The 573300-nt window shown below is 40.0% G+C and overlaps 46 protein-coding genes, 4 long non-coding RNA genes and 2 pseudogenes across 88 annotated transcripts; 31 read left to right on the forward strand and 21 right to left on the reverse strand.

Moving 5' to 3' along the window:
* The first annotated feature begins 33959 nt into the window (after positions 1-33959).
* LOC139110465 (uncharacterized) lies at positions 33960-35946 on the forward strand (annotated as a pseudogene).
* A 1205-nt stretch (positions 35947-37151) lies between these two features.
* Positions 37152-38153, forward strand: LOC139110466 (zinc finger protein OZF-like). The gene has a single exon (XM_070670275.1). It carries the CDS (start codon positions 37152-37154, stop codon positions 38151-38153), a length of 1002 nt encoding a protein of 333 aa, XP_070526376.1.
* A 4782-nt stretch (positions 38154-42935) lies between these two features.
* Positions 42936-45320, reverse strand: LOC139110467 (uncharacterized). Its single transcript, XM_070670276.1, has 9 exons — positions 45229-45320; positions 45071-45157; positions 44867-44962; positions 44174-44251; positions 44026-44112; positions 43937-43967; positions 43743-43829; positions 43240-43396; positions 42936-42949 (listed from the first exon to the last, which is right to left on the reverse strand). Exons 1-9 carry the CDS (start codon positions 45318-45320, stop codon positions 42936-42938), a joined length of 729 nt encoding a protein of 242 aa, XP_070526377.1.
* Positions 45321-46422: 1102 nt separating this feature from the next.
* LOC139110295 (serine/threonine-protein kinase A-Raf-like) lies at positions 46423-50408 on the forward strand. The gene is made up of 2 exons (XM_070669944.1): positions 46423-47176; positions 47394-50408. The coding sequence occupies exon 2, from the start codon at positions 47718-47720 to the stop codon at positions 50403-50405; it is 2688 nt and encodes an 895-aa protein (XP_070526045.1). The 5' UTR covers positions 46423-47176; positions 47394-47717; the 3' UTR covers positions 50406-50408.
* A 1817-nt stretch (positions 50409-52225) lies between these two features.
* Positions 52226-53341, reverse strand: LOC139110330 (uncharacterized). The gene is made up of 3 exons (XM_070670009.1): positions 53056-53341; positions 52503-52975; positions 52226-52422 (listed from the first exon to the last, which is right to left on the reverse strand). The coding sequence occupies exons 1-2, from the start codon at positions 53240-53242 to the stop codon at positions 52761-52763; spliced, it is 402 nt and encodes a 133-aa protein (XP_070526110.1). The 5' UTR covers positions 53243-53341; the 3' UTR covers positions 52226-52422; positions 52503-52760.
* A 16115-nt stretch (positions 53342-69456) lies between these two features.
* Positions 69457-70458, forward strand: LOC139110468 (zinc finger protein OZF-like). The gene has a single exon (XM_070670277.1). The coding sequence runs from the start codon at positions 69457-69459 to the stop codon at positions 70456-70458; it is 1002 nt and encodes a 333-aa protein (XP_070526378.1).
* Positions 70459-84471: 14013 nt separating this feature from the next.
* On the forward strand, positions 84472-86871 carry LOC139110469 (protein FAM200A-like). The gene has a single exon (XM_070670278.1). It carries the CDS (start codon positions 84472-84474, stop codon positions 85633-85635), a length of 1164 nt encoding a protein of 387 aa, XP_070526379.1. The 3' UTR covers positions 85636-86871.
* A 4574-nt stretch (positions 86872-91445) lies between these two features.
* LOC139110470 (uncharacterized) lies at positions 91446-101456 on the forward strand. Its single transcript, XM_070670279.1, has 3 exons — positions 91446-92811; positions 93233-93447; positions 100795-101456. Exons 1-3 carry the CDS (start codon positions 92732-92734, stop codon positions 101454-101456), a joined length of 957 nt encoding a protein of 318 aa, XP_070526380.1. The 5' UTR covers positions 91446-92731.
* A 7635-nt stretch (positions 101457-109091) lies between these two features.
* Positions 109092-111194, forward strand: LOC139110471 (uncharacterized). Its single transcript, XM_070670280.1, has one exon. The coding sequence runs from the start codon at positions 109092-109094 to the stop codon at positions 111192-111194; it is 2103 nt and encodes a 700-aa protein (XP_070526381.1).
* A 4699-nt stretch (positions 111195-115893) lies between these two features.
* LOC139110332 (uncharacterized) lies at positions 115894-125195 on the forward strand. The gene is made up of 3 exons (XM_070670011.1): positions 115894-116472; positions 122557-122639; positions 122804-125195. The coding sequence occupies exon 3, from the start codon at positions 123072-123074 to the stop codon at positions 124512-124514; it is 1443 nt and encodes a 480-aa protein (XP_070526112.1). The 5' UTR covers positions 115894-116472; positions 122557-122639; positions 122804-123071; the 3' UTR covers positions 124515-125195.
* On the forward strand, positions 124773-127722 carry LOC139110472 (uncharacterized; annotated as a pseudogene).
* Positions 127723-128931: 1209 nt separating this feature from the next.
* LOC139110347 (uncharacterized) lies at positions 128932-135693 on the forward strand. Its single transcript, XM_070670061.1, has 4 exons — positions 128932-132152; positions 132232-132413; positions 135186-135337; positions 135428-135693. Exon 1 carries the CDS (start codon positions 129953-129955, stop codon positions 130949-130951), a length of 999 nt encoding a protein of 332 aa, XP_070526162.1. The 5' UTR covers positions 128932-129952; the 3' UTR covers positions 130952-132152; positions 132232-132413; positions 135186-135337; positions 135428-135693.
* Positions 135694-135704: 11 nt separating this feature from the next.
* On the forward strand, positions 135705-137055 carry LOC139110473 (uncharacterized). The gene is made up of 4 exons (XM_070670283.1): positions 135705-136114; positions 136399-136493; positions 136568-136636; positions 136690-137055. The coding sequence occupies exons 1-4, from the start codon at positions 135904-135906 to the stop codon at positions 137038-137040; spliced, it is 726 nt and encodes a 241-aa protein (XP_070526384.1). The 5' UTR covers positions 135705-135903; the 3' UTR covers positions 137041-137055.
* Positions 137056-146563: 9508 nt separating this feature from the next.
* On the reverse strand, positions 146564-151756 carry LOC139110474 (uncharacterized). Its single transcript, XM_070670284.1, has one exon. It carries the CDS (start codon positions 151754-151756, stop codon positions 146564-146566), a length of 5193 nt encoding a protein of 1730 aa, XP_070526385.1.
* Positions 151757-158696: 6940 nt separating this feature from the next.
* Positions 158697-159944, reverse strand: LOC139110475 (SCAN domain-containing protein 3-like). The gene has a single exon (XM_070670286.1). The coding sequence runs from the start codon at positions 159942-159944 to the stop codon at positions 158697-158699; it is 1248 nt and encodes a 415-aa protein (XP_070526387.1).
* Positions 159945-173146: 13202 nt separating this feature from the next.
* On the reverse strand, positions 173147-174703 carry LOC139110325 (thialysine N-epsilon-acetyltransferase). Of its 5 annotated transcripts, none has more exons than XM_070670001.1 (5): positions 174120-174328; positions 174007-174058; positions 173605-173807; positions 173373-173548; positions 173147-173260 (listed from the first exon to the last, which is right to left on the reverse strand). In XM_070670001.1, the coding sequence occupies exons 1-4, from the start codon at positions 174234-174236 to the stop codon at positions 173378-173380; spliced, it is 543 nt and encodes a 180-aa protein (XP_070526102.1). In that variant the 5' UTR covers positions 174237-174328; the 3' UTR covers positions 173147-173260; positions 173373-173377. The 5 variants fall into 5 exon arrangements, with proteins under 5 accessions (XP_070526102.1, XP_070526103.1, XP_070526105.1 ...); XM_070670002.1 differs by lacking the exon at positions 173147-173260 and adding an exon at positions 174599-174703 and having other exon boundaries at positions 173303-173548; positions 174120-174223; XM_070670004.1 differs by lacking the exon at positions 173147-173260 and adding an exon at positions 174372-174569 and having other exon boundaries at positions 173303-173548; positions 174120-174223.
* Positions 174704-175486: 783 nt separating this feature from the next.
* Positions 175487-188080, forward strand: LOC139110327 (uncharacterized). 3 transcript variants are annotated; one of them, XM_070670007.1, is made up of 3 exons: positions 175489-180153; positions 180225-180670; positions 181307-182728. In XM_070670007.1, the coding sequence occupies exon 3, from the start codon at positions 181413-181415 to the stop codon at positions 182721-182723; it is 1311 nt and encodes a 436-aa protein (XP_070526108.1). In that variant the 5' UTR covers positions 175489-180153; positions 180225-180670; positions 181307-181412; the 3' UTR covers positions 182724-182728. The 3 variants fall into 3 exon arrangements, 2 of the variants coding, with proteins under 2 accessions (XP_070526108.1, XP_070526107.1); XR_011546979.1 differs by lacking the exon at positions 181307-182728 and adding an exon at positions 187788-188080 and having other exon boundaries at positions 175487-180670; XM_070670006.1 differs by having other exon boundaries at positions 175489-180670.
* Positions 188081-190056: 1976 nt separating this feature from the next.
* On the forward strand, positions 190057-194386 carry LOC139110375 (ubiquitin domain-containing protein UBFD1). 3 transcript variants are annotated; one of them, XM_070670128.1, is made up of 8 exons: positions 190057-190233; positions 190655-190736; positions 190906-191046; positions 191560-191937; positions 192018-192208; positions 192317-192505; positions 192594-192820; positions 193820-194386. In XM_070670128.1, exons 3-7 carry the CDS (start codon positions 191034-191036, stop codon positions 192702-192704), a joined length of 882 nt encoding a protein of 293 aa, XP_070526229.1. In that variant the 5' UTR covers positions 190057-190233; positions 190655-190736; positions 190906-191033; the 3' UTR covers positions 192705-192820; positions 193820-194386. The 3 variants fall into 3 exon arrangements, with proteins under 3 accessions (XP_070526229.1, XP_070526228.1, XP_070526230.1); XM_070670127.1 differs by lacking the exon at positions 190057-190233 and having other exon boundaries at positions 190552-190736; XM_070670129.1 differs by lacking the exon at positions 190057-190233 and having other exon boundaries at positions 190552-190736; positions 190906-190962.
* Positions 194387-194525: 139 nt separating this feature from the next.
* On the forward strand, positions 194526-197067 carry LOC139110374 (uncharacterized). Of its 4 annotated transcripts, none has more exons than XR_011546989.1 (2): positions 194526-196722; positions 196909-197067. XR_011546989.1 is itself a non-coding variant. In XM_070670126.1 (2 exons), exons 1-2 carry the CDS (start codon positions 195536-195538, stop codon positions 196589-196591), a joined length of 972 nt encoding a protein of 323 aa, XP_070526227.1. In that variant the 5' UTR covers positions 194526-195535; the 3' UTR covers positions 196592-196902. The 4 variants fall into 4 exon arrangements, 3 of the variants coding, with proteins under 3 accessions (XP_070526227.1, XP_070526226.1, XP_070526225.1); XM_070670126.1 differs by lacking the exon at positions 196909-197067 and having other exon boundaries at positions 194526-196291; positions 196376-196902; XM_070670125.1 differs by lacking the exon at positions 196909-197067 and having other exon boundaries at positions 194526-195033; positions 195159-196902.
* A 54-nt stretch (positions 197068-197121) lies between these two features.
* Wbp2 (WW domain binding protein 2) lies at positions 197122-201188 on the reverse strand. 2 transcript variants are annotated; one of them, XM_070670131.1, is made up of 6 exons: positions 200946-201184; positions 200120-200454; positions 199811-199963; positions 199374-199538; positions 197940-198025; positions 197122-197502 (listed from the first exon to the last, which is right to left on the reverse strand). In XM_070670131.1, the coding sequence occupies exons 1-6, from the start codon at positions 200999-201001 to the stop codon at positions 197467-197469; spliced, it is 831 nt and encodes a 276-aa protein (XP_070526232.1). In that variant the 5' UTR covers positions 201002-201184; the 3' UTR covers positions 197122-197466. The 2 variants fall into 2 exon arrangements, with proteins under 2 accessions (XP_070526232.1, XP_070526231.1); XM_070670130.1 differs by lacking the exons at positions 197122-197502; positions 197940-198025 and having other exon boundaries at positions 198785-199538; positions 200946-201188.
* Positions 201189-202043: 855 nt separating this feature from the next.
* On the forward strand, positions 202044-208382 carry Ent3 (equilibrative nucleoside transporter 3). Its single transcript, XM_070670114.1, has 10 exons — positions 202044-202557; positions 202882-203036; positions 203231-203359; positions 203479-203553; positions 203818-204041; positions 204152-204263; positions 204405-204575; positions 204734-204921; positions 205168-205408; positions 205548-208382. The coding sequence occupies exons 1-10, from the start codon at positions 202388-202390 to the stop codon at positions 205952-205954; spliced, it is 1872 nt and encodes a 623-aa protein (XP_070526215.1). The 5' UTR covers positions 202044-202387; the 3' UTR covers positions 205955-208382.
* Positions 208383-208460: 78 nt separating this feature from the next.
* LOC139110370 (serine/threonine-protein kinase dyf-5) lies at positions 208461-213678 on the reverse strand. 3 transcript variants are annotated; one of them, XM_070670119.1, is made up of 10 exons: positions 213463-213678; positions 212159-212439; positions 211959-212080; positions 211656-211868; positions 211109-211456; positions 210827-210994; positions 210534-210659; positions 210194-210433; positions 209350-209567; positions 208461-209241 (listed from the first exon to the last, which is right to left on the reverse strand). In XM_070670119.1, the coding sequence occupies exons 2-10, from the start codon at positions 212312-212314 to the stop codon at positions 209129-209131; spliced, it is 1704 nt and encodes a 567-aa protein (XP_070526220.1). In that variant the 5' UTR covers positions 212315-212439; positions 213463-213678; the 3' UTR covers positions 208461-209128. The 3 variants fall into 3 exon arrangements, with proteins under 3 accessions (XP_070526220.1, XP_070526218.1, XP_070526219.1); XM_070670117.1 differs by having other exon boundaries at positions 210158-210433; positions 213463-213677; XM_070670118.1 differs by having other exon boundaries at positions 210158-210433; positions 213317-213677.
* Positions 213675-215851, forward strand: LOC139110382 (uncharacterized). Its single transcript, XR_011546991.1, has 4 exons — positions 213675-214892; positions 215050-215247; positions 215405-215600; positions 215758-215851. It is a non-coding gene; the product is annotated as an uncharacterized lncRNA (long non-coding RNA).
* A 133-nt stretch (positions 215852-215984) lies between these two features.
* Positions 215985-221073, reverse strand: Beta-man (beta-mannosidase). 2 transcript variants are annotated; one of them, XM_070670112.1, is made up of 11 exons: positions 220819-221073; positions 220322-220456; positions 219892-220038; positions 219568-219716; positions 219285-219490; positions 218608-218875; positions 217583-218309; positions 217070-217498; positions 216785-216999; positions 216454-216657; positions 215985-216357 (listed from the first exon to the last, which is right to left on the reverse strand). In XM_070670112.1, the coding sequence occupies exons 2-11, from the start codon at positions 220434-220436 to the stop codon at positions 216091-216093; spliced, it is 2727 nt and encodes a 908-aa protein (XP_070526213.1). In that variant the 5' UTR covers positions 220437-220456; positions 220819-221073; the 3' UTR covers positions 215985-216090. The 2 variants fall into 2 exon arrangements, with proteins under 2 accessions (XP_070526213.1, XP_070526214.1); XM_070670113.1 differs by lacking the exons at positions 219892-220038; positions 220322-220456; positions 220819-221073 and adding an exon at positions 219823-219840.
* Positions 221074-221219: 146 nt separating this feature from the next.
* LOC139110365 (tripeptidyl-peptidase 2-like) lies at positions 221220-230943 on the reverse strand. Of its 4 annotated transcripts, none has more exons than XM_070670103.1 (19): positions 230415-230930; positions 229874-230002; positions 229547-229714; positions 228330-228490; positions 228052-228215; positions 227620-227952; positions 227220-227489; positions 226841-227152; positions 226563-226719; positions 226297-226484; positions 226018-226172; positions 225691-225908; positions 225370-225604; positions 224876-225126; positions 224191-224202; positions 223213-223439; positions 222260-222714; positions 221867-222082; positions 221220-221376 (listed from the first exon to the last, which is right to left on the reverse strand). In XM_070670103.1, the coding sequence occupies exons 1-18, from the start codon at positions 230574-230576 to the stop codon at positions 221873-221875; spliced, it is 3807 nt and encodes a 1268-aa protein (XP_070526204.1). In that variant the 5' UTR covers positions 230577-230930; the 3' UTR covers positions 221220-221376; positions 221867-221872. The 4 variants fall into 4 exon arrangements, with proteins under 4 accessions (XP_070526204.1, XP_070526206.1, XP_070526205.1 ...); XM_070670104.1 differs by lacking the exon at positions 221220-221376 and adding an exon at positions 221443-221563 and having other exon boundaries at positions 230415-230931; XM_070670105.1 differs by lacking the exon at positions 224191-224202 and having other exon boundaries at positions 230415-230929.
* A 294-nt stretch (positions 230944-231237) lies between these two features.
* Positions 231238-243879, forward strand: Svil (Supervillin). 4 transcript variants are annotated; one of them, XM_070670094.1, is made up of 24 exons: positions 231247-231606; positions 231899-232090; positions 232306-232467; positions 232545-232624; positions 232706-232835; positions 232962-233184; positions 233363-234613; positions 235307-236040; positions 236111-237454; positions 237681-237779; positions 238028-238196; positions 238364-238524; positions 238654-238895; positions 238970-239174; positions 239246-239397; positions 239515-239991; positions 240087-240237; positions 240451-240602; positions 240693-240965; positions 241073-241196; positions 241727-241921; positions 242030-242307; positions 242519-242674; positions 242888-243879. In XM_070670094.1, exons 2-24 carry the CDS (start codon positions 231901-231903, stop codon positions 242972-242974), a joined length of 7035 nt encoding a protein of 2344 aa, XP_070526195.1. In that variant the 5' UTR covers positions 231247-231606; positions 231899-231900; the 3' UTR covers positions 242975-243879. The 4 variants fall into 4 exon arrangements, with proteins under 4 accessions (XP_070526199.1, XP_070526195.1, XP_070526196.1 ...); XM_070670095.1 differs by having other exon boundaries at positions 231899-232021; XM_070670096.1 differs by having other exon boundaries at positions 231899-232021; positions 232309-232467.
* Positions 243880-244110: 231 nt separating this feature from the next.
* Positions 244111-246332, reverse strand: Taf12 (TATA-box binding protein associated factor 12). 3 transcript variants are annotated; one of them, XM_070670132.1, is made up of 4 exons: positions 246186-246332; positions 244866-245108; positions 244505-244697; positions 244111-244362 (listed from the first exon to the last, which is right to left on the reverse strand). In XM_070670132.1, exons 1-4 carry the CDS (start codon positions 246315-246317, stop codon positions 244235-244237), a joined length of 696 nt encoding a protein of 231 aa, XP_070526233.1. In that variant the 5' UTR covers positions 246318-246332; the 3' UTR covers positions 244111-244234. The 3 variants fall into 3 exon arrangements, with proteins under 3 accessions (XP_070526233.1, XP_070526235.1, XP_070526234.1); XM_070670134.1 differs by lacking the exon at positions 246186-246332 and adding an exon at positions 245379-245664 and having other exon boundaries at positions 244866-245105; XM_070670133.1 differs by lacking the exon at positions 246186-246332 and adding an exon at positions 245301-245664 and having other exon boundaries at positions 244866-245105.
* On the forward strand, positions 245771-253930 carry LOC139110369 (E3 ubiquitin-protein ligase AMFR). Of its 2 annotated transcripts, none has more exons than XM_070670115.1 (8): positions 245771-246143; positions 247952-248255; positions 249815-250072; positions 250263-250418; positions 250579-250901; positions 251031-251421; positions 251533-251774; positions 251852-253930. In XM_070670115.1, exons 2-8 carry the CDS (start codon positions 248001-248003, stop codon positions 252045-252047), a joined length of 1821 nt encoding a protein of 606 aa, XP_070526216.1. In that variant the 5' UTR covers positions 245771-246143; positions 247952-248000; the 3' UTR covers positions 252048-253930. The 2 variants fall into 2 exon arrangements, with proteins under 2 accessions (XP_070526216.1, XP_070526217.1); XM_070670116.1 differs by lacking the exon at positions 245771-246143 and adding an exon at positions 246665-246988.
* An 884-nt stretch (positions 253931-254814) lies between these two features.
* Dad1 (dolichyl-diphosphooligosaccharide--protein glycosyltransferase subunit) lies at positions 254815-255573 on the reverse strand. Of its 2 annotated transcripts, XM_070670139.1 has the most exons (3): positions 255225-255573; positions 255010-255151; positions 254815-254923 (listed from the first exon to the last, which is right to left on the reverse strand). In XM_070670139.1, exons 1-2 carry the CDS (start codon positions 255427-255429, stop codon positions 255021-255023), a joined length of 336 nt encoding a protein of 111 aa, XP_070526240.1. In that variant the 5' UTR covers positions 255430-255573; the 3' UTR covers positions 254815-254923; positions 255010-255020. The 2 variants fall into 2 exon arrangements, with proteins under 2 accessions (XP_070526240.1, XP_070526239.1); XM_070670138.1 differs by lacking the exon at positions 254815-254923 and having other exon boundaries at positions 254931-255151.
* A 157-nt stretch (positions 255574-255730) lies between these two features.
* On the forward strand, positions 255731-263223 carry LOC139110366 (restin homolog). Of its 4 annotated transcripts, XM_070670109.1 has the most exons (16): positions 255738-255841; positions 255938-256058; positions 257648-257814; positions 257950-258231; positions 258328-258549; positions 258640-259116; positions 259381-259563; positions 259671-259886; positions 260200-260394; positions 260471-260604; positions 260686-261058; positions 261144-261365; positions 261457-261525; positions 261611-261717; positions 261794-261947; positions 262696-263223. In XM_070670109.1, the coding sequence occupies exons 2-16, from the start codon at positions 256013-256015 to the stop codon at positions 262861-262863; spliced, it is 3015 nt and encodes a 1004-aa protein (XP_070526210.1). In that variant the 5' UTR covers positions 255738-255841; positions 255938-256012; the 3' UTR covers positions 262864-263223. The 4 variants fall into 4 exon arrangements, with proteins under 4 accessions (XP_070526209.1, XP_070526211.1, XP_070526212.1 ...); XM_070670108.1 differs by having other exon boundaries at positions 255731-256058; XM_070670110.1 differs by having other exon boundaries at positions 255731-256058; positions 259671-259871.
* Positions 263224-263280: 57 nt separating this feature from the next.
* Coprox (oxygen-dependent coproporphyrinogen-III oxidase) lies at positions 263281-265087 on the reverse strand. Its single transcript, XM_070670123.1, has one exon. The coding sequence runs from the start codon at positions 264927-264929 to the stop codon at positions 263766-263768; it is 1164 nt and encodes a 387-aa protein (XP_070526224.1). The 5' UTR covers positions 264930-265087; the 3' UTR covers positions 263281-263765.
* Positions 265088-265231: 144 nt separating this feature from the next.
* Uxs (UDP-xylose synthase) lies at positions 265232-267783 on the forward strand. Of its 2 annotated transcripts, none has more exons than XM_070670121.1 (5): positions 265232-265613; positions 265872-266537; positions 266632-266745; positions 266846-267166; positions 267248-267783. In XM_070670121.1, exons 1-5 carry the CDS (start codon positions 265553-265555, stop codon positions 267514-267516), a joined length of 1431 nt encoding a protein of 476 aa, XP_070526222.1. In that variant the 5' UTR covers positions 265232-265552; the 3' UTR covers positions 267517-267783. The 2 variants fall into 2 exon arrangements, with proteins under 2 accessions (XP_070526222.1, XP_070526223.1); XM_070670122.1 differs by having other exon boundaries at positions 265935-266537.
* An 884-nt stretch (positions 267784-268667) lies between these two features.
* Sulf1 (Extracellular sulfatase Sulf1) lies at positions 268668-292654 on the forward strand. 4 transcript variants are annotated; one of them, XM_070670099.1, is made up of 19 exons: positions 268668-269064; positions 269552-269749; positions 270842-271015; positions 278864-279182; positions 279726-279965; positions 283197-283518; positions 285033-285183; positions 285355-285530; positions 285828-285938; positions 286699-286991; positions 287776-288123; positions 288542-288725; positions 288823-289084; positions 289168-289353; positions 289463-290402; positions 290477-290881; positions 290977-291168; positions 291255-291345; positions 291437-292654. In XM_070670099.1, the coding sequence occupies exons 4-19, from the start codon at positions 278933-278935 to the stop codon at positions 291528-291530; spliced, it is 4245 nt and encodes a 1414-aa protein (XP_070526200.1). In that variant the 5' UTR covers positions 268668-269064; positions 269552-269749; positions 270842-271015; positions 278864-278932; the 3' UTR covers positions 291531-292654. The 4 variants fall into 4 exon arrangements, with proteins under 4 accessions (XP_070526200.1, XP_070526203.1, XP_070526201.1 ...); XM_070670102.1 differs by having other exon boundaries at positions 291258-291345; XM_070670100.1 differs by lacking the exon at positions 270842-271015.
* LOC139110381 (uncharacterized) lies at positions 269761-270512 on the reverse strand. Its single transcript, XR_011546990.1, has 3 exons — positions 270223-270512; positions 270048-270098; positions 269761-269924 (listed from the first exon to the last, which is right to left on the reverse strand). It is a non-coding gene; the product is annotated as an uncharacterized lncRNA (long non-coding RNA).
* Positions 285537-286750, reverse strand: LOC139110383 (uncharacterized). Its single transcript, XR_011546992.1, has 3 exons — positions 286643-286750; positions 286262-286567; positions 285537-286100 (listed from the first exon to the last, which is right to left on the reverse strand). It is a non-coding gene; the product is annotated as an uncharacterized lncRNA (long non-coding RNA).
* On the reverse strand, positions 291515-294023 carry LOC139110379 (ATP synthase subunit s, mitochondrial). 2 transcript variants are annotated; one of them, XM_070670137.1, is made up of 6 exons: positions 293870-294023; positions 293601-293698; positions 293303-293508; positions 292905-293067; positions 292668-292796; positions 291515-291800 (listed from the first exon to the last, which is right to left on the reverse strand). In XM_070670137.1, exons 1-5 carry the CDS (start codon positions 293876-293878, stop codon positions 292688-292690), a joined length of 585 nt encoding a protein of 194 aa, XP_070526238.1. In that variant the 5' UTR covers positions 293879-294023; the 3' UTR covers positions 291515-291800; positions 292668-292687. The 2 variants fall into 2 exon arrangements, with proteins under 2 accessions (XP_070526238.1, XP_070526236.1); XM_070670135.1 differs by having other exon boundaries at positions 291515-292282.
* Positions 294024-294051: 28 nt separating this feature from the next.
* Positions 294052-296545, forward strand: Smu1 (Smu1 spliceosomal factor). Its single transcript, XM_070670120.1, has 8 exons — positions 294052-294342; positions 294445-294511; positions 294586-294729; positions 294865-294979; positions 295061-295703; positions 295774-295875; positions 295948-296284; positions 296356-296545. Exons 1-8 carry the CDS (start codon positions 294317-294319, stop codon positions 296452-296454), a joined length of 1533 nt encoding a protein of 510 aa, XP_070526221.1. The 5' UTR covers positions 294052-294316; the 3' UTR covers positions 296455-296545.
* A 22201-nt stretch (positions 296546-318746) lies between these two features.
* Ato (atonal) lies at positions 318747-322250 on the forward strand. The gene has a single exon (XM_070670240.1). The coding sequence runs from the start codon at positions 320969-320971 to the stop codon at positions 321824-321826; it is 858 nt and encodes a 285-aa protein (XP_070526341.1). The 5' UTR covers positions 318747-320968; the 3' UTR covers positions 321827-322250.
* A 4646-nt stretch (positions 322251-326896) lies between these two features.
* Positions 326897-329460, forward strand: LOC139110476 (synaptic vesicle glycoprotein 2B). Its single transcript, XM_070670287.1, has 10 exons — positions 326897-326933; positions 327067-327228; positions 327295-327457; positions 327577-327698; positions 327909-328147; positions 328230-328396; positions 328439-328716; positions 328914-329073; positions 329204-329319; positions 329384-329460. Exons 1-10 carry the CDS (start codon positions 326897-326899, stop codon positions 329458-329460), a joined length of 1521 nt encoding a protein of 506 aa, XP_070526388.1.
* Prx2 (Peroxiredoxin 2) lies at positions 329321-342772 on the reverse strand. Of its 6 annotated transcripts, none has more exons than XM_070670246.1 (5): positions 342644-342772; positions 340442-340594; positions 339862-340170; positions 339566-339739; positions 329321-334621 (listed from the first exon to the last, which is right to left on the reverse strand). In XM_070670246.1, exons 1-4 carry the CDS (start codon positions 342751-342753, stop codon positions 339595-339597), a joined length of 717 nt encoding a protein of 238 aa, XP_070526347.1. In that variant the 5' UTR covers positions 342754-342772; the 3' UTR covers positions 329321-334621; positions 339566-339594. The 6 variants fall into 6 exon arrangements, with proteins under 6 accessions (XP_070526347.1, XP_070526346.1, XP_070526342.1 ...); XM_070670245.1 differs by having other exon boundaries at positions 339554-339739; XM_070670241.1 differs by lacking the exon at positions 329321-334621 and adding an exon at positions 335152-335471.
* On the forward strand, positions 331331-339339 carry LOC139110434 (uncharacterized). The gene is made up of 12 exons (XM_070670239.1): positions 331331-332351; positions 332473-332624; positions 333142-333414; positions 333723-333879; positions 334201-334577; positions 334813-335129; positions 335263-335486; positions 335571-335744; positions 335893-336424; positions 336498-336703; positions 336942-337226; positions 337325-339339. Exons 1-12 carry the CDS (start codon positions 331331-331333, stop codon positions 339337-339339), a joined length of 5733 nt encoding a protein of 1910 aa, XP_070526340.1.
* Positions 342773-344649: 1877 nt separating the features above from the next.
* Positions 344650-345869, forward strand: LOC139110324 (uncharacterized). Its single transcript, XR_011546978.1, has 2 exons — positions 344650-344909; positions 344967-345869. It is a non-coding gene; the product is annotated as an uncharacterized lncRNA (long non-coding RNA).
* An 8897-nt stretch (positions 345870-354766) lies between these two features.
* On the forward strand, positions 354767-356044 carry LOC139110334 (uncharacterized). The gene is made up of 4 exons (XM_070670013.1): positions 354767-355129; positions 355339-355419; positions 355502-355576; positions 355645-356044. The coding sequence occupies exons 2-4, from the start codon at positions 355378-355380 to the stop codon at positions 355975-355977; spliced, it is 450 nt and encodes a 149-aa protein (XP_070526114.1). The 5' UTR covers positions 354767-355129; positions 355339-355377; the 3' UTR covers positions 355978-356044.
* Positions 356045-372833: 16789 nt separating this feature from the next.
* On the forward strand, positions 372834-374749 carry LOC139110360 (putative nuclease HARBI1). Its single transcript, XM_070670093.1, has 3 exons — positions 372834-373258; positions 373385-373734; positions 373852-374749. The coding sequence occupies exons 1-3, from the start codon at positions 372906-372908 to the stop codon at positions 374490-374492; spliced, it is 1344 nt and encodes a 447-aa protein (XP_070526194.1). The 5' UTR covers positions 372834-372905; the 3' UTR covers positions 374493-374749.
* A 542-nt stretch (positions 374750-375291) lies between these two features.
* On the reverse strand, positions 375292-377052 carry LOC139110333 (uncharacterized). The gene is made up of 4 exons (XM_070670012.1): positions 376686-377052; positions 376440-376614; positions 376132-376361; positions 375292-375966 (listed from the first exon to the last, which is right to left on the reverse strand). The coding sequence occupies exons 1-4, from the start codon at positions 376993-376995 to the stop codon at positions 375536-375538; spliced, it is 1146 nt and encodes a 381-aa protein (XP_070526113.1). The 5' UTR covers positions 376996-377052; the 3' UTR covers positions 375292-375535.
* A 270-nt stretch (positions 377053-377322) lies between these two features.
* LOC139110430 (transforming growth factor beta regulator 1) lies at positions 377323-380145 on the forward strand. The gene is made up of 5 exons (XM_070670235.1): positions 377323-377640; positions 377759-377990; positions 378072-378348; positions 378436-378655; positions 378762-380145. Exons 1-5 carry the CDS (start codon positions 377521-377523, stop codon positions 378930-378932), a joined length of 1020 nt encoding a protein of 339 aa, XP_070526336.1. The 5' UTR covers positions 377323-377520; the 3' UTR covers positions 378933-380145.
* A 466-nt stretch (positions 380146-380611) lies between these two features.
* Tank (EI24 domain-containing protein tank) lies at positions 380612-382852 on the reverse strand. The gene is made up of 6 exons (XM_070670236.1): positions 382454-382852; positions 381927-382102; positions 381581-381836; positions 381140-381483; positions 380812-380886; positions 380612-380724 (listed from the first exon to the last, which is right to left on the reverse strand). Exons 1-6 carry the CDS (start codon positions 382466-382468, stop codon positions 380637-380639), a joined length of 954 nt encoding a protein of 317 aa, XP_070526337.1. The 5' UTR covers positions 382469-382852; the 3' UTR covers positions 380612-380636.
* Positions 382853-383213: 361 nt separating this feature from the next.
* Mrps18a (mitochondrial ribosomal protein S18A) lies at positions 383214-384489 on the reverse strand. The gene is made up of 4 exons (XM_070670237.1): positions 384331-384489; positions 383734-383867; positions 383504-383627; positions 383214-383398 (listed from the first exon to the last, which is right to left on the reverse strand). Exons 1-4 carry the CDS (start codon positions 384431-384433, stop codon positions 383298-383300), a joined length of 462 nt encoding a protein of 153 aa, XP_070526338.1. The 5' UTR covers positions 384434-384489; the 3' UTR covers positions 383214-383297.
* Positions 384490-384550: 61 nt separating this feature from the next.
* Positions 384551-462913, forward strand: Su(var)3-3 (lysine-specific histone demethylase Su(var)3-3). The gene is made up of 10 exons (XM_070670233.1): positions 384551-384697; positions 385105-385327; positions 385398-385549; positions 385606-385767; positions 385916-386032; positions 386115-386916; positions 459985-460277; positions 460756-460968; positions 461144-461342; positions 461854-462913. Exons 1-10 carry the CDS (start codon positions 384674-384676, stop codon positions 462036-462038), a joined length of 2370 nt encoding a protein of 789 aa, XP_070526334.1. The 5' UTR covers positions 384551-384673; the 3' UTR covers positions 462039-462913.
* On the reverse strand, positions 424151-431642 carry Tollo (Toll-like receptor Tollo). Its single transcript, XM_070670232.1, has one exon. The coding sequence runs from the start codon at positions 428068-428070 to the stop codon at positions 424348-424350; it is 3723 nt and encodes a 1240-aa protein (XP_070526333.1). The 5' UTR covers positions 428071-431642; the 3' UTR covers positions 424151-424347.
* A 278-nt stretch (positions 462914-463191) lies between the features above and the next one.
* Positions 463192-471347, forward strand: LOC139110433 (cilia- and flagella-associated protein 53). Its single transcript, XM_070670238.1, has 2 exons — positions 463192-464101; positions 464323-471347. The coding sequence occupies exons 1-2, from the start codon at positions 463966-463968 to the stop codon at positions 465618-465620; spliced, it is 1434 nt and encodes a 477-aa protein (XP_070526339.1). The 5' UTR covers positions 463192-463965; the 3' UTR covers positions 465621-471347.
* A 40468-nt stretch (positions 471348-511815) lies between these two features.
* Toll-6 (Toll-like receptor 6) lies at positions 511816-555266 on the reverse strand. The gene is made up of 3 exons (XM_070670352.1): positions 550645-555266; positions 513460-513524; positions 511816-513056 (listed from the first exon to the last, which is right to left on the reverse strand). Exon 1 carries the CDS (start codon positions 554321-554323, stop codon positions 550661-550663), a length of 3663 nt encoding a protein of 1220 aa, XP_070526453.1. The 5' UTR covers positions 554324-555266; the 3' UTR covers positions 511816-513056; positions 513460-513524; positions 550645-550660.
* Positions 555267-573300: the final 18034 nt, after the last annotated feature.

The following is a 573300-nucleotide window of genomic DNA, read 5'->3' on the forward strand; positions in this document are numbered from 1 at the left end:
GCGACCGATTTTAATAAGCAACAAATAATTGTACGCGAAACTTGTGCATTTGATAGCATATTCCAAGTTGTCGCAAATGGCATAAGCACAAGTAACACATACAAAACTAATATGGATGCATTGAATACTTCAAACATATTTATTAAATTTGTAATGGATATTCTACAACGAGGAAAAATAATTGCAAGTGATTATAGTACGAGAGCAGCAGTTTTAGTAGATACAGAAATTTTTAAATCAAATTTCTCGCGTTCAACGCGCACTTCGCATTCGCTCAATGCCAATTGTAATGCTGCGCACCTAATTGAAAAACTATTTTCAAATATTCCGAGCTACAAAAGAGAGTATCACTGCAAGAAGTGTAGCCACAGTTTGAAGAAATTATCGCCAACATGTAATATTAATGTTGATGAAATTTTAAAAAACGGGCTAAATAACATGCAAAAAGCAATCGACGATGAAATTATTCGCACAAATAAGACAAAGTGCTACAAATGCAAAGAAACAGTTAATTATACAGTAACATACGGACCACACCTAATTATTGATACGAGCATAATATCTTATACAGATTATTTAAAAAATAATCGCATAAAAGAACTGAAACATACCTTAGATAATGTCGCTAAAAATGTTGAAATAGAAGAAAACAGATATTTGCTAGCAGGAATAGTGTCATACGAAAAACTTGGTTCACTAAACTACCAAGGACATTACACTGCATATACATATGCCAATCTCCATTGGAGCCACTACAACGATATGCCCGCAAAGCGATGCAGTGCAGATAAAAATCAAGTTATATTCCCACACGTAATACTTTATATAAAACAATAAATAAACAATATAAAATATAAAAGTAATGGTAACAAATGAAAAACAAAAAAAAATTATAACAGCAATAAAAATTATATCTTTAATAGCTTTTTTATATAAAACGTTTTGATAAAACGTTATTCTGCGCAATGCGCGGCGGTAACAGTCTATGAAGCAGAAATCTGCGCAATGCGCGGCGTAACAGTCTTGATGAAGCAGATATCTGCGCAATGCGCGGCGGTAAAAATCTTGATGAAGCAGAAATCTGCGCAATGCGCGGCGGTAAGTCTTGATGAAGCAGAAATCTGCGCAATACGCAGCGGTAAGTCTTGATAAAACGTAAATCTGCGTAATGCGCGGCGGTAAGTATTGATAAAACGTAAATCTGCACAATGCGCGGCGGTAAGTCTCGATAAAACGTAAATCTGCGCAATGCGCGGCGGCAACAGTCTTGATGAAGCAAAAGTCTGCGCAATGCGCGGCGGTAACAGTCTTGATGAAGCAAAAATCTGCGCAATGCGTGGCGGTAACAGTCTTGAAGCAGAAATCTGCGCAATGCGCGGCGGTAAATCTTGATAAAATGTAAATCTGCGCAATGCGCGGCGGTAACAATCCAATTCATTGTGCGCTATGCACAATGATCCTTGTTCTATGTAAAAAAAGAAACTGCACTTAAAAAAAAAACTGAACGTCATATCCAGCAACGATTGGCAAAAGATGCGCATGGGTACTTTCATAACTTCCGCGTTAGAGTAGAAATTAATATTCTCTAATGAGTAGATATGATAGTAAAATCCATGCGCATTACAACAACGTACCTCCAAATAATGTAAGTAACTGCAATACCTTAATTTTTTTTAATGATTCTTAAATATATTTTAGTAATATTTCTCTAATATTTACATTTTTTATTAAGTTAATCAAATGCATAAAATTACTATTAATTATACTAACAATGCAATAAATCTTTTATTGAATATTATTCAACCAAGCGTAATAAAAAATACCCTAATAGTTTTCGAGAGAACTCCTCGGGGGGTAAACAGAACTCTTTTGAAAACTACGAAATTCGCGAAAAAAAATTTTTGTGACTTTTAAGGGGTTGTAACTCGGCGGGGGTTGGTCGGAGCGCGAAACGACCCAATAGTTTTCGAGAGAACTCCTCGGGGGGCAAACAGAACTTCCTTGAGAACTCCGAAATTCGCGAAAAAAAAATTTTTGTGACTTTTAGGGGGTTGTAACTCGGCGGGGGTTGGTCGGAGCGCAAAACGACCCAATAGTTTTCGAGAGAACTCCTTGGGGGGCAAACAGAACTCCCTTGAGAACTCCGAAATTCGCGAAAAAAAAATTTACTTTTATGGACTTAGAAAAATTTCAATTTGTGACGTTTAGGGGGCTGTATCTCGGCGGGGGTTGGTCGGAGCGCAAAACGACCCAATAGTTTTCGAGAGAACTCCTCGGGGGGCAAACAGAACTCCCTTGAGAACTCCGAAATTCGCGAAAAAAAAATTATTGTGACTTTTAGGGGGTTGTAACTCGGCGGGGGTTGGTCGGAGCGCAAAACGACCCAATAGTTTTCGAGAGAACTCTTCGGGGGGCAAACAGAACTCCCTTGAGAACTCCGAAATTCGCGAAAAAAAAATTTACTTTTATGGACTTAGAAAAATTTCAATTTGTGACGTTTAGGGGGCTGTATCTCGGCGGGGGTTGGTCGGAGCGCAAAACGACCCAATAGTTTTCGAGAGAACTCCTCGGGGGGCAAACAGAACTCCCTTGAGAACTCCGAAATTCGCGAAAAAAAAATTATTGTGACTTTTAGGGGTTGTAACTCGGCGGGGTTGGTCGGAGCGCAAAACGACCCAATAGTTTTCGAGAGAACTCTTCGGGGGCAAACAGAACTCCCTTGAGAACTCCGAAATTCGCGAAAAAAATTTACTTTTATGGACTTAGAAAAATTTCAATTTGTGACGTTTAGGGGCTGTATCTCGGCGGGGGTTGGTCGGAGCGCAAAACGACCCAATAGTTTTCGAGAGAACTCCTCGGGGGGCAAACAGAACTCCCTTGAGAACTCCGAAATTCGCGAAAAAAAAATTATTGTGACTTTTAGGGGGTTGTAACTCGGCGGGGGTTGGTCGGAGCGCAAAACGACCCAATAGTTTTCGAGAGAACTCTTCGGGGGGCAAACAGAACTCCCTTGAGAACTCCGAAATTTGCAAAAAAAAGAATTGGGGTTACTTTATTTTTTATTTTGGGGGGTTGTTTGCGCGAGAACCGTTTTAGAACCTATGGAGAACTATAGGTCTCGTCGAGATCTATAAAAATCAATATTTTTTTTTTTTTTGGGGGAGGTGTTTTTTAAAATTATTTTTCGTTGGTTTAAAGAGCAGAACTCTTCTTAATAACTATCAGGAACTCTAGAACTCTTCGAGAACTATCGAAATATATGAAAAAAAATTTATTTTTTGAAAAATGAGGGGGGCCGTGAAGTTGGCCCCTCCGTTTTTGAAATCGTGTTTTAATTGATTTAAAGGGCGGAACTCCTTCTAGAAACTATCAGGAACTCTAGAACTCTTCGAAACAAGTTCAGAACTCCCTTTTTTTTTTCAAAAATCCAAAAGTGAGGGTACAACTTCACAGACGTAAGCGAGCACGGGGAACGTGTTTTAAGTGTGGGAACTTCGGCCACAAAGCGAGCCAGTGTAAGCCAGCCGAGAATAAGCCTGTCGAGGATGTCAACTTCGTGGGACGAGGAAATCAGGAGAACGACTTTCAACACCCGGTAGAATTAGAAATAAGCAACGGATGCGATAGGTTTAGAATGAATGTACACGCGTTGGTCGATTCTGGAAGCCCAATTTGCTTCATTAAAGAAAGTTATGTTCCGCGCAAATATTTGGTTATGGGTAAAAATTCTGAGCGATTTTTTGGCATAAACGGCAGTGGATTAGATGTAATCGGCAAGATAAACCTCGAGAATTAGCTTCAATGGCGAATATTATGATATCACGATACGTTTAGTACCCGACACAACTATGCAAACCTCATTTATCCTAGGCCGCGATTTTATAAAACTGGCAAAATTATCGTTAAGAAAAGAAAGCGAAGTTCCCGAAATAATGAATATTGACATTTCCGAGAATGATTCCAGCATAATAAAACCAGAAATTCATGTTAATCCCGACCTGCCGCACGAGGTGAAGGCGAGGGTACAAAATTTATTTGAAGCGAATTATGTGAATGCGGTAAAACCGCCGGAACCGGCAACGGAGAATATTTTTAAGCTTACCCTTATCGATGAGAAACCTTTCTTTTGTTCGCCGCGGAGACTTTCTTATCATGAAAAGGCAGAGTTACGAACCACATTAGATAATCTTATGTCAAAGAAAGTAATTAGAGAAAGCACGTCGGAATACGCGTCACCCATTGTTTTAACGAAGAAAAAGAACGGTGAAACCCGAATGTGCGTCGACTATCGAACGCTAAACAAGGTTACGGCGCGTGACAATTTTCCTTTACCTTTAATTGAGGACCAACTTGATTTATTGACGGGAAAAAAATATTTTACAACGCTAGATTTAAAGGACGGCTTTTATCACGTTAGAATGCACGAGAATTCGGTCAAATATACGTCGTTCGTTACGCCTTTAGGTCAATATGAGTACCTAAAAATGCCCTTCGGGTTAAAGGGCGTCCCTCTTAAGTTTCAGCGTTACATCACGCAAATATTTAAAGAATTAATTGACGCAGGAGAGGTATCGATTTACATGGATGATTTTCTTATTGCCACGGAAACGGTAAAGCACCATTTAGTAATTTTGAAAAAGGTTTTTAAGCTGCTCGTCGACAATCGGTTAGAACTTCGTTTAGATAAATGTCAGTTTTTACAAACAAAGTTCAAATATTTAGGGTACACAGTAACTAGCGACGGTATCCGCCCGACGGCTCAAGACTTAGCAGCGATCAAAGAATTTTCGGTTCCACAGAATGTAAGGGACGTACAAAGATTTTTGGGGATGTGTTCCTACTTTAGAAAATTCGTAGAGAATTTTTCCGCCATCGCAAAGCCTCTTTACGATCTAGTAAAAAAAGACGCAAATTTTCATTTTGAGGAAAAAGAACAGCAAGTTTTCGAGACGCTCAAAGAGCGATTAATTAACGCACCAATATTAAGTATTTATTCCCCGCACGACGAGACGGAGCTCCACTGCGACGCAAGTGCAATGGGTTACGGGGCAATCTTAATGCAAAGGAAACCGGACAAGAAATTGCACCCTGTTATTTATTTTTCAAAGAGAACGTCCGATGTGGAGTCGCGATATCACAGTTACGAGTTAGAGACACTGGCAATTATCTACGCACTTCGTCGATTCCGCGTATACTTGCTGGGAATAAAGTTAAAATCATTACTGACTGTCAGGCTTTGAATTTAACATTATTAAAAAAAGAAACAAACCCTCGAATTGCGCGTTGGGTTCTCGAGATGCAAAATTATGATTACGTTTTAGAGCACCGACCTGGATCTCGCATGCAGCACGTGGACGCTCTCAGTCGTCAAATAACAGTTGTAGAAGACAATACGTTTGACCGAAACCTCGCGCTTTGTCAGAGCGAAGATCAAAATATTGCGAGCATCCGAAACGAGCTCGAGCATTCTGAACAAAAACTATTCGAGATGAGAAACGGCCTAGTATATAGAAAACACTGCGGACAAGTTTTGTTTTACGTTCCTATCGCGTTAGAGCCGAGTGTTATGCATAAGTACCATAACGAAATGGGCCACGTGGGCATTGAAAAAACCGTCCGAAATATTATGAGTAGTTATTGGTTCCCTGAAATTAAAACAAAAGTGAAAAATCACATAAAGAATTGTCTGAAATGTGTTGCGTTTACACCAGACTCCCGAAGATCCCAGGGATCATTACATAGTATACCGAAAGGCGATGCGCCGTTTTCTACGTTACACGTCGATCATTTAGCTTTAACGTCGAGATCAAACTCATCCGCGAAACATTATATATTTTTAGTTGTCGACGCCTTTACTAAGCATGTAAAGTTATATGCCACCAAAACGACTAACGCAGCTGAAGTCATAAAAAATCTTAAAACTTATTTCGAATATTAAAGCGGCCCATTACGATTAGTTTCTGATCGTGGAAGTTGTTTTACGAGCCGTGAATTTGAAGAATTTACAAAAGAATATAACATTAACACGTCAAAGTAGCCAACGTCTCAACTCAAGCGAACGGACAAGTGGAAAGATTTAACCGTACGATAATACCGATGATTGCAAAGTTGGCCGACAAAAAAAACACTTACTGGAGTAATGTAATAAAAGACGTGGAATTTGCATGTAATAACGTAATATCGGAAGCCACGAATGAATCACCTAGCAAATTGTTGTTTGGTATACACCAACGAGGAAAAATAGTTGACGAATTAAAGGACGCGTTAGAAATCCGTGGACGATTAGATACACCGCGCAAACTACCGCACATACGAGAACAAGCCGACAAACAAATTAAAAAAAACCAACTCGCAAATCAAGCTATTTACGACCGTCGACATAAGATTAGCCAAAAATACGAAGTAGGCGATAAAGTTATGGTAAAGAACTTTGACAGTACTCCGGGTATTTCGCCAAAGTTAATTCCGCGTTATAAAGGCCCATACCAAGTTGATCGCGTATTAAGAAATGACCGATATGTCTTAAAGGATGTTGAAGGATTTCAATTAACTCAAATTCCGTACAAGGGAACTTGGGAAGCGGCGAATATGCGACCTTGGATACCAAGCCAAAATAATGTAAAAGAGACGAAAGATAATTAATTTTCTATGAAACATATGCGAGCGTTATGATTATTTTCTTTTGAACTTAATTTTAAGTCTATTTTTAAGTTTTGTTTACCATTGCGGCAAAAGCAAGGAATATTCTGATAAGATCAACAATGTAAAGTAATATTTTTGTTTTATTCATCAATTATGTACACCCTTTTGCGTTACTTTTTAGTTTTACAATAAAATAATCGGGACGATTATTAGGTCAGGACGGCTGCCGAGTTGCCGACACGGCCACTGAGTTACGCCGACACGTTTGTCGGTACCTCAAAATACGCGCGCGGGTTTTTCTTTGTCGACTGCTATCGTTTCAGAAAGCGATCTCCGAAAACTGATAGCACCGAGCGTTCGCGTGAGAACTCGAACGGCGATCGTCAATTGTCGTAGGCGATTGCCGCCGAAGGAAGATACAGACGAATCAGTCGCTTGCCAGCACTACGAGCGTACAGTCGCCTCTCGGACCTCGTGTTACGAAATAAACGTTTATAAAACTTAGTGTATTTATACTCTTCTTTAAGAAATCCCTACATCTGATCGTTTTTTGACTCTACGTTACAATTTTTCGCGTTTGCATTAATGTTTGTTATGTGTTTAACCGATTGCGAGTGTCTTAATAAATCAGATTTGCAACATCTGATGAGCTTGTTGCACACAGTACACATAGCATTATTTTCATGGTAAGAAGCCAACCATCCTTTAAAAGCTTTATCATCTAGCCATGATGTTTGAAAATTCCTAACAATTCTTTTTCCCAACACCTTCTTAATTGCTCCTTTTTTACTTATATCCATTTTGATAGTAATTAATCTTAGCTTACCTTATAACCAATCTGTCAAGTGCCCGTTCCGCCAAGATGCTTGGTAAGCTCGACACTTGATTCAGTTCATTGATTGGAAGGCAGAGATTGGCGGGTTTTACGCTTAGAGACTTGTGTAAAAGATAGGTTACAGAAAGTACACATTATTTATTTTTAATAGATTTAATGTTTAAAGAATTTTAATTTGCAAGACAAAACAAAAGTGTTTTTAGAAAATTGATTTCTTATTATAAAGAAAATGCATGTTAAGCCATAACGTAATTAAAATAAACCTTTTATTTTCAAAATATGTATTACATGTTTATATTATAATTTTTTGTCAAATTTACTATTTTATTTTATTTTTGTACAATTAAATACATAAAAAATATATACGGGTGCCCCTCTTGTAAGGGTCTCCTTTTTATAGTACCGGATATTGGACTGAGGTCCTATTCGCCGCGCATTCGCGAGAAAACGCGTCTCGTCTATCAACACTGTTTCGGTTATGGGGATGTTTTGATATATCTGTAAAATTCTTGTAATTTTCATGACAATAAAAATTTCTTTCAATCAAAAAAGTCACAAAAATAATTTAACTTTATAACATAATTTGTCACACCTTTAGATCAAAATTTCGTCAAGTGTGATGTATGTATTTTTAACGTAGTTTTTGTAATCGAACTAGCGGAGCTTTAACCTTTATAAAAAAAATAAATGCTAAAAATTTTGTAAATAAAACTATTATTATAAATATAACTATTAATAAAAACTAAGGTTGAAATTAATTAAAAAATACAACGGGACCCTCGAGGAAGCAGTAGAATATTTCTTACAAGATACAGAAGCACAGCAAAAAGTCTACGGCCTTCTAAGCGCTTTAATCACAAGAAAACTGAAATATAAATTTTTTTTACAGTTAACAGACATATTAAAATATAACGTGGGCACTCTCCTACACTTAATAAAACTGAATTTAAGTTAAAAATTTAATTTACAAATCTCAAAAAAATTAATTTAAGAGTATCTCCACTTTTAATTTCAAACACATCTGTCATTTTTTTAAAGTTTTATTAAAAATAGTTGCCGTTGATTTACAGGCTTGGGACTTTGTGGTGAGCAAGAAAAAGGTTGAAATTAATTAAAAGATACAACGAGACTCTCGAGGAAGCAGCAGAACTTATTTCACAAGGTCCAGATGCACAACAAAAATTCTGCGGTTTTTTAAGCGCTTAAATCACAAGATAACTTAAATATAAAATTTTTTAAAGTCAACAGACATATTAAAATGTAACTGTTGCTGTTTATTGTTGCCGCTTAAAATTGTCGCTGATTGGTTCTCTCAATTGGCTCGCTTTGTGCTAAACGATAGTAAAGCCGGGAGCACAAACTTTTGTTAAGCAGTAAATACATAAGAAATTGAAGCAATCGTATTCTTTATACATACGCGTTATGCGTTATGTATAAGTGTGTATGTACTTTGGTCTTTAAACGTCAGCTGTCAAAAAAAGGTTTTGAAGTTCGGTATCAGTTTAGTTTGCAACAACAAAAAGTTAAATAAAAGCTCGGAAAATGTAGTATAAATTTAGTATAATAAGCAATAATTAAAAACATGTTAGCATTAATATTATAATATCAAGAGACACGGTCCTTTATTTTGAGTTATTGAAATTATCGAATCTCAACAACGATTAGACCGATCATTTTTAAAATATGTTTATTACAAAGTTTATAATTTATTTATATCAAAAATGTATTTATATTTTTTTTTACGTTTTGTACAAGCAAACATCACGATGCATACTTCAAATCGTGAAATAAGCATTTCGGAACTGTCACTGAAAAGTACGAGATATCGCCACTAGGCGGCGTCGCATTCTCGCATTTAAAATACATTTCAGCCGGAATATAAACCGATCTGTTAAGGCACTTAGTTGTCGAGTGTTTCGACTAATATATTATTTTAACAAAAGTTTGTTCCTTGTTAAGGATTTTATTAAATAACCAGTAACTGCTGTTTTAGAGATATTCTGATACCGTCGAATTATGTTATAGATACTTTTACTTAAAAGTAATATTGGAAGTTGAGGTGGCGTCGTTTTCTCATATTTAAAATTACATTTTAGTTGGAATATAACGGGCCCGTTAAGGTGTCCCTTTGTCAAGTTTTCGACTGTTATGTGATACTCATGAAAGTTGGTTCCTTGTTACAGATTTTAAGACATGTTATGTCTTTTAATTAAGTAATCGGTAACTTCGGTTTAGTGTTGATAGACGAGACGCGTTTTCTCGCGCATGCGCGGTGAATAGGACCTCAGTCGAGTATGCGTTAATGTAAAAGAGAAACCCTCAGACGCTCGTACACATATAATTTTATTAAAAGTTATTAAATTTTTTTAATTATATGTTTAAATATATTTTCTTACTATTAATAATAAAATAAAAACTTATATATAATAAAAAATCTGAAAAATAAAAAAGGGAAGGAGAAATAAAATATATGTTTAAAATAAAAAATATATATAATTTATTTGGCGGAATCTCATACAGAATACCAACATTTGTTGCAAGGATAAGGAAAACCGCCAAAAACTTTACCAGTATTCATAAAATAAAATCTGTTTATATAGTTAACAAGTAATTAAATTAATTTTAATGTTTAATAAAAATAAAATTATAGTTAAATATTAAACATAAACAAAAAAGTATTTCTTAAATTATAAATAAAAAACATAAAATAAATGTATTTATTCATTAATCTAAAAAATAAAACTTTGAAAATATTATTAATAAATGTAATATGCAAATAAATAAACCATTATAATTAAAACTAATGACTAATAACGACTAGAATAGTGAATATTACGGCTAGATGTGTGGCTTTACGCAAAAAAATAATAAAAATAAAATCCAAGTGTGTAAATGTGCAAAAATTACAATTTTACGCAAAATAAAAACAAAAAGCAAAATTATTCTGCCTCATCAGATGTGCATTGATCAGAATATAAATTTTGTGCATTATGCAGTTTTAAATGCCTACTATGAATTTCAAAATTTACGCAATTAGTACCTTCCGCCTGAAAACTTGACCGAACGACACAAAGAGCGGAAGGTGTATTATTTGCTAACCGATTTCGTTTTTTACTTTTAATATCGTTAATCATAGAAAAAATTCGTTCGGCCTCGGCATTAGAATGAGGAAAAGAAAAAACTACTACTATCTGCTTTAAATTTGGAAAAATCTTTTCCTCGTTGAAATCTGAACGTATTAATATTTTATTCTTATTATTAATATCTAAATTAGAAATATCTATTAAAGATTGTGCAGTCATAAAATTTTGTGCTAATTGATGTATTAATTGTTGACTATTTTCAAATAACTTATGAACTAAAATTTTACGCGATTGGAAATGAGCATTAAAATTTGTACGAGATTTTGCGCGATCCCGCAATAATTAATAGAAATGCTCAGCACTGAGCTCGACGCGGTGGACGGCACGAAAATAGACAGAATGGTCAATAACGATAAAGAGAGTGAGCAAATGAACAGAAAAGATAAAAAAATATATTTGACGGTTGAGCAACTCAACGAAATACAAAAGATAAATTTCAATTGCAAAGGTTGGTCAAAAAAAGTCGATAGGAGATCTTCGGAACTCGGCTAAACGCGTCGGAAATCTTCTGGAGCGATGAACTTCGTCGCCCGATCGACGGAGATCTTGCCGCGAACGTCGGAGATCTTGCCGCGAACGTCGGAGATCTTGCCGCGAACGTCGGAGATCTTGCCGCGAACGTCGGAGATCTTGCCGCGAACGTCGGAGATCTTGCCGCGAACGTCGGAGATCTTGCCGCGAACGTCGGAGATCTTGCCGCGAACGTCGGAGATCTTGCCGCGAACGTCGGAGATCTTGCCGCGAACGTCGGAGATCTTGCCGCGAACGTCGGAGATCTTGCCGCGAACGTCGGAGATCTTGCCGCGAACGTCGGAGATCTTGCCGCGAACGTCGGAGATCTTGCCGCGAACGTCGGAGATCTTGCCGCGAACGTCGGAGATCTTGATGCGCGAGTCGATTAAATCCGCGAACGCGAACCTCTGCAATTTAAAGTTTAACAAAAAAAAAGAGAGAAAATACAAATAGCTAAATCTCGCGATTGAATACAATTAAATTGCAATCGTCGATATTCGCGGTGAAAACTGAGAACGGAGAGTGTCCTCAACGTCGGTTTTTTCAGTGATAACGGAGCGAGCTGTTTGAATGAGAATAATACCAGAGTTCGAGCGAAACTGAGCGATCCTTCGCCGAACGGAGCTCAGGGTTTTTGGAAGCAGGGAGAGGAAATCGAGGAAGGATCGAGGGAAACCGGATAACATTGGAATGAACGGAATAGTAGAAGCAACCGAAGCAGCGACAAACACGAAACGGCTCAAGGAGACTGACAAGAATAATATAAGAGAATTACATACGAATGATAACATCTAAGGATCGCGATCGAAGCAGCCTTTTTGCACGAGAGAAATATAATATAGAAAATTTACTTTAATTCTCTGGCGATTAAACAAAATTATTAAAAAAATTTAATACGTATTTTAAAAATAAAAAATACGCTTTAATTTTATTGTTATTTAAATTATCTAAAATTATTTCCGCGGTTTGTAATTTATCCTCGACGACTGCAACAATAAAATAATTTTTTAGTATTTCCCAATTTTCTAAAATTCGCGCAACACATTTCTGCAAAATTAACCATCTAGTATTACATAATTTTAATAACTTATTACTTTCTACATTAAAGAATTCTTCAAATTCTCGTAAAATTGCACATCTTTTTGAGCTGCCGGAAATATAAGAATGAATGTTTCTAATTAAATTTTCGCATGTAGACGGTAATTGTTTACACGCTTTACTTGCAACTAAGGCCGAGGAGTGACATATACAATTTAAAGTGATTAATAATGGAACTTCTGACTTTAAATATTGCGCGAATGAATTATTGCATTCCGTCATAACGGATGCATTATCACATGCCAATCCGACAATATTTGTTATTGGAATTTCTTTTTCGATTAAAAGATTTTTAAATGATTCAAAAAGTTTACTCGCGGAACAGTCTTTCGCGTCTAACGAAACTGATTCTAGTAATTGTGTCAAAACTTGTCCATTATTAGGTGAAACATATTTTACAAGAACGCACATTAATTTATTACGAGTTATATCCGTACTTTTATCTATTAAAACGGAAAATTTTGAAATTTTTAAATTACTAATAATTTTTTCGACTTCGCGTTTGGCTAAAACTTCTTTGACAACTTTATATAAGAAGTCTAGCAAGATTATATCAGATGGATTCGTACAACGATGTACGCAAATTTTTAAAATCCACATTAATCGTAGCATTAAGTGAGGCCATTGGCGATAGCAGTGATATGCCTGCTACGTTGTTGCCATCACAAATACATCTCGTAGAAATAAACGACATGATTAAAGGAATTACGGTTAATGAACCGGAAGAAAACAAAATGCATAGATGCCCACAAGATGAAATCAGTACTGAATGTAGCTGGAATACTTGGGCAGAAAATATTTATACTGAAGCGCAAGAAATAGCAAAGGACTCAATTGATGGAACCGTAGTTAATGCCTTTTATAATGTAGAAGCCGCTAAAAAGATAAAAAAACTTATGTGTTTCTTGCCCTTATGGACGGGTATAATGAAACATCATTTTAAACGTGGTGCTGAGATAGCCACCTCATCATTTGTTGAGGCAGAATTTGCCGAAATAAAAACAAGATACTTCAAAAATCAACTGCCAATGAGAGTGGACAAATTTATATTACGACACATAGAATATGTAAACGGCAGATTGAAATTAACGTGCGGCACTGATACCAAAGAAGAATTAAATAAAAAAGAATTAAGTTCACCAAAAGAGTTTGAAGCAGATGACGTAATAAACGCATCTTCAACAAATACAGAAATAAATAAGAAAAAATCTAGTCCAGTCGAAATAGAAATGTACAGTGAAAACGATAAAATTGAAGCAAGATGGGAAGATCGACATCTAAATGAAAGTGACGAACAAACGACTGTACAAGAAAAAAGCTATGAAGTATCACCTTTGACAGAAAATAAGTTGCCAGAAATTTCAAAAACAAATGATATAGAACACTCGTTGAACGAAATTGAAAATTGGAGAGGAAAAATAAAAAGAAACACACACGACGAAATCGAAGAAACACAAGTTTCCAAACGGCGAAAAAATAACTATTTAACGCCATGCGCTGAGTGGGACCTCTGCAACACAAATAAAGTTGTAGGTCTACCTATATTAAAGAATGGCTCTATTTGTAATGCGACCGATTTTAATAAGCAACAAATAATTGTACGCGAAACTTGTGCATTTGATAGCATATTCCAAGTTGTCGCAAATGGCATAAGCACAAGTAACACATACAAAACTAATATGGATGCATTGAATACTTCAAACATATTTATTAAATTTGTAATGGATATTCTACAACGAGGAAAAATAATTGCAAGTGATTATAGTACGAGAGCAGCAGTTTTAGTAGATACAGAAATTTTTAAATCAAATTTCTCGCGTTCAACGCGCACTTCGCATTCGCTCAATGCCAATTGTAATGCTGCGCACCTAATTGAAAAACTATTTTCAAATATTCCGAGCTACAAAAGAGAGTATCACTGCAAGAAGTGTAGCCACAGTTTGAAGAAATTATCGCCAACATGTAATATTAATGTTGATGAAATTTTAAAAAACGGGCTAAATAACATGCAAAAAGCAATCGACGATGAAATTATTCGCACAAATAAGACAAAGTGCTACAAATGCAAAGAAACAGTTAATTATACAGTAACATACGGACCACACCTAATTATTGATACGAGCATAATATCTTATACAGATTATTTAAAAAATAATCGCATAAAAGAACTGAAACATACCTTAGATAATGTCGCTAAAAATGTTGAAATAGAAGAAAACAGATATTTGCTAGCAGGAATAGTGTCATACGAAAAACTTGGTTCACTAAACTACCAAGGACATTACACTGCATATACATATGCCAATCTCCATTGGAGCCACTACAACGATATGCCCGCAAAGCGATGCAGTGCAGATAAAAATCAAGTTATATTCCCACACGTAATACTTTATATAAAACAATAAATAAACAATATAAAATATAAAAGTAATGGTAACAAATGAAAAACAAAAAAAAATTATAACAGCAATAAAAATTATATCTTTAATAGCTTTTTTATATAAAACGTTTTGATAAAACGTTATTCTGCGCAATGCGCGGCGGTAACAGTCTATGAAGCAGAAATCTGCGCAATGCGCGGCGTAACAGTCTTGATGAAGCAGATATCTGCGCAATGCGCGGCGGTAAAAATCTTGATGAAGCAGAAATCTGCGCAATGCGCGGCGGTAAGTCTTGATGAAGCAGAAATCTGCGCAATACGCAGCGGTAAGTCTTGATAAAACGTAAATCTGCGTAATGCGCGGCGGTAAGTATTGATAAAACGTAAATCTGCACAATGCGCGGCGGTAAGTCTCGATAAAACGTAAATCTGCGCAATGCGCGGCGGCAACAGTCTTGATGAAGCAAAAGTCTGCGCAATGCGCGGCGGTAACAGTCTTGATGAAGCAAAAATCTGCGCAATGCGTGGCGGTAACAGTCTTGAAGCAGAAATCTGCGCAATGCGCGGCGGTAAATCTTGATAAAATGTAAATCTGCGCAATGCGCGGCGGTAACAATCCAATTCATTGTGCGCTATGCACAATGATCCTTGTTCTATGTAAAAAAAGAAACTGCACTTAAAAAAAAAACTGAACGTCATATCCAGCAACGATTGGCAAAAGATGCGCATGGGTACTTTCATAACTTCCGCGTTAGAGTAGAAATTAATATTCTCTAATGAGTAGATATGATAGTAAAATCCATGCGCATTACAACAACGTACCTCCAAATAATGTAAGTAACTGCAATACCTTAATTTTTTTTAATGATTCTTAAATATATTTTAGTAATATTTCTCTAATATTTACATTTTTTATTAAGTTAATCAAATGCATAAAATTACTATTAATTATACTAACAATGCAATAAATCTTTTATTGAATATTATTCAACCAAGCGTAATAAAAAATACCCTAATAGTTTTCGAGAGAACTCCTCGGGGGGTAAACAGAACTCTTTTGAAAACTACGAAATTCGCGAAAAAAAATTTTTGTGACTTTTAAGGGGTTGTAACTCGGCGGGGGTTGGTCGGAGCGCGAAACGACCCAATAGTTTTCGAGAGAACTCCTCGGGGGGCAAACAGAACTTCCTTGAGAACTCCGAAATTCGCGAAAAAAAAATTTTTGTGACTTTTAGGGGGTTGTAACTCGGCGGGGGTTGGTCGGAGCGCAAAACGACCCAATAGTTTTCGAGAGAACTCCTTGGGGGGCAAACAGAACTCCCTTGAGAACTCCGAAATTCGCGAAAAAAAAATTTACTTTTATGGACTTAGAAAAATTTCAATTTGTGACGTTTAGGGGCTGTATCTCGGCGGGGTTGGTCGGAGCGCAAAACGACCCAATAGTTTTCGAGAGAACTCCTCGGGGGCAAACAGAACTCCCTTGAGAACTCCGAAATTCGCGAAAAAAATTATTGTGACTTTTAGGGGTTGTAACTCGGCGGGGTTGGTCGGAGCGCAAAACGACCCAATAGTTTTCGAGAGAACTCTTCGGGGGCAAACAGAACTCCCTTGAGAACTCCGAAATTCGCGAAAAAAATTTACTTTTATGGACTTAGAAAAATTTCAATTTGTGACGTTTAGGGGCTGTATCTCGGCGGGGGTTGGTCGGAGCGCAAAACGACCCAATAGTTTTCGAGAGAACTCCTCGGGGGGCAAACAGAACTCCCTTGAGAACTCCGAAATTCGCGAAAAAAAAATTATTGTGACTTTTAGGGGGTTGTAACTCGGCGGGGGTTGGTCGGAGCGCAAAACGACCCAATAGTTTTCGAGAGAACTCTTCGGGGGGCAAACAGAACTCCCTTGAGAACTCCGAAATTCGCGAAAAAAAAATTTACTTTTATGGACTTAGAAAAATTTCAATTTGTGACGTTTAGGGGGCTGTATCTCGGCGGGGGTTGGTCGGAGCGCAAAACGACCCAATAGTTTTCGAGAGAACTCCTCGGGGGGCAAACAGAACTCCCTTGAGAACTCCGAAATTCGCGAAAAAAAAATTATTGTGACTTTTAGGGGGTTGTAACTCGGCGGGGGTTGGTCGGAGCGCAAAACGACCCAATAGTTTTCGAGAGAACTCTTCGGGGGGCAAACAGAACTCCCTTGAGAACTCCGAAATTCGCGAAAAAAAAATTTACTTTTATGGACTTAGAAAAATTTCAATTTGTGACGTTTAGGGGCTGTATCTCGGCGGGGTTGGTCGGAGCGCAAAACGACCCAATAGTTTTCGAGAGAACTCCTCGGGGGCAAACAGAACTCCCTTGAGAACTCCGAAATTCGCGAAAAAAAAATTATTGTGACTTTTAGGGGGTTGTAACTCGGCGGGGGTTGGTCGGAGCGCAAAACGACCCAATAGTTTTCGAGAGAACTCTTCGGGGGGCAAACAGAACTCCCTTGAGAACTCCGAAATTTGCAAAAAAAAGAATTGGGGTTACTTTATTTTTTATTTTGGGGGGTTGTTTGCGCGAGAACCGTTTTAGAACCTATGGAGAACTATAGGTCTCGTCGAGATCTATAAAAATCAATATTTTTTTTTTTTTTTAATGGGGGGGAGGTGTTTTTTTAAAATTATTTTTTCGTTGGTTTAAAGAGCAGAACTCTTCTTAATAACTATCAGGAACTCTAGAACTCTTCGAGAACTATCGAAATATATGAAAAAAAATTTATTTTTTGAAAAATGAGGGGGGCCGTGAAGTTGGCCCCTCCGTTTTTGAAATCGTGTTTTAATTGATTTAAAGGGCGGAACTCCTTCTAGAAACTATCAGGAACTCTAGAACTCTTCGAAACAAGTTCAGAACTCCCTTTTTTTTTTCAAAAATCCAAAAGTGAGGGTACAACTTCACAGACGTAAGCGAGCACGGGGAACGTGTTTTAAGTGTGGGAACTTCGGCCACAAAGCGAGCCAGTGTAAGCCAGCCGAGAATAAGCCTGTCGAGGATGTCAACTTCGTGGGACGAGGAAATCAGGAGAACGACTTTCAACACCCGGTAGAATTAGAAATAAGCAACGGATGCGATAGGTTTAGAATGAATGTACACGCGTTGGTCGATTCTGGAAGCCCAATTTGCTTCATTAAAGAAAGTTATGTTCCGCGCAAATATTTGGTTATGGGTAAAAATTCTGAGCGATTTTTTGGCATAAACGGCAGTGGATTAGATGTAATCGGCAAGATAAACCTCGAGAATTAGCTTCAATGGCGAATATTATGATATCACGATACGTTTAGTACCCGACACAACTATGCAAACCTCATTTATCCTAGGCCGCGATTTTATAAAACTGGCAAAATTATCGTTAAGAAAAGAAAGCGAAGTTCCCGAAATAATGAATATTGACATTTCCGAGAATGATTCCAGCATAATAAAACCAGAAATTCATGTTAATCCCGACCTGCCGCACGAGGTGAAGGCGAGGGTACAAAATTTATTTGAAGCGAATTATGTGAATGCGGTAAAACCGCCGGAACCGGCAACGGAGAATATTTTTAAGCTTACCCTTATCGATGAGAAACCTTTCTTTTGTTCGCCGCGGAGACTTTCTTATCATGAAAAGGCAGAGTTACGAACCACATTAGATAATCTTATGTCAAAGAAAGTAATTAGAGAAAGCACGTCGGAATACGCGTCACCCATTGTTTTAACGAAGAAAAAGAACGGTGAAACCCGAATGTGCGTCGACTATCGAACGCTAAACAAGGTTACGGCGCGTGACAATTTTCCTTTACCTTTAATTGAGGACCAACTTGATTTATTGACGGGAAAAAAATATTTTACAACGCTAGATTTAAAGGACGGCTTTTATCACGTTAGAATGCACGAGAATTCGGTCAAATATACGTCGTTCGTTACGCCTTTAGGTCAATATGAGTACCTAAAAATGCCCTTCGGGTTAAAGGGCGTCCCTCTTAAGTTTCAGCGTTACATCACGCAAATATTTAAAGAATTAATTGACGCAGGAGAGGTATCGATTTACATGGATGATTTTCTTATTGCCACGGAAACGGTAAAGCACCATTTAGTAATTTTGAAAAAGGTTTTTAAGCTGCTCGTCGACAATCGGTTAGAACTTCGTTTAGATAAATGTCAGTTTTTACAAACAAAGTTCAAATATTTAGGGTACACAGTAACTAGCGACGGTATCCGCCCGACGGCTCAAGACTTAGCAGCGATCAAAGAATTTTCGGTTCCACAGAATGTAAGGGACGTACAAAGATTTTTGGGGATGTGTTCCTACTTTAGAAAATTCGTAGAGAATTTTTCCGCCATCGCAAAGCCTCTTTACGATCTAGTAAAAAAAGACGCAAATTTTCATTTTGAGGAAAAAGAACAGCAAGTTTTCGAGACGCTCAAAGAGCGATTAATTAACGCACCAATATTAAGTATTTATTCCCCGCACGACGAGACGGAGCTCCACTGCGACGCAAGTGCAATGGGTTACGGGGCAATCTTAATGCAAAGGAAACCGGACAAGAAATTGCACCCTGTTATTTATTTTTCAAAGAGAACGTCCGATGTGGAGTCGCGATATCACAGTTACGAGTTAGAGACACTGGCAATTATCTACGCACTTCGTCGATTCCGCGTATACTTGCTGGGAATAAAGTTAAAATCATTACTGACTGTCAGGCTTTGAATTTAACATTATTAAAAAAAGAAACAAACCCTCGAATTGCGCGTTGGGTTCTCGAGATGCAAAATTATGATTACGTTTTAGAGCACCGACCTGGATCTCGCATGCAGCACGTGGACGCTCTCAGTCGTCAAATAACAGTTGTAGAAGACAATACGTTTGACCGAAACCTCGCGCTTTGTCAGAGCGAAGATCAAAATATTGCGAGCATCCGAAACGAGCTCGAGCATTCTGAACAAAAACTATTCGAGATGAGAAACGGCCTAGTATATAGAAAACACTGCGGACAAGTTTTGTTTTACGTTCCTATCGCGTTAGAGCCGAGTGTTATGCATAAGTACCATAACGAAATGGGCCACGTGGGCATTGAAAAAACCGTCCGAAATATTATGAGTAGTTATTGGTTCCCTGAAATTAAAACAAAAGTGAAAAATCACATAAAGAATTGTCTGAAATGTGTTGCGTTTACACCAGACTCCCGAAGATCCCAGGGATCATTACATAGTATACCGAAAGGCGATGCGCCGTTTTCTACGTTACACGTCGATCATTTAGCTTTAACGTCGAGATCAAACTCATCCGCGAAACATTATATATTTTTAGTTGTCGACGCCTTTACTAAGCATGTAAAGTTATATGCCACCAAAACGACTAACGCAGCTGAAGTCATAAAAAATCTTAAAACTTATTTCGAATATTAAAGCGGCCCATTACGATTAGTTTCTGATCGTGGAAGTTGTTTTACGAGCCGTGAATTTGAAGAATTTACAAAAGAATATAACATTAACACGTCAAAGTAGCCAACGTCTCAACTCAAGCGAACGGACAAGTGGAAAGATTTAACCGTACGATAATACCGATGATTGCAAAGTTGGCCGACAAAAAAAACACTTACTGGAGTAATGTAATAAAAGACGTGGAATTTGCATGTAATAACGTAATATCGGAAGCCACGAATGAATCACCTAGCAAATTGTTGTTTGGTATACACCAACGAGGAAAAATAGTTGACGAATTAAAGGACGCGTTAGAAATCCGTGGACGATTAGATACACCGCGCAAACTACCGCACATACGAGAACAAGCCGACAAACAAATTAAAAAAAACCAACTCGCAAATCAAGCTATTTACGACCGTCGACATAAGATTAGCCAAAAATACGAAGTAGGCGATAAAGTTATGGTAAAGAACTTTGACAGTACTCCGGGTATTTCGCCAAAGTTAATTCCGCGTTATAAAGGCCCATACCAAGTTGATCGCGTATTAAGAAATGACCGATATGTCTTAAAGGATGTTGAAGGATTTCAATTAACTCAAATTCCGTACAAGGGAACTTGGGAAGCGGCGAATATGCGACCTTGGATACCAAGCCAAAATAATGTAAAAGAGACGAAAGATAATTAATTTTCTATGAAACATATGCGAGCGTTATGATTATTTTCTTTTGAACTTAATTTTAAGTCTATTTTTAAGTTTTGTTTACCATTGCGGCAAAAGCAAGGAATATTCTGATAAGATCAACAATGTAAAGTAATATTTTTGTTTTATTCATCAATTATGTACACCCTTTTGCGTTACTTTTTAGTTTTACAATAAAATAATCGGGACGATTATTAGGTCAGGACGGCTGCCGAGTTGCCGACACGGCCACTGAGTTACGCCGACACGTTTGTCGGTACCTCAAAATACGCGCGCGGGTTTTTCTTTGTCGACTGCTATCGTTTCAGAAAGCGATCTCCGAAAACTGATAGCACCGAGCGTTCGCGTGAGAACTCGAACGGCGATCGTCAATTGTCGTAGGCGATTGCCGCCGAAGGAAGATACAGACGAATCAGTCGCTTGCCAGCACTACGAGCGTACAGTCGCCTCTCGGACCTCGTGTTACGAAATAAACGTTTATAAAACTTAGTGTATTTATACTCTTCTTTAAGAAATCCCTACATCTGATCGTTTTTTGACTCTACGTTACAATTTTTCGCGTTTGCATTAATGTTTGTTATGTGTTTAACCGATTGCGAGTGTCTTAATAAATCAGATTTGCAACATCTGATGAGCTTGTTGCACACAGTACACATAGCATTATTTTCATGGTAAGAAGCCAACCATCCTTTAAAAGCTTTATCATCTAGCCATGATGTTTGAAAATTCCTAACAATTCTTTTTCCCAACACCTTCTTAATTGCTCCTTTTTTACTTATATCCATTTTGATAGTAATTAATCTTAGCTTACCTTATAACCAATCTGTCAAGTGCCCGTTCCGCCAAGATGCTTGGTAAGCTCGACACTTGATTCAGTTCATTGATTGGAAGGCAGAGATTGGCGGGTTTTACGCTTAGAGACTTGTGTAAAAGATAGGTTACAGAAAGTACACATTATTTATTTTTAATAGATTTAATGTTTAAAGAATTTTAATTTGCAAGACAAAACAAAAGTGTTTTTAGAAAATTGATTTCTTATTATAAAGAAAATGCATGTTAAGCCATAACGTAATTAAAATAAACCTTTTATTTTCAAAATATGTATTACATGTTTATATTATAATTTTTTGTCAAATTTACTATTTTATTTTATTTTTGTACAATTAAATACATAAAAAATATATACGGGTGCCCCTCTTGTAAGGGTCTCCTTTTTATAGTACCGGATATTGGACTGAGGTCCTATTCGCCGCGCATTCGCGAGAAAACGCGTCTCGTCTATCAACACTGTTTCGGTTATGGGGATGTTTTGATATATCTGTAAAATTCTTGTAATTTTCATGACAATAAAAATTTCTTTCAATCAAAAAAGTCACAAAAATAATTTAACTTTATAACATAATTTGTCACACCTTTAGATCAAAATTTCGTCAAGTGTGATGTATGTATTTTTAACGTAGTTTTTGTAATCGAACTAGCGGAGCTTTAACCTTTATAAAAAAAATAAATGCTAAAAATTTTGTAAATAAAACTATTATTATAAATATAACTATTAATAAAAACTAAGGTTGAAATTAATTAAAAAATACAACGGGACCCTCGAGGAAGCAGTAGAATATTTCTTACAAGATACAGAAGCACAGCAAAAAGTCTACGGCCTTCTAAGCGCTTTAATCACAAGAAAACTGAAATATAAATTTTTTTTACAGTTAACAGACATATTAAAATATAACGTGGGCACTCTCCTACACTTAATAAAACTGAATTTAAGTTAAAAATTTAATTTACAAATCTCAAAAAAATTAATTTAAGAGTATCTCCACTTTTAATTTCAAACACATCTGTCATTTTTTTAAAGTTTTATTAAAAATAGTTGCCGTTGATTTACAGGCTTGGGACTTTGTGGTGAGCAAGAAAAAGGTTGAAATTAATTAAAAGATACAACGAGACTCTCGAGGAAGCAGCAGAACTTATTTCACAAGGTCCAGATGCACAACAAAAATTCTGCGGTTTTTTAAGCGCTTAAATCACAAGATAACTTAAATATAAAATTTTTTAAAGTCAACAGACATATTAAAATGTAACTGTTGCTGTTTATTGTTGCCGCTTAAAATTGTCGCTGATTGGTTCTCTCAATTGGCTCGCTTTGTGCTAAACGATAGTAAAGCCGGGAGCACAAACTTTTGTTAAGCAGTAAATACATAAGAAATTGAAGCAATCGTATTCTTTATACATACGCGTTATGCGTTATGTATAAGTGTGTATGTACTTTGGTCTTTAAACGTCAGCTGTCAAAAAAAGGTTTTGAAGTTCGGTATCAGTTTAGTTTGCAACAACAAAAAGTTAAATAAAAGCTCGGAAAATGTAGTATAAATTTAGTATAATAAGCAATAATTAAAAACATGTTAGCATTAATATTATAATATCAAGAGACACGGTCCTTTATTTTGAGTTATTGAAATTATCGAATCTCAACAACGATTAGACCGATCATTTTTAAAATATGTTTATTACAAAGTTTATAATTTATTTATATCAAAAATGTATTTATATTTTTTTTTACGTTTTGTACAAGCAAACATCACGATGCATACTTCAAATCGTGAAATAAGCATTTCGGAACTGTCACTGAAAAGTACGAGATATCGCCACTAGGCGGCGTCGCATTCTCGCATTTAAAATACATTTCAGCCGGAATATAAACCGATCTGTTAAGGCACTTAGTTGTCGAGTGTTTCGACTAATATATTATTTTAACAAAAGTTTGTTCCTTGTTAAGGATTTTATTAAATAACCAGTAACTGCTGTTTTAGAGATATTCTGATACCGTCGAATTATGTTATAGATACTTTTACTTAAAAGTAATATTGGAAGTTGAGGTGGCGTCGTTTTCTCATATTTAAAATTACATTTTAGTTGGAATATAACGGGCCCGTTAAGGTGTCCCTTTGTCAAGTTTTCGACTGTTATGTGATACTCATGAAAGTTGGTTCCTTGTTACAGATTTTAAGACATGTTATGTCTTTTAATTAAGTAATCGGTAACTTCGGTTTAGTGTTGATAGACGAGACGCGTTTTCTCGCGCATGCGCGGTGAATAGGACCTCAGTCGAGTATGCGTTAATGTAAAAGAGAAACCCTCAGACGCTCGTACACATATAATTTTATTAAAAGTTATTAAATTTTTTTAATTATATGTTTAAATATATTTTCTTACTATTAATAATAAAATAAAAACTTATATATAATAAAAAATCTGAAAAATAAAAAAGGGAAGGAGAAATAAAATATATGTTTAAAATAAAAAATATATATAATTTATTTGGCGGAATCTCATACAGAATACCAACATTTGTTGCAAGGATAAGGAAAACCGCCAAAAACTTTACCAGTATTCATAAAATAAAATCTGTTTATATAGTTAACAAGTAATTAAATTAATTTTAATGTTTAATAAAAATAAAATTATAGTTAAATATTAAACATAAACAAAAAAGTATTTCTTAAATTATAAATAAAAAACATAAAATAAATGTATTTATTCATTAATCTAAAAAATAAAACTTTGAAAATATTATTAATAAATGTAATATGCAAATAAATAAACCATTATAATTAAAACTAATGACTAATAACGACTAGAATAGTGAATATTACGGCTAGATGTGTGGCTTTACGCAAAAAAATAATAAAAATAAAATCCAAGTGTGTAAATGTGCAAAAATTACAATTTTACGCAAAATAAAAACAAAAAGCAAAATTATTCTGCCTCATCAGATGTGCATTGATCAGAATATAAATTTTGTGCATTATGCAGTTTTAAATGCCTACTATGAATTTCAAAATTTACGCAATTAGTACCTTCCGCCTGAAAACTTGACCGAACGACACAAAGAGCGGAAGGTGTATTATTTGCTAACCGATTTCGTTTTTTACTTTTAATATCGTTAATCATAGAAAAAATTCGTTCGGCCTCGGCATTAGAATGAGGAAAAGAAAAAACTACTACTATCTGCTTTAAATTTGGAAAAATCTTTTCCTCGTTGAAATCTGAACGTATTAATATTTTATTCTTATTATTAATATCTAAATTAGAAATATCTATTAAAGATTGTGCAGTCATAAAATTTTGTGCTAATTGATGTATTAATTGTTGACTATTTTCAAATAACTTATGAACTAAAATTTTACGCGATTGGAAATGAGCATTAAAATTTGTACGAGATTTTGCGCGATCCCGCAATAATTAATAGAAATGCTCAGCACTGAGCTCGACGCGGTGGACGGCACGAAAATAGACAGAATGGTCAATAACGATAAAGAGAGTGAGCAAATGAACAGAAAAGATAAAAAAATATATTTGACGGTTGAGCAACTCAACGAAATACAAAAGATAAATTTCAATTGCAAAGGTTGGTCAAAAAAAGTCGATAGGAGATCTTCGGAACTCGGCTAAACGCGTCGGAAATCTTCTGGAGCGATGAACTTCGTCGCCCGATCGACGGAGATCTTGCCGCGAACGTCGGAGATCTTGCCGCGAACGTCGGAGATCTTGCCGCGAACGTCGGAGATCTTGCCGCGAACGTCGGAGATCTTGCCGCGAACGTCGGAGATCTTGCCGCGAACGTCGGAGATCTTGCCGCGAACGTCGGAGATCTTGCCGCGAACGTCGGAGATCTTGCCGCGAACGTCGGAGATCTTGCCGCGAACGTCGGAGATCTTGCCGCGAACGTCGGAGATCTTGCCGCGAACGTCGGAGATCTTGCCGCGAACGTCGGAGATCTTGCCGCGAACGTCGGAGATCTTGCCGCGAACGTCGGAGATCTTGCCGCGAACGTCGGAGATCTTGATGCGCGAGTCGATTAAATCCGCGAACGCGAACCTCTGCAATTTAAAGTTTAACAAAAAAAAAGAGAGAAAATACAAATAGCTAAATCTCGCGATTGAATACAATTAAATTGCAATCGTCGATATTCGCGGTGAAAACTGAGAACGGAGAGTGTCCTCAACGTCGGTTTTTTCAGTGATAACGGAGCGAGCTGTTTGAATGAGAATAATACCAGAGTTCGAGCGAAACTGAGCGATCCTTCGCCGAACGGAGCTCAGGGTTTTTGGAAGCAGGGAGAGGAAATCGAGGAAGGATCGAGGGAAACCGGATAACATTGGAATGAACGGAATAGTAGAAGCAACCGAAGCAGCGACAAACACGAAACGGCTCAAGGAGACTGACAAGAATAATATAAGAGAATTACATACGAATGATAACATCTAAGGATCGCGATCGAAGCAGCCTTTTTGCACGAGAGAAATATAATATAGAAAATTTACTTTAATTCTCTGGCGATTAAACAAAATTATTAAAAAATTTAATACGTATTTTAAAATAAAAAATACGCTTTAATTTTATTGTTATTTAAATTATCTAAAATTATTTCCGCGGTTTGTAATTTATCCTCGACGACTGCAACAATAAAATAATTTTTTAGTATTTCCCAATTTTCTAAAATTCGCGCAACACATTTCTGCAAAATTAACCATCTAGTATTACATAATTTTAATAACTTATTACTTTCTACATTAAAGAATTCTTCAAATTCTCGTAAAATTGCACATCTTTTTGAGCTGCCGGAAATATAAGAATGAATGTTTCTAATTAAATTTTCGCATGTAGACGGTAATTGTTTACACGCTTTACTTGCAACTAAGGCCGAGGAGTGACATATACAATTTAAAGTGATTAATAATGGAACTTCTGACTTTAAATATTGCGCGAATGAATTATTGCATTCCGTCATAACGGATGCATTATCACATGCCAATCCGACAATATTTGTTATTGGAATTTCTTTTTCGATTAAAAGATTTTTAAATGATTCAAAAAGTTTACTCGCGGAACAGTCTTTCGCGTCTAACGAAACTGATTCTAGTAATTGTGTCAAAACTTGTCCATTATTAGGTGAAACATATTTTACAAGAACGCACATTAATTTATTACGAGTTATATCCGTACTTTTATCTATTAAAACGGAAAATTTTGAAATTTTTAAATTACTAATAATTTTTTCGACTTCGCGTTTGGCTAAAACTTCTTTGACAACTTTATATAAGAAGTCTAGCAAGATTATATCAGATGGATTCGTACAACGATGTACGCAAATTTTTAAAATCCACATTAATCGTAGCATTAAGTGAGGCCATTGGCGATAGCAGTGATATGCCTGCTACGTTGTTGCCATCACAAATACATCTCGTAGAAATAAACGACATGATTAAAGGAATTACGGTTAATGAACCGGAAGAAAACAAAATGCATAGATGCCCACAAGATGAAATCAGTACTGAATGTAGCTGGAATACTTGGGCAGAAAATATTTATACTGAAGCGCAAGAAATAGCAAAGGACTCAATTGATGGAACCGTAGTTAATGCCTTTTATAATGTAGAAGCCGCTAAAAAGATAAAAAAACTTATGTGTTTCTTGCCCTTATGGACGGGTATAATGAAACATCATTTTAAACGTGGTGCTGAGATAGCCACCTCATCATTTGTTGAGGCAGAATTTGCCGAAATAAAAACAAGATACTTCAAAAATCAACTGCCAATGAGAGTGGACAAATTTATATTACGACACATAGAATATGTAAACGGCAGATTGAAATTAACGTGCGGCACTGATACCAAAGAAGAATTAAATAAAAAAGAATTAAGTTCACCAAAAGAGTTTGAAGCAGATGACGTAATAAACGCATCTTCAACAAATACAGAAATAAATAAGAAAAAATCTAGTCCAGTCGAAATAGAAATGTACAGTGAAAACGATAAAATTGAAGCAAGATGGGAAGATCGACATCTAAATGAAAGTGACGAACAAACGACTGTACAAGAAAAAAGCTATGAAGTATCACCTTTGACAGAAAATAAGTTGCCAGAAATTTCAAAAACAAATGATATAGAACACTCGTTGAACGAAATTGAAAATTGGAGAGGAAAAATAAAAAGAAACACACACGACGAAATCGAAGAAACACAAGTTTCCAAACGGCGAAAAAATAACTATTTAACGCCATGCGCTGAGTGGGACCTCTGCAACACAAATAAAGTTGTAGGTCTACCTATATTAAAGAATGGCTCTATTTGTAATGCGACCGATTTTAATAAGCAACAAATAATTGTACGCGAAACTTGTGCATTTGATAGCATATTCCAAGTTGTCGCAAATGGCATAAGCACAAGTAACACATACAAAACTAATATGGATGCATTGAATACTTCAAACATATTTATTAAATTTGTAATGGATATTCTACAACGAGGAAAAATAATTGCAAGTGATTATAGTACGAGAGCAGCAGTTTTAGTAGATACAGAAATTTTTAAATCAAATTTCTCGCGTTCAACGCGCACTTCGCATTCGCTCAATGCCAATTGTAATGCTGCGCACCTAATTGAAAAACTATTTTCAAATATTCCGAGCTACAAAAGAGAGTATCACTGCAAGAAGTGTAGCCACAGTTTGAAGAAATTATCGCCAACATGTAATATTAATGTTGATGAAATTTTAAAAAACGGGCTAAATAACATGCAAAAAGCAATCGACGATGAAATTATTCGCACAAATAAGACAAAGTGCTACAAATGCAAAGAAACAGTTAATTATACAGTAACATACGGACCACACCTAATTATTGATACGAGCATAATATCTTATACAGATTATTTAAAAAATAATCGCATAAAAGAACTGAAACATACCTTAGATAATGTCGCTAAAAATGTTGAAATAGAAGAAAACAGATATTTGCTAGCAGGAATAGTGTCATACGAAAAACTTGGTTCACTAAACTACCAAGGACATTACACTGCATATACATATGCCAATCTCCATTGGAGCCACTACAACGATATGCCCGCAAAGCGATGCAGTGCAGATAAAAATCAAGTTATATTCCCACACGTAATACTTTATATAAAACAATAAATAAACAATATAAAATATAAGTAAGGTAACAAATGAAAAACAAAAAATTATAACAGCAATAAAAATTATATCTTTAATAGCTTTTTATATAAAACGTTTTGATAAAACGTTATTCTGCGCGCGCGGTAACAGTCTATGAAGCAGAAATCTGCGCAATGCGCGGCGTAACAGTCTTGATGAAGCAGATATCTGCGCAATGCGCGGCGGTAAAAATCTTGATGAAGCAGAAATCTGCGCAATGCGCGGCGGTAAGTCTTGATGAAGCAGAAATCTGCGCAATACGCAGCGGTAAGTCTTGATAAAACGTAAATCTGCGTAATGCGCGGCGGTAAGTATTGATAAAACGTAAATCTGCACAATGCGCGGCGGTAAGTCTCGATAAAACGTAAATCTGCGCAATGCGCGGCGGCAACAGTCTTGATGAAGCAAAAGTCTGCGCAATGCGCGGCGGTAACAGTCTTGATGAAGCAAAAATCTGCGCAATGCGTGGCGGTAACAGTCTTGAAGCAGAAATCTGCGCAATGCGCGGCGGTAAATCTTGATAAAATGTAAATCTGCGCAATGCGCGGCGGTAACAATCCAATTCATTGTGCGCTATGCACAATGATCCTTGTTCTATGTAAAAAGAAACTGCACTTAAAAAAACTGAACGTCATATCCAGCAACGATTGGCAAAAGATGCGCATGGGTACTTTCATAACTTCCGCGTTAGAGTAGAAATTAATATTCTCTAATGAGTAGATATGATAGTAAAATCCATGCGCATTACAACAACGTACCTCCAAATAATGTAAGTAACTGCAATACCTTAATTTTTTTTAATGATTCTTAAATATATTTTAGTAATATTTCTCTAATATTTACATTTTTTATTAAGTTAATCAAATGCATAAAATTACTATTAATTATACTAACAATGCAATAAATCTTTTATTGAATATTATTCAACCAAGCGTAATAAAAAATACCCTAATAGTTTTCGAGAGAACTCCTCGGGGGGTAAACAGAACTCTTTTGAAAACTACGAAATTCGCGAAAAAAAATTTTTGTGACTTTTAAGGGGTTGTAACTCGGCGGGGGTTGGTCGGAGCGCGAAACGACCCAATAGTTTTCGAGAGAACTCCTCGGGGGGCAAACAGAACTTCCTTGAGAACTCCGAAATTCATGAAAAAAATTTTTGTGACTTTTGGGGTTGTAACTCGGCGGGGTTGGTCGGAGCGCAAAACGACCCAATAGTTTTCGAGAGAACTCCTTGGGGGCAAACAGAACTCCCTTGAGAACTCCGAAATTCGCGAAAAATTTACTTTTAATGGACTTAGAAAAATTTCAATTTGTGACGTTTAGGGGCTGTATCTCGGCGGGGTTGGTCGGAGCGCAAAACGACCCAATAGTTTTCGAGAGAACTCGGGGCAAACAGAACTCCCTTGAGAACTCCCGAAAAAAATTATTGTGACTTTAGGGGTTGTAACTCGGCGGGGGTTGGTCGGAGCAAAACGACCCAATAGTTTTCGAGAGAACTCTTCGGGGGCAAACAGAACTCCCTTGAGAACTCCGAAATTCGCGAAAAAAATTTACTTTTATGGACTTAGAAAAATTTCAATTTGTGACGTTTAGGGCTGTATCTCGGCGGGGTTGGTCGGAGCGCAAAACGACCCAATAGTTTTCGAGAGAACTCCTCGGGGGCAAACAGAACTCCCTTGAGAACTCCGAAATTCGCGAAAAAAATTATTGTACTTTTAGGGGTTGTAACTCGGCGGGGTTCTCGGAGCGCAAAACGACCCAATAGTTTTCGAGAGAACTCTTTAAAACAGAACTCCCTTCAGAACTCTAAATTCGCGAAAAAAATTTACTTTTATGGACTTTGAAAAATTTCAATTTGTGACTTTAAATCTGTATCTCGGCGGGGGTTGGTCGGAGCGCAAAACGACATCAAAAATGAACTTTCTCTAAACTATCGCGTAAAGCCGTATTAAATTCAAAACTTTTAATTTCGATAAAAAGGCATTATTGGTAGCCTTTTACAAATTGTCTTGGCAGCTGTTACGTAAAATTGCAAACAATCTCGTCAATGTTTGCAACAACGTCTGCATGTCCTTCCGTAATTAAATTATTTAGATATATTTGACATTCTTCTCCTAAATATATTTCATTTATTGAAATTTGATTTTCTGTTTTATCAAACTCTGGCATATCAATTTCTTTTAAACTGCTTAATAGCTCAGGTTTTAAGAAATTTCTACAAATGCCACATAAAAATTCTAAAGATTTTCTGTTTAATACTTGGATTCTTGTTTCTAGGCTTTGGAAAAAGAGATTGAAAGAATTAAAATTATATAAAATATGTTTTAAAAATAATAAGTAAGCTTTTGTATCAGGTTTTTGCATTATAGAAAGTATATATTCTCCAGATTTTGTTTTTTCATTTACTACTATTTCAGTTAAAAACAGAAATAGAGTATTCCAGTACTCAAGAAGTCGTTCAATACTTGAATATCGAGAAAGCCATCGTGTATCTGACAACTTTAAAATTTTGCGGTTTGTTTCCTGAAAACTTATAGCAAATTCTTCAAAAATAGCCGAACGTTTCGGACTACTGTTGATAAAAGTTGCAACTTTTTTAACAAATTCTTCGCAATGTTCTGGAATTTTACTACATGCATTATGTGCAATTAAAGCTGCGGAATGGCACGGGCATGAAAATGTTAATAATTTATGACAAAACTTTTGAAGTTTTGTTTTAAAAGATGAATATTTGCCCACCATAACATGTGCATTGTCGCATGACATAGCAATTATATTTTGAAATGGAATTTGCAATTTCCACATTTTATTTAAAAATGCATCAAATAATTTTTCCGCGCTGCTATTTTTGCGTCAATATTTATTAATTTTACTAATTGTGAACGACTATCTAACGTTTCAGGATCAACATACCGCACAAGAAACGTCATCCATTTCTGATTCGAAATGTCTGATGTTTCATCTACAAAAATTGAAAATTTATTATTTTGTAATATGTCAACTACACGATTTGTTTCTATCGGACATAAAACGTTGGAAATAATTCCTTTACATTTTTTTCGATTCATTGTCATGCCTTTTATTATTTTAGAATCTTTTCCTATTTCTTTAAACAATGTTAGAATATCTTGTGCCGTTTCGAATGAAATATTTTTTTCAGCAATAAATGCAGCATATCGAATTTCTGCTGCCTTCTTTTCGTCATCAAACGGCACAAGTGATTCCACGTTCATATTTTTGTCACACATATCATTTATATCTTTTTTTTTTCTATTTTCATTGTTAATAATATGTACTTCGGATTCTGCATGACGATAAATATTTGATAATTTAGCCACCATATACATTTCACAAAATGTACAAAAACATAATTTTTTATTATGTGATACTTCGCGCAACCATGGTTTAAATATTTCAATATCTAACCATTGTTGTCGGAATGTTTGCCGTGCCCCGTAACTAATATTTTTCTCGTTTGCGTCATTATTTGTTTCTAAATCGGTTTCATTAATTTTCTCATTATGACACGCAGAATCCGCATGTCGTAATACACATGTATTGCACGAAAAATCTTTTTACAAATAATACAATGATATAAACTATCATCTGAGGGAACTTTTCGTATCCAAGATTTATAGCGATCATCAGAAAGCCAAGCTTCAACAAAGCTTCGCTTAGCTTTCTTTTTCAATAAATCGCACATTTTAATGTTTTATATATTATAAATATTAGATACGAAAAAATAAAAAATAAATTGAAAAGACTTACAATCTGTTGCAGCTTTCTGTAATAATTATTTCTCACAAAAGCTATTACAATTGAGCAAATAAACTGTCAATATATACTAATTTAACTGTAGAAGTACTTTCAGTATATATAATAATATTTTATTTATTGTTTCTGCTCGCGGTCACGAAGCGCTCGTAGCTTAGGGCAAAACAAATGTATTGTATATAATCGCTTACAAAGTTTTAAACGAGCAGTAGACGTCTAAAAGCGAGCGAAATCATCTAAAGATGAGCGAAAATCCTCGTAAGTAATATACATAATTGTTATTTTTTTTGTAATTCATATATTGTAAAATTAATACTTTTTTCATTTTTTAGAAAATAGTGCGTTAGAGCGGCTCGTGGAGGTAGAGCATCAAATTACCTCACTTTTACAAACTCATAAGCAGTTGCAGGAAGAACTGCAACAACAGCCGCAGCCGCATCCGCAGCCGCAGCCGCAGCCGCATCCGCAGCCGCAGCCGCAGCAGCAGGAGCAACAGCCGCAGCCGCAGCAGCAGGAGCAGCAGCCGCAGCAGAAGCAGCAAAGTAATAACAAAATTTAAATTCATATTTATTATTTATATTTAGTATATACTTATTTTTTTATTTATACATTTTAGAAAAACGAAAAAGAGGTTACGCGGCCGGACGGTCGCGAGGGAGTTTTTGGAGAGGCCGGGGCGGCATGCGAGGCCGGGGCGGCATGCGAGACCGAGGCGGCATGCGAGGCCGGGGCGGCATGCGAGGCCGGGGCGGCATGCGAGGCCGGGGCGGCCAAAAAATTTATCAATTTTTTTTTAATTAATTGAATAAAAATTTAAATAATATTTCCGCTCTTCTTTTTCATTTACTCCCGTAAAAAATTATCCTTCCTACATATAGTTACGCATTCTGTCGGACATTTTACGTGTTAGACAGTTTATTAACAATTTAATATTAAGTTTGTCGGACACTTTGCGTGTTGGACAATTCAGAAATGTGGTATGATATGGCTACTGGCGAAGGTCCACATTAAAAAACCTAACGCACTGTAAGTGGCACCTCCTGGGTAGTGCGGAAGACCACATCATATTCTAACATACAGCCTGTAAAAAAACATGCATCTTGGTGCCCGCGATTCACGCGGCTCGCACGATGCGAGCACTCGTCTTAGTCACCGTAACTCGAAGGCTACGATTCGTAGGCTACGAATCGTAGCTGCCTCGGTGCGTCGAAGACGGAACATATATATATCTGTCCTCTTCTGAAAGCCGAGCGAAGCCGAACGAAGCGCGCTCACCGACAGGACGCTGGCGTGTGTGCGTGGTTCCCCACTCCAGCAACATCGATGTTGCTCGGAGCTATAATTCCCATCACTGGGTGGCGTCGTTTTCTCATATTTAAAATTACATTTTAGTTGGAATATAACGGGCCCGTTAAAGTGTCCTTTTGTCAAGTTTTCGACTGTTATGTGATACTCATGAAAGTTGGTTTCTTGTTACCGATTTTAAGACATGTTATGTCTTTTAATTAATGGTGAATTCGGTCGCTTGCACTGACTTTGCACTGATTCTAAATACGTGTTGCACTAAAATTATATAAGTGCAGTCACTACATAGTGTTCCACTGTGGTTGGTCAATCCTTTCTCAGTGGTACACCGATTTAATGCACACAACGATTGTACAGTACTAAACTAGTGGTGGTCGATCGATGACGGTTTTTCATGCAAAAAAAAATGAGCACAATATTTAAGAAATTTATATTATATCAGAATAATTCTATTATAGAAAGTAATAATCGTATTTTGTGTGAAATAGAGGAAGCAGGTAATCTTATTTTATATTTTTATACATTTTAGTTTAATGATAAGAAGAGCATCAAATATTCTTTATAGTATAAAGGTTAACTTGTCACATAATGTTACATTAACGTTAGTTGTATATTTTATTAGGTGATGTACGCATAACAATGTTACATAAAAAAGAATTATTGGAGGCTGGATATGAAATTCCTGACAATAATATGCATGAGAAGGAAACAAAATTATCCAGTTGTAACGAAAATGAGTTAAGTGTTAATGTAACAAACAACATTGACGAGTGGTCTGAAGAAAGCACCAGGTTTGTATTGGATAAATATGCTGAATATTTAGAAGTAGCTGGTCCAATGAAAAAATTGAAAAATAAAAAAATGATGTGGATTCAAATAGCAAATTGTACGTGATCTTGCGCGATCGCGTTCGCGTGGAAATAGACTTGCTCAGCAATGAGCTCGACGCGTGAGTTGGTTGAGAGGAAATGAGAGAGAGAGCCGATCGCGGGAATTGAGAAAAAAAACCAGAATAATTAAAATTAACAGAAACGTGAACTCAATGTATTTACAACAAAAAAAAAAACACAAAGAAAATACAAGCGCGCCGGTGAAGGCAAGGATTTCAGTAAACGATCGGAAATCTTCCTGACCCGGCTTATCCGTCGGAAATCTTGAGAGTAGATAAATGATCTACTCGATCGTCGGAGATCTTGCCGCGGACGACGGAGATCTTGAGAGCGCGAGCCGGTGATTGCCGCGAGCGCGAATCCCTGCATTCCAGCGGTAGCAATAATTAAGAAATGAATTGGCGCCGAAATAATAAATTCACTGACGTGAATTCACCGAGTTGCTATTGAGAACGCAAGAAGAAAAAAAATGTATATAAAGAACCGAATCGAAAATCGTCGCGCGAGAGCGAGCCGATACACAAAGGCGAGACGCACAGGTGCGGAGTTCGAGCGAAACTAGTCGTCTTTTCGCGGTACGGAGCCTAGGATAGTCGGAACCCGGCGACGAAAACAAAGCGAAGTCAGCGAAATATTCGGTTTGAACTAGATTAGACTGACTTCTGCCGAAAACACAACGCGTTGAACCATCGGCGATTCAAGGATATCGACAAGATCAATAAATACGCGACGGTAGACTCGAAATATCGCGACGCTGGAGCGCATATTAGACGCGAGAATTATAATATAATTTAACGCTCTAAACTTCGTAGTCGAATGAACACAAATGATTTAGAAACGTTTTTAAATATACAGAAAACTTATATACAATGCGAAAATCGTTATAAAACTATTCTTAGAAGAAAATGCATTTGTATCAAGAATAATTCAACATCTGGATCTAAAAGGGCTAAAATAAGCTATGAAAACGAAATAAAACAAATTGCTGCTAAAGATGACAGTTTAGAGCCAGAAATTATACAAAGTGCCAATAACACTGAAATCAATGTTAAAAGAACTACTTTATTGCAAAAATCTAAACCAAAAAATAATACAACTAAATCTAAATTACTGGAAACCTTAATAGAAATTTATAAAGAAAAAGAAAACAAAAACAAGAACGACATGAAGAGAAAATAAAACTGTTAAAAGCGTTGCTCGAAAAAGAAAATATTTTTGAAAATTCTTAAATTATATTTTGTATAGCATATATTAAGCTATTTATTTTTGTTATTTTAAAAACAATTTTTATATTTACTATTATACTTTTGTTTTTTGATTATAAGATCAATATGTGATAAAATGATATCTTTTCTGTTTAGTTTGGTATGAAACAAATATCACTTTAATTTACTATTTCAAATAGCTAACATGTGCGGTATTATTAATAATATTACATTATATATTTTACACAACATAATGCTGTATAAGACTGAACGACGAAGAAATACAGTATTATATAATTATAATGAGAGATGATTATGTTTATATATATAAAACGAATATATGTGATAAAATAATATATTTTCTGTTTGGTTTAATTGATATTAAACATACATAAATATTACTGTAATTGATATTTTAATAGCTACATGTGCAGTATTACTAATATAATAGTATTATAATATATTATGTATTTACTCAGCATAATGCTGTATAAGATTGAACGAGTACAAAATACAGCAGATGTGATACCGTGGACGATACGAAAGGTAGAAATCGAATTAGAAATGGCTAGAAATGGCGCGTCGCCTGTTGCGCTCACTCACGCGCAGCATCCTTGTCGCTCTTACGTCTATACATTTTATATATTTTAATTTTTTTCTCGAAAACTATTGAGAATTTTTAAAAATTGCATTTGACTTTTCGTCTTAGATTTCAATTTTCTACCCATAGTTTTTGAAAGTGACACATTGTTTGGGACACCCTGTATAGGTGTTTTTTACTGCCCTTGGGGGCTACACTTTATTAAAGCAACGGGCTCAAGATATAATCAACGCCGCTAATAAAAGAGATAAAATAAAATAATGAAAATGATATAATAGCAAATTTTAAGTCAAGCGTATATCGCTCAAACGCGTGCTAAAGAACGTCGTGAAAGGCGTAAACGTTAGGAGGCGCCACGCGTTGACCTCGTAAGGACTTAGGTGTCTCTTGTTGCTCCCGTTCGACGTGAGACGGCTGCCACGACCCGGCGACGAAGCGATTGTTCCGTTTCAACACGAAAAGAGAAGCGTGGTTTTCAAGTGAGAGAGAGCGAGAAACGAGTAGCCTATGTATAGGTACGATAAAAACCGTTTGTTGCATTGTCTGGTCATACGTGTTTAACGTTCTTCCCGTAGGTCACCAGTTGAGTTGCTTGTGTAAAGGTGCCCGACGGCCTACGGAGATAACGATGGAGCCCAACGGTGCGGGAATGCCCGTGGGGGTCGTAGCCTGTCCCGTATGCACCCTGTACTTGCACGAGGGTATCAGCCTGCAGGAGCATCTGGAGATTCATTCCAAACAACAGGTTATCGATGCTCTCGTCAATGTCAGCGCCTCCTCGTTTCAAAGCCAGCAGCAGCAAACTTTACCAGCGTCGGCGGCAGCGGCGAAAATAGAAAAAGTAGAGACATTGATAGCTATAATGGAAAAAAAGTTATCAATAAGACATGTATGCGACATGCAAAACAAAAAATTAATAGAAGCAAGTTCGAGCTTTCACGAAGACTGCTCAAAAATAATCGAGGCGAAAGGACGCGAGATCTCTAAATGCTGTATATGTAAGGAAGAATTTCCAACGGTGGTCCTGTTTAATAATCATTTGAAGATACACCCATTGGAGTGCGAACAATGCGGCAAATATTTTAATCGAAAGCAAAACTTCAAGCTTCACATAAGACGTCACTTGGGCATCAAGCCGTTTTCTTGTACCGTATGTGACAAAGCGTTCCTTACGAAACAGAAGCTGGAGGAACATATCAACGGCCACACCCGCAACGCGCCGTTCAAATGTAGTATGTGCAACGAGACTTTCCGTAGATATTCAAATCTGACGCAACACAAAAACCGGCATCATCTTAACATAAAGAAGACACTCAAAGGTTACGTATGTCACATATGCGGCGAAGTGTTACATTCGAAGAAGAAGCTCGCCTGGCACAAAGACGTACACGACGAAAAGCCTAAGAAGTGCACGTATTGCAGCGAGCGATTCATTCACATGGCCAGTTTGACACGTCACATGCGTCGCGCTCACAATCGCCGATATGTTCCTGACGCTCAACGCGAAAACGAGAACGTTGAGTGCCCGATCTGCAAGGAGATCTATCTAAAATCGTTGTTGACGGTACATATGCGTGTGCACAACGGCGAGCGGCCGTACGAGTGCCGGATTTGTTCTAAGTCTTATTGATAATTTGTCTTTCATTATAGCTATTAATGTATCCACTTTTTCTATTTTTTCCGCTGCCGTCGACGCTGGTAAACTTTGTTGCTGCTGGCTTTGCAACGAGGAGGCGCTGACGAGAGCCTTGATAAATTGTTGTTTTGAATGAATCTGCAGATGCTCCTGCAGGCTGATACCCTCGTGTAAGTACAGGGTGCATACGGGACAGGCTACCCCCACGGGCATTCCCGCACCGTTGGGCTCCATCATTATTTACGTAGGCCGTCGGGCACTTTTACACAACCAATTCAACTGGTGACCTACGGGAAGAACGTTAAACACGTATGACCAGACAATGCAACAAATGGATTTTATCGTACCTATACACAGGCTACTCGTTTCTCGCTTTCTCTCACTTGAGAACCACGCTTCTTTCTTCGTTGTTATTTGTTATTGTGGTTGAAACGGAACAATTGCTTCGTCGCCGGGTCGTCGCAGCCGTCTCACGTCGAACGGGAGCAACAAGAGACACCTAAGTCCTTACGAGGTCAACGCGTGGCGCCTCCTAACGTTTACGCCTTTCACGACGTTCTTTAGCACGCGTTTGAGCGATATACGATTGACTTAAAATTTGCTATTATATCATTTTCATTATTTTATTTTATCTCTTTTATTAGCGGCGTTGATTATATCTTGAGCCCGTTGCTTTAATAAAGTGTAGCCCTCAAGGGCAGTAAAAAACACCTATACAGGGTGTCCCAAACAATGTGTCACTTTCAAAAACTATGGGTAGAAAATTGAAATTTAAGACGAAAAGTCAAATGCAATTTTTAAAAATTCTCAATAGTTTTCGAGAAAAAAATTAAAATATATAAAATGTATAGACGTAAGAGTGACAAGAAAGCTGCGTGTGAATGAGCGCGACAAACGACGGTGCCATTTCTAGTCATTCGCCTGTCGCGCTCACGCACGCGCAGCTTCCTTGTCACTCTTACGTCTATACATTTTATATATATTAATTTTTTTCTCGAAAACTATTGAGAATTTTTAAAAATTGCATTTGACTTTTTGTCTTAGATTTAAATTTTCTACCCATAGTTTTTGGGAGTGACACATTGTTTGGGACACCCTGTATATATATATATATATATATACAAATATATATATACATACCCAGTATATATATATATATATATATATATATATATACATATATATATATATATATATGTAAAAATAGATAAATTTTAAAGACTCACGGTCCGTTGCAGCTTTTCGTAATAATATCTTCTCACGAAAAATAGAGAACTATTATAACAAACTCCTGACAAATTTAACTAACAGTTGTGAGCAAATTGCCAACATATACTGTTTTAGAATATATACGAATGTCTTACTGTTCATGTTTTTGGTTTAATATTTATCGTTTGCGTCCCGAAGCGCTCGATGCTAAATAAACATAACAAATTCGCGCTATACGCGTTTCCGTGGATATGTTCATAAAACTTTCAGAAGGCAGAGGAAGATGTCGAGTAACGATTTACCTCGTAAGTATAACATATTTTTGTACATTTTTATTCTTTTGTAAAACTTACAACTGTAAAATTAATAACAATTTTTATTTTTTAGAAGAAATAAACGGACTAGTACGTCTAGAGGTTCTGGAGAAGAAAATGGCTGCTGTGCTGTATTTGCAGCAGCAGCAGCAGCCGCAACCGCAGCCGCAGCCGCAGCTAATAAATCAAAGTATTTATATTCATATTAAATATTTGTATTTATATACACATATTAAGTGCTAATTTTATATTTATATTTTATAGACAGTGATGGGAATTTTAGCTCCGAGCAACATCGATGTTGCTGGAGTGGGGAACCACGCACACACGCCAGCGTCCTGTCGGTGAGCGCGCTTTGTTCGGCTTCGCTCGGCTTTCAGAAGAGGACAGATATATATATGTTCCGTCTTCGTCGCACCGAGGCAGCTACGATTCGTAGCCTTCGAGTTACGGTGACTAAGACGAGTGCTCGCATCGTGCGAGCCGCGTGAATCGCGGGCACCAAGATGCATGTTTTTTTACAGGCTGTATGTTAGAATATGATGTGGTCTTCCGCACTACCCAGGAGGTGCCACTTACAGTGCGTTAGGTTTTTTAATGTGGACCTTCGCCAGTAGCCATATCATACCACATTTCTGAATTGTCCAACACGCAAAGTGTCCGACAAACTTAATATTAAGTTGTTAATAAACTGTCTAACACGCAAAGTGTCCGACAGAATGCGTATACTATATGTAGGAAGGATAATTTTTTACGGGAGTAAATGAAAAAGAAGTGCGGCAATATTAATTATTTAAATTTTTATTTATTAATTAAAAAAATTGCTAAATTTTTGGCCGCCTCGGCCTCGCATGCCGCCCCGGCCTCGCATGCCGCCTCGGTCTCGCATGCCGCCCCGGCCTCGCATGCCGTCTTGGCCTCTCCAAAAAGTTCCTCGCGAACGTCCGCCCGCGTAACTTCTTTTTTGTTTTTCTAAAATGTATAAATAAAAAAATAAGTATATACTAAATATAAATAATAAATATGAATTTAAATAGTGTTGTTACTTTGCTGCTTTTGCGGCTGCTGCTTCTGCTGCTGCGGCTGCGGCTGCTGCTCCGGCTGCGAATGCGGCTGCGGCTGTTGTTGCAGTTGGTCCTGCAACTGCTTATGCTGGTCTAAAAGAGCAGTTATCTGACGCTCTACTTCTACGAGTTGCTCTAATGCACTATTTTCTAAAAATAAAAAAAGTATTAATTTTACAATATTTTTGAAAACTTGAAACTAGATAATGAATTACAAAAAAAATAACAATTATGTATATTACTTACGAGGATTTTCGCTCATTTTTACTCGCTTTCAGACGTCTACTGCTCGTTTATAACTTTGTAAGCGATTATATACAATACATTTGTTTTGCCCTAAGCTACGAGCGCTTCGTGACCGTGAGCAGAAACGATAAATAAAAAATTATTATATATACTGAAAGTACTTCTACAGTTAAATTAGTATATATTGACAGTTTATTTGCTCAGTTGTAATAGTTTTTGTGAGAAATAATTATTACAGAAAGCTGCAACAGATTGTAAGTCTATTCAATTTATTTTTTATTTCTTCGTATCTAATATTTATAATTTATAAAACATTAAAATTTTGCGATTTATTGAAAAAGAAAACTAAGCGAAGCTTTGTTGAAGCTTGGCTTTCTGATGATCGCTATAAATCTTGGATACGAAAAGTTCTTTCAGATGATAGTTTATATCATTGTATTATTTGTAAAAAGGATTTTTCGTGCAATACATGTGTATCACGACATGCGGATTCTGCGTGTCATAATGAGAAAATTAATAAAACCGATTTTGAAACAAAAAATGACGCAAACGAGAAAAATATTAGTTACGGGGCACGGCAAACATTCCGACAACAATGGTTAGATATTGAAATATTTAAACCATGGTTGCGCGAAGTATCACATAATAAAAAATTATGTTTTTGTACATTTTGTGAAATATATATGGCGGCTAAATTATCGAATATTTATCGTCATGCAGAATCCGAAGTACATATTATTAACAATGAAAATAGAAAAAAACAGATATAAATGATATGTGTGACAAACATATGAACGTGGAATCACTTGTGCATAAAAAAGCAAGAAAATAGCAATTAAATAAAAGCCAATGCCAAAACCAAACCTCATAACCTCTTTTTTGACTGCTGACATTTTCTTTCGCTTGGCAAGAAGCAAGCCAAGCAAAAAAGAACCAATCAGCATGGGTTTTAAAATTTTAAGTCTTTCGACGTGGACAATCAAACCTTGTAATGTGCTTTCTGCCCGCCTTGTTTTCTCCGCGCTATCCGTTCTTTCCGTCCGCCTTGTTTTCTCCGCGCTATCTGTTCTTTCCGCACGTTTTGTTTTCTCCGCGTTATCCGATCCTTCCGTACGCTTTCTTTTTTCCGCGCTATCCGTTCTTTTTGCACGCCCTGTTTTTTCCGCGTTCTATCTACTCTAAATGTTTTTTTACGTATGTTTGTGACATCCAGTATAAACGTGCATTGCAACAAATTTTTCCCGTCCCACTTACACAGACTTCGGACTGTCGGATGTATTTTTAATATTTTTTAAAAATACAACCGGTGTGGTTAGAAAATTTTAATGCACCGCACGATTCAAGAAAAGATAAAAAAATAAAAAAGATAAAAAATAAAATAATCAATAATATAATAATATTAATATTATAAAAAATATTAAAAAATAATAAAAATAATAAATAAAATAAAATATTATACTATATTATTTTAATAGTTTATATATAGAAATAAGAAAGTATGGATATACAAAAAAATATCTAACGAAAAGCCGAATACGTGTATATAAATCGTGTTTTATTATTGCACATCATAAATTTTTTGTTTTCATTGAAAGAGATATTAATTTCCTTTTTCTCTATTTTTTTTGACGTTATAATTAATAAAACATATTTATCAATTTTTTATTTGTGTAATAAATTTAAATAATAGAAATAAAACTTAAAAAAAAATCATTTTCTCCGCTCGCGTTCGCGACTTGTTTACGGCGTCTCACGCTTTATGAATGAAGGAATAAATAATTGCACAATTGTTTTTAAAAATTATTTTGTTATTCTGCAACGTTTTTTTTTTTATTATTTTAACATTTATATACAACTTGAATAAAAGAAATAGATTTAAATATATTTAGTTTTTTTATAAAATAAATAATTAAATAAATAATTGTGTTTAATTGTCTGTTTAATTAGTCTTCAATGTCTGAAAAAAAAATTAATATTATAAATACATAATTTTTAACATAATCATAAATGTAAAATGATATGAATTATACAGGGTGTATCATTCCATATTGACAAACTGTCAGTTAGATTGGTCTGGTGGATACAAGTTAATAAGTCCTGTGCCGTTTTGCAAAATTCTCAAAAACTATTGAGAATTTTGCAAAACGGCACAGGACTTATTAACTTGTATCCACCAGACTTATCTAACTGACAGTTTGTCAATATGGAATAATACACCTTGTATTAATACACAATATTAATACTTACTGTGTTGCGTATATAAGTGTTTTTTGTAGACATCGCTACGTTTAAATATTTTTTTGCAATACTCGCAATTAATTTGAAAGTTGGTGTGGGCCGATTTAATGTGCCTTTTTAAATTTTGTTCTAGTGTGTATTTTTTATCACACTCTGAGCATTGAAACTAAAATATAAAATGTAAAAAAAATTAAAGATAAACTTCCGAAAACGATGCTCTCCCGATATTGATGTCCGTCTGTTTTCAAAACATTCAAAATAAAATCTAAAAACATTGTTTAAAATTCTTAATATTTAAAAAAATAAACAAGAAAAATCGTTTTATGGTTTCTTTTATCGATTCCACCATAAAAATCAATTTCTGCAAATAACCACTATGGGATTCGTAATCAGCGCGTCAAGATACAAAAGTACACGGACAAACATCAAAATCGGGAGAACATTGTTTTTCAAAGTACTGTCAAAATTATTTTTTTTACTACTAAACGTAACATATGGTTACAAGTACTTACGGTAGATTTATTATTTTCTTTTTTACTTTTATTTCTTCCGTGGTTATGGCAACAAGTGAAAATTCTATTGCATTCTGGACATTTTATCTGAAAAAGTGTAAAATGTCCCAATTTTTAAATAACAAAGAGACAAGCGAGTATTCTAAAGTTAATAGATGTGTTTGTTAATAATAAAACCTTTAAATAATACTTACATCGACAGATTTGGAAGGCCCCGCCTGTGGTCTGAAATATTAATTTTTTAATAAAAATTGTAAACAAGTATATGATTAAAAATACTTACGACGTATCACTGTCTGTATCTGCTGCTGCGGCTGCTGCAACTGCCACAGAATAATTTGTTGTCATATGAGACGGCCCCGCTTGTGGTCTGAAATATTAATAATTTTTTAATAAAAATTTTAAACAAATATATGATTAAAAATACTTACGTATCACTGCGGTTAGCCGAATGAGCAGCAGTCGCAACCGCCACAGTAGAATTGATGGGGCTAATCTCTTGCACACATCTAAAAAATTAACAATTTTGTAATTAAAACTTACAGGCTCACTTATTTCATAGCGTACTTTTGTATAAAAATATCTTACTCTGTCTCATTATTTAATTGTTTTCTGCAAGGACTATACAGGGTGTCCCAGTTGATGTAAAAAAGTTCTTAGTTGTAGGTTGAGCTTCCGAAAATAAGTAAAAAAGTCCTATACAGTTTTGTAAGTTAGGCGTTAATAACCGAGAAAATAACATGTAAAGATTTGACGCCCCCCGTGCGAGTAAGAACGGGTCGCTGAAAGCTACCGAGACGTTAGTGAACCTAGAGGTGTGGCTTATCTTACTCTATTCACAAAGAAATGAGTAATCTATGAATGTCTGTAAATAGAGTAATGGTGTGGCCCATCCCACTCTATTTACAGAGATTCATAGATTACTCATTTCTTTGTGAATAGAGTAAGATAAGCCACACCTCTAGGTCCACTAACGTCTCGGTAGCTTCGAACGGCGCGTTTTTGCTCGCACGCGGGGCGTCAAATCTTTAAATGTTATTTTCTCGGTTATTAAACTTACAAAACCATATAGGACTTTTCTACTTATTTTTGGAAGCCCAACCTACAACTAAAAACTTTTTTACATCAACTGGGACACCCTGTATATTGGCACCCGTAAAAATGATTTATTAAGTAGTATCGGCGGCGTTTTTTCTGTTGGCGTTGTTTTTACTTCACTACTGAAAAATTAATATTGATATTAAATGCAAATAATTTTTTAATATAAAATAACATGCGCTAACATGCTCTTAATTAGTAAATTTATACTATTTAATATAAATACTTACGCGGTTTCAATAAAAGAGTTGTTAGGCATTGATTGCTGTGAAATTTCTGAAAAATTATCTTCTCTTAAAGCTGATGATAGATTTAATCTAAAAAATTAATATTTATATTAAGTTTAAACGTTTTTTTTTTTAATACATGTACTATTATTACTACTTACAGAGAAGCGCTTCTGACCACTTCTACGTGGTCAGTTGCTGTTGCCGAAGCCGTTATAGTTAATATAGGCAATACAGGCTGAGCCGTATTCATTTCTCTGAAATATTAATGTAATGAAGAAAAAAAAGAGAGAGAGAGAGAGAAATATCCTACTGTACTACTACTCACAAAAATACATTTGGTTCTTGCTCCAAAAGCGGGCGTTTTTCCGGTTTATATATTTGTCCTCTAAAAAATTCATATAATAAAAATTATTCATATAATAGAAAAGAGATTAAAAGAAACAAAACAAACGACAACATAAGAAGTTAAATTAACAAAAAATACTTACGCAGTTGCCACTTTAATCTCTTGGATTAAAATTGGACATTCTTTTTTTCCTGTATTGTATAAGACGTCCATATATTTTTTACTTTTTATAATATAAAAATATGTTTCTTTATTATTTATTTCTTGTGTCTAAAACATTATTTTTTTTACATTAGAACAATACAGGCGTGCGCTGCGCGTGCGCATTAATTCAAGAAAATAGTAATTAAAAAAAAGCCACAGCCAAAACCAAACCTCAAAACCTCTTTTTTGACAGCTGACATTTTCTCTCGCTTGGCGAGAAGCAAGCCAAGCAAGAGAGAACCAATCAGCGCGAGTTTTAAACGGCAACAATAGATTCGAGATTTCGAGATTCAGCAAATTCAGACGTAAAACACCCTTTTTCAAATAGGAATGTTCAAGTAAAAAGAGATGAAGTTGGTCGCAAAGGAATTTAATCGAGATAACGCTTTGTTGCTTATTTATCGCTAAATATTTGTTAAAGGAAAATATTAAATTGCTATTTTCTTTTCTTAGTTAACAAATTGATATCTTCTACGTAAACGCTCGTTATTAGGTAACGGTTGTTGCTATTGATTCAGAGTTTTAGATATTTTGTTTAAAAATTGAAAAGAAGTCATTTCAATTGTTTAAACAATATTTTTACAAAAAAAGTTACTCATCGGATTCGGTCGTCGGACGATGCTGTAACGTTGTTAAAAAAAAATATAAAAATTGGACACTCGATCTCGGAGATATCCATTTGTTAACTAGCAAAAATGTTAATATTGAAGAAAAGACTATACTGTGCCACTCGCAACATCGTCCGGCGACCGAATCCAATGAGTGATTTTTTTTGTAAAAAAATTGCTTACGGAAAAATTGAACTTGAACCCGCTCGTGAACTTGAATTCGCGGTGGTGCGACCAAGTGCGCGGATCATCGCCGATCGAATGGGCGGCCAGGCGACCGGCAGCGGCAATGATACCGCCCGCCCTCCCGGTCGTGCGCGATCGGTATCCGAAAACGATGAGATGCTATGGCGACGTAACGAGATCTAAATTTAAACGCTTCATCGATCGGGTGCACGTCAAAATGCACGGTAAGGTATTGTACCCGCGGAGGAACAATGGTCAGGGCTGCGTCGGAGACTAATCGGAAAGCCACCGGTGCCGCAAGCCGTCGTGCGCCTTTCGTCGCGCGCGTTTCGCACATTCCACAGACTCCGTACAAATGGAGCCATGTATCGTGCAATCGATTGGAATGATTAACGCTCGCGGGGGGGAATTTCTGCATCGGCGATCGTCGTGTGATTATTGTGCTCCCGCAGATTTTTTCAGTGCCAGTACCGATATTTTGGACAACGGTGGACGAAAGAGAGACGGTGGTATGGAAGGACGAGGGGGAAAGGGAGAAGAAGTATGGGCACGTGAAGAGGTCAAGGTGACAAGTAGGAGAGGGGACTGTATCGCGAAGGTCGCCAGCACCGGCGCACCACTGACCTTTAAAAGCAGCGTGTTGCTCGCTCCTGCCACAGTTTCATTTCGGAACTTTTAAAAATCGGTCGGGTTTGCAACATCCATCTGGACGGCTGTCAAGGGATTTAATTTGCTGACAAAAGTCAGGCACAAATGCAAGGTGTAAGGAAAAACTATATGTACCAGCTTTGTTTTATTTATGCATTATATAAAAAAGGATAATGCATTATGTACCTGCAAAAAAGTTTAAATAAACGTAACAGATCAATAATTTATTATTATATATTATAATTGCATATTATATATTCATATAACATTATTATTACTATTTATAGTTAAAAAGGAAATGCATTTACATGTTATTATTATGTGATTGCAGGAATTCAACATAGCATATAGGCTGTGACAGAAAGAATACAGCAAAGAAGAACAGCAACATATATATACATATATATGTATTATATATGCGGCGGGATAACGGCTGTATTATGAAAAGTAGTGCAAGCAAACAGGAACAGAAAAGAAAGTAAAACATTAGTAAATTATTTAAAGAACTGTGAGCAAAATAGAGTCGTTTAGAGTTCTTATAAGAGGAGTGTGTGGGTGCTTTCAAGATAACGACAATGAAAATAGAAGGCTCTCTTCAAGCAGACAACCCTCAGTTAGATTCAGCAGGAATGTACCCACTAAAGCGCCTCGACGTATGGCAGCAAAAACCCAAAATGCTGCCAAAAATGCAAATAAGATGACGGAGCGTAATAAATTCAATAATAAGAGAGAGCTAGATGTGGTAGTACCATCAACATCGACGGCAAGTTACTCATTATTGAAAATGTCACGCAGACAATACGATCTAGATGTGGCAGTCCCGTCAACATCGACAGCGAGTTACTCATCGTTAAAAATGTTGCGCAGAAGAACTGAACCTGACGTTCAAGATGCAACTACCAATACCGATTCTGACGATTTTGAAGAACTAGAGATTTTACAAATGACGAACTATCTCATGTCTAGAACATTGCACAAAGAGACTCAGGATAGTATTCAAGACGAGGATGAAATAATAAAATCCAATGGATACGACGACAGTCAGCAGATTGTAGAATCGACAATTCTAGGAGAGTCAGCTGTTTCCATAAAGCCAGCGATTTCGTCTGAACCTATGGGTTTATCAAAATCCATAATTCAATCGGACCAGCCAGGTCCATCAAAGTCAGTACTTCCATCAGAGCCAGCAATTGCATCGACATCAACATCGACAGCAAGTCATTCGGCTTCGTATCAGTCTCTTCTTTTACAAAAAAAATCTTTAAAATTTGAAATAGATAATATAGGAAAAGTTATATCATGTTGTGCAACTGCCGTTAGACGTTGGTTATCTGTTATAGACGATAAACCATTTCCAGAAAAAGAATTTTTGCAGGAATATATGGAAGGAACGGATAAACTACACGAATTACAATGCAAAGAAATGGAGCTTGAAGATAAACAGGAAAAAATATTGGAGTTAGAAAAATTAAGAAAATTAAAAAAAATGAGTAAAGAGACGAAGAAGGTTTCTACTATACTTTTGGTACATCTTCCTAACAATCAACATACGACTATAAAAATAGCGAAAGGTCTTACTTTAAGACAAGCGATGGCCAAACCTATGCAACGGCGGCAATTAATTCTAGAAGACTGTGCAGCGTACATTAGACACCGAATTATGTATTTTATTTCCTGGGACACAGATATTTCGACCTTGCAATGCAAAGAAGTATTTGTTGAAACTTTAGAACAAATACCCGTTCCGGTTTTTTTCGCTCACAATTTTGTAGGAAATACATTTTTATTAGGCTTCTGTTATTCTTGTGCAAAAAGTGTTCTTTACGGACTTTACTGCACGGAATGCAACAGAAAATTTCACACAAAGTGTGTAGTTTACGCGCCCGCTTTGTGCGAACATATAAAAAGGCGCAGAGCTTATTACGAGAGGTTGCTGGCTAATAATCCAACTACGGGAATTGTTCAAATTCGTGCGAGACCAGTACCTGTTCCCTCGGTCTCTCGAAAGAGACAGAACCCGGATATATTTGTTCCGAAAGTGGATAAGACTACTCAAGTCCGGGCGAAATGGCGATACGAAAGGATATATGGAAAATACAATGAACAAAGAAGGCTCAAGAGGAAGGCGCGAAAAAATAAGAAGAAATCAAACACTGAAGATGACGCCGATGACAATGCCGATGCGGAATCCAATGATTCTGATAGTATATTTAGTGGAGATTCTATAAGGATTTGGAAAGTTACGCATGACGAAGTCATATATGAAGACGAACTCGGATCAGGGACTTACGGAACAGTTTTTAAAGCCGAGTGGCAAGGAAGTAGTGTAGCTATAAAAAAACTTAAAATCACAGACCCTACGCCGGAAGAAATAGAGTCGTTTAAAAATGAGGTAAACGTTTTACGGAAACTTCGACACGATCACGTACTCGGATTCTCAGGTTGTATTTGCAAGCCTTATCTGGCAATTATTACTCATTTCTGTAATGGGAGATCTCTCTATCAACGCTTACATGTGGACGAAGATCCAATCGAGTTATTCTCAATTGTAGTTATTTGCAGGCAAACGTCTGAAGCTATGGACTACTTGCATTCACAGAACATCATTCATCGAGACTTGAAGAGCCGCAATATACTTTTTCATGATGGACTTAACGTAAAGATCGGTGACTTTGGCCTTGCAGTAATGAGAAACCAGCAAAGAAAACAGCAGCCGGAAATAAACGACGAGAACGACGTGATGAAATCTAAAGAGGAAAAAAGTATGAAGGATCACGAGCACCAGCTGGCTGGTTCCGTCCGTTGGATGGCACCTGAGGTCCTTAGAATGAAAATCGGCGAAAATCCGTACAGTTTTCAAAGTGACGTTTATTCGTTCGGTATAGTAATGTATGAACTGTTTGCCCGCGATATACCGTATGGTCTCAAGACCGATGCACTATTCATTTTATTTAACGTAGGACGCGGTTGCTTGTCACCGAATTTAAATAAACTACGCCTCGACACACCGAAGAAACTGAAAAAGTTGTTAATACAGTGCATCGCGTTTGAGAAAGAAAAACGACCGTTGTTTCCGTATATTTTAAGACGAACGTACACCGCTTTCAAGACCGCACCAAAGATAAGAAGAACGACTTCCTTACCAGAAAATCCCGACGGATTGCCGGACACATACATTGAGAAAGCTGATGACGCTCAAGTCTTTCTCACATCTGACATTGACAGTGACAGCGATAGTGATACCGACGTCGAAATCGACGCCAATGTGAACGCAAATGCAAATGTGAATTGCATTAGCATTAGCAGTAGCGGGAGCGTTGAAGATGTCTTTGCTGATTTTTAAAATTGACAACCCAGATAGCACAGAGTTGACTTTTCGTCGACTGACAGTCGGCAGAAAAAGTATAAAGTCGACTTCGAATTTAAACAGAATGCCAACTTATAGTCGACAAAAAGCCGACATATGTCACAACTATAGTCGACTGGCAGTTAACCGACATAGTCGACTAGTTTTCGACTAATAGTCAGCTGACATCGTTGACTTTACGTCAACCATAAGTCGAGATTATGTCGATTATACGTTTACTTATTGTCTATTGAATGTCGTGTATGTTAATGATTTTGTATTTATTCCAGTGATATTTTTTAAAAACAGTGATAATCATAACTGTATTATCTTTTTATTGTACTTTTTTTATTTTAATTAAAAAAATTTTTATAAAAAAGTACAATAAAAAGAAAATACAGTTATGATTATCATTGTTTTTAAAAAATATTACTGGAATAAATACAAAATTATAATAACAAACAAATTTTATATATATATTATAAAGCATCTGAGTAAAACAAATAAAGAACTATGTTTTTTTAATTTTTATTTACTTTATTTTTATGTATTTTATATATTTATAATAAAAACATAAAACATAATTACAACATAAAACATAAAACATAAAACATTTAAACATTAAACATTTAAACATTTTTAAACATTTTATTTTTTTAATAATGCTCTCAGTCTGTCGCCAGATCGTCGCAACCATTCCTGCATACACGATTCTATCTCGGTGATCGTTACTTTACTGTTCTTCAAAAGTGATGCTACAATTAAATGTATATATGAATCATAGAATATGAAATTAAAAGTGATATGTAGATAATACTTTTCTAGATAAAAAATTTCAATTAAATGTACTACATACAAATGCAATATGTAATTTGTTTGTGGCTAAACCAATAAAATAATAACTATATAATATATAGGAATATCTGTTTTGCAATACTTTGTCACTCGGGAGAGGAGCGACAGTCTCAGCACCCTCCGGACGTTTTTCGAAAACGTCAGAGCGGACTCTATCGCTCTGGAAAGAAGTACTATTGCAAATATTAAGCAACACACGTACAAGACACATTCAAGATTTTTAGCTAATTAATAATTTAACCACAAACAACAAATAAATGAAAAGTAAATACCAATGATTGCATCACTTATTCGATTTTTTTTTAAAGATAGCGTTTTTTTCTGTCCTGTCCATGTATATAATTGCGCAACCTCGTAACCAAAAATAGTCGACATAATGTTTCGCACGTTTTTCGGTACACCTTCCCCACCAATTCGTGAAATTTTGTTAATCTGTAACAAAACAATTTTTGTGTTAGTAGTTAGAACAATTTAATTATACGAATTGCATAAGTTTTGAATGTTTTATTAAAATCAATTTATATTATTCATGTATGTATATATTTAAGAAATAATGGAAAAAAATTTACAAATTGCCGCCAAACGTTTTCATCATTTAACAAATTGTTGAATGATTCCACTTGTTCCACTGTATTCAGTGGAAATGTCGGCAACATTGACACCTCTTGCATTTGTAAATTGTTTGGCACATCTTTCTCATTTTCAAGATTGAGAATAATCCTATTTAGTTTGCGTTTAACTGACGCAAATTTAGCGCTAAAATATGTTAAACATTTTTCTGAAAAACAAAGAACCAATTATGTAATAACATCGTAATAATATCAATTATATATAATAATATTAATTATCAATAACAATTATTTAATAATAACGTATAAATAAACAAAACTTACTACAACAGGACGTATGCTCTTCCTCATTGTTTTCGTCACTAATATTATTAATAGATTTTTCATGTATTAACTTGATCTTGAGAGGAACGTCCGATAATATTTGTGGTTGACCTATAAAATTCACAATTATTAACCAGAAATATATTTATGTCAAGTTTAGTTACAAATTACATAATAAAACAAAAAATATAAATAAATTTCAAGCATACTTTTCGATGATTCTGCTTTCTCTTCTTTTTGTTGAGCGCTGCTCAATTTTAGTATATCTTGAAAAAAAGTACAATATGTATTACATTTTTTTTCAATACAATTGTAAAACAATTCTTAAATATTAATAACAATATACCTTCAGGGGCTTCTGTACTTTCTTTGTTATATACATTTTGATGCGTTAATGACGTGCTTGGTAACTCATCGACCGCGATCCAATCGTCGAAGACTGTTTCCAAAAGTTTTGGTACTTTATTATCTGACTCTGTATGTACATTTTCCTCTTCGTCAATAACGTAATTTGAAGGAAATTTCAATATACGTTTTTCAGTACCTAGGGAATTTCACAATTGTATAAATTAATATTGAAAATGTAATTTTGTAAAATAGTAATCTATTTAAAAAATAAAATAATTATATAACATTTAAATGTATAATGTAACCTATACATACCTTCGTTGTTTGACGGATTACCGTAAAATTTACGTTTTTTTAGCAGCCTCTTTGGTTTTTCGGCATTTCCTGCTAGAGCATGTGCAACAATATTATCATCTGATGTAGACATGTCACTTATTACTTTTTCTGTTGCACGTGCATCTTTGTAGCTCTCTGTAACATATTGTTAGATAAGAGTTTTATTTTTGTTTTATATTTTTACATGTAATGTAATATAAAATGTACAAACAAACCGTAAGGACCGTAGATTTTATCGTAACATATTTCGTTCCAATCTTTACGTGGAGAAGACTGTTTTATACAAGCTTGTGTCAAATGTTTCGTCTTGTGCGGCATGTAAAAGATACTTTTTTCAAAATTTATCCATGTAGTGGGCACTGTTAAGCAGTATGCATTATACAACACTATATGAAATGACATTCTGAAAATATGAGAAATATATAGATAAATATTAATTTTTTTACATTATTTTTTTTACACGTATTACACGATTAATACACGTATGTACAGTTATTTCTATATTTATGTTTTGTTTTATGTTTTTGTTTTGTTTTGTTTTATGTTTTTTTATGTTTTCTTTTATATTTAAGAAATTAAATGCAAAATATTTACTTAAATTCTTTTTAACTTAAAAGTACTACATTAACTTTTGTTTAATACCTGCAATAATCAGATATATATGTTGCTCGAAGTTTACAATTGATTAGACACATAAATTTTGTTATTACAGCCGGAAATTATAATGGATATTGTTTTATGATGAGTGTAATAATGGAAAGCAACACCAAGATGTTTGTTCTTCAAATGGAAGTTGGACGGCTTTATTCGCAATTTCTGTTATCGGCCACATTAATAAGTGTGATAAGTTTTCAACCACATAAATGTTCATATTTCGTGAATCGCAAGGGTAGTATGGCAAAGAGTGCTGTGTCAAAAATTTCTTCCCAATAACAACAGGTATATTTTCCTCGTTGAAACATATATGTACAATGACAACAATTGTTTTATTTTTTAGATAACAACAGTTATTAGGTTTTTTGGTAGTCAAATAAAATTCACGAAATTGAATCGTACGATGAGCATTAGTACACTTCATTGGAAGTACTCCGAAATATTTGTTTTTCAATATAAAAAAATTTGATTTATTTATACTGCCATATTCAATATTTTTGTGACAATTTTCTGAAATTCGTCTGTATAACTGTTGCAGTGGTTTATCGGGTTTCATTAACATTTTTTTAATCGATTGCATGTAGTTTTCGAAAGGAAAAGCTGAAAAACTGTCAAGTGCTCCAAACTGAAGAACATCTTCATTGATGTGAATTAAATTATGTACATTGTAAATAATAGTTTCGATGCCATATAAGTGTCTAAATAACTGTATAAATTGTAGTATTAAATCTTTGCTATATCGATTATTGCGAAAGCAATCTGTTGGATGACATAATATTCGTACTGCACAATGTAATGCGTTGAAATGTTGCAAGTAATCTGGAGGTAGAATATTTATCAATAGCACTGGTCCTAAATACAGTAAGAATTCCCGAAATTCTGTTGCTTTCCAACGAGTTAATTCATCCAAAGCACGTGGTTTTCGAGTAAACTCTTTCGGTACCCATTTCGACACTTTAATTAACATTTCTGATAACTGTGCTACTTTTCGTGCATTTAATTTTGATGTATAATATCCATTTACCCACAACTGTAACATTTTTTTCACGACTCCTAAACATATTAAATGCATGTAGTCCAAAGGAAATCGTGTAACCATTGGTAACTGTATAATTGATTCAAAGGGAGATACGCCAGTATGATGATCTTCTTGTGTTCTATTCTTGAAGTTTTGATCTGTTCGAAGCAGTGCGGTAGATTCTAAAAACAACATGTGATGATTGGAATAAGTGCCTTCTTGCATGCACTTTCCACATCCAAAAAATCCGTTGTGCAATTTTGTACAAGTTACGAATGCTCTTGCAGGGCTGTCGCAAATTACACTTCTAATTTGAACACTGTGTCTTTTCTCATTGAAAAAAAGACCTGTATTTTGCAGTTTATTATACTCCTCGCAAAAAGGAGTTAAAAAATTTTGAACATTAGGTGGTTTTACATATCCGTGATAAGCACTAATAATAAATGGTGTAAATATTTTTTCACCATAAATTTTTCCCAATATTGGCCAGATTTGACTTTTACTGCTTTTTGATATCGGTAGTCCATCTATATTTATGTCTATCATAATAATTTCTTGCTGAAATTTGAAATTAGTACAATCCAATTGTTCAAGTATGGCCTTTTCTAAACCATAATGAAAAAAACTTCCATTTTCACCCACTACTTGAATGATGCTATGTCGAGGTGTATTCAGAAGCGTTCTTGAATCTTTTGGTAGATCAAGGTAACAACAAGTACGTAATTTGCTTAATAAATCTGATAGAGCAGCGTGAGTAATATTATGTCTCACTTTCCATAAATTTAGCCAATGACATAGTTCTGAGGAGCGACATACTTTATCTTTGCTTTGTTCGATATTTTTAGATTCTGTCGCACAATTAGCAACATTAGAAGCGTCGGTCAAACATATGCAATTATTACATTCAGTGAGTTTATGAAATACAAAATTCTGTTCTGTAGAAACATTTGTATTAACATTCGGCAATTGACAAATCGGTGCTTCTGCATTCGTTACAGGAATTTTGGTACGATACGTAATCATATCTTGATCATATTTTTCAATAGTTTTAATACGTCTATATTTTTGACGCAAAGATAAGTGTTTAAAGTCTTTCGGCATCTATAATATTACTAATATTTATTAACATTTACATATTTGATTGTGATAATTTGAATGCGTGAGAAACATTTAAATTACTTTTAACTTTTTAAATTTTTAACTTAAATTGTAAATATTAATTATAAGTAACTTGTAATTATATTAAATTAATTATTAACCGCTACGTCAAATAATGTATAAAACACTTGTACAATAATGTATATACACTTGTATAATAATGTATAAAACACATAAAACAAAAATATACACTTAAACAGCTTTGTTATAATAATACAAATTTTTGTAAATAAAACTGTTCCAATAAATTTTTAAATAAACTTTTTAAAAACAGACACGGTGCCAAACAATTTCAGCTATCAATCGTTTATGAGAGATGCCCCAAAGCCAAACTCACTTGTATGATCAAAATGTATTATTAAAAAAAAGAAAAATCATTCAGATATGTAGGCATTATTCTATATTCTAATATCTGACAAAGCGAGATCCGCTCGCAGCGTTATAAATAGATTATCGCCTCGACCGCGCGTGTTAATATTATTGTCAGACGCCGAAAAATAATAAAGGCTCACGGCCGTTCGCGGGGTCGACGACACGGCCAAAACACGTTGAAAATTCAAACAGGATAATTACTCGACTCTATTGGCGATAAGATAAAAAGTAGGAGCGTCGGGATAAGAGATAAAAAGACCGGCCCCGTGCGGATCGGGGCTCTCTCTCGTGAAAAATAAAGTGGTGCACATAGAACTCGAACAAACAATTATTTGACCATCCTAAAGACAATCTGCTACAACTTCAGAAGTGGGATACGAACTCAGCACCTCAAACAAGTGGACGGTCAGTAGTAAAGAGAGAGAGACAATAATAAGTCGTTCGGACCGCGAGTATATTTTTAAATCGGTGATATGAGTGACGTACCGGGATACGACTTCACGGTGGCCGAGCTCAAGGAGGCCCTGCGTGCGAGGGGCTTGCCGACGAAAGGAGTGAAGCTCGAACTAATAAAGAGATTGAGCGAGCATGACCCGAATATATGGGCAGAGCTGGTGCCGATGGCGAGGTCCACACCCGCGAGAAACGACGCGAGCCAGGATGACGAAGAAGAATCGGAGAGTCGAGCGCGGAGTGGAGCATCGTGAATTGAGGAGTCGCGGGAGGACTACGGAACGGATGAAGGGGAGACCCGCGAAGGAGCGATGCGACGAGAAATCGAGTTGCTCCGACGAGAAAAAGAGTGCGCCGAAAGAGAGCGACGACTGCTGCAGCGAGAGCTGGAAATGTTGCGGAGCTCCCCCGCGGCCGGGAGCGTGGCGGCCGGGAGCGTGACAAGTGCGGCACAGGGCGGTGTCCGCGGCATGAAAGAACTGCTGCCCGAGTTCGACGGAACGAATAACACCTTTTGGCGGTGGAAGCAGCAACTGCGGCTGCTGAGGCAGTCATACAACCTCGATGAGGGCTCCGTGCGAGTGTTAATTAGTTCGCGATTAAGAGGACGGGCCTTATCCTGGTTCCACTCGAGGGTCGAATACCTCGGGTTGGGCACGGAGGAACTGCTCGAGGAGATGGGGCGGATGTTTGACCTGCAACCAGGCAAACTGGCCCTGAGAAGAGAGTTTGAGGCGCGGAATTGGCGAAAAGGAGAATCATTTTGTGAGTATTATCACGACAAAATGATCCTTGCCAACCGCATTCCGATCGCTGACAATGAAATTGTCGACTACCTCATCGAGGGGGTGACGGACCTACGGCTGAGGAACCAGGCTCATCTGATGAGCTACCGAACGGGAGCCGAGCTGCTGAAGGCGTTCGAGAAGGTCCGACCGGACACGGAGAGGTCGGGAGACGCCGTGGCGCGGAGAGACGCACCGAGGACGGCGGCCGGTCGGAGAACGGAGGCACCGGCGGCGAGCGAGCGGCCCGGGAGGAGCGGCAGGTGGCGTGAGTCGGGGCATGGCGTGGTCCGGGGTGGACAGGCGACTGCGGGGGTGACGTGTTTTATATGCGGCGAGACGGGGCATTACGCGAGAGAGTGCCCCAAACGCGGTCAGGCTCAGACGCGAGGCGTGGCGGAGAACGCGTCGGCGACGGCCACAACGAATGTGGTGCATCCGGTCGCGCTGCCGGAGCCATACATGTTACGCGTTAAGATCACTCCCGAGAGCGCAGGCGAAAAATGTACATACGTCGTGGACGCGATGGTGGACTCGGGATCGCCAATAAGTTTGGTGAGAAGCGAAGCGATCCCGTGCGAGACGCGCCGCACGGGCGAGAGCGAGAGCCCGTTTTACGGCTTAAACGGTTCGAAATTAGAGGTGAGCGGCACCTTCTCCGGTTGTTTAGAAATCAACGGCGTCAAAGTACATATGAAATTTTACGCGGTGCCGAGCGGGACGATGGCATTTAATGTTCTGTTGGGCAGAAATTTTTTAAATTGTCCGCACTTCCATGTAACTCTCGGGAGCGAGATAAAAGTGACAAGTGCCGAGGAGGCACGCGCCGTCGATGCGTTGATGCACGTCGAGTACGGAGATGGTCATACCCGCGCGTGTGACGAGCTCAAGATCAATTCGGCGGTAGACGCGGGCGTGGCCGAGAGAATTCGCGGAGCATACGCGTCGCACTATCTTAAGGGATTGCAGGGTACCGGAAGCGTGCCCGACTTCGAGATGGTGATTGCGTTGAAACACCAGCAGCCGATCAGTTCCCGCCCGCGCCGGCTATCATTTGCCGACCATGAGATCGTGCGGGGAATCCTGGACGATCTCCTCGAGAGGAACGTGATTCGCCCGAGTAGCTCGCCGTATGCGAGCCCGATCGTATTAGCGAAAAAGAGAGACGGCGGCAGCCGATTGTGCGTGGATTACCGCGAATTAAATAAGATCACGATACGCGATAATTTCCCGACCGAATTAATAGACGATAATATCAATCGCCTGCAGGGCAAGAAGTACTTTTCGATTTTGGATTTGAAAGACGGGTTTCACCATGTAAAGATGCACGAGGCATCCACGAAATATACCTCCTTTGTTACACCCTTAGGCCAATTCGAGTACTTGAGAATGCCGTTCGGTCTGGCTAACGCGCCGCGCGTTTTTCAACGCTACATACATATGGTGTTCGAGCCATTAATCCGGACGAATCGAATTATAATATATTTGGACGACTTGTTAGTTGCAACGAAAAATTTGGACGAACATATCGAAATTTTATCGGAGGTATTCGAAATCGCGAGTAAATACAGATTACAATTCCGAATCGATAAGTGCTACTTTGCTCAAACCGAAATTAAGTACTTAGGATACTGCGTGAATAGTCATGGCATTCGCCCGAGCGACGAAAATATCGAATCCGTTGTTAATTACCCCATACCACGCAGTGCAAAAGAAATGCAGCGATTCGTCGGACTCGCTAGTTACTTCCGTCGATTCATCCCAAATTTCTCGGTATTGGCGAAACCGCTGTATGAATCGATAAGAAAGAATGTGAGATATAAATTCGGACCCGCCGAGAATTCCGCGTTTGATACACTTAGACGGCGGTTATCGGGCGCGCCTGTGCTCGCGATTTATTCGCCGCACGCGGATACAGAATTACATTGTGACGCGAGTGCTAGCGGCCTTGGCGGCATACTCTTGCAAAAGCAAACGGACGGCACTTGGCGCCCGATTTCGTTCTGGAGCCAGCGTACCACGCCGGCCGAGTCGAAGTACCATAGCTTCGAGCTGGAGTGCCTGGCGGTGGTTTGCGCGTTAAAAAGATTCCACGTGTACCTCGCGGGTAAAAAATTCCGGATAATCACGGATTGCGACAGCTTTCGGTTAACGCTAAACAAGAAAGACGTGAACCCCCGGATATCGCGCTGGGCTCTGCTCTTGCAGAACTACGATTACGAGATCGTTCACCGCCCCGGAAAGCGCATGGGCCACGTGGACGCGCTGAGTCGGTGTCATAGCGTGCTCGTGCTCGAGGGCAGTACGCTGGAGAAAACGTTGTCCGTCTGTCAGGATCGCGACGCGGAAATTCGGAAAATACGCGATAGATTAGAAAAAGAAAGGGAAGTAAAAGATTATGAGATGCGCGACGGAGTCATCTACCGTAAAGAAAAAAATAAAAAACTCCGGTTCTATGTCCCGCGATCGATGGAGTCGAGCGTGATTCGCACGTGCCACGATGATCTCGGTCACGTCGGGATCGATAAAGTCATCGAAAACGTCGCGAGAACTTATTGGTTCCCTCAGATGCGAGCGAGGGTACGCGACTACATCGATAATTGCCTTAAATGCGTTGAATTTTCCCCGCCGAACGGGAAAGCCGAGGGGTTTTTGCATAGCATACCCAAGGAAAGCGTGCCGTTCGCGACGGTGCACGTGGATCACGTCGGGCCGTTTGAAAAAACTGGCCGGGGTTATCGACATCTATTTGTAATTATTGACGCATTCACCAAGCACGTGCGACTTTATCCTTGTAAGAGTACGACAACCGAGGAAACACTCCGACATCTGCGCGACTATTTTCGAGCGTATAGCAAGCCCAAGCGATTAATTTCTGACCGAGGGACATGCTTCACGTCGGAAGCTTTCAAAGAATGTATGCGAAACGAAACGATTGAGCATGTATTGGTGGCGGTGGGCACGCCGAGGGCGAACGGACAGGTGGAGCGATACAACCGGATGATAACGCCCATGTTAGCGAAATTATGCGAAACACCATCTAAATGGGATCGAGTTTTAGACGATGTAGAGTTTTCTATAAATAATACTGTTTGTCGCGTGACCGGCGAAACCCCGACCAGATTACTGTTTGGGGTAGAACAACGCGGAAAATCGAACGACTCTCTTCGAGAGATATTAATGAGAGAACACGAGGTCCAGCGGGACCTTGACGGGCTGCGGAATAAAGCGAGCGAAAAAATAAACGAAGCGCAACGAGCGAACGCCGAAAGGTATAATTTGCGAAGAAAGGCAGCGCGCCGTTATAATGTCGGTGACTACATCGAAATTCGTAATGTAGAAACAGCAGCGGGTGTCAATAAGAAATTGATACCAAGATATAAAGGCCCGTATATTATAAAAAAAGTCTTAGATCACGATCGATACGTGGTTACGGACGTCGACGGCTTTCAGCTAACACAGCGACCGTACACGGGAATATTAGCGCCTGACCAGATGCGACCGTATATATGTTTATGAGAAATCGACGATTCGTTAATGTAGCGATTGACCGAGACGGTCAATGTGTCAGAATGGCCGAGCTGTAGGCATCATTCTATATTTTAATATCTGACAAAGCGAGATCCGCTCGCAGCGTTATAAATAGATTATCGCCTCGACCGCGCGTGTTAATATTATTGTCAGACGCCGAAAAATAATAAAGGCTCACGGCCGTTCGCGGGGTCGACGACACGGCCGTAACACGTTGAAAATTCAAACAGGATAATTACTCGACTCTATTGGCGATAAGATAAAAAGTAGGAGCGTCGGGATAAGAGATAAAAAGACCGGCCCCGTGCGGATCGGGGCTCTCTCTCGTGAAAAATAAAGTGGTGCACATAGAACTCGAACAAACAATTATTTGACCATCCTAAGACAATCTCCTACAATCGAGCATTTAATATTTCGCATTTATTATTTAGGAATCGTATGTAAATTATGTAAAAACAGCATCTTTAAATTCACCATATTTTCATGGAAAGAAATAAGTTTTTATAATTCTAATTTTCTTCTTACGTAAATTAAAGAAAATAATTTTCTAATATTTAAGTTTAATTAATATATTACATAAAATTTTATTACATTTTTAAATATACAAGGAGATCAATAAACTCTCTAAAAGGAATAGGTAGGACTTATCAAGTAGACAAGTAGAAAAGTCCAATATCATTTTGTAAAATTGTCAATCGTTATTGTGAAAAAATTAAAAGATATTAGCGTAAGAGTGACAAGGAGGCTGCTGGCTGAGTGAGCGCGCGACAGGCGGCAGCGAGTACTGTCTAAAAAGAATTGTCAGAATCAACGAGCAAGAATACTCACCGTCGTCTATCGCACTCACTTGCCCGCAGCTTTTTTGTCGCTCTTACGATAGACATTTTAATTTTTTTTTTTTAAACAGTCGACAATTTTGCAAAACGGTACAAGACTTTTCTACTTGTCTCCATAAAATCTCTCGAAAAAAAAAATTTTAATAAGAACATTAATTTAGTATCGAAACGTTTATGTATAAATCATATCGTATAATCGTACGATTTTATACATATAATTTTACGTTTATGTATAAGCTGTAAAATTGTAAATTTTTGTGTTATTAACTTAATATTAAACAGAGACATACCTGCATTTTGTATCCACATATCACATCTTGTACCCGGTAGTGGAAATCTAAATAATCGTTTTCCATGCAAAAATTTTCCATTCTTGCACTGGTTGTATGCGCACTTATCATAATACGAATCTTTATGATACTGATTCGACATAATGTTTGTTTATTGCTAATAAATAATAATAAATGTCAAATTAGTTAAAAATAGTTAAAAGTAAAACAAGTTAAAAAATTCACGTTACAAACTGAGTAATCTTAACAATATTGTCGTTTAAAAGTAATTCGCGACAAGCTTCTTTGAAATGTATTATACTTTGACGTGTATTTTATTTACGTACCATATATTTTCCTTTTTGTTGAAAACAATTAAGTTTTGTAAAATAATAACTTAAAACTGATATTAATCCTCTTAAACACATTTTTCAAGTAATATCACATTTTTATACATTTTAAAATTGTATGAAATATAATTAACTTTATTGAAAAAGAATAGAGAGGCTGAATCTTTTCGTTTGGTTTCATATAAGCTAGGAGTGCGACTGACTCTCGATTGCTTTTATTCGTAATGCTTAGGCGTTAAACAGAGTATGATTAACAAAGGGACTTATTTAATTACTATTCGTTCTTACACAGCAGATACATTATATGCTAGCGATAACCCACTAAACATGAAACAATGTAACGTTTCAAATTGTTTCGTATATTAGGTTTCAAATGACACATTCTCTTTGTATGTTTATGACATATATGTTTTATAAATATTAACTATTGAAACATTTCATAACTGCGTTCTATAATTTGTTAGTTTTGATACATTTATTTCATTATTATTTTATGAATATTTTCGAAACAATTTTGAAATGTTTTAAAGATATCATATATATTGTTACGTCTGGTTTTCGGTGTAATAATTCTGCTTCCCAGTCGTCTTAGTTGTTGCTTAAGTTGCTTAATTCGTATCCTTTCAAAATTCTTGATAAGTTCGTTTAGAAATCGGTTTATCTTTCAGGTGAGTTTACTAATTTTATGACTTTTGATATCAGGAGAAATAGATTATTTCTTAATATTTTGCTTTTTGTTTTGATATCTCATTTCTTATTAATTATAAAAAAAGAATTTCCTCTCTGGAAGGTTTGAGGCTTGTTCGTTTCTTATTCTATTCCGCTTGATATATATTGTTTTATACTTAATGTGTGAGACTGATTAATTTACTTAATAAAATTATTGTCGACATAAAACTATAAAAAAGAAACGAGGACAAGAAAGGATAAGAAAAAGCAGGAAAAGGGAAAAGACACAGAAATAGAAATAAATTTATAACAACAAGAACCAAGTATATGTAGTGTAATATATATATATTTATTGAACACATATTGGAACAATAATGAGAACAAGCAAAATGCGAATAAAAATTTAAAAAAATGCTCGAGCATCTTTAATTCTGAATTGAGAAAGACGCAACGACTATATAATTATATAGACATATTGAGTGCATGCACACTTCTTCAAAAAGTGGACGTTGTCTACTTAGTTGACGTCCACTTTCTCAGAGGGCGCATCAGGACAGTTGCATCTATCGACGCCGGTGGCCGCTCTCAGGCTTCTCTCTGATATTATTAACAATGAAAATAGAAAAAAAAAAGATATAAATGATATGTGTGACAAAAATATGAACGTGGAATCACTTGTGCCGTTTGATGATGAAAAGAAGGCAGCAGAAATTCGATATGCTGCATTTATTGCTGAAAAAAATATTTCATTCGAAACGGCACAAGATATTCTAACATTGTTTAAAGAAATAGGAAAAGATTCTAAAATAATAAAAGGCATGACAATGAATCGAAAAAAATGTAAAGGAATTATTTCCAACGTTTTATGTCCGATAGAAACAAATCGTGTAGTTGACATATTACAAAATAATAAATTTTCAATTTTTGTAGATGAAACATCAGACATTTCGAATCAGAAATGGATGACGTTTCTTGTGCGGTATGTTGATCCTGAAACGTTAGATAGTCGTTCGCAATTAGTAAAATTAATAAATATTGACGCAAAAAATAGTAGCGCGGAAAAATTATTTGATGCATTTTTAAATGAAATGTGGAAATTGCAAATTCCATTTCAAAATATAATTGCTATGTCATGCGACAATGCACATGTTATGGTGGGCAAATATTCATCTTTTAAAACAAAACTTCAAAAGTTTTGTCATAAATTATTAACATTTTCATGCCCGTGCCATTCCGCAGCTTTAATTGCACATAATGCATGTAGTAAAATTCCAGAACATTGCGAAGAATTTGTTAAAAAATTAGCAACTTTTATCAACAGTAGTCCGAAACGTTCGGCTATTTTTGAAGAATTTGCTATAAGTTTTCAGGAAACAAACCGCAAAATTTTAAAGTTGTCAAATACACGATGGCTTTCTCGGTATTTAAGTATTCAACGACTTCTTGAGTACTGGAATACTCTATTTCTGTTTTTAACTGAAATAGTAGTAAATAGAAAAACAAAATCTGGAGAATATATACTTTCTATAATGCAAAAACCTGATACAAAAGCTTACCTATTATTTTTAAAACATATTTTGTATCATTCTAATTCTTTCAATCTCTTTTTCCAAAGCCTAGAAACAAAAATCTAAGTATTAAACAGAAAATCTTTAGAATTTTTATGTGGCATTTGTAGAAATTTCTTAAAACCTGAGCTATTAAGCAGTTTAAAAGAAATTGATATGCCAGAGTTTGATAAAACAGAAAATCAAATTTCAATAAATGAAATATATTTAGGAGAAGAATGTCGAATATATCTAAATAATTTAATTACGGAAGGACATGCAGACGTTGTTGCAAATACTCGACGAGATTGTTTGCAATTTTACGTAACAGCTGCACAAGACATTTGCAAAAGGCTGCCAATACGTGATGCCTTTTTATCAAAATTAAAAGTTTTTGAATTTAATACGGCTTTACGCGATAGTAATAGAGAAAGTTCATTTCGTGATGTCTCTTATATGGTGAGCACCTTTGGAGGCTTTGATGAAAAGATTTGATGAAAGAGTGGTTTGCATTATACAAAGATTTTTCAGAATCAGATAAAGATTTGTTAGCAATATTAGAGTTTGATGAATTGTGGAAAATAATTTTAAAAAGTCATCGATATCCTAATTTAAAGTCTGTCTTGAATGCTGTTAGATCATTGCCAAATTCAAATGCCGATTCCGAAAGAATCTTTTCCTTTTACCAGATATAAAAACTAAAAACGAAACAAACTTGCACTTGCAAACGTAAATGCTTTATGCGTGTTTAAGTCAGCATTAAAAGCGAGAAAAGAAACCGCTCTAAATATTAACATCAATGAAGAGCATTTATCTTTAATGTCAACAGACAAATTATATTCTACATGTCATAAAAACAAGAAAGTCATCTAACATTATATACTGCAGATGATTGTGACATGGCTGGTCCTTCCTCGTCTACAATGCTATAAATAATTTATTTATGAAAAAAAGAAGTTTAATAATTATCAATTCAATATTAAGTTTGTCGGACACTTTGCGTGTTGGACAGTTTATTTATTATCAATTTAAAATTAAATTTGTCGGACACTTTGCGTGTTGGACAGTTTTTTTTTTATCAATTCAATATTAAGTTTGTCGGACACTTTGCGTGTTGGACAGTTTTTTTATTAACAATTTAATATTAAGTTTGTCGGACACTTTGCGTGTTGGACAATTCAGAAATGTGGTATGATATGGCTACTGGCGAAGGTCCACATTAAAAAACCTAACGCACTGTAAGTGGCACCTCCTGGGTAGTGCGGAAGACCACATCATATTCTAACATACAGCCTGTAAAAAAACATGCATCTTGGTGCCCGCGATTCACGCGGCTCGCACGATGCGAGCACTCGTCTTAGTCACCGTAACTCGAAGGCTACGATTCGTAGGCTACGAATCGTAGCTGCCTCGGTGCGACGAAGACGGAACATATATATATCTGTCCTCTTCTGAAAGCCGAGCGAAGCGCGCTCACCGACAGGACGCTGGCGTGTGTGCGTGGTTCCCCACTCCAGCAACATCGATGTTGCTCGGAGCTATAATTCCCATCACTGGGTGGCGTCGTTTTCTCATATTTAAAATTACATTTTAGTTGGAATATAACGGGCCCGTTAAGGTGTCCTTTTGTCAAGTTTTCGACTGTTATGTGATACTCATGAAAGTTGGTTTCTTGTTACCGATTTTAAGACATGTTATGTCTTTTAATTAATGGTGAATTCGGTCGCTTGCACTGACTTTGCACTGATTCTAAATACGTGTTGCACTAAAATTATATAAGTGCAGTCACTACATAGTGTTCCACTGTGGTTGGTCAATCCTTTCTCAGTGGTACACCGATTTAATGCACACAACGATTGTACAGTACTAAACTAGTGGTGGTCGATCGATGACGGTTTTTCATGCAAAAAAAAATGAGCACAATATTTAAGAAATTTATATTATATCAGAATAATTCTATTATAGAAAGTAATAATCGTATTTTGTGTGAAATAGAGGAAGCAGGTAATCTTATTTTATATTTTTATACATTTTAGTTTAATGATAAGAAGAGCATCAAATATTCTTTATAGTATAAAGGTTAACTTGTCACATAATGTTACATTAACGTTAGTTGTATATTTTATTAGGTGATGTACGCATAACAATGTTACATAAAAAAGAATTATTGGAGGCTGGATATGAAATTCCTGACAATAATATGCATGAGAAGGAAACAAAATTATCCAGTTGTAACGAAAATGAGTTAAGTGTTAATGTAACAAACAACATTGACGAGTGGTCTGAAGAAAGCACCAGGTTTGTATTGGATAAATATGCTGAATATTTAGAAGTAGCTGGTCCAATGAAAAATTGAAAAATAAAAAATGATGTGGATTCAAATAGCAAATTGTACGTGATCTTGCGCGATCGCGTTCGCGTGGAAATAGACTTGCTCAGCAATGAGCTCGACGCGTGAGTTGGTTGAGAGGAAATGAGAGAGAGAGCCGATCGCGGGAATTGAGAAAAAAAACCAGAATAATTAAAATTAACAGAAACGTGAACTCAATGTATTTACAACAAAAAAAAAAACACAAAGAAAATACAAGCGCGCCGGTGAAGGCAAGGATTTCAGTAAACGATCGGAAATCTTCCTGACCCGGCTTATCCGTCGGAAATCTTGAGAGTAGATAAATGATCTACTCGATCGTCGGAGATCTTGCCGCGGACGACGGAGATCTTGAGAGCGCGAGCCGGTGATTGCCGCGAGCGCGAATCCCTGCATTCCAGCGGTAGCAATAATTAAGAAATGAATTGGCGCCGAAATAATGAATTCACTGACGTGAATTCACCGAGTTGCTATTGAGAACGCAAGAAGAAAAAAAATGTATATAAAGAACCGAATCGAAAATCGTCGCGCGAGAGCGAGCCGATACACAAAGGCGAGACGCACAGGTGCGGAGTTCGAGCGAAACTAGTCGTCTTTTCGCGGTACGGAGCCTAGGATAGTCGGAACCCGGCGACGAAAACAAAGCGAAGTCAGCGAAATATTCGGTTTGAACTAGATTAGACTGACTTCTGCCGAAAACACAACGCGTTGAACCATCGGCGATTCAAGGATATCGACAAGATCAATAAATACGCGACGGTAGACTCGAAATATCGCGACGCTGGAGCGCATATTAGACGCGAGAATTATAATATAATTTAACGCTCTAAACTTCGTAGTCGAATGAACACAAATGATTTAGAAACGTTTTTAAATATACAAAAAACTTATATACAATGCGAAAATCGTTATAAAACTATTCTTAGAAGAAAATGCATTTGTATCAAGAATAATTCAACATCTGGATCTAAAAGGGCTAAAATAAGCTATGAAAACGAAATAAAACAAATTGCTGCTAAAGATGACAGTTTAGAGCCAGAAATTATACAAAGTGCCAATAACACTGAAATCAATGTTAAAAGAACTACTTTATTGCAAAAATCTAAACCAAAAAATAATACAACTAAATCTAAATTACTGGAAACCTTAATAGAAATTTATAAAGAAAAAGAAAACAAAAACAAGAACGACATGAAGAGAAAATAAAACTGTTAAAAGCGTTGCTCGAAAAAGAAAATATTTTTGAAAATTCTTAAATTATATTTTGTATAGCATATATTAAGCTATTTATTTTTGTTATTTTAAAAAACAATTTTTTATATTTACTATTATACTTTTGTTTTTTGATTATAAGATCAATATGTGATAAAATGATATCTTTTCTGTTTAGTTTGGTATGAAACAAATATCACTTTAATTTACTATTTCAAATAGCTAACATGTGCGGTATTATTAATAATATTACATTATATATTTTACACAACATAATGCTGTATAAGACTGAACGACGAAGAAATACAGTATTATATAATTATAATGAGAGATGATTATGTTTATATATATAAAACGAATATATGTGATAAAATAATATATTTTCTGTTTGGTTTAATTGATATTAAACATACATAAATATTACTGTAATTGATATTTTAATAGCTACATGTGCAGTATTACTAATATAATAGTATTATAATATATTATGTATTTACTCAGCATAATGCTGTATAAGATTGAACGAGTACAAAATACAGTAATATACAGGGTGTCCCAGATCAGTGGACGATACCGTAAATAATAGGTAGATTTAATCGAATTAAAACGAAAAGTCTTTTATCATTTTGAAAAATTCTCAATAGTTTTCGAGAAAAAAATTAAAATATATAAAATTTATAAGCGTAAGAGTGACAAGAAAGCTGCGCGTGAGTGAGCGCGACAGGCGAATGGCTAGAAATGGCGCCGTCGCCTGTTGCGCTCACTCACGCGCAGCATCCTTGTCGCTCTTACGTCTATACATTTTATATATTTTAATTTTTTTCTCGAAAACTATTGAGAATTTTTAAAAATTGCATTTGACTTTTCGTCTTAGATTTCAATTTTCTACCCATAGTTTTTGAAAGTGACACATTGTTTGGGACACCCTGTATAGGTGTTTTTTACTGCCCTTGGGGGCTACACTTTATTAAAGCAACGGGCTCAAGATATAATCAACGCCGCTAATAAAAGAGATAAAATAAAATAATGAAAATGATATAATAGCAAATTTTAAGTCAAGCGTATATCGCTCAAACGCGTGCTAAAGAACGTCGTGAAAGGCGTAAACGTTAGGAGGCGCCACGCGTTGACCTCGTAAGGACTTAGGTGTCTCTTGTTGCTCCCGTTCGACGTGAGACGGCTGCCACGACCCGGCGACGAAGCGATTGTTCCGTTTCAACACGAAAAGAGAAGCGTGGTTTTCAAGTGAGAGAGAGCGAGAAACGAGTAGCCTATGTATAGGTACGATAAAAACCGTTTGTTGCATTGTCTGGTCATACGTGTTTAACGTTCTTCCCGTAGGTCACCAGTTGAGTTGCTTGTGTAAAGGTGCCCGACGGCCTACGGAGATAACGATGGAGCCCAACGGTGCGGGAATGCCCGTGGGGGTCGTAGCCTGTCCCGTATGCACCCTGTACTTGCACGAGGGTATCAGCCTGCAGGAGCATCTGGAGATTCATTCCAAACAACAGGTTATCGATGCTCTCGTCAATGTCAGCGCCTCCTCGTTTCAAAGCCAGCAGCAGCAAACTTTACCAGCGTCGGCGGCAGCGGCGAAAATAGAAAAAGTAGAGACATTGATAGCTATAATGGAAAAAAAGTTATCAATAAGACATGTATGCGACATGCAAAACAAAAAATTAATAGAAGCAAGTTCGAGCTTTCACGAAGACTGCTCAAAAATAATCGAGGCGAAAGGACGCGAGATCTCTAAATGCTGTATATGTAAGGAAGAATTTCCAACGGTGGTCCTGTTTAATAATCATTTGAAGATACACCCATTGGAGTGCGAACAATGCGGCAAATATTTTAATCGAAAGCAAAACTTCAAGCTTCACATAAGACGTCACTTGGGCATCAAGCCGTTTTCTTGTACCGTATGTGACAAAGCGTTCCTTACGAAACAGAAGCTGGAGGAACATATCAACGGCCACACCCGCAACGCGCCGTTTAAATGTAGTATGTGCAACGAGACTTTCCGTAGATATTCAAATCTGACGCAACACAAAAACCGGCATCATCTTAACATAAAGAAGACACTCAAAGGTTACGTATGTCACATATGCGGCGAAGTGTTACATTCGAAGAAGAAGCTCGCCTGGCACAAAGACGTACACGACGAAAAGCCTAAGAAGTGCACGTATTGCAGCGAGCGATTCATTCACATGGCCAGTTTGACACGTCACATGCGTCGCGCTCACAATCGCCGATATGTTCCTGACGCTCAACGCGAAAACGAGAACGTTGAGTGCCCGATCTGCAAGGAGATCTATCTAAAATCGTTGTTGACGGTACATATGCGTGTGCACAACGGCGAGCGGCCGTACGAGTGCCGGATTTGTTCTAAGTCTTATTGATAATTTGTCTTTCATTATAGCTATTAATGTATCCACTTTTTCTATTTTTTCCGCTGCCGTCGACGCTGGTAAACTTTGTTGCTGCTGGCTTTGCAACGAGGAGGCGCTGACGAGAGCCTTGATAAATTGTTGTTTTGAATGAATCTGCAGATGCTCCTGCAGGCTGATACCCTCGTGTAAGTACAGGGTGCATACGGGACAGGCTACCCCACGGGCATTCCGCACCGTTGGGCTCCATCATTATTTACGTAGGCCGTCGGGCACTTTTACACAACCAATTCAACTGGTGACCTACGGGAAGAACGTTAAACACGTATGACCAGACAATGCAACAAATGGATTTTATCGTACCTATACACAGGCTACTCGTTTCTCGCTTTCTCTCACTTGAGAACCACGCTTCTTTCTTCGTTGTTATTTGTTATTGTGGTTGAAACGGAACAATTGCTTCGTCGCCGGGTCGTCGCAGCCGTCTCACGTCGAACGGGAGCAACAAGAGACACCTAAGTCCTTACGAGGTCAACGCGTGGCGCCTCCTAACGTTTACGCCTTTCACGACGTTCTTTAGCACGCGTTTGAGCGATATACGATTGACTTAAAATTTGCTATTATATCATTTTCATTATTTTATTTTATCTCTTTTATTAGCGGCGTTGATTATATCTTGAGCCCGTTGCTTTAATAAAGTGTAGCCCTCAAGGGCAGTAAAAAACACCTATACAGGGTGTCCCAAACAATGTGTCACTTTCAAAAACTATGGGTAGAAAATTGAAATCTAAGACGAAAAGTCAAATGCAATTTTTAAAAATTCTCAATAGTTTTCGAGAAAAAAAATTAAAATATATAAAATGTATAGACGTAAGAGTGACAAGAAAGCCGCGTGTGAATGAGCGCGACAAACGACGGTGCCATTTCTAGTCATTCGCCTGTCGCGCTCACGCACGCGCAGCTTCCTTGTCACTCTTACGTCTATACATTTTATATATATTAATTTTTTTCTCGAAAACTATTGAGAATTTTTAAAAATTGCATTTGACTTTTTGTCTTAGATTTAAATTTTCTACCCATAGTTTTTGGGAGTAACACATTGTTTGGGACACCCTGTATATATATATATACATATATATACAAATATATATATATATACATACCCAGTATATATATATATATATATATATATATATATATATATATATATATATATATATATATATATATATATATAATAAAATAGATAAATTTTAAAGACTCACGGTCCGTTGCAGCTTTTCGTAATAATATCTTCTCACGAAAAATAGAGAACTATTATAACAAACTCCTGACAAATTTAACTAACAGTTGTGAGCAAATTGCCAACATATACTGTTTTAGAATATATACGAATGTCTTACTGTTCATGTTTTTGGTTTAATATTTATCGTTCGCGTCCCGAAGCGCTCGATGCTAAATAAATATAACAAATTCGCGCTATACGCGTTTCCGTGGATATGTTTATAAGACTTTCAGAAGGCAGAGGAAGATGTCGAGTAACGATTTACCTCGTAAGTATAACATATTTTTGTACATTTTTATTCTTTTGTAAAACTTACAACTGTAAAATTAATAACAATTTTTATTTTTTAGAAGAAATAAACGGACTAGTACGTCTAGAGGTTTTGGAGAAGAAAATGGCTGCTGTGCTGTATTTGCAGCAGCAGCAGCCGCAACCGCAGCCGCAGCCGCAGCTAATAAATCAAAGTATTTATATTCATATTAAATATTTGTATTTATATACACATATTAAGTGCTAATTTTATATTTATATTTTGTAGACAGTGATGGGAATTTTAGCTCCGAGCAACATCGATGTTGCTGGAGTGGGGAACCACGCACACACGCCAGCGTCCTGTCGGTGAGCGCGCTTCGTTCGGCTTCGCTCGGCTTTCAGAAGAGAACAGATATATATATGTTCCGTCTTCGTCGCACCGAGGCAGCTACGATTCGTAGCCTACGAATCGTAGCCTTCGAGATACGGTGACTAAGACGAGTGCTCGCATCGTGCGAGCCGCGTGAATCGCGGGCACCAAGATGCATGTTTTTTTACAGGCTATATGTTAGAATATGATGTGGTCTTCCGCACTACTCAGGAGGTGCCACTTACAGTGCGTTAGGCTTTTTAATGTGGACCTTCGCCAGTAGCCTATCATACCACATTTCTGAATTGTCCAACACGCAAAGTGTCCGACAAACTTAATATTAAATTGTTAATAAACTGTCTAACACGCAAAGTGTCCGACAGAATGCGTATACTATATGTAGGAAGGATAATTTTTTACGGGAGTAAATGAAAAAGAAGAGCGGCAATATTAATTATTTAAATTTTTATTTATTAATTAAAAAAAAATTGCTAAATTTTTTGGCCGCCTCGGCCTCGCATGCCGCCCCGGCCTCGCATGCCGTCTCGGTCTCGCATGCCGCCCCGGCCTCGCATGCCGTCTTGGCCTCTCCAAAAAGTTCCTCGCGAACGTCCGCCCGCGTAACTTCTTTTTCGTTTTTCTAAAATGTATAAATAAAAAAATAAGTATATACTAAATATAAATAATAAATATGAATTTAAATATTGGTGTTACTTTGCTGCTTTTGCGGCTGCTGCTTCTGCTGCTGCGGCTGCGGCTGCTGCTCAGGCTGCGAATGCGGCTGCGGCTGTTGTTGCAGTTGGTCCTGCAACTGCTTATGCTGGTCTAAAAGAGCAGTTATCTGACGCTCTACCTCTACGAGTTGCTCTAATGCACTATTTTCTAAAAATAAAAAAAGTATTAATTTTACAATATTTTTGAAAACTTGAAACTAGATAATGAATTACAAAAAAAATAACAATTATGTATATTACTTACGAGGATTTTCGCTCATTTTTACTCGCTTTCAGACGTCTACTGCTCGTTTATAACTTTGTAAGCGATTATATACAATACATTTGTTTTGCCCTAAGCTACGAGCGCTTTGTGACCGCGAGCAGAAACGATAAATAAAAAATTATTATATATACTGAAAGTACTTCTACAGTTAAATTAGTATATATTGACAGTTTATTTGCTCAGTTGTAATAGTTTTTGTGAGAAATAATTATTACAGAAAGCTGCAACAGATTGTAAGTCTTTTCAATTTATTTTTTATTTCTTCGTATCTAATATTTATAATTTATAAAACATTAAAATTTTGCGATTTATTGAAAAAGAAAACTAAGCGAAGCTTTGTTGAAGCTTGGCTTTCTGATGATCGCTATAAATCTTGGATACGAAAAGTTCTTTCAGATGATAGTTTATATCATTGTATTATTTGTAAAAAGGATTTTTCGTGCAATACATGTGTATCACGACATGCGGATTCTGCGTGTCATAATGAGAAAATTAATAAAACCGATTTTGAAACAAAAAATGACGCAAACGAGAAAAATATTAGTTACGGGGCACGGCAAACATTCCGACAACAATGGTTAGATATTGAAATATTTAAACCATGGTTGCGCGAAGTATCACATAATAAAAAATTATGTTTTTGTACATTTTGTGAAATATATATGGCGGCTAAATTATCGAATATTTATCGTCATGCAGAATCCGAAGTACATATTAACAATGAAAATAGAAAAAAACAGATATAAATGATATGTGTGACAAAAATATGAACGTGGAATCACCAATGCCGTTTGATGATGAAAAGAAGGCAGCAGAAATTCGATATGCTGCATTTATTGCTGAAAAAAATATTTTATTTGAAACGGCACAAGATATTCAAACATTGTTTAAAGAAATAGGAAAAGATTTTAAAATAATAAAAGGAATGACAATAAATCGAATAAAATGTATAGGAATTATTTCTAACGTTTATTGTCCGATAGAAACAAATCGTGTAGTTGACATATTACAAAGAAATAAATTTTCAATTTTTGTAGATGAAACATCAGACGTTTCGAATCAGAAATGGATGACGTTTTTTGTGCGGTATGTTGATCCTGAAACGTTAGATAGTCGTTCGCAATAAGTAAAATTAATAAATATTGACGCAAAAAATAGTAGCGCGGAAAAATTATTTGATGCATTTTTAAATAAAATGTGGAAATTGCAAATTCCATTTCAAAATATAATTGCTATGTCATGCGACAATGCACATGTTATGGTGGGCAAATATTCATCTTTTAAAACAAAACTTCAAAAGTTTTGTCATAAATTATTAACATTTTCATGCCCGTGCCATTCCGCAGCTTTAATTGCACATAATGCATGTAGTAAAATTCTAGAACATTGCGAAGAATTTGTTAAAAAAGTAGCAACTTTTATCAACAGTAGTCCGAAACGTTCGGCTATTTTTGAAGAATTTGCTATAAGTTTTCAGGAAACAAACCGTAAAATTTTAAAGTTGTCAAATACACGATGGCTTTCTCGGTATTCAAGTATTCAACGACTTCTTGAGTACTGGAATACTCTATTTCTGTTTTTAACTGAAATAGTAGTAAATAAAAAAACAAAATCTGGAGAATATATACTTTCTATAATGCAAAAACCTGATACAAAAGCTTACCTATTATTTTTAAAACATATTTTGTATCATTTTAATTCTTTTAGTCTCTTTTTCCAAAGCCTAGAAACAAAAATCCAAGTATTAAACAGAAAATCTTTAGAATTTTTATGTGGCATTTGTAGAAATTTCTTAAAACCTGAGCTATTAAGCAGTTTAAAAGAAATTGATATGCCAGAGTTTGATAAAACAGAAAATCAAATTTCAATAAATGAAATATATTTAGGAGAAGAATGTCAAATATATCTAAATAATTTAATTACGGAAGGACATGCAGACGTTGTTGCAAACATTCGACGAGATTGTTTGCAATTTTACGTAACAGCTGCACAAGACATTTGTAAAAGGCTGCCAATACGTGATGCCTTTTTATCAAAATTAAAAGTTTTTGAATTTAATACGGCTTTACGCGATAGTAATAGAGAAAGTTCATTTCGTGATGTCTCTTATATGGTGAGCACCTTTGGAGGCTTTGATGAAAAGATTTGATGAAAGAGTGGTTTGCATTATACAAAGATTTTTCAGAATCAGATAAAGATTTGTTAGCAATATTAGAGTTTGATGAATTGTGGAAAATAATTTTAAAAAGTCATCGATATCCTAATTTAAAGTCTGTCTTGAATGCTGTTAGATCATTGCCAAATTCAAATGCCGATTCCGAAAGAATTTTTTCTATTTTACCAGATATAAAAACTAAAAAACGAAACAAACTTACACCTGCAAACGTAAATGCTTTATGCGTGTTTAAGTCAGCATTAAAAGCGAGAAAAGAAACCGCTCTAAATATTAACATCAATGAAGAGCATTTATCTTTAATGTCAACAGACAAATTATATTCTACATGTCATAAAAAACAAGAAAGTCATCTAACATTATATACTGCAGATGATTGTGACATGGCTGGTCCTTCCTCGTCTACAATGCTATAAATAATTTATTTATGAAAAAAAGAAGTTTAATAATTATCAATTCAATATTAAGTTTGTCGGACACTTTGCGTGTTGGACAGTTTATTTATTATCAATTTAAAATTAAATTTGTCGGACACTTTGCGTGTTGGACAGTTTTTTTTTTATCAATTCAATATTAAGTTTGTCGGACACTTTGCGTGTTGGACAGTTTTTTTATTAACAATTTAATATTAAGTTTGTCGGACACTTTGCGTGTTGGACAATTCAGAAATGTGGTATGATATGGCTACTGGCGAAGGTCCACGTTAAAAAACCTAACGCACTGTAAGTGGCACCTCCTGGGTAGTGCGGAAGACCACATCATATTCTAACATACAGCCTGTAAAAAAACATGCATCTTGGTGCCCGCGATTCACGCGGCTCGCACGATGCGAGCACTCGTCTTAGTCACCGTAACTCGAAGGCTACGATTCGTAGGCTACGAATCGTAGCTGCCTCGGTGCGACGAAGACGGAACATATATATATCTGTCCTTTTCTGAAAGCCGAGCGAAGCGCGCTCACCGACAGGATGCCGGCGTGTGTGCGTGTGTGCGTGATCCCCCACTCCAGCAACATCGATGTTGCTCGGAGCTAAAATTCCCATCACTGCCGACCGCGGTGGTGTCGTCGGCAGCGTGCCGCACGACAGATCCTAAAGTCTGGACGGGAGCGCCTGTCCAGGGGATCTTGTTGGCCCGGATTAGCCGGGGGCGCCGGCGGTATCCGGTCGCTTCGGTGGTGGAGCTTCGGGAGCGCCCGAGGTTTCCAGGAACCTGAGTTATAGTCTGTCTTGGGAGCGCCCAAGACAGCGGAAGACTCTCACCAGGAGCGCCCGGGGACGACTCGGGAGCGCCCGAGTCGGAGAGTACACGAGAGAGAGTGCTTTGGGAGCTGGAGGCAGCAGAGAGCTTAACTTTCGATCGCGGCCGGCCACGCGTACAGATGCAGAGGCTCGTCCGTGTGACGCCAGCGCTTCGACTGCCGTCGGATAGAGGAAAAGGCCAGAGCTATACACTATCTGTCCTACTCTTTCACGGCGTCGTCGGTAACTCGGTAGTTTCGGTATCGCGCAAGCATGATGGTAACCGCTCGAATGCGAACGGCTGCTTTTATTTACCATGTACTATAAAGCTTACCATGTTATCATCATTACCATGTAAAATAAAAATTGAAAATAAATAAATTGTTATTCATAAAGAATCCTTCTCTTTTTAAACTAAATCATTTTTATCTTATAAGTTAGCAGTACGAAATAAGCAGAGTTAATTTTTATAAATTCGTAGCTAATTTGTTGTTAAAAAGTAATTGGCAAAGAAAAAGTTTGTTACTGTCTGCTTTTATTATTATACATTTTTTAAATAATGTTCATGTAAAAGAAGATGAAGTTGGTCGCAAAGGAATTTAATCGAGATAACGCTTTGTTGCTTATTTATCGCTAAATATTTACCAAAGGAAAATATTAAATTGCTATTTTCTTTTCTTAGTTAACAAATTGATATCTTCTACGTAAACGCTCGTTATTAGGTAACGGTTGTTGCTATCGATTCGGGGTTTCAGATATTTTGTTTAAAAACTGAAAAGAAGTCATTTCAATTGTTCAAACAATTTTTTTACAAAAAATGTCACTCATCGGATTCGATCGCCGGACGATGTTGCGAGTGACATAGTATGTCTTTTTTTCAATATTAACATTTTTGCTAGTTAACAAATGGATGTTTCCGAGATCGCGTGTCCGATTTTTATAATTTTTTTTTTAACAACGTTACAGCATTGTCCGACGACCGAATCCAATGAGTGACTTTTTTGCAAAAAATTAAAACAGTTTAAACATTTTCACGATGTAAAATTGCAATACTTAAATTCGGCGATGCATTATATAAAACCGAGAATAAAAGTAATTTGTTAATTTGCAAAGCTTGCTATAATTTTTCTGTTTTTAGTCAAAATCCTAGACCTAGTACGCGTGTAAAATGCCGCAAAAACGAGGATTATCAATTCGCGGCGTGCGGCGTTGTCTGCTCAACGAATTCGCTGCTGTCCACCGTTGCCGTTTCGCTTAGCCGAGTAATGCCTAGCCGATACTTTGCTTTTTCGATCTGTTAACCGCCCGCCGCTGACCACTTGTTGCCTATGTTGATCAATTTAAAACTGACTGTGCTTTTTTCTATTAAATAATACTTGCATTCGCTTGTCGTAAATGTGCTACAATTTTTTACTTTTTAACTGTTATACATTTTTCAAAATGTTGCATAACATTTCTTGTTAATTTAATGTAATCCAACTTCAGATTTCGACGTAAAAACTACAGTACTTTCGTCAAATATGAATAAGTAGAAATTTTATAAAGGTTGAGCGAGAGATGTTTAATAAATTAAATCGATTACAGCGCTATGCAGATTTTAATTTTTTATTTGCACCTCATCATCAATTTTTTATTTGGTAGTTACAATTCCGAAAGTTTATCCAACCGATTAGATTTACTCGTGTGTTGGTAAAACCGGGCCTTATTAATAAAAAAAAAATTCCAATTTTTATTATTTGTCGACATATTTTTGATTAACAGAATTGTTAGAATGGGTAGAACATGAAAGTATATTGCATCAATTTTTTGCGCGCCTTTTGAAACTATATTTCGTATGTGTTTACAATTTTTATGGATTAGCTGATGGACGTAATAATACAGTTTTTTGATACAATGGTAATACGGTCCATTGATACGTGGTAATAAAGTCTTATGATACAATGAAAACTCAAAAGTCGCTGCGTTTTGTAAAGCGCTTATTCACTCACTCGTTCATTCTTTCTCACTCTTTTTCATTGCGCTGTTCGGCGGCCGTCGTCGAGTCTGTCGACGACGTCGCGGCCGCGGTCATTTAGTCACGCCAATAAACTTTAACGACGTAAACGCCAATAGTAGAGAAGAGAACATACGTACGACTGACCATTGGTTTATTTTAGTCTAAATTTTTTCAAACTATCCAATGGCTATTCGTTATACGTTTTGAAACTATGCGATAGCCAGTCCACGTCGCGAATTTCGCGCTTTTGCTTGGAATTTAGGAAATTGAAACGGTTTTTTTGGTCAGTCGTGCACCGTCGAAGACGCGAATAAGTACTGTGTTGATATCATAGTATCTTATTTTTTGCCGTAATTTAGAATATAGATGTTAAGTCGAGATTCTTCGAGCGCGTGTTTTTGCAAATGTGAGTGTACGATTAGTAGATAGTAGATTTACAAGTGTTTTGTGGGGTGTACAGCGAATTAAGAACACAGTTGTAATTAATATACCTCGCTGCGCCTATACTTGGCGCGAGGCACTACCGTGCCTCTTGATAACGCTGCTGGCTTAGTATAAATTATAAGCTAGAATTTAATGGTGCAATAGTGATAAGCAGTAATAAGGTATATTTTAGAATTATTTATATTTTTACATTTTTTGTTGAAATTATATTTTTTTATTAAAATGGAAGCATCTGAAGCATGTGACGGCGCGAAAAAGAAAATGAAATCAGTTTTTTCGGACAGTTGGCTTTTTGACGATCAATTTAAATCTTGGATAGGTAAAGTTCCTGATAATAATAGTCTTTTTCATTGTTTTATATGTCCTATCTAAAAAAGTGTGTTGCACGTCTGAATTAGCTGAATCTCGAAATCTTGAATCTATTGTTGCCGTTTAAAACTCGCGCTGATTGGTTCTCTCTTGCTTGGCTTGCTTCTCGTCAAACGAGAGAAAATGTCAGCTGTCAAAAAAGAGGTTTTGAGGTTTGGTTTTGGCTGTGGCTTTTTTTTAATTACTATTTTCTTGAATTAATGCGCACGCGCAGCGCACGCCTGTATTGTTCTAATGTAAAAAAATAATGTTTTAGACACAAGGAATAAATAATAAGCAAACATATTTTTATATTATAAAAAGTCGAAAATACATGGACTTGTTATACAATGAAGGAAAAAAAAAATGTCCAATTTTAATGCAAGAGATTAAAGTGGCAACTGTGTAAGTATTTTTTGTTAATTTAACTTCTTATGTTGTCGTTTGTTTTGTTTTTTTTAATCTCTTTTCTATTATATAAATTATTTTTATTATATGAATTTTTTAGAGGACAAATATATAAACCGGAAAAACGCCCGCTTTTGGAGCAAGAACAAAATGTATTTTTGTGAGTAGTAGTACAGTAGGATATTTCTCTCTCTCTCTCTCTTTCTTTTTTTTTTCATTACATTAATATTTCAGAGAAATAAATACGGCTCAGCCGTTACAGGCCTTAGCAACTGAAAACGTAGAAGTGGTCAGAAGCGCTTCTCTGTAAGTAGTAATAATAGTACATGTATTTAAAAAAAACGTTTAAACTTAATATAAATATTAATTTTTTTGAATTAACCTTTCATCAGCGTTAAGAGAAGAGCTTCAGGACATTTCACAGGAATCAACACCAATACATTTTTTTATTGAAACCGTGTAAGTATTTATATTAAATAGTATAAATTTACTAATTAAGAGCATGTTAGCGCATGTTATTTTATAATAAAAAATTATTTGCATTTAATATCAATATTAATTTTTCAATAGCGAACCCAAAAATAAATCCATAGAGAAAACGCCGCCTCAAGAGCCACATACAAATAAGACTTTTTTACAAGTGTTGGTTTTCAGTCCTTGTAGAAAACATTTAAATAATGAAACAAAGTAAGATATTTTTTTTACAAAATTACGCTATGAAATAAGTGAGCCTGTAAGTTTTAATTACAAAATTGTTTATTTTTTTAGATGTGTGCAAGAGATAAGTCCGTTGAATTCTCCTGTGGCGGTTGCAACTGCTGCACTTGAGGCTGACGGCAATAATACGTAAGTATTTCTAATTATATATTTGTTTAAAATTTTTATTAAAAAATTATTAATATTTCAGACCACAAGCGGGGCCATCTTCAAAGGCACAGTCAACCGACGTGAGCCCATCACATTCTCCTGTGGCGGTTGCAACTGCTGCACTTGAGGCTACCGGCAACGATACGTAAGTATTTTTAATCATATATTTGTTTACAATTTTTATTAAAAAATTATTAATATTTCAGACCAGAGGCGGGGCCTTTTAAATCTATCGACGTAAGTATTATTTAAAGGTTTTTATTATTAACAAACACACTTATTAACTTTAGAATACTCGCTTGTCTCTTTGTTATTTAAAAATTGGGACATTTTACACTTTTTCAGATAAAATGTCCAGAATGTCACAAAATTTTTACTTGCTGCCATGACAACAAACACAAAAAACCTGAAAATAAAAAAAAATAAAAAAATAAATCTACCGTAAGTACTTGTAACCATATGTTACGCTTAGTAGTAAAAAAAATAATTTTGGTTGTACTTCGAAAAACAATGTTCTCCCGATTTTGATGTTTGTCCGTGTACTTTTGTATCTTGACGCGCTGATTACGAATCCCATAGTGGTTATTTAGAGAAATTGATTTTTATGGTGGAAACGATAAAAGAAACCATAAAACGATTTTTCTTGTTCATTTTTTTATATATTAAGAATTTTAAAAAATGTTTTTTGATTTTGTTTTGGATGTTTTGAAAACGGACGGACATCAATATCGGGAGAGCATCGTTTTCGAAAGTATATCTTTAATTTTTTTTACATTTTATATTTTAGTTTCCATGTCCAAAGTGTGAAAAAGAGTACACACTCGAACAAAACTTAAAACGACATATAAAATCGGCACACACAAATTTTAAAATTGAATGTGAGTACTGCGCAAAGAGTTTTACGCGCAGTGATGTTTACAAAAAACATCTATATTCGCAACACAGTAAGTATTAATATTGTGTATTATTACAGGGTGTATTATTCCATATTGACAAACTGTCAGTTAGATAGGTCTGGTGGATACAAGTTAATAAGTCCTGTGCCGTTTTGCAAGATTCTAAATAACTATTGAGAATTTTGCAAAACGGCACAGGACTTATTAACTTGTATCCACGAGACCTATCTAACTGACAGTTTGTCAATATGGAATGATACACCCTGTATAATTCATATCATTTTATATTTATAATTATGTAAAAAATTATGTATTTATAATATTAATTTTTTTTCAGATATCGTAGAGTAATTTTTAAAAATATGATTATTTATTTATTAATTTATTTTATAAAAAAGTTTTTAATATTTATTTTATTTATTTTATTAATCACAATGTATGAATTTGAGTAAAATAAAAAAAGGCGTGGAAAATGTAATTAATTAAATCATTTTGAGAAACAATTATGCATTTATTTATTTTCTTCATTCACCAAGCGTGAGACGCCGTACACAAGTCGCGAGCGCGAGCGGAGAAAATGAATTGTTTTTAAGTTTTATTTCTATTATTTAAATTTATTACACAAATAGAAAAATGATAAATATGTCTTATTAATTATAACGTCAAAAATAATAGAGAAAAAAAAAATTAATATCTCTTTTAATGAAAACAGAAAAATTATGATGTGCAATAATGAAACACGATTTATATACACGTATTCGGTTTTTCTTTAGATCTTTTTTTGTATATCTATACATATGTATATCCATACTTTCTTATTTCTATATATAAATTATTAAAATAATATAGTATAATATTTTATTTTATTTATTATTTTTATTATTTTTTAATATTTTTTATACTATTAGTATTATTATATTATTGATTATTTTATTTTTTATCTTCTTTATTTTTTTTATCTTTTCTTAAATCGTGCTGTGCATCAAAATTTTCTAACCACACCGGTTGTATTTTAAAAAAATATTAAAAATATATCCGACAGTCCGAAGTCTGTGTAAGTGGAACGGGAAAAATTTGTTGCAGTGCACGTTTATACTGGATGTCTCAAACATACGTAAACAAACTTTTAGAGTAGATAGAACGCGGAAAAAACAGGGCGTGCGGAAAGAACGGATAGCGCGGAGAAAACAAAACGGGCGGAAATAACGGATAGCGCGGAGAAAACAAAACGTGCGGAAAGAACGGATAGCGCGGAGAAAACAAGGCGGGCGGAAATAACGGATAGCGCGGAGAAAACAAGGCGGGCGAAAATAACAGATAGCGCGGAGAAAACAAGGCGGGCGAAAATAACGGATAGCGCGGAGAAAACAAAACGTGCGGAAAGAACGGATAGCGCGGAGAAATTAAGGCGGACGGAAAGAACGGATAGCGCGGAGAAAACAAGGCGGGCGGAAAGAACGGATAGCGCGGAGAAAACAAAACGTGCGGAAAGAACGGATAGCGCGGAGAAATTAAGGCGGACGGAAAGAGCGGATAGCGCGGAGAAAACAAGGCGGGCGGAAAGAACGGATAGCGCGGAGAAAACAAAACGTGCGGAAAGAATGGATGGCGCGGAGAAATTAAGGCAGACGGAAAGAACGGATAGCGCGGAGAAAACAAAACGTGCGGAAAGAACGGATAGCGCGGAGAAATTAAGGCGGACGGAAAGAACGGATAGCGCGGAGAAAACAAGGCGGGCGGAAAGAACGGATAGCGCGGAGAAAACAAGGCGGGCGAAAATAACGGATAGCGCGAAGAAAACAAGGCGGGCGAAAGTAACGGATAGCGCGGAGAAAACAAAACGTGCGGAAAGAACGGATAGCGCGGAGAAAACAAAACGTGCGGAAAGAACGGATAGCGCGGAGAAAACAAAACGTGCGGGAAGAACGGATAGCGCGGAGAAAACAAAACGTGCAAAAAAATCGGATAAATTTTGATGCACAGCACAACTTAAGAAAAAATTTAAAAAAAATATAAAAAATAAAAGAAAATAAAATAACAAATAATATAATAATAATATTAAAAATATAAAAAAAAATAAAAATGATAAATAAAATAATACACTATATTATTTTAATAATTAATATATGGAAATAAGGAAATGTGGATATATAGATATAAACAAAAAAGAATTTTAAAAAAAACGTATACGTGTATATAAATTGTTATACGTATTTCATCATTGTACATAATTATAAATTATCTGTTTTTTTTTAAAGAAGTATTAAGTTTTCTTTTTACTATTATTTTCGATGGTATAATTAATAAGACAAACAAAACGCGTATTTAATATGTTCCTGCCAATATAAGTAAAGTTAAACAAAGACATCATTTTTAGACTATCCAATTTTTATTAGTGTTTATCATTTTTTATTTTTTATTTTCTTAGTGTTTATCATTTTTTTTTTGTGTTTATCATTTTTTATTTTTATTGCACGCGCGCTACAAGCACATTACAAGGTTTGATTGTCCACGTCGAAAGACTTTTAATTTTAAAACCCATGCTGATTGGTTCTCTCTTGCTTGGCTTGCTTCTCGCCAAGCGAAAGAAAATGTCAGCAGTCATAAAAGAGGTTATGAGGTTTGGTTTTGGCATTGGCTTTTATTTAATTGCTATTTTCTTGAAATAATGCGCGCACGCAGCGCGCGCCTGTATTGTTCTAGTAATAAAAACTTTTCGTGTCATTTGTCACATGTTTCTAGACATATGGAATCTGCATGCCATAAAAATAATATAATAAAGAATACATCAAGTAGTTCCGGTATTTCAGTAGAAGATACTAATAAAAAATCTGTATACAATATACATTTTCGAAAACAATGGCTTGATATTCCAAAATTTAAGCTTTGGTTGCGTGAAGTACTTGACGATAAAACTTCATATTTTTGTACTATTTGTAAGAAATCGTTTAAATATGTAACTAAAAGAAATATTTATCGGCATGCAGAATCCAAAACGCACATTGATAATTTAAAAGAGTATGAAGAAACAAACACAGAGTTATGCACAGAACATAATGAAACATTTTTATCTTTCGATGATCGAAAAAAAATAGCGGAAATTCGATATGCCGCGTTAATTGCTGACAAAAATATTTCATTTGATACTGCTGAAATAATTCTGAATTATTTTCAAGATGTAGGGAAAGATCCCGATGTCTTGAAAAGTATGAAGTTAAGCGCGGCAAAATGTTCAAATATAATTTCGTACGTTTTAGCTCCAGTCGAGACAAATCGCGTAGTAGAAACGTTACAAAATACGAAATTTACAATTTTTATAGATGAAACGTCAGATATTACAAATGAAAAATGGATGACGTTTCACATTCGATACGTTGATCCAGAAACATTAAATATTCAATCACAATTGGTAAAATTAATAAATTTAGATGCAAAAGATTGCAGTGCAAAGAAATTATTTAATGCTTTTAAAACAGAAATGTGGAAATTAAAAATTCCATTTCAAAACATTGTTGCTTTATCATGCGATAATGCAGCTGTAATGAAAGGGAAAAATTTATCATTTAAAACACAGCTTGAAAAAATAAATTCAAAAGTATTAACTCTTTCATGTCCATGTCATTCTATTGCGTTAGTTGCAAATGCTGCATGTGATAAAATATCTCATGTTTACGAGGATTTTATTAAAAAAATGGCATATTATGTTAATAGTAGTCCTAAGCGCTCAGCAATTTTTCGTGAATTTTGCAATTGCTTTCAAGAAACAAGTCACAAACTATTAAGATTATGTGAAACGCAATGGCTTTCTCGTCATATGTGCATTGAAATAATTCTAGAGTTTTGGGATACTATAAAACATTTTTTGACTGACATGATTGTGAATGAGAAATCGAGTGTAGCTGAAAATTAAAAATGTACTATGCAAAGTATAGACTTAAAGGCATATTTCTTATTTTTAAAATATGTTTTACAATTTTTTAATAAATTTAATATATTTTTTCAAGCAGTTTAAACAAGAATACATCTCTTGCATTCAAAATTAATGCATCTTTTGATTCAACTGTGTGAAATTTTTTTAAAACAAGAGGTATTAAAAAATGTACTTAATGTTACATTTGCTTTAAATGAAAATCAAAAAGCTCTTGAAAATATTACTTTAAGATCAGATTGTGAAGAATATTTAGATGATTTATCTAATAACGGACACGCGGATGAAGCAAATAGTATAAGAAAAAATTGTTTAGAATTTTATGTTACTGCAGCGGAACAAATTTGTAAAAAATTACCAATAAATAATAAATTTTTATTTAAATTAAAAGTTTTCCAACATGCAGCGTTATTTGATGCTCACAGAGACATTACGTTTAATGACGTTTCTTTTGTTGCTAAAACCATCGGTGGTTTTGACAAGAACGGTTTGAAAAATGAATGGTCTAAAATACATTTAGATTTTACATATGCAGAGAAACAGCATCTCGCAACATTAAACTTTGATAATATGTGGAAAGAAATTTTTAAAAGTAAAAATAACATACAGAGATATGAAAATTTAAAATTACTTATTAATACAGTTAGAACATTTCCAAATTCTAATGCCGATTCTGAAAGAATATTTTCATTTTTAACAGATATAAAAACGAAAAAATGTAATCAACTTTCTTCGGCTAGTGTTAATGCTATTTGTGTTTTAAAATCTGCATTACGAACAAAAAAACAAAATATTTTAAATATGAGTATAGATGAGAATCACATAGCTTTAATGTCCACAGACAATTTGTACGCTAAACATTGTATTAAAAAAAAAAGTACTTTAACATTGTATTCCGCATACGACAATGATGACAATGATGCTGTTGCATCTTCATCTAATAATAATGAAATAGTCACAGCTGTAATATCCATTCGTACGCTAAACGTTAAACTAAAAAGAAAAGTAGATTAGTATTCTACTTCACGTATGACAATAATGAAGATAATACTATTGCATTTTCATGTTATATTATTTTATACCATATAAAGTGAGAAAAAATTAATAGCATATGTTTTAAAATATGTAAAAAATGCTAATTTAATTATTGTCATGAGTAGACATCATGTCTGTAAGAGACACCATGTCTGAAAAAGACTCTATGTCTGTAAGAGACACCATGTCTGAAAAAGACTCTATGTCTGTAAGAGACACCATGTCTGTAAGAGTCACCATGTCTGTAAGAGACACTATATTTTTTGGGTTTCAAAGGGGTAGTAAAAGCATAATACACGACTTTGGTTGTTTTTGAGAAGACATTACTATTGTTATATAAAAAAGTTATGCATTTTATTTTTGTTGTTAATAATGATATGAATAACAATAATGCAATGCGTTGCTTTCACATTAATAATGCTAACAGTGTCTACTCGAACATAACTTTTATCGTCGTATAGTTTTTTCTACTCAATTCCTATCCTCACCTCCACGTGGTGATGCCTGGTAATCTTATCGATTTGAATAACCAATGTTAATCAAATGATAAGAGCTAACGAGGAAGGGAGACAAATTTTAGAGCCTAAGAAAAACTAAATTTTATTTAAACATACAGGGTGTCCCAGATCAGTGGACGGAGTTAAAAATAGTAGATAGAACTAATCGAATTAAGACAAAAAATTCTTTACCATTTAAAAAAATTCTGAATTTCCGAGAAAAAAAATTAAATTTATGTACTCGTAAGAGCGGCAAAGAAGCGTGGGCTGAGTGAGCGCGCGATAGACAGCGGCGTGTATATCTTAAAGGTGATGGACGGAATCAGCGCGCGGTGAGCGAGACAAGGAGACAACGCGCGAGCGAGACGATGTGACGACACGCGAGCGAAATGAAGTGACAACGCGCGTTGTCGCCTCGTCTCGCTCGCCGCGCGCTGATTCCATCCATCACCTTTAAGATACACACGCCGCTGTCTATCGCGCGCTCACTCAGCCCACGCTTCTTTGCCGCTCTTACGAGTACATAAATTTAATTTTTTTTCTCGGAAATTCAGAATTTTTTTAAATGGTAAAAGATTTTTCGTCTTAATTTGATTAGTTCTATCTACTATTTTTAACTCCGTCCACTGATCACCCTGTATATTATTAACAAGGGGAGGTCGCGCTCAACGGAACACTGATTTTATTCAAATTTGCAGAGTTTGAAAATTGGTGTTTCTACATTAATATTGTAAAGCCATTCGATGCGCTTATTTAAAATAAAAAAAGAAAATCGAGTTTAAACATTTGCGATGTATTGAAGTATCGAGAAGTTAGACTTATTTTTGAAGCAGCGTGGTAGTCCAGCGCGGACAGCTCTGGTCTAGTAAGCGCAGGATCGCTAGTTCGAGTCAGGCCTATGTAATTTTTTTATTTTTTAAATGTTTTTACATGTTAATACAAAAATTAACAATTATATACTTTATTTAATTATTAGACTATTTTATAAAAAGGAGAAATAAAAAAATTTGAACGCTGTTTTTAATTGTCGTTGTTAGAATGTGTTTATTGGATTGATTGCTGCCGGTGTTAATTATATATTTTGATCTTTTTAGTATTAGGTCGACGCTTGTTCATTTTTATCTTATTTTCTCGAGGTAGACAATAATAACTCGTGAGTCATCGCGCGTTTACATTATACTTGTTTTTATATCAAACGTCTTTTGCTTGTCGTTAATAAAAAAAAACACGTAATTAATTAAATGCTCGAACAAAAGTATGGTTAATGAAAAAACGTCGAAAGCGGAAATCCAGAAATGAATGAGAAATGAATGATTATATATGTAGTATGAGTGATATAAGCGCTCTCTTTCTCTCTCTCTCTCTCTCTCTTCTCTCTTTTTCTCTCGCACGCGATAGATAATAAGTTAAAAGTGTAGATAGGTATTTTTTTTTTACGACCCTGACTCTCGCACGTTGATACTCCGCTATTAATATCGGCGCTGAGACAAAAAATTTCGCTAAATTTCTTTGTTTTGAATTATTTTGAAACGGTCAATAACCTCCTCGGTAATGTGTAAGTGTTTCGGTCTTTTTCGCTAAACTATGTTATCTATCGACCGCTGTTATCGCATTGCCTAGCTAGGCTGTTTATATACACCGTTTCCCGTCAATGCCGATGTACCTGTCTGGCCTCATCTCTTTGTCTCAAAATTAATGTTGTAATTATCGCGTTAACAGTTACTTTAAAATTGCAATAAGAGAAAAAATTTTTTTCGCTTTTTTTTATTTAAATATCTCGAGCTTAATATTTGTGTTTTACGCGAAGGTTGTTATAAAATAAAAAAAATACATGAATTAGCAATAAAAACATTTTTATTTTGTCGTTAATTTGTCATAATTATAATATAAAAAAAAATTAATTTTTCAAATAAATTACATATAAATATAAAATATATAAAAAAAATACATTAAAAATATAAAAAAATTTTTTTTTTAATTTCGTCAAAATATAAAAAAAAATTAATTTTTTAAATAAATTACATATAAATATAAAATATAAAAAAAAATACATTAAAAATATAAAAAAAATTTATTTTAAAATTTTGTTAAAATATTTAAAAAAAATTTATTTTAATAGATAAATAAATAAATAAATAAATAAATAATAAATTAATAAAAAAAAATTAAATTTAAAAGTAATAGTTGACGTGGAAGTCGCCGCGACCACTTCTTCCTCCTCTTCCTCTTTTTCTTCTTCCTCCTCTTCCTCTTTTTCTTCTTCCTCCTCTTCCCCGATTTCTTTCGTACCACCCGGCGCGGTTTCTTCCACGTCCGTGTCCTTTTCTAGAATCTGTAATAAAAAAAAATACAAATTTGTGTATGTGTGTGCGTACGTGCGTGCGCGCGTAAGTTATAAATACTTAAAATAAAAATAACTTACACATTTTTTTACCCCTCAGTGGGGGTTGGTCACTGTCAGCAGCTTTGTCTAAGTTTTGCTGCTCTGACTGCTGCTGCTGTTGCTGCTGTGATTGTTGCTGTTGTTGCTGCTGTGGCTGTTGTTGTTGTATAGCTTCCATTAATTTCTTTTGATTTTCCGCCAGCTGCTCAATAATTTTTTCCTGATTTTTTAATTGAGCAGCCAGCAATTGAATCGATGTCGAGGAGCGCGGCGGCGAGTGATTAATGTTGAGATCAAGTAACATCTCTTCCTCGCTTAATTGTAGATCTTCTGAAAAAAAAAAAAAACAATAATTATAATTAAATAAAACATTTCTATTTAAAACCAGAAACGTTTAAATACTATAATAAGAATATATAATAAAATACTTACGCGACATTGTTGAACCACAAATATCTTTTCTATTCGACACTTTTAACTATAATTCGCGTTATAAAAACGATCCTTCTTTTATATAGAGTCGAACAAAGGGATCTGCTTACCCTTCTCTTTTTATTCCGGGTATTATTTATTTCAACAGTTTAAACTCGTCGTTTATCGCTAACACCAATAATAATAAAAACCATCTAACGTTCGATTCTATCAGGAAAAAAATTAATATGACTTTTGTGAAGGCACGATCGTTTTGTTATAATACAAAAAAAACGTTATATCTTTTTGTGCAAAGAACATATGCGATTTCTGTACATTTCCAATTTTGGAAAAATTAATTTTTTAAATAAATTAAAAAAAAAAGTAAACTTTATTTGTTTTTTCTACATTTCAGCATCTTATTTTAATTAACCTTTATCTTATACATTATCGAAATTTACTTTCAATAAAAAACTGAATAATCAGCATGGGCAACAAGTGGTTAACAGCGGGCGGAGGGCGGAGGGCGGAGGGCGGCGGGCGGTTAACAGATCGAAAAAGCAAAGTATCGGCTAGGCATTACTCGGCTAAGCGAAACGGCAACGGTGGACAGCAGCGAATTCGTTGAGCAGACAACGCCGCACGCCGCGGATTGATAATCCTCGTTTTTGCGGCATTTTACACGCGTACTAGGTCTAGGATTTTGACTAATAACAGGGAAATTATAGCAAGCTTTGCGAATTAATTTTATTCTCGGTTTCATATAATGCATCGCCGAATTTGAGTATTGCAATTTTACATCGTGAAAATGTTTAAACTGTTTAAATAATTTTTGGCAAAAAAGTCACTCATCGGATTCGGTCGTCGGACGATGCTGTAACGTTGTTAAAAAAAAAATTATAAAAATCGGACACGCGATCTCGGAGATATCCATTTGTTAACTAGCAAAAATGTTAATATTGAAAAAAAGACTATACTATGTCACTCGCAACATCGTCCGGTGACCGAATCCGATGAGTGACTTTTTTTGTAAAAAAATTGTTTGAACAATTGAAATGACTTCTTTTCAGTTTTTAAACAAAATATCTGAAACCCCGAATCGATAGCAACAACCGTTACCTAATAACGAGCGTTTACGTAGAAGATATCAATTTGTTAACTAAGAAAAGAAAATAGCAATTTAATATTTTCCTTTGGTAAATATTTAGCGATAAATAAGCAACAAAGCGTTATCTCGATTAAATTCCTTTGCGACCAACTTCATCTTCTTTTACTTGAACATTATTTAAAAAATGTATAATAATAAAAGCAGAGAGTAACAAACTTTTTCTTTGCCAATTACTTTTTAATAACAAATTAGCTACGAATTTATAAAAATTAACTCTGCTTATTTCGTACTGCTAACTTATAAGATAAAAATGATTTAGTTTAAAAAAGAAGGATTTTTATGAATAACAATTTATTTATTTTCAATTTTTATTTTACATGGTAATGATGGTAACATGGTAAGTTTTATAGTACATGGTAAATAAGAGCAGCCGTTCGCATTCGAGCGGTTACCATCATGCTTGCGCGATACCGAAACTACCGAGTTACCGACGACGCCGTGAAAGAGTAGGACAGATAGTGTATAGCTCTGGCCTTTTCCTCTATCCGACGGCAGTCGAAGCGCTGGCGTCACACGGACGAGCCTCTGCATCTGTACGCGTGGCCGGCCGCGATCGAAAGTTCAGCTCTCTGCTTAGAACATCAATGGTGTTCTCGGAGTGGGAATACATACACAGCCTCGGCCGCCTGTCGGTGAGCGCCGCTGCGCTCGTCTCGGCTCGGCTCGGTTCGTCTTATAGAAGAGGACGTATATACTATGTTCCGTCCTCCTTCCGCCACAGCGAGGCAGCTACAACTCGTAACTTTCACCGATTTTGCTGAGTCCGATCGCTGTTCGAAGCTAGGCTGCCTACATTGGTAGCGCGCGAGATTCGGCCCGCGTGTATCGCGGTTTGTCAATATGCAATGTTTTTTTTCAGCTTTTTAAAGATGTCAGCCAAGTATGTGATTAAAATTGATAGAAAATAATTTATTATTGCAACGACAATTTTTAATTAAAATAACATATTTTTATTTATCTTTTACAGTTGGAAATAACGTGGACAATGCTTTCACTACTTCATCTCTACAAAAGTAAACTACATCAATATATCTTTTGGTTTATTGGGCATGAAGAAAATGGTTCTTAAATTAGTTATTTACGGAAGAAAATGTGGAGCCTTGATATGTTCAGCGGTAACAGTGAATGCGGTTTCGAACATAGTTCCATGTATGCCTTATTAAAGCTTACTGTATTGAGTGATTTGCCGCGAGGAAAGGAAACTTAAGAATATACCGTTTCCATCAATTTTAGGAATGAAAATTCGTGTCACGATTTCCTGAAAACATTCGAAGAGGGTATCTCGATCGACCACACGTATATCTGTATATTAGCGCCGTTTCGACTCTGTGTTGTCTGCGTGTTTAGTAAATAACGTGATAATCATGTGATAATCGGCGGTGGTGTCGCGTCGTTCTCGAGCATTATTACATTAGATCAGTTAACTCAAAACGGAAGACGTTAACGGCGATGATCGTCTGATGGTGCCTTGTGATTTACTCGAGAGCAATATACTTTTGGTACTAAAGTGATCTGTGGGGTTGTGCGTTAAGTAAATCATTCATTACGACAACTGAGGAACTGAGTCGAATCAAAGCCGGAACAATGATGAATCCAAGCCAGAACTATATCGATCCACTTACAATGATAAAGGACTTCCAGAAAATGTTGAGTTGCACTATATGGTAAGTACCCTGGCACACGCGTATAGTCGCGTCGCTGTTAATACTCAAACGGATCGGCATTCTCACGATCAATTTGTTAATTTCTCGATGATTGAGACCGTTTATAAGTTAAAATTTACGCGGTGCAACAAGTGTCTAGTGTATCTCGCAGTAATCATGAATCACGCTTAAGCGAAGTTGACAGTATTCGCTGATTTTGCACGAAAAATACCGTATATTTAATTTCCGAGCGCCGAGCTCGCCTGCAGACTTTTTGATAATTAATTGAAACAAATAAATGCACGTCAAACGTTTATAACGTTGTTTATGAATAATATACGTAGCTGATTCTACTCTAAGTAGTCAGTCAATTTTGTGAATTAAGATTTAATCAATTTTTTAGAAAGAATTTACTGACAGTTGTTTTTTTTTATTATATCAGTGAAAAAATTATGAAAGAGCCTACCAAGATAAGGTGTGGTCATTCATTCTGTAAGACATGTATAGAAAAAATTCTACAGAAGAAAAGCGCACACTGTCCAATATGTAAAGACAGTCTTAACAGAAGTAAAATTTTTAAGGCTGATTATTTTCAAGATTTCATTGACAAGTTTAACGCAATTGTCGCTATCATTGAGATTGACAGTCGCCTTCTGAGTGAGTATCCTACAACTTTTATAGCTACCATAAATTGAACTGTATCTACAATTTAATTTAATAAAATAAGCTAGCTTGAGATTTCTATTTATGACTTAAGTAATTGATCAAACAAAGAATGAGAAAATGTAAACAGATAAAAGAATTCTTCTGAGAAATAACTGTAGGATGGTGTCACAAATTAATAAAAAATGTGGGATTTACTGGCGGAAGTATTTGATATTTTATTTTAGAATTATGCACCGGTGTGCTATAATACTTTTATCGCGCTTATATTTTTTTGTTCGACTTCTTAAAAACAACGTTTTGACAAAGACTCTTTTCTCGAGGATGTTTCTATTTACATCGGCTCTCAAACAAAGGCGATGTACTGATCTTACAGGTTATCGATTCATGAGAATAATAATATAAACGGCACATATCTCGCGTTTAAATAAATTCGTTTCCGTACATAACCGTGTTATTGAAATGCTACAACGTTGAGTTATTGCTATTGATAATAACCGTAATTTTTTCTTTTTATTTTTAACGTTATCCGATACGCGTTAAATTTTTTTAATTTTTTTTATTTTATTATATTTTGTCAATTCGTGAAAATACATGAAAATAAAAAAATGTTTGTGGCAACCACCGTAACAATGTAAAAAACAAATTTTTTATTTTATTGTAGAAGTAAAATATATAGGAGAAAAATTAGAAAATTATCGATATTCGCGTGTGTGAAATAACGGGTTCAAACGAATTCGGCTTTAAATTTGCTTATATTTAGTTCTTTACAAAAAGTTTGGTATGCGCGACGGCGTCGCAAAAACTCTGCACGTGCAGCACGCGATTAAATTCAGACCCTGGTCTTACAATACTCGACGCGTCGAGAAATGACAACTCGTATAAAAACGGGGATTCCGCACTTTGTTTCTAAACGACTGTGCGGCGACGAGCGAAGCCTCACCTTTTATACTCGGAAAAGGCCCAGAAATTTCGGGAAAGTGCCGGCGCCGATAACACGCTATTATGAAGTGATCTCGATCGCTTCAGGTGAGTTTACCGGCGTGACTACGGCATAAACAACTTAAAGGTGAGGTAACACGGTGCTCACCACGGCGTGTCAAACGTATTGTTGCCGAGGCTGGCATTGAAGCCAGCTGTTCGGCACGCGGACGCAGCGTGGTCCACGCGACAACAACTCGCTAAGCGGTGACCGCGACGTTAATTAATTTGCTTTCCGAACATCCCGCCCGCCTCGCGAATTAAATAAAGATAAAACGCATCGCCGGAATGAATCTACGGGAATTAATTCGCGATTTACACGTCCTGTGTATTGCGCCATGAGCGAACGACGCCTCTCAAAGCAGAGAAGCGATGCACGCGAGCAAAGTGAACTACAATGAAGTCACGTCACAATGATACTGCATCGCGGAGCAGCCTGAACAATGCGGTTATGAGCAGAACACAAAATTTACAAAATTCACGCAAAAAAATACAAAATTCACGCGAAAGAATACAAAATTCACGCGAAAGAGAAAAGAATACAAGAAAATGATTGACAAAAGTAATCGCACTTCGAAATTTTAATTTAACGGGCGGTCCGAAGGCGGTTCGTCGCCCACGGGCAGCAGCACGATTTTCACGACGGGCCGCACCAAAGAAGAGGCCGCGGTGCGGACAGTTACCACGCGGATGTGGCCGTCGTCGCCCGGATGCACCTGGGTAATCCTTGCGAGCGGCCAGCGCGCAGGGGGGGAGTTCTCGCATCTCACGAGGCACAATTGTCCCACCTGGGGCGGGGGGACGGGAGTCGCCCATTTTGGCCTTGAAGCGAGTCCGTGCAGGTACTCGCCTGACCACCGACGCCAAAAATGGTCGCGCATTTGCACGACCAGCTGCCAGCGTGACAGACGGCCCGAAGGGACGTCCAGTAGAGTGGGTTCCGGAACCGCCAGCGGAGCAGATCCCACCAGGAAGTGGCCCGGAGTCAGGGCCGAGATATCGTCCGGATCGTCGCTCAGGGGGGCGAGGGGGCGCGAATTCAAGCACGCCTCGATGCCGGCTACCAGCGTGGTCATCTCCTCGAAGGTGAGCGTGGCGGAGCCGACCACCCGTCGAAGGTGGTGTTTCGCTAACTTGACGGCCGCCTCCCAGAGACCTCCGAAGTGGGGGGCAGCGGGGGGGTTGAAGCGCCAAGAAATGTGTTCTTCAGCCAGTGCTCGGTGAATGCGCTGGGCCTCACGACTGCTGGCTCGGAACATCTCACGCAACTCTGCCTCCGCACCTGCAAAATTCGTCCCGCAGTCGCTGTAAACGACTTGCGGGAGGCCACGCCTGGACACGAAGCGTCGCAGCGTGGCCAAAAAGGCCTCAGCCGTATAGTCCGATACCACTTCCAGGTGCACCGCACGGGTGCACAGGCAAACGAACACGGCCACGAAGGCCTTGTGAGCCTTCCGCCCACGGCCCCTGCCGGCCCGCAGCATCAACGGCCCAGCGTAATCCACGCCCGTGTGCTGGAAGGCCCGAGATGGCCTCACCCTGGCCGAAGGGAGATCCGCCATGAGAGGGGCCGGGGCCGCCGCCCGCCATCGCACGCATGTCACACAGCGATGGATTGCCTTTTTCACCGCGGCTCGAGCGCCGGGCAACCAAAATTGCTGTCGCAGAAGGCCCAAGGTCTGTTGAACTCCACCATGAAGAGCGCGCGTGTGGCAGGAAGAAATCAGCAATGTCCCCAGGTGCGAGCTCCGTGGCAGAATGGCAGGGTGCTTCTCGTCGTACGATAGAAGAGAGTGCCTCAGACGACCGCCCACTCGTAGCACACCCTGAGAATCCAAGAAGGGTGAGAGTCTGTGACCCCAGTGAGATCTGGAGAGCGCAGCGCCAGACGCCACAAGCTGCACCTCTCTCGGGAGGAGGGCGGCCTGAACGCAGCGCACCACGACCAGCATCGCCCCGCGCAACTCCTCAGCCGAAAGGCCCAGCGATGCCGCGCGAACTCTGTCCCCTCGGCGCCATCGGAGACACCAAGCCACGACGCGAGTCAGCCGTGAAAGGGAGGAAAACTTGGTGATCCACTCGGGCTCCTCCACCTCCGAACCAGCGACAGCGGCATGCACCGCCTTCCGAGCCTCGGGAAGATCCTCCTCCGCCACAGCCTCCTCATCCCCCGCTCCCAAGCTTGCATCCGTGGACAGCCACGCCGGGCCTCGCCACCACAGGGAAGAGTGCACCAGCTCGGAGGGAGACACCCCTCTGGAGGCGCAATCCGCGGGATTCTCGGCGCCCGCCACATGGAGCCACCTCGCCTCGGGCAGCGTGAGCTGGATCTCCGACACACGGTTGGCCACGTACGTTGTCCACCGCGAAGGATGACGCCGGATCCAGCCGAGCGTCACCGTAGAGTCCGACCAAAGGATGATGGATCTGGGTTGAAGGGCGAGCAGTCCCTTCACATGAGCCACCAATCTCACGAGCAGCACCGCGGCGCAGAGCTCCAGCCTCGGCAGGGAAACCTGCTTGAGGGGGGATACCTTGGTCTTGGCGGCCACCAAGGCCACCGTCCAGCTAGACTCACCGCTGCCCCGCGTCCGGAAATAAACCACGGCTGCGTACGCCCGCTCCGAAGCGTCGGCGAAACCGTGAATTTCGACCTCCCTCAATCCAGACAGCCGCATCCACCGCGGCACCCGCACCTCCTCAAGCGCGCCGAGATCACGCACGAAGCTGCACCAGCGATCTCGGTCATTGTCCGCGAGCGAAGAATCCCAATCAAGGCCACGCAGCCAGAGGCCTTGAATAAACGTCTTCGCACGAATTGTGGCAGGCGCCAGCCAGCCCATGGGATCGAACAGTCGAGCTGACTGCGATACAACGGTGCGTTTTGTCACGACATCCGTGGGCAGAGTGCACACCCGAAACGAAAAGACATCTGGCGCGGGATGCCACTGCAGGCCCAACGCAGTGTGGCAGTCCTGCGGAGACCATGAGCGAACTCCTGGCCGTGACAAGTCGCCCACCGGCACCTCACGCAACAACTCCTCGTTGCTGGCCGCCCACTTCTTCAGCGGGAACCCGCCCGCCATGCACAGAGCTCGTACGTCCCTGAGCGCCGCTGCCGCCTCGTTCACCGAATCTCCGCCGGCCAGAACATCGTCGACGTATGTGTCGCGCCTCAGAACCGCCGCGCCCAAGGGATAGCGCCGTTCCTCGTCCTCCGCCAGTTGTTGCAGCGTGCGAATAGCTAAAAACGGGGCACACGCGAGGCCGTATGTGACAGTATTTAGACGAAAAGTGACCACCGGAGAGTCACGGTCAGCGCGCCACAAAATTCTCTGTAAATCGCGATCCGCGCGATGCACTTCAATTTGCCGATACATCTTTTCGATGTCGGCCGTAAACACCACGCGATGCCGACGCCAGCGAAGAAGAACGTCAGAAAGCGCGGGCAGCAAATTCGGTCCCGTAAACAGTTTTTTATTGAGCGATTCCCCGCCGCTCAAAGCCGCCGAGCCGTTGAAGACGACTCTTAGTTTGGCGTGCGGACCCTCCCCCTTCAGCACCCCATGATGAGGCAGGTAGCAGACCGCAGCAGGAGCCTCGGTCTCGCACACGCGGGTCATGTGACCCAACTCTTCGTATTCCCGCATGAAAGCGGAATACTTCGCGCTCAAGGATGCATCCCGGCCGAAGCGTCGCTCCATGCAGTACAGCATTCGGAGCGCGAGCGCCCTGGTGGGCTCCAGATTTAACAGATCGTCCGCGCAGGGTAACCGTACCGAATAGCGACCGTTCGCTTTCCGTCGGTGCGTTCGCGCGTAATGTTCTTCACATTCAAGATCTTCCGGGGACGCTGCCCCGGCTGCAGGCGTCGTCTCCGCCTGTTCCCAAAATCCGCGGATCAAGGCCGCGAGCGAGTCGTCTGTCCCACAGTGCAAGGCCACTGCCGTCGAGGGCGCAATTGCACTGCCCACCGGGCCTGACACGATCCACCCGAAGATCGTTTCCTGCGCGATGGGATCTCGCAGAGAACCGCGTCGCACTCCCGAGCGCAGGATCGTAGCGTACGCGTCCGCACCAAGCAGAATGTCCGTGGGATCGGCGGACATGAAGTCCGGGTCCGCCAACGGTATCCCCCGAAGATGCGGCCAGTCGCGCGCCACCGTGCTGGCCAGTCCAGCGTAAACTGTAATTCGTGGAAGAACGATCGCCCGACACGAAATCTCGGATCCCCCGCACCGGGGTGCCATCCGTAACGTCACCACGCCCCTCGCCGTGTCGCACTGCCGCCCGCCAACTCCGAAGATCGCGGTACTTGATCGTTCGCGCGGCAAACGCAATCGTTGCACCAGCGCCTCGGTGACCATCGACGCGTCCGAGCCTTGGTCAATGAGCGCTCTAACGTGGTGCTCGTTACCGAAATGATCGCGCAAGGCGATCCGCGCCGTGGCAAGGAGAACGGTTCTCCTCCCCTCCGCAAAATGACACGAAGCGGTCGCATCAGTTCTTTCCGCGACAACCGCACTCGCGCCCGTCCCCGGCTCCGTCGACTCATGGAGAGCCGTGTGGTGCTTGCCGCTGCACACCGTACACGTGCGGGTAGAGAGGCAGTCGGCCACCCTGTGACGCCCCAGGCAATTCCAGCAGAGGCCAGCCTGCACGACGAAAGTCCTCCTCTCTTTCGGCGTCTTCTTCTTGAAAGCCTCGCACAGCATGACGAAATGGTCCCGGTGACACAGCGCGCATCTGTCACGCTCGGCCTTCGTCTGCGCCGTCTTCGCGAGGTGAGATCGCACGGGCTTGGAAGAGCGGTCTCCGCTCTTGGTCTCAGGCCGCGCTCTTTCCACCTTGACCGCCTCCAGCGTATGCAGCTGCTTCTCCAGAAACTTCTTGAGCGTAGCGTACGACGGAGTGTCGGACGAGTCGCCAATACTCGCTTCCCACTCCCGCCTTGAGATCGGGTCGAGCATCTCTACGGTAGTAAAAACGAAAAGATCCTCGCTCGAATGAATGGGCCGTCCGATGCTGGCTAATGACCCGACCGTGCTCGTCATCGAGAGGAAAAGTTTCCTCAGTCCCTCCGCCGATTCCGTCCTCAACTTTGGCAGCGAGGTATACGCCGCATACGCCGACCGCACCAGCAAGCGCTGATTATCGTAGAAGCCGGACAACGCGTCCCACGCCCTGGCAAAATTGTCTTCCGTGGTGGAAAATTCGTTAATGAGCGACGCGGCTTCCCCCTTGACACCGACCTTAAGATAGTGCAATTTTGTCACGTTTGCTAAGGCAATATCCTCAACGATCAGCGTTTGAAATAGATCGCGAAAGGACGGCCATTCTTCGAATCGCCCCGAGAATTTCGGTATCTCGATCTTGGGAAGAGTCGTTCGCGGAGACGCGGGGACCACCGTTCTCGGCGGTCGATCGACCACTCGATCCGCAGTCAAATCTTCTTGCATCTTGAGCAACTCTGCGCGCTGGTCAAGATACACGCCTTCCGCGACGTCTATAACGCTTGAAAGATGATAATCGTGTACCTTCAACGCTTCCCAATGCGATCGTCGAAGCTGGTCGTGACGCTCCTCGAAACGGTCCCACTTCTTGTCCAAGGCCACAATTGCAGAGGCCAGCATTGGGCCGGTTCTTCTGGCGGCGCCGACCTTTTTAACGTTAGCCACGGTGCGACTCATGCGACCCTGAAGCTCCCGTTGATCCTCAATAAGCGCCTCCATCCTTGCAATTGTCTGCTGTCGATGCACTTATTACCGTACCGTACCGTTGTTCTTTAAAATCCGGCTCGAAGGACCATAAAATGTGTGAAATAACGGGTTCAAACGAATTCGGCTTTAAATTTGCTTATATTTAGTTCTTTACAAAAAGTTTGGTATGCGCGACGGCGTCGCAAAAACTCTGCACGTGCAGCACGCGATTAAATTCAGACCCTGGTCTTACAATACTCGACGCGTCGAGAAATGACAACTCGTATAAAAACGGGGATTCCGCACTTTGTTTCTAAACGACTGTGCGGCGACGAGCGAAGCCTCACCTTTTATACTCGGAAAAGGCCCAGAAATTTCGGGAAAGTGCCGGCGCCGATAACACGCTATTATGAAGTGATCTCGATCGCTTCAGGTGAGTTTACCGGCGTGACTACGGCATAAACAACTTAAAGGTGAGGTAACACGGTGCTCACCACGGCGTGTCAAACGTATTGTTGCCGAGGCTGGCATTGAAGCCAGCTGTTCGGCACGCGGACGCAGCGTGGTCCACGCGACAACAACTCGCTAAGCGGTGACCGCGACGTTAATTAATTTGCTTTCCGAACATCGCGATTAAAACCCGATAATATCTGTATTGCAGGATGGCTGCACTTAAGGAGGAATCAAACCGACATTTTATCGGCAAGTCAAAATTTGGAGATCGAAGCTTTATCGAATTCTTTCGACGACGAAAGTGATGACATGCTTCACAGTTCGAAAAATATTAAAGTTTGCACGTGTCTACACTCGTTTCCTGATAATCTGACCGCTGAAGATTCTATCGCCAAAGAAAACGAAATGCCGATCAAAGACAAAGTTAGGCCGATGAACCCAATATCCGACGAGAGCGACAAAGTACAGCAGGACAGCATCAGCACAAGTCGCAGGCCGAGGCAAAATAGAAAACGGAGCATGGATTGCTTAAAGCAAATTGGCGAGGACGGCGCGGGGTCCCAGGTGGGCAAAAAGACGAGTCAGATTGGCGAGGTAATAAAGATCGATTCCGAGTTCAAATATCAGTCGATCGCCGCCAAAGTACGTATAAAGAATCAACGCAAGATTTTGAGGTCGAATCCGGCGACGGCACCTAGTCAAGATAATTTATCATCGACTGCAGCGGTGCATGATCAGATCGCGGCATCCACGTCTTTGAATGCGCTGGTCGCATCTACAAGCACTGAGCAATCCATGTCGAACTTGTCTCAAGCGAAAAATAAAAAGCCACCCAAAATAATCAAAGATATCCTGCTTCCTCCGAAATAGCAAATATAACCCAGCTGCTTTTAGAATACTCAATAATAAAAAAAAGTGCAATATATTTACTCACTTGGAGTTCACTGATGTTCTCATCACAGACACAAACTCGCCGCCATTCAACGACATTTCACTGTCGTGCAGACTGATTAATAAAACAGATATCAACAGTAAGAGCAATTTGCCAATACATAAATCCAAGTTTAAATAGAAGAAGTCTAAAAAATTAAAATTAAAAAAAAAAAAAAATTTAACCAGAACACACTCAACAACCATAATTGAAGAGGAAGAAAATATTGATGGAAACGTTTCCGAAGTTGTTCAAGTCGATCTCGGTCGCATTTCTACTGACGATCCTACGAAAAAGGCGAAAGAATTGGTCCCTACAAAATCGGAAAGTATTCAAAATCGATTTAACGTGAAATTTTTGCAATTGGGCATATTTAAACGTGAACGGTCAATGTTAGCAAATGTTCAAATTAGTCCAGTACATAATATGCAGCAAATGTTTAATAATCCAGACAAGCGTGCAGAAACCGAATCGTCCGCTTGCAATCTCAATTGCCCGGAGACGAAGAGCGAGCGCATCGAAAGCGAGAACAGTTTACTAGCAAGACAGATGGACACGAAGACTCCGGAGAATGTTGCGCATCAATTTAACAAGCGAGACCTGTGTTTTACATGCAGCTGTTTGTCCGAGGCTCGGATCAACGTTGTGAAAAAGCTCGCGACGATTTACAACGCTAGTTACGTGAAGCAGTTTAATCAAAACGTAACCCATGTTATCATGAAGACCACCGGTGAAGAGAACGTAGTAGAAACTTCGTTAAAATGTTTACAAGGCATTGCCCATCGAAAGTGGATAGTAAGCTTTCGATGGGTTAAAGACTGTATTAAACAACAAAAATTGTTGAACGAGCTGTTATACGGAATTACTACATTAAGTAACTATGGTGGCATTAACACTGCACCTCGTAATTCGAGATTACGAAAGAAGGATCTCTTTAAGGGCTTCACGTTTCTATGCGTCGGACTATACAATTACACTTCGCTGAGTCAATATCAGGTTAGTTCGAGCTACCTAATTTTCGCGGTAACAAGAGACGGGTGTTTATTTTCTTCGTAGACGCTATTAATTTTTGTTCGCAACGTGGCAGAACTTTTTGAACTGTAATTAAAACCAATTTATTGTATGTGTTACTAAACCGGAAGAACTTTTGTTTACCCCTTCGCGCACAATACTATTTGAACCTGGATTCGATCCAAGTTCTTTATGTAAGAATATTTTTTGTTTTTAGGATTTGCTAGTCGCTACCGGAGCCAGAGTGATCGAGTCTTTCGACATTTTCGCTAAATTGAAGGGTGTGAAAGGCGTCGTTATCCAAGACGATGTTTACGACGAGGAAGAAATCGGTAAGTTATGCATAATGCATTCACAAATATTCTAAAAGAGTCTGACAGATATTTCGATATTCGTATGAGTATGAACACACACGAATTTTTTTGAATTAGCACGAATTTGCATAAATAATTTTTTTTTATTTTGTTAAAGAAATGCATTAATATTTTGTACATTTTTATTTGTCCGATAGAATATTGGTATCGGACTGCCAAGGCGGCGCCGATTTCTGTGGAATGAATCGTACAATGTATCATTCATTACAAAGTATTTAATATTACACCGTATATGCTTTCGTCTAAAGATTATTATGCTATTGGCTATCCACGAGACATCGTTGACGAAGAAGAATCATATTACGATGTATAAGCAGTAAAAGGAAAAAAAAATTATTTTATTACATATATTTGTTAATTGTTAATAGTTCGTATCGTTAATTAATATTTTCAGCAATATAACGAAATAGTTACGAAAGACTTAATTTATATTAACTGCAGAGTATTGACATAAGTTTGTATTTAATTGTTAAATCTCATATTTATTAGTACAACTAACGTTTATATTTCATCGTTTATATTTTTTTATATATTACATACGTTTAAATTTATTATTAAACTTATTATGTTATTAAATCATAGTAGATATTAAATAACCTAGGCTGAAAAAAAACATTGCATATTGACAAACCGCGATACACGCGGGCCGAATCTCGCGATGCGCGCTACCAATGTAGGCAGCCTAGCTTTGAACAGCGATCGGACTTAGCGAAGTCGGCGTAAGCTACGAGTTGTAGCTGCTTCGCCGCGGCGGAAAGAGGACGGAACATAGTATATCTGTCCTCTTCTATAAGCCGAACCGAGACGAGCGCGGCGGCGCTCACCGACAGGCGGCCGGGGTTGTATGGGTATCCCCACTCCGAGAACACCATTGGTGTTCTAAGCTAGAATTCCCATCACTGCCTGGAGGATGTGTTCCGTACTAGGAGCAGGACTAGGACTAGACAAGGTACTCGCTCTCCCGCGAGCTCGGCTTATATAGCCACCGAGATGAGAGTGGGGGAGCCCCACTCTTAACTCGGCGGCGCGCGCCATCGTCGGGCCGGTGGTCGCCCGACGAACCTCCCTGGCGCGTCCGGTATTGCCTGGGTCGGTGTTCGCCCCAGGACTTTGTTGATGACGGCGTCGGCCGTCTCGGGGCTGGTGTTCGCCCTTTAGTGGTGAGGCCTAAGCCCTCACCACAATCATTATTGAAAAAAAAATTAATTTGTTTAGCGCAAGAGCGACAAGGAAGCTGCGCGTAAGTGAGCGCGACAGGCGAATGGTTAGGAATGGCGCCGTCGCCTGTCGCGCTCACTCACGCGTGGCTTCCTTGTCGCTCTTGCGCTAAACAAATTAATTTTTTTTTCAATAATGGTTACGAATTTTACAAATTTGTAAAGGACTTTTCGTCTCCAAATCTGATTCTTTACCCTCAGTTTTAATATTGCTAATAATATTTTGGATACCCTGTATAGTTTACATCTGAGAAAAAAATAAAATACATTTACAAATTATTGTAACAATTTTCATGAAAACAAACTTTACGCGTATAATAAATTGTAATATAAAATAATAACTTACGTTACAAATTTAATATTATTAAGTACTGCATATGACTACTAATGGGATCAAAATTTTGAATTAGTAATTTTACGGTGTCCCCAGTTTTAATTTATTTACATATGTTATTCATTATTATTCGTGCATTTGCAATTTCGTTAACTAAAAACCAACAATACAATTAAGAAACGTGATAAATCATATTTATAAAAAAATTAAAAAATTTGTACTAACGTGGTCCATCATTCATTAGTTGCTCATGCGATATAACGTAATCTGTAAATACAGAAAATCTTACAAGTAAAACGTAGAATGTTGTACAACAATTGTAGAAAAAAATCTGATAAAACAAGTACTTACAATAAAAATTGGAATCTTTAAAAAAAATGTTGCACTACTGCGTTTAATGTTATGTTTTTCTATAACAGAAAAAAAATTAAAAATGATATAATTTGGTAAACTTCTTATTTACAGGTGTCGGGAAACGAATTAAAACCTTAAAATTTAAATAAAATTATAACTTAAATGTAAAATGAAATGAAAAGGAAAGCGAACTTAAAATTGTAAAAAAGCGAACTTAATTTATAAAGATAATAGAGACATAAACACGACGAATACACAACAAGCAGATGAGTCAGCTGTGGTGTATTATAAAACTGTATACATACCCGCAATAAACAAAAAAGTAACTGCTCTTCGGTAACGTCTCATTCAAAGAAACAAAGGAAAAATTTTGAACTCGTGACGTAGCGATGACGTCACTTAGAAAAAACAAAGCAAGCGACCGTTCGGGGGCAATTATAAAACGACGCGGCGTATCCGCGAGGAATAGATTCGCTTTAAAAATTTCGACCAAGTTTTCGTAAAGCCGTAAGACTCCGCGACTTTAAGACTATAAGACAGATCCGGCCTCCGGACGGCGAGTTCAGCGGCGGGTTGACCAGAGGCATCCAACGTGCACATCTCTCGTCTGTGAGAGGCTGAATAGAATTATAAGTCATCATTATAATTCATATTTGAGACTCAATCTTTTCGCACTCACCACCTTCCTGCAAAGCGACGGTACGTCGCAGTGATAGATTCACGAGTCCAGACAGCAGGTACTAATATTCTGCTAGAACATTAAAGTACTTTGAGGAGAGGTAAATAGTGACGCACCACATATAATTTATTGATATCCAAGTGAATCATTCCACCACTTTATGGCCATTAACACTCTTAGCGACAATTCGAGCTTCCTTACTTAAAGACAATAGTGAATCTATGCCAGTCCGGATATTATTGGATCAGGGCTCTGAATTGTCTTTCGTCGAAGAAAAGGTGGTCAAAGATGCGTGTCTTCAACGTGGTAAGGCCTCAATACCTCTCATGGGTATCGGTGGGATGTTTTCCAGAAGAACAAGGGGGATGGTCACCATACGTTTAACATCAATTTATGATTCTTTAACTGGCTGCAACATTATTACTTATATATTGCCACGTCTTACTTCTAAAATACCGCCTTATTAAATTACACAGGGGATCTGGCCTCATTTGGTAGATCTCAGGCTTGCGGAGTCTGATTTTGCTAATTTGGGAGGAATAAATATAATCATAAGAGCTGACAACTTTGGGTCCGTGATTAGACCAGGAATAGTGCAAGGAGATGTCTCCTCATCTATTGCCCAATCTACCGTTTTTGGATGGGTGCTTTCGGGGCCAACCTCAGCTGAAACGAATATTTCTACGGCAAAAGAAATGCATTGTACAAACGTTGTCGACGACTTGAAGGACTTAATATATAACTTCTGGCTGCAAGAAGAAATTCATCCCATTTCTTCATCTTCTACAAGGAATAACGAAGAGGAATTATGTGAGAGCCATTTTTTGAAGACACATCGACGGAGTGTAAGCGGTCGCTACGAAGTAAAACCCTCGCTGAAAAGAGAACCGATAACTCTTGGTGATTCAAGAGAGAGAGCACTCTGTTGCCTCAGACGAATGTCTCACAGATTTGTAAAGAAACCGCTGTGTTATCAACTCTACTCAAATTTCTTGGAGGAGTACAAAAAGTTAGGCCATATGTCGAATTTTATCACCAAGCAATCTCCGAAGCCAATTTAGTAGTAGCAAATAATCTTAATTTTATGTAAATCGTGCATACTTTTCTTGTTAATAAATACATATGATTTGATTCTTCAGCTGCATCTTTATATAAATGATTATTTAAAGATGAAAACAGAGTGCAAGGTGGTTGTAGAAGGTTATGCATAATCTTAGAACATAGAATAGCTAGAAAATTTTGTTCATTAGGAATCATGCAATCTATTTTGTTTAAAGCATGTTTAAATAATCGTTCTGCGTGAAGACAGATTTTTACAACTGATTCACTAAGAAATATTAATCCTCTTCGAGTTTTTGCTTCTATCAGACCGTTTTCTTTGAATTCAGCTTTTACTTGAGAGCTGTGAAACAGACCATCGCAACATTGCTCGCATTTTACAATGGGCTTTTTTTCGTCAATCAGTTTTTTTACGACCCATCCGCTTATATATGCTACACAAGATTTAGAAAAATTGGACAGAATTCCGGGAAGTTTATTTATAGAATCTTGAAAATTAGAATAAAATTTATGGCTCTTAGAATGTTCAAAATTATTTTCTTCATCCAAGCCGTATTTTTTGGATACTCTGATATTTACAATAGCATCGTAGACAGCTGGATCATAATGGTCAATTTTTCGAAGGCTAGTGCAAGAAACCAATAAGATTTTTGCGGACTCCATTACAGTAATGTTACCATTATCAGCTTTAACTTCGTGGTGAATTAATAGCTTCATGTATGCGGAAATAAATTGTGCAAAAGTTGAATTCGGGCATCACCCGCTACGATATTTAATCACGCAGAAAAAAAGTTTGAGGTAATTTTGACTAAATTTATATTCAAGAGGTACTTTAATTGAGAATTTGGTGGTTTTACGTAACTATCGAATATTTCTACAATAAATAATACGGGAGTAATAAAACCCACAAAAGGAACGTATCTCCTACTTTTTTAATTAAATTGTTCTCTACATCGGTTATTCTTTTCAGATACTTTATTTCTGTAAAAATTTGAGAACGCCAAAAATTTTTGTTTGACCGTCGTAATGGGGGATTGAATCCCTTTCTAAAAGAATTTCTCGAATTAAAAAAATCAAATATTCGGTCAATATAACGAATGAAACGAATTGTACTTTTGCTTCCTTAAAACTGTGATAAATAGAGAACTTAAATGCAAAATTCAATTGAATCTTCCACACTGCTGCTCAAAGTTTGAGCCGCTAAAAAAACTTTTATTTTCATTTTATGATATTTTAAATGGGCCCATTTTATCTTATTTCCAACCTTTAAACCTTTTTTTTCCTATAATTTGGCTAACTCTTGTATGAATTTCCACTCGATTGTATTTCCATCACCGTCTTTTAAAATTTTATATTCTCCAAGACAATTACGTATCAATTTAAGCATATCACACGCATCAAATATTACATGTACTTTTTCTTGTGTAGAAGGATGCACAAAGAAAGGCTTGATATTTTCCATGTCAAGATTAGCACCTAACGCTCTTATAGTTGAAAAATGTTGTGGTGGACCATCTGACGTGATTGAAATAACATCAACATCGATATCATGTAGTCGAATCAAGCAATCAATCAATAGACCAGTATTAGTAGCAGAGTCTATACCATTAATTAGAAAAAAGCAATAAGTATTTTCCATGAGCTATCTAGAGACACGACTATTAAAACCAAAGCATCTTTTACTAAAAGTAAAGTGTCATTTGATTTTGCTCCGTTACCAATATGTACATACCCAGTGAGCAATTAGTTATCAAAAAAAGTTCTTATAGCAGTCAATTTTAAGAATCTGATGTTTTACAACACTGACAGATGGTTAAATGCTATATACAGGTTGGGTCGACCAGGCCGCGTTTGACGTATCGATCTATCGGGCGGAGTGTACAGGTCGGGCCGTTCCGGCCGTGTCGCACGTACAGAATTCCGCGGTCGCGAGTCCACGATATTCGGAACCGAGAAAGACCGGTCGAGGGAAGTGTAAGAATATGTTATAAACAGACCGATCGGCGTGTACCACGCGTACCGACGGCGTGGTCACGGCGTGATGCCGTCGTGAATAAACGCTCTAGGACGGTCGAAATGACGGTTAGGTATCGATGATAACAACGAGAATGTTCGGGAGCACCTGCTACGCGGTAGCGCGGAAAAGAGGTGTTTCCCGGATATTTAAGGAGAATTCTAAGAAGGCGCGAGGCCTTTCGCTTTTTGTCGTTTGAGTCGGAAGAATTATAGTCGAGTCGAAATTCTTGTAAAAGCCGAAGTATTTCTTGTAAATCTCGTGATCGTCTTCTTGGTAATAAAAGTGTGTTATCTGTCAGTCGGAGGTCTATATTTTCTAACATCCCGTTCAAATAAAAAGAAATTTAATCGCGATTGAATCTTACAACATCAGAAGTGGGATTACGTTTAATTGACGCCCTCAAAGAGGCAAAGCCGCAAAAACGACGCGATTCGGGAAGAAAACGGTACCGAAACGACCGAATTGGTTCGACAAAGTGCGGTCGAGTGCCAGATTGCGCGAGAAAATGGACAGAACGCGTCTGGAAGAAATGACGTTGAAGGAACTACGGGCGGAGGCGTCTAGACACGGCCTTCCAGACAGAGGAGAACAATCGACGAGAGCGTCGATTGTGCAGGAGATCCTGACGCATCTAGAGAGAACACGTGAGGACACCGGAGAATCTGAGGGGCCTCCGGAGGAGCCCGTTGCGGGCCCGTCAACCCGCCCATCGGCGCAAGTGGGCGAACGCTTCGTGACGGAGCAAAGGCTCCAGGAGTTGCTGCAGGCCAACGCCTTTGTGCAGCAACAATTAATAATCCAACAACAAGAACAGATGTTTGCGCGCTTGACGGAGATTCTGGCGATCAGGCAGGCTACGGCGCCGGCCCCGACGTCGAGTGCGGCTCCGGATGAAAGGGAGGAGCCGGTGAATCTAAGACCACAAGGAGGAAGCTCACCGGCCAGGTCGTCCGGCGGGTCGCAGCAAAGTGGGCTTCCCATCAAGTGGATAGCCACTCAGATACCAGAATTTGGCGGAACAGAAAACGAGAACGTGCAGCAGTGGGTGGACCGCGTTGACACCGCGGCTCGCATCCACGGGGCCTCGGATGCGGCCACGGTGGTAGCGGCATCCAGCCGACTCACGGGTGCCGCACGGAAATGGTATGATTTGAAAACAGGACCCGTCATGGAGTCCTGGGTAGCCCTCAAGAAGGAGCTGCTGGCCATGTTCCGGAGGCACGTCCCTTTTTATGATAGAATAAAAAAGGTCGAAGCCAGGAAGTGGTTGGCTGGCAAAGAGACCTTCGACAACTACGTCGTCGAGAAGCAGGTCCTGATGCAACCTCTCGAGATGTCAGCGGAGGACCAAATCCAGATGCTCATCGGAGGGATTCAAACGAGCTCGCTCCGGGTCACGGCGATGTCACTGAGAGCCAAAACAGTGGAAAAATTCGTGGAAGAGATGCGGTACCTCGCCGCCGCACACACGGACTCAGAGCGGCATCCGGTGGCCAGACCACCCCCAGCCCTGCGGAATGAACGGCCCTGCCGCAACTGCGGCGGACGGGGACATTTCCACAAGGAGTGCAAGGCGGACGTGACCTGCTTTTTCTGCAAGGCCAAGGGGCACCGGCAGTACGACTGCCCGGTGCTGAAAAACCGGGGAAACCGCACGGAGAGAGCTGCCCCAAGGACCGCTGCTAACATCGACGAGGACGGAGCCGCGGGAGGCCCGAGCGGAGAGACGGTGGCTACAGTGAGGGAGACGGATCGTCGAGTCGAGGTGGACGAGCCGTACCTGGACGTAAGGGGCTTGCAGGGAGAGGACTGTAAGTTCCGAGCATTGATAGATACCGGAAGTCCGGTCTCGTTTATTAAAAATACCGTTTACAAAAATTATATCGAGCCGAAACGCTTATTGTTAAAACCCGCGATCGGAAAATTTAAAAATTTGAGCAACGAGAGATTAAAAATTGAAGGAATCGTGCGGGTTCGAATTAATTTCCTTCAATTGCCGACCGAAAATTTAGAAATAGATCTGCATGTATTGAGCCACGACCTGTGCGAGAGCGATGTAATATTAGGCAGACAATTCATTAGCGGCGCGAAATTAACTTTAATTTATAAGCCATCGAGTCTTGCGGAAAACGAGCGCGTACAATTGTTTACAAACCTCCCGTTATGTATCGATGCCGACACAAACGAAGAAGATGTAATAATAAAGGTTATAGAAGAGTCGAATTTGAACGCACCGAGTCGTATTGAGCTGAAAAAAGTACTCGAACGTGTGAACCATGCGAAAGTCACGCCGATTACCGATGATTACGCGGTGCGCGTCAAGTTACGAGACGAGTCGACATACGCGTATGCGCCGCGCCGATTCGCGTTTGCCGAACGCTGTGAAATAAGAGAGATAGTAGATGAACTCCTGGATAGGGGCATAATAAAGAAAAGCACCTCCCCTTACTGCGCGAGGGTGGTGCCGGTCAAGCGGAAGAGCGGCGCAATGCGTCTATGCGTGGACCTGCGTCCGCTGAATGCTCGAGTGGAAAAACAAAATTTCCCGTTTCCGATTATCGAAGAGTGCCTGTCGCGGTTAGCCGGAAAACGTGTATTTACCCTGCTCGATCTCAAAGACGGTTTTCACTAGATACGGGTACACGAGGAGCACACAAAGTATTTCGCGTTCGCGACTCCGGATGGACAGTACGAGTACTGTTTTTTGCCGTTCGGTTATTGCGAAGCACCGGCCGAGTTCCAGAAGCGGCTAGCTCAGATTCTGGAACCGTGGATCCGTCGCGACCTAATCGTATTATACATGGACGATATTTTAATTCCGTCGAGATCTGAGTCAGAGAATTTACGAATTATAGAAGAAGTATTGCTCGAATTAAGAAAATATGATTTCCGGTTAAATTATGAAAAATGTAGCTTCCTGCAAACAACTATCGAATTTCTAGGCTACGTGATATCGGCAGACGAAATTACGTTAAGCCCGCGGCACCTGCGAGCGGTGCGAGATTTCCCGCGGCCGACGAATACACATGAGGTTCAGCGGTTCTTAGGCCTCGCGAATTATTTCCGCCGTTTTCTGCCGGAATTTACGTTAAAAGCAAAACCTCTAACAAATTTATTGCGAAAAGACACGAAGTTTGTTTTTGACCAGGAATGCGTAAAAGCATTTGAAACCTTGAAGGCCGGACTCGTTTCACCGCCGGTGCTCCGGTTATATGACCCCGCGGCCGAAACGCAGTTACACACGGACGCGTGTATTACGGGCCTGGGAGCCGCGCTCCTGCAGAGACACGCGGGCAGCGCGTGGGCTCCGGTCGCGTATTTCTCGCAGGCGACAAATAAAGCCGAAGCTAATTACCACAGCTTCGAATTAGAAATGCTGGCGGTGATACGAGCGGTCGAACGTTTCCACATATATCTGTACGGGCGTCCTTTTAAAATTGTTACCGACTGCAACGCATTGGTCTATGCGATGACCAAGGCGAATTTAAATCCACGAATCGCGCGGTGGACCTTGGCGTTACAAAATTACAATTTCGAGATAATACATCGACCGGGAACGCGCATGGCTCACGTTGACGCTCTGAGTCGCAGCGTGGGCTACGTTTACCAGATGCCCCTGGAAAGAGAGTTGGAAATGCGGCAGCTTGCGGACGCGCGAATCTCCGAGATTAGTAAGGAACTCGAGTTCCAAGATAGCGATCGTTTCTTATTGATCGACGGACTTGTATATAAAAAGAATGGGGAGCGCAACCCCCAGTTTGTCGTGCCCGAGTCAATGGTGTCGAGTCTACTCCGCGCGCACCATGACGATGCGGCCCATTGCGGAATAGACAAAGTGTACGAGGGGATCAGGGCGAATTTTTGGTTCCCTCATCTGCGGAAAAAAGTAGCCGACTACGTGGCTAATTGTTTTACCTGCCTTATGGCAAATCAATCACCTCACAGCCGGGAAAGAGAAATGCATCTCTACCCGGACGCAAAAACGCCCCTCGAGGTCCTGCATATGGACCATTTCGGCCCGCTGGCCGACTCGGAGAACGGTTACCGCCATGTACTCGTGTTTATCGACGCGTATACTCGATTTACGTGGCTCTTTCCGACGAGATCGACGGGCGCGAAGGAGGTGACGGCCAAATTTAAGGAAATTTGCGAGATGTTTGGCAACCCGAGAAATGTGGTATCGGACCGCGGGACCGCGTTTACCTCGCGCGAATTTGAGAATTTCGCGGAAGCAAGAGGCATCCGGTGCCGACGGGTGGCGGTGGCGGCTCCTTGGGCCAACGGAATGGCCGAACGGGTGAACCGATTTCTGAAAAATTCTCTTTGTAAAACGTCGGAAAACCCGTCAGATTGGGAAGCGAATCTGGGCACCGTACAGTATGTTCTTAATAATACGCGGCACTCATCCCTTAAATCGACACCGGCAAAGCTAATGTTCGGTTTTGACCAGAGGAGCCACACCGATGCGGCTTTTGCGAGTTTTACTCGGACCTTAGCGGGGATTGACGAGGACGCGGAGCGGGAGCGGGAAATGTCGAGGGACATCGCCGAACGCACGACGGATCGCATTCGCGAATACAATAAAGCCTACGTGGATGCAAGATTTCGAAAACCTACGCGATATACCGAAGGCGACTTGGTTTTGGTGCGGGATTCGCGGGTAAAACCGGGCGAAAATGCAAAATTAAAACCAGCGTACAAAGGCCCGTATCAAATAACCAAAAATCTGGGTAACAATCGTTATGTCGTTAAAGATATACCGGGGTTCAACCAGGGACCGCGCCCGCTAGATACGGTACTGTCGGCCGATAAGATTAAACCATGGGTGCGATTTAAAAATTCACAGAAAGAGGAGCAAGCAGAAGCGACAGCCAAACCAGAAGGAGACAGCACCGAAGTGCTAACCGACGCCGAGAGTGACAATGACCTATTGTAATTATGTAAAAAAAAAAAAAAGGGGAAATATATATATGTAATAAATGTACATAAAGCGAAGTCGCTGCAGCCCATCCTTGTACGGCACCAATTTTGCGCCCAAAATTGGTAGTGCAGGATGGCCGAGCTGTAAGAATATGTTATAAACAGACCGATCGGCGTGTACCACGCGTACCGACGGCGTGGTCACGGCGTGATGCCGTCGTGAATAAACGCTCTAGGACGGTCGAAATGACGGTTAGGTATCGATGATAACAACGAGAATGTTCGGGAGCACCTGCTACGCGGTAGCGCGGAAAAGAGGTGTTTCCCGGATATTTAAGGAGAATTCTAAGAAGGCGCGAGGCCTTTCGCTTTTTGTCGTTTGAGTCGGAAGAATTATAGTCGAGTCGAAATTCTTGTAAAAGCCGAAGTATTTCTTGTAAATCTCGTGATCGTCTTCTTGGTAATAAAAGTGTGTTATCTGTCAGTCGGAGGTCTATATTTTCTAACATCCCGTTCAAATAAAAAGAAATTTAATCGCGATTGAATCTTACAGAAGGCTTGGGAGCGCCCAAGTCTCGGTGGCGAAGATGTCAGAGACCGGGAGAGCCCGGTCGAAAAAAGGCTCGGGAGCGCCCGAGTGTTGGTGAAGTTATCAGAGGCTGGGAGAGCCCGGTCGGAAGAAGGCTCGGGAGCGCCCGAATCTTGGGGGTAGCGGTTTTAAAGGCCGGGTGAACCCGGTCGAGGAAAGGCTCGGGAGCGCCCGAGTCTCGGCGCGGTAGCGGTAACGGTTTCGAGAGCCGGAAAAGCCCGGTCAAGGAAGGCTTAGGAGCGCCCAAGTCCTGGTGGATCGGTTGCTGGAGTGCTCTCCAGCGAGGAATAAGGTACTTAGCCAGTAATGGAAATTCTAGCTTAGAACACCAATGGTGTTCTCGGAGTGGGGATACACACACAGCCTCGACCGCCTGTCGGTGAGCGCCGCCGCGCTCGTCTCGGTTCGGCTCGGTTCGGCTTATAGAAGAGGACAGATATACTATGTTCTGTCCTCCTTCCGCCGCGGCGAGGCAGCTACAACTCGTAGCTTATGCCGACTTCACTGAATCCGATCGCTGTTCGAAATAAGGCTGTTTACAATGGTAGCGCGCATCGCGCGTGATCACGCGATGCGGCCCGCGTGTATCGCGGTTCACCAAAATGCAATGTTTTTTTTCAGCCTAGATTATTCGTATAATATAGTGGTTTTCCACACAACCCAGGAGGTGCCACTAACAGTGCGTTAGGTTTTTTAATGTTAGCTCGCGCTCGGGGCGGTTTATATACCCGATGGTTCGGGGGTGAGGAAAACTCCCTCCCGAGCGGTCTGTAGCGGTGCGCGGCACGGGCGGCTGGTCGGCCCGTGTTACCGGCTACGACGATCCACGCTACACGCCGCGGGCGGTTGGTGGGCCCGCGTTATTCGAACAATGGTCGGTTACCGCGCGAATTTCGTAGGAGATTGGTGGTGGTCACGGCGCGAGGTCTGAAATTCTTAACCGTTCGTGGCCTTTAGCCACAACAGTTATTACCAAACAGTGAGATGGTTTTCTGCTGACTTCTCGCTTATACTGCGTATCTTTTTTTGCTGTAAAATTAAATAGAAAATATTTCTTTAATTTTTATTTCTTGTTTTAATAAAAATAATTTTTTACTTACTAATTGTTTCCGTAATTTTTCATTTTTATCTAAATCTTTAATAATATTTTTTAACTCTTTTATACAGTTTAATGGGAAAGGAGGTAATAAATCTGATACGTAATTTGCGCATAGAATTTGATCATCGTGAAAAGCTATAATTGCATCCAACTTTCGATTGACGACATCTAATTTGTCATTTAATATTTTGAAATATTTTTTTTCCGACATTGATTTTTTTTCTTGAACAACATGTCTTTGCTAAAAATAAAATGTTAAAACAAAATTAATGTAAATCAATATAGAAAAGTATACTGATTATTGTTTTCTTTTTCATTAATATCTGTTTTATCAGATAACATTAAAGTGTCTCCTTGATTAATAGCATCCGTCATACATTTAGACTGTTGAGCTTTTTGTACTTGTAGTGCAGAACCAGTTTTTACTGAAAAGAAATTATTATTAAAAATTCAAATGCAGACTAATAAAATTTACATTAACATAATGTGTACAACGTTACCGCAAGATTCAGAGTTTATCATTTTTTTAAATTTCAATTGAGAGAGATGTACAGGATTATAATCAACTAAAAAACAAAAGATATTAAACACAAGTACAATAAAATATAAGATTAATAACAACGTTACATCCCAAGTAGCAAAATGATGTCAAAAGACGACATAATGACGTCTACTTTTAGTCATTTTTGGTCTCCGACGTCTCCGACTAATAACAAACATTTAATAGACGTCATTTCTGAGACCAATAAATAACGTCATTTTTAAGAAGTCATATAGTCGACCAAATAAAATCTTTTTATGATGTAATACATTTTTACTTTTTAATAATTAAAGACATAAAATATAAACCTTAAAATTATTGTATGTATGTTAAAAGAATATATGAAAAATTATTAGGCTAAAAATACATTAAAACGTTCTATCGTTGTTAATTATGCTGTAAAACCATTAATTTTACGGCGGTGTTTGAATATATAAACATCTATATGTTTATATTTTGCGCGAAATTTTATGCTGTTTACACCGACTACATTTTTCACGGCCCATAGAGGCGCTAAGGAAGGTGATGGCGCGCTTATCAGTGAAGAACTAGAACCGGCGCGCATGTGTAACGGTCGTAACGGAGAAGAAAGCAGAAACACGTGCTATCGGTGCTATTTCCCGAGCAGATCACGATTGCGAGTAAGTCAAGCTACAAGAGTCCGCGTGTTCGTGGGGACGAAGCCGCCCCGTATGCACGAAAGGTTGTTTATTCGTGAGAACGAAGTGTCGTGCCGTGGATGCAGTACCTTGACCAGAAAGGTAAGCATAGAAGTATTTATCTCTTAGCATATCTCAATTTTGATAAATCTGAAGGAGACGGGCGACCTCACGGATTGACCTGAAATTTTTTTGTGAGATAAATTTCCACCTCCTGATAATAAATCCGTAAGTTAAAAGTGTCTATGCCTCGGTGGTTTCAGCATTATAAAATATGCACTTAATCTGCATATCGTTTCAATATCTAGTTTAGAATTGCTAAACCATGTATTAATTTTGCCACTGACTTTAAAATTACAATTTATTTTAATTTTCTTTTTGTGCTTGTCTTTTTCATACAACACTTTTTAACATTTGAATAAAAAAGTTTCTTTATCGATTATTAATTTTGTATTGCACTTTGAACACAGTATGTCATTTTCAATTATTTTATGTTTTATTAAAAATTCAAATAACTTTTCTCTGTTACAAGTTACAGCTAAAAATTCGTATAGCTGCATTGTGATAAGTGAAAAATAAATTGAAACTAAATGATAGTTTGTCATTGAACATTTTAAAAGAAAATAAAGTTATACAAAACAAAAGAAATTTTGAATTTGAATTTAATAAACATGTACTGTTATGAGAGCGCTAGGGATATGCGGAATATGCACAGAAGTTAAAAGTAATCGTTAAAAAAATGTAATTTTAAATATTTGTAAATTTTATTAATATTGTTACAAATTATAATTAGTTTTATAAATTTTTTAATAAAACGTTGGTCTGTGTGGAATGTATGTATGTGTCTGCATTGTTTAAGGAAACCTAACTCTAACCAACTATAGCAGGTTGGTCTGCGTGGAACGTATATGTGTCCCAGCATTGATCTGTGTGGAGTGATGTGACGGATTTCCTAACCCCAAAATTGCGATCTTTAAAAATTACAAAAAAAAAAGTAGAAGCGAGCGACACTTTTAACTTACGGATTTGTTATCAGAAGGTGGAAATCTATTTCACAAAAAAATTTCAGGTCAATCCGTGAGGTCGCCCGTCTCCTTCAGATTTACCTTAGAAACAAAATTTGAGGTTAAGTTAGTCAAAATTAGCGACCAAAAATTGCATAAATTAAATCCATCAAGTGCCAAACAGTCCAGTTAGTAAATAATGTAACAAATTACTTATTAACTTGTAGAGTTGGATGAATAAAATAAAGAATATAAAAGATTTAACTGTTTGTAAAAGTATATAATTGATATAAGAGATACACTTGGTCTTTACTGAGTGGCTGCTCGAATGCATCTAAAAACGCTCCGGTTTATTTCGTGGCCCGTTGGCCCTCTCATTCCTTTGTCTTATAATCTATGCATACTATTCCTATCAAGCACGTACTAATGATTCATTTGTATCGATATCTTTTATCCTCACAGTTCATTATCCTCTTATTAACTCCGGAGCACGTTCTATTTATTTAATATCATATTTCTATTTAGCACACTCATTTTGTCTCATATTTTAGTATAAAGTTATTTCTCAACACCCCTTCTTAACTTTATACTAAAATGTTACATACAAAGCCTTAATGAATTTCTATGTTTTATAAAAGTATTTTTACTAACACTTTTCGTTAGTAGATCCGCAATATTGTTTTCTGAATTTATTTTTACAATTTCAATAATTTCCTTTTCGATATTCTCGTGAACATAATGATATTGAACTTCTATATGTTTGGAATTTTTAGTCATATTTCCATATTTTGCTATAGCTATCGTACTTATGTTGTCTTCATAAATTGTAATAGGCTTATTTATTTTAACATTTAAAGTTGCATTTAACATATTCTTTAAAAATAATAATTCGGTTACTACCTCAGATAAAGCCACATATTCTGCAAAAGTTGATGACTTGGTTACTGTTTTTTGTTTTCTTGCTTTCCAATATATTACATTGTTAAATAAGCGAATTACATAACCAGTTGTAGATTTTCTATCTGTGGAATCTCCTGCCCAGTCGGCGTCCACCATACAATCTAAAATTACTTTATTATTAGATTTTTTATATGTTAATTTTAAATCTTTTGTTTTATATAGATATTTTAAAATTCTTAATGCATACTTAAAATATGTGGCATTATAACAACTCTGGAATCTGCTAAGGTAGTTTACACTGTATGCGATATCAGGCCGCGTGCCTATACTTATATACAGAAGTTCTCCTATTATATTTCGATATTTTATTTCACTTTGAATTTGAGTTGAAGGTTCCAAATTTAGGTTTGTTTCCATGGGGGTATCATAAAGTTTTGCATTCTTTAGATTATATTTTTCAGCCAGTGATTCTATATATTTTGTTTGTGATAATGTCATGAATTGTTTCTTCTTATCAAACACTATATTTATACCCAGATAATTTTCTATTTTACCCATGTCTTTCATTCTGAATCGATTAGCTAGACTTCTTTTAATTTGATCTATTAGCATTTTATTTTTGCCACAAATTAATAGATCATCAACAAATATTAAAATATAAATTTGATCTTTTCCTTCATTATAATAATACATACAATAATCGTAGTTGCTTCTTTTGAAATTCAAAGTCAATAAAAAATCGTTAAAACACTCATACCAAGCTCAGGGGCTTTCTCTCAAACCATATAAAGATTTATACAATTTATATACTCTATTAGTATTATCCGTATATCCTTCAGGTTGGTTTACATAAACTTCGGAAATTATCTTACCATTTAGAAAAGCTGTTTCAACATCCATTTGTTCTATATATAATTGTTTTTGGCAGCAGATGGAAAGTAACATTTTTAACGTCTGTGTTTTAGCTACAGGTGAATAAATATCTTCAAGTACCTCCCTTTGTTGAAATCCCCGAACTACTAATCGTGCTTTAAATTTATTATTTTCTTTTCGTGTATATATCCATTTTACATCTAAAACCTTTTGTTGTTTCGGTCTCTCAGTCAAATTCCAGGTTTCGTTTTTATTTAAACATTCTAATTCATGCTCCATTGCTTCTTTCCATTTGCTGCTGTCCTTATCATTTATCGCCTCTGAATAATTTGTCGGACTGTTCGCATTTATAAAATTAATATATACTAAATTATTATATGTTTCACTTACTCCGTATCTCTCGGGTTGTTTCTTAGTTCTATTTGATCGTCTTATTAAAGGAGATAAATCACACGAACTATCAATACTTTTAAATGATTCGTCTAGACTCTTATCACTTTTATTTGGACTTTCTAACTCTATATCCTCTATAGATTCGCTAAGATCTATTAAATTTTCCGAGTTATCTTCAACTTTATTATTTTCTGTATCATTTACTTGTCCTTTTAAATCAATACATTTTACGTTCTCATCTATGATATCTATATGTCGTGTAACAATTACTTTATTATTTATTAATACTCGATATCCTACATCTGAGTATCCTACTAAAATTCCCGGATCTGCTTTTTTATCCCATTTAGAAGTACGTTTCTGTTCCGGAATTCTAACAAATACTTTACTTCCGAATGGTCTTAAGTATTTTGCGCTAGGTCTTTTTCCAAAAAATATCTCAAAGGGTGTTTTACATTCTATAGTATTAGCTAATGTTCTATTCTTCAAATATGTTGCTGTGCACAATGCTTTCGGCCAATATTTCGTATTTAATTCTGCTTCAGCTAATAAACAACGACTCATATCCATAATGGTTCTATTAAATCTTTCAGCTGTTCCATTTAACTCGTGTGTATAAGACGGACAAAGGCTCATCATAATCCCTTTTGTTCTACATAATTTATAAATTTCTTGATTTAGATATTCTTTTCCATTATCGCACCTAAGTGTTTTAATCCTTTTTCCGGTTTTATTTTCTACCATATTAATATATTCTTCAAAACAATGATTAACTTCAGATTTTGATTTTACAATATATGTTTTCGCTAGTTTACTATAGTCATCAATGAAACTCACAAAATATTTTTCTCCGTTATATCCTTGAATCCGATGGGGCCCATTGACATCTGAATGTATTATTTCTAAAATCTCTGTGGCTCTAGTGCGATTGTTATCAAACGGAAGATTGTGCATTTTATTTTCTATACAAATTCTACATTTCATATATTCTGTTTCTAAGTTTTCAGGGAAATCATTTAGTAATTTATTTTTACTTAAAATATTCAAATATTTGAAATTTATATGGCCAAGAATTTTATGCCATTTTTCTTTTACTGTCATTTTACTTGAATTTGGGGTTAAATTTATTTGTGAAGTAGTGTTTGCTAGAGTACTGGGTAAATAATAAAGATTTTCTTGTTTATAGGCTACTGCAATTAACTCATTAGTGTATTTGTAAATTTTCAATGTATCCTGTTGAGCTATAATTGTATTTTTTTCTGTTATACGGGCAAAACTTATCAGATTTACATTTAAGTCTTTAACAAAGAGAACATCCGTTAATCTAATATGTACTATTCTGTCGTATACTTTTACGTTTATGTCTACCAGTCCTATCTTTGAAGCATTTAATGATCTACCATCGCGTAGCATGACATCCACGGGATTGCTGATTTCCTGGCTTTCACTAAAATAATTTTCATCGTTAATAATATGCCCGGTGCATCCTGAGTCTATTATCCAAACTATCTCAGTATTGTCCCTAACCTCGGGTATGTTGTCATTAATACTCATCATGAAGCTGGCATAGCCTCCGCTTTGAAGAGCTTCTTTAGTTTTTCTTGATGTAGACGGACGTTCTTGAATTTCTCGATGGTTTCCTTCATTTCCATTGTCATGGGCGGTGTAGTTAGATGTTCTTCCTCCGCGATAGTTTCTTCCCTGTCCGCGCCAATATCTTCCTCGTCCTCTTCGGAAAGCACCTCGATGTTGTTGTCCAAAGCCTCTATTTCCGATCCATTCAGAATTTTCTCCTTGAATCCCTTCCTTGTTGAAATTACAATTTTTAATAAAATGTCCCACTTTGCCACAGCGGAAACATTGTCTTCCTCTGTCCGTATTTGTAGTGAAGGCACTTGATTTTATTTTTCCTCGATTTTCTTCTTTTCCTTTTATATCGATCATGGCTATTTTTCCTTTTAAATATTCAACTGTTTGTTGATCTCGATCCAATACGTCAATTAAGTCACCAATGTAACTTAATGACTCTGGTAGCGTTCTCAGCATGTAGTTTAATTTTTCTTGTTCCGTTACACTAGCTCCGGCAGATTTCAAATCATTGACAGCCTTTTCAAAATCATTAAAGAAATCAGTCGTGTTAGTATATTCTGCTAATTTCAATTTTTCCAAACGATTACGGTACACTATTTGCAGTGCAGTGGATTCTTTTAGATAAAGTTTGTCAAATTTTTGGATTATATCAAACGCTGTCTCACATTTACTAACGAATTCCAGTTGTTTATTCGTTATGGAGCTGTAAATGTAATTAAGTGCCTTTAAGTTTAAATCAACCCACTCTGGTTCTTTATCAAGTGCAGTGCGGTATCTTTGTGCAGCCAATTCACACTTATTCATTTTTAAAAATGCCATAATTCTTTTCTTCCAATTCCCGTAGTCTTCTCCATTGAATACGAGTATCTTAATATCTGCCATTGTTGATGACATTTTTACACTTTCACCTTTTTTGCCACTCAATTTTATTTCAGTCACCTAATTCACTTCTTCTTATATTCCTTCTTGTCACGATTTTTATTTAACCACGCTCTGCTACCATGTAGAGTTGGATGAATAAAATAAAGAATATAAAAGATTTAACTGTTTGTAAAAGTATATAATTGATATAAGAGATACACTTGGTCTTTACTGAGTGGCTGCTCGAATACATCTAAAAACGCTCCGGTTTATTTCGTGGCCCGTTGGCCCTCTCATTCCTTTGTCTTATAATCTATGCATACTATTCCTATCAAGCACGTACTAATGATTCATTTGTATCGATATCTTTTATCCTCACAGTTCATTATCCTCTTATTAACTCCGGAGCACGTTCTATTTATTTAATATCATATTTCTATTTAGCACACTCATTTTGTCTCATATTTTAGTATAAAGTTATTTCTCAACATAACTGGACTGTTTGTCACTTGACAGATTTAAATGTCTACACTGAGCTAACCTATAACATTACTTTTTTTTGCAGGCTTGTACATTGGAAATTGCAAATCAGCTGTACAAATTAAAGAGCAGTATGTGGCTTGGAGATATATTACAGCGAAGTCTAAGGTAATTATGAACTATTATTCATAAATTTTGTAAATACTGGGGGAAACGGGCAGTGTTGCAATTTTATAAAAATTTAATATATATCAAGATAGATATAATAATATTGCAATATTCATAATAATAAAATTAATATTAATTAATAAAAATGATTTTTTATATAACAGATTGAAGACATTCTCCTATCACTGTTGTAAAGGATGATACTCGCTCTCAGGCATATGCTTGGTCGATCAACTTAAAATAAGTTTGAAGAACGAGGATCATTCTTCTTGTCATCAAGGACTCTCGTGAGCATCGGCTTTTTTACTTGACTTTTTACGCTTGATTGCTTGACTACTGAACCACAGGTTCTCTATCAATTCATCGCTACGTCTACATATTCTACCTATCCAAACTTTACTATCCTTTTCCGGAGCAAGGTGACGCGAATCGATGTCAGCCGCGATTCCGATACTTTTCGCTCTGTTGCTCTCGCTGATATCGGCACCAGCGGAGAGCGGACAGGAGATGGATCCCATTTTGCTGGTACGACAAACTCTACGACATTGGTGGAAAACGTACAAGGAGAATTCCTACGAGGTGACTCTCGGCTACTGCTGGGCGGACTATTTGCACAAGCTCAGCATCGGATTGCCGGATCTGTCCTACCAGCCGCTTGTCGCGGCGCGGAATCATCCGGACATGCTCTTTGAAATGGTAAGAAGCCTGGAAAGTCTATTTCCCAACATAACGGCCGACGCGATGTCGTCGCTCGGCGTAACACGAGAAGGAAAACATCCGCGAGCGAGAAGGGCCATCATTTCCAAGTCCATAAGTAATTCCGACAAGCACGGAGGAGTCGTCTTCCCATCGAAGACAATTCGAGAGCAACCGAGAGGAACGATGAACGAAACCGAGCAAGTTCCATCGAACGGCCGAGCTGTGGCGAACGATTATTCGGAACGGAGCAACGCAGCTGAAAATGAAAAAGATGCACCGCGGATCGATCACGCGAAGAGAAGACAGCAGACGCTCCCAATCTACAGGCAACGCGAGTCTCCCTCTCGATGGCACACGACGTGGCGGAAAAGGAATGTCAAAGCTGACGACGCGTTACCCAATACCCGGGCGCCGCGGGAAGATCGCGGAATCAAAGGAGATCCCGAGGGACGTCGCGGCCTTTCGAACAACGGCGGAAGTTCCTCGAGTTTGCAGCTGCGCCAAGCGAACGCGGGGGACCCTCGCACGAACGCCGTAAAGCTGATGGGTTTTGAACAGAATTCATCGCCCGATTCTCTCTTATTGTTTCACGGAGCCGTTGCCGGCCGACCGTCTCTTGAATCTCGAGGAAGTGGAAAAGAAGCTGTCGAAAGGACCGCGTTCTCGCAATTCAAAGCGGTCAGCAGAAGGAAGCGACACGCTCAACAGCCGAAAGAGAACTTGAAGAACGACGGAAACGTTTTTACGATACATCCGGTATTTTCGCCACAATACAACCCATCGCCTCAACAAACCTCTTATAAAAGTTCTGAATTTTATCCCTTGACGGCACAGAAATCGAACCAAGGCAATGCCACTCCGACCTCGAGTGTGCCCTTATCACCTAACACTAAACCAGTTTTTGACGATCTTAAGGACTTAGCAGACCAGCCGATCGATTTGGTAAAATCAATCATCTTTCAACCTCGTAAGAACCAATTACCTCTTCAACAACAGTCATCTATCGTGTCCGTAATATCTTCGTTTATTATCACTGCCGTAAGAACTGTAGCAATGTATATTCAAGCAGTTCGTAACGTCATATATCGTCTATACAAGAATCAGGCCTTTCGTTGTACAAAGGATTACTTATGGTTCAAACTTATTCAATGGTTAGAGACTTATCAAATGGATTAACCATTTGGAACTACTTTGCAAATTTTCTAGTATCGTATGATATATTATTTATCGAGACAAGCGAGTTTTTCAACGTATTCGTACGTATGTTAAATTGTTTTATGCGCTATATATTTTTGTTTCGCTGAAATTTTAATATGATTTAGAATATATTAGAAATATTCTTTGTATTTACATTTTTACACGAATTAAAATACATGAAGCACAAAATATCCGATAATATAACAGATTGAAAACATCAGACCAATAAATCAGGAAATGCGAGAACTAAAAAGATTTCGTGATTTATCACGTCGACAAAAAAAATCGTCGAATAAAGCATTTATAGTTTTTAAAAAATTTAAATATTCATGAATCGAAAAACTTATTTAATCAGACAAAACAAGGCAAGAGAATTTTGTTCTTAATAAAGAAAACTATTATGACACTGATATTTCCCTGTTTACTAACAATAACGATAATCATCGTACTGATAATATAATTATTAATGCAGTTAGCAAGCAGTCAAATGTGACACATAATTCATCATTTTCTGTTTCTCCCGAAGGAGATTTACCTACTAATAAAGAAAATTTACTTCGTGAAAAGTTAATTCTGTGGATTGATAGATATAAAATTGGACAAAGAAGTTTAACTTCTTTACTTCATATACTGAAATATGAAGGTCATGTTTGTCTTCCTACTAACAGTAGAACATTAATGAATACTCCACGTTTTACAGTAATTTATAATAGATCAGGCGAACATTATTATCATTATGGTTTGCAAAAAGGAATAATTAATCAATTAAAAAGATTTTACATGTTAATAAATAATAATGTTATTTATATTAATGTCAATATCGATGGTTTTCTTGTATCTAAAAGTTCGAAAAGTCAATTATGGCCTGTTTTAGCTCAAATCGTTTCTGAAGATTCTACACCTTTTCTTGTCGGCGCGTATCATGGATACAATAAACCAAATACATCTAATCATTTTTTACAACATTTTATTGAAGAGTTCAAGCATTTAAGTACAGTTGGTTTCGTACATGAAAATAATGAGTATTACGTTAAAATTAGAACAATAATATGTGATAGTCCAGCACGTTCATTTGTAACTTGCACTATACGTCATAATGGCTATTTCGGATGCAGTAAATGTGTTGTTGAAGGTGACTACGAAAACCGTCGAATGCTTTTTCTTGATCAAAATTGTTCCTTGCGAACAGATAAATCGTTTATTCTTCGTAAAAACCCAGAACATTACACTGGAATATCTCCTTTTGAAGAAATTTTACCAATGGTGACTACATTGGTGACTACAATGGTGACTACACCGCTTGATTACATGCATCTGATATGTTTAGGACAAATAAAAAAATTGTTTATTTTGTGGTTACGAGGACCTGCTTGTGGTCATTGTCGATTTTCTAGCAAGCAAATCCAAAATTTAATTTTAGATATGCGAGCTTTAAAGAAACACGTTTGTTCTGAATTTGTCAGAGTACCAGCTACTCTCGAAGAACTGGATAGGTGGAAAGCTACCGAATATAGGATATTTTTATTATATTTAAGTCCTGTTTTATAATATAAATATTTACCATATAATTATTTGAAACATTTTATTGCATTTTATTGTGCAATAAGAATATTATGTGATCCCCAAGATTACTTACATAATAATCAGTTTGCAAAAGAACTTCTATTGTATTTTGTACAATATTACGAAGTTTTATATGGTAAAAATAATGTTATTTATACAGTACATAATATAATACACCTAAGTGAAGATGCTAAAAGATTTGGACCGTTGGATAGTTTTAGTACTTTTTCTTTTAAAAACTATATATATACTTTAAAAAAATTGTTAAGAAAGTATGAAAAACCTTTGCCACAAATACATCGGAGATTAATTGAAAAGAATACAGCATATAAATGTAAAAATAATAAGAATAGAATAAAATATCCTATATTAATTTTACGACTTAAAGAAGATATTCCATTTGGTCGTTCTGAATCTTACGATACAATAACATTTCGTAATTTTAAATTATCTAGTTCTTCACAAGCAGATAGTTTTTCTTATTTAAAAAATAATAAAGTTTTCAAAATACAGCACATAGGATTGCAAACAGGGAATCTTGTCATAATTGGTGAAGAATTTAAAAATTATTTTTCTCTCAAATTTTATTCGTGCAATTTGCAATGTATAAATGTTTATGTTGTTATAAATAATGATTTTACTGAATTAAAATGTATTTCCGTAAATAAAATTTAAAAAAAAGCTGTAGTGCTTCCATTTGAAAGACATAAATTTTGTGTCTTTCCGCTGCTTTATTCCAATGTTTTAAATTATTTTTACTTTATACATTATTTGTTTGTAGATTCATTTAAAGTTGCTAAACAAAAAGTGTTACGGCAACGTAAGGTTCATCTAGGAGTTATGAATCTGCTCGCTGCGGTGTAATTTACAGCTTGCATCGAATTAACAGATTTCTCCCTTACCGAGCTTCTTGCTTTTTTATTCGGCCTGTACATAGTTACCGTTGTTATTTATTCTTTGTTCAGTTATCTTTATGTTACTCCCGAATTACAGAGTTGGATTTACAAAAAAGGATATTTATTTACAAAGTCGTTGAATGCGGATGCTTTGTTTAAAAATTGTGACCAAGTAATAAGGGATATTCTTGAATTATGAGTCATATTCTAAAGAGAACATTTATCTGAACAGCATATATAAAGATAATTATAAGGTATGCCTCTTACTGATCATTCTAGATCGTTATTAAACAGATTCTCTCTCTTTCTTATATTAGGATGTTTAAAACGGAGTCTCTTTCTTACTTACAAAATAGAATCGAAATGGAAATGTCATAATTCTCATAAACTACTTGAAAAGGAAATCTTTCTTTATTCATTTCTGATTGTATACCATTCTTTCTTACTTAAAATGGCAAGGTGTTTACAATCTATCTTAAAAGACTTTTAACAACTCTTTCTGCTCATAAATGAGCCAAATGGTTAATTGTTATCACTTGATAGTCATAAACATACACGAAATATTTCTTTTCTTTTCCTTTCAGATTAATGAAATCAATAGTTAGTACGAAGATTACTAGTAACATTTATTGTTGGTTCAAGATATTCAGATGTCCGTTATTATAAAAAGGCAATGTTACAATGCATAATATTAAAAGAACTAGCTGTTATATATATATATATATATATATATATATATATATATATACAGGGTGTCCCAGATCAGTGGACGATGCCGTAAATAATAGGTAGATTTAATCGAATTAAAACGAAAAGTCCTTTACCATTTTGAAAAATTCTCAATAGTTTTCGAGAAAAAAATTAAAATATATAAAATTTATAAGCGTAAGAGCGACAAGAAAGCTGCGCGTGAGTGAGCGCGACAGGCGAATGACTAGAAATGGCACCGTCGTCTGTCGCGCTCACTCAGCCCACGCTTCCTCGTCGCTCTTACGCGTACATAAATTAATTTTTTTCTTAAAAACTATTGAGAATTTTTCAAAATGGTACAGGACTTTTCGTTTTAATTCGATTAAATCTACCTATCATTTTCGGCATCGTCCACTGATCTGGGACACCCTGTATAACGTCGGCTCGCTTCGGTCGCGTACATCGTCGCTTCGCTCGCCTATATCGTCGCCTCGCGTCGCTCACGCATCGTCGTCTTGTGTCGCTCGCGTATCGTCGGCTCGCGTCGCTCGCGTGCACTGAGGCCTCGCCTCTAGCCCAATCTATGCATCGCATGGGGGAAAAGCACCGATGGTCCGCCCGAAATCGGTAATAAAATACCACATTTTTATACGCTGATATCTCGCTTATTATCGCGAAAATTTTAAAATGGTATGAGACTTTTCGATTTGTCTTGATGAGACCTACCTACCATATTCGGGAAAGTCCACTGATCGGAAACACCCTGTATATTTGTTATGTCCATGAAATATGGCGCACTGTCCTTTTTACCTGTTTTTTTTTTTCAAAGATAATTGTTTTACTTTTCTACTGTCACCAAGGCAAGGAAACCGATCTGTACTTTTTTCTTTATATGTACATTCCTGTGCGTCAGATTTCAGAAGCATAATAAATTTGTATGTCAAATAATCAACTCTCTAAATGTGAATCAGTGAGAAAAACACTGATTCAATTACCACATATTTTTTCACTGGCAAATCATTGAAATGCGCTAAAGAAACAGTAAAAAAAACAGGATCACACTGTTTTGTTAGTGAAGTTAGTGAAAAGTGTACGTACGACGTTGTGAGGCTACAGCGGCACGTGTTTATTTCATGTATCGGTTTATCGTTGCAAGTAAGTATAAACTGTTTTTTTCACTTTCTATCTAATATGCATATTATACATGTATCATGTATCTAATCTATACACACACAAACGTGTATATATATATATAAGTATATCAACAATATCAATATTTGCAAATTAATTTTTATGTTTCCAAAATAGGTTATATGTGACGGCGTATCGCTTTAATTAATATAATTTATAATCAAAGTTATATTAAAGCTGTTTGCACGAAAAATTAGTGACATTACGAAATGGTCAATGGATGAGGTATCCGAAAAAATATACAATTTAATAAAAGATCAATCAATAGCTGATATTTTTGTAGGTAAGCATTTTAATTTTTTTTTATCAATATTTTTAATCATGTTGATTAACAAATTGAAAAGTACCAACATTTACAGATTTTATTTCGCGAAAATTTTTTAAGTAGTTTAAAATATAAAAATGAACTCTTTAAAATGCTGTCTGTGTAATCACCGTATTTCTGGTTGGTTAAATGGTTTAATGTGGCATTATGAAGTCACTCACGGGCTTACAAGTAATCGAGAAATGGGAAATACCGGTTTTAGTTGTGTTGAAGATGGATGTTATCGCACATTTAAGTATTTTTATACATTTAGAAGACACATACGTCAGTGTCATAAATATAGGTTGAACGATAACTTAGATCTGGAAGAACCCATTGCTTACAATAATGAAGATGTTTTTATTAATAGAAATAACGCTGCAATAAAAGATATTCATAAAAATGTTCATGAAGATTCTAATGAAGATGTTCATGATGATAATTATGAAAATCTAAATATAAATTTACACTCTTCAATTATTAGAGTAATTGCAAGACTTCAATCAAAGAGGTCTGTAACTGGCGCTATCGTAAATGATATACTAGACGAATGGGAAGAAATTATATTTAATTTAACTAAATTTTTATAATCAAAAGTTGTGAAATATTTTCAAGCAAGAAATGCTATTGAAGAGCCTGAAGTTGTAGAATTACTTTCAAATTTTATTTTAGAAAATCCTTTCAATAATCTTCGTACTTTAGAAAATCAAATCAAAGCATTAAAGACTTATTGTGGTTATATTGAATCTAAAGAAGTTCCTCTTGGTTACTGCATGGAAATGTCACTGGATAGTGCAACTGGAACTTATACGCCTAAAAGAGTACTTGACACCTTTCATTATGTGTCAATAATAGATACTTTGACATTAATACTGTCGAACGCAGAAGTTAAAGAAGCTATTCTTTCTGAACAATCATCAAAGAATGATATTTTGGCTTTATTTGTTGACGGAGACTATTTTAAAAATCATCCTCTTTTCCAAGTGCATAAGAATGCTTTGCGAATACAACTTTATTATGACGAATTAGAAATTGTTAATCCTCTTGGATCAAAAACAGGAATCCACAAACTGGGTGTTTTTTATTATATAATTCAAAACATTCCGGCTTGTATAAATTCGGATTTAGGAAGCATACATGTACTATTGTTATGTACTGATGTAGATGTTAAAAAATATGAGTTTGACCGTATTTTGTCTCCTTTTTTAAATGATTTACAAAAGTTAGAAAGTGATGACGGAGTTAAAATTATGCTTGGTAATGAAGAATTTACTTTGCATGCAACAATTACTGCTTTTTGTGGAGACACTTTAGCTGTACACGAAGTGTTTAATATGCTTGGACCTAAGGCTAACAAATTTTGCCGATTGTGCTTATATTCTAGAGAAGATTTGTATGCTGGAATAACAACTTTTGGTAACGAAAGAACTGAAGAAACAATGAATGAACATTTGGAATATTTACATATGCATAATTTTTCTGCACAATCCATGACAGCAACTGGTGTTAAAGGAAATTGTTGTCTTAATCAATCACGATATTTTCATACTTCTAGAAATAAAATATTTGATGTGATGCACGATATTCTTTGCGGAGTAGGCCCTATGATATTAAAACTTGTACTTTATCAGTACATTTGTGTTACAAAACAATTGACAATCGATTACTTGAACAATAAAATTGCATCTTTTCAATATGGATTTGTAGAAAACAAAAATAAACCATCTGCAAATTTTACCATAAATATGCTGCAAAAAAAGATTATTTATTAAGTCAAAAAGCAATGCAGATGTGGGTACTACTAAGAGCTTTTCCATTTTTGGTCGTAGAAAAAATTTAAAATGATAATTACATGGATCTAATATTACTACTACTAAGAATTATGGAAATTGTTCTAGCTCCAAGACTAACGAGATCTTTAATGCCATATTTACAAACACTGACACAAGATTTAATGGCCATGTTTAAAAAAGTTTTCCCAGATATCAATCTTATTAACAAGTTTCATCATCTTATTCATTATGCAGATTGCATACTTTGGGCAAGCCCTTTGCAATGCTACTTTTGCATGCGTTTTGAGGCTAAACATGCTGAAATTAAATTGCGAGCACAAAATGTTCACAATTTTAAAAATCCAACAAAAACCCTACTTAGAGTGTGCCAGTGTGTTTAGAGTGCAAAATGGGGAACAAGTGATGTGAAACTCAAGAGAATGAATTCTTCGAGTGGGAAAACGTTAAATGTACAGAACACTCACAGTAGAGAATTTCTTTTCGAATTAGGCTACGCCGACACGGACAAGATATTTAAATCCAACAGTGTCAAAATTAATGGAGTGCAATTTAGACCTAATCTGTTTGTTTGTATTGAAGCTACCATGAAACGAAGAGATAATCTCCCTGTATTTGGAAAAATTAAGGAAATAATTGTTTTGAGAGAAAGTGACATTTATTTTTTAATTTTGCGCTGCAAAACTACGACTTTCAATACTAATTTAAATGCATTTTGTATTGAACTTGAAAATACAGTTTTTTCTTTTGTCTCAGTTTCCTCACTTGCTCATTTTCAACCCTTTAGTGTATGGACAGAACCAATCTGTAACGGTCTTTATATCAGTCTGCGTCATATTATTTTGTAAAAGTAAGTAAACTTGTTAATAACTGACATTATCTACAAGTTATACTATTCTATTGTATATATTTTATTATATTAAAAAAAAATGTTATAATCTTTTTACTGTGTGCTATAAATTATTTAATGCATATTATTTTTATGTTTGGCTTATTTTTTTTTGCTTCTTAATTTTTTTACGATTGTTACTCATATGTTATTTTAAATTTTATTTCAGATCAGGGTATTAATGGAGAAGCTTTCTTTGAACTTACAGAATTAGATTTAAAAGAATTGAATATTAAACTTAGACCTAGAAAAATAATAACCAAATTTCTGAATGAAATAAAATCTACATCGACGGTAAGTTTCTTGTTGTTTTGCATGTGATATATATTCAAGTATTCTAGCTAAATTAATTATGGTACGAATTTTATTGTAGGTAATATTAAAAAACAAATGTTTTTTGATTGAAAATCTTTTGCAAGGAGGAAGAGAAATTGATATAAGGACAGTGCCTGAAAATATAGCAAATATAACAAATATAGATAATGCTTTTTAACAACGCTTTCCGATACAGATTGTTTGTCTACATCAAAAGCTGCTGAATCAAATGTATTTTCGGTAAAATTTTAATTTTTCTTATTTGTAATTGTTACGTCCTGTAACTCCACATCTCCTTTTTCCGACACATGGTAGATAAAGTAGATAATAAAAAGTATACCGAATGTATTGGGATCAAAGGAGACGGTTCTAAGTTTCCAGAAAAATAATTCTAACTAACGGAATATCCTGAATCGCCAGATGTATGAAATAAAAGAAGGAACCAAAAACAATTGTACAACAGATGTGGAATATAAAAAAATCGAAACGAAAGGATTTGTCAAAATATTCATAAAACATTAATAGCTCGGAAAGACTTGGAATATCTTAAACTAACAATAAATGTCTGGCGGTACACAAGGGAAATTCTGGAAGAAAAAACAATTCAGTAAAATCAAATTTCGCCGCGGATCCTAGGGATTAGAAAAAGGAGGCAAAAAGCCTGTAATAATAAAATTGGGATACGCGGCTGGAAACTATAAAACTCAGGCAGCAATTGCACGCTGCCGATAAAAAAAGAGTTACCTAAGCTTTTTTGAATCTGTTATCTGGAAGCTTGGAAGGGCTAAAACCATGTAGAGGGGAGCTCATAAACATTTTCTCCTGGACCAATAGATATCGGGAACTCCTCACCAAAAACTAGAAACTAAGGGCGAAAACTTAGAAAATTAAGAAAACTGAGAGAAGGGCGACCAATAATTACGAAGACGGAAAAGTGGAGGAATAAGCCTAACGAATAGAATTCAAAATTTGGATAAGACTTAGAATCTGGCGCTGGTCCTCCCCTTTTCCGAGCTTATAAAACCGAGCGCTCCGACGACGCTCGCTCTCAATTCTGTTCTAAAAATCCAGTTTTCATCAGTTCACTCAGTTACTCAAAATTTCAAGTGTTTGTGATAATTTGGTGTGGACGAAATAAAGAACCATCTCGAGATCTCATCTGAGTGAATTTGAAGACATCAAGTAGTAAGTGGCATCATTTATTTATTCCCCTTTTTCCTTTAATTTTGAAACGGTTCCACTAAATAGTTTTATTTGATTTGTATTCATATATTTATATATGTAAAAAATGAAAATTGAGGGAATAGTCAGGGTGCCGTTCACGCTTAATTGTTTCGCTATCTCTCTCTCGAATCCTCCCGTTTTTTCGGGTGCCTCAACCTGTCTAGCGGGCTTCCTTTTGTCGGGGGTTGCGATATGCCGCCAGTAAATGGTGACTATCAAAACCTTGACTTGAGTAAGGCTCCATTCGGCTAGGGGAACCAGAGAAACTTAGGGTGACAACGGAGAGATCCGAAAGGAGCTGTGAGACGTGATGCCCAGCCATATTCTCCTCCAAAATTCATTTATTAATTTAATTCATTAAAATGAAATCCTTTTAGTGGAATCATCGAACTTAAGAACCCTAAAGAAAAGCCGGGCTCGCCGAAATCGGCAAATTCGGAATTTGAGGGGCCTTATCCAGTCCTTCTTTGTGCAATATTTATTCGCGGCGGCGCCAGGGGAGATAAGAACCGACCCTCCCCGAAGAAGAGGAGAGAGGTCGTGGTCCCCTCAACCCCCAGTTCCCCCGACTTCGCCGGCTCCCGAAGAAGTTCCTCTGAACGTCGAAGAACCCAGGGAACTCCCCCCTTCTCCGAATACGCCGAGAACAAGCGTCAATGCGACCGAACCTGAGCCTGATTTGGAGCAGTTCCGCCCTACGACTCCTTCCTATTCTCCGGACATCTCGATTCATTCTCCAGGAGCTGCACCTAGAGCATGCTCCTCTCCAATTCCGTCCCCGATACCTCATCCTGGGGAGCCTGAGGAGGTCGACTCCTTTGCTGATGACGATACCGTCTTTTGGCAAGAGTCTGACGGCCCAGAGCCTTCCCCTCCCCGCCCCGAGCGTGGAGTTCCTCGGCGGGCAAGAGGAACCCAGAGCGATCATAGATCCTCTCCTCGAGCTCCTCCTGAGGACTTGCTCTCCGTGGACGGATTCCGTCCCCGAAAGGGCCTTCACGATAGGCCCTGATTCCTTTGATCCTGAGGAGATCAGGAGAGAAGCCAGCAGGGCATCTCCTGATCAGAACGTCCTCATATTCTATCCCGGGGTGGAACACCCCTTTTTAGCTCCGATCAGGCTGATTGATCGTGTATTTCCGAGATCGTCGGCCAAGATCTCGGAAATAATTGAAATCGATTTAGATTAAATATTATTATTTTTGGAATTTTTTATGTTATTTCCCGCGTACTCTTGTTAAATAATAAAAATGTGTTGTCTTTTACTTAGTATATTAATTGAATTTTTTTTTCTTAGTTAAAATTTCTTGGTCTACCATTTTATTTAATTTTTAATTATATTCAATCATCTCTATTTAACATCAATTGAAAAATAAAGAAATGTTAAATTAAATCTCGCTAAAACAGATTTCTGCAATTTTCTTTTAATGAACCTTTTTAGCTCCATTTATTGCGAAAAACACCTCCGGTTCTTTCCCTGGGAACAAGAAGTAAAATTCTTTCCCTCAAAAGAACAAAAATCGCGCTAATTCAAATCTTTTCTCGTTCTAATACATTCCTAGCGCTTAATATGCGTGACGTTGTCTCGCACGCGTCACGCAAGAATTGGTAGTTGCGTCTCTCTCTCTCTACCCTTTACCTGCTCTCGATCCATTTCCTAGTCATTGAGAACCGGTAATCCTTCCATTAAAATTATTCCTAAACCTGACGTAACATAATTACATTTAACATTAAAATTTCTTATACTTTTTAAACAGTTTTATTTTTATTTTTTAAATCTATTTTAAGCGTTATGGAACTTTGGAAGAAACAATTAAAAAGCATGTTCAAGGTGACCTTATATTAAAAGCAATACGTACAGGACGTTTCAGTGAGTCTGATAGAAGATCACTCGTACGAATTTTAGTGGCTGAGCTTATTGCAGCGCAACATAATAATTAGTGAGTGTTGAATTTTTTGTTATTTCGTGCTTTAATTTCTGTCACTAAATCGAATATTAAAGTAATAAGCTTTAATTTTTATTATATAAGCTATCCTTCGGAAGATGCTAAAGTGTCACTTGCGAGTGCTATTGTTTCTGAATTTCCTTCTTTAAAAAACAAAATGTCAAGGTGTAAAGGTTACGTAAGTATATTAAAGAAAATTATATTTAGTACCATTCCTTATAATTAATTATTATATAGCTTAAATTCTAATGTAATATTTTTAGGAACATTATTATGATTCAAAAACTAAGCAAGGATTTATCGAATATCGATTGTGGACGGTCCGAACCAAATTGTCCCCCCAAAAAAAGAAATACTCTTCAGCTGCTCAGAAAAAAAAGCTATATGCTTGTCAGAAAAATTGATTGAGTCAAATAATAACACACTGCTAGATGAGTCCACTTTAGAAGAAAAGGTAAGCTTTGTAGTGTATTTCGCTAATTTTATTTTTATAACATGTAACTTGTTTCAGCACACAACATACACATTTCAACTTGTATTTTTGATTTTAGATATTATGGATGAAACATAAATTACCTAGTCATTATAATAAAGAGTGTATTAAAAAATGTTTACAAGACACTTTCCCAAATCGCAGACAATGGATTATAAATACTGGTTTAAATATATCTAATATTTTTAAAAAATATCTACGTTTGTTAGATTATAACGGAGAAATGGTAAGTTTAAAACTAGATTTTGCTGTTTTAAGTAACTGTTTTATGTATGTTGAATAATTTTTTTTATAGATTGAACTAGACTTTGATGCAATTTATCCCACTTGTGGAGATAATTTTTTGGCAAAATTTCCTTCTTTTTACATAAAACATATTCTTTGTTATATTGAACAATGTAGAGCAGATATAAAAAAAAAAATTGATATCTCTCTACCGATTAATAATGGTAAGCATTTTAAAGTAATTTGTTTTTATTTATATTATATATATACATATGTACACAGTTTTAAAACATAAAGTTATTTTTAATATGCCTAATATGTTTTTCTTTTTTAATAGATGGTTTACGTGCTTTAATAGCATTAACTCTCCTTTTGCCTCCAGCAAATTCCTTCCGAAAAAATAATGGAAAAGGATGTAAGGGCAAGGGAAAGGTAAAGATTATTATTTATTTAATCTAAGTGATGTAGTTTTTTTTAAATAATTTCACGCATTACCTTTGTTTCAGATACTACAAAATAAGGATAATTTAATTTACACAGAAGTGCCAAATCCACAGTTATTACGAATTTTTCCAGTATGTTTGTAACCTTATATGTTTACGTATATTTATAACAAAAAACTTTCATATATAATGTTCTACAGGAAGGCACTAGTCTACCTTACACGGAAACACGTATAAGAAGTGAGGCAACTACCAATGTACAACCGTATATAATGTGCATTCAGGGCCAAGAAAAAGTTAGTTATTTTGTTCAGGGCGACGGGTTCTTTTTTGATTTTCAAAAAGAAGGAACTCTAATTGCTGCATTCGATTTTCTATTTAAGCTATATCAAGTACTTCATATATCATACCCATCTTCTTTTTTAAACTTTTATAATTTTATAGACAGTTTTATTTACAAGATTAATTCAAAACCTTCTAATATTGCTTCTTCCTTACATATTAATATTTGCAACGTTGGAGAAAGTTCAATATAAAAAAACTATACATATCTGTATATATATATCCGCGCCGCGGATCGTAGATCTCGCGATCGGTCCTGTCGGACGGACCGGCGGTATGCGGGGCGCGGGCGCGAACCGACGGGCGGGGCCCGCCGTACTATTGATCGCGGTACAGAGTGATCTAGCGCGCGGTCTGAAATTTTTATGCGTCGGTGAATTGCGGAAGACGCGATGCGCTTGGGCAGAATGCATCTTGACCTGTGTCGCTAGCCAAGAGTTCTTGGCCGAGGCGGAGATCTCTTCACCCCGTGGATCACGACGGTGCGACGGGATCTTAAATGCGTTTCGAGTCTTTCCGTGCCGCAGACGTAGGATCGAGAGTCTTCGAAGGAGGCGGAGTGCGCTCCACCCCACGAGCTAGTCGTGCGTTCGGTCAGAGTTCGGAACGAGAGGATCGTGAGCGCCAGGATCTCCTGGCCGAGACAAAGATCGCTTCACCCCGTGGTTTCGTGCTCTAGGAACGGATGTTCGCTCGAGAGCGAACGGATCAGGACGGTCCCGCTGAGTCCTGGCGTCGACTTTTTATACATAAAAAGTGACGGCGCAGGGTTGCCGGGGCTCAGCGGGGTACGTGACGTGTCCCGACGCGTGGCGCCGAGGCCCCGGGATGCGGCGCACTCGGAAACGACGGGCCTCGACGTCGACGGCGCGGTTCGGCGGCGCTCGGAGACGCTCGGCTAAGTCCGCGGATGGACTTAGCCGCGGAACGGCTATGCGTTGCCGTGTTGTGTCGGCGTATATAAAAATATAAAGTTTGGGGCGCACCGCGCCCCGGGTCCTCGCCGGACGGTGTTGTGTCCGGCGGCCGGCCATTGTTGTGGCCGGAACGGTGCATCGCCGGGTGCACCGTTACATCACCCCCCCTCGTAGAATAGTGCCTGCATTTGAGGCACTTTTACGCCTTCCTCTGCTGCGACTTCTCTTTGCACGAACGAAGTCGTCCGGCGGCATCGAATCTTAGATGCCACCGGCGATTGCCCAGCCGCGGTTTATACTGGCGGGCGACGTGAACAGCGAAGTGCGGGATGTCCAGGATGACTCCCGGCTCCACTTCGACCGGAATCGGAGGCGGCGGTATGGGCCCCATCACCCGTAACGGCTCCAGCGTCGGACGGGGTGGGACCGGTACGTCGGCTATTTTCTTCGGCGGCGGTGGAGGCGGCGGCGGCGGTGTCTATAGCCAGGCCCGCTTCCTTGCGTTTTGTGCATCGGATCGTTGGATTATCGTTCCGACCCGTGGAACGGTTGTCCGGCTCGGTCGGCTGTCGGTGGTGGTCGCCGACGTCGGTTCGGCGGAGTCCAGCCGGGATGTGGATCCCCGGAACGCCGTGACCCAGATCGGACTGATGGCCGGTTCCGCCGAATCGTAGCCCTCGTTCAAGATTCCGTTTATTTCGCTTAGGATGTCTCGCTCCATCGCGTGTTCGTGATCGAATGTCGGTCCCGGCGTGCGATCTCATCTCATTTTGCCAACTCTGTGTGTTTTGTTGACAGATCAAATGTGTTTATGTCAGGCGGTCGTCGGTTAGCGGTTCGGCCGTTTCGATTTTGAGATCTTTTACGTGAACGTGACGATACCATTTCCCGCGTTCGCTCCGGAGATCCACGATTACCGGTGAGATAATTCGGTTGATCTCGAGCGGTCCGATGAATTTCGGCGCGAGCTTGGCGTTGAAGGCGGCGGCTTTGTTCGAGAGGGGGTGATCGCGCTTCCAAACGATGTCCCCGATGACGGGTTTCCACGCTCGTCGTCGTAAGTTGTAATGATGCTCCTGTCGTTGAAAGGCCCGGGCGAGATGAATTCGCGCTAGTTCGAAGGCCTCATCGAGCTGTTTCTTTCGCGCGGAGGGTGTGATATTTTCGCCGGGCGGCTCTTCGGGCCGACGGAGTTCGCGGCCGTGCTCGAGGAACGCAGGTGTATATCCGGTCGCTTCGCTGGTCGCGGTATTGAACGCGAATTGAATCTCGGGGAGGTACTCGTCCCAGGCTCGGTGCTTTTTCTTTACGTACTGCGCGATCATAGTTTTAACGGTTCGATTGGCGCGTTCGACTAGGTTACACTGCGGGGCGTAGGCGGGCGTGAATTTATGCCGGATCTCTAGCTCTCGTAACATCGCGGTAACTTTTTCGGCCTTGAATTGCGTACCGTTGTCCGACAAGATTTCTGCCGAACACCCGTGCCGTAAAATGATGGCTTCGCGGAGATGCTGCTTAATTACGTCCGCGGTCGCGCGGCGTAACGCCCGGAGTTCGACCCATTTCGTAAAGCGGTCTTGCATATTAAGCAGCCAAATGTGTCCTCTGGAGGATCGGGGTAACGGTCCTATGAGGTCGATCGCGATTTGCTGGCCGGGGCACGTAATTTCGGTACTGTGGAGTGTCCCGGGTGGTTTGGCCAGTTCGACTTTATGCCCTAAGCAATCCGGACACTTGTGTATATATCGCGCGATATCTCGAAACATGCCGGGCCAGTAGAAATACGGCGCGATGCGGGCGATCGTTTTCGCGATGCCGAGATGTCCCGCGGTCGGCTCGTCGTGGTATCATTTCATTATATTCGGGCGGTTGTCGGAAGGCACGCATTCCTTCCACTGTTGGGCGGCCGGCGTGTCTTTAAAGTCGAGTTTATGTAAAACGTGCTTGTACAGGCGGCCGTTCTCGATACGTACGTCGGGTGTTTCTTGCGGTCGTTCCCAGACCTTCTGCCACAGATTTTCGTACCACGGGCATTTTGGCCGCGTCGTGCTCCCTACGTGCGTCTGTCGCGAGAGCGCGTCGGCTACGCGATTTAACGCTCCTTTTCGGTATCGTATCTCGAATTGATACTGCTGCAGTTCGAATGCCCATCGCCCCAAACGTCCGGTCGGAGATTCTAATTTTTGCAGCCACTTTAATGACTGATGGTCAGTCACCACGAGAAACTCGTAACCTTCGAGATAGCTGCGCATCTTCCGAATTCCCCATACGACGGCCAGGCATTCGAGCTCGGTCGCGCTATAATTTCGTTCGGCGTGATTCAGAGTCCGACTGGCGTAGGCCACGACGCGTTCACCTTCCGGAAAATGTTGCGTGAGAACGGCGCCGAGCCCGGCGTTACTCACATCGGTTTGTAGTACGAATTTGCGCGTAAAATCCGGGCAGGCGAGAACCGGCGCGGATGTCAAGATAGTTTTTAATTGCTCGAATGCGGTGTGCTCGTCGCTGCCCCACGTCCATTTGGTTTGCTTGCGCGTCAACGCGGTGAGTGGAGCCGCTACGGTGGCGAAATCGCGAATAAATCGCCGATACCACGACGCGACGCCCAGAAAACGACGCACCTGTCGCACGTTCTGTGGCACGGGCCAGTCGGTCACCGCGGCGGTCTTTTCCGGATCGGTCTGTATTCCGTGGCGGCTAATTATGTGCCCCAGATATTTAATGTTATCGGTGCAGAATTTACATTTCTCGGCGTTGAGGCGAAGGCGCGCGTCGCGTAGCCGACGAAATACTTCGGTCAGGGTGGTCAGATGGCTTTCGAAATCGGGGCTACATATAATTATGTCGTCGAGATATACGAATACGTACGGTTTGAGTGCGGGTCCGAGGATCGTGTCGAGTAATCGTTGAAACGTGGCCGGCGCGGAGTGCAACCCGAACGGCATTACGCGAAACTGCATGAGCCCTCGGCCGGGGACGGTAAATGCGGTGACCGGACGGCTCTCGGCGGCGAGGGGTACTTGCCAGTATCCGTTCTTTAAGTCTAGGGTCGAGAGATACTTCGCCCCCCGTAACTTATCTAGTGTCGCGTTGATTTGCGGCAGCGGGTACGCGTCGCGAGCTGTGACCTCGTTGACTCGTCGGAAATCGATGCAAAATCAATGCTTCCCGTCCCGTTTCTTGACCAACACGATCGGGGAACTCCACCCGCTCTCCGACGGTTCAATTACTCCCTCGGCCAGCATTTTCTCTACCTCTTCGTCGATAATAGCCTGCATTGCCGGGTTACGCGGGCGGTACCGCTGTTTGATCGGTGTATCGGCGAGGACTTTCAGGCGATGCTCGATCTTTTGTGTTGGTCCGCGCACGCTTTGAAATTTCGCGAGTTTGTTTTCGAGAAACGCTTGCAGCCGTTCTGCTTCGGTTAGCGATCTCGCTTGGTCAGTATTCCCCCTGTCGTCCGGTCTGGCCCCTCCGCAGTGGAGGCGCAGTGACGTTAATCGCTTTGTAGATCGCGGGGGAGGCGGGATTGAAAATCCGGCGCGATGCCATACATCTACCCCGATGAGAACGGCGCTGTCTAAGGTAGGGATTACCTGGAAGTCGTGGTCGAAACTTCGGTCCGCGATCTGTATCTTCCCTCGGATCGCCTCGGCTACGTCGACCGCCGACCCGTCCGCGAGCTGCACCCGACCGGTGATATTTCGGCTTCGGGCACCGGCTCGACGTAAGGTTTCGGCCGTGTCGACGTTTACGTGTGACGCTTCCGAGCCGGTGTCCAGAAGCGCTTCATACGATCGGTCGTGTATCGTAACAGTCAGGTGCGGTCGCGGCAGGTACTTTATTGCGGGGACCGAGGCGCGTCCGCCGATTCCTCGATCCGATTGCCGTTTCCCGCCGGGTGGCAATCTCGTGTTAGAACCCCGTCCTTCCCGCATTGCGAACAAAATTTCCGCGGTATCCTTTTGCAATCGAACCGAGTATGTCCGCGTTGCTTACACCTTCAGCAACACTCGGCTCGATCGTAGGCTGTGTTGGTCGCGGCGGCGGCGCGCGGGGCGACGGGGCGCGGTTGCCGATCGAGGCTTTTCTCGATTTCCGCGGTCCGGCGGGCGAGTTCGGCGGCGATCCGGACGTGCTTGCTACTGATGAACGGCCGTAATCGAGGATCCATATTCTCGAGTAGGATCTCGAGTTTCATCTCCTCGGTGTACCCCCCCGCGCGACGCATCAGGGTCGTTATTTCCGTCGCGAATTTCCGGTACGGTTCGCCGGACTTTTGCGTGCGCGCGTCAATTTCTCGTCGTAATTGTGCGCGGTACCGGTACGGCAAGAATTGCTCTTGAAATGCGTCACGGAACTCAACCCACGTACGCCACTCGTCGCGGTGGTTCCGGAACCATTCGAGCGCCTCCCCGCGTAAAAGTTCCGGCAGTCCGCGTAGTAGATGCCGGCCTCGGAACCCGTAGACTTCGGTTAATTCGGCCACTCGTTCCAGGAATCCCGCGGGGTCTTTCCCGTCGAATTGACAACCCCATTTTCTAATTTGGCCCATGATTTTCGTTAAATCTTTAGCGGGTTGTTCGGTTCGCGTGGGCAAAGCCGGCGTCGGTGCGGCCGCGACGGGCGGGGAAATCGGCTCGGGGGTGGCCTGAGTCACCTCAATCAATGGTGTGGTCATCGCAGCCTGGGACGGTCCTGGTCGCGGTGTGAAATACGCGTCCGGATGATTTTTCACGTATTGGCTAAATCGGTGTCGCAATTCGTCGATCGTGCCTGTCGCGTCTACTCTTAGTTCCTCGAGTTCGGTCGTCAGTTCGCTCTTTGATAATCGGTAAATCCAGTCTCGGGGCATTCCGGTACAGTAACTAGTGACCTCAAGGTCCCTGTTCGGGCGCCATGAAACGACCTGCTTTTGCGGCGGGTCCCGAATGTCGGGCCAGCGAGCCCGGGACGCTCGTCGGGACGCAGGATTCGAGTAGGCGAGGTCGAGAATGCACCGAGACGGATGTAGTAACAAAAAAGACTATTTATTAATTAACCACGACGTCCGCTTGGTCAAACGGCGCCGATGTATATATACAGAATGGTAACAAGACAAAGATAATAAATGTGCGGCGCGGATACAATTCGCTGGTGGGCGCGTCGGCCCTTTCGATCGCGGATCGATGTAACGCGTGCGCGAGGCGTAAATTCGCGGATGGTCGCGGATGCCCCACGTGAGGCGCGATGGGTGGCGCGGAACCATGGGCGCGGTTTTTGGCGCGGATCGTAGATTCCGTGATCGGTCCTGGCGGAAGGACCGGCGGTACGCGGGCCGCGGGCGCGGATCGTAGATCTCGCGATCGGTCCTGTCGGACGGACCGGCGGTATGCGGGGCGCGGGCGCGAACCGACGGGCGGGGCCCGCCGTACTATTGATCGCGGTACAGAGTGATCTAGCGCGCGGTCTGAAATTTCTATGCGTCGGTGGATCGCGGAAGACGCGATGCGCTTGGGCAGAATGCACCTTGACCTGTGTCGCTAGCCAAGAGTTCTTGGCCGAAGCGGAGATCTCTCCACCCCGTGGATCACGACGGTGCGACGGGATCTTAAATGCGTTTCGAGTCTTTCTGTGCCGCAGACGTAGGATCGAGAGTCCTCAAAGGAGGCGGAGTGCGCTCCACCCCACGAGCTAGTCGTGCGTTCGGTCAGAGTTCGGAACGAGAGGATCGTGAGCGCCAGGATCTCCTGGCCGAGACGAAGATCGCTTCACCCCGTGGTTTCGTGCTCTAGGAACGGATGTTCGCTCGAGAGTGAACGGATCAGGACGGTCCCGCTGAGTCCTGGCGTCGACTTTTTATACATAAAAAGTGACGGCGCAGGGTTGCCGGGGCTCAGCGGGGTACGTGACGTGTCCCGACGCGTGGCGCCGAGGCCCCGGGATGCGGCGCGCTCGGAAACGACGGGCCTCGACGTCGACGGCGCGGTTCGGCGGCGCTCGGAGACGCTCGGCTAAGTCCGCGGATGGACTTAGCCGCGGAACGGCTATGCGTTGCCGTGCTGTGCCGGCGTATATAAAAATATAAAGTTTGGGGCGCACCGCGCCCCGGGTCCCCGCCGGACGGTGTTGTGTCCGGCGGTCGGCCGTTGTTGTGGCCGGAACGGTGCATCGCCGGGTGCACCGTTACACGCTTGGTTTTTAACAATTTAAGAATCGCGTTAGAATTATAATTGTATTCGCTCGAACAGAATTGCGTCGGAATTATAATTGTATTCGTATAATCGTAATCGCGGTTCGGGGGTTTTTTTAAGGAAGAGTGCCCGCGTTTCGTTTTACGGAGCGCGCAGGGCTCAGGGTAGGATTGTTCCGCAACGCTTGGAGTAAGCGCGCAAGAACTTAGGATATGTTTGCTCCGTTGGCAGGGGAGCGGAATAGGAAGAGAGACCCGATGCTTCGCCGTGGTTAGCGCGCTTTCGATAGAAGGGATTTTTCCGCGAGACGCCCTGGATAGCGCGCAGAAAAATAATGAGTAGATGGAATAATAAGGTTTTGGAATTTTTCACCTTTGTGAACTCTCCATGATCGCCTTTGATAAGCGCTTCTATGTAGTATTCACTCCGGTAAGAGGAACGGAAGTGTTTACTGCTAATTTTTGGGCCCTTTTTATATCCTAAAAGTGTAGGCGAGGGGTGTAGGCGGAACAAGGGGTATTTAATTCTAATTTTCCTATTGGCCCTTGAGGGCATGGAGGGGGAAAGCGCGGGGTCAGTCGGTCGCAAGCCCTCGCAGGTGTCACTTCGCGGGGGTTGCGCGGCCGATTAAAGGGCCATCTCTGTGACGCCGCGGTAACTTCTGTCTTTGTCGCTCTAATAGTTGTCGTAATCGGAGCCGCTGCTCCATAGCTCGTCATTGCTCCTTTTTATTATTTTATTTAATGGGGAAGAAAAAGAGAGATAATGAAAATTAATTAAAAAAAATTAATTTTAATACGTAACAATATAAATATAAAATATAAAAAAAAATACATTAAAAATATAAAAAAATTTATTTTAAAATTTCGTCAAAATAAAAAAAAATTAATTTTAATAGATAAATAAATAAATAAATACATAAAAAATAAATTAATAAAAAAAAATTAAATTTAAAAGTAATAATTGACGTGGAAGTCGCCGCGACCACCTCTTCCTCTTTTTCCTCTTCTTCCTTTTCCCCGATTTCTTTTGTACCACCCGGCGCGGCTTCTTCCACGTCCGTGTCCTCTTCTAGAATCTGTAATAAAAAAAAATACAAATTTGTGTGTGTGTGTGCGTACGTGCGTGCGCGCGTAAGTTATAAATACTTAAAATAAAAATAACTTACACATTTTTCTACCCCTCAGTGGGGGTTGGTCACTGTCAGCAGCTTCTGCGTTTTGCTGCTCTGTCTGCTGCTGCTGTGAAAGCTGTTGTTGCTGCTGCATCGCTTCAATTAGTTTTTTCTGGTTCTTCTGCAGCTACTCTATCATTTTCTCTTGTTTCTTAATTGTTGATGTCAGCGCTTGAATTGTTGAAGAGCAGCGCGGCGGCGTGTCATTAATATTTAAGTCGAGTAACATTTCCTCCTCGCTTAATTGTAAATCTTCTTCTGGAAAAAAAAAACAATAATTACAATTAAAAAAACATTTCTATTTAAAACCAGAAACGTTTAAATACTATGTTCACGTGTACACGCGTGAACGCTTCACGTTCTGCGTGCGTGAAAGACTGCCGGGACGACCAGAAGTGACCGTACACTCGAGGATTAAAAAATTCGGTAAATTAAAGAGGCGAGCGGTGAACGTAACACAAATTAATAGTTTATTCTCAACAAAATACAAAAGTTAATCGTGCACGCGCGGAGCACGTGCTCGGTCTCGGCACGGATACGAATTATACTCGTTTCGGGCGGAGATCTTGGATAACTCCCTTTTAATCGGGCTCAATCAACAGAAAAGCGCGACGGAAATCTTGAGAAACCAGAGCGTGGAGTAGCACGCTCACCGAATCGGACGATCTTGCGCGCGAGACGAGGTAAATCTAACGTAGGAGCCCCAGGAGTTCGCGATCGCGACCACGTTCGCTTACCGTGTCGAGATCGGCATATAACAAAGGCTCCTAGCGATGGTGAGCTGCACGCACAAGTAACAAAATTGAATTGCACTCGCGTCTGGGTGCAAGGTGGGCCAGCAGGCCGTAATAGAAAACTGAGTCCGCGGTAGCGGAGTACCAAAGAGAGCGCAACGAATTTAACACCCGCGTAACGTAGTGTCTAGTCGGCTACTGAATACCGCTGCCGATCTGACGAAATATCCGAAAAAGGGGGGAATAATTCGTCGGTTAAGCTCGCGTAGAATCGAGAGCACATGCAGAAAGCACGTGCTCCCGATACACGGCAAGGACTCATGCGAGCGAAGCGTGGTATTCGCGAACATAACCGCCGGCCTTGAAACAGTGGTTTCAATAATTATGAACAAGGAAATAAAGAATAACAATACAGAAGTACTACTTAAACAAACTTACAATGTTCATAACGCAAGAATGCCGCAGCTCATTAATAAACGATACTTAAAGACTAACTACATTGATATCCGCATTACAATGGTCGCACGCTTAATCTACGGATTTTGACGCAAAACAAGCGGTCAAAAAAAATCGAAAATGATAAGCGCAATACAAAATTAAACGAAGGTTACAAAATACTCTGTTGAGGTAATAACAAATGAAAGAAAAAATGACGCGTTACCGCGTAGATGTAATCGGATCAATATACAAAAAAAATGAAAATAAAAATCGCTCTTAGATTAATCTATCGAAGTCGCGCATTTTACTGGCAGCAAGCATATTTTACCGATGGGCCTGCGGAACGTGGACGAAGCGGTTTTTATAGTCACGACCCGAGTCAACCCGTCGCTGCCGGGGTGAATTTCCGTTACACGACCGATATCCCATTTACATGGGGGGAGAACGGGGTTGCGCAACAATACGAGCCGACTTATTTCTACGTCCGGATTAATTTTGCGCCATTTCGAACGCTGTTGAAGCGTGTTCACGTAGTCATTTGTCCAGAGCCGCCAGAATCTTTCCGACAGTCTCCTAACAACTTGCCACCGAGACAAACGATTCTCGGCCAGATTGAGAAGCGAGGGTTCCGGTGGAGTCGCAAGAGCAGATCCGACCAAGAAATGACCGGGTGTCAGGACCTGACATTCGTCGTAGGCATTCGATAAGGGAGCAATTGGCCTTGAATTGAGGCACGCCTCAATTTGACACAACAGCGTCGAGAACTCCTCCACGGTGAGCGTATGTTCACCAACCACACGACGCAGGTGGTGTTTTACGCTACGAATTCCGGCCTCCCATAGGCCACCGAAGTGGGGGGCGGAGGGTGGAATAAAACTCCAAGAAATTCTGTCCTGAGCCGTTTTGTTTAAGAAGTCAGGGTCATGCAACGCAGCCTTATAGGCTATCGCGAGTTCTTTATCAGCGCCGACAAAGTTTGTGCCATTGTCGGAGTAAACGGTGTGAGGCAACCCACGTCGAGCACAGAAACGAGTGAAAGCGTTGAGAAAGGCGGAGGTGCTATAGTCGGTGACTAGTTCTAAATGAACGGCTCGCGTCGATAGGCAAACAAACAGGGCAATGTATGCCTTTCGCGAAGTGATCCCACGACCAGAGGACGGTCGAACTCGCACAGGTCCCCCATAATCCAAACCGCACCACGTGAAGGGTCGCGGAGGTACCGTCACGCGTTCTGCGGGAAGGTTCCCCATGAACTGCGTAGGGATTGTTGCGCGCTCGCGTACACAAATCACGCAAGAATAGACCATCTTTTTTACTAACGAACGAGCGCGTAATATCCAATAGTCTCGACGAAGTGTAGTCAACGTCAACTGTAATCCGCCGTGCAGCATTCGAAGATGAGTGTGAAGGACCAGAGCTTGCACCAGAGGGTGCGCCGCAAGAATAATCGGGTGCTTAACATCGTACGGAAAAGGCGCATGCCGGAGTCGGCCTCCTACGCGTATAACGTCGTCGCGATCTAGGAAGGGCGCAAGAGGCGCGAGAACGCTCCGAGAACCGACAGTATCGGCAGATTTTAGAGATCGCAGCTCCGGACCGAATAATTCCCGTTGAATCGTACGGATCCAGAAGAGTCGCGCGTGATTAATGTCAGTAGAACGGAGCGAACAACTCGGAGGATCCGAGTCGGAAGAAATCGACGTCGTTTTACGCAAGCGTGTAATGAATCGCATAATGTACGCGGTAACACGCAGTAGTTTGCTCCATGAGCCGTACCGTGTCGCGAGATCCCACGGAGGAGGAGGTTCTGTCGCATGTACAACGGTTAATTTTTTTGCCTCCGGCATTTCGGAAGAAAGCACAACCGGATCAGCTGGCCAACTATCGGGTGGACCCGTAAGCCACGACGGGCCTCGCCACCACAACGGGTGGTCATTCAGTTCGGAACCGAAAATTCCGCGCGACGCGCAATCCGAGGGATTTTCGTCAGTAGGCACATGATGCCATGTAGCGTCGGGTAGTAACTCCTGAATTTTAATGACTCGATTAGAAACGAAAACGCTCCACCGAGATGGGTCGGAACAAATCCACTGGAGAGCTATCGTGGAGTCTGTCCAGCAGTGGCACGGAATTGCGGGCAACGCGAGGGTTTCGCGGACGAAAACAACGAGCCGACTAAGCAAAAGAGCGGCTGATAATTCTAAGCGTGGTATCGTGAGCGTCTTGAGGGGGGCAACCCTAGATTTGCCCGCAAGTAAGGTGACGGTCGCCGGCCTGTCCGGGCGGATTAATTTTAAGTACACGGATGCGGCGTACGCGCAATTCGATGCATCCGAAAAACCGTGTAATTCGGCACAACAACCCGGAAAAGCTCCCGTCCAGCGCGGAATCTGCTGATCTCCCAGGCATCTGAGCTGAGTGTAGAGAGTGCTCCATGAGGAGAAAATATTCTCCGGAAGTGGAGCATCCCAGCCAGACTGGAGGCGCCATAATGCTTGCATCAAAATTTTTGCGGAAATCGTGACCGGAGTAGCTAGACCGAGGGGATCATACACCCGAGCGATGACCGACAGTACCGCGCGTTTAGAATTAGGCGGAGAATCGTCAAGATTGACGTGAAAGCGAAACGCGTCGGAGGATGGATTCCACACAATCCCAAGAACCTTTACGGCGTCATCTCCCGAAATAGATTTGTCGCAGGCAAGCCCGTGGTCGCGGGGATCAATGTCGTCCAATAATCGCGAGGAGTTACTCGCCCATTTTCTTAAGGTGAAATGGCCACAGCGAAGAAGCGAAATTAGTTGATCACGCTTAGACTTTAATTTTGCAATATCGTGATCGCCGAACAATACGTCGTCCACGTAAGTTTGGTCGCGTAAAATTGGCACTGCCAACGGGTAACGGGAGCCCTCGTCCTCACATAAACAACGGAGCACACGCAATGCCAAGTACGGAGCGCACTTCATTCCGTACGTGACGGTCAAAAGTTGGTACTCGCCCACCGTATCCAACGAGTCCGGACTCCACAAAATACATTGATAGTTTACATCGCGCTCATCGACGAGGATTTGCCGAAACATTTTCGCTATGTCAGCTGTGTACACGTATCGATGTTGACGCCATTGTAATAAAATAGCCGGTAACTCGGTCTGTAATTTAGGCCCGGAATGTAGCAAATCGTTGAGCGAGACACCGGTCGACGTAGGGCACGAAGCATTAAACACAACGCGAAGCTTCGTTGTTGCGCTGTCAGATTTGATCACTGGGTGATGAGGTATAAACACGCGACAATCAAAATCGGAGGAACGCGAGGCCCTTCGCATGTGAGACAATTGCGCATATTCGTGCAAGAATCGTGAATATTCCACGCGTAAATCCGGGGACCCTTGCAGACGACGTTGCAAATGCCTCAATTGGTTTTCCGCGACCCGGCGCGAATCACCGATCGAAGACGAGGGTGGAGAGAGAAAGGGAAGACGTACCACATATCTCCCGTTAGCCTCGCGTGAATGCGTCTCGCGAAAATGATCTTCGCACCGTTTCTCGGCCGGGGCGAGGAGTCGAGAGCGCGGCACCTCTTCAATCTCCCAAAATTTCTGGATTGTGGTGTCCAGGTCGACCAGAGACGTGCAATGAAGGGCGGTTAATTGCGAGATAGCGTTAGGACGCGTGGTCGTTGAGCCTGTCGGTCCTGATATCACCCAACCGAAGATGGTGTTTTGAGCGATAGGTTGCCCGGAACGCCCCCTGCGAAGACCCTCGAGCAAAAGATCTCCGTATAGATCCGCGCCTATTATCAATTGAATGGGGTCTGATCGCGTCGGAGTCGGGTCAGCCCATTCTAAATCCCGGAGGTGAGCCAGATCATCTCGAGACGCTGAACCCTTAGGCGCGTAATTCGTCAACGACTTAAGAATGAGAGCAGTAGTCTCAAGTACCGGGGCGTCCTTACTAGATGACGAAATCGTGATCGAGATCGCCTGTCGCACAAAACCGGCATCTATACCACCGACGACGGAGATCGCTATGGGTTTACGGACGCGTTTAGCCCTCAGGATCTGAGCGACGGATTCAGAAATAAATGTGGCTTCGGAGCCTTGATCTAGCAGTGCCCGAACAGTCACATAACGCCCGGAATTTGCTGCGACGGTAACTCGAGCGGTAGCGAGTAGTACACAGGCGCGTTCCCGGCACGGGACGTCTACCAGTGCGCTGGTATGTACGGCCGCAACGGGGGGCGAGGGCTCCGCAACGGTCTGCGTCTCAGCGCTCGTAGGCGCATCCGGGTCTACATGTAACGTGGAGTGATGCCGTTTCTTACAATTACGGCAGGAAAACTGACTTCGGCAGTCCGCAACTGAGTGCGTTGCACTCAAACAATTTAAACAACGTTTCAAACGCTTGACTGTTTCAACGCGTATCTTAGGAGTCGACGCAAGAAAACGCGAGCAGGCGCTCAAGTAATGTTTCGATTTACAAAGCGGGCACGCGTTTGTAGACGTACACGTGTTTGTAGCATGCACACGGAGCGACTTCTGTGCACGCTCTGTTTTGATGACGGCCGCATGGTCGGATTCTTCCAAAGCGTGACACCGGTTGGTCACGAATGTAATTAAGTCCGTATATGACGGCAATTCGTTCGAATCGCAGCTCTTCAGATTCCAGGCCCTTCGCGAGACAGGGTCCAGATTTCTAGAGATTAGTTGGACGAGAAAGTCGTTCCAAAGAAGTTTCGGCGTACGTCCTAACTGTTTCAACGCCGAGACCGTCATCTCAACTTTATCACAAAGCGCTTGCAAATCGGCGGCCGATTCACGCGTTACGACGCTCAGCCCGAATAACGTGGCGAAATGACCTCTTACGAGACGCCGACGGCTCTCGAAACGCTTCGTGAGAGCAGCCCAAGCAATTGCGAAATTATCGGCAGTAACCGGAATATCAGAGATACAAGAAAGAGCCGATCCCGTAACGGACGACGATAAATAGTGCATACGTGCAAAATCAGTAAGACCCGCGTTTTGAATAACGAGCGAAGTAAATCTATCGCGGAAATGTTCCCATTCCGATAGGGTGCCATTAAACGGCGGCAGCTTAATGTAAGGCATACGCGGTCCCGCAAGTACCGACGTATCGTGCAAAATACCAGTCGACTGCATTGATGATTGAGGGGTCGGCGGCGGCTCCAATTCCTCTAGCCATTCACTTAGAACGTCCTTAGTAGTCAGGAACACGTCTTCCGTCGCCTCGAAAGAGTTGTCCGCAAAGTAGTCGATGCCAGATCGGTCCACAGATGCGGCCGCCTCAACCAGACGGAGATGTCCGCTCTGGAATTTGCTCCAGTTGTCCTGCAGGGAACACAGGCGGCTTCGCAGTTTTGCCGCAGTGAAATTAAGCTTGCCCAATTTCTTTACATTGTCCAATGTACGCAAAATAGACCGTTTAATAAGCAGTTGCTCGGTCAACAATGTCTCCATAATGTGCACGTTTTCACAACACCGTGTATAGAATACGTATATCACGTGAAACCCGCGGAATGTACCGAAAAAAACTCGTATCACCTCGAGCGTGATCCGGCTCGAAGGACCAAACTATATGTTCACGTGTACACGCGTGAACGCTTCACGTTCTGCGTGCGTGAAAGACTGCCGGGACGACCAGAAGTGACCGTACACTCGAGGATTAAAAAATTCGGTAAATTAAAGAGGCGAGCGGTGAACGTAACACAAATTAATAGTTTATTCTCAACAAAATACAAAAGTTAATCGTGCACGCGCGGAGCACGTGCTCGGTCTCGGCACGGATACGAATTATACTCGTTTCGGGCGGAGATCTTGGATAACTCCCTTTTAATCGGGCTCAATCAACAGAAAAGCGCGACGGAAATCTTGAGAAACCAGAGCGTGGAGTAGCACGCTCACCGAATCGGACGATCTTGCGCGCGAGACGAGGTAAATCTAACGTAGGAGCCCCAGGAGTTCGCGATCGCGACCACGTTCGCTTACCGTGTCGAGATCGGCATATAACAAAGGCTCCTAGCGATGGTGAGCTGCACGCACAAGTAACAAAAATTGAATTGCACTCGCGTCTGGGTGCAAGGTGGGCCAGCAGGCCGTAATAGAAAACTGAGTCCGCGGTAGCGGAGTACCAAAGAGAGCGCAACGAATTTAACACCCGCGTAACGTAGTGTCTAGTCGGCTACTGAATACCGCTGCCGATCTGACGAAATATCCGAAAAAGGGGGGAATAATTCGTCGGTTAAGCTCGCGTAGAATCGAGAGCACATGCAGAAAGCACGTGCTCCCGATACACGGCAAGGACTCATGCGAGCGAAGCGTGGTATTCACGAACATACTATAATAAGAATATATAATAATAAAATACTTACGCGACATTTTTTTTACCACAAATAATTTTTCTCTGACACTTTTAACTAAAGTTCGCGTTATGAAAACGATCCTTCTTTTATATAGAGTCGAACAAAGGGATGTGCTTACCCTTCTCTTTTCTCCGGGTATTATTTATATTGTTACGCCCGGTATACGGAGCAGCGTGAAGCTGCCGGCTCGCTCCGAAGTCTCGGTTCCCTGTTGCCAGGGGAACGAGGATTATTATTATTTGTTAATTGACAGTTCTGCCCATGTCTCGAATTGGTGCAGACGTGTTACTGCTTGCATGCTCTTTATTAAATATCGTTCTTGTTTCTTTTTACAAATCGTGTCTCTTTCTTTCGCGGAGCTCAGGCGCCGCGAGTGTGTGTGTGAGTGAGAGTGTGAGAGACGCGAACGCGGAAACGTCCGCCGACCCGTTCCCGGCGTAACATTTTGGGGGCTCGTCCGGGATGGCTACGCATGCGGCGAAGAGGAGGCGATCCCGTCAGGAGGATCCTGCTTCGTCTGAGGCGGCGGCGTTCGAGTCGCTTCGCCAGGAGATGCGTCAACTGCGGGTCGAGCAGGAACAGAGGGAGGAGAGTCTGCGAGCTGAGATTCGTCTGCGTGATGATGCGATCACGAGGATGCAGAGCCGAATATTGCAGCTAAGTCCCTCCAATAATTTTTCGCGCGTCTCCGGTGTTCTTCCGGCGGAGGGGGGCGCGAGTTTTGTTCCGGATGTCCCTCCGGTTGAGGGTGACGCGCGTTCCGTGTCCGGGCTGAATCTAAAGTTAGACACATATGACGGTTCCGTTCCGTTGCGGGAGTTCTTTTCCCAATTTGATTTAATCGCTCGGGCGAAGCAGTGGGGACAGGAGGCGAGAACTGTTGCCCTTGTTTCTTGTCTTCGGGGTAGAGCGCGTTCGGTTCTTTGTTCTTTTCAAGATTCCGAGGGCATGGGTTACGCGGAGCTAAGAGCAAAGCTTGAATTGTGTTTCGGGGAGCCGCGGTCTTCTCAGAATTATTATTCGCTTTTCACAAATCGGAAACAGAAGGAGGGGGAAGATTTTGCTTCTTTTGGGACAGAATTAGAGCGGTTGTCTCAATTAGCTTATCCAGAATGTCCCTATGAGGTACGGGACAAGATCGCTTGTGCTCAGTTTATTTCTGCGATATTAGACGGTAGGGTTAAGAGAACGTTACAGTTAGAAGGAATTTCTTCACTTAAGAAGGCGATTGAGAGATCGAAAGTGATCGGGACAATTTTCGGGGAGTCTTTTGATAGGAGAGTGTCAGGTTATCAGGGACGCGCGAATTCTTTTAGAAATTTTAATTCTTTTCGTTCGGAAAAGTCCAGGGGGGACGTTAAGGAAAACGAAGGGAAAGGGGAAAGTTCGGTTAATTCTAGGAAGAATAAAGGGAGTAGGTTTTCTCGGGAGACGAAGGGGGGGGCTCGAGGAGAGTGTTGGCTTTGCGGGAAGCCAGGACACTTCCAAAATCAGTGCCCCACCCGTAAGGGAAACTCGGAATAGTCGACCTCTTCGGGGGGGGGTCGGCTAAAGTAAAGGGGGCCCCGAGAGAGTTGTTTTCCAGAAGAATCGGTTATTCTTCACGAGATTTTTGTTTTGCAGGAAAAATTAATGGTAGGGAATGTAATTTCAGAGTTGACACGGGCTCTGATATTACTATTTTGAGTTCTAGTTTTTTCGGAAAGGGGAATTTAGTTTTGCAATCGCTTAGAGAGGGGCTAAGGTTTCGATATCCTACAGGGGAGGATGTTTCCATTAGAGGGGAAGCTAAAGTTTCTTTGGAGGTAGGAAAGTTTGCTCTTGAAATGAGCATGTTTGTGGCAGAAATCTCGGATGATTGTCTTCTCGGGGCGGATTTTCTGAGGAAGGTTGGTTTTTCTGGAATTTTTAACGAAGCTTTTGGTTCTTGTCAGAATTCTTTGAGGGTGGCCAGAGTCGAACAGACTTCCGGGGTGAATTCTTCTTTTCCTCAGAAGCTTTTTGAAGAAAGCTTGAAGGAATTAAATGATGAGCAGAAGAATGTAGCTTCTTCATTCTTTAAAGAATTTCAAGGGATATTTTCGGAGGAAATTGTTGCAGGGAATTGCGAGTTAGTGAAACATAGGATTGATGTGGCGGATGCTCTTCCGATTAGACAGGTTCCTCGTCGGATTCCTTTTCGAATGAGGGATGAGGTTGATGGAATTATTGAAGACATGAAGAACCGTAGGGTAATTGAGGAGTCGCGTAGTCCTTGGGTTTCTCCAGCGGTTTTAGTTAAAAAGAAGGATGGAACAATTAGATTCTGCGTCGATTATAGGAAGGTTAATGCGGTCACGGTTAAAGATTCTTTTCCTCTGCCGAGGATAGATGATATTTTAGATCGTTTGGCTGGAAATTCCTGGTTTGCTACTCTTGATCTTAAGAGTGGGTATTGGCAAATCAGGATGGATCCAAGGGACAAGGAGAAAACGGCTTTTTCCATAGGGAAAGGACTTTGGCAATTCACTGTCATGCCTTTTGGTCTCACGAATGCTCCGGCAACTTTTGAACGATTTATGGAAAGGGTTTTAGAGGGGCTTCTTTCTAAGAGTTGTTTTGTGTATTTGGATGATGTGATAGTTTTTGGAAGAAGTTTCGAAGGACTTATGGAGAATCTTAATGAGGTGTTTCTTCGTTTAAGAAAATTTAATTTGAAAATCAATCCAGGGAAGTGTGTTCTTTTCAGTAGGAAAGTTAAATACTTAGGTCATGTGGTTTCTTCAGAAGGGGTAGCTACTGATCAGGAGAAAGTAGCAGCAGTAATAGATTGGCCAGTTCCTCATACGAAAAAGCAATTGAGAAGCTTCTTAGGTTTTTGCTCGTATTATAGGAGATTTGTGAAAGGTTTTTCTTCAATAGCGAAGCCACTTCATTATTTGACGGGCAGTGTTACGCCCGGTATACGGAGCAGCGTGAAGCTGCCGGCTCGCTCCGAAGTCTCGGTTCCCCGTTGCCAGGGGAACGAGGATTATTATTATTTGTTAATTGACAGTTCTGCCCATGTCTCGAATTGGTGCAGACGTGTTACTGCTTGCATGCTCTTTATTAAATATCGTTCTTGTTTCTTTTTACAAATCGTGTCTCTTTCTTTCGCGGAGCTCAGGCGCCGCGAGTGTGTGTGTGAGTGAGAGTGTGAGAGACGCGAACGCGGAAACGTCCGCCGACCCGTTCCCGGCGTAACAATATCAACTGTTTAAACTCGTCGTTTATTGCTAACACCAATAATAATTAAAACCATCTAACGTTCGATTCTATCAGGAAAAAAATTAATATGACTTTTGTGAAGGCACGATCGTTTTGTTATAATACAAAAAAAACGTTATATCTTTTTGTGCAAAGAACATATGCGATTTCTGTACATTTCCGATTTCGGAAAAATTAATTTTTTAAATAAATTAAAAAAAAAAGTAAACTTTATTTGTTATTTCTACATTTCAGCATCTTATTTTAATTAACCTTTATCTTATACATTATCGAAATTTACTTTCAATAAAAAACTGAATAATCAGCATGGGCAACAAGTGGTTAACAGCGGGCGGAGGGCGGAGGGCGGAGGGCGGCGGGCGGCGAACAGATCGAAAAAGCAAAGTATCGGCTAGGCATTACTCGGCTAAGCGAAACGGCAACGGTGGACAGCAGCGAATTCGTTGAGCAGACAACGCCGCACGCCGCGGATTGATAATCCTCGTTTTTGCGACATTTTACACGCGTACTAGGTCTAGGATTTTGACTAATAACAGGGAAATTATAGCAAGCTTTGCGAATTAACAAATTATTTTTATTCTCGGTTTCATATAATGCATCGCCGAATTTGAGTATTGCAATTTTACATCGTGAAAATGTTTAAACTGTTTAAATAATTTTTTGCAAAAAAGTCACTCATCGGATTCGGTCGTCGGATGATGCTGTAACGTTGTTAAAAAAAAAATTATAAAAGTCGGACACTCGATCTCGGAAATATCCATTTGTTAACTAGCAAAAATGTTAATATTGAAGAAAAGACTATACTATGTCACTCGCAACATCGTCCGGCGACCGAATCCGATGAGTGACTAATTTTGTAAAAAAATTGTTTAAACAATTGAAATGACTTCTTTTCAATTTTTAAACAAAATATCTGAAACCCCGAATCGAGAGCAACAACCGTTACCTAATAACGAGCGTTTACGTAGAAAATATCAATTTGTTAACTAAGAAAAGAAAATAGCAATTTAATATTTTCCTTTGGCAAATATTTAGCGATAAATAAGCAACAACGCGTTATCTCGACTAAATTTCTTTGCGACCAACTTCATCTTCTTTTACTTGAATATTATTAAAAAAATGTATAATAATTAAAGCAGAGAGTAACGAACTTTTTCTTTGCCAATTACTTTTTAACAACAAATTAGCTACAAATTTATAAAAATTAACTCTGCTTATTTTGTACTGCTAACTTATAAGATAAAAATGATTTAGTTTAAAAAGAGAAGGATTCTTTATGAATAACAATTTATTTATTTTCAATTTTTATTTTACATGGTAATGATGATAACATGGTAAGCTTTATAGTACATGGTAAATAAAAGCAGCCGTTCGCATTCGAGCGGTTACCATCATGCTTGCGCGATACCGAAACTACCGAATTACCGACGACGCCGTGAAAGAGTAGGACAGATAGTGTATAGCTCTGGCCTTTTCCTCTATCCGACGGCAGTCGAAGCGCTGGCGTCACACGGACGAGCCTCTGCATCTGTACGCGTGGCCGGCCGCGATCGAAAGTTAAGCTCTCTGCTGCCTCCAGCTCCCAAAGCACTCTCGTGTACTCTCCGACTCGGGCGCTCCCGAGTCGTCCCCGGGCGCTCCTGGTGAGAGTCTTCCGCTGTCTTGGGCGCTCCCAAGACAGACTATAACTCAGGTTCCTGGAAACCTCGGGCGCTCCCGAAGCTCCACCACCGAAGCGACCGGATACCGCCGGCGCCCCCGGCTAATCCGGGCCAACAAGATCCCCTGGACAGGCGCTCCCGTCCAGACTTTAGGATCTGTCGTGCGGCACGCTGCCGACGACACCACCGCGGTCGGCAGTGACGGGAATTTTAGCTCCGAGCAACATCGATGTTGCTGGAGTGGGGGATCACGCACACACGCCGGCATCCTGTCGGTGAGCGCGCTTCGCTCGGCTTTCAGAAAAGGACAGATATATATATGTTCCGTCTTCGTCGCACCGAGGCAGCTACGATTCGTAGCCTACGAATCGTAGCCTTCGAGTTACGGTGACTAAGACGAGTGCTCGCATCGTGCGAGCCGCGTGAATCGCGGGCACCAAGATGCATGTTTTTTTACAGGCTGTATGTTAGAATATGATATGGTCTTCCGCACTACCCAGGAGGTGCCACTTACAGTGCGTTAGGTTTTTTAACGTGGACCTTCGCCAGTAGCCATATCATACCACATTTCTGAATTGTCCAACACGCAAAATGTCCGACAAACTTAATATTAAATTGTTAATAAATAAACTGTCCAACACGCAAAGTGTCCGACAAACTTAATATTGAATTGATAAAAAAAAAACTGTCCAACACGCAAAGTGTCCGACAAATTTAATTTTAAATTGATAATAAATAAACTGTCCAACACGCAAAGTGTCCGACAAACTTAATATTGAATTGATAAAAAAAAAACTGTCCAACACGCAAAGTGTCCGACAAATTTAATTTTAAATTGATATTAAATAAACTGTCCAACACGCAAAGTGTCCGACAAATTTAATTTTAAATTAATAATAAATAAACTGCCCAACACGCAAAGTGTCCGACAAACTTAATATTGAATTGATAATTATTAAACTTCTTTTTTTCATAAATAAATTATTTATAGCATTGTAGACGAGGAAGGACCAGCCATGTCACAATCATCTGCAGTATATAATGTTAGATGACTTTCTTGTTTTTTATGACATGTAGAATATAATTTGTCTATTGACATTAAAGATAAATGCTCTTCATTGATGTTAATATTTAAAGCGGTTCCTTTCTCGCTTTTAATGCTGACTTAAACACGCATAAAGCATTTACGTTTGCAGGTGTAAGTTTGTTTCGTTTTTTAGTTTTTATATCTGGTAAAATAGAAAAAATTCTTTCGGAATCGGCATTTGAATTTGGCAATGATCTAACAGCATTCAAGACAGACTTCAAATTAGGATATTGATGACTTTTTAAAATTATTTTCCACAATTCATCAAACTCTAATATTGCTAACAAATCTTTATCTGATTCTGAAAAATCTTTGTATAATGCAAACCACTCTTTCATCAAATCTTTTTCATCAAAGCCTCCAAAGGTGCTCACCATATAAGAGACATCACGAAATGAACTTTCTCTATTACTATCGCGTAAAGCCGTATTAAATTCAAAAACTTTTAATTTTGATAAAAAGGCATCACGTATTGGCAGCCTTTTACAAATGTCTTGTGCAGCTGTTACGTAAAATTGCAAACAATCTCGTCGAATGTTTGCAACAACGTCTGCATGTCCTTCCGTAATTAAATTATTTAGATATATTTGACATTCTTCTCCTAAATATATTTCATTTATTGAAATTTGATTTTCTGTTTTATCAAACTCTGGCATATCAATTTCTTTTAAACTGCTTAATAGCTCAGGTTTTAAGAAATTTCTACAAATGCCACATAAAAATTCTAAAGATTTTCTGTTTAATACTTGGATTTTTGTTTCTAGGCTTTGGAAAAAGAGATTAAAAGAATTAAAATGATACAAAATATGTTTTAAAAATAATAGGTAAGCTTTTGTATCAGGTTTTTGCATTATAGAAAGTATATATTCTCCAGATTTTGTTTTTTCATTTACTACTATTTCAGTTAAAAACAGAAATAGAGTATTCCAGTACTCAAGAAGTCGTTGAATACTTGAATACCGAGAAAGCCATCGTGTATTTGACAACTTTAAAATTTTACGGTTTGTTTCCTGAAAACTTATAGCAAATTCTTCAAAAATAGCCGAACGTTTCGGACTACTGTTGATAAAAGTTGCTACTTTTTTAACAAATTCTTCGCAATGTTCTAGAATTTTACTACATGCATTATGTGCAATTAAAGCTGCGGAATGGCACGGGCATGAAAATGTTAATAATTTATGACAAAACTTTTGAAGTTTTGTTTTAAAAGATGAATATTTGCCCACCATAACATGTGCATTGTCGCATGACATAGCAATTATATTTTGAAATGGAATTTGCAATTTCCACATTTTATTTAAAAATGCATCAAATAATTTTTCCGCGCTACTATTTTTTGCGTCAATATTTATTAATTTTACTTATTGCGAACGACTATCTAACGTTTCAGGATCAACATACCGCACAAAAAACGTCATCCATTTCTGATTCGAAACGTCTGATGTTTCATCTACAAAAATTGAAAATTTATTTTTTTGTAATATGTCAACTACACGATTTGTTTCTATCGGACAATAAACGTTAGAAATAATTCCTATACATTTTATTCGATTTATTGTCATTCCTTTTATTATTTTAAAATCTTTTCCTATTTCTTTAAACAATGTTTGAATATCTTGTGCCGTTTCAAATAAAATATTTTTTTCAGCAATAAATGCAGCATATCGAATTTCTGCTGCCTTCTTTTCATCATCAAACGGCATTGGTGATTCCACGTTCATATTTTTGTCACACATATCATTTATATCTGTTTTTTTCTATTTTCATTGTTAATATGTACTTCGGATTCTGCATGACGATAAATATTCGATAATTTAGCCGCCATATATATTTCACAAAATGTACAAAAACATAATTTTTTATTATGTGATACTTCGCGCAACCATGGTTTAAATATTTCAATATCTAACCATTGTTGTCGGAATGTTTGCCGTGCCCCGTAACTAATATTTTTCTCGTTTGCGTCATTTTTTGTTTCAAAATCGGTTTTATTAATTTTCTCATTATGACACGCAGAATCCGCATGTCGTGATACACATGTATTGCACGAAAAATCTTTTTTACAAATAATACAATGATATAAACTATCATCTGAAAGAACTTTTCGTATCCAAGATTTATAGCGATCATCAGAAAGCCAAGCTTCAACAAAGCTTCGCTTAGTTTTCTTTTTCAATAAATCGCAAAATTTTAATGTTTTATAAATTATAAATATTAGATACGAAGAAATAAAAAATAAATTGAAAAGACTTACAATCTGTTGCAGCTTTCTGTAATAATTATTTCTCACAAAAACTATTACAACTGAGCAAATAAACTGTCAATATATACTAATTTAACTGTAGAAGTACTTTCAGTATATATAATAATTTTTTATTTATCGTTTCTGCTCGCGGTCACGAAGCGCTCGTAGCTTAGGGCAAAACAAATGTATTGTATATAATCGCTTACAAAGTTATAAACAAGCAGTAGACGTCTAAAAGCGAGTAAAGATGAGCGAAAATCCTCGTAAGTAATATACATAATTGTTATTTTTTTTGTAATTCATTATCTATTTTCAAGTTTTCAAAAATATTGTAAAATTAATACTTTTTTCATTTTTTAGAAAATAGTGCATTAGAGCGGCTCGTAGAGGTAGAGCGTCAGATAACTGCTCTTTTAGACCAGCATAAGCAGTTGCAGGACCAACTGCAACAACAGCCGCAGCCGCATCCGCAGCCGCAGCCGCAGCAGCAGGAGCAGCAGCAGCCGCAGCCGCAGCAGAAGCAGCAAAGTAATAACAATATTTAAATTCATATTTATTATTTATATTTAGTATATACTTATTTTTTTATTTATACATTTTAGAAAAACGAAAAAGAGGTTACGCGGCCGGACGTTCGCGAGGAACTTTTTGGAGAGGCCGGGGCGGCATGCGAGGCCGGGGTGGCATGCGAGACCGAGGCGGCATGCGAGGCCGGGCGGCCAAAAATTTATCAATTTTTTTTTAATTAATAAAATAAAAATTTAAATAATATTGCCGCTCTTCTTTTTCATTTACTCCCGTAAAAAATTATCCTTCCTACATATAGTATACGCATTCTGTCGGACACTTTGCGTGTTAGACAGTTTATTAACAATTTAATATTAAGTTTGTCGGACACTTTGCGTGTTGGACAATTCAGAAATGTGGTATGATATGGCTACTGGCGAAGGTCCACATTAAAAAATTTAACGCACTGTAATTGGCACCTCCTGGGTAGTGCGGAAGACCACATCATATTCTAATATACAGCCTGTAAAAAAATATGCATCTTGGTGCCCGCGATTCACGCGGCTCGCACGATGCGAGCACTCATCTTATTGTTCGTCACCGTAACTCGAAGGCTACGACTCGTCGCCTACGAATCGTAGCTGCCTCGGTGCGACGAAGACGGAACATATATATATCTGTCCTCTTCTGAAAGCCGAGCAAAGCCGAGCGAGGCCGAACGAAGCGCGCTCACCGACAGGACGCTGGCGTGTGTGCGTGTTTCCCCACTCCAGCAACATCGATGTTGCTCGGAGCTAAAATTCCCATCACTGCTCGGAGCTAAAATTCTCATCACTGCGCCGGTGTGCTGTCTCGTGTTTGTGCGGCCGACGAGAACGTTTGGTGCGGATGAGTGCGAACGGCGACGACGAGCGAGGAAGAGAGAGTATCGTTGCGTACCGGTAGGTCGGCCGAACCCCTGAGTCCTCGTGTAGTTGAGGCCCCGGGTTAATATTGAATCATTAACAGTTCAAGTGCGGGACCCTGATTGAGGTGTGTTCCCGGCGTGCCGTGTTCCCGTCGATCCGCAAGAGACGGTCGGCGTACCGTGTTCCCGGCTATCATACTTTGCTTCGGCCGGCGTGCCGTGTTCCCGGCTTCATAGCAGAGTCTACAGGCGTGCCGTGTTCCAGAGGAACAATTATTTTTGTCATTGAACGAGGTTTGAGTACCAGGATTCCGGCGCGACGGTGGAAGTCATCCTGGTGTAACCCCTTTTAACGTAGGGGAGCGTCGTCACCGTGGGACTCGGGAGGATCACGTGAGCGTCACGTGATCCAGGACTTGCGTCTGCCGGTTTCCGTATGCGTGAGTGCGAGCGCGAGCGTGTAGATCACGTGTCTGATGGAATGCGACGGCCGTTGCCGGAAAAGTTTTGGTTTTGCGTGCGTCTCGGGCATTTGTATATATGTTTAGCGTTGGCCCAAGGCAAATTATTAAAGAAGTATGAGTGTGTGTCGCGCGGAATGTATGTGGCGTCGGCTCATATAGCTATCGTGGCTGCGTGCGTATATTGCGAACGGAATTTTTTGGTGTATATATATTTATCTTTTAGGGTTTCTCTCTTCGTCGCGTTTACTTTACAAGTTTCTTTTGTAAAACAGACTGAATACTTTTCGTTAGCCCGTATAGATTATCTTTTTCGTTTATCGGCTTCCGGCACATTCCTAAAATATTTTATTTCTTTTCTGAATAATTGTTTCGTTGCCACCGAGCAGAGGCACAGTCTCGTGGGTTGCATCCCCGAATAATGTATTTTCTTTTCTTATTCGAGTTCAAAATAATAAGTTTTTGTTATTTAGTAAAAGGTTCGATTTGTGATTAACTGCACAAAGCTGAGTCAACCTGATTGCTCGAATGGGCCACGTGCCACCAGAATGATTGCGTCCGCGAGCGGTGCCTTTCTATACGATATGAGCGGTCCTTAATTGCTTAAATGAGCAATGAGTAAACCGGCGCGGCGAATTAACACAAGAAGAGCAGTCTAAAAGAATGAGGCGTATTCCGTAATTACAATGAGCGCTTGTCGCGAGAAAGCCGTACGCATTTGCTCGAGCACGTTGCTGCCACGTGCACGGACAGTGAAGCTGTATCCGTAATAATCTCTGACCAGACTAATTTATAATTTATGAGAGAAACTCTCGCACTTCCTGAGCAACACAGCTTAACCACCGGTCACTTTACTACTGAGCTAACACCACAAAAAACTATGAGATTTCCGAGACACTTCTAGAGCCGTCCGTACGCACTGACTTTCGGAACAAGAAGAAGCATTAGAACTGGCAAATGCCGGATTATCGATGAATTGCCGGTCCGTAACGTGGTGCCATCGCATAATTATGCGCGACACTAATCAAAAGCGCGGTCTCACCGAGCGGGCCCGTTAAATCGCGAACAGACTAGATAGAATCACTGAATCTTTATTATTAATTAACCAATACACCACACAGATATTGTTGGTCGGTTAGGTTTTTATATTAGCATGCAGCAAACACTTTTGTTCAGTTTAACATGTATCAAAACAGATTTATTTAGTCTTATAAAACACACACAAGCGAATATTTAAAACGGAAAATAATAGATTTTACAGTGAGTTCTCGCAACTGTCTCGCTCGATCGGCATCGTCGCCCGAACTAACTATTTACTCATTACAGGCAAATCGCTGCGATACAGCGATCACGCGCGTTCACGCGAATGACACGCCGTGAGATGCTGCCACAATACTTACTGAATTACATGCGCGCTATTCCAAATACAGTTTCTAACAGATATAACTATGAATTTCCAAATAATTCTTACATTAAGAATAACGACATGAGAAATTTAAAACATGACAAAAGCAATTTATTCAATACGACATTAGCAAAATACGGAGTTAAAGTAAGCAGATCATGTCTGCATTCGGACACGACTCAGGAGCAACTAACTGGCTCTATTGTTCTTGTTAGAAATATTTGCGCGCATGTAATTCAGTAAGTATTGCGGCAGCATCTCACAGCGTGTCATTCGCGTGAGATGCTGCCGCGCGTGATCGCTGGATCGCAGCAATCTACCTGTAATGGGAAAATTGTTCGTGCGACGACGCCGATCGAGCGAGACAGTTGTGAGAACTCGTTGTAAAATCCATTTATTTCCGTTTTTGTATTCGCTTGCGTGTGTATTTTGTAAGACTAAATAAATCTGTTTCTATACATGTTAATGAACAAAAGTGTTTGCTGCATGCTAATATAAAACCTAACCGACCAACAGGTTATGAGCCCAGTTCAGTGGCTTGCAACAAACAAAAAAAAGTGACGGAAGATCAGTGAACAAGAAAAAAAAAGAGAGCGTAAACGTCCAAGTAAAATTAAAAACTTAAAATTATTTTTATTCGTAAAAATGGTGAAGGTTACAATGGACGAAATAAGCCAGCTGGAAAAGTTAGACGAGGTGAACAATTTTCAACTCTAGAAATTCGAAGTAAAAATTTTGTTGAGAGCGGGGGAACTGCAAAGCGCCATAGAGGAAGAGCCTCCTGTGCCTCAAAATAATGCCTGGAAGAAAAAGAATGCAAATGCACAGAAGATCATCGCTCTGTCTCTCGGTAAGAAACCGCTAATGCACATTCTGAATTGCAACATGGCGCGCGCAATGTGGAACAAGCTGTGCTTCATTTACGAACGAGAAAGCGAGCAACAGAAATGCAGTCTAATGCAGGAGTTTTTTGGTTGTGCAATGAGCAAAGACTTAGATGTAGCCACGTACATAAGTAAGTTGGAGAATATTGCATGCAAACTCAAGGCGTTGGACGCGGAAATAACAGACTCAATGATGATATCAAAAATTCTCGTCACCTTGTCAGACACGTATAGATCATTCGTCACTGCGTGGGAATCAACACCTTAAGTGGAACAAACAATGGAAAATTTAACGGCTAAACTGCTCTCTGAGGAGACAAGAAATGCGGAATACAAGGAAACCGATGCAGCTGTGGCGTTTAAAACATTTGAAAAAAAGTGTTACAAATGCAATGAGATGTCACACTTAGCAAAGTCGTGTAAGAAAATGATGAAAGGAACTAGTGATGGACGATGTTTTAAATGTAACAAAAATGGACATTTTGCAAGAACGTGCCCGAAAAATAACGAGTTGAAGGAAAAACGTATGGGCTGCCGAATTTGTAAGAAAAACAATCATCGAGAAAAGGACTGTTTTTTTCGCGACAAAGAAAGAAAGAAGCGACGTGATGAAAATGACAAAGTGTCGTTTTTGGTAAACAGCCGGCGTGAAAACGAATGGATCGTAGATTCAGGTACAACGTCTCATATGGTAAATAATAAGGAACATTTAGAAGACTTTAAATAGAAACATCTTCGATCGGCGTTGCCAAAATAAATGAGACGATGGTATCAGAGGGGACCGGAGCGGCGGACTTGAAGACCTGTGTATTGAAAAATATATTGTACATCCCGGACTTGAGAGCAAATCTACTGTCAGTGAGCGCAATCACTGAAAACGAAGGAAAGGTGATGTTCACGGAAAATAAAATCGTAGTAGAGAAGGATGATAAAATTGTACTGAGAGGTGACAAAAAGGAGAACGGACTCTACAAAATAAAACCATTTTGCGACGTAAAGGAAGAATCGTATGTCACCAGAAAAATTAACGAAACGGAGAAATGGCATCGGAAACTAGGACATCTTGGAATTGACGGAATGAAGAAACTTCTCAATGTGTCGACAGAAATGAAGATCTCGGAAGAAGACCTGAAGAACATCGAAACGCTGTGCGAGACATGCTTAAAAGCGAAACAGACAAGGCAGCCATTTAAAGAACAAAGAATTAAGGCCGAACGGCCACTTGAAATAATATACACAGATGTGTGTGGTCCTGTGGAAACGATAACGTGGGACAACAAGAGATACATACTGACGCTATTGGACGACTATACACACTTCACAACGATCTACCTTCTGAAAAATAAATACGAAGTCATCGAAACAATAAAAGAATATACCGAACGCGTGGAAACCAAGTAGAACGTTAAAATAGCAAAACTAAGATCAGACAACGGGCGAGAATATGTCAATACAAATTTAAAAGAATGGTGCAAAAAAAAAGAGGAATAGAAATGGATTGTACTGTACCGTATACGCCGCAGTTAAATGGGAAGGTGAAACGTTTGAATCGCTCGTTGTTAGAAAAAACTAGAGCCTTACTGAAGGAATCCGGATTGAAGATGGAAATGTGGGGAGAAGCAGCTTATACAGCAACGTATTTATTAAACAGAATCTCTACTAAAACACTGAATGTAACACCATATGAAAAATGGTATAAGAAACCATCGAATCTCAGCAAATTGAAACTGTTTGGAAGTGCAGCATACTTTAAAGTAGTAAGTCCGCAAAAAAAACTGGAAGACAGAAGCAAGAAATTAGTGTTCGTGGGCTATGCCTCTAACGGCTGTAGACTGTGGAATACTAAAAAAAGAAAAATAGAGATTGCATGGGACGTCAGGTTTAAAGAAACCGCGAGGCACTACACAGAGTGTGAAAAGAACAACGGAAGTAAAGGACTAAGATTGATGGCAGACGACTTAGAAGAAACCAATTCGGATAAGAAGGAGATAGAAGAAGAAAACAACCTCGATGCAGAAAAAACGGAAGAAGAAGAAGAATTGTCCGAAGAGTATGCCAACGCCGAAGAAGAGAACGAAGCGGAAGAGGAAGATCTGCTGAGTCCACGCAGATCACTTAGGGAAAGGAAATCACTGAAACGATTTGGCGAATATGTGTACTTTACGTATGAGCAAGCTGTAACTGGACCCAACAAAGAAAGCTGGAAAAAAGCCATACAAGAAGAGAAAGAATCACTAAAGAAAAATAAGACGTGGAAACTTGTGGAAAGGACGGAAGCAGTCGGAACGAAAATACTAAGTTGTTGGATTTTCAAAGTAAAAGAAGACGGAAGAAATAAAGCAAGACTCGTGGTGCGAGGATGCGAACAGAAAGGAGACATAGATTACGCTGACACATTCAGTCCTGTGGTGAACAATAGCTCCGTGAGAGTTTTGTTTGCGTTGGCGGTAAACGAAAAGTATCATCTGTTCACGTACGACATAAAGACAGCGTTACTGTACAGAGAGCTAGACGAAAGCGTGTATATGTTTCCCCCACAAGGATTCAAATATGGGAATAAAATATGTAAATTGCAGAAATTACTGTACGGGTTGAAGCAGGCACCTCTGAAATGGAATCAAAGATTCTCAACGTTCTTGAAAACAAGAAACTTCGAACCGCTAAAAACAGAACAGTGCATCTACGTACGAAAGGACAAAACGTTAATTCTGGGTTTTTACGTGGACGATGGGATACTGCTTGGAAAAGAATTATGCGAAATTGTTACGTCTCCGACTCCGGGTCTCTTTTTTTCGACATATATTAAAATTTTAGTCAAGGGGAAGGTAGACCGTAGTCCATTGTAACACAAAAAAAAAGAACTTCAGAGCCTTTCAGAAGACAATTCATAAAACACTAACATATTCCGGGACAAGTTGTTGCGTGAAAGCATAAAAAACATGCAACAAATTGTAAACGGGCGCCAACGAAAATCAGACAAAGAATTTATCTAGACATAATACAAAAAATCAAAACCTAAGGGGCTCATAATTATTTCAACTCTGATAACCTGTCCGTCACAGGAAAAGAAAAAATAACTTTTTCTTAAAATTGTAATTGCGCATAGATCCTGAGCTTTAGAAAAACCAAGGGCGCGAGAGGCCCGTAATTACCGGAGTATGTGGTGCAGACAAAAGCAATAAAGTCAGGTAACTTTACGTCATACGGATGGTAGAAGTTTCCCCACCATCTCTCAATGGAAATGATAGTAAAATTTTGGAAGGCTCGGAAGGGATAACTTGTTAAAGCGGGGGTACCTCATAGGCATATTATTTTCTTAAAACCAATGGATTTCGGGAACTCCTCACCAAAATTTAGAAACTAAGAGCGAAAAACTTAGAAGTTCAAGAAATAGAGAAGGGATGGGGTGCGAATGCCCAATAATTTTAAGATAGAAAAAGTGGAGGAACAAGCTCCGCAAATGAAAGATTAGAATTTCAGATAAGTGAAAATTCGGGAATAGTCTTCCCCTTTTCCGAGCTTATAAAATCTTGTGTTCTGGCGGAGCACGCTCTCTTGCATCTCAGCTACAGCCGCTAAAGTTTATTTAAATCGACGTGAGTGTCAGTCAGTGCAAGACGAAGCATCTAGTGCAGAAGAAGCATTTAAAAGATCGCCTGAAAAGTAAGTCTCAACGTTTCATAATGTATTCCCGCGAAAATCGATTCCACTAAATGTACTATTCAAACCAATTGTTCTTTAATTTCAATCAAAGAGAGAAGGGAATGTCCGAGTCGGAGTTCCGAGGTTTTAATTCTGTTCGTTTGTTCCTGTGAACTATCGAATGTGTGAGAATGCCTGCTTCCGAATATCGGCCAGGATACGCTGTCGAATGACCAGCAATTTTCGGTGGTTTACGCCGCGAAATACTGCTGGAAGTTTGGCGACTATCCACGGCTAAAGAATCGGCAAGCGATTCTCGCCAAAGATAGATTACGTGGATTCATCCATGGACGAGTCAAAGGCTTCGGAAATCGTCGGTGACGAGTCTCCTTCGCCTCTTTCTATGTTAATCTTGTAAATTCTGTTCGAATAAAATTAAAAGTAAATTATGAATTTTAGTGGAATCTTTAAATAAGAAAACTATTAAGAAGAGCCGGGCGCGAAAAAACAAACAGATAAGGAATCTAAGGGAGTTGGTCCGCCGCTTCTTTATTCAATACCTGTTCGCGGCGGCGCCAAGCTAATTGTTAGATTCGCAATGTATTAGAATTAATTTTTTATTTATTTTATTTTTGCATAAAGCAGCCCCAAATTTTCTTAAAGATACGCAATCTATTTTAATTTATTATTGATTTAATTTAATTTGGCGTAAAGCAGTCTCAAATTTTCAATTTGATTCGCTTTTTAATTGAATTTATTGTTTATTAATATTATTTTGGCGCAAGGCAGCCTTAAATTTTCTATTTGATTCGTAATTTAATTGACTTTATTGTTTATTAATTTAATTTGGCGCAAGGCAGCCTCAAATTTTTAATTTTATTCGCAATGAGACAGAAATATATAAATTAAAAGTAAAATTGTTAAAGAGAGAGAGAGAGAGAGAAATAGAGAAAGAGAGAGAGAGTGAGAAAGAGAGATAGTGAGAATATGATAATGACAGAAATTAAGTAATTAAATTGAAACGACCTGCTTGCGCGGCGGGCCTCGAATGTCGGGCCAGCGAGCCCGGGACGCTCGTCGGGATGCAGGATCAGAGTGTATAGGTCGTGAATGCACCGAGACGGATTTAAATAACAAAATAAAAAGAATTTATTAGATAACAGCGACGGCCGCTTGGTCAAACGGCGTCGATAAATATACAGAGTGTCCGAAATATTATTAGCAATATTAAAACTGTGGGTAGGGAATCAGATTTGAAGACGAAAAGTCCTTTACGAATTTGTAAAATTTGTAACCATTATTGAAAAGAAAATTAATTTGTCTAGCGCATGAGCGACAAGGAAACTGTGGGCAAAAGCACAGTGTGCCATCGAACTGTGGGCTATAGCACTGTGGGCAATCGAACGTTTTTCAACGTTTGGTGGGCAATAGCACGGTGGGCATTCGAACTGTGAGCAATTGCACAGTAGGTAATCGAACTGTGGGCAATAGCACGGTGGGCAATTGCACAGTGTGCAATCGAACTGTGGGACATCGAACTGTGGGCAAATGCACAGTGGGCAATCGAACTGTGGGTAATAGCACGGTGGGCAAACGAACTGTGGGCAATTGCACAGTGGGCAATCGAACTGTGAGCAATTCAACGGTGGGCATTTGAACTGTGGGCATCTTTTTGTGTCCAATTGCACGTGTCCAATTGTTACGTGTCCAATCGCACTGTGTCCAATCGAACTGTGTCCATCTGCACCGCCACCGCCTCTAGGGCGCGCACACGTCAAGCGGCTGAAGATGGGAGTGTGAGATCCTCGCTCCCTCCTCCGCGCCGCCCAATTACGCGAGCCATGGCCGCCGCTACGACTTGCGACAGGGCAGACAGGCTCATTAACGCGGGCGGGGCTCAGCGTCGGAATGGGGGTAAAAGACGAGCGCAAGCCTTTCCCCCCTCCTTCCTGGCCCTGATGCTTCGCTTGCATACAGTGTGGACCGGGGGCCAATACCTGGCTTCTCGGGTTTACGGCGGTGACAGTAGGAAAAAGATGAGGGGTGTTATAAGTCACCCGTCTCTTCACTTATATCGAGGAGCTATGAGAAATAGAGTGGATGGGGATCCACCATCCCATCAGCTCCCCTGAGACAGAAGCGTAGTGTGCTAATGAGAAAGCCGGCTCGAAGCAAAAATCGGACCCTGCCGCTTACTCAGATAATGGGTGGCAGTGCGGGGGACTCACCCAGTCCAACGGGTGAGTCGGCGCCGGAAGGGTGCTAGAAGATATGCGCTCGCGATCCCTAGCATCCTCCCAAAGATCAAGGCGCCATGCAGGCCAACGCCAACAGTGGGGGTTTAGTCGGTAGTGAACAGTCTCGCGGCGTAAGACCCGAGCCCGACATAACTCTCTCCCTTCCCTAGGGGAAAGGGTATGCGTAAAGGCATTCCCCTACTACATAAAAAAAAGGGGGGGACACCCTGTATATATAGTGATCAAGTTCACGTACAACGTCGTTTCTTAAATTTTTTTACAAACTTTGAAACATTAATTAAAAGTTTAATAATAAAAAAAATGCGCGGTGTCTATCAACTCTGATCCGAGAAACCCTACATTATTGATCCACGTAATGTCGGAATTATTAGTCGTTTATCAAATTTTAATGATCCATGGAATATATGAAAATTAATTTTAATATATTATTTTTATTTTATTTTAAAGCATGAATTATTTAGTTTTTTTTCTATTAAAAAGCTATAAAATAAATATATTTGTGTTATGCAATTTAAATAATTATGTAAATGTTTAAATAAAGTTTCATAAAAATACAAAAAAAAATTTAATTAATTAATAATAAAACTTAAATACAAAAAAAATATAACATTTATAATAGATGTCTAATAGACGTATATAGTGGATTTGAAAAAGATATCTAAATTTAAGATTTAATAGACCTCCGTTACAGGTTTATCTGACTTCCACCATGGACGTAGACGTCTCATGAAGCTATGGAGGTTTGATAGACATCCACTGGATGTCAATTTCTATGTGGGATACCACGTATATCGAAAGTTCTTTGGAAGCGGACAAATATAATGTAACAATAATGTGTGCAAAGAAATTTTTGGCATAATAATGCAACATTTTTCAGTGACCTTCAATATCTGTAAATGTAACATACATAAAAAATGTAATATTAATTTTAAAACATTAATATCTTAATGGAGCTTGCCAGACATCAATTAATTGCCAATATAGAGCTTCCATTGTCATACCCTCACCTACAGAACTTACTTCTGATTTGACTTGCCTATATGCTTCCGTTTGTATTTTTATAGAAACAGCTTGATTAATCTGACTGAGATATATATAGTTCTCAAAGTCTCGAACATTATACTTACTCTGTAATATTTTGAAATTGTGTAAAATTAACAGCAACATATATTGATTGCTGAATCGTTGATGTTGTCTGTGTTTTACGAAATCGCTGTTTATATGATGGTTTAGCAGTAAATTTTTTTGTTTTTTAACATTTTAATAAAAAAATGCTATGCAGAATAAATATAATTAACAATTTATTTTGTATGTTTTATATTTACAATGGAAGTTTATTTAAGACAAAAATTGAGGAAACTTCCAGTGATATCAAAAGAGAGAGTCCAGAATTTTATTAAAAAAAGAATGTAATAAATACAAAAATATACATCATTTTAATACCGTTTGGGAAATTAAAGATCCCATCTGTTATTTGCAGCAAAAAGCACTTGAAATAAAAGTGGAATTAGAAGAACTGTATAAAGAAAAGCAATACAAGTAATTACTCATACTTATTTGTAAGAATAATACTAATAAATACTTTGTAAGAACTTTGTACAATAATTTAAATAATTTTATTTTTAGATGTAGAGCTTTTAATACATACTGTAAAAAGTTCGTTAAAAACATCTCCGATAGAAAATTACAATTGTCCTGATAGCGAATATATACTCGAAAGTTTAATGAAGAAGAATAAGCAATCAAATAATGTACAAAGAAATAAAGTTAAGCTAGAGAATATGTACAAATAAAACATATTTCTAGTTTCAAACATGGTTCCTTACATTTAGTATATTACATAAATTAAATAAAATATAGAAAATTTTTTTTACATTTACTTACATGAGTTTACTGAGATTACTAATAGCGTTCTTTCGATATAAATAATTCCACATATAATATAATTTTTTATCTTAATTTTATTCAGATGAAAATGTGACACGCAAATCGCAAGCTATCCCTATTGTAGGATCACATGTGCCACATGCCACATGGTGCTTGCAAAGATTGCGAGGATGAATATGGAAAAACTGTTTCATCCGTTCATACGCGATGTGTGTCCAACCTTAAAAGCGTAATTTTTATTTGTTTGCACCGTAGGCCACTTTCGAGTCGCTAGAAATTTGTAATGAATTGTGATGTATACAACGTGTACGATGGATTTGTATTAGTAAATTTTAGAGTACAGCATAGATCGAAGGATTCGTAGGGGACGTAAGACAGCCAGCCACAATCACCCGGTTTACGTGATGCTTGACTGTAATTTATACAGTATATTTATACGCGTGTACATGGTATATTACTTAAATGTATACATTTATTTCATGAAAAATATACAATTAAATTATTATCGATATTAACGACCATACTTTGATTATTCACAATCAAAGGCTAATTTTGCCATATCTTCTGCAGAAAAACGATATAAATGCCACTGTTCCTTAGACGTCAAATCTCTGGCTCCATACTTTTTGTAAAACTCTTGGGCTGGATTCCAATTGAGAACCACAAAGTCCAGTTTATGACAGTTGTTTTCAATTGCTTCCTATCAAGGTTTTATAATCAGAACAATCAATCTTATGCAATTTTAAATAAACGTACCTTTGCGACTGTTTTAAGAAGCTTAATACCAACATTTTTCCCTCGAAAATCTGATGCCACACAGATATCCTCTAGATACATAGACTTACCATGCCATGTAGAATAAGTGTAGTAAGAGAGAGTATATCCAATGACTTTTTCATTACATACCGCCACATTACAGAAATATAGTGGCTGTCCGTCAAAACCATCTCTTTCTAAAGCTAATTTTTTAAAATAATTTCAGATAAGATTACTTCTTAAACAGCACATATGTCCTTAAGACGTCTATGTATGTACATTTGAACTTTTCATGAATATTTTAGATGTCTTTTGGACATGTGTTTTAATTAAATTGTTTGGATTTAATGGTATTATACTTTGTAGTATAATCCATTTGTTAATGTACATAATAAATCTCACTTTTGTAATCAATTTGTGGTCCATCAGGCATCTTCTCAAAGTCTGCCAATTCCTACAAAATAATAATATTCTTGGTATGTCGAATCTTTTCATCAGCTGTCAACAAAAGTTACCTGTATCAATGCTCTAATGGCTTTACAATCTTCACGTCTAGCTTTTCGTACATTTATTTCAGACATTATTGCCCAGCAAACACAGATTATAAATATTATATAACCTGGAAGTAACATTTATTATAACGGATAGTTAAATTGTAGTTATCTTACAGCTACATAAATTTGCAAAAATATAACTTTAATATAACTTTAATATAACTTTCTATGAGTAAAAAATTACAAGTAACATGGAGGTTGCAAATAGCGTACAAATTATATTGCGCGTTACATTCCGTTATATTTTCACAACATAGACGTTATAAGTCTGCGTTTGCTGGGTGGTAACCAATAATGATTTCAAATTATCGCTAGTATTACAAAAAGCAGAAAATTTTCAAAAACAGTGAAAACGTAAATAAAAAAGGTTATATTATATAATATACATATATATATATATATATATATATATATATATATATATATATATATATATGTACATATATATTATACGATCCGACGATGACACGCGCGCACGGACGTCGCGATTGATCAAAAAATATCGTTATTATCCATACAGCACAAAAGTCTTATAGACGTCTGGATGATATCTTTTTTGAGACTACCCACATGCGACATGTAGTTCCACTGTTTCACTGCAGATGTCTCAATAAAGTCATCTTTCCGATATCTTTTGTAGGTTCAAATTCGAACGTCTCAATAAAATCGTCTTTATGATAACTGTTATACGTTCAAATTTAGACGTCTTAATAAAATCGTCTTTATGATAACTGTTATACGTTCAAGTTTAAACGTCTCAATGAAGTCGTCTTCCCGACATTTTTTGTAGGTTCAAATTCAAACGTTTCAATAAAGTCGTCTTTATGATAACTGTTATACGTTCAAATTTAGACGTCTCAATGAAGTCGTCTTCTCAACAACTTTTATACGTTCAAATTATATTGTACGACAGAGTGCCGCATGACGCACGTTGACACAAATTGCAAGTAAGTAAACAAGTATTTTATGTTAATAATTGTAATTAAAACTTAATTATAAATTATTTTAATAAAAAATGTTTTAATAAATTCAGTAAATGGACGCCAAAAATTTAAATATTAAGCACATCTTGCAGTTGCATAAACACAATTTATTGCAACTGCAAGATTTGCAGAAACAGATACAGGTGCTGCTGCAAAATCAGCAGTACCTGCTGCAGCACTCTGGCCAGCAGCTGCCTCAGGAGCAGGCAGAACAAGAGCCAGAGGAATAGCAACGTAATGAGCAGCAGCCTGATCAGCAGCCTAAGCAGCAAAAGCAAAATGGTAATATTTATATTTATAATTCTCGTTTATTTACGTTTTATATATATAATTTTTTTTTTTTTTGTAATTTTATATTGTTTTTTTTATTTTTTAGTAGAATTACGAAGACGCGGTGGAGGCAGACGTTCCCGCGCAAAGTGGTACGCCCAGCGTGCGGGTTTGACCCGTTACCACCAAGCAAATAATAGAGGAATTTGGAGAAGAGGAACAGGTCATCAGCGAAACCCATACCGATTTAACGGTAGAAGAAGCTGGGGGAGAAGAGGAAATAACTTGAAAAAACATGATGCACATGTTCAAAAATATTATATTTTTAAATAAATATTTTATATATATTTAAATTTTATTATTTTATTATTGCCCCATTCTTGTCCATTAATCCATATCCATCCATATACATATACAGTGTGTTCAGTGCGTTTTATCACTCCCGAAATTTTTGGGTAGACAATAATAATTCAAGACAAAAAGTCCTGTACAATTTTGCAAAATTCTTAACCGTTGATTTTATAAAAATTATAATGTCTCGGCGAATAAACGCTAAGAAATCTATGGACTGAGCGCGACGATGGCAATGTTTAGTTTTCTGCAGAAAGTAGCCGAATTGAATAATAATGATTGGTGAGCAAGTTCGGCGAATGAGCTCTAAGCAACTTAGGGGCCGGCCACGGCGGCGACGGTGTTTATAAAAATGTAATCTGAGTCAACTCAGAAGGAGACAATCGCAAGCGCATTTGTTTCATTTTTGCCGCAAAGATTTCGATACGTGTTTGTATTTAATTGAAACAACCGTAAACCCTGGACCTCAAATATCGGGCCAGCAGTAGCTGTCCGAATATGCTCGCCGGGAAACCAGGATTTGAGATGAATTTAGAAGGTCCATAAATACACCGAGACGTGGTTTAATGAATTAATTGAGAATTTATTCAATAAGATGATAACAATGTGACGAACGCGTGGTTATGACGTCGCCTAACAAATTAACAAATTAATAAAAGCGTTAAAAACGAAACGATATCGCGTGTACATTAACGGTTCTGCGTCGGATCGATACGGCGGCTATCGATACGCGGATCTCGGTAGGCGGGCCGTTACAAGTTTCGGCAGCCGCGTAAATAACGCCCTAATAGATCGCGGAGATGGTCGCTCGAAGCTTATCCGCGGGCCGCGAGCCTAGGCGTGGCTTATCGCGAGTACGAGACGCGGGACGCAGTATACGCGAGATGTACGAAATCGCGACACGAACGCGGCTAGGTGTAGATAAGGAAGGAGCACCTGTCCAGTGTTGCAGTAGCCGAGATTTCTCGGCCGAGGCGGAGATCACTCCACCCCGGTTTTGTGCAACGGTGCAATTGGATTATAGCTTCGGTACTATGATACAGCAGACATGGAGTCGAGATCACTTGAAGGAGGCGAAGTGCGCTTTACCCTACGAGCCGGTCGTGCGTATCGATAATTACCTTTAGCTTTTTAAGAGACTGCTTGAGCGAGCGTCAGGAGTGCCTGACCGAGACAGAGTGCGCTCTACCCCGTTTTCTTGCTTCGCACCAGGAGTCGATCGGTCCGAATGTTCGCGGTTAGGCGAACGGATTGAGAACAGTAGCGGATTGATCAAATTCGCCTTTTTATACGGCAAAAAGGCGAACGCCGGGGATAGCCCGGTACGTGTCGCTTGACGCGGTGTTTCTCGGTACCGAACGCAGCATGTTCGCTCGGCCGAACCCGGGGCCGCTTGGATAAGTCCGCCTCGCAGGATTTAGCGCGCACACGATAATGAATTGTCGCTCCTAGGATCGGTTTATTCGGGAGCGCCCCGCGCTCCATATTCTTGCCGGGAGGACGTTCGTCCCTGCGGTGGATAGTGCCCGGGAACGATGCTTGATTCTGGGGGCATCGTTAAATAATAATGCGTGTATAGTAAATAACCTGTAATTCGAAGCTGTTCAGTGTTATTGAGTAACTGTCAATATTTTTAATACGTGTTACAGTTAATTGTTAATCTTAACACGTTATTTCAAAGATTCGATTTTGTTAATTTGTAAGAATAAAGTGTTTAGTACAAAATTAAGTAAAATATATATTTAACGTTAATATAAGTTAAATTATAACGTGTGCAATGAATAGGTGTCAAAAAAATTATCTGTTTTTAACATCACGACAGAAAAGGCGTCATATTAAGGAACTAACGGTAAAAGATTTATTACGTATAGAAAATGCTCTATCAGATAATGAAGAAGAAAGAAGAAATTATAAAGATAATGAAAAAAATGAATATAATGATTCGACAAGCACGCCCTATTATTTCGTTCCACAAGACCATGAATATGAAAATAAAGAAACTTTAAATTATAATTTAGACTGTAATAATCAACTACTTAAAAATTGCAACGTTGACGAAATGGAAATTTCAAAAAATCCTGATTTAAAACAGAAATGAAAAAACTGGTCAATGGAATATTCAATTCCTCACAATGCTATGAACAGTTTACTGACAATAATGAGATCTGCCGACCATACAGACTTACCAAGAGATGCCAGAACTCTTTTATATTCTCCAAGAAAAACAAATGTTAAACAAAAGTCATGGAGTCAGTACATGCACTATGGCTTGGAGCAAGCTGTAATTGACCAGTTTGAGAATGTAGAAGAAGACAAAAGACCACAGAAAATTTTAATAGATATTTACGTGGACGGAATATTGGTATCAAAGAGTTCCAAGTTACAATTGTGGACAAAATTAGGTAAAATTTATAGTTCACATTTTGGAGTGCCATTTTTTATTGGAGCACACAGTTTATATGAAAAACCGAAATCTTTAGTAGAATATTTACAAGATTTTTGTGAAGAATATTCAACGCTGTCAACACAAGGATTTATTTATGATGGAAAACAACATTTAGTCGAGATTAGAGCAGTCATTGCCGACTCACCTGCTCGATCATTTGTAACGTGTACAAAACCACATAACAGTTATTATGGTTGTGGAAAATGTTGCGTGCGTGGCATTCGTGTAGGTTGCAGAGTAGTATACCTGGAAAAGGACTACACTCTTAGAAGCAATATAAATTTCAAACAACGTACTCAACTAGAATATCATGTGGATAATTCTCCGTTTGAAGAAGTGGGACTGGGGATGGTAACTCAGTTTCCACTGGATTATGTGCATTTAGAATGCTTAGGCGTTGTAAAAAAATTATTACATATATAGTTAGATAAAAAGATAATAACGCCAGCTAATTTAGAAATATTATTGAATAATCTAATTGCTGCAAGAGATTATATGCCTGAAGAATTTGCTTGAAAGTGCAGAAGATTAGACGAAATAGAGCGGTGGAAAGCAACGGAATTCTGCTTCTTTTTGTATATGGGCTTACCATTACTTAAATATATATTACAACAACGTTACTATATACATTTTACAACACTTAGGGCCGGTTGTTCCAACTTCCTGGCAGACTTACTTGTCAAGTAATCATATGTCTATCTTTATCTACTTAGAAAGAAAGATGAAGATAGACATATGATTACCTGACAGGTAAAACTGCCAGGAAGTTGGAACAACCAGCCCTTAGTTGTGCGATAATGATTTTAAGTGATCCAAAGGAGTGCATCACAAATAACAAATACGCTAGCGAATTATTAATATTTTTCGTTGAACAAATGTCTGATCTTTATGGCGATGAAACGGTTGTATATGACGTCCACAATTTGATACATATTGCTGCAAATGTTCAAAAATTTGGACCTTTAGACGATTTTAGTGCTTTTACATTTAAAAGTGCCTTTATTAAAATAAAAAAATTATTGAGAAAAAATGACTAATTGCTTGCTCAACTTTTTAATAGAATAAGTGAACAAGCTCGTAATATACCTCCAGTAACAAAAGAAGATAAAGAATATCCTGTTTTATTAACCTCCATGGCAATGAAATTACCATTGAACTGTGATAATGCACATAAAGCAATTCAATTTAATAACTTTACCATACGTTTAAGAAACAACGACTGTTGTTGTTTATTAAAGAATGGAAGTGTGATAATGATGGAACATATCGGAAAGAGAAATAATGAGAAAATAATAATTGGTAAAAAATTTAATACAATAAAACAAATACCAGATTATTCTTGTGATTCAATATTTCTAAACATATACATGGTTTGCGAATTATCTGAGGAATTATATGTATGGCCAGTGAATAAAATCCAAAGAAAAATGTTAATTATACCATTAAATGACTGTAGTAATTATGTAATGCCACTTCTACATACACGTGTATAAGTACATGACATCACGCTTCATGTTAAGAATGTAAGAAATTTTATCATTAAGTGACATCACGCTCGTATATACAATTTATAATTAATTAAGCGTGTAAGAAATTGTCAGTAAGTGACATTTAATTAATAAAAAGTTTTGTCAGTAAGTGACATTTAATTAATAAAAAGTTTTGTCAGTAAATGACATTTAATTAACAAAAAGTTTTGTCAGTAAGTGACATTTAATTAATAAAAAATTTTGTCAGTAGGTGACATTTAATTAATAAATAATTTTGTTAGTAAGTGACATTTAATTAATAAAAAGTTTTGTTAGTAACTGACATATTTAAATCATGCCGCGCTTATGCAGTTAAGCAATCTGGATTATTGCTGCGCAGCGCTTTGAAACCGTTTCAGTATTCAGTGTTCAATATTTTAATTCATTCTTGGACATTGCCAAGGGGATAAGAAATAGTAAGTAAATCTTCTTAATAGCTTACTGACAGTTATGGTTATTAATTAATTAATTTTCAGTTTTATTCTAGATGGCCAAAACTTTTTCTCTAACATGCACCTTGCTGCAGCTCAGAGAGTTGACCTTAACAATAATTCAAATACTACCAGATGTAACACATTTGGTTGCTGAGGGCCGAGAATTAAGGATAAGTATTAAAGTCTATGAAGATCTTTAAGGAAAATTGATTTTTGTTTTGTTTTACACATAATTAAGTTCCTTTGCTGTATTTATTTATAACGATTTGTTTATTTTCAGTACCAAAATTTACTACACTCTATTGTAATTGCAGATCAAATATACATACAGTGTACTCAACAAGGAGTACACAACAAGTCAATTTGGCTGCACACCGCTTACTTCAAAAAGATGTATGGTACGCGAAAATCCTTGGAAACTTTATTACAAAGAGCAGTTGCTTATTATATTAAAAGCGAAGTGCTTTGGTTAATGGGTGTTGAATCAAAATGGCTTGCTGTAAGTAAATTTACAATTGTATATTTTATTCTTAAACAGTGCAAGTTTATAGTAATTTAGGATAAAATCCATTTTTCACAATTTTAAATTTCTACAGTTAAATTTTTCATACAACGGTCCTAATTATTTGCAATAAAAACTACAGTTTAATATCATACATTGGTCCTTCGAGCCGGATACTTTCCAAATCACGATATTAATTTCTTTATGAGCTTATGTCTTATGTATCATATTTCTTATGAATAATATTCTATTCTGCTAAAATTGTTTCTTTGTTATGTGGCTAAATATGTTTTGATGCGCAGCTAAAGGCATACGATGATTTCAAATTTGAATGTATTTACTTCTTAAGATTTTGCTTACACCATTTTCTTTCTTCCAAATTTTAAAATTTATCGCTGCATGCTGTTATTACAATATATTAATCTAAAGAGACTTTGCTGTACGTATTTATAATAATCTTATGCCTTCTTATGCAGCTCTGAAATTTAATAATCGCATTCCTTATAAACTTTATTTGTGTTTTGTTTAAGCAAATAATAATTTTCCTATACTAATTATAATATTTATTTGCTTTTGATATTTAACATGATTTATTCTAATTTCCTATTTTATCATAGTTCAAATTATTTTTAGGTTGTTGTTGTTGTTGTTGCTCATAATTTTATTCTGTAAATAATTATTGTGAAGTTTATGAGCAAAATATTATTCCTTGGATTAACTGCCATAAAACTAATTTACGATGGCAAATTTGGAGGTCAGAATACAATTGCAAGAGACAAGATTTCGTCTAATTCAGGACGCTGTGGAATTCGATGAGGAAGAAATTATTCAAACAAGTCGTCATTCTATACAAACCAGGCTAACTATTCTTGATCAAAATTGGTCAAAGTTTTCGGACGAACATGAAAATCTTTGCATGTCGGAGTATTACTCAATACTTTCTCATTCTTATATGAAAACAAGATGTTATGAAAGATGTCAAGCGTTTTATATCCACGCGCGTTCTCGTCTGTTGGCACAGCTAGAAAAGATAGAGTCTTCAAGAATACTGTCGTCATCTGCAACATCCGAAAAGGAAGATTCTCATCTAATGCTGCCAAGAAGCGCATTACCACGCATAGTAGTACCGAAATTTGCGGGCGAATACAAGGCTTGGAGAGCTTTTCGCGATTTATTCACATCTTTAATAATTAAAAATTCCGGTTTGTCCAACGCCGAACGGATGCATTACCTGAAAACTTACTTAATCGGAGAGGCTTCCACCCTGATAGGAAATTTGACTGCAACCGGGGAAAATTTTGATTTAGCATGGAATCTATTGAGTACCCGCTACGAAAACAAGCGTTTTTTTATTTCGGCCCAATTAGATCGCATAATAAATTTGAAGCCTCTAAAGACAAAATCAGCGAGCGGTTTAAGAAAACTCCTAACAACTTTACTTGAAGCTCTGGGTGCTTTACAAGTTTTGGATTGCGGAGTTCAGCATTGGGATCCTATTTTGTTACATCAAATCACACGATTTTTAGATCCTGAAACGCGAGAAGATTGGGAAGTGAGTCTCGGTTCGTCAGAAGAGTATCCCACCATAAAACAATTTCAAATATTTCTTGACGGCCGTACGCGAGCCCTTGAAAATTTAAATCCAAGCATTAGTATAGGATCTAACAAAGAGAATCAGCGTCCATCTTCTCAATCGAACCGTCGGAGCTTCTCAAGAAACGTTGTACATTCAACAACACTCGAAACTGCATCATACTTAATTAAATGTCCTTTGTGTGGAGAAGCTCATTTTTTACAGAAATGCGAGCGATATCAAGAGATGAATTTTAAGCAAAGAAAAAATTTATTAATAAAGAAACGCAGATGCTTTAATTGTTTGGGGGCCCACAATATGATACAATGCCGTTCTACGAGACAATGCCAGTTATGTGCAAAGAAACATCACACATTTTTACACTGTCAAGATACGAAGAATCGAACAACAACGGCTCCGGCTTCTACAATTACCTCCGAAAAAAATCCATCAGATAAACCATCATCTGTCGCTTGACTAGAACGAGAGGACTGTGCTCCCGTAGTTAACCGAAGCGAGATCATTGTGACTCATTCGAGCCAGTCCACCATTTCACAGCCTCTGACTCTATTAGCCACTTGCAGAGCTTTGCTAGTAAATAATAATGAAGAGCTTTTACCTGTACGTCTTTTGTTAGATCAAGGCTCTAAATTATCTTTTATACAAGAAAAAATTGTAAAGATTGCCAATTTACGTCGTACTAATGCAGCAATACCGCTCTTAGGCATCGGCGGAACTTATTCCGGCCGGACAAAAGGTGCCGTATTTATCAAATTACAATCAATTTATGATACATCGTCTACTTGCGATATCACAGCATACGTATTACCACGCTTAACTTTAAAGATACCGCCATATCGACATGAACATAAAACCTGGCCGCACATAACAAATCTTCCGCTAGCGGATCCTGATTTTTTAAGCCCAGGAAACATCAACATTATTATAGGAGCAGATAATTATTACAATGTAATCAAGTCCGGAATGATAAAAGGAGAAGCAAAATCCCCCTTAGCACAATATTCGACTTTTGGCTGGATACTTTCTGGCCCCACTTCCGCAGAATCAGATCTCTCTTCCCCTAGAAGATCCTTTTGTTGTAATGCAGATTACGAACTAAAAGATATAATAACAAGATTCTGGACGCAGGAAGAAGTAAATATAAGCTCATCTCCCACTAGAGATACAGAAGAGGAGATGTGTGAACAACATTTTTTGAGCACGCATACACGAGATGCTTCAGGAACGTTATGAAGTTCGGCTTCCCTTAAAAGCCGACCCTTTTACATTGGGAAATTCTAAGTATAGAGCACTAAGTTGCCTCAAACAAGCGTCGTCGAAATTTTTAAAGGAATCCAATTACCAAAAATTATATACAGACTTTATGGAAGATTACAAAAAACGAGGACATATGGAAATCATAAGCCGTACGGACGAGGCCATCTTACCTAATTACTATTTATCACATCACGACGTTTACCGCAGTGAGAGTGTTACCACGAAATTAAGAGTAGTTTTCAACGGATCGGGTAAAACTGATAAAAACTTGTCCTTGAATGATATCTTGCACACAGGAGAAAAACTTCAATCAGAAATAACCGAAATACTATTATGGATACGCACTCACCGGGTATTATTCTCAACGGATATTGAGAAAATGTTCCGACAAATTGTCGTTAATCCGTTAGATCGAGATTTACAGAGGATTTGGTGGCAAGAGGCCGATGGAGAAATTAACAGTTATCGATTGACTACAGTAACTTACGGTTTAAATTGTGCTCCTTTCTTAGCCTTACGCACTTTAAAACAACTCATTACAGACGAAGGTCAGCGTTACCCGTTGGCGATAAAACCAATGTCGATCGGACGGTATGTAGATGATATTTTCGGAGGTGCAGAGACATTAGACGATGCAAAAAAGATTCTTGATCAATTAATTCAACTATGTAATGCGGGAGGATTCCCACTTCAAAAATGGCGAAGCAATTTCCCAAAAATTCTTCCGGATTCAACACAGAAGATTTCCGCAATCGTTGAACAGGAATCAACTCACCAAAAAATACTAGGCCTTATCTGGAATTGTGAAACAGATGAGTTTGGATTTTCTGTAAAACCAACCACAACGGATATTTATACAAAGCGGAAAATAGCCTCGGACATAGCAAAACTGTACGACCCTCTTGGTTTCACGGCTCCTGTTTTGATCAAAGCTAAACTAATATTGCAGGAGCTTTGGTGCTTACAAACCGATTGGGATGATCCGATTCCCAGTAACTTACAAGAACATTGGTCTCTTTTCCGTAAACAATTGTTAAAATTAAATACATTAACCATACCTAGGTGGATAGAAAGTATACGAGGAAATGTAATTCTGGAGCTTCATGGCTTCTCGGACGCCTCAATGAAAGCTATGGCAGCAGTGGTTTATTCTAGGATTCTTACAACGGATGGACAAATTTATACCAGAATGATAAGCGCAAAAACAAAGGTGGCGTCCATTAAAAGACTTAGTATTTCGCGATTAGAGCTAACAGCAGCTCTTCTTTTAACAAGACTTGTGAAAACGTTAATAAAGGCATTAAAGGTAACAATAAGTTCAATACATTGTTGGTCAGATTCAGAGTTAACTTTTTGCTGGATCAACTCCCCCCCTTCGCGATGGAAGGACTACGTACAAAACCGAGTTTCTTCAATTCAAGAGATTTTACCCGAATGTAAATGGAATTTTGTACCAGGAAAGAAAAACCCGGCCGACTGTGCCACAAGGGGAGTTCAAGCCGAAATTTTATCATCCCACGAATTATGGTGGAAGGGACCAGAGTGGTTAGCTCGAGACAAAACCTTCTGGCCGAAACCAAAGAAACGAACAATTGACAAAAATTTATTAGAAGAGAGACTGAAAACTGTACTGATAGCGTCGGCCGAACCGCCTTCGTATTGGTATCCATTTTTCCTATTTTCGTCGTTTAATAAACTTGTACGAGTCATAGCCACTTGTCGTCGATTTTTTCAAAAATTAAAGAAGAAGCTTAACATTAACTTTGTAAATCAGCCGATAACACCATCTGAACTATTTGAGACACGAAAAATACTAATTGGCATTATTCAACGGATACATTTTTCCCAAGAAATTCGACATCTCTCAAAAACTAGTACGTTACCGAATTCGAATCCGTTGCTAAAATTAACTCCTTATTTAGATGCTGACGGTTTGCTACGAGTAGGAGGTAGGCTTAATAATGCCATGTTAGATGAAGAGATTAAACATCCTTTAATTCTCCCAAAAAGGTCACCGCTTACAACTTTAATTATACAGGATGCACATTTGAAAACACTTCACGGTGGTACTCAGTTGACTTTTAGTCACGTTAGGATGAATTATTGGATCGTTAATGGACGTGTCACAGTTCGTTCGCATATTCTAAAATGTGTCAGATGCATCCGGTATAGAGGTATCAGAGCAAAACAACTTATGGGACAATTGCCTTCTTCACGTGTTACTATGACTCGCCCCTAACTCCGGTTTAGATTATGCCGGGCCTATTATTCTTAAGACTTGAAAAGGGCGGGCAGCACGCACTTTTAAAGGCTATCTCGCAATATTTATCTGTATGGCAACCTCAGCAATACATATCGAAGTTGTCACCGATTATACAAGCGATGCGTTTATTGCAGCATACAAACGATTTACGGGACGAAGGGGTATCTGTACGACATTGCATAGCGACTGCGGAACTAATTTTGCCGGTGCAGACTCCGAATTAAGAAGATTATTTGATTCTGCTTCTAAAAAGTTGAAGGACATTGCATCAATACTTTCTAACGATGGAACACTTTGGAAATTTAACCCGCCTGCGGCTCCTCATTTTGGAGGCAAATGGGAGGCTGCAGTTAAGTCTGTAAAATTTCATATGAAGCGCATTCTGGGAGAAACCGTCTTAACGTATGAAGAACTTAACACAACTGTCATACAAATTGAAGCTGTACTAAACTCGCGATCGCTTTACCCTCTCACAGAAGATATTACAGACTTCTCCGTTCTTACTCCAGGACATTTTCTCACAGGAGAATCTCTTACTGTAATTCCAGAACCTGATTTAAGAACCGAGCCAATTTCACGTTTAACTCGTTGGCAAATGCTAAGACAATTATTAGATAAATTCTGAAGGAAATGGTCAACAGAATGTCTTCAACGTTACCAGGCGATCTCAAAGTGGCATCACGCATCAAATAATATTAAAGTTGGTTCCTTAGTGCTAATGGTGGATGAACGCTACCCGCCGGAAAAATGGCCACTAGCACGAGTCACCCAACTACATCCTGGTTCGGATGGCCATACTCGAGTAGTCACAATAAAGACAGCATCCTCGGAGTACAAACGCCCGATTACGAAGATTTGCATACTCCCTATAGAGACAGATGAAGAGCTTTCGACAAATTGTTTGTCGAAGGCGGGCGGAATGTTGTAAGAACAAGATTTTAAAGATAGGTGCGCATCGAGCGCCCGATCAGCCGGCACTGGATATTGAATAACACGAATTTTCCAGCGCTCGGAAAAACATAAAAGAAGCTCGATTTTGCGAGCTTCTCGTCTTTCAGATTTTACTGATGAATTTGTGACGGAGCGGACCTCACATTACGTATCTCTTAAAAAATCAGCTTTATAATATAGTTAATGTTGTTTATTTGATCAAAGTTATATTTAATTTATATATATTTACGGTCTCTAGTGTGGGATTAGTGTTGTACCCGACTGGCCGTAATATTCACGCCTTTACGGCGTTTGTTAATAACCGTAACATTGTGATCTGCATTTTTCCGCCTATACGGCTTTGAAAGCGTGCTGTAAGGCCGCATTGCAAATATTCGTTCTTCTGGAACGATACCGTCCGAACAGACTTTCCCTAGTACCACGTCTTTTAGACGATTGTTGCTGGTCAATGGCCAGCTTTGCAACTAATTCAGGGTCACATCAGTATTGACCGTAGCCGCCAATTTTCCAGAATAATTTCAGCGTACATATGCATATAACGCACGAGTAAAGATTAAAATACTGACGGAGAGAAAGACGCTAATAATTTGAATTATAATTTCCGTAATTCTATAGGTTGTGAGTACTCTGATTAATATAATTTCTCCTTCGCGTTCCTTTAACATATCTGTATTAATATTTTATTCTTTTCAGTTGTTTTGCATGAAATTAATGTCGAGATTTGGAAACCCAGAATAAGAACCACAGAAGATAATAGAATTATTTGCAATAAATCTACAGTTAAATTTTTCATACAACGGTTCTAATTATTTGCAATAAAAACAACAGTTTAATATCATACAAAATTTTTAAAACTTTCTTTAATTTTTTTCATATTATATGTCGCAATTTTTAAAGCATTTTTACAATAATTCTGATTCCTTAATGTCTGATACATCAAATAAAATGAATTAACATTATAAATAGACAGGATAACGCATTATTTGAGAGTTAATTATATTTTATTTTATTTTCTGAATTACTTTTTATTTAATTTTAATTTTTTTTAGAGTAATGTACCAGCAGCTAGAGGTATTTTGTCTCTTGCGTTTCAAGCTAATCCAAATTTAGAAGAGATTTGGCTGGCAGTGGTAAAGCTTGAGTCTGAAAACTCAGAATATGAAAGAACGCGACGTTTATTAGCAAAAGCCAGAACATCTGCTCCAACGCGATAATATTCGTAGGATATGAGTAGTATGCGTTACGTCTTAAAAAAAATGTTATACATAAAAAAATATTTATTTCCTGTAAATTACATACAAAGAAAAAAAAATGCTTGTACATTTTATATTTATATGTAATACAAATTTTCTCAACAGTTACATCGCATTAATTTTAATTTTATCGAAACTTATACTTTTCTATAAATCACAGTATAGATAGATTGCGAGGGAATGAAGATGCTCTTGGGGCCGGTTGTTCCAACTTCCTGGCAGTTTTACCTGTCAGGTAATCATATGTCTATCTTCATCTTTCTTCCCAAGTAGATAAAGATAGATATATAATTACCTGACAAGTAAGTCTGCCAGGAAGTTGGAACAACCGGCCCTTGATGCTCCATTATCTTTATCTGTCATCTGTTACTCCATTTCTTCGTTTTTCCATTACTCGTTCACACCTTGTTAATTATTTATTGGAAGTACACGGAGCGATCGATGATTTTGGAAGTTTGCGAAGCGATTGTGTTGAGAAAAAGATTATTTAGAACGTTAAAGGTATGAAAAACTTTGTTCTCTTTTTTTATATTAATGTCCGATACGTGTAATTGCTCCGTTTTTTTTGTTGAAAAAGAAAATGTGTAACATTAAAATTCATACCTTAGGTCAAAGAGAATAATTTTGATTTTGGCTAATTACAGACATGCCTAGTATGTTACATTTTGTATTAAAGCATGATTAATTTTCTCGAAATATGTATTTTTTCCTCTTTTATCATTTAAAGTTTAAATTCGTTCCCTTGCTCCATTTTTATGATGAAAGACTAAATATGTTATAATACAATTTATATTTTTTATGTTAAATAGCTAAATTTTAATTGAGATTACTGACATGTAAATATTTAAAATCTATTAAAATGTGTAAATATTTATTGTTTTTAACACAGTTTTAGTTATTAATGGTGTATACAGAGTGTCCCAGACATAACGAAGGATACTGGGAGGATAGATTATATTAATTGAGACAAGTAGAAAAGTTCTGTACCATTTTGCAAAATTCTCAACCGTTATTGAGAAAAAAATTAAAATGTATAAAATGTATAGGCGTAAGACCGACAAGGAAGCTACGCGTAAGTGAGCGGGACAGGCGACGGCGCTATTTCTAGCCATTCGCCTATCACGCTCATTCCCGCTCACAAATAAATTTATATTTCAGTTTTCTTGTGATTGGAATACTTGGAGGGTTACAGATTTTTTTCTGAACTTCTGTATCTCGTGAAGGAGATTTTTGCGGCTTCCTCGAGGGTCCCGTTGGCTTTTCTATATAATTTCAACCTTCTACTTTCGCTCCACAAAATCCCAAGCCTGTGAATCAACGCAAAGTATTTTTAATTCGACTTGTAAAAAGTGACAGGTATGTGTTTTAGATTAAAAGTAGAGTTACTCTTAAATAAATTATTTTGACGCTTCTAAGTTAAATTCTTGACTTAAATTCGGTTTTATTAAGTGTGGTAAAGTGTCCACGTTACAATCCAATAAGTTTTTTAACTCTAAAATAAATATACAGGGTATCCCAAACATACGTAAACAAACTTTTAGGGTAGATAGAACGTCTAAAAAAAAACGAAAAGTTCTATACCGTTTTCTAAAATTCTTACTCGTTTTTAATAAAAAAATTAATTTATATACGCGCAAGAGCGACAAAGAAGCGTGGACTGAGTGAGCACGCGATAGACAGCGACGAGTATCGCTTAAAGAGAATGGGCGAAACTAGCGCGTAGCGAGCAAGACAAGGAGACAACGCGCGAGTAAGGCGATGCGACGACACACGAGCGAAATGAAGCGACAACGCGCGTTGTCGCCTCGTCTCGCTCGTAGCGCGCTGACTTCGCCCATCACTTTTAAGGTATACTCACCGCTGTCTATCGCGCGCTCACTCAGCGTACGCTTTCTTGTCGCTCTCGCGTGTATATAAATGAATTTTTTTATTAAAAACGAGTAAGAATTTCAGAAAACGGTATAAGACTTTTCGTTTTCTATTTAGACGTTCTATCTACCCTAAAAGTTTGTTTACGTATGTTTGGGACACCCTGTATATTTTAGTTATCTTGTGATTGAAGTACTTGGAGGGCCGCAGAATTTTACTGTGATTCTATACTTGGTGAAGAGGAGTTCTGCTGCTTCCTCGAGGGACCTGTTGGCTTTCCATTATAATTTTTTCCTTCTACTTTTGTCCCACAAAATCTCAAGCTTGTAAATCAACGAAAAATATTAATAATTTAACTTGTAAAAAGTGACAGGTATGTCTTATAAATTAAAATAAAAGTCTTTTAAAGTTAATGATTTTGAAAGTTGTGAGTTAATTTTTTAACCCTAATTCGGTTTTATTAAGTCTAGTAGAGTGCCCACGTTTTATTTAAATAATTTTTTTAATTTTAAAATACATCGATAAAGGTTAGAAAGATCGATGAATTTTTGGCGACGGTGGCGCCGGGAACATTTGGTAGACGGATAATTTTAGAACTACCAACATCTATATTGATATATATGTCACCATTGATTTTGGTAGTTCCGAAAAATTCTGTTTTTCACATGTTCTTGGCGCTACCGTCGTCGCAAATACATCGATCTTTCTAACCTTTCTCGATGTATTTTTTGGCGACGGTAAACCGAATTACCGGGAAAATTTTTATCACATTTTATTCCGAGATTACTCCACAGAGATGACCAAATAAAAAACTGTAACGGCAACAAAGCACCAAGATGTAATACAACTAATTAATATTTGAGACAGTAAGAAAAGGTAAGGGCGAAGGACACTATGATTATAAATGTATTTCTACATTTTATTAATAAATTAAATTAAGTTTTAGTTAAATATGTTATTTTTAATTTTAAATATGTCAATTGTAAATGTATAAAGGACTGTCATTAATTTTCTATTTAATATCGAAAAATATCGTAAATTATAGGTGCGTGTACTGCCTACACTTCATGAGTGCATGCTACGGCCTACGCTAGGTTCAGAGGTTAGTCCGATGCTTTTGTCGATAACGAAGTAAGTAGAAAATTGTGATTGGTCAACGGAACACGGTTCAACATGGAGTACGTGGGTATGTGCTGAGTCCTTGTTTATTTTTCGTGTTTTCCATGAAAATTTTCGACGTCTGATCATTCTGGGACCCCACTTTTTTCAGTAGTCTTCTTTTCCGTCCGGGCAACAAATCTGTTTGACAGACGACATGTCGCATATGTCTTTCAGAACGAAACACCCTTTCGCTGGTCATTGTTTGTGCATGCCGTATAATTTTGTAACGCTGACGCTCGGTCCTCAGCCTCGAAACCTCGCACATTTGTAATTAACTATCCGAAATTCTTGATAATACAACGTGCGTTTTTGTTATTTATTTGCAGAAAGTTTGCTAAATAAATGTAGCTTAAAACACTAATTTTTTACCGGTTAAATTCTCAATACAGACGATAGTTTCTTTGTACGTTTGAGTCATTTGACTCTCAATTATTTTATTTTCAAGATAGCCGTGCGAGTCATCAATATATACGTTCTCGGCAAACAAAGTTGAAACTTTTGGCAGTTATATCATATTCATGTGTACCTATTTCCTTAGATACGATAAAAGACGACAATAATGATAACTGTTGCAACTCGTCCCCTTCGGAATGCTTGGAAGTCACATCGAATGCAAAGCCCAGTGAACATTCAGCAACAGATGCTAAAGAAGCCACAATGGAATGCGAGAACAACGTCAATAACTTACAGGATACAGACGAAACCACTTTGCAAGAGCCATCCAGAGAGAGTATAGACTTCACAGTGATTTACAACAAACAGAAGATTAGTGTAAATTTTCCTTTAGATGGTACAGTTGCTGAATTAAAGACACATTTGCAAAAAATTATCTCTGTACCACAAGCGATGCAGAAAGTTATGTTCAAAGGATTAGCCAAAGACGATCAGACTCTTAAAAGCTTGGGAGTCACAAAAGGTAACAATCTTTCAAGAGTCATTTTTAAAAGCATATCTGTGATTAATAAAATTAAAAACAGCATTATGGCAAATGTGTAGGTGCCAAAGTCATGATAGTTGGATCAAAGTTAGATGATGTATTGGCTGTGTCAATTCCAACGAAACAAGACCTCATCGACGAGGCTGTTTCGTCAGTGAACAAAGAACCTCTTTCACAACAAAAAGTACACAGGAAAGTTTTAGATAAAGGTATACCAGAAGACGTGATGCCAGGAATATTAGATAGCAAGGTTGTTTAATCTATATCTTTTTATCTCTGTGCGTACGCGCACGCGCGTATTAAATATATTTAACAATGAAACTTATTTTGTCATAATTAATATATTAATGTATTACAGGAACCTTTGCCTGAATTTCCATTAGCTGGAATGTTAAACAAATCTGGAGGAAAAGTCAGATTAACATTTAAATTAGAACAAGATCAGCTTTGGATCGGTACGAAAGAAAGAACAGATAAAATACCTATGAATTCGATAAAAGGTGTGCATAGTGAACCTATTCACGATCATCCCGAATATCATATTATGGTATGTATGTCGTTTAGGTTATTATGTATTATCACAAATTTAATAATCCTTAATTAATTAATCTCATAATAATCTTAAAAACTGACAGGCAATACAATTAGGTACTACGGAAGCATCAAGGTATTGGATATATTGGGTCCCTGCGCAATACATATCGGCTATTAAGGACGCTATACTTGGCAAATGGTGTTACTTCTGATCGATAATGGCTGGAAATTTTGAATTCTGTAAAGCTTAATCGGGTGTAAACATTGATACAAATGTTGCTGTTACATTGACATAAAAACTGTCAACTAGTCACACACATTTCTAACAGTAAGTAATAATTTATTTTGAGTTGCATTATTATTGCAGAGAATACCTAATAAACTTAGTCTGTCCCATTAAAAAAAAAAAAAAATAAAAAAATAAAAAAATAAAAAAAATTACTACTTAGGTGACTAGTCTTGATTTATTGATTTGTTGAGGAAAAAAAAGGATATAATCATGCCAAATGTTTTATATTTTCATAGTTCAGATTTAAGTGTATACCCTGAATTTTCTATACTGCTAAAAGTACGGTAGTGCTGAGAGCTGTGATTAGTAAAACTTCCATAATTAATACTGTGTTGTGATAATATTACGTCTATTTTTGACAATATAATTAAAAAAAAATTTTTTATCGAAATACATCTACAAATTTTATTCAAAATTTCGAAAACTATTTAATTTTATTTATTTACAAATCCTTTTTACAAAAAAAACAAAATATTTTAATGTGGACATTATAGACAAATTTTAATTTTTAAACAAACTAGTATTATTTATATTACTTGTTTCACAAAGTAACAGTTTTTATGAGACTCGTTTATATGTCGATTAACCCTTTCGTTGCAAAGAGCATTTATTCTTAACAAAAATCTAACTTGCGATTAAAGAGACTATTTGGTAACAACATATAGTTTACTCTCTCCAGTTTTGAATATTAAAAAAAATTATATTTTGAATATCACAAATTATATCTCGAAAAATACTTGTAATTAAATATAATTGCAAGTAAAAAAAATCAATTTGTTATGACTCCAATGTGGTGAAAGGGTTTAAGTCAAAACATAGCATTTACAAATTTTTGAGGTTCTTATTACATATCTATGCAACTTACGATTTGTTATTATTCATTGATACATTTTTACATAACATTTAGTTTATCAATTGTTAATTTGATTTAATATGTTTGATCATATGTGTATAACATTCATATACAATTCAAAAACTGTATGAGGTCTATTCTTGGTATATGTTAAATTTTAACAAAATTTTATTTTTTTGTTGTAGTTTTTACAACAAAAAAAGGGAATGCGCTTGCGCGCGCGCGCACACACACATACACACATACACCCATGAACAGGCATCTTTTTTGCATAATATAGACTGCAGCACATTATATTACCATTGAGCAAAGCTACAGTCTTTGTAACCAGAAAATGAATTGATTGATAACTTTACACTTCAATTCATTGTATTAACTTAACAGCAGATTGACAACGAATTTTGTGCTGAATAAAATTAAGGAAAATCCGTTCAACATTTTGTGATTGGCCTAGTAATTAGTAACAAAGTAACACAAAACAAGAAGAGGTCAAAACAAACAAGTCCACGCATTGCTACATCACAAGAATTTACGTATTAAAAAAAATTTATGTGTACTTTCTAGCGTTGTACTGCTGTAAATTAGATTTTATACCATTTGAATTGTATAACCGCAAGAATAAAAATAAATCAAAATTTGTAGTACTCTTAGACGGTAAAGTATCGTCGAGAAATCTACTTCGGAAGTCGGTTTGAATGGGACTTGTACATTAGTTGTGTGATTTGATAAAATAAATACTTGTGACACTTTTATTTTTTCTATTGTTTAATCTTTTTAATCACAATTTTACCCTATTTAGAAATATTACGCAGACTACATAATAATAACAACAAACAACTCATCTTGTATATTTTTCGTCAGTGCGTAATCTGATGCGAAATACATCCAAGTGTGCACGTGTGTCGTAATGCTGTTTTTCTTAATGGAGAGCCGGAAGACGCATCTGTTGAGCACGCGATGCAGGAAACGTCTTGTTAAAATACTCAACTGCGATTCTGAAGCGGACCTCTATTCTGAGACAGATGTGAATGCCATTGAAAGGAGTCCCCACCAACCGGGAGATGAAAGTTACCGTCGTATAATCGACAGCAGCTCTGAAGCTCTCTCGCAGTACGCGTATGTAGCTCAAGGACGGGCAAGATGCTGCGTGTATGTACATTGGAAGATAGATATGACGTTTGCGGTGGTTAGCTTATACGTGGCCGTAGCGTAGTGTGCGCGTAGAGTCTCACACCAAGTGCGACAGAGCAGCATTAGCGTAAGCACCGGCCACGGCCACCGGCTGCCGAGGGAGGAGATCGAGATGAAGTCACGTACGCTAGCCGCCGTCGCCACAGCAAATGCCATATCTGCCTTTTATTCTACAAACGTGTAAATATGGGCTGAATCATTTATCATCGTATGTATAATTTACATTTTTAATTGACGATTTGTCTTTGCATAAAGATCACTGCGCTAGGCCACTATGTGAAAAATAACGTAGAGAGATATTGCGTGGAGCTTGCAATTTATATAATAATTCAGATATCTTCTGGCAGTCCACTGAGAGTGTAAACACCAAGATCTAAATGAATCAAATGATTCATATCTTGTACAAATATACGTATTTGTTGGAACAATGATAAGGAATGTCAGTATCGATGCGATATGTGTATTGACTATACGTTACAAGCGATTATTAAAACCAGGTACAAGTGGTGGTGTTATTATAGTAATTACTATTGCTAATTTATTGTTAAAAAACAGTTGAATTTGCAACACTGATTACGTTGCAGTACGTAGTACAAAAATGAGAGAGTGGAATATTAAAAAACGAAAAATAAATTGTGTATCTGCTTTATTAACAAAGTGATGCATACAACTCTGTTTTAATATATGTATAATAACTTTTCACGAGTAAAATGAAAGCAACGGAAAACGAGAAGAATGAAGAATTCGTACGAGAAGCGTTTCTTAAATTGACTGAAAATTATATTCAACACGGGGCTGTGATAAACGATTTAAAATTTATTACTATGACTAGTAATGTAAAAAGTGCCAAGAACCATGCAATACGTTCAAAGAAATTGCTGGTAATGCTGCTCGTGTCATTGTTTTGTGGCGTATTTTATAATTATTATTGCACAAGTATTGTTAAGAGTTTTCAAGAAACTCGGTGTCTACTGCCAAATAATTATCTCGTGTGGGAGTTGACGAGACCGTTAACGAATTGCGATTACTGTCGCAACGTTGATGCACCATTAATCTTGCCAAACTTGACTAAAGATGAATTTCGCTTTTATTCTTATTCATCCCGACCTATGATAATAAAGAATGCGGCCAATGACTGGCCTGCGCGTAAAGAATTTACTCTAGAATTCTTTCGGGATTTATACGAGCGTGTCGAGGGTGCCTACGAGTCGATAGAAGAGGAGTGCCAATTTCTGCATTTCAAGAGCAACTTCGTAAACTTGCGTCAAGTGTTTGCGATGAGCGAAGATCGAGCGTTGCACCGAAAGGGTGAGGATCCCTGGTACGTCGGTTGGAAAAACTGTCATCCACAGATTCTAGATGCAATGAAGCAATTTTATAACGTGCCCCACTTCCTGCCGGATGACGCGGAGATCCCGTACAGCAATTATATTTTTATGGGATACGAGGAAGGAGCCGTTATGCACGTGAGTCTTGTGGATATAGATAACTATTCGCGTACCAATTGCGTCATCAGTATTAACAGGGTACCTTTAATTTTTATTCCACAGCTGGACTATATATCGAGACTTATGTGGCAGGCTCAAGTAATAGGTAACAAAACGTGGTTCGTAGCCCCAACGCCGGAATGCAAGAACGAATGCAAATCTTTCGAATTCTCCGTCAATGTAACGGACGTTATACTATTGGATACGCGGATTTGGTATCACAGTACTTACATCGAGAAAGGAAATTTCAGTTTGACAGTCGCCTCCGAATACGGGTAGACTTTTAAAATTATTCACTCGGCCCAGAGCATATGTTTATAATGTACAAAAATTGCTTTTCGATTCGACATGATTCGAGGCAGTTACTTTTTATCCTCTTGCAAACATCGGTTGGAGAAATTCAGTACAATGTATGTATGTTATTCTCTATTCAATATTAATTATTCTTTGTTGCACATTGTTATCTCAATAAATAAGAATAAAAGTATACTGTCAAACAGAAAAATTAAACTGAATGCATTTAAAACCAATAGCCATTACATTTATGTAAAAATATTTACTTGCAATATAAATTTTATCGGATTATTTCTTTCTAGCCTGTGGGAGATATAATTTCATAAAATATATTCAAAGATCGATATTGATCTTTCTTTTTATACTCTACTACATTGTTCGATTGTACTTTCGACTACAGTGTCATAATAATATATTATGTATTTTTGAGACTTTTAATAAAGATTTTTATACACACGTAAGTATATGCATTCGTTTATAGCAGCAAATTCATGGTTGTACAAATCATTTACATATTTACATGTGTGTAAAGATTTATTCCAGTAATCATATAGACTCGTGTGAAACACAACAATTATTTTCAAGTAATAACATGTACATAAGAAATTATTATTAATACTCGCATTAATACATAGCAATATTGTTACAAATGCAGTAATACCTGTGTGTGCCTTAACTTGCATAGTTGTAACGAGAAAAACCTAGTGCAGTTCCAACCATTCTTGAACTTGTGTGTTTGGTTTGGATTCAAGAATTACCATGTAACAAACGTCGACAGCGTAGAAATTTGCAGTGTTCGCATAAAGTGGAATGCATATCAATTGCACTACATAATTAGCTTGTGTGACGCGATACATTTTTCACTGATATTTCTTTGTGTAGGCTGGTGGACTCTCCTGAAATATACCGGTAAAATTTATTATGTTACATTTATTTCAAACACACTCTAATATGCACGAAAATATGTCAATGTTTTATATATAAACAGAATTAAAGTACTCTATCCTCGATACAGATGTCAATATAATTGCTGATACACGACGTGACTAAATTTTTGACGTCTATTAAAACTTTTAATAAGTTAAGTTGTATTGCTTGTAATATATGATAGAAGCACAATTAAAAATAAAATAAATCAAAAGATTCCATTTTATATCAAACAAACTCATAGATTAAAGAAAAATAATTTTTTTTAATGTTTTTAGAAAAAATATGTTTATGTGACTAAAAATATACATAATTAATAAAATTAACATATTTGGAAACGTGACAAATACAAATTTTTGGGCACTTAATTTAAACATTTTAAATGTATCTTAAATATAAGACTTACGTAATATTCCGGTGGTGGAACATAAGCGCATTGTGGTCTATTAGGATCATAATATGCGCTCTGTGCAGCTTCGGCAGCCTTTGCATCTAATAGAAGAAACAAAATGCCAACGTGGAATAAATACAATTAAATACAAATAAAATATAAGGCATTACATTATTATCACATTAGATTTTTATATTAAAACACGTATTGAAATTAAAAACTAAATACCGTTTTGTAAATTAAGTTTAAAAATACAAATAATAACATAATTAATTTAAGATTTATAAATTATACATAACGAATCTTAAAATAAAAGGTGAAAAATTGCGATAAACAATTTTTCCATAATGTAAATTTATATTAAATAAAGACCATGATTGAAAATCGTCAACGTTATGTTATTATCAATAACGTACAAGCAGGATCTCTAGTTGGCGTTCTCAATTCATTTTGCTTGGGCATGATTTTTTCGTTCAAGACTTGATTTTTAGTTAAATTGATTTTAGTTAAAAAAAACTGTTTAACAATCGACAAAAACATTTGCTTATACACTCGGATATATATAAAAAGTTATATATTTAAAAAGGCACAATGTAAAAACGTGGGTAAAGAAGTGAATTTAAGACGCGTAATCTGTACTATAAATTTGTCTGTCCAAACCGTTTACTGATCTACTGACAACTACGAGATAATAATTGAGTGAAGTGAAAGCCAATCTTATTTCAGATCGTGTAAGGACACGTTACGCAAACGTATTGCCTAATGGTTAAAACTTTCAAGTTTAGTGAGTGTCCGTTCACGTAATCTTTTAAGTCCTCCAAAATTTAGTATTGGCAGGTTTAAATAAAAACAGCGAAAAATGATCTTCAATCATAATTTAATATTATATTATATTATATTATATCCATATATATATATATATATATGGATATATTAGTACGATACGTTTAATATATAAATATATAACGTATGTACATTGTAATTTTACGGAATTAATGTATATAAATATAGATTCTGTTTTATATTCGATGCAATTGCAAAGGGTATATTTCGTTATATCTTTATTAACCGATATTTAGAAAAATATATATACTTGTTCTGCACAAGCGTATATATTATTTCCGAAGAATGTTTAGTACATTCATCTGCATTAATAATTTGTTCGTAAATCCTTTTGGTGTCTATCCAGTTGTAGTAATTTATAATTTGATGACGATACATATGCGTGCGTAGATACATATATATGTATATATGCATATAGTTATATAATACAAAATATACAGATATACATGCATATACATATATTTGCTACAACTCGTTAGTATTGAGGTGGATACGGATTGTAAGATCCAGGCTGTGTATAGCCGCTTTGTGGATGCGCCGAATACGGTGGTGGATTAGGCGGATAACCACTATAAGGCGGTTGTCCATAACCTCCGGGATACGCACCTGCATGGGACATTGGCTGGCTGTTGTAATTTGGATTGGCCCACCCAGGAGCTCCCGGTTGACCTACTGCTCCAGCGTTTTGATGTGGCGGACCGCTCGCGTATCCATATCCGGGTTGTATACCAGGATACGGTGGTGGACTATCTGTCATAAAGACTGTATTTCCTAGAAAAGAAGAGGCGAATTAATTTTACATAAAGTGGGCCACTAAAAAATATTACAAGTGCCATTTTTTAAGATAGAAATAAGTTCACTTAGTAGTTAATGATCTAGAGCTTTGTGTATTAAATTAATTTTTACAATTTTAATTTTTAATAACTTTAAGAACAAGCGATAAAAGATAGGTGTCTTACAGCAATATTTAAGATTGTAAAATATTTCTTATACAGCTAAATTAAGAATTCTAATAAAGTGGAGTTGAAAAGTAGATATTAAACCTGGTGGAACATCTGGGAATACATTAGTTGGAGGCATCCATCCATAATATCCAGTTGGAGGAGGTTGGTAAGCAGATGGTTGTGCAGGATACCAATCAGATAATGGAGGTGTGTAAGGTGGTGGGGCATCATTCACTGGACCATTACGTTGAGCTAAAATATGAAACTTGATGATACTTTAATCTTGTTTTCTGACATATAAAAAATAAGAAAGATCTATGTACATATATAGCGATATAGAAAATGTAAAATATAAGCATTAAATTTTTTTTTTTAATTCATATTTAACATCAATCATATTCATCTTACCCATTGCTGCAGCTCTCAACAAAGCCTGAGCAAATTCTACTGCACCTCCACTCTTGAATCGCAACTTAAACTTGCATTCTCCAATCCAATTACCATTTGGCTGGGCTCGGCATTTACCACCTATGTAGTTAGCACCAAATACTGGCTGTTCCAATCCTACTTCGCTCAATGTTATAAATGGAAAACTGAACGACTGCATCTTTTCCTTTTGGTCTTTAGCATTGAAAATCATCCTGTGCGTCGTTAGATATAACCTGCCATGCTTCTTTCCAACAAACTCTGCTTGCTCTTGCCCATGAAACTCCATATTGACATTGTCACAGAAGAGTATGATACTAAACGTAATTAAAGTAAAAAATTAGTTGACGTTATCGTAACTCAACAGAGTAAGTCTTACAACACTAAGAGCCAATTGCTCCAGTTTCATGAGAACTTTATTTGCCAGAAATGTGTATCGGTTTTTATCTCTTTTTTTTTTTCTTTTTTCTTTATTTTTTCCCTAAATAAATAAAAACACATAATATATAAGGTAAAGTTAGGTAAAGTTACCACAAAGTTAAAACAATCAGCTCCAATACAGGTACAAGAGTAATTCGCGGAACAGAATAAATAATTAAGCGAGTGAATCGAGTCTAAAAGTCGTATAACTGCAGCTTTTCGCACGTTTGCGAAGCATAGTATTAGGAACTTGGAAGTAGATAAGCCAGTATCGGCGAAAAGATTATGGCGGTATTGCGCGGCGGAAACGTCACACTTGGACATTAATCGACATAGATAATTCTTGGCGATTATTGCGTGATTTCGTATAGCAATTTTTGTTGCTTACCACTCGCCAGAGTGGAGAAGAACTCCACCGTTGGCGTGTGCCGTGTTCAACGACATATCTTTTCTACGTCAGACACTTGTGAGAGATGTTGAAGCTGTTTACGTTGAAAAACGCTCTCGAGACTCCTCCTCAACCCTTCAAGGAGCTGCCGGAAAGTGACAAAAAGTCTCGGATCTCGAGCAAATCAGAGTATTTAGACTAACGTGACGTTATACGATGATATCATCCTTTGCTTCCAGATCACGGTGAATAAACCAAGGTGAAACGTCGCGCATTGCGAAAAGCGGCTCTTATCGATAACAGCGAATGGTTGCATCCGAAAGTACAACCGCTCACTGAACGTTCAATGAGTTCTTACATCTGATTGAAACATTCTTCAAGATCTGAAAATATCTACCAATCAGATGCAAGAGCTCATTGTGTGCTTCCTGCGGTTTGTTACTAGATGCACTTATTAGTTATTTCTTGGCAAGTTTTGATTGGCCGATTAATAAAAATTAATCGCATTTGCGAACCTCGTAATCGATTTCTCTCAGTAAATATTATTATTCGTTAGATTTTATTTTTACTACGAATTAAGCGGGTAAATTTAGTTTCAATAAAATCCGCTATGAGTCGTTGTTGTCTTCACTTTAAACTTGACAAGTCAGAGAAAAATTATTTTCAATAGTACAACTCGATAGTTATAACACTTTCCATTTACATCAGCTAGCACTTAAATAATTCTCACTTGTAACTTGTAATTGTGTATTTTTTTCAATGTCAATAGAATTATTATATGTTGTTTTTATTAGTTTAATTTCTTATATGTATTTACTGCATAACAAAATTGAACCAATTATATTTCTTATGAATACGCGTTATGGGTTATTTAAAAGTATGTGCTCTGTGGCATATATATTTTTTAAATACTTTTATACACTTTATGCAAAAGTGTGTGTGTGCTCGCGGCTTTTATTTTGAAGTAAAAGCCGCGAGCACATGCCCACTTTTGCATAAGAGAAGTCGAATTTTTGCACCGTCTCTTCGACGATATTATAGAGCGTGACGAACGGACCGGACTGTTATAATTGAACATGCAGACAACGGGATTACCTACCAAATATATAGTATAATAGACGTCGGCTGTCACAGCTGTATTTACATGATCTCGTGGGCCAAGCGATGGGCACCGGGCCACCGGGGTGTTGGAAGCTCGGCGCGCGCAGAAATCAATGTCGTAAATGTCAAAGCATGCGCTTAAGGATAAGAAAAGCATTCGGCGTATTGCGTACGAGGAAATAAATATCACAGTGATCGAGTGAACAATTCGGGTATTCCAGCGGCAGAAACCGAACTAGTTTGCGTTTACCATGGATTAATAAAGCTCAAATACCGAGCATCAGATCGCCGTTCTTTTTGAAAGCTCACCTGTCGACAACTTCTCGTCTTCCTCCGGCAATATGGACGAAAACTTGAGCCGGGGATACGTCCAGCTGGGCAAGGCCAGGGGCATAAACGAGTTCAAATTCTCAAATGGATTAACGCACCTTTCACCGCCCGTGGACAAATGCAATTTCATTTACATGGCGTTGATTCTCGGCGGCATAGGCTTTCTCTTACCCTACAACAGGTCTTGCAACAATGTTATTATGCGTTGTGCACGTTGATATTAATTTAACACAATTAACACTCCAAAGTTTGGATTTACTATATACGTTCTGTTTTTCACAACAGCTTTGATTACTGTGAGAGGATCAATGATTAATTAAAACTTAATATATGTATATTATTAGCTGTTGTATTGCACAAGTGGCTTTTAATTTAATTGATTACTTGATTAATATACGTCGATTGCGATCTACTATAATAGAAGATAAATTTTATAGAAACACTAATTAAAATTAAATTTAACTTTGCGATTAGTATTGACAATTGTGCCAATTATCTGTTGCAGTTTCATTATAGCAGTGGATTATTTTCAAGAGAGGTATCCAGGAACTACCGTTATATTTGACATGTCTGTCGTTTACATTATTATGGCTTTTTTTGCAGTCTTTGCAAATAATATTCTAGTTGAAACTCTGTCGCTGAACACGCGAATTACATTTGGTAAGATTTGCCATTAAGTTAATTAAGTAACAATTTGAAATTCTTTTATGATAATAAAATACATTTTTTTTTTTTTTATTAAAAATTGGATTATACATATAAGTAAAACAACAAGTCACTTCAATTTACTTGAATTATTTGACACAAGGATAGTTAAACATTCTCAAGATATTAATATATGGTATAATTTTTAGGATATCTGGTATCCTTTGTTACATTGAATTTTGTGGTAATCTGTGAAATTTGGTGGGAACTTTTTGGTGTTGCAACTTCCTATACTATTAATTTAGTTGCTGTTGCTGTAGTATCGCTTGGTTGTACAGGTAAAGTTAAATAATCATTTATTAGTTAATATTAAATAATAGAAAAACATTGCAAACATTTATTTAAACATATTTGTTAATACTATATAAATTTAATTATATTCTGAATAACATTATAGTTCAGCAATCAAGTTTTTATGGATATACATCAATGCTTCCTAGTCGATATACTCAAGCTGTAATGACTGGAGAAAGTGAGTGTTACTGAGATATGAGATTATTATTAAATATCTCAAGTGATTAGATTTTATTTCTTTTTAGCGAATTATTTAAACGAGCTTTTAATTAATTTAAATTTGATTTGTGATTAAACTGTTTCAATGTTTAAATAAAAATAATTTTTTACATATGTGTATTAATACTCGATCTATTACGTGAATAATAACGTTGTATAATCCTTCAAATTATTAGATAAAAGATATTATGTAATATGTATGAATCATATTATATCGTTTTAGGTGTCGCCGGTTTTTGGGTGTCAGTCAATCGAATAATAACAAAGTCTTTACTTAACGACGAACGTGGCAATACATCTATGTTTTTTATTTCGTCGAATATGGTGATCTTATTATGCTTTGTGTTGCATCAAATAGTACGAAAGACCGATTTTGTGCAATTTTACATAACGCTATGTCAGGAAAGAAATCGAATTACATTAGAACCAACCGAAGATGTCGGCCTGGTGTGTAGTCAATCATATATAATATCTTTTATTGCAATTGAAAATTAGTCATATCAGCAAATTTTTATAAAATAACTTATTGACTTGATTCGTTTGTTCCTATTAAATAGATGGATCCGTTGGATCAAGTTGGTGATCCTTCAAAAGGACAGTATGGGGTATTAAAAATCCAAACGAGTCCGTTGGGAACAGAATCGGCAAGTGGAAGCGCAGATTTAAATGGTAATTGAGAATTTTCTTGAAAACTAATTATACGAACATAGTTTTTTTTTTTTCTTCTTTTTAAAGAATATTAGCATGAAAAAATATTACTTTACACAAAGAACGATGGGATTATTGACAATACATACAACATTGTTTCAGCAAGTGGACAATATTCTGCATTTTCGTTTAGCAATCCAGTATATGAACCTAGTGCTCCTTCGGGCAATCCGCCTGGTAGCGCTGGGCCAACTTACAAAGTTGAAGATGTCGTAGTTATGAGGGGAGCCTATGGAACACAAAGCACGAGCACGCCATGGTCCGGTATAAAAAGTAAGAAACCACCAGTTTTTAGTTACAAAATAAAATTTTATATAATGCTATTTTTTACATGATATAATGTAATGTGCGACATGCAGCGTGTCACATATGCACGTATTGTTAGGGTTACGATTAGGGAGAATAAAAATAAATGACTTAAATATTTTTAGGAGGCATGCTCGCGAGGCTCGAAGTCGCCAAATTGATCTTTCCTTATATGGCCAGTATTGGAGCTGCTTACTTTGTAACGCTTTGTCTGTATCCAGGAATTGTATCTGAAATAATATCTTGCAAATTTGAGTCATGGATGCCAGTCATTTTGATGACCGCCTTTAATGCTTCCGATTTGCTCGGCAAGGTATTACTAATTGTTTCAATTGTTTATTAAAATTTTACTGCTTTATTCCTTTTCTGAATTTAATATATGTATTTATTATCTAAATTTAAATATAATATATAGTTATAAAAAATGTAATACGTTAAAACAGTAATTAAAATATTGTCTTTTAAAGACAATACAAATGAACATAAAACGATGAGTAGATTAGCGAGATTAAAATATTTCTTATATTTTAGAAAATTTGATTTTTGTTTTTTTTTTTAGGTATTTGCTTTGATACCTTATGAATGGAAGCGAACACAGCTGCTTTACTTCTCTACCGCACGAATCATACTTATTCCTCTATTTCTGCTTTGTGCCATTCCACGTGGTGCTCCTATTCTCTCTGGTGAAGGATATCCGCTTTTATTTTCTTTGCTACTTGGCCTTACAAATGGCATAGTTGGCTCCATACCTATGATCCAGGCACCTAGTAAAGTACCAGAAGAACATCGAGAACTTGCAGGTATACATATATAAATCTAATTATTTCATTAAAAGTATTAATAAATATGACATATAAAAAGGATTTGTAAATAAAAATCTTTTTACTTACAATTATTTATCATTCAAAGATATCTTAACACTTGCTATTTTGATACAAGGTAATATCATGACTTTGTCATACATTACCGGCTTGACTATTGGATCTCTACTGGCATATATGATGGATGCTTGCCTTGGACCACCTGTACAAATCAAGGACGTGTGTTCGAAGGTGGCAAAGATTCAAGCTGGTCAAACTGCAACAACTGCATTAGCTAATGTAACATCAACCATTCTAACAACTGCAATCTCTTCCACTTTACCTATCGCTGAAAGAACAACGATGGTACCAAAGCCGAAAACTACCGATAATATACTAACCACTATCTTGATGTCCACATTATTGTCGAACAGCACTGTGAGCTTATTAAACGACGGAGGATTGTTGGATGCGTCAACGACGGCCTTACCGGCAAAGATCTTAGCTAATGTTACCGTGGCAAGTAATGCAATCTTGCAACATTAGAACGTATATGTGTGCGTGTGTGTGTGTATGTATGTATGTGTGTATGCTATATTAAATCTGGTGCTTTCACATAAAATATATTATATGAAAGGAAAAGAATGTTTGTGCGTGTTCTGTGTGCACGCGTATATACATGTGTATATTTGTGATCGAGTATGTGTTGAAAATAATAGTTAAAAAGTTATTACAAGGCTGAATATTAGAACGTTAGACTTAGACCTAATCTTTAAATTGATATTTTGTCATATAATCACAGATTTTGATTTTATTTTTTATTACTACTCTTGACATTAATTTTAATTGTCCTGTGTATACGTATACAAGTAATTTTTTAAAAAGATAAACCATAATATAATTTTATTGTATATAATTGTACAATACATATAGTATGGATAACTCATGTTATCAAAATATGAAATTTTAAAACTTTTAAGTGTTTCACGAGAACGAAAAATTTTACGAGAAGAATATAAATTTTGGAGAAATAAGTATTAAAATAATATTAAAAAATCGTTAAAACTAATTACATATATGGATCCCTTCATACGTGTGTGTATGTGTATGCATCTGAGTGATTTACATGTATATTATACATAAATTGAACAAAAAATAAGGTTTAAAACTACATGACGTAAACAAAAAGTAAAAATATTTATTGAGTTTAGTACAGTAAAATACTCCTGCTATTCTTGTAAATTGATAACATAATATATTAACAAATGCTAGTTTGCAAAAAGAATTTAAATTTATACTTAGTTTATTTTATGAAAATTTTTATTTAGACATACTTTGTATTTTATATATTTTACATTACTGTTACATATAACATTTATTTATATGCAAGTTGTAATATGGTTTTATTCAAAATTGTTTTAAAATATCGCTAAATTAAACCTAACGCATGCACAAAAAAAAATCGAGATAATTATGTAAAACGTTGAAATGTAATATAATGAACAATTTGCGAGAGATATGCGGGATTTCGAATGTTTCTTTTTTATTAGAGTATTGCGTGTCTTTTATTTCACATTAAAAAATTATTTTTTCAAATAATTTTAAAACAAAATGCTAAAAATAATGAAATTATTGTTATTTTTTTAATAAAGAAATGATTATATGTTACTAATATTCTTATTTTATATGTCTTTTTGTTATTGTTTCAATGTATAATATATTGTTAGACTCTTAATAGTTGAAAACTAAAAAAATTTTGCTGATAAAGTTATCGCACTAATATATTTTGTCAAATTGTTATATGCATCTCCATGTGTGAATATATGTATAAAATATAAAATACATATATAGTATGTTAGACGTCATAATTATTTTACATTCATTGAATACATTCTCTAGATGCATTTTTTTTTTAATAATTATATTTAACTGTGTCATTATGATTATATCAATAGACAATACTGAGCAATAATTGACAATTAAAAAATTTATATTTATTATTTTAATAAATTAGTTTATCATCGGTTAAAATTCACGTATGATACAAGTTCATATTTAAATAGGTTAGTATATCTAAATGCATTATATAAAATTAATATTCATCTAGCGAATGTGGATGTGATATTACAATGACGTCCATACCATTTAATGAATGAAAAACTTCACTTTCTTACATGTGCGCGCACATACACACACACATACACGCGCGCGCGCGCGCGCGCATAAACACAACACGGCAAAATATTTCTTCTTTATGCTCCTTTAGCTTCGGTTAGTCAAGTTATCTGCTCATATCTGATTATCATCATACATATCTGATGTTATGTAGGAGATGTAATTAATCAAATTGTTTATAAAAGTAAATTATAGTCAGCGATATGATTAAAAAAATATATAATATACTCGATTGTGTGACATTGATCAAATATATTTCTCAAAGTAAAAAAAAAATTAGTATATATTCAATGAAATAATTCTTACATAACTATTCTGTTTTAAGACTTTTAAGATTAATGAATAAAAAATTTATTGTTCCAATAACGAAATATAAATTGTAGTAATGGTTCAATGTATACGTCGAACATGATTTTTTTAATATTGTTGCTAAGAGATCAAAAATAAAAAAAAAGTTTTGGATCGGAAATACATGAAATAAAATCGAAAAAAAAAGAAAAGAAAAACATTTATAATTAGGATAGTCGAAAAATTAAATCGACGTTCCAACTTAACCTAACACCTTATTTATACATAAAAACGGGCCAACGTCGGACGTAATTCCTTTTATTTACAGTTTACATTATCGTGTGTTTTCAGAATTATATGTACTACATACAGAGTATAGTATAGCGAAGTAACAACACTTGATGTATTTCTTATTGATGAAAAACGCTTCAAAAACTACAATATTTTAAAATAAATGCGTTTAAATATTTTATTTTTATAAAAAAAAAAAAAAATTTTTTTAAACAGTAAATATTATTTTCTTTTTTACATTTTTAACCTACTTTTATTGATTTATAAAAGAAAATTTAGATATTTAAAATTAAATAAGTTCTACTATAACAATATTTTATTTCAATATATAATGTTACATATATTTCATTAGATATGATACGGCATGATATTTTGGCATTAATTCTAGACTAAACAAATATTGTTTGATATACCTTAAGATACTTTTCTACAAGTTTATATTTTTCAACAATTATGTTATGATTAAATATTACAAAAAGATCACGCCGCATATATTATAATTAATATATATACAAACAATATTTATATGTATATATGTGTATGTACATACATGTACACATTTATACGTACACACATTTTATATGCGTGCGTATGTATTTTTGTGTAATATATCATAAGTCTATATACATTTTTGTTCCATATCATCTGTTTCAAAAAATTAAACTCTTTTCATTCATGATCAACTGACATAAATAACTTATGGTAATATAAATGTAAACACCCTAGTAACTTTGAAAATGCTGCAATCCAATAACATCGAAATGATTTTGTTTCATTTAATTAAAATGTGATTTTACTTTTATAAAACTTTATCTTAAAAGAAGAAAAAAAAAGAAACACGTTTTATTATTTTGTGTGTCACAATGGAACGACATAAATCGTTCTATCACAGTTAAAATTCGCCTAAAAATAAAGGCCACGATAATTAAATTATTGTTTTAAGAAGAATTATTTCCTCTATACGGGTCATTTGAGATACTTCGCTGCCCAATCTGTTCGGCCATGAGACCCACTGCTGGCTTTTGTATTGAAAACATTTCCAAACAAATTTGGTTGAAACATTGGCTTATTGGTGCTTCCTATCAGAATAAAATATTATTAACTAATATTACGTTATTTCTTTAGAATAAAAAAAAAACTTTCTTGCAATAAATTAATAAAAAAAGAAAATATAGTAAAATACTCACTGATATTTTGGGTACCGTACACGCTGGGGTAAGGTAATCTTAAGCTTTGTTCCGTGATGTAACGATTTCGCGCGAGATAATGTTGCCTTGTTTGATTTTCAATATTATTTCTAGGCCTCCAAAAAGATTCTGTAAAGTCCTCATATTTATTGGACGTTGCCTGTCCAATAAATCCATTTAATAGTATTTTGGACCGGTTGATATCGGAATCTTCATTTCTTGAAAAAGAATTTAAAAAAGTATTAAACAACGTACAACAAAGAAGCTGTAGTAAGCATATATTAAGGATACAGACATTTTATTAAATATTTTAAATTGACAATAGGTTATAGAAGAAATCAATATAATTGGGAAACACATATTTATTTCATTATTCACACATTTTAATAAAAAAATATTGTTCCATTCAATATATGTATATTTATCGCCATCCAATAGACGGGTTTAGCATTTTGCCGAAATTTTGATAATTAAAACAACAATCACCAAAATGTATTGCAATACATACGCCTTGATATGGGGAGCAAGTAACCGTATATTTTGAACTAACAATTCTATTATTGTCATGACATCTTTGATAAGATAATCGGTAAAAATAGTCAGTAAAGCTCGATATAAATATGTCAGATGTACGGTGTAAAAAGTAATTCGAGAATAATTTTCTACAAATGGCACAAACTTGAGTATATTTATCAAATGGTCAGAAAATATGTTTGGTTTATTTTGTAATTGTATAAAAAAGTGACAGACTATTAACACCACGCATGCAATAACGATTTTTTGGATTGGCATTCGAAATTTCGTATACCTGGATGGTAAATTTGTGCTCTGGCCTGCAACATACCGAGCCACGCTGAGATAATGTTGTTTCGCTGAAACCTTACGTAAGTTTTTCATCTGATTAGACTGGTTTGATTGATTCCACATTTTTGATGGCGATTCTTTCCACGTTGGTAGAGACCAATTCTCATTTCCATGTAAATTATCAGACTGTTGATAGCTTGCATTCCAATTGGCACGATTTTCTTTATACACACGATCTGGGACAAGTGCCATGCTTGGATTCTCTGGCATAATTTTGCTTCTAATATAAATAATTAGACAATTATATCAAAGGGTATATTCATCATATGTAATTATAGAAAAATCTAAAATTTATAGTATAGAAAAATTATTCAACGCACCCTAGAAGATCGCCGAAATCATCTTCATCCCATTTAGAAACATTGCTATCGCGTTTGCGATTATTATAATTTAACAACGGCAAGACTGTCGACTGCTGTTGTGATTCAATCATTTTTTCCGGTGTACTATAAATATAAAAAATTTTAGTTTGTATATTTAATATCTCAAAAACAAATTGCAGATTATATTAGAAAACTATTTTTATCACTGTCTTTTTTTGTAATTTTAGTTTTTTTTTTTTTTTTTTAATAAGTAATTACAAATTTTGTTTTTATGTTATAATAAAGCATACCTTGATTGAACTAAATTGTTAACGGTGAGATCTTCATGAGAATAATTAAATTGTTTAGGTGCAGAAGGTGGAAGATTTATTTTATTCATAACGAGTTCTCGTTGAGATGCGACGCCAATTTTTTTACTATTAATAATACGCGGATCGCCAATTTGAAAATACGGATACCTAAAATCATCCACAACAATAATTTAGCAAGTATTTAGCGAAGTAGACCAAGTAAGAGCATCAAGCAATATCTATTTTTTTTAATTAAAATATATATCTATGTTGCTTATATACCTAAGCGATTGTTGTGCCGTTGGTCTCTTTATTGGATTCCACTGTAACATATCTTCCATAAGTATAACCGCCTCTTGACTGGCATTAGGTATCAACACAGCTAACGACGTGCGAGTAAAGTTTGGGAATTTAAAATTCATAGCTGAGGCCAATTGATATCCTTCCGACCAATCATCTTTATCGGGTGTTCCAATTACAGAACATATTTTAAATATTTCATCAATCTCACTTTTGCCAGGAAATAGGGGCCTAAAGGTATATAATTCAGCCATTATACAACCAACAGCCCAGATATCAATTGGACTGTTATATGTTGTGGAATGTAATAATACTTCTGGTGCCCGATACCTATACAGAGATTTATTAATAAATTCGCTTTACAGTTATCAATTAATATTTTCGTTATATTTTTGTTACATATATATAACATTATATATATAACAAAAATATAACAAAAAGATTAATTGATATCATATATATATATATATATATATATATATATATATATATATATATATATATATATATATAACTATAATATTATTACCATCTTGTTGATACATAGTCTGTATAAGGTGGTCTCGATCGAATCTCTCTCGCTAACCCAAAGTCAGCAATTTTCACTAATTCGGGACCCATACATAACAAATTTTCTGGTTTCATATCACGATGAAAAAACCCATGTTTATGCATGAAAGCGAGTCCTTGCAACACTTGATACACCATATTTCTTATCACCGGTTCAGGAAAGAGTTTATCTCTAAAATTGAAAACATTTTCAATAAAATACACTTTTAGTAGTATTTACAAATTACTGATATCGTAATATTACAAACTGCCATAGATGTACCTGTCCTTCATTAATTGATATAGATTTTCCTTCATGTATTCAAATACAAAGTAAAGAACATCATTCTCCCGTATAACTTCTTTAAGTTTTACAACGTTTGCATGACTAAGTTTCTTCAATGACTGTAATAGAATAAAGAATATTACTTATAATCAAACAGACACGTTTCAATTCTGTTTTAACAAAATAGTTGATAATACCTTTACTTCTCGTAAATTCATAGCTTCCTCCCAAGAATAATATTTCCTTTTCATTCTCTTTATAGCTACTTTTTCACCTGTATCAATACGTTCTCCGAGAACAACAGAACCAAAGGTTCCATCACCCAGCTGATTCAAAGTTATATATCGATTCATCTTTGTTCAGATTTGACAGTTTTTATAATCGCTCGTTTTTGTTACATAGCGAATATCGGTAATAAAGAGCTTGCACTCGTGAGCTGCTGGAATCGGTAGCTTTACATATTTTTGACTGTTACTCGCTGTAATCATGCAAAATATTATAATAATGTTGTAGAGTTTTTATTCCAAACACTTGTTAGTAAAATTTATTTGATATATGCAATTAATTTTATATAAGAATAAAAGAAGCTAATATCATAAGAAATAAAATCTGCCATTGAAATTAATCTAAAGGTAAATTGGCATATTCTTTGCCACAAAACTTGAAAACTGTCAAAAAGACAGCAGTCTTATAAACAGGACAAGTGTTATATTTTTCTATGCAAACGTAATCTATTTTTATCTATGATACTAATTATCAGAAGTAAAAACTCATGGGCGCAATCTAGGATACCAACCACATACTTTAATGTGTGTGCGTGCGCGCGCGCGCGTGTGTGTGTGTGTATACGTGTCTCCTAGATTAGCATTTTCTTAGGGTCGCATGCGAACAATCTTGGTGCCGGCCAGACATGCAAGAATATAGATTTTCTCAAATGGCATTATTTGACCCAATCGCCTACCCACTGATTCGAAAGCCCAAAGTGTCTTGTAACTTTTTATTTTGATTGAAGAACAAATTGTAATTTCAATAACAATTTAGATTTTAATACCGCACAGTCAGTATAAGATATTTTGTGAACGATTGTATTAACTTCAGCAGTATTAAAATGTAAAAAAAAAAATTCGATACTATAACTAATTTCATTCTATTTTCGAAATATGTCATATTTGATAAAAAAATGAAAGAATGTTGAAAATAAATTGTGTTAAATTTCCTATTCTTTAAGTGAGGCGGCGTTCCTTTTCCAAAATTTCGAAACTGGTTATCGCGATAAACGTTTGTATTGATATAAAGGTTTGCATTAACTGGATTTGAAAAAACGTGATGCAGGGAAAAACAATATTTCGGTTTACCTAAATGCGAAACGTCACACGCCGAATGACAAGGAAGTCGGACTGACGTCGAATAGCGAAGTATAGTCACCAAGCAATCCTACAAAATTGACTTTTTCCCGTAGCTTCCGTCACTCTATCGTTAATTATAGTGCAATTATACTTACGAAACAAAAACCGGGACAAGCTTACAAGCTGATTCGAGTGTTTGATGCGTGGCGTTCAACTTTCTCACGGTAAACCACTATTAATCGAGCGGCCATACCTCACGGCTCACGGTCGCTATGGATACGAATACTAAAATCGTAAGTCAAACTGCCGCGCTGCCGCGAGCGTCATCGACGCAATAGCTAATATCAAGAGGTACGGTAACGTAACGGTAGTGACACTGAGCTCTGTGACTGCTCCGAGTGCCTCGCGCCTCGCGCCTCGCTCCAGTGAGCCCAACTCGGAATCGCGGCTTTCACACGTATAGATACAGAGGCTTGTCGTGTGAAGCCAGCGCTTCGGCTGCCGTCGGATAGAAGAAAAGGCCAGAGCTATACACTGTCTGTCCTACTCTTTCGCGACGTCGTTGGTAACTCGGTAGTCTCGGTATCGCGCAAGCATGATGGAAACCGCTCGAATTCGAACGGCTGCTCTTATTTGCCATGTACTATGAAACTTACCATTATTACCATGTAAAATAAAAATTGAAAATAAATAAATTATTATTCATAAAGAATCCTTCTTTTTACAAACTAAATCACTTTTATCTCATAAGTTAGCAGTACGAAATAAGCAGAGTTAATTTTTATAAATTTGTAGCTAATTTGTTGTTAAAAAGTAATTGGCAAAGAAAAAGTTCGTTACTCTCTGCTTTTATTATTATACATTTTTTTAATAATGTTCAAGTAAAAGAAGATGAAGTTGGTCGCAAAGAAATTTAATCGAGATAACGCTTTGTTGCTTATTTATCGCTAAATATTTGCCAAAGGAAAATATTAAATTGCTATTTTCTTTTCTTAGTTAACAAATTGATATCTTCTACGTAAACGCTCGTTATTAGGTAACGGTTGTTGCTATCGATTCGGGGTTTCAGATATTTTGTAATAACAAAAAACAAAAGAAAAGAAAACAAAAGCAACAAATAAAGATACAAAAGCAACCGTTACGACAAAAGCATTCACACGCAGCCGATACACATTAGAGTTCGAGTTATATCACGTTCTACGCTTGTACGTAAAATAACAGTATCTAAAGCTATAACGTATCACAGTGTATTTCAGTCCGTTTTGTAACTTATATGTATCAAAACTCTGTTCAAAAATAACAAACATCAGTATAAAGTTATGTTGTATCTTTTCCGCACGAAGTAACACGTCTAAAGATTTTATCTCTTAAATCTAAAATTATTTTTACATAAATATGCTGTAATGTCTTATGAGGGTCACAGTAGTTTTCCTGTGCTTCTACACATTGTCAATAAAGTTCTGCTGCTTTCTCGGGGGTCCCGTTGGATTTTCCATCAAATTTAAACCTTCCTCTTGCTGCCCAAAGACTTACAAGGCTCTACATCAACGGGAACTATTTTTTATAAGAGTTTTAAAAGTGACAGGTATGTGTTTTAGGTTAAAAGTTGAGATATTCATAAATAAATTTTTTTGGAGCCTCTAAGTTAAATTTCTGACTTAAATTCGGTTTAATTAAGTGTACTAGAGTGTTTTATATACAATTAAATTATTCTCTTAACTGTAAATAATTTTATATTTCAGATATCTTGTGATTGAAACGCTTGGAGGGCTGCAGAATATATTGCTGTGCTTCAGGATTTTGTAAAAAATGTTCTGCTACATCCTCGATTGTCCCGTTGGATTTTCCATCAAATTTAAACATTCTTCTTGCTGCCCAAAAAGTTCCAAGCCTGTGAATCGACGGAAACTATTTTTATTAAGACTTTAAAATAGTGACAGGTATGTGTTTGAAGTTAAATGTAGAGTTACTATTAAATAAATTATTTTCAGGCTTTTAAGTTAAATTTCTGTCTTAAAATCGTTTTTATTTAATGTAGTAGAGTGTTTTAATTACAATTTAATTATCCTCTTAACTGTAAATAAATTTTTATTTCAGTTTTTTGGTGATTGGAGTGCTTCAAGGGTCACAGAAGTTTTTCTGTGCTTGTACACATTGTCAAAAAAGTTCTGCTGCTTTCTCAGGGGTCCCGTCTGATCTTTTGACAAATTTGAACCTTCTTCTTTATTTCCACAAAGTGTTAAGACTGTGCATTAACGGAAACTATTTTTAATAAGAGTCTTAAAAGTGACAGGTACGTGTTATAGGTTAAAAGCAGAGTTACTTTTTAATAATTTATTTTCAGGCTTTTAAGTTCAATTTCTAACTTTAATTCGGTTTTATTTAGTGTAGTAGAGTTTTATAATTACAATTTAATAATTCTTTTAACTGTAAATAAATTTATATTTCAGTTTTCTGGTGACTGTAGTGCTGCGAGGGTCACAGAAGTTTCACTGTGCTTCAAGATTTTGTAATAAATGTTCTGCTGCATCCTCGAGAGTCCTGTTGGATTTTTAATATGATTTGAACCTTCTTCTTTCTACCTACAAAATGCCAAGACTGTCCATCAACGGGAAGTATTTTTATTAAGACTTTAAAAAAATGACAGGTATGTGTTATAGATTAAAAGTGAGGATATTGTTAAATAAATTTTTTTAAAGCTTTTAAGTTAAATTTTAGATTTAAGTTTAGTTTTATTAAGTGTAGTAGGGTGTTTTCGTTACATTTCTATAATTCTCTTAACTCTAAAAAGTGTTACGTGCATTGTAAATGTTTGACATATGCGTAAGTTTTATATTACTTCTTAATAATTCATCTGTAATTGCTTCATAGGAATAAAAAAAAATTTTTTTTTCTTTTGCAAACATATGAAAGCCATTTTCTGAAAAATGACCACGTATACTACTAACTTCTAACCATACAAATAACACTATTTTATCTGTAGATAATACAATTTCAAAATCTGCATAGTTTGAAAGTTTCCCGGGTAAATGGTTCTTTTCTATCTTCACCTAAAAAAAATGTTACGTGTTAATATTTATCTGCCAATATAACATCAATGATACATAGATACATTAGATACATTATACAAAAATTAATCAACTTACAGTAACATTTGCTTCTGGAATATCTACATTTTTTAACGTATCAGGATATACATAATTAATTGGCGCAATTAAAAGTCCAGTTTCATCTGTGAGAGATAAAGTGACTATACAAGATCTTTTAGCAGAGTCTAATGATCCACAGCCTACTTGAACCAGAAATGTATCTAACCAAAAGGATGTAACTTTCATGGCTGTATTAGATTCCTAAAATGATATTTTTATACACAGAATACATATATATCATATATCTCGATTAACATATCGATCATACATTAAATTAAAAAATTTCCGATGTTCTGTTATTTATTTTGTACGGTCATATAATACTTACTAATGTGATATTATCGTAGAATAGTTCAAATATAGGTTTCATAAATTCCCATTTGTAAATATGAAGTTTAATTGTACAATTTGTTAAATTATACAATCGATCAGATACCACGTGTATCGATAGTTCTTTGGAAGCGGACAAATATGATGTAACAATAATGGGTGCAAAGAAATCTTTGGCATAATAATGCAGCATTTTCCAGCGACCATCAATATCTGTAAATATAATAACATACATAAAAAAATGTAATATCATAAATTTCAAAACATTAATATCTTAAATTACCTATAGAAGACCATGATGGAGCTTGCCAGACATCATTTAGTTGCCAATATAAAGCTCCCATTGTCATACCCTCACCTACAGAATTTACTTCTGATTTGGCTTGCCTATATGCTTCCGTTTGTATTTTCATAGAAACAGCTTGATTAATCTGACTGAGATATATATAGTTCTCAAAGTCTCGAATACTATCATTACTTTGTGGTATTTTGAAATTGTGTAAAATTAACAGCAACATATATTGATTGCCGAATGGTTGATGTTGTCTGTGTTTTACGAAATCGCTGTTCATATGAAGATCTTTTGCACTTTCTATGGCAGTCGCGATCGTATATATAGACGGCCAAGATTGGAATCCATATTCAGAACAAAATCTTGTTCGTGGATATTGAGTAATGTCCCATCCATTTCTGATGTAGTTATAATAATGAACTAAAAATAACGTTAATATATTGTAGACAAACAAGTTCGATTTGTTAAACTGCTATAAAAGTAATTTATTTATACATATATTACCATCGCCGTAAAGATTTGAGTAAGGATTTTCTCCTGTATAATTATATGTTTTTTCAAATGCTCCATTGCCCGGACTAGATACGACAAAGGGTCTTGTAGGATCTAGTTTCTCTACTTCCGTTTTTAATAGATTCAAGTAAAGTTTCATGTAATCTTCTTTATATACTTGAGCTGAACCAGTCCCGTACCAATTTCCATAAAGTGCCGCCTCATTTTCATTGTTGCCAGCCCACAGCACAATACTTGGGTGATTTTTTAAATATATAACATTTTGTAATACTTCCTCTTTTACATTTCTCAAGAACGAGTCACTCGTAGGATACATGGCACAAGCAAACATGAAATCTTGCCAAATCATAATCCCATATTCGTCGGCTAAATCGTAAAATAATTTCGATTCGTAGACACCGCCACCCCATACTCTCAACATATTCATATGCGTCTCTTTGACAGATAACAACAAATGTCTAATGGTGTCTTCTTTTGCACCTAATTCAGGGAATACACTAGCTGGAATAAAGTTGCTGCCTTTGGCAAAAATTGGTATACCGTTTATGCGAAAATAGAAGCTCAATCCTTTTTCCAGAGGTTCTTCTACCAATTCTACCGTTCTGAATGCTACACGAATCCATTTGTGTAGTATATCATTCGTTGTTGTCACAGTGGCAATCAAGTAGTACAAGGGCTGTTCACCATAACCATTTGGCCACCAGTTTTCAACAGCATCCTAGTCGGATGAAAAAACTATTAAATATATTTAAATAACCAAAAAATTAAAACTAAGTAGTTTTATTATAGTTATATTTTTCTTTTTATTTAAATACATTTACAGATATATGTAATTAGTGTCAAAGTAGAAAAAAATTAATAAGAAAAGGAAAAGCGAAGCAATTATATAATATTTATTTTTTCAATAAACAAATGTTATAATATTTTATGTATATAACGCATATACAGTACTTATAATCTTTTATTAATATTTTATATATAAGATTATATTAATGAAGAAAATTGATGGAACTTACTTCAGGTACGTTGAGCGAAATGTTAACAGTTATGTATTTCTCATTTGCATCAAATACAATCTCGCTGGCATTGCTAATAAATTTATTTTTTGAAATATGCAATGTTGACGTTATATGACTATTAATTCTCATGAATCTTTCATCCTGGCTCTGTGTGACTTCGAGAAATAGTGTAACTAAGACATTCCAAGCATCATCATCTTTGCGTATATCAGTCGTAATATCATTGATTAATATATCATTTACGAAAATTAATTCAACGTCTTTCCTACAAATTTATTTCTGATACTTAAACCACTAAAATATAATGTAACAAATGAAATAATCTAACGGTAAAAATATCATAGATGTGTAACTTATTAATTTTGCCAAATTGAATATATGCGGTAGTATAGTAAAAATGGAAATTAAATCTGTCAAGACGCTACGCTCTATAAAAAATAACTGAGCGAGCGTAAGATAGCATAAAAAGTAAACTTGGAAATTTAGGAAATATTTAAGTACATGATCGAACGTCCTACAACAGATAAAAGGGATTGACAATTAATATTCTATTAATAAGAACTAAACTTCTAATAAGAGTGGTACTACAACATATACTTAACTTAGTGAAATTAATAGATCTCGTGGCTGACATTTTCTCGTAAAATAATTGATTACTTATTATACTGCATTACCAAATGCCAATTGAAGGAAAAGCGGGCCCCCAATCCCATGAAAAACTGGATTGCATCTTACGAATATGATTTATGTGACATTGTCCGTTATATTCCTTAGGTACACATACTGGTGGTATAATGTAATTTTTTTTTTGTTCATTATATAAATCATCAGCCACTTTAACAGCTGAACGAAATATGACTTTCAATCGATTTTGACCTTTCTGTATATTCCGAATAAAATAACGATTATATTATTAATTAATTTAATTTATATGAATTTTTTTATTTCTTTGATTACCTTGATAAAATTTGTCACGTCAAAAATATACCGTATAAACATATTTGAAGCTTCTCCAATTTTGTGGTCATTCAAAAAAATATTGGCAAACGTATCAATCCCGTGAAAAATTAAGACCATTTTACGAGCCTTTACAAATTTATTGTCCACTGAAAATAATGCATTTAAATTATGTTATTCATTTAATATTATGTACAGTATTGTAATGATTCAATTAAACGCCCGTTGAGATCAATTTATGTAATCTATTCCTACCTGATCACTGAGATTCTTATTTAACACTATATATTCTCATATAATATAATCATGTTGTGATTAATTTACCATTAAAATGTTTAGTGTAAGTCACGGATTGATTTCCGACCCAACGATTGTTAACATCGTTTTTTCCATACAGATTATTCTTTATTATATTATTTTTTTGTAAATCTGTAAAAATTCCACCAGGAACAGTTGCGTTGAAATTAATATCTATAAAACAAAATAATTATTTAATAATTTGTTACTTGTACAAGTTTCAGCTAATTCAGAGCGTCTCACGGATTTTTTTTATTTTATTTTATTTTTTTTTTTTTAATAGGAGTATACAAGTTTATTAATAGGAGAATACAAGTGACAGGTTCTCTTTTTCAATTTTTTTTTTTTTTTTACACCAAAACATACTGATAAAATATAATTTTATTAAAATTTTTTTAAAAGATTTTAAATACAACATTTAGCCTAAGAAAAAGAATCAGATATCATATATATTTACCCAAAACATGAATGGTGCCTCTCCATATACCGTTTAAAGTTATAACTTGACTACATACACTGATTGAGAATGAAATCCACAACACCAAAATTAAGACTTTTATTTTAGATAACATATTGAAATATGATGTAAGATCTACACATAATCAAAGACCACAAGTTATTTAGAAATATTTCTTTTAAAAGATGTAATTTGTTTTTGCTTTCTCCTTTTTATAAAGGTTTCCAACAAAAATATATAAGAAAATATGAATAATTGATTATTCAGACAAGCCTGCTGCTTAATCTCAAGTGTGCTTTTATCTAAAGTTTGATTATCACTTTAAATTATAACAAAATAACTTTGGTAACAAAAAAGCAATTATATAAAATTTATTTTATAACTCTCTCTCTTTCTCTCTTTAATCTTTAAATAAGCTATCAACAGCATTCCTGATGATCGGAATGATAACAGAAATGCTGTGACTCGTAGATATACAAATCACAAAGTGATCTCACCATGACTGCTTTCCTTTCAGGAAACAGTCAACACACTTGGGCTTGTTCTTTGTATTTGAACCAAGTGCACTAGTTTAAAGCGTTTCATCGCTCGCCTCGCTCGACACCGATCGTCCAATCTGTGGATCCAATTAGTCACATAGTGAGATAACAACACTGATGCACCGCCCAAGTTGGATGATAAAATATTAGTTTTTTTTTTTTTTTATTTTTACTTTTATTTCGATCATTATCGAAAAAAATATAAAATGACAGAACTTTTCTACATGATTTACAAAAGCTTTACCTATCCTTAAAATAACAGTTTTTTATTCGACTACATAAATAATCATACATACGACTCATGCGTGTATACTACAATAGTATAAGAGTATAATTTCAAATCATTTTAAAAACTGCAGTTATTCTTCTGAATTATTAGTTTATTGTGAATAAATTTGTATATTACAGCTGATTTGCGTTTAACACAACGTCTTGTCATTGTTATTACAAAGATGTATCGGAAATCGTTTTCATAAATCTTCTATATCATACTTTTACATATTAACCTTGTAAAATCTGAAAGAATTAATTTTATTATTTTTTTAATTATTTTGTATTGCATAAAATATATAGTTCATTGCTTAAGTATTTGTACACCTACATATTTCTGCTATACATATTTATAATAACGTATCCGAAGAATTTATGAAAAGATTGGATTCACTCTCTTCTTTTATGATACATCATTTATTGTACTTTAACACTATAACATCGTATTTCAATATATGTATAGATTAATCTATTTAAGTAAAGATTGCTAAATATCTCAAAAAGTTTAATTATTTTATACAATTATTTTGATAGAAGACATTTAAAATAACGATAATTTTGTACGAAAACTTTTCTCTTTACGGGTTTAATATATCTAAATTTTCGATCGACTGTGTGTACATACACTTAATGTCTTTTTCTCTACTTTCTTTTTAATTATCCGAATACATCGTCCAAATACTTTTGAGAAAAACTGTATATTTTTATATTTAAGGATTAAATTATTAATACCCACCAGTGATCAGAATGATCTATACGTAAATGGATAACGTGTTGGTATACTCGTAATGAGAAACCGCGACCAATGTTCCCATCCCAAAAGTTTTGCAATTTCGATGCATTTCTCATCAATTTCTCTGAGTGGTTTTTCTTCATAAAAGCGTGTTAATAACTTTAAGTAACGTCCGTAATGATTATTGATGTGTGCGTGCCATAAAGATAAAATAATGACCTAAGAAAAATAATTAAAAAATCAATCAAGCTTATCATTTTGTGCAAAGTATACGTGTTAATCATTATTTCTTATTTAATACTACGAGTAAGTGTAAATCTATGGCCCGTATAGGGGCAGTAATATTTGTTCATTTTAAAAGAAATGGTTTTGAGCGTTGTAATAATATGTATATACCTTATTGTCATTAGGTTCGGCAAACTTCTGTACTTCTTGCCAGAGATGTGTAACGCTTTCCAGCAAATGTTCGAAAGATCCATCTCCTTCCCCAGTCTTTGTGCCATCCACATATAACCGTGCTAACGCACACCCCTTCTTCACTAATCCCTCAATCAAACTGTTCTTTTGTTTTTCCATAGTCAATTTAATCTTAGCTGCATCGGGACGTTGATCGTTTTTCAGTCCATAGTATGCCAGTAACTTATCTTGATCGATGTTGGTGATTACAGAATCGGCAACTGTTATTATTTGATTAGCGAATATAATGGCATTTTCTGAAAAGTCGTTCTGCGGTATATGTCGCCGTGCCTCTGAAGAATCTAAAGATGTCAGCATTGCAGTGTGGACCGGTAAATGATCTGAGAACGTGCCTTTTAATTCTGCATACAACGAATTGGTGTGATCACCGGGTTCTGTCGTAAATAGAAAACACAATTATTACCATCGATTCATATAATAAATGTTTAATTAATATGAAAAAACATGAAAATAAATGTGTTATATTAAAAATTACATTTACATATATATAAATTTTTTATTGGATTGTTCGTTATAACGATTATTAACAAAGTTTTCAAATAAGTTGTGTGTTAAAGTTAACAATCTTGTTCATCATATAGTAAAGAAAAAAAAAACTCTAATTAAAAAGACATATAAATATTTGTAAAAAAGTTAGATAAATGCAATTACATGCTCCAAAGTACACATGTAGTTTGTATGTTACAAAAAGAAAAAAGAAAAAAGGAGGAGACATGGAGAGACACATAAATATTCACATCTGAAATTTAATCTAACTTACTTATAGATGGTGCTATTGGTAGATATAAACCGGAAAAAAAAAATTAAAAAATATATATATATAAACTTATTGTACTATTGTCTAAATATTTACGTATTTAATATTAAATTACCAAATTTGGCAAGGTAGTTGCATTTTATATCTCTTAATGCTTCCTGGTACTCGTCCCATTTTGTAGTTTTCTCTTTCTCACATTTAGAAGTAGGGCTGACATTTTTCTTGGCAGGATCAGATATAATATATTTAAATACATGACTATCCACCTTCTTTCCGATATCGTCTTTACAGAAAGTTAAAGTACCTTGAAGATAACTACCAGGGGTAGCGTATTTGGATACTCTTTGCAAAAAGAAAATAATTATATATATATATTTAATGTATACCAATTAAGATTAAATTTATATTAAAATTATATTTTAATCATAAATATAGCAACTTTTGTTTTAACTTGACTGTGTATTACATGCTAAATAGCTATATAGAACCGAAAAATAAGTTGAGAATTGTAACAACAAGACTAGTTATAGTATAAAACTAGAAATTATATTTTTATAGAAAACTGTATTCTGTATTAGGTCAAATATACCAGTATATTGTATTATGCCAAAAACTTAAAAATTACTAGTATCGATGTGAAACGTATGAGGAAATTTTCCACATTTGCAACATTGTTGAAAAACAGATAACATTAAATTAATTAAAAGTAGCAGAAAAAGCAGTAGTTCACTGTTTAATACGTAGGCAAATTTGCATGTAAAAGTTTAATCTATGTCTATTACTTTAATTTAATACATATACATGACAATACACAATATCAAACAGATACAACTCTTATATAATATACGAGACGTATCTGACTAATATTAAAGAATAAAAAAAGGGATAAAAAATTTGCCTATGTTTTTAAATGTATCTTGCAGTAAGCGAAATCTTGATATTGTATCTTGTGTATACAATATCTTGATTAAGCACAGGCATAATTACCATGCATATAGAAAGATATTGTGACATAAATAGATAGCAAATATCCTCCATTAATGTAAAGCTTTCAAAATGCAAAGTATATATAGAAATTCTATTATAAACTCACTTGTTTTCAGTGCTGCAATGTAAGATAAAAAAAAAATTTTATCTTAGTAACCTTAAAATACTTAATCTAAAAGTACAGATTGATAAATTGTGTATATTTCTACATTATTGATATAGTATTTTAATATTGGTGATGAAAATTATCTATGTATAATGGTGAACATATGATATGTATATGATATAAAATGTGTGTATAAAGCATCAAGTTTCTATAATGTATAAATTAATGTAAAAACATTTAAAAATAAAATAAAAATAAGATTTTTGTTTTTAATTATTTATATTAGTATTAAGTTTTCATCTATGTATTAGTATCTCAATAGTTTTTTAATATGAAATACAATTAGAAATTATACGTATATCAATATACAAATATACAGAATGTCCCAAGAAAACGGACACTTTTTCGGGAGTAAATAGAACTTATTGAGACATTGAGACAAGTTTCTTTCGACAAGTTTTACCGGTTCTACCTACCACCAAAATTACTATACGTTGATCTGACAATGAGACATCCTGTATATTGAAAGTTTTTAATTCAAGATATAAACAGCTAGGTAATTGTCAAATTACAAATAAGTTTCATACAAATAACTATTGCAACTATATCTATTGTTATAATTTAGAAATTAATGTATATCTATAGTAGCAAACTATAAAAAAGATGTACAAGTACAAACACTTACTTGCTTTCGTTAGATAATGGAGCAATGTACAAAGGAAGAATGTGACCAGGTGGAATTGATGCAGCAACCATTTTTTTCCCACCGATAATAGCTTGTGATTGATTAGCATAAATGTCCAAATTGATTGGTGTACTAAGTTTTTGACTCAGAAGTAACGGCATATCTGTTAATCTTTCCAACAAATCCTTTTTTTCATGACGTACATGCATTTTCAGAGTGTAGTCTCCCTTTTCTAATTTATGAATTGTATACTGTAACAGATTAATATCATTTTTAGACATGAAAATTACACTGAATTAAGTTTTATATTTATAAAATTACATTACTACTTATTTAAGAAAACCAATTAAAAAAATTTTTCTTTCTTATATTAAAGAAAAATGTATGCATTTCATATATTAACTATACATGTATATAAATTTTGCAATTTTCTAAAATAAGTTCAATTTTGTTACATATATTTGAAATGGATAATTCAAATTTAAAAAATTTACTTTAGATGGATATGCATCTCCGCAACATATTAATTGTTTATTACAATCATAAATCATCCACATTTGGCTTTCATATTCGCTTTCGTACAACAAATCACTGAGCAATGCAGCATTCGGTGTAACCTCAGTTGATTTTGCCGAGTGGAATGTATACGTTAGTTGCAATTCGTATATTTGTCGTGATGGTGGAATAATATCACGTCCCCGTAAAGGAGCAATTTTCGATTCGTTAGGCCTATAACATTACAAGTAAAATGTATTTCGTAGTTATCAATGTGAACATAATAAATACAATGCAAATTAAAAAAAAAAAAAACCTACTTTAAGACTTGAACAGATGTTTTTAAAGAAATATTAGGTACAACTTCTTCATTTCGAAGAGAGCTGCGTAATTCAAGACGATTTATTCCATCTCCAGATAACATGGTAAGATTACCATTTATCATATGAATTCCATGAAATTCTATAGAATAATCGATAAACATATCGCCTAGATTCGCCCAATATTTCGCGATAACTACTTCTAAAATTAATCCACCCTAAAAAAGTAAAAAAAATAAAAAAAGATTGTAATATATACAAAGATAAACTATTAAAACTTTTTACATATATAATATATTAACGTTTTTGATATAAAACTTTTTATACCTGAACTGCGAATGGTTGAACAGTTTCCGATTGAGACGTTACACTGATTATTCTATTAACTTCAAGAGTTTTACAGGCTAAACGAGGTTTTAGTTGAATAGTATGCATCACAAATCTACCAGTTTTATCCTTTTCTGTGCTTTTTAATTTAAGAACTAATTAAAAGAAAAAAATATATATATAAAAGGTATAACATTACATACAACTTAAATATTATATAAAATAATGATGTATAATGAGACAGTTTCTTTTTATGCCTTTTTATACATAATAACCTACCTGCCCAAGTAGCATCTTCTGGAACAAGAATAAAATGACGCTGAATTGTATTCGGTTTAAATAAAACGTTTGTATGTATTAAATCTGGAAGAAGTGCAGTCTTCGGTATTGTCATTGGCTGAACAACAGTTACTGGAATTTGAAATACTGGTCCTTTTGCGATATTAGTTACATCGTACGCTCGTACACTGGATGTTGTAAATACAAATTATTGCAGCTATCTTAAAATTATATATTATTTTTTTTTTTTTTTTTTTTTTTTTTACCTAGTGGCATGAACACCTTCTGGTAAATTAGCAGCTTCGACTCTGATAGCAAAAGCACGAGGCATGTGCATTAAATCCAGATGTGATGGGAATTGGACCCAGGAGGCATCACATACAAGTGTTAGTTTTAAATTAAAATCAATCTTGCGTGCTGGATCTGCAAAAACCAAAAAAAATTACTTGTAGGATAAATATTTTGTTCGTCATTCCAGAAGAAAAAAACATAATGCATTGTAATAATAAAATAAAATATAATATAATTGTCGTATACAATGTACCTATATTTTCACTGTTTATAAATATTGGTTCAACAGTAATTGCATAATCTTTTGGACGATCAATGACACCTGTTCTCATATGAATTCCTTTACAATTATTAACGCCGCAATTAATAGCAAAGCGTACGTCTCTTTCAGGAGTGTCACAACACGAGACGAGATTATCAAATGCACGTTCAACTTGCAATAAGCCAGAGCCTTGTGCAAATGGATCTAAATTAGGTATATAAAGAGCGGTATTTTCGAGAGCTCTTTTGATACTATAAGGGGAATACAGACAACCCTTAGCGAGAAGACCCGATATAAGAACCGCTAAAATATAAAAGTTTAATATAAGATTAATTTTACAAATTACATATATTTTATTTTTTTGACGTACCAACTGCTCCAGTGACATGTGGACTTGCCATACTTGTACCATTCATAAGTTGACTCTTCCTAAGAGTAAAATTTGGAACACTAGTGATGGCACCTCCTGGGGCACATACCGTTACACCAATACCTCCATCTATCATTGGACCACGGGAGGACCACGTGTATGGCATACCTGGCATTTTTTCTCTTAAAGAATATTCAGCTACCATCATATCAGGTGATACGTAAGCACCAACGCTAATAATACTGTTTGAACTAATATCCGGTGGAGTTCCTATATATTTTTTAAAATATTTAAATATAAGACGTCAAAATACACATGAAACGTAAAAAGAAAATATTTTTTTTAATATATCTCATCTGTATAATGTTAAAATAAACTATAATACAATTTTGTTATTTACCAATAGTACACAAAGCTGGTCCAAGATTCCCAGCGGACGCAACCCAAGTTACGCCATATTCATCGATAACTTCATTCATTAATTCTCCTATTCTACCTGTATTTGACCAATGAGCATGTTCTCCATAACTCATATTTATAACATGAACTTTTTCTTTACGTTGCATTATATGGATCATTGCTCGTACTACAGAGGTTCCAGTTTCCATTGTGCCGATACGTCCGTCACCAACGGTTAGTGAAATAATTTGAGCTCCTGGTGCCACTCCATTTAATTCTGGATTATCAGGAAAATAGGCAGCTGCGATGGATGCCACGTGTGTTCCATGGCTCGCTGTAATAAAATTCGGTTTGAAACAATTATAATAAAAATACAATTTCTTTAAAATTGACATTTAATTTCACTGCAATATAATATTTTTCTCATACTAACAACATAAGCTGACTATTTCTAATGTATTGCCTTCGTCATGTATATTGATACTAATATTTAATTGATCTTCTTGTGTAAGAGGAGCAAAATCTCTTGTGACAGAATATTCACCGAGAAAAATGCCACTCTGCAAATTTCCCACTTCAGAGGTATCAATACATACTCTGTTATAAAGAAAAAAAAAAGTTGTATTAAACAAATATAATGCAAATAAATTCAATTTAGAATAAATAGGTATGTGCATATTTAAACTTTATCACATACTCGAATAAGATTACCTCCAAATATTACCGTCGTGGAAAACGACGCAATCGTAAGTAGGTCCTACATCGCAATACTTTTTTTCAATATTATTTAGTACTTCGATTCGAGCTTCATACTCTTCCTTTTGCAATCTTTCCTCCAAAGTTGGTGATTGTAAATTTTTACTTTCAAATTCCTATACATTATATTTATATCTATTAAAACAATGTAATTTATCATTAAATCGTTAATTAACTAATCAATTAACTCGTAAATTGAAGTTATTCCTAAAAAATTGATATTTATTAAATTGTTTAAAAAAGATTATTTAGAAATAAATAGAAAAACAATTAATAATATAATGATAAAAATTATATAATATAACAATAATAAAAATTTCAGTTTATAATCATTTAGTTCTTAGTTACACTCTTTATATATTTAAAAAGAATTTATTTATATTGAAAATAATGTACTTTTGTTAGCTCATTTTTTTTTTTTTTTTTTTTTTTTAACATACACTTTCTTACATTTATAAATTAATATTTATCAAGAGGCACGGTAGTGCCTCGCGCCAAGTATAGGCGCAGCGTACTACCGAGCCTCTTTTAAGCGAGACAAAGTATTGAGATTTAATAAACGGTAAAAAAAAAAAATATCGCAAAATTAATAATAATAAAAAAAAAAAAAAAAAAAACTTATACACATACATGTATGTATGTATATATGTATATGTAAGTGCTCATATAACAAGCTTACATAATAGAATCAATGCCTTACGATAGATCAATCTGCCAAATACAAATATAGCATTAGATACGGATCACTGTGACATATTATGAAACAACGACCTCATTTAATTGCATGATTTGACATGCACACTCCTATCTTTGGATCACATGGACTAAAATTCTAATTATAATCAAAGATATTTTTATCAATTTTCAATAATTATTACAACAGATCGATAATACAATTATACATTTGTTAAATAAATAAATAATAACACTTTAATATTGTAAAATGATAACAATTTCTTTAAGTACATCTTGAAGTGATAAAAAATTTAAGTACGTCATAAAATTAGAGACCAATAAATTAAAAAGTATTAAGTAGATCTGTTTTCTGTAGCTGCACTGCTGAACTGGTGCAGGAAGTTAAAGTGAAAGAAAGTATATTTGTTCTACTTAAATTTATTACATTAGTATGTTCCAGTTCAACTGTGCAGCTACAGAAAACAGACTCATTATACCTGTAGTTGTCTGGAAGCTTCTGCAAGAGCTGCTTTGTGTCCATCATCCCAAAGACGTTTTTTGCGTTCTGCCACTATTCTTTCCTTTAGCTTAGTAGGATATAATGAATACAGATTCTTTAAACCGATATGATATTCTCCAGTAGGATTATTCCAATTAGATGGAATCTAAATATGAAATATTACAGTTTGCATGTAATGTATTGTTATAATATTGCATAAATTTAAAAGAAATAATTAAATCAAGTTATAAAAAAAAAAAAAAATCTACCAGAATTTTATTTGTAACAACAGCTATTTTAAGTAATAGAGAAATTGTAAGCATACCTTTAATTTACGACCAGTCAGGCCAGTAATGTATCCATCTGGTGCTTGAACAACTTTGCTAGTATCTACATCTCCTGCTCCACTGCAGTCAAATCTCTCAATAATTTTTGGTTTTCCATCTGAAGTTACCTAAATATCATAATAATATACATAAGGTTTGCTCTAAGTAGATGCACTGCTGAATTGGTATACCCTAATGCAATAAGTTAAAGTAGAACAAAGCCTTGTTTTCAGTAGCTGCACTAATAAACTGGCACAGTAAGTTGAAGTGAAAGAAAGTATGTTTGTATCAGGTAAGAAGTAACGGCATGACTTTTATCTTTCAATAGAGATAATTGGTAAGACATGGAAGCCCATCTTAGACGAGAAGAAAATAAAGAGAGAAAGCAAAAATAAACGATATCTATCATAGAGAGAGAGGAACGTCTACTATTTTGTGACACTAGCTTCAATATCGAGAGAAAGAAAATTAGCGTCTTGTAAAAGGCGTGTCGACGAAATAACCAACGCTTGTGACTTCACCCTTCCTTCCACTACTCACCTGCATACCCGGGGCTCCAGGATCCACCCCCGAGTCAAGGATCGCAATGACGACATCTCGACCATCGTACTCTGGATATTTAGTAAGAAACTGAGTGACACCCGTCTCTTTCTTAGGCAACAGGCCCCAAACAGGAAAATTACAGTCAATGATATCTGCCATGTTTCGAGTGCCACTGCCTGCCAGTCCTGCCACTGCCACCGCGACTACAGTCTGCAAGAAAACCGATACCACCCGAGATCCGAGATATTTTCTTTATACCGACGTACCGCTGTGGGCTGTGAGCGCTGTAGCCGTGGCGCCGTAGCCTTATATCACGCTCGCAACGCAACGAGACCTAAATTTTGCTCCTTCTTTTCAATAGAATTTTTCTTTTTTTTTTTTTTAGCAAAAGTGTGATCTAACAAACGTTTTAATTAGCATGCTCGCGAACAACAAACTATTCCGCAATGATTAAGCGTACCTCCATACATACATACATTCATACATACATACATACATACATACATACATACATACATACATACATACATACACCCTACACGACGTTCGACTCTAATAGGAGAGTTCTTTCCGTTAGAGAACTTTATCACACAATAAACCATTATTTAAAAAATTACCTAGGAGTACAAATACCAAGCTTTAGTTCCATTTGAATCAATTTGAAGCAAATAATAAGAAAAAAGTAAGCACGCGCGCGCGTTACATTACCTAACACACATGTGCATACTCGCATAATGTATACGAGATTACCGAACGTGACTGCGATTTGCAGCTTCCAGTGGGCCGGACGAATCAGGACCGAGGGTGACGAGTCTACAAGTCGGCAGCTTTCTCCGCCTGATGACTGAACGCGCCCACTGGCACTGACACGATCAGCTCATGAAAATGTCACCCGTTTCGTGGCGATATGTTTTCTTTTATTTAATCAACAATTTTCACTCTCGACGTGAATAATGTTGTGAGGCTTCGCTACGTTTGCGCGGGTTCACTGTACATACAGATTGATTATCTTGCAATTTGTATCATTTTATACATAGTACTTATTAAGTAGCTGTGATAACTTAGTCGTAAGGTAGCACACGCATTTGTCACGTCCGATTATCCGACAGTTTTCTCCCTTTGAAAGCTTCCAAAAGTGAAATTATGGCCGTGTTGCAGAACAATTTGCAGTTGCATTAATTCTCATCAAGTAAGTACAAGAGATTTTTGTGGCCCTACATAATATTTATTCAACAATAATTCTGTCTGGGATGAGTAATGTCATGTCTTTCCTATTCTTTTCAAAAGTACATATTGAATTGGGATTATATTTATTATAAAAGCTGACGAGGCACATTTGTAAACAACTCCCTTACTTTTTTTGCAGTTATTCAAACTGAAACTTGTTAAGAGTTGAAATTGATTGAGAAGATCTAACTCCTGCCAGGTTGTTTTTACATTATTGACAATTTAGTTAATTTAAATATATGCAATATTTTCAGTAATGGTAGCTGCTGGAGCCACAGTTTTGATGGCACCTAGTGAGGAGAATTCATCAAATGAGACAGAAGGTACAGAGCCAAATGCTGCTTGCTCGATAAATCAAGACACCTGTTCACATTATAGTGAGTGTTGCAGTAAAAAAAACATTGATTCCTTGGTTAGAGATGTAGCTCCTTGTTCTTTAAATATTAGTGAGTGACAACAATTTTACATGATGTTGAGTATTTTATTATTAAAAATGATAATAATTATAATATTTTATATAATTTTACTGTGCAAATTTAAACGTTTATTTATATATATATATATATATATAAACTTTATTAATTTCATATTATAATTTTATTAGTATTTTTCACTTATTTTATTTGCTTTAAGCACAAAATATAATTTATTTCTATTGCAGTAGAAAAGAAACAACACAGCCTTACAACAGAAAATACCGGTAAAATAATACATAAAGTGGAACCAAAGGAAAATCCCAAAAATTTCACAGCCTGTAAAACTGCTAAGATTCGTGAGACCAGAACTTCTAGATTAAGGGCTGCTTCTATAGCAGTGCCCAATGGTATGTAAACACTTTTAAATGCTTTAAATTTGTTTTGTAAGTATATTAATAAATAAATTGTTTCCTTATATACAAAGATGTAACGTTATTGTCTAAAAAATTACTTGGATCAGAAACTTTCAATTCTCAACGTCATAATTTATCGTCAGCTAAGCAGGTAATTATTTATACCGTTTTATTTTTATTTTTTTCTGTCGTTTTTTAAAAAATTTCTGTCATAACATATATCTGTGTGCAGAAAAATTTCACATCCCTTGATGCCACCATGATAAATTCTGTCAAGGAAAGGGATAAAAACCACAAACGTAAATCTTATTTAAATAAATCACGCCATGTGGAAGCTGCACCTGTTGATCTTTCTGGTGAAGGTAAAACACTTAAATATATATATATATATATATATATATATAAAGTAAATATATTGATATTAAATTACGATAATGTGTCGGATACTTTTCAATTTAATTTTTTTAATAACTTGATTAAATTTTTAGTCGAATCTAGTGAGAGATATTCCAAAAGGCAATATATTAAACGAAGCCAAGTGTCTGATATGATAGCAAGTCCTGCTGATTCTCGTCAAATAACGAGTTTGCGCAGAAAACATATCGATTCAAAAGTTGAAACTCAATATAGCATTATGAAAAATGTTTCTAAAACGTCACCTTCCGTCTTGGCTGTCGCAAATGCAAAGCGTTTACTTGTACAGCAATCTAGGTATATATACACATATATATGTTAAAAAAAATAGTTTAATTTATTTTTCATATTTATTAATTGGTATTTGAATAATAGCAAAGTTTTTAATAGTATACAATAAAGAGTAATTAATAATAATAAAAGTAATAATAGAAGAAAAATATAGATAATATTACAAATAATTTTTACTCTTTAGCGATGTTACAGGCGATTCAGAGTTTTCACGTAAAGTGGACGAATTAACGGCGTTGACGCGTGCCACTATGGAACGTGTGGAAAGACTGGCATCTGCAACGACAAGCTGTGCTAATCATTCGACTGAAAAAGTGTCAATGTCACCAAAAAATTCTATCACACCTAGGCATACTCCAGTTTCTATTCTTAAACATAAAACTGCCGATGGTGAAGGAGGCGATCGCCAAGCGTCATCCGGTAGTTCTCATACGCCATCACCAGTTACATTTTCGCCATCCGTCACGGAACCTGTTTCTCACAAAAGACACGGTATCTTGAAAAAACGGAGTAGCTTAGACGAAAACGAGATATTACGTCGTCGTAGCTGTTCTCCCGATGTTTTCTTTGCTGAGCATATTTATTCAGAATTTCGGCCAATTTTGAAAAATCAAAGACGATCTTCGCTGGATGAAATCGTTAAGAGAGATCAGAGTCCCGATCAACATCCTGCTTCTATATTGAAACGTAAATCGTCTAAGGAAGACGACAGAGAAATTCATCGATTAGGAGCGTTATTGGGATCTCCAGAACCACAAAGCATTTTAAAACGAAAACTCGCGAACAGCATGCGTGCCAATAGCATCAATCATCATGTAACAATTGCATCGGACATTGCAAGTACGGCAATGAGTAGAAATGCAATCGCGAATACGAACGTTAATGTGTCTGAAAATCTTGAGGGATCCGAAGTGAGGCCGATATTAAAAAAGAAGCACGGTAAAGAAGAATTATTCGTCGGAGGCGATATTTCGTCTCTCGAACCTCGGCCTATACTGAAGAAAAAATCAAGTACCGAGTCGGACGAACATGAGTACGATAGACCGAAAAAAACGATCCTAAAGTCCTCGCGGAAGAACTCGTACGAGGATGGTAATTACGAAACTGAGTCAATTTCCCCGAGAAAGTTATCAGTATTGAAGAGCCGAGCGAGCGAAATTGAAAGCGTACGACCTATATTAAAACAGTCTAGCGGCAGTCGTTATTACGACGACACGTGCGATTTATCAGTGGAGTCATTTTTACGAAAGAGAGCTCAGTCCGTAGGACATGCTCGATATGCTAACAGCGATGACTCGGTCGAGTCGATTCGCGTGCTAGCTAAACGAAGATCTCTCGAGTCTAGTTCGCCGATCGATATATTATATACTCCACAATTCGCACGCCGCAGTTTTACGGCCGACCGGTCGAATGAAGTTTCCTACGCATCAAATAGGTACGTTTCGGTACGAAACGACTATAATTTTATTAAATATGTACCATCGCGAATATACTAATGGTGTCAAATCTATATTGGCAAGAATACTCGACGCAATTTCCTTTTTTAGTTTTTGGAAAAGAAATTCTCCCCGGTACGATATAAAAATTTAAATTACTTTAAACTAAGAGCGCATATAATTAGTTGACAAATTTTATGAAAAATTATATTGTTTATATTGGTGGATGTGAAAAAGCTCTTTAGTTGCTTTCCAATTCTCATTGAAAATGTTATTAAAAAGATATTTTAGTTGGATCGTTATCCGTTATTATAGTTTCAGTTATTTTTCTTGTACAAGTAAAATTCTTAGTTTTTTTTTTTTTATATTGAAAAAAGATTTCAACCAAGTTGTAATTTTCTTTTAAGAAAACAATTTTATTCAGCAATCCAACATTAACTTTTTGCAATTGCTGATGTGATACATGGATTTAGTGGGGCTTTGATCTTGTGCCAAGTTTAATTATAGACCCTTTAGCTTTTCTCAAAGCTACCAGAATGTGGAGATAGTTGTGTGTAACGTATTTATGCATAAACGACTTGCGCGGTACTGTTTTAATATATAAAAAAAATTAAATAAGAATAAAATGAGTTTGTGTGAAGCAACAAATTGATGTTAATATCAAAGTTATTACATGTATATATTTCTTGCAGCTCCGGGGTGATTAAAGAAAGTGGACTATCGTACGAGGCATTCGGTAAAACTAAGCAAATTAACACGAACGATATGGAAGAAAAGAATAAAACAGACTTGCATATACATTTTGCGAAGACGAGCGATGGCAGTGCAGATGATTGCAGGGCGAAAAAAATTCTCGCTCAGACAACTGACGAGAAAGAAGTGATAGCCGAGGAAAGACAGCAAGGAGCACAAGCTGTTTACGAGGATTATGCTGCTATTTGTCGCAGTAATAGTGTATCGAAGATGACACAGCACTTTAAAATTTTGCAAGAGAAGGCAAACATTACGGAAAATAGCTCTCAGCATGTACCTTCGCAAAGATTGTCACGTGGTATTCAACGTTATCGCGAGCGCAAGATGCAAGGAAGTGACAGATTCAGTACACAACCAGTGACTTCCGAAGAAGTACGTGAGGCGGTCTTGCAGAATCAACGCAATGCCGCAACGTTAAGCAACGCGGAAACGACTGATACTGACCTGGAGCCGTCTAAACTGAGCTTAATTGAACGCGTGCGACTTTTTAATCAAAAGATTGCAACTACAGAAACCACCACGAGAAACGCCGTCGCGTGTCATGAAAAACTTATCCAAAAGAGACGGCAATCTAATCGGTACAAAACGCAGCCCGTAACATCTGAGGAGGTTGAAGTGGCGTCTCGCATATCACCGTTAATCGCAGATCATCAGATTCCAGCATTGATTGAGGGTATTGGAGATTGTTTGTATTTGAATTATTAAAATTGTGTACAATAGCCATGATAAATTTGTTATTTTAGGAGTGTGCTTAACAGAGTGCCAAGGACCGCTTCATTTGCCACCGTTTGCAACAGCGTCTCAGCACGACACCCCAAAAAGTATTCTAAAGCCGTACCCTGGATATATGCAAACTTTTTCGCGTGCCAAAAGCCCGGAACTCCAAGGTATGAAATTGATCAAGTCTGTGCTGAAGAAAGAATCTGACGAATTGGAGCAGCCGCTGATCTTGCCGAGTTCCGAGATGCATCCGCGTTCTATTCTAAAAAGTAATCCTTACTCGAGACCCGCCTCCAGCGATGCTGCTGATGTAACGGAAAACGAACGAGACGTGTTTGGCACCGAGAGCCAAAATTCAAGTAGCGAGACTGCTGCTAAACTTTACGAGAAATCGGATTGTTTCAGCGTGGCGACTAATCGTAATATGATGCGAGATCTTTCTGATGAAATGCAAACAGTCGTTTCTAAACAAGATAACGTGAAAAACGAAGCCGTAGTGCCTTCTCATAAAGCTGCATTATTTCTGAATGAAGAAGCTTCCGCCTCATCGGCCGATGTGGACAAATATAAAACTGACGTAGTATCGAGCAATGCGCTGGAAAAACGCAGCAACGAAAGGCACAATTCATTAAGTAAATCTAATTGGGAATTATATGATAATGACAATAACGATGATGACAATAAGAATGATGAAAACGGCAACGATAACGATGAGAACGACAAAAGGAATGAAGAAGGAAAGAAGAAGGAAAAGCTGGCGGGAAAAGTTAAGAGGAGTGACAACGACGATGCTAACGATAATTTCAAGATGCATAATAATACTGTTGTCGACCAAAAATCAATTAACGTAGAACGATGTTTTATCGATTCGTTGACCAAGAGTATCAGCCAGCACTCTTTAAGTGACGAGAGATGGAAACCGCAACGCGGTGTCCCACTACCTGGACTGTGTCGCAGTGCAACGCAGGTGATAGCACCGTCGACGGAGACGAACGAGACCCCAAGCGTGAGTATCGCAGATCGGCTGGCCGCGCTACGTCATAATGGTAGCACGAACTGGAAGCGACGTGTAGCAGGTGCCAAAGTTGACGAATTCTGTGACGATTCATCGCTCAATTCGGAAGAGAACGCGATTAAATCGAGCGTGTTAGCCGACTGCATCGAGAAATTGGGATCTGCTATGGAAAGCTGGAAGAGCAGAATCGTAACACCCGACGCAGTCAACTTTACCGTTGCTGGCAAAATGAAAATAGCTCCATCGAAGGATGGAGCCAGCTCGCCGTTTCTTACAGAAGCTGCGGCGAACATTTCAAGCCAGAAGAAGAAAATTCCGCGCCCTCAATGGTTCAAAATAAAAAAAGATAAGGGTAAGCTTTTTTTTTTTTTTCTGATAAAAAAACAGAACTTTGTTGTAAAATATACTTGAAAGAATTAACAATTTTCTTTAATTTAACAATCAAACATACCGTACGCGGCGACTTTAAACGCGTACCGAAGATTTCAAATATTTAAAATATTTTTATATAAAAGAGTTGGCTTTATATTATATTTTCAACAGTTATACTATGATATAATTTTGTTATTTTTTTTCAGAGTGTAACAGCGGTGCAGTATCGACCCCTACCAGTCCATGCAAAGACGCATCTTTCACCACACGTACGAGTTACTCTGAACCTGTTAGCGATGACAGTGGTTAGTAAAAAATTTTTTTTTTTTTTTTAATTGCACATTTTACGTCTTCTTATCGGTAATTGATGCTTACGTCCCAATAAAAGCTGGAAGAACACGACATAAAATACAACTCTAATATTTCTAATACTTGCCAACTATGTCGCATCTATATTACTTTCTGAAACAGCTTATAATGTGATTGCAATAATCTAAATTATCATCAAACAGTATCATATTTTATAGAAATTAGTTTATTATATAATTTGTAGGTGAAGAATGTAAAACGGAGCATGTCTCATCGCCGAGTGTTTCAGTACCTAAAACTGACGATGAAACGTTCACCTCCTTCTTTAGTGGGGTGTCATTGGAAAAGTGCGAGACCGAGTCTTATGATTTAGATGAAAGTGACTTCGATATAATTACATCACAATCCGAGTTGTAAATATTCGCTTTGATTATTTTATTACTTTGCTTGTGCGAAAATTAGAGAGGAAAAAAGAAATGAGAACATAAAGTAAAGATTATTCATCAAAATAATTCAGAATATTCAAAGTGTTTGTGTATATGAAAATTGCAACTCTGTAGCCTAAATTATTTTTTGTCAGATTGGTACAAAAGCGGAATATACGGACGCAACGTCGACGAGTTATCTCGAGAAATCCTTTGAAAGCTCTCGCGGCACGCACCGATTTGAAATCGGAATACATTGAAATTCGCACGAATAATACAGCCACGAGTACGACAAGCAATTTAAATATAAGAAAACGTAAGTAATATACTACAGTAATTAGATTTTTTTTATCACATATATCTCTACGTCAATTTTTAACGCGTAATTATTGTTTAAATGTTAAATTATAATTTGTATTTAACTCTGAATTAATAATAATTTCAGTTGCTGAAAACTCAACTTTCGCTGTGGAAGCTCTCGCCGGGTTGGCTTCTACTGAAGATTTTAGTACAGTGACTTTGAGAAATGTGTCGGAAACAAATGTGTCCACAAATAAATTGCAGCCGTACAAAGACCTGATGTTGATATTAATTAAAGGAAGACGGCACGTTCAAGCTAGATTAGTCGAACCTATCGCCGAAAGTATCAATAATGGTGATAGTTATATCCTGGTCACAAAATCAGAGGTAATTATATAATAATATATTATACGCTATTGTAATCTCTTTATTAATTAAAACAAATTCTCAACGAATTGCAGGTGTTTAATTATATAGGAAAATATAGCAATATTATCGAGAAGACTCGTGCCGCTGAGATCGCAACGAGTATTCAACAACAAAAAGATCTAGGTTGCCAAGCAGTTGAAGTAATAACTATAAGTGACGATAAACTCACTTGTTCAAAAAAGCAAGTCGAAAAATTTTGGAATTATCTTGACGTGGTCGACATTAATAAATTAAAGGGTATGCTCGTTTCTTTCTACTTTTATGTATTGTATATTATGATGAGTAAATTCTTTATAATGTAACTACAGTTGTCGAAGCTGGTCATCCTGACGAAGACGAATTGTATGAATCTGCCATTATCGATACAAATATGGTATACGAATTGAAAGACGAACAATTGGTGTTGTACGAAAAATTCTGGGGTTCGCTTCCAAAAATAGAAATGCTCGATAACAATAAGGTAATTATGATAATTGAGAAAAGTAAATAGATGGGTTTTTAATAAAAGTAATTATGTTTCGTAAAAACTATTGTATATTGGAAGTTATATCGCATATATTTTCAACATTTTATCAAGACTTTGGTGTTCGATTTTGGTACCGAGATGTACATTTGGAGCGGTAAGGAAATCTCGACGGACAAAAAGAGACTCGCTACACGGCTGGCTACGAAAATGTGGAACAATGGATACGATTATAGCGAGTGTACCGTTTGTCCGATAAATACTGCTCGTATAATTGGTAATCGAAATAGTGATTTGGACGCGAACTTACCTGCAAAATTTGCCAAAAGCAGACCGAAATGGTGCTTATTTGCCAAGTTGACGCAACACGTTGAAACAATATTATTCCGAGAAAAATTCCTTGACTGGCCTAATCTCACTAATGCAGGAAAGATGCGAGGTCAAAACGATAACGATGTACGACAAACTGATGGTGCTATAACTGTACATCTTGATGAAAACGACGAAATGTGGCTGCCAAACTCTACTCCAGTCGATTTTATCTTAGAGGGCTGTCACTTGGGCAGAGGCACTGGCTGTTACGATAATGAAGTAATTTTTCTCTTTTACTGGCATGACAAAAATGATCCGTGATTTATTACAAGTAAATTTAGCTGCTTTAACAATTTTATTTAATTTGATTTTAGTTGAAGAAAGAATATGTTGTTGATACAACAAGCATTATGGTATGGCATATCGATGAATTCTCACATACACTTTTGGATGGATCATCCATTGGTCAATTCTATTCTGGCGACAGTTATATCATTCAATGGACGTATTCCGTCACAATTACTGGTGAGCTATTAATTTTACGGTTTAATTAAAGAGAGAAATTTGTTTTACTTTCGCTACTTGTGTATTATTTGCTTGACTGCCAGCTAAAAAAAATTCAGAATTGATAACGACAATGTCATGCAAAGCGTGCGCGCGCGCGCGCGCTCTGTAATATCCAGTGAATAATTAATTTTTAATTATCCAAGTGTTTTTAAAATTGATTTATGTTGTTAGGCAGAGAACTAAGTGGCTTACCATCTAAGCATTCGGCAAAAGGTCGAGATAGATATGTATATTTCATTTGGCAAGGCCGAAATGCATCTTTGAACGAACGAGGTGCTGCAGCATTATTGACGGTCGAATTAGATAGTGATCGAGGTCCTCAGGTAAATTTATTATTACAATTATTTTGCTTATCTAAAATTAAACACATAATATTACTTATCACTATTAACGTGATAATTTTTCTGTTACAGATTTATGTTGTTCAAGGACATGAACCAGCTGCATTTTTGAATCTATTCTCTGGAAAGATGGTGGTACACAACGGCAAGAAATCTGAAAAAAAGTATGAGAATCGATGGAAATTGTACATCTGTCGAGGAACTTTAGAGACTGAGACATTCTTGCTTGAAATCCCTTGCAGTACTCGACAATTAAGAAGTAGAGGTTCTTTCATATTATTAGATACCGAAAGTGCAAAACTATATGTATGGCATGGAAATAATTCATTGCATCATATTAGAGAAGTACCTATTTTGATTATTTTCTCTTTTTCTCTTTTACTTCTTTTTTAATTTATCTGTTTATCTTTATTTTATTTGTTTCTTTAACTCTTGCAATTTCTCTTTTATAGAATGCTATAAGAGCTGCAAATAAATTGAAAGAAAATCGACCCAAAGAAGCTGGATTATTGAACGAGAGACATATACAAATAAGTGAAGTTCAAGAGGGTATGGAACCTGAAGAATTTAGTAATGGTAAGTAATGGTAAGAGCTTAGCAAAAAAAATCAGATATGAAATTATGCATGGATATATTTTTATCTTTTATTTATTAATTAATTTTTTTTAATTATCTGTTTAAAATATAATATGAATAAAATTATATATAGCCATTGTATGAAAATTGACGGGTAAAAAATCAATTTGACTAGTGATGATTTAGTGAAGGACTCTTACTCTGACTACTTTTACGGACCATCTCTCAGTGATTTTCATCGACCTTCTAAATGCTCATCTATCAACTCGGGTACATCGTCACGTTGGAACTCGTAAGTGTACATGGTCCGTAGGAATAGCCTGAGTCAAAGTCCTTCGCTAAATCACCACTAGTTAAATTGATTCGCACACACGTGTTTACTTGCGAGACAATCAGCGAGCAATGAATGGCAATAGATTATGAAAAACGAAAAAGCAAAAGCGCAAGATATCGTGCGTGTACGAGTTGATTGATTACCCCGTAAGGTTTTGCCTCTCAAAAAAGTTAAAAATGTGTTTTGTACTTTTCAGCATTAGGTGGTATAAATGAGAAATTGTATTGGTCATTAAAAACAACTAAAATAAAAAATCATACGCCAAGGCTTTATTATTTGTCTAGTGTTTCTAAAAAATTTCGTGCAACGGAAATACATTGTCCATATCGTGCAGACCTCGCAACACCGTTCCCTTTCTCACAAGATGATTTATACCAAACGAATCAACCAGGTAACTATATCTATAGAAGCTTACGCTTATTTAGATCGATTGGACAATTTTTTTATGAAAAGTTTCAGCAAAATTATTAAAGTTTTTACTACGTTTTACTACTTCTAGCCTTATTTTTGTTGGATGATGAAAATGTGATATGGATTTGGCAAGGATGGTGGCCTGATAATGGAACGGAAGATCAGTCCGGAAGCAAAACTGTAAGATGGCAGGCGGAAAGAAGAGCGGCGATGACGACAGCTATACAATATTGGCAAAAGACTCGAAACGCACAAACAACGAATCTTCCAATATATTTGATATGGGCTGGTTTAGAACCATTGCAGTTTATAAATATATTCCCGGAATGGACATATCGAGACGATGTTACCGAATTAAACATAGAGGTACATGTGTATTGTATATACTTGATAAAAAACAACATCTTTCTTTGCTTAAATTTTTTTAATTAATTTTGTATTTTTGTATCAAATTAATTAAAAAAAAGCTTCCAACTTGAAATAATAATTACTCTGTCTTACTTATATCGTTAGAATGTATTAAATAAATAAAATTTAAATATATATATACTTACTGTAATTTTATTGTGCATTATAGGACGGTCGGAATCCAGGAGAAATATTGACTGTGGAAAATGAATTGGCTCGTCTAACTCAAAGCACATATTCTCCGGCGCAGCTGTTACAAAGACCTCTACCTGACGGAGTCGACCCGACTCGTCTCGAGTTGTATTTGTCTCAACAACACTTTCAAGTTAGTATTCTAGGTTTACGATTATTAGCAATATAATATGAATCGATTGACGTTATACAAGATGTTTTTAACACACGTACCTAAAACATATAAAGTATTTTAGAATTTGAAAAACGTAAAAATAAAATACAGGTTTATTAAAAAAAATATAAAAAAAAAAATTAACATTTTCTCAGTAGAAGATTTATAAGATATATATTTTATGATTTATAGCAAATGTTGGGGATGAGCAAAGAAGAATTTCAACAGCTTCCAGTTTGGAAACAAGTGAAACTCAAGAAAGATATAGGATTGTTCTGATGGATCGTTTTGGCTGCGATTAGTAGCTGCTCTTATAAAATGTTTCAGTCTGTTTCAATTGTTTCAATATCTATTAATTTGAGAATCGGAAGAAAACTTCAACTTTTAAACGAATTTTTCTCGTAATTTTTCATGTATAGAAAATAAAACCTTTCGAGAAATATTTTGAGACTCGGCATACATACATACATACATACATACATACATACATACATACATACATACATGCATACATGCATACATACATACATACATACATACATACATGCATACATGCATACATACATACGTATACAGAGTGTCCGCGATCAAATAGGTAATTTTGAGGGTAGATAGGGCCTTTGAAGACAAGTTAAAAAAAAAATCATACCTATTTGTAAAATTATCGAGAACCATTATTGAGATAAAAAAAAAAAAAAAATATCTAGCGTCATTCGCCTGTCGTGCTTCCTCACCCGCAATTTTCTTGTCGCTCTTACGCTAAACATTTTAATTTTTTTATCAATAATGGTCGAGAGAATTTTATAAAATGGTATAGGACTTGTCTCTAAAAGACCTACCTACTCTCAAAATTACCTTGATTTAATCGCAAACACCCCGTATATATACCTAATACTTAATAAAAGATTTTTAAAAATCAATGCAATTCGAAGCATGTTGTCAATGCTATTTAAATTATAATGCATATGCATAATGATATTTAATACGCGTATGTGAACACAGATTATATATTTTTAATACATGCTACATACGAAATCTGCTTGCAAACATTTTCTTTATAATATATTTGTATGATGTTTATATATCGCGAGTGAATGGTCGCTGTTTTCGCCTTATTCATGTAATATCTGTATGTATAAGACGGTTTCTATAATTTACAATATATTCTGCATTTTTAAATAGTATTTCACAGGAGTATATTTTAATTTTTTTGTTCTTTTATAAGAGATGACGATTAAACTATAATAAATATTCCCATTACATTTATATGTACATAAAAAAAAAAAAAAAATATTAAACTTATAATTTTAAAAACTACAGACTTTATACAGACATATTTTTTATCAAGGTATAGTAAAACTGTAAAGAAAAAGACATAATTAATGTATTATAAATAAGTTTTAGCAAGGCACATGATTGTTTTATCACAAAATTTACTATTGGGAGCATACACAATAATTGAGATTATTAAAAATGTATAAAATATGTGCTTAATTTTTAGACTTGATAAACTAAATGCATATACAATTTATAAAAGGATTAATATTTTTTAATAGACTTTCGTATAAGTGCCAATCTTTGTTTGTGTGCTTCGGTAACGGTAGCTCGTTTGTATGGACGTACTTCGTCTGTTCCAAAACCAGGAATCCACATATTCCAATTTCTTTCTAAAAACAGAATTTTCAACACACAATATATTTGCTGAAGTTTTTAGAGGTTATTTTTATAGCAAATTATTCTTGACAAATCAACAATTTTTCCTTTTTTTTCATTACAAATCAAGAAGAAAACGTTACTAATCTAACTTACCTAAATGTAACTGTACATCTTTAACTTCTACCGTATTGGCATGACGATGCTTGGCTAATAAGCAAGCTGCATTCACTGTCGTTTCCACAAAGTCGTCTGCTAACTGTAAAAGCATTTCTTCTACCTCTTCATCCAGCTGTTCCGTAGGATCTACTTCTCTGACCAAGTCTTGTAATCGTGTTTTTGTCAAAAACTATAAGTAGACAGTTTACATTAAATGTAAAAAAAATTAATCTAATGTCACATCATATAGTAGAATACATAGAGTAATGAATAAACATAAATAATAAAAGAAATAATACAGTATAGTTGTGTGCGAGTTTGCTGAAACGTACAGTGTCTTTCAATACTTGTCGCGTACCTGCGGAAAGTCGCTGAAAGAACTTGGAGTGGACGATTGTTGCGCCGGCTTCGAGGGCTGAGGAATGTACTGAGTTTGCTGAGACTGCGTCTGTGGTTGCACGGCGGTCGTCGTCGTAGTGCCTGCGGTGGACAAAGCCGATGGCGTCTGATTGTTGGGTCCGACGGACTGCAGACTTCCAAGTACGGGAGTCATCTCGGAGCCCGTTGTAGTCGTCGTGGTCGTTTGCCCGATAACACTCTGCTGCGACATTCCAAAAAGCGACGCGTCGAATCTCGAAGAAAGTTTGCCTTTGCCGCCACCGTTGTATCGTCACCTTGTCTCTCGCGGAAAGAAAGAGAGAGAGAGAGAGAGAGAGAGAGAGAGAGAGAGAGAGAGAGAGAGAGAGAGAGAGACAGACAGACAGACAGACAGACAGAGAGAGAGGAATATTACAAGGAAATAAGTCGGTGAAAATAATTTGAAAGCGACCGCAGGCTAAACCATGTCATTATCAGTCAGATAAATCTCAACCAGAGAGCCCAACTCGGAATCGCGACTTCCACGTGTACAAATACAGAGGCTCGTCCGTGTGAAGCCAGCGCTTCGGCTGCCGTCGGACAGAAAAAAAGGCCAGAGTATACCCTGTCTGTTCTACTCTTTCGCGGCGTCGCCGGCAGTTATCGCAGATTCGCTTCTCGGTAACATCGCCGAGTTATAAGATGAGAGCAAACATATAAACTTAACAATAAAATAAAAAGATTTTATAATTTAATAATGTCTGACTCTGGCCTTTTCTTCTGTCCGACGGCAGCCGAAACGCTGGCTGAGAGCTGTGAAAGTAAAAGTCACTAAATATATCTAACGGCACTAGGTTGTCAGGGAATCAAGTCGTCCAGGTTACTTGTTTTGGCATCCTTAGTTAGTACCGTTATGCGAGAGGGGTGATCGGGGTGGTTAACGCTCGCTGACTCGCTCGTGCGGAGGAGTTGCAGTTTGCAGTGGATCTGGTAGATCGTGAATGGTGTTTGTTGTACATACGTACGTCGTGTTGTTCCACGTAAATCCCGTTTCGTGCTGGGTAACTCGTGATATGTTTTATCGTCGCGCGTGCCAGGAAAAACAGGCCGCGGGGGTGCTCACGACAACGTGAAGTGAAGGATCGCTCCTTACGCCGCGGCCTCGTGCTAATCGATGCGGCGCGTCCGTATTGCGTCGGAGGTCTTCCGCCGAGATTCCGCGGCGCGTTTATGATGTAGACGTGCCCTCGAGGGACGCACAGGCGACTGCTTGAAGCGCGTAAGTACACCAACGTGTGTCGCGCTCTTCTTTTCTTCTCACCTGCCTGTTTACGAACCCTGGAGACCCTCCCTCGAGTTCCTCTCGCGACGCATGACTGGCGGTGCCGGCGTTCGGTTGATGCATAAAATGCAACAGTACCAAGTTGGTTAGGACGGAACGTCTTTCCGGCATTAGGTCATCGCAGCCGGAACTAATTTCATCTTGACTTGTTTTCGTCGTCGGCTGGATGCCCGTGCCTCTATTTTAGTACCACCCAGCATTCGGTACATTTGCTTTTTTTTTTTTTTTTCTCTCCTCTCAGAAAGCTCAACGTGTCAAGTATCTGCCTTTGTTAATTTAGAGCCAGTATTATCAATTTCTTGACAAGTTTACCTGTCGGTTTAGCATAAATCTGTTTTTATTTACTTGGCAAAAAAATTAAGATAGATGTATGATTAACCGATAAGTAAATTTACCAGAAAGCTGAATTAGTCTACCTAAAGACATACAAGGGTTCACCTGATAAGTGTAATTTATCGAGCAAGTAGGACAATTGGCCCTTAACATGATTCAACTGTGCAAGACTATCAAAATATACTTTTAACATGCCAGTGACAAATGATACAATCACTCTGTTGGTTATCATTCTCTGTGTATAATACATGTAATTGTAATTTGTAACCATGTTTGAGAGACGAACGTTATGTTTCTGTCTACGGATACCTAGCAATTTCAAAAGGCATCCTTGCATCCTTTGGAGACAATTTGCTAATGCAAAAGTGTAAAAATTAGTTAATTGATGAGGAGGGTGACACTCGTAATGACACTTGAGAGAGACGCACACGTGTATGCATCTGGAAAAGGTTCTGCGAAAGATTCCATACATTATTATTACACAAATTGTGTGTACACCTTTCACGTTCTAAAAGTTGAAAGATTAATCTGAGAGAAACGAAGGCTGCGAGGCAATAATACGATGAGAACATTTATTGTTACATTTACGATTTGTCACGTGAAAAGCGTTTTTTCGCCGCGACTTGATCGATGTTTTGCCGTATCGCACATACGTGACATGCTTATTACGTGGCGATATGTAGAGCCGAAGCGATCAACGAGGCGACGTGGATTCGTCGTATTCGATATCGCGCAACTATGTAGCGCGATAGAGCACGCGGTTGAGTCACGATCGTCTTTTACGATTGGCATTACCTCGAAATAAATGTGAAATATGCAAAAATTACGAAAGCATCAATATATATATATATATATGTATATGTATATATGTTTTTAGACGTACGTATTTTTCTCGCGAGTTTTGAAGGGTGACTTTACGTATATCGTTGTGTAGTTGAAAAGTATTTTGCCAATATAAATATACATACACATGCCAAATGTTTTTCAGAAAATCTTATTGATTGGCTGTACAATATATGTACGTGCGTCAATGAAAATTCTCCCTTATCGAGATTACGAAACAGATAAAGCTATCCGCTATTCCTTTTAACAGAGCGCCGCTAACAAGTTAATTAATTAGTGGAACTCTGGTTTATTTTTTATTTTTTTTTTTCATCGATTTTCGATGTTTATGGATTTTTTAAATCGTAATTTTTGCAAACTCACTCGTACTTGGCAAATAAAAAAATTGATTAACCGAGATAATTAATTAAATATTGATAAACATTAATTTAGAAAAAATTAATAAAAATACAATAGTATGTTTAATAATTGTCTCAGATCTTACAATTAGATGTATCGATGTATTATATTCATAAGGAAAGAAATTTGTAGGTTCCGAGATCTAATGTTGAATTTAAATTTCGTTACAGGTGTAAGAAGTGAGTTTGACTAATCAAAAATCCCAAAATTCTTCCAATCATGCCAATGGAATTTTTGGAACGGTTACCAGTCCCGAATCTTAGGGTGTATACCGCCACAAGTTTCGCCATACTGTCCTGTTCCATCTATTATGCCACTCAAATAATTAAGGATCCTGCTTGGAGAACGAATCACACGCACGTCGACGTGAGTGCCCATTCTGAAAACGACGTCGATTCGACTGATCCGAGAAGTCTCGGCACGCATCTTAAAGAACTCTCGGAATGTATGCTGGTGGAACCTGTCTGCGTTTGGGTATGTTTATTGAATATAAATTAATATTAAAATGTGCGTTGAAACACAACGCACAAAAGATTCCACCCTACTTCGTCGTGTACGTTTTATCTCTTTAGTATCGCGTCCATTGAGTTTCTTGTATCTTCTCTAAAATTTCTCACTATCTAACAACATAATTTTATAATTATACACATATTATAGATACCTAGGAAGTAGCATTGTAACGTTTCATGATTCCGTATCATATAACACGACGATAGCTATATAATTTTACTTATATAAACTAATAAGTATGTAATGTTGTATTGTTTCCTTGGATTTAATAGAATGACGATTTGCCACGTAACTACGAAAAATCGACGATTTGTTGTGACGAAAAAATTAATAGCGGCAATCGATCGACAAAATGCAAATGGCTAATAACAATTTTGTGTAATATCGTAACATTTTCCACTATGATTAGACCATGTGGAACTGATGTTTCCATTTCTGTTTCTTTCACAAAACACTTGGAAAAATTATAAATTTTTTTTTTTTTTTTTTCCAAGTAGGAAGCTAATGTTTATGCCACAGTTATGATGGCAATCTAATGGAGAGTGCGTTGCTTTTCTTTCTTATGGCATTATGTGTTTTGTTACAAGTGTATTATAATTACGCAACTATCACGTGATTATGTCTTACCATTATGTTATATATTCGAATAAAAGTCTAGTTAATTTTTACGTTTATATTCATGCCGCTAACGTTAATCACGCTCTACACGCTAGGAAACTCTTATTTCATATCCGCGTTGCATAAGTAACATTGATGCGCACATTTCACCCGCGTCATGTGAAACGTAATGCAAAAAAATGTTGCGCCGTTTCTTTTTTTTTTTCTTTTGCCTTTCTTAAATTGTTATTTTTAAGACTGCAATTTTTATTATTATAAGCAGGTTGTTAATTTATTCGTCGGAATTAAGTAACAGAGTTAACTGTCAACAAGTAAAAATCTTTGTGATATTAAGTTTTATAAATTAGAGAGATGATAAAGATTTAATTTATCAATGTTTAATTTTAATATTCTGTGACACATAAAGTGATTAAACTAAAATGTCGTAGCTGATTATTATTTATATAATTTGAGAAAGAGTTTCCATTTCGTACTTTATACATACGTATATTAAAAGTTTTCCTAATAATTCGCACAACGGCTACTTGCATCTGTATCTTACAAAATAGTTGGCGAGATATTGAAACAAAGAATGTTTCAGCCTAAAATTAGATGACCTTTCTACCAATTGGCAAGGGATATTATTTCAACTACTTATCACCTGTTTAGAACGCATGTATCAAGAAACGCATTAAATTACATTTATAATACAATTAATAATATTTTATTCAGAAAAAAGATTGGAATAAATATTATGAAAAAAAAAAAAAAAAAAAAAAAAAACTTACGTTACATTTTTTTGTGTATTAAGATTTTGATGAAGAAAACATGTATATTTTGTACTTTAAGAGAGTTTTTTTTTTTTTATTTTTTTTTACTAATTTAATGCATTGCCTTACAATTTCGTTTTTTCTTCTGATTCACAGACATTGATTAACATGGCTTATTGCATGTTGATCCTTCTTGGCAAAACTATTCAAAAGGTTATATTTGGTGAGCTACGTGCGTCAGAGAGTCAGCATTTGAAAGATAAATTTTGGAATTTTATTTTTTATAAATTTATCTTTGTTTTTGGCGTTTTGAATGTACAATACTTGAACGAAGTTGTACTGTGGTGGGCATGGTTTATGGCGCTCGGCTTCCTAAGTCTTCTTAGCCAACTCTGCAAAGATCGATTTGAATATGTAAGTATAACGAAAAGGAAAAATATGAATTATACTTGCAGGGGAAAAAAAAAAAAAAAGTTTAAGCAGCGTTTTACAAATATAACGAGAAAGTTATCTTTTGTATAACGTTGCGTATTTTATAGCTGTGTGTCTATAGTGTCACAATTGACAAAGTAACATGTTTAATATTTTTTCTCTTTGATTTTAGCTATCTTTTTCACCTACAACTCCAGGATGGAGTCATGTGCGACTTCTTGGATTATTAGCGACAATTCTCGTGCTATCGTTTTTCATGCTTTTCTCCTGCGTTGCTGCAGCCTTCTTTTTCATATCTTTCAATACTTTTGCTTTTATGGCAGCTGAGGTAAGTAATATGTGACAATAATTTGTTATATAAAAACAATTAATTTTCTATATTTTACATACACACGTATAACGTGTATAGTATATTATCATCTAAAATACTTTGTTCTATAATAAAAATAATAATAATAATAATAATAATAATTTTTTTTTATCTTTAGTGTATTTTACTCGGAGTCCGTACAATTCACGTAATGTTACGTTACGTGATTCATCTGTATGATACTCGTGGTGCCGGTACTTCAACGCAACGCTCTTGGGATAAACGTGGTCCATTGACCTATTACACAGATTTGATTTCAGAACTCATTGTATTGGCAGTTGACTTTTGCCATCATGTTCATATGCTCTTGTGGAGTAATATCTTTCTGAGTATGGCATCGCTGGTGATATGTATGCAACTTAGGTATCTGTTCTACGAGATACAACGGAGAATTACGAAACATAGAAACTATTTAGCTGTATTAAATCATATGGAACAAAAGTACGTGTAATGTCCATACTATATAATTTTAATTCTATTATTTTATCATAATATTTTTATCTTGTAGATTTATCTTTAGATTTAATTTGCAGCATTTTATAATTTTTTAAAATAAACTTTTATTTTTAGTTATCCAATGGCTTCACAAGATGAACTAGCTGAAAATTCGGATAATTGCGCGATATGCTGGGAGAAAATGGAAAACGCTCGTAAATTACCTTGTACGCACTTGTTTCACAACTCGTGCTTACAATCTTGGTTAGAGCAGGATACATCGTGTCCTACTTGTCGATTAGGTCTGAGTATGCAGGCGAATCACAGAGAAAACGCTTCAGAGATGCCGCCTGAACCGCAAACTCCTACGAGAAGAAATGGTAATCACTTTTTTCTCTTTCTTGATGCATCGAGATATGTGTCTTGGCTGCCCAGTTTCTCCGTCGAGGTCTCGCACAATAGACTACGTGGCAACATATCTACATTGGCACACACTAATTCTCAAATGGATGCTATGGCACGGCAGGTAAGTTTTATTACACCCTCACGCCTATGTATGTATAAAAAGTAAATTGCTTTAAAAAGTTTTATAAATCTTGTAAAAGAAAAAATTTTATTGCAACAAATGTTTTATTAGGTACAACTACTTTTTCCCCATTATTCTCGCAATGTAATCCTAGAAGACCTTAGAATGACTCGATCGGTTGAGTGGACAATTGAGAATATACTTGATGGAGTATTAACTGTACCTCATCATTTAATCGAAGAACCGCAAGAAGAATCCGTCCCACAAATGCAGACACCTATGACGAATATTATACCAAGCTCTTCTATTCAAAATTCATTAGATCCTAGACTTGATATTCCTTTTGCTGACAGGTAAGGATGAAAAAGCGAGAACACGTGTCTCATTACGTTTATATATAATATATAGAAATATATTATCGTTTTTATAGTGGAGAAGAACCTTCGAACCTTGGTGGTCGTTTCTCGAAATCGTCTGCTGAGAGAGAACTTATACTCCAACGACGAAAAGAACATATGCGGCTAACAGCACGTAGAAGGTATTTGGAAAGACATCGAAAATCCGACATTGATTCGAAAAATTCGCAAATAACGAATATTGAAAACATTGAAAATAGTACATCTTAGATAAAAACAGAGACAAACCCGATTAATGTAATTTTGAATTTAAATTATAGAGTTTCATAGCTGACACGCAAAACTGACTTTTTTTTTTTTTCTCCCCAATCGGATATGAAATCATGGAAAATTTTTAATAAGATTATGGAACATACAATACGATTCACCCTCTTCGTTGACCATAAATCTTTAAATGTAACAAGAGCATATTAAAAGATATCTTTAAGTATTTAATAATTAGTGCTTTAAACATTTTAAAAACAAAATTATACTCGAGAGATTAGGTGCGAAGTTTAAGAATATTGATAGGTTGTGAACGATATACTCATAAACGATTAGTATTGAACTAACAACTTGATATCATCAAATTATGATAAAAACTACAATGCAATGACTAATTTATAATAGAAGATGTTAAGGTTTTTACGTAATTTATTTAAATATCACGTTAAAGAGTAAAACATTAAAGCGGTATATAATACGCGTTTAAAAAAAAATTGTTGGAGAATAATTTTGAATTTCGGAGAAAATTCAATTAGCTGCATTATCGTCCACTTTCTAATAGATTAAAATCTTTATTGTAAAGCTTTTTTTCTTTCATTATTTATTTTATATACTTTACAAAATAATCTTTACGAATTTATGATAAGATTGAAGAATAAAAAAGGTGAAGAGTATTCTGATTATGATAGATAAACTAAACATTAATTTAATGTATGTGTTAGTGCCATAAATAAATTGAAGTGACACGTGCCAATTTAATGAGCATAGATTCGGTTTGCTCATTAGGGGTTTCTAAAAAAAAAAAAAAAGAAAAGAAAGAATGTATGTGTGCGTGAACATGGTTGCATAAATATATTTATTAACTAATAATAGGCACGTGTAATCGATTCGTAAAAAAAATATGAACAAATTTTTGATTCAAAAATACAACTAGTTAAATTTGTGTCTTTAAACAAGCTGTTTTATGTTTAAGATACATATATACTTTATTGTCTATTAAAAATTGAAGTAAAAAAAAAAAAAAGAAAGAAAGAAATTGTTTTGTAAAATAGTTCAAGTAACGTATATTAATATTTAAAGTTTTTTTTTTGTTCTTAAATTTACTTTGTTTCGAATTAATGATAATATAAGATACACCACCTTGTTTTGCACAAATGTCAAGATTAGATTAGAAGAACAGATTGTAAATCTTGTATATAACTTACATTAGTTTCATAATGAGTGAAAAGTTCGGAAGTTTTCCAGTTTCGATGGGAAATCATCTCTTGCATCATTTAATAATATATCGATGACACGTATATAATTATATATTGGATTCTTATTTTTAGACTGAAATGTTATTCATAGTACATTTTGTTGCATATAATAATAAAATTATGTTGTCTAATATCGATTGTATAAAAATATCTGTAGTTTTTATAATATTTTGTTGCTTAATCTAAATAAAATCTATTGTTCTTTATTTTCCTCACGTTGTCACGAGCTTTAATGTAGAGTAATTTTCTAAAACAAACTTCCGAACCTTCAACAAGTTTAAATTTTATTGTGTTCTAGGATATACAGTTATTTTTAATTATTAATATTTATATTATAAGTTTTAGTTTTAAAAGATTTTTATATTTATTATTCGAGATTCAGTTTTTATTTATTTTTACAAGTAAAATGCAATCTGTGCATTTTACTTACATAAGTCTAACCCCATCTGTAGACTTTTAATTTTTCCTAGCTTGATTATGTGATTGAATATAACATAAACATTTATCTATGTTTTTAAATACAAGTATATAATACACATTATATACTTAGATTAAGAACATTGTACACTTGCATTAAAAATTTGTATTCATATTTGCACATAGGATATATTAAAAAAAAAAAAAAAAAAAAAACCATTTGTTGATATATATTTGTGTACGTATGCGTGCGTGTGTGCGTGTACGATGCTGTCTGCATCTAAGATATGAGAAAAACTTATTTTACTAATGATGCCGACATACATCGTTGTACCAAAACTTTGTAAGTAGCTTTATTTATATCGAACTATATATATATAATTTTTTTTTTTTTTTTTTGGATCTCTAAGTTGCGTATAAATATAAGTAATAAGCGTTGAAGTACATTTTATTTGAGACAAAGTTTCTAAATATGGCACATATAAAATTTACTATTTTTCCTGTTATAGCTATCATATCAAATTATCTAAATTAAATTTATCAAAGTAAAAAGTTGAATTTCTTTCAGCCTGTTTAATTGCCTCTGTGTGTAAATAAGATATACGTGTGAAAAAATATGAATATTTTCATATAAGTAAAAGAGCTTTATTAAATTACATTGTTTTTAAAAAGCATGGGTATTCCAATTCATTGGAAGAGATGAAGGGCAGTCTATTAAAGCTTTCTTAAGTCTTTCAAAGTTTTAACTTTATAATACAACTCTTTCCTCAAGATCTTTGTAAATATAAGCATGGTGTATCCTACATTTTCTCTATTGTAGCAATGTAATGATATTCTACACTTGTAATATTGTACAACTATAGTAAGACAAATAAAATTCATTATAGATTGTTGTAGTTACATTGCTTAATCATTTGATGAAATTGTAAAGTTCTTTATTATTTTATAAATATTTTATATTATTTTATATTAATATTTATAAATATAGTTTATTCTATATTTTTATTTATACTTTTAATCTTTTAGTGATACTAAGCACTTGAAATAATTCAGTGCTTTTACATTTAAAAAGAAAAAAAAAAAAAAAAGATTAAAACAAATTTATAATTATTTTAATTACTTTTATTAATCAATTATGAGATATTCGAATAAAAATTACAGGCTAATAGTTAAAAAAAACATGATATTGTACCCCAGAAACAACTTATTCTGAAAATGTATTACAATTAATTTTTTATTTTAATAAATTTATATATTTTTATTTTAATTATAAATTTAGAATGTATATATCTTACATTTGTATGTCTTATCCAATGAAGTTCATAATAACAATATGCAAAATAATATGTGCAAAAATGAAGTCTGCAAATCCTCTCTCCGGACTTATACCGTGAAACTGACTTCGGTTTTGTGGATTAACTTGCAACCGAAGGCAAACTGAAAAAGAGAAATATAAAACCATCAAATAACCTAACCTAACCAAGCAATGCAGAGTCTATGTACAAATTACCTCCCAGAATGAAGCAGGATACGCAGGATATGAAGCCGCTAAGGAAACTATTGAAGGGGAAGGTGCCGACGAGGCAACAGTACACAAATTGGATAACACCCGTCAAGAACACGTACAACAGGTACGCGTCGATAATTTTCAGCTTCTTGGGCGTATTTTTCGCGTACTCGGTCCAGAATTTGTACAACACTACCAATGCCGTCATGTTTGTGAAGTAATTTATTGCAAGTGCCGCGGAGAATGTCAAAATACGTATACGTGCAATTATAACTCGTGTATACTACACGTGTGGCGAGCGCCGGACAGCCAGAGTATGACACGTATACCCATAAACCTTATAAATGCTTATAGATATGGATGCGCGAAATTACCCACCCAACAAAAGTCGATATTTAATTTTTCAGCATGGTAAGCCTGACACCAAAGTTTCAAATTGCCGTCGCACGAGGCCTCCAATATCAATTTGGCAGCCCAGGCGGCGAATCGACGTCTTGCTTGGCGTTGAATAACCGTCTTTTCAAATTATAATAACTGCTACGGTGTACGGTGAGCGAGGTACTGTGGGGACGTGGGCTCGAGCGGCTCGAGGCGCGTAGTATTTGGCACGATCCCGTACGGTACGGTTTTAGTTTCGTCCGAGTAGGAAGACGCACGGAAAGGGGAACGACGAGGCAACCGAGCAACGGTCGTTTGACGGCGTCATCTGATTGCAGGCACACGGTTACCCGGTGAAGTTCTTCGGGTCTCTTCTAGGTCTAATCTGGGACGGGACAACCTAGACGATAAGAATGTCCTTCTCCAAGGCAAGGATTCAGCGGTTCAACGAACTGGCAAGTAAGTTAATTGAGCGTGTAAGTAAGCAACCGATTCTGCACTTCGTGACCGACGAGTTTCTGCATCCCGGTTACGCTTTCTTATTTGTTTAACGTGTCGGTTACCGGGATAAATTGTTGCACGTTTTGGCAATCTTTCCTTGTCCCCCACGTGTATTTAAGTCCAACGTATTTACGTCCTACTTAGCCGTAAGTTTCTTTGCTTTTGGAAGACAAATTGACACCGATTCTTCCACGACTTGTGTCGGTTAAATGGAAGATAATATTTAAATATAAATATTTTTATTAATTAAGATATATCACGAAGATTAAGTATTATTGTCGTTTTAATTAGGCTTGTAAGTAAACAAAAAAAATATAACATTGCAAGAAGCATTTACGATAATTCGATAAAAGAATTCACACACACACACACACACACACACAATTTTTTTTTTTTTATTTGTGTGTGTGTTTTTTTTAAATTAAAATTTTATTACAAAATTTGTATATTTTAATTTCTTTATAGATTTTTTTCCCCAATATTCTCACGAATTACAAAATCGTAAGAATTCGCGGAGCACAAAATAAATAAGTTAATTTGTCTGTTAAGTGAACTGTAGATCACGAAGCGCATAGATTTATTTAAATATTTAGTCTATGAATCTCGAGATTATATCATTACCCCGTTATTATTATTATAATTATACAAGTATGCGTGATTGCGTTATGGCGGGAAAATCTTATCATGCTCGGCGTGAAACGTGAGGCTTCAACCGTCTCTCAAACGCGTTTTGTATTACATTTTCCTGCGTTTTAATAGCACTAGTATTTTCATTTTAAAACACGCTTATTTATTGCGATTCGATTATTATAAATAATTTTTATAAATTACGACTGCTTTATTAAAATTTTTTTATTTATATTTTATTAAATTATTATAACTTAAATCAGAAAAGGAAGAGTGACGAATATAAATGAATGCTTTTAAGCTAAATTTTTATTTTTTTTTATTTTTTTTATATTTTTTTTTTTTTTAATATATAAAGTAAAAGGCTTGAGCAAAATTGGCTAATGTAATATTTTATTTGTTGTTTCTCATGTCTTATCTTTGCAGCGTTTGTCCTTTAAATTTCTCATATATTGATCTTGTTCCTCGCCCTTCCTTGCTCTCTCCCCCAAAGAAAGAAAGAAAGAAAGAAAGAAAGCGCGCGGTAGACAATAAAAGAAGACATTTTATCGCGTATGGATGCAATGGGAAACGTTCTCGGCTACACCTGGTTATTCTACGACCCCATGGAGATATGTCCCTCGCATTCAGAACAGCTGTCTTTCCCATTCGCGCTTGCGTCACCCTATGCACGATACGTTACTCGAAAAGAAACTCATTTCGCCGCGCCATCACTTATGAAAAATTGCACAAGAAATAATATAATAATATATTATATGTATCATTTTTTATATTATTACAACACATTAATAATCCTTAATATTTAGGATTATTGATCGCTGAGATCATGATCTTTGCATTCGCTTGGCATACCGATAAATTAATAATAATAATAATTGCTTTCTAAAAAAGTATACTAACGTATGCAAGTGATTTTACAGGCGATGTACCTCCACCAGGCGCTTATGATCCGAAATTCGATAATAAAGTGAAGGGATCTGTTATTGAGAAATCTGATAGGTTTTTAGATAATAAAAGTACAAGCAGTGTAGAATGTAACGGATCAATCTCATCAGTAAAGAGCAATACAGCTCCCGTTTTCCGAAAGGTAAATTTTAATATTAATTTTTTCGCTGATTCCAAATTAGTTATAATATTTACAGCCAAATTTATAGTAAAAAATTGTTTTATCAAAAAATATCAAATTATATAAAATAATATGTTTTATATTATTTTACCTTAGCCTCCGCCTCCGCCAAAACGATTAGGCACGAAATCGTCAGGATTGACTAAACTTAAATTAACAGCAACTCAAGTAATCAATGTTGAAATGAAATACGAAACCAATCAGCAGCTTGCAGATCTACAAGTAGAATGTTTGAATAAGGATAAAACTATACAAGAACACGAAAAACATATTGAGGATATGAAAGACGAAATGCAGAAATTGGAATTTGAATTGGAAGAGCTGCACAAGAAACAAAATGAGATAGAAATGCAACATATGAAAGATATAGACGCAATGGTTAATATATATGTATATCTCTAAAAAAAAAATTTTTTTTAGTATTAAGTTTTACTCATCAGTACATTATGTTCTCCAAATATTTTTAATTTGCAGGAAAAGTTACAACAAGATTTAACAAACGGTCATAATAAGCATTATGCAGAAATGGAGACACTTTATTCGCAATTAGCAGAAATAACTAAGGAAAAAGAACAAGAGATTTCAGCGCGAAAAGTAATGGAAATGGAACTCAGAAATTATGTGACCGAATTATCGAAGCAAATAACAACGCTGGAAGCTCAACTGCATGCTAAAAAAGAAGAAGGCAAAACAAAGGTAAACTAATTAATTTTAATTTGAAAGTGTGATGTAAACTGCTATATAAGCAAAATTATATTTTTTTACGTTTAATTTGTTGTTTAACAGATTGAAGCTCTTGAAATGCACATTGAAGAATTGTTAAATAAATTGGAAAAAATGAAACAGGATTACGATATCGAAGTAGGATTATTACAAAAAGAAAAATGCCAACTTGATATCTGTGTCGCGAATTTAACCCAAGAAAGATCCAATCTTGAGTCAAATTTGATAATAAAGCAAAACGAAATTTCAGAACTTGAAGCTCAATTATCTGTTCTACAGTGTGATTTACATGAAATTGAAACGCAATATGGAAAACTTGCCAACGGTTATGCTGATAAGTTCTCTGATTTTACTAATAAACACGAGGAAGAAATTGAACGTATTAGAGAAGATTTTAAGAAGGAAAAAACAGAACTCTTGATGGAAAATGAAATTCATAAGGCACGCGCATTACAAATGGAGACAAAAGCAAATAAAGTAGAAGAAACAAACTGTTCGCTTGCGGAAGAATTAGAGAAATTTCAAAGATATCATAAAGACGTACGTGTTTTGCGTTATAAACATACAATAAATGTGCTTTTATTCGTTATATGTATAAATGCTATTATAGTTACGTGTATGTGTATGCATGTACTGTCAGTTAAGATGAGGTGCTTAGTCAAAATTATAACACGATACATAATAACGGAGCATTTTAAATTTATCATATAAGTATACGTGCTAAATAATTAATATTATTTTATTTTATTTTATTTTTATTAATTTAATTTAATTTAATAGCAGCTTTTTTTTAACCTACTTTAGGTGACGCAACGTTTGCAAGATGCTCAAAAAGAGCTGAAACTTTCAAATGAAAGACATACTATTATGATAGAAAAATATAAAAAAGATTTGAACGACATGACAAATATGCATATGGAAAACACGTTAAAATTAGAAAAGGTTTTAGAAGACACCGCAGATGAATATTTAAAAGAATTAGAGATTGTACGGTGATATGTTTAATTTTTTTTTTTAGTTTTAATATGTATTATTAGTATTTTTATGATTGATTTTTCTGATTATCGTTAATACATGTATATTGTTTTACACAGGTTACTAAAACAAAAAATAAAGAAATAGAGGAGGTAAAACAAATTTCCTCCAAAAAAATTGAAGAAGAAACTGAACAAATAATGAAGCATGCTCAGAAACTGATCGATAAAGCTGAAACTGATAAACAAGGTGCACTAATAGCATATCGTACCGAGAGTACAGAGCAGGTGAAAAAAACGATTATCGAATGCGATGCTAAAGTAAGCAGATTACACGTGCGTAAGATGACGAATATCACTGATTAATTATTTGCTTATTTATTTATTTTTTTTTTTTTTATTTATCTTTGTTAAAGTTTTTGAACATTCAAACACATTTCATACTTTTACAATATTAATTTATGTAATTTATTCTGTAGATATATATATATATAGATATATATATATATATATTTTAAATCTATATTGTCTATTACTTTTCTCTATACGTTTCTAATTTAATTCAACTTATACGTACTCTTTGTGATACTTGAAAAAATTTTGGGTCCAAAAAAATATAAATGATATATTAGAATAAAATGTGTTTCAGGTCAACGCTATGGTCGAAGAAGCGCGAAATACCGTGGAAGAGGAGATACGGCTTGCTAACGACAGATATAAAACGTGTTTGGTTCGTATGGAGGTAGAGCGGGCTGCATTAGATGAAAAGCTTGCACAAAGAGATGCTGAAATCACTAAACTTTCCATGACACTTGAGGAGTTAAGGTCCTCCGTGGAAACTCAAGTAACTGTCATAATGTTAATATTAACGACTCAATGCATAATATAATTATTATCATGTTATAATTTGTGACTTTCAGACGAGTTTTAGTCAAAGTTTACAACTCGAATTGGATAAAGCAGAAAGCGAATTAGCGGAAAAGAAACAAGAATTGAGAACTTTAAAAGATCACATTAGAACAGAAGCAGCTGAAATGGTTACTAAGAAAAAAAGGTCAATATTATTTCTGTAATACTTATACTTTTTTTTTTTTTATCTAATTTATCTTGCTGAACAATTATTTTCAACTTTTAGATTTGAGTTGATTATGACTGAAAATCAGGCATCTGTTGCTGCGCTCACTAATCGGCTGGTTCAAAGTAACGCTGAAGTAGAAAGATTACAATATGAGGTAAAACGTGGCGAAGATTGCATACGCGAACACAAAGAATTGCTTAGTGCAATGCGTGCTAATTCACAAATGGTACATGAACAAGTTCATTCTTTTATGAAAGCATTAGACGCTCATAGAAATTTAGTAGATCAACACGAATCAGATAATATGTCTCAATTTGATAAGATAAAATCAATCTTCGAGACAAAGATCGAAAATTTAAAACAAAAAGCCTCGAAGGAGATTTCAAGACTTGAAGATGAGGCTAAGCAGAAATCTGTATTAAATAATGAGGTAATGTTATGTTTGTTAAGAATTATTTTGAGGTACATTTTGTAATTGATGATGAAAGATTATTTGTTTTGTGTTTCTACTGTAGTTAAAATTACAACTTGATGAGATGTCCAAGAGTATAAGTGAGACACAAGGTGCACTACTTATATTAGAGGAACAAAATGACGCTAGAGAAATTGATATTTCACGAATGGAACTAGCAAATAATAAGCTTTTGGAGGAATTAAGAAGTCGTAATAAAGCATTAGAAGAAAATAAACGATTACTTCAAGATCAAGCAATGCAACATAAGGTTCTTCTAGATGACGTAAGTTTAAATATAAATAATATTGAAATTAAGTGCAATAAATTGTTCACTAATTTGTGCATTAGTAACATATATGACATCATTTTTATAGGCAAATTCTCAAATAAAAAAACTTACTGAAAAAATTAAGCAATTCGAAGAAACGGATAAAACTGCAAAGGTAATGTTTTTTTTTTTAATATTTACAATTTATTGTTATGTTAAGATTGTAAAGAAATGTGACAAATAAAAATACTTTATTCCAGAATTCCACTTCGTTATTAGAACAAGAACGAATTCAGTGGAAATCTTTGGAAAATAAACTTACGAAACAGATTGAAGAGGAAAAAAGAGAACGATGTAAAGCTGAAGAGTGAGTTTAATTAATGCAATTCTTTATGGAATAAACGTTTTTTAAGAAATTAAAATAATTTTATTCTATTTTTTAGAGTGGTCGCTAAGTATGTAGCATTGAATGACGATCTTAAAAAGAATTATGCGGACATTATTGAACAGTACGCTGATGTAATTGGTCATCATAATCCTAAGCAAAGGATCAAGCACGTTATTCGGTTAAAAGACAAGAACTACGAATTGGAACAGGTGTGTGGCATTGTTCCACTTTTTGCACTTTTTATAACAGCTTTAGCAATTTGTTTTTTTTCTGTACTACATGAGTAGATATTTTTATTGAAATTACCGCTACGATATTGTTAAAAGTATATAAAAGTATTTGAACATAATTTCATAATTTGCTCAGGCAGGCCTGATAAATAATCGTGATTGTTGTGGAATTGTAACAGAGAATTTTAATTTATGTATAATTCATTTGATTATCTAATTGTTGTGTAAATAATGTTTGCTCTCTTCGTTTCGTAAAGCCTTAGCTTTATTTTATGCATCGGTTGTAATCTCGCAAAATTAGTGTTTTCCTTTTACATTTTTCTTCTACTATTATCATATTTGCACATGTGACTATATCGTGATAAGATAAAACAAAGCGAGAAAATGAACTTATTTCATACATGTGTTTTGTAAATAAAAATCTATTCAAAAGAGAGATTTTATAGTAAGAAAAATATATTTATTAATAATAACTTTACGCAAAAAAGAAAAAAAAAATTGCATAAAAAGATATTCAATTGTACATTTTTTAATTTATATTTTATGGAATAGATTTTATAAAAATAAAAGTATTTCTTTATAAGTAAATCTATTAGCATTTTTATTTATCCAGTAGAGCTGATGATCAATACTTACGACAAATAATAATCTTAATTATATTATTATGATTTTATTTAAGCTTTTACATATTCTTTTTATATTGCTGATTGGAAAATAATGTTTTTAGGAATTGCTAGCCAAGACGAGATTATTGGAACAGCAACAAAAAACTATAGAAAAGTTAAAAGCAGAAGAAAAGCGATCTCATTGGAAGGGCAAGGAAAATATAGTACATTCAACACCTATTTCTTCTCCGCATAAAACATTAACGCCATTAAAAGATCGTAACGATTAAATCTTCAGTAATAGTTCAATAGTTGTCTACTTAAATTATTAATCTAAATTACTTGTGTTTAAAGCTTGTATTCCAACAATTTTCTAAAGAACTAGAAAAACGATTGCCGTCATATTAATATTAATTTTATCTGTATCGTTAAAAAATGCTACGAAAGATTTATATATGTATATTTTTTAAAATAGAAATTACGAAATTATTATTGTTAAGACTGTTAATTTTACCATTATATGTATACTTCATAATGTACTTTACATTTTATCTAATTTGTATGTGACATCGTGATATATATATTTTATACGCGGCTATTGTACGGATGGATTATTATTATTAACGAATAAAGGATAACGTATAAAAGGATATTAACGTATAAAGACTTGGTACATCTTTTATATAAAATACATGCTTCAATAAATGTTCTGTTTAGAATTATTTTTAATGTGTAACGATAATTTGTACAACTTTATACAAGTTAATTAATTAAAATTAATACATGTCCTATAATTTGTATGTGACATCGTGATATATTTTATACGCGACTATTGTACGGATTATTATTTATATTATAAAGGATTATTATTATTAACATATAAAGGATAGCGTATAAAGGAAACGTATAAAAGGATATTAACGTATAAAGACTTGGTACATCTTTTATATAAAATACATGTTTCTGGCAATATCTGGCACTTTAGATCACATCTGGCTATTATTACATTATTACATTGCGTTAAATCATTAACAAAAATTGTATCCTGCATATATCTATATATTAATCCTCAAAATATATATCTTTTTTTATTAAAAAATCCCGTAAATATAAGATGATCTATATTTGCGGCGTTACCCTGCACCGTCTTTTGGTAATTATTTGCGATTAAAAGTTATTGCAAGAACACGATTTACGTTCGCGCATTGTTCGACTTTGTTTCACCTAGCCAATCTTTTGGATTTTTCAGTACCTCTAAAAGTCGTGACTCTTTCGAACCGGCCGCAGGTTCATGCATGTATTCCCATTTGGCGTTCAACGGCAAGGACATAAGTATGCTTTCGTATCGCGCACCAGGCGTATACAGGCCAAACTTGGTACCGCGATCATAAATCAAATTAAACTCGACGTATCTACCTCGTCGCAACAACTGCCATTGTCTCTCGTGATATCCGTAGCCGTCGTTTTTATGTTTTTTTACTAGGGGAATGTATGACGGAATAACCGCCTCGGAACAAGAGGTAACGAATTGAAAAGCTTCGCTCTGACTTGGGGTGTCAAGGTCGTCGAAAAATATACCACCCACACCACGCCGTTCACCTCGATGCACGATGTAGAAGTAATTGTCACACCATTCTTTAAACTTGGCGTAGTAAGAGGGATCGTGCTGGTCACATGCAGTTTTTAGCGTTTTATGAAAATGTCTGGCGTCCTCTTCGTCCAGGTAATATGGAGTGAGATCTGTGCCGCCTCCAAACCACCACTGAGTAGTATCGTCTGAATTTTTCACCTCGAAGTAACGATAGTTGAAGTGGATTGTAGGGACCATCGGATTGCGAGGGTGAATCACAGCACTGACTCCAGCTGCGAAGAACGGCACCGAGTCACCCATCTTCTTGCCACGTGCTCGCATCTGTTGGGTTGCATTCGGTGGTAGCACCCCAGTCACAATTGAAACATTAACGCCAGCCTTTTCAAACACTTCTCCATCCTGCAGCACACAGGTAATACCCCCGCCACCTTCCTTCCTCGTCCACCGGTCCACTTTAAAGGACTTGTCAGTTTCTAGTTCTTCGAGAGCTTTGCAGAAATCTGCCTGGGCCTTCATTACCAATAGTTCCATTTTCGTTTTCATGTCATTCTGGTTTTTCTGTAACGTGTCAACGGCAGTAATAGGTTCTGCCATAAAGGTTTTAACGTAATTATGCAGATCAGTCTGTGCTGCCTGAACTGTAACCTTTGACACACTGTACGCTGCAAACCCTGTTAGGATTCCTGCTCCAACGTGCTTTAGATTCTTCGATTTGCTCCATGTGGCGTAACAGTAAATACCGATGAAACGTAGGCCCTTCCTCATTGTAAAATTTGCAGCTATGGTTTTTTTGTATTATCAGGAGCATAAAATTCGCAGCCTTACTATCTGGGATGTTTTCGCAAGCTAATCTTGTGGTTTTATAAGCGAGAGAAGCTCTCAGCTAGATATCAGATTAGATTAGATGATTTAGAATGCATCCATCGATACAATGATATACTTACGGCACGATAACTTTTTGCTAGTGAATCGTACGTACAACGTATGCGCGGATATTGACACGGTAAAATGGCAAACTTTCAATGGAACGATGATTTCGGAGACCATGCAATGCAAACTCACATAGACGTTACAGTACTTAATTTTTTCGCAAGCAACGCTACTATCTTCTTATTATGTTATATACTACTCCGTGGATGTTTCATGTCTTTCTAACCTGTTACACTATGCCTGTCGTTGTAGTAGATCGCGGAGGTTATGTTTCCGAACCCGATACTTCGTACGTTTCGTCCAGTGTATATATTTTGGAACTTTAATAGCCAAACTGGCTCGATTGTATGACCGTTGCACGCTTCTCGTGCATCGGACATTAAAATGCTTGCTGTCAATCAAGCCGTGACGACGATAGTGACGTAGAACGTGACTCGAATCATGTATAAGTTTCAAGAATGGTTGTCACGCAACGGAAGATGAAGCAGGTCGCAATTGTGGTGGTTTGCGTATTGCTGGGTGAGTTCTTACAGATAGTTTACGGAGCCCAAGTCTCGGAAAAACCAAAACAAAAGTTTTTTTTTTTTTTTTATTAACCCCATTTATCATCTCGAGATATGAGATATTGTCATGCGATCTAATAGCTTTGTCGTTAATCAAACTGTTTCAATTCGATGCACTAAATGTCTCGTGTTTTTCTTTTTTCTTTTGCTTTACATAAAATTGTTAAAAATTGCAGACCTGTACGTGTAATTCGCCTTTAAAAATTCGTTATAGGAATAAGTAGCTGTGAATCAAATTCGCAATTTCGTAATTTATTATCGTTTACACTTGTGATAGTGTTGGGCTTCTACAAAACTCTGGTAACTACGGAAGAGGAAAGATCTTTTAATCGTGGCCGACATCGCACAGTACTTGGCACGAGTAAAGCTAATTTCAACGATAAGGATGGACTCGCTGAGGTAACGAAGAAAATTCTAGACAATATCGAAAACGAGTCGTCCGACAGGGAAATTAGAAATATTGAAGAGGCGAAGGTTAGAATTCGCGAGCTGGAGGGTAAGCTTCAACATTTGGAGGCAGCGATTAAAAACGGAATAGCCAAAGACTTCCCAACAGTCAAGTTCTTAAATTATAAGAACCGGAAACGAATATTGGTGACGGGTGGCGCGGGCTTTGTCGGTTCTCACTTGGTGGATCGTTTAATGCTTGCTGGACACGAAGTAATAGTTGTCGATAATTTTTTCACCGGCAGAAAGCGAAACGTCGAGCACTGGGTGGGTCACGAAAATTTCGAACTAGTTCATCATGACATCGTGAGGCCTTTGTATCTAGAGGTCGACGAAATCTATCATCTCGCTAGTCCGGCGAGTCCGCCACACTACATGTTAAACCCAGTCAAAACGATCAAGACTAATACACTAGGCACTATTAATATGCTCGGTAAGTTTACTGTACGCAGAATTTCAGAGCGATCAATTATATATACGTGTATATTTATATGTATACATATAATTTGTTGTTGATTATATTTTAGGACTTGCAAAACGAGTTGGCGCGCGAGTATTAATTGCGAGCACGTCTGAAGTATATGGAGATCCTAATGAACATCCGCAGGCAGAGACTTACTGGGGCCACGTGAATCCTATTGGTAAGTTATTAAAAAAAAAAAAAAAAAAAAAAAAGGGTCTTTTTTTTTGTACATTGTAACAAAAATTTTAATTAACGATTAGTCCATTGTTGAAATATAGGTCCGCGAGCATGCTATGACGAGGGTAAGCGAGTTGCCGAGACATTGAGCTATGCTTATATGAGACAGGAGGGCGTTTCAGTTAGAGTTGCACGAATTTTCAACACCTTTGGCCCTAGAATGCATATGAATGATGGTCGTGTTGTGTCAAATTTTATCCTCCAAGCTTTACAAAACGATTCCATCACGATTTACGGCAGTGGAAAACAAACGCGATCGTTTCAATATGTTTCCGATCTAGTGGATGGTTTGGTGGCGTTAATGGCATCCAATTATACTTTACCGGTGAATATCGGAAACCCCGTGGAGCATACGATTGAAAGTAAAAGTCGCTTTTTATTTTAATAATTTTTTCTCGACATTTGTGATACTTATTAAAGTTTAACATTCTAATTTCTCTTAGAATTTGCACGTATAATAAAGGATTTGGTGGGTGCTACTAGTGAAATAGTTGAACTTGCAGCGGTTGAGGATGATCCACAGAGAAGAAGACCGGATATTAGCAGAGCAAAAAAATATTTAAGTTGGGAGCCTAAGGTTCCTTTGGCTGAAGGTTTGAAGAAAACTATAGTGTATTTCGCAAAAGAATTACAAAGGACAAAACATTCTCAAAAAACCAGTTTTAAACAGTCTTCTTACAAAAACGATCACGATATTGTAGAACAACTTTAAACATTCAAACGTTTATAATATAAATAATGTATCCACTTTCAGAAGTGGCGTGAAAGTGCCATTAAGCTATGGACCACTATGTGCCAAAAAATCCCCGTCCAGTTAAATTTTACATTTCATTAATTACAGTTCATTTATTATAGTTGTAAATTAGCAATAAAATTTAAAAAAAAAAGATTGTGTCATCAAGTTATTTAATTATAATAAAGAAAATCAGTGCAATGCGATTGAAACAAATGGTATCCAATAAATAAACAGTATACAGTATTAGTAATTTTTATTGTAGATACATAAGATAACCAAATAGCATAGCATAATCTTTAATAACAAATAACGTGTAAGTGAGAAAGTAATTTTATATTTTTATACTAGAACAAACCAAGCGCACGCTTTGCGTGTGCTATTTTTCGAAAGGATTCCATTCGTGCGCGTTATTATAATTGGGGACATTAATTAATTATTATATATTATATTAATTATTATATATTAACTATTATAAATTATATTAATTATTATATATTAATTATTTTTATATGATGATTGCATTATAACTGAGTAATTAATGATCGACGACGTGTTATCGGTTCAAGAGACTCGATTATTAACTATGAAAAAAAAGTCATGCGACTTACCAATCTGCATGAGCATCAGCGGAGTTGATGATTTCTGCCGGTGGCTGTAACATAAAAAGAAATATATTATTGTAGACATGTAAATTGGTTCATAAAATTAATTAAAAAAAAAGGTAAAAGTTTTTCCTTAATATTTTATTTTATAAAATGTATATTCACCTAAGAGTTGCTCCGCCGATGCAGGATACCCGTCCCGGGCCTGCTCCTCCTCTCAGGTAGCACGTGTCGAGTCATCCTTCCGCGCACTGGACACTCGCGAGATAGTCCACGACACTCCCGACCGGCTCAAATCCTCGAGTTCGATACGAGAAACGGGCTACGACGCACGGATGCCTCGACATTTTCGTTTCAAACTCGAACCGCGTGCTCGTCGTGTCCTCTAGTAGTACGCAATAGCACGAGTTACAGTCTGTTACCAACCTGTTATCAGGCGATCGATGGAGTGCTGTGATTGGTCGGCGCGCTAGGGAAACTTGGCGTCGACCAATCACAGCGTTTCACTAGACACAGGTACACGATGATGAACCGTGAGAGAACACACGCTGGATGCCTCGACGTCTTCGTCTCGAAACCGATGTTCTCCGCGTAGCTGCGTGTCCGCGTGTCCGCGAGTGCTCTCATTCACAGTGGAATGAGTGACATAAGTTCCCGCCACAGGTACACGATAATGAGCCGTGAAAGAACACACGTGGATGTCTCGACGTCTTCGTCTCGAAATCGTTGCTCTCCGCGTGGCCGCGTGTCCGCGTGTCCGCGAGTGCTCTCATTCACAGTGGAATGAGTGACATAAGTTCCAGACACAGGTACACGATAATGAGCCGTGAGAGAACACACGTGGATGTCTCGTCGTCTTCGTCTCGAAAACGTTGCTCTCCGCGTGTTCGCGTGTCCCCTCATTCACGGTGGAATGAATCACGTAAGTTCCAGAAATCATCTTTATAGTAATGTACTCTTTATAATATATCGTGCATAATGTGATTAATTCTAATATTGCCGTTATTGTAAATTATATATCAGCCAATTATATATACAGCGGCAAATATCTTTGCTACTAATGTGAAAAAAAGTGATGTATGAAATATAATGTGAAATAATTAAATAAGTGTAATAAAAACCTCTTTGTATCGAATTTAAGAAATATATAAATAATATGCTAGAGTATAAATACAAATTATCTGCATGTATAATTAAAAGTATAATTAGCACTTTATTTAATAAAGCATAAATTTATTTGTTTTAGCTACATTTTTTTTTTTTTTTTTTTTTTTTTTTTTTTGTTCAGTAAGCAACTGTCATACGATACATTCATCACTTATATTACTTCTTCTTGACTGTGATTAAAAGATATAATAAAGAAATGTTCATGTGGTTTAAAGTAATTATTTTAAAATTTTGATTGATAGTAATGAATATCGTGTGGGCCAAGACTGGGTGCGCGTGGTTGTTTGTCGTATCTCTTTAAGAAAGACGAATGGAAGATGAAACGAGGAGTAAATGAAAAGGAGAAAGAAAAAAAAGAGAAGTGGGACTATTCCGAATGATAATGATCACCCCTGGAGTATACGACCGAGTTGTAGTACAAACAAAACAAAAAGAAACAAGTAAGTATGTGTATGTATAATAATATAAAGACAATTTTTATTATCTCTTGAAAATTTATATATATATATATATATATATATATATATATTACAATTTTATATTTTTAAATTCTCATTTACCATTTTTTATTTTGTCTGCAACTAGGTTTCCAAGCATTGCACCTAACTCCATCATCTAGATATACAATATTTTTTATTACTATTAATATATATGTATATATAAAAGATGTTTAATTTAAATTAACTTGAACAAACTTTGCGTGTTTGTTTGACAAATGTATTATTTGAGTATATTTACCGCGCCTCTCGCAAAGCCTCCGGGTCTTCTAAAACCACCTCTAAAAGGAGACTATAAAAAAGAAAAGATATATAATTTATATAAAATATAATAACAATTACGATTATAATGTTTAAAATTTGGTTAAATCAGCAATCGAGTTTTAACTTTAAAATTTTAATTAAAAATTACTTACACGTCCTGGATCAGCTTCACTTATTGCATCAGCTTTAGATTCGTATAAAGTCATAAAGATTACGACAAAAATCAACAATAAATATAATAGTCGCATTTTTTAAAGCTAAAATATAAATTATGCTCGTCCGTATGTATGTTTTTGATTTGCTAACAATGCGTAGCGCTTATATAGCACAAGCAATGCTATATAGCAGATATGAAATGCAACATAAACTTTTATACCGTAATAATTCATATATGTACATGCATGTATGTACATACAAACGTGAAAATATATGAAAAAGTATATCGTTTTTTTAATAAAAACAATTTTTGTAGTCATATAAAAATAAAAAAAGAACGACATTGCTATTTCCGAAAAATAAAGTAGTGCCAAACAGAATAATTATTTTTCGACAAGATATAGGCATTTTGATCGTGACACTTGACATTTTATTACATAAACTTTTATATTTCTCTTACAATATTATTTCGACGTATATGACTTTATAATCTCCAACAAGTAAAGTATTAACGATGAAATCAATTTTACGATTTACAGTTTTAGCGATACGGAAGCAATGTAAATAACAAAATAACCTTTAGAATAATTGTGATTATCAATGCAAATACAATAGTTACAGGGCGAATTTCTAATAAAATTCGACCAGAGGTCACGCTACGCCGGGATTGAGTTCCGCTTGTAAAGATCTCCGTTTAACGAAGTAAGAGGTTGACGGGAAGGATTAAAACGCGTCCATGACCCAGCGGATATCTCTGGATACGAAAGTGGCACGTGATAAAGGGCGCAGGTGGGTTACGAGCGTGCGGGCGTAAGTAATTGCAAGACTGTTAATAAAAGCCAGGCAGGAAAGCTCTCTTCGCCCTCCTGCCTTCTCTTCTCCTCTCCTCTCCTCTCCTCGCGATCGAAACACCCGTACCCGGGTCGCGGCCTGTGCGCCGCGGATATTTTACCCTTTTCGATACTAATTCTCGCTAAAAGTTTTATGACTGCGCTCGTGACGTTGACACGGCTGTCATTATTATTTTGAGAACATTTAAGGGGGTATTGTGCGTCGCCGTCGACTCACTTAATTTATACAATTATTAACGTGGTTCAGAAAATATTTTCATCCTCAATCTGCTGCCTTGTCGCGCCGTCGCCGTCGCGTTTTTGCAATTTAACAATAATATAATATTTGCGTCATAGCGACTTTTTTATTGCATATAAAAACGAAAGCGACGGCGTCAATTCTTGCGAAAAGATGCATCCCGCGAACCCCGGAGAAGAGAAGAAGGATTCCGGCGAGAACGCTTTCGGTACGGGACAGGTGACGGGTGACGGCGCAGCGGCGGACCGACGGCGAACTTCTTTCCTTCCCTCCCCTTCGTCTCGTTTCGTCTCGTCTCGTCTCGTCTCGTAGTCGTTAGAGTCAGTCTGGTTGCGACTGTCGCGCGGTTACGTTACGCTATACCCGGTTGTCTCTTGTGGAACAGTGCGTTGCGTCGCGTCGCGTCGTCTCCACGTGCTGCGTTTGCGCTCGTTTCCGCTTCTCCCCGTTTTTTCCTTGCACTCCACCGGAACTTGTTCGAATTCCGCCGCGTGTTGCAACGAAAAGGAGACCAAAGGACATCGTCGTGTCGTCGAGAGTTGAAGTTAACCGTCATCGGCAAGCAACGTTGCCGATGAAAGTCCGGGATCTTCTTTGCACGTAAGTACGGGAGCTTTCCATTCCGGCACTGTATTACACCGGGCATTATTTCATCCTTTTTCTAGTCCGCAAATAAACGAGGAAGAAATAATGCCCTGCGTTACACAGTGTCGTTGTTGGAAAGCTGCTCAAGTCTTTTCTTTTTTTTCTTTTCCCTCTCCTCTTTCTTTTTTTTTCTTCGCGGACAACTGAACCGTGCAACGGTTCTCGACGCGCTAGAGGTGAATATGTCTGCCATTCACACGATTGTTACTCAAATTATTTTATTATTATACTAACGAGACATTGATAACACCATTTTTTTATAATCCTGAGCAACTGCTGGTATCGTAATATGTATATTGTATTGTCGAATCGTTTAAAATAATTACTAAAGATAGGGTTTAAACGCGGAATCCAAATTTGAAGTAACCTCATTAATAAAATACATACATAGATAAATGAGGCTAAAATGCAAAAGTTTTTGTCCCAATGGGATAAATTGCGACGTACACGCTAAACCATTTTTCGAAAGTAAAGTCTTAATTTATGCTGTCCTTCGGTTTTCGTGGTAACTTTTGTGGAATGTTTTGGCATTAATAATTACTTGCACAGAGTATATGTATAATTGATACAAGTACGTCAAGACAATTCGCGTCAAGAATTGATCAAGTATAGTATTCTACCGAGAAACAGAAAGTAATAAAGACTAGATAGAACTGTATAATAATTTTTCACGTGAGTTTACATATAATACATACGTATGTACATACATGTATATCGTTGACGCTTGCGTTTTGCACCTAGGACACGATGTACGATTCGTTGTGCATTCCCCAACGTTATTTATCACAATTTCTTTCGTTTTGTGTTCTTCCGAGCGTGAACATAAATATAAGCTATCAAGGAAATCACATCAATGTCAGTTTTCTACAATTTAACAATGTACAATAACTATTATTTTTTACGTTTAAATTACATCTGCAATTATGTTGAACTTAAATTGAAACTTTATGTGAATCACATGACTGATATATATCTTCATCAGGGTCTTGTAATTCTTACAATTATATAGCCCGTATTTCCTCTGAAAAAATTTGATTCAATGAAAGAATGTGCAACTTGATCATTCTTGATTAACGAATATAATATAATAAACGACATATAAATTACAATGTTACACATCCCTCTGTAATAGAGTGTAGAAAGTAGAAAGAAAAATTTCTTACCAACAATGAAAAAAACTTGATGCAATTAGTTTTCCACACAAGTATGCCCAAGTTGAGATGCAAACTTGTTTTCGACAGCAGGCAGGCAGGCAGGCAGGCAGGTACTCGTGAATCTCGCGACCATTCGAGAAATACATTTTTGTTCGTCTCGCCGCCGGTTTGTCGCGTCTAGTGCGGGGAAAATTATTTTACGTATTATTTTAAAGGGTCAAAAATAGATCCGTGACAGAAGGCGCGCGAGTACAAAAGGCTGCATAAATTACCGTCAAGGCTTTCCCATTCGCGCTATATTCATTGCAAGATCTGCCTCGACGATCCACGAACTTAACTCGTACGTATCGGCCGAATAAACTGAGCCACGTCCGTCTATACTTGCGTGATTTCCCGACAAACTATTTTGAAGAAACCTTAATGGCCTGGGCCATTGTTTTAGTTGCAACACAGTGAAATGCATATTCATATAATGAGCGCATACGGGGAAAAAAGATACAGAAAAAGAAGAGCTACGCTATATTTGCGGGCAATATATTGATTTGGGCTCAGAGTTGGACATATACGTATAGCTTTCGTTTCGTAATTATCGCGGACTGAATCTCCACTTTGGCTTAAAAACTTTTATTTAATTTGTACAATTATTTTAACTATTTTATTATTTAATCTTTTCTAATAGAAAGAAAATCCAAGAAAAAAAATCAAAATTTAAATGTCACTTTTTTATTATTATTATTCTTTTATTTTATTTTACATTCTGAGCATTCTGAAAACAAAAGATTTCTTACGTATATCTATTTCGAAACCCTGTATCAACGTATAGGGAGAAAAGCACACGATACATTTGTTTCGATTTGGACGAAAATGAAAGTTTGCGGTGAAACGCGAATCTCTCACCGTTTTCGAAATTGCTGGTATATGCCACGTGAAAACTTGCAAATTTATCATATGCTGTCCCGGCAGAAAATTTACATTCCATTTTCTATTGAATATCTTTGATATTAATCTCCAACGAACTGGAATTCATTGGCGGTACATCGATTCAGTCGGGAGATATTAACGGAAGAGACGATTCGAATGCCGAATGCGGAATGCGGAATAAATTCGTAAAATCGGGGTCACACACGCGACATTCTGCAGTCTAATGTAAGATATCAACGTTTCATTCAATATTAAATACTTGACGCAACTCTTTGATGGCGCGCTTCTTGATTGAGCAAGCATAATAGAAATATACATACAAGTTATTTTAGTCGTTGACATCTCAAACGTATGTGTAAACGTTTTTTTATGTATGTAATACTATTGATTTCTGTTTAATGTTTAATATTAATTGTCTCTCCACTGGTCGATCCTACCTATATCTACTGACGAATTAAACCAATGATCCTTTGTTCGAAAAATTTGGCAAAATAGTTTGAATATAAATTGAGTTGCAGACTTTTCGATTATATTACAATATTATACGATCGTTGTAAGAAGTTTACGACAGACGTAGTACTTGACGTAGACTTGAAGACTTTAAAGAATACCATTTTTAGATCAACGCGTAAAGTCAAGTATTAATCAAGTACGATGATCTCATACCCTGTGTTGTTAGATTCGTCAGCATTAACAATTTATTCCATGACAAGTTAATTTTAACAACGTTTTTTTCATTCATTCATTCATTTCTTTTCGACCGGATTCGTTAATTACATATTTTCATCAAGATTACAGAATTAAATGATTAACGTGATGAAAGCTTCCTCGATATTTTGATTTGCCTTCCGCTGCATAATGCGTACGTACAGTTAACGCGTATAATGACACGTTATCGCAGCATGCCTAGTTAATACAGATTTATTGCTGAAAGTCCGAGAGAAGGAAAGGATATCGCTGCTTGTCGTGCTAGGCACGTGCGACCTAAAGTAGCTTTTCTGCATACCTAATTGTCGTATGCACAAACGCTACTACTCCTACGTTGCTACCTACTTATCGTCGTTAGTTACCTGCAAATCACCCTTGGGTGATTGAGACGCGAAAATTCATACGTGAGGAAAGTTAAAATATTGTATTTTTTTACCTCTTTACGAGCGCGCGTGGTAGGGAATCCTGGACGATATAGGCCTTTAAATCTCTCTTAAACCAACAGGGTAATCTACTTACGAGTGCAGAGGCAGAGCTTCTCTAAACCGGTCAGTCGTGAACGCATTCGGCTCGAAACGCTTTCGCGATTCCACATTCCGCGAACTTGTCTGTTATCTGAAAGTACCTGCCGCATCTTTGCGGTTGGGATATTCGCGCTCTGTCTATATGTACTTGAACCGGAAGATAGAAATAGCGTGAAATGTTAGTCGTTGATTAGAAAAATGGAAAAAGAAACGAGAGAACTGAAAATGGTAAAAACAACTTGCCATATCGATACTTGTTATCGTTTATATTTTTTACGCTAATTAAAAAAAGAAATGGAAACTGATTGCGTCACGCGCAACGATCAAGTATCATATAGTTCTATCTTAATATACATATACTGATTTTGCATGTCAATTAAAATCTTGCATATTTTTTTCGATTATCTGGACGTGAAAATTTTCATTAGGCAAATGGTAAATTTACTTTTACAACGAGAGAACTGAGAACCCTGTTCTCATATCGTGTCTCCGTACTTGGATACTACTACGAGAAGTTCTAACCACGAACCGCTGCATTAACTTAAGTGCACGAACCGTCGACGATGCTGACATGACGTTAAAGTCCGTAGCGCGTCATTTCTCGTTTGAAACCTGTCGAGACTCGATCCTTTCTTGGATTCAACATTTAATTTACATCGACCGTTCTATCAACATTTTTATGCAGGATTATTAAAATAATTGCCACGGAAGATTTCTGCGCGTGTTTATTGCGGACAATCGCCGCCTGACGCGATATTTTTTTCCATTTAACACCAAATTCAGAGAAATATCGTTGCTTTCTTATATCGTTTTATATTTTTTTTTTTTTTTTCACCGCTGCACACATATATTTATGCAAATCAGTCAAGGCTGTGCAATTATCTAATTAACTTACGCGTTACTCAATCAGGTTCCATAATTGAACAAAACAAAAAATTGTATAATCGCTACAAGTAGCTTTATTTATAAAACGTTTCACAGAAAATCGAAAAAATAGCTACTCGATACCTCCGGAGAATGTGATTTTGCAGTCGTTAGTATAGCGCAGGTTAGAAATAAGCGTCATAAGTATTTTAATAATTTTCAACAAAGCAAAAACATACTTTTGAGAAATTTTATATCAACCGATCAACAGATATTTCTTTGATTTTTAAACAATGCGCGTGTAGGATGCATACATCTTGCGATGGGTTTTTTTTCGAATTTATAATTATTGCTTTTTAAACGACAGTAAACTTGGTGATTTTGGTGTCAGGTCGAGGGTGTACGTAAATATCGTAGGTACAATACCCGCGAGGTCGAACGCATCGAGAGATGATGCATCTTATCTTCACCGGAGGTGAGGCATCTCCGGTGAAATCGGTTGGGTTAGGTTTCTTCACGGTAAAGCTGCTTTGCTCATACCATATTCATACGCGCGGTTAACGTCAACGCGAATGATGGAAGGAGGCCTTTCGCAGTGCACGTGTGTGTCACTTGAAACTCGAAGAGGCTCGCGTAGGCCGATAAAGTTGACGCCGCCAAGCAGTCTGGCATTCTCGGTGTTTCTCGTTTCGTCATGACCTCGCGAGAAGCGAGGTTCTTCTTTCTTTCTTTCTTTCTTTCTTTCTTTCTTTCTCTCTGATACCCCTCGCTTGCCGATTTTATCTTTCGTTTCCGTCATTCTCTCGTACGTGCGACACTTGCCACGCTGGGCAATAGATTCGCTATACATTACTTTCCTATCATTAATTTTAAATATGCGACATGGTTACCGTTATATTGCCGCACGTTACGTCAAGTTGTCGAAATACAACGCGTTTATTGACGTCATTTCTGGCGGGTTCATCTCGTAAATCTTACAAGGTGTCGAAGTAAGCAGACTGAATTTAATTTCTGATTTATGTACCTTGCAGCCGTTGCTATGCTATCTGGTGCAAGTAGGAATCGCATCTCGTTTCTCCGCTTCTCTTTTCTTTTCTTTTCTTTTCTTTGCCTTTCTTTTATCTCGCTCGCGGAGCAGCACGTCATTTAATCGGGGTCCTCGAGTTTCCGCTCTCGCGATATCATCTCGATCGAGACGTGGAGGGCTGTGCCCTCCTCTTCCTCGAAAGCTCAGCCGAACCTCTCAAACAATAACCGCCCACACGTCGTTCCTCATTTTCACGTCCCTTTCATCCTTGGTTCTTCCTCATCGTCTTTGCCGCGGTCTCGCTCTTCTCTCGTCGTTCTGTCATCTATCGTCGGAGGGTGTCGTTAACAGCACCGGCTGTTACATCACTACCATCGTCTTTCACGCGCCTGTATCTTCCAGATTAGACGACGGGGGATAGCTCTCTTTCCGCTATCGGTAGACGTTATACTAGGATATTTGCTGAGCGTTACGAATTTCTGGTGACGAAACATTTCGCGAAGTAAAACATGACTTTTACCTCCCAATTATTATTATTATTATTATTATTAATTTAACGAAACTTATTGCTGTAATATTAGGAAATTAACAACGAATCTACTATACACTTGCTAGCTTTCAAGGTGCAGTTCAACAATGATAAACGGATGTACGTTATGTATACGTAATGCGGGCATACATACACGCGTACTCGGGCGTTGCGCAAACTCAAAGGATCTATGTATGTGCATGTGTGCGCTCGTTACAGTATCTGATTGTGCTAAATTCAGCGTACGTTCGTTCACTACTCTGTCCAGGAAGTGACGCCAGAGATATCGTACAGCAAACCTATGATCGGAATTTTTATGTGCGTCGACGCGACGGCCGTTAATGATACGCCATTCGTCATTTCTCTAAATTAATTTGTCCGAAACAACCACGCTCTTTTTTTTTTTTTTGTACCTCTCGCTCATCTTTCATCTTTCATTTCTGTTGTGAGTAAAAAAAAAACGTGGTTGGTACTTTATTTGAACGATCACGTTCGTTCTCGGTAAAACCTGATGATAGGCATCTGCGGCTAATCGTGTCGAATCGCCAGTAATACGACCCCGTTAATTGTTTCGCACGATGCGTGCAATGTTTGCGACGTTGGATAGATTTACTGCATTTATTGGAGATAATTATCGCGCACCTAAACTAGTCGTGGATATTAACGGATTACGTAATGCATTTTGCTCGTGCAAGAATTTCATTCGCGACCATATCGCATTGCAACTCGCGTACAAACACAATCGGATTGGAATGCTTGATTTGATAAATATTCATTGCACAGTATATATACCGCGTTGTACTGTAAATGAGCAATCGCGCATAATAAGTCAACTAAAATACGTAAAATGTTTTTTTTTTTTTAATAATGTCTTGTAATTCTTGAGACAATTGTAAGTTAGAATAACTGTTATGTAGAGAAAGACAGAGAGAGAGAGAGAGAGAGGGGGGGGAAAGACATCTAGAATTTTGTACATGATTTAGTTGAACATGAGATATGAAGCAACAACAATTAATTACCTCACTTTTTTCCGTTTTCTCCCCCGAACAGAGATGTACGAAGCAAGAAAGATTTTTTGAGAGCTTGTTATTTTTCTTTTTCCACCACCCCGCGATCCAATTACCGTCGGATTCACGCAGCTATTAACGTGATGCGTTCTATGTTTTCCTGTTTCAGGCACAACCATGGTATGACACTTGATTGAGGTAGCCAGTCCATAAACGACCACCAACCGCTGCCGCCGCCATGAGCAAGCTATTTCAATTTCTGGCCCTCCTCCTGTTAGGTGTCAATGCCAGACGAACCGACGGAGACAGACCTGCGGATGACGCGTACGCCGGTCAGCAGCGTCGTGGATCCCTTCACAAGTCAAATTACAACAGTAACAATAATTACAATCATCAGCCAAACTCGCCGTATTTGCCGCATCAGCAATCCAGGGAACGAAAGCCTAATATTGTGCTGATCTTGACGGATGATCAAGACGTTGAATTAGGTTTGTTTTAACGATCACATAAAACGTTTTTTTTTTTTTTCTTTGTTTTTAAATTTCTCGGGAGCCGATTAAATCAATTCAGCCTTTTGTAAACTCGTTAAATTTAGTAGCGAAACACACGATCGGTCTCATTTATTCTCTTTACCTTTTATTCGATTCGTGTAGTCGAACAATTTGACTTCTAAGAGGCTCATTTATCGTTGATATAAATGTCTACGTGGAACAGAGAGTTGACTTAATTTATTGCGTGCGGCAGCCTTCTGGCGCCTTATCTCGCCATCGCGATATTAGTCTCATTGTCAGTCCTTCCTTGCGAAGGCCCGCTTACGAGATAACGTCTTTGTGAAGAGAAACGCGTGCAATATGCAATCTTGTCTATGACTCTGCGTAGAACATTGTGTGCATTTTTATATCACTAATTTATCTGTTAATATCGCAAGGTAGATTATGAGTGTATTCAAACGATACCTTAAATCTTGACAGATATATTTTTAGCGGTTTAGATCTGTTGAAATGTTTAATCGTATCGAAATGGTCTTACAGGTTCGCTGAACTTTATGCCCCGGACTCTGAAACGAATAAGGAACGAGGGCGCTGAGTTGAGACACGCGTACGTGACTACTCCCATGTGCTGTCCAAGCAGAAGCTCTTTGCTTACCGGCCGTTACGTTCACAATCACGAGGTCTTCACAAACAACGACAACTGCAGCAGTCCTCAGTGGCAACGAGATCACGAACCACACTCCTTCGCCGCTTATTTGAGCAACGCGGGATATCGAACAGGTAAGAGAGTGCCCGTCGTTCACCCCGAAAGCTTTTGCAGAGTCCGCTCGATTATTTTCCCATTTTGCAATTTCGCACTTTTCGAAGGATCGCACGCACGCCAACCGTTTAATGATATTAGTACAGCAAAACGGTAAACGAGTCTTGTCGCGTTTCTCGAGCTGATAAGCTCAAACTAGAACTTTTTTTTTTTTTTTTTTATCTTTAACAACGTCATCATTGAGAGTTCTGTAGCATTAAACTTTAATTACTCGAAAAAATTACCGCGAGAAAAGAGAAAATAAAAAGTAGCTTCTTCGTAAGGCTACTTATACTCGATGCTTTTAGAGTTATTAATGGCGCGATATAAAGAGGCGCATTGTCCGTTGCATTGTAATGCACATAATTCGACCTTTGGCTATACAAACGCAATCGGGATAATCGAGGCACGTTCAATTGAGAAGTGAGATTCTATTTACCTCCCTATGCTGGCACAATGCACTTTATGCGTAACTGGAGTCAAATATAGTCAGCGATAAATTCTCATTACGCAGGTCGACTCGAGTCATTTAGGCCGGGAATTTTCAATTAAAATAGGTCGCGGATGAATCGATACTATCATATCGGAGCAGGATTCTTCACGAATTTATTCGTACGTCGTTAAACAAAGTCGACATTCTCTATTAACATATGGGATGCTGTGCCCGCGGGCGGCATTATCCCGCAATTAAAATCTCGATTAATTTGCTCCCCTCGTCTGTTCTCTTCCCTACATTTCTGTGCTCGACATACCGACGTCTCGCGATTTTCATTCCATGCAATCGGCCGCGTTGCATTCTCGCGAAATTCCCGAGGCTCGATCTCGCCAAGCCGGGTTTCATCCTGCGCGATTGTTCGACGAGTGTTGCAGACTCCCTCCCGCAGCTTCCGAGCTCGTCATCGGCGAATCTTGGCGTCACCCCTCCTTCTCTTCTCTTTTTCTCTCTCTCTCTATCTCTCTCAAGAGCCAAAAACGGTCATAACGCGCACCTGCGTCGCGATCGATCGATGAGTCAAAAAATCCAAATGTTTCGTCACAACGATCGGCCTTCTTCCATTAATCGTTTGACGATTTCGCGAATGCTCAGCGTGACTCGAATCTATTGTACATCTGTAAATACGTGAAATACCGTTTTGACACAAAACTCGATATCTGAATCTCAAAAACACTAATAATCCTTTTGAAATACTAAAAATATTCTGTAGTACAAAGGAGGAAAAAAAAAAAAAAAAAAAAAAATTGGCGATCAGTAGGGTCATCGGGGCGTTTGCTCGCCGATGTCAGAGCTTGCATTCAGGCATTCGGGTAAGAGAGCGGAATCTCTTCGGCTTCTTCTCGTTCCTTGGGATCTTCCTTTCTGTCCGGTCGGTTCGCAACCATATTCGCGTAGGCAGGACATTGCTCCCTGAAAGTGCGGCCAGCCAGCCAGACTCCCATCTCGTCGATCGAACCATTCGCCTACATCCGGCATGATTGCTACGATTGGCGATCTTCCAAAATTTTTTTTACACATCGTGTTCTTTTGCTTCCGGCGCGTTGTCTACGTAATCGAGATAAAAACTTGACCAAGGGAAGAATCTGAATCGCAACCGAAGGTGAAAGCGCACAGTTAATTGCCACGATACGTCGTCCCGTTTTACGATTCTCTCAAAAATGATCACCGATGACATAACATTTCTGCTCGCTTAACGAGTTTGTATCTTGCACACGTTTTAATTCGATAGTCTACGAAACTCGTCCCGATACTTATAAATCTTGCACCGCATGGCTGAATTCAACATTTTTTTCGTTGTAGTTTCACGCTTTCGCTAGACACTGAGTATAACGTTAAATAATGTCCAACCAAAAGCTGCGCAGGAAAGTATTTTATTTAATACACTTTTAATTGTTCCTTTGAGACTAACTTTCTAGGAAAATTTATGAAATTGAGTCTTGACTGGATTTTAAATTCCATTTTTCTCCTTTCGCATTATACCACATTAAACTTAAAAATCTGTAGCTCGTCGTAAAGAACTGTCTTGTTACGTCAGGTATAATTGCGAATGTTGCAACGTGAGAGATTCGATTAAAAACAGAGGTAGAATAAAGAGAAAATTCTTTGCGACGCAAGTAGAGTTTACGTGAATAATGAGGGAAATTAGGATCCATTATCCGACTTATCGTAATAAATGCATAATGACATCAGCGGAAACAACGCCGATGGTGACGTATGGCGATCGTAAGAAGAACATTTCGTATCCATTAACGTTGAAGAAAGCCTCGCCGCACATATGACGCAGTCAAATCACATTGTTTCAAGTGGCTGTAGGAAGTTTGATTACCATAATACGTACTTGTACTTGTTAGTATATGCGGCAAATATCTCTGCTATTTCGCAACTAATAGATAAACGTTTCAACTTCCGGTGTCTTATATTAAAATAAAACTTAATAAAAGAATTTATCGGCAAATTATAACAACCTTGGTAGAAATAATCTTTAAATCATCGGTAAAGTAAATGCACTCTAATAAAAACAGCAAAGTAATATGTTTTTGACTTGAGAAATATTCTTGATGGCATATAGAATATTGAAAATAATTCGAAGAAGCTATTTAACGATAGATTGCATCGAAATTTTATGTCGTTGAAATTCTCAATTTGTTTCCTGCGGGTTTTTTTTTTTTTTTTTTTTTTTTGCCGTTTTATCATTTTTTTTAAATCATTCTGTTATGTCAAATTGACAATAAATCTAAAACGTACTTTATATATGTAATATGGCACTATGAATAACGATCCGCGTGATTCGCCCACGACGTGAAATCCCAATTCATCATGCGAGTCTTTTAGCGGAAGTAGCGTTGTTCGTTGAACAGCTCGTTAGGCTGCGGCGGGCGGTGGTGCAGAAGCATGCGATGTACCCTTAAATCTCAGCACGGGAACGTTTCGGTCGTAACGAACGGGGTCGACATGCGAACGAATAAACGATCACGTCGAGCCAAAGCTCGAACAGCGTTGCGCGTGTTTCGTTTGAAACCCGAAAAGCGGGTTAATGCTCCCATAGCACGAAACAACTTCCTAAAATAATCGTAAACTTCCCTCGTACCACCGATATTCCAGCACGTCCAGCCCCACGCATAAGTTGAAACAAACATAAATGATTTTAATAGCGTGGCGGCCACTCATTGAGAATCAATTACAACTTGATTCGCGTGATTTTTTTCTCTGATTTCAGGATATTTTGGCAAGTACTTGAATAAATACAACGGCTCGTACATACCCCCAGGGTGGCGGGAATGGGGCGGACTTATAATGAACTCCCGCTATTACAACTACAGCGTCAACATGAATGGCAAGAAGATAAAACACGGCTTTGACTACAGTCGGGACTATTATCCGGATCTGATAGCCAACGACAGCGTGGCATTCCTCAGACAAAGCAAACACAATTTCGCCCGGAAGCCGGTGATGTTAGTCGCGAGCTTTCCGGCGCCACATGGCCCAGAGGATTCGGCGCCTCAGTTCTCGCATCTCTTCTTCAATGTCACCACTCATCAGTAAGTAATATAAACGGGCGCGAGAACGCGACGCGCTATCCTTGGCAGCGAGACATTTTTTTTTGCAAAAAAAAAAAAAAAAAAAAAAAAAAGTTAATCCCACCATCATTGAAATGCGGTTTGGCCAGACAGTTCCATGCGAGATTTCTCTATTTGAGTTTTTGCATTTATTATTCCGTCGATCACTACTCGTCGTCGATATCGCAAGTCCGGCTGATTCGAGCTGTCGTTGCCGTGACGAGCTCAACTTCGAATCCAGTCCCGCTCTCGCCTATTATTTTTTGTTGCAATCCGCTCTTTCACTCGTCCGATAGAGCGTACAGCTGAACGGGGAACGCGCGACCCGACAATAAGGATTGTCGTCATGTGGACAAAACGAACGAGAGGCAAGAGCGAAAGCGAGACCTCCCTTCGACGAGTCTGGCTCATCGTCGACGCTCGGCAAGCCCGCAATCGCGCTTTTCACTCCTTCCAAACAATGCGCCTCGTGTTCCATCCACGTTGAAGCCCAGTAAATTCGCACGGTTTATCTCCGCCCACGCGAAAATCCAGCATCCGGGATCCGGGACGAGGGGATGGAAGATAGCGCGAGCGGTAACGTCAGCGTACATACTCGCGCTCCTAGACAGGATAGACATCGCTTCGAATGATCGAGTGCCCTAGACCACCATGAGCGTGCTCTTCCCAGCCCATCGTCCCAGACAGGTATTATTACACACACCTGTGTCTGCGGAAAGAGAAAAAAAAGCATCACAGCGTGTCGCAGAGCCTCGGAACAAAAGTGGAACGATAGCGACGCGAGCTGTCTCTCAACGAAGCTTTATTTGTCCTCGTTTAGCTAAACATTAATCAATATACACATCCAAAAATATTAATTGCACGTCCCTCTGTAGAATAACAGAAATTTCTATGATACCAAACAGTTTGCTAAATATTGTTAAATATAATACTTTTTTAATTCTTTCAATTATTTAGATTTTTATAAATGCACATATAATTTTTATTTAATTTATCACCCAATTATATGACGTAATAGGTATGTGCGAGTAATTGGCAATCTGCTTTTGCTGCACCCCATAAAAATCTATGACTACGACAAAGATTCTGCGCGCAGTATCAGCGTTTTTAAAGAATGTGAAGGAAGATGAAGGGCCAATTACCTATAATTTCGTGTCTCGCGTAATTGGAGGAGGAGAAAGAAGCGGCAAGGGTTCATCTCGAGGGTGTATCCGTCCACCTATAGTTCTCATCTTGTCGTATTATAAGCGATCTCGCGCGGGTCACAAGGGATTAATTCAATTTCGGTCTACCTGTTAAGGATTCCTGGAACAAATCAATGTTATGTGTTCCTAAATCTATATGAATTCTATCGTTAAAACTTTGTACCTTGCAAATCAAGATTTTGATTATGCATAGCATTACTCGGTTACCAAAATTTTTATTTAGAAAAAGAAACTTTTATACGTATTGATAAAATTCTCATAATTAATAAATTGTGTACTTTTGCATTTTAGTACCCCGGCATATGACTACGCGCCAAATCCCGACAAACAATGGATACTTCGAGTTACACAAAAAATGCAGCCTATTCACAAGCAGTTCACAGATCTTTTAATGACAAAACGACTTCAAACTTTGCAAAGTGTCGACGTTGCTGTAGATAGGGTACGTATAATATTTATAATTAGATATGATACGCTTAATATTTGCGTAAAATTGTATAGAATCTAAAAGGAGGTCTAGCTTTAGATATTAAATCATCTTCAGGGATCATTATATCTACAGTGAAAGTTTTAGAATTTAATACAATAGCGCGATATATTAATCTTATGACAGATTTATCAAGAATTGAAGGACCTAGGTGAATTGGATAACACGTATATTATTTATACGTCCGATCACGGATATCACTTGGGGCAGTTCGGACTTATAAAAGGCAAGAGCTTCCCATTTGAATTCGACGTACGAGTGCCATTTCTTATTAGAGGTCCCGGTATTGAACCTGGATCCATGTAAGTGACATTTCACGTTAGTCGTTTATCGTTATAATATTTTACTAACGACAAGTATTAATGGTACAATATATTTAAAAAATATTTGCAAATAACTCTAATCACAGAAACTATTGTTCGCAATAAGCTTCAATTCAATCGAGAAATAAAATCGTTTTTCATAGTAATGTTATAATACAATTTCTAATTGCCTTAATATACATGTACCCTGGCTTTCATTCGCGGAGACTCGCTTAAGAACAAATAAACGTTGAAAAGTGTAAGACCGTAATAAAATAAAACCGCATTACGTTGCAGAGTAGACGATATAGTTTTGAACATCGATCTGGCACCGACATTTCTGGACATCGCCGGCGTCGAAACCCCACCACAGATGGATGGTCGTTCTTTTAAGAAACTCTTCCTCAAGTAAGTACATCAGCGGTTTTTCTTGCGAGGTCGTGTACTTTAATCTTCAGACTCGCCATGTCATTGCATTTTAATAGCACAATTGATACGCAAGATTTTGAAATGTGCTTTATTCATTTACTTTTGTATCGATCAATTTTCCTTTCCAACTTTTACAGCTATCTGCTGAAATAATTAACATCTTTTAGAGAACATTATAAAAATTGTATTATAATAAATGTTTATTCATTACATTTAGCTATATAAAAAACTATTTTAGCACAACTTTACTGTAGAAATTCAATTGTCAATTTTTTTTTTTTTTTTCTATACTGTGCTATTACTTGAATATTGGTACATTGACCTCCAGATCTTGATCGTTCGTTATGGCGCATTATGTCACAAGTTTTATTCCCACGATAAATTCTCAATGTAATAATTTCCAATTGAATGTTAGAGCTTCACAAAGGCTAACTTTAGTACAGCTTACGTAATCAGATTTTAGCCCATACCTAATTGACTAAAATTTCTCTTTTATAACTTTATTAATTTGCTGCAACTTTCTGACCCGCTTACACAAAGTCACATTATTAAAACGCTTTTTTTGCAGCTTGACTTTTGACAGGTTTTCCTTGTAGTTAAAATCTGTTCTATAATTGCATTAAATTATTATCAGTAATTATGCCATTGCAAAGCATAAAGTTTTTTTCTCAAAGTAAACTCACCGCGGCGTTGTATCGATCTCGTGTTTACTTGTGAGTAAAGCCCGTCGTTACGATAGCAAGCACGGCAGAAGGTCCAAGTTCAAGTGGCCTGACACATTCTTGATTGAGTCCTCCGGTCGCCGTGAGACTCCGGAATCTATCGCTGAATCGAAAGCACGGGAAGCCAGGAGACTAAATGCGACTCAAATTAAACGAGCGTCGAATTCGACGCCGGAAGAGGAAGACGATGATGTTATCAGTCCAGACACGGATTCTGAGACGGAGCATCGACTTATAGAGAACGATACCGGAAGCGATCAGGATGTCTCAGACGACGAGGATTTTGAGGACTCTGTAATAGATGAAACAAGTGAGTCATCCGCTTCTTTTTTTTTTTTTTTTCCTTTATTAATAACTATTGATAGAAGATGATTCGGAATTAATCATTTCAGTTGCTCTTCTCTTTTGCTTTACTTGAAAGGTCAATTGAAAAGTACCAGCTGTAAATGATGAAATCATAACTTTTATCTAGGAACGACGGCATTTATAGTGTCGAGGTAAGGCCCGTAACATTGATCTCATAAGAACTCGGATAGATCCGTTGGCTTGGCGATAAGAGCAGATGCTCCAGCCGCACGCAGCATTACATTATATAAAACCTACCGTTACGCCAGATGCAGGGTGTCGCGTATTACGCGTACAAGCGCGAAGAAACGAGTTCTTTCCCTGGTATGCATTACCATAAATACCCGGTCCTCGGAGTCGAGACAAGAACGCATTACTTCCCTTCTTTTATCGTTCCCTCGAGATTATCGGGAAAGCATTTCGTCGCGAGGATATTTTCGGCGATAAACTTGACGGCGATAAATTTTTTCCTTCTCAAAGGTTTTATGCAACACGCAACGTTCGAGTTTTAAGATTCCACTTGATCCCGATTAGTTAGTTTTTTTTTCTCCTCTTCGCGATAAAATCTACGACAACGTCATCGACTATCTTTTTTCTCGTCGTCACAAATTTACATTTATCGATGATCAAAGACGCTACCGTTTCTTTCTTTACACGTTCCATTGCTTTAGCATCGCGTTTTAATTAACGAGATGTCTGAATATATGTTAAAGAATTTGAATAAAATAGATAAATTATTTGTGTTTTAGGTTCAGATCCACATCTGGACAATAGGGTACATTCGATGCACACGCCTTTCGCAACGAAGCACGAACGTCTAGCTGCGGAGTGCTCGCGACCAGAAGCACAGACCGATTGTCTTCCTGGGCAGAAGTGGAGATGCGAGAAGGATGGACACCGTTGGCGACGACACAAGTGCAGATATGCGGCGCCTTTGCCGCCACAGAGAGTGTCGAAAAAATGTGCTTGTTTTACTCCTAACGGTGTCATATACACGAGACTCGAATCCAATGATTATGACGGACAAAGATATGGTTTTACGAGAGATCGCCAACCTATGGATCTTTACGAAGATACAGCCGGATACTTCAAACGAGGTGAGTATATCTTTCGCGTAATTATTTTCTTTTATTTTTATATTACTTATTTACTAAGTCGTCTATTTTCTATTATACATATAGAGTGGGGTAATAACTATTAGGATCAAAAAAGTATAATAAAATATCTTTATGTAATTTTCAAATAATTCTTTAAAGTCAAACCAATAGTACCTTCTTACGGATCTCTCGGAATTATACAATTTTTTTTTTTTTTTTTTTTAATAAATTTTATTTACTGGGTTTAGTTTTCGAGATATTTAAGGTTTAAATAATTATTGCCCCACCTTTAATATATTATTTAGTGTATTATCTCAAAAAAAAAAATATAATCACGAATTATTTTCCAATAAATTTAAAATTAACTTACTTTAATGTGACTTAATAAAATAAAAGAAATTAAAATTACATGATATAGGCAAGCGAGAAATATTGAATGATGTTGCATCTACCGAGAAAAGTGAGGAAATAAATGTTAATAATGTCGACTGGGACAATAGAGATAAACGCGTAATTGATAAGCAAGACGGCGATATCCCCAGCATGGACTCAGATATGCCGAACTGGAAAGTGACCGAAAAATATGGAAAAAATCTTGAAAGGTATGCAAGTAATCATCAATAAATTAAATATACTAAACTACGAGTTTGAATCAAATTAATTCCTATTACGAAATCTATAAATAATTACACATTTCAGAAATGGCAATAAGACAAACATTGAAAATGCTAATGTCATTGGAACTGATGAAAGCGATCAATACCTTGTCGACTACTCAGATTATGGCTATTCGATAAACGACTTTGATCCCATTTTAGATAAAATTGTTAAAGGTCGATTAAATATGGATGATGTAATAAAAAGACATCGGAGGGTACGGAGAAATGTTATGAAGAAAGATACTATAGAACACGTAACAAAAATTATGGAAAGTTTAGAGGAAGAGCTAGATGACTTAAAAGTAACATTTAAAATGTCAATTTCACCCTGTAAATTATTTTTTATGTACGTTACCGAATAATAAAAATTATTTTATTATTTTAGCAAACTCAAGTTCGTCATTTGTCATCTGAAATGGGAAAGTCATTATCTCCAAAATGTTTGGTTTTACCGGAAGGAGGTGTAAATTGTACTCAAGCTATATATCAAGATCCTAATGAGTGGCGAATATCCAGACGGGAGATTGAACAGCAAATTCGAAAAATGAGAGCACAATTGGAAACCCTGAAAGTAAATTATATAAACATATATTAATATGCTTATTATATAAATATATAATATTATATTTCATATAGCTCTTTTTTAAATTAAATTTTGTAATAACTTGATGTATTTACAGGAAATTCGTCGACACTTAATGATCAAACGACCACAGTTTCTGAATAACGAGGAGAAACTTGCTGACGCAGAGGAAACTCGTAATTTGCATAAAACACCCCATCATTCCCCAAAGGGACACGCAAGTCGCCATCACAAAAAACACGATAAAATTACTCATACTGCTACAGATTTTATTATGAACACTACAGAATTTGTTACAAAGATTAATACAACTCCGAGAGATGAAAAAGAGTCTACGGTGGAAGAGAAACCTGATGAATTTAGTACAATTTCTATCGAAACTTCTACTTTAGAGACTATCAGCGAAACGTTAGCAACAACAGTTCTAACGACAGTTAAGCCGAAAAAACCGCCTCGCCGTCAGAAGATTAAGGAAACACCTACAAATAGAACGGAAATTGAAGAGGATAAGCCGCAGAGACGCAGAAAAACACATCACCATCGTAGAAATAATACACTGCTTACGAATAGCGTACATGACGATGTTCCACGCGTAACGAATACAACTTACATTACTAGCAATGTGACATTTTTTACGCAAAATCCTATGACTCGCGAGAGACACAATTATAGTCACAAACTTACAAGTGCTTCTGCTACTACAGAATCGAGTAGTATAAGACAAGAAACCCAGTATTCAGGAGTTTCACAGAATAATAACTTTAACGAAGATCGTACCACAGTATCTATGGCCGTTACTGAATCTGGAACAACCGGAACAGTGACTTCAACACACACAACGGAAGTACCAAGAACCAATCATCCGACTATCGATAAAAGCTTTAATCAATTTCGAAATACATCTCTTACGTTACCGACGACTATGCCGTCAGTGAAAAGATATCCTAAAATACAAAAAAACAGAACATCTGGTATTCTTGGACCAGCGAGAATCGACGTTACCATTCTTGAATCTCCTGATAGAAGACATAAACAGGGTATTGTTATAAATTTTAATTAATTTTAGTTACGATTTTTTAAGAGCATTTTTATCATATAATTTTTATTTTAGGTATAACAACGACAACTAGTAATAACGGTCGTCTACCGCCGATGTTAAACACTCCATTAGAAGCGCGACATAAATGTTATTGCGAGCCAGATACAAAGAAAGATGAGAAGGAAATCGCTAGAGAAGAGAGAAGAAGGTTAAAAGAAGAACGTTTAAAGAAAAAGGAAAAAAAACTTAAAAAAAAAGCCAAACTAGAAAAGGAGTGTCTGACGGAAAAAATGAACTGTTTCGAACACGATAACGATCACTGGCGTACTGCACCTCTGTGGAATGCCGGACCATTTTGCTTTTGTATGAATGCTAATAATAACACTTATTCGTGTATACGTACAATTAACAAGACCCACGATTTCCTTTACTGTGAATTTACTACAGGATTAGTAACATATTACAATTTAAGACTTGGTGTGTATAAAGAAATTTCAAAAAACAAAATCTCACGAAAGAGTTTGATTAATATTACCTTAGTTGTCTTTTTTTATTTTTTTATTTTTTGTTAGATCCATTTGAACAGTGGAATAGAGCGTCATCTTTGACACCCACTGAAAAGTCTTATCTGCACGATCAATTGGAGCATTTGAAGGGCTGTAAAGGTACATGGGATTGTACGGTTGGTAATGCTAGAGAGGCTATGCCGCAACTGCAGCAACATCAACGATACATTTCGAAAAGAAGATACAGTGACTCATTTGGTATGTTAAAAAAAAAAAAAAAAAAAAAAAAAATTATACACATATATGTATATGTTAAATACTAACAATTCTATAAATTATTTTAGCAGAAGATATATTTGTACCTTCAGCGTTACAAATTATACGCGAAAGCGAACTGGGTAATCTACCTAATAAAAGACGAAAAAAGTTACAGAAGTAAATACAGAAATATTTCTAAACAAATAATTTAAATATAATATTTAAATATTAATTTTAATATAAATTTAATATAATATTTTTGTGTTAGCTGGAATAGGCGCAACAGAAGCTGGCAAAGCAGCTGGCGACATCATCAAGATTCAACATATCCTCGACGTCATAATTCTAGGAATCAATACTGATCTATTTTTTTGTTTTTACACCAACAATTTGACAAATTGCCCCAAGTATACACTAATTTTGCAATGCATTTAATAATCTAATTTATTTAGTAATAATTACAACGAAGAAGCCGAGCTTATACATATTAGCTGTTATTTTTCATTAATAATAATTTGATTTTAATAGATTTATTAGATCTTCATACGTCATCCACATTGTGCATGTTTTCAATATATTTTGTGACTGTCGAATTTATTGTAGAAATGTCGTATGCACTCTGTTGAGCACTTCTACAAATGAACAAGATAAGTAACTTTTATATAATTTATATGAATTATAGATAATTGGGACTATAAATTATTGAAAAACGTAGTTAGATTTTTTTCTATAACGTATGTTTTTGTAATTTATTATTTTTTTCGAAGAACTTGTCTAATTGTACCAGTGGTTTTTAACATATGTGTCATAATTAATCAAATCGCATTTTTTTTTTTTAATTAATGAATAAAATAAATTTGACAATGATACTTTCATCATTGTTAATATGTCGATATAAATGTCACTACATTTTTGTTGAAAATTTACTACATGAAGTAATTATCGACATATTATTATTTTTATTAAAATCAACTGTGTAATAGAAGACTGAACGCACAACGAAACATTAACTTTATCTCCCATTGCCAATTGGTAAACTTTCTGTAATATACTTGTCTAACAATCAGAAATGTTTCTCAAATGCTGCCATTTTTTTAGCTCTCCTATTATCTTTCTATAATAAATTATACACATATTCTTACGTAACGCACTGCCAAAACAATTATAAGCATCAATATTCTTTATATATCTTAATATCGATTCTATATAATAACACAATAATAACTTTAAATTTTTAGAATTATTTAAAAATTATGAATTATACCAAACTGTTATTCATTTATTTTTATCAATAAAAAGAAAAGAAAAAAAAAAAAAAGAAGAAAGAAAGAAATAATGTATTTAAATGTAGAAATTAAAAGAAACATTTTATCTGCTGTATTATTATCTATATAAAAGATATTAAATTAAATAAATATTTAGATACCATAAAACATATGTATGTATAAAGTATCTATATTATACATGTAAAAAAAGATGAACAACATCTGAATACTTACATATTGATGTCCCTCTTAATTCATTTCAATTCTATTGTGCAATTTGGCAAAGCTTCTGCAAGTTCTTTCCTAAGTAAAGTCTTATCCTTTAAATATGGCAAATTAGCAAGTTTCAGAGACTTCAAATTTCTGTAAAACATAGAAGAATTTTATTTTTAAATTATATCTTTTTTCTATTAATGAACATTAAAATTATTTTCAATATATGTACATGTACATTAATACAAAGACACTTACTTGAGATTTTTCAAACTATGCACTCCTTGATCAGTTATACTTTTACAATCTTTGATTTCAAGAGTAGTTAAAGTGTCTTTTATTGGTGATAGTAATGATAAAGCAGTATTACGTAAGTAAATACAACGTATGAACTTTATTTCGTCAATATATCTGCAACCAACTAAATTTTCAAAGTAGTAACATTATTCATTATAAATATTGTTAAAGTACACAACAATAGAAAAGAATTTATTTATAATAAATAATTGCAAAATATATAATATAAAATCTTTAATTAAAAATAGTTTGTAATTTTCTTTGTTATCAAAGATTATTTGTTGCAATGTTTAATTGTCAAATAATGTAATTTAAAAAGATAGATGTATAATATAGAAACATACATGTTTAATACTAACCAAAATATGGAAATCCTATGTGTGTTATTCCAGAATCAGTGGCATCTACTGCCTGAATAAAAAAATTGTTTTCTTCTGGTGGTAATTTATTGTAATCTTTCAGATGTTCTGGGAAACCTTTCCATCTGACAGTAGCACCATTTTTCAAAAGCCATTCAGCACATGCACGATCCGAGCCAACCGATTTAATTCTGTCGTAGTCAACTCTTAAAATAAATTATCAGTTAAAAAGTTAAGCATTGGCAAGTAAGAACACATTGCAATCAATACAATAATTAACAATAAGTTTTTTTAGTACCTGTTAAATATAACGGTTAACCAATAGAAAAATTCTCTGTTGGGCACTTTTTGAAGGCGACTTGTAGCATTCAATATTATTCGTAGTCGATTTAATATCTGTAACATATAACCAAATAATAAATATCCTGTACACAGTCCGTTATGCGTATCGTATCGAAATAAAGAGTACGATTTGAGTCAAGCCAAATTGAATAAGTTGATAACAAGCAGTAAATTATATATCGTTGACCAGCACAAAATTGTACAGAATGTAATAACATATCGTACGTGTGACATCGTGACGATCGTGACACTTTAATCGCGACTTTCATATGTACAAATACAGAAGCTCGTCCGCGTGAAGCCAGCGTTTCGGCTGCCGTCGGATAGAATAAAAGGTATTCTATCCGACGGCAGCCGAAACGCTGGCTTCACACGGACGAGCCTCTTTATCTGTACGTGTGGAAGCCATGATTCCGAGTTGGGCTCTCTGATGAGAAGAAGCAGTAGCTCTCGTCGCGTAGAGAGGATAGATCTCGCGGAATTGTTTTCCTCTCGGAAGAAAATAATCATCTCCGACAATTAATTGCGACCCGGGTGGTGACAGCTGCTTTCGTTCTCACGCGTCCACGAAGGATGCGGACGCACGGTAAACGCCGTCGCCGGACATTCGAAGTTGCCTGAAAATAACCTGTAAATCGTTTTGTTTACCAGAATTGCGTTGCATCTACAGAAATGTCGATCGAAATAGAGTCTGCCGAGTAAGTTAAGCATTTTAATTTGCGTTAACGGGTAAAATAATAGACTAACACGAATTATGTATTTATTAATTAATTATTATTACTTTTTTCCTTTGTTTTTAGTGTAATCCGATTAATACAGCAGTATCTGAAGGAGTCGAATCTTGTAAAGACGCTGCAAACTTTACAGGTTTTCTTTTGATATTTCTCTTTTAATATTTTAACATGGACTTTTTTGTTATGTATAATATACTTTATATGTAGGAGGAGACAGGTGTGTCACTGAATACTGTAGACAGTGTGGATGGATTTGTCGCAGATATCAATAATGGTCATTGGGACACAGTTCTTAAAGCTATACAGTCATTAAAGTTGCCAGACAAGAAACTTATTGATTTGTATGAACAGGTAAATTAAATTATGTTTTAAAATTAATGTAATAGTTTTTAGTGTAATACTCAACTCCTTTATAGAGTAAAGAATTTATTATTTGCCCTGCTGTACTTTTTAATACAATAATATTTATATTTTATTGTTTTTTAGGTTGTTTTAGAATTAATTGAACTTCGAGAATTGGGTGCAGCACGATCTTTACTGAGACAGACTGATCCAATGATTATGATGAAGCAACAAGAACCTGAGAGGTACATTCACTTAGGTATATATCTCATTTGATCCGAAACCCTTATTTTATAACAATTGTATAACATTGCTTATATTATCATGTATTACTTTACAGAGAATTTGCTTGCACGCTCATATTTTGATCCACGTGAGGCATACCCTGATGGAAGCACGAAGGAAAAACGACGAGCGTACATAGCCACTGCTCTCGCTGGCGAAGTGTCGGTAGTACCATCCAGTAGATTACTTGCTCTGTTAGGACAGGCGCTGAAATGGCAGCAGCATCAAGGACTGCTACCTCCTGGCACTACGATAGATTTGTTTCGAGGAAAAGCGGCAGTTCGCGATCAAGAAGACGAGAAATATCCAACACAGCTATCGAAACAAATCAAATTTGGTCAGAAATCACATGTGGAATGTGCACGTTTCTCGCCTGATGGCCAGTATCTAGTAACTGGCTCCGTAGACGGTTTCATTGAAGTATGGAACTTTACAACTGCCAAAATTAGGAAGGACTTGAAGTATCAAGCGCAAGACAATTTTATGATGATGGAGCAAGCGGTCTTGTCGATGGCGTTCAGTCGCGACAGCGAGATGTTGGCAGGCGGCGGTCAAGATGGTAAAATCAAGGTTTGGAGAGTGCAGAGTGGACAGTGCTTAAGAAGATTCGAAAAAGCACATTCAAAAGGCGTGACTTGCTTGCAGTTTAGCAGAGATAACAGTCAGATATTGTCAACTTCGTTCGATACTACGATAAGGTAAAATAAAGTTTTATTTTAATATAATTTAACAAGTACGACGTTAATCATTTTAAATACATTTTGTTAGAATACACGGCCTTAAATCTGGGAAAACCCTTAAGGAATTTCGCGGTCATTCTTCATTTGTTAACGAAGTCATTTTCTCTCCAGATGGACATAATATAATCAGGTATTTGTTAAAAGTATTACAAACTGGAAATCGTAATTTTATTTTTTACAAATTAGTATTGTTATTTTGTAGCGCGTCGTCGGACGGAACTGTAAAAATTTGGAGCTTGAAAACCACTGAATGCATAGGCACTTACAAGTCTTTAGGAGCTGCTGATCTCACAGTGAACAGCATACATGCTCTTCCGCGTAATCCAGAACACTTCGTGGTGTGCAATCGTTCAAACACAGTAGTAATTATGAATATGCAAGGGCAAATAGTGAGATCTTTCTCCAGTGGTAAACGAGAAGGAGGCGACTTCGTAACTACAGTGGTAAGTCCGCGTGGCGAATTTATTTATTGCGTCGGCGAGGATCTTGTGCTCTACTGCTTTTCTACGTCATCAGGAAAACTCGAGAGAACACTTAATGTAAGTACAACTTGAGTTCTCATCGTCGTATTTCTTTATTTTATTTATTAATAACGTACCGCTCTTTTTAGATTCACGAGAAAGATGTAATCGGCTTGGCACATCATCCCCATCAAAATTTACTTTGTTCTTACAGTGAGGACGGTCTGCTAAAATTATGGAAGCCGTAAATAAATAAGGCGATCAATTTCTTTGTATATTTAATACTGAAAATAAGGAGAATATCTTCATTATAACAATACAAAGCATTTTTTAAGAGTATTACAGTTAATTTCCGAATTATGCAATTATTATTAACTCATTAATTTTTTTATTATAATACTTTCTGTCCATAAAATAATATAATTTTCTTACACACTATCCTTTACAGCTGAAGCTTCGCATTTTCCGTTTCTCGTTAAGACGCGTTAACGAAGAGCGAAAAGGCGTGATTCTTTACAGAAAAATCATCGACGTTGCTGAAGCATTCGATGCAGCGCATTCTTCGCGAGCAATAATAGACATTACACGCTCGTCCTATCTGATCGTGCGAACCTAATCATTACAGCATTGCCGACATTAGTCGAGACAGGTAAATAGGATACGGGGTGGGTGGTTGGTCGGACTCATTCGGGTCTAAATGCATCTCCTTCCCGTGCCTATCTTTCTACACGTCGTCACGTAGTGCGGGCCCTTAGCTGGCGCGCGCTTCAACGTAATTGGACCCGAGCAAATAAGCAATCACTATACTTCGGCTCGGCAAATATTATAATAACAGACTGGTAGGGTTAACCGGGTTATCGGTCGTACGATCGGTGGTCGGCTCAGGCGTCTTAGGCAGCGCCAAAACCAGCACCAACCTGCTGCTCCTTTTTGCGCGCGTTCGCTCATATGGCCGTTTATCGAAAACGACTCTTCCTTAATATCTTCATAAAACCTTATGCGCGAAAATTTATCCGAGAGCCAGCGATTAATCAAATCGATGCGAGGAGGATCGGTCTAATCGGAGAGTAATCTTACTCCAAAATTCGTGCTTCTGGTCGATGATACAAGACTTAGACTTAGATTTCTATTACTTTTCGCCGTATCGTATTGCATTTTTTTTTTTTTCAATAAAAGTGACATGTAGAATTAATCGAGAGAAGATATCGTTTGTATAAGTTTCTAAGTTTATGAGATTTTGTATCTTTTTAATAATAACTAGACATTTCATTAAAACTATGAAATTTTGTTCGATTAAACGTGAATTGAGATGTATTATTAAAGAATGGGACGTCTGACTTTGCATCGATTGACTCGCGATAATATAGAATAATAATAATTAATATTATAATTTATTGGGTAATTTACTCACTCGGCGACGGTCGGGCTAAGGTGATAGAAGACCCTAGCGCGCAGACTCGTCATAGCGCTCCATCGATCGCCTGATCGTGAGCTTGCAACAGGCTTACGTGACTCGTTCTACTGCAACCGAGAGGATACGCAGCTACGCGAAGAACATCGGTTTCGAGACGAAGACATCGAGGCATCCGCGTGTGTTCTCTCACGGTTCATCATCGTGTACCTGTGTCTAGTGAAACGCTGTGATTGGTCGACGCCAAGTTTCCCTAGCGCGCCGACCAATCACAGCACTCCATTGATTGCCTGATAGCAGGTTGGTAACAGACTGTAACTCGTGTTATTGCGTACTACTAGAGGACACGACGAGCACGCGGTTCGAGTTTGAAACGAAAATGTCGAGGCATCCGTGCATCGTAGCCCGTTTCTCGTGTCGAACTCGAGGATTTAAGCCGGTCGGGAGTGTCGTGGACTATCTCGCGAGTGTCCAGTGCGCGGAAGGATGACTCGACACGTGCTACCTGAGAGGAGGAGCAGGCCCGGGACGGGCATCCTGCATCGGCGGAGCAACTCTTAGGTGAATATACATTTTATAAAATAAAATATTAAGGAAAAACTTTTACCTTTTTTTTTAATTAATTTTATGAACCAATTTACATGTCTACAATAATATATTTCTTTTTATGTTACAGCCACCGGCAGAAATCATCAACTCCGCTGATGCTCATGCAGATTGGTAAGTCGCATGACTTTTTTTTCGTAGTTAGTTATTGAGTCTCTTGAACCGATAGCACGTCGTCGATCATTAATTACTAAATTATAATGACGCTTGGGATCTTTCGAAAATTGCGTGCGAAGCGTACGCATGGTTTGACTTGATGTCGTTTTAATTCCGAATAAATCTGCTACGAGCCGCCACCATTACCGTTGCTAAAATTTCATGTAACGTACTGAAGCGAAGTGAAACATGCATTTACGCATCATAGAAATCAGTTACAAATTCGCGATAGTGTAATTAAAATTTGCAAAGTAGTAAAAATTAAGTCAACACTTGATCTCTCGGCACGAGATATCTCAAACGTGAGAATTACTCGGCATCGCAGAAAGCGGCAACCACCGGGCAACTAACCCTTTAGTTTCTGCATCTTCGTTTGGAATAGGAATTATTTCTGTAAGTAAATTTCTTTAGATATTTTTAGCAAAAACTTGTCTTTATAACTTAAACACTTGTTTCTATAATTTACAACGGGCTTTTTTATACGCCCTTGTTCTCGGGTGTATAACCTATAATTTATGGCGACGCAAATGTGTGAGATCGACGGGATTTTCTCACAGAGCTAAATTAGAAGATCGCATAAGTTTACTGTCGGTCTTTTTGGCATACAACCCGCCGTAGCGGAGACAAATGGACCGGAAAGTCATTTTACTTCCTTAGTCCCGGCTAATGTGACTTTAATGTCATTGGAAGTTTTTCACTTTACTTCGGCTTCCTGTCGGTGGATTAGACCAAGTTGGTACAATTATCGGTAGGATTCTTCATCTCCACGTCGATCTTTCTTCCTTGTAGTTATACCCAGCACCGCCGATAATCTTTACGTGATTTTTGAAATTTGTTTAGCGCACTTACGATTTATTATACGAAAGTAAATAATTATAGGAACAATCTTGGAATAAAATTAAAGAAAAAAAAAAAGACGAAAGTAATAAAACGATAGAAACACGTGAAAGCACAAAGAAAACTTCGAAAATCGAGAAAAGCTATCAGAGATAATCAAAACGATTTCGTGCGTCTGCGACCTACCGCGAGGATGAAAGCGTGGGACGATTAGATATAACACGTGTGCCTGCGAGGCTGTTTTGTGTCCAAATAAAATGCGTGTAATCATATTCTAGATAAAGGCGTGCGGTAAAAGTTCTTTCGAGCGGTCGAATCAATTCTACGTGGTCGCAAAACCAGATGCCACTCTTAACGTTACTAATATCGTAATCCGTGATCGCTTACCTGTTTAGGAGACGGTTCACTTTACGAACGCACGTGACAGCTGCGTCGATTACGAATTAACGTAGACATTCAATTCAAATGTTAGTAAAAACACGTCTTTAAATGCAGAGTCAAGTGCGACGCGATTACGTAACGTAATGCAGTGAAAAGAGGCAGGTGCCCCGCAGGTAAAAGGGCAAGAAGGCGGGGGAGGAACTACGAACGGTTGGTCTTCGGGGAAGGAAATTCGCTTCACTAATTTCGCTCCTTCCGACGTGATATCGTACGAGTGCCTTCGGACGTTATCGGATTAATCTAAAAACTAGAGCGGCACTGTCTTTAGCCTTGATTCTACGAGCGCAGATCTTACAACAGCGAGATTATCCCTTTGTCTATAATAATTTTTTTTTTTTAAAAGCTATAACGTTTATTTAATTCTATCGGCAATTAGGCGTTGCTTAGAAGCCTCCGCGAAAGGTATTAAGAGCCTTAATCACTCGAGCCGAATCTTTCGAAGAAGGTGGACCGTTTAGGGGTAGCCTGCTGATGATATTGGCGATACAGTCGCGGATTTTGCCCGGTCTTCCTTGTCTAGCTCTCGTTTCCGTATTTCCGGAAGACTCTCCAATTTTGCGATCATAATTTGTTAATAATTGGACATTTTGGTTGTGGGCTCAGTGTGGTGGAGGGGTCTTCTTCTCGCTGGCCAACTGGTCCCAGGTGTGTGTACGGGGAGCGTGGCGGACGCGTGCTTCTCCCCTCTTTTAACCTTCGCTTGCAGCCAAACGCGTTCGATTCGATTCGCTCCTTTCTTCTTCTTCTTCTTCTTCTTCTTCTTCTGGTGCTTTTACCCCGCGTTCTCCTCTTCCGTTCGCTCTCATTTCTCCGAGAGCATCGGCGAACACTCCCCTCGCGATTTGACGTGCGTGCGAAATTTCTATTTGCAGGGACTGATCCACAAACACGTGAGAAACAGTATACACAGGTATAAGATAATAGAATCGCGACGTAACAATTTTTATGCGAAAAATAACGCGGAGAAAAATCAGAGTAAATCAATAATCATAGATCTTTGTGACTTTAGTAGACATGCAACAACGGATAATCTCATTTTTTGTTTAATCATAAATTAAATATAAATTTAACAATAAATTATCAAGTAATTTTATATTTTTCTAGTCTAAATATTTTAATAGATTGACAAATCAAAGTCACAGAAACTACGGTGCAATTATTTGGAAAAGTTTTTTCGAACAGTCCAGCCGAGTCTAGTCTACGAGCAAAAATATAATTATTCATGTTAAAGTAAATTAGTGACAGATTTTTCGTTAATTGCCGCGCAATCAGCGAGACTGCAGTGGACGAGACAGTAAAATGGTTAAATGGGGTATCGTCGGGTGTAGTTGAGTCGGTGATGGTAAGTTTCGGTGGTGCCGCGCCGAGGGAGGGATTTGCATTCGCGGAAAGGTGGCAATTACTTGCAAACGGAGTATAACGCAATTATCGAATTAACCCTCGCACCCCCACATAATTGCTCGCGACTTCACGATTTAAGTGGATAATCATTGGGAACCTGACCGGCTGACCGGGCGAGCGCCGAATTTCGCCGGGCCAAGCATCAGAAAATGTGGGGCGGCCGATCGAGCGGTGCATCGTGTAATTTACCTTGCACGTTACATACGCACTGATCGTTTGCCCTAATGCCCAAAGTACGAGCTTAACAGGCGACCCCGCTTCCTTTCGATGCATTCCGATTGGAAAATTTCGACTTAGCCTTGTCTTTTTCTTCCGCGTACTTCTGCCATTCCGAAAAATTAGAAAACAAGACGGTGAAATTGATACCATTCTTTCAAAACTGCTTCCTTTAAGAATCCGTGGAAATATCGATAATAATTTGACGTAGCGTAACATGCCCGTCTGCTTCGATCAAGCGGAGGAAATCGGTCGAGCGATTTGGTAGCGCGGACTCGAGGAGAAGCTTCGCTCTCGATCGAAGGGCCCACTCGATCGCGCAGGAGGGTGCCGCATTGTTATTCTATAGCCTTCATTTTCACCTCCGTCTCCGTTTCGCCTCCCTCATTCACGCGGACCTCATTGTCTCGCGGACTGCCGAACAACGTTTATTGTACCCGCCGGTTTCAATGCACAAATTTCCAAATAGACCGCGCGATTGTTTCACTCTTCTTTGAGTCTATTCTTCTCGACGCCGGCTAATCTGCCGGCATTCATCCCCATTCGACGACGATTTACAAAAATCCTTAGCATCAATTTCGAGAAACTAAAAAATTTTTTACACACGGTCTGAAGTAAATAGATTTTATTGCTCGCCGCATTTTTTAGGCATGTCGCGACCGACCGTGTGAAAGTCGTCAATTTTTTTTCCAACTAGAGCATTCGTAACTGTCTCGTACTCCGGCTGATTCGATCGTTGGTACCACCCCCTCGTTTCGAAGGGCACTTCCTCGGTCCTAATCACTAGGCTACCGACACTCCGTATTCATTCTACGAAGTCGTGCTTGGGAAAACTCCGCGTCGCCCAACCGTCGATCCTTCTCTTTCCGACCTTTGCATTTGACACTGAAGATGACCGAGGAAAGATTCAGCTTCGGTCCATTTTGTGGAGCGCTCTCGACTCGTTTTATTTTCGATTCCTCAATTAGTAACTTTTCTACCAAGGCTGACCTTTATTACGATCTCCCGGATAGATTTTTCCCTCATCTATTTCCCTTTGGCAGATAGTCGCGCACAAACGAGGCCAGCGGTTTCCTCGAGCCGCATTACAAATCACCGAAATGGCCTCCGAGGCCACCACGATTCCGAGGTCCTTTTAGAACCAAGGCGGCCCCTCGAAAGTTCTTTCCGAAAATCAATTTTTTTTCTCCGGGGCGTCAATTAAGCGGAATTTTTCCGTCTTCGACGTAGGTCCGGGCGAAAGAAAAAGAAAAAGAGAGAGAGAGGAAAGAGAGCAAAGACTTCGGTCCTCGGAAGCCTTAATCGTAGCTGTTGCTTCCCGTTTCTGCCGACCATTGCAATTTTCAGTCTTTCGGCTACTGCAATCGTTCTTTCGAGGGTCATTCGTCTAGGGGGTTAATCTCTCTCGAGGGAACGTGACTCGGCACCGGTTTCTTTGGATGAGCGGCAATGGTAACGACAGGAGAGCAAATATTTTGGTATCACCAGTTAGACGTCATTTCTCGCGTGCATTCTGCCCACCTAATCGGCGACTCTATCGCAAGAATAATATTGGACTAATATTATCAAAATTACAACAGCGGGCGCGAAGAAAAGAAAAAAAGAACTGACGTTCTTCTCACCTGCGCGCGTTATTATTTTAGGTAGCGGGTACACAAAATACTACGGTTTATAAACACGCACTTGGGACGTGCGAATTTAAATTGACGGGCGATTTAATTAAAATAAATAATTAATATGCGAGGGAGGGGTCTCGACGCTCTCTTCGACGAGAAGTTTTATGGAGCTCTTCGGCTCGTCGTTCGATTATATCCTCAACCGTCGGGAGTACGCGTGTAATCGGCTTATGCGTGTTCGCAGTTAACGCGATCGAACACGCGAGGAAGGTTCAGACTGTTCTTCTTTCTTTCTTTTTTTCGGCGAGTTAGGTCAAGTATGGGCGCGCGAAGCAAAAAATGCCGCGGCACGAATTAGGCGCGCTTTGACAATTCTAATCTCGTGAAATATACACGCGACGCGTAACGAACCAAGAAAGCGAGGCGGAGGAGAAAAGAAACGCGTCGGATTACATAAAACACACCGTGGTCAGGATGCTCAAAGGGTGACGCTTGCTAAATGGCGCTAATAGTAATCCTATTCATTGTGACGCGATACTTTAGGCGCGTCGTATCGTCCTACTTGTACGGATTACGAGCGGAAAGGACGAACGACTGCTCGTGCGAGTGGCCGAGCGGGTGGAGACTGCTCGAAAGGCGATATCTTTACAAGGTGTTGAAATAGGAGCTCTTTTATATTTACTTCATACATCAGCCGTAATATTTATTAATGAGAAACAAATGAAATATATAAGGCAGGCTGTGAGAAAGAAGAAAAAAAATTTTTTTTATTTCGTCTATTCGCATCTTTCACGTAATCAGGTCCAAAATATTTATTTATGTGCTAAAAAGTAGAAACATAAATTTACAATGCGACAAGGCTGATCTCGATATCTTTCGATACACGTACAATTTCCGATTATAGTTGTAAGGCTTTAACGAGTACTACAACACGTAGCAAAAAGTCTCCATCTCGCTGGTCAGCATCTCGTATTCTCGGAGTGCCGCTCGGTAATAAATGCCGACGACTTCATCGGAGAGGTGCGAGAGACGAAAGGGAGAGTCCGTCAGCTTCGTCTCGTCGTAGACAAGCCGTGAGCCACGGGGGTCCGAACCAGTCTATTACACCCGCGTCCCAGTTATTAATTATACTCGTGCCATCGCGGTCGCTTCTTGCGATTAAACCCGCGGCGCGTCCCGCCGTCATCTCACCCTGAGTGATTCATTTTAAAAGTGTGCCCGTTCACGGCGGGACATCAACGTGTGTTTCATACATACGTCCGTCTCGATTTACATCCAGCTGTTATTTAACTTATTACGTTACTCCAAACATTGTTAATTTCTCTTACGGACAGGATCCCAAGTCGTGCCGAGAATTCGTTCTTCCAGATAATAAAAAAATTCTTATCAATACGAAATGTTAAGTCGTGTCCACCTTGCACCCAGACTTGTAAAAAAAAAAAAAAAAAATAAAATAGGAGCGCCGACTAATCTTTTTCAATTAATAGTCCACTGGTCTGGCGATAGAGCATATTCCAATTGACGGATTAAATAATGTTTGACACGCGAAAGCGGTCGTTCACGTGCACCGTGATGAGAAGGGAGTACGCTATGAGCGCGCGGCCCCGTTGTTTTCTCTACTCTCGTATAATTACGATTATAAGAGCGCGCACGTGTGCGTTGGTGGTGCTTTACCTCGCGTCGGAGATCGTGGGAACTGGCATGAAGGGAGAGAAAGACGAGATGCTCCGAAGAGTAGAAAGAGGAAGGAAGGAAGGAAGGAAGGAAGGCCGGACCTCGGCAGATTTCGAGGTGGAGAAGTCGACAAAGGTTGCAAAGGGAGGAAACGAGCGGGGGTGAATTTAAGCCCCGAATTTCTTTTTTCTCTCCTCTCTCTCTTTCTCTCTCATCTCTCTTTCTCTCTCTCATCTCTCTTTTAGTACCAGAAACGCGGGCGTTATAGCGATCCGTTGTGCTGCTGAAGTACGTCAATGGTACTTCCAGCATTATGGGCGCGATCAAAGCGCTATATTGTTTGAGGTTTTATTGCACCGGCCGTGTAAACTCTTTGGCGAAGAGGGTTTCAACGGGGCGACACGTATCAAAACATTCACCGGTCGCCGCTTATCGATAACTGCAACCCTTTTAATGCGCGAAGCGCAATCTCGTACAAACGCGGTCAGCACACAAAATAATTTTTTTATCGCCTGTTCTAGAGATTCTCGCGAAGCTGGATCTCGCAAAAACAATCGAGAATATTGTTATGTAGCGTGTGATTAATTTTGCTCTTATTATCGTATAAAATATTAAATGACTAACGAGCTTTCGCAAAGAAACCGATCAACTTCAATACGTTTTGTTATATTTTAATAAAAGAAGGTACTTCTAAGGCTTGTCTTTTTTTTATTTATTTATTTTTTTTTTTTTTTTTGAACGGTGAGGTTTTGTTACAACGCGAGTTACATTACACTAGGGACCAGTCCGGTCGCCGTTAAATACAATAGAGACGTTTTTCCCAAGGAGAAAAAAGAGGACGTGAGCGTGGCGGCGGGCCACGCGTACAAAACTGGACCCCATCGACGCGCGATAATTGGTGGCTCGGGAGAGAAGTATTCTTACGTCGGTAGATCGTCGTCCCTCTCCGTTGCAGTCGGTCGTAGCAATTTAGCAGGTAGCCAAAGGTCCGGTCGTGGTCCCGCGGCCGGAGATCACCGTATCTCACGAGCCCTTCCCGCCCCTCTTCGAGGCCCTTCCTCTCCCGGTCACCCAGTCCTGCAACCCGCGCGTATTTAAAAGCGTTTAAGGGCGCTCTCGAGTGCTCGAGTGCTCTCCTGCCCCGGATCCACAATGGTTCTTGCGTATTATTTGTTGGTGAAATAACATGCTGTCAGTTATAAGGGATATGCTAAATATATAGGCACGCTAGAGATTCCCGAAGGAGAATCGATCGAACTGCGGCTCGGTCGTTCGTCGTGACGCTCGAGTGTTGTGCTTCGAGTCACGGCGAGCCACGGCACGCTCAGGAAGAAAGGCGACGAGGGGGCGAAGGGGGGCCGAACGGAGGTGATCTTTATACACGTAGGGGCCCTCCTTCACAAGACAATTCGTAACAATCGAGAAGGCATCACCACCGCGATCCGCTTCGGGGATGGATCGCGCGGATCGGATCGATTCGAGCGCGGGCACCCTTCGTCTCGATCTCGCGGCCCTTCCCACCTCCCCTTCGACCCGGCCGACGCGCCAGGAAGGCGTGGAGGCACCGTTTATTTTCCTTTTCTCCCTTTTTGACGGCCCCCGCTGTCGATATCCGACAATCGTCCTTCTCTCGCGCGCGGGAAAGGCATCGCAAGGATTCCGGATAGAATTCCGAACGTCGCGCTACCGATGCCGGGCCCTTCACGATGCGTTCAGCTCCTCGAAGCGAGTGGTCGAATAATATCGACCCTTTGAAATTTGCGGCGGGCTCCCAAGAGAGGAGACGAAGGTTTAAAGGAAAGGTCGCTCAGGAGAAAAGTTATTTCGTACGCGAGTTATTATTTTACGCCCGAGGCCCGTGGCCTCTACGCTCGCTTAATCTAATAAAGCAACTAATAACTAATAATAACTTAATAGAGTCCGGCTTGAAAGGAGGCCGTAATTACGTACACTCTTTAATTATGTGGGTCCTGCGCTCGATCGAATCGACGTTATTTGATTATCGAGCTCGAGCGAGTACATAAAATAACGAAGGGGGAGGAACTGTTTGTTTTTCGGACACTGATGGGTCCCGAGCGGCGAATTTAGGGCTACATCGGCGTTCGATCGAATGTACCGAGCTCGTGCAGACACGACGAGTAGAATAATAATGACTACGTTTTTGTTTTTTTTTTTTTTTTTTTTTTTTTTTTTTTTTTTTGGCAGATACGGTAAAATGCACCTTGTTCGCTATACGTCAAGTGCGATTATCATTAAAGTGCGTTATTTATTCTTAAATATATTGATGCGGGTGGTTGTATTTAATTAATTTTACAAGAGAAATACACAATTTAGAACGTTACAATTTTGCGATAAATAGGCGGAAGAAAGGGAGCGATGCTCACTTCCACAGGCAGCTCGCTCTAAAATAAGCGCGGGCACGATCCGCGCATATTAAACTGAAATAACACGATGCACGCGGCGTCCTTTCTCTTTCTTAAGCACTTATCATAATAAGATGAATAGGGTAACGGTTGCTCGGGAAAATGAAGTGGACCGCGATGCTGCGCGTCCGCGTGCAGCTGCGTTACCACGATGCACGTGCTGCGTTTCGCGCGCGTGTGCCCGGTTTTCGTTGAAGCGATAAATGGGCACGTGACCCGCTTTTAATCCGACGGCGCTATCGCGGCGACTAGCCGCGAGAAACTCGAAATGTATTCCCCGTGTAATATTGTCGCATACCGTTACCTGTGCAGATGCCGCGTACAATTTTCATTATCGATAACATGTTCGTTATTCTACGATAATAAATGACCCTGCAAATTTATTCGCTAGATAAACAGGAACAAAACGCGGCGCGTATCCTATAAAAAATTCTCTCTCTCCGGAACACGTGGAAATCTCGCCGAGAAGTACGATTGATCGAGGATAATGCATTACAAAAAAAAAGAAAAATGAAAATACACAATCTTGCTCTTTATTTTCTTCAAGTTTTAATTGTCTACGAAACGGCGGAGAATGAACGTGCCATTCAAAGTGTTATAACTTTCCAAACGCGGCCAAAGGATTTGGAGAACAAATAGCAAGTCTCGTAAGCGTGATATGCATTCTGTTGAGGCCGCCGACTGATAACTGGCCGCGTGACCGTGCAAACGAGAGTCGGGCAATTAACGTCGAGCCGGCGCGATTACGTTTTTTGCCGCGAAAGAGGTGCGAGCTTGACTGACAGGCGGGGGAGGACCGACGGGGTGTTGACCGGCACGACAACTCTCGCGGCTTTTCGGGGTTTCAGGGTTTTGGGCATCTCGCGATGAGGTGAGAAACGAGATCTCGTTAGGCAAGATCTCGTCCGGCCTGGTTAACGTTATGACAACCTCCTCCTGGTCGGCAATTACCGGATTACAATGTAAAGATGCTAAAGGTGGTAAAACGCTGACAGGGTCACCCCCGCTTATCGCGGGGTCCCTTTTAACGGGGGGGATCTCTTTAACGAGATGCGCGGTGTGGGCGGACGTCGGTGCGTGAGACGCGTCGTCTCGCCTTATATCTTGACGGGATAATTTTCTCCCTCGCAGCTTATCCCTCCTTCCTCCGCGTATAATTCGCGCGCGTCTTCACGTTGCCGGGATAACGGCTTGGTAGGATGATTTCGTAGGCCCGGAGAGGAGACTTCGGCTCATTTATCACGCAATTTTCAGGAGCGCGCGTCGGTTTCTGCGATTCGCGTTTTAAAAAATATAAACCGTAACGTAATTATCATCGTGCACCATAGTTCTGATCTCATTACGCAAGTTACGACGGATTATCCTAAAATAAAAAAAAAAAAAAAAAAAAAAAAGAGGAACACTTTCTGGGTATAGAAAGGGCGGAGACGTTTTGCAAGCGCGTCTCGTAAAAGCTTCGTCCGCGCTCAAAATGCACGTGTCATTTACGCGAAAGCTTAGCCGCTCTTTTATTTCCGCCGAGGTGTTCTGGGCATTGGTAAAGTGTTATTTGATTTGTGGCCTGTAGAGAGAGAAAGAGCCGGGCTCGTCTGTAATAAGCGAACCGCCTCTTCCTCAATATATTCTGCCTTGATGGCTCGATGCGTGCGCGTTTGATCGCGTAAGAAAGCCGCGGCTTTGAAACACTAAACCGCGAAATGAATACAGCGGTACTATTACGGGTTAAAGAATATCTCTTTTAGGTCGCGGCGAGCTTTTCTTAAACGGGAGCTGACAAATCGTTAGCTTATGTCTCCGGCGCGGATCGCCTGATTACTTAAATTAGACGTGAACAAGTAGAAATAAATTTATAGGACAGCTAAGATAGTTTAGGTAATACTGTTAGGAATCCAGCTGACAAAACTTTCTGTCGGCGGAATATCTTCCTCTTTTAGAAGACGCGTTTCCGTCGTCGATCACTGCGAAGACAAACTTCCTTCTCAGACTACCTGGTAAAGAGACCAAGTTGTTTTAATACGATCATAAAGAGCGAGACTCGTGTGCGCACGAGTCGAGTAAAGAGTGCGAATATAGAGACAGGCGAAACCGTACGAAGCCATAACGCGAGAGGCGCGATAAAAGTCTTTAGGCACCTGTCGTTCGTGTTCGGATCGTCAGAAAGAGTCGGCACAGATGCTGCCGCTCGTTCTGTCCGACAAGACAACGAACTGGCATTCATCCGAAGATATATTTCCACTATTAACGCTAACGGGCTTTCGCACCGTTATCTCTTAGCCGTAAATAAGTAATTAACCGAATCTATTTCAGCGAGCGACGCAAGTACGCGATTAAGTAACAGTCGAAATTGATCTCAAGTGGCAAAGAGATTATTTTATAATAGGTGAATCAAAATAATTTCAAAAATTGCTCGTATAGATTTGATTAAAATTAAGAGCACACGTCAATCAGATTCACGATTTTTACAACGGTCGTAGCTTTATTTTTTTGCTGAACGCAGCCGGTGAAATTCTAATAGCGCGGCGCGACATGCCGGGCATTGATGCTGCGGAGCCGTACGAGTGTTTAATTTCTCGTCGTTACGCGCGGTTGATTTCACCGTCGTCCCGCTTCTACGCACTCCATTTAATAAGCGTCGGTAACCTTCGATCGGGCCAAGATCGTGTATGGATAGGACCCGAAACAAGCCCGTCTGGACCACCCGGGCTATTCGGAGTGACACGACCAAACGAGAGGTACGACACGATCTCGCGGTGTCCGATGTCCCATCAGGAATGTTCGACACTTGTAAGCGGTTGTCCGTACATAGAAAAATCAGTGGCGTCACCGATCATCGTTCTGATCGCTAAGTAGGAGCGACGTGATGCGTCGTTGTCATTATCTCTAGACAATCTCCTTATTATTGATCTCAGGATCACTTCCTTTCTCGTCGTTTGCTCGACGACCGAGTTTTCAGTGATAATTTAGTTCTTTACACAAATTACTAAATTTATAAAAGTTTAATTTCTATTTTTTATTCGGGGGAAAAAAAAACAGAGAAAACGTAGCATAAAGAAAAATTAAAATTGCACATGTATGGATTTAATTAAATGTCTCGTTAATATCTTTTTTTTTTTTTTTTAATATTATACTAATGTGAAATTATTTTTTGATAATTCGGAAAATTAGAATTTAGGGAATTCTTCATGAAACCTAACCGTCTTTTGTACAATCAGTTTGATCTAAGCGCGCGTTTCGAAGACAACGACGCGTAATCTGTAAAGTATTATCTACTAATCGTATTTCACCGGAACCTTTCTTTTCGCGACCAGCGATTCTTAATGACGGACAACCGGCTAGACAGAACCCGCTGTCTTCGGATCTTTTAGGCGCGTATATCGTCCACTCATTAACTATGCATTTCGAGGAGATCGAGGAAACTTTGCCAGATACCCGAAGTGAAGAAAGTGCTATCCTTGTAAATTTCTCTTTCCGCCTTTTCAAATTTTCGAGTTACTGCGGAAAAATATTGTAATCTGATCGTACCCTTCGATACTGGCGAAAACCCGGGTGCGAGAGAGGGAGGGAGAAAGGGGAAGTGCGGGATCGAAAAGAGATGAGACGAAAAGATCGAAGAACGGCGTGTAGGCGACACGATCTTCGGCGGAAGGGTCTCGGGGTCTCTCTTCGCACCTATTTCAACGCGCGGACTTTATCGCGGATCGGATCAGCCGGTATTTGTCTCCCAAACGAGAAATTCTGCCGCCTCGGGAGCCTTGCTGTTTTCGTTCTCCAGGATACTCGGCGATCCAGATCTTGAGCTATTTGTCGCTTCGGGAAACTCTAGACGGCAAAATGATGAGGAGTTATCGTGTTGCTCGCCGAAAAATCTTCCTCAATCTTGAAAAATGTTCCGGGATTTAATATTCGATATCTAGATTTCTGCACATTTTTTTTTATTTAACTGATATCAACAATAATGCACAAGTCGTCGGTATTTAAGTAACGCAGACATGAGCTTTACGAAGATTTGAACGAGTTCTCACGAGGACCGCGCGATAAAACGTCCGGTCGGGCTATCGAAAACCGTCGTCGCCGCCCACATCCGGAGGTATCGGGCAAAGCGGCGGCGCCATCGAGATCACTCGTGAGGCGTTTGTTGGTTTTACCGGTTTACAAAATCGTTAATTCGCGCGTTTATCCCGCGCGCAGATCTCGGGGCCGCCGTCCGAAATTGGGCTGCTCTCATAAATCTCACGACCCGTCCGTCCGTCCAATTTCAGATAATACTGCGAGAACGCCGGTGCTGTTGATCGTGTTGAAGGCGAGGGCATCGTAAAACTTGACGTCGCGAGACGTGAAACCGGACGTCCACGTCTTTTCACCCTCACGAGAGAAACTCGACGCGATCTCGAGAGCCTTAATTCTCGCGAGTCGCGAATACGTTAAACGAGTTCTCGACGCGGACTTTTCATGCCAGCGGAAGCCGGACGCTTCTTCGCGACGGTATCGCGCTATCGAGACGTTAATCGATCAGTCAGCTGCGAAAATCATTCTGACTTTTAATCGTATGGGAAGGGGCGTCGGAATAAAAAGAAGCGCATCCCCTTCGTCCCGGCACCGACTGTCGTCGCGAGATGATTTCCGGCGTCATGATTCGGCACGATTTCTTCAAAGCACTGGTGAATATATCGTCTCCGAGGGTAGCGAGAATTAAGGTAAAGGCTGGCGTATTATACATGTGTATATATAGATGTATAAAAGAGAGGGTGAGAGGACGAGGCGTGCGCGATCCTGCACGGGTTGGCCCTGTCGTCCTCCCTCGACAGGACCATATGGAGAGCATACGGCGAGCAGCAGGCTCTCCGCACCCGCTTCCCTCTTTCGAGGGTTTAATCTACCCGCGGCCGCCAAACTACCGTCCAAAAGAAATCAGGTAACTTCCAAACTTTGGCGCGTCTCCGTTTCCGCTATTAGGCATTTTTACATATGTGCCGACGCGCGCGTGACGTATGGATCCGTTCCCCGGAGATTATCTCGACGCACTTGTAAAACCGGAGGACGGTTACATCACTCATTCACGGCCTCCGCGGCCGTGTTAGCGCGCTCTCTGACTTACAGCGAGCGATCCTCTCAATCGTTACGAGGCAAATTGGTGGAATTTTTATTTTACACATGACTCTTAGAAATTAGGTTTTGTTTCAATGCGTTTTTTGTGACGTATTACATTCTTAATTTCGAAAACTTTGAATGTTTAAATTAAAATTAAATTATAATGTTTTAAATTAAATTTAAAAATAATTAAAAAATTAAAATAAAATAAAAATTAAATTAAAATGTCAACTACTGCCGTTCCGATCGACGAAATGGTCACCCAGGGGGTGGTGAACCAGGTCGCAGGGCTTTAGCGAAGGTGGAAATTGAAAGGCTCGGGAGTACTTAAAGAAAAGTCGGTTTCGGGAGGTAGTAACGAGTTCGGTATCGCGCGTCGTCGTCGATTCCTTGAAGAGAAGAGGTTCGTTCTAGTAGACGATCCCGGGGCCCTCTTGTCTTCCGCTTGCCAACTGTCCCAGGTGTACGCGGGCCCAGGTCGAAGGAGAGGAGGCCCGGGAAGACTCGAGGCGTGTGGCTGGCGCGTGCTGCTAGTCCTCGATTTCGATTCCCCGCCCTTAAGTTGCTTCCGATCGTTCCCTTGACTGCCATCGCCACCACCACCATCACCGCCGCCACGGTTCGCACCACCGCCGCCGCCGGCATCGTCACGCTTAACGAACACGCGAAGCGAAGTCCCTTCGTGCTTAAAGACACAAAAATTCACTCGTTATGCTCGTCCGTCTCTTTCACATTCCCTCCTGGCGAACGCCGTGCTTTCTCCAAGCGACGAGACGCACACATGCCCGATTATGCGTTTCTACGTTTCGATATTTAGTTTATCCGCTCATCTCTGAAGTGTTGTTCAATTTTTAAAATTCTCCGAGCTTGAATTCAACGAGTATTACACAATCGTGAAATATAGAAGCGGGAAGTATCATTTAATACGCCGCTTTTCGCTCTCTTAAAAACTCAACAATTTGATTTACATGTCTGTCGAACAAATAATATTTTATATATTTGATTATTGAATTGTGCAAATAATGCAAAAACATTTTGAATTGCATCTGAAATTTGTGCTCTTGATCGATCCGCTTTCGTATACTCGTTTAAAAGATAAAAACGAACGTAAAAATTATGACATTAAATTTCCAACGCGATTAGGTTTTCTCAACGCTCGCATACGCCACTCGTGTCTTTCGTCCTAATCTGATTTATTTATGAAATGCTAAACATGCTTAATGCTTTCGGCAGGGACCGCCGCGTCCTTGCGTCTCGCTAAACTGCGGCGGTGATCATTTCCCAATTATGGAAATCGCGCAACGAATGCATGTATATACATACTTATCTATGAGGTAGGGACCTGGCTCCGATTCGTGCAGAAACGACGGCGATCTTCGTGCAGACGCATCTGATCTCAGCGGTAGATTATTGATTATAGATTTTCGCGTGCGTGCCGACCTCGGGCGATAATTTGATTCGAACAATCGTCTTGGTTGTTAGAAGTCAGTCACGGTACCGCGGCGTCGGGATAATTACGAGACGAGATTATGTTTGTCTCACACGTGTTACACATCACACGCCTGTAGACGAATTTGAAAGTGCCGAAGAATCACTAAAATTGCATTACTCGCGGCGAAGAGCGTGCCAAGAAACATGTTTGAACGATCGATCAACATTGTGTTCTTGCTCAATCTCAGCCGTACTCTACTTTATATTCTCGTGCCTTTTTGTTGCATTCCTCCGTTCTGTTCATCCAGCCTCTTCCTGAAAGCCGTAAATTTGATCGAGATCGATTTCTTCTCCAAGTCATCAATGCAAGCGCGAATTTTTTTAATTAAAACGTCCAGGGAAAGAAATTACATTTATAAATGCATAGATTTGTTAAAAATTAGTACAAGTATTAAACGTTAATTGAATTTCTTTCTCTTTTCATGGATTCTCGTTAAAAAAAAAAAAGAAAAAAAAATTCGAGCGTGGTTTCTCAACCGTTCCGTCTTCTTCTTCGTTTTAGGTCTGCGCGTATAAATGTATCTTCGCGTCTTCGCCGATGACCTTAGGCAATCGGTAGATTCACACATAGGTAGAATCGTATGCCGTGGAATATACTTATCCTTCCCTTCGTCTGCACACCGCGCGACAGTCCGAATCTCTTCGGGAATCAAGTTTCGCGTTGCTAATTTTGTAACATTCTCGAGTCCAGCGCGCGAGAAAGCAAAAATCGAATGGCACGCGAGGCACATATATATACAATGGCCGCAACATCGAACGATGCCGGATCATTGTGGCAGAAAAGCGGCCCTTTTGATAGTTCTAAGCTGCGTTAGCATTTCTATGGCGACCGGAATATGCGTCGGTTGGTTCGTCGAAAAAATCGGTGCCGCGCCTGCGGCCGTCATTGTGCAACGCGGCCGACCGACAGGTTAAACCGTTTAGCCATTTATCCCGTCATTGACGCTAATCAGGAACGTTATTGGCATTGTACCGGGCGAGAGAAATATTTACGGGAGATTTTTCACGCGCGCGGCGTGATTCGGGCAGAGACGTGTAAATCGCGCCGCGATTTTGCCCGTTGCTACAAAGGGATCGTCTTCACGCGAACGAGATTGTCGCGGTATTGGTGGCTCACCCCGATATCGATGAATAACCGATCATCAGCGAGTAACTACTGTATCTTTCTTTATTTCTCTTTTCCCGGCCGCAATCGCGTGTAAGATTATCTTTTCACGACTGAGAACATCATTCTACGATAATTTATTTTTCAAGGCGATTTTTAAAGAGATTACCTGTCAGATATTAATATTCATCTTCCAATTTTTCGTTAACGTTACTGCAAGGCACTTTTCTTATAAGGGAAAATTAAAAAAATAATTAATTTACACGCGCACGTAATTTTTGCTGCGCCCACACTTCATCTGACGTTGAAAGAAAGGATTTCGTGGGAAAGGTATCCCGCCCACAACAGGATCGCAACCCGGTTTGAATTGGTCGAAACTTTCTCAAAGTCTGGAAACCAGGGCGTTTCGCTCGATAGCACCGTTAATCTAAAGAATTGGGCATTTTTATGGTTTTTATAGCTGTTAGAGATCCTGGGATCGCGCACTGGTTTTCGGGTGTTAACGCGGCTAAGGGCGGAAAATTCTTCCAACGCTATTGCCTGCTTTCAAGCGGCTCCATCGACAGATCCTAGTCTTTTTTTCTTTTGTCTCGAAAGAGCTGGTTATCTTCAAGTTTTTTTTTTTTATATTTCGAGTAACTAATATATTAATTTTGCTCAAAGTAATTGCACCCGATGATAAAACGTATCGTTTGTTGCGGAGTCTCGATGCAAAGTTGATCCGGGGATGAACTATAATATATCTTTGTATGCGAGACCACACAAGTCGACTAGCGCATTAAACTTGGCATACAGGCTCGGCAGAACAATCAACGGTAACTATATATTCAATTTTTATATTTGAATATTAAGCAGTGGCGCATCCTGTTGTCGACGACCTGTCTCCCTCCGCGGCACCCAGGCCTCGCGTTCTCACAATCGAAATCGCGCATACATAAGATGGGTAACGCTTCTTCTTTTTTTCGCTTGTTATACGATGTCCAGGAATCGCTAAAGGCACGGACCGTATGGCTATACTTTTGACGCACCTCATTACCGCGCTATTACATTTCTATTACGCCGAGTACCATTTGCGATCCGAAATTTATCCCGGCGTATATTCCAGGCACTAACTTTTTTCGAGAGCTGAATTTATCTTTATTATAGACACTTTTTAAATCTTATCGTAGACATTTCAAATATTTTTATTTATTATTAAAATTTGCATTTTAATAATACCCTGCGCGATTGGATAGGCTTAACTTTGGACGTCGATATACAACGTTAGAAAAAATCCGACGCGGCGGAAAATTCGTCGGGCAGCCGAGAGATCATCCACCGTCATAATTACCCGCGACGTCTAGCGGGCAGGTAACCCGTTCATTTTTAAACTATGATAAACTAGCGCTTGCCTACGGGGCTAAGAATTTGCCTCTATGATTTATGCTAATGCGACGGACCTACCCCAAAGCAGCTTTTACTAAACGCTCTATTAGGCTTAAGTTAATTACGACTACCTTCCTGCGGCGGGCTGGCCCGACGCCGATCGTTACCATATTACAATACATATATTACACCCGATTAACGAAGCCGGCGCGCACATTTCGTAAATGTTGAAAAACACGAGGGTGGTCGGTTGGTGATTGCAAGTGACTCCGCTTCTCTCTCCTTGGCTTTTATATCATTTGTAGGAAGGTATACATTTTCCTTTATTGCGCCCTTTGTTTTCTCCATCGTCTCCGTCGGCGGGCTGGAGTTTCCTTTAATCAAACGCATCTAATATATGATTATTATAACTCTTATTATCGCAAACATTTACGTGATGTGATTACATATAAAATGTGTTCTATGCTTAAGTTTAACGGTAATTATTTACAAATCATTTTGTAATCCATCATCTCTTTATCATTGACATTTAATAATGCACGAATTAATCTGATTCAGTTTGTAACATTTTTATATTTATAAAAATATTGCTTAGAAAATTACTAGATTTGTATTGCGTTGATAAATTTTTTTAAATCGCAAAAATTTTACGGCGAGCCATGACAGCCGGGTTGTATATCACGTCGCGACGAGATGAACATTGTTGGAAACGATGGACCGCGCATTTTTAAACGTCTTCGCATTGGACGGCCGAAAAAGCGGCGACCACCGAGATGAGGATCTCGAATCTACGTTCTTCCGGATACGACGAACGATTATCGACAATAACTTCATTTTACCCTGGGAACGATTTCCCGGTGGTTTTTGGTGCGTCTGATCGCGCCGCGGCCGAGGCACGCCGCCTAGTTATTTGCGCGCGCCCCGATATGCCATTTCGTCGAACGTAATCGCTAATTGACCCCCGAAATTTCAGGGAAGGGCATAAAGTCGCAAACGAGAAGCGGACCCACCCTCGTGACGGTGGCGTCGTTTACGCTTCCACGCCGCGGTTGACCACTGAAAGCGTAAGCTAGCTGACTAGCTGTCGTCAGCTATGGAATACCCGATCGCTCGTGGAATCGGCTTTATGACTTCGACGAACGCGCGTTCTGCTATCGAGGATCGTAGTCTTCTTTGCTGGCGATAAAAAAAAATAAAATAAAATAGAGAGGAACGAAAAAGCAGATCTTATTAATATTTTAATATCATTTAATTTTTATTTATTTGATAATACAATAAATTAAATTAATATTTGTAATTTTTAAACGAGCTACGATATGAAGCTGAATGAAATTACGAAGCCGTCAATGGCCGATTCCACGAGCGACCGTGCCGGACGACCCTTAGAGACGTAGAATTAGATCGATTGGCGTTCCCGAGACGAAGAAATCACCGCTCGTCTCGTTTCGAGCCTTCGTTACGGCAAGGGGGTCTCGTTTGAGAAATGTTTCACGCGTCCGGCAGAATAGAGGAACGCACGTCATGCTTAGAAATCACTAAGCAGCAGCATAACGAAACGAACGGCGGTGGGCATAGTAGTAGCGCTCTCCCGTAAGGAGAGACAAAATGAGGAATCTGAAAAGCGGAACCGTATAATGTGGTAATTGTATTCCCAGAATCAGCGCGGCACGCACTCTCCTAACAAGCCTCCGCGATAGTCTGTCTGGCTAGCTGTAGGCACGAGAACGAGACCGAGAATTATTCTGCCACCCATCAGTAGACGTAGTTCACCCGATAATTAAAGAAAAAAAACTAAAGAACTAAAGATGCTGGCGACAAATTATTGCGTGTATGTTGGGCCATTTTATATTTTTTATCTTTATTAAAAGAATCTTTTTGTATAATTCTAATTCGTGTATTAATATTATTAATAATTAAATAAGTATCTATCAAAATAATAAAAACGATCGTCGGATACAAAATAAATTAATATTAGCGCGAGGAGTTTATTTAAAATAATGTACCGAATGTAATAATCTCTTGTGGAATTTCTTTTTTTTTTATTTTATGGAATTTTCTAAATTCGGAAATTTGTGGATGAGTTAGTGAGTGAGTTGCAAGTTAGGAAAGACGGCAATTTTTTCTCGGAAGGCAGCAATAATGATTTTGGGTTAATTGCTCGCTTTCGATCTAATGGACAACATATCTATCAGTATGCTAGATTCAATGAATTATTAATGAAACGTGGTTCTGGCGAGGGGGAGGGAAAGGTTAGTGTCGACCGCGGCGGTCATCTCAAAGATCGGGGTGGAATAAATGACGACCCTAAAAATATAAGAATCCCAGCCTCGAAATATTTTGTCTAATCCGCGAAAGCACACGTCTCTATCTGCGATTGCATATTCATCGGACCAGCCCTTGCGGGGTGCGGGGCTGACACGGAATGAGAATTCTTCGTGGAGGGCCAGCGAAGGGTTCGCCGTCATACGGTGCTCTCATAAATTTCCGCTAGTTGCCGGGTAACATGTTATTTGCCACCGAGCTCCACAAATGAGTTCACTTTGTATTTAATTACTCAACTCACGCCCAGGGCGTATCCCGATAGCGGATCCACCCTGCGCCGCGTTGGTTTGTCTCGCAATTCTTCATCTCCGCTTCTTTCTTCCTCGTCGTATCTGTAACGACTTCTCATCTCAGATACTGCGGCTCTTAACATCTCCCTCCTCCCCCAACGTTTTACTTATCAAATAAAATTTTCTGACTCTTTCCGTATTTTTATAAAAAAAAAAAAAAATTACGCCAACGATCCTTAAGAATTGTTTATTATATTTACTTTCATGGTTCATCCTGTTTGAAAGTATCTTTCGTGGGGTCTTATGGTTTTGGCATTTTCAGCTTGCGTTTGTTGTGAGAAAATCAAATTATGAGCCGTGTAATTTCGGTTCTTTGGGAAAGCGGTTTTTTGATAAATGCGTTATCTCGTCGGTTCCGATTGTACCGGCGAGTTCTGGCAAGCCGAGGAGCTCAGACTCGCAGCGAGATGAGTGGGTTGAGCGCGTAACTTCGACGTCACGAGGCAGGTAGATACAAAGGTAAAAGGTGGAAGTATATATATATGTATAGGTGGATTAGGGCAAGGGCAGAGAGGCAGGTAGGGCCAGACTTACGCTTCGCCGTCCTAATTATTGGTTCCGCCACAATTCCATCCGTGGAACGAGATGATAATAGATGAAAGCGATCAATTTTTAAATTGCGCCTGATGAACGGAAAAAAAGCGAGAATATCTCGCACGGGATATTGGAAATCGAAGGGGGACGATGCAAGAAAAATCTCGCACCACCTGGGGCCGATATCTATACGTAATGAGCTGTAAGAAAAAAAAAAAAAAAAGAAAGAAAAAAAAACAATTGTTTTAAGAAGAGCCTAGAGTATCGTGATATCTCAAAGTTCTTTTTAACTTTTTAAAACTTTTAATATTTTGCTTTCAAAAATTTTCCTTTTCGTCTACGTTTTTATTTTTTTTTCTATCTTTTTAAAAAACTTTCCGGAGCACGCGAGAATGCGCGTCAAGCCGCGAAGTCGCGTGCATTCGCATTTTGTCCTTGCCGAAAAGATACGGAAGGTTTTTAAGTAGAGGATTATCGCCCCGACTACTTAGGAAGAATTTTCGGGCGGCTGTGAGGCGATCTCCGAAATCCAAAACGGCTGCGCGCTCGGAATGGGGAATGACAGAGATCGGGTTGCTACGGACCACCGTGTCGCGGTCGCCGCAAACCTTATCCTACCTGTTTTCGCTAATTGAGCGAGTAAAGATGTAACTGGACCTTACGCCCCTAAAGTATTTGCACCCTTTTGTGCAGACGCGATCCGTTTTTATCCCGGGAAAGCGAGCGACCCCGGTTCGTATAGCGCTTCTTTCTTCAGGCTTTAAAACCGCATTGAGAGATCGACTGTGTGTATATATTCATTTATTACTATTAATTAATTAAATTAATAAATTAATTGTAGATCGGTATAAAATTATTACGATTAGTGACGACAATTATATAAAATTCATAACGCGATCTAATTACTTGATCTCTATAACTTGCCAACTTCCGTTATATCTGACAGCAAGGTGCATATTTTTCTTCGCGCACGTGTTAAGGGTGATTTTCCGGTGTCGCGCTTGAAGTAACGCAAGAATATATCGACCGTGAAACGAAAGAGTGCCCTAACATCGGCATTATTACGAGAAATATGGTTGTCGTCGTTATTTCGTTTCACGATGTCCGCTTCTGCGTCGAAGGAAGCTCACGAAGAGCTACATCGTACGACTTAGGGAAGTCGATCCGACTAATCTAGCTTGGTTTAATTTCGAGAACGCTTGACCGCGATTCATTCGCTCGCTACTCAAGTTCCTCTGCTTACATCTTTTTGTGCGCTATGAGTTTAATGGCTACGCGGCTCCATGTGCGAGGAGATCGTATACGTGTACAACGGAGGCGCCGGGCCACCTGTTGCGGCCCCCGCTTGCGTACCCCAGTCTTGAGGCCCCGGTACCACCGCAAAGTGGGGAACCGGGCTCGACCACGATTGGAGGCCCGGCACGTGCTACGAGAGGGTGCCTTGCTCCGCGAACGCATAAATATCCCAGCGGTAGTCCACCCGGCTTCAGAACCACCCCGTGGCTTGACTTGACCAACGCGAGAGTCATCTCTGCTATTTTAATATCGCAGTCTTAGTATCGTGCTCTTCGACACATTATTTCGTTTTGGTTGCGACTTCGATAGGAGGAGTAGGCCGCGGAGCAAAAAAAGAGACAGCGTCTTCGTTCTCCATCCGTTCGTCATTCAGCAAAGTGCGAAACAGTGAAAGGGATTTTTTTGAACGAGGAAAAAAGAGCGACGGGTCTTTGCTCTTCAAGCGAAGCGGTCGCACGCGCGTGATTTGTTCCATCGCGCAGATTCTGCTATGGAACTGCAGGAGATGTTCCGCTATGGATACATGTTCCCGCCGCGCGAGGACGAGCCGCTCGTATCAGCCTGCGCGTACCTGGATTTGCCGAGTTACGCGAAGACGACGAGTAAGACGGTCGGTCTCCCGCCCGTGAGCACCCTCGCTGTGCCGCAAAGTCTCGTCTACGATAGCAGTAACTGTAGCGACGGCTGGCACACCCCCAGTCCTACCGCTAGTTTGCGCTCCGTTAGTCCCGCCACTACATTGTCAATCTCGTCGGAACCGGAAACGATTAATAGCGCCCCGACATATCGGCTGCTAGGCTCGACCGTGAAAGATAAGAGAAACGCGACGACGAAAAGAGGATCGCTCACCCTGGCAGGTATCACGAGCAAGCGGCTGCACGTTGACACGATGGATCATTTCGTGGCCGAAGAAATGATCCATCTGGACGGCGAACGCGAGGACGCCGAAGAGATAGTCACTCTTGATCCCGACAAAGCGCGGTCCTGCCACGGCAGCGTTATCAGCAACTCCAGCAGCGGCCTGTCCGACAGAACGCTGGACGGCGACAGCGAGGAAGATCCGGACGACGTCAGCGACGGTGGCGGGGACCATCCGGAAAACGCGCACGTCACTTCCGGGGCCCGCGATCCTCGCAGAAGAGGCAAGTACGTTAACTCGACTATCGTACGGAAACGCCGGCTGGCCGCAAACGCGCGCGAAAGAAGACGGATGCAAAATCTAAACAAGGCGTTTGACAGACTGCGAGCCTACCTGCCGTCTCTGGGCAACGACAGACAGTTATCGAAATACGAGACTCTGCAGATGGCTCAATCTTACATCACCGCGCTTTACGATTTGCTGCAGTGAAGAGGAGAAAAACGCGAGTGCGCTGTTCGATACCGGAATTAGCTTTCTAACGCCGGCAAAGAGAAACCGACCGAAACGAATATTTAATTCGCGAGTTCTTTCCTTATGATATTTGTTGCGCAGCTGAATTAATTGCGAGGGTGAGCGATACGCGGAAGATGCTTAAGCAGAGGAATAGGAAGTAGTAGATCGACTCTGTAATATAATGATTTGAGAAAACAATATTGTATACAGCTAATGTTATCGCATACGTGCCTTTAAGTTGTACATGTAGCTGATAAATTGAACGAGAGATTACTTCGATTAGTTCTTACCGCCTTTGAAACACGCTTGGGAATAATCTTTGATACTTACAGCGAGCTTCGTTGTTTAAAAAAATGTTCTAGCTTACGAAATTATTTTTTATTCATAGAAATTGCATAAATACTGAAAAATGTGATAACGACAGATAAAAGATCTCATACAGAGTGTTAACGTTAAGCGTGTAAATAAATCTGTAAATTTCTGTATTATAATCATTTAGATTAATTAATTTTAGGTGCTGTATTATACCACCTGCCGACTGTGTATACTATAATTTATTTTTAACAAAGCGTTTAGCTGTAGTTTTTTTTTTCTTTTTTGCGAGACTGAAAATGCGTAATATTTTTACAAAATAAATCCATTCCAAAACAATTATTCTAGTATTAGGAATCTCAGCCTTCAAATATTTGCGTATATAATACCTGAAATTATTTTAATTGCAGATTTAATAGTTTTTTAAAATGATTCTCGTTTAATTTCGCGATTAGTTTTCGCGCCGAGTATCTCCGTTATTTTTTCATGCGTATGTCTTCGGTAGATTGTCGATTTACTTTTCGTGCGTGCACGCAACTCTTTGGAGCAGGAATTCGCGTCGGGGCCGATGGATGGATGGATGGATGGATGAATGAGTATCCGTCGAAGAAGCAAAAGAGATGGGCAGCACCATCATCGGTGGTCCGGTCGTTATATGAAACCCGCGCGACGCGTCGGTGCCTGGTTTCATTGCAATTTGAGAACCTGCAGACTTCTTCCTTCGGCAATGACTCTTCTTCCTTCCCTTTCTTCTTTTTCGCGCACTCCGCTCGAGAGCCGCAAAACTGGCGAAAAAATCCCTTTTCTTACGGTCTTTCTTTTTTTAATTGCAAAACGCTTATCGGTTTGTATCTCGTTTATCGAACAATTAATTTTCCTAATTATTCAAGATTGTGTTAACTTCCTGATATTCAGCTCCCAAGTTTCACGTACGACAACATGCAAGCGCGAACTTCTGTGTGCTACAGAAGTTAGATAAATATAAAATTCTTCGGAATATGAATAAACGGAGAGATGCGGCGTTTAAGTCAATATCGCGGCGTCATAAACTGACCAGATACGACAATAGAAATGCCTTTACCTTTTCGCGTTTAATATTATTTGGAGGCTAGAGCAAACTTCCGTGTGCAAACCTCCCTTTCAACTGGAACGGCGTGAAAAACGAACCTCAAGTGCTAATATGTAGTTCAACATCCCTTTTTCCGAAGATGCGTTTCGCCAATTGTTTTATTGCACATCACGGTTAATAAAATAATTTTTTTAATGTTCAATTATTCGCATCTTCGGCGCGAAACTCAAAGATTTAATTAGTCTCTCTCTCTTTCTCTCTTTCTTTCTCGCGGAATTTTTAGGAAACTTATCAATTAAAATATTTAGAAAACTAATTAGCGGCATTTAGCTTCCTTCGCTCCTGTTAGAGTTCCGATAAAATCAAACTGCCACGTGATTATCGCCGATTCGTAGTCGTATCCAACGAGGATCTCGACAAAGAAAGAAAGAGCACCGACTCGGTGCCACCGAGAGAATCAAGGGCCGCTGTGGGAAAAAAAGAGAGGCGGAGACAGGCCCTTTTAGACGAGAGAATGTAAGTATTCCCCGAGGCAATTAATTTTGCGAAGTCGACTACCACCTTCGCTCTGTCAGGAGGCCCTGCTTTCTGACAAAGGGGAGTCCGGCTACTTTCGCGATCGCCAAGGGGTTGCGTAGAAAAAAAAAAGGGGAAGGAAGATAAAGGAACGAACGCCGCCGCGTTGTCGTCTGATCTTGGAGATTGCTTTATTTGAGAGACGGTCTAACGCGCTCGTCGCATACGCAGCCGAATATTCTTGGTCCTACAGATCGTTCTGGCTCCTCGCATCGGGATTCGGTGTCCGGATAGCGTAATCTCGCGACTGGATCGAGCGATAGCCACGATCGGCTGGTCGAAATTTGTCGGCGTCGAGCGCGTATTCGGGCAGCAGCCCCTGGATCTTCGCAGCACCTGTGTCTCTTAAACTCCTTCTTTACCTCCTTCCTCCTCTTCGGCCGAGGTCAGGTATACTGAATAGTAATTTATGGATAAGATACCTAAGTGACTGGAATTAAGGATCGCGACGAAATATTCGGCAGAAATGTGCATCTCGTTGCGCTCGGCTGATAGAAGTATTCCTTAAATTTCGCATTAATTTCTGAACAGAGGCTGAGCTTCTTCTTTTTTTTTTTTTTTTTGTAAGACTAAAGAGTAAGTTCTGTTCGTATTAATCGCAAAAATAATATTTTTAATATTTAAAATTAGGCAATTTTTTTAAAAATAATTTTTGTAGCTTTAAAGTCGATCGACAGCTGAATATATTTTCGCGCTTTTAAATAATCGCCGGAACCGAAGTCTCTCGGACCGGACGCGTGGCAGAAACTCAGCCACGTGGGAAAAGATAAACAACGATACGGGTCCGCTCCTCGTGCACCCGTCGTGGAGGAATTACTCGGTAGACATAAATCAATCTGTCCTCGCCGACGACGTTTCGCTACCGTTCGCGCGACCAAGTCGCGGCCAGCGTGCCTTCAGCCTACTCGTGCAGGTTTCAGTCTGCTGTATAATACATTCGGCGAACCCGCCCGGGCTTGTACACGGGGAAAATGTTTCCATTTTACAAGGCAGCGGCGGAGAAATGAATAAATGTACGGGGGCTGGCTCTCGGCCGCAGATGCGGAGTCGGGAACTTCCATAAACGTATCGTCGCGATAGGAAGAGTCGCAATAATCGACAAACGCGAAAGATAATTCGTATCCGCTTACAATAGATATCGCTGGATAGGGCTGGGACCCTCTAAAATCGTCGCACGATCCGGGTGGTCCGACGGAAGTCGATCGCGCGTATTGTCTACGAAGAAAGGGCGGTAGAGCTCTATCTCCTTTTCGTCATGAGATGCCACGAAATTGTATCGCGGTCCCACGATGCAATATCTCTTACAGCGCGCCTGCTCGTGCGTGATCCCGCGAACGCTTCCGGATTATAGGCGCAGGTAGACGGACAGCTCGATCCTGAAGAAGGCAACGAGCAACACGACCGCCCATTGTGCCGCGCGCCGATGATCCTGCGTCCGCGCGTCTCAAATCGTAAATCGGCGAGGGTCCTCGTACCTGCGAGATCGCTTTTCCCAGCGCGTCTCGACTCCACCTTGGAGAACCGATACGGTATCTCGTAATCTTTTCGTGTCCTCGATTATCTCAGAGTATCGAAGACTGCGCGAGACAGTTGCTTGCTTTACTATCCCCACGAAAATATTCGCGCAGCAAAATATCTTTTACCCGGCGATTCGGTTAAATATTAATAAACTTGTCCGATACATTTTTTAATCGTTGTCTATTATAATTAAAAAAAAAAAATTAATAAAGTTAGAAGTTTATTTTACGTCGTTTTTAAACATCAAGATGTTTGTTGAGAGGCCGTCTTGCGCGCGACATATATTTATAGAAGAGAATTAAAACCCAGCAGAACGTAAATGCAAGCTTGCGTCCCGGCGTCCTGAGGGACATCAACTCGTCGGAGATCAATATCCTTCCCTTGGCGATCCCGTCGTTATACGCTTTACGCAATACGTGCGCTGAAAACGAGTCGCTAACGCCGGTCGAGCGGTTTGTTTGTACGATCGTTCAGAGGCTAAATGAAATCCGCTTAATGCGATCGAGCGACGGGTTCGATCTGCGCTCGGTGGAAAGGGCTTCCGCGGCGAAAGGGTCCGCTCAACCGGTGAGCTCGAAAGGGCACGAAGGGGCGAGGAAGAATCGAGCCGCGGCGACTTCGGGGAGGCACGCGCTCGTGACACGCGCTCGTTTCCCCTTGCTCTTCGCTTTGCCACTCGAGATTGCTCGGGGGACATTAATCCCGTATAATCAAACACCGGACTCGTAACCGTCGTCTCATTGAGTTTATTATTCGTCGCGGGCAAAAAAAAAGAGGAGGAAACCGTTTGTATAAACACTGTTTAAAGGCTAAAAAGTACGATCTTACATAATTTAATGCAAATCGCCAATTTTCAACAAGTTAAAATAATAAAGACATTATATGCAGCGGTAATATAATTATTTGCGCTTTACTTGCGCGAGTTAACTAACATTGGTTCTATATGTGTTTTTTTTTTTTTAACACAATTTAACATATAATTTTTTTATTAATATTTTATTAATAAATATAGCTGTTAAGACACGTCGTTTAATTGTACGTTACTTCTTAATTCTCCCATTGAAATACATGTATCTAGTTTAATAAACGGATTTATTTTCTATTAATTTTTCGAACGATAACTTGTAAGTTGCAAATTATTTAATATCATGGTATAATTTAGGTATTGATACGTAAGGAAAATTCGTGGAACATAGCATTGAATTTTTCGCAAAATTAAATAAAGCAAGGTGACGAGAGTTGAACGATTTGCAACTGCAATATAATTCTTGTAGAAATAACAAGAAAATTAAAAAAGAAAGTTAAACAATATATGGTTGTTCTTGGGTCTCCTACACATTAACGCGATGGACGTTTTTGCGATTGCTCGCATATTGCGCGTCACCTAATACGTCGTCGCGCTGACGTGTAAAAGCTCTAAGATTCTGTTTTTCTAAAAAAGCAGAAATTCTGTTGGATCATTAGATATTGTGCGTCACGTGTGAGTTAACAGATAACTTTATTTTATATTCATTATTTGATTAAATAACCTAAAAACTCATTTTTATGTCACAAGATTGATTTTTGGTGACATGAGTAACGATTGTGAAACCGCAATAACAGAAACGGGTGAGGTAACTTCTTGGACGGCAAATAAAGTGACTGACGAGATGCGTTGAATTAATTAACTTTGATATTGCATGATAATTGAAATTAGACAAATTGCTCAACATTTATATTCTAATGAACAAATTTAACACAGGATGGGGTATCTGGCATTATTTTACCGTCTGTTTGTGTGGCTTACTGTCGTTTGCTGAAGGAAATACCTCTCTGATTGTACCAATTGTTGCACCTTTGATAGCATGCGATTTAAGACTCGATAAATATCAAACTATGATGCCAATTACTACTCACAGTTTAGGTATAGTATAACATTAACAATTATCGTTTTGAATCTTTTTTTTTTCTAATTATATTAATTACTTAGGTATGGCAGTAGGAGCTTTTCTGTTTGGAACTATATCAGATGTTGCTGGTCGCAAAAAATTGATCCCAATTGCTATGACTATCATGTTCTGTGCCTTGGCTACTTTATCTTTTGCTCAAGCAATTTTTCTAATAAAGTTGTCTGTATTTATGCTGGGACTAGGGTAAGTTTCCATTCTCTAACAATAAAAAGTTATAAAATGACGATAGATAAAATGATAAAAATATGTATTCAATATATTTATGGGATTAATAAATATTTTTTAATTTTATTTTTAATTAGAGCGGCTGGAAGTAATATCATCCTGAAGGTTTATCTCATCGAATGCCTACCGATGAGAAAGAGAGGAACTTGCTTAGCTATAATCGACATGTTTTGGGTGGTCGGATATTTATCAGCCTTAGGTAAGCATATAATCTTATAAAATAATTTCTCAGAATTTAAATTCATTAAATTTTAAAGTTTTTTGAAAATAATCTTTATAATATCCTTTTTACGATTCAATATTAATGAGATAAACAAAGATTTAATTGCAATAGTAATTAAAAAGAAAGACAGTCAATTTATTTTTAATCTTGTTGAAAAAACTATAAAAAATTCTTTTTTTTAAAAAGGTATTTCCTGGTTCATAATGCCGTCTGTCATACATATGCTGAAGAGGCAATTTCGACCGAGTTCCTGGCGAGTACTCGCCGTTATCTGCGGGATGCCGAGTCTGGTGTTCGCTTGCACCTCGGGTCTTTTATTGCCAAGTCCTCGATTTTCGTTACACCGTCGACGGTTAAGACAAGCGCTTACGGTGCTCCAACAGATGTACGCTATCAATTATTCAAAGCACGCCAACACCTATCCGGTACGGCAAATCTAACTTCTTTGTAAATTTTATTATTTTTTACCCTTGTTTATTCATTTTGTTTTTTTTTTTTTACATTTAGATCAGCAATTTGGAAGACTGTGTGCAATCAAACGATGAAGATGAAAGTAACAGTATTCAGAGTTATTTTACAAAAACGTGGGAACGGATCTACAAAATGTACAAGTCTCCGTACAAGCGTACAACACTTTACGGGACATTAACATGTGTTCTACATTATCCTGGGTAATAAAAAAAATTCTATCGTAAGGAATATTTGTCTCTCGCGCTCCGATTGCAAGGAGAATCACGAGAACGATGTTTAAGATTCGCTTGGCTCGCTCTGTGGAACACGCACGTTCTCCAGGAAATGGAACGAGGTGACGTTTTAAGCGGGAACGGCACGTGTCACGTAGACATCCAGGACGTAGCATTGGACTTTTTGCGAGATTGCAGCGAGATAAACGAGGCTCGTTTTGGGATGTTGTCGCTGATATCGTTAGGTTACGTGCTGGGAGAATCATTGCTCATCGCGGGTATCGACGTCATTGGCAGAAGACCGTATTTAAGTAAGTGTTTAACGGTGGCTAGATTTTTAATTAAAACCATTTAATCGAAGTGTATCGTTTAACCGCATCTCAAAATTTTGTGTTTCTCATATATTTTTAATTTTCAGATTATTAATCAAGTCAATATTAATAAAATGTAATTAGGAAGATAAATTAATTAACATTTAGTGAAATACAACTTCTTGGATGACCTACAGTATTTTCGGGACTGACGGGTGGCATAACTTCGCTCATGCTTATTTTTCGATTGCACCACGCGATTCGTGTAACTCTGTCGTCAATTTTCCTGGCTGCTTACGCTATCGGGTGCACGACGACGTGCGTTTTACTGCTGGAAAATTATCCCACCGCTCTGAGGTAGGTCGCGTGAAACAGGCCGACCGTGGCACGTTCGGCTAATTTTAAACCATCAGACGCGTTTTCGGGAATCAAATGTTTGCGAACGCCGCGGTAATATAAAATTTATAGCTTCTGATATTGGTTCCAGAGGCACTGCAATGGGTTTCATGAAGGTACTTCCCTACTTGGTGGTCTTCGCGTTGCAGCTTTTTCTGAAGACGTCTTGCCTGCTAAGCATAATCATCGCCTCGATCAACTTTATGGGTACAGAAAAAAAAAAAACGACAGCTTATACAGTTTCACGTACTAATTGTAAATATAAAAATAGGTGCGGCATTTGTGATGCTGTCAGTACCCGATTTAACTGGATTACCGATGAAAGAACAGTTTATGTCTCCGATATGAAAGAAAGCGTAAGGGGAAGATGTTTTTTATAGAACTGCAGTTATATTTTTGTTAAATAAAATTCTAGATCGGAGGCTAAAATGTAAGTTTTAATCTCCCGCCGAGCGAGCCTTATACGAGATCTTATTCTACATTTTTCTAATGGGCCAGCGATTCTTAGCTAGGGGCTGCATCTCGACGGGGATCTTTAGGCGAGCTTTATGATCGGTAGCGTCATTCCGCGCGGCGGCTTATAAATAAGGACCGGCACGGTCGAGTCTTCCCGTCCCGCCTTCCCGTCTATTTTCGACGGGAACAGGAAGAACGCTCGCGCGAGAGCAGTCGCGCATGCCCGCCTCTTGATAGTAAAGACTTTCGTCTCGACGTCGCGACGCCTCTCGTACGTATACTTAATACATATACGCGCGTACACGTATTCGCCACAAATACGTGCGGCGAATGCTCAGTCACCGAAAATAATTCGGTGCGCTATCGGCCGAAGTCTCAAAACGCGCGGCATCCGACAAGCTTCTCGCTCTCGTGGCGAAGACGCGACCTCGCGAGGTCGAGCGACTGAAACGACTTAAAGTGTTCGCCGGGAATTTGCAATTTTATTCGGCGATCAAATATGAAGATAAAAAAGGAAAAGAGTACATCTTCGATTAATTGCTTTGCCAAGAGAGTCTCAGTACTATGATAACGCTAGTGTACGTGGACAGTGATAGTATTTTATTTGATTATACTTTAAAAAGACGAGCCTTACGATGGAGTAAAGTTTCAGAGCAAAAATTAAAAGCTGGGACAGTCGAGATGTAATGTCATTCTCTTCTTTGGATGAAGCAGGGTGGAAAAAATTCGGGCGAATCGTAACAAAGGAACCGTGACCCGCGTGCAACAAAGGTTTTTTTCTTTATTATATAAATAGATTAAATATATGACCTAACGTTATTGCAAAATGTTACGTTCTAATAATGAGCTAGTTAAATAATTCTAATGATTATATGTCCATAAAATCTCATATACTTTTTTAACGTATTAAACTGAATTTCAGATCGGATAAAAAGAAAGGCGAGTGAAGCAACTTGATGAAGCAATCATATGAAGCAACCATAGAAAACGTAAATCGTGAGGAGTGCCAAATAAATAAAAAGAGGAATTGATGTTTCTTCTTTGTACTTTTTATACTTATCCGGTTCTTACAACAAGGAGGAAAAGTGCGTCGGAGAAACGAGGCTTTAATGCATTCGAGAAGAAGAACCTATTACTGCGCGTCTTACATCCCATAATATTTATACGATCGGATGTTTACAGGAGGAATCAACACTCCGCTTGTACCATCAATTTATAAATCGCATTTCCGTCTACCGGGGGCGAATAGAAACAAATCTGACAAAGAACATTTATTATGGTGCAAATATTTAGGCGAAGATATTCGGATCTCGTCGAGAAATCGGAATAAACGAAATATATCAGCGGTGCAAAGGAAAACGTAAAAAAAGAGATAAAAATTACTTGATGCACATAATAATTTCGAAGTAGAAAAAAGAACAACCTTTATAACTATCAATAAGATAGAAATGCATGATATTTTTCTATTAAATACAGTAAAATATATGAAAAGAGAAGAAAAAGAATTTAATAAATTATAAAACAATATATAAAGAGTTAAAAAAAGGTAAGTTTTGAAAAGATTTCCGGTAAGTATTCAAGTAATAAAAATTTTATAGACGGCGTAATCGTATGACGTATAAAATATTTCAGCGTTATTTGAGCAAAACCACATAAGAGATGACGGCGTCGTTAAACTCCCACAATTGTCGTTTGTCGAATACTGCCAGATACGTTTTGTGGGGTCTTTAAGTTTCACGTTTTTGTCTCAACGATTCATCCGATGGCGAAGGATAATACCCGTCCGACCGAGGAATCCGGGGCGTTCGAAGACGAGAAGAAGCATGACAGACCGGGCTGCTCAAGTCGCTTGCGAGATCAAAGAGAAGCAGCCAAGGTCAAGAACAAACCCGAGGAAACTCGACTTCCGACCCCGCCTCCGGACCCGCAGATCTCGCGGGATTACCGCTCGGGGATAACGTCTCGCGGACCGGAAGAAGAAGAGGAAGATCTCGCAGCTTACCTCGGCGACCTCGGTACATCGCCTTTCGAAAGCCACTCGTTCGACTACGACACTACGCCAAATTCGACGACCTCGGCGATGGGAGGTGATGCAATCCCCTTCACCGAGGAGGCGTTTGAGCATCTGGATCGGTTATGCGCGCTGACGGAGCAGATTCTGGAACTGCGCCTACGTAGCTCCGAGCACTTCCGACGCGTACGAGACTTGGAGCGTGCGAAGGTGCAGCGAAATGCTAATCGGCGACTAGAACTTGCTTTGGCGAACGGCGAAGAGTTGCAGCATGATTTTACCGACGAAGACACCGGGTTTGCGGAGTCGTTGCTGGATGCGATGCTGTCTAACTGCCGAGACGCCGCGTCCTCGACTCAAAGAAAGACCGAACGCTCAAGCGTGCGGTCGTCCACGTCGAGACAACGAAGCCGGTCGCTTGTGCCGGTTGAGCAAAATCTCGAGTCACGCCTGCTCGAGCGCACAAACGACGCGAACAAGTACGCAGGGGAAAATCGCAACAGTAGCCCAAAAATCAGCAAGTGGACCAGAGTAAAGGCGGCCTTTAAATGGGAGCGTGCGTGTACGAATGATCTCGCGGACATCGCGGAATCAGACACGCCGGCGACTACGTTGCCGACCACGAGGTATCTACGAATCCCGGACGTGACCACGACCGGAAGTTGGAGCACCGGATCAGCGCTGTCGCCTTGCACTAGTGAAATCTCCAACCCGTCTACGCCGATCGGCAGAGTGTCATCCGCGTCGTCGTCTAACGATGAGGTGTTCGACGGTGAGAATACGCTGCTTCTATAAGCATCTTAAGCATTTTTAACTAAACTACATTAATTCTAAGACTAACGTTTTGAATATTGTACCGATAGTATTTAATAATATAAATAATATCTTTTCAGATGCGCGCAAAAGTAATGTGAATTATTCAGAGCGACAGTCGCTTCTCGTAAAAGACGACAAAAAAAAGGACGAGATAGAGCGGTATAATCGATCGCTCGATCGCGACACTTCTGTTACGGAGAGCGTTGATTCTATAGAGTCTCATAGCGAGGTAACATTAAAACCTAGAAATCTCATACTTTAATTAACGCCGTAATTAAACTGCGGAAATTTTTATATAATTTTATTGCATTATGGAGCAAATTGTATTTTATACGTCGACGTTTCGCGTTGTAAAGGCAGCAAGTCGATAAGAACGTCCAAATTCCTTTTTCGCGACACGAGTAACTATATGCGATTTAAAAATATCCGCAGCAACCCGCGTGTACGACCGCGCCCGTTGAATTTCTTTGATCAAAGAAAAGCACCGTGAGCGTATCCGTTAACAGTCAGACAGTTCCATTCTAAGACAAATTTTTTAAGTCTCATTCATGCATTCATACTCGAAATTTAGCGGTAACAGTTATCTTAATCTTAATTAAAATTCTAATTTTTTTTATTTCAACATTTAAGAAATGCAGATTCTAAAGTTCTTTGTAATTAATAATGCTCCATTTTGTTTAAAGAAATAAAAACGAAAATTTATATTTTATATACCATAATTAAAATCTTTGTATTTCCCTTATTAGATTAATCGCGGCAAGCCATTGATTCGCATTATACCGGATGCCGATACAACACACGTTGAAAATGGAAACGGGAAAGATCCCGAAGCTACGCCGAAGAGACCGACGCCGACGCTGACGATCACAATACCGTCAAACGAGGAAGAGATTCGAAGTTTGTCATCCCCGGAATCGACGTCACCTCTTCCGTCGAGCGCGCAGGATTCCGGAGGAAGCTCGCCGCAACGTCCCCGGATACGACAAGATATTTTGAGCCTGAAGGAATTCAAGCGACAGGTTGAACAAGTGTCCTCGAACACTCTTGGCATTTTCAATATTCCTGTATTTTCATCTTCCCCGTCGTCACCGATAAATATAGATCTAATTGTCAAATTGACGAAAGGCTGGGTCTTCGTAACGTTCGCCTGAAGTAAAACTAAATTTCTTTCTGTCATCACGACGTTATTGCGGAGACGTTTTTGCGAAACCCGTCGTGCTTCTTCGCGAAGAAAATAACGTCGTAAATAACGTCTTCCTCGCGATGCTTTCTCTTGCCAAACGCTTGTCACGAACCGCGTCACACAAAATGTGATGTTTGCTTCCAGTATTCGACGATCGAGGAAGCAGTAACGCCCGCGCCAAAGATACAACATCAAGATTCGAAATGGAACAAGGTCAGACGTGCCTTTCTGACAAACGCTACCTTCAGCGTTCCTCCGAGCCCGATTAGAGTGGTAACGGCGCAATCGTTCACAAACGATGGTAAGTTGCGCCTGAGAACCAAGTGCATGAATTTAACGATAGTTACGCTAACATTAATTGCATTAATTGCGAAATTATCAATATCAAATTTTATATTTTATCTGACATACATATTTATAGATATTTAGTTGCTTGTTTTATTAAATTTAAAAAACATGTTTAACTACTTTTTTTAATTGTACAATGTCAGACATTTCTTTTAATTCCAGTTTTAATTGCACGATTAACTCGTCCAAAAGAAACTACGAGCTCCCTTAATAATTTTGCATGTTCACCAGGCGCTTCTTATCACCGCATAAAATGTCTTTGTTGTAAACGCAGATACGCGCCGAGCACGCAGCTGTAGCGAAAGCGTCGAGGATCTCGGTAAAACCGTTGCAGGTACCAATAACAATGGCAATTACTATCGAGAAGCTCGCAGAGATTATCAGGCGTTGCGAGAGAAATTCGGCGCCGAGTTTCATCGGAAGCTGATCGAGTGGGAGCGATTGAAAGGGCCGCAGGGCATTCGCAATAGTCTACCGCTGAACGAGGAACGGCTCGCGCCTGAGTTTAGGAAGAAGCTGCAGGAATGGAAGCGGACCAAGAAAGGTCGTCGGTCTAGCGTGGCAATCGAGCAGCAGCGCGTTAGCCGTCGACGGTTGACCGACTGGCAGCTTTGGCGCACGTCTTCGAAACCCGAGTCCAGATGTTACGGCGTACGTTGATCTCACGAGCAATCGCGTGAAAAATATCAAGTATTCTGCAGAAAAAAAATACAGATTTTAAATTTGATATTCTATAAAATTTTGGACGACTTAAAACAATTTCAAAGTCGCCGTGGATTAATCATTAGGTTTTATAACAATTTTTTGTATCGCGATCGAGATAGTATTTATATCTTCTTTTGAATATGCAGTATTTTAAAATGTTCTTTCGATTTTTGTGCAACAGAAAAATCAGAGTTCGATCAGCTCGCGCGGAAGCTGCGCAAGTATCGGTAGCGTGGGGAGCTTTGGTAGCGATGGGAAGCAACATCTCTCCGAGGATTTTATTAAGAAGATGGAGACGTGGAGAAGAATGAGCGAAACCGCGTCTCGAAGTGGCGAAAGACCGAAATCACCGACGAATCACGTTACGTCTGACATTGATGAAACGGAGTTTTTCGCGTTAGAAAAACTTCTGCTGCTATTCGGGCAGAAAGAAAGCAAGAAGGAGCTTCAAGAAAGTGACGCGAAGCAGTTGAACGATTGCTTCGATTGCGAATCAAGGTATAAAAATTTAAACAGTGAATACCAAAAAATACTTTTAATAAAAGGGAGTATTTTTTAATTTAAATTTTCTATTAATTGAAATTAATTCAGTTTTAAATATTTAAACTGTTCAATTATTATGTAACTCAAGATTCATACCCACATCTCGAGGAGTGAACTGTAGCAACGAAGTGTTAATTCGCACGTCCGTCGGTTTTTACCGTTTCGAGGGAATATCTCGAGAGTTTACAAGGAAGCTGTATGACTGGGAAAAGTATCGTGGAATATCACCAAGATCCTCTACGTTCCGTCTTTTGGCACCGGGGTACACGCCGTTTGCGCACGATTCGGACGAAATTACTGTAACAGAATCAAGTATGACGAGTGAGATCAATTAATTTTGAAAAACTTAATATTTTAAAGTAGTAGTACTATTGAAATATTATTTTACAATTACAGATAAAAATCACGCATTCCATTGGACTCTAAAGAGATCTAAATCCGATGGAAGCATTTTCGAAGGTAGCATTCGTGACGAATCGATCGCAATGCGTCGTTCTGCGAGTCTCCAATCTCTTACTTCTGCGGAAAAGCTTGAAGACGACACTCGGATGAATATTTTACCAGTTTCTAGTACGTGTCTAACATATATCATTTTAACTCATTGTTTTTCAAGAGATTTAAAATAACATGTATACGGACGAGATGCAAATTTCACGCCCTTGTAATGGCGTTCGCCGAAAATTTAATTTATCATGAATTAATAATTTATCTATTACAGATAATTTACAAGAGATTAAAGATTCAGAAGACATGACGGTAGAGGATTCTGAACCAGAAGCAATGATTGTCGACATCGAAGATGTCATCGAGGAAACTGCCAGTCCATTAACAGGAGTACAACCTCATCAAACACCGGTATACTGCGTTGCGGCTAGCGAAACCACCAGTATTGCTGTACCTCTTGGTACAGTTACGTCGAGCCATGAGCCTTCGCCAGTGTTTCTAGTCAAAGCTGAAAAAAATGAGGACTGTGAGCGATGGAACAGTGGAAAAATTGATCCGCAAGGTTGTTCCAGCGAGAACAGTCCCAGTCCAGAATACTTTCCAGTTTCTAAAGACTGGCACGGAAAATTGTCTTTGGACGAAAACAAATCAAGCTGGTGCAAGGAAAGCAAAGAAGATGACGACTCTACAGAATGGACTGAGAAAACTCGACGCTCGATCCCGGATTCTAACGATTCTGTGAAGTCTGACCGTTCGATTGGTTGGAATCGAGATATTTGGGATGAATCCGGTGATGAATCAAACAGGTAAATCGATTAATTATTTTCATAACGAGTGATTATTTTTTGATAATTGTATAAAAAATCAGTGTATTTTCAGAGATTCAATGAGATCTGAATCGTCTTCCACACCGATTTGCGACAGTAAGATATTTTTATTTATTATTAATATGTTTTTATCAATGTTATCTAACAAACATATATTGTTTCCGTTTTCTAATTATTTCAGAAAGTGGCAACATCGAGTCTACATACTTTGCAAAGAGTCCCGAAATTGCACCTGCTTCGAATGTGGAAGAACTTATGGTACATAAAACTAGAAATTAATCTTACTTTAATTTTATTTTAACATATTAATTTTTCGCACGTTACTATTTCTAAATTTAATATTTCTTTGCGGGACTCATGAACAAAGTAAAAAAAAAAAACCGTTTTTTATAAGTAATGTAGTTTGTCGCTCGTCAAGAGTTGCAAAACATTCGAGTCACGTCGAGAATCAAACTGTTTGGAAAAGTAAGTTTTATTGTAACGCAATTGAAATTAGAGTCCTGTCGGTACAACCAGGACCCATCGCTCACGTGCAAGGGAATGGACGAGACGAGTAAGGACGAGACGTGTGAGGAGATCGAAAACCTAGCGAAAGAACAGTTGATTAACGAGCCGCCAGACAACGCAAAGAACTTTCAAAATGACAAAGATGACGAGAAGACCAAACAGGACGAAATAATCTTCAGTCCAGATTTTTGCATTTATCAGTTAAGAGAAACGATGCTACCGAACTGTCATGATGCCAAGGAAATCTCATCAAAATCGTTAAATTTAAATCCAGGTAAATTAATATTTTTGTTTAATTTTATAATTTTCTTGTGTCTAAACTTATTATTTTTTTTTATTTGAACCTTGTCTTAATAATTTTTTTTATCGTAGAAATCGACAAGAATTTATCGGAATGCTGTGAAATTGATAACGAAAATGAGATGTCAGCACGCTATGAGAATTGCGAGACATCAGAGTTGCAGACCGATGCGGATATCGATCGACATTATGAAATTCTCACTTTTAAAAACGAAACATGCGGCGATGCAATAGACAATCGTCTGTACGAACCAATCGATTGTTACGAAATTCGTGACTCTTACAACGATAGAAGCAATTACGGAAAAGAGAATTTATTATTGCCAGATATAAAGCAATTAAATCTTCCTGAAACTCCAAGAAATCTTTTAACTAATTCGACCGTTCAGACTACTCCTGTGACTGTCGCCAGGGATAGCAAAGCCTGCTGTTTGGAGAGAATTCTTATCAACGAGGATACTCTGAATAAAATAATTGTTCCAACGGAATATGCAAAAAATAGAAACAAATGTGAAGAAAACATCCAAAGTTGTTTCACAAAAATAAATCGGAAGGACGAGGTCTTTAATAATTATGCACCTAACAAAATAATTCGCGATCAAGTTGAGTGCGTTAAAAAAAACAGTTCTTCTACCAAAAACGTTTTTGTAAAAACAAAACGTATGATCTTTGGTCCATTTCGACGATCGGAAGAGCGACCGTCTTCAAGAAAACAGAGTGGTAACTCCGTTGACGGTCAGCTTTCACGGTCAAAATCTAAAAGCAAGTCGAGATCAGCGTCGCCGAAATTGTATCGACATGACGCTTTGCTGCGAGTATCGTCGCTGCCGTGGCCTGTACGTTCTAAGGAAAGTGAGGTTTCTTTCAAACCCAGAAGATGTTCGGGAAGCAAAGTGGAAGACATAATAACGACTCGTAAAAAAAATAAAGAGAATAACGTGGATAATAAGAGACTAAATAATCAATTGAATAACGAAGAACCACCGTTTATTGATGTGGATGAAGAAAAAACTCGTCGATCAGACATAGACTTTCCGACCACTTCAGCAAATGTTTGTTTAACCTCTGCACGAATTTTCGAACATCTAGAGCAATCTAAGACAACGATGACCGAATGGGATCAAAGTGTGAATCAAATGCAAAACGAACTTAAGTGCAAGCAGATACAATTGGAAGAAAAATGCGACAAAGAAGGTAACAGCGGTCACAAGCAAGGAGAAGAGTGGCGTAAAAATAGATTCGATCAAAGACAGGTCGAAACAAGGCAGTGCGGGAATAATGCGAGATGCGACACGGTGCCGTCAGATTTGATACACAAGCTTAAAATACTCTCAGACGCCGCGGCGAAAAAAGAAGGACGAATAATGGCAGCGGAATCTCCCGTAACCAGCAGCTTGGAATCGCGTTCTTCTAGAATACGACGTGCTAAGGAGAGCTTCCTGTCACGGCGAGGTGGTCCTTTCTGTCGTTCTACGATGGAACCAGCGGAGATTGGCGCTAATCCTGAAAATCCTTGGCAACGATCATCGATGACATCGACGATTACAAAAATATCAAGACCAAATGAGATTGAGAAGACTCTTACAAAACCGAAAGAGCCAAAGGACACCAAAAACCAACCGGAATCAATAACGCATAATGCAGGAAACGAGATCCTCTCAACAAGTGAAGAAAATGCGTGTCAGGCGGAAGATCGAGCGATTGAAATCGCCGTTCGATCGGATTCATTGGTAAAATCCGCGAGCGTCGGCATGATTAACGTGGATCCTAACACGTTTGATCGACTGGTTACCACCGATCGTGGATGCGAGTCTTTGCCGAGAACTATTGCGAAGCGTCGTGACTCCTCAAGCCCACTAGCAAAAATCGTCGGCAAACTGAAACTCTCGCGGTTGATTCGGACCCGGAACGTAGATGGAGGCAACATGAGCACAATCACGACATTGTGCCGGCAAAGTTTGCTGATTGACATGCGAAATCGGCGAAGCAACGAACAGGAGGAAATGGAGAGCGACTTGGTCGAAGACGCAACGGAAAATAGCGATGCTGATCATTTAGGCGAGTCTTCTAAAACAATTCACGAGTGAATCGCATAACGTAATACTCTAGGTATTTATGAATTTTTTAATACTCAATTTTTAAGTTTGCTTCGACTTATAATAACAAAAAGATATTAATTTTCCATAATAACTCGCAAGCGAATTAAGAGAATTGCGATATGTATATCTAATTACGCTAAGTAGAAACAAATTGAATATCAATCTCAAAAAATATACGGTGGAAATATATAAAAATACACACAAATGTAATCACCGGTAGGCATGAAAAAATGTAGTTATTGTCTATTGATCCTTGAAGTATTCCAGTGAGCCAACAACGTCGGGCTTCATACTCTTTTTACCAGGCTTCCATCCGGCTGGACAAACTTCACCGTGTTTATCGGTGTATTGGAATGCTTGAACCAGGCGCAGAGTTTCGTCCACGGATCTGCAAAATAAGATTATTAGTATTGTAAAACGAAATCTTATTAATATTCTTATTATCTTATTAATATATGTCAATAATTACAATCAATAGCATAAATTACAATTTTAATAAATGAGCCTCACCTTCCAACGGGCAGATCATTGATGGTGACCTGACGCAAGTTCTGCTTGTCATCAATGATAAAAAGACCACGAAAGGGTATACCTGAATCTTCATCGAGTACACCATAGTCGCGGGCGATTTTGCAACTCTTGTCGGCCAGCAGAGGAATGTTCATGTCACCGAGACCGCCCTGCTTGCGCGGAGTATTCACCCAGGCGAGATGACTAAAGTGAGAATCGGTCGAAGCGGCAATTACATGGCAGCCAATGTCGGTGAACTCCTTTACTCGGTCGGAGAAAGCGATGATTTCCGTTGGACAGACGAAAGTGCTGCAATAAAATTGTAATAAATACTAAAACTTAACATAAACCGCTTTGAAGCTTTATGTAATTAGCAACGTAATTTTCAAACATAAACCTATTTGTTTAAATTCTTTTAAAATGCAAAACGTGTATCTCATTATTATTATTTGAAGTGTATTAGCGTCAAGAGTCAAAAAACACTTTTTCCAAGCAACTACTACTTGTGTAGCAGCAATTAAGAATTGTATAACTGTCTTGTTACATCTAGTCTATAAAAGTAAGTTTGTGGTGTGCTTACAAGTCTAACGGGTAGAAGAAGAGTACAACATATTTGCCCTTGTAGTCTGACAATTTAATTTCCTTGAATTGCCCATTTATAACAGCTGTGCCGGAGAAAATAGGCGCTGGCTTCTGGAGCTGAGGCACTGGCATGATTTTTGATGTGTTGTCACTATAAGCAAGAATGCAAATAAATTGTACAGTCCGAAATTTTGTAAGATAATCCTCATTTCATGAGCATATGATTTATCGTCGCATATGAAATCCAAATGGTGCTTTTGCAATATGAGGAAGCGATTTTAAACGTAAATATTCGTAAGTTTTCTGTGAACCGATGCGATAAGCTTATCATGGGGATGCCATAACAGAAATATATATCGCGTTTTATCGAGGGTACTTAAGATTAAGTAACTTTAAACAAAAAAAAAAAAAAAAACGGCACTTAATGCGAGTGGTTCTGCGCGATAATTTCTAGATTCGCCACTAGCTCAGCGTTTATTCAACGATAACTTGTGTAAATATCCTCGCGTGTTTTGTATATCGATTTATCATGCATCAAGTTTACACGCGCACGTATACGTGACATTTCAATTGATGACCGGTCAATAAATGAAGTGCCATGACAAAGTAAATGGAAAAAAAATAAAACTTAAATAAAAAATTACGGCCGAAGAAATTCAATGACGTAAAACGCGAAAATTAATGTGCATTCAAAAAAATTATTAAACATGGAATTTATCTGCTGACAGTTGTAAATAAATTAATATTTTAACGAGCAAATAATTCAGAAAAAATTCGCAAACTTTACAATCAACTTGTTTGAACGCTATGGCTTTTCGTTATAAATCGGTATATATTTTTAGCATATACTTAGCGTCACTTTAAAATTTACTAAAGTCTTCAACATTACGCATATATTAACATTAAAAATTTGGTCGACGATTCATGAACTTAAATTATGTTACAGTAACATTTTCCGAGATGCTGGATATAATATTTTTCAGAGGGATTTGTAGGATGAATACCGAAGGATTTATTAAACTGGAAAGACCAAATAAGACCTCAGGATTACACGGTGGTTAAGGCAGGTAGATCCAGGCCAGGCTTTCATAGAAAATTAGAAAAGAAAATAAAATAAATCACAGTATGAGGAAGAAACTAGTCCGTGAAGTATTGTAACTTTATACAAAAGAAAGACAATCTAGTAACAAACCAAAACTTGCCTTAATTATACAGCACCATTAGGATAATTGCAGTAATAATGCGTTTTCAGTGCTGCATTTTAATTGCAACTTATTTTTATTGACGACGTCTTCTCGAAATAATCTCTATGAAACAATGTGGCCGTTCTCTTCGGTAATTATATGATAATTCGCGTGGTAGCAATTAGCTGACGAAGATTACAGCGCATAAATCCATATGCGATGCGTGCCATCGAATACAATTGACATTGCTCTGCATACGAAATTGCGTTAAATCGCACACTAAAGAATTCAAGGCGTGCGGAAATCGTGAGCTATAACAGCACAAGAAAAGGATTTGCAAGACAAATCCAGCTTTAAAATGCCGAACAAAAGCGCGTAGGATTATATTATCCCAATTTCGAGACTAGCGGAATAAGATTCGTCAATTAGATAAGCATGGCACACACATACTTACAAATCTACGCGATTCGCAATTGTTATCCGAGCCTAAATGCCAGTGAAAGTGACTGCGCGAGTTATCTTCTTCAAAATTATCCGCACGTTATCGCAATCGCAATTCACCGAATAGTCACTCGACCGAATAATAACCGAGGGATCCAAGGATCCTTTCCGCCTCCGTCTCTCTCTCTCTTTCTTTCTCTCTCTCTCTCTCTCTCTCTCTCTCTCTCTTGAGTGACCTTCGGTGTTGCGAAATAGAGCGCAATCTCGCGAAATGAAATCGCGAGACGGTATATCTGCGAGCCGGTGGGCACTCCCGAATTACGTATTTCGTTTGCGTAACCTACTTGACATCACGACGATGCTCTGGCAGGGCGTCTTCGTCCGGTAAGCCCGGATCTCGATCGTTGAGCCCGTTAGCATAGAAAAGGGCCGCCACAACAAAGTCGCCGCGATCAGAATGATTGTATACCGCGCTGTTTGCACGCCCGCTCGAGAACGTCAACGTTTTCACTGAAATTACGCGGCTGTCTCGCAAAAATGAACGATCTGGGAAATTTAGTGGCGTTTATGATTACCTTAAATAGTTTCCTCGAAGACAAAAGACACACCGAACCACGATGAGGTATTCTCGCCGGCGACCGGTCTGTGAGAACCTTCTGGTATCTGCCGTAGTATATATATACATGAAGTACGTGAACTACCAAGAGAAGCGTCGCGAGGCGCGTCGTCTTCATCTTGCGCACACGCGCCATCTTACGTAACACCGTTTAACAATTTAGTAATTTAGTTCGCCGAGTTCGCCTTCATTCGCGTCTTGTTTGTTCGTGGCATGAACTTCGTAGTACGTCCACTGGAAGTCGCGATTTCGAGTTGGGCTCTCGGTGGCGGTGCAGTTGCCCACAGTTCTATTGCCCACGTAGCGATTGGCCACGTATCAATAGGACACAGTGCGATTGGACACAGCTCAATTGGACACAGATCAATTGGACACGGTTCTATTGCCCACGTAGCGATTGGCCACGTATCAAATAAACACAGTGCGATTGGACACGAAAAGTTGCCCACCGTTCAAATGACCACAGATCAGTTGCCCACCGTTCAAATGCCCACAGATCAAACGCCCACAGAAAGTGAATTTTTGTTCGTTTGCCCACGGATAAATGCCCACCGTTCAAAAGCCCACAGATCAATGGCCCACCGTTCAATGGCCCACAGATCAATGGCCCACCGTTCAATTGCCCACAGATCAGTGGCCCACCGTTCAAAAGCCCACAGATCAGTGGCCCACCGTTCAATGGCCCACAGATCAGTGGCCCACCGTTCAAAAGCCCACAGATCAGTGGCCCACCGTTCAAAAGCCCACAGATCAGTGGCCCACCGTTCAAATGCGACTTTTATATCATATACAGGGTGAATCAGAAAATGGAAGTGCCACTTACCATATAAGACTGGTTACCGCAAAATATTAATTTAATATTATTATTTATTTGTGGACGCGTTGTTTATGGATATTACTTTGTGCGAGGCAGTCAGCGGCAGGATAGAATAAATATAGTAATTAGGAAGTAGGTATTATGCATAGTGTACAGCATAGAAAATTAATCTTATTTAACAATAATTTATTACGTTGAATTTTATAATGTACTGTTTGTTACAGGTATAAAAATAGATTTAACGAATTTTAAAAGTCGTTGCGATATAAAAAAATAACTGTATACATATATTTTGATATTTTTTAATAATCGGGAAAAAAATTAACTTACTAACTACACATTCATAACCGATAAGAAAACAAAAGAAATCGTTACGACAAAAGTATTCACACGCAGCCGATACACATTAGAGTTCGAGTTACATCACGTTCTACGCTTGTAAATAAAATAATAGTATCTAAAGCTATAACGTATCACACTGTATCTAAGTCCATTTTGCAATCTATAAGTATTACAACTGCATGCTCGAATACTAAAAAATAAAACAAGTTACATCAGAATCTCTGCTACATTACAACGGTTTGGTAAAGCGCACTTTGGCATAATCGGATAAAAATATGTTTTACAACTACACAGTCATAAGCGACGAAAAGATACAAAAGCAACCGTGTTCGAGTTACATCACGTTCTACGCTTGTACATAAAATAACAGTATCTAAAGCTATAACGTATCACAGTGTATTTCAGTCCGTTTTGTAACTTATATGTATCAGAACTTTGTTCAAAAATAACAAATTATTGCTCGATGAATCTTATTGCATGAATCTCTGTTGCATGAACGAATGAAATAATCTCGACAAATCATAATTACAAAGCAAAACTTTTTGATCGGTAATTAAACGACAAAAGCAAATAGCACAATTTTCAATATAAAAATTAAACGACAAAAGTAACTAAACAAAGGTGGTACGACATTAGCGACCAACACGCGTCTGTATCTTTGGTTAAAAAACACGTGGAGGTAAGATCGCGCGGGAAACACACAATGCAGAGGCACAACCAATAGTGGAGAAGTTAATTTCGATCAATAGTATTTTTTACTTTTATTGCGTGTATCGTGCATTGCGTATCAAGCTTAATGCACATTTCCCGCGCGATCTCACCGCCACGTGTTTTCTAACCAAAAATACGGACATGTGTTGATCGCTTATGTTGTACTACTCGTAAATTCTGCTTTTGTCATATGTCGTAAATGCTGCTTGTGTCGTAGTTATTGCTTGCTGTGAATACTACGTTATCCTTGTTGTATTTGCCAGTGTCGTTTAAAAATTGCTCGTTATATTAAGGACTCAAGAAATATCACGAGGCAGTACAAACGGTACGATGTCGTTTTATGGAAAAAAGGAAGGTAATAACTTTTGTACAAAGAATTTTGTAGTTGTCTAAAATTAAATTACAATTTTAGTATTGAAATACGGCGCACCGAAGTGCCAAGCCTTTGCTGAAGGAAGATGTCACATTTGGAATTGCAAACGAGAAATGTAGACTGGAATGTAACGAAAACTCTAAGTCCATCAGAAGCAAAATCTTCTTCAGACATATGCACGGTATGCCTTACTAACGAGCGCACACATGCTTTCGTACCTTGTGGACATCTTGCCTGTTGCGTTACATGTATCAAACGTTTAAAAGCTAAGCGTCGTCCCATATGCAACGACCCGTATGAAACCTATATAAGGATTAGAAAACCATAAGACATTACAGCATATTTATGTAAAAATATGTTTAGATTTAAGAAATAAAATCTTTAGGCGTGTTACTTCGTGCGGAAAAGATACAACATAACTTTATACTGATGTTTGTTATTTTTGAACAAAGTTCTGATACATATAAGTTACAAAACGGACTGAAATACACTGTGATACGTTATAGCTTTAGATACTGTTATTTTATGTACAAGCGTAGAACGTGATGTAACTCGAACACGGTTGCTTTTGTATCTTTTCGTCGCTTATGACTGTGTAGTTGTAAAACATATTTTTATCCGATTATGCCAAAGTGCGCTTTACCAAACCGTTGTAATGTAGCAGAGATTCTGATGTAACTTGTTTTATTTTTTAGTATTCGAGCATGCAGTTGTAATACTTATAGATTGCAAAATGGACTTAGATACAGTGTGATACGTTATAGCTTTAGATACTATTATTTTATTTACAAGCGTAGAACGTGATGTAACTCGAACTCTAATGTGTATCGGCTGCGTGTGAATACTTTTGTCGTAACGATTTCTTTTGTTTTTCTTATCGGTTATGAATGTGTAGTTAGTAAGTTAATTTTTTTCCCGATTATTAAAAAATATCAAAATATATGTATACAGTTATTTTTTTATATCGCAACGACTTTTAAAATTCGTTAAATCTATTTTTATACCTGTAACAAACAGTACAATATAAAATTCAACGTAATAAATTATTGTTAAATAAGATTAATTTTCTATGCTGTACACTATGCATAATACCTACTTCCTAATTACTATTTTTATTCTATCCTGCCGCTGACTGCCTCGCACAAAGTAATATCCATAAACAACGCGTCCACAAATAAATAATAATATTAAATTAATATTTTGCGGTAACCAGTCTTATATGGTAAGTGGCACTTCCATTTTCTGATTCACCCTGTATATGATATAAAAGTCGCATTTGAACGGTGGGCCACTGATCTGTGGGCTTTTGAACGGTGGGCCATTGATCTGTGGGCTTTTGAACGGTGGGCATTTATCCGTGGGCAAACGAACAAAAATTCACTTTCTGTGGGCGTTTGATCTGTGGGCATTTGAACGGTGGGCAACTGATCTGTGTCTAATTGAGCTGTGGCCAATCGCACTGTGTCCTATTGATACGTGGCCAATCGCTACGTGGGCAATAAAACTGTGAGCAACTGACATACACTCCAAATCCTTCTCCTATTCTATTTCCCACAACTATTCTATTTCTAAGCAGATAGCCAATCAAAACGCATAGACTTCTCCCAAAAACGCTCAAAAGTGCTCTTAGTGAGATTTCGTGGTGACGCTCGACAGTCAACCAAGCACATTTTGCATCTGCCACGAGAGAAGCAACTTCCCAAAAAAAAATAAGAAAGCAAAAATGGAAAACGTGGTAATAAACATCTCGCACCCGGTCAGAAAAATAAGTATATTTTACACGAATATAAACTATTAATTATTTTCTTTAAGCGTAAATAAAAATAAAACGTTGTGGCCTGAGGCCACGAATAACTTCAGACTCCGCGCCGCGACCACCACCGTTTGCCCGAATTAGTCGCGCGGTCCCGTCCACGATTAACATTAAGCACGGGCCGACCAGCCGCCCGCGGCGAGTAGCGCGGATCCTTCGCAACGAACGACATGGGCCGCCCAACTGCCCACACCGCGCACCGCCACTCGACCGTTCGGGAGTGGGGGCCCCCACTCCCGGGCACACGGGTATATAAGCTGCCTCGAGCGCAGACGAGGCACCTTGTTCCGCGCTGGGGAGCACCCCAGCAACCGATCCTCCAGGTCTTGGGCGCTCCCAAGACTTCCTCGACCGGGCTCACCCGGCTTCCGAAACCGACTTCGCTTTTGACGACTCGGGCGCTCCCGAGCCTTCCTTTGACCGGGCGCTCCCGGCCATCCTCGACACCGACATCTCCGAGACTCGGGCGCTCCCGAGCCTTCCGGGCGCTCCCGGCCATCCTCGACACCGACATCTCCGAGACTCGGGCGCTCCCGAGCCTTCCTTTGACCGGGCGCTCCCGGCCATCCTCGACACCGACATCTCCGAGACTCGGGCGCTCCCGAGCCTTCCTTTGACCGGGCGCTCCCGGCCGTCCCTGACACCGACATCTCCGAGACTCGGGCGCTCCCGAGCCTTCCTTTGACCGGGCGCTCCCGGCCGTCCCTGACACCGACATCTCCGAGACTCGGGCGCTCCCGAGCCTTCCTTCGACCGGGCGCTCCCGGCCGTCTTCGACATCGACATCTCCGAGACTCGGACGCTCCCGAGCCTTCCTTCGACCGAGCGCTCCCGGCCATCCTCGTCGCCGACCTATCCAAGACTCGGGCGCTTCCGACTCTCTCTCTCGTTTCTTCGCGCCAACACGGCCCTGGCGTGCCGACGCACGAACGATTCAAGTTGCGGCGCCGCCGACTCGCAAACGCGAAACCTGTGCGTCCGACACGGCCCTCACGGCCTGGTTTGTAATCCGCGCCGCCGAACCGCGAACGCGAAACCTGTGCGTCCGACACGGCCTTCACGGCCTGGTTTGTAATCCGTGCCGCCGACTCGCGAACGCGAAACCTGTGCGTCCGACACGGCCCTCACGGCCTGGTTTGTAATCCGCGCCGCCGACCCGCGAACGCGAAACCTGTGCGTCCGACACGGCCCTCACGGCCTGGTTTGTAATCCGCGCCGCCGACTCGCGAACGCGAAGCCTGTGCGTCCGACACGGCCCGAGCGGCCCGTCCTGTAACCCTCGGAGTTCTGTATAACCGACGCGGTCTGTTACCTAGGATAAGACCGGAAGCGACCCGCCCTAACAATCTTTGGGAATCCAGCTCACGGCAGGTAGCCGTTTTCGTGACAATTTATTCTTAAGTTCATTTCTGTATATATATATCTTTCTTTTCGTAGATTAAGTGTATCATTTCAACTAAATTCTTTATTTTTTCCGATTAACCCAAGTCTCGGTTTTCTTTATACTCGTGCCCTGGCTTCCGACGAGCTCTCCGAACCGGAAATTACCGTGTTACATGGCGCCCGAACAGGGACCTGACCGAACCGAGACTCGAGTTAACACGAATAAAGAGCTGGATTTACAAACTGTCCAAAAACGATCTAGCCGAAGAATTAGCGCAAATTCACATTGACAATAGCGGCCCTTGCAGTCAATTACGACACCGACTTCGAAGGTTTGTAGAAACCAATCCCGACTATAAGCCCTCGATGGCCCTTAATAGAACCGATCCACCGAAACCACAGTGCAAATCACAATCAGCCATCCTCATGGAGGTACCAGACGACGAGCTACACGCCTCCAAACACCTGGATGCGTTTGCGGCTGGCACACCGCAGCACCAACCACTTCCAGCATTCAGCCACGTGGAAGAACTGTTACCACTTCACGCCCCGGCACCAGAGGCTCGGATGGAAGGTGCCGCCATCAGTCGGGCCGAAACAAGTTCCCCTCGTGAGGACGAATCTGTCAGCCTGACCGATCACGCGAAAGTTATCAATCAAATTAGAAAATGGGGCGTCCACTTCGACGGAAGAGACCCGTTCGCCTTTCTCGAGCGCATCCAGGAATTACAGCGAGCATACGGCTACCCGGGGGACCTCTTGCTGCTAGGGCTACCCGAGATGTTAAAAAAAGATGCTTTGCTCTGGTTCCGAAATAACCAGGACCAGTGGAAACGTTGGACCGATTTCCAGGAGAGCTTTCGGAACTATTATCTGCCCTACCGATATCGCGCCCAACTTACGCGAGAAATACACGGCCGAATACAACGAGCGGAGGAACCGTTTAAGCAATATGCTACCGCACTGCTAACCATGGTCCGTCGAGCGGGGAACCTGTCCACCGACGAAGTACTAGACCGCGTCTACGAGAATATGAGGCCCGAATACAAATTATACATCCGAATTCAAGACGTGAACAACTTGGAGGACCTCACTAACCGGGCAGCCGAATTTGAAGATATCAAACGCCAGGAAAAGGAACATACCGAGAAACAGCAAGCCAGTCGACCACCGGCAGTAGCCGCCGCCGTCGCCTATAGCCGAGAAGAGTGCTGTTGGCGCTGCAAACAGCGAGGCCACACCAGAGCTGAATGCCGACGCCCCGCCGTAAAGTTTTGCTCCCGTTGTGGCAAGGACGGCGTTCTAACAAGGAATTGCCACCCGTTGACGGGAAACGCACAACGGGCCGGGGGCGTCGACCACGCCGACCGGCCCAGCACCAGCCAGAATTAAGGTTTCGGCCCCGGCCGCACCTGCCGATTACGCTCGGGAACAACGAGATTGAGGCATTACTCGACTCGGGATCCGAGCTGTCATGCGTCAATGCCGAGGTAGCAAGGTTGGCCGAAGACCTGGGCCATCGTCGGTGGGCGAATCAACAGCAGGTCAGACTGGCGGACGGAGAAACCACGGAGACCGCCGGTAGTCTGCAACTTCCAGTCTGTTATAAAGGGAGGACGTACCAGCACGAGTTTACAATCATGCCGCACGCTCGCACGCCCATGATCATAGGGATAGATCTCTGGGAACGGATCGGTTTAACCCTGCGGATCCCACCTGGCAGCACTCGGCTGAAACGAGCATGCGTTTTGAACAAGGCCGGGTTGGCCACGCAAACACCAGAAGAGGAGGATCGCCTCAAACATTTTCTCGAGGTAGAGCTTGGAAAGTTCCGAGATGTGCGCGGGCCTACCGACAAAATTACTCACCGGTTACGCCTGAAAACCGATCAACCGATTAAACAGCGATACCGCCCACGCAACCCAGCCATGCAGGAGGTAATAAATCAGGAAGTCAACCGAATGGAGCAAGAGGGAATTATCGAACCCTCCCGCGGGGCATGGAGTTTGCCAATTGTGCTCGTTAAGAAGAAAGACGGCCGGTATCGGTTCTGCATCGACTATCGTAAGGTCAACGAAGTAACCGAAAAGGACGCATACCCGCTGCCTCAGGTTAATGCCACGCTCGACAAGTTGCGAGGAGCGCGATACCTGACTACACTGGACCTGAAGGACGGCTATTGGCAGGTGCCACTGGAGCCGGAAAGCCGACCAATCACTGCGTTCACGGTCCCCGGCCGAGGCCTGATGCAGTTCAAAGTCATGCCGTTCGGACTGCACTCAGCGCCGGCCACGTTCCAGCGGCTCCTGGACGCAGTGATCGGCCCCGAATTTGAGCCGTGGGCACTGGTTTACCTCGACGACATCATCATCCTCAGCCGTACGTTCGATGAACATCTAGACCACTTAAGGACAGTTTTCGAGCGCCTGCGTGATGCGAAGCTACGCCTAAATCCAGAGAAATGTTATTTCTGCCGACCACAGTTAAAGTACCTGGGACACATAATCGATCGCCGGGGTATACGCACCGACCCGGAAAAAACGTCAGCCGTAACCAACTGGCCACCACCAACAACCCTCCGCCAAGTGCGACAGTTTTTGGGCATGGCTTCATGGTACCGCCGATTCATCGAAAATTTCTCCAGCATCGCGGCCCCGCTGTCACGTCTTACCAGGAAACATGCCCGCTGGAATTGGGGCCCCGACGAGGAGAAGGCGTTCTCCGGCCTGAAAACCGCACTAACAACGGCGCCAGTACTGGCCTGCCCGGACTTCACTCGCCGCTTTGTGCTCCAGACGGACGCTAGCACCAGTGGCCTCGGCGCAGTATTGACACAGCACTTGACGGAGGGAGAACGGGTGGTTGCGTACGCCAGTCGCACACTCAACAAGGCGGAGAAAAATTACAGCGCCACGGAACTGGAGTGCTTGGCGGTTGTCTGGGGTATACGAAAAATGCGTGGATACGTCGAGGGTTATTCTTTCACGGTAGTCACCGACCACCAGGCATTGAAATGGCTGCAGCGCCTGGAGGAGCCCACTGGACGACTGGGGCGATGGCTGTTCGAGCTGCAGCAATTCGATTTCGACGTACGTTATCGACGAGGGGCGGCAAATCAAGTAGCCGACGCACTCTCCCGACAACCGATCGTGGCCAGTACCGAGGCAGTAACCTCCGATAACTGGTACCAACGCATCCTCACCGGAATTCGGGAAAACCCAGCAAACTTCCCCGACTACCGAGAACAAAAGGGGCGCCTGTTCCGTCACATCTTACATGAATTAGATTTCAAAGAAGTCGAACCATCGACACAGTGGAAACAATGCGTACCCAGGCCGGAGCGGCAGCAGACGATAGCTCGACATCATGAGGACGTTAACGCAGGACATTTTGGCACCGCCAAAACCATTGCCCGTATGGCCAGATTATTCTACTGGCCAGGCATGTTTCGCGATATCACCCGCTTCGTAAGACAATGTAAGAGCTGCCTCGCCTACAAGGTATCACCTACGAAGCCAGCCGGAAAGTTACACACAGCACCAGTAGCGGCGCCATGGCAGCAAGTAACCATGGACTTGGTCGGACCCTTGCCACGCTCGCGGAAGGGCCACACGTGGCTGTTAGTTATGCAGGACCGGTTCTCAAAATGGGTAGAACTCCAGGCATTACGCAAGGCAACTGCGGGGGCGGTGGTCACCGCCATAGCAGAAAGAATCCTGTACCGGCATGGGTGCCCCAACCAAATTATCTCAGACAACGGCACGCAGTTTAAGTCCCGCTTGCTAAAACGACTACTGGCATCCTGGCACATCCAGCATCGTACGACGCCTATCTACACCCCTCAATGCAACCCGGTCGAGCGAACTAACCGTACCATCAAGACGATGATCGCACAATACACGCAACGACATCACCGGCGCTGGGACGAACAGTTAGGTCCCATACAATTCGCGTTTAACACCGCTCAACACGATGCAACCGGATATACGCCCGCCTTCCTAAACCACGGGCGCGAATTGGCGTTTACACATCCCGACGACCGCCGGCACGCCACACCGACAACGCCGCACCGAACTCAGCGCGCGCTGCACGAGGCCTTTCAAGTGGTCCGGATTAACTTAGCTCGAGCATTTCAACGCCAAGAAACCGCCTATAATCTACGACGACGAGACTGGCGACCTAGAATCAACGATACCGTATGGAAAAAAGAGCACCCGCTGTCACGGAAGACCAACGGCTTTAATGCAAAACTGGCGCCAAAATATTCAGGCCCGTTTACAGTGGCCAAATTCCATTCGCCAGTGATAGTGGATCTCCGCGACGCCCGAGGGCGCTGGCAGCGGCGCATCCACATTCAAGACCTCAAGCCGGACTCCCCACCCGTAGAAACCGACCAATCCCCGACTGAGACGGCCCCACAGCTAGGGTATATAAAGCGCTCACGGCCACGGCCATCATCAGTCAGTCGACCGAAAGCAGCAATGGCTAATCGAGAGAAGATGTACGAGCTTTTGGAAGCCTGAGCGAAGGAGCGAGTCGCCGCCAGCCAGCCCGCCGCCAGGGGCCTGGCCTCCGCCGATCGACCCGAGCCGCCGCTATCCGGTGCCACGTGTGGGGACGAGCGTCCAGCGAGGAGACGGCAGTCAACGAGGTCACACCCGTTGGCTGGAAGAGCCACCACCCGCTCTTCCGAAGGCGCCCCGAAGAGGCCAAGGACGTCCGCGGGCTCTGCCAGATTCAGCCGCCGGGGCGACCAAGACCACCGTCGCCCGCTCAAAAAAAGGACCAGGGCAGACGACGGCAACAGGCCCGCAGGGATCAGCCGGGAAGGCGCAGCCCGCCAGAACGAGCACCTCGGGATGCCGCAGAACCGACGGCGGCCCAGGCAAGACAACGGCGCCCGAGGCCCACCAAGGCGAAACGAAAGATCCGGGTACGAGCCGGCCACAAGCGCAGCCGCCAGGACCATCGGCGGCGCGTAAAGATCCGGCTGAACCATCTGCGAGGCACAGGCAAAACCCGCCACCACGCCAGGGACCAACGATTCGGGCCATGGAAATTCTCCAGCCGGCCCGACGTGAGCCAAGAAACATCGCCGGAATCGAGGTCAGCATTCCGGACCGAGGCCAGACGGGGCTGACTGCCATGCCAGGAGGACCGCTAGCGCACGGCAGAACGACCAGGCTGAAGGCGCCGCGCATTAGGCCAGCCACCGTAGCCGCAACGACCGAACCGGCAACAACCAGGGCTCGGGAAGAAACGGTGAGCCTCGCGGCAGCAGCCAGGATGTCAACTACCACCAGTACACCCACGGTTCTGCCTCTGCCGCCATTTGCATTAGAACTAAGGCAGACCACGACACCACCAGTAGCTCCACCATCAACGCCACCTGTGGCCCCACCGACGACGACGCCTGCGGCTCCACCACCGACACCTCTGGCAGTTCCATCGCCAACGCTAATGGTGGTTACATCGCCAGCACCACCCGCCTACGTCCGCGAAAAAGGATGGACATCGAAGCCAAACATCCCGCTCGCTGTGCCAGTCCAACTCCCAAACGGCGAAATTACGTCAGTGCCAATGTCCGCTATCCGCCACAACCGGAAGTGGCGGGCCCGGACCGCAACCGGCAGGTGGCTACTGCGCTTCGCCCCCGATGGCAGACTCACGATGTGCCGAAAGATCCAGGGGAGGCCTCTGAGTAAAGAGGGGTGATGTGGCCTGAGGCCACGAATAACTTCAGACTCCGCGCCGCGACCACCACCGTTCGCCCAAATTAGTCGCGCGGTCCCGTCCACGATTAACATTAAGCACGGGCCGACCAGCCGCCCGCGGCGAGTAGCGCGGACCCTTCGCAACGAACGACATGGGCCGCCCAACCGCCCACACCGCGCACCGCCACCCGACCGTTCGGGAGTGGGGGCCCCCACTCCCGGGCACACGGGTATATAAGCTGCCTCGAGCGCAGACGAGGCACCTTGTTCCGCGCTGGGGAGCACCCCAGCAACCGATCCTCCAGGTCTTGGGCGCTCCCAAGACTTCCTCGACCGGGCTCACCCGGCTTCCGAAACCGACTTCGCTTTTGACGACTCGGGCGCTCCCGAGCCTTCCTTTGACCGGGCGCTCCCGGCCATCCTCGACACCGACATCTCCGAGACTCGGGCGCTCCCGAGCCTTCCTTTGACCGGGCGCTCCCGGCCATCCTCGACACCGACATCTCCGAGACTCGGGCGCTCCCGAGCCTTCCTTTGACCGGGCGCTCCCGGCCATCCTCGACACCGACATCTCCGAGACTCGGGCGCTCCCGAGCCTTCCTTTGACCGGGCGCTCCCGGCCGTCCTCGACACCGACATCTCCGAGACTCGGGCGCTCCCGAGCCTTCCTTCGACCGGGCGCTCCCGGCCGTCCTCGACATCGACATCTCCGAGACTCGGGCGCTCCCGAGCCTTCCTTCGACCGGGCGCTCCCGGCCATCCTCGTCGCCGACCTATCCAAGACTCGGGCGCTCCCGACTCTCTCTCTCGTTTCTTTGCGCCAACACGGCCTTGGCGTGCCGACGCACGAACGATTCAAGTCGCGGCGCCGCCGACTCGCGAACGCGAAACCTGTGCGTCCGACACGGCCCTCACGGCCTGGTTTGTAATCCGCGCCGCCGACCCGCGAACGCGAAACCTGTGCGTCCGACACGGCCTTCACGGCCTGGTTTGTAATCCGCGCCGCCGACTCGCGAACGCGAAACCTGTGCGTCCGACACGGCCCTCACGGCCTGGTTTGTAATCCGCGCCGCCGACCCGCGAACGCGAAACCTGTGCGTCCGACACGGCCCTCACGGCCTGGTTTGTAATCCGCGCCGCCGACTCGCGAACGCGAAGCCTGTGCGTCCGACACGGCCCGAGCGGCCCGTCCTGTAACCCTCGGAGTCCTGTATAACCGACGCGGTCTGTTACCTAGGATAAGACCGGAAGCGACCCGCCCTAACAATCTCTGGGAATCCAGCTCACGGCAGGTAGCCGTTTTCGTGACAATTTATTCTTAAGTTCATTTCTGTATATATATATATATCTTTCTTTTCGTAGATTAAGTGTATCATTTCAACTAAATTCTTTATTTTTTCCGATTAACCCAAGTCTTGGTTTTCTTTATACTCGTGCTTTGGCTTCCGACGAGCTCTCCGAACCGGAAATTACCGTGTTTCAACGTTTTATTTTGTTACAGAAAATCGTGGTCGATGAAATAAAGCTGGAGAAAGCAAAAATGGAAAACGTGGTAATAAACATCACGCATCCGGTCAGAGGAGTAAGTATATTTTACACGATTATAAACTCTTAATTATTTTCTTTAAGCGTAGATAAAAATAAAACGTTTTATTTTATTACAGAAAATCGTGGTCGGCGGAATAGAGATGGAGGAAGTGCAGCTTCAGCGCGAGGTGCGGGTCGTCATCCCACCGCAGGTAGGTAGTATATGTGTAATATTCACTCTCTCAAACAAAATTTGTAATTAAATATTTATCTTTTTCAGTCTTTCGACATTCGTGAGGCTATCTTCCGAGGAAAAATAATTAACGGATACCGCATGGATCACATGCGGTACGAGAGAAAAATCTTGCGGAGGAATACAGGCGAATTGTGGGAGATGAACGTATTTGACACGTTCGATCTCCGATTGCTTTTCAACCTCCCGTCTCTCTCTCAGGAGGAAATTAGAAAAGCCCACGGACTCGAGCCAATGTGGGACGCCTCTGAAGACAATTTTAAGGCTGCGGTCGGGAAAATTATACCAAATTTCGCGCAGGAAGAAGAAGAAGAAGAAGACGATGATAATGAGGGCGAAGAGGAGAACAACGTAAATTAATTAAATGTAAAAATATTAAAGTAATTGTGTGTATGTGTGAGTGTGTGAAAGCGTGTATGCAAGAGTATGAGAGAAAAAATAAAAATATTATTTTTGTAAAATGTGTAAATAAATTTCCTAATTTAAGTTTTTAACATTTATATTTCTTATTTCTTTCACCCTTTACGCACATTTTCTTTTTCTAACTTAAAACTCTACCGTTTATAAGAAAAATTCAAAATAAAAGAAAAATTAAAGTAAATAGTAAAAGTAAAAAAGTAAAAAGTAATAAGTATAAAGTAAAAAGCAAAAAATAAAAATTAAAAAGCAAAAAATAAAAATAAAAAGTAAAATGTAAAATGTAAAAAGTAAAAAAAGTAAAAAGTGACAAAAATAAGTAATACAATAAAAAATTGAAAATAAAAGAGAAGAAAAGATTTAACATAAAAAGCTAAAGCAGTAAAATAAAAAGTATTTGGAAATAAAAGAAAAATATCGAGGGGGGTACATCTTTGTGTAATGTTACGCTTCTTTTAACCTGTGAGAGAAGGAGGGGCGAAAAAAGGTGAGAGAAAGAAACAATACTCTGCGAGTAAAAAGTCCGCCAATAAAAACAGCGTTAAAATTTTCCTGGCTTTTTCGACTCGAGTAATTTTTAACTCTTAGAGCTTTAGAGCTTACTATGTTAATATAGATCGGGCCTAATTCTAAGAAAAGCTAGCATTTTACCTTAAAGCATATATTACTGGAGGAGGAATAGCCTATAATTTCCGTGTTAAAAGTCTGTGACCAAGTTCAGTGTGAAAAAGAAAGGTAAAGTATTACCATTGTTCTTAATGCGCAAACGCGAATGATTTATTTTATATATTAATTTTTTTTTTACGATATTTATACATTTCGACTCTTACTTCATGCATTTCGCTAAATAAAAAACATGTACACTCAATTTTTTTAAAACATTGCCGTGCCACATACCCTGCAAAATATGCTATTGCGTTTTCATTATAATTACTTATATTGTCCACATCATATTCGTGGAGAATGTCTGCATGATTATCAAGTAAATCTGTTATTAATACAGTAGCATCGTCGTCAGTATCATCTACAGCAGCAATATTACTTTCATTCATACAATTTTCAACTGTCTTAATAATTGTATTAGGTTTATTGATGAGAGCTTCACTTTCTGGACATTGCACGTTACCTTCATCGCCTGTTAGAATGTAACCAGTGGATAATATATGTCTAATTGACAGTCGGACCATTCTTGCAGTTGGATTAGGATTAAATTCTCCGCGTTGTCAAAGTTTTGAAAATAAATGTTCAACTGAATTCTGATTGCATAAACCTGTTGCAAGTTCAAATTTTTTATTTTTACTTGTAAGTTCTTTATACAAAGAAAGAATTGCTTGTATTGTAATAATAAAACCTTTAAAACAAGGAATTTGATTTATTTTGTTCAGTAATTTGGACCATCCTGAAGACCACTGTACGAAGTTTAACAATAGATCTTCAATATCAGAATTTTTCTTTGATAATGGCCGTTTTTCGCCAAATGTAATATTAAGACTATATGAGTTACAAGCATCAATTACATTATTTATACGCTCTGCAAAATTAGCTGTTTCTCTCCATGTATTAGAATTTAATTCTTTTACGTTACCAGCTGTTTTTATTGCAGCTGCAAATTTATTACTAAATAATTGAAATACTCTCTTTACGTTCATTGCTTCAAAGCAATTGGGATAAATATGTGCTTGTGTAATATGAGATAATAAATTTGAGCCTTCTGTTGTTGCATTGTCAATTTTCCAAGTTTCTATAAAATTAGAATATGACGCTATTATTTTTTCGTTGTAATATATATTGTTATGCGTCCTAAGAAAACTCGCTAATCTTTTAACTAAATGTGGAAAATCGTATAAACCATAATATTTTTTATTATTATGTATAAAATAGGGCTTTTGAACATCAATGCCTAATTGAGTATAAGCAGCTTGATTACTTGTTCCTTGATCACATGTTGTAAGTTTTACATTAGCACCCGTTTCACTCAATTTATCTATGCACATCTGAACCAAATAAACTATCTCATGTGATTTCATACATTTGCCTGGAAGAAAATACGCTAATGGCTGTCTCCATGGATGACGTGCATTTAAGCTATCAAGACAGAAGACAAAAACGCATTTAGATCTTTCTGTTTGTTTGCCTAAAGGGCCTAAATCAACGAAACCTTCTACTTCATCCAGTTTTAAAAAATATTCTTCATAGCTTTTAATTGACATTTCGTCCCATTTTAAAGCGCATATTCTTTCATCTTCAGGAATTTGTGCAAATTTTTCTTTTAATTTTTGAAATATAATGTCGCAAAATCCTGGTTTTATATTGTATTCTTCTATCCATCTTCTAATTGTTCTTTGTCCAGGAAAATTACAACCTGCTTTCTTTAATCGGCAAAACGCTGATGCTGAATAGTAATATAATTGTTTTGCAAGCATCTTATCTTCCTCACTATATCGTGTACGTTGTGTATGTAACTGCAAATGTATCATAGTTTTTGCTACAGGATGTAATTCTTGTTCATTTATTAGATTTTTTAATATTTTCTTTTTTGTTGTTGCTTGTTTTTGATGTCGATTTTTTGTGATTTTTTTATTTAATTGTTTACAATTACACTTTAGTGCCATTCTTTGCATTTGAAACTCCAAATCTTTTATTTTTGTCGCAATTTGAAATTCTCGTTTCTTAGTGCTTTAATCTTTGCATTTGAGTTAATCTTTTCTTTATTTTTTCCTTCCATATAATTATAATTTTTATCCGTAAGTGGCTCCAAATAAAGCCAATCCATTGTGTCTTCCTGTTCAGTTTTATCGAAATTTAAAGTTGCAGGCCTATATGTTTGCGGTAACGGTGCAGTTGCCCACAGTTCTATTGCCCACGTAGCGATTGGCCACGTATCAATAGGACACAGTGCGATTGGACACAGCACAATTGGACACAGATCAATTGGACACGGTTCTATTGCCCACGTAGCGATTGGCCACGTATCAAATGGACACAGTGCGATTGGACACGAAAAGTTGCCAACCGTTCAAATGACCACAGATCAGTTGCCCACCGTTCAAATGCCCACAGATCAAACGCCCACAGAAAGTGAATTTTTGTTCGTTTGCCCACGGATAAATGCCCACCGTTCAAAAGCCCACAGATCAATGGCCCACCGTTCAATGGCCCACAGATCAATGGCCCACCGTTCAAAAGCCCACAGATCAGTGGACCACCGTTCAAAAGCCCACAGATCAGTGGCCCACCGTTCAATGGCCCACAGATCAGTGGCCCACCGTTCAAAAGCCCACAGATCAGTGGCCCACCGTTCAAATGCGACTTTTATATCATATACAGGGTGAATCAGAAAATGGAAGTGCCACTTACCATATAAGACTGGTTACCGCAAAATATTAATTTAATATTATTATTTATTTGTGGACGCGTTGTTTATGGATATTACTTTGTGCGAGGCAGTCAGCGGCAGGATAGAATAAAAATAGTAATTAGGAAGTAGGTATTATGCATAGTGTACAGCATAGAAAATTAATCTTATTTAACAATAATTTATTACGTTGAATTTTATAATGTACTGTTTGTTACAGGTATAAAAATAGATTTAACGAATTTTAAAAGTCGTTGCGATATAAAAAAATAACTGTATACATATATTTTGATATTTTTTAATAATCGGGAAAAAAATTAACTTACTAACTACACATTCATAACCGATAAGAAAAACAAAAGAAATCGTTACGACAAAAGTATTCACACGCAGCCGATACACATTAGAGTTCGAGTTACATCACGTTCTACGCTTGTAAATAAAATAATAGTATCTAAAGCTATAACGTATCACACTGTATCTAAGTCCATTTTGCAATCTATAAGTATTACAACTGCATGCTCGAATACTAAAAAATAAAACAAGTTACATCAGAATCTCTGCTACATTACAACGGTTTGGTAAAGCGCACTTTGGCATAATCGGATAAAAATATGTTTTACAACTACACAGTCATAAGCGACGAAAAGATACAAAAGCAACCGTGTTCGAGTTACATCACGTTCTACGCTTGTACATAAAATAACAGTATCTAAAGCTATAACGTATCACAGTGTATTTCAGTCCGTTTTGTAACTTATATGTATCAGAACTTTGTTCAAAAATAACAAATTATTGCTCGATGAATCTTATTGCATGAATCTCTGTTGCATGAACGAATGAAATAATCTCGACAAATCATAATTGCAAAGCAAAACTTTTTGATCGGTAATTAAACGACAAAAGCAAATAGCACAATTTTCAATATAAAAATTAAACGACAAAAGCAACTAAACAAAGGTGGTACGACATTAGCGACCAACACGCGTCTGTATCTTTGGTTAGGAAACACGTGGAGGTAAGATCGCGCGGGAAACACACAATGCAGAGGCACAACCAATAGTGGAGAAGTTAGTTTCGACCAATAGTATTTTTTACTTTTATTGCGTGTACCGTGCATTGCGTATCAAGCAATGCATTTCCGCGCGATCTCACCGCCACGTGTTTTCTAACCAAAAATACGGACATGTGTTGATCGCTTATGTTGTACTACTCGTAAATTCTGCTTTTGTCATATGTCGTAAATGCTGCTTGTGTCGTAGTTATTGCTTGCTGTGAATACTACGTTATCCTTGTTGTATTTGCCAGTGTCGTTTAAAAATTGCTCGTTATATTAAGGACTCAAGAAATATCACGAGGCAGTACAAACGGTACGATGTCGTTTTATGGAAAAGAGGAAGGTAATAACTTTTGTACAAAGAATTTTGTAGTTGAGTCAAAAATTAAATTACAATTTTAGTATTGAAATACGGCGCACCGAAGTGCCGAGCCTTTGCTGAAGGAAGATGTCACATTTGGAATTGCAAACGAGAAATGTAGACTGGAATGTAACGAAAACTCTAAGTCCATCAGAAGCAAAATCTTGTGGCCTGAGGCCACGAACAGGTAACTTCAGACCTTGCGCCGCGACCACCACCGTTCGCCCAAATTAATCGCGCGGTCCCGTCCACGATTAAATTAAGCACGGGCCGGCCAGCCGCCCGCGGCGAGTAGCGCGGACTTTCACAACGGGCGACATGGGCCGCCCAACCGCCCACACCGCGCACCGCCATCCCGACCGTTCGGGAGTGGGGGCCCCCACTCCCGGGCACACGGGTATATAAGCTGCCTCGAGCGCAGACGAGGCACCTTGTTCCGCGCTGGGGAGCACCCCAGCATCCGATCCTCCAGGTCTTGGGCGCTCCCAAGATTTCCTCGACCGGGCTCACCCGGCCTCCGAAACCGACTTCGCTCTTGACGACTCGGGCGCTCTCGAGCCTTCCTCCGACCGGGCGCTCTCGGTCGTTCTCGACGCCGACATCTCCGAGACTCGGGCGCTCCCGAGCCTTCCTTTGACCGGGCGCTCCCGGCCATCCTCGACACCGACATCTCCGAGACTCGGGCGCTCCCGAGCCTTCCTCTGACCGGGCGCTCCCGGCCATCCTCGACACCGACATCTCCGAGACTCGGGCGCTCCCGAGCCTACCTTTGACCGGGCGCTCCCGGCCATCCTCGACACCGACATCTCCGAGACTCGGGCGCTCCCGAGCCTTCCTCCGACCGGGCGCTCCCAGCCATCCTCGACACCGACATCTCCGAGACTCGGGCGCTCCCGAGCCTACCTTTGACCGGGCGCTCCCGGCCATCCTCGACACCGACATCTCCGAGACTCGGGCGCTCCCGAGCCTTCCTCCGACCGGGCGCTCCCAGCCGTCCTCGCCACAAGACATCTCCGAGACTCGGGCGCTCCCGAGCCTTCCTTTGACCGGGCGCTCCCGGCCGTCCTCGACGCCGACCCTCCCGAGACTCGGGCGCTCCCGTCTCTCTCTCGCATAGTCGCGCCAATACGGCCCCCGACGTTCCGTACGCACGATTGAATTAAGTCGCCGCGCCGCCGACTCGCGAACGCGAAACCTGTGCGTCCGACACGGCCCTCACGGCCTGATTTGTAATCCGCGCCACCGACTCGCGAACGCGAAACCTGTGCGTCCGACACGGCCCTCACGGCCTGATTTGTAATCCGCGCCGCCGACTCGCGAACGCGAAGCTCGTGCGTCCGACACGGCCCGAGCGGCCCATTCTGTAATCCGCGGAAACTTGAATAAACGACGCGGCCTGTTACCTAGGATAAGACCGGAAGCGACCCGCACTAACGATCTCTGGAAATCCAGCTCACGGCAGATAGCCGCTTTTCTTGACAATTTATTTTTAAGTTTATCTCTGTATATATCTTCCTTTTCGTAGTTTAAGTGTATTATTTCAACTAAATATTCTTTCGTTCTTTCGTTAATAAATTCTTTATTTTCCAATTAACCCAAGTCTCGGATTTCTTTATACTCGTATTCTGGCTTCCGACGAACTCTCCGGACCGGAAACTACCGTGTTACATAGCGCCCGAACAGGGACCTGACCAGACCGAGACTTGAGTTAACACGAATGAAGAGCTGGATTTACAAACTGTCCAAAAACGATCTAGCCGAAGAATTAGCGCGAATTCACGTTGACAATAGCGGTCCTTGCAGTCAATTACGACACCGACTTCGAAGGTTTGTAGAAACCAACCCCGACTATAAGCCCTCGATGGCCCTGAATAGAACCGATCCACCGAAACCACAGTCAGCCATCCTTATGGAGGTACCAGACGATGAGCTACACGCCTCCAAGCACCTAGATGCGTTCGCGGCTGGCACACCGCAGCACCAACCGCTCCCAGCATTCAGCCACGTGGAGGAACTGTTACCATTTCACGCCCCGGCACCAGAAGCTCGGATGGAGGGTGCCGCCATCAGTCGGGCCGAAACGAGTCCCCCTTGTGAGGACGAATCTGTCAGCCTGACCGATCACGCGAAAGTCATCAATCAAATTAGAAAGTGGGGCGTCCACTTCGATGGAAGAGACCCGTTTGCATTTCTCGAGCGCATCCAAAAACTACAGCGAGCATACGGCTACCCGGGGGACCTTTTGCTGCTGAGGCTACCCGAGATGCTAAAAGGAGATGCTTTGCTCTGGTTCCGAAATAACCAGGAACAGTGGAAACGTTGGGCCGATTTCCAGGAGAGCTTCCGGAACTATTACCTGCCCTACCGATATCGGGCCCAGCTCACGCGAGAAATACACGGCCGAATACAACGAGCGGGAGAACCGTTCAAACAATATGCTACCGCACTGCTAACCATGGCCCGTCGAGCGGGAAACCTTTCCACCGACGAAGTCCTGGATCGAGTCTACGAAAATATGAGGCCCGAATACAAATTATACATCCGAATTCGAGACGTGAGCAACTTGGAGGACCTCACTAACCGGGCAGCCGAATTTGAAGATATCAAACGCCAAGAGAGGGAACATACCGAGAAACAGCAAGCCAGTCGACCACCGGCAGTGGCTGCCGCCGTCGCCTATAGCCGAGAAGAGTGCTGTTGGCGCTGCAAGCAACGAGGCCACACCAGAGCCGAATGCCGACGCCCCGCCGTTAAGTTTTGCTCCCGTTGTGGCAAGGACGGCGTTCTAACAAGGGATTGCCACCCGTTGACGGGAAACGCACAACGGGCCGGGGGCGTCGACCACGCCGACCGGCTCAGCACCAGCCAGAGTTAAGGTTTCGGCCCCGGCCGCACCTGCCGATTATGCTCGGGAACAACGAGATTGAAGCATTACTCGATTCGGGATCCGAGCTGTCATGCGTCAATGCCGAGGTAGCAAGGTTGGCCGAAGACCTGGGCCATCGTCGGCGGGCGAATCGACAGCAGGTCAGACTGGCGGACGGAGAAACCACGGAGACCGCCGGTAGTCTGCAACTTCCAGTCTGTTATAAAGGGAGGACGTACCAGCACGAGTTTACAATCATGCCGCACGCTCGCACGCCCATGATCATAGGGATAGATCTCTGGGAACGGATCGGTTTAACTCTGCGGATCCCACCTGGCAGGAGAAACAAGCATGCGGTTTGAATTGGCCAAAACACCAGAAGAGGAGGATCGCCTCAAACATTTTCTCGAGAAGGCAAGTCCGAATGTGCACGGGCGATAAAATTACTCACCGGTAGAACCGATCAACCAATTAAACAGAGATACCGCTTACGCAACCCAGCCATAGGAGGTAATAAATCAGGAAGTCAACCGAATGGAGCCGAACCCTTTCGCGGGGCATGGAGTTCGCCAATTGTGCTCGTCAAGAAGAAGGACGGCCGGTATTGGTTCTGCGTCGACTATCGTAAAATCAACGAAGTGACCGAAAAAGACGCATACCCGCTGCCTTAGGTTAATGCCACGCTCGACAAGTTGCGGGGAGCACGATACCTAACTACGCTGGATCTGAAGGACGGCTATTGGCAGGTGCCACTGGAACCAAAAAGCCGACCGATCACTGCATTCACGGTCCCCGGCCGAGGCCTGATGCAGTTCAAAGTCATTCCGTTCGGACTGCACTCAGCGCCGGCCACGTTCCAGCGGCTCCTGGATGCGGTGATCGGTCCCGAATTTGAGCCGTGGGCACTGGTTTACCTCGACGACATTATCATTTTCAGCCGTACGTTCGATGAACATCTAGACCATTTAAGGACAGTTTTCGAGCGCCTGCGTGATGCGAAGCTACGCCTAAATCCAGAGAAATGTTATTTCTGCCGACCACAGTTAAAGTACCTGGGACACATAATTGATCGCCGGGGTATACGCACCGACCCGGAAAAAACGTCAGCCGTAACCAACTGGCCACCACCAACAACCCTCCGCCAAGTACGACAGTTTCTGGGCATGGCTTCATGGTACCGCCGATTCATCGAAAATTTCTCCAGCATCGCGGCCCCGCTGTCACGTCTTACCAGGAAACATGCCCGTTGGAATTGGGGCCCTGACGAGGAGAAGGCGTTCACCGGCCTAAAAACCGCACTAACAACGGCGCCAGTACTGGCCTGCCCGGACTTCACTCGCCGCTTTGTGCTCCAGACGGACGCTAGCACCAGTGGCCTCGGCGCAGTATTGACACAGCACTTGACGGAAGGAGAACGAGTGGTTGCGTACGCCAGCCGCACACTCAACAAGGCGGAGAAAAATTACAGCGCCACGGAACTGGAGTGCTTGGCGGTTGTCTGGGGTATACGAAAAATGCGTGGATACGTCGAGGGTTATTCTTTCACGGTAGTCACCGACCACCAGGCATTGAAATGGCTGCAGCGCCTGGAGGAGCCCACTGGACGACTGGGGCGATGGCTGTTCGAGCTGCAGCAATTCGACTTCAACGTACGTTACCGACGAGGGGCGGCCAATCAAGTGGCCGACGCACTCTCCCGACAGCCGATCGTGGCCAGCACCGAGGCAGTAACCTCCGACAACTGGTACCAACGTATCCTCAACGGAGTGCGGGAAAATCCAGCGAACTTCCCCGACTACAGAGAACAAGGAGGACGCCTGTTCCGTCACATCCTACACGAATTAGATTTTAAGGAGGTCGACCCAGCGACGCAGTGGAAACAGTGCGTGCCCAAACCAGAGCGACCACAGACGATAGCTCGGCATCATGAGGGCGTGAGCGCCGGACATTTTGGCATCGCCAAAACCATTGCCCGCATGGCCAGATTGTTCTACTGGCCGGGCATGTTTCGCGATATCACCCGCTTCGTAAGACAATGTAAGAATTGCCTCGCCTATAAGGTGTCACCTACGAAGCCAGCCGGGAAACTACACACGGCACCAGTATCGGCACCATGGCAACAAGTCACCATGGATCTGATCGGACCCTTGCTCCGCTCTCGGAGGGGCCACACGTGGCTATTGGTCATGCAGGACCGATTCTCAAAATGGGTGGAACTTCAGCCGTTACGTAAAGCGACCGCCGGGGCAGTGGCCACCGCAATAGCAGAAAGAATCTTGTACCGGCATGGGTGCCCTGACCAGGTAATTTCGGATAACGGCACACAATTTAAGTCTCACTTACTAAAACGGCTGCTGACGTTTTGGCACATCCAGCATCGCACGACGCCCATCTACACCCCTCAATGCAATCCGGTCGAGCGGACTAACCGCACCATCAAGACGATGATTGCGCAATACACGCAACGACATCACCGACGCTGGGACGAACAGTTGGGCCCCATACAATTCGCATTTAACACCGCTCAGCACGATGCGACTGGATTTACACCCGCCTTCTTGAACCATGGACGCGAGTTAGCACTCATGCACCCCGACGACCGCCGGCATGCCACGCCAACGACACCGCACCGAACTCAGCGCGCGCTGCAAGACGCTTTTCAAGTCGTCCGCATTAATCTAGCTCGAGCATTTCAACGCCAAGAAATCTCCTACAATCTACGACGACGAGACTGGCGCCCCCAAATAAACGACGCCGTGTGGAAAAAAGAACACCCACTGTCACGAAAGTGCGAAGGCTTCAACGCGAAATTAGCGCCAAAATATTCGGGCCCGTTTACAGTGGCAAAATTCCACTCGCCAGTTATTGTGGACCTCCGGGATAGCCGAGGGCGCTGGCAGCGCCGAATTCACATTCAGGACCTAAAGCCGGATTCCCCACCATCGCGACCCGGCCAATCCACGGCCAAGGGACCCCCACAGTTAGGATATATAAAGCGTGCACGACCAGAACAGCCATCAGTCGAGCAATCGAGCGACAAAATGACGCAGAGAGAAAAATTACGCGAGTTATTCGGCAGTCTTAGCGAAGGAAGCGACTCGCCGCCGGCCAGTCCGCCGCCGGGGACCTGGCCTCCTCCGGTCGATCCGAGCCTACGCTACCCAGTGCCGCGAGTAGGAACGAGTATCCAGCAGGGAGATAGCAGCCAACAGAGACGCACCCGCTGGCTGGAAGAACCTCCACCAGCACTTCCAAAAACATCCCGGAGGGCTCGAGGACCGTTCCGACCAACCGAGGTCCCGGCCGCCAAGACAGCTGTCAACGTTCCGGCTACCGGGCAGCCAGGAAAGGGCCCGGGATCGAGTAAAAAGACGCCAAAGCCAGGAACGCAGCCAGCCGATGCTACCAAGGCGGCTGCCATGCCGGGCCGATCTAACACAAGCAGCGGCCAAGGAAGGAAAATGGCGACCGAGCCACCACGTGGCGAGGCGAGGGCCATGGCGAGCCGACAGCGGGAGCGGCTCCCGAAGGTACCACCGGCACCGACGAAGGTTCTGACGATAAGATCTCGCGGTCCACCACCACCAGCCGGACCAACGATACGAGAGATGAGAACGATCCGACCACCAAGATCCGAGGTCGTGGACATAGCCGGGATAGAAAACATCACGGCTGCCAGGGACCAACCGCGGCCATCTTGCCCAGCCACGAGGCCTGGAACCAGCAGCAGGACCGTTGAGCACGGGACGCGGCCGGCCGAACCAACCATCACCTCCGTACCGCCAACACCAGCACCGGCGGTACTACCAGCGGACCCGAGGGAGGTGCCAGCAACATCGGTTTCGCCGACGTTCGGCAAAACAACCGGACCCACGTCAACGGGAATGTCCGCAGTGCTCGCCATGCCACTGCCTCCATTCGCGATAGGGCTACTACAGCCCACAGCACCACCAGCGGCTCCTCCACCAACTCCGCCGGCATATGTACGCGAGAAGGGCTGGGCAGCAAGGCCAGGCGTCCCGCTCGCAGTACCCATCCAGCTACCGGACAAAGAGTACACATCGGTGCCGATGTCCGCCATCCGCCAGAACAGGAAATGGCGAGCCCGAACTTCGACTGGGAGATGGCTGCTACGTTTCGCCCCGGACGGCCGTCTATCACTACTTCGAAAACTCCCGGAGGACGCATCAGATTAAGAAGGGGGAGATGTGGCCTGAGGCCACGAACAGGTAACTTCAGACCCCGCGCCGCGACCACCACCGTTCGCCCAAATTAATCGCGCGGTCCCGTCCACGATTAAATTAAGCACGGGCCGGCCAGCCGCCCGCGGCGAGTAGCGCGGACTTTCACAACGGGCGACATGGGCCGCCCAACCGCCCACACCGCGCACCGCCATCCGACCGTTCGGGAGTGGGGGCCCCCACTCCCGGGCACACGGGTATATAAGCTGCCTCGAGCGCAGACAAGGCACCTTGTTCCGCGCTGGGGAGCACCCCAGCATCCGATCCTCCAGGTCTTGGGCGCTCCCAAGACTTCCTCGACCAGGCTCACCCGGCCTCCGAAACCGACTTCGCTCTTGACGACTCGGGCGCTCCCGAGCCTTCCTCCGACCGGGCGCTCCCGGTCGTCCTCGACGCCGACATCTCCGAGACTCGGGCGCTCCCGAGCCTTCCTTTGACCGGGCGCTCCCGGCCATCCTCGACACCGACATCTCCGAGACTCGGGCGCTCCCGAGCCTTCCTCTGACCGGGCGCTCCCGGCCATCCTCGACACCGACATCTCCAAGACTCGGGCGCTCCCGAGCCTTCCTTTGACCGGGCGCTCCCGGCCATCCTCGACACCGACATCTCCGAGACTCGGGCGCTCCCGAGCCTACCTTTGACCGGGCGCTCCCGGCCATCCTCGACACCGACATCTCCGAGACTCGGGCGCTCCCGAGCCTTCCTCCGACCGGGCGCTCCCAGCCGTCCTCGCCACAAGACATCTCCGAGACTCGGGCGCTCCCGAGCCTTCCTTTGACCGGGCGCTCCCGGCCGTCCTCGACGCCGACCCTCCCGAGACTCGGGCGCTCCCGTCTCTCTCTCGCATAGTCGCGCCAAAACGGCCCCCGACGTTCCGACGCACGATTGAATTAAGTCGCCGCGCCGCCGACTCGCGAACGCGAAACCTGTGCGTCCGACACGGCCCTCACGGCCTGATTTGTAATCCGCGCCGCCGACTCGCGAACGCGAAACCTGTGCGTCCGACACGGCCCTCACGGCCTGATTTGTAATCCGCGCCGCCGACTCGCGAACGCGAAGCCCGTGCGTCCGACACGGCCCGAGCGGCCCATCCTGTAATCCGCGGAAACTTGAATAACCGACGCGGCCTGTTACCTAGGATAAGACCGGAAGCGACCCGCACTAACGATCTCTGGAAATCCAGCTCACGGCAGATAGCCGCTTTTCTTGACAATTTATTCTTAAGTTTATCTCTGTATATATCTTCCTTTTCGTAGTTTAAGTGTATTATTTCAACTAAATATTCTTTCGTTCTTTCGTTAATAAATTCTTTATTTTCCAATTAACCCAAGTCTCGGTTTTCTTTATACTCGTACCCTGGCTTCCGACGAGCTCTCCGGACCGGAAACTACCGTGTTACAATCTTCTTCAGACATATGCACGGTATGCCTTACTAACGAGCGCACACATGCTTTCGTACCTTGTGGACATCTTGCCTGTTGCGTTACATGTATCAAACGTTTGGAAGCTAAGCGTCGTCCCATATGCAACGACCCGTATGAAACCTACATAAGGATTAGAAAACCATAAGACATTACAGCATATTTATGTAAAAATATGTTTAGATTTAAGAGATAAAATCTTTAGGCGTGTTACTTCGTGCGGAAAAGATACAACATAACTTTATACTGATGTTTGTTATTTTTGAACAAAGTTCTGATACATATAAGTTACAAAACGGACTGAAATACACTGTGATACGTTATAGCTTTAGATACTGTTATTTTATGTACAAGCGTAGAACGTGATGTAACTCGAACACGGTTGCTTTTGTATCTTTTCGTCGCTTATGACTGTGTAGTTGTAAAACATATTTTTATCCGATTATGCCAAAGTGCGCTTTACCAAACCGTTGTAATGTAGCAGAGATTCTGATGTAACTTGTTTTATTTTTTAGTATTCGAGCATGCAGTTGTAATACTTATAGATTGCAAAATGGACTTAGATACAGTGTGATACGTTATAGCTTTAGATACTATTATTTTATTTACAAGCGTAGAACGTGATGTAACTCGAACTCTAATGTGTATCGGCTGCGTGTGAATACTTTTGTCGTAACGATTTCTTTTGTTTTTCTTATCGGTTATGAATGTGTAGTTAGTAAGTTAATTTTTTTCCCGATTATTAAAAAATATCAAAATATATGTATACAGTTATTTTTTATATCGCAACGACTTTAAAATTCGTTAAATCTATTTTTATACCTGTAACAAACAGTACATTATAAAATTCAACGTAATAAATTATTGTTAAATAAGATTAATTTTCTATGCTGTACACTATGCATAATACCTACTTCCTAATTACTATTTTTATTCTATCCTGCCGCTGACTGCCTCGCACAAAGTAATATCCATAAACAACGCGTCCACAAATAAATAATAATATTAAATTAATATTTTGCGGTAACCAGTCTTATATGGTAAGTGGCACTTCCATTTTCTGATTCACCCTGTATATGATATAAAAGTCGCATTTGAACGGTGGGCCACTAATCTGTGGGTTTTTGAACGGTGGGCCACTGATCTGTGGGCTTTTGAACGGTGGGCCACTGATCTGTGGGCCATTGAACGGTGGGCCACTGATCTGTGGGCTTTTGAACGGTGGGCATTTATCCGTGGGCAAACGAACAAAAATTCACTTTCTGTGGGCGTTTGATCTGTGGGCATTTGAACGGTGGGCAACTGATCTGTGTCCAATTGAGCTGTGGCCAATCGCACTGTGTCCTATTGATACGTGGCCAATCGCTACGTGGGCAATAGAACTGTGGGCAACTGACATACACTCGGGCTCTCTGCCTCGCGCCAAGCCAAGCATAGGCGCAGCCGCAGCGTACTACCGAGAGAACCGAGTTTCTCTTATGCGAGACCGTCATCCATTTCTGATTCGAAATGTCTGATGTTTCATCTACAAAAATTGAAAATTTATTATTTTGTAATATGTCAACTACACGATTTGTTTCTATCGGACATAAAACGTTGGAAATAATTCCTTTACATTTTTTTCGATTCATTGTCATGCCTTTTATTATTTTAGAATCCTTTCCTATTTCTTTAAACAATGTTAGAATATCTTGTGCCGTTTCGAATGAAATATTTTTTTCAGCAATAAATGCAGCATATCGAATTTCTGCTGCCTTCTTTTCATCATCAAACGGCACAAGTGATTCCACGTTCATATTTTTGTCACACATATCATTTATATTTTTTTTTTTCTATTTTCATTATTAATAATATGTACTTCGGATTCTGCATGACGATAAATATTCGATAATTTAGCCACCATATATATTTCACAAAATGTACAAAAACATAATTTTTTATTATGTGATACTTCGCGCAACCATGGTTTAAATATTTCAATATCTAACCATTGTTGTCGGAATGTTTGCCGTGCCCCGTAACTAATATTTTTCTTGTTTGCGTCATTATTTGTTTCAAAATCGGTTTCATTAATTTTCTCATTATGACACGCAGAATCCGCATGTCGTGATACACATGTATTGCACGAAAAATCTTTTTTACAAATAATACAATGATATAAACTATCATCTGAGGGAACTTTTCGTATCCAAGATTTATAGCGATCATCAGAAAGCCAAGCTTCAACAAAGCTTCGCTTAGCTTTCTTTTTCAATAAATCGCACATTTTAATGTTTTATATATTATAAATATTAGATACGAAAAAATAAAAAATAAATTGAAAAGACTTACAATCTGTTGCAGCTTTCTGTAATAATTATTTCTCACAAAAACTATTACAATTGAGCAAATGAACTGTCAATATATACTAATTTAACTGTAGAAGTACTTTCAGTATATATAATAATATTTTATTTATTGTTTCTGCTCGCGGTCACGAAGCGCTCGTAGCTTAGGGCAAAACAAATGTATTGTATATAATCGCTTACAAAGTTATAAACGAGCAGTAGACGTCTAAAAGCGAACGAAATCGTCTTAAGATGAGCGAAAATCCTCGTAAGTAATATACATAATTGTTATTTTTTTTGTAATTCATATATTGTAAAATTAATACTTTTTTCATTTTTTAGAAAATAGTGCGTTAGAGCGGCTCGTGGAGGTAGAGCACCAAATTACCTCACTTTTACAAACACGTAAGCAGTTGCAGGAAGAACTGCAACAACAGCCGCAGCCGCAGCCGCATCCGCAGCCGCAGCCGCAGCAGCAGGAGCAGCAGCCGCAGCCGCAGCAGCAGGAGCAGCAGCCGCAGCCGCAGCAGAAGCAGAAGCAGCAAAGTAATAACAATATTTAAATTCATATTTATTATTTATATTTAGTATATACTTATTTTTTTATTTATACATTTTAGAAAAACGAAAAAGAGGTTACGCGGCCGGACGGTCGCGAGGGAGTTTTTGGAGAGGCCGGGGCGGCCAAAAAATTTACCAATTTTTTTTTAATTAATGAAATAAAAATTTAAATAATATTGTTGCTCTTCTTTTTCATTTACTCCCGTAAAAAATTATCCTTCCTACATATAGTATACGCATTCTGTCGGACACTTTGCGTGTTAGACAGTTTATTAACAATTTAATATTAAGTTTGTCGGACACTTTGCGTGTTGGACAATTCAGAAATGTGGTATGATATGGCTACTGGCGAAGGTCCACATTAAAAAACCTAACGCACTGTAAGTGGCACCTCCTGGGTAGTGCGGAAGACCACATCATATTCTAACATACAGCCTGTAAAAAAACATGCATCTTGGTGCCCGCGATTCACGCGGCTCGCACGATGCGAGCACTCGTCTTAAGGCTCATCTACACGACGAGGCGTAAAAGCGCAGCGCAAGTGCGCAAGCGCAGGCTCAAGCGCAGGCGTAAGAAGTCTACGCAGTGTTTGTCTACACGGAAATACGCAACGGCGCAACGCATGCATGAGCAGGCGCGCAAACTGTTGTGAAAAAGATATTCATAATTTTGAATAATTATTATGAGACCTGAAGAAGAAAAATTTTTTATTCTTCTGTTGTGCATGGGAGTATATATTGTGCTTTATCATCATCAACTTTTGCTACTAAATATTCAAAGACATCGTGGACGCGGTAAAGGACGAAGAAGATGGTGGATACGACCTGTGAATCGACGAAGAGAACAGCAAGGATTTTATCATAATCTTATTTTAGAAATTCAGTTAACAGACCATGAAGAATTTTTTGCTAATTTTCGTATGTGGCCAGAACAATTTGAGTTTTTACATAATGTCATAAAGCCATTGCTTGAAAAACAGACAACTGTGATGAGATTACCTCTGCCATCGAAACTAAGACTTGGAATGACATTAATGTAAGTATAGATCTATAAATGTATAATTATAGTCGATTATTCATACTCATTGTTTATGATATTATATACGAAATTTTTATTGTGCCTTTACATGTATGTAAATATTGTGTAATTTCTTCTGTATAGGTTTCTTGCTCAAGGAGGAACTATTCAAAGTCTTCATGATAAGTTCCGTGTTGGGAAGAGTACAATACATCAGGTTATTAAAGAAACTTGCAAGGCAATATGGGAAAAGCTGCAGCCTATTTACTTGCCTCAATTGACAAGGAACGATTTTAAGCGAATTGCTGCACAATTTTTTGATCATTGGCAATTTCCTAATTGTATTGGTGCTATTGACGGAAGACACATGCGCATTAAAGCACCGCCTATGTCAGGCAGTGAATTTTATAATTACAAAGGATTTTTTAGTGTTGTTCTCTTAGCAGCAGTAGATGCCTGTTATAAATTCACTTGGGTGGATGTTGGACAGTATGGTGTGTTTGCTAATATTAACAGTATTTAAAATATCAAATTTGAGAAGTTTTGTTGCAATTGTAATATATATATACATATATTATTTGTTTTAAGATTTATGTTTATTTATGTTTTAGGATCTATGAGTGATGGTGGAGTTTGGTCAAACTCTGATTTTGGACAAGCTTTGAATCATGATGAAGTGGATTTACCTCCAGATAAACCTCTTCCTGGAAGTGATATTCCTATCCCATACTTTCTTGTAGGTGACGAAGCCTTTCCTTTAAAAAAATACCTTATGCGTCCTTTTCCTGGAAGGATGCAGCAGAGACTGTCAGATAAGCAGCGAATTTTTAATTATCGTCTATCTCGAGCACGACGTGTAGTAGAAAATGCTTTTGGTATATTAACAATGCAGTGGCAAGTTTTAAATTCCCCTCTAATGTGTTCTGTAGACAAAGCGGAAAACATTATCAAAGCCTTAGTGTGTCTGCATAACATGTTAATTGACAATAAAAATAGTGGGTATTTAAATTCTGTTCAATTAGAATTAGAATTAGAAGATGGCAATATTCAGACAAGTACTTGGAAAACTATTGAAATAACAGAAAATTATTTTCAAAGACTTCGTAGAGTAGGAGCCAATAGGGCAGCTTCTGTAGCGAATGATATAAGAGAATACCTTGCTGAATACCTAGCCTCAGACATAGGTACAGCTCAGGCACCATGGCAATTCGAGCGAATATTTCGAGGTGCTCGTTTGACTTTAACTCGATAATAGTAAAAAATAATATTGATGTGTGTTTGCTTAAAAATTATTTTACTTACATTAAATTAATTATTACTAAGAGTTAAAAGACAATTTTGTTTTACTGGAGAAAGATGTTATATATATATATATTTGTTCATTATCTCAGGGTTACAATTATTATATTCAAATATTTTAAAACAAACTGTATATATTAAATACATATAGTAATCATTACACATTAATTTAATTTATATGTATGTATAATATATATACTAATTGTAAGTTGAAAAATATATATATATATATATATATATATATATATATAATTATAACATGTTTGTAAAGGTTTAATTGTAAAGGTAATTAATAAAAAACGTGTATAAGAAGTCTTTTATCATTATTTTTATTAATAAATTGAACTCTTTGTATAAAAACAATATGCCTATTAAATCTATAATTTCTACATTATAAAATGTTGAATAATTGGGATATTAAAGGTACATCAAAGACAAAACTTTCTAGACAAGTATTATTTCTGGATACGCAAATAATAAAAAATCAGTCTTTCTCAATATAATTAAACTTAGAACTATATTAACACAAATAATATATGTAATATAGTAACATACTACGGTAACAGTAGTATTAAAAAATAAATATATTCGAATAATATAAGTAGAAAATACTTCGGTATTTATCACGACAATCAAAATAAAAAGAAAATGTTCTTTCTACTAATATAATCAAATTAAAAATTAACATGCATAAAAACATTTTATTACATTTTTAAAAAATAAATTATTTAAATTTAAATTAAATTAAATATATATTTTAATCTTGGTTTGTTCCTTTAGCATTTAAAAATAAAATTATATTAGATTATTATTGCATTAAATCAACGCTCATTTAGGCAATAGTCTACTTGACATTACAAACGGTTTAAAGTATTTCTTTTATTTATTTTATTTGTAAAATTATTTTAATTGGTTAATCAAACATTTTAAAGCATTTGTAGCGTCAAATAGACTTAATCACAGAAGACGAACTTTATATTCATAACATTATGAAAGTTACTTAATATATCTTTTAACAACTGCCAACATATCCATGACACATGACACTTGTTCTTTCTCATCTACTTTGCTAAGCGCAACCGCTATGGGACCTAACATTGTTTCTACATCTGAATATATATTAGGACGAGGTGCTGGCTGCAGTGGTTGAGATTGTCCAAATCTTTCAAGAGCTGAACTTAGAGATGCAGCTAGTAATGAAACATTTTTTGATGAATGAGAAAGCATGTCACTTGTCTTCTCAGAATCTCGTTTTCTTTTCTTAATAGGATCCGTTAAAGGCACTGTTTTGGTCGGCTTAATAGAAGCTGCCATAGTTTTCCAAATTGCTGGTGAAGAACCTTTTGATTCCTCACTTGTATATTGCTCTCCTTCTGACTTACATGATGTACTAGTTCCATCTGTATTAGTTATTTCTACATCTATACCTATACAACAATAAATAATCGTTTTTAGTGAAATTATATCATATGATATAAAATAATATGTATAATAATTTAACAAATAGAAGTAAAATTTGTGTATTTAACATGATTGATCTAGATTCTTTTATTTAATAATTTTTAATTAAAGAAAAAATGTATTAAACTTACTGGAAGTAGGAGAAAAGCAATACAAATTGTGATCTAGGTTTAATTCAACAGGTGAAAGTTGAGATTGCTTGTTCAATGGAATAGTAGACGAAGAAACAGAAGAATTTGATTTATTTAAAGATGATGTAGCTAAATTTTTATATTCTAGTCCATCTTGAACAATAGGTGATTGAGATTGAACAGTTATAGAATGAGAGCGAACAGCACACCGTTGAAAATTTGAAGTTGTGCTGTGAAAAATTATGTATCACTTTATAGTATCATGTAACTTTAGATTAAATTCAATTACCATGCATGTATGTACGTACTGTCGAGCTATAATATGATCCGTAAGGAATAGAAGATCGTTATAAAAGATCCAATTGGATTGATAGGTAGACGTTTCAGTTCCTGCTCCTGATTTTGGTAATGACATTCTGATCTTCTTTCTTTCCTTTCCAAACTTTTCACGTAGACGATGAAATAGTTTTTCTGCTTCCAGTCCTAAAATAAATATTTTCTTATTAGTAACAAAACAAGTTTCTAACCTATAAGCATGACTAAAATTTACTTGCCAGTAAGTGCTGGAGTCATTCTTTTTCCTATGCATGCCCATGTGAGGGATTTATCATGATTCTTACTATATCCCTTACATTTTTTAATATAAAGTTCCGCATTCGCATATACAATTTGAATAAATGTACGGATGTACATTGCACGTTCTTCTGTCACATTGTTGCTTATTCCGTAATCAGTTTCACCATATATTTCACTTTCGCAATTTTCTTCAATCATATTTTTAAAATCTATTTTATTATTCAAGATAAAAAGTCGGTAATGCAAGCACAAAAAACACGTGACTACGTAACTTATGATAGCCGCCATAGCCGGCGTAACGTGAGCGTAAGCGCAAGAAATAAAAATAATTTATTTCCATTGCGCCGTTACGCTGCGTTGCTACGACCACGAACAGTCTTCTTACGCCTGCGTCTGCGCTCTTGCGTCGTCTTACGCCTTGTCGTGTAGACGAGCCTTTAGTCACCGTAACTCGAAGGCTACGACTCGTCGCCTACGAATCGTAGCTGCCTCGGTGCGACGAAGACGGAACATATATATATCTGTCCTCTTCTGAAAGCCGAGCGAAGCCGAGCGAGGCCGAACGAAGCGCGCTCACCGACAGGACGCTGACGTGTGTGCGTGGTTCCCCACTCCAGCAACATCGATGTTGCTCGGAGCTAAAATTCCCATCACTGGCGAGACGACGTCGGACGTGTCTAAAACGAATAGGCAAAGCGACCGAAATTTCTTTAACCTGTTCTAGATTTGTGTCAGGGTTGTTACAATTATATTGTTTATTAAAATACAGTTTAGTTTCTTACTTTGTAAAAGCATAGTTTGTTAACAATTGATATGGCTCAAACGTATGACAATTATTATAATGATTATCATAAAAATATTGAGATACAGCAAAACCTAAAATACAAAAAAAAATACCGAAAGCTTAAGAAAATTGTAAAAAATACTGTATTTGTAAGTTTGAACATTTACTTATTATTTTTAATGATTATATGTGTGCGCAATATATTTCATTTTTCCTATAAATATAACACTGTTTACAGCAGATTGTAACCTAAATTCTTTACTGTAGGAAAATGCAGCACTTTGTGATCAAGTAGCACACATGCAAGAAAACCTAATGTTGGTTAAAGAAGAGAGACTGTTTCTTCTACGTAAATTATGTCAACAGCAAGGTGAGATGGAATCCAACTCAATAAATGTAGCACGTTCTCAAGCAAGTAATGCAAATTCACCATCACTTAATCCAGAATGCACGACATCTAAGAAAACTGTAAAAAAGAAAATCTCGACAGACGGTTCAGGTATTTGTCTACAGCAAATAAATTTTAAATTTTTAATAAAATAATGCCAATGTTAGTGATACAAATTGTTACTTATTGTAGAATCAAAAAATAAGGCAAAAAGGTATAATAAAACTGCTAGAAGAGTTGTGCAATTGATTCCATTAGATGTACATGGAAGGCCAATATTCCCCATAGCCTTGGGAGATCTTACTATATATTCTCTGGGTGAAGTAGTATCAGATAGAATTGCATATCATACTGAAGAGCTTATATTTCCAGTAGGTTATTGCAGCACAAGAGTATATGCAAATTTGAGAGATCCAAGAACAAAGAGTCTATATACCTGCAAGATATTAGATGGTGGCTCAAAGCCTAGGTACAAATAATTACTAAAACAATTTAGAAAAACATTGGATTGAGTTCAAGAAAAAAATTGAATACATGAGAACTTTATTATTTATAGATTTGAAATAGTATCTGATAATGATTTGGATCAACCTTTAGTTGGATCCAGTCCTGATGAATGTCATTCAAAGTTATTGGCAGCAATTTCTCCAGTACTTTGTACAATAGTGCCCAAGGGAGCAGATTTCTTTGGAATTTCTCATCCCACTATACAAAATCTAATACAAAGTTCTCCAGGAACTCGTAAATTGGCAATGTACAAACAACAACGTTTTGAAGTATGTATATGGCATTTTAAGATTAAGAATGATATTTATTAAGATATTACTTTATTATATCAGATATAATAAAAAAATTACTTTACTTAGAGAATATATTTTATAGGTAAGCAAAAATCATGTGATTGATCGAGCTACAAGTCCAGTGGCAGAAGCGGAAACTGATCCAGGCCTAGGTTTTGCGGCATTACACAGGCATTATGCTTTAAATTCTTATAGAGTGAAAGAAGAGCCTTCAGATCATGATTTATTAGCGCTTCAAGATCTCCTTGCATAATTGCGAATGTTAAAAAATTAATGAGATATAAATAATTTAAATAAAGAGAAAAAGTGAATAAGATACATCTCCATAAAAAAAACTTTTTATTGTTTTTTTGTTTTGCATATGCATAAAAAATTACAAAACGCTATAAACATGAAAGTAAAATTTTTTTTTTTTTTACGAATCTTAATGAAGACAAGATATAAGTATAAAGCAGAAAACAAACATATTAGATTAAAAATTATGTGATTTCTACATTATTCTCAATTTGGAATTTAATATATCTTTAAGTTAAAATGTTTATTTTAACTTAAATTATTTCTTTATTTTGTTGATACTCGAAGGTTTGTAATGTAAAGGTTTTTGTTTAAATACATCTGTAAAGTATATCTAATTACTAATACAAACACTACTTTTAATAACTTGGATATTTATTTAAATTATAGTGTAGAAAATGATCGATATATGACAAATTGTAATAGCTATTTGTATTCTATAAATAACCATATACAAAAATTGAAATATTTTTATATACTATTAGCAGTAATTGTATAATTATATGTATCGTTCGTTATTTTACATGAATTGATTTTTTTTGGACGAATCTCCTACACAAATGATATGTATGGCACAATACGAATTTCGAATCAACAGATTCAATTGATTGAAATATTTTTATTGGCAGCTATGTATAATGTCGTCAAGTAAAAAAAAAATTTTAAGGAAGAATATAAAATAGTCGTGTATAATAGCACTGTGTTAAAATCACTTGTACTGTTTGGAGTAATATCTCACCTATTCTATATGAAGTTTATATCATAACTAGATTGAATATATCAATTGGCATACGGTGGATTTTTACAGCATATCTTTATAATACGTGTTCATAGCACAGCACCGATGAGAGATCTCAAATTGATATTGAAAAATGACTAGCTACAGCGTAAAAGCTCAAAATACTAATTTTCATAAAAAATGAGATATATATATATATATTATACAGGGTGTTTTAGATTAATTAACTTTCTTAAAAGGGATAGGTAGAAATAATCACGCGCTCACAGCTTCCTCGTCGGTCTTACGCCTATAAATTTTAATTTTTTCTCGATAACGTTTGACAATTTTATAAAATGGAATAGGACTTTTCTACGTTTCTAAAACTCCTAAAAGTTTTATAGTATGGGGTGGGACACCCTGTATATGTGCTTCAATGTATATGCATAAATAAATATTTGTACTGATTGGTCTTATAAGGCCCGGTTTTACCAACGCCAGTTAATCTAATCGGTCGATTAATTTTCAGGGTTGCAACTGATATTTTACAAAACTAATGTCAAATATATCTGATGTAAAATATCAGTTGCAACTCTGAAAATTAATTGACCGATTAACTTAACTGACGTTGGTGAAACCGGGCCTATATCAATTAAAAAACTGTTAAATATTTTTTCCATAGACAGAAAAAATAAAATATATAGTTTTTCATAAAAAATCTTGTTTAATGTTAAAAATAAATCTATTTTTTGTAATCCACTCAAATAATAAAAATAACATTATCTTTTACAAGTGCGATTGATATTCCAACACTTTTTGAATATTATTTTGTATAATTGTTACTACTGTATACGAGTTTTTCTGTAATAAATTGATAAATTGTACGCCCATCACAATATACAAATAGCATAAATTAGGCATTTACTTCTTTTCTAGTTCTCATTATCACCGTTTATTCACCCGTCCAATAGTTTTATTAAATAATGTATTTGCAATTGCGATTACTGGTGAAAATAATTTTAGCTGGCAATCACTGAAACAATTATGTAAATATGTTAAAGATTGGTTGTATCTTAAAATATTATATAGTTAAATATTTTATAATGTAAAAAAGACATACCATACTCCAGTTACAGGTTCTGCTTCATTTCCACTTATAATAAATAATGGAAACAAAATGGAGAAAACACAGCCACTAAAAAGATGATACATTTTATAAATTTTTATAAACATTTCCACATTCTCAATGATACAACAATAACAAATATAAATTATTTTTGTACTAATGGTTAAAAAGATACAAAAAAAATGTATTTAGTTTTAAGTTTTAACGTTAACTTGGATTTTTAACTATTAAAATTTTAAATTATATAAAAATTAATTAAATAACATCTATATGTAAATTTATGAATAGATAAAAAGCAGCATTTATAAAAATTATGTCACACCTTACAACGTACGAGTTGGGTAGTTGAGTAAGTACTGCTAATGGCATGCCAAAGCCTAAAAAGTATGGCCAATTGCCTTCAATAAAAGTCAATCGTCTATGCAATTCCCAACCCATATTGAACCATTTATATTCAAAGGCATAGAGAGCATATAAAAGGCACATGTGGACAAGGGCAAGAATATCTCCTAACGGTGGTAATGGGACTTTAGACACCAGCATTCCTTGTCCCAAGAATAACGCTTGAACTAATATGCTAAAAAGCATGTCAGCTATCAATTTGCTTACGCTTGATAAAAGCATTGGTCTTCCTTGTCTGTATCTGTACGCGCTGTTTGCTATGTCCTACATATATACGAGTACATTGTATTTTTAGACATATATGTTACATAAGCACAATAATTTATTTTTTATTAAATTTTTATTTTGCAGAAAATTATACCTGAAACCACAGACTGTTGACTATTCTGCTGAGTAAAAACAATGGTAGCACCCATATTGTACCAAATGTAAGAGACAAAAATGGGTGAATCCATGACCATACGGTAAGACCCATGCCAGGAGAATGGCCAAATATAATGGTCAATAAGTACTTGACAAATGGCAAAAGTCCAAATTCGAATATTTGTATACTTAACCAAAACACTCCACCATTCAATGCACAGCATTGTATGGTTCTCATTAGTACCATAGACTCCCTAAAATTTCAACAAAAAATTGTGAATTAAATCATTAAATTACTTCTCTTATTCTTTCTCATAAATGATAAAATAAATAAAGGAAAATACCTTTGTTTGTACTTAGATGGACTTGGTGTAATTAAATCTCTCTTTCTGAGCTCTGTTCGACTGAGACATTTGTCTTTGTCAACTAACTTTTTATTAATCTGCTTATCCATATAAAAAAGAACAACAGTACCCTTTAAACTGTCTATAAATCCCCGACATATTGCGTAAATTATTCCCTGAAAATTGTATTTTTTTTATTTTGAGCAGATTTGATTTCCATATAATTTTAAGTTAAGACTCGGTTACCAAGCTAATGAAAGTTGAATATTATTAAAAAGTAGTATAAAGTTAAGAAAATAACAACTAGATAAATTTATTCTGTGAAAAAAACTCAATATATCTTTTTATTAGTGAAAAATGATTAAAAACATTTTTTTTATATTTAAAGAGGAAACGTTTAATCAAATTACGCAGATAGAAGATATCGTATCATCGAGAAAAAGAGAGATACTGATCACCCGCAGTCAGGTCAGATCTGGGAATTTAACAAGGACGCGCATGGGTCCACGAGGTTAAAGTCTACTCACTGTCACGCTGTTCATTATATTGTGACGGCGTCCGCTTGGACGTTGCTCAATCTGTGGTCAAAGAATAGCCAACGACACACCGGACAGTCATCTTGCGTATACGAGACGGAGTAACGAGACGATTTCGTCAGTTCCTCGATGAAAAGAAATGTCACTCGCTTGATCGCTCTGGACAATATATAACCTCTTTGAGCCGCTGCTAAATGACTGTTCGTACCGATCGTCAAGTTGTCGACAATTCGTATTGTCCAACAACGAGTCCTGTTGTAGCCGTTGTTCGAAACCCCATCCCCCCTACGGCTCGCCCGCGCGATTCACCGATTTCCGATTCCGGGGGACAAGTCAGCTGAAAAACTAACGTGCAGAATTATCAGCTGATCGACGGTGGCCCTGCCCCTGCCCCTGCCCCTGTCCCATCCATAGTCCATAAACTTTATAGATATGGACTGGTAATTGCCTAAAGGCCAGTATTCACAGTTAGTTTTTATTTCAGGATCAAAACGAACCATGTGCAAGTTTTGCGTGTAATTATCAACATTAATGTAGAACGTGCTGAAAATAGTTAATGTTTAAAGCTCGCGATCAAGCGATCCATGGAGCGCGGTGACTGGTCGGCGCGCTAGGATTCCTTCCCCGACCATTACTGAGCGCCGACAACGTGGCTCGAACACAATCGCTGGTGGTTGCGGATGAGGGAAAGACGGGAAAACCGTCTTTGGGCATAAAATATTAAAATTAAATCAAACTTCTAAAATAACAATGCTTTTATAAAATAGCGTTTAATTCAATAATACGATTAAATTGTAAATAAAATGTGCTATTTGCTTCTATATTATACACTTTCTTAACGCTTATATTTATGTTTTATCGTGTCTTCATCGTAATATGAATTAAATGTTTCCCATACTGCTGGATTTTGTTCCATAATTACACCTGGTAACAAGCCTAAAAAAAAAAAAAAAAAACAAAGTAAAGATAAACATAAATTTTATTTATTAATTAAAAGGTTAATATTTTTTTATGTATTTAGATTAATGTTTATATGCTAACCTGCTCTCTGAGCCATTTTTATTAAAATAGAAACTCTTTTATGTTGCACTTCACACAATCCACTCACCCTGAGTGGTAATACGGTTCCATCTGATTGCAGAAACTGTCTTAGAATAAGTACATCCTGCAAAACAAACCTCAGCCTTAACAACTAATGAAAACTGAACAACACAAGTTGTTTTGAATCATTGAAATCTATAATTCAATATAAACTATTTAGATGAACTTACAGTATGTTTAACATCAAGTTGAGTGGCACAAAGTGGGCATGCCTGTGAATCCAATTTCACTAACAAATGTTCCTTCATCTGAGGCACGTTTCTACCTTCCACAATCAAAACTTTGTCCTCTTTCTTTGTAATTACTGTAATAAAAATTCAAAAGAAAGAATGCAAATAGAACAAGATATTGGGCTGCTTTTCTTTTAGGAGACACAAATGAGATGAATTGACACATTTGTGTCAAGTTTGCCACGATTAAATAAAACACAATATATACAATGTGTTGGTATAGCAAGCGAGCGGGTCTGTGTATGTATGTATGTATGTATGTATGTATGTACGTATGTATGTATGTACATATAATACAATATGTCAAAGCACCATTTTAAGAGCAACAATTTCGAAGAAAATTCTCTTTCCATAACATCTTCTCTTGAAATATTAAGTTAATTATGTATTAAATATATGCTTAAATTAAAAGCGATCTATGTTGAAAGTGACGACTATGTAACCTAAAAGGAAAGCAGCCTGGGAAAAAGTTTATAGATTAGGATTGCAGTAAACTCTCGTCACCTCGTTAAGCAAAGTTTATTCAACGGTGCTTACTTTCTCGTAAATGCGTGGATGCAGAAAGCGATATATTTCTGTTAAATTCTTGTGAAACTAGATATTTTCCAAGTTGTCTTACGGATCGACACAAAGCCGCCATTTTTAATGGACTCGACGTTGCTCCGACTGCTCCGAGCCACCGAGGCTGTCTGTTTGAAAGTTCATCGAATTCCCTTTGATAGCGCTGCATTCGCATATCATTTTGTGAATACCAATCTTGAATTTATGTATGCGCCGGCTGTTTCAAGCATCAAAACAAACTTGCGAGGCTTTCGCTGTGAATACTTTGGATTTGGAGCAATATTAAATAATCAGTCGACGTTTAGACAACCAGCACGACATGAGCCGCAGGAAAAGGGCGAAGGTGCGCATCTTTAGCATTTCTTTTGTTGTACCATTATAAGGTTTAGTTAGAAATAATATTTTCAATATTTGCGGTTAAATAATTCAATATCTTGAAAATGAACTGGGATGAATAAAAGATAATACTGCTGTTTTATCTTTTATATGATAGTAAATGAAATGAATGAGTCTTGCCTGACATTTCATTGATTTATGACGTTTTTTCTTTATCATAAAAGAAGCAGTAATTTTCTGTTGCATACACTTGTGTGAGATAATATAATAATGTTTCTGATATAGGTTTATTATCAACTACTATTATCTAGCAACTTACAGTCACTGTGAGATTAAAGGAATTTCTTAACTTTTGCAATTGGTAATGTAAAACAAAAAAAAAAAAAAAAGTTATTAAATTATACTTGTTTATAGGTGGAATACAGAGAAATGGAGGAAAAGTATAATCCATTGGAAGATGAAAATGCTTCTGATACATCAGAAAAATCTAAAACTGGTCTTGTAACACCTGAGAAGAAAGCACCCATGGAAGTAAAGAAAGAACCCGAATCTGCAGTGCCTACTCCTGTACCTTCTGCTTCAAAAGCTGAAGTCAAGGAGGAAGATGATCAAGATAGCGATCATGAAGATCCACATGGTAAATTATATAAGGTTAATTATTTAAACCTGGGGTTAATAGTAGTCATAATTTATACTTATACATGTAGTAAAGGAGTTGTTAAATGGATTGGAAGGCGCAGCCTTTCAAAGTCGTCTTCCATTCGACAAATTGACATCTACCGAAGCTGCATGTTTCTCTGATATCTCTGGTGGACCACCACAAACACAAAAAGTCTTCTTACATATTAGAAATAGACTTGTAAGTATTTAAAATAATTGATTTTTTTTCCCCTTTCTAATGAGATTGTATTTTAGTTACAAATTTGGTTGGAAAATCCCAAACAACAATTAATCATTGATAATGCATTACCACAAATTGAATCACCTTATAATAGTGACACCGTCCTTGCTCGTAGGATTCATGCCTTTTTAGAGCGACATGGTTTTATAAACTTTGGAATTTTTAAACGTATTAAGGTAATTTAAGAATAATTGTAATAGATGCACTATTTTGTTATTTTATGTATGATGTATAATTAAGTAATAGAATTTTTTATTTGGTAAATAATTGTTTTAGGAAGCGTTACTAGAGAAATGAATAATAATATATACTTATTTGTTGTAGCCTTTACCAAGTAAAAAGTTAGGTAAAGTAATTGTAATAGGAGCTGGTATTGCTGGATTGGCAGCTGCTCAGCAAATGCAACAATTTGGCTTAGAAGTAATTGTGTTGGAAGCTAGAGTAAGTTTTTATCAACTATCTTGTTTCAATATATTTCTAAATTGATTCTTATTTTGCTAATTATTATTAATTTGCATTTTAGGATCGTGTTGGTGGACGAATTGCCACATTTCGTAAATCAAACTATATTGCGGATTTAGGAGCTATGGTGGTCACAGGTCTAGGCGGAAATCCTGTAACAACTCTTAGTAAACAAATTAACATGGAACTTCATAAAATACGTCAAAAGTGTCCGTTGTACGAGAGCGACGGCCAAACGGTTCCTAAAGATAAAGATGAAATGGTCGAAAGAGAATTTAACAGATTACTGGAAGCGACTTCTTATCTTTCGCATCAGCTGGATTTCAATTACGTTAATAGTGCAGGATCTGGAGGACAAGGAAGCAATACACGTCCAGTATCTTTGGGCCAAGCATTAGAATGGGTAATACGTTTACAAGAACAGGGCGTAAAACAACGTCAGGTAGCTCATCTGCGTTCTGTCCTTTCATTGCAAGGACGACTAATTACCAATCAACATCGAATGATTTCCATTATGGATCGTTTAATGGAATTGAATAAACAATATAAGGAAATGACGGAAAGTAAATTACAAACTCGAGATATAACGCAGGAGTTTGTACTTCGATCTAAGCTGCGTGATCTCCATAACGCTTGCAAAGAATGGGATCAGTTATCAGATCAGCAGAAAGAAATTGAAGCAAAATTACAAGAGTTAGAAGCATCACCTCCCAGCGACGTTTACTTATCATCGAAGGATCGACAGATATTGGATTGGCATTTTGCAAACTTGGAGTTTGCCAACGCAACGTCTTTGTCAAACTTGAGTTTGAAGCACTGGGATCAGGACGACGACTTTGAATTCACTGGAAGTCATCTAACGGGTAAGTTTATTAATTTTTTGTATAAATTGGCTATTTATTTTCAAAGGTGCAACGTAGTTTTAAAATCTTGCAAAACATATAACTATATCATTTAATGTGTAAGAACATTTAGTTGCGGGACATTTAATTAATGAAATTATGTACATTGATTCACAAGGTTTTTTTTACGAAATTTTATTTGCGATATATCCGTGTATATGTTTGCTAAAACATGTATATTTAAGTGATCCGACATTTTCTGGAAATTGCTGAAGTAGAAAGGAGATGATGCAGATAATGAGTGAATTATTGGCGAGTTGCATCTCCTTTATAGGCGTTTTGATACTCTCGCTCCTTTCGTCTCCCTATAGTTGACTTTATCAACCTTATTGAAAGCCGATAGCATGAGATTCCGTGTAGATAGTCGCCGTATCCCCCGTCCGATCGAGTACCAGAGTTCTCATTATGTGAAATTATACTATGATCATAGCCCGTAAACCCTTACGAGCTTACTAAAGCGGCGACAGAAAAGCCACGCCGTTAAAAATATTTTACAACCTCCGATGTAAACGGGTATTTTTGAGCTTTATATCGGCAAATAAATCGTTGCCAAGTATTTTAATTTTATGAGATGTGTTTATCAAGAGATATGCACGAACGTTCGGCATTTTTTTTTTATTACGTATTATATGATTTTTAATCTAGCGATATTAATCGATATTCACATTTTATCGTGCACTTTAACAAGCGTATGTTAAAAGTTGTAAAATCGAAGTTTGATTGGAATAGACACAATTTTCGTAAGATAATTCAATAATTTCGAGACATAAGATATTAAGATTAAGCGGGTGCGTCGCGATCGTACGAGAATTAGAAGCGTAATAATAGATGACTCAATGTTTAAGGGCCATGGTCCCCCGCCCCCTATAAGTGACGTGCATCGATGATTGTGACAGGTTGTTCTCGCTACAACGTTGTTGTTAACCGCGCGATTAATGAGATGTAAAATATTTAACGCTAAATTAAACGCAACAATAAGACTCTTTTTGTCGCTTTCTCTCTTTCTCTCTCTCTTTGTGAAGCAGCCCTTTTGACAGTGCTTCGAGCGCGAGGTCGCGAGCAAAGCAGCTCATCCGATATAATCGGAACGTCCGCGGCGTGCTCTGCTCTTTACGGACCATCAGTTTCTTCTCGGTTTCAAACGAGCCTCGCCGACGGGTTAACCGCGATTTTATCGGGAAACGCACCGAAAGTAAAACAATACTTTATAGGACGTTTCTTCCGTTACCATTCTTTTCGCTCCAATAATGTACCCTACACCGGTTCATCTTTTCATTTCATTCTTTGGTGTCTATAGGTAAGAACAGCCGCTCTTTCGTTCCTACGTTAGACGCGTTTGGAATTTCGTGTATACCTACCTACTAAAGTATCGACTCTTTGTGTTAGTTGTCTCGCTAAAATACCATTGAAACGAGTAAGTGTTTGACGTTTTAAACGTTTGCTATTTTGAGAAAAGAAAAACAGAAAAAAAGAAATATTGAGAATTTATTGCGAACGACGTGATTCTTTTCTGGCATTGACGTTGTCATCTTTCGACCGTCACGTATCGCGGAAATGTTCGGCAACAGTTTCACATGCACTTTTGATCATATCCGCGAACGGTGCGAAGTTGAGGCGGGGGAAAAAGTGCGTAAAGCTGCCTCGCGCTCCTTGTTCCTGCATGAGGTAAAACACAGCGACGTGATCGCGAGGTTCTATTTTACTCGAGTCTCCATGGACTCCTTGCCAGTCCACGCACGTTCACGCTTCGAGACCGAATACTGCGAATACGTGCCGCTGCGCTCTTTCTTCCCGCACTTTATGCGGTTATTGATCCGACCTATGCAGTTGAAGTTATTCCCGGGGAATATTCGGTGCGCCGAAATTTATGGATGTATTTTGAAGACGTCACGGTGGTATCGCCACGACCTCCCCGGCCGTTTTCCCGATCGACTCACTAGTTATACTTGACGTAGAGTTACCGAACGTGATGAAATTGGTCAATGAATTTTTTTTAGGATCCTTCGCAGGCAACTCGACATTACGTACGTGCCAAAGCATGGAATACTTGTGTAATTTCTCCGTCGAATCTTTAGTGAATTTTTGTGAGATCGAAGACAGTTTCTTCGTAACGAGTGCCTTTTTTCGTTGCCATTCTTCACATATTTAAAGCTTGAAAGATTAATTGATATTATCTGGTACGTCATTGCTTAGAGAGAGAGAGAGAAAGAGTCTTGTTCGATTAGTCTCGATTTTTAACTTAAACAATCTTATTTTCTCACAAGATCGTCCCACGAGCAAAGTTCTCACGATAAAAAGACCAATATAACTAGTGAAACGTGTCTGCTTAATTCAAAGTCGCAGTACTCACGAAACACCCTGTATTAGCTTCCTTGATCACGAGGAGAGGTTCGTGTACGATCAAGAGCGCAACGACGGGTCGGGAAAGGAGAGGAGAGGAGAAGAGAGGAGAGGAGAGGAGGCCATTTACGACGTATCGAAGACTTCTATACGCCGTTCGTTGACTCCGATCGTCGCATTCCACGCCGTCCGTGTGTCGCTTCCAAAATTATATTGTCGTAAAGCTGACTTGACACGCGCGGGGTCCCCCTTCGTTGTTACAAGGGGGGAATTATGGCTGTGGCGTGGTAAGATCTGCCGCGTGGGGTTCCAGCACGCGGATGTCCTTCGCAAGATTCCGTTCGCCACCTTCCTCCTTCTCGTCTCTTTCTTTTCGCGCCTCCTCGCGCGCGTAATGCATGCCGTTGCTCGCAAACCTAACCGATATACCGTACGCGTCGTTAACGCGAGCATATTTTTAAATTAATCGGGAACGGGACACGATAAAGGAGATTACTTGACCATAATGCGCCGATGACTCCTCGAGGCGCGAATTCTCCCCGCGGCCCCAGGGCGCGATTACGCTAATTGACGCGAGGATAACCCGGCCAAGTTGAAAGCGATAAGAGTCGGAGAAAAATCAAATAAAAAAAAACTTAAAGAAATGTTTTTTTTTTTTTTTAAAGAAGCAATATTCTGATATTGTGTCATCATATATAACGTTATATAAATCTATAATATAAAACGTTATATGTATATGTATAGAAGATCCATGCGGATACTCGCAAGTGTTGGTCGTATCATTTTGTAACGTGGAATATATTTTAATGTGTATACAACAACGTTTGTAGTTGATGTTACGAGTCTCTCATTATAATAGACTGCGTTACGTATCCATTTAATATCTATTAACAACCGCGTTCTGCATTAAGCTATAATAACATCGTAATTGAGCCGTGTAATCGAGTAACTTTTGATACCCCACCGTGTTCTGTTATTGTTCTCAGCGGTTCTTGTATCTCGCGGATAACGCGCGTACGTGTTAACAGCAGCGTGGACGATTTAGCATCAATATGTGCATCGAAACACATACGAAAGCTTACCGGAAGCGTTCAACGTTTAACGAGTAGGTAAAATCGCGCTTCTCGGGACGGATACTTATCTCGCATGATGATTCGAGATTATGTCGCTGTTCTTCCTTTTTCAATTTCAATACCGCGCTTTCGTGCGTTCCTCTTGGCGCGGCAGCAGAAGCAGAAGTAGCAGCAGCAGCAACACCGACGTTGCACAGGCGGTCTTTGTTGAACGAAGCTTGATGTATGACAATGCAACCGCCATCGGTTACGTCGAAATTTCTTCCGAGTCTCCTTGTGATAGGACCATTGTGCAGAAAGGTTGATATTAACCGGGCACCGCTCTCGAGGCTCTCATTATGTATGCGCCATCGAAATTGCATCATTACGGTCTTGAATATGCCCTCTCTCCGCCCCTCTAAAATATTCGTCCCGATCGACCGGCGCTACGAACGTTTTTTTTTTGCGAGCGAATGCACTTTAGAGCAGCGGTATCGTGATTCTGAAGCCTTGACTCCTCGACACTCCAATCGGATCGGATTTGTCCGACATTGGCAAAAATCTCTCTAGTCGCAGTCAAGTGCAGCTTAAACAGTGTGCGAATTCGCAATATTGTCTCGTAGCTGCGCTTAATTCTGCTAAAATTGCGAAAGTCTAAACGTAAAATTTTCAACCACGAAAAGCATTAAAAAATAAACGCGCGGAGAATGTGTTTTTAAAAAGTTAATTATTAATTATGCAATACGTATTAATTCCATGCAATATTTTTATCTGTGTTATATTATATGTATATACATATTTGAAAAGAGTAAAATCTTACACGATCACTTTTAAGAATAAATCCGTGCAAGCTGCGGATTAGATAGTTATCCGCGAAAGTATCAAGGAGTTGCGCGTGTTTGCTATTCGACGACGTTCAAAAATGATCTTTCTTGCAAGGACTTGGGGCAGGGTTTTCATAGTCCCGATAAAACGACGGATGAGGAAGGCGGGGGGAGAGGGCACATCTCCTCTGAGAGGGTTTCATCGATGGAACGAAAACGTAGGCAGCTTAACATTAGCCGAGAGCCGAGAACTGGACGGCGGGCAGACGAGCGGACGAACGGACGGATGGAAAGGGGGGAGGGGGTCCGAGCGGTAATTTACGAGGTATCGAAGACCTTGTACACTCCTACCCGCCAACGAGCCGGCCTCGCCCCGCGGAATCCAGTCTTGGCCTTAACGCCCCGATACCTTTCCCATGACCACTTTCGGCCTATCGGTGCCCGCGGTACCCAGCGTGTATGTGTCCACGTACCGTCCATGTACGTCGTCGACGAACCCTCTACGCCGGGGTCTTTACCATTTACAGTGTCCCTCGTGTCGACAACGCGGTAGGGTACCTCGTCGATATACTTTATCTGGGGTACAGTCCACCGCATGGTCCGCGTCCCGGCTATCGTCACGACTGCCGTTCGGGAAGAAGAAGCGATTGCTGAGCGCCGGATTCAAGCTCCCCGTTCCGTGGAGACAAATAGTTTAGTGGCCCATATCGACGTTAGGTCAGCCGACTTGTAGCGACTCTTGCCTGCCCTCCGCTAGGGCGTTATACAATCACGATTACCTAATTTTCACATTCAATAATCTCCCAGCGTTGCTCTCAAATATTTTCAAATATACGCGGTGCAATGGAGCAATTATGGAATTCTATCGACGACTAACGGCGCGACAGTTTACAATAAATAAGCCGAGGCATCATCTTTGTACGTTATTCTTCATTTTAGCTTTATTTGCATACCTAACAGAAGGCCTCCGTCACGCTCCGCCTGCTCTATATCGCTGAAAATGCGACGGGGACTAATCGTGGCGAGAGAGCTGATCGTTTGGGTGCGTTTACCATGCCGCTAGTTCGGAATAATCTACGGTAGATTGAAATTAGCGGACATTCCGCTGACGCCGACCAACTTTCATTGATTATTCTACAGGTATCTGTATCTACATTCGTATTACAATATATTAATGGTTCCAGTTCGTTACGAGCGGCTTCGACAAGCTAGATGCGCGCTGTCAAGTGACGCGCTGCAATCGGAGAAATACCGGTTCGACGTTATCGTTGATCGCGCACTTGCCGATTTGAGATGCAACATTGTACGTTCGTCCGTCCGTGAAATATTCAGGCTTCTAGTTAGATTGTAATTACGTCGTCTATGAGGCAATGCATCACGATATAGACCGAGGTAGATAGGCGAAGGCCTCTGGAGACTGCGGCGGATTCGATGATATCGTAAAGCATTCCCAGCTCGATTAATTGTTGATTTCGGATGCAAAATTATACATCCGACAACAAATATTCAAGCCGCCGGGCGAACGGCAAGATAAACGTCTGATGAGAAACGAGAAAAATGCCGCACCGTTCTTAAGGAATTATCCTCGATAGAGCGATCTAGGAATAGGGTAATATCGATCTCAGCATCTTGAAAACTTTTTTCCGCTCTATTCCGGCCTTGATAATACCAATTTTCTAACGATAACTCGTACGTACGTTTCAATCTATTACGTAATTACTTTTATTATTTTTCGGCTATCGTTAAAATCGTTTAAATATCGGTTTAAAGTAAAGTAGTAGCCGTTTGAAGAAAACAAACGTTTAAAACACATTTATACGTAATCCATTGTAAATAATAATCATATGTTGACAGTGGTTCTCGATTATTTTACGATTGTAGGTACGTCTCACAATTAATAAACGTAGCTTTAATAACCTGTCAATAATAATGTTCGACGGTATAATAATATTTACGGAGTTTTATGCTCACTTGTACAATGTGAGTGGTATCACGTAATAACTCTGCATAAGAATAACCTAATCTTAATAAGGATCGCGGAGATTTATAACCGTCCGCCGCTTCAGCGTGATCTTAACGATGTAAAAGATAGACGAAATGATAAATAGCGAATACCGCGAGGAAGAAGGTGACAAATTGCCACGTGTCGCGCGTGTAACGCGCGATTTTGTTTCTAACGCCGCGTCCAACCGCGGGTGTTGAAGATTTGTCTGAATTAAGTTTTCATGGACGTATGCATTTACTTTGAACTTGGAAGGCGTTAGATGAGGTGAGAAAAGGAACGGATGCGCTTCTTATACACCCGTGTCTTTCTATGCATTTTTGCAGAAAGCTCGCCTCCCCGATCTGTCATCGGTTAGATTCACGCATGCCAATCCAAGGGGGGAGGGAAGAAGAAAAGGGAGAAAGGAGAACGAATATTTATGCGCGATATCCTTGGTTACGTGTTAATTATTCATTCCGAATTCGATTTTCATACGAACCGGCTCTCGTTAACTCTTGATTGCGGCCCGCGTACGATGCATCGCGCCCTTCGCGTCTCTAATTCTCGATCGTTATTCTAATTGGCGTTGCATAGAACGCTCCGTGTTGTTATTAGCTCGTACCGTTTTCCACTATGACCATTATTGTACATATATAACGTTACCGTACGTCAGTTACCTGACACAAATCACGACGGAAATTACTGTATAATAACAACGATTATTGAATGAAAGAAAAAAAAAGTACTGTAAAATAATCTACAAATAAAACGTATAATGAAGGAGGTGGGTGGGAGGGAGAGAGAAAAATTAAGGTTGCTTTAGATATCTGTGAACGCAGTAGGTAATATCTGCTTACAGATCTATCGGTAGCGGCGTAATCACCGAATGATGGGTCAGCTTCGTGTTTTCGGATAATAAGCTTACATACTGCCCCCGCCAACGATGATGCATTTTTCAAATTAATGCTCGACAATCTCTCTCGACAATCGCTCGAAAAAGGGATTACGTGACGGGATGACCGAGAATGATTAAACGGGGTCCTACGTGACGGAGAGAAGAATGACGGTGACCATTATATGTTAATGCTCGGCCACACGCCATACGATGATTATGCGGCCTTTCAGCCTGCCCCATACCATGCGTTTACGAGAAAAAAAAAAAAAAAAACTTTCGGTATCGGTGCGACTCGCCTTTTCGACGGATACGCGTTTCTTTGCTTGGTAGGAATTATTTCCTTCTTTAGGCGCCGTTTTGTGATGCCCCCTCGACGGTAATAAGGCCTCCGGCTCTGCGATGATTACGATGCTCCACCCTGAAATGTGCTTCTTACTTTACTAACGAAGACAGATTTTTCAATTGACGATCTATTACTTATATTATAAGGTAAAATTTGCATTTTTCAAAATTAACAAGTTTCAATAGTTGATTTGTTTTATTTTTACTTCAACGCAATGAGCGCATACGTGTTTTACTCCTGTTAATTTGCTAGAACCATTTTTTTTAAGTATTGTAAAATTATTCGTCTTCTACACGAGATAGAATTTAAGGTAAAAATGATAGATTGTTGGCTGGTAAAAATTTGGCAGATGGCGTAGACTGGATCGGTTTTTTCGAATGACCACCTGGTGGTTGCCAGGCGCCTCCAATCTGCCACTCTAGTCCTGTCGTAAAGTCTTACCTTCCACTCTCATTCGATGGTCATTAAACCGGCGATAGAAAAGTTTCCGACGTATATCGTTGGCGGTAATTAACGATCAGGGAACCTGGGGGAGTATCTCCCGAACGTGAAACATTATCCGCTGAAAAACCGATTCTTATCTCGGTGATGGATTTGAAGTACGGTGGCTTTAGGAAGGCCGTAAACCGGGAGCGGGAGCGAGAGCGGGAGCGCGCAATGCACGGAATTCCGGACAGTTGTCGCTCGGCGTGCCTCGTTTTATGGGCAAGTTGGATTTCGAGATATTCGACAAGTCTTTGTCACTTTGGTGAAAGTATAGGGCCAAATGGTGAGTTGAGCGATCGTCTAAATATACTATTCTAATTGCACCGAAACGATATCACTCTCAAAAGGTATTCGCTTATAGAGTTTACTTATTTTCTACTTTAAACGCAATCTTTTCTTAGAAGAGTCATTATGCATTATCTTTTCCTAGCACTTTTTCAATTAACGATTTATCTGGCGTATGCCAGGAGAAGATTTAACATTTTCGTTGGTATAATTTCGTTTAAAGAGATGAATGTTATAAATGTTTCCAGAAATGCCACGTTATTACGATATCTTGATTGCTTAGCTAAGCTCGAGCTCTCAATAAATCTAATTTTTAGTATTTTTTATTTTTTATTACCATGTATTTCCACCTTATTGTTATACAATATATTTAGTAATGTCAAATTAACTAATCGTGCTATCACTATAATTGAGTAGGACTATCGACGGTTGTCGTCGCGTACGTTGCTACGATGGCTGTATTGTATCTGCATTTATTGCCAGTCGCGACGACGTTTTAGCAATGCAAAGGCAAGCGAGCCGTAAAATTTACAAAGTAACTCCAGTGCCGTCCTTCTCTATCAATTATCATTTGCGCAACGCACGCGTTGCGACGACGGACGTACCGTTAAGAGTAATGTTAACGATCCTCCTCCCGCGAGGAGTACCCATTCAAAGTGAAATTCTATCTGTCGATAGGTTAACCATACGTAACGCCGCGTGACTCGCGAGGCATGCCGTGTCGCTTCCTGGCTCGTACGATGCGATTCTTATTAGGTGCGATCCTCCAGTGACGCTCTCGTCGGCAATGAACGCGCCTTGCGATGCCGCTGATCATTACCGATAAATTTCCAGACTACGATCTCGGGAAACTTGGATTTCGGTAGGGTACGGTAATTTGATATGACGGTCTTTAAGATGCAAAAGCTCAGAGCGTTAGAATGTTTGTGCGAGCTTTAATCATTTTTGAAAAATATTCGGATTAGGTATTAGATTATTTTTGTGGCTTTTTCGAACAGGAGTTTTGTAACGACGACGATGATCTCACACATCCGTTCATCGACTCACATACGGTAGCTTCGATATCGAGCTTAAGATAAAAGTGCAAATAATGTGCGAATAGGTTATTGATAAATTCCCCGTGGGAAATGGGGTGGTCCCGATTGCCTCGACTGAGCGCATACATCCGCAGGAGAGGATGGATGGATTTCTTCATTTTTCTTCTATCGCGCAATTTTCTCCTTGATCTCGCTTTCCTTCCGTTAGCGTCCCCCGGGTTCTTCTTTTATCGCTGCCTCGCGAGCGTTTTCGTCTTGTGCGGCGCCAGGCCGGGCCGGGCCGGTCACCGCCGGCATCGGCGACTTGGCGCGAGAAAGGGCAAGCCGAGCGAACCGCGCGGGATAGTCAGGATCGCCTGAGATGTAACTGGAGAGCACATTACCTGGTATTAAGTCACCGAGATAACTACCCGCGTGGGAGGTTCCACCGAGTCTCCTTCCTTTAAAGCACGACCCGCCGCGCAGACTCGTCGTTTTACGAAATATTGAGATTTTTTTCAAGCGCGTCAGCGAGCGGAGCGGAAGGCATCGCGGTTCGCGGCGTACGACGGAAGACAACGAACGGCATACGTGTGCCCCGTCTTCTGTTCTCCGATTTATACGAAACATCGCTTACGCGTTGACGAGGGTCTTAAACCGCGCTGCATCTCCCTCTTTCCCGCGCTGTTTTTGTAGGTATCTCGCATTCGCACGATGCCGTTCATTTTCACTACCGCGAGAAGATTTTAAAGTTCCGTTTGCGGGACAATTTTAAGAAATACACAATTAGAAAATGCAACATTGTAGAGCAGATGCATCCACGTTATCTTATCCTTGAAACTGCAAAATGGATCGATATTCAACTTGAAAGAAAATTCCTTTTGTTTGTCATTTATCTTGGAGAGATTGTTCTCACCAATAATTTATTGACTTAACGCGCGAGCGTCAGCGGATTTTATATTCTTTCATAACTCGGCATTGTAAATATTCGGGAGGATTAAAATTTCTTTAAATGGCAAGACCGGCAATCGTACATTATAGGAAGCGTGCTTGGCGGACGGAGGTGTACTGGAATTTGCACGTTTATTGTCGCATTAATAATTCATGGTGTTGCGCAATTTTTAATCAGCCGCCGTCTGCCATTGATTGATGCTGCCCTTGCGCCCCCACGGGGCTCGAATTTACATACAGAACGAAAAGGAAAAGTATTGACACGCGATACGTTCCTACCAAACAAACAGCAAAATCCAATCGCGCATCATAACGACGCCGTTTTCTTTCTACTTCTGTCCCTTCCTCCGCCGCTCTGACTCTCTAACCCTTTTCTCTCTTGCCCTTCCTCTCGTCGTTGCGTTCCCACAAAGAAGCTAACAACTCGACCGCGGGACACGCAGGTGAGGCTTTTTATTAAAAAATTTTTATTGCGCTTCGCGCAGGAAAGCATACGTCGTCGTCGTTCGTCGTCGTTCGGAGTTCTGCTTGAAAAACCTGTTTGCTCTGCCGCCACCATCACCACCGCCATCCGCTTCCTTTCGGGAGATATTGCTTTACAATACTATATTATACTGCGTGGTACCGTCGAATTTCGCCTGTTTGGATTTAACGAGACTCGCCCGAAGAGCGAGGACTCGCCGCGCCGGTCGTATTACGCGAAAACTCGGCGAAGAAAGGGAGAAAGGAGCCATCGGTAGAGAAATTATTACGCGGTGCCTCACGTAGGATTACTCTTTGCTCTTTCTTTTCCCCTTTCGATAGTGCCGAGGGCGCGATCGCGTGCGTCGAATTTCTTTCTCTCGATATGAGAGGAGCGCGTGCTTCGTAGGTGTAGACATCTCTCGCAAGAAGGGACACTGCACATTGTCCATCGAGCCCCGCGATACAGTCGCAAAAACACGTCGGAATTTTAGCAGGGGGATTGGCAACTTTTTTCCGATATCCGCGCCATAGCCGACTCGAATGAACGTTAAAAGCAAATGCTAGCCCCCTTAAGTCGTCGTTGCCTGTGCAACCGACCAGCGACGCATGTACGGACAAGCTTTATGGCTCCATAAATCGCTCTTTCGGACTCTATTGTACGTTTTCCTCTCTCTCTCTCTCCCTCTCTCTCTCTCTTTTTCTGGCTAGTTAACTGAGACGTCATTAATAACGGAGATGAGTATTCGATTAATTGAGCTCGAGATGGAAACGTTGCTTGACTGATAATTAAAATAAATCGCCGATTACTATAATACCAATGAGTTGAACGTTTTACATTGTGGACACAAAAAGGTTTATTTTATGCAGATTGAAATATTTTGATGAAATAAAAGGTAATTTTACAGATAAAAAATAAATATGAATTTTCTGCTTTCTCTTTTATAAAGTAAGCATCAACAGAAAAATTACTAAGTTTATTCGCATGTCAGCTAGCTTTGAATTTACTATTCTTTTATATATTCTGTACCTTTTTTTTTGTTTTTGTTAAATTTGCTCCCATATTGGTATTTAGTAATTGAAGCTCGTCGATAAGCGACGAAAGCTTGCATTTGTCGAGGGTTGGTCGAATGTCTACGACGGTGGAATGCTCTTTATGGTTGCTGGTCGCGAGCAGCGGCGGCAAGAGCAAGTGAATCCCCGCGGGTTCATCGAGCGGTGCGTTACACGAAAATTGTGGACACGTTCCAGAAGTCAAGACACAGCCGCAAAATACCGATCGCATTACGCGCCGTATTATCCTAGATTACATTCCGCTTTCGACGAGCGCTCGCCAGACGAAACCGGCGACAGCGGAGGGGATCGAAAATTCAGGAAATTCCATTGAGAAAATCGCTTTCGGTTCCGCGGCCGCACCGTACACCGCAACGAGCACGAATTGGGGGCGGACAGGTACGACTCTTGGCATTCTGCAGATTATTTGTACGCAATCTGTAGGTCGTGCCGCGGGGACGAGAAAGCTAAAGAGTGAGAGAGAGAGAGAGAGAGAGAGAGAGAGAGAGAATAGGAACAATTTCCTGGCTCGCGTGTTAGTGCGGGTATAGCAGCGCGTGAGAGAGGTGCCCCGAGTCTCTGAGCCCTGAGGAGAAAACAGGCCATGCAAGAAGAAGTGAGGAAAAAGATAAGAAGAAGAAGAAGAAGAGCAAGAACAAGTAAAAAAAGAAAAAGAAGACGACAACGACAACAACGAAGACGAAGAAGGAGCAAAAGAGGAAAAAGTGGAAACGGTATAATATGGAAAAAGATAGTTGATAGTAGAGGAAAATGTCGGAAAGGAACCGCGGGCACGTCAGACAAAAGAGTGGAGAAGAGAAGAGACGAGACGGGCCATTCTTCCTCCGCGCTTGGTTCCATCCTGCCTCCGCTCTGTGTTCTCGCTCAAAGCTCGAGGCGGGTTCTCAGAAGCTACCGGTGCCGGTGGAATCCGCGTGGAGCTGGATTATACTGCCAAAGGGTATATTTATCGGGCGAGAATGTATGCAGAAGCGCGGACATCGGCACAAAGAGGCCGCCCCTGTGGATTTAGCCTTGACGCAGCTTCGAGAGTGGACTCACGATTTCGTACCCGCCACATCCGATCCGCAGTCGCAGTCGCAGTCGCAGTCGCAGTCGGAGCAGACGCCACCGTAATGGATTGCCCAACTTTTCTTCTTAGTCCTTCCTTCTTTCCCGCTTTCCTTCCTTTTTACATCTGTTTCGTCTTTCTTCCTCATTCTTTTGCATGAAACCTCTCTTTCTCGGCGGAAGCCTATACGCGTGAATCCACTTTATTGATATGTTTTATTGAAGTACTGCATCAAGCACGATGGCAGGCACCGTTATTCCCTGCGACGCACGAGAAAACAGTCGTTTAGCTGATGCTCGAGCATAAATTCGCGATGAATAACGCACATTTTTACTGCCTTTGAGGATTTTTCAAATCGCTGGGGATCGACAGTTAAGTTCCGTTACCGTGCGCAATATTTATTCCAAGTGCATCTCTCAATATATTTTTAAATTTTCTTTATTATACATATATTCAGCAAGTATTTCTATCATTTAAATGCCCAAGGAAATATTGAGAAAATAATCCGAATTTATTATATTTTTAAACTTTTTTTCTTTTTAATTGCATCTCCGTTAAATTTTACATCTATTTTTCTACTCTGATAATTTGCAACCGTCAATGATTACATTTGTAATATTAAGCTCAGATTTAAAGAGATATCAACATGTCTTTTCGCATATTCCGTTTACTTATTTATAGTCTACGCATTGCAATGTGTTCTTATTCTTTTTTTATTAGTACCTCCGCAGCTACATTACGTCAACTAAAAGTGGCGCATCGTTATTTTCTCGTAGGAGCGTTTCGGTCACAGAGAGTGAAGATCCTCTCATAAAAGAATGACTCGCGGATACGGTACATACCCCGCGCGTCGACGTAAGCCGCAACGATCCCAGCTTCCGCGGGCCCGAAGGGCTGTTAAGCGGGACTGCAAACACGGCGTCAGATCAAGTCGGCGTTGCGCTCTGACGTTAAATGGACGATGTAAAATGTGCGAGGCGTAACTTCTAAGCGGCCCTCGCAGGACCTCCTCCCTCCGATTCAAGCGCGTTCGCGTTCGCGTTCGCGGTCGCGGTCGCGAGTGTGGCCACCGCTCGGATAATGGATCGCTCGACTTTACTTCCTACACCGCGCATTTACCGCGCGCCCGCATGGGATCTCGACGGCTTGCGAGTCGTTTTTTATCGACGCGCTTTATCGAAGTGCCATGTCGGTCGAGAGAGTGGTGTCGGGCCGACCGCAAGAGCGCAAAAGCGCAAGAGCGCCAGAGCGAGAGTGGGCGCAGGGCGCATGCATACGGTAGATTTTAGACGACACGTACGAGTTGCTGCGAATTTCCGCGATAATAGAAAGTTTTTATCACCCTTGTTATTTGAGGGCGTTAACGCAAAATTCTCATTTTGCGCTATTCTAAGAGAAGAACCCTTGCAATCGCGCGGGAGAACTGCGCGGAAGGACGCTTTTGCAATTTATAACCGTAGAGGAACACAAAATCGTGCTTTGCGTAATTCCTGGGAGCGAGAAGGTTTCCTTGAAAGGACTATGCAAATGCCTTTCAACGTCAAGGGTCCATATGCGGGAGAGTGGCGGGAGTCGCATGAAAATGTAGAGGGTAAAGACCGAACGATATAAAGTCGATACAGTGCGCACAATGGGTAGAAAAAAAAAAAAAAACGCGTGTAAGCGTTCCAAGTTTGGACTTTAGTAGGAATATTATTTTTATAATTTTTGACTTGATAGTATTAAATACTTACAGCTGCGAGAAGGAAATAACGCGAGAAATTTTTAAGTAAACTTTCAGCGAAAATGCGCATTTTTATGAAATATCTCTTGTGAATTCTCGCGTTGCGCTTACGTGTCCTACAGCTTGGTTTACGTTTAAATCTATAGTTTTCAACCGATCTTCTAACACGGCTTTGCTGCCCGATCGCACCTACGATGTCGAACAAGCTGCATAATGGATCGCCCGACTTTCTTCCTTACACGCACGAATATCACGTCGGATAACCCTTTTATGTTATGAATCAGTTTTATTAATATGTTTTACCAGAGCACTCGATCATACGTGGCGTACGATTATCGGATCAGCCATTAACGGCGGTGAGGTATTTAATCGAGATACGTCCTACATGTTACGCCGGCTCGTTAGACCTTGTTGCACTCGCGCACTTCTTCGTTACATTCGCAATTTATCCCTATTCAAAGAATATGCATTTATCGTTAAAACGTCATTGAAAATTATGTAGAAATATTTCCGTTCAAATTTGCAATACGTATATCAATGCATATTATCTTTACATTTTAGATACACGTGTCTATGTCTGACAAAAATTAATTTGAAAACATGACACAAAATATTGCACTAAAAAATTGTTTGTGCCAGCTTGAGCTCTAACGTTTAAGTTTTTCTAGTGGTAAATTTTGTCTACCTTGAGACTCGACGTTTACTCGTTTTTGTCGCAGCGAACGGGGCAACGCAATTCTTACACACGTGTACATTTTTACGGTCTATTATGTATTATTTCTGCATCACGCTACCTCCCGTTCTGGAGCTCCGCGCTCTTTTTATTGATCTTTCGGACTTGCCGAAGACTTACGGAAAATGAGGAAAGTAGAATGCAATTAAAACTTGTTTCCGCGAAGTAAGATTATCTGGAGTCAAAGAACTGGCGTCTTACATCATTTAATTGAGAAGTTAACTTTTTACAACCTAATGACTTTTTTTTTTTTTTTTTTTATCTTATTTAATTTCTTGTTTTCATGTTACTACTTCATTGTAGCTGTTATCTACTTTTAATATTTTAAGGAAAAAGAAGTAAAAAATATTAGTTGGAAAATACTTGAAGCTTTTTTTTGGTGCTTGTAATTCGATTTTATTACCAGCTTCTTTTAAAGTGGGTTGCATCATCAATAAGTTAGAAAGAGGGTGAAAGACTGTTTAGCTTGCCGACGCAACCGTCGCATTATCGATCTTTTAGGAGATCCTCGCGGAAAATTCAAGCTCCTTCAATAAAAAAAAAAAAAAAAAAAACGGATGAAAAAATTAGAAAAGCAATGTTCTCGGCGGAGAAGAAGAAATCGTTTAGGATCACGGAAGAAGGAGATTCGAAGAGGAGAAATCTCTTTTCCCTCCGGTTACTCGCAGGCAGGTTTCTTTTTTATTCTCAACCCTTTTAGCAGTCAATCCTGGCACCGTCGTTTCGAACGTTCCGATTTAGCGATGGAAAAGAGGAGAGGGAGGCGTTAGAAATCGGGCTTACAACGATATCCACTTGCATTGATCCTCGGCGATCCGCTGAGCACTGTTGCGAAACAAGTATGTAACTCTGTAGCGTCGCGCCGTTCGCATACGACGAGCGGTCATACTCTTCCGGCCAAATAGGATTCGTTTTTTTTTTTTTGGAAAGCAATCGGGAATCGAAACGTTTTAATATTCTGTAGCCTTGTCTAAAGATTTATAAGGTAAGAACATCCGGGTCCGCGCGTATTATTCGACCAATTATTAATTCGTGGGTCTTATACGTATATCTTACACGTATATACATATATTGTGTCTACTTGCGGAGACCACCTTAGGTGCAAACACGACGAGGGTTTCACCACCATGAACCGTGGCTCGAACAAAGCTTCCGTAAATCAAATTATATTTTTTTTTTTTTTTAGCACCGCTAGTACCTCCATCGGCGAATGCCTTTGGATTTATTTATTTATTTATCGTCACTAAAACATTTTCCTCCATATTCAGGCATCCGTACCGTCTCTAGTGTTGCAGCCGATGCTGAAATATTAAGAACGCGTTGGCGCGCGGAATTACGAGCGATGCCCTCGTGTCGTTACATAAGTCGCGCGCTTTATTACAGCCATTGTCAACGTTTCGCCCCGGCGACATACCTCCCACGCGTCCCTGGGTGATGTATTAACGTAATATCACCGTGATAGCCCCTTTGTAATATTTTACCGCTATCACGAATACATACGTAACTCGAGTGAATCGTGATGGAGGTTCCGTCTATCGTTGATGTAATTTTTTTCCATTTTTTCGGCATTTTCGTTTATTGCCGGGGAGTCAAAAATTCCTACCTCATCGCATGATCACTGACGTCACAGCATTTTTCCTTATGTTTCTTCTCTCTCTCTCTCTCTCTCTCTGAAAAAGGAGATAGTCTGGATAAGCTCTTACCGCTGACTCGCAGCCGATTATGTCGATGTCAAATACCACGAAACGCACTCAGCTATCGTTTTGCACCGACGCGACGCGACGACGGTGAGTGTCGCTTTTTCTCCGACCGGAGCATTCGCAACGGCCTATTAAATTCTCCGTACGCAAGGGACCGTATTGTCTTTTCTCTCGCCCCGCTCTCTGTGTACACGACGCGGCCAGGAGCACTTCATTATCATATAATTTTCAGTTCCCTCGCGCGGATTAGCGTCACGCGGTAGAATCGCGAGCGCGTACCCCAACGAGGACACTAACATACGTTGCGCACCACGTCCCCGAATGATTCCCCAAGTGCGTCTCTCTAATGTATTCCGGTCTCTCGACTCGTCTCGCTACGTCGCTCCGGGCATTAGGAACGAGACTTAGGTCAGCAGCGATTGTCTCGCGAATGCAACTACGAGCAAAAGTAAACTTTGTTAACAATCCGGCCTCAGGAGAGAGCGAAAGGGAGAAAACATGGGCGGACGATAAAATATCGCGTTAAAGTCAACTTGAGTATCGTGCGATCTGGCATTTCAGGGCTACGAGGGTGTCGTATCGTTTGCGCTCGCATAGTTTTTCGCCACGAGCGACAGCAACGGGTCGTTACCAACATCGGCGTGCAGGACGCTCCGGTTTGAATGGCGGGAAATCGTTTGTTGCCGGTATTATCGCCTTTACGTAGGAATTCGACGGGATAGCAGAATACCAGCTTGGGACACTCGAAAGGGTTAGATATGCATACGGTATCAATGATGGAATAAATCTAACAGACGGAGAACAGAGATTCAATACAATGCGCGATTTAGCGTCGTAAACTGTCAAAAGATAAAAAAAAAAAAAAAAAAAAAAAAAATGGAGGCATTTAAATTATTAGATAGACATTTCTGGATACGTTCACAGCGTCGCATCGCGTTTAATTATTTTTCGGGCGGCGATCGCACGTCGATTTATCGCGAAAACAATAAATCGCAGATTTCTTGTCGACTGGGCTCCGTTAGTTGACGCCCTAACGCGTAGGGTCTCGCCACGTGTGCGCGGCACATAAACGATCGGATTCATGTGCGCGCCCGGTGATTTTCGTAATCTGGCCTTTGGGGCACGCGGCTCGCGAATTTTTTTTCATCACGTGCGCATGCGAGTGGAGCTCATCGACAGCGACTGTGTGATAATGCATGATTACCGCACGTCTCGTCGCTCGAGGAGAAAAATGTTCCCGCAAAACATCCCCGAAGCCCGTACACCGGTCGAATCGAATTGAAACGATCAATTGTTATTAGACGCTGCGTTTTTTAAAATTTGTTTCACGTGATACCAATTAGCGTCAGGGTCAAACATTTTATATCAAAGACGTTAAAACCTTCAATTGATTTTTTGTATGTACATACATACACACATACATACATACACCCTGTGTATATCTGCGAGCATAGGTATACATGCGAGCTAACGTCCGGGCCATGTCGTGGGCATGATGCAGCGTATACATAGAATAGATAATTCATAAGCAATTCCTATCCGTGCATCGCTAACGCGTACTTGGCAGCAGTCGCGGATCAAGCGAGAAAGACGACCGCTCCGCATTGCGTATCGTCGCGCGAGAACGACCGTGAAGGGATTCTTCTTCTGTCCCTCTCGATAACAGTCCTTTCGCAGCCTCGTGCATGCGTGCGTGTGAGCCAAAGGCCGCGAGAAAAATAGCGGCATTCGCGAAGCCTACGATAATTGAAGGTTCCGCCGGCCGTAGCCTTGCTCGTGCGTGCGTCCGTGCGTGCGTGCTGCCTGCATGCCCCACGAGAATACGTGTACTCGTGCGTGTGATGCGTATTCGTTTTTCTTTGAGAAGCGCGCGCGTACATCGTCTACAAGGTGTGTGCTCCGTTGCTTTATTCGTTAGTTTAAATTATAACAATTCCGGGTGCTTTGCCGATTAAGTTTATCTCACGGTCGACGATGGATTAGTGATTTTTAAAGAAACTTTTCGGGAAATGAAAAGAATTTACAAAAAGCCTTTATATTATATTCGTCTTTTGTTTCATTTTTTTTGTAATACTTAATTTTGTTTATTGTCCGCATTCGCTTAAGTAATTGACGCGAAATTAAAGGCGTGCTGCTAATGCGTTGACGTTAATGCAGTCTTTCGCAGTTTAATTGATTGATAAAAATATCGATACTCGAAGCTTGTAATTGCTGGTCGAATATCTTTGCATTTTCCTGCTGCGACGCGAACCGGTTGCACACGTGGGTTACACAAGTATCATCTCGCGAAATTTTTATCTGTAGGATCTTCTCATCAAACCTGTCTTGTTTTTGCGGCTAGGGAAATAGTGCTTTCAGCCGTGCACGCATTGCGTGCAAGATAATTGCCGCTTCGTCAAGTCAAGTACGATAAGTACGCGTCCTTGGGGTAGGGATATGAGTTCGGCGCAAATGTCTCGTTCAGGGTACTTATTAATCATTAAGTAGCGTCGTTGACAAAAATGCGTTGATATCTTAACAAGATGTACAATAAATATAAGAATTGTTCTTCCTTATTTAATCTTCTTGATTCTTTTTACGAGTAAAACAATTTTTTTTTAACAAATTGAAATAATTTTTGCTTGAATCAAAAAAGGAGGCTAATTCAGAGTGGAGCAAAGAATATTTATGCTGGCAGCAGGTGTGTTCCAAGCGAAAGAAACCTTGTACTATTTGCACCAAGTAATCAGCGAATAAAGGAAGAGATGCGAGAAAAGGTCTAATCGAGACAAGCCGATTCGCATTTCCGCATTGCTGTTCAACTGGCAAAATAGATCTGTCGGTCATTATAGTAATAATTTTCCGGTCGGACGATCGTACGGGATCGTGTTACGTATTTCTTTAAATATCAGCTTTTAGCTTGGATAAAAGTTTGCTTCCTCGGATTTTTTTCATCTTGGGGGTATTCGATACCTGCAAACTACTTTTCGCCGCCTACAGAATCGCAGCGTAAATCATAATTATCATTGTTGGGCGTTTTTTTATTCGCATAGAAAGAAGGATATTCATTACGGTCATTGTAAACTACGACGGATCGTCGCGGCAACCAAGTCGATAGAGAGCGCCGGATGATGCACAAATCGTGAGAGGATGAAGGATGGGACTTGGAGCGACGCGCGGCGGGGCAATAGGGGGACGAGGGTAATTTACAAGAAGAACTCTCGAGCCTCTTTCGAGCGCGGATCGTGAGTTCGAGACACGGAGAAGGTGAGCTCCTCAGGCCGACGGGCGTGCGGTATCGATATTACCAATAATTGTCGGCCCGAAAGGTTATCTCAAGAAAGCGTGCATAGCAAACTCCCCGTCGACGTGGCCGATAAGTTATGGGGGGCCGAGGTACAATGTGAGCGCGCACCTCGGCGACGTGTAGACGTAGAGACGGCAGGTCAAACTTTACTCGTCACCTCGAAAATTTTTTATCGCTTAAAACGTTTGCTCGGACGACGAATATGGCTGCAATCGGCATTAGTAATTCTTGAATGTCTGGAATCGCGAAACTGTGCGGTTACGCGTTAGCGTTGGACGCGAGCTTTTCCGCCGATAAATCCAGCTGGATGAAACGAACGGCTTAACTTGTCGCATTTTATTATCACCGCTGGACTTGTGTAGAAATTGATTCGTAAGGTAGATTCAAGAGAATAGAAAACGCAAAAACAATACTCCGCGTTGTAAAATTATTTTCTGACTTGAGTTTTACAGGCCGTGCTTCTTAAACGGTAGTGGCTTGCAGGCACTCCATTCTGCATCACGTAGCCGTCAAAAGCATTCATAGCGAACCATAAAAGATCGTAAAAATATATGAGAGTCGCTCTCAATATAAAATCGCGAGTGATCCTTATGGATCTTTTTTACTCGCGATTCTACGTAATGTCGTATGCAGATGTGCATTCAGGGTTACGCTGTCACGCTGGCAAATCTCATTGCACCTTTCTATTCGAACGTTATGGCTCTGACATTTTCCTTGCTAGCGATGCTCAACCTGGAAGCTGAAATTCGCGTAGAAAGGTGGCACGCTTTATTAACAATATATATATATATATATATATACTATATGTATATCCGAAAATAAAGACTCGCGGACGTAAATCGCGTCGGGGAGATAATAGTTGCGATTATCAATGGAATGTGTGACTCGCGTTCGACTAAACGCTAAAAAGTCGCCGATGTCTTGCGGATCGGCTTTCTTTCCTTCGTTCTTCACTCCGTTGAGAAACTTTCACACGATTTTTCCTCGCCGGTCAATGCCGTTGTGTCAGAGCTATGATTACAGGTAGGCTCAGCCCTTGTTCGCGGAATATAATTATTTCCAGTTACGTTTGACACATCTCCCCTTTTGCCTCCTCGTATGAATTTTGCTCGAATAGAATTAAAAAAAAAAGAAAAAAAAAAGACGAGAGAGAGAGAGATAAATTGCAGAAAGGGCAACTCGGAGATTAAACGACCCCCAGGTATACTCCGCGAGCCGGTTGTACGCGCGACCTAAGCGCTCCTTGCATTTAGCGCATGAGATTTGACGAGAGTCGACCGATGACGAGCGTAGGATGCGTGGGACCGTGGTTTCCCTTCCGTCCACGCTCGGCGATTTTCAGCGTGCGCGCGTATCTTGATTACGGACGCAATTATGGCACAATGTTTTTCACAATGCACGTTCGTCCTCGCACGCGCAGAAAGAGGGCGACTTCCACTTGGAGTACGAGTGACCGTGGGGGCGGGAGGCGGCGACTCGCTTAAACGCGCTAACAGCTCGCTACGCGAAGATTCGTACTTTGGTCCCTCATCCCGTCCGCAGTTCTCGCTGCCCGCTATAATTTGCGAAAGAAATGATAACCATAGCGTTGTCAGTGAAAGGAAACGCTAAGAGCATCGTTCAGTACCTACTTACATCGGCGGTGTCCTTCACCCGCGACCTCGCGCGAGTTATAACATCCTGTGGCAGCTTTCTTGGAAACTAGTCTAACCCTTTCTGCGTAAGATGCATGAAAATCATTAACTCATTTTGATATCTCTTTTTTTTCTATTTCATATCCTTTCGGTTGTAATCGAGGCCGACTCGTTTGCGCGCTTACCTTGACAATTCTTTTGGTTTCAACTGCATTTTGACAAAATTTCTTTAAATTAGTCTATATTTTTTTTTTTTTTTTTTTTTTTTTTAACAAAAATTTATTTCTGCTCAATATTTTAATTTCTTCATTAATTTACAATTAAAGATAAATGAGCGATTTCTAGCATCTCTAATAGTAAAACTATATTACTAGGTTAATTCTCGTTTGTGAATTGTTTAAATTAATCTTTATGTAAAAATATTTGTGAAACCGCGGCATAGTCGTTGAAATATTTTAATTTTTTTCCCCAACTTGACAATTTCTTAATACAGAGATATCGACATAAAAGACTTCTGAATGGCGGTCTCTCGTCGGATTATGAATCGCTTGGAGTTATACAAATATATCTGCGCGCTCTTAAGATGATCCCGAGATGCGCAGCTTCAGCTCGTTTAGCCACACAGGTAGACGGCTGCCGTTGAGCGTTCTCGTTAAACGGCCGACAATGAGACCGAACTAAACGCGTCGACAGCCACGATCCATGAATCTTGGAGTGCGGGGACAACAGGTCGTCTCTAACGGAGGGAAAGTAGCGAAAGGTTAAAGGATTAACAGTAACTCACAATTACGACTCGCGGATAGTCACCTCGCCGCGCACACGTCCGTCTATCATCGGGGCATTAATGTCCGTTGAATTACAAATGATCTGGCCGTGTCGACTGTGTAGCGGTATCTTTCGACGTATTAATTATTGCCTCGCCACTCGCCCGGGCCGATTTTAAGACTGATCGTAAGCGGGCGAATGGTCGGATCCTATACTCATTCGACGACGCGGCTTATGCGGATTTCTCGCGCACTGTTGACCCTCTGCTTGATTTTAAGCACACGTCCCTTTTTTTCTTTCGTCATCCCTTTATTTTCGCAAAGAGAAGCCACCGATATTACGAGCGATCACGACGAGCGATTGGCGCTTGCTCGGTTCTACAAAATTTCGAAATACGTTCTATCGACTCGAGCATCAACTTTGCGATATCTTTATTAAAGGCGCGGTTTATCGCGCGTAAAAATATTTGCAATCCGACGAGGGAGAATTGGCAAACGCGTTTGTCGCTCGTAATAATGTATTTGTTATTCACAGCGCGAAACGTATCCGCGAGTCTCGAAGGATACTCGCTGCAAGCGGGCTCCCGACGCGCGTTTATCTTACCGGTGGGGTCTCTCGGTAAGCAAATGATATCTACGCCGTGTCCCCGGCCTTTTGGAGTGCCGTAAACAAGAATTCGTTCGATAATGTATTTGAAAGCCGTACGTACGTTTTATTTCAAGCCGCAACGATCTCTTTTTATTCGGATATTGTATAACCGCGCGCTCGGGAAAAAAATGTATGCGCAAATATATTTCGACGGTCATGCCTCGCCTTTATATGTTGCCTGCCTGCCTGCTTGCTTGCTTGCTTGCCTGCCTGTTTGCCTGCTTGCCTTCCTTGCCTGCCTGCTTGCTTGCCTGCCTGCTTGCCTGCCTGCCTGCCTGCCACGGTGGATATGAATTTTCGTGCAGCACGGTCGTGCACGTGTATTCCCACCATTGCGTTGGGCCGCCCGTATCCTTTCTGACTTTCGTAGCGCAGTGGTGCTCACACTTGTAGTCGATAAGCTAAACTCGTTGGTATCGCGTTTGACGAGGAGGCAAAAAAGCGGTAGCAAATAGTTACGTCCGCGAGGATGACTCGAGCGAGAAAAAACTGCAAAGTTCAAGACAGGTCGTTTTACTCGATATATCGATTGTGCCAAGAAGAAGCATTTTATTAGAGGGGTTATTTGCATATTAGCGTCTTAATTACAAAAGAAAAGTGTTGAATCGCATAGTTACTTACGTGCGATTAGAACCGTAATGAGTGCAGCGAGGCGATCTCTGCACGGTCTTCGAGGGTACTCCGGCGTGGAAACAGCGCGAGGTATGGCGTGGCAGCTAGTTACGGGGTATTATTCGCCATAACCGCACCGTGAAATGCGCCTTTATACGCCGCGAGTGGTTTTACACAGCGGGGGTAATCGTCCGGTGCATATGAAGGAAATTAATTATTTGCCCATTTACCGTAGCCGCGCACGCGGGGGCATTGCGAAGCACTGGGCGCGCCAGGACCACGGGGAACATTTCGCGCGATGATCCGCGAGGAGAAGCTCAATTTCCGACTCGAGAGAAAGATAGGCCGGACGCGTACGCGTGAATTGTTGACACTCGGTATAATACACATTTCATTTGCGTAATTAACGGCCTGATGTATAGCTACATCGGCGAGCGAACGGAAAACCATTCATAATACGACCACTCGCCACTCGACGATTACTCATACGCGATACATATCGCATGAGTTTCGAGAGAAAGAAAGAAGAGAGGCTGCGGTTTCACTCGGCGAATTGTTTCGCGTTCGGCTGCAGGCTGACAATGAGATAATGGCCCTCGAAGAATGGATCCGATATACATACGCTATATCGATAAAGAGAGAACCTGCGCTCGCGATTGAACGCGATTATCTATCCCAAAAAGTGATTTTAATTACTTAAATAATGAATGTCATACTTGGGCATTATATTAATCGCATGCGGCATGTTTTGTCTTTTAGGTACGTTTTAGATTCAGTTGAGATACGTTCTCGTGGATATCCGCGCGATGCGCAGCCTATATACGTTTACCGATTTCGCAGGATCGGTCGGTTTACTGAGAGCACGGGACGGCTAACCGGTCGCGCGCAATCGTGAATAATTCAATCTTCGTTTGCCGAGAGAAACCGGGTGGACGTTAGGAGTGCATTAATGCGATCTACTAACGAGTGCAGGTTAATTTGGTGTACTCGCCCTGACAGGTTCAACGTGCCGTAAAACGGGATACCCGATGCCATCGTCGCCGCGGTTTTCTTTTTCTTTTTCTTTTGCTCCGAAAGAAAAGAAAAAAAAAACAAAGTCGCGACGCGGACACACCGTTGAGAAGAAGAGAGAGAGAGAGAGAGAGAGAGTGAGTGAGAGGCGGCGAAGGCACGGAAGAAACGACGGTAGATTAAGAAAGAATAAGATTCGACGAGCACATCGATGGTAGAGACAAAGAGGCGAAGGGAACGGGCGGATAGCGACGGGAAAGGGGAGAGGAGGGTAAGAGAGTGAGAAGCAGATTGAGGTTGATAGGAAAGAAAATCGCACTCGCACGGCGTCTCGTTAGCTTGTTAACTTGCACGCAACACCTTCGTCTCAAATACCGGATACACGCTGGGCTCTGCCCGTCTTTCTCCCTCTCTTTGCCCTTGTGCAAACGCGTCGCTCTCTCGCTCTCGCTTCTGCACGTCGCTCTTCATACACCCACCAACATGTCGTAACATTCTCCCGCTCCGTTTCTCCTCTTATCCTTCTCGCGCGCTGTCTTCCATCGCTTACGGTCGGCCCGTCAACTCTTTCCGCGTGATCCTTGTCCATTCGAGAAACTCGCGGAGACATCGCATTCCAATGATTCCGCTTTCCTGGATATCGCTCTTCAATTCTTTGCCGCTGTTGTTCCTCGGTACCGAGAAAAACTCGGTAAGACGCTTTTTCTCCTTCGCGTTAACTCCCAGAGTCTCCGTCCTCATTCTCAAGCGGAAGGGCGATGCACCGTCGGAATCGTGCTCTACTTTGGCCAAGTATTCTCTTACCTCGCAGTACCGGCGAGCGGATGGTATTAGCTCTTGGAGACAGTCGCTGAGAGAAAAGTTGGCTGGGAAAGTAAGGGATAAGGGAACGGAGTGGCCAGCGAGCACGCGGAAATCGGGAGCACGGTTCGTTGAATTATTTCTCTCTATCGGGTATTGACATTCATTTGTGTCCGTCGTAAGTTTGCCGTCGTAGGTTGCAAGGATGAAAAAGTAAATCGATGAATTACGTTACGTTACGTTATATCTTTTCGAAACCTTACGCCGTAATTTACCGTTCCTAGTATCGATTAAATGCTTTACTATCGCTTTATCGTGCCGTCTCGCTGTCTGTCTGCTTTATACGTACACTGAGAAAAAAAATTTAGTTGCATACGTTCAAACAAATGTTTATTTAAAGTGAGCAAAAATACATTTACATTAGTAAAATATATAGTCTATTTTAATATATTTTATTAATTCAAATATCTTTTTGCTTACTTTAAATAATTTATTTGTTTGAACGTATTCAACTAAATATTTTTTTTAGATTAAATTATCTTTTTTCTCAGTGTATGATTTTTTGGATATTTATTTGTGAAAAAAAATCCATGCTCAAACGATAGAAAGGGAGCGCGGGATGCTGAGATAAAGCGATTTTCATCGATAATTTTGTAACAGGATTGTTGATCGCGTCAGTTAATACCGAGTGATTTCAGCGGTAGCAATCGCTATTGCTAGCTGGACGATATCGATCGCGTTACACCGATATTAATTATTAGAGCAACACAGAGCGACGCGACGCGCCGCGCCCATCTTGACGATAAGTAGTTTCTCTCGGCTCAAGTCGCCGCTATCTGTGTAATTCATCTTCTTCCCTACGCTTGTACCTCCTCCGTCCGAGGCACGAATCCACGTGAAATTTAAGGCGCCATATCTCCGTCGAGGCCCCCGATTCCGAGATGCAATCGCGTGGCCGCGCGGCGCGGCGCGTCCGCTTTTGGTCGTCGTCACTGGCATTTAATTAAAGAAAAAGAAGGAGCGGACAGAAACGAGCGGCAAATCTCGGAAAGGTCGTCGTTACGTCGTGGCGCATTAGCTCCGAGTGGCGCGTTTAATTACAGCCGCGACGTTACGTCGCCGGCGTAAATCGGGCTTAATATTGGCTCCACCTTAGGGAGAGACGAGAGCCGGGCAACGTTGACATACCTTTGCTTCTTCGATTGATCTTGCTTTCTTTAAAATTCCATTAACAAGGTATACCTTTGATACTATATTTATAGAGAAAGCTCCGCCAATGGGAACATCTACGAATGTTAGCTAGCTACAGTCGCCACGCGTTCCGTCTTCCGACTTGCTAGATGTCGGCTACTTTCTCGCAGGGATTAATTTAACCGGCTAAATTATTTTTCTTCTTTTCTTTTTGGCGAATAATTATCAAACGGTTCGCTATTACCTGAATACTATAGTACAAGAACGTGCCAGCAACGTCGGTGTGGGGACGGCTTAAGGGCCTCGCCTCATATGCCATGATGCCAGGAGTCCCTCGGATTTTCGCAGCGGGCGAGGACAACGCTCGAGCGGGACGAAACACGTAAGACAGAGAGCCCCCGAGCTCAAGCCCAAGTCCAAGTCCGGGCGTTTCTTGTTATACCGTTGGAGTAAAGGTGGACCGTCCACCCCGCGCCCGCGCCCTCCCCCTCGCAGCCACGGCAACCGGACGACCGAGGCAAGCATGCGAGCAGGACGAATACCCCGTTCGAGATCGAGAGAAGGAGGGAGGGAGGAGAAGCGTGTTCCCTCTGTCGAACCGTTCGGCGTGGAACGCTACCGACCGCAAGATCGGTCTCGCCGTTCTATTCAATTGCTGTACGTGACACAAAGGAGCGTTTCTTCGCGGTTCTCTTCCACTTCTTTCCACGGATCCTGCGGAAAGCGTCGCCGAGCGGCGCAACTTGGAGCGACTGCCTTCGGCATCGCATGGCACCCCGATTTCAATGCGCTCCCCGTACTATTTTCTCTGTACACAATTACGCCGCAGTTTGCCGCGTGGATATCCGTCAAACCTTTCTAACCGCGCGCGACTCGACATCGCTCATTAAACGGTAATAGCGTCGATTTATATTTGCGCACCTTGGTGCGTTGTTCTTGGCAAGTTGGTCGGAGCTGATGTTGCGAAATCACCTCTTTCAAGACAGCATTATCTAAAAGACTTTGCAAACGTACAGGTCCGCACGTATATGATGGATGACGTGCCGAAGGATACGCAATTTTCACCCATTTCTATATTTATTTACGAATCTCGCTTGGTCACTGTTATTTTGCAACGTTTTCTGTCTTCGGAACTTGAGTTACAGAAAAAGTAGTCCAAAAATGAAGCGGGACATTGTACATGACGTTTATTGTACCGAGGTAGCAAAAAAATATTCAACTACATCGTATATAACTCCTTGCTCTTCTGTATTTTTTCAAAGCTAATTTGGTTTGCAGTTTCTGCACGATTTATATAACAGAGAGAAGAGGAGAGACTGTTTTACGTAAGAAAACTGAAATACGGAAATGATAAGAAAACTGTAACGTTTCCGTACATTTATTTAATATTGCTCGCCGTTCCTACGTTGACGCATTTTGAGCCTCTCGATATCACTTTTATTCACGAATTCTAGATTTTAATTTTAATGATCTCATCGTCAGTCAAGTATGCCGAAACAAAAGTATGGTAATTAAATTCCGAGACCGGGTAAATGTTATCGCTCGAGTATAGTTTTGTTGAAGAAACTCGAGCAGTCGAAATAGAAAAATTTTCTTTTTGGTCGCCGGTGCGCGGAATATTAAGTACCCAGCGCTCAGCGTTCAGAGCTCAGGACGCCGAGGGTCTTCGGGGAAGCCTCGTATCGATTCGATTTGCATCCGTCGACGTTCTAGCCCAATAAAATATGCCGACGTGCAGAGCGACCGTGTACGTAATGCCCTAAATTAGAAAAGACATCTTTACCGACGTTTCGGTTCACCGAGATTCACCTTATTGTTTCGTTTCGCGAAATTCTGATTTCGTCATCGCCGCTGCAAGTCGCCCGCGCATAAACTACTCCTTTATCGCAGGACCGATATCCGATTTATCGACGGGTAAGGAGAAAACAACTCGATATGATCGCGGACGTGCCAATTGCTCGATAGAATAAGAAGAAGAAGAAGAAGAGAAGGAGGAGGGGAAAAACTCGTCGCGTCTCCTCGAAGACATTCGCGCGCGAGTCGCGCTTTCCGCAGGCCGCAAATTCCGAGGGCATTTCCATACGAAATTTTATTATGGAAATCACATCCCGAGATGGTCTTGGAAAAGTATCGAGCGTTCTTTTTTCGCAGAAAGGGCCACTGGCTACCAAATAAGGTCTGCGCGAGCAGTCCCGCGGAACGAACGGCGAGGAGGAAGAAATGACGACCCCGCTGCGTCGAGCGAGTTTGATCGCCGTAGATAACGCGAAAGTTTTCTTTACATAGAGCTCAGACAGGGAAGAATCGGGCTTTTTTTTTTTTTTTTACACTGGAAATATGGTTCGCGTGCTAGTTAATATCCATTTCTAATTTCCATTTATAAACTCCCCTTCGGAGAGCGCAATTTCCCGAGCGCGACTGGGTAAGGCGAGTTTTTACAAGCCGGGAGCACGCCCAGGGTCATACGGGACATCATCGTTCCCTTGCCCCTTCGAGAACATCCCGAGAGATATCCTACGAGAGCGCAAACCTACACGAGAATTACGGCAATGGAATCTCCAACGATGCGTACCGATAAATCCCAAGGAGCGCGCGAGCGTTGGAGCGCGCGGTATTAATCATTCGTCAGAGTTCCTACTTATCACGATCAACGTATAACTTAATTCCTGCTTTAGCCAGGCGTTAAATCGCACGTTCGCGCGTCCATAGCGCGAAAGGACATAGATCTCGCCCTTCGTGTTAGCCTTCTCCTCCTTGTTGTTCGAACGACCGCGAGCCGTGATCACGCTGCGAACCTTCTATCCGCAGCCGCGTAGAAATTCCCTGAGGAGTATAATCAGATTTTTTTCTTACGAATCTACGGAAACTAGTATTTTCGGGAAAATATTACCAGCAATCGTCTTTTAATAAAGCGCCATACCACGCGAAACTACACGAAACAGAGAAACCTGTGTAAAGTTAACAGTCAAGAGACACAAAAAAATGTTTCCTACGTCTAAAAAAAATTTGTGTTACAAAAATAATTTGATAACTTTTAAAGTAGCTTTCTTTTGTATTACAAGGATACAAAAAACAAAAAAAAAAAAAAAAAAAAATCGCGAAAACTTAAATTATACTTTTGCGTCCGATGTAGAACGAGTAGATGATTGTTATCCCGAAAGCAATCTTATCGACGGTCGCAGATGCACCTCGAGAGTCGGAGAGAGAATACGAAGGGACTTGGCCGTTTTCAAGTTTTCATTGTTTTGCGCGTTTGCCTTCGCGCGCGTGACACGAAATCGGGGCGAATGGTTGTGCTCGAGAATTTCGATCGTTTGCAGCTGTGCTCATTTTCTCTCAGCAGCAGATGTTCTTCCCGCAAGGCTATGTTCGCGTGTACGAAGTTGCGCGCATGCACATCCCTCTCTCATCATTATTTTACAGTTTACAGAAATTTACATCGCGACGGCGTGCCCTAGCGATGCGTGGATCTACTTTAAATTTTATTATCGATGCAAATTAATTGTGCGTCGAAATGCAGTCGATGCGAGTGTTTGGAAGCTCTTAATAACGACACATTTCTCTCTTTCTTTCCTCTCCTCTCTCTCTCTCTCTCTCTCTCTCTCTTCTCAGTAATTGGAAACTTAAAACAATTTCATTTGCATACGAAAGCACTTTGATCATGCTACAGTCAACAATGTTGTACAAGTTTAGCTTAACTCCGCACCTATTACTATGATCTCTAGATGTAATTAAAGTGACGAGATCGAGGCAATGTTCCGTTGTTTTTAACACGTTGGTTGTCTTTAACACGTTTTGGAAATTATTTAATTTTGCGTTGTATAGATAAATTTCAATTTACTTGGTTTCAATGAGAAATAGTTTGCGCTTACGGGTCCGTGATGCAAACTTTATTTAACTAAATTAAATAAAAAAAAAAATATTTTAAATATATTTTTGTAAAAAAAGTTATATGAGAAAAGAAATGTAAGGTGGTAAAAGATAAAACGTTGCAATTTTATTCGGAATACTTGTACACGAATGATGCGGAATTAAGCCTTAATTGCCGGGTCAATGCTTGATTGGATCAACTCGATTCGTGTTACACTACTGATCCTTAATAATCCTGGAGCGATCATCGTATATATTTGCATTATATTATACAACGAGCAGTAAAACGTTGCGTCCAAGTAGAATATTTGGTAAAACGAGACCCGGCATGATCGCACAATTAGTACACCCGAGGACCGAACTTGTATAGAAAATTTCAAGAAAAGCAATAGAACGGTAGTTGCGTCGATGAAATTGCAACCGAGTCCTCGGGGTTCTTCGTTGTTGCAGCCGAGGGATAATCGTGGTTCCTCGAAATGGCAAGTGCAACGGCGGTCTAAAACGCGGTATCAGCGTAGTCTGAAAATGTCGAAAACTTGGGCGGATTGTCAGCTGGCTTTAATGCGCAACGAAGCGTGTCAACGGGGTCCTATAGTATTATTACCAAGTCTTTCCCAAGCCGCACTTGTAACCATACACGAGAACGCCGGAATGGTACCCGACACGCCCCGCGAACTCTTGAGCAGTTGCGCTCGCAAAGAGTTGATTAAAGTCACCGGTCGGTCGGTGCAACTTGTATTTTTTTTACCTCCCCCCTCTCTCTCTCTCTCTCTCTCTTTCTCGCCGAACCCAAAGAGATTGGATCCAATTCAATGTTCCGCGAAAGTGCTTTGTAATCGATCGAGCGAGCAGCTCTCGCCTCGGAATGTTTCTTCCGCCAGTGTCAGTCTCGCAACGACAGGCAGATCCACCTCCGTCAATATTAGCGATGCTTGTTCGGGACGAGGCAACACTTGCTTAATAAATCGAATTATCCGGCGCTCGCGGGGTTCGTTAAAAGTCCATTTATCCGACGATCGCGCGTCGTAACGGGCGAACGTGAAATCACGAAATACCTTCTCCACTGAAGAGACGTTCGTCATCCCGACTTCATCATCGATGACGAGAAATCGACGTATTTGCTTTCGGGAGAAATTTATTTACCGCACTTCTGATTAATTGCGTTTGACAGGATAAACTAGAAACTTATTCGCCGCGAATCGTTTGCGATTCACAACAGGTACGCAGAAAATTGCAAAAAATGTAATTTATGCAAGTATAATAATTTAATCTTTCTCTAGTTTTGGAAAATAATAAATAGCGCTAATAATAATAATTAATTTAAATGTATATTAATAAATTTTTGTTGGGACGAAAAAACAGAGCGAGATGAAAGTTTCGAGAATAGCGCGCGGTCGCGGATAATGCCACGTAGGTACTCGTTGTAATTAAGTATAAGGCGAAATTAATTGCCGGTCATTACCTGGAATGCCGGAGCAGCGTCGTGCGCTTAAACGGTATAATTCCGCTTTTGCCTGCATTCAAAAGTTGGTTTACAAAGGGTAGACGAATGATTTCTGCGAGTTATTATGATGTTACACGCGCGACTTGTACGCGCTACGGCAATGTATATCTACGCATACGTGTTACGCGAGAGGGTAACCGACTATACCGCAGTTGGCATAATCAGCAAGCCGCAGCGGCTACACGGCGGCGGTTATATGGATAGCGCACGTGTGAAATATGCATTCGCTCCGCGAGACAATGCAAGCGGGACACTAAATTCTCAATCGCGATAACTGTACTACGACGCATACGGGCAAATATTAAGTTCACAGTCGACAAGAGAGCGAGGTCGGTAATTGAGGGTACGGCTCCTTTTTTTCACGCTCGACTTCCGTTGGCGCTCCTCTCCTCGCGTCAACATTGGTTCGCGCGCGACTACGAGATGTGCAAGTAACGCTGCGCAACCAGCGATTAGCTGCTGAATAAAAATAAAAAATGCATTTTAAAGATCGCAATTGCCGACGAAGCGAATTCGAGGGGGGAAAGAGTGGCGCGCGAGATATAGAGGGGAGGGTCTCTCGAGAGTGATCTTAATTAATCACGATTACGTCGCGATTATGTCGCGGGCGATTATGTTCGTCGTACATTTGGCGTCGAGCGTCGCCCAGTTTCCAACGGCTGTGTAATCACGCAGGTGACACAAATCCTGACTTGCGTATGATTTAATGCTCGTCGTGAGTACCGCTTGAATTTCGCAAATCTCAAGTGGAATAACGACTCCACCGAGAAGCGTCTTCTCTCATTGTCTGCTGCGCACTTTCTCTCTTTTCCTCGCGCTTTGCGGCTTGGACGACTCAACGGTTTGTGATAAAACGCGACTGCTCAATGATCCGATTTGAATTGATCGTCAATGTCGATTCGAAACACGAATCTCTCTTTGGCTCGCGCAAGTCCGACGGCAGCGGAATGAACGATGAACGAAAACGATAGCGCGCGCAAGTGGCGTGTGCCGTTCTGGCAGATAATACACTAAACTGAAATTCCGTTATACCGCATAAAGCATGGGACCAGATTAACGGACAGGGGCAAGAGAGACAGTTGAAAGAGATCGGGCCTGCATTCTCGAAGAAGCTACCTTAACTACTACGCGAACGAGCGAGCGAGCGAGCTGCGAAACGGTCGAGAGTACGTTACAACTGCCGCGAACGAAAGAAACTTGCAACGAGAAATAAGCAAACGCATTCTCCGTGCTTTATCGCTCCTAATTCATTATTTTCCGCAGTAAAGACCTACGAGGCTTTATGCGCATTAAAACTCCTTACTTGCCAGTCGTTTTATTCGTGAGAGAGATGCCGTTACCCCAACGTACTTGGTATCCTAGGAGACTCGTCTCTTAGTCGCGCGTTCAATATTATTGCTCGCATAGTCGGTACTGCTGCAAGTCACTTGAATTCGAGACGCGATATAAAGACGTCGGTTGTATCAATTTTAACGACCGCTCTTTAATTTCAGATTCCATCGTACCGTCGATTTCTCTCCGTCGTAACTTATCCGAGGTCGTGCACGCCCGTAGTCTCGTTAAATCGCATGACATAAATGAACAAAGTAGAGAACAGGTTTATAAATTCCTTACGCAATCTCGCGTTATCACATGCCGCGTTAAAAAATATTATTTGTCGAGGTAGGCACGTTCGATTATTACGTTCTTTTCGTCACTCTAGCCGCGGCCGGAAATGTTCTAGCGCCCTAGAATATCTTAACCATCGAGATTTTGCCCTTCCGTTCGCACATCATTTCTTCTCGCCATCGCGTGCGTGCGCTCGCGAGAGCTCGTAGTGGGGTATCTCCGATTTTTCTCGGTGCATTAAATTATACTCGAGGGGACTGGCTGACGGCCACGAGCCCGCCTTGACCAGGCGCTTTCAACGGAGAACATAAGCGATGCAAAGAGTGTTTTACCCGTGATATGTTGTTAAGGACTTGTTAATTACAAAAGTGGCAGAACAGGATCGGCAGATAGGAGCGTTGACTCGTCCCATAGAGACGCTCGCTACCACGCTCGATCGCAATCCACCCGACTAATCGATGTCACAATTTTCCATATATTCCGCTCATCAAATTTCATATTTCATCTCAAAAACAAAAAATTGTTAAAGCCAACGATTCTTCACGGTAAAATCTTGGGACGCGTGACTAATGTAATTGAACAAACGATGACGACACGGTTGTAGCGAGATAGGCGTCGGACGAACTAATGACGGTTCCCCTGATTGTTTGGATTAGTCGTCGGGAATAATTTGCTGAGCCGAGATAAATGTCACGCGCGTGATGATATCCAATGCTAGATAACTGCGTTCTCATCAGAAAACGGCCCGTCAGAATTGATCGATTTATCTACGCGGCGCGAGGCCTCGAAGTGCGCGGCTCGAGGAAATGTTAGATCGCAACTGCGATCGACAGGCGCCGCGTAATACAATGCGATTGCAAATTCCACGTGTCATTAACCAAACCGCAAAATGCCCAGGCAGTCACGGTATGTAGGGTGGGACTCGACCGTATACTCTGCGTGCGTATTTGTTATCGCGACACCGTTACGGGGTACTTGCCTTATTCTTCGATATCGCAATCGTCCGCGATCAGAGTATTCCTCCCGCCTTATTTTGCGCATCGATCGAATCGCTCGGGCTAGCTGGCCGTTACCCCAGCATTGATTACACGCAATCGCGAACCGTGCAATAACATAACTTTCCCGAGCGTTTTCACGTAGCTGCTATTTCTTTTTTTTTTTTTTCTTTTTTACCGCGGCTCATTTACCTCGCGCTTCTACGTTACCTGCATATCGTCGCGACAACATTACAGATTGTAACTAACAAATCATCTTTATGTATTTTTTTTTTCTACTTGTATTAACATTTACAAATAATATTTCCCAGGCTGCAAAACTCTTGGAAAAACTATTTCTATGTCGCCTTTCGGTATATCGTAAGACTTTAAAATTTTTTGTCACTTTAATAATTTATTCGAGTTAGATTAGCATAGCGAAAGAATTCAATTCATTTGTTACATGGCGTAAAACGAAATCTTCTCTTAACTGTCTCCTACTAAATTGTCTCTTTTCTATTATCCTCCGGGTAGATATTACTTATTCCGTTGATGTAACGGTAACAAGACGTGATGACACTGTATACAGACGTGACTCGATTAACATAAAGTATTGTTTTGTTCTCAAGCTACTTCAGAAAATGACGCACAAAGCCTGCATCGAAATAGTAGATTTAATTGTCATGCCGTGAATATCGCGTATACCACTTTGTCATTTCATTGTATTAACTGAAAATGAGCAAGTGTATTGCATACCGTTTGTAAATTTGCTTTAATGCGCCTTTGACATTTCTCTCGTCAAGTACGCTCGAAGAAAGTAACGCTTGGTCTTAGAAAAGTGCATCTTAAGAATTGCTCATGACGTTACAATTGGCGTGTTCTCAAAAATATCTGACACATTTAACAATAGAGAATTTCTTTATATTCATGATAACGTTGCAGTTATAATTCGGTATGTCGTTGTAATTGAGAAAAGTAAAAATCTAGACAGAGCAATTAAAAACATAAAAATAAAATGTTTTATTCAGTCATAGCTTTTATTCTAGAATAATATCTTTTGACATAACGCGTATTTTGAATTCGACTGTCCCATTTTTGAAATTTTAAGATCACGTCACATAAGATTTGTTACATCTTGCGTCAACTGCAATCTGGCGTTTTCGTAATGCTCGTGTTATTAAAGAAATGTGATTGAGTCTTCTGTGCAATGAATATAAATGTACTAGGTTTCTTTTTAGGTATATATACGCGTATAATTTATATATATTTCATATATGAAAGTGGAAATAAATATCTAAATTTTTTTAAGTGCAAAGTTAAAGTCTCGAATAATGATTCACGCACGCCTGGCAGCAATGAGACCGTCGAATTCAGACAAAAATTCCACGCGACACGTTTTCTTAAATTAATCGTTAATCGACGGCAAGCGAGCTTCGTTTTTACATTGTTATCTCGATTTTCCATAACTCTCGCCTTATGAGACACGATGCATTCAAGTCGCGTAACAAATCTTTATCGATTGACACGAAATAAATAGGACTAAAGTAATACTTTACAATGTTCGCGGCCAGAATTTTTCATTATCACCGTGAAGCGTCGCTTCTATCGCTGAGACACTCGTAAGCTCGTATTCCTGGATGAAATTCGTCATCAACCAGAGATAAAAAAAAAAAAAAAAAATAATTATTATAATTAGGAAATGGTATCACTGTTGGCGCAGCGACTTGAGCCAAGCTATCTAAATAATCGAGTCGAGGTTCAAACGGGTTCGAAGACATTCTCGGCTCGACGTTAAGCGAGATTTTATTTAATAAGTTGATCGTGGAAAAGCACCCCCGCGCGAGATACCTGTCGATTTTAAAACAATTAGCCGAGGCAATTATTAACCGAAAAATTCGGCGAGGCTCGCCGATTGAAAGGAAATTGCGCTGTTCGACCGATCGACGAAAAATGACTGATCTCAATGACGAGGAAATGCATAACGATTACTGTACGCTAGACTACCAGAAGCGCGACGAATTGCAGGCTCATCTTTTGCATCGTCTTCCACGATCACGGCACACGGCACACTCACGCAAACACACATTCACGTACGTACACGCACCCAACGTAATCGTCGCACGTTCCACGAGCTGAGTAACGGTGCCGGCTCGGTCGAGATTCGCGGCCGAGCGGACGACGTCCTATTTACAACGAGTTTCAACTAAGTTACTTAACTCTCATCCAGACGTTCTGCAACACATTTATAGAATCTGCTCGCGGCACATATATAGGATATACATCTTTGCACGGGATGGAAAACAGCGCGTCTGAAATTCTTCTCGCTCTTATCACACACCGTCTATATACACGTGGCCTCCTTATATCACACCTTATATCACACCTTCTATTTATACAATAAAAAAATTTATTAATTTTTTATTTACACCCTCTGTAATATATACGATCGTATTGCACCCCATCCGAATTTGTGTAGTCGCGCTCCGGGCATACAAACTGCTGAATGTACTCCGCCCGTTGTATTCTCGCGGTTAAGTGCGGTTCGGATTTTCCTGGAACGAGCGGTTCATCATATGTGGACGGATACCGTGCGCGTCCTGTTGTTATGCTGCCGTCGGACCGGCGGCGGCTGTCTCGTTCTCTGTGTCGCGCGTTGATTGTTCGGTACATCCGGCAACGCGAATCGTAGCTTCTCCCAGAAAAGCTTGTCGCCCCATTGCAGATACGTGTTCGTTTTTAAGTAGAGCCGTATATCTGGATCGAGATCGCGCTGATGCACATCGCCGACTAGCACGAGAATTAATCGGCGTCTTCTGTCTCTCAATACTTGATGGTGCGCCGATTTAAAATCGAATCGACACCACTCGGATTTAATGAAATTTTCCGACAACACCATTATTGTTCTACGCGACGACTCCACTGCTTGAACGATGGTATCCGCTATAAAGCTACCGACTGGAAAATCCCGGTAGTGAAGGCACAGTTTGTACGAAGGGTTCCCCATTTCGAGCACCGGCGCCAACTCTTCCGCGACGAACGCTTCGTCCTTCGAGCTGTAGCTTACGAAAGCGTCAAACAGCTTATCTCGATCGTCCCGATCAACCTCGTGATTCCGATAAAATATCCGCACACCGAAACGCGAATGAAACCACACACGTAGCTCGTGGCGAAAGATAAAAGCGAGCATGCAAACGAGTACGACGACGAGCGAACTAGCCGATGTGGCCACCAGCAACGGTAAATAATCTTGCAAAATCTGCTTCTCTATAATAGTCTTGGTATAATTGTGATGTGTGTCGTTGTCGAAGGTAATTGCGCCAGTACAGACGGCGGTCTCGTTGCCGGTTGCGCGTTCCCGTTCACTCGGTATTACGCTCATCGAAAAACCAAACTCGTCGTCTGCGAACACTTGCTCGCCGAACGCCTCGAATTCCGTGAGATTGTAGACGCATCGTAACGTGGATGCGTCCGCGACGCGAACGCTCGGATCGCGCGACCACTCGCGATAATTTAATAAATAATCACACTCGCAGGACCATGGATTTCCAGCTAGGCTGACCTCGATCGAACTCGGCAGCGACCATATCGCCAGACTGATCAAACGATTGTTCTGCAGTCGCAAAATCCTTAGGGAGCGCAGCGGGGTAAACGTGTCGTTACCGATCGCGACGATGCGGTTGCGCTGAAGGTATAGCTGCCGCAACGCGTCGAGCCCCTCGAACTCGTGGCCACGGAGCTCGCGTATCCTGTTATCTTGCAAGTGCAAATCCTCGAGGTCGCGCAGACCGTTGAACGACCTGTTTTGCACAATTTCGATATTAGACGAATTGAGAAATAGCACTTTGAGTTTTTTACGGCCGATAAAGGCATGACTCGAAATTACGCGCAAATCGTTCCCGTCGAGATAGAGTCGCGTAGCGTCCATCGGGATCTGTTCGGGGAGTTTGTTGACGTGCCCACCGGTTGAGCAATCCACCACGTTCGCCGACCACGATTGATCGTGGTAACACGTGCAGTTATGCGGACACGTCATCTCACAGTCACACGCGTCGAAATCGCAACAGTGGCACAGAGCGAAACAATGAGTGTCGTATTTGCAGAGAAACTGCGAATGTGACGCTTCAACCAGCGGCACGAAAGCATGCTCGCGATCGTATAACAGCTTGCAGTAAATACTTTCGAGATCCATGACGCGTGGTTGCACGCGCGTTTGATTCTGCCGATTGACTCGCTGCAGCCATTCCATCGTGCAGTCGCACAGATACTGATTATCGCCGATGTAAAATTCCGGCAGCGATCGGTCCGGAGATACCGCGCTTATACGCAACGCGTACGGCTCCAGATTTCTTATTCGATTTCCCTTTAAATCCACGCGCGTTAAATTCGGTTTTTTAAAGAACGAGTAACTTTGCACTTTCGAGATGAGATTATCGTTAAGAAATAATAATTCGATGCTCATGGGAATTGCGTTCCCGGTAATTTCCGTCAGCTTATTCTCGCTCGCGTCGAAGGTACTCAATTGCAGCTGTGCTTCGATCTCGAAATAGTTGCCCAACTCTCGTATCTCGTTCGAATGTATGTCCAGCCATTGCAATCCGGTTGGAATCATCGCGTAATCAAACCACTTTAGCTTATTATCGCTAACATTCAGCCAGACGAGATTCGGCAGTTTTGTAAAGAGCCCAGCGATATCGGTCAGCTGATTTCCGTCGAGGCGTATCGCTTGTAGATTCAGATTCTCGTCGAAGGTACCGGGTTCGATGTACTGTATACGATTTCGTGAGAGGTTCAGGATCTTGAGTTCCTTGATACGATCGAAGACGCCCTTCGTGAGATTGCCGATATGATTTTCAGTTAATCGAAGCCCGTACAGCTGCGCCACGTGGTCGAAGGTGCCACTCGGGATCTCGGAGATGAGGTTCTCGCCGAGGTCGAGGGTGCGCAAGAGGGGAGTGGCTTTCAATGCGTCCGGCACCGATGTCAGCCGATTACCGTTAAGATGAAAGTCCTGTAGGGACGAAGCGTTCCTCAGAGAGCCCGGGTGTATCGTGTGTAACCGGTTGTTGTCTAGCGACAGGAGACTGAGAACGTAAAGGCCACTTAACGTGGTGGCGTCTATGACGGTTAACTGGTTGTCGCTCAGCAGCAATGTGTGCAAATTAAACAACGCGGAAAATGTGTTCTCTGGCAGGCTCTCCAATAAATTTTCCTGCAACCTTAGTATCTGCAGACTATACAGATCGCGAAATACGGTTGAATCGAGCCGCGCGATACGATTGCTCGAAAGATCCAACACTACTAAACGCACTAGACGCGTAAACGTAGCTGCGTTTACCCATTCCGCTGTCAATTCGTTGTGCGACAGGTCTAGCACTAGCAGCCGCGATAATTCGCTGAACAATTCAGGTGGCAGGACGCTCAACGTGTTATTTCTTAGGTGAATTTCCTGTATATGATCCTTGGCGTCGCTAAACAGCTCCGGTGGTAAACTTGCGAGCCGATTGTCGCCGAGTCTCAAGATGGCCAGAGACGTGAGACCTTCGAACGCGCGGTCTGCTATAAAACTGATGGCGTTGCATCGCAAGTCCAGACTGTTCAACCTCGTCAGACCGGAAAACGCTGCGCTCGGTAATAATTCGATGCTGTTATTGCTGAGATCTAATTCCCTGAGGTTCGTCAAACATTTCGTTGCCGTATTGAAATGAAAGCTCGAGATGTCTCTGAGCCGGTTTCTCGTTAGATTTAGGACCTCCAGATTAATCAGCGGACAAAGCGCGCCCTCCGGTATCCCCCACATGTTGTTTTCCCCGAGATCGAGTTTTTCTAGCTGCCGAAGTTCGTTGGTGAATGCTCCACCGGATATATCGAGCGCCATTGCCGACCAGTCAGTGTTGTGCGTTCTCAGAGTGAGGTTGCGCAACTCCTTCAGACCCTTGAATGCATCGTCCGATAGATTGCCGATCTTACAATATTCGATCACGAGCTCGCGCAACTCGACTAACGGCCTGAAGCTCCCGGCGCTCAGAGAGCTCTGATAGAACAGCGCGTCGCTACATTCCAGCCGCAAACGTACCGTATGCTGCGGCTGTATCACGCTGAAATTTGTGTTCTCCAACTCGCTGTTGATGGTCCGCAAACGACACACCAGCGACACGTCGTCTTCAGCGTCGCCAGTTGTAACCCACTTGCATTCGTCCGGCGCCTTGTATCTGAGCGCCTTACTCAGAGACGCACCTAAAACACCGAATATCGTGCCCAGCAGGATTGCGAGGAAGGCAGGACTACCCCGCATCTTTTCGCCGCGTTGATTACTGTTCCATTAATGTTGAGTTGTTCCCCCCCGTGCCCCCTCCCCCTAGGGGTACCTATCTCTAAAGCCAACTAACGCCACCGGGGCGTCTTCGCGATCCATTTAAACCACGAAAAGTTTCTACGCCTTCACCTTATCACGTCATCCATATCACTCTTTTTCTTTCTTGCTTTTTCCCTCGGTCGACGTTCGACCTTTTGCACCTTGCTCCCAGCGCTCTATGATCCTGGCGGTTTCATCTTCGACGATTCGTCTCGTAGAAGAAGAGAACGAATCGACAGACGGCGCGCGCGCGCGCGCGCACGAGACCTCCCGCTAACGGGACGTAATAAACGCGTTCGTGAAAAAAGAGAAACGGAGAGAAGCAGGTTCAGCGACTCTGAGATTATCAACTCTTCGATGGTAGAAAAATCTCGTCAACAACGTAAAGTCACCGTCGCGTATACGGCGCGCGCGTGTAGGACTCCGGTAGGGCCCACAGTTCTCCCAGGACTGGTTGGCGAAGGATCGTAAGGCCCTGGTGAACTCCGTTACCCTCTCCCTCCGTTGCCTCTCTGCCGTCGCCGATCCCTTGGTTGCCCGCCGCCTTCCTCCGCTTGCCACTCTGCGCCGTCTTTCCTTCTCCCACTTTGTTCCTCGCCTTCTCCTCGTCGTCGTTGCCACCACTGCCATCGTCGTCGTCGTCGTCGTCGTCGTCGTCCTCCTCCTCGTCGTCGTCCTCGTCCTCGTCCTCGTCCGCATACTTAGGTCTCACGTTCTGGCAAGCTTATAAAAACAAGACAGGCTAGTACACTTTCCAGATCCTTACAGTGGCTCCTTCACATTTACAGCTTTCTTCATCCACTACATTCTTATTTCCTTGTCCCTATCCCTTCTTCTCTTCCGTTTTTTCCAACACGCGTCCTTCTCCTCTTTCTTTTTCTTCGTGCATCGTGCATCGTGCCCTCCCCGCATCTCGTGCTCCCCTCATCGCTATTTCTCTTTCATTTTCTTTACCTTTTTTCCCTCCTGTCGATCTTTCTTCATCTTCTCTTCCTCTCTATTCTTTCATCGTATTGCTGTTTAATTCATCCGCGAAACTTTGCCATACGTTCAATTTTTCTCACATCGTTTCTATTGTTCTATCAGAGAGAATTAAATCTCGAAAAAAGATGTTAACTCGATGCTTTTATGCGAATTTTATTTTGTATTTGAATTGCTCTATGCTCCACAAATATATTTTTTGCAGATATCCGTCACGTTCTTCGACGCTTCTTATAATTAAATAATTTGTCTTGATAGAAACACATCGAATTTTTAAGCATTATATTATTATTATTATATATATATAATTCAATTACGTTTTATTTTATTGATAATGTTTTGTTCTACCAGCACGCAGGCTTGCGATTGTTGAAAAGATTGTAGTCTTGTTTCTTTAAACTAAATTTTTATGAAAAAAGAAAATCATTATTTAATACTTGAACACAAAATGTATTTGGTAATTATATTTCAAAATCCGTTGAAATAATTTCTGACTTGTGAATCTAAAAAAGTTTTTTATACAACTTTAATCTCTCTTGAGATTTAATTAATTTTTTGCAATGCTCTAACGTTTAAAAATCGCGTAGCTTTAATTTAGTGACAGTATAAAGATGTTTATAGCAGTGGAATGTGCGTGTAACATCGTATCAAGTGGTCTTTTGTAGGAGACTCCGCCTTTCAGCAAACAGTGCTTAGCAGCTTCATTTCTCATCGTTGAAGAATGATTTGTTACCTTTACCTGCTTGAAATAGGGTCCTTTATTGGCAAAAGATCTTTCAGACATCACCATCGCTTAAAGCGATTTAGCAGACTTTATATTTTCGAACTTTAAATAACCAGGTACAAAGTCCGCATTTATTAAAATCGATCGTGCGGAGTTATAAATTATTATATTGTTTTTATTTTAATTAAAGAAAAAAATTTTTATGTAATTTGTCACGGAAATTTACGTAATGACTTATTCGAGAAGAAGTCGTAGAACGCTAAAGATTTAATTTTCGCCGTTGTTATTGCTCCGAGATATCCGAGGTGGACAAGTAATTTCGCAATTAAACGTAGGTACGTCTTATTAGTATTTTTGATCGTCGTTACAAGATCTTTCCCAAGGCCGCGAGATTTACGTCGATATGTAATATTTTATTCTTTCGCCAGTTTTATCTCGTCTAGTAATTGCCAACAGTGGATTGCATTTTATCCGTATCATAATTTACAAGTGCCCGTAATATTATTCTTCGGGTATCCGGTGTTTTGTAAATTAACCATGTATCACGTGCCGTAAAACGAAACTGCAACCTGCTAACTATCTCGATTATCTCGAGCGAGTTTGCGCCATTCTTTCTCATTACACAAGTATTTCGAGTTCTTCCGGGAAAGAGTTACTTCACTCTCGGAGATTATTTTCGCGTCGGCTTTCGTCGGAATGCAATTTTTGGCCAATATTGCATACACATTTCCGTCATCAACTACTGTAACCGCTCCAATAAACAGACGCATCGGGAATCTTCCTGCCCCGCGTGCAAACTTGATTTAATCCTCCACAGAGAAATTAATCACTATTAATTTACGAGTGATTTTGTTACGCGCGCAAATTTATTAAGCGAGAGTATCTCTAATTATCATTAACGACATTAATTCCGCGAGTCGAATTTAGTCCGATATCTTGATAGCCCCTACGAAGATTAAACATTAACGTTTTTAATCCCAACGACTTGGGCATTCCGTTATCGACAATTACATAAATCCTACTCTTTTAATCTCGGCGGTAGCCGGCTCCATGCCGATAAAGGCAATTTCCACGACTTTACGGGGAACATAAGCACCACGAAACGATTCTTTTTTGTCAAGTTTGATTAGCGATGCGATGTGAATGGACCTTAAGCAGGAGGATGCCCCAATGGCTGCGCCGCTGAAAGGTGGCTAGTTGGCGGCTGGGATCGGCGAAAGCGGTCAGTGATCGCTGAGGCCTCGTCCGCCCCCGGCCCCTGCCCTCTCGTTGCTGACGATCAGGCACCTCCTTTCCCTTTACTCTTTCAATCTCTCTTTCTTTCCGCCTGCTTCTCATTCTGCCTCCTCGTTTCCACGAGCATCTCTCCACCACCGTTGCTCCCGGGGCCTAGTCTCCTTTCAACAGTGCAGGTGACGGGGCATTCTTTTAAATCTAATCAACTACCGAACCATGCGTCCTTATGTACTGGGTGTTTCCGAATACTAAGTTTGTTTCGAATCTTAGCAAATTCTTCTCTAATCTGAACGAGGCAATTTCTATTACTACAAAACACGCGTGCGGCTCCAATTGTACGCGCGTTACGCGTTGGTGGTCGCGAACATTAATGTTTGCGCAAGTTTTATTAATATATCGTGACTCTTTGTATAAATCCACGTCTTTTTTATATTAATAAGCTATTTTATGGTGTCAACGAATTTTGACGTGCTCCCTTTAGAATATATTTCTATTACGTCAATTATTTAAAACTTATTAAAAGTAAAATAAATTTAAAAAAACAGTCATTACTTCGGAATGTGGTGTTTCGTTTTCTCGTAAAAAAAAAAAGAAAGAAAGAAAGAAAGAAAGAAAATTTCGCTGAGACGCATATTATACATATCGAAACACCCTATATGTATATGTTAACCATATGAGTAGACGTGTCTTGCTTTCACGATTCACGATATCAAGGCATGAGATAACAAAGGGAGTAAAGTCGCCGGAGGTCGGTGTCGTTGATTCAGAATTACGCAATCTGATCTGTCGTGTCGGATGAGCTCGGAGCTTCTATTTTCTCAACCGCGTTGATTTAAGCTAGGCGCGATGCTCATTAACTTCGAGCAAGAAGATCGATCAAAGACATTCGGATTGTTACAAGTAATGATGACCGAAACTACCGGATTCCTATCTCAAGTCTCGCTTGATAAAGGCAGATGCATAAAAAAAAAACGTTATTAAAAAAAAATCTAACCATTTATAATATTTATATGATTTTTAATTCTTATTATTTTTTCAGAATATAATTATTATTTTTTAATTATATATTTTTGAAATAATTTTTTAATAATTATTATTTTTTCGGAAAGATATCGCAGGAATTCAATCTTCGTATATAAAATGTAATATTAATTTAACGATTTTTATATAAACCTATGAGTTTTACTATGCTATTTGTAAAAGGAAGAGAATCTGCCGGAATTCATAGTTTATCAATATCACGCCAGACTAATCGTTGAGCAGACGAGCGTTCCCGGCACTCGCACAGCCGGCTAAGCCAGAAGCGCATTGCAAATCATGACTGTCTAGAATTTATGTTCCGATATGTGGTCTTCCGCTCTTTCAGAGATGGTTTACGTAACATTGATAAGAGTTTTCTCGAGTATAACATGCATTCTTCTCACGATTGTTTCTTGCGGCAGACTAATGGATTCTCAGTTTCTCGTTTATTCGTATAATCACTTAGTAGCCGCAACCGCTAATTATCACGACTCGAGTTACAGAATCTCCGTGGAAAAGATCACGGCGCGATCTTGCAAAACCTCCGCAAACACAAATCGCGATGGTTTGTTGTTGTGCACTTTCACTCGTAATCCCGGCCTAAGTTTCTTCCCTCTTGTCCGAGGAACAGCAGCCTCCAGGCCGTTTATTGTTTTCAGATGGGCACGGAATCACGATCCGCCGTCGCCGTGGCTACGGCCGCGATTCCCGCCGATCATCACCTGCTAGTTTTATCCTACAACCCTGCAACACGTTTTCTCCTCCAACCTTTTTCGAATGCATTCCACGGCGATCGCGCGGTTTGTCGTGGTCGACTTAGCGGCATTAAGGAAGTGACGTAGAGTAGATCGAACTCGAACGAGAAAGCCGTGACGAATAAAATTTTGAAATTAAACCTTTTTGCGTATCAATGCGCGTATTAAAATTCTGGCTATTTTATCATTTTTTAACGATGAATGCTGCGTGAATAAATTATAAGAGTTTAACAACATTTTCCTTGTATAAAAAGTTTTGTCGAACAACTATCTTTTTGCGGATATTTGGTGAGGTTTGTAAGCGATTGTATTTCATCTCCATACAATGAATAGTGCACAGAATATTTAAGAGCGGCTCGTAAAGCGATTACAAAACAATTTGACACGTTGGATCTGCCATTACATAGCCCGTTAACTCAATTACCATCCACTCTTGTGTCCATTACTATTGTACTAGAGCGCAATGTTTCAATCCAACTCTCTTTCTCTCTCTTATCCTCGCGAGTTGCAGTTACGCAAGTAAACCGTTTATATACTTCCTCGAGTATATTTCAGTTACAACACTATCGGTCGTTTTATTGCTCGTAAAAATAAATCGAGATTTGCGCATGGTTTAACAATTAAATCGTCAAGAAGGGAAACTTGTCGGAACTTGAAAAAAAAAAAAAAAAAAAAAAAAAATAAATAAATAAATTCTCTCGAAGCGAATATCGCGTGGCAATGTAAATTGACGCTCTTATTGCATAGCATTACTTTAGCGTGTGTTGCACGTCGAACAGCCCGAAAACTAATATAAGAGAATAACGCCTTTTCACGTGGCTTGAGTCAATGAAATGAAAACTGTCTAGACGGCAACAACCACCTGCGGGGACGTACACTTTGGCTCTGAAATAATCATATAAATGATAATTTAGGGAAAAGGTCGAGCGTTTCTCATTATCAGATTTTTTTTAATCGGTATGGAGCTTGTCAGTCGTCATTACGATAAGGTTTATTATCCGAGCGTGGCGCATCAGGAGAATAATCAGCGCGTATCAATAATCGGTGTGGAAAATTTATCGCTCCTCGAACGTGCGATCCCGAGAAATCGTTTTCCGCGTGTGAGAAAGATGCTTTCACTTCTCCCTCTCTTTCTTTCTTTCTTTCTTTTTCTCTATGGATGGATGGCGAGAAGAGAGGAAACGAGAGGAAGGCCGTCGTTCCAGCGGCGGAGGTCTAACGCTACAATCTCAAAGAGAGAGAAAGAGAAAGAGAGAGAAAGAGAGAGATGCATCGGACAAGTTGCTGATGTACGGCAGGGTAAAGGGGAAGAGAGAACGAAAAGAACGGCGTGACGGAGAAAACAAGTGAACGGGGTAGAGAGTAAAAGAGAGAAGCCGGAATGTGTGGGAGGGAGAGAGATGGGAGTACAAAAGGAGGGAATACGACGGCGATCGCCTGTAATCGAGTTGACCGTGAAATTTTCATTACACCTCTTTTGAGTTATGCATATAAATAAGGAAGGGAGAGCGGATCGGTGCACCGGGAGCGAAGAACGTGGCAATGCCTTTGTTAGCGGAAGGTTAATGGTGAGGGACCCTCGGGTGTCTTACGACGCTGACAGCAGTCTCGTTAACGATTACGATAACTCCACGGGCTCCTCCGGGATGCCTAGCCGGGGCAGGCAACTGCAGTCAACTCAAGGCAATCCAGAAAGAGCCGCACGGACTGGTTCATGGCCGAGGAACGAATATCACATCCCCAGCGATCGTCACCAAAAATTAACCAACTCGGGATTAGGTTATCGTCCGGTTAGGTGTAAACCAGGACCTTTTGCGCAGTTTGCTCGTCTCCCTTCTTACCCTACCCGCTTCTTTCTCTTTATTTCTCCCGGCGAATGTATGATATAAATTGTGGCGGACACATCCCAAGTCGTAATCCACGAAGGTACTCGAATATAATTGCAAAGGAAGCGTCGTAAAGACTCATCACCTTCCAGATACAAGTACAACTATCTTGCTAAAAATTACGACGGTTATAACGTAGTTTTCCATTCTCGATTACAATTAACTAGAATAATAATTCCACGAGTTTGAGAGTACGTTGTTCATATATCCAGTATATTGAATCTATCCGAGTATGTTTAAGACTCGTCAACTTTTATTCCCTGAATGAGTTGATCTTCAAGATTTTATTAACTATCGTTAACAACTCCGTTCGTATATTATACGTTGTAAGGTTAACGAAAAAAAAAAAGAGGGTATGATTAGTACGTATTATTTCAGTTTTATGTGTAATTCGTAGCTATCCGAAATTAAAAACCACTTAGAGATATGCTACGTCGACAACTATTTTAAAATTAACGGTTTCGTGGATTAGCTGGCTCGCCAAATAAAATAAGTGTCGAATATATAAGGCTCACAGCGTGAATCACAAAGTCACGGAAGAAGAGCGCGTTATATAAGATTTTCATGGAAACATCATAATCATGCTTAATGGACCTTGGCCGGTGACTCGTTAATGATAATCTAGTGATATTTTTAGGGTCAGTTCGGTTTAAATTAATCCTTCGTGCCGCCTCTTGTAGAACCACTTTTTATATACGTTTTGGAATGATATGGCGCAAGAAACTTACTAAATTTGAGATAATCCGAGTATTATTCAGATTTTTCTCACGATACTTTAGCATTCGTTAAAACATTATATTCTTGAATCATCCCAACTGTTAAAAATAAAAGTATAGAGTAACATACGCGTAACTTAATTTTGTAGTAAAAACTTAAAATTTTTATCTCGACGTAATATTTAATTCAATTGCAAAAATACCTTTATGTTGTCCAACAATTTCTGTAAATTATAATTACAAGATAATATTAGCATAAGAGTTAAACTAAAACTGAACGTAAAACTATGAATGTATAAACATGATATAATCGGAGATTTCACAAGCGATTTATCAACGTAAGACATCGTCTCGCTTATTACTCGAATAGATGGAGCGTTTCAGGCTTTAATTTCTCAATAGCGAGGAGTCTCGTGCCTACAGCGGTTATCTCACAATCAGTCGCCTATTACGAAGGTTTCGTAGTTAAACGAAAGTACGCCGTCTATGAAAGCACACCGTGGCCGAGTGCGCTCTCGTGAGCCTAGTTGATCTGCAATATCCGCCGCGCCGCACCGCACCAACCGCATTGCATCGCATCGCACCGCATCACGTTGCATCGCACCGGAGCAATCCGAGGCAACCCAGAGGTAGCCAGAGGTAATCCCGGAGTTCAAAGACTCGTCGGTGGGCGAGAGACGTCGTATCCCACCGGCGGCCACCCGAAAATTAACGACCTCACGAACCGGCTAAGACTCGGTAAACGAAAACTGCCTAATTTTTCTTTCTTTTTTTCTTCTCTCTCTCTCTCTTTCTTTTTGAGCCGGTCGTTAAAGCCCCGTCTCCGCACGCCATACCGCGCTGTGCCGCGTTGCACCGCGCGCGGGACGAAACTCGCGGCACGGAACGCGAGGTGAGACGAAACGTGTGCGTGAGGACCGCGGATTGTCGGCTCGAAGAGCCAGGGGCAAATTTGAGAATCCTCCTTCGTTCGCGAATTGCTACGCAAGTTTCGACCACTGGCCTACGCGAATATATACCGCACGACTTCGCGGAAGCGCCGCCGCTCAGAGTTCTTTTTGCTCCGCTCGTATCGCGTGGAGCGTACGCCGTATTCTTCGGTACCACTCTTGCTCTTGCTCGATTATTACGGCCCGAGAGGATCGCTGATCAGATTACATCAAAGTGTAGGTCTCATTGATACAAGCCGAAATGCATATTGCCATGGATTTCGTTGTTAATTTCGCGAACCGCGGTCGCTTATTAAATATGTACGTGTTCCGAGGCACTGATGGTACGCAGCGAAAATCGCGGGATTACCTTTTTAATCAGATTTGGATAATATTTTGCGGCTGAGAAACTCACGCGCGCCTAATAATATTCCGAGTACCTCTATCGCGACTCGCGTTATTATCGCATTGCACTTGTGTAAAGGTGCTGAGGCGTAAATTTATGATTATTAATAGCGCAATTATCGAATTAACACTTGATCTTCGACTATTAATACCGAGTGCGAAGCGATCCGCAACGAGTGACGTAACGGCACATGTAGTAACGATTGCGCAAGAACAATACGTTGAAATCCGCGGTAAATTAAAGCTTCGCGCGTGAGAAGTGATTATTGCTAATCGTTGCTGCTCCACCGACTCGCGGCTGCATTTTCACAGAATAGTTGAACGTTTTATTTTCCTCGCTATCACGAGATTCACGACAGAGTGAATAATACGATCGAGCACTTTTTGGCAGGTCGGCCCGTCCCTGATTTTATCCCACACGAATCGGCTTGAAGAATGAGGCCGCCGTTATGGAGTGCGTATTTAATGAAATTAAAGTGTAGAAAGATATACACACCCCGAGGGAAGTGCAATCGCATTTTTCTTCGCGCGCCGTAATACGATACCAGGATTATCGACGTCGATGTACCTCGACTTGCTTTAATTTAATTCCTTTCGCGATCGGTTCTGCTCCGACGTATCGCGTTTTGTCTACATCCGGGCGTGATCTTAAATGTTGTCGATCGCGGTCGAAATTACCGATGCCGTCTTCGAAGCATTTAGTTAGGCAAACAGTCGGCGGATAAAGAGAAAACGTCGGCTTCGTTGGCCAAAGAGTTTCGAGATGCTCCGAAATACTGGGTTTGTGTTGATTTAACGGATTCTCGCGGGCATTCACAAGTAACGTCTGGACCGCGGCGCGGTACACCCCGGGTGTGCATGCGTGGGGGCAGGCTCATTTATTTTGCCGCGGATCAGTATTGACAGGTTGCAATTTACAAATGCTGAGACCTGTTGGATTTATCGGCGCTCCGCTACCCTCTCATTACGCAACCCTCTGCCCTCCGTTATTTTCTTCTCCAGCCGCTGGCCCCCGCCGCTATCCGGCTAAGACGCTCCTCGCCGCGCCTCTCCGTTCGCATTTTCACCCTCCAATCGGAGCGCGGCCTTGGTACGTCGTTCGTCATTATCGTCAATTGACCTACACTTGATTGAAATACGTAATAAAAAAAAACCCGCTCTTTCAAGCACCGGGAGGACCTGGGAGAAGATCCGTTCGGAAATGTTTCTCGCGAGCCCCCAACGATGCTTCGAGCCGGCGGCCGATCGATCGCTCGGTCGTTCCATTAGCACTTCTATCTCTCTATTGATATTGTTACGTTATCCCTGATTATTTCGCAGACGGTCGATCGAGCATAGAACAAAAAGACGACGCGGCGTTTGAGAGTTTACGTTCCAGCAATTCGTTATACGATAGCATAGATTATCGCTACATCCGATAATAGAGTCGATGGGACTAGTCGTCTGAGGCGTGCACGTATGTTACATACAGAAAGTAACAAAAATATATACTATATATATATATATATATATATATATATATATATATATATATATATATATATATATATATAACCGCCGCTACCGGTGTAATCGAACGGACGGGATGCATTTTCTTTCTGGAAACGGAGCGCAGAGAGCAACAGGATATGACTGAAGATCACAGGATACGCGCTCGAGGAGGCCTTTGCGGATTATCGACGCGACCACCGTCCGGCTTTGACAAAGTACATAGGGAGAGAGATAAAGCGAAAAGTAAAACACCCCGGCCAGCTTGCAAGGATTCTGAAATCACGCAACAGCCGACCGCACGGATTGCACGAAAGTACGTCTCGTGACAGTAATGGCTTCGTACACTTTGCGTATTACGTAGGGCGAAACGCGACAATAATGTATTGTTTAAAAAAAAGGTAGCGTTTAGTCGACAAGCGTTCTGGCCATTTGTTACTCGACGGAATCGCCGTGAAAGCCGGAGGCCGCTCCTCCGAGAATCTCCTGATCTTCAAATTCTCTTTTCTTAACAAAATTATAATACATGGTGATCGCTGAGCGAGCGAGCACTCGACGAGTCTCGTTATACAATATTTTTCTCAGTAAAGAGTACTTTTTTTGCAAAAACAAAGCGAGACACGTGTACCGCTTATCAAAGAGATAAGAAGTTATTCTAACGTTACGGAAGTCTCCGCCGAAAAAGCAACGGGAGAATTGAGAAGAGAATCGTTCGCGAGAGACTAACGACCCTGACCGTTCGTGACTATCGCAAATAGATGGAATATATCCTATAAGGTAACCCTTTGTTAATGAAGGTTCCGAGATCGAGCCACGGTATTTCGCGACTTGCGTGCGTTTCGACTCGGCCGAGTGGAAGATGGCTCGGCCAGATTCACCACGGCCCGAGCCTTTCTTACCTTGCCTCGCTTCGCCTCGCTTCGTCTCACCTCACCTCACCTTACCTTACTTCACCTCACCTCACCTCGTTTCGTCTCGCCTTGCAGAGGAGATACGGCGCCGCAGGCCGGTCGCGCTCGCGGCCCGAAGTGGAGAGACTTCCTCGTGTTGGGTCTGCCGTCCTTAAATTCCATAATGTAAGAAAAGTACTCGAGACGAGTAATAATGACGTCGTGAAGAAGGCGCTTGTTCTTAGCGCAACAGCACCGTTTACACTTATTCAATAAAGCTTAAGAACGGGTGAGAGATGCTCGTAGGATAGAAGGATAGCGGAGGTTCTGCTCACCAAGCTGCGCGCGGCTTGAGGTAAAACGATTATTATTCGATTCTTAGCACTTAGCATGATCGAGAGAACGAGAGAGAGAGAGAGAGAGAGAGAGGAAAGCCTTCTCAGATCGCGCGTTGAAACAGTCGATACTTACGCGACTTTATTTGTACTTCGCTTGCGTCGCAGCGCGCTATTGAAACGTGGAAAAAATTTCGACAAGATTTGTGAGAGAAGGTTTCTCGATATCTTCCTGCGAGGTATGATCGTTCTTTACATCTAAGATATGTATGCACGCAAGAGAGAAAAATCTTCTTCTCGTTTTTCTTTTGGAGCTAGGGCTAAGAATTTTCAAAATTTTCCATGTATTAATCTGACCGTCGAACCCGGGATAATTTTAAATTAATACTCGCAATGTCGCAAAGTGCCTTTTCTCACGGAGAGAATTTCGAAAGGATATTTAAAATGTTATTTTAAAACGTTGCACGAATTAACAATACAGATATAATACAGAAATACAGATAAAATAAATATAATTGGTTTCTCTCTTTTTACGTCAATAATTTAATTTGGCTAATACTTCCTAATAAAAAATTCAATTTCTGTAACGGAACATGCTAAGCGTAATTGGCGAAACCAGGGCTCGCGTTCAAAGTTCGAGCGGTCGTCGGATACCTTACGCAAGCAGAATGTACCTTCGGTAGAGTTAAACGTTAAGTGTTACGCCGATAGTCTGATCAGAGAAATCGCGCGACGCGATGCTACAAATGGCCGGGGTAATCGAGCGCGTTTGATTCTGCGACGCTCGGTGAAGCTGGGCCGCAAAGAGTTTTGGATCGTTTAACTCTATAACCATATAGGAGGATGGCGTATTGCGACGTAACGTCTTCGTGGTTTCTTCTGGCCTCTTTACCTTCCTTTTCTATCTTTTTCGCTCCTTCTCTCTTTCCTTTTCCTCCTCATTTTCTCTATCCACCCCTTCTTGCTCTTTTCCCTCGTTTCGTCCTCACTCGCTCTGATATCACAAGGTACACATGCATGCATGCAGGCAGGCAGGCAGGCAGGCACGGTGGACGCATGCATGCATCTCGAAGCGAGGATGGCTCAACTCGCGGTCCAGGCCGGAATCTCACTCTTTCTCTCTCTCTCTCTCTCTCTTGCGCTCGTCTTTCCTCCGGCTCGCGAAGGAGAGGAGAACCGCAGCTCGTTAAAAAGTTGCTCGACCGGTTGAGCGTTCCGAGTTGACTCCGCTGTGGTCTACGACCCGACACCCAGCGCACACGGACATACGCAAACTCGCCTGCTCCGCGAGGTATACGTGCATACGAGTACCTACCTACCTACCTACCTACCTACCTACAACCGTAGAGCCGGATATTCCCTACACGCAAACGGACATCATTGAGAGCTCTTTCCTCCTCTCTTTTCTTCTCTTCTCTCGTACCTCCTCCCTTCTCGTTTCATTTTCTCTCGTCCTCTTTGAAAGCAAAGGAGAAATGATTGTTAGAGTGAAAGAAGAAACGAAGGGAGGAATGGTAGGGTTCATCTCGTCTCTACCCGCGCCTCCGACTATCACCGCGGCTTGGCTTGGCCTGGCTTGCATTGCATATCGTACTTTATACTCGCCTTCGGTATTCTTCGAGTTTCGGCTTTCTAACTTCTTTCGCGCGTACCGTCTCCCTCTTTTTTTTTTTCTCTCTCTCTCTCTCTCTCCGCCTTCCTACCCTCCCTCGCATCTCGTGTAACCCTCCTTTCCTCGCTTCGTCCTTATCGCGCGATTGAAATACGAGCGTGCCGTGCACACACGGAGCGCAGAGGTTCCTCTTAACCCGCGCTCGTATCCACGTTTCGTTAAACCGTCTAGTTTTCACCGTATACTCTGCTTTTAATAAGAAAACTATTCGTTTTGTTTTTTAGCTACGTCTCGATTTTATTTTTCTATCTTTTCTTCTCTATAATAATAGTTTTTCACTTTTTCCTTGTCATTGATCGTTACTGTTCCGATTTTTTTCGACGTTTATTTTTCTCGTTAACATTTTTGTAAATTTATTGCATTGTTATACCGATATCTCACATTTGCTGTAATAAATGGGAAAACGTTATATTAAATTAAGATTATATTTGTTTGAGAAAAGGACTTACTAAACATCGCTATAGGAAAAAAAAAAGAGGAAACGTTTTGGCTCGCTTAACGTCGAAAAGTAAGACGCTGCTGTCGATAAATGTACTTTACCGACGACATACAAATCGTCCGAAATCCGATTATCGCGGAATAGAACGTGTCGTGGCATATCAATTTGATTCGTGATTTAAAGGATTGGCGTCAACGTCTTTCCGCCGCGTTTGACAGTAACGAGGAAGATGTCTCTCGGCGTGGTAAGCCTCCTCGGCGACTAATCCCCTCAAGAGCCAGTTAAGGTATTTGTATTTTAATTAGCTCCTCCTTTTCGATACCCGTTTGTTCTGCCCACACTCTTCTGTCGCGTTCCCAAGGCCTCCTCCAATTCCCCTTTGCCCAAGAGTCCTTTTACTGCTCCCTTTTCGTCCCTTCAACCCTTCGAATCGTTTAATCATAATCTAATAACCGGCTGACACAAAAAACTAACTCGATAAGTGCACGCCATTCCGTCGGTGTGCGTATCTATAGGTGAGGGCGCGTTCCTGCGTGGCGCGAGACCTCCCTCTCATCTCTTCGAGGGGCATCGCGGGGCGCGGGGCGCGGCGCGGCTTCGTGTGAGAGTTACGCCACGTGTATGTACGAGACACGAGGCCCCGCGAGCATGCACGTGCACAGTTGCACATCCGCGAGCATTCGGATAAGAGAAGAGAGGCGAACGTCTCTCTAGATATTATCTATCGCAGTCTACCTGTCAGACTGACTTTTGGACGAAAAGTCGGCCCGAGCGCTCTTCGGGATCAAGTTCTTCTGCATAGTCACTCTCTTTTCATGCTAGACTTCTTTACCGTCTCTCTCTCTCTCTCTCTCTCTTTCATTTCTTTTCTCCTTTCTTTCGAGAATTCGACCATCTCGCTAATCCCGTCGTAGCACGCCAGACGCGCGAAACTGAGGCTTTTCATGCGATTCCCGATAGCGCGTTTATTTTCCCTCCTCCGGTCCTTTCGCTCGACCTTTTGCTCCTCGTCTCTTTCCTCTCCTTTCTCTCCGGCTGCTCCTCGTCCTTTTCTCTTCCCTCTTATTCCGCTAAAATATATCGGCTGCCTTGCCGCCCGAGGAACTCTTCGGCGAGTACAAAAAGGACCGCGGTTTGCCGAACGATTTGCGAAAATTACACAATCTCGAAGGCCATTGCGAGTAATTATAATATATTGTAGCGTCTTCGCGTTTGAAAAATCGTTTCGTCACTCCGAGACTCTCGAACACGGCGCGCCGAATCGTTTTATTCAACAGGAGGCTTCAATTAAACCCTACGTGCTTTTATTCGCATACTCGACCACATCGGACGGAAAAATGTAAGCGTTCCGTGAGTAATATCCCTTAATCTTTCAAAAATTTTACATGCTGAAATTTGTGATACATAAAACGGGCCGTGCCATTTATTGACGTACATGTCGTAAATATTACATATTAGATGAACGACTCTTCTTAAGATTTTTTACCGCGACTGAAATTTTGTATCGCCGCTAAATCTTTTTTTCGAATATTTAAATACATTGTACATTTCTCCTGCGACGAACGTATATACTAATCTTTTAGAGTGTACGATCTATTGTCGTAAGCAATCTCCAAATAACGACAAACGTTGGATTTAGCTTCGTTGTAAAGTAAACTGCCGCAATCGGTGTCCTATTGTAAGTTAATTTCGTCTAACAACGCGCCGTCCCGTGAAACTTGTATCACCGATCCGATTCTTCGCGCGACTCTTTATCGCGCGTCACCGATGCACGTATACAGGGATATAATGTATAATATTCGCGGGATGTGCGGCAGCTACGGTCGCTTATTGCCGGACGAACAAAGCTTGCAAGCGGCCGTGCAGTTCTATATAAGTCTTCTCTGACCTGTCTTCTTCGCTTGTCATTCTTCCCCATAAAACTTGACAGTCTCCTCTATATTCTCCTCATATCGCCTGGCAACACGTATAAGCGCTGTATCTCAAGAGTACGAGAGATGCGGCGACTCTCTACCAACGCCTGTAAATCTCTCCTTCCCTAACGAGGTGTCGTAAACGCGATCTTATTAACCAGCGTGCTCGTCTTTAAAATATGTGGACTTTCCGAGGGACGGGGTTCATCGCGCTCCAAGCATTCGACAATATCTCTCGTGTTTCTCGAATGAACTTACATTGGCCCTTCCATTCATTTTTCTTTTTTTTTTCTCTTCTTTTTATCGAGACCGATAAAGTCCGTAAGATGCGAGAAATGCAATTGCTCCGAGGAATGATGTTCGAGTATTTCGGGAAATTATGTGTCAAAAAAAAAAAAAAAAAAAAAAAAGAAATTATATATTAGTTAAACATTCTATATACATACACAGTATGTATACGCAGTGGTTATACACAGTGGTTAACGCATTACAAAATCGATAGTATGGGATTCGATTGGCACTTAACAGTCGTGTAATTGGAGCATAAATAATCCAGTGTCCGGCAACAAACACGCAAGGCTGAGCCCGAACACGAACCCAGGTTGTTAGCCGCGGTGTACCGCGACTGTACGAAGGTCCAGCCAATTTTGTTAATTTGAAGAACTTAACGCGATACCGAGAACATTTCAGCCACGACCGTTATGTAGAAAATATTCGTGCGTACGCGTATACGTGAGTGCCCACGCGCGCGCGCGATATACACTTGGTATCATATTTATGCACGAGCACACGAGGCCATGCCTACTAATAAGCTGTTGCATTTGCGTGCGGACACGACGTGACGCAGGTGTAATGAGCAAACTTATAGATGATTATCATTTTCCGATACCACTCGTATCCGATTCAATCGGAATTTTTGCAGCCGAGGTCGGAGGGTAGGGAGAGACGGTACGCTAACGAACATATTTCTGTTCCTGTTAGTCCTTCGCCGCGGGGCAAAATTGTAATACCGCAAATAACACAGTAGCTTTGTACACCGGATATTGGATAATTGGCGGTGCACCCATGTCACAAAATGAGTTAATTTGCGGGAGTAATTTCTTATGAATAGCACCGCTACATTATTTGCAACGTAACCTACGTATTTAGCTTTATAGAAATGTGAACAAATGATGAGAATTTGTCGGTTGATCACGCAAACGATAAAAAAGAAAAAAAAAAAATTGCCTACGTTGAAATTCGGTGGAGAATCTCGGTGACTGATGATTCCCTTGATATTCCTCGCGTGTGGCGCTCGTGTGCCTCTCACGTGGACGCAACAGATTATCGCAATCTCGACGTTTTCGAGATCGCTTCGCGGCGCTAACTCAATTTCACAAATATTGTACGCCGTGCGGTTTAGAGCCAATCGATTTCCGCTCTCTCCCCGTTGTCTCCGCACGTATCGAAGCGGCCGTTAATACGGACGGCAGGCACCGTACCGCGCTGACCGACGAGGGAGAACAGACCTAACACCCCGTCCTCCAGGGGATTTCGCAGCCGCGATACGGCCGGCTCCAAAACCCTCCTACGGCTCACGATTTATGACCGTTGTCGCCTATATCTCCGGAAGAAATAGATTACGGCGGAACGCCGCGCGTGAGTCGGACGTGAGGGACTGATATATTAATTTCTCACTAGCGTAGAAACGCACACACCCGGGACGAAACTTCCGAAAGAGATGGATAAGCGCTTGGGGATCGTTTCTTGTCGCGCCGCGTATCTCAATTTCTCGGCCTGTGTCACCATTTCGCAATCTCATCAAGCTCTTTGCAGACAGATTTCAAGATTTTCAGAAATAATTTAGTCACTTTAACCGAGTAGGGTGCATCAGGGGGTGATCGTAGACGATTGACAGCCCGCGCGCACACGAGAGAGAGAGAGAGAGAGAGAGAAACGAATGAATGGCAACTTGCGCACGCTCCCTGGGTGTCATACATATGTACGCGAGTTGTATCCGATTAATCAGTGTAATAGACCGTGTTGTAATCGCAGCGGACACTCCATTATGATCGCTCGCGTGTACAGTTTCATACCGCTAATCTGAAATTAATCAGCCGCTTAATCATTACCGTTCCGCGTTGAACTGTCCGCGCGGCGAGCGGTCGTTCCTGTTACAAGCGTTACGTCCTTGCTCCTTTCTCTCCTTCTCGTTTCTCTCTTCTGCGCTTTAACCCGTGTACATCCGTGCACCCAGGCACACGTGTGCGATTCTCTGGAGTCGTAAATGCGGGCACGAGATCTCTGAATGGTCCCACATCGTTCTCTAATTGAAATAATTAGCGATACGTCTAAATAGAAAGACGCATTTGATTCTTAATTGCTTGCGCGGAATCAGATCGCTGGGCGCGTCGTAGTATTTTAAAAAAATATCAATTTAAATAAAAATCAATCTTTTAACGAATATCACTCAAGTGGTTTCTCTTTTTACTGTCGTCAAAGGTGAGCGTTGAAGGCTCCACGGGCTAAGAGCGTATCATTTATCTTCAATCACTGATGAGTCTGTCACTGTATTTAGTTATTCATCTGTATGCTAATCGATATAGTTCAGTATTATTATTCAGCGAATTTTTTACGGACTATACTCGTTCATCGATCACAAATCGTATTTCGTGTCTCGCGCGCATCATCTTTTCGCATCACATGTATTTTTTAGTTTCTGATCTCTCTCTTTTCAATTTTTAACCGTGCCGCGTTGACATCTTATTATAAAGCGTGAAATTTAATCAATTAATTTCTATTTTATACTCTTCCGCGTCTTTTTTTTATTTTTATTTTTTTTTTTGCTTTTGCTGGCCAAGGATTCTGCCGCATCGCGACCGATAGAAGAATTGATGCCTCACGCTGAAACGCACGATGGACTGCATTAATATCGCGTTTTTGGAGACGTCCAATGCTCCGTACAAAGCTCATTATCGCGCGCGTCGACGGTAGATTTATAGCGCTCTTTAATCTATGATGTAATCTCCACGTTTGTGTGCTCTCCCGGACCGGCCGGCGCACTGCGCCACGCCGCGTCAACGACGCCTCTTAATCTCGGAATTTCTTTGTCATAATGCATCCAATCACGGATTCATGAATTAAACATTTCCATCGTGTCTCTCGCGGCGCGATAAATCCGATATTTAGAATCGGCCCGAACGACAGCGACCGACGTCGCGGGCTCATTTTTTATTTCGACCGTTCGTCGCGGCGTTAAACGTCGACGTTAATTATATGACGGTTTTATTAATGCACCCGACATACAACCGGTGGGACGACTCGCGTCTTGTCGCGATTTTTCACAACGCTCGGTCGCTGTATTCCACCGACGTGTCGAAAATCCTTTGGGCTTACGCACCGGCTATTCTCGCCTCTAATCATTTATTTTGCTGAAAAATTAAGTTCGAGCATGCTGAGCCTCGAAACGTGAAACGTTTCCAATCCCAAAACGCATTTGTTATTGATCGAAACGCGCGCGCGGTGGCACCGATCGCTCGCCTATTCACGAGCGCGAGGAAACAGCCGATGATCAAGTGGGTGTAGGCTATTATACACATCGCCGGGAGACGTCAGCCAGCTTGGGTGTTGTTATTAATTAAATGTCTGACTGATAGGCATCAAGCGACACGCCAAATCCCCTCGTGAGCCTCGTCCCTATTAAGCATCATTTGTCTCCGCTACTGGATATATCTCGTCCTTTTTTTCTTAATCCAACCTGCGCACCTTTTTTGTTTTAAAATGTCGTTTATATGTATAACACGTACCTATTTGATTTTATATATTATTACAATAATATTATCTCTCTTTAATTGCATTCTCGCAAAGAAAAAGTGTTTATTAATAAAAAAAAAAAAAAAAAAAAAAAAAACACGACGTTAAAGTCACGTTCGCTAGCTGCCGTCGCCATATCTACTTTTCAGCGTACACGCCACGAGATATCATTTATACCGTAATAATTTTCCCCTTCAGACTTGACATTGACTTGCAAATCGGGAACGCCAAGGAGGTCACGGATAATTGTTACTTTACAATGACGATGTATTATCGGCCGGGTATCGACTAGTGGTTTTATTTCGCCGCGATAAATCATCGTGCGTACCCAAGCCAAATTAAATTAATTAACGGAAACGCGCCCTCCCGCGACATCCCGGCATTTTTTTGCCGGCAGTTTATCGTTAACCGTTACGCCTCGAATACGATCGCACGATCAACACGTCGTAATACATCGCGGATATAAAGTAACGTAACGTAACGTAACGTAACGTAATATAATACCATCCGTCGAGTTGTAAGGCTCTCGGTGAGCAGATCGTCCGTCCCGGCGACGAAGGGAACGAAGGGAGAGTTCCGTTTCTCGCGCGACGACGGCGTTTGAGGTCCAGCCCGCGATTCGTTTGACTCATCGTTTCTCATCAACACCGTGAAAAACCCCTAGGTATCGATCGGGCAACTATCGTATCGTTATGCCCGACGGATACATACGGCTTATTAATATTAATGAATGGCCTCTCATAAGTTCTCCTTGATTTATGTCTCCAAGTCCTACGCCAATGCCCGAGCTTGTTGCCTCGCCGTAAATCTTCGCCCGTAGCGGGACAAAAGTAATTTCTGTACGTTATTTGTATTTTTAACGGATTCCCCTTGGCGGAGTCCCTCGTTTTCGTCGCGTCCCCTTCGCCCTTCACCTGTCCGCCGTGGTGCGTTTATCAGCTGCCTCAGACACGCGCGGGAATCGAATATGTGTTTAAAGGAGGAAGAAAAAGTGTCTCCGGACGTCGAATGATTTTTCATACACGTCGTCCGCGTATGGCGCGATGTAAAGTCTCATCGTTAATCGTTTACGTTACAGTGATAAATCACATTCGCGCTACGTAACAGTATTCGTGATCGCGTTCAAGAATCACTTACATCTTACAGTTACGCAAATTATACCGCTGTTAAAGGTATATACCTTTTGTCCCCTTGCTAGAAATTTTTTTTTCTTTCTCAAGGTGCTTGAGAAAAATTTTTTGCACGTCACGTTCAAGGAAAGGAGGGTAATTGTCCAAAGATTGACGCGTGTCGACACCTTAGTGACTTACGCCGCGCGATTTTCGCCGGCGCGGGCTCGCGCGTGAAATTAGCTCAACACGTTAAAACTTCACCGAGAGCCGCGTACGCGCGGTGATTGTAATTAAACGTAAATTAAATGACGAAGGCTCTCTTGGGGAATTCCAACGTAACAGGTTATAAACGCAACCGCGTAGCTCAAAGACGGCTCCTCACGTCACAGCGCAACCGTGACTCCTGCCTGCCTGCCTGCTCGCCTGTCTGGATGGCGAAGTCATCGACTTCGCTTTGCCGCGTGTCGGGAAACGACGGTAATTTCGGCATTCCGCAGGCGGGTCCGCGAAATTTCAGACGTCGCCTGGCGGTATACCCGCGTCCCCCGGGTGACACGGGAAATTACAACGTTTACCCGCGGAGTTACTGCGGAGAGGCACGTTTGACGCCCCTGAAATTATCTGCGCGGATCTCCGTAATTAATTAAAGGAGACGATAGAGCGATAAAAGAGAGCGACTACCGCCTGTCAAGTGGGCCGCGCGCGACTTCTCGCTGCCGCGTCATTAATTCGTCGCGACGCGTTCGATCGACTGTGCGAAATTTACAAGGCTACCCGCCAACAGACGAGAAGAATCAATTTTATTGAAATTTGACGGTGCCCGAAGCAACCAGCCGCCTTTATCCCGCCCTTGCCCTTGTCGTTCTGGGATCGGGTAGGAGAAAGTCTCGTCCGAGGATCCTGCAGAAAACAGGGCACGGGTTTCCGTTCCGCAATGAACGGTGAATTATGGGCGTTATTGTCCGCCTGTGAACAACAGCCCGCCTCATTACATGTAGGAATTATTGACGCCGGACCGCCTCAGCGGTGCTACTCTCCACAGTGGGCTCGATCCGTACAGAAAAAAAAAAAAAAAAAGAAAAAAAAAAAAGCTAAAGGGGTGGCGAGATAGAGCGTTCCTGCGTTTTATGTACCCTTAGACACTTGAATGTTTCGTTCCGACATGATATTCTGGAGCTCCGCGAGCGTTAAAATCTCAGCTCGTTCGAAAGGACCCTTAGGAGTAACTACAGCCGGTCGTTGTAACGCAAGGCTAGTTGCTGCACCGACGGAAGGATCGTTTGCGATGCAATGCGTACGAGCGGACGCGGTAAACCGCTAAGCAGCCCGGATATGGTCGTACAACGGGCTATCAAGAACAAAATTCCGGATAATTACGTCACGTGGTCCGACCGCGTTCGTGGATACACGCTTAATCTCTACAAAGCTTCCTCGCTAACGAAGGAGAACGAGATAACGGGGAAAATACATATCTAACGTATAAAAAGTTGTAGAATTATCAACCTAGTAATATAATTTACTTCTTTGTATAATTTAGTGCGGAATAAGGAACAAGAATGATTGTTTGAAGCAGACATTTATGAGACAATTATACGTGCGAGCTGCACATTGCGAGCTTTGTTTCTTACAATTATAGATAAACTGTGCAAAAGTAATTCGTCGCTCGCGCTCGTTTACAACACCTAACGTTAACGAGGCCTTTCTAATCGCGCGCGGGAAATATTGATATTCCCTTGCGCAGATTTGTGTGCATTTTGTGGGAATTTCGCAGGCCCTCCAAAGACACTGACAATAATTAATTAATTCTCGAACGAGATACGATCAAGCGCGTAACAAACGGGAGAAAGTCGCTATTAGGCTGCCAGAAAAATCGACGCTTGTTAAGAACGAGTTGAATTATCGTTATAAAGCCGATCGAAGATAATCTGATATATTAAGGCATAGTGCAGCCTCTTTTTATTCCGGGAAATACTCGCCGTTATATGTACCTATTACAGAATATAATCGGCAGGCTAACGGTCTGCGTTAAAGTTACGACGTGTACGGCCGCGCGCGCCTTGTATATCGGTTATAATAAATGCATCCCGTTTCACCACGATAATAAGAGCAAAATAGAACGAGTTACGCGGATCAATGAAGCTACTTTCGAAAGTAGACCGCGCTATGTTATACATAATTTCATTTGTTCCGCGCCGAAAATGTAGCAACGCGAATCGCGAGTGAGAAAAGAATGTAAAAATTAATGTTTTTACCGATAGCGGAGTTTCGCTTGTGTTTCAAATTACCGCTCGCGCGGTTTCGTGGGACCCCGCCGCTCAACTTTCAAAGCCCGACCAAAGAGCAACGATTATTCCGTTTATCAGATTTCGACGGTGAATTTTTACGCTCCACCTTCTCCTTCGATAACCATTTTTAACGGAATCGAATGGCACTCCGGTTAAAACGTTGCGTCGCAATGTGGCCAGGTAATTGTTTAACGCGTTTCTCGTTGTATTCGTATTCACGATATAAGCGTGTAGCGCCAATACTCTCCGGCCAGGTAAGCACCGATTGATTTAAAAATCGGAGTCGACGGCACGGAATTCGACGTTCAGCAACTCGACCAAGTATCCCCTCAGGATCGCGCGAACGGCTAGTCTTGCTCGCCCGTTGGTTCGCAATCGAGTTTCCGTCGATAAAACCAAACGATGCCGCGTCTCGTCCGCGAAACGTTCACGGTCGTTCCGTCAAAATTCACGTGGGAGTCTACCCGCGAATCGTCCCGTTCCGTGATTGACGTCAGCCGACGAGAGCTCACGAAAATCACAAATCTGTCGGATGGATTTTTCCCTCGGGAATGGGGATGAAGAAAGGGAGAATGCGTGGCATATCGTTGCGGAGCGGATCGCCCGTCGACGATGCACTCCCGCGCAAAAGAAAAAAAAAAGAGAGAGAGTGAGAGAGAGAAGCGGGCAAAAGATGGGGCGACGGCAGGGAGTGCGCGGTGTAATAAATTTCGAGCTGGTAAAAACGGCACGGTGGGTTACGAGAGATTGATGGAGCGACGCGCGAGGTGAGAGCGCGAGAGGCGGGCCCTTCGTCCGCTCGCTCTCTTCCGACAGTGATCATCAAACCAGAAAAAGTCGCCACCCGGAAAGCCTTCGGCTCCGTCCGATATATACGCGAGCTAATAGTCGTAATGATTGCGCTCGAGATGCGTCCGGGTGGAAATAATTTTAACTCAATTACGCAACGACCCTCGATTGCCAACCTCGCGTCGCATATATTGTCTTCATCGGCTTGACAAAGGCTCAAGATCGCTCGCTTTTTTGTTACCGCGACATAGCGCCTTCATCTGTAACTACTCTTTGCGATGCATTGTCCTGGGCTCAGTTTAGCGCAACTACGTTCATATTCTTATCGTTCTCTTTTAAAAAGAGATATAGAAGTTTAATTTCTCCTACTTTTCTACGATGGTAATTTGTTTTTTTACTTGGGTTATTTTAAAGTTGCATGCTGGATTAGCTGACAAAAGAATGCGGAATTGATCCCTTATTGTATATGAAATTTTTTCCTGCCTGCTTGTAGAATTGCCTATCGTTAGGGAGAAAAGTCGTATGCGATAAAAGCTTTATGGAATTTTAATTTTGTTTGCAAAGACATCCAATATAGAAGAGATGCACTGTAACGATTTAATGCGTTTCAACGCGTGTATACGATATAAATAATAAGTCGATCACGTTAAAACTACGTAATAAATATCGTTACTAAATACTAACTAGACACGAATCAAATAAGCAAATGGATGCATTTATAACCATAAGCGTTAATTGGTTTAATGCCTTCATTATTGCAGCGATTAATTATCGACAATCCGAGCTTGTTTCATCGTGATTATATTATCTCGCGTGAACGCATCGCGCTGCAGAGGACATTAACGTATGTATAATTATGGATACAAAAAGAGATTGTTCTATCTTTTTTTCTTTTTTTATCGTGACAGCGCGGTGTAAAGTTGAAACAGATAAACTCGATGAAATAACGAAAGGAAGAAGATTCGGGACGCCGCGGTTTTATTGACTCGTGAAGAGGATGAATAAGCGATCCACGAAGTGTATCGAGCCGATGACGATGCTTTACGATCGAAGATAACGCGCAGAAGACTATACGCCAATTTCAAGCCGCGTTCCCCGGAGGGATTAATCGCTCCTCGTTTAAACCTTCGGCACTCCTCGTACTTCCATTTTTAAATCCTCGCTGGCATCATCCGGCCGCGGTCGGAGCATCTTCTCTTCACGTGCACGTTACGTACAGGTATGGGGTAACTACTCTAATTATTGAGGTCTCGCGTAAAACGAGTATGTAAACATAAATCGACAATCTTGTCGAGTCAACCGCGCGATCGCTTAACCACACGGTAAGTCCATTTTTCTTTTGCCGCTGGTGGAAAGAGAGAAAGAGAGAGGAAGGAAACAAAAAAAAAAAAAAAAGAAAAAAAGGAAAGGAGCGAGAGAGAGAGAGAGAGTGATCTTATCCCTGACGTCTTATTACGATTAAAATCCTGTGGGTTTTCCGTTTTTCTTTTTTTTTCTTTTTCTACGTTCTCTAATTATTTCGCCTGAATGAGCCACCATCGGGCATATTTTCTGCAAATTGAAATCTCGAGACGCGTGCATTTTTTCACGCGCGGACGAGTACCCTTGAAACGTCGTCCCACGTTTTTAATAGCATTCGAATTACGTTGCACGCAATTATCCCGATGACACAGGTACTCTCGCAATAAGAAAACCATCGATTCGAGTATGATCTATCAGGCTGTCTTCTCGTTGCGTGTAGGCGCTCTGTTCCGGCGAATGCGATGACTTTTCTAATTCGCTGTGTGGTTTCGAGATCTCGGTGCATTTACCTGGAAACGTATTATGCAATAAAACAAACGCGAGCTGTCCTGCCACAATTCGCATTACTCTCGTTCGTGCGTCGTCGTATAGCGCAAATATAGATATGCGATTGCTACTTCTAGTTGATATTTATTTACGCGGAGAGAGCTCTCAACAGTTTTAATTTATTAGCGATATATGATGAACTGACAACGGCAAACTATCGATGGTCCGGCAAGAATATTCGTTTTATCGTGCGATATTTTACCTTCTTCTCGTACCGCGCAACTTTGCGTTTAAGACGTATATAAATCTCACGATCCCAAAACACAGCCATGAACAAAACACATATTTGCCTCGCCAGCCGTTTGATCTACAGCACAATGTAAATTTACCAAGGGAAAATAAATATGTGCAAGCATGTAAATACCGGTGCCTATTCAAACCGTCAATGCGTTTAAGCAAGCAGAAGACGTGTGCATATCTATTGACTCATAACTGCGCTCTTATCACTTCAATAAACTTTCACCGAAATTTATTTCACAACCCACAACTATTCTATATAAAGAGAGGTAAAGGTACATCTATTTTTATACTTGATACCGTGATTAAATTTTTTGGAAAATAAGATTCCTACGTTAACGTTTAGGTTGAAATAACGTCTGTCGTTTCGAGAAATGTCTCTTTAAGAGGAAAATTTACTTTTTTCTTCGGCAGCCCGAACTATCGCGGTATCCGATTATTCCGCGCTTGTAATTACATCGAGGATAATATGCGGCACGTCTTTTTCAAGGCGCCGGACACGTTAAAGGGTACGCGTTCGCGAAGGGAGTTGTCGATGGCGTCGACGACGATGTCGGCAAAGGGTGGCAAAGGTACGACCGCCAAGCACGAACGAGAGGGATAAGGAACCTAACCTGCCGAGTGGGAAGGTGGAGGGTTCCGGAGGCAAACGGCATGGACCGCGCACGCGAAAAAGCGAAAAAGCGAAAAAGGGACTCACGTAAATTGAAAGGGGGGCACGGCCGTCTTGTTGTGTTTAAAAAGGCAATTTGCGGGCTTGAGATACGGCCTATATATTACGGTGCAACTGCTACGGGTGGTGGAAGATAGCTCGGTCGATAGCGCTTTCTTTTGCGCGAAGGGGTATTACCCGGGCCCCCATCGTACCTTTCTTGCAACAGATATCTCCTTTCCTCGCGCTATGCCACAGGTCGGTGGGCCTTCTATTCCCCTACCAGCGGACAGGCAAATGCGTTTCTTGTGTAGCTCGCTGCCCGTTTGTGGACGGGACGATTTACTCTCGCGGTATAGTCGTATTCAAATATCTTGCAGCGCGAGCGAACCCTCGCGAACTCCTTCCTCCACCGATTCTTTTCTCTGCTTCCGCCCTCACCGCTGCCTCCTTGTGTCTTTCCTTTTACCCAATTTCTTTAGCCTGCCTAATCTACTTCCCGCCCTCGCAATTGCCATGGAACCCTAATCCTCCGTAACGCAACGTAATCGGAAAGCTACCGATAGTGGGAAGCGCGCTCGGGAGTTCCGGGTTTAATTATCCGCTCGCGACAAACGGAGCGAAGATGGTGAGGCGTATTTGATAATTACGAGCAGAACGGTTCTCCCGATGTGCCTTCTCCAAGTTACGCTTTTACGCTCGAATGGGGTGCAGGGATATGCAACGTAATCGCTAACGTCACATTAAACGCCGCTGTAAATCGTCTATTGTCGGCGATAACACTCATCTGGAAACTGACAGGACGATTATTCGTCAACTCGAATTAATACAATCAGGTAGCGTTCGTTATCATTTCTAAAGAGTTGCAAAAGCGATTCTTTTTTTTTTTTTTCTTAATAAGATAAAGTTTGCAGATTTTAATTTCTTGAACCAATCAAACAATCGTCAAGTGGTAATGGCACTTTTATATCAGAGTTATATGCTAGCAAGGGAATCGAATCTAGATTGACGAAAGCATGTGGAACCGAAAGTGGCCGTAATTTTGAAACACCTCGTTTAAAATTTACATATTTGCGATACATGGAAGATACATGAGAACATCGATTACCTCCCTAACCGGTCTACATCCCGTCAACAATGTATTAATAAGCGGCTCGCCATTTCGATAATTATACGTCACGATGCGCCAGCGGAACGACGCGAATACTTTTTTTTTCTTCTTCCTGGATTACCGATAATTCGGTAAGTTGTGAGGTGCAACAATTAGGTACAAAATTTCGGCACGTAACATGCATATGCGTCGAGGTATTCATATCGCCGCCGTTGTTATAAGCCGCACTGCGTTGCGCGCCACGTAATATTCAGACTTATTAATATCTTTTAAATTAATGGGCTGCTTAATTTTAGCGGTATCTTGTAGCGACTTACACATCCGCTGCATGTGCGTATTTATCACGAACGACCACGCCCGTTTTATCGATACCGGAGTCTGGAAAGCAGCTTCCGTATTTCGCCGGGGTCGTAGCTTCTTCGTGGTAAGCTCTCGCGAAAATTCGATTAAATACAAAGTAGCCTTAAAAATCGTTCGCGTTCGCTCCCAATTATGCCAGCGTGATGTAAAATGTTCCGCGTCTCGGCGTCAAACCGGTTTCGAATAATTCAACTACTTGCGCGGAGTGCGGCCAAACGCAAATCAGTTTTGCGATAATTATTCCTCCAAAAAAAAAAAAGTTTATTTATTATAATTTTTTTTTTTTTTTTTAACAGAAAGAACATTTTTTAATTATATGAAAACATTTTTTTTAACAACGAATGAGTAAATTAACCGAGTTATTGACTGAACTTTTGCGCCAACTATTCTTTATCGCCTGTAGTGAGTTCCCTCGCGTTAGCGCAATCCAACTTTGTCTTGTAACAAATTTCAATAAAACAATGAGTTCAACACGTTTAGTGCTATAGATTATTGTTACCGGTAGAAACGCATATCGATGAAACGATAGCAAGAGTTATTACATGTCGAATCACGATGCGGAGGCAAGATGCAGCGGGGTTACGTTAAAAAAAAAAAAAAAAAAGAACACAATTACAGCGCGATAATAAAGTGATGTATGGCCCGTTCGAACGAGATGCACGAAGCCAGGGAGGTGAAAACCCCCGTGTTACCTCGCACCACCCCAAGTTTCCAATCTATAAGGTATCAACAGTTGCCTTTAGCTGCGCGTTGTATACCTCCGGGACTTGCGATTTAGAATGTTGATATAACGGATGGGCGAGCAAGAAAAGCGCTTTGCGCGCGAACCTCTTTCGTGAGACGTGCGAGATTGAAAGGGAATAAAGAAAAAAAAGAAGAAAAAAAAAAATGCTCTCGCGACTCCTGTATCGAATTTCACCCTGCGTACTTTCCGGCGTATTTATATCGCCCCTGTGCACGCTTCATTATGTTTACATTCAAATGGTAAACTCCACCGCCAGGAGGGCGGAGGAGGAAAGAAGTTTTTTCGGGAACCTTGGCGTAAATCTAATCTGTCGAGTCGTGTCAAGCGATCTCGGAAAGGGCACTCGAAGCAGTCAGATTTCAGAACGAAATTGTATGTGCGCAGGATCAAAAAAGGACTGGGAAAGTACTTCGTGTCGCGTCCAAAAATTTGACATACAAGTGTAACAAATAAATTGATATAGCGTACCTGACGTGCGAATACCTCTAAATTTGTGCGAAAACCATGAAAAATTATTTAAAATTGGAGGAGGAAGAGACGTGCTATATTACTACGAGAGATTTGAATCGCGGCAGGAGATAAAATAGAAGCGAATCTTCGTAGCCAGAGTTTGAAACTAATTGTCAGAGATATCGGAGTCTCAGCATCCGTAATCCGTAACGTGTGGGGTTGCGTGTAACGGAGAATTAATTTTGTGGAGGGGTTTTTTTTTTTTTTTTTTTTTTTCGGAGTCAATAGATGCATTGCCGAGATGTAATTATCAGAGGATGGTGTTATCTCGAGAGCGAAACTTTGAGCGGAGGCGTCGTTTGGCCGAACTTGCGAAATTCCGCGGCACGGGAGCGGACTCTCGTTTTCTCTCACGCCCGCTCGTTCTACCGTATACCTTCGGGAATCGCGATTTGGAATGTTGATATAACGGATGGGTGAACAAGAAAAGCATCGCGGCGGGCTCTCGTTTTTTCTTCCTCTCTTCTTCCTTCGCATTTCCTCTCCCGTTCGCGGCTCCTCTCTCGCGGGCGCTCGTATCCGGCAAAAAAGCACCGTCGCTGGTACATTGAACCCGGTAAGAGTTCCGCCACACGTTCGCGAGGCCGTTTCAGTATTTGACTGTTCCCCGACGCTGTGCAACGGCGGCGGCGGCGGCGGCGGCGGCGGCGGCGGCGGCGGCGGCGGCGGCGGTTCTCTTCCTCTCCTCCGTCTTCTCGGTTCGACTCCCGTCGAGACGACAGAACGCCATAAGCAACCAATTTAAATGTAAATTGAAAACCACCGCGGCATACAAATTGTTCGACTCGCCGTCAAAAAATACTGCGAGCAAAGATCAAACGGAAGACAAGACACGCGGATGAGAGGGTGGTGGTGGCGTATATGGAGCCGATGGTCGAGATAGAACGAGAAAAGCTGCCCCAGAGAAGGGCATCTCGGAACGGCGCCGGCCGAGGCGACCTTCCGTACCACGCACTTGAATTGTATTCCCTTTTCTTCCCGTTAAGAGCAGTGAAACATCCCGGACGGTGTTTGTTCCACCCTACGACGGAACGGATCTCAGCTACCTATGCTAGACTGCCCTTTAAATATTTGTCTTTCCCTTGTCGCGACGACAGTTTCGCTGGCCGTAACGCGGCTCGGTCAGCCGAGAATAGTCACCGCGTCTTCGTTCGTCGGAGGGAAAAACTTCCGGCATTCGAACAGTCCCTCCGTCGCCGTCAACTTTTTCTCCCTTTCTCTTTCTCGGAGAGCCGCGCCCTGTCCCGCAGTCCCTCAGCGTACGATCAGAAGAAGCAAGATTAATGAATCAGTTTATCTTCCCCATTAACGATTTTGGATTGCGGCTCCATTCCTCGCAGTAAGGAATTAATTTCCCATTCTCGTAAGTTAGAGACACAGCCCCGACTTACCATAATTTTCGTGAATTCGAGTCATTTCCCGGCGGTACGGCTGTTGAATATTCTCTCGCTTATTATCAACGGTTTCTGTAATCAACGTCAGATACAGTCGGGCATGTCGAGCGGTCCGCGATAATCGAATATCCAATTGAGTTAACCCAATCTATATTCCTACAAATATTTGTTTCTCACTTTTGGTATCGTTTAATCATTTATTTTTACAGATTAAATAATAAAAAATTTTTTAATTTGAAACATAAATCAAAGATTTGTCAACTACATTATTACACAGGACGTGTCGCATCTGTTTTTTTATAATTTCAGAATATTTTATAATTAAAACGATGTCAAGAAGCAACTTATTTATATATGGCTGAATCTAAGATACGTTTTCACTTGCAGCTGTTAGCAGCGTCGCAAGCGGATTCTTTTATTCGATGGAAGATAGATTGGGGATCGATGCAAAAATAATGTAACGACTAATTCATCGCGCGGTTTGTCATTAGCTGTCGCGCGCATACGCGATATTTGGGAACATTTCCGGTTACGTTCACTGTGGCAGTGGTATAAATTTTTGACGATGACGCCGCGTCGTGCTATATACGTGATGATTTATCGATTCCGGCCGGTTAACACCGACAGCCTCTGGGCGCTGTGAACGAACCCGATAGAACGCACCGATCATTAGCTGCCGGCCAAGGTTGCGGCAACATTTCGTCGATCGTATCTCGTGGACGTTCGACACGTTACGCGTAATCAATATGTACCCGCTGGTCCCTCCAAGGGGCATTCCGTCGTTCAAAATATCGTGATAATGCATAGGCACCCTCTCTCCCCGAAGCGTGCTAATTTAAATTAGCCCGTGCTTTCAGCCTGACATAGCGCACGCGTAAATTTAAATTTCTGAAATGGGATGCAGCGCCGATAGGAGAGTGCTTGTTAGCGCCGTGGTAGCCATCAACATAATTAACCCCCTAAGTGGAGACGCCTGTGTATCATTATTAGTACACGCCTCGATGTTATGGGGTTCGAATGTGCTTACGAGAATTTAGGTCCGCGTCATGTGCCCTGATTTAAGCGCACGTTACACGAAATATCCAATTAAGTCATAATGAGGCCTGTATTGCATCGAGTATAACATCGCCGGGCGACGAGCGGATATTTCACAAGGGAGGTCTTTTCATATACGACGAACGCATAACGAATGAGAGCCTCTTGATTCGATCTACTTTCCTCCAAACGTGAAAGCGTACACCAAGGTACCGAGGGTACGTGCCACTTCGATACGCCAATTCAGCATATTCTCGTCTTCAAAATCAAAGGAACGCACTATATATATGCATATATATGTATGTATGTATAACGAAACTTTTAACGCAACGACCTACTTCGTTAAACGCGCCCTTACGTGACTATCTTTTCTAATGGTATTCTCGCCTTCTCAAATAGTTTTTTCCCGATTGCGGAGAGAAAGAGAGAGAGAGAGAGAGAATTTTCTTTATCGTGTTCTCTAGAGTTTTGCGAGATATATTTATATGTATTATGTGTGCGCAAGTGCAAGTAGAGATAACTATTTTTCTTATTATAATACGACATTGCGATAAATTGGAATACTGATCCGCTCTTTACCTCTTTTATCTTGCAGTTCGCAACGGTTATTCTTGCGTACCTGTTGCTCTCTCAGAAGGACTTGATATTCGATTGAACACGGCTGTCAGAGCGGTACGATATGGACCAAATGGCGTAGAAGTATGGGCTGCACCCTCCCGCAGTTCGCACACGAATCATACCGTTTATAAAGCGGACGCTGTTCTGGTTACGCTACCCCTTGGGGTTCTCAAGACTTCCGCGTCACCTTCCGGGGTTACCTTCAATCCACCGCTTCCGGATTGGAAGGCTCAGGCCATTCAACGGCTTGGTTTTGGCAATTTAAATAAGGTAAGTGTCAACGTGTGTGCGTGCGTGCGTGTATTTGCCGCGTGGTGTATTTTCGACAAGTCGCTGTCGTCTTTAAAGCAGCTTAATTTATGCTATTGGCGAGAGGAACGGCGGTCGGCCCTGTCGAGTTGATGTGAGAGTATTACGAACTGCATTAATCGCGCATTAAGACTTATCATTGATTGCACAGTGGATGTGACTTTAGTAGCAATTAACGTATGTTCTTTTAATGAACGAGAACCAGATTGAAAAGTTGAGCGGAAATGTTTTACGTATGTCGAATTAAGGAATATCAGTTATACTCTCGGAAAGAAACCAACGGTCGAAATGAGACGAAATGAGCTTATAATTATACCGTCAAAAACTTATCGAAATTGTACGGATCGATTAATTTTCTCTACGTCAAAACTAAGGTAAAAAGAGCCTATTTATATTTCGATCTAATAGCAATTTCGTAAATTTTTCTTTAATCTCTCAGGTAGTGCTATGCTTCGAACGCATTTTCTGGGATCCAACGGCTAATTTGTTCGGCCACGTGGGAAGTACCACCGCATCGCGAGGTGAGCTCTTTCTCTTCTGGAACTTATACAAGGCACCGGTCTTGTTGGCCCTCGTCGCCGGTGAAGCAGCTTGCGTAATGGAAAATGTCAGTGACGATGTTATCGTCGGCCGTTGCATCGCCGTTTTAAAAGTAAGTGGTTGATATTTCTAATTGGAAAAATTAAGGACGGCCCAGACAATAATTTTTTACTTAAATAAGCGTGTTGCGCTGATAATTATTATTTATACGCCTTGCAATCTTCTACTTATATTGGTTTTTTGCAAAGACTAAAACAAGAGATTAAAGATCCTTTGCTCTGTTGTAGGGTATTTTTGGGAACCAAGTGGTACCGCAACCGCGCGAAAGCGTCGTAACGAGGTGGCGAGCGGATCCTTGGGCACGAGGATCTTACAGTTTTGTCGCGGTCGGCAGTTCTGGGAGCGATTATGATCTCCTAGCGGCACCGGTGTCACCTCCGCACCTGCTCAATCAACCACCGCCGCAACCGAGGGTCTTCTTCGCAGGTAAATTTTCAATTATATTCAATTAATATTTTTAATCAAATTTTTTACGCGACATATAAATTTTGCCAAAAACCTCGAAGAGGTTATCTTTCTAAATTTTTCTTTGACGAAGAATTATATTTGCGTTTGCTGTTGCGCCCTGCGAGTTTGCGTCCCCGTAAATATATAATACGTAAGCATCATTCGCGTTTGCAGAACGTTGCGATTGATGCACGATACAGTTTACCTCGCTACGATACTCCCTTTCCGACTTGTGTGCGCAGTAATACCGTGCGTTAATTCTGTTTAAAGATCCTACTATTCACGAAATGTTGGCCATGTAAATAGAATAAATTAGCGCTCGCAGGAATTTAATGAAATGTAATAAACATTAAGAGATATTTTTCGATAAACAAGCTTGATTTTAACGAAAATGTAATAAATTAGTTTAAGAAAAATGTAACGTTATAAAAAACTTGCTTTTTTTTTTTCCGAGAATGTACGTTGACTTATTAACACGGCGGATTTTCAGGGGAGCACACTATACGGAATTATCCAGCTACTGTACATGGCGCATTTCTCAGTGGGCTTCGTGAAGGTGGACGTATAGCCGATCAGCTCTGTGGAAGTCCTTACGCGCCACCAACGATGACAACTACTGTTCCACCACCGACAGGAATCGCGCCAACGAACACCGGCAGCAGTTCGACGCCTTAATATTTTTATATCGATTATTTTTGCTTTTACCTATCTATTGACCGAATGTGGCCATTCACGAGGAAGCCCTTCCTCGAAATTTCATTCTTCGCGACAGTTTTGAGTCGCATGACAGTTTGACGACATGAATTCATTAGTTCTCTATTGTTTTCGCAATTTACTTGTGATCGTTCCGATAAAAGACTTGATTCGTTACGATAAAGCTTGATTGAACAAATTAAATAATTTTGAAATAATCTAATTTTCTCTAATACGCATACAACACGACGTTTGCCGATTTATATAATTTGTTGCGCGTTTTTTTGCAACTTTATACTCTTCTACTACTAACAAGTATTATTATTTATATAAGTATATTAATGCGTTGATGATATAAATACAAAATAAAGATACCATTGCTCTTAAAATTGTGTAAAAATTATTTATCAATATAAGACGTGCTGCAAAATGCCACGAAAATGAATTATTTTATGGAACAGTATTACTTTGATAAAAAGCGCAGAACAGGATAAAAATTAAATTATAACCGTATCAATTCATATTTGATGTGAAAGAAAACGTGCGATATTATTTTACACATGTATGTATGATCATTTCCATAATTAATAATAAGTTCAACATTTTAAACATCGATAGCTACGTCGATAATAAAGCTAGTAAAGTCTTACTAGATATTCGTTGCATTTAATTACACGTATGCCAATTATTTTTATCTCTCAGCGAATGTGACTTTTAATTTTAGAATATATATTTAATTGTGATTATTATTAAATAAGAAATTCCAGTTATAAATTTGTAATAAAATTTAATTTGAAGTATTATATCGAATGTAAGCATTACATTCCTACGTAAAATAAAATGTATCCGTATTTTTATTTGATTGTCGACACTTCCATTTGATTACAAAGAAAACGTAATTATAGTTATTAATAAATGTATAATATTATGTTACAGATCTAATTCTAAGAATCGGGACACATCAATGTAATAGAGATTATATATATTACAAATTATTAAAAGAAATGTTATATACATATCGACAATACCCAATAAAAATTATTACTTTGTGTGTCTCAATATTTTATATTTATACGAATTTTTAAAATGAATTTTTGCACTACGAAATGGAATAAATGTACGTTAAGCAACATGCAGTGATATCAGGACACAGAGCAGGATTTATTTACATATCCCCAATCTAGTGATCAAACTTGCTTGTCTCGATTTATATTACGTAAAGAAATTTTCGAATGTTACGGTAACATGGTATATCGCAAACAAAGAGCAAATGGTTCTGCTTTCGTATCTGTAATCTTGATTTAATTAGTCATGCCTAATAATCGCGTATGTTATTTATATAGCAGCCGTGTAATCTCACCGATCACATTAGATTTCCTATCTAATTTGGGAATATTGAATATTCGATCATTTCAGCATGGATATTACATTGCATGCATTGCCGCGGGCAAATTATATTGGGCTGCACAGATTTCCATTGATGCAAGTAACTTTGAAATGCATTCAAAGTTTTAAAACTATAGTGATAATCTATGTAAAGACATGGTTCTAAATTCAGATAATTTAATTAATGATAACGTCGAAGGTATGCGCGTAAGTATCGTCATAATTGTTACTTCAATAAATGTGTATTGTCATGGCAACTATACCTTAACTACAGACCAGCTGATGAATGCGAAACACAGGCTGGGTCTTTCACACACGTTACCGCCCATGAAGACAGTTCGTTAATCTTTCTGATTATTTTTTCGCTATCTTTATTTCGATTGAATTTAATTCTTTTTACGTAAAGTACAATGCGGAATTATAAAAAAAACCGAAAAAGTATTCCATTGATGTTCCTGGCGTGAGAAATATATCTTACGGACACAAAATACAGAACACAAAAGTTGCCACATTGCAAAGCACCATGAAGAGATCTAACTTGGAAGGCGCAAAAGAGGAGGAAAAGAGGGAATACGACCAGTTACTTAAGACTCTAAACTTTGAGAAAGAAACCGATCGGAAAATCAGGAACAAGAATCTTCGCCAACGAGTTCAACGAGGTATTAACGTAGACGTGACGTAGTTTCTCTTTTTCTTTCTTTCTTTTTTTTTTTTTCTTTATTACATTTACACTTAAAAAAAAAATAAAAAAAGAAGATAAAGATTAAAAAATAAAATAAAATAATTACAAAAACTAAAGATAAAAATAACTTTTTATTTTTTGGAAATTTCTATTTTGTTATAATTATCAGTTGTTAACACGGCGGTAATTAATCTCTAGACATGTCAGAGTACGAGAAGAATCTGCAGGTGCGTAGGGAGAAACTACGTGATCTCGTATCAAGGGAGGAAGTAAATCTAACGAAGGAGATCGCTGAACTAGCGCAGCGAGATGAGCGTGCCCAATTCGAAGCGAAGCTCGCGAGAATAGAAGAATTGAAAAAACAACAAGAGAAAGAGCACGAAACGACGGTAGCCGCCAAACAGATGCAACGATATCTGGCTTCGTGTCCGGATGTTAAACAAGAATTGTCGAGGAGACGTGCGATCGATGCGAAACAATGTAACGTAGCACAGATGGCGGATAACGAGACGAGGCGATTAACGGAGAAGGAACTGGATGCTGTTTGGCACGCAATAATGGTGAGAGACACCGAGGCGAAGAAGCATAGAGAAAAAAAAGAGTTTGAAAGACGAACTTTAGCCCAGCAAGAAATAGTGTCCACTTTAGCCAAGCAAGTGGCGGACAAGTTGGCGCTGAAAGGCGAAAAGGAGCAGATCGAGAGGGACGAGCAGAAGCATCTAGAGCGGCTGTACGAAGATATGCGTCAAGAGGAGTTGAAAAATCTTGAAATAGAAAAGCAAAAACGAGAAAAGTTGAAGAAAGAACTCGACGAGCAGATCTTGATGACGAAGGAGTCGATTGTCAAACGTGCTCGTAAGGAAGCTATAATGGATCGTGAATATAAAATGTTAGCTGTCGAAGAACTGGCCAGAGAGAAGGCTCGCGCGAAACAGGACACCGCAGCCCTTCGTGTAGAATTAGATTCGTATATGAAATATCTAGAAAAGTTGCAGCAAGAAGAAGTTAAACGGAAACTTGAGGCGGAGAGCCTTATTCGTCAGTCGCACGAAAATATCGAGGCAAAGCGCGAACTTGCGCTGATCAAATTCAACGAAGCTCGTCGGCGCGCCGCGCAGGAAGTTCTTCGTAGTCGGGAGGAACAGTTAAAGGAACGGCAAGAGGCGGAGAAGCGGGAACAACTGCTAAAGATAGAAGAACGAGAGGCGTTCGAGAAGCAGATCGAAATGGACGCTGACATGGCAGCAACGAAACAGAAAGAGAACAGACAAAAGACACTTGGTTATGGACTGGAGCTTAAAGAGCAGCAGAGATGCGTCGAAACGACAAGACGCCACGAATTGGAGGAGGAACGACAGTATCATCAGGCTGAAATGAAGAGGCAAGCGGAGGCACATCAGAGACTCGCAGACAAGCTGTTGAACGCTTCCGAGAGCATTACGCCGCATCCGTTTAAAGCCCTACTGAAGGAGTGCCTGAAGGAGTCCCCCTCCTGAAGAAGGAAGAACGTTGTTACTGTCCTCCGACTTTAACTTCCGCGTAACTGACAAGCTAGGACATGCTGATAAGTTACCAGATGTATCTCTTGTAAATTATTTCTTTAACTCGTCGATCACGGAGATCGGGGTTGAGATTAACATTGCAATTGTATTTCAATGAAAAATAGTTATCGATAGATTCCTAGTCATATGTATTTATTTTTAATAAAAGTAAATTGTAGAATATTGCATTCGTAATGAATAACCATTTCGTTATATTGTACAAATATTACTTCCACCGCCCCTTAATTTTATTTGATAATAATTGCTTCATGATAGTGTACGATATAAAACTGTTGGCAATTTAATTTATATATCATTCCGTATAGTATTTATTTTAAAATATTGATTTTAAAATTAATAAAAAACATTTATTTATATGATATTAAAGAATTTATGTATCGGAAATAATATCGAAATAAAATTGTTCCCTTATTCTTTCGTGTGTGACTGTGCCGATCGAAAAAATCCTTTTCATACGTAAAATTTAGCCTGCAGTTGGCGCTCGTACCAAAGACTCCGCTCTACTCTTTCAACGTTCTCCGCTTCTACCATCCGTCGGATGCTGCAGAATCCAGCATCCAGCACCGTAGGATGCTAAGGCGGGACGAGTTTATCGACGGAAACGTAACGATCTAACACAGGCTTTACAACAGAATTAAATAATTAATAAAAAGTGTCAAAACAGAGGGTATTTGACTCGAAGAAAATTCAACAGCAAAGAAATTTGCAAACACGGAGTTTCTAATTATTTTGTATGCACGCTATGACGGCAAATGTTACGACGAGGGTTTAAAAGGATGCGATTACTCCCACGTATTGCAAGGTACTTTGCGCGAGAGATGTGAGCATGATGTAACGCTCTCCGCTTACCCTAGAACGAAACATGTACAATACCGTGTACCCTATCATCGGAGTACATATATACGTGTATATTACATAAAAATGCGCGCCGCGCATTGAATCGAGATTTACGCCGTAATTGTGTTCGCGCGCGTGTGATAACCGGCGCTTAAATAAATCTTCGTTAAATGCCGGCAACTGAGATCACGTTTCATCGGCTTGCGGCGCTCTTTCAATGGAGGGTTAAAAGCAATTTAACCAAAAAGAAATTCGACCAAATATCTCCAACGCGATAACTAATCAGATTGATTTAAGTATAAATCGCTATAATAGCGGACATTAATAATCTCATTTGTTGTTTTCTTTCTTTTTCTTTCTTTTTCCAGCGCGATTTTACTCGGAAGGACTAGTTACGTGTATGAATACGCACGTCAGCTTAATGCTATAGATGTGATGTTCGTGATTGATCGAACGTTGCCGGCTAGACAGCGCAGTTTGTCTCGAGATTCACCCCAGAGGTTAGAGGGTTGGTTTGACCTAGCGCGTCTACTGATTGACTCAAGCTTTGAGATTCACGTAAGAGGTCGGCGAAATTCTAATCGAGGTTTGTTTAGTTGTTTTATTTTTATCAAATAATTTCACTTGGCTGGTTTAAAGATACGAGCAACACGTACGCGCGTATGTACAACGATTATCGGTGGACCCAACTAGTCAGAGAACAGAGGGAAAGTGAAAGAAAAGAAAAAAACGAAGAGAGTCGGAATCGACGAAGAAGCGAAAACCAGAAGACAGAAGGCCGAGAAGAGAAAAGAAGAGAAGATAAGAGAGAAAAAGAGAGTGGAAACGGAGAGGGTTGCGCCGCTGCGAGAGAGCGAATGGACTCTGCCTCCAGGGATGTTCTTTTGACAGTCATGTCGCTGTCGTCTCCTAAGGTCCCTCGGCGGCATTGCATTAATCTTCTTCTTCCGACCCCGCCTTATTGAAAATTCTACAGAGCGCTTCACAGTTTTTGCCACGGACGTCTTTTATACTCTACTACCGCCGCCTCGCGCTTACTCTCTCTCTCTTTCTTTCTACCGCCGCACGCTTCCTTGAGCCAGCATAGCATTCCCCTCGATGAGGGCGAAGCGCCCGGTGCTACGCTCCGTCGTGCGTCTCGTCACTCGGAGAGGAGCGCCCTTCCCTATCTTCCCGCAACGGCGCGGTGTTACGTTACGTTGGTAGTATCTGTCGACGCGAACGCGTCCAAGCTTCAAGGCACAATGATCGATAAGGTTATCAATCACCGCATCGGTAAGTCTCCGGGCCCTACCTCCGGTGACGCGGTCGCGTTCGATGGCCGCACGCGTATTCCGTACACCGCGAACGCCTGTCGCTGGAAATGCGCACATCCGTCTCCCGATAAACGTGTCTGTCAGTTAGGGAGTCGCTTCGCGAACGGGGCTCGCGAGAGGAAAGGTTGGGATTTCGATTGCGCGAGATCGTTGAGAACCATCGCGATTAATTCATTCGGCCGTGATGCTGCCCGCGATATACGAGCCAACGGGACGAGCTGGCGAGGAAACGGTTCGACATAGATCCTCGCGGCCGGAAGTATCGTCGCGCGGTAAAATAGCGAGAGTGCACGCTTAATGGGAATTAGCGAGCAATAAATACTGATTCTCTGCAAAACGGATCGGTTGTTCTTGCCAAGGTAACGCAAACTGCTATGGCTCCCCCAACTTTCCTTTTGCTCCAATGAAGAGATAATATATATTGTAATAACGACTGCGTTAATTAATATTATTTATAATTTTATCGCTTATATTATTTAAAAGCTAAAAAACAATTAATATATTAATTGAAGCTAAAAATAATTAATATGTAATACATTTATTGGATATTCAATGATAGTATAATTTAACTCAACGTATTTACGCTATTACTTAATTACACGATATAGAATAATCAAACAGAAAACAGATATAATCGCGTAGAGAGAATTACTTAGTAATTTTAGTCGTGGAATTCACAGTAACGAAAATTCGACGTGTGTAGTTTTAACCTATTTTAGTGAAGAATTCAAAGTATCAATTTCTTGGGAAGTAAATTGAGGAAACTTTCTTCTTTACTTTTAATCAGAAAAGTTTGAAAAATTCGAATAACCCTTGGAACCGTCGAGGCGTAAAGCACCCCGAAAGGGTTAATTAATAAACGCAACGCGTCGAACTCTCGCGAGTCGGTGGCGTTCGTCGAGTCGACAAGCGTGTCCCGGCTATTTTTAGAAAAGTTTTTCAAATTTTCCTCTTTTCTCTCCTCCCCCCCCCTTTTTTTTCCTTGAAAGCTCCGCAGGAAGCATTAGTACACTCGGAGGCGTGTCATATCCTATCATCGCGACGTAGATTAATGTTACGCCGTCGTGGTCGCGCGCGGCGGGCGGAGATTGTCGCGCTTTTCACGGGGATTCCTGTATTTATGATGATAAGCCTGATTTCAACAACCTCGTCGCGGTGCACCATAGAAATTTCGATAAAATACACGCGACAATAAAATGATTCTCGTGTACGGCTCTCACTCACCGAGCCGACGGTGAATCGTCATGACACAGGCGGGGGAGAAGATGATTTATAGCGCGGAACCGGCAGTCCGTCGGATATACTAACTGATAGGCAGGAAATAGTCACGGTTCTAACGTAAGCTTACGGCGGACTCGAGCCGAGCTCCTTCTGCGAATCGTCTGTTACTCGTGATACTCCGCGAATCGGCAAAAGCCAACATAATTTTTCTACTTAAAAATAAAATAAAAAAAAAGAGCGACGTATCATTATATTTCTCTTTCTCTCTCTCTTTCTCTCTGTTAAATAAAGCAAGTATCTACATTTCTTTTTTAAATAGAGTTTTCCCCACATCAATAACTCTTATTTTTTCTACGTTAAAGAAAGTTATTTTACATTTAATAATTAACTTTCAGCAATGACCTAGGAATGTGTCGAAAGAGATGCAACCGCAGCATCAACCGCAAATTCGCATCGTGTGCCCGCGAATACTAAAGAGCGACAGAGTGCGTGATAATGCGTGTGCGTGCAGAAGTGCACGGGCATGCGTCGGTGAACAATTCGCGATTGCAGGCATATGTCGGCGACTTGATGGTTCACACGGGCTCATGAGGACTCGTAGCCAGCAAGCCAAATGGTAATTTGAGGTTTCGGGTTAGTTAAACATAGCGACATGAACGCGCAAATTCAGTTGCTATTTAAAAAGTGGACGGAATGTTTTCGACTGTCCTTCGATTAGACACGTACGCCGCAGTGCTGGCTGACAGCGACTGACAACTTGTTGGAAGCATTATTTTTCGTTATTTACAGCATTGCATTTAGATTCGTAGATAGAGTAAAAGTTGACGCTGCTCCGCGCTTATTCCGCGCGTGTAATTATAAAATCAATAACAATGTTTAAAATCGTCAGAAAATGCAACGGCTAAAATTGTAAAACCCTGCTACGGCATTCGTTATTACGTTACACCTGTATGAACAATAATTGCATATACGCGAATTAAATATTAATATGAACCGAATAAATATACACTTGTTGATGCATACATTTTAATGGTAATATTTTCTCTTTTCGTATTATTCTGAGATCAATTATGAAAACATTTTGCTTCTGTGCTTTTGGAAAAAGATTTTCACCCTAATGTTACATTTATACAATTAATTATAATAGTCGACTCGATCGATTAAAGGCACAAATAAAACAAAGATGTAAAATAAAGGAAATATTCCAAGTTCGATTAATAACATTACCGGTCGTTAATGAAAATACAACCCGTGTAAGCTGGTTCTCTCGGGAAACATAAACGTTTCGCTTGATTCGCTCGACGGAGCGTACGCGTTGAGAAAATACGCGGTTCATACCGGTAACGTAAGTGGTAAATGCGCGTGAAACGACAAAGCATAGCGGTTGGTCGCGGTCGCGCATTTGCACTAGGCTAACTCTGAACCAGACCGAAGCTAACCGATCCAAATTCCGCTTTGATATATAGATATACGTGACGTGCACTCCGCGCAATATTATGTGCGATAGTGATCGAAATCGGAATCGATGGAAAAAAAAAACTTTATGGAAGAAAAGAAACAAAAAAAAACCCTCTCGAATCGTTCTATCCATCGATTGACGCATCGCTGTCCGATTACGCGAGTTCTAGATAAGGAGAAATTAACCGATTGATCGGGTGGTGACCGCCACTTTGCTCGCATAATCGACGCAATTACAAGCAATCAGAGTGCTGACTTGGGTACCGGCTAGCGACAGAAACGACCACCGTTTCTCCCTGTCTCCGTTGCATGAATTTTCAATACGCGGCACGGGCACGACCCGAAATCGATTTTCTTTTTCGGCCGGGTGCACCGCAACATGCCACACCGCGCTGGGAATAAATTCGTGGTTAACGTTCGCGGCGCTAGCTCTGACGAGGACGTACCGGGTCGGTACGCGAGGAATGGGAAGTGGTAGCCGTTCGCTTTCGACATATTCTATTTACCGGAAAGACGATGATATTATGGAATCGACGAGAATATCGACCTATACACATGCACGCGCATAAAGAGCCTCTCCGTGAGAAGACATCAGCCGGCGAAGGAACTAGATAAAAGACTTGTGCGCTATGCACGGTCCATGTACCACGTCGAACTCGCGGCCAGAATTGCTACGGATATAATATTAATCCCCGAATCCTAACGTAAGCTAAAAGATCGCTGGCACGTTCGGTTTGCAGATTCATACGTTTCACCGTTATTCGTCTATTCTTTCCTCATTGCAAACAATCGTATAATATTATCTCCACTACAACCGCATTAATAAAAATTATCTTTTATTATTCTTTCAATAAAAAACTAGATTAAAAAAAAAAATTCCTTGTGTCTTTCTTTCACCTTTCAAAATTTATCTCTATAATAAATTATTAAATTCTGATTTTGATTTAATAAAAACCACGCACGGCTTTTCCGATATTTTAGCGTCCGCTGCTCTACGTAGTTGGGTTTGATTTTTTTTTTTTTTTTTTTTTTTAGCAAGGTTAATAACCTCGGACACGGGATGTACCGACACCGCGATGAACCTTTTGGTATAAGGAGAATAGTATCTCTTTTGCTATCTTCCCTTCTTCCTTTCTCATAGTGAGTTATAGAAACAGTTTGCGGTATCGCGCTCCGTCGTTTCGGTGGGCGCTGCCACCATATAGGCGATGCCCTTATATATTCGAGCAATATTGCACCGATATTGCATCCTGTAACCCCTTCAGACTCCGCCGCGTTCTATGCTACATATGGGGAATGGATACGGAGGCGGATAGCGGGTTGGAGAGTGCTATTATTTGCTTCGATACATTGCTGACTTTCCCTAGATGATCGCGGCCGCTGATCGTGAAAATTCTATGGGGGATTGCGAATAGAGAAGAACGAATGACTCATTTCAAAATTATATTTTTAACGTTATCGCTTTAAACGATATGTTATACGTCGTCAAATAATTTCGCGACATTGTTAAAAGTGTATTGTTTCAAATTTAAGAGACAGATGTTAGAATTTTTTGATTTTGCTGCTAATTATGCAATATGTTGGGTGGAAATGTGAATGCTCAATTTACATTGCGAGCAACCGTTTTAATAATACTTATTACGTATAATTATCGTATTGTTATAATTATTCACAAATTATTATTATTATTATTATTATATACGTATTGACGTTAATATTCTGTTGTAATTATTTTCGAAATACGCGATCTATGATCGTGAGAGGAAAATCAAACTCTTGCAATTTGATACGATTGCTCTAATAACGTGTCTGGGCGGCAATCCGCTAATCAGAAATGTTCCCAGAATCTTTTCAAACTGTGCGCGATAACCATAGTCGTAGTCCTCTAATTAACACAGAAAACGCGAGCGAGAGGACTAACATTCTTTCTCGAATCTGTCCGCGACGAGGCATCAACCGCCGAGAAACCGGTCGCCTCAATTAAGATATCGCAAGCTTAATGCTTCGACTTCGATTCCGCGACGGTAATCCACGGGGATTCGGCGAAACGGTGTTCCCGTTGCCGCCGCGTTTCTCGCGCGCGAGTGATAGCAGGAAGTAAAAAAAAAAAATTAAAGAAGGAAAAAAGAAGCAAGAGAAAGAAGAGGATTAGCAGAGAGATGGGCATATTATAGCGCGGGTGCTCGCGATACGGATGTACCTTAATTACCGAGAGGGGTCCGGACCGCCGCTTCGGGGATTCGGGTTATCTTATCCGAGTTCAGTCAGTATCGAGTTCGATGTTCCCCGCCGCCGGCGTTATTAGCATAACATAAGACTGGGGTTCGGCATGCCGCGTGGGCGGTGTGCGCGGACCCTAAGACGACCAAGACAACCGACGAGGACGACGAACGGGCGTGCAACTTGGGGTACACGAGCTCCGGGATCTCGACGCATCCGGATATCACGCCACGTTGTTCAGATGCGATACTCGATTCGCAAGGAGGAGTCGCGCGGGCCCTTCTCTGCGCAGACCCCCCGCTTCCTTCGCCCTCCGCTGGCGATGTCGCTTTAATCCCATCGGTCGCCCTCTCAGCGTATGCATGGCCATGCATTATTCAAGCAACGACAAACGCGCGGCGGCGATCGTCGCTTATCCGAAGGAGGATAACGCGACGGCCCTAAATGTTCGATTTTTACGTCCCCGGGACGGTACCCTCGTTCGCTATATTGGATCGTGACCATTGTCCCCGTGGGCCTTACTCTTCTTTCCGCATCGGAGTGCGGCCCGAAAATTCAATGTTTCAATCCTGCGCCACCGATTCGATCGAATACGAACAAACGCTTATGCATTCCGACCTTCCCGCTTCTAACATTTTTTATTTCGATACTATAGACATTACGGAGCGCTCGTGACATTCGCTCATTTAGCTTCTTCTACTTAAAAAAAATACTTTTTTACATTTAATTATTTTCAGCAATAAACTACGGCTTACATGGTATTCTAACAATGAGTTAATATTCGACATCATATTGAAGATGTGATATTCTTTTAAAGTTCGCTAAACTGCATAAGGGTAAGATACGCCGAGCAAAGAAAAGTTAGCGTGGCTTTCTCATTATCAGCTATATAGCTCAACGACAGGGAAACCACGCGGGACGACTGCAGGTAGCGCAACGCTGTAAAAAGATATCCATCTCTGATAAACTCTTTTCTCTCGCTTGCTCTCAGTACCCAGAATTAATTTAGAGATTGGAGATTTATCCGAATCGAGCGCTCGTTACACACAGCTCGTGCTCACGCCTGCAAACAACGAGCGGGCTGTCGTTGACGAGCCCATAAAATCATCGCTATCGTGTCTGAAATCGCGTTGAACTCGATGTCGTAGCGCGTGGATGCAATGTTCCGTGCTTACGGTCCGCAAATTAATTAGGAAACGATCGCGACGCGATTACGTTATTTAGTGAAGCACGAGTAAATCGAGCGCGACGCGCGCAACGTAACAGCGACGTTTCTCTCTCGAGTCTGCCGCTAGTTGTTGAACGTGCCACGGGAGTCTGCGGGATAACTGAATCTAGATATCCGACTTCGGACCACAATCGATCGTAAGTAGGTGCGCGGAATCGAACTGCGCGAAACTATCATAAACGTGAATTACGCTTGATCGAGCGGGCGCGATTTAATTGTATCTATTCGATATCCCGCGTACCTACCGTAAGACTGGTCCATCCGACGATGCTGGGTATAACCGAGAACGGAGGGGGAAAACACGTGCATAACATTACGATTGGCAACGTACGATACTCAGCGGCAGGAAATTGCAGTATCGATGAAACAGCCAGCAGATATCCGGAATGTTTAGCGCGGATTCTACCGTATGGACGTGATTCGTGCGATAGTTTCTTCCCGCGCAGAAACTTGTTTAATCTCGTAATAAACGATCGTTATGTTTCACCCATCGAACTTCCGGTTGAAAAAGGAAATAAATCGCGCGACTCGAAAATATTCTCATTCTTTCAGCATAATTTTCGCATCTGGGGAGACCCTCCCTAGCACCCCAAGGCTAATATCTCACGTGTCGTCGGCAACGAATTCATCGAATGTGCTTATTGTCTGTCGGAGAAAATTTATTGGTTTTCGCAAAAAATTTCTGGGGCATCTACAAGTTTTTCGTAAGATAACCAATCAGGGCGTTCAACAAATTTCTCTCACGTCGGGTGAGATATTGGGAATACTCTCGCGCTGAAATCGGTTTCATTTTCAAGTGGCGTTCAATTGTAGTTGACACAATTTTGTAAAATTATTTTCCCACCCGTATGTTTTAATTTTATAAGAAAAAAAAAAACATTTACCTCGTTATCAATCGATGCGCTGCAGCGGAGTGAATTAAAGATGATCTGTAACATAAAACATAAATTCACATTATAGGCATGTTAAAAATATCCACTAATTAAAAAAAAAATTTATGTGCTTCTAAGTAATTTATTAATAAAAAAAAAAATATGATTCTTACCCGAGGGTTGCTCCGCCGATGCCTGATGTCCATTCGGGACCTGCTCCTCCTCTCAGAACGTTGCACTGGACATCCTTCGACACAAAACGGCACTTGATTCTTTTCTCAATCCTTATTTGAAACAGAAACAGCACAAATTTTATTTAGCCACGTCAGCTAACAACTTAATTGCGATTATTTAATCTAAGTTTATTTCGGTTTGTAACTGATCTACGTAAATTATGTGTAACTGTTCAATTGTGATTCGATTGTATCGCAGTTCCTTTTTTGTGCGTATATCACCGAAAATCATTTCCAGTATATATGTAGTATGCAATAAACCGCACGTGTTACCATTCGACACATATATGTATCGCATAATTTGCCAACGACTTGTTTGATTTCCTATGAAAACCGAGATATAATCGCGACATAAAAGACTCGACGAGGCACGAAACGCTCTCTCGTGGTGATCTAGTTCTCCAATCAACTGGAAAACGACCATTGTACCCTCATCGTCAGGAATGGCGTACGTGGTACTGCGACGGCGGCTAACGTACGTGATTTTAGCGTGAGGTGCGTCGAATCTCACACAAAGCGCGCGCGCGCGTGTATATGTGTCGCAGAGCAGCGGTCACCGAGAACTGAGAGGGAACGCGGCCTACACACGTTACACCTCCCCGCCCTCGGCGGCCGAGAGTGGGGGAAGTCACGTACACCAGCCGCCGTATCTGCCTTTCGCCGCTCGTTGCAGCAAACGTCATATTTGCCTTTTGGGTACACGGTAGTTCCGTTTACAATTAGTCACTGTAGTTGAGGAGTATGGTCGCGTCAATGTTCTGATGAATGCGACGTCATAATATTGTATACAGGACGCATTATGCATAACGTACTGCACACTCGCGAATATCGATTACGAATTGTATAGAAAATTTATGCTTGAAACTGGACTATGTCATTATTGATTTGTTGCAAAACTAATTATTTTATTTTAAACAATAGTATAGACATTTTGAGATTGAATAGTAGAGAAAAATAGATGTAAAAATAAAAAAAAAATATATACTATAATGTAGGTGTTAAAGAAATAAATTAATTAGCGTGAACAAAAGTTAATTTTGTGAGGAATAAAAAGGAGAAAAAATTGAGCAATAACGAGCGCGATTTCGACGCAAATTAAATGCCTCTACGAGGGACGATTTTTGTCGTCTCTCTGTTCGTTCATGTCGTTAGGGTCCCGACGGCAACGGAGTAACGTTTTTGGGAAATAAACAAAAAAAAAAAAAAACCTCGAAGCGTGACACGCCCAAGGCTCCAAGTTTAATTACTTCGACGGGGGCAATTAGGCCTAACGAACGACACTTATGTCCGGATAGGTCTACGTAATGAGTCACCTGATATTTATCTATTCTATTCATTCTTGTCACCGGCTGTCTCTTTTTTTTCCTCCTCCTCCTTCGCGTCGTGTTGTATATACATACGTACAACGACAGTTGAATTCTTGCCGCTTGATAGATGATAATGATAGATGGATTCGACGTAATATCAGCGGAATCTTTCGCCCCGGAATGATGGATAATAATGATTCGCGAGGTTGACGTATCATCGGCTGCAGCTTTTATTCGCGTGATAGATAACGCGCGTGCAGATAGACAGCCGCGCAAACTTTTTTCATCCGATCGAATCTCGCGACAATGGGAATCGGTTAATATAGACGCTTCGATATGAAGCGAAGCGAATATAACCGAGAGAGTTAACAAAGCGACAAGCGGGACTCGATGCCAATTCGCCGAGTCGTTGGTTGGAGTAATCACGTGTCCGCGATTGCCGTGCAGGTAGTAATAATTAATCAACGACGATCGCGGGAGGAACCGAAGACTCGGGTATCCTCAAGGATGTGCGACGCGCCAGTTGCGCGATGGCGCCTATTAATCGTGCCATCCGCGCTTAATCCGACGGATGCGCGGATATTAATTTACGCCCGGAGTAATTACACGACCATAAACGATTCGGCAGCGGTAACTAACGCCGAAATAATGAATAATTGTCGCGTTGTTACATGCCGGGCACTAGCGCGCTCGCGCTCGAGCTCACGCTCGCGCACGTAACGCGCGGGTCACGTGGAATGCTTGCAATTAAATCAATTAAGCGACCCTTCTGTTTAAACGGAAATGGATACTAATTTGCGCCCGGAGTAATTTCGCGACCGTAGACAAATAAGGGATAACTAACAACCGTCGTGTTGACACGTTTGCGAGGTACTTGACATCAAGCGCGTCGAGAGCCTGCAACGTTAAGTTGCAGCTGTAAGGTATCACATTTATTTCCAGCGCCGTTTTGTCGCCCCAGCAACAGCACAAATAGTCGTTACAATGTTCAATAAAACTATATTCCTTATATTTCAAAGTCATCGTTCCAGTTTATACGCGCGTAAAGTTTTAGTGCCTTCGATACCTCAGATGCGCGATTAAGTTGGCTCGACAGATCTCTCGTAAGCGATAACACCGAAGAAAATTATCGAAGAACGCGAAATACATTTTTCGAGAAAAATGCTGCCGGTGCTCGTTACACGCGTTTCCGATCGATCATTATATTACACTTGTCTGTGTACAGCTGCAGGCATATTATATCCACATTACTCGCGCTGTACACGCAATAAATTGTAATTGATAGCGGTGAAAATCAATATCGTGTTATCATCATTATCACTATCGCAACTCAAGCCAATAATTGGATTGTTATTCATCATAGAAAATTTAGTACGCGATATATCCTAGACTCGTCTTAATAATGCGGCCGCGCACAATAGCTTTTCGCATTTTACACGCTCTTCTACGGTTTGCAATGCATAATGATATATTCGCGTTAAAAATAAATTGGAGGGAGGCTTTTCCTACAATGGGAGCGTAAAAATATAAATTACTTGCGCGAACGACCCGGCTAAAAATGAAAATGGTACTTTCGACGAGTGAATTTAAATCGGCCGTGGTCGAAAATCGGTCGCGACGAGCAAATTTCTCGCGTTAGATAATTCTACCCTAGCGCACGTATCCCGGGATTATTTTTTCCACAGTCTGCCACTAGGCTTTTATGATCAGTCATCCTTCCCGGCCGCAAATGTAGCGATACTTTCATCATTTTCCTCCTTCCGCCCCCGTCCTTTTTATCCTTACGCTTTTATGGTTCGCTTTAATATACGGCTCGATTATTCTTCGCCGTTATCCGGAAAACTTGGACGAAAAGGATCCCATTAAGTGCGGATCGGTTTGATATGGTATATCGAACGCGCAACAGTTCACTCTCTATCGGATCTTATTATCTAATCCCAAGGATGAATATAGTACTTGTTCGCCTCTTCGGTGCCCTTCTTTTACGCGGGATTATCCGAAGGTGGAATATATATCACTACGCGACAACGACAAACTTTCGAGCGGATCGAATGGCAATCAAATTTGGCTTAACGCTCGATAACTTTTGTGGCCATTAAATTTTACCGCTACGGCGCATCAGGGCGAATATCGACCTAAATCTATCTCATAATCAGTCGAGCGTTCGCATCTACAATTTCAGTTTTCACTCTTTTGTAAGAGTACTCGAGAAACGCGTTCGAATTCGTTTCTCATTGCCGCATCTTCGGAACGTTTCGGAAAAATACAGAATGAGAGAGAAAGAAACGTTGCAGGTAATTCTCTCTACATTCTCTTAGCAGGTCGGTTTTTAACAAGGCGCAATTCATCGCCAAACCCGCCGGACTTTCAACCCGCGATTTGAAATTAAATTTCATAACTTTAAAGTTGCGAAAAATGATCCGTCTCGGCACGGGTTCGCAGGTAGAACTTCAACCCGACACGTTTTCAATTACGCTACCCGCGCGATACAATGTATTTCGCTTTAATATAATATAGCGCGCCGATCTTTTTCGCAACCTCGAACACGGTGCTCGGTTATCATTAAGAAGGAGGGAATCGCGATTTAACGCGGAAAAATGGGCCGCGCGGAACTCCGCGCGATAATCTCATAGCGCAATCATTACTCTAACTTCTGCTTTTCTCTCCTTATTATACTATCATCCATTACTTTGCGCTGTATTTTTATTAATTCAACTCGGCATTATAAGATGTGTTACCACTCGTACGCCTTTCATTATTTCTTTCGTTCCATTAGATTAGAGTATAAATGCCCTGTCCAAGTAAAAATGTTAATATTTCCTCAATAGTATATTACAGTGACGGAAAATTCGCTTCGCGTACGCCACGAGTATCATAGACAATGTTTCTATGGAATACTAGTAATGCCTGTTAGTCAAAGTTAAAACCCTCATTAAAATCGCAACAATTCCTCGTTCGTGATTAATTTCATATAGTACTCTAATTAAAATTACATCAAAAGCGCGAGCAGTAGTTTCCGCAGTTGATAATTACTCGTTTTGAAATCGTTTAAGCCGCGTAAATGCGCTTTTCTTGTTTCCGCTCGCTAAAGCAAGTTCCATCATCGCCTCTTTATATTTTATCCTTTAACTTTTTGCATTAAAATTTTAATACTTACGACGCGAAAATACTGTGAACACCACTTTAACTATCTACGACTTTACTGAAGATGCAATATCTGTGCACTGTTGTGTAAATTTTTAAACCTCTCGAGAGCGTGGAAACGTTAACCATTTTAGATTGTGACATCATGGAAGTGAGAAAATACGTGCAAACAACCGTAAGCCATTGATATCGAAAAAAAAAAAAAAATGTGCCCTAATAAAAGAGGTTTTCGAAATATACAGTTGGCGGTTACTATTTAATTTGACGTATAACACAAAAATAAATGTTAAATAATTTTAAAAAATAAAAATTTGAAATAAAACGCAGTCGACTTGAAAAATAATGTTCACGTTTATATCAAATATATGCGTCACGTGAATAGCGAAATAATTTTAGTACATTTAATATGACTGCTTGACCGGGGTTAAATGAAAAGTCACTTATACAAGCAGAGAAATAACTAATGCACATCGCAGCTTTTAATTTTGTAGTTCAGATAGGCAAGGCGATGCAGCATCCTACCAATTTTTAAAGGCCGAGAATACTTTCGCTGCGCATGATTTAAGATCGTCTTAGCTCACTCTGAGTTGTCGTTGATGGCAAAGGTTTTTAAGACTCGCGACAAAGGGCCGAGCGGGTACTTTTCCGCGATAAAGAATTCTACCGTGTTAAAGAGTAAAGGAGCAGATAGTGGGAGGAAGGAATCCGTGGCGAGAACGTAGGTTGCCGAAGGGGTCGGGGTCGACGCCACAAATTTGAGCTTAGAGTGATTAATCGCACGCTGTTCACCGTCCGCGCGGCGCGTTACCGGTGCACAATTACTTACACGGTGACGCGTAATATGCGAGTCGAGCGTTTCGCGCGTTATTATACTCACCCTGCGCCGCCCGGTGTTTATTATCGTCGAGTCCCTCGTGTCACTCCGGTTGAAACACAAAAGAAACCCTATTAGCATTAGCCATGCAAACGATTTTTAAACCCGCTTTCAAGAGAGCCCGACGCCACTAGTGGAAAAAGGACGAGAAGGCGGGGTGGCAAAGAGAAAGAGAGAGAGAGAGAGAGAAGCGCGCGACGAGCGAGATAGATGGTAAAGAGAGAAACGGTGCTGAAAGACGAGTCCCCTAATTTTTTCTTTCTTCCCCTCTTTTTGTGCAGAATCCCGCGTGAGGTTCGTTTTCCGAAGAAAATTGCGAGAGAACGCACGTCCGCGCGTAGAGCCGTTTCTCCGCGCACACACGCCAATCTCTAATCTCATTTTCCTCTAAAAGGAAGCTCTGGACGTTATATTCCCCCCCGCCTCGTACACATCTTTAAACACGACCGCCTACAGCGCGCCGCGATCATGTATTATGCATTTGCCACCCTGGAACATGGGCGCGCGTACGATGAGAGCAGCCGCGGTTGTTGTCGAGAGTACTATGTCGAGGGCGCGTTCAACGCGCGTGTTCAACGCCCGCGTCAGAACGAGAGGGAACAAGACACAGAGGTTCCGGCGATTTTCCACTTTCGGAGCAAGGGTCTCCCGGCGAATCTAGTTCCCTTTGAATCTCGAATCGCGACTGAATTTTTTACCTTCTCTCCGCGAAGCTTGCGACCGCTCGGATTTGCCTTCGACGTAAATATTCCAATGGATTATCCATTTTAAATCGCGCACGGTGCATCGCAGTGACGACGACGACATCTGCGAAGAATTTCTTTCCTTGTTACGATTCATGACCGCAAACGTTGCCGATCTCCCGTTAACTTCTCGCGGAAAGTTTCCTCCCGTTTATTTCTGTTTTATACGAGGGACACGGCGAATCGTACATTCAATCGATACTCGAATTTTACCAGTTTTGCGATAGAATTGTTTGAGGACGACATTCTTTAGGCGCTGCCGGAGATCTTCGGAGCAAGTTTGGCTCGTCTCCATCCGCTAATAATTTGGGTCGTTTATCGTTTTGCCATAAGCGCGTTAACCACACTAACAAATTTGAATTCTGCCGCAGGGCCACGAATTAATTTTCCATTATGCACCTCGTACAGGGTTCCCATTGCCGTTGCGTTGCCGTTAATCCGCATCCTTGAATCCCTCGCGCCGCGAAACCTTCTACGTACCTCGATGTACATTCGGTACAAACACGTCGCTTTCGAGATTCAACCGAAATAACGGGAAATTATATGCAACCGAGTCACTCCAGCTGACTTTTCAAGTGCCAGACTTCCCCGAATAGCTGTCCGCGACTATTCTCGCCTATCCCTAGTGGATAGGCGAGTCTCCATGCTTCGGGTCACTTCAAGATGTTCTAATGCTATCACGAACGTGCGTTGGGAACGAGAGCGGAATCGGAATCAAAAAACATCGTCGGACCCAGGCGGGTACGACATCGTGACGCGACGCGACGCGACGAGTCGTGGCCGTGCCCTCAGAGCACCCCAGGGCGCATCAAAAGTTCCGAGGAGGAGCTATAAATGTGCTTAAAAGAACTTTCCATCGTTCGCGAGCGAGCGCGCTTTGTTCGACGTCTCTCCTGCAGGGATTGTCTACAAAACGGCTCCTGGCAGGTATCTCGAGCCCGGCCGGAATCGCGCGCACTTTTCTACGTAATAAGCGCGATCGCGTTACGTCCTTTGTGTACATTAAGCGTATTCTTTTCATGTTGCACTCGTGTATTCTTTTCTTCAAGACGCTCAATGCGTTTACTTAATTTTTTTTTTTTTTTTCCCTCGGTTACATTTATTCCGGATGGGTGACAGATGGGAGATTGTTGCAAAAAACGTGGGAACAGGGTGCACGTCGAATGACATTTAAACAAGTATTTATCGAGATGCGATAAACGTGTACTACAACTTACAATATGTAATAAAACGATCAATGCTCAATTGTATTTATCGGTTACGGACGCAGACTGTACTTACTTGAGAATAGCTATCAATACCTGATTCGTTACCGAAATCTCAAGAAGACACGAGCTAAATCGTAATGGAATCTAAATCGATCTACTAAGTAGTTTGAAAAATTAATATTATTTCCTAAACGATTTCAGAGTAAACTTGCTCTTTTATTTGCTCGGTTATTCAGGCACGCGAGCGCATAGAATTACAATTGGTTTCGCAAAAATAAATTAATCCAGCTATACGCACGCACTTGTTTGTAAAATTGTCTGAGTGGTTTTCGAATTATTCAAACGAAACGAACAAATCGCTTACGCAGCGAATATACCTGGCGTCTTTCTCTTTATTTTAATTTTTCCTTTTTTTTTTTTTTTCTCCACAATCTCGGCGGCCGCCGCCGCCGCCGCAGCCGCATCGTAATAACGTAGCCGCGGAATACGAGAGTGGGCGAAAATTCCTCGATACTTTTAACAACGCTTCCGCGTGCGCTCTTGCCGCACAACGGCTCAATTCCGCACTGATACACGTCCTTTCCGTATTCATTTTACGAGTGAGGTCATTCTGCACGGTCAATTTTTTACACCAAGAAAAATTTCATATCCGCTTGCTCGCTCGCGCCGTATTTCGCCGTCCGGTGTAAAAAAGGTTGCTTCATTGACCGGCGTTTGGCAACATATTGTTTCTACGACAGCTATTGTATGAATCGACGAATGAAAACGCAAGCGGATTTGTCTAAGAAATTCTAGCTCGACGGAAAATGAGTTTTGCCGATATAAATATTGCGACGAAATAATTACTCTCTGCGTTTTGTGTTTTTGAATACGCGGATAAGTTATTAAATAACTAAGTATGCTTTATATGTGCATTTTTATTTGACATAATTTTACGTAAAATATTTTTGTTGTCGATTTTATATGTTCCCCGTTTGCGTAAATAAAATGTCTAAAAATGGAAAGTTAGTGGAAGCTTTCTACCTGTTTTTTCATTGGAGAATAATTGTGTAATTAACGAATAATGAGAAATTATGCGAAAAACTTTATCACTGATAAAGAGACTGCGGGCGCAAAAACAGATCAATTCAATAAAATTAATAAATAAATGAATTAATGAATTTCAGTAAGGCGTTCCTGTAGGTCAATATGTCACGTGTATAGAAATACATGGACTCGTACACGTACACGCGCATTCCATTTACGTCAATCTGAAAGATATTACTTATAGATTAATTTGTTTCGTTTATTGCCATTTGCGTTCCGTAACAGAACGAAATACAATCACCCTGGGACACATTTTTCAATTTGCGGCGGAGTGAAAAACGATATTTAACTTTCGCCCGGGAAACTCGTGTTCATCGACATCGCGTTACCCGATCGCTTGATACCGTGCACGCATGTCAACGACGGGGCTCGAACTTTACGACCGATTCGCACCGTTTCTCGCTCGCGCTTTGTAAAAGCAACCTTCGCGGCAAATTCTGTACATCGCGAAATTCTATTTATAAAATGATGGGCGCGCTTTAAATTAAATTCAATGTCGCATAAGCCCGAACGCATGAAGCCTCGTGGCAACGACGCTTCGGCTTTACCGAACGGATTATTCCACCCTAAATCGTGTTTTCGGCTGGAACGTCGCCCTGACATTGGCATTCGTTGCCGTTGGTTGCCCGAGGTAGGCGGAGGACACCTGCGTGGGCCGAAGGGTTCCGGTCCCCTCTTGTCTCTCTCTCTCTCTTTCTCGATACCTGTCCCCCGCCGGTCTCTGCCAGACCTTTGTTGCCTGATATTTGTTTTTTCTTTAATGTTGCCGTCCGCTGCCGGCTGACAGCAAACGAGATTCAACCGTTGTTTCTACGCCCAGCGTTTCTATTCCAGATCACCCTGCCGGCAACTCATTTCTCCCGACCTCTTCGATCTTTTACCTCTCCAAGTTAACGAGTTTTGTAATTTTTCCGGCGTTAACATCGAAAGGGCGGATAGGCGGACCGAGTGTCCCACGCAGTCACGAGGGCTCTCGTCTTCGGCGAGAGTGTCCTCACCGGAAAACGAATGAATCGCGACATGTCGGCGGAAATCGCAAGAACGTCGGCGTATGTGTCAACTTAACGTAATTTACGATTACATCTTTTTAAAATGATAAATATATATTTTTATGTAAGAAATAAAATAATATCTAAAAAAAAAAAATCTTAGAGCAGAATAAATATCTCAAGTTATTAGAAAACACCATCGGAGAGACCACATCGATAGTCGTGCCGTACCGTAATAAAAATCTACATTCGTTGGATTCTGCCGATCTACAAAATGTCGGTCGTTTATTTCAAACCCTTTATTCTACACCGACGCAATGCGCCATACGAAGTGCAATACGCGATGCTCTCTTCGCGATGCATGTCGTCGGATAGCCGCAGAATTTTGAAACTGCCCCGACTCGAGTCTCTCGCAGCTGCCGCGAACTCGGTGGCATTTTCAAGATATCAATGCGGCAATGCACGATAAAGTCGTGTGCAATTTGATAGGACATGTAAAGATCTTAGTGGTTTGTGCGTAGGAATGCTCTGTGACCCGCGGCTTTCCCATCGCAATCTATTAATTTTTTTATCCCCTTCTACTTGAATATCTGAACGGAGACTTTGATCCTTTGCCGTTCTTACGCGAGCAAAACGGAGTAATGAAATTTCGAAACTCCCACCGCGAATCTGCGTGAATCGATGTTCCGGTTCAATCTCACCGTGAGCCATGCACTTCCGATAGAGCGTAAACGCCAGTCTGTAAAGCGAAAGTACGACTGGGGTCTGAGAAAGAGAAGGAGAGAGAGAGAGAGATGTGCGGCAAAACCGGCGTGAATAGATATACGTGGAACGACCGTAAAATCGTTCGACCACGGATTCCCCGAGGCATTAAAGTGGACAGTCGTGTAGCGCGTCGTAAAACTTTGGATTCTTTCCCAATTTTTGGAATCATATCCGACGCGACCACGTGGCCGTTACCTATGGACGATATCGCCGCGATGGTCCGATTGATAATCAACGTACGGTGTATAAATTTTCCTTCCCTTCGTCCCTAGTCACGGGATTATGTTGTAAACCGAAACGTATGGGACAGGTATACCATTAGGATGTGGGAGGGTCTCGGCCTCTCGAGGCCAACTGGATACTCGAGCGGAATACATTTCATCATTTAAGACTTAATTATCGGAGCCAGCAGGCTATTTTGATAGATCGCGCGTACGCATATTTTTCTACGCGCGCGATTTATAAGTAATTCAACCTATTCAGTATTTAACGCAATGGCTATTCAATAATAATTTCTGCTTAATGCGAGGTATAATCGTACGATAATACGTAGTTTCAATGCCTGAATATTCAAATCTATTCTCTGTGAAAATCATCAAATTAATACTTAACATGCGTGTGCGCTAAGTCCTTAAGTCTATAAACATAACTTTGTTCGTAATTGGATTTAGCATTAACGTTGGAGATAAAGTCTCACAAAATTACTTGCGAAAGTGTCAATTTTCATTCAGTCCTAGGCTCGCGCGAGTTTCGTAAAAACGCACGTTGATGCACGATCAAAACCAGAATATGTCGAGACCGTATTGAAAAGAGAGAAATTTTTTTTTTTTTTTTTACATATTAAAACACTTTTCGTGTTTTCTCTACTTTATTATTAATATCTTTCGTCTGTTTCTTTTCGTTGCCCGTGGCTATCAATATCGTTTGACAAATAAACTCTTATTTGATCCATATTCTATCGTCATTCAACTACAACGCGAAGAGAAAAACTTTAATTCGCGGTTTCGTACATGTACATACATATAATTCTCACCATAAAATAAAATAGCTCGAAATAACGCAGCGACGAATTAATAAAATGAGTTTCAAAACGTATTTATGGCGACCGGAGTTATAAAAGCTGACGTTTCATTAACAATTTTACTAGTTTTATAATTAATCTACTTTCTCTCCCGCAAGTCGTACGTTATTCATCAATCTTCATAAAACCCAATTCACGGCTGTTCCTAAGTTGTATTATATTTTTGATGTGCGTCGTTTAAAGGTCAACCGATATATCTTATGAGAGCAAAGAGAACACATTAAAAACCATTATAAAATATTTCAAACATTTAACTCTATATATACGGCGCAGTAAACAGATCGTTTATTTAATTGTTTTGTTAATAACCTGAATATTCTATAAACTTTTTGCAAAATATTATGTATTGTATAAAATCGTTTATATTTTCACTACATTGCACTAACATTGCCTAATACATCTTCATAAAAGCTATTTGTTCGTTCGTTCGTTCTGCATTTTTGTATCGCAAAACAAAAAGCTGAAAGAACATTTATTAAAATGTTTTTGTAAAAAGTTTAATAAAATTTTCATTTTATTTGTTTTTCATTATTCATATTTCTATATTCTACTATATTTTTATATTATAATCCTCGAAACTAACTAACTTATCATTATCTTTTCTTTCTTTTCTTTTTCTCAATTCTTCTATGTAATATAAAAATAAAAATTGTTTTAACCCGTGTACTTGTTTGTTATTAAATATTCCACTATACATTAAAAAAATTTGTGTAAATCACGACGCAAGTAATTTTGCGCAATTTTCTGGATAAAGAAAAAGATTTGGTTGACTGATCGTGTCTTTTCTCTAATGACCGAGCAAATTGAAAAATTGCTCGGCTGTTTATTCACGTCGACACAAGTTGCGCGATAATTCGTCGCAGCTGTGCGACGCCGTAGATTTCGCATACACAAAATTAACAGTGCGCCGAAGCTGCAACGTTCAAAAAATATTTTTCGCCGTCATAATACACAGCGGAAGCGGTACGGTCGGTCGTACATTTCAACCGGCGCGGCGCGTCATTTTGCACCACTTCTGAACAAGCTAATAAATATTTATAATTTTTTTTTTTTTTTATTTCTTTTTTAATAAAAACGACTCGTTTGCGCATTTATTGCGCAATCACGCTTGTGCTGATTTATAGGGGCTAATGGTAACACCCACCCGCGACCCTACCTTCTTTCCCAAATATACATATACGAGAGCGTATGTATGTGGAGACGCGCGTGACCGAGCGTGCATACTATGTAACGTCGTGTGCATTCACGGGGGAAAATTCAATAACGTTGTGCGGATAGTACAGATACCGCGGGGCGCTAAGTTGTTGATGTCGTTAATTTCCATCGCGTTAGGGATCCGAGTTACTTCCCCGTGTTTCGGATAACTCCTGCATGCGCCATGTAAGCATGTTCGCGGCTGAGCGGTGAAGAGAAATGAGACGTGAAAGAACAGGCGGACCGCCGCTGATAGAAAGAGAAATAGCGATTCGCCCTTATCTCGACAATGTTGTTTTAGACGTTCTCAAAGGAGAGACACGAGTTTTGAATGTTATGTCAGCTCCGTCCGCGCAGGAGACCGTAAACTGTATTATAATGATAAGCAAACACTTGAGTGCATTGGATAAGCTGCGAAAACGATGGACTTACCCTCCTGACGAGTTTGGTTCGTAAGGAATATACTAGAAGAGATTGGGACAAACCACAACGAGAGAATGCGCGATGAAATAAAAACGTATAGATTTCTTGTAAGTAAATTGGAAATTTGTAAGTAAAATGGAAAAAATATATCAAAGAAATAGTATTTGTACAAAATAGAAAAGATCGCGCGCGTATCAATTAATTCGGTAATCATATAAGGTATTGATTAGATGCTGAATCGATCCAAATAAAACGTGCCTGCGAGATTGTCAACTTTATGTATATCAAGCGGAAAGAAAAAAATTAAATAGAGATGGTAACATTGTATTACGTTTGCACAGAAGATTTTTCTCGGTAAAAAAAAAAAAAAACAAAAAAAATGGCCCGGTAAAGCTCGGCAAATCGTATATTAATGTAAAATGGTTGGTTTCGTTTGTTTATCGGAAAAAGACTCTTGCAAATATTGTAGTATTACTACCTGCTTTTTATAAGCTCTAAGTAGCAGATTTGTACGTAAAACGTTATTACACTTGTTTAGTTTTTATAAGTTATACAACCTTAATATTTTTTAAACCGATTTAACAAATCGATTGAGTTGGTTAAGTATTGCGAATTGATTCCGCAATTGAAACCGAATAATAAAGCATTTTCTCTCAATAAATTAATGTTTTTATATGATATCGGACAGCATGCGTGAGCATTGATGTCTTTTAAATACTTATCCGATATTTAAAGAGTAAATAGTAGATTTGGTAAAAATTTGCATTAATAATTTAATTTACTCTGTAATGTGTATAATTACCTAATATTTATATGTGCATATAATATGGTTGCCTGTAATTACACACACATATATATATATATGTATATATATATATATATATCGATTATCGCACCGCAAACGATATTGCACGTGTATCTTACAACAGGATATTACAATGTAATAATAAACCGTGTGTAATAAATAGATGTATTTATTAATATCAACTTCACACTTTTAAATGTATTAATAGTTTGATACATAAGATTCGATATGCATATAAAAAACTGGTATAACTACGTGCAAAATGTTTCGGACGTATATTTATTGTACGAATGACAAAATTCTTTTTTTTTTTTTTTTTATCTAAATACACAGAACCACAGTTATGTTTTTCAAATTGCTAGAGAGATATTAAGGCGGAAACTCGGGAAAGTTGTAAGCTATACAGGGTGAAGCCCGAAATAAAAAGTTCAGGCTTCTTATCTCTTATTTGCGATGCAAAATACGCCTGAAAGTATCTCGTAGTCGCCCAACAAGTGGAAATAGCACATACAAATTGAGTTCCCATCCGGAGTTGAGGTTCTCCTTTCCCACTTTTCTTTAATAAATCTCGACTATATAACTGACCTAATTGCTGGATCATTATTCCATGCGAATAAGTATCACGTTCGCCCTCTCGTCGTGTATTATTTCCGCTACTTAACTGCTGCTCGTCTGTCGACGGTGTAACAAAATACTCAAGAATTTTCTTTAATTAAGGGATATAAAAATGAGCTCTAGCTTTCGCCATTCTGTTCTATTTACATTCATCGCGTATATGGTGCTCGTACGTTATACAATATAGCTATATTAATCACGAATCTAATTTTTATTCGTCCCACCGCGGAAAAGAAAGAATAATCGACAACAACAGAATTCCTACATCTCCTTTTTAAATAGAGATTAGAGATTACAGAAAGATACAAATGTAAGTGAATAAAAAGAAAGTAAAATTTTTCTCATTATTCCTAAATTATGTTACATCGCGATGATTTCTTTAATGTTTATTGCATTACCATTTGCCATAGCTTTGTATCTACACATAAATGTGTTGTAAACGTGTGTGTAAATGTCAGCGGGGTATCGAGCTATCTCGAGTTCGTGGATTTGCTAAGCCCAAATGACCGTGCAGACTGGTCATCCCTGCGGGATACCAAAGAGTATATATTAAACCACGCGCATCTCTCTCGCATAGAGTCTCTAACATGTTTCATCGAATTTTCCACTCTGATTTTTATAGCGTGCCAAGGGTGCACGTATGCGTAACAATGCGCTTAACTGTACGAACGTTTGGATAGACTGCAAAATAATTATAATTAAATCGTGCGAATCAAAAGTATGGCGGTATATTGCACAGTTTCATCCATTTCGATTTCATTGCTATAAGAGTGTTGTTTCGCGTTACCTACGTTAATTGCTGCTTTATGTGCAGGAGCTGATTTTATACGAATGTAAAAGTTTAAAATCGGAAAAAACGGAAAATCAATAATGCACATTAGGCCTCTCGTCACGTGTGCGTCAAGTTTCAGGTATACATTAATCATCTAATCCGCAATAAATTAGAGAAGAAGAGGAGTTACCTCGTCGAGTTACGAACTTCGTGGTACTTGGAGAGTTTGTCCCGTCGTGCAGTGCCCAAGTGACTTTCGTCAAGGAGACGAGCGTCGTTAGTTTCCGAATCACGGCGATCCGTAAGACACGAGATTCCTCCTGTAACCTGGGAACGTGCCCTTTTTTTCCCCTTTTTCTTTATCGAGCGTTACCGGCGCGGTTCGCGCTCCGGTTGGATCGACGTTTCGCGGCGGACAGTAAAATTGCGGTCAGGTCAAAACGTTGACGCGTACCGAGCGTAGTTTCTAACCGAGTGGAACGAAAATGTATCGACGCACTGTGCACGCTCAATTAAATATCGCGAAACACACATACGCGCGCGCGCGTTCGTATCGCGGACCACCACGGAGAGCGAAGGCTGGCTATTTATCTTTTTTCTCTTTCCTTTAATTCGCTCTTGGATACTCAGTATTTCGGGGAGGAAGAGAGAGGTTGGAAAAAAAAAAAAAAAAATAGGGCCGTTTTACACATATAAATCCCGTCTGGTGCGTCGATGCGTACGCGGACCATGGATCAAACGGCTGGCGCGTTCTCGTTTTAATTTAAATTTTTTTTCGACGGCGCGCAGCGCACTTGCAAATATTTTTGTTTCCTTCGTTTAATCCCCGCCGTCTCTCGTGAACCGAAACATTTCGGTTCGGCGTAGCCGTCGACGTTTGTGTTTTCGGCGCGTCCGTCGCGAGTCATCGTGCCTGGGCGTGTACCCACGCAGCCTATGACATAGCTTGCGAAACTTTGTCGTGCATAATACACGCTCGCGTCCGCGTCCGCGTCCGCGTCAACCCGACTATCATAGATACTCGACTTGGGCACTGGCAAAGAGACAACTCCCATCTGCCGAATTTATGGCGTTACCGCGCGACAACCGAGGTCAACGACCTCTTCGAAAACCGACGGGGATGTCCTCGTAATTGGAGCTACCCGGAACGACATGTTGCTGTGAAAAAGCGTCGCGGCGAATGTACACCACCGATAGAATTGCGTCAACGAATACGCGGTGCGTCGTGTACGCGGGAATAAATGATGAGTTAAAGAAGGTATTACCGGTTAATAATTAATTTCTTTTTTTCGCGTTAAATCCAAGTTACATTTTTATAAGATACACGTACTTATCTTTCAAACATTTTCATTCGCGATTCGTGCATCTCGCAGTCAGAGAATTCGTTGCGTGCAAAGGTGAGACAAAGGTCTGACGAATGGAAGGCGACAAAAGGGTAGTTTCGTTAGAAAACGATACTTTTGAAATGAAGGAAGAACCTGCGTTAATTGCGGAGATGTGAAAGGTAACGTTGAGAGAGGTTCTCGTGCCGACGTCGCCATCGCGTTTCGGGCGAGGTGAAAAATATAACGAACATAATTATGGAGTTTGCCAAGTTTAATTGAATTTCGCCGGGCTTGTGTTATTGGGAGCTGGAACTTATTACCGAACAGGACGCGTGGCAACACGCGTTACGCGCCCGTGACGCGCTAACGTAACAACGCCCTTGCCGCGCGCGACGACGACGGTAACGAAACATTTAGCGTACCGCGACAATATCGCACTTCCCTTCAAGTTCCCGGTTAGTTTTCCACCGAAAATTTATATCTGTCGCGGACAGTGCCGCCTTCCCGTAATAACTCTTTGCGCGAGTCCTAAGTCGCCGTACTTCTGCAAACGATTAGTCACTTCTTCGCCCTTGTATCGCAAATCACCGCTCGTCGGTTTCAACCTTATAGTGTAATATACGTACACAGGATGCTCTTAAACTCTGAAATTTCCTAACTCTAAAGACGAAAAAGAGTCGCTCGAGAAGAGAAAATATTTCGAGTCTAAAAGAAATATTTTACATTAATTTTAATTTGATTATTTATACAATAATTTTAATTGATATATAATTCTGTATCAATCTGCCGTAATCAAACTGATCGTTTCAAACGTACTTTTCTTCTCGTTCATCGATATGTACCTCGTAATTACGATAAACAGAGTTTATTGCAATCAGCGTTGTATTTTAATTGATTTTGCGCAAACTGGCCGTGCAGTGCTCTGTTATTGCACATAAAACCACAATGCAAATTAGCAATTATTTAATGTTAGTCTATTAAAATTCAATGCATAATCGAATACCTGGTCCTAAGAGAGACGCACTTTATGCTTTCGATGCGTGTATTTTTATTTAATCAATTACGTAAAATTATAATATTACGCCTTTCAAAATGTGAGTAGAAAGTTTCATAAAATCGACGCATGAGTAACCAAGATAACACCGCGGCAGCAACAAATATCTGGCGTTGCATTTTATCGAAGCTAATACCGTAAGATCCAAAAATGAGAGATCGCAGCTATCTTTGAAGCAATGAAGCTCGATGGATGGGTTGTTTACCCGCGCGTTGTAACAACGAGTAAAATTAAAATAGATACGTTAACGGATCAATTGGTGAGGGTAGCACACGGAGATGCTGAACTTTGGCCCGGCCGTGAACAAACGGTATAAGTGGATTGCCCGAAAAGTTCGTACAACGTCAGCGCGCGGGAGTATAACTCGAGAAGGGACGGAATATCTGCGGAATTCCGTGAAGAAGAACGGCTGAAAAAGTTGTCACGGCGCGAAGGAGCGAGAAAGGCGGACGCCACTATTGAAAAGTGCTGCGGCGAACGACGCGACGGACGGCGCGGCCGATGCAATTCGGCTGTCACTGATAAAATATTGCGGAAGTGCGCAAAACACATCAGTCGTTTTCCGGATCTTCTTACGTCGGGTCCGATGAGGGTCGCGATTGAAGCGGCGAGATAGAAAACAATCGGCTTGGACGCGGGGCAAAATCGCAACGATCGCCGATCGCTCGCATCGAACTACCGCCGCTGCCGGCGAACGGATATGCCGGATATGCGTAGATTTTTATGTCCCAGCTCTGGCTTTTCCCGCTTTCCCGTTGCTCTTTCAGCAAGCTCTGCGAACTTGTCGTCGCGCGCTTTTGAAATTTTGATACAATTGATGGCTCTCCGGTTTTTCTAAATTTCTGCAGAGCTTTTCCGAACTTTCCGCAAGAAAAGTAACCCCCTTATACGGAATAAAGATAAAACCACCCGAGTGGAAATTGAACCTAATAACACAGTTTTATTTTTTAAATCCTATACAGTAATGGCTAGGCACGTTACGAGAAAAAAGGGACTAAAAAAAAAGAAGGAAAAAAAAAAAGAAAATAATCGGAAGCGTTTGCGGTGGACATGTGCACGGTGATGTAATAATGCGCGCTCGGTTTGCTTCGTGGAAGCGCTAAGTGAGTTTCGCGAAGTAACGACATCGTATTTTTATAAGTTACATGCCAAAAGAATCTCGTAACCGTTCTACGGCACCGTGCAATCTCAAAGGCCATTGTTTCGCCTTTGAAAGTTAACATCAAACTTCATTTCTCGTCGCTGAGAAGTAGCTTGCTCCTCGTGACGGGGTAATTCGCTCGTTCGAGATCGTTAGCTTACTAAACGTTTCACGAAGAAACAGGGCGCTTCGCAGGCTCGCGTGGAAAATGTCACGATGGAGTGTCCGCGACAGTTCCATATCGATCTAGGTGTCGGTACCAAGGAGCGCGCGAGGAGTCGGGGAAGTTATATAGTTATTGGCCCCTGCGCAGTTATTGGCCACCCTCTGACTACTGCCATTGAGGGACCAATTTCGTGGCTCATTTTCATCTAGGCGACCTTAATAATAATGAAGATAAAGTTTTTACTTTCGCGACCGGCGCGAGCGTTATCGTCTACAGCACGGATGGGAGCTATTCTCAAAAATGGCTTTACGATGGCTAGCAAATTTTACGTCCGCTACGCTCGCAGAGCGGCGAGCGGCGATTAATAACGCGTTCGCAAATTGAAGGGTCCGTTGCGCGCAACGAGGGAGCCCGAGATCCGGCCGCTTCCCTTCTGCAAGCGGAGAAGAATATCTGCGACGTGCGTATCTGTGTTTTTGTGAAACGTGAGACACGTCGTTATTTTTCAAAGCTACATTTCGTTTTCATTAAACGGTCATTCGTAATACGAGAATCTCTCGTGCTTCATCAGTGCTTAAACTCTCGTATAAATTAAAAAAAAAAAACCTTCCTATTCCCGAGATTGCCTTTCCATAGATTGCACGTAAAAAGAAAAATCCAGGAGAGAAATTTAGAAGAAAATTTCGTCGGCCGTGACCTCGTTTTAATTTATTTAAAAATCGATTGGTTAGATAAGTCTTTTTTTTTTTCTCTCGCGCAAAACTCTAAATTTTGAAATCGCCGTAGATCGAAGATTGTAACAATTTCTCAATGAAGCAGTAAACTCATAACCGTTGCAACTACAGGAACGCCGATGCAATATAATTCTATACAGCCGTTCGCGGTGTAGATATCGGTGGATCAATTCTATCCCATTATTAAACCGGGCAAAACCACCTGGCTCGCGCAACATCAAGATTGTCCGAACCACCGAGTACACTTAACATCCGGTTCAACGCACGCAGCTCGTACCGACCCATGTTATATTGCCTTCATGAGCCATGCGCAAATACGTACGTGCCCAATCTGAGTGTGCACTGTGCAAGGGCGGCATTAGATAGATACAGCTCTGACCTATGGTTATGTCGTGTGGCGTAAGATTCGATTTAGCAGTGTTTGTGGTTTATCAAACTTTGTGCCTATCGCGCGATACCAGCTTGCGATTCCGTACCTGAGCTTAAATCGCGCTTATAACGATGGCGATGTCGGTTTCAATCACATCGGACAAGATATTCGATATTCGTCAGACTTTATTTGTCAGTTTCTTCAATAGTCTTATTTAAAAAATTTATCAGCGTGAATATAACAGATATATATATTTATTTTCGTATTGTATATACCGTACTTTTTAATTAATAATTTTCTGACAATTAAATTTATAAATAAAAAATGAAATTTAAATACGTAATGAATATTTATTTAATACTTTGCTTCGTTAAAAGGGATAACTTTTAATTTTATTATTAGAGAATTATTGTAGTCCATTTTCAATGTTTCACAATCATCTCACATTGCATTACTCTTTTTTTTTCTTTTTTTTTAAAGGTATAAATTTATAAAAACGTAGCTACCTTTTAGTATAAAATTATAATAAAATAATGAAAATTATTTATTTTTAATATAAATTAATAGAGCGTGAAATCTGGAAATAGGAAACTGTATATCTTATAAATCTAATATTTATATTAAAATTAGCACATGAGATAGTTGGGGAAATGTATATTTAAATTGCAAAGTATTGATATGTGATATTAAATTGATAAGAAATATGAAAATAGATTCACGGTACGCATATTAACAAGAATATCTATTCCGACATATATTTTGTAATTCTTTTTAATTTTTCTATTTAGTCAGCATATACTTGCAGGCACGTTTGCGGATAGAAGTAAAAAAAAGAATTTCGATACACACATACGTTCATTAGGGAAGGGTGTAAAGGCGCGAATATATTCATTACCGATGCGTCACCGATAAGTAGCTCTGGGCAGAGTAAAATCGCACATTCAGTTTACAGACAGATCTTCTATTACGTCCGATACGCGTCCGGGGAGAACACACTATCTGAACATGTCAATTATGCCCCTGGTCAATCCCCTGGTCATCGCCCCCTTCACATCTGCCGAGTTTCACGAATCAGTGTCCCGTATATGCTTGGCAAACGCGAATGTTGAAGCCTGACTGCCCGCGTCCCTACCTCCCGCTACCCATCACCGCCGTCGCAATGTACAATCGGTTCACTGTTCGTAGGTCCTGCGCAACGATCTTCGTTAATTATTGCGGGAGACGCGGCGAATATGTGCGCGCCTCCATTTCTCTCAGTCACGCAGCCGAAAAACAACGAGGGGGATACTGTCACGCGTACAAATTAAATCATTCGTGGCGCAAGAGCGATTTTGTGTCGTCGCGTTGCTCGCGATAGAAGCCAATCTCCGAATCACCGGTTTTTAAAACCGATTCTGACGCCCGCGGATTTGCGCGAGCATATAAGTTGACGGCTGACATTTCGCAAACGGACCGGCGACGCCGTTGACGCTTGCAGGTTGAGCTTGCGTGGCACACGTGCAGTTTTTTCGTTTTTTAATGTTTTTTTCTTTTTTTTTTTTCCCCAAGCGATATTCGCGCAAATTGTGAAAAACAGAATTTTACGCCGCTGAATCGATTGCACGCAAAAATCTCGCGATAAATACCAGCGTCGAACACTCGAAAATAATAGGATATACACTCACCGTGTATCCAGAACGAGTTATCGATTTGTTTGTGCGAATAATTGAAAGGTTTATGTGGTTGCAACGTCTAGAAGCCTACAAAGAGATTTGTTGAACATTGCTCAACACTTTTAAATTTTATCATCCAACTATGCAATATAGGTAATTTTTTTTTTTTTTTTCTTAACAAGACGTTACGGAGCGCGTCGTTTACTCTTGCTTCGCCTACGTAAAAGAAAAGAGCAAAAAGAAAAACGGTAAATTCACGAACGTGCCTAAATCTCAAATTATCTCGGCTGTCATTCTTCGTTTCAAGTCTCGCTTCCGACAAGCGAGAAAAATAACGTAATCCGAGCATACATCAACGGGGTTATCCTCAAGCGACTCTCCGAGGATATCCGCCCCAGTGATACGCCAACTCACGCTTCAAAGTAAGACTATTATTTTCCTTCAGCGTTCGTCCCGATGCGTACAATCCGACAACTTGAGAAGATATTATTATTTCCCTTCAACGTCCTATCTCGCTTACTCCCTTCGGTCTAAGATTCCCTATTTTGCAGAGATCGCGCAGCTACCTTGGAGTTTCGATCGCACGCGTCCTCCTTCCTCTTTGGCCCGGTGTATCGTTCTGGATGTTAACGGCGCGCTTATCTCGCTGAAGCCGAAGTAGTTCGGGCGCCAACTACGCCCTCGTAATTACTCTCGCCTCCACCGCCTGCCTTCGTAAATAATCATTACTGTTTCGAGGACAAGCGATGCCCTGTATACAAGATATTCCGGCTTCTCTCTCTTCTCTAGTTTGGTTGTATATCGGTAAAATAAATTTCCACAGAATTCGAAGAGTTTCAGCAAAAAGAAAAAAGAAAAAAGAAAAAAAAAATAGAGAGAGAGTAATTTACATAATTAAACGTCATTAAATTCTTTTAATTATTTTAATATGTGACGATAGCACGTTTAAGCGCGTAAAATAATCATACGTGTGCAAACACAATGAAAAATTATCGCATTTAATTTTATTATTTTCAATCGTTTTGTTATCGTAGAAACGCGTACAACGCGATACGTGTATTTTTGTGTTAATAAACGATCGTATTGACGGAAACTGGAAAATGATTTCGAAAATGCATAAACGAATTATAAGTGTTATTGCAGGATATTATACCCGGGATATCCAGATATGTTACTGAATCATTCTGAATTTATAGCGTGACTCGACTATACGTGGTGAAACCCGTGTATCGTAGGCCGTCATAAAAAATATTACCAGCTGTCGCGAGATATCCCATCGTATATATATTGTCTCATTAAACCAGAGTCTTTTTCCGAGATTATTGTTCCAGCCGCGACTGACAAGCGTTCATCTATTCGCATCCGGAAATACAGCGAAGAATGGCGAGACGTTGAAATAGTATAATATTTTATTATTCACCCTCCGTATCCGTTAACGACACGGTGATAATTTTACGGTTTCAGCGAATACTTTCCGTTACGTTGCCTTAATTATTCTATTCTTACGGAAGATTGACTCGTTCTCTTTTCGCGTGCATAATTAAGCACCGGAAACCCCGTGCCGGATATTCTCGCAATAATTTCGCGAGTTCAAAAGAATTCGCAGCACGAGGAAGGGACAAGTATCGCCAGCCGAGGCCGCGTACTTTCGTTTCGATGCGCGATAATTACCGATAGCAGCCGCGATATCGCGCTAGAACATATACCTATGTATATCCCGCGGTAGGAAATTTATTAAACGCGACAGGAAAATCAAATTAAACCCGCGCGGATGTGGGGGAGGGAGGAGAAAAAATGTACGCGCGATCGGGACGTATCCCACCCGCATTTTCTCTTCGGCGCATTAACCGCTGGTATTTGCGTACAGAAGTATTTCCCTACATCTCTCTCTCTCTTGCTCTCGATAAAATGTACCCAGGCCGCTATTTTTTTTTTTTTTTGCTCTTTCCCATCCCGCTTGGTATAATGTCGTGCGAGAATACCACCTGCTGACGTGAGTTTCCGCGACGCGATCAGATCCCGCCTACGTGCCTATTTATTTTCCCCAGCTTCCCCGCCGCGGCCGTATCTCGGTTGGTCCCGGGAGCCGAATGGGCGAGAGGCGAATGGGAAATGATCGTCTGAAGCCCCGTGTCGGGCCAGAACGAATGCTGATGGGCTAGCATTACGTTCTACCGATATAATTTGGCCGCCGAATTCCAGCCGGGCGCGATGCACGCTGGCGTTGCGTAGCGTTTCGCCGCGTTGCAATGTATTAGCTGTATACCGGACGCCGCGGGTCTAAATTACACGCACGTTACTGTATTAAATTCCGCGACAGAACGTACGAGGCAGGCGAGAGCGGGCAGGCAGGCATTCGGATCGTTACGAACACGTGGGACATTAAATTCTGGGAGAACTTCTGCGGCGGTCCTGACAGCCTGACAGTCGTAGAAATAGTTCCGCTCGGTTACAATATCGCGCTATGTCCGCGCGCACGAACTTTGCCCCGGCCGGTGCCGCGTCATGTAAATACGCGCCTTTTATTCATTTAATTAATCCCGCGGGCGCCGGCATGACGTAATGATAAAAAATACGCTGATGGAAACAACTACGATTCGAGCTTGCCTCTCGGACGTCCGCTAATTTCGCACGTCCGCGCGGTTATTATTTTTTAATTCGTTTCAACCGTGCGAAGCGTTCGGACCGGGCAACGCCGGATGGAAAAGTGCAATCTGCATTAAGATATTTAACGAGCTTGCTTGTTATACAACCTTTATCCCAAACTTAGTCACATTTCAAATAGATCCGCTACCTATCAAACGACTTTTTCTACAAGCTGATTACCGATTTCAACGATCGAGAAAAAAATTATTTAAATATTTAATGATACGTCGAAACTATATGGAGCAAACTATTGTACATCTATTAGACAAATATCAGAGATGTTAATTATTGAAACAACGACAGACACATTCTCTGTACACGCGCTATCTGAAGGAAGTGAAAGTGCAGCGAAGTTTAGCCGCGGCTCGGTGGACGCACAAAGGTTGCATTCGCGCGCGCCAGACTCGCTGAACTGGTTTTGCGATTAACCTCGTGATTGGGGCTACACGGCCGAGCGATATTCCTACGTAATGATCGAAGGACCGTGCGCGTTGGACCGCAGCTGTACGTGAAGGATGTCGCGCCACGATAAAATCTTTCAAAATTAATGCGCCGTTTATATCGCTGTTCCTTTTGATACCTAGATTTCACTTCGGAAACGCTAATGAAATAAAAACGATACAAAATTTCTCTCGTCATTCTACTGATAAAATAAGGAAATTATATTTATGCAAATTCCGAGATTCCTTTCCGCAGATAATTACGCTAATTAACTGATAGACATATTTAATTTCACTAGAGATTGCAGAGCGCGCGCTTCATTAAATTCGGACATTATTTAATTATATTAATTTTTTTTTAAATAGCAATTGAGTGATCTACGTGTTGCACTTACCTTTGTAATTTTCGGTTAGGTTAGAGCAGATTTTTTTCCATCTTTCCGTTCGTCCTTCCTTCCTTCCTTCCTTCCTTCCTTCTGTGGCAGATTCTGGATCATCCCGACGTGTTGCCTTTATTTTTCGGTCGGTTCTCGTCAGCGGGACGAACGGACTCCGAAAACGTGCACCAGGCGGCGAACGAAACGGGCCGCGACACAAACTGTTCTCCGCGCACTTTATGTTCCTTGAGTTCGTCAAAAGTTCCTCGAAACGGTGAAATTCTCGGCCACGACGAAGATGACGGGCTAGGTGCGGATTTTCTGACACTCTGACAATGGTGGTTGCCCGAATCTAACGCAGAAGATTGTACTGGAAGCCGGTGGAAAATGCTTGATGCGGAGTAATACTCGTCGAACGCTCCGTCTACTGCGTAACCTTGTTGTTCCGGAACCTCTTCTTCGAAGACAGCACAGACGATGAGTGAGATGACTCAGGCGTGCAATTATTACGATCGTCCACCATTTGTTCTTGAGTCTGATACCTCGCGGTCGAATTAACGAACGCATAGTTGCTGAGGCACCTGTCGTCTCGCGACAACGCCTCCGCAAATAAGTAATAAAAACTTTACCAGACTTTAACCATGTCCCTTATATATTATCTGAATTGCACTTGACTCGCGAGTAACTATTGCGCACCTGCGACACCTAGTGATCGGCTGAAAGGTTGGAACATGGCGCGACCCGGAGTTCGGCACAGTAGCAGATACATTTTACTCTCGAGAAAGTAACTGCGCATGCGTTGCGGGCAGGTGCCTGGCTGTCTGCCTGGTACGGACAGGTACGGACTGGTACGGCCCGTTACAGGTGGGTACGGACGGTTACGGACCGTTAAGAACTGAGACGAACTGTCGCCAGCCGGTACGGCCCGCTCGGCACGGGCTGCGCGGAGCGTTACGGTCTCGGAAACAGATCTCAATTGCAAATTAAATAAAACCTGAAAATCAATTAAATAAAATTCAATAAAAAATTAATTCCGAATTATTTTATTATACGTGCATAATTTTAATTCGGCGGAGAACTTAAAAATAGTCTGCGAATGGTTTTTAGCACGAAGCGAGCCAAGCGAGAAAGCCAAACGTTGCGAAAAAGTTACAACAATTAACAATTAATTTACGCGTAACCCCAATTTTTTTTAGATAGAATATTTTCGCGAAACAACGTTCCGCGGCAATAATAACGTATGCACTTGACATAAATTCGCAACGGACTCGCGGCTGCAAGCTACAGTTTCGGTGCACAATGTCGGTTTACCGGACCGACCGGTCTGTTTCGATATTAGAATAATATTTGGAAATATTTCCAGTGTATCGTAACACGGTTGCGCGCACGACTGCGGGATATCGGAAAACGATTACAACATAATTCACGGCGGCGGCGATAAAATTTAATTACACTTTGTGTAATTTAACGTGCCCAAGTGTGAGCTTCCGAGGCGCGGATTTATCGTGCCTCTTGCGCAGATGCCGGAAATATTCAATACCAAAGTGATTTGGATGCTAATGCACTCTGTAATCATTGCTCATAACGTTCCGTTTCTAATCGTTTCGATAACTTGAGCCGTATTAAATAATAATAATTTTATACACGGCAGTTCAATATTTTATTAACGCACGTAATGTTTCTGACATAACTTACGATTACGAGCCACGTTGAGAATCTTGTACGCGTGATTCGCGTAATCTCGAATAATTACCCTTATATTTTAATGCTACTTTAATTTGCTTTTATATTAGGAACCGTGGTTTAGATAACCAGCCTTCCGCTCGCCGCAAATGCGACTCTCGAAAGAGGATAAACTAGCGAAAGAATGTTTTACATCGCGGAACAAATACCTATATGTAACTGGAGCGCAATTTTAATTCGGCTCCCGTCGTATTTTCGCGTCACCTTACCCTATTTCGGCCGCGGGCATTGTTACCTCGAAGTTAGTGGAAAGCACGAAAGCAACAAGACTTGACCCGGAATGCATGTACCTTTGGCGACAGGAACCTCGTTTAGAGGATAAAGGGTATCGAGGGAGCATGCATGGGGGTTCATAACGAGCAACAAAGGCTTTACCGCTACTATCAAGAGATACGGTGAACGCACACACATCGTTCTCGTGTACCAACCGGCAATTACCAACCCAGTTAATTTTTCACATCGTTATTCGAGAACACAGATCGGAAGTATCCTTTCTCTGTACATTTTAGTTAGCGCAATTACCAAGACACTCAATATAAAATATTTAAAAGGTGTAACAAAGGACGGGAAATGTTCTCCGGAGAAAAGGTCAACTTGTTAATTAAGATCGACTTGTTCTATCTATTCAGCGTTCGACCTACTTGCTTGTCGAGCGAGCGAAAATTACAGATTTAAACCTCGCCCATTATACGAAAGAATGATTGAAATTTAAAGAGCAGAAAATGCCGCGCTCTTCAAGCTTAATGCGCTAATAACGGGACACGCGGGTAATAAACCTCTTGTCGATTTTCCAAATGCCCGGGAGATGTTCTTATAATGCGCGTAACACATCCGTGAGGCAAACATCACTGATAGCGTTGCATTGCTTTGGAACGTCTTGAGCGTTGCAGAGATACACGTAGAATATGCACATAACAATTCAAATGTCTTATACAGAACGGAGCAGCGACTGCAGCGGCGGCAGCAGCAGCTTTAAAGACCTACGCTATAGGACGTCGTGAGAGCAACGTTACCACGATAGTATATCAGGTATACTTCATCCACGGTATGCTGACGAACATTTGGCATTCGTATTATTCTTCCTCCCCTCGGTGTACGTTCGCCGGTACCTTGTTCTTCGTGAATACATAAGACGCAGGCGGTCGACATTTTGCAGATGAAACATGAATATTTCAAACTTGAGAATACGGGATGTTGCAAACAAATTTTTTAACTGACAAATATAATGTAAATGTAAAATGTTATCAGTTGTGCCTCTAGTCAGATGCGGGTTGTCAATAAAGATACATTAAGCGAATATCAAGATAAAAGAATAAATAATACATGATATTAAAATATATATATATGTATAACAATTGCAACGAGCGCAAACGTATACATATAAAAAGATTGCCTGAGAAATGATAAATCGATCTACGATATTAAAGCTATCTGCGAAAAATAATAGCCGAAAGCGTACGTTTCGCTCGCGATTCCAGCAAATCAAATTAAAGATGCTATAAACTTTCCGAAAGAATATCTTCGTCGTCCCATACGAGATAGTCGGAAACGCGCGATAGCTCAGCTGCCACATACGGGACCGAAAAAGAAAGCTGACTGTATACTTTGAAACTGATGTACAACTGTATATAAGAGTCATGCACGGTCGCGGCGATACCAGGCATTTTTCTTCCTCGACGAACCGGCAAAATTTTGATATTCCGGTCTCGCGCTCTTCAATCTTGCGCATACTCTTACGGATATCACATATTTTATTCCGTGGCGTTTGTGGTCCTCGCATTAAATGGAGCATAGTAAGAATATCTTCGCTCTGTGAATCACGCGAAAGAATTTGACCATCGCCACAAAGTTTGCCGAGCGTTCGCATATTATGCGCCGTCTTATTCAAAAGAATCACTCAAATGTATATAATAAAAAAGAGTTCCCTGTACGTACTCGCGCATTCATATTTGTTGAATGATAACGAGGCAGCGTGAAAAGTGCGGCTGTTCCACATTCGTCTTTTCGTATACCCTCTACATTTTTTTTTTTTTTTGCGCAGCAATGTTTCTATAATAACGAGATCGTAGGCAAAAAAAAAATTACCATGAAAAGATTCAGGAGTCTCTCACAAGATTTTCAAGAACCGATTCTATTATCGTATGTAAAACAGATATTTGAATAACGTACACTATCACGATTTTCAAGAACACGTATCCACATGTATAAAAAATTAAGATGCCTCAAATTCTTGAAATATCGCTAATTTGTAAACACTTTGGAAAAATGGTGTAATAAATTATGTAGGAGAATCGTGTAAAAATTACAGTTATTCTTCTTTAAAATTCGGGTGATATCGTGTCATAAATATGAATACACATTGCCTGCTTAATCAATCATACAGCCAACGTCGGGCGCTCTTACCTCTTATTACGAATGTATAAAGAAAAAAGGGAAAAAGAGAACGAATCTCTTCTCGAGTGCCGGAACAGATTTCAGAGATCCTGTACTTCCTCATGCAGAAGCTTTTCTTACTATGAAGACTACTAAAGTAAACTGGGTCAAAAAATAAAGCAAGGTGGCTGTAGTGCATTTCTGTAGGAAGGACTACGTAATCTTGAGAAGCTTTCGCTTGAAAAATATATGCAAATGCCTAGGAATCAAATTATATTATTTGTCTTTGTATGTTTATAAAACTTAAAAGGAAAAGAATTCTTTTATTAAATCACATTAAAATTTATTACATAAATATAAATTATTAATAACAAATGAAAGAGGGCCCGTATAAATATCAAAATTAATATATTAGAGAAGAACTCAACTTTTGCTTCAGACTGACTCTTGGCCTAACTATAATATTTCTGTTTGAATGCTGTATACTATTTTTTTTTTTTTTTTTTTTTTTTTTCAAAATATAAATGTCAGAAAAATATTGCGCTTTTTAGTGTTTTAATGACTATGTCTCTCATTAAAAGTTACCATACTGTATTTCGTCACAATTCGTTATTGTCAAGCGTTTCACGTACGAAAAACCCACCGATACTTTGACCGAAGCAATTAACGATCGTATTGAAGCCGTCCGCGTTCGTACTATTGATGGTTCACGTATTGTCCGAGAAATGATTATATAATCGTCAAATGCATCGTCGGTAGGATATATTCTATTACGCAGACCACTGATTCATGGAATTTCACGGGGATATTGACGAAGGGAGTTTGAAATGTGTCATGTATTCGGGCAAAGCCAATGTTGAAGATAAGGCGAGATTGCTATTCGTAACGATATCGCGGAAAGTATGTAAACGGCAATCGGCGAGATTTGTACGCGTAGCAAAGAGCTCTAACAGAGCTGTGTGTAACGACGATACTTTGATATAAAGAGAAAGAGAGAGAAAAGAAGAGACTTACCTTCTTTCTCGCACTGACGAGCCGACAAACTTCAGTATTTCCTGTCAAATAATGGCACGTCTGGTCGATCATCGTTGCGGGCGTAGATAGGAAATTGTGGTTGCGTCGAATCGCGGTACACACATAACGAATCGAAGAATCGTTCTATGTAATACGTCCAACAATTTGAAATACTAATTTTAGAGGCGCGAGTAGTGCCAAGTATAGGCGCAGCGTATCGAGGCTCACTTACTTTTATTAAAATATATTTTTTTATTACTTTAATATTTCCTTGTATGGTCGAATTATAACAGCAAGGTAAATTTATTAAACTGATAAAAGGTATTTCTGGCCATCTTTACGTCGTCTCAGCTTTATCATTAAATAGCGTATCGGATAATATTTTCGGCATTATTATCGAGAAGAAAGAAAAGCGTATAAATAATATTTAACGCCGGATATTGCACAAAGGATACTGGTAACAAGTCCGATGCAACGTGCTTTGACGACATACGTCGTCATGGAGAAGAGATCATTTTCTCGGATCCGACGAGCGACGTACAAAGAGCTGTCTGGCATTATGTAGCGCCGCGTAGAAAATATTAAAGATAATACAGAATTGCGCGAGCGACGAAAGAGAAGGCTGGCTTAAGCATCTCCTTTCCGTATACGCCGAAAGGCAGTTCGACGGCCGTATCGTGAGCGAAGTCGCTAACACGAAAACAGCTAACGCAACAGTTACAACTTGGCAATTCTCAGGATGCATTCTCCTTTAACTAAAGGTGGGGTACTTCCGGTAGTTCTGCACCGCCACGGCATCTGAAATGTTCCAGCAGTTAGTTATCACGGATACTCATGGTTGGCACTTGTAACAACCGGTGGAACGCAAAAAGAAATATCAAAATAGTTTGATCCAAAACAATCTTTATCTCTAAACTGATATGCATGAGATGACCTTCGCTCCCCAAGCGTCCCGTGCCGACTCCCACGATCAAAGCGACTCCGAACGCGACTTTCCCTCTACCTCGCATTCACCCTCGTACGGCCTACCTCGCGTGAATTAATTATCGATTGCTTGATTACTCGACGCTCGCATGATCTCGCGCGTTCGACGCCGAAACCCCGCTCTCCGCGTTCGGCCGATCGTAAAGAATTGCTAGTCTTCACAGTATTTAATATACTGCCGTTCCGCAGAATCACAGCGTTCCCGGAGATAACGTGATGGATGCCGCATTGTTGTATGTACATGGAAAGCGGTAAATGTTGACAAAAAAAAAAAAAAAGAAATTCGCGACACGCGTCGATTTGAAAAAATAACCACTCTTGCGTCAAAATAAATGAAATTTTTATGATACCGCGACGACCAGATTGCCCGAGCATCTCGCGTGGTTAGTGACAAGTAACCAATATTTATTCCAATATCAATTCTTTTAATAGAATTCGCAAATCGCTTTGAAATGCCTGCGTCACATTTCTTACAAAGCGCAAACCACTCAGTGCAACATTTTCCAATTGCGCAAACTGAAATTATATAAACTGCAAAAAAAAAAAAAAAAAAAAAAACCAGTGTGCTCGTGCGTATTTTAAGTAAAACACAAATGTTTTACAAAGCTGTAGCGAAGTGTTCCACTTTATGACTTGCGGCTATTCCAAACTCGCTAAATAATGGCGCAATACCACGTGTAAAAAGTTAACAATAGCCGCCGAATGTCGGAAAATTGTTAAACGGCGCACGTTGCTCTCGCGTGCGCCAGCTTTGTTGTAATTTGAACTGTGATTCAATTGTAACTTTTTAACCGGTCGTTATTGATAACGGTCGCATATATTGCGAAATAAAATATAATTTGATGAGCTTGTCTTTGTACGTTAGCGATTGTTTCGTACAATAATATATATCACAGTTGCAAATGCTTGAATCGAACTGAAAGAGCTAACTTGAATCGAATCGAGAAAATCATGTAAATTGTGATCCAATTTGCATTTTGCGTTCCGATCGTGACCTAAAAGGACTAGAGTAGCTACGATCGAAATGCGGGTTATTATAATATACATGTATAATAAGACATGCAAATAAAAAATGTAATTTAAAATGTACTAAAAAACAGATACGACTTGAAAGTTCCGCAACGTAATATTACCTACAATTAATTAAATTAGTTATTCACACTTGAATTTAGATGAGCAATATCGAATTACTAGGTATCTCAAATATGCTAAAGAAGAGAGGGATCGAGTTGCACGCACAGCGAATTGCACTCGAAGGAATGATGTTAATGTAGAACATAGTAAGGAAACGGTACTCGCGCAAGTGTTTGATGGAAGTATTTTTCTCCTCCGACACACAAAGTGACAAACTTTTGGTACTCCGGTCCCGCGTGTGCTCCTTAGCATTCCTTCGCGTTCTCTCGCTCTTAAAGAGAAGTGCCGCGCCGAGCCTGCCTTCCTTTCTCGCTTTTTTTTTTTACCCTTTCTTCCTTTCTTTCTTTTTTTTTTTTTTCCCCTTTTACACGCGGCACTGTTGCTTGCTTTTATGCGGCAGTTGTCGGTCGGCAACTGCCGGCAACTCGCACGCTCACAGCTACAACTGCGAGCGCAACAACCACCGAGAGTAGAGTCGACGAGCTCAATTATTTTCGACATTCTTCACGCCTTGAACTGCGAAACATACGCGAGTTGCTGGGTTACATGTTGCGCCCATCCGCCGCACACCCTCGTACACGCGATGTCTGTGAGACGAGGGAAAAAAATGGGAAAGAAAATGAGAAATTTGATGCTCTCGACTGAGCCCTTCGTCAGAGAAAACGTTGCGAGTGCGTTTCTCTTTTTTAATTTCCATCTTTTTTTCCTTTCACTTAACGTGGTACACAAATTTTCCGTGGATAAATTTCGAGTGAAATTTATACATCTAATCGCGAACCTCAACGCTCGGAGCACGGTCCAGGAATTCGCGCGGGAATATCTTTCGTAAGGAGCGAACAATTATTCTCATTACTTTCTTTCGCTCGAATCGCTTAACCTACGTTAAGCCGCACAGCCGGCTTCTATATTATGCCGCGCACACGTCTCGGTAGATTGCAGAAGAGATGCTGCAGAAGACAGACTGCACGGGGATCTCTCTCTCGGCACTGTCGAGCGCGTCCCACCTTGGATCCGGCTCGCGGATTTGCTTGAAAACCTATCTCCTGTATCTCGCGCCTACGTAATATCTACGTCACGGTAACTCGAGCGAGGTAACGACGACTACGAGTGCATTAATCCTGCTAAATAATTCAATATCTCCTCGTTCCCTGTCCGCCGATGAAGCGCGAGTTTGCGCTAGCGATTGTCGTAAATAATTATTTGAGTTCCGCGTAGATCCGAATTCTAGCGCCCATCCTATTTCCCCGATATGAATTAATCGCCGAGGACTTTGCTTTACCGTCGTAAAATAAATTTACTGACCAGGAGCTGTAACGATATTTAATTGCGATCCCTGGGTTAAAGTCGCTAAGAAACAGTTGCTTTATTACAAGTTATTGCGAGAAGGACAACGCGTTGTTTAATCTGCGGAAACCATGGAGCTCGTTTTTCTCCAACGACTAAGCCACGCCGGCCACCGTTTTATATTGGATGCTGAATATTTGTGCGCTGTTTGTCGAAAACAAGTTTATCTTCCATTACGTGACGTGGCGAAATATAAAATTATGTCAAAATTATAAAGTTGCAATCTGCGAGACGCAAACCCCAGAACACGTTGCGATTAATTAATTAATTAGCGAGAGTACAAAGACAAGAGGGGATAAAGTGTAGCGCTTTAACGCTCGCACGCACTTGTCACGCATCCGTGCGTGCGATGTACCCTACCGTCGTCTCCGTTTGCCGTAGATCATGTCGCAAGCGGAATGGAGAAGTGGCCGACGACGAGCTTCGTTACTTTCTGTCAGGCTGCATTCCCTACGTTGCAATTTACACTATTATTGCATCGTGCTCCGGCAACGAAAGAGAGCGAAAGAGAAAGAGCGCCCGCGCAACTCGCCTCGCCGACTTCTCGCAGCTCATGCAAGCACGGAACTTGAGCAATTAATCTCGCCCGTTCTTTATACCGCATAATGATTGCCCGCGTCTTAATTAGTCTTTCCCGCAACTTTTAACAGCCATAAAGTCGCCTAGCCGTTCTTGTTGCGTCAGCGGTTAATAACAGCCGGATCGACGTGAGATCGGGATGAGATATGGCGATCGATCAGATTGAGTTATCCGCGCGGACGTAATGATAATGAAAGCTCGTTCATCATGCATCTGAAAATAGTGCTAACGCGACGCGATCGCCAGATGGAAGAAACAAGAAAGACGCAGACGTAGCAGCGAGCAGATATCGAGGAACTCGATCTTCCGATCGAGAAAAGTATTTCCGACGCAGAGACGGGGAGGGGAAAAAAAGCGATAGTCGACATTATCATTAAATGAGCATCAACGTCAGGCGGGCGCGAGACGAGATGCCCCTCTACGCCACTGCCATATCTGCTTGGTATCTCGTCGGGCGACGTCGAGGAAATGGAATATACTTACAGCGTCGGCGACTTTTGCGCGTGCCGCGAAATAAATCAGTATTCCCGGTGCTCCTCCGGAAATAAGAAAAAATAGGCGCCTTATTATCTGCTACCGTTTTCAGGTTGCTGGCCAGACGGGCGACCCAACCCTTCGTCCTCTTTTCGTTAATGCCGAACGCGGTGAGGCGGAGAGTAAGAAGAAAGCAACCTTCCAAAGGGAAGATATATAGACCGCCCTATAGTCCGTTCGCCTTGACGCACACAACAGCTACCTCGGGGGACAAATAACCACATAAATTTCACCGCGATTCCTCGGTTTATGCGGTGTTTAATATAGTTTGTATCACGCGCGCGTACGCTTCGTCTAAGGTATCTCGCCGAGTGGAAGCGTATGGGTATACAGTTTTCGAAGCAACGCTGGATGAAAATATCGCAATTGGCGAAAATTGAGCGTCACATGTGCGTGACGTCGAGCGCTAATGGATCGAGCGAATAACAAAATTGACGTGAACGTTAAAGCGCATCTGAAAAAAACTTTGGGAAAGCTCGGTAGAATCCATTAGATAGGTATATAAATAAACCTGCAATTTTTATATAGATATGCCCTTTCGGATAAAAAAAAAAAAAAATTGCTTCCTTCGACAAGGCAAAGTAATTTTACAACTTAACAACTTATTCAATTCTAATGAAATCGTTAATGATATCGTGGGTATAATTCTAAAGCAGCCGCACGATCTCGAAATATCGTTTTTAGATGAAAAGCATGTACGTACCGTTTGAGAGGCGCCTGAGGTGTTGATACGGACGAATCGCCGGTTGATCCGCCCGAAGGGGTCATGCCCGAGAACGTTTGACTTTATTGGAGGAAATATGAGCGGGCTCTGGCAGTGCTCTGGGCGGTATTCCCGGTACGCCGGGAATCGGATGTGCGTCGAGAGGGGACCTGCAGCACTTCCAGCCCGAAGGGGATGTACCCGGGGCTTGGGAAGAATTCATTCATATCGCGAAGCCGAGTCTCATTGTCGGACCGGAGCGGCGGACAAAGGGAAAGCAGGGAACTGAAGTGCTGTCAGGACCAGTGCACTCCATTGCACGACACAAATGGCAACCAAAAGTGGGGCGGGAGAGCGACGAGGATCGAGATCCAAAAGGTGAGCCCGCACGAAGGAGCGATCTGTCACCATTGTATCGCGATCGATCTCACATTGCATTCATTCGCGGATATCGCGAATACGATTCGCATAGCTCGTTTTAAAAGTAGGCGAGAATTAAAATTGTTCCCTTTAATGTGCCTCTATCTTTATCTTCGCAATAAACATTTCTATTTCCCACCGCTCTATCTTTCTTTTTTTTTTTTTTTCTAGCTCTTTACATCATTATGAGTAATTGTACTTGTAGTTAAAATTACGCACGTAACTTTCAAAATCTTATAATTTCCAAATTTAAGTTTTTAAAATGTTTAAAAAAAAAATTCACAGACTTGCACTTTAAAATTATTTTACAATCAAGTATTACGTATATCTTGTTTTAACGAAAAGGTTTAATTGCGTTCCATTTCGTGATAATTTTTTTTTTAAAAGAACTTGTAAAAAAAAAGGATACCTACTTGGCACTGGTTGAAGTTGTCGATAGCAGAGAGATCAAAGATATTAAGTTTCTTCATGGGATATTATTACGCTGGCAGCCATATACTCTCGTCGGGTCTGCAATTTCTCAGGTCCGAATAATTACAAAAATACGAAACTGCTTTTTCAGGTATATGAGCTTCCCGTCAAGTCGTGTAATAAAACTGCGCGAAGAATTCCTTTTTATGATGTGTTGTAGAAAGTGCACGTACAAAAGTGCGCTGCAAGGAATATCTCGAGAGCCGGAAAACGTTACGGCCATAGCTTTCAGGCGAATATTTCACGTACCTCTTAATTTAAAATTTGTTAACACTTTTCGTGTCTTTCAATAATTTAATAACATGTAACATCTGCAAAATAAAATAACAAGAAGTTAGATATATTCGCATATATACCTACGTGTGACGAATGAGTTTTGCTTATAATTAATTTTATTACAAATCAGACATTGCTGTACGTGGTAAAAAAGATAACGTTTCAGTAGCGGGGGTTAATAACAAAGTTGAGGTAAACGTAATTAAATATATCTCCCGGACAAAGTATTCGTTTCTGGGTGAGTTAAGGACGCCATCGTTGTCACTTTAGCCTTTCATTTTATTGCGAAACGCAAATAATCACCGTTAAATTGCCGCTGCCTCGACAGGCGGCAACATTTACAAAGGGACATTAGCTTTTAATACAATTATGATACATCGATACAACAGAAACCTAATATTTACACATAGTCTCGATTTTGTTCGACGAGCTCTACAATTTTTCGCGTCGCAAGACATGGCTTAAACGGAATTAATTCACCGGTCTGCAAGCGCGGCTACGCCACGCCGGACCGCTTGCGATATAACAGCAGGCGAGAATTGATACCGCAGTAATTTGTACTAATTAACCCATCCTCGAATTTATGCCTCTCGTACTGAATTATTATTATTACAATGCGCACATATTACTCGACGTCACGCTACGCGGAGTATCCCTATTAATCATCGACGCGCGCCGTAGCAGCGCGCGGCGGCAAATGTAATGCCGGATGTAATAATATTTAATGCTTTTGGCGCCGACTTCGCCGGACTTGCCGTTGCCCTTCGCGGGGTGAAGGGCCCGCTCGGCAATTCGAACAAACGAATCGGCCGTTCGCCGGCGTTAATGATATTAATGTTCTCGCGTAACTTTGTACAAATGGATATACATTATACACACAACGGCTGATAGAATTTTAGATTAAGCATCGCAATCCTACCAGTCAATCCGTTCGCTCCGCCGTTTAACGGAACAATAAGACGCGGACGACGGCAACGGCGAAGCGAATCGAGCAAGTGTGCCAGGATGAGAGAAAGAAGTACGCTTTACTTTTTGTGATTAAAATATATATAAATAACTTTATTGTTTATATATTTATATATTTATATATATATATTTTTTTTTATAATAAAATGCCCTATCTATTTTACAAATATACAAAACTCTCGCTATGTACATCGATCTCCGCTTTCGACTAAACAAGAGAATTACCGAAGAACTTTAATAAATCGATTATCGTCGATTAAACTAGCATCGAGTAGAAAGAGGAAAAAACGTTACTTCGTTGCAATACGAGTTACAGATAGTATGCTCCAATTTTCTTTTTCTTTTTTTTTTCTTTTCTTTTCTTTTTTTTTTCTCTCTCGCGCTAATTACATTTGCTCACTACGAAGCTATCACGATTCTCAAAAATACGAATAGCCGCTTATTTATTCGGACACCGTGTTACGGGTTACATTGCAATAGTAAGAAATGCTTCTGATAATAAGTAGAGAGAAAAGTCGCGGCAGCCAGGAGTCCTGTAACAGAAAAATGGAGGATTCGAGTTACGCGGAAACGTCTCCGTTATTAATTACTTCCGGTGGACAAGATGCACTTTAACAAATGAAATCATTTTATATCGCGCGCAATATGTAATATAATTATCGATCACGTGAAAAGAATGATTCATTAACAATAATGTATTTCGTTAATAAATATATGATAATAATAGAGCGGTTTATTATTGTAATGAATTCCAATAAGCATGCGATCAATCATTATCTGTAATCGCTGGAAATATTACTACATTACTTCATTTGCGCCGATGGAGTACGATTACAGTACCAAAGCTGATTATTACTGCGATCACGTATATATTTAAATAAGCTTCCACAATTTTCAGACATTTACATCACAATTATGATAAATATAACTGCTTACCTTCCTTACTACGATTCCCGATTACTCTTTGCCATAACGCGATTCAATAATACTTTTGGGAACATCTGAAACAAAAAAGATATCTTAGGTGAATTAATGTTCAACAAAAAAATTATCGCATCAAAAAAATACAAAAAAACAGATGCGACAACTATAAATTCAAGATAAAAGAATTTCAATACTTTAGGAAAATATGAAGAAAACACGATGGATGAAACAAAAGTCTAACGTGTGGTAAATATAAATGGAGAATTAGAGAATTGGCGTGCTGTATTTTGCGAGAAATGTTCTATTCTTGGGAGACTTTTAAAGATGGGATTAAACTTTTTTTCCGCTGCCGGGGGTAGTTTTAACAAGTTATATTTTTTAATTTTTCCTCTCGACGCGACGGCGCGGGCGACGCGATGCTGAAAGTTTTCCTGTGGTTTTAGAAATGCATTTAAACTTCCGCTTGGTTGTGCTCCGTGTCAAAATGCATTTCCTTTTTGCGCCGCCGACACGTCGCGTCGCGTCGCATCAGGGAGATTCTTTCGCGCGACGCAGAGTGCGGCGAGTACGCACGAAAAACCGATGCCACACATTTGTGCAGTGTCACGGCCGCAGTAACGCTAGACATCGCGACGGAAATGTCCGCCGTTTTGAAATTTTGCTGGCTCGAACTGTGTTACAGTTCGGTGAACGTGTCGAGCGCCGTAGCAGCGTGACATGTATTTTGTGCCTAGGTATACAAAATTTCTATTTCCAAAAAGTTTTAAGATGCTTCTTCTAACGCACTTCTATCACCAACAGAAATTGTCAAAGTATTGTTAAAAAGACAGACCGAGAGAGAGAAAGAGAGTTGCATGATGATTTTCTTTTAATTCCCATTAATATGTACTGCGAAAAATAATAACCGTAACTAAAAAAATATGTGCTGTATGTAGATAGATATTTAAAAAAGCTAATTTTGCTTCATGGATCAAATATATGTACGTCACATAGAGTAGTCTAGGTATATAATATCGTGCGACACAGGGAAGGATTATCGGAGAAACGATATTCATTTCTGCTTGCCGACACGGCTGCCGGGACGATCGAGGGAAATAAGAGAAATTTGCTTACACACATCCGCGCGGGAGTTTAATTAAACGTTCAAAGAAGTAAGAAATAGACGGTCGCGCTGTCTTTCGTCCAGCAGAGGACCCCGTTTACAGATGTCCTAGCGACTAGGTCGCTCCTATCACGCGCGATCACCCCAGCGAGAGGCGGATCGATGAAATTCCGTCAGGAGAATTCTGAAAGCTTTGCGGCGCCGCGCCACGCGGTGCAAATGTAATTACATCCCCATGCCCGCGAGGGTGGCGAAGAGAGCGGCGGTGCACAGGAAGCGATGCGTAAACACCCAAGTTATTGATTGCGAAAAATCACTCTTGACCGAGTGCAACTCGGCAACAATAACGGCGGCAGAACACAAGCCGGAATACCAAGGTCCGATTGAATCCCCGTACTACCGGCGGTTCTGAATGACCAGGGTGACGCAATGTACGCGATGTCGATCGCTCGTCGATCGTTAATCCTCCTCCGCGTCGATCTGCGAGATCGGTAGGTAGGTAGGTAGGTAGGTACACGAGTCGCGAGAATTTCATAGCGTTTACAATTTCCGTAAATGACGCGTCAACTCGTCAGTGCGTGTCCCGGCACAATGCGGCCACGATTGGCGCTCCGGATTACGCCGATTGAAAGTAATAACGCGATCCCGCGATCACAATCGCCGACCGATGCGACGATTATTTAACGCGTCGGGATGCGGACGCTCCGAACGCCGTTACAAATGTGATTGAAACGTTCTTCCATTCTCGTCGTTTTCTGAAAATGATGTAAACTCTTTTTGTTTTTTTTTTTTTTGCCTGCTACGAAACAACGAGAAATGTTTTACCACGACAGATAAAAATTTACAAAGCGATGAATGTTTATTGCGTATTAAGAAAGTCTTGTTACTCCACAAATTTAACTTTTAATAAAAAATCTCTTCGGTATGCTTGCTGAAGACATTGTTCAACAAAATTAAATTTTAAAAATATATTTAGTTATATTAAACATTTTTGCAAAATTATTTCTTGTGGTTTGAAACAAAAATTCAACATATTGAGAGTTTTACAAACGCAGCAACTCGCTGAAAAAAATTTTAAACTTTTATATATACATTTTTTTTTTAAGTACAATAAGTATGTCCCTTTTTTTGCCCATTAATAGATCGTTCATGCATCGTTGCAATCTTGTTTTCTTCTTGCCAAGTCACCGTCAAGTAGCAATAAACGAACCGTACGTTCAGGGTATTATATTCGGGACTAGTTGACCAAAATGGAAATAGCGAAGCCGCGAGGCGACAAAGTAACACAATCCTCGCAAAATTCAATTTGGCTGGGTAATGAAAGCGTCGGATTCGCGATGCGCAGTGCGCGGCGCATAAGCTTCGGCGTATCTGTCGATTTTCCGCTCCCGCAAATGTATAGAAAATTAACGGCGACTTGAAAAACGACTACACGCCCGTTCTCTTCATATTTAAATTAATTGCCGGCTAACGATAGGGACGTTTATCGAATTTCTTCTATTAATACAGAATAATAACAATCTCGCGAATGTATTGAAAGTGAAGATTTCTACCGAATTTTCTTTTCACCGAAGGATTTTGCGGATTGAGGAAAAGATTGAAAGATAATTCAAGTTTCTATAAAAATCTCCTAGCACACACGCTGCAAGTTGCTCGCGCTCCGCAAGTGATCCGCGTTCCATCCGTGGTACACATCTGTCTCCCGAGCCAATCACGCGATTATCAGTAAACTTTCTCAATTCCTTGTAGTGAAAAAAAAAAAAAAAAAAAAAAGTTAGCCATCGTCACTTTGGCACATTAAAGCAAGTCCGATTTTTCATTTAAACTTAAATATATTTTCTCTTAACACAGTTCTTTTAATTTGGAGTTTCAACTATCAAAAAGCATTTAATGTTGGATATTAAAAAACTGATGATATTTTGCGATCTTCTCTAAAGAAAAATTGCCCGAGAATTCGCGAGAGAACTGAGCGTTAAAGTTAAAATTGCAATTTCCAGGATATAAATCCCGGTCTGCGGACGCTCGTCAAGTCTTTATCGTAGATCGAGCTTAATGCGACTCCGCGAAGAACCGAATGTCTCGCCATCTTTCTGATCCTCGACGCAAATTCGCTCAGCGATTGTTATCATTTAACACTTTGGGATTCATGGTTCTGTTCTCTAAAAGCACCTTAGTCCTCGAGGCAGCGGCGCTATCAAAGCGGCTGTTCGGAGCAGCAGCAGCAGCAGCAGGAGCATAACCACCACCACCTCGAGATATGGTTTCGGAGTGAAACCGTCGAGCGGAACCACCATCCGACAGATTAAATATTCTATATTTCACGAACAACAAGTTTCCCTTCTCGAGAGTAACGCGCTTCGGTATACATGACGGTGGTTGGAAAGCTCTCCCCTTCCCGCACAGACAAATCACTGGGCGCGTTTAAGTCCCTCCAAGAAGCCGCGCGGAGGCACTTCCTGAGAATTTGCGGGCGGAAAGAAGTAATATCATTCAAAAGCGGCGGAAGTTATTCCTTGATGCGAAAGTTTCTCCATTTTACATCGGCCGGAATAGTTTCGAGGGAAAATGTTAGTTGCGGGCAAAACTCCATCCCGACGATAACTTTTCCAATTATTATCAGATGGCAAATGGACACCCCTTTGTGTTTTCTAGGACCGACGCGGCGCTACTTGCGAAACGCGAGAACTCTGGATAACTTAAATTGTACCGTACGCGGACAGAAGATCTCGTCCAGCAATAAACCCCGAGCGGGCTTGCGTGAGATGTCTATTTGCGAGAAACGCAATTGTCCAACAGATTGTATTTTATATTATTTGGGATCCATCCCTGACTCGCGTCTGAGCGGATCTCTCTTTTCGTTCTTTCATATATGTATGTATGTATATCCCAGCACTCGTCTAAATTGTTGAAATAACTCGACGATTCGTATCTCATATTATTTTTTTTTTTTTCTTGATTAATATTTAAAAATAAATCTATTTTCCCCGTAACAATATCGCTATCGTTGTTGTGAAAAGATTAAACGCTTAATCATTGACATACTTTTATATATACGTATAAAAAATAAAAATTGTAACGTTTATTCGAGCTATGTAATAGTTTGTTTGATAATTCCTTTTTGAGAGAAGAACGTCGGTGGTTTAAAACACGTTCCGCTTCTGCAATTTCAAAATTTGCTCACTTAACGCCATCGTCGATCGTTTCGGCAGCCAATGGGGCTATAATGTGAAAGGCTGCGGAACAGGCCTTTCCGCGGAAAGGAATCTCCGAGCGTGAATCGACGGAGGCGTGAATAATCCGCAAAACAAAGCGCTCAAAGAGCGGAAAATGAAATTATATCCTTGCGCACGACCGGCGGGACGATGCGACGTGTTCGCTTCGTCGAAGGCGAGCACGATGAGAAAAGAGGCCGGCGGATTTCCTGTAAGCGTTACGAGTCAATTTGCAGCCCGAGGTTTTACTCGCTTCCGAGAGACGGTTTCTCGCTCGCCTCCGTTCGCTTCGCGCGCGAGTTCGGCGACACGACGATTGTTTTTAAGCAGAAAAGCGGAGGACCGAGAGGAGACGGAGAAAGAAAAAAAGGAAAAAGAGAACGGGAGAAGCACGGGCGCCGGCCGTATTGGCGATTCGGGGCGGCGCGGAACTTTCCAGCGAACGACAATGGCGATCCGAGTTCCCGTCGAAAAGTAATGAAATGGACCGAGGGCGAGCACGACGGCGACGTGGTCTTGAGGCGGAATTCCTCCGGGTGAATGGAAATCCTCCCGTGTGTTTACAAACAAGTGAAACTGGTTCCGAAGGGAGCGCTTATGCGAGCGGACACGCCCTATCCTACGGGCTGAGCGACCGTGCGAAAGAGCCTCCGTCGATGGGAGGAACAAAGCGGCGCTATCCTTTGTTTCAACCATTCAGCCCAGGGGAGGATATAACGCGAGTGTGTTAATTAAGACCGACCGACCGGGCAAGATAGGCGTATGCCGCGCAGCGAATAAGTATCGGACGAAAATCTCCACTTTCCGCATTCATTCGCTCGTTCGTTCACCATAAATCCCCGATATCCTTATCCGCCGTGTCCATCGGTGCTAAAAGAACTCTTGAATCAGATTTCTCAAGGTGATCTTTCGCCGAGTTATGTTGCAGCCCGGAAACCCTTCGATTAATCGTTTTGGTTTTATTAGACCGACCGTGCCAATATTATATCAAATTCACTATTACAATTTTTCCTCTCCTAGTATCTATAATATAATCATCGATCGTCCCGGATTAATTTTCAAATAACTTTATAGTTTATCATTTAAATTAATTTCCGAGAGTTTTCGAATGCGCCGATGTGTATGTATACTTGACAATTAAATATTCCAGTTGGAGGTGTCTCGAATTTTTAATGAATAGCTTCGCTTCAAAGAAGAAAATAGGGTATCCGTATCTATTTCGTGTCTTTCCCTTTGACACTTGATGTAATAACACGTAATCAATATATGATTATATGTATTTATGCGCAACCCCCAACAATAAAGCCGGTTTCATTTCTAGTAAAGCGGCGAGCCGCACACGATGGCACCATAAAATCGTAGGGTGAATTAAAATACGCGACATCTCGCTCGAGTCTATCTATAGGAAACGCACACATCGCGCTGCCGTGATTATAACCAAATCGTGATTCGACGATTGAACTCGTTGCGCGAGAGATCGGCGCTGTTATTATCCGAACGGATTATTCAACAAAATTCACGCGCGCGGCGCGTTATTATCACGCCCACGCCGTTGTTATTATACCAACGCGTCGCGACGTAATACTGTTCGTTCGTGTATGTCGCTTCTATAACGGCGGATAGGATCGCGCCGGTCGAATTAATAGCGGACCTTTCAATAGTCGCTCTTGGTATTATTCCGGTTCTTTCGCTAGCGCCGGAGCCGCGCCGCCCCGGCTCCGGAGTTCGAGTCGTTGCGTATTTTCGAGCGAAACTTCGGCTCGAATATTCAGAACGGCTCTAAAATTCGCCCACGGTAGGATTTCAGGGAGCAATCCGGGGAGAAACTTTCTTCCGCCGAGAGAGAACCGCTTTTACTCCCTCGTATACTCGCGTTTTCTCTTTCTCCCTCTCGAGTGCGCGTGCTTCATTAAAATTGAAAGTTCCTCGTTACCGCCGTAGCCAAGTCGAAAGTCTGCGGAAAGCTCTCGCTCACGGCTTTCCCTTGCGTCGTGATGCGATGGCAACAAGCGCGACACGATGCAGCACGGTTACTTCGCTGTATTTAAAACCAAAGTCGACTTCCCTCTCGTAGGCATCGGCATCGGCAGCAGCGTACGAAAACGCGAACAGGAGGAACTCTCGCATCTCGATTTTCAGCGAAAAGTTCTTTATCGCGCGGGGAAAAAAGCCTTTGGAAAATACGAAACGCTTTCTCCGATGCCGTTTATTTATTTTCGATCACAATCGTACGGTCGTCGACTGTAAAAGTATTAATCGTGACAAAAATCGTACGCTTTCCCTTTTAATATAATATTAAAAAGCCCTCCGGAATTTGAGGCGGGGTTTTAAATAAAATGATTTATCGATTTAAAAAACCATACAGAAAAATACCTGTAAGCCAATCGACCGATCAATTGAGGCGCAATAAGGAAATGTTAAAAAGCTTTTATTAAAAAACGGTACTTGTAGGAAGCCTCTCGCGTCATTAAATCGAATCGATGGTTTCGCTTTCGTCACGCGGGATACGCTGTTTATTCAGCGAATCGATCCAATAGGTACCCGGCGTCGCTTCAGGACTATGGACATTTCGATCGACGAGAACAGCGTGATCCAATACCTAACGCAATACGTAAACACAATTTTCCACGGGAAACAAACGCCAAATGTCGGGAGACGGATTTCATAGTGCGAACGACCGATCAACTTTCAATAGATAACGCCGTGTGGAAAACGCACGGCCGACGCATCGAGAGCACCGTGTAATAAACGCAATTCGCCGCAAAGCCTTTCCTCTTCCGCGTGCATGAGAGACGAACGCTTTAAATTAGTCGTAATCTGCGCGCGAACCGGTTCGATCTTCCTCCCTCCGATTCCTTTTTCCTTTTTTCACCGTCATTACTATCGCCGTTCGAGCGTCAGATTGCTTAATCACAAAATTGGCTAACGCGTGGCCGGCAAACGGACAAAGCGAGCCGGGCACTAGAGAGGCCGGGAAAGCGGAAGAAAATAGCGGGATGGAAATCGCCGGAGATGCTCACCGCAACAACGAACTAGTTTCGTTTCGTCGACGACAAAAAGATTGTCGATTGGACCGTGCTACTGATCGAGGAGAACGAAAGGGATAATTTTGTCGTCCGTCGTGGACAACAGACGTAAAAAAAAAAAAAAAAAAAAAAAGGAAATGAAAAAGAATAGAAAAGACGAAAACGGGAAATAGCTGTTGGCCAATTCGCCAAGTGTAATTACATTTATGACGAAATATGATTTCAAATTAATTAATTTTTTTTTTAATAATTTAGTAGCAAAAAAAAATAAAAATAATTATATCGATTTAGTCGATAAAAATAAATTCTACACAATCATAAAGTACGATTGTTTTGGAGTAACCTTAAGTAAGGAAATGAAGGAATGAAAGAATTGGAAACGGGTAAAGAGAAAGAGACACGCTCGTGTAACGCATCATTGGACTTTGAAATTGGTTCACGTAATAGCGTTCTCTGAAAGGTAATGATGTTACGAGATGATGCCAATTTTGATTCTAACCATTTCGGTCCGCTATTTCCGATGCTATTCCCGCTATATCGTTGGACGCAACGTAAAAGACTGTTTAGCGTGAACGGGATCAGGCGTGTTCGGATTTGTCGTTCGATCGTCAATGCATTAGGAGATTCGATGATTTTCTTTCGGAATAGAGATCATTATTTTAGATACGGCAACTTATATGCGCTTGAACGACTTTATCCGCACCGGAAAATATCCCAAGATACCGAGATATCATCTCGGAAAGAGAGAATGTTGAAGAAAAATATATTTTGGCGCAATGTTCTAATTTAATTAAACGCACTCTAATGATTGTGACGGCGAGCGACTAAAAAATGACGCGTTTCAATACATTGTACGAAGGACTTAACGATTTACGTTAATGTTAAATGTACAACTTGAGAAAGATGTATTACATTTTGCGCAGCGTTGTATTAAATCGACGTGCTGTTTTCTAAATTGGGAGATTTCGAAAGCGTAATTCGGAACGAAAATAAACACAGAAATCGACGAGCAGAGAAGAGACGGAATATCGTTGCCTAAAATACGTTCTAATTTCGGTTACAGTGCCGATCGAGCGGGTTTTGAGACTCGGTAAAACGTGTACCCGATACGCATTCTGTACGCTTCCATTTGTCATTTAAGCGGATACGAATACAAGTTGAGCCGCCCGACCGAGCACAATAGTGCATCTTTCTCGTGTAAACGAACAGGTTCACGTTCACATGTGCGTGTATGTTTTTTTTTGTCATGTATTTTGCTCGCCCACAGTTACATTCTGCACCGCAAGTTTTCAACGATGAATGCATTACGTGATGCGCGATACGCATACGAATGTACGTATCGAAAATGCAATAAATAAACGAATGCACGAATTGTAACAACGGCAAAAATCAGCTTTGATAATTAAACCCATAGATTTCCGCGACACGTTTTTTTTAAATACTGTTTAGTGTCAATTTTGCCGAATCGAAAGATAATTAAACAGACACATTAACATTTGTTTCAATTCTTTTTTTTTTCTCGTCAATGAAATATTAGATTTTAACGAGTATAACCTAATGTAATATAATACATATATACGCAAAATAGATAACAAGCAACTATTTCCGTAGAGATAGACTTGCGGGGGCTTGTCGAGCGTTAGATTGAAGAATTCAATCTATCGGAACGATTACCCTCCATTCGATAGTAGTATTAACTTGTACATATGACCACTTGTACATACATATATTGTACCCCGCTTGCCTTTATACAGCAAAACAAACGTAACCCTATCCATATTCAAAGTATCGCTTACAGCGACCCTACGACCGCAGTGTTATTAATACTTGTGTGCCGTTGAATAGATAAAGTCCATTAAGGGCGATACGATAGCAGTTTGCGAACCGAATGCGACGTCCATTAACAAAAGTGCCTTTTACAAAGGTACATGTTTTAAGGATACTGGCTACCCCGAGCGCTATTCCCGCCCCGAGAGCGAAAGACGAATGTCGAACTCACGGAGCTTTTGAAAAGCGAGCGAGAAAATATTTTCGAGAAAGAATGCGAAAAGCGCACAATAGATATGTCGTTGAACGCGAACTTTTGTACAAATGATTTTTAAATGCGTCGCGAGCCCTGAATAGATGAGTATATATGACTGGTCAAGTAGACGAGAGGGGAGAAAACGCGCTATGTAAATTTTGGTCCTTCAATCGCCGAGCCGCTCTTTGATGTCGAATGACGCATAGAACCGACGCCCCTACGCCAATTGTCCCCACCGTTTCGATTCGATGTTTACGTCGATCCGGGTGCATTTCGCGTTTACTAGCGCAAGACCAACACAGAAGCGCTTTTCATGCTTTTCGAGCGAACAATTAGACTTGTCGTCAACCAAACGTTTGAATTAAAGATATGGGGTACGAGCGAAAACAGCATTCGTTATCATTGCCATCGCTAAAAGAAGAGCATCACTCGTGCAATTACATTAAACGGGTAGATGAATAAAAACACGCATATGATAGAGCGTTATTTAAAAAACGTATGCAAATTGCATTAATATTTTCCATTTTGCGAAAAAAAATTATTAGATATAAAAAATAAACCGCGGTGCAATAATTTACGTAATGACGGATTATTTGTTGCATACGCGTTGTCGAAAAGTTTTTTTAATGTACGTGTAACACGTTATTATACAAATATTTGCATGATATACCAACGCGTAGGTAACGGAATGAATAGAAATATTACAGAATCGGGAGTAACAAATTCTCCATGTTCGGAGGAAGCAATTAGCAAAGTTCAATACTTCCTTTGTGCATATACATCCGCGCATACACATACATGTAAATATAGTTTCGATTAGCGATTTCTCTTGCAGCGAAGCAGCTCGACACGCCTGCTCTCGTCGGGGGTTTTTCTTTTTTTCTTTTTTTTTCTCTCGCATTGCGGAGACGAATTTCCGCTAATGAAGGTACAACGAGATACGTACGCGGATCAGCCGCGCAGTTAGAACCGCGTGTTTCGACTTCCTTGCGATAGGCTCGATCATTAAAATCTCTCGCGCATTCCACGACGATAGAGCGCTAACGAGCAGCGTAGCACTTCAACCTCGCATCGACGATCGTTCTCGCGCTTGTGACGATGGCATTTCAATATTCGTTTATTTTCATAACCAGCTGTCAAACTTACGACGCACTGTTCGCTTATTTTCGATACGTCGCGAGATGAAGCGCCCGTGATCGACATCGTTCGTTCAAGTTCTATTAATCATTCGCTAATGAGTTGTACATTATTTATTAATCGTACTTTAACGCGACAGGGAGTGATAAAGCCCAAACGAATAGGGTACAATGATTGATCAGCACGTAGTAATGGACTACATCGCATATGTATGCGAGTCTATTTGTGTTGCTCGGCGCAATATATCTTAACCGGCATATCAATTGTAATTATTTCTAAGACAAATCTTAAAAAATCGGATTCTTTTCGTTAATAAACTTCGTAATTAATGTCCGAGCTTGTATTCGCTATTCGCGTTTTTATAATTTATACTTGTACTCCTTTGCTTTATAAATACAATGAGACGACGGGACATTTAATCGAAAGTTAAGAACAACTCTTTCTTATAAAAATGTTTATAGCCGTTGACCAAATAACAATTACAATAAAAAGTAGTAGAATCTCTACTCCGTTTCAGAAGAAAACTCTTTGCCAACTTTGTAAAAATCTAGATTCTCGCAAAACTTGGCGCATTCGTGGAACAAGCAGAAATGGATATGTCACGATAGTTTATCGATGCAGAAAAATTACGTCAAAAGTTAATGCAGTTGTTACAATTCGTAGTCAACGAAAACAGTTTGATTAACGGAATAATTATGAGAATTTGGGAATAATCAAGGTAATTGATTAATTCGATCTCTCAGCCGTGATCCGGCGAAGGACCGGCGTGCAATTAGAGGTTTAATAATTAAATGGTTATTATTGAGAAAATACACGACCACTGGGATCCGCGAGCTCTCTCTCCCTCAAATGTCGGCACAATGTTAACGAGTGAAATAGTTCGATTAAAAGATGCAAATTTCGGAGCAACGAGACGCGCCAAACAATAGCGGATTAAGCTATTGGTGATTTTTATGCGAATCGCGTGGTAGCCGCGAGATACGCGAGGTGCAAATGCCGGCTCGATATCGCGCGAGCATTCGCGCAGATTTGCCGTTTGATCAGCTTCGTGGTCGCGGTCAGAGCGAACGCGCTCTCGATTCCGCAGCCACCGTCCGGGAAGTGGGATGTACCGATATCGCGTATAATATCGCAATGGTAGCAATATAAAGTTGACATTTTCGCATGCAGTTCTATGGAAATAGCGGGATAAAGTTGATTCTTTCGCAAGCAGCCTCGCACAGAACGGAAGGGGGAGGAGAAGAGAAAGGGAAAAATACAAAGTTCGCGTTCGTTCGCGGTATACAGTTGTGTATGAGTGCGAGAATTGAAAAACATTTTCGTCGGATGTGCGGGAGGGCGCAACGGCCGGAAAGTAATAATAAGCGCGTTCTCTTTGCGTCACGTAACGCTCTCCGTTTCCGACATGCGACATAACGTCAAAAAAATTTTTTTAAGTGAGAAATAAAGTTAAAACGAGCGACGTATGACCCAGATGTTTGAACGATGCCTGCTGCACCGTACTTGACCAACCGTGTTGCTGTCGTGACGAAATAATGAATAATAATCTCGCTAATGTATATCTTTTGTAGTACAAATTGCAATTTCACTTACTGGCAATTTTCAGTTTTCAATATTCCGCTATAAACCTTCCCTCGGTATACTTTTAAATAAAATAATCAATATTATATGAAAGTAAAATTAATACCTAAAAGAAAAAAAAAAAAGAGTCGGGGCTATCAGTTTTACCTCATTATTCGAGGACGCACGTATATATTTCGGTGAATTCTGGCCAGCATAATAATCGTCATAAGCTATACGATTATAAACTATTTACTACGTAACTGCAAACTGTAATATACACGATACCGCGCAAAATTGGATATACATTCCTGCGGCAATGTACACATACTGCGACTGAAAATTAAATTTTGGATAAACACGACGATACGTATGAAGCTCTCGTGTTTCGTCGCTCCGATTCTACGGCCACCCTCGGTGATCCGGATTGAGCTATCCCGACCGACACGATGTAAGAGTCATTTCGTGTAAACGAGCTCCGGATTTGTCGGTAGGACTAGTGACAGCTACGCGCCTCTATGTACGACGTCGTCGCCGGAAGCGGAATGGATAGCGCGCCTCTTTCACATTTTCCCCGCTTCTATTCTCTGCGACTGCGGAAAAAAAAGGGGAAACGAGAGAGTAACGAGCCCGGTCTCTCCGCGAAACACTGCGAAATTATGTATTAGGTCGAAAGAACGTAATCTACGGCATTTTGCTCCTTTCTTCCCGCCGGTTATATTTCTCTTTTGTGTTTTTAACTTCTGCACTCGCACATACACAGATCGTGAAATGCGCCACACCACGCCGGGTCGATCTCTAATTCTTTCGTACATACAGTTTGATAATTTATTTCGCTTTTCTTTTCTTTTCTCTCTCTTTTCTTTTTTTTTTTTTTTTTTTTTTTTTTATTCTTTTACGGTCCCTTCATTTAAGGATTATCCGGGCTCAACTACTTAATACTGAATTCTACGACTCTCGAAAAAACACCGCGGATACGGAAAAATCGTACGTTACATGTGCATCCCCATTCTTGGTCTGTTACGTTTGGAAAACAACGTATTACAAAGATGTTTAGCACTTTTCATCGATTCAAATGCACAGTAGAAATAATTTTACGAGTTAAACGTGCGTGAGCGCGAGCAGGTTGCATGTTCAATTCGCACGGAATCGGGAATCTCGGCAAACATACCGAGAAAGGTCTTCGACAACCCCGCGAGTTGGTTTAAAGCGCGCCTGCAGTTAAGTGCTGCACTCGATAAATTTTTTCAAGCGCCCTTTACTTTCCCTTCTTTCGCAGCTTTGTTTCTGCTCGGCACCTAACCCTCTCCCAAATTCGTTTCAACCTCTACCGGATAAAGCTTTGGATCTGCCCCTGAAAACTGTTACTAGATTTTCCACTTCACCTGACATAGCTTTCTCTCTCGCTATCCTCCTCACGTCTCACGCCCCTTCGCAATTTCTTTCTCGCTCCCACCGTGCTCTTTTTCTCTGTCAAATTAACATAGTTCGCGCAGTTGAATTTAAATAGTGATCGGGGTTGCAGCCTCATCTGCGGATTTAGGGTTTTCTCGAAAGTTTTAGCCAAGTACGGGCGGAGAGCTAGGCGACGGTGATTTTCACCGGCGTGCGAAATCTGCGCGGACTTTTTGCGGGATTAGCTGGGTAATTGGACCGACCGAGGCTTGCGACGAGTCCGAATAAAAACAATATTTGTCGCATTTAATTCCTCCTTAATGGTAGTCTCGGAATTTCTTCCCCGTGCCCGAGAATGCTTCGCGGCAGCATTTTTCCGACCACATGACTCCGAAAGGGTTCAGGAACGCATAACGTAATTCGTAATGGCCCAAGTTGAATTGAAGCTTACAAAGTAATCAGAAACTTCAAATCTTAGCTCGTTTAGTTCGATCCTCTTTTTTTTTTTTCCCTCCTCACCGAGACTTCCTTTTGAGTGGTTTGCTCGTTCACGCGCGAACGAAATGACACGTCAAGTGTTAGTCGTGTGCCGTGCTAAATTTGATCGGTCCGAAGGAGTTCGTTTAATTTGTTCGGCCGCCGAATCGCAAAACGTGTTCGATTAAACAGAGAGCGGAGGGATATTCGTTGCCGGCGTTAGTTATACGAACGCTCTTGAATCGCCTAAATTCGATAGATAAAACGGTTCCATTGTTTCCAGTCTATACTGTACGAAATGAAAATGGCGTATGTCACGATTTCCGTTATCGCGGCCACGTTCCGCCGCGCACAATTGCATTTCGGCAACTACTTGGAAAGTGCGCTTAAGCGCCGGTCCCTCTACGCCCTTTACGCACGTACGCTCGTGTGAAACTTACATGCTCGCGATCGCCACCACGTACACACACGTGCGCTTTTCGGTCGGCATTATGCAAAAGTTCGGAAAGTAACTTCAAACCCCCCGCACGTAGGGGGCTGAAAAGTTTCCGCGGTACGCCATTCTCTCCGTTCGAGCCCGAGGAAATAATTACTACTCTGACGTTAGGTGAAAATTGGTCGTCCGAAAATGCAGAAACATGTTCATCATCGGCAGTCGAGGAACTCAAGAAAGTGGTGTATTCATTCATTCTTGGTCAATGGTGCTTGAATACGAAAAACAGTTGGAATACTTTATAGACGAATAACAGAGGTCGATGGAAAATAAAATAATAGCGTGGCAAGTAAGTATTTCCTACAGAAAGTTACACGATGATAAATGAGATGCACGATGAGTGGAATTTAACTATTGGCTCGAGAAAGAAAGATTGTAAAGAGAGAAAAAGATTGTAAAGAAAGGAAAAATAAATATAACTTTTTACTCCCACAATAAACGGTACATCGACTGCACGATGCAGACTTTCGTTTGAATGGACGTTCCTTCATGATCTTCGTGTTTTATTTGTAAAAAATCATGAAATATCGAAATGATTCTTTATCTATTCTCGCGAATAAACGCGCGTTTCTTTTACTCCCTTGCTCCTATCCCTGACTACAAATATCAATATTATACTTTATTCTTTATTCGCTTTTTAATTTTTCTTTATCTTTAAATTTTAATCTTTCTTTAAATTGATTAAGCATACAATTGAGTCACAGGGAATCAGAAATAACGATCGTTTCTTCGCTTATATTATGTTTCGCAGAACAATATAGCTCATTCGTGGCATCTTGCTGGTCCAGACGCCCACGCGTCATACTTATGCTCTTATGTAAATTTGCATGCGATGGGCTTTTACGCTCAGCATCCGCGGTACAGTTTTTTTCCCGCCGTCGCTTCCATGGCAACGCATTAAATCGATGAGGGATTGCGACGTTTTTGTCGTGCTCACTTCGCGTCATTATTTATACGTTTGTTCTTGTACCGCGCGTAATTTCCGCACGTGAGCGGAAAAGTCTGGGAGGAAAAATCGATTAACGCGCGGCTGGGGATCGTGCCAAATTCTAAGACGGCACGCATATTTCGAATTCAGGTGTCGAAATACTTTTCGCGCTACGAGCAATGTGAACTAGATTTATAAAACGATCAATTTTAAATTTGAGAACACGAGGGGGCAATCAATATATCCGAAAGTTGCGAGCGGCTTAATTAAAACGTAAGTGTGAAGCTCGAATGACGTATAGACGCGCGATTAATAATTGACAAAACGCACGCGGGTGCAACAAAACTAACCTAGGCTTTTTACTTTACGTTCGATCTTTCCCTTGCCGCAGATTTCGAATCAAACCCGCGGTACGACCCATCACAAATGGCAATACTTGAAATAGTATAACTACTTTTTAATGGAAATATCTCAAACTTGCTACGCAATGTATTCCTATGAGTTCTCTCTATTTTGTCAGTTCGCTCTCTAAAGTTACGGGTAGATATTGGTTTGAACGCCATCGCTGCTACATCGTGCGGTCCGATGCGAGAGAAACCGCGCACGAAACTGCGGCACGGCATTTATCTAGCTAACCGAGCCGTGTCTGTCGCCTGGAATTGCGATTCGTGTCCCATTGTACTTAAACAGTCCGAAATGTCGCCGGTCGATTTAATTTCGGGATACGGCAACTATTTCCATTTACGAGATTTATGTTTACCGCCTCTGCGCGCCCCATCGCGCGCTGCCTCGTGCAATTGCTTGTTCGCGGAAAATATCCGCGTTGGGAAATTTTATGATGCTCCATTACGCGACGAGAGAGCCGATTTGCTAATGTTTATTAACTTTCCGGAGAAGGCGACAGGCGAAAATTCTCTTACACTCTCGAACTTCGTAGCAACTTAGGAGTTGTCTTTGCAGTCAGTGCCCCAGATAAAACAAGACGGAGACAATTCTCTGCTTTCTACCGGGATAATGCTAAACACCGTCAAAGTGCAGTTCGACGTCTCGTCCATTAGGCACAGTGTCTCGAATTCAGAAACGTCAATGTTCAAAAGTTAAAGAAAGTACCTATTTATTAAATTTTAAGTGAAGTAAGGGCGAGAACTCCCGCCGCGACGACCTCTCAAAATTTCTCACTCGCGGCATTTACCATTATTTCCCACAGAGATTAACGTAATAGTCACTCACGCCGAGGACTCGCTCGATATGTTTCCATGATTCATTCCGTTGATTGATTCCCATGTGAATCTACCACTGCTGCTCTGGTCGTCGCGACGCCGGAGAATTTCCGCGTGTCGTGGAACGACCGAATGCACGATTATGCGACGACCGGGAATACAAATATCTTTATGAATTTAAAATAGCCCTCGTAAATTTTGCGGGAGGATACAGCACGGCGGTGTCGGCGGTCGTCGCGAGCTATGCGTCTCCCCTTTGCGCTTCTGCAAGCTCGTCGGGAAATTTATTCGCTGGCGGTCCATCACCATCCGAACAATAACGAGTAAGGGGCAAGTCTCTACGATCCATATACGGCCCCCTCTTTGACGTATTACTTTAAGTGAATCAAGTATTCGTACAAGCGCTACTAGAAACAGACACGTTTTCTCGTAATAGAAAATACGAATTGTCGAAAAGGAGAGCGCATTTTGTTACGCCGCTTTAGACAAAAAAAAAAAAAAAAAACCCGGCAGAGGTGGTATCGCGGGCGTATTCTAATCTATTCGCCGCCGCAAATTACGACTTTCCAAAGAGGAATCGATTTTCCATCAAGCGTCAATATCGGAACGTGAACGGCCGCTTTCATCACCGTTCCGTCAGTATTTTGATACCTTTATTGCATTTTTGTGCGACACTTTTATAAGGTCACATTATTGCGAGTAAAAGTGGTTGGCTGAAGAAAAGTTAGGAAAAGAGGGGGATTATCGTAGAAAAATCCACTGCGTGCGAATTACGTCGTACGGTTGAAAAAAGGCATAAAGCTACGCGTGGGTCTTTTAAGATCGTCGGCACCCCTAGGTCGGGGTGCTCTGGCACGTGTCTGACCATTGAAATCGGGAAATCATAATCGCGAAAAGTTTTTAATGCGACCGCCATCTGGTCCACGAAGCGCCAACGGCATTATATTCAACGGGGAAAGGAGGGCTACGACAGGGGGGGGGGCGAGATGAGTGATAACTCGACGACGAAGAAAACTACTAAATTCCTGTCGCTTCACCCCCGCTGGTTCTCACGCCCGAGAACGCCGCTGATCCGACGATGGGGGCCGCGAAGCGAAGTTGGTCGGTTCTTCGGAAATGTTTAAACGCGCGGCGATGTGAGAAGAAGACGGGGCCTAAGAAGAGGAAGGCTGCTGCTGCTGGTAGTGGTTTGCGAGCGCTCTCGAACGTCGTATAACGCCGGCCGAGAGAGCAGCAGGTGTTCGCTGCCACGAATCCCTCTCTCTTTGTCTTTCCCGGCCGTGCACACAGCTTGCCCGGCAATTTCTTTCGCCTTCGCCTCACGACCTCCGAAAATGATTGGTCGCACCTTGCATCGGCTATGCACTTTTTACTGCGCCGTGTGCGCCGTCCGGGCTTCCGCGCCCGGACCCGCGCAGAAGCTAATAATTTCGGGATCCGGGTTGAGTGAGAGGGCGAGACGGACGTGGAGACGCGTCCTTTCGTGGAAGAGAGTGCGTGTTCACCGTCGCGGACCCGTGCGCACGATCGACGCGTCCATTAGAAAGGCCATCTCTTCTCGTAAAAGGTGAGAGAGTAGATAATAACGACGGGGGAGAATCTTGCCTTTTTAACGGGGAGATGATAATGAGCGGTTACGAGTTTCTCGATCGGGCGGTAATTACGTTTATGCCGTTGCCCGAATTAACGTCCGGCCGCACTTTTTTTTTTTTTTTTTCTATTCCTTTAGATTACGCCTATGTTTTGCGCCTCATTGTCATAAACATTGTTGCTTCTCGCTCTGTCTTTCGTCTGTACATACCTAATTATACGAACTTTGGTTGTCTTCGACATTTATTCTGCGTAATCTGCCTCTGACGGCGCTTTTACCGCTCGCACGCAACGCAAAAGGTCTTGACGGGAAGAAAATAGAAACAAAGAGCGAATCGAATTTTAAATTGAAAACTCGCTCATTGAATTACCTAGAAGTATCGCTTGAGGGCAGGTGCTCTTATCTCGACCAGTATTATTTTCTTGAGACGCTGGTTGTTAACTATAATTTAGTTCAATCTGTTTCACTCGCTATTACAATGTCAAGTATTCGTAAAGAGAGATAATTAAAAAAAAAAAAAAAAAAATTAGTATTTTAGAAAGGCATAAAGAATTTTAGTGTGCCTCAGTTTACGCGCGTTAGTTAGAGCAACATTTTTAAAGCGTTATCAAGTGTTATTCATAAAAAAAAAAAATCTCAAAATTGCATTTTAGCGAAATACGTGCGAAGCTTTGAGAAAAGATTGAAAAAGAATCTTAAAATCCCGACGTGAGGAGAAAAGTATGAGGTAGAACACATTCGTATATGTAGGTTTAATAAAGTCGTGGCGTTTGCAGAGTCGCACGGGGCGGCGGTTTAATGGAATTGCGATGACGCCAGTTAGAGGCGAGCCGCATGGCAAACACGCGCGCGCGATTCATCACGGGACGCTGCATGTTTTATGCGACCAAATGTCGGACGACACACGCGACGTACCGATTAAATCATCGTCGCTGCCTCTGGCCCACTGGCCCACAATTCACCGTTGTTTGAACGTGGCGGGACACCCTCCCGTTCGGCAGGTACGCGTTTCCGTCATACGTATCAATTTATTAAATATAAAGAAGCGATTCTGCCGGCGGGAGAAGCAGATTCTCGATTATCCAGTGGCAGCTCGCACGGGAACACACGTATGACGAAATCGTTTCGATTTTCGAATTCCCCCTGGGTTGCGAGAGAGAGAGAGAAAGAGAGAGAGAGAGAGAGAGAGCTTTTAGCCCTTCGGTCTCCACCATGCATCATTGAAACGCTATCGCGTGGAATTGATTCGGTTTTCGATATGATTTCTTGTCATGTAAGTAAATATCTTCGAAATGGAATTTGCGGAATTATTTCCCTGCGGTGCTTGACAACGGTTCAACAAAACACTGTTTGCTCTTGATTTAAGTTTATTAAAAAAATATAGAGAGAGAATCTATCCGTAATAAGATATTTATCATTCAACATCCTTTGGAATTAATTCAGATAGTCAGCGGAAGTTTCAATAAATTTTTCATTTGTAATGTTTCTATAATTAAAAAAAGGAATTTAAATTTAATTAGCAAGCATACACAATATAAAAAGATATAAAATATAAATGCTTTCGATTATTAACGCTCTCTAAACATTAAAAAATTATATATTTACTCACGCTCGATTGGACTTTAAATAACTTTTGTCATTATGTAACGGAGATACGATCGTTCACCTAGAAAATAAACTGCATAAACTTCAACGTAATACGATCGAAAACGAATTCACAAGCTCCGTTAACCGTTCAGTTGGGAGAAATCCATATGTCGCAATCTTGATTTTTCGCAGCGTTCTGATCCACGTGATGCACTTAAAAGATTTTCGTCCTGCCTTTGGCGCAAGAAGGTCGGATCGCGTAATTGCAATTGGACAAACAACGTCAGAAGTCTCCTTTCTGCTTCGATCTTCCTTTCCCCGCTTTGGTTCTTTAATCCTCTCTCTTTCTCAATACGTTTCTCGCTCTCTTTTCCCGTATCTTTTTCTCTCTCTTTCTCTCACTATCCTTTTATCAGTTTCTTCTTCTGCTTCCCTGTCTCTCTGTCTCATTCTATTTCATTCGTTCTCTCTCGCTCTGTCGTTGCATCAACCGGAATCTGATCGTAAAGGTCAAAACGACTGTCTCTGATTGATTTACCCACGGTCAATACACGGTGAAGAATTGTTTGAAAGTACCATCGATTCCGTTTCTCTTCCTCCCCTTCCCCCCCCCCTCTCTCTCTCTCCGCTTCTCTTACTCACTCCTTCTTATCCCGAACATCCAATTCCGTATCCAATGGAGAGCTTTCCCGGCGAACAGTACTTATTCCTTGGCGCTATCGTTCAACCTGGAATAACCCCTCCGGTCGTTCTGGATTGCTACGAACGTTCCTTTTTCCTCCGATCGTACATTAACCGTTTGCGCTCTCCCGCGAAACGCGATCCAACTTCTTCCCTTGGCTCCGGCGAAACCGCCCCCGTCGCCGCCGGAGTACCCCGTGTCGCCTGTCGTACTCTCGTTCCTCCCGCTCTGCTATCGCGACAGGAAGAGTCGTTAAGTTCGGGGACTACTTGGCCGGGAACTTGCATCGGATCATCTCAACCCATTTCCGAATGCCCGTATATTTCCGCTCGGTTGGCCCCTTGTTTCCGCGAGTGTCTCGATAACGGGGTATGCCCGCGCGCCCGCGCGTTTGCGAGAGAGAGATTGCGGTAAAATATTACGGAACCGACGGCTTTATGAGCCACGTCAGAAAGGGATAAACTGCGACAGTTCCGTCATTTCTGGTTCTCCATCCGCTGTTATCTGCCGCCTATTATCTACTCCCTCTTTCTCCATCTCTTTCTATGCCACCGTCGCGCCATTGTCGTATGGAAACGTATGACCGTATGCATTCGGCTGTCCGGCCGGTTACGTCGCGTGATTTGTGACTATCGTCGAAGAGAAAGTTACGCACGGCTATGCGAGGAACCTGTCTGTTTACGCGTTTTGTCCACGCCGCGGACGAAGAGCAATTTCGTTTGACGTCGCACTGACTTCGGTACGAATGGATCGTCGACAATTTCGGGAGCGTCGAACGAGCCCCGCCACGAGTTCCGCGGAGTGGAAGCGAAAAATAACGTGCCCAGAGGGTCCAGACACAATAAAATGCAGTACGATTCGAGGGACCGCGTCCCTCCCAACTTTTGTGTACGTTGAAATAAACGATTTCCCTTCCGTGACTTTTGGGGGAAAAAAAAAAAAATATATATATATATCTCCCTCGAAGGATATCGTCAATTTTATCTTGTATATGTATTGCGCCGTCGTGTGGGTAATTTCACGGTGTATAAACGTATTAACGTTCTTACATCTACGCCTACATCTTCTCGCGAAACCCGCGTCGTCAAACTCGTAAGAATTCAACGCAAGGATGGTCTAATAAATTTTTCTTGGCGGACGATGCTCGATGTGCACCACGTGCGGCGTATCGTGCCGCATAAAAGGAAGATATACTCGAACGAGAAAACGTTACCGTCACGGACCCTCCGGTACCACGCCACATCGGTCCGCTATACTACGTAGGGTATATACCGGGGAAGTTCGGGATGCGGTGGTCTCAAGATTTCGGCGCCACTAAAATGCCGGGGCGTCGACTTCCCCGCGAAGCCGCCGGAATAGAACGTGCCTCTTCCCCGTTTGGTTATCTTGGTCACGTTCCGTCTGGACCCCTGGGCGCGTTTCCTCGGAGGAAAAGAGATACTCGAATATTTGTTGCCCGAGAATCGCACGGCCATCTATAACCGCCGGTATCTATATAGGATGTATCAGACATCGTGCACTTTTCTGGATGGCGCAACCGCCAGATAATAGAAGTCGAATCGGAAGAAACGGCAATTGCTGTCGTGTCGCTAAGTTTCGCGTAATTTTAATGAAATTGTCAAATAAAAAAATGTGACAAAACCGCGAGAAATTAAACCACCAACGTTCTGTGCTCGATTTATCGATAAACACGTGGCAAACGATCAGCTATATAATTTTTTTTTTCCCCGTTGTAAGTTATTAGAATTGTTTGCTGTATAAAAAAAATTTTTTTTTTGGAATATTCCGCGTTCCAACACTAACAATCAAACGCCCCAATCTCTTCGTAATCCATCCGACAAGCTGTGGATCCTGTCGCCGACATGTGATTATGAATGTATTAACTCCCGTGTTGAAAAGTTGCATGACAACTGGTGAATTAACTCGCGATTCAGCAAACCAGATGCACACAAAGACGCCGACAATCCTGGGGTTTCATTTGATATGCGAGGGAACTCTCACGCGATCTCGAGCCGTCTCGTGCATGACGGGCAACTCTTTGCCCGGCTACGTCGCGAGCTGCCGGTACCGGATGTCAAACGAACGAATACGAGATAGCTGTTAATTAATGGGCGACGGAAAATACGGGCGTGACAGCTGAAATTTCGACGTTATACGCGCGCGTAAGGATAGCGGCGGGGACGCGGGGAAGGAGGGCCGCGGCAGAAAGGAAAGAAAGGGAAGGAGGAAAGGCGAGAGATGTAACGGGAAGGCAGAAGGGCTGGGAGAAAATAAAACGCGGAGCGAGAGCGGAAGGCCTGGAAACGCGGAATACATTATACCCCGGAAAAAGATGAATCATACCGCTGATGGAATAAGCGCGCTACCGAGTGCGATGGCCGCAGCAATTTGTACGAGCCGACGTGCCGGCCGAACGGACGACGATACGGAAACGAAAGAGGAGGACAAAAGATAAGAAACGTTAGGCGAGTGACGGAGAAAGAGAGGAAATGGAGAAAGAGCCCGATGAGCCGGCGAAACTTATAATGGAATCATCCTTCTGACCTTACCTCACCCGAGGAAGCCGGCGCATAGGCCATAGAAAACTAGTTCCCAGTAATTCCTCCTTTGATGCGAACCACGTTGCATTCTCGCGTCCCTGCCGCCTTTCCCTACCTATCCCACCTGCCTAAGTGAGTCGCCGCTCATGCCGCGACACGCATTAGATACATACGCCGCAGTCAATGGAATAGCGCTCGACCGTAAACTTGACACAATTGCCGGCACGACGTAACTCAGGATCAACACAATGCCGGGCGTATGCCTTCTCCTGACCTGGCAGACAGCACGGAACGGCGAGAGCGAGCGAGGCGGATGGATGGGAAGAAAAAGACAATGCGAGAAGAGAAAGGAGACCATGGGAAGAGATCCCAAGAAAGGTGAGACGCCCCGAAGAGGAAGGTGGATATCTGTTACATCCGCGCAACTTTTCTAGCTTTTGCTGATGACGCACAAAGTAAATACGGAGCAGGGAGAACAAATAATAACAGCTAGTACACTTAAATTTTATAACAGAGAATGCGCCAGGAAACAATCGAGTAAAAAGTATTACCAAGTTCGCGTAAATTAAACGTTATCTTTATTACACACTTATTTGCGGCATGTTAATTAAGTGTATATTAATAAATACTATTAATCGTGCAAAAATAATGAACGAAAAGTTGGAAAAAAAAATTAATTAACGACAGATGGACATGGAAAGTCGCGCTTCTTCATATGTACGTTATTATTACCATGTGACCGTCGGAAGCTGCATAAATATTTGCGGGAAACTCGTAGGATGCAGATCGAATGCTATTATACAACGATTTCGGATTTCTTAGTGTAAATAGGGAGAAGAATAGAGCAAAGAAAAACAGTTAGACAGAGAAAAAGAGCGGGACCAAACGAGTGGGTGAGCTCTCGTTCCTCTTGGAAAGCGAAAGAAAGAGATACCTCGATTGTGCGCAGCGACGAGGAAAGAAGAAGAAGAAAGGTGGAACCCTATTGAGTCAGTCCATAGGTTTACTGCCATTATTTTCCCCGTACACCCAGCCCCATTGTATCGGGGCGTGAGGCTGCAGAGTGAGCATCTGCCCTCCCTCCGATCCTCTCGGCGCGGCATGCAGTCATGCACCCGCTCTCCGCTTCTACTCCCCGAGACCACTTGAGGCTGCTTTTTGTCCAATCATGCGCGCGAAATATTGCCGCCGCGGGACAACCTCGACGGTCGTTGCAACGAAGAGGCGGAAGAAAAAAAAGAAAAAAAAACCAAAATGTCATTCGCCCGACTGATGTACACTCCGATAGCGCAGGGTCGATGGCAAACACGTTACGGTACGCGTTACTTTCGAAAGGCTACGAGTAAAATTGGCCACTCACTTTCTCAGGTATATACTCGGGGGGAAAATTGATCCTTCCTTTTCATAAGCGCAGTCGAATCTCGATGGAGCGCAGAGATAAATCCCGATTTCAGCCACTTTTTAACGCGGCGCGTACTCGCGAATTTAACTGACGCGGCGAATTTATGCACCGGTAATCGAGTTTTCCCAGAGTACGTTTAAAGCCGAGCTTCATTATCGCTCATTTTTGACCGTGTTACGTTTCGCGTTTCGTGTATAATGGGGCGAGTTTGTCGCATTAATGAGTGGCGCCGTTATTTACGCACAATTGAAAGCTTCAGATTCCATTTTACAAAGAGATATTTTCATGTATCTCGATGACGAGTATACACAATTGATGTCACGATAAATGCTACAGATAAATTTCATGAAACGTATAGGACATTTCGGAATATGCAAATGCGCGTGTGTATTTTAATATTGTTTATAACTGTAAAGTAAAAAATATATTAATATTTTAATAATAAATATATATATATGTCTTTGAGGAAATAAAAATTACTTTTTTAATTGCTCTGAACATCTTTTGTGTGTTCCGATTATCTTGAATCTTAATTCCGAATATTTTCACTGTTCGTAAATAATTTAGAAGCAAAAATATAATTAATAGGTATAATATTTCAAAATTAAAAAAATATTGTCCAAACAGGACGAAAATGAAAACGTGCAAGCGATATGAAAGTAATAAATTAATAATTTTGTTTAACGTTTTACTCCATTTCTAGAATAAATGTAATTTTTTATAAATAAAGAGAGAATACAACAGTTACTATCGATCTTTTATATATTGAAAGGGATTTTTATAGCTCGGCAATAAATATCTCCCGATATCCATGCGATATAATTTAAAAATGCCAGAGAAGCTACAAAAATACCGCTGTAAGCCAAGATTATACCGTTTTTCCAAGCCCATGCAAGCATACGTAACGTAAAGCTTTCGGAGTTAATTAGCGCATTTACGATTTTTTTCGCACGAATAATCGAATAACTGTCGAGATGCGTTTGTTTCCGCTTCACTGTTCCGGCTCCTGTTTCAATTACACCGCCAACGCGTTTGCACAATTACACATGGCTTTATGGCGTCTGTGTATGGCAAAGTTCGGCTGCGTGGGCGACGAAAACGGAGGATAATATCGCCAACAAGGCGATTACACGAGGAAACTTGGATCGCCTCTACATTTGCAAGCTTCACCGACAGACACCGATGGACCGAATGGGTCGCTCAGCGTGGAAAACTTCTTTCTGACGAGAGCTTATTCTGCATGCATCCTTTACCAAAAAGAATCGCGAGTTCTATAGACGCCAACTATTTTTATACCACACCGTGCGCAGCATCGCATCGGCGATCATAAAATCAGAGATTCTCCGTAACGAAATGGTATGCAAACTACGCTCACGATGGTTGCAATTATGCGCGGTTCTAACGATTATTGCGTCGGGCACAACTCCGTTACGAGATTACGAGACTGTCTCGTAACACCTGCCTAATGCTCGCGACCACTGCACCATCATGTAAAGTAATCCTTGTTTCACCAATCTCACGCGAGGCGAACAATGCCTCGTTGTTCGTCCGCTTCTGTTTCCCGTCTTTCATCCCTGCCTTTTCTCTCTCTCTCTCTCTCTCTCTCTCTCTCTCTCTCTCTTTATCCGGCAAAAGCATGGTTTTCGTCGCGTCGAGTCGCAATAAAAAGAACGGTGCTACATTGTGTAAAAACCGGTACGACGGATCGTTGTTTCGCGAGATCTTGCGCTATCGTGCCGTGATTTCCTCCGGGCTAATCATCCGCCGCCAAGCCGGTTTCCACTAGCTCGTTTTCTATGCCGTTACTGTGCCTTATTAATTACGGCGGCACTCGGCATGCATATCCCGCGGTGTAACGCCAATTAATTTCCCCGAGCACGGGAATTAATGTCAAAGGGAGAATGAAAACGTGGAAGGCAATTGCTAGCGACGACGACGGTATTTCCACGTAAATATCGCGCAAGAGCTTGCCTGAAACGGATCCCGAAATTCGCTAGAAACAGTTGTTATTCAATAAAGATTCATTAATCAACAAAATTTAACGATCCATCGATGGATCGCGAACTCATTAAATTTTCCAATCTAATCTTATTTATCATCCCGTCATTGGCCCTTGACTTACATTCGCGGTAGTGAAATAAAAGCTCGCACGATATTCTCTGCCCGGGAAGTTTCCTGGGTTATTTATTTCGATAAATGCTCAGGTGCACGTAGATTTTATTTCAAATTACTCGTAATATAGAAATCAAACGGTCCTTAATTTTAATCTCTCGAAGATATCGAACGTCAAGCGTCGCCATCCTTAAGTAAAGAGGATTTACACAGAACACTTATTTTCCATAAATGTAAATATACTCTGAAGCGAGGGAGTAAATATATTAGACGTGAAACGTTATTCCCCGGCGTACAAGCTCTTTGTACAAACGAACGCGCAAATATATACTCAGTTATTAATTAAAGCGGACCCATAAGAGAAATAGAGTTTCCCCTCTATTTTCTTTAAAATTTACGCTAACGATATTAGTTTTGTTTCCACTGTTCCCACCACGCGGTACCCGTCGCTATCTCCGTCGCAGGATCTCATTTCGCTTCGCACTTTATTCCTCTCTTGAAACCCTCGAAACTTTGGATTATGAGTGCTTGTGAATTCAGCTTGAAAAATCAATCGAAAGTTTCCCCGGTTTTATTCGTCCGCGGTGCGAATCATTGAGGCTCCTTAAATTTGTACTTAAGAATTCCGTTATGGCTACACCCCCGGATGATCGAGCTAGAAAAGAAATATCGAGGAGCCTCGCGTAATTCTCCGTCACTCTTCCGTAATCATTTAATTTCGTTGCAAATTTATTCCGCCGCGTAGTTTTATTTCCTTTAAATATTATTACTACTAGCGAGATGTTTGAACGTTTTATTATCCGCATTTCTTCGGCTTCTTTGTTTAAAACTAGATATCGAGAGTATCAAAATTCAATTAACTCCGAGTACTACGTAAAACAAAGGCGATGCTTAAAACACGTAGGAGGAAAGCATCGAGAAGAAAATGCCGCGGGAAATGTGTGTTAAAAAGTATCTAACGGACCGAAGACACGCATGTACACTTCAATGTGGAACGGATGGAATGAAAATTACATAGTGGATATAATAAAGCGCAGATCATACGGAGATCCAAGCGTAATTTCGTCCGCGGGCTCAAAGACCCTAATGACGACTCGTTCCACCGCGAGCGTATCGCGTTTCGACTTTTCGCTTCCGCTGCAATTTTTCCTAGTTTCTCTCTGCACTCGTAAATACCTTCGAAACATTTCCCGCATTTTTTCCAATTAGATTATACACGGGAAACGGCTATTTTGCGTCCAACTTTTTACTTCACCAGCAAACTAGTCAAATACTTTGTATTCGTTGGTTCTTATCTTACGCTAGTCTCATTGAATATATTACACGCGGAAAAATAAAAGAGCGCCGCGCAAACTGCGTGTGTTACTTTGCGAATTTCTGACAAAAACGATAAAGACATTTTCACAAAAAACGAAAATAGTGAAAAATGTGAAAATTGTATTTCTTTTAAAAGCTTCGCCAGGTACTTCCGAAATATCCTAAGACGTATACCTAGAAATTATTTATATTCTTACATATGTACGCAAATGTAGACGGAATCAATTTCTAAACTCAAAGTAAAAATTATTTGCTTCACTGACCTCGACTACCTGGACCGTGCAGAAATAAAAAAAAAAATTCTAAAAACATTCGGTAATATTATAAAATTATTCCACTGCTCGTATAGGTGTCGTGCAAACGGAAAAATTATGCGACTGTTTTTCCTGTTCGCCAACGTTCCGCCGCGAATCATCCACTCGCGTTATTTTTTCACGCTCAATGTCCTTCGGCGAATGTCTTGTTACTTCTGCATTGTTAGCGTAAAACGAGGATGTTATGATAGGCACCGCGCTCCATTTTGCGGATTCCCAAGGAGAGAAAACCATGCGAGAGAAAGGCAAGACTCTCTCCCTCTCTCCTTCTATCCCCCTTGTCGAGTTTCCACCCCCGGGAGGCATCAGATCCCGCTCACGCTCACGCTTATCTTACTTTCAATGGACGCAGAAAATTCTCCGCTTCCCGCTTGCTCTTTTCAGGCGTCTCGGGCAGACTAACGCTACGGTGACAGGTAAGAGAGATGGCAATTGAAATAACAAGAGAACGTTAAGGAGGAAGCTGGTATGAGAACGAGTGACGTGAGGTCGCACTGTCGAGCAAATCCTGAAGTTTCTTTGAAAAGAATTCACCGCGGTACACCCGTCTTCCGTCCTAGATACGACGATTGCGAAGCGCCCTCGAAAAATTTCTTCTTCCTTTCAAATCGATTTCACAATACGATCGAGATCTGATACATTTGAGTTCTTTCGCATGAATATTAGCTTATTCGCGCGCGCATGAGCCCTTTTCTAAATATCTTTTTAAGTAGCTTGATTGTTCAGCGTTCGACTATCGGACGATTCGACTGACAGATTTTTCTATAAATTTGTAATCCCTGTTCGTCCCAAATATTACAAAAAATTTATATTTAAATTTAATTGGGGAAAAAAAAGTATATAGCACCTATTAAATTTTTAATACGCGTGCCACTCATTATGCTGGAAATTACGCAGTCCCTTTTGAAATCGTGAATTCGCCAATAGAGAAAATTTGATCGTCGGAGTTCGGACGGGGCTGACCGACGTAAAACCCGACGGGAGCTGAGTATGTTGGGTAATTCGAAAATTTCCACCCCCATCGGCCGTGGCCGGCAAAAGGGGGTGCGACATTTCCCATTGTTCCGTTCGGCTAACAATGCGCGCCGTAACAAATTCGTCGCTGGTGCGGTGCATAATTGGGGGCATTCCTCTCTTTCGCGTGTGCGTCCTTTCATTCGTTCTCCCATTCACTCTCTCTCTTTCTCTCTCTCTCTTTTTATGCGCTTGCTTTCTCGCGTTTTCGCAGCTTTGTGTCGGACGTGGAAAATATATTCCAGGATCAGCATGAACGCATAATCTCCCGGCGCTAAGAGTAGTCATGGATCCCTTTCCCCGGCCGACATCGTTAAATCGGCCATATGCTTAAGTCTGGTCACGTTCGCGCACCCGCTGCTGATAAATTGATTGCGTTTCGGAATTCTCTTCGGCGCGTTGCAGCTGCTGTTAGCACAGCACGACCGAATTTCCATCGGCGCGCGGTTATGATTTTATACGGAGCTACACCTCTTCTTCGTGTCGCGCATCACTGGGTCCTGTCTCTCGTCGTACGTCGTTCTGTCTGCAGAATTCTAGATCGTGGATCTGATATCGCGAGAAGATGTACGTCCCGACTTAAAACTAAACGAGGCAGGTACGTAATAATCCCGACACAAGGTGGCATTTGCCTAACCAACGACGATGCTGCAACGCGTGCGTCAGCCGCTCGCAGCTTCAGTAATTAGTCTGCCATTGCCGGGTGTGCGCGTCGTAATAGACTTGACCCGCCTTCTACATTCCTGAAACTTCGGCCGCAACGTTGCGGCATTACAGTTGTGTTAATTGCTCGCCGGCGCGGCGGAAAATCGTCGCAATGCGTCGCGCGTCACCTGCGTAAGCACTTTAGAAAGCCGAGGGTGAACATGCATGTCGTCCTACAAATCGCCTAACTCGCGATAATAAAATACAAGTCTCGCGCAGCAAATATTATTTACAGCTCTTTATTAATTCTCGAGGTTGCACGATCAAGTGCTAAATTGACGAAAACTTTTCGCGTATAAAGAGCCAGAGATGTTACAATTTTGTGGGATGGTTCAAAAAGCAGACGCGAGATATCTGAAAGAGATTCTCTCTCTGCCAGCGGTGCAGCAAAGTATTTTAGTTTTTGAAATAAAATGGCACGTGTGTACGTATGTTATTTATGTATGTATGTATAAATGTATGTGGCGTGGGTCCGCGCGTTGTTTTCATTCATAACATACGAAACCCTTTTCTCCGAGAATATTCGCGTTAAGGCCGGGTCGGTCTCTCGTCGAGTATCCCCGACATGCTCGCGCGCTCTAACTTGGTTTATTGCGGAATCGAGAGCGAATTAACTCCAATATTTGTTATCGCGCTACCCCGCTGTAACCGACACGGGTCCGCAGCGCGTAAATTGCAAATTAACTCTAACTCGTAAATTTGTAAATCACGTACGGAGGAATCAGCTTTCGCGAAACGCGTACGCGAGGTAGCGTATAAAAAAAAAAAAAAAGAAATGTACTTCTCGCTCTCCCCATGTCGCGTCGGCCGGTACCTTATGGTGGAAGCGTATCGATTTATGCGTAGGCTATGAATCTACCGAAAATTCGCCCGGTCCCTTGCGGTGAGTCACATCCGTTCCTTCGGCACTAAGTCAGCGAGGCGCGAGGGGTAAACGCACCCAAACGATATATCCGTTGATATACCACTGAGTGGCTGGCAAGAACACCGGGAGAAAGGTAGTCAATGTAACCATATTTTATGGGTGTCGGCATTTATATCTATAACCGCTCCATTCCGCGTCGCATCGATCGCGAGGAGAGAAGCGCGTGTAATCGCTACCATTATGCATTCGCGCGTATCTTTACGAATATAAATATGTCAATGATACGGATTTCAGCGCGTACAAGAAGAATCCATTAATACGGCAAATATTTTTCTATTAAGATTCGCGAATCGTAGCTGAGCAAAAGCTAAAAGGGGGAGGGTCGAAATAAAGTATACAAATTGCGCCGAGTATCTAAAGAAGGGGCCGCGTAAATTTTTCAAGAGCACTCCCCTTGAGTCGCATCGCCGTGCCGCGCCGCGAGCTGTCGCCTGCTTCCATTGTTCAAGAGAAAGATTCTCGAAGAGCAAAAGGGCGAGTCAGAAACGCTAATAAAAAGGAGGGAAGAGAGGCGTCGCGCGATAAGATGAAAAGCAGCACGAATTAAAAGTCGGAGTGGTGCTTAAGTGAGACGCGGGGGAATCCGAATGAAGGCTATATACCAGGCGTGGTGGTATTCGCGACCGTAGAAAATCGTAGGGCGCTAAAGGGAAAAGATGCTCTTCAAATTGACCAAATACACCGGCAGATAAGTCGTTTAACGGCTTTACTGGGAAGCTGTCTTGCTGTTCTTCCGCGTCGTGCGCTGGGTTTGAGAGAAAAGCCGCGAAGTGGCGATGACAGGGCGCGTACAAGTCGAGCTAAAAGCACTATAAAAGCGTTCCGCGACCTCCTCAAATGTCGCGCGGATGCAGGTGTTTTATGGCTATGCCAGCGGCACTCGATAAGATTAGTGAAGATTCTAAGAACCAGCCGCGTAGAGAGCCGCCGTCATAAAACCGCATAACTTTGTGCGTTTCCTTCTCTAACGAATCCGTCGCGCATTCCATTTTTAAAACGTTACAACTGGAAATTTTTAGCTTTTCTGCGTACCATGATGCGACACATAATTAATCGAGCACTAATTTTTGAACTTTGACTAAAAAAAAAAAAAAAAGAAGAAGAAAAAAAGTAACAATCTGTCACCGAATTGAAGCGGAAACCGATCTTTTAACTGCGCATTGTATTTTACGAGCGCGCCCGTTACTTGAAATGTCAACGCTGGACGCTGTCGGAGTTTTCCCGGGTATTGTGAAGAAGGTGCACTCGTCGCCGGCTTATTTGACTCGTTTCGTGCGCGAGCATCACGAGTTACATTTCCGACGGCAACCCGCACTAAAGGCGGGCACAATAGCGAACAGCCGGAGAGAGAATAGGACCTCCCGAAGGTATACGACAGCGGGGAGTACAATTCGGAATGCATTGGTGGAAGAACGGGGAAGCGCGCCGTAAAACACCGCGCGTCGAACCGACAATGAAAGGGCGAGAGGGCTCGGGGACGCTTCCGAGGTGCATTTTACCGGTTACGACGATGACGACGATGGACAATGCATCCACGGTGTATTGGCGAGCGATATGCCAATCTCGGAAATGTAATACCGTACTCGCGCCGATACGCGAAAACCCTCGTCAGTCGCTCTTTCGAGAACCACCGAGGACAAGTCTTCCGGATCATTGACTCATACCCTGAGATGTCCGTGTGCACGTGCACGACCATCCGTGTCTGGGAGAATCGATTCTTTTGCGATTCGCGAACGTACGCGTGAACGAACGTTGCAGCGAAATGAAATTCGTCAATACTTTCTCGCTTGTAATATAATTGAGCATTTTTTAGGCTAAAATTTTATCCATTCGAACAAGCTAATAATTTAGGGACTAATGAAAATGGATGGGCAATGTTATAATAGATTGTCCCTAATATAACCGTTCGCCTGTCATATTAATGAATCTAGTTAATAATGATATATGGCGATAATAAGACACGTAATAATGTAACGTGAACAAGGTTAAAATATTTTTAGTTCAAGGCCGAGTAATATTAATGTAGAATAACTCTCGAAATAGAACCGCGAGACAGTTTAATTTCGTTGATACAGACTTTACACTGTTTTTAGCAGTGTAGTCTATTCTTAATTTTTAAAGTTTTCCGGCTCTTTCAATCAACTTTTTTATTTTATTTTTTATTTTTTCGATTTCCCGCGTTTCATAAGCTGCTACGATCTTTGCATTTTGATTAACGATGCAACTCTTTCTCAACGTGTTCATAATTGACGCTCAGATATAATCTTCCTCGTAATACGTGCCATAAAGTTTATCGGGTAGTTTGTATAACGTGTAGAAAATTATAATGAGCAAAGGTATACTAAAGACGTAGTATCTACCATAATTAATTTGGAGGCGCGATGCTTTCAAACGCGTACGAATAAGTAATTGATTCATGTAAACAAAAATAAATAAAACAATAAACAAAAAAATATATATATATACCAAGTTTGCGAGACTACAATTAACTTAGTAGCAATTATGAAACTAATAATTAAGAAACTTGGCATTTTTAGATGCCGGTTGGCCATTCCCATTAGACCTCGCGATACATTTTCTCGGAAGAATTTCCGAGCATCGATTACCGGTTTGGTCTCTAGCTCACGCTTATTTATCTGCGTCGCACGTACGAAAAACTCACGCGTTCAACTACTCGAGCACATCCGCCGTCACTCTTATTTCCTTTCACGATGCGTGACTTTTAGACATGTGATCCATTAAATTATGTATGCGAACGTTATTTCGGATAAGGCATGTAACGAAGCGTGGAGGATCGTGCTGTTGCAAAAATCAACAGAAAGTTAGCGCGCTAGCATTAACCGTAACGCGTACGGCTTTTTCGATTTTTCTAGGCGAGACTAAATGAAGCAAGCTTAACGCGTATGCTATATTAAAATGTGTAAATTGTTTCTTATAATACGTGCATAATTAAATTCAAAATTATCAGGGTTATTATCTTTCGTTTCCGTAACTTTAAATGAGATTCCTCATTAAGAGACTCGCGCTTAAGTGAAAGTTGAGGAAAAAAATTTTCAGCTGCACTTGTTTCCCTAATATGACTAAGACGTGCGTATATGGAAAGTAATAAACGACCATTTCGCGGCTAAGGTACGCCTAGAACACCGAAATGCTCGCCCACTTACGAGCGTACGAGAAACGAATTAGTATACAAATCACTTTTCAATTTCTTGTACCTTTTTCTCCTAAGAGAGTATGCAAGGTCCGACAGCTAAGCCATTTGTCTTCTCTGGACTCGGGCGTGCCCTTGTCAAGTACAGAACGAACGGTGCAGGCAGGTATACCTATGATCGAAGATTCTACCTGCTCCATCGTAGACAATTCCTAGAGTACGTATCTCCGTCGACGGCAGTTCTATTAAGGCGTTTTACTTCGCGACCGCCTTCTGGATTTTTTTTTTTCTCTTTTTTTTTTTCTCCTGCCAAGATTGAAAAGTTCCACGACCCTACCTTTACGATGACGTTATCGCACGACGAGCAGTTAAATGGTTTTCTCGGCGGATAATATGGAAAGAGGGAAGAGATCACGAACGTTCGGAAATCTCGGCCGAAAATATGCGAGAAACTACCCTTAACGAGTCCTATTCTACATGGGCGTAAGTTTCCGAAGTCGAGAAAAGGGGCTGAATTTGACGACGGTGGCGCAGCGATGTCGAATTGCGTGCGACGGGTGCTTAAACGCTCGTTACGTGCCACCGTATGATAACTTAATCGATAAAAAGTTGTTTCCAGCCGCGACGTCGTATATCATACTCGAAACCGAAACTGACAACGAAATCCCGTCTTTAACGGTAGGCACGCGGAATGCGATAAATCGTTATAAAAAAAATATGAGATCTTTTCTCTTCGCGAAGCTGGTGAAAACGGTCGGCGTTCTCCGCGCAAATATCTCGAGATTTCACAAATCGCATCCATTTGCGGTTCCTCCGAGAGGAGGAAGCGAACGGCGGCACATTGCTATTAGAATGGACAGGCCGGTGGCGAGCTAACGCGCGACAATAAGCATTTTCCTGTTCCGGCTAAATAACTTTGCGTAATCCCGTTGGGAGAGAAAGGGAGAGAGAGAAAGAGAAGAAAACGGGGAAAGAGAGAGAGAGCGACTGATATCGATGCAGCTTATCGGCGGCTTAGCTTTTAATGGAAACCGTCGACCACGCAGGCGCCTGGTCTAAACCTGGAAGTTTATGGGGTAAAAAGGGACCTTCCGGACTTCTCCCCAGCCCCTCTCGTATTTTCAGTTTGCTCTTTCGAGCCATGTACCACCGTTTCGCGCGGAGCTCTCGGGTAACAGCTGAAACTGAAACGTGTCGCGGAAAGTTAACGCGGTGAATGGCCGGCCACCTGATACAAAGAAAATCGAGAGCCTGTCTGGCAGTCTGTGGTCAGGGGAGAAAGGCATTGTTGCGGGATTGCGGGGAATCGGACGATCAATTGACTTTCCTAATTTTCCCGCGCGTCGTGCTGGCTTTAATGTAACATCCGTTGCATTTGGCCTCCCTCTTTCACATTGCCGATCTGCGCGACAGAGATAATTCTATTCGACTGGTGATTACAAAGGCACGAGTCGGGCGAACGAACAGGCGGATCACGAAATTGCTCGTCATTTCCCGATGCGGGAGAAACTGAATGCGAAATAAAATCGCTGTTAAATGAGCGATAATGAATTATTTTAGATAATTATACGTAATGACTGCAAAATAATTACGATTAAAGAAACAAAATTTTTTTTACGATAAATGTATAAAAATTGAAATAAAGAACGTAAGTCTTAAAATAAAATTTAACAAGTTTTGCAATTATTTCCATATTTTAAGCAATATAGAAGAAATTGACAATAAATGAAACGAAATGTTTCGTGTTTCAGTATTTACTAAACGTCTAATCTTTGTCCTGCAGATGTTTTAAAACTTTGAACTTCTTTGAAAATATTATTTTTCAATAATAAAACTTTCATATTTTTATAATACCGTGCACTGTGATTCTTTGAACCGTATCAAAGTCATTATCGTTTCTTCAACTTGCGAATATTATTTCTTACGCACAGATATACAGATTACGAAATCGATATTAAAGAATGAACGATAGCAGGTTTACGGTCTTCTGTGCTTCTGGCAGGGGAGCAAATTCGGACAAAAGCGAACTTAATCGCTAATTGAGTGAGAATAGTTATGAGAGCACAAATGGCCCGAACGATTGATGGACTTTCCTAGTTTGCTCGCCACTGGCGGACGTGTAACGACGGATTTAATGCGACTTTTCGTATATTTCTCGTCGACCCATATGTTCGTGCAAAACCGAGCGTCGAAAGATGACCTCATTCATGCCCCCCGATCACAATAGCTCGAAATGTGTCGCCGTTAAATGGGCTGCAGGTCGCGTAGAAGCGCGTTCAATGGCACGACTACCGCCTCGTTAGCCTGTCGTTTAGGAATTATATATAATTTGAACCGTTAACATTATATACTATTATATACGTACCACGCGCGCGCGCCTTCGCTTTTATAGGTACGTGAACATCGATTATGAATTCTATTGGATTAACGACGAACGACTTTGTACTTAGCCAACTTTCTATCGCAAGTATTCAGCAACCGGAAGTAACGTTACTCCTATTTTAGGGCACAAAAGCGTGTTATGTACACGATCTTTCATCGAGTAAGATTATTGTTCAAGATAATGGTTGAACGATTGCTTTCACGATATCAGAAGTTGTCAAAATTGTATATATAAATATGGAATAATTTGTTCAATGTTAAATTCAGAATTGCAAAAACCGATATAAAAGTATAAATTCATAATTCACCAATGTTATATATTTGATCATGAATGATATAATAATTGTAAATAAATAATTATTTGTTGGCGAAAAATATTTTAAAATGTAATAAAAATATGGTGATACATTTTAAGCATTATGTCATATTTATTTTTCTTTCGGATTACCTCATTTAAACGGAGGTTATTTAATATTTCGCTTCTACGTTACAAAATACTATAACTTTTGTATAAAAGTTTTTTCATGCAATGATAAACATTAATAGCACTATCGGATATTGTGAAATCTGCCGGATGATACGCAATATATATTCATATGTAAATATGCATCAGATACGTGTATTGTATAGAAAATCAATTTAAAATTATTGTAAAACATAGATTTGTAATATCGAAACAGTTTTGTTTTTTTTTTTTTTTTAGATCTCGATAAAATTTTGTTTAAGCGTACGAAATTTTCTAGTATAAAATATTTTTCGGACATTGCGTGAATGTTTTTTTTTTTTTTTTTTTTTTTTTCAAATATATAAGCGTAAAGGCAAAGTGCGAATTTATAAAACAAACAATGCTATTACATATAACGGGCACAAGAATAAATACAATTTGACAAAAAATTATTTACCTAAATAACGGCAGCTCTACGTCCATTGATGATGAACCGGTGGTGGCGGGGGCGGCGGCAACGGTAGGGGTCTTTCCAAAACGGGAACAGGAGACACGTCCGGCATGGCGAACCTCAGCTTTTGCCAGAACAACTTGTCCCCCCAAACGAGAACGGTGTGCGACGAGATTCTTTTTTTAAGATCGGCATCGAGATCCCGGGGGCACACCCCGCCCACTAGAAGCAAAATTACCGAGCGACCCTTTCCTTTGAGAGCGTCCCTCAGAGCCGCTTTAAATTCGAACCTAGACCACTCGCCGTGCAGAAAGTTTTTCGACAGTACGAGAATAGTGCGCCTCGAAGAGTCGGCCGCTTCGGCTACGGCGTCGGCGACGTTGCTCCCGGCACCGAGGTCGCGATAATGTAAGCACAGCCTATATGAAGTTTCGAGACCCGGCACGAGAATCGTTGAAACAAAGGCTTCGTCGACCGCAGAATAGGAGATGTAGGCGTCGAACGGTTTCTCCTGATCTTCGAAGGCTGCGGTTTTGTAGCACGCCCGCAGACCGCATCTACTAGCGGCCCAGGTTCTCAGGGTACGACGATGCCTGATTGCGCCGCACACCAAAGCCACTGCTGCGAAAATCAGCACGACTGTAGCCAGGAGCAGCGGCAGATAAGCCTCCAGCGGATGCGCTTCGACGACGGAAGTCGTGCCCGTTAATGCCGCGCAATTTATGACCGATCCGTTCGCCGGAAGAGTAATGGGCACGCCGAGAGAACAGGTGACGCTACGCCAGTCGTTGATCTTCGCCCGGTTACGGGACATCCACTCGCGTACGCGATCTAGATACGAGCACTCGCAGTTCCACGGATTACTGGATAAACCGATGTCGACTAGATATGGATTCTGGCCGAGTTGCCAGAGGGCGAAAGTGCCGAGACGATTGTTCTCCAAACGCAAAACTTCTAGCTGGCGCAATGGCAAGAACGTCCCGTTATCGATATACGTCAACAGATTATTTTGCAGATAAAGCTCTTTCAAATTTTCTAGCGGCATCAACTCCACGCCGTTAAGCACGCTTATCTTGTTATTTTCGAGATGAAGTATACGCAACCGCTTCAAACCGCTAAACGTATGATTGCGAATCGCGATAATATTGCTGTCGTTCGCGTAAAGAATTTGTAAATTTTTTCGGCCAATAAACGAGTGAGAATTTAATTCCCCGAAATTATTTCCGTCGAGATAAACCTCCGTCGCGTCCATCGGTAATCGACCCGGTAAGGTTTTGTAGCCCGAATTGGAGCAGTCGACGACGTTCGCTGACCAGGATTGATCGTGATAACACGTGCAGTTCGTCGGACACGTCATCTCGCAGTCGCAAGCATCAAATTCGCAGCAATGACAGAGAGCGAAACAGTGAGCCTTGTAAGTGCACAGGAATTGCGAGGACTTGGCTTCCAGCAGCGGTATAAAAGATTTGTGACGATCGTAAGGTAATCTACAGTAAACGGACTCGAGATCCATCACCTTCGGGTGCTGTCTCAGCATAAGCGAATTGATCCTCTGCAACCACTCGGTGGTGCAGTCGCATGTAAAGGGATTTCCGCCGATGTAGAACGCCGGAAGTTGCCTGTTAGATGGCACCGGAGTAAGCTGGAACGCCGAGAGGTTCATCTTGACGATCAGATTCGCGTAGAGATCCACTCGAGTGAGATTCGTCTTCGTGAAGAATGTTTGCGGTTCCACGGAGGATATCAAGTTATTGTTGACGAACAGTAGCTCGATGGAATCCGGGATTGATCGAGAGTGTATTTTCGTTAGCCGATTAAACGATATATCGAGCGTCTGCAATCTCATATTTCGCGGCGCGACGCTCAGATCCGTAATAAGATTTTTATGTAGATCCATCCACTGTAATTTCTCGGGTAGATAGCTGTAATCGAACTGCGTGATCATGTTGTCGGACATGTTGAGATACAAAAGACCGGGCGAATTTGCAAAAATGCCGGACATGTCTTGCAATAAATTTGAATCCAATCGTATCGCTTGAAGCGCCGGATTCGCCGCGAACGCCCCGTCTTCCACGTATTCAATTCTGTTTCTGGCGAGATTTAATATCTGTAGCACCGGCAATTCCACGAGATCTTCCTGCGTGATGTTAGTGATTTCATTCCCGATCATTCTTAGCCCATACAGACTTGACATTCCTCGGAAACCGGGTTTATTCAAGCTTCTGATCTGGTTTTCGCCCAGATCGAGAGTTCGCAATATCCTCATGTCTTTTAGCGCCACCGGTATGCTGTCAAGATTGTTGCCGGACAGGTTTAAATCTTGTATGCTTGAACAGTTCCGAAAGGCGTCTGGATGAATTCCCTCGAGCAAATTTGAGTCCAAGGCCAGCAGCGACAGCGCGAATAATCCGTTCAAGGAGTAAGCGTCAAGATAAGTCAAACGATTGTGAGCTAAATCTAGAGTGTGCAGATTGCTCATCGGAGAGAATGTGTCCGCCGATATCGTTGCTATCTCGTTGTGTTGGAGATTTAAAATTTGTAGGGTAAAAAGATCTTTAAAAATTGCCGGATCTAATCTACTAATCCGATTGTAAGACAGATTCAAAAGTACGAGACGTATTAATCCGGAAAATGTGTTTGCGTTTAACCACATACTAGTCAAGACGTTTTTTGACAAATCGAGAGCAACTAGTTGATTCATATCGGTCACTAAACCATGCAGCGCGCTTATAGAATTGTTTTGCAATCGCAGCTCCTTCAGCGATTTCGTAGCATCTCGGAACACCGCCGTCGGCAAAGCGACGATTTTATTTCCAGATAGGTCGAGGCTCTCGAGAGATCTGAGCCCGTGCAGAGCTTCGTCTACTACCGCGGCGATCGCATTACTGGACAAATTTAATACTCTGAGACGTTTCAACGACGAGAATCCGTTAATTGGCAGCTTGGAAATTTGATTATTCGACATATCTAACGACTGAACGTCCAGAGAACACGGGCGACGCGCCGACGTCGATTCTTGATGCCTCGGATGCTTCTCGGATATTTTTTCTTCGCTAACATCTTGAAATCCGAGTTCCGTGATGTCCTTCAGTAAATTTCTCGACATGTTCAAAGTTACCAAGTTAGATAAAGAGCAAAACGGGGGATGCTGTATTTGCCAAATGTTATTCGATGACAGATCGAGTTTTTCGATCTGCGGGATGATGTCAAAATTGCACTTTTCCAATTCTAAATTATAATTTGTCTTGCGCCCGTTCTGCGTTCTGATAGTCAAATTACGAAGATCGCGCAAACTGCTGAGTAACTTTGCCGGCCAATGCGCCAACTTACATCCCGTCAATTTCAACGATCGTAGCCGCCATAAATGGAGAAAACTGTCTACGTTCAGTACCCCATTGTCGTCTTCTAGATCGGAGTCCTCGCAGACGATGTTCATGGAGGTCACGTATTCGCTTGTGGCTTGAGAAAAGTTGGTTCTGAGCGAGTCGTTGCCGGTGTAACGATGCACGCAGGTAAGCGCGCCATCCTGCCGTAGATCCCATGAACAATAATCGGGTAAATCGAGCCTCGGCGGTAGCTCGCTGGTCACGGCGAGCACGTGGTACACTGGCAGAAGGAGGCAGTAATAAACCAACGACAGCGATCTTCTCCCGGGACCTTCGTGCCGACCGACGAGCCCACGCATCTTTAGTGAACTCGTTGTCCGCGCTTAATACCGCTTCTCTGTCTCCTAATCATCACACGCCGCGCAACCGCGTCACGTTACCGATTATTGCTCACTGCGCTCCAAACGTAGCACTCAAATCACCCGCTCATACGCTCTACATTTACTCCGATTCGATTAACGGCGAGCATTTAAGGATTCCCATTAAATTACCACAATTGTTAGTACAGGGTTAAATCGTAATTATTATCGCGCAGCCTCGGCTTATATTCTCGATTGTTTACACTATGGCATTATGGCACTTGCCATTTAAAGCGTCGATTATTTGTTCGACGCGCGGCAGATACTCCGTTATAATTAATACGCTTTTTTTACTCGCGAAGATAAGCTAACGTTCGCGATGTTCTCCAGATTCGGAAGCTCAGTTCTCCAAAATTATCGGCAGTGATTACCGGGCGAAGTCACGTAAAAATCTTTTAGCAGGCATCAATCCTGTATCAGAATGTTATCCACTTACGATGATTCGTTGACAAACTAATGTCGTGTCTCGCTACAACATCCCGCATTTGGACGAAGGGAACGCGCCCTGTTATCCGCGCGACATTGACGTCTCGTGCAAACTCCTCCGTTTTAAGATGTGCCATTACAAGATCCCGCACATCACACTACTTCCTCGATATCGAAGCAAACTCCGCTTCACGCTCCGTTTTTCGATCAGAGTTCATTGAAAAATTAGACTTAAGAATCGTCCGAAAGAGAGAAAGAAAAAGAGAGAGAGAGAGAGAGAGAAAGAGAGAGAAAAACGAGAGGCGTCGATAGGAGAAAAGAGAAATGATAAGAAAAAAGAACGATTTCGCGAGTCAAGTAATCCGCGATAACGAAAACAACGGTGGCGGTCGGACAGAAATCGGAGCAGAAATCGTCTCCTCACGACGACAGAGACCGTAACACTTGGTACGACGGCCACCGCGCGACTGACGAGCGAGATCTCCTCCGCATCTAACTCGACGCAGGGTCCACCAATCGTTTCTACCCCCACCGAGGCGGCGGCACTCACACACAGAGGCGCCGACGAGCGGCGGCACCCAAGTGAAGTGAGCACGCGCCTACCGCAGGACCTCGGGGTACGACGAGGACGTCCTGCGTTTCGTACGCGAAGCAGCGTCTTTCTTGCGCGTATATACCCCTCGATGTAACGCACGCACACGGCCGCACGTCGTTACCATTACACGCGATCGACGTATGGACGCGCGATGCGCGATGCGCGTCGCGCGACGACCCGCTGGAGAAGAGGGAAGAACGAGCGGACATTGCACGCAACCTGTCTGTATCTTCTCGCCGTTCTCTCCTGGTCGGTCCGGCACAGGCCGAGACCAGGGACACGCTATCGGAGAAAAAAAGAAAAAGCATCGACACTTTACTCGTTATTAAAGCCGGCAAAAAAATATCGATATCGTGCCGTCCCGGGCGTCGAAGAACGGAAGATACCGATGAATGCGCTATCGGCGATACGAGGAAGGATCGAGAAACGGAGGCGGTTTTTCGAAATTTCTATTAAATCTTTCCTCTTACGTAGATCTATTTAATGATTAAACAATTGTGTTATAAGATCTCCTAATGTATTCTAAAGATATAGAGTTCGCTTTACAATGCAAGTCGTTTAGCACGGGCAGAACTAGCTTCTGTACTTATCCGACCTTTCGCGAATGTCCAAGCGAAACGCAAAGCGACAGTAGACAAAAGACGTGGACTGAATACACGTCCGAAACTAGCTCGAGCGTTACGTGAGTGGTCGTGGACGATCCTCGACGACGGCAGAGGCAGGGACAGCGACGTCTCGCGCCGTCTTTACCAGTCGTCTCCATCTCGCTCGGGATCTCATTTGAACGGAAGAGTCTTCGTCTGTTCATACAACTATTCTATGAGAGGGCGGAGAACGCAAGCACGTAGCGCGCGCTCGTCTCGACGCATACGCAACGCATACTTATCCCAGCTGTCGTTGCAGCATGCAAGGATGCCGCCGAACGATCGAGAAAGACGGAGATAGGGGGCCCTGGCGGGTGCACGACTTTGCGATTCGATTGCCAAACTTACACGAAGAACCTCGAACCGGTCTTTTCCTTCTCTTCGCCCTGTGGAGACGCGCCGCGCCGCGCCGCGCTTCTTCTGGACCGACGGTATTCGGAGCATCCACCCTGGCATCGACCACCAGCCGTAAAAACGTTTCGATCAATTTTTAAGTGGCCGTCGAGCCAGATATTTGCGCTCGGTGCGTTATCTCACGCGTATTCTATGCTCGCGTGCTATGTGTATCTCGTACAATAAATCCCGCTCGTATTACGGACGTTCACTTTATAGCCTCTCGAAGTTTTCCACAGAGAGAATAAGACGGAGAAAGAGAAACGAGGAGAAGAATGAAAACACACGAGAGTTCGCTCACAGGTCTCATTCTGAGCCCGACTTCTCAACTTTATATAATTTCTCCCTTCATAACACGCGAGATCGTAAGCGAGCTGCAATAACTGTCTATGAACGAAATTTATTAGTTGCGAGTAAGCAACTTTTGATTAATACATTTACGAATGATTCGAATACAGACCTGAAACAGCTACGCATCCCGCGGGAAGTTGTTTATTTAAATAAAGTATTAAAATGGAAGGAAAATAAAAGAACTTGAAAATTCCCGAATGGACTTGGCGTGTAAAGAACTAGAAAATCTCGGAATGAAATACGATACGGCAATTTTATTGATTAAGCGATTAAACCAAGTACCGCGGATTATAACGATACTCCATTTTGTCCAACTGTCTTCCCATCGATCTCGTTCTCGTTTCTTTCGCGAGTCCGGAATCCAATCTTCATGGATATTGCGCGTTTCGGTCATTACGTAAGACGGCAAGAAAATGAGAGCGGCGCGCAATGTTATATCTAATTGGCAATAAATAATGGGGCGTGCGTGACAGGCAGATTAGTAATATCGATTAGTACGAGCGACGGGGCAAAGTTGCGTTTAGGCAGAGAAATTAATTGCGTTGCCAATTAATCCGCCATGATTTGGAGTCGAATTACGTAAACGCGATTGCGTGAACGTGGGTGCATCGTATTCGCGATTCGCGCGGTTGCATACCGCTATTCATTTTTTCCTTTCAGTCGCGTTCCCGGATTAAATCGAAACTGTATTCGGCGGGATACGTCGGTAACGCTTTTACGGCTATTTTGGAATTAAGCTCCTTATTGTCGTGAGCCAAATCGCTGTCTAATTGACGTGGAGTTTATTAAATTATCGACAATCAATTTATCGCAAATAACGCTAAAGCCAAGACTTGCCGTCACACGGCGCCGAGGTACACAATTACAGAACGAAATCACATGCGGCATATTGGGCCGTACCGGCCGTGTGTCGAATTCCAATAAACTCTGACCGTTGTACTTCGCCCCTACCGTTCTTCCAGATATCATTTTACGTTGTAATTAGCGACGAGACTGCGCCCCTAGCCTGCCCGCACAATTTCATTGTTTATTTTGACAGTAGCGATGATTAATGCCTGCCAACTGGGCGCGCATCCTCGAGAAGCTCGAATAAACGCGCTTAATTTAATTTGATATCGACCGCCTTTAAAGTGCAAGTCAATGTACAACTTTTAGTCACGTTACACGTCTCAATGTTATTTCCGAAAAATTTAACCCTGTCACTCTTATCGTGTCAATAATTAAAAATTAAATTATTCTACATATATCGGAAATAAACAAATATAAAGCGGCTAATATTTTCCTTATTAACAATTTCTTTTTGTCTCGCGAACGTAACGCATTTGATATTTCGTCTCAAAATGGTACACGTGCATGCACATGATTAATATCATCGTTTGTCTACGCCCCCCCCCCTCTCCCCGCCCCTTGACACAACGTGCGGCTAAAGGTTCGAAATCAAGCACAAACATGTCAGGATATTTCATAGTCCACTGTATCGCGAATATGTGACGCGACCTCAACCAAAATTAATGTATCGAGCATTTTGTTACGTATCGTTCTCGTCGAGATTTAATTACAAAAATCCAGCAAGTTTGGAACACTTACCACCATTAATGCCGTCACCTGTGCCGGTTCGACCATTAATCGTGGTAAACTGAAGTCCCGCTTACGAGCCAGTTAAAGCGCAGCAACCCTGGCTCATCTCATCCCACTGCTACAGAGAAGACCCTCCGAGGCCAAGCTGTGTTCTCGCAATTTGTTGCCAAATTTATTACTCGGCGGGAAGATAAAAAGTAAAGATCGAGATACGAGCAAAAAGAGCCGCGAGGAATGACGTATCGTCTCGTGATTCTCTTATTACTACGTCTTCATTTCTTCATTACGGCAATTCGCACTTGAAAACGATCTTTCATCGTCGAAGCGTTGACGAAAGGTCTTTGACTTTTACTTCGAAAGCTGCAGCTGCGAGAACGCATTGTCGTCGTACACCGTAATCCTCGCCCGATAACTACGATTTCGTTATAATCTAATTAGCAATCTCCCAGATTTCATTTAGTAGTTGTAACAATCGACCCTACCGCATAAATAAAGCGTAAAACATAAATGTGTCTGACGGTTTGCAACGACGTCATACATTTATATCACTTTTCTGATAATACGTTTTTAATGGTTTCCACCGGTATGCACTTAATTGCTGCCGTTTATCCACCGCTATTATACGAATACTCTCTAATCCGTTTATTACTGTCGGCTTTACTTTACTCTGTACAAAGTGGCCTTCATCGCGGATGGATTAAAGCGAAACTTTCCTTTTATTAAATGCCGAATTAACGTCATCGCCGTAATTTCAATTCGCTGCGCTCGCGTGCGGCGCGCCAGATGGGAGAACTGTGTAATTGAAAGCGCGCGCGTTATTGCAATTTGGAATTATTACGACTTACAATTAGTCGATGACCAGGCTACCTTCCCTTTCGTCGCGGCGTTCATTGCTAACTGCGATACCTCAAAATGTTGCGCACGTGCGTCGCGTATGTTATAAACCCGAATACACGTAAAAAATATCTACTGTTGTCAATATATACTAGTATTTATTTTTTACCGTCCCTTTATTGTCGACAGTAAACCGTAACTGTCTGAAATTTCCATAAAAGTTGCATATAGCGCTAATCGTTAGTTTGCTCGTCGATGATCGTTACATTTTTATTTTATACGTATCCATTCGGAATTTATTGATTCCATCGTTTCGTGAAATAAATTATGTGCGAGACGAGCACTTAATCCTGCATTAAAAAAAAAAAAAAAACGAAAAAAAAAATTTACGAGTTTTAACAATCTGCGTCATCAATTTTAAATTAATAAGCCCCGCGAGTGCGTATTCGCATCACGTACGGCCTTTGACGAACGAAACATTAAACCGAAACAACCGTAGGAAAACGTAGGGGCGTCTGTTAACACGGCGCGAAATTATGCTCGCATCCCCACACGCAATATTTCACAACACGGTCTAAGCATATACATGGTATACTCCGGTGGTGCACATACACACTCCTATCCGGAGCAAGCAGTCACGTAATTCTAAATGCGCTTAACTTGAAAGCGTTTATCTGTAACCGTATTATTACGGCCGGCACCGTAATTCGTTTCGCTGTTTCTCCAAAGAGGATTTACTCATCCCGAACTGGAAACGTCGGAGCGGAGTCGCGTGTCCATCCGGAAAGTCGGGACTTTTGGTCCTTCAGCTACGGCAGCGGCCAAGAGCGTCGCCCGGCATCGGAGCTTTCGATACTAATCGCGCGACGTCGTTTAAGAGGCGCCCTCGCAGATACATCGGCGCGATTATCCCGACAACGGGACGCTCGCTCGCTGCGCCGAATTCGATTCTTATCGTACGCGATATCGTCGAGCTCCTTGTCCCGTACGTTCGCCATGCCCACGGTCCGCGCCACGATTCTCTTTTCAGTCAAAATCTCACACCATAAATCACATGGATTACAAAGCATCGACTGCCGGAGATTGCAGCTTGTTTTGGGTCTTTGGGGACGGGAACTTTGTATCGCGCGGCCGGGTGGTATAGAAAAATGAAACGTACTTCATGCATTATTCAGATCCTCTTACCAGCCACCGCCACCATCTCCCATCCGTAGATAATACACGGGGAAAGGAAAAGGGTAGCGAGGCCCGTGAAAGCGCGCGCCTGGATTTCACTGATTTTGTCCTTCGCGTTACGAACAGAAAGCCAGAAATTATTTACGCTACGACCCGTAGACCAACGCCTCAAGTGGCTCCTTCTTCGCCGCAACGGAAGTTCGATGGCTCGGCAACTTTTACGATAGCCCCGACGATCGCGCTCGTAAAAAAATTCGAGTCTGGCGACTCCCGGAGTGGATAAAAAAGTTTTCGTCGAGCCGGTCGAAAGTTTAGAGCCGGCATCGCAATATACGCCCGCACAGCTTGGAGAGAGAAAGAGAAGGATAGAGCCTGAAGACAGAGTATCACTTTTACTCGATCGCCTCGTTCCTTAGAGAGACGAACTTTACCCACACATTAGGACTATAGGGTAGAAAAGTTTGCCGTGATTGTCAAGGATTTCGCGTGATGGTACGATACGATGCGAAATTCGACAGAAACCAGAACGAACGAACGCATGATGCGCCTTTGAAAAAGATTTTTTTTCCTTGTTTTTTTTCTTTTTTTTTATAAACATATTTTTCACAAAAAACACGAATATTTCTGGGTTGCAATATTTTTGTATGTGACGCTATGCGCTTTTCGCGTAAAGGTTTGTACGCGGGGCTGTAGCAAATTTTTTTGGAGGCATTGTATAAATCTGGAATTGTTAAAGATAACGTGCAATGTGGAAAAAAAAATACTGAAACATACTCGTCAATGCAGTCGTCATCACGTGTATTTCGCAATACGCATAGCTTTATGTCACTTTATCTATAAAAAAAACTGCATTGATAGTCCACATTTAGCATTGAATTTGGTCGTACGGTTGTGAGCCTGTAATAACATACGTTTTTAGATAGAAAAATGCCAGAATTTTTTGCAAAACGTAGAACGTAATGCAAAATAATGAACATTTGCGTACACTTGACACAACAATTTCAAATCATAATTTAAACGAGAAAGCGAAAAGAGAAATATAAATTAACGCGCAATGTAATTGGCAAAACATTTACGAGGCAAATAAAAAAACTACGATAAACTGTAGACGTAAGAAAAGTAATTACTCAGAAAATCAGTACTATATATTACGACATATTTTTATCATTTACTTAAATTAAACTTTTCTAATTTTTGTAATACATTTCTGTGACTTAATTTTATCGAGAAACGCGAAAGCGCATTGCGTCGAGTATGATACGTGACACATTTTGAATAAAATTTTATTTTGCTTAATTTTCTTTTTTATTTATTTATTTTTTATTAAAAAAAAAATAATTTTTTTTTTAATTTAATAAAAATGTAAAGAGTTTTTGTACTACTTTATAACACTTTGAGTACTTGCCATCGGCAGTTTTAATTTTAAAACTCTGTAAGAATTTTTGTTTAAAAAAGAAAAAAAATCATTTTCATCAACTTTAAAAAATATTTTGTTATTTGTATAAATAAAAACGTAAAAAAAAAAAAGAAAAAAAATTCACAGCGTGCTCAATGAAAAAGTATTATCCTTTTCTTCAACTATGCTCTATTTCTCTCCTCCGAATTCAAAACGTGGTCGTGATCGTCCTATCCATCGACGCCATTCCCGTGTCGCCGAGAGTACAACTCTATTAAACTTTCAAAACTCCACGCGGGTGTCGCGCACAATAGCGCGAAGGAACGCGTTGGCTGTGTCAGCAGGCCGCGAAGAATCAGGGTCTCCCTTACCGTCCGTGCCACTCGTTTCACCTAAACTGTCACATACTTTCCGTATGGGATAAGCTTCAAAAATAGCAAGGAACTAAACCTGCACGGGCGAAATGGGTGAAAACTGGGAGAAGAGGCGGATGAGAATAGGGAAGAGTGGAAGAGAAAGGAGTAGGAAATGGGAACGACGACGAAGCGAGACGCGAAAAGACAGTCCGAATAGGGTCTCGGATACTAAGGAACTCGCGTGTGAGCGTTAGGTGCACACGTATGTATTTACTCGCGGCTGGCACCTTAGTGTTGGTTTCGCCTTGGCTTTCGGTCGTTTATAGCGGTACGGAAGACTCGCATACACCGAGAGAGCGTCGCGAGCGTACAATGAGCGTCTCTGCGCCACCCTTAGCGAAGGGTTGCGCCAATGCAGGGGTTGCGCGATTTTATCTTTGGCATTCTTCTGCCAAAGGGGTCTACGACGAGATCTACCTACGTGGCAACGCAGTTTTTGTATTTTCTTCGGGATCGCGTGTGCACATACGTACGCATACGTGTTAGTGCGTGCATTCACGTACGCGCGAGCATCGCATACAATGGCGATTCAACGTCGTTCCACAACCTTTTAAACAAGCGGAGGAAATCTTGAGACGTACCCTCGTCCCCCATACGACACGACGACGTTGGCGAGTTAAGCCCTAATCCCACCCTTCCACTCTATCTTTCTCTCTTCTCTCATTTTTTTTGCCACGCTGTCTCGTCGTCTATTAACCGCCCTTTTCAATTTCGTCGGCGACATTCTCCTTACAGAGCACAAATATCACCCGAGCGGATCAACGATTAGATCTCATCTGATTAGTCCCGGGAGTACATTCAGAGCTTAAGGGATGTACGCGCGTTTATTTCCGTGGAGTTCTGTCGTGTTGGTCTGCGCGCCGAGTCGATGGAGATAACCGGTCAGGTAGCGAGCATTTATTGTTTGGGAGTAGCGAACAATGGGAGAAACTACACCGGTGCCTAGGATTATACCTTTAATCGTTTAGACGATTGTGCACGCGTAGTAACAAGACGTTCTCCAAAAGGGTCTCTTTAACCCCATTTTTAAGCCTTTTCTTTAAATGTATCCCGGAGATATAAATCTGTCGAAAACTTTTATATAAATTATATTATATAGAATAATACGAATTTTTATATCGACGTAAATAATTTATAGCAACTTGAAAATAATTTTCAAAATGATATAATTTTAATTGACATTGTTTGAACAGCGGGGCTATTCGTGAAAAATTAATTTCAACCGCAGATATTCATTTTTGACATTTTTTAGGCAAATTTTGGGGGAAATAACATATCGCTCGGAAATGTTCCAAAACCAACAGCCGCGGTCGTTCGTTCGTACACTATTTTTACGATATTGCGGCATGCGAGCAAAATGCAATACCTTCGGTCATAAACGATAGGATACATAACATTCAATTGATCCTCTTGTGTCACTTAAAATTGTTTTTTTTTTTTTTTTTTTTTTTTTAACTCCGCACATTTTTTCCTAGCTCCGAACCGTACCGAATTGGATCCTATGAAGATTTATCGGCGGAGGTCTACGGAATCTCCTGGAGAATTTAAAGACCGGCTTTTCGAGACGGAGCACGCGAGTAAGTGATGCACGTTTCATTACATCGGCGTCACGTAAAAGCGGGAAATGAGACAAGTCGGTCGAGGCGCTTGTACTACGCGTGTCGTAGGGGAGCACGCATGGTCGAAGAAAGAGGAGAGGTGGGCGCGCGCAACGACAGAGAAACGGAGGAACGTGATGAATGATGACGCGATTTCCTGCGGGGCGGGGAGTAACCCTGACTCTCTGACCAAGGAGACATTGTTCCAAACTGCTGCAGCTTCCCGTTGCGTCGATCGACAGCCTCGCAGCTGCCGGTCGTGTCGCGCGAGCCCTGCCCACGATGAGAAAAGTAAAGCTTTCCACTGCCAAGTAAAAGCTCGGCGACGCACAGTAGGGAATTGATGATTATCCGAAGTGACTTTTTTTTTTTTTTCTCTACTTATCTACCATTAGTGCAGAAGTTACGAGCGGAAAGTAAACGTAGCAAAAGTAACATACAAGAGAAAAGCATTACTGAAACAAATTGTTTCTTAAACAATATTGTAAAACAAATGTATTTGTATTACACGTGAAAAGATATTGTTCTTTTTAATGAGTTTTGCAGCTCTTGATAACAAACTCGTTTCTCTTTCCAAAATAATTAATTAAATAATTTGCTCTTCCTCTCCTTCCGCAGTCGTGAAAGTTTGAGAATTCCGAGATCAAATATTCGCAACATTTAATGTTTCAATCGTCTATCGCGCACTTACTTCCGATAAGAAAGTTCTTTGTTCTCTTCTTGCGTTTAAGATTGCATTATATAGTATATATATATATATATATGTATAAGAAAGGTTCTTTTCATCATTGTAATTCTGAACGAGTTGATTTCGATTATATTAGCAAGATGAAACGTGGTCTACTTCGACAAAAAGGGGATCCGCCGTCGATTCCTCCGGTGTTTTTCGACGAGAAAACTTTCGCATAGGCGGGTCTTTATTAAATCTACGATACCACGGTGGCGAGAATCCTCTTTGTCCTCTCGTCTGAGAAGCGCGAGCGGGACAGGAAAGGGGGTACCGATGGGGTGACGAAACGCCATCTCCACCCCGACGATTGCCGGAGAATTGAGTTACAAAGAAAATTAATTAGACGTCGCGTTACGGAGGACGTTGCGACATCGCAGGCCGTCGTCGCGCGACTTGGAAGTTCTCGATTCGGTCGGCGGGCAAGAGAACTTCTTTTCAAGCCGGAGGATCTCAGCGCGGTTTATCGAGTTTACCGTAGCGTAATTTGACGCCGTGGAGAGATACACTTTCCACGACGCGCGACGGAGGGAGATTGGGGCGCGGCGCTCTCGCGTACGCGTTCGCGGTATCCCGGAAACAGGTCTAGCCTCGCAATTAGCGATAAATCTCGCGACAATCATTTCGTCGGGATCGCGATTACTATCGCGCCAAGCTGAGGAATTCGGTCCTAATTCCTACCGGTTTTGCCCCGCCCGACCCGGTGATAAGATCACCGAGCACGATGCTTTCTAATCTAAGCGACCGCGGCGTCGTGCAGACAATAATTACGACGATAATTTCTCCCTGGCGTTAATTCACGGACTGAAACTCCAATAATACCGATATGCTTGCTGCAATCTGCTTATAATAATTTTTTTTTTTTTTTTTTTTTTTTTAAATTATTAAATTGATACGAAAGAAAGTCGAGTGTTAATACCGAAAATTGATCAAGTTATAATTTAATTTTAGCGTAAAATATTTCCAATTGTAAGGTACATTTGCATAAATAACATATATGCAAAACTTGTTTGTTTTTAAAGCTGCTAAAATAGCCGCTAAAATAGCGTTAAAGCCGCAATTGTTAATAAATTAAATGCACCGCGGCAAATTACAGCAATTATTCGTTTATGTAGATCTTTATGTAAAATTATCGTACTTTTTAAGAGCTACAGGATTATCCGGTGGCAAAAAACTTGCCAGGGAGAAAGATCGTCGTCTCCGCCTCGGCGATCAACTGGGCTGAGTTTAGAGACGGAGAATTAATTACTGGCTGCAGACTGGCCGACATATGGTTCCGTGTTCACATCCTGTCTCCGTGCTAGTTTTGAGGGAAAAATCAGGCTGACATTGCCGGTTGGCGTTTGTGTAAAAGACGCTATTAGTTACTGAGAAAATGATGTTACGCTCGCGACACGTGTACCGCAACTTGCGACATACAGCTGTTCAATCTTAACGAATGCGTCTTATTGACTACAAAGAAAAAGATATTTTTACACTCTCTTCGAGATTTCGTCCACGTGCCATGTACATACATACATGTACGTACAACTAATTCAGATAAATCAACATCGCGTTTTCACGCAAATCGATGTATTTAATTCAAATTAAATGCAACGCGCAATTGTAATCGATAATATTCCGGATCTATAACACGATTCTCTAACTAGATTTTTATCGAAATGTCTATTTTGATAGGATAGAGAATGTCCTTTAGGAATTCGATTCAAAGAACATTGTATTCCAACTCTTAAATATGTAATAAATTTTCTGCGACGTTCTCCGGTATATCATATGCTACGAAACTCCGCGGTTAAATAAAACACAGCAAGCCAAACGTCAAATATTTAAATTGAACGTACTGAAAAAGAAGAGAGCATACCGACGAGCTCTTATTCCGCGCACCTCTCAAGTCGAAGTATCTTGCTTTTGAGACAGCTCTTGAAAAACGAAAAGCATTTTTGTAAAAATTTGGTGACCGGAGAACGATTTGTTTACAAGGAGCTGTTAAAAAGGCCAAGCATATGGCGCCGTTTGAGCAGCTGTCTGTCGTCGACGACGAAGTGACGGATCATATTTCGAGCGACCGTCGGAAAGGCGGTCCGGCGGGCAAAAGTTCGATCCGACGGCGACGACGACGACGACGACGCGAAAGTGGGTGTTTAATATCGCGTTAATATAATCGCCCGAAAATAGGAAAAGTTTTCGACGTGCCGCGCAAGGGCCGCCCGTTCTCGTAGCTTCAGCATTGCCCGTAGTTAAGCTGCAAAGAAAATTAATTAGGCGCCAACGTGGCAGCCAGCGCGCGGGTTATCTTTCTCCCCCTTGGTGCATCCGGGCCCACGCGTTTGTACGTAATACGTATATACGCTAATAAGTACGCGCGCTTACATAAACGCGTACATGCATGCGCGTCCGCGCCTGTGGTACCTATACCACCCGGAGAGAATATTCGCCTAAGTATTTATGGCTATATACATGCAATATCCCCCGCCGTACGACGTCGCTGTATACACAGCATAATGCTTAGCGGTGAAACGCGTCTATCCAGAATCTTGAAGGGCTTCAATAATATCTGGAAGCTACTTCCAAAGTCTTGGCGAAGTTCTAGCAGTTTACGATACGTGCTGGGGGCGACGTTAGGTATCCGCCCAATCCACTTACCCTCTCCTCTACGCCGTCGTACCCCGAAAGTCTTGGGCGCCTGTGGGTACCGGGAGAAGAAGACGTAGGAGGAGAGGAGAAAGCGGGGGGCCCCCGTCGTCTTCCTACCCCGCGGTGCCCATAAATTATCACTCGGCGGATACGACACACGCTTCGGTGGCTTCAACTTTTCTGCTTAATCGGGTAAAAGCGGCGCGTCTTACCGATCGTCTGATTAGGCTCGGTTACGCGAGATCAACGCTGAACGAGATTTCCGCGGCCGAGATAACGGCGCCGCTACTCCCCGCCCGAATACTCGCCGCGATCTCTCCATTCCGGGGCTCGCCGTGCCTCGTTCGCCACGCGATATATGCTCGATAGTAAATTTTTTACGGGCGTCCGTGGAATCGGTCCTCCGTGACGTTCGTTCCTCGACGTCGAAAAATCGCCGGCACGGCGCCGTCCGTCGGAATAATTTATTGGAAAACAATTGAATCTCTTTCGGACAGACAGCTGGATAGTATTGCTTAGACATCTATTTACATTTACGGAAAGATATTTTCTGGGAACGTGCGGTCCGAAGAATGCCCGATATAATTGCCCATTGAGTGAATAATTGCTCGTTGCGTTGTATTTAGTGCAGTAATTAGTCGAGTTCATAATTGCTGCGAAATCAATTATCCCTTTCTCTCTCTCTTTCACTCTCTTTCTCTCTCTCTTGCGAGTACCACCAGAAGAACGCTTATTAAATTAATTGTGGACTCTATGGGAATTTAAGTAATAATCGTTTTATTCGTTTTAACGAGGTCGCAATATGGAGATTGCGGTCTCTTTTAACATAAATATACATATAACTCTTTCAAAGCTTTTTATCTTAACTTTAATTACATATATACTTTGACAAGATTACAATTAGCGTAATCATTTAATATTATCCTGAAATTTGATATGTATTTATGTTAATTTGGTATTATTTGCAGAAAGTTTGCACACACGATGTAATTGTCATCTGAATAATTAATATTATAACATAATCAACTATACTGCAACTGTAATGATTTATATGTTTGATTAAGTATTTACGATTTACGTTCGGTATAGTTTTAGCCGCGTCTCCGATATAAAATTCCGAATCTCATTTTGCCGTCGAAAATTTTAACGAGAATTTTTATTAACGCGGTAATTCTCATGGCCGAACACACGTGGTAACCGGACCGAAAAAATACTACCGCGGATAAGGCGTAAAATTGACATGTAAATTACGAATACATTAACAGCACCACGTGGGAAATGTTCGGCGAATAAATTGTGCGATATATCAGATGTAACATATATTTGGTAAAACGCGCCACCTTGTCAATTCGCGCCCAAACGATGTATCCCAATTTCCCTACTTCTACGCCGTGCATTAACACCACCAGTGGACTAACTAGATTCGCGTATCTCAAAATGCATTGCTTGCATGTGTTGTAATTCGATGTGATTAACAGCGCCATGTGTTGGTAACTGTATGAACAAGTCGGCAATATTACCCACCTGGCCGTTTTAACCCCATTCCCTCTCGCCATCTACCTCTCCAATGTACCTCTCCGGTGTAGATATCGTAGATATTGCGATAGCATGCATATACGAAAATTTAATAACAGTCAGGCTGATTTCCGGAGAGTCGGCGTTTAAGGCCACCTCGGTGTTTACTAGATTATTTGCGCGCATAGGATGTAGTCCAGAAGACCGTGCTATTGTAATTCATAAGTTTCGACTTGACTCGCGAGCGGAAGGTAATTACCGCGCCGTCTACTGATATTTACAACGTTATCTCACCGAAAGAGAAAGCGGGGAATAAATTATCGCCGAGTATACGTCGCCGGTAGGTCGCGAAAATAGACCTCGCTGACGGTACGGCAAATCAGTCTGCTAGTGAATCTCGATGAAATGTCAAGACACATCCTATCTATCGTGGTAGGATCAAGGCGAACAATACCCGCCTGTGATATTCCCGATATTTTTGCAGGTGCTCCTAGCGGCAAGGTAAACACCAGTGTGGCTCTTAAGAGTACTTAGATCTCGCTTCTCGCAAGTTCCTGCACGTCTCTCGCTCCAGGTACCTATCTACAGAATGCTTTCGAGCCAATGTAGATCCTGTTTAACTTTCTTAAGTCTCAAATTATTGTGGAGGATTTTGTAACTATCTACGACCGGAATATTTCTTTGGCTTTAAAACTTTTTCAAATATTTTTTAACTTTTCATCGGACGTTACGGTACGCGGTATAACCAACGAGAGAGAGAGAGAGAGAGAGAAAAAAAAAAGTGTTCGCCGAGCCGGAGGAAAATTGCAAGTGGAGTCATGTTGCGCAGGAAATGGCGATTTTGCGAGGATTTGCCTCTGGTGTATATAAGCGCATGTCGTAATTCCAAACATATTTACATTAGCTTAACAGCATTCCCGCTCTGACCAAGTAGTTTATAAAGTTGTACAACAAGAGATGATTAAATGAAGAGTTTAGTATTTCAAATGCATATCAACAACAATCTATCGTTAGCAATCGCGATGCACGCGACAATATATGTATAACGTAACAATTCCAAAATTGAGAATCCGAATGAGAAAAACCATCCCTGCACGTGTAAACAACAATACCAGTTAATTTATCTTTTATCGTAATAATTTTAACATTCACCGTAGCGCTCGCGATTTTATATTCACGCTCATTTTTCTCCTATCTGAATTCTGTTTTAATTCGCAACAATTATTAGCGCAATTTTGATAGGCAGGAGAAATTAAAAAAAATTAAAAAAAAAACGAAAGAAAAATGGCAGAGGAAAAGGGAATGAAAACGAGCGACAGCTGGCGCGGTCGAGAGTTAAAGCGTTCACGCGTTCGTACGCATCCGGAATTTGAAAATATGGCAATAATCAAAACGGCGAGGGAGGCATTTCGCGAAAGATGAAAAATCGAAAGGGCGACGATCGGTTCTGGTGACCGCCATTTCGTCGCACATTATTGTCGAGAATGCACGAACGTAAAAGTGCCAGCATAACTGGGCGGCTGGGCTCCACACGTGTTCCCGAGTACCTCATTTGAACTCGTCGGCGTACACACGTGTGCAATTCCACGTACGTGCAAAGCTTATTGTTAGACATTTCTAAACCTTGGAATCGAATGACTTTATAGAACGTACTCCGATATAGAATTTCCTCGAGAAGTGCTCTACACCTCTGTGCTACTTTCAGAAATGCCCGTTCATACAATCGACGCTCGTTGATCATTAACTCCCGACCTTTTCCCATAGCAATTGATTCATAAGCGAGATTTATAAAAAGCATTTTCGGACGGTTTTAATTTTAAGTCTTAACGTAATATAATGTAACATACGCGAGTGTGTCCGCGTTTTACTATCCCTAAGCTTTTATCGATACATAGTAATTTTTATTAAAATTCTTTGCTTCTCTTTCTTTACTCTTTGTACTTGCCGATGCACGATAATAACCTTCCACTAAACTCCCCTTTGCGCTTTGTCCTTCCCTTTTCTTTATACAATTTTAATTAAAAAATATATACGCACATCTCTTTCTTTAAGCTCCCTTTATTACTGGCCCCCCTACGAGTTCCTTTTTTCAGTTTCTAAGCTTGCGTCATTTACTATTAAACATTTTCTATAGTTAATTATATTAAGTAATGATGCAAACGGTGCAATCTACGGATTATTCGAATAAAAGATTCAAGACGCGAACGCAAAAAAAAAAAAAAAAGAAAAACATGAATAAGCAACTTGCTTGTTTTCCAGTAGAATGTCTTTCATACTTTTTAAAGCAAGTTGTTCGTTCATGTTTGTTCGGGTTCATTTGCTTGGCCTAGATCCGGCTTTACATAAACTGGAGATCGTACCACGGACATGCCCAACGAATTCTCGAGCGGCATACAGAAGTTGGAGTTTCGCCATTTAATATACTCTCCAGTGATAAATTTCGTTATCCGGCAAAAAGTCTATAGCGATATACATATATTAACCTATAACACGTATGTGTGCGCAGCCTCGCACGTTACACGAAACTCGCAATAGCAAGAGGAGCGAAATGATGAACGGGCTCGATGGAAAAAACAACGGGCTCTTATTCGCATGTAGGTATTTCCGGTTGTCCGCCGAGAGTATCTAATTTATCCCTCTAATCGTCGACTATCGGTGGAGCCCCACGCAATTAAACACTTTCATTAATGACCCGTACGTCCAACGTAGCCTACCACGTTATGACCAATGTGTCCCCCGAGTCTTAATTAACCTCATTTTCATGAATAGGACTGACCCCGAGGGCAGTACAAAGCCTCAAACAAAGTAATCTTTCGGGGCTTCCGGTAAAAGCTAGTGAAATGCGATCTGACACCGTTGTTGTACAAAATACGCAATAAATGCAAGTGTTATACCAAGCTTCGATATCGAGCTTCTAACGAAAACGTGACGTTAAATATTGTATAAAATATTTAACTATTTATACCGTCAAATTTCACCTAAACGATTGCGATAAAAAAAATACAGCGAGTATTCTTTTTTTTAATATTAAAAGAAACAATTACAAAAAAAAGTTTTGCGACTTACCGATCTGCATGAACAGCGGAGTTGAAGAGTTCTGCCGGTGACTGTAACATAAAATTAAACAATATTAATGTAGACGTGCAAAAATAGTTAACGTTTAAACAAAAAAAAAAAATTACGCGTATGTATTTGATTTTCTTTAATAAAAATAAATAAAAATAAAGTTAATAAAATGTTAAATTAAAAAATAGAATTAATCTTTACCTAAAAGTTGCTCCGCCGATGCAGGATGCCCATCCCGAGCCTCCTCCTCCTCTCAGCACTTGTCACTTCAACAAGGATGTCAGGCTGGTGCTACTTCGACGAGTCTTCTTCTGGATCTGAAACAAAAAAGTTATATTTTATTAGCAAACGGGAGAACAAATCAGCATCGGTTTTAAACGGCAACTATACAATAATCGAGAATTAGCTAATTCAGAGCGTCTCTCGAATTTTTTTAAATAGAATAACAAAATTTGCTTCTTCCACGAGTATTCGATTCGTATTGGTTTTGCATCACCGGCAGTAGATACCATTTCGCATTTTATTTACGATTATTCCCCGACGCGGTCTGATTATTTTAGATATTCTCGGAATGACCCGGAGAATATCGACGCGACCGCGAGATCATTTGCCGTACGTTTTCATCTGGCCGACCGTTATAACGCGAGAGCTCATTGCGATCTACATGCGCTACCGTGATCCTGACAAAGTTCCCACCGCGCGGTATCGGACACGGCGCGTTTGTACTCATTACATCCCGGACGAAAACGACTCTTTATGACTCGGCCGTAACGCCACCATCGTGACTTCCGATCCGTGGTTCGCGATGCGTCGCGGGAGTGCGTTGTTTATCGGACGTTAGCACCCGTTTTACGAGCGGTCGAGCGGAATTGAGTCGCCTTGCTTCCGCCGGGCGCATTTCGTCTCGGATATTTTCTCTCTCTCTCCCTCTCTTTTTCTCTTTGTCGCTCGGCCTCGTCGACGACGACGGTGCCCGTCGTAACCAACAATCGCGCGTACTCATTGCGCCGCGCGATTACGCTCGGCAAAGAGTCCGAGTATATACCTTTTAAAGTAGCAATAAACCGTCGGTTGCAGTTTTATGAGCTCTCGTATACGCTAAGCGTCTTCGTCGATGGCTATCATCGCGCGGGAGTTTCGTTGCGCCGCCAAGTTTCCCTATCGAGTCCCTACCGCATACGTCGAATCGCTAAACAGAAAAGTTCGTAATGAACGTGGACGGAGAACGATGTTCGACCCGGGAGTGTTGCGCTAACTCGGTCAGAATTCAAGCGGTTTAATTTCATGGCACATGTACTGCGCGCGCTTCGTGTTAATATTCAACGCACCTTACTCTAAAGTCACGCACGCTAGCCGCCGTCAATACAATCTACAATCTTTCTTCTACAAAATTTAACGCTCGACTAATAACTCACAATTTTCCAAAAGAAATCTCGAAAAACATTGCAACCTTTTTTTTTTTCGCTTATGCATCAATTAGGTGGGTGATCCGTCTTTCGTATCGTGCCACAAACATCCAATGTGGAACGAAACGGACGCGGAGGGGAAAGGATGGGATCCGACGCTTA

The sequence above is a fragment of the Cardiocondyla obscurior genome, linkage group LG20 (genome assembly GCF_019399895.1).
Source record: "Cardiocondyla obscurior isolate alpha-2009 linkage group LG20, Cobs3.1, whole genome shotgun sequence".
Lineage (NCBI taxonomy): Eukaryota > Metazoa > Arthropoda > Insecta > Hymenoptera > Formicidae > Cardiocondyla > Cardiocondyla obscurior.

Excerpts from the sequence above, each read along its gene's own strand:
- LOC139110466 (XM_070670275.1), top strand. The coding sequence starts at position 37,152 with ATGGAGCCCAACGGTGCGGGAATGCCCGTGGGGGTCGTAGCCTGTCCC.
- LOC139110467 (XM_070670276.1), bottom strand. The coding sequence starts at position 45,320 with ATGAATACGGCTCAGCCTGTATTGCCTATATTAACTATAACGGCTTCG. Across the intron at positions 43,968-44,025 it reads GATACAGACAGTGATACGTC|ACCACAGGCGGGGCCTTCCA; the intron begins GTAAGTATTTTT and ends TTAATATTTCAG. Across the intron at positions 43,830-43,936 it reads GGCCTTCCAAATCTGTCGAT|ATAAAATGTCCAGAATGCAA; the intron begins GTAAGTATTATT and ends ACACTTTTTCAG.
- LOC139110295 (XM_070669944.1), top strand. The coding sequence starts at position 47,718 with ATGGCAGCAAAAACCCAAAATGCTGCCAAAAATGCAAATAAGATGACG.
- LOC139110330 (XM_070670009.1), bottom strand. The coding sequence starts at position 53,242 with ATGTCATTTCATATAGTGTTGTATAATGCATACTGCTTAACAGTGCCC. Across the intron at positions 52,976-53,055 it reads TAAAATCTACGGTCCTTACG|AGAGCTACAAAGATGCACGT; the intron begins GTTTGTTTGTAC and ends AATATGTTACAG.
- LOC139110468 (XM_070670277.1), top strand. The coding sequence starts at position 69,457 with ATGGAGCCCAACGGTGCGGGAATGCCCGTGGGGGTCGTAGCCTGTCCC.
- LOC139110469 (XM_070670278.1), top strand. The coding sequence starts at position 84,472 with ATGGAATCTGCATGCCATAAAAATAATATAATAAAGAATACATCAAGT.
- LOC139110470 (XM_070670279.1), top strand. The coding sequence starts at position 92,732 with ATGATGAATCCAAGCCAGAACTATATCGATCCACTTACAATGATAAAG. Across the intron at positions 92,812-93,232 it reads ATGTTGAGTTGCACTATATG|TGAAAAAATTATGAAAGAGC; the intron begins GTAAGTACCCTG and ends TTATTATATCAG. Across the intron at positions 93,448-100,794 it reads GATTGACAGTCGCCTTCTGA|GATGGCTGCACTTAAGGAGG; the intron begins GTGAGTATCCTA and ends TCTGTATTGCAG.
- LOC139110471 (XM_070670280.1), top strand. The coding sequence starts at position 109,092 with ATGACGTTGAAGGAACTACGGGCGGAGGCGTCTAGACACGGCCTTCCA.
- LOC139110332 (XM_070670011.1), top strand. The coding sequence starts at position 123,072 with ATGTCAGCCGCGATTCCGATACTTTTCGCTCTGTTGCTCTCGCTGATA.
- LOC139110347 (XM_070670061.1), top strand. The coding sequence starts at position 129,953 with ATGGAAATGTCACTGGATAGTGCAACTGGAACTTATACGCCTAAAAGA.
- LOC139110473 (XM_070670283.1), top strand. The coding sequence starts at position 135,904 with ATGAAACATAAATTACCTAGTCATTATAATAAAGAGTGTATTAAAAAA. Across the intron at positions 136,115-136,398 it reads TAACTGTTTTATGTATGTTG|ATGGTTTACGTGCTTTAATA; the intron begins AATAATTTTTTT and ends CTTTTTTAATAG. Across the intron at positions 136,637-136,689 it reads AGTTATTACGAATTTTTCCA|TATAATGTTCTACAGGAAGG; the intron begins GTATGTTTGTAA and ends AAAACTTTCATA.
- LOC139110474 (XM_070670284.1), bottom strand. The coding sequence starts at position 151,756 with ATGGAGACATTGTTGACCGAGCAACTGCTTATTAAACGGTCTATTTTG.
- LOC139110475 (XM_070670286.1), bottom strand. The coding sequence starts at position 159,944 with ATGTGGAAATTGCAAATTCCATTTCAAAATATAATTGCTATGTCATGC.
- LOC139110325 (XM_070670001.1), bottom strand. The coding sequence starts at position 174,236 with ATGTTACTTCCAGGTTATATAATATTTATAATCTGTGTTTGCTGGGCA. Across the intron at positions 174,059-174,119 it reads CCATTAGAGCATTGATACAG|GAATTGGCAGACTTTGAGAA; the intron begins GTAACTTTTGTT and ends ATTATTTTGTAG. Across the intron at positions 173,549-173,604 it reads TTCTTAAAACAGTCGCAAAG|GAAGCAATTGAAAACAACTG; the intron begins GTACGTTTATTT and ends AAACCTTGATAG.
- LOC139110327 (XM_070670006.1), top strand. The coding sequence starts at position 181,413 with ATGGCAAATTTGGAGGTCAGAATACAATTGCAAGAGACAAGATTTCGT.
- LOC139110375 (XM_070670128.1), top strand. Across the intron at positions 191,938-192,017 it reads AAGCTTGGGAGTCACAAAAG|GTGCCAAAGTCATGATAGTT; the intron begins GTAACAATCTTT and ends GCAAATGTGTAG. Across the intron at positions 192,209-192,316 it reads CAGGAATATTAGATAGCAAG|GAACCTTTGCCTGAATTTCC; the intron begins GTTGTTTAATCT and ends AATGTATTACAG.
- LOC139110374 (XM_070670125.1), top strand. The coding sequence starts at position 195,536 with ATGAAAGCAACGGAAAACGAGAAGAATGAAGAATTCGTACGAGAAGCG.
- Wbp2 (XM_070670130.1), bottom strand. The coding sequence starts at position 201,001 with ATGTCGTTGAACACGGCACACGCCAACGGTGGAGTTCTTCTCCACTCT. Across the intron at positions 200,455-200,945 it reads CTTCTCCACTCTGGCGAGTG|TATCATACTCTTCTGTGACA; the intron begins GTAAGCAACAAA and ends AATTACGTTTAG. Across the intron at positions 199,539-199,810 it reads ATTCCCAGATGTTCCACCAG|GAAATACAGTCTTTATGACA; the intron begins GTTTAATATCTA and ends CTTCTTTTCTAG.
- Ent3 (XM_070670114.1), top strand. The coding sequence starts at position 202,388 with ATGGACGAAAACTTGAGCCGGGGATACGTCCAGCTGGGCAAGGCCAGG. Across the intron at positions 202,558-202,881 it reads TTTCTCTTACCCTACAACAG|TTTCATTATAGCAGTGGATT; the intron begins GTCTTGCAACAA and ends TATCTGTTGCAG. Across the intron at positions 203,037-203,230 it reads GAACACGCGAATTACATTTG|GATATCTGGTATCCTTTGTT; the intron begins GTAAGATTTGCC and ends TATAATTTTTAG.
- LOC139110370 (XM_070670117.1), bottom strand. The coding sequence starts at position 212,314 with ATGAATCGATATATAACTTTGAATCAGCTGGGTGATGGAACCTTTGGT. Across the intron at positions 210,434-210,533 it reads GATTTCGGCGATCTTCTAGG|AAGCAAAATTATGCCAGAGA; the intron begins GTGCGTTGAATA and ends TATTTATATTAG. Across the intron at positions 209,242-209,349 it reads GTACGGTACCCAAAATATCA|GAAGCACCAATAAGCCAATG; the intron begins GTGAGTATTTTA and ends TTATTCTGATAG.
- Beta-man (XM_070670112.1), bottom strand. The coding sequence starts at position 220,436 with ATGTTATCTAAAATAAAAGTCTTAATTTTGGTGTTGTGGATTTCATTC. Across the intron at positions 217,499-217,582 it reads CTCAAATCTTTACGGCGATG|TTCATTATTATAACTACATC; the intron begins GTAATATATGTA and ends CGTTATTTTTAG. Across the intron at positions 216,658-216,784 it reads TCTACGATAATATCACATTA|GAATCTAATACAGCCATGAA; the intron begins GTAAGTATTATA and ends ATATCATTTTAG.
- LOC139110365 (XM_070670103.1), bottom strand. The coding sequence starts at position 230,576 with ATGGCAGATATCATTGACTGTAATTTTCCTGTTTGGGGCCTGTTGCCT. Across the intron at positions 228,491-229,546 it reads AAGCTTCCAGACAACTACAG|GAATTTGAAAGTAAAAATTT; the intron begins GTATAATGAGTC and ends TATAATGTATAG. Across the intron at positions 227,953-228,051 it reads AGAAATAGTCAGCTTATGTT|CGAGCCATGGAACACACGTG; the intron begins GTTAGTATGAGA and ends ATTTTATTACAG.
- Svil (XM_070670094.1), top strand. The coding sequence starts at position 231,901 with ATGGTAGCTGCTGGAGCCACAGTTTTGATGGCACCTAGTGAGGAGAAT. Across the intron at positions 239,398-239,514 it reads AAATGCTCGATAACAATAAG|ACTTTGGTGTTCGATTTTGG; the intron begins GTAATTATGATA and ends CATTTTATCAAG. Across the intron at positions 240,966-241,072 it reads CATTGCATCATATTAGAGAA|AATGCTATAAGAGCTGCAAA; the intron begins GTACCTATTTTG and ends TCTCTTTTATAG.
- Taf12 (XM_070670132.1), bottom strand. The coding sequence starts at position 246,317 with ATGCCGGAAAGACGTTCCGTCCTAACCAACTTGGTACTGTTGCATTTT. Across the intron at positions 245,109-246,185 it reads CAGGGTTCGTAAACAGGCAG|CAGAGTGTTATCGGGCAAAC; the intron begins GTGAGAAGAAAA and ends GGAATGTCGCAG. Across the intron at positions 244,698-244,865 it reads CTTTCAGCGACTTTCCGCAG|TTTTTGACAAAAACACGATT; the intron begins GTACGCGACAAG and ends GTCTACTTATAG.
- LOC139110369 (XM_070670115.1), top strand. The coding sequence starts at position 248,001 with ATGCCAATGGAATTTTTGGAACGGTTACCAGTCCCGAATCTTAGGGTG. Across the intron at positions 248,256-249,814 it reads TGGAACCTGTCTGCGTTTGG|ACATTGATTAACATGGCTTA; the intron begins GTATGTTTATTG and ends TCTGATTCACAG. Across the intron at positions 251,422-251,532 it reads TGGATGCTATGGCACGGCAG|GTACAACTACTTTTTCCCCA; the intron begins GTAAGTTTTATT and ends ATGTTTTATTAG.
- Dad1 (XM_070670139.1), bottom strand. The coding sequence starts at position 255,429 with ATGACGGCATTGGTAGTGTTGTACAAATTCTGGACCGAGTACGCGAAA. Across the intron at positions 255,152-255,224 it reads ATCCTGCTTCATTCTGGGAG|TTTGCCTTCGGTTGCAAGTT; the intron begins GTAATTTGTACA and ends TCTCTTTTTCAG.
- LOC139110366 (XM_070670108.1), top strand. The coding sequence starts at position 256,013 with ATGTCCTTCTCCAAGGCAAGGATTCAGCGGTTCAACGAACTGGCAA. Across the intron at positions 259,117-259,380 it reads TTCAAAGATATCATAAAGAC|GTGACGCAACGTTTGCAAGA; the intron begins GTACGTGTTTTG and ends AACCTACTTTAG. Across the intron at positions 260,395-260,470 it reads GGTCCTCCGTGGAAACTCAA|ACGAGTTTTAGTCAAAGTTT; the intron begins GTAACTGTCATA and ends TGTGACTTTCAG.
- Coprox (XM_070670123.1), bottom strand. The coding sequence starts at position 264,929 with ATGAGGAAGGGCCTACGTTTCATCGGTATTTACTGTTACGCCACATGG.
- Uxs (XM_070670121.1), top strand. The coding sequence starts at position 265,553 with ATGGTTGTCACGCAACGGAAGATGAAGCAGGTCGCAATTGTGGTGGTT. Across the intron at positions 265,614-265,871 it reads GGTGGTTTGCGTATTGCTGG|GAATAAGTAGCTGTGAATCA; the intron begins GTGAGTTCTTAC and ends AATTCGTTATAG. Across the intron at positions 267,167-267,247 it reads CGTGGAGCATACGATTGAAA|AATTTGCACGTATAATAAAG; the intron begins GTAAAAGTCGCT and ends AATTTCTCTTAG.
- Sulf1 (XM_070670099.1), top strand. The coding sequence starts at position 278,933 with ATGAGCAAGCTATTTCAATTTCTGGCCCTCCTCCTGTTAGGTGTCAAT. Across the intron at positions 279,183-279,725 it reads TGATCAAGACGTTGAATTAG|GTTCGCTGAACTTTATGCCC; the intron begins GTTTGTTTTAAC and ends ATGGTCTTACAG. Across the intron at positions 289,085-289,167 it reads AAGAGCTAGATGACTTAAAA|CAAACTCAAGTTCGTCATTT; the intron begins GTAACATTTAAA and ends TTATTATTTTAG.
- LOC139110379 (XM_070670137.1), bottom strand. Across the intron at positions 293,068-293,302 it reads CATAGGATTTCCATATTTTG|TTGGTTGCAGATATATTGAC; the intron begins GTTAGTATTAAA and ends TTGAAAATTTAG. Across the intron at positions 292,797-292,904 it reads CATAGTTTGAAAAATCTCAA|AAATTTGAAGTCTCTGAAAC; the intron begins GTAAGTGTCTTT and ends TATGTTTTACAG.
- Smu1 (XM_070670120.1), top strand. The coding sequence starts at position 294,317 with ATGTCGATCGAAATAGAGTCTGCCGA. Across the intron at positions 294,343-294,444 it reads ATCGAAATAGAGTCTGCCGA|TGTAATCCGATTAATACAGC; the intron begins GTAAGTTAAGCA and ends CTTTGTTTTTAG. Across the intron at positions 296,285-296,355 it reads AACTCGAGAGAACACTTAAT|ATTCACGAGAAAGATGTAAT; the intron begins GTAAGTACAACT and ends CGCTCTTTTTAG.
- Ato (XM_070670240.1), top strand. The coding sequence starts at position 320,969 with ATGGAACTGCAGGAGATGTTCCGCTATGGATACATGTTCCCGCCGCGC.
- LOC139110476 (XM_070670287.1), top strand. The coding sequence starts at position 326,897 with ATGAGTAACGATTGTGAAACCGCAATAACAGAAACGG. Across the intron at positions 329,074-329,203 it reads AATTATCCCACCGCTCTGAG|AGGCACTGCAATGGGTTTCA; the intron begins GTAGGTCGCGTG and ends TATTGGTTCCAG. Across the intron at positions 329,320-329,383 it reads CGCCTCGATCAACTTTATGG|GTGCGGCATTTGTGATGCTG; the intron begins GTACAGAAAAAA and ends ATATAAAAATAG.
- LOC139110434 (XM_070670239.1), top strand. The coding sequence starts at position 331,331 with ATGGCGAAGGATAATACCCGTCCGACCGAGGAATCCGGGGCGTTCGAA. Across the intron at positions 334,578-334,812 it reads CCGAGTCCAGATGTTACGGC|AAAAATCAGAGTTCGATCAG; the intron begins GTACGTTGATCT and ends TTTGTGCAACAG. Across the intron at positions 336,425-336,497 it reads TCCGGTGATGAATCAAACAG|AGATTCAATGAGATCTGAAT; the intron begins GTAAATCGATTA and ends GTGTATTTTCAG.
- Prx2 (XM_070670246.1), bottom strand. The coding sequence starts at position 342,753 with ATGTATATATATACTACGGCAGATACCAGAAGGTTCTCACAGACCGGT. Across the intron at positions 340,171-340,441 it reads TTCTTCTACCCGTTAGACTT|CACTTTCGTCTGTCCAACGG; the intron begins GTAAGCACACCA and ends ATTTTATTGCAG. Across the intron at positions 339,740-339,861 it reads AATGATCTGCCCGTTGGAAG|ATCCGTGGACGAAACTCTGC; the intron begins GTGAGGCTCATT and ends CTTATTTTGCAG.
- LOC139110334 (XM_070670013.1), top strand. The coding sequence starts at position 355,378 with ATGGAAAACGTGGTAATAAACATCACGCATCCGGTCAGAGGA. Across the intron at positions 355,420-355,501 it reads TCACGCATCCGGTCAGAGGA|AAAATCGTGGTCGGCGGAAT; the intron begins GTAAGTATATTT and ends ATTTTATTACAG. Across the intron at positions 355,577-355,644 it reads GGGTCGTCATCCCACCGCAG|TCTTTCGACATTCGTGAGGC; the intron begins GTAGGTAGTATA and ends TATCTTTTTCAG.
- LOC139110360 (XM_070670093.1), top strand. The coding sequence starts at position 372,906 with ATGAGACCTGAAGAAGAAAAATTTTTTATTCTTCTGTTGTGCATGGGA. Across the intron at positions 373,259-373,384 it reads AGACTTGGAATGACATTAAT|GTTTCTTGCTCAAGGAGGAA; the intron begins GTAAGTATAGAT and ends TCTTCTGTATAG. Across the intron at positions 373,735-373,851 it reads GGTGGATGTTGGACAGTATG|GATCTATGAGTGATGGTGGA; the intron begins GTGTGTTTGCTA and ends TTTATGTTTTAG.
- LOC139110333 (XM_070670012.1), bottom strand. The coding sequence starts at position 376,995 with ATGGCGGCTATCATAAGTTACGTAGTCACGTGTTTTTTGTGCTTGCAT. Across the intron at positions 376,362-376,439 it reads GATCATATTATAGCTCGACA|CACAACTTCAAATTTTCAAC; the intron begins GTACGTACATAC and ends AATTTTTCACAG. Across the intron at positions 375,967-376,131 it reads TTGCTTTTCTCCTACTTCCA|GTATAGATGTAGAAATAACT; the intron begins GTAAGTTTAATA and ends ATTGTTGTATAG.
- LOC139110430 (XM_070670235.1), top strand. The coding sequence starts at position 377,521 with ATGGCTCAAACGTATGACAATTATTATAATGATTATCATAAAAATATT. Across the intron at positions 377,641-377,758 it reads TTGTAAAAAATACTGTATTT|GAAAATGCAGCACTTTGTGA; the intron begins GTAAGTTTGAAC and ends TCTTTACTGTAG. Across the intron at positions 377,991-378,071 it reads AATCTCGACAGACGGTTCAG|AATCAAAAAATAAGGCAAAA; the intron begins GTATTTGTCTAC and ends TACTTATTGTAG.
- Tank (XM_070670236.1), bottom strand. Across the intron at positions 381,837-381,926 it reads CCATCTAAGTACAAACAAAG|GGAGTCTATGGTACTAATGA; the intron begins GTATTTTCCTTT and ends TTGAAATTTTAG. Across the intron at positions 381,484-381,580 it reads TCAACAGTCTGTGGTTTCAG|GACATAGCAAACAGCGCGTA; the intron begins GTATAATTTTCT and ends GTATATATGTAG.
- Mrps18a (XM_070670237.1), bottom strand. The coding sequence starts at position 384,433 with ATGGCGGCTTTGTGTCGATCCGTAAGACAACTTGGAAAATATCTAGTT. Across the intron at positions 383,868-384,330 it reads ATCCACGCATTTACGAGAAA|TAATTACAAAGAAAGAGGAC; the intron begins GTAAGCACCGTT and ends TTTTTATTACAG. Across the intron at positions 383,628-383,733 it reads AACTTGATGTTAAACATACT|GATGTACTTATTCTAAGACA; the intron begins GTAAGTTCATCT and ends TTTGTTTTGCAG.
- Tollo (XM_070670232.1), bottom strand. The coding sequence starts at position 428,070 with ATGCGGGGTAGTCCTGCCTTCCTCGCAATCCTGCTGGGCACGATATTC.
- LOC139110433 (XM_070670238.1), top strand. The coding sequence starts at position 463,966 with ATGAAGAGATCTAACTTGGAAGGCGCAAAAGAGGAGGAAAAGAGGGAA. Across the intron at positions 464,102-464,322 it reads TCGCCAACGAGTTCAACGAG|ACATGTCAGAGTACGAGAAG; the intron begins GTATTAACGTAG and ends ATTAATCTCTAG.
- Toll-6 (XM_070670352.1), bottom strand. The coding sequence starts at position 554,323 with ATGCGTGGGCTCGTCGGTCGGCACGAAGGTCCCGGGAGAAGATCGCTG.